Source organism: Aquarana catesbeiana, linkage group LG03, assembly GCF_042186555.1.
Source record: "Aquarana catesbeiana isolate 2022-GZ linkage group LG03, ASM4218655v1, whole genome shotgun sequence".
Taxonomy (NCBI): Eukaryota; Metazoa; Chordata; class Amphibia; order Anura; family Ranidae; genus Aquarana; species Aquarana catesbeiana.
This window is the reverse complement of record NC_133326.1, coordinates 529,501,624-530,078,339: the sequence shown is the minus strand read 5'-3', so window position 1 is coordinate 530,078,339 and position 576,716 is coordinate 529,501,624. Positions and strand designations below refer to the sequence as shown.

Here is a 576,716-nt window from a genome sequence, read left to right as displayed (position 1 = left end):
AGAGCAGGGGGAATGTAGGCTTGGTGAGAATTTTTGCTTGTAAAGGGGAATTTATGCTTATGATTGGTGCACAATTTTCGGGGGGGGGGGGGGGATTATTGCTCACACATGATACTTATGATTATGGTGGGGGGCGCAGTTTGATATCTTTGCCCTGGGCATTGGATGACCTTGTCCTGCCATTGGTGGTGGCATCTCTGCACATGCTCAGTTTTCAGTGAATTTCTATGCTGAGCCTTTTCTCCCTATCACATCTGAACAGCCCATGTGACTATAGAGTCACACGTGTGGGTGTATACACAGGGGTGAATGACAGCCCACTCCCTCCTTCTTCCTCCATGTCCACTAACCAGCTAAACATAATGGGGGCTGGATATTGCATGTAGAGTGATGGAGGCTTCACCTCCCTCTTATTCAGACACAGGCTGGAAGGGCATGACTAGGGTTGCCACCTCATCCCCTTAAAACCGAACACATATTAACCGCTAGCCGACCAGCAGTTATACTGCGGCAGGTTGGAACAGCTGTGCAAATCACCGTAGCTATATGTCGCTCCTTTAAGACCTCATAGCAGGCGTGTCCCCTTAGCTTGCTTTTTATTTTTGGATATTTATTATAGCAAAAAGTACAAAATATTGTGTTTTTTTCAAAATTGTTGCTCTTTTTTTGTTTATAGTGCAAAAAATAAAAACTGCAGAGGTAATCAAATACCACCAAAAGAAAGCTCTATTTGTGTGGGAAAAAGGACATACATTTTGTTTGGGTATAACGTCGCACGACCACGCAATTGTCAGTTAAAGCAACGCTGTGCCATATCGCAAAAAATGGCCTGGTCAGGAAGGGGGCAAATCCTTCTGGGGCCGAAGTGGTTAAATACACAGGTTCTCTGGCTGATTAAGGTGGTATTTAAACTCACTTAATGCCTTATCTGCATTAAATTAGCCCCAGAACCTGTGTAATTAATATGTGTTCGGTTTTAAAGGGATTAGGTGGCAGCAGCCTGTGACTGGCAGAAATCGGCCTACATCATGTTATTACCAAAAAATAATAAAGATTTTATTTCAAATGTATATTTGTATGCCAATTTAAACGTTTTTGATATTATTTATTTTTACTCTATATTCCAAAAGCTGTTTTTTTTTTGGGGGGGGGGGGGTAAACATGTGACCAACAGCAGAGGACTAGCAGCTCCTGTTCCCCAGCAGACAGGCTGGGAAAGAGCTGGGTCATGTGACAACTGCATATCTATTAGGACATTTTTTTTGTCATGTTACAACCAAAAACGTAAATGTATTTTATTGGGATTTTATGTGATAGACCAACACAAAGTGACACATAATTGTGAAGCGGAAGGAAAAAGATACATTTTCAAAATGTTTCTCAAATAAATACATGAAAGTGCGGCGTGCATTTGTATTCAGCCACGAGTCAATACTTTGTTGAACCACCTTTTGCTGCAATTTGTCTGGGACAAATGGCTAGCGGAAACTTCCACGGCTGTGGACAGTTAATGCCAGCTTGTACTAGATATGATACATCTCTCCTGTTCAGGGTGTGAACTAGGATACCCCAAGTATTTTTGATATTGCAACGGCCAGGGCGGTCGGAAGTGCACAGGTCCTTTCATTTGTTTATGTTATAACATGCTACAGTTCCCAAGGCTACCTTGCATTACATATGTTGTATTTTTATCTTTTGTGCCCATGTGTGGGCTCAGCGCCTGTATCTGGAAGCCTTGTTTGAGGTGTATGTATGTTTTGTGTTGAAAATTCAATAATAATAAAAAAAAAATACATTTACGTTTTTGGTTGTAACATAACAAAATGTGGAAATTTTTTTTTAAAGGCACTGTAGATGTTTATTTTTCAATTAAAATAATTACAGTGCCATCATCCACATATAGAAGTAGACGGGGCAATGTAAATTACAGTTTGTGTTTAGTGTCACTTTAAAGTGGTGTTCCGGCCGAAATGATACTTTTTAAATAAAAATACCCCTATAATACACAAGCTTAATGTATTCTAGTAAAGTTAGTCTGTAAACTAAGGTCTGTTTTGTTGGTTTATAGCAGTATTTTATTATTTTATAAACTTACAGCAGGCCGTGGCCATCTTAAGTGTGGGCATCTGAAGCCAGACTGTATTTCTTCCTAGATCCCATCCTTGCAGATCTCGCACATGCTCAGTGCAGCACAAGCAGTGTAATAGGTTTCAGGTCAGGTTTCCATAGCAACAGCAGTGCCAGGGGAAGTTGCCGCCCCTTCCCAGTAGGCATTGCAAACAGGAAATGATGCGATGGGCCACGGCCAGGGAGGAGGAAGTGAAAAATGAATACAGCAGATATACAGTAAGTGCTGAGAAAAAAATTTTTAAAATATCCAATTCGTTTACAGTGCACAGTTTAATGCGGGATGTTGAAGAGTTGTAAAAGCGGGTGGAACTCCACTTTAAGTCTTCTTAGTCTGCAAAAACAAGGTGGGGGTGGAATGGACAAGGAACATATTTTGTACTAAAGGTGTCCCTCTTTCACAACTCTGAAAGTTGTAAGTTATTAATCTTGTGTTACAATATTGGCAATTTGCATTTGTTTACCACCATTTTACAATATGGCATTTGTAAATGTTAGCATGTGTTTCCTCCCACTTTCCAATGCATACCTGTTGACTTACAGGCTTCTGACCTAACTGGCCTTGAAGTGTTTTATACTGTCAGAAATATGAGATTGTAAGATCCTCCACAGCAGGAACTGGTACTGGTGCAAAAGGTTTTATATACTCTGTACAGCATTTTATATAGCAGCTACATAAAAACAGGAAATAGATAGCCTTTGTTGTGCTTTTGAAAATATGAATAAAGATTCACATTACAAAACAGCCAAGCTTTCTTCTATTTTACATGCAATGAAAGAAAACAAATTGTAAATTTTCCATGGATATCCCGACAGCTCCAGCCTAACAGCGACAGGCTTTTTTTCTCATTTGCTTCATTTTTCAAATTTTTGTCTTATCTTGTGATAAATCTTGGCTGGAGATTTATTTATAATCTCGTCAAATATAACTTGTAAAATAATGAGGTGTTTAACGTGTCTGGTCTTCTTCCTGCTTCTCCCTGTGACCGAGGTTGAAAAGTGCTTGGCAGCTTACGAGATTCTTTGGAATTAAACTGTAAATGCAAGTCAATGGCGTTACAGTAAGGATGTAGATGAAGTGGATTTATTATCTTGAACAGGACTGGCATCTCTAAAACCTCAAAACTGAAAGCCACAAATAGTAGGTGCTGTTGAGTTCTAGGTTGGATGTGATTTTTCTCACCCACAAGGCCAATGTCTTGAGTTGGTCTTATGTTGCTATCCTGCCCACTGGCTAGGCTTAGTATCAGACTTCATGGCAGTGGAGGACTGATCCAGGGGGAAAGGGGCATTTGCCCTTCAGGCCAGTATCAATAAACTATGTTGGGATGGTGGCCCTGGTTTGAGATACTTCTCCATTCATGCATCAGTTAGAGCAGGACCCACCATATGTGGCACATACTAAGCATTACTTGGTCATCTGCTCCTTGTTCAGACCTGTGATCACAGCCCCTGGCAGAGACCTCTTACTTCCTTTAGTTTTGAAATATCGGTAGTAAACTCAGCCACTCTAAGTATCAGTATTATTAAAGGCAGCATGTCATAGCTTTCTAAAACAATTCACATTAATATTTCTCCCCCTAGGTTGCTTCTTATTTGTTTTGTGGCTTATTTTCTTTTTCATCTATCCCGGTCAAAGCAGGCGTTGTGTTATCTTTTGACTTCCGCCCCACAAGTGTGTTTTCTTTCCGTTCTTTCATTCTTTCCATCATGGCTGTAATCTCGCACATGCACAAAATGTATCCATAGCCAAGCCTCATTTTTGTTTTGGGATTACTATGGCAACCATCCCGCATATCTCAGAGGTCCGTGTGCCAATGTTTATACCCCCTGTGACATTGCAAGTCACATGGGGTGTTTCAGGAAGTTGCAAATACACCTGTAGTCTCGCAGTATTGCAAGGCAATGCCGCATAGCTGTGATGACAGGGGCACAGCATCTGAATAAATTAACTGACGGCACATGCATGCTGTAAATGGGGCCAAATCTGCACATGCGCTCATGATGTCATACATTGCTTCATTTCTATTTATCGGGGGAGGATAGTATAACTCTGACCACATACATATTGTCACATACCTGGTACAAGAGCCTGACATGATGAGAAAGGCCTCTCTTACACCTCCAATTCAGGATCCCTGATAGAGCAGACAGGAGGCGCAAGAGTACAGAGTGGCTTACTAGCCGCAGGACTGGATGGACTCTCTGGATCAAGCATGAGAAGACCATCAGTAGATCACAACAGAGCAGGAGTGCCAGATGAATGCATGTGAGCAAGAGACAAGAGCAGGCTGGCACTGGCAACAGGCAACAGCAGACAGGTACAAACTGAAAGCAGACAGGCAGTGAACAGGCACCGGAGGAATATCGACAGAGGGTCACAGAAGGCAGTCCAGCAGCGATGGGAACAGAAGGAGACAAACCAGGTCATACACAGACAGAAGGATCAGGTGCAGATGTGTAGCAGGAGCACAGCCAGGATACAGGCCAATTAGATAACAGATCTGTGGAGCAGCAGCAAGGGGCACAGGATGAAGCACGGTCATAAGCAGGCCGGGGTCAGTGCAGGTGGGGTTTAGTAGTAGTCAAGAAAAGATGGCCAAACAGTAGCCAGATGCAGAGTAACCGGAACGCTTTAGACAAGACATCATTGAAGCATAGCACAGGCTCAGTTTAAATAGCCCACTTGGCGCCAATGCGAGCAACAGATGTTTACTGGAAGCTATGTACAGCAGCCAGCCAACCCTTTCCACTGGCCATGTTCTGCCTGCATCGCATAAAGGAGCATATAGAGTTTTATTTTTAATATTCCATTAGCATGTTGGTTGGGGGGGGGGAACGAGGGGAAACAAAATATACGCAGATTAAAATTTTGATTTAACAGTCACTGATGAGCTCTTTAGAACATGACTTATTTGGTTCCTGTGGCTTTTCATTTCCAAAGCTTTTATTGGAATTGAAGTTTGAACACTGCAATAGTAAGCATACAAAAGAAATAATAGGAGAATTGGTGCCAGTGTTATTGTGATCTTAGGACAATGGGGGTACAGAAAACATAAAAAAATTAGATGGGGCTTGTGTTAATTTTTAGTTTCCAGCAGAAATATTGATTGCAGTCCAAATTGTTGTCTTAGCTCCAGGATTGTCCAATGAAGGACATACTTGCTTGAGGGACCTTCCCTCCACATTCTTTCCTGTAATAACAATCTTTTCATGTCACAGGCCACTTGCTTTTCTCCCTTTGGCTAGAAGATTCCAATATTCCAGTCAGAACTCCACAAACACTCCAACAATTTAGGGAAAAAATGTCAATTATCAGCAGAAGCAATCATCATATGTTCTTAAAGGACGAGATTTTTAACCTAATTGTAGTTCCATTTTATATACATCTCAGGGCTGTCTGTTTTTGCATGTTATTTTTTGGAATTTTTGTGCTGATATTAAAGCGGGGGTCCACCCACACCGCCAAAAAAAAAAAATATTAAAAGCCAGCAGCTACAAATACTGCAGCTGCTGACTTTTAATACATGGCCACTTACCTGTCCCAGGGTCCAGCGATGTCGGCAGGCGACGCCGAGAACCCGCTCGGTTCTCAGCAGCTGCCGCTGCCATCCTAGGTGAGGGAATCAGGAAGTGAAGCGTTGCGGCTTCACTTCCCGGTTCCCTACTGCGCATGCGCGAGTCGTGCTGCGCATCCCAAGTGGTCCCCGCTCTCTCCTGGGAGCTGTGTGTTCCCAGGAGACAGCGCGGTGGGGACGGGAAGAGGCGTAGACTCCCATGGGAGTCTATGCCGGAAGTGGGTGCAAATACCTGTCTTAGACAGGTATCTGCACCCCCCTCCCCCCTAAAGGTGCCAAATGTGACACCGGAGGGGGGGAGGGTTCCAAAAAGCGGATGTTCCATTTTTGTGTGGAACTCCGCTTTAATACACGTTTTAGAACCATTTGATAGGAGGGCTATATGAAATGGATAATCCATGAAGGCTAGCACCATTCAGTATTTGCACTTTTCACCACAAACTATAGCTAAATCAAGTTACAAAAATTTGTGATGGTGTTTGGCCCTTCTTGACAAAGCAAAATATTCTTGCCCTCCAGGCTTTGCTAGCAAAACACAGAGTTAAATCGCCTATTTACAACAACCATTACTGAGTTTTTATTGCCAGAACACTCTCTAAGGCATGGGTGTCCAACCTGTGGCTCTCCAGCTGTTGCGGAACTCCAAGTCCCAGTAGGCATTGCAAAGCTAATAGTTACAAGCATGACTTCCAAAGGTGGGCATGATGGGAATTGTAGTTTGGCAACATCAGGTTGTGCACCTATGCTCTAAGGTTAGGTTCACAAAGGAATTAAGACTAGAACGCCAATAGTGTTAAGCTGGTCATACATAGAGAAAATTTTGGCGGGTTCCTGATGAATCAGTTGAAACTTGCTCAGTAGGCAGTTCTGTGACCCTGTTTAACACCCACCCAACATTGCCTAATAAAAATTTTATAGTGAACAGCAGCTGCATCCAATCAGATGCAGTTCAAGCATTTTGACAGCTAGAGAGACTGGTTCTCAAAATACAATAGCTGCAGCAGAAGATTCATCCATCTGTGCTGTGTAGTGTAGATGGAGGAATCTGTAATGCCCTGTACACACGGTCGGATTTTCCGATGGAAAATGTGTGATAGGACCTTGCTGTCGGAAATTCTGACCGTGTGTAGGCTCCATCACACATTTTCCATCGGATTTTCCGACACACAAAGTTTGAGAGCAGGATATAAAATTTTCTGACAACAAAATCCGTTGTCGGAAATTCCGATCGTGTGTACACAAATCCGACGGACAAAGTGCCACGCATGCTCAGAATAAATAAAGAGATGAAAGCTATTGGCCACTGCCCCGTTTATAGTCCCGACGTACGTGTTTTACGTCACTGCGTTTAGAACGATCGGATTTTTGTGTGACCGTGTGTATGCAAGACAAGTTTGAGCCAACATCCTTCGGAAAAAATCCTAGGATTTCGTTGTCGGAATGTCCGAACAAAGTCCGACCGTGTGTACGGGGCATTAGATTTTCTTCTATACAGTAAAAAACGTGTTTATGGCCAACTTTTTTTTTGCGTAATAGAGATATTTTAGGCGCGTTATAGACTCATGGACATGTTAGAAATCAGTTTCTAAATCCCCTAATAACTTTTTGTTTTTGCGTGGGGAAGGAAAACATAGAAAGAGCCATGCTGATGCGTGCCTAAATTGTGTGCAAGAAACCCTGGGAGTGTCTGGAATGCATTTTGCTTAAATCTATTGACTTAAATGGAGGCGTTTGACAGGAACCTATTCCAAGCACCAGCATTCCTTAAATATTGATAACCTAACAAGGTAGAACTGGTGATGTAGAGAAGCAGATTATTTGAAAACACCTGTGTTTTACACCCATGTGAATGAGGCTTAAGATTTCAGGACAGTCCTTGCAAAAGGTAAGGGAGCTCTAACAGGGTTAAATAAAAATACATTCCCGAGACTGACTAGTCGTTCTTAGTAGGTCATTTCCAGACAGGGTTAACAATGAGTCAGTATTTTATCAGCCTGGACAGCAATATAATAAATTGGCAACGTTATCAATAGGAAGAAAATTATGAAGCTAATATTTTTTACTGCAGAAAAGGTGGCAACCTTATTCTAGTACCTAAAGCTTGGCTGTGGCTACCAGTTTCTTTTAGCTAGGCAAAGCCACTGAGGAGTGATAACACATGGCTTTCTTGGTACGTCCAACAGGGATAGAGCACATCCAAGCCTGCTGAAGGGGTCTTATTGATCACTGGAGACAGCCTCCTCCAAATGTATGCATGGATGCATCTCTCCAACCTCAGCTGATCCTCCTCTGTTACCTAGATGTTCCACCACATGTAGAACAGGAGTATCAATCTTCAAACAGAAACAACCACACATCGATCTCCCAAGATACCCATGCAAAGGTGCCATGCAAATGTCTTTCTTCTTGCAACATGCAAGTTTTCCACTGTGTCTGAATGTGAAGGTTGGCCCCGGGCATCTCCCGTGAGCCTCCTATGGCTGTAGACTATGATACAGATTTCTATAAAATTAGAGAAGCTACACCAGACCCCAGATCAATTATGTAGGCATGTGAAGAAGTCCTGTCAAATCCTCACACATACTGTATAAATATATAGATATATATATATCTATATCTATAGATATAGATATATATCTATAGATATATATCTATATCTATAGATATAGATATATATACATATATTTATGGCCATGGCCCTATGACCAAGAGAGATGTGAATCACATAAACACGTGACAAGACGTGGCGTCGGAGCAGTGTCTGACTGCCGGAGCTGCTGACGGTAATTTCGCTAGGTCGTAGGATACCATAGAAGGCCAAGTAGATGACTAGGCTGGGCAAAGCCCCAAAGGGGGAATGAGTAAGGATTTCAGACATGTCCCTGAAGATGGCACTCATGATAGGTAGGCATTTGCCACTGGCCACAGGTTGGTGCTTCTGTATGCCTCATAGGAGTGACTTGACTGCTTGGGCCGAGAATACTGACGGTTTACTGGGATCCTGTAACGATAGAAAATGCTGGACACCGGCTAGGTATAGCCTCATATAAACAGACAAAAAATAAACTCAGCGCTCATTTGAGGAGAGACCCTGGAGGTGTACACAGATCAAATAAATGTGATTAAAAGAGTCTCTTAATAGGAGGGAGAAAGTCCATAGCAACAGTCTCTAAGATGAAGAGGGAGAGGAATCCATGTACCAGCACTATGGGCAGCCAGTGTGAAGAGCTAGAAGCAGTTTCTGCAATGCAACAAAGGAAAATAAACACAGCGACTCTAAGTGCAGTAAACCATTTAATGATAAGTCAAAAGTGAAACTACTCACATAGGGAGCATAAACACAAGCATGATAGTAATCCTGCAGCAAAATCCGGGGGTGGTTTTCTCCTAAACGTCCACGTCTCTGAAGTGCAGCTGACAGCTTGTGCAGATGGATTCCAGCATTCGCACCTCCTCTCACCCTGCACCCAGACGTGACGTCATCTGCAATCGCCGACGCCCCTGTGTTCCCTGCTGTTCTCATAGGCTGCAAGTGCTAAAATCCACCTGCATGAGCTGTCAGCTGTACTTCAGAGACACGGACGTTTAGGAAAAAACCACCCCCAGATTTTTCTGCAGGATTACTATCATGCTTGTGTTTATGCTCCCTTTGTGAGTAGTTTCACTTTTGACTTATCATTAAATGGTTTACCAATACTGCACTTAGAGGCGCTGTGTTTCTTTTCCTTTGAGGTATAGCCTGATGGTGTTGTAAGCAAGGGCTAGCAGGGTATGGCTATATGATATGAAGGCTAGGAGGTGTCTAACGTCGCCTATCACTGCTCTTGGGCAAGAGGCCAAAAACTTGTGGTAAGTGTTCCAAGCAGTGCGATAAGCCTTTAGTGTGTTGCGTGCTAAGGATTGGTTGATGAGCTGGGTTGTGCTGGCGATGTGCGATTTTAATCCATCGTCAGCAACGACCAGGGTGGGACACAAGTAGTCGTTGGGTCGGCTCCAGGCTCCTGCTGGAAAAACAATGTAAGGTTGAAACAGGACAGCACATCAGCAGCGATATTGTATTGGCCTGGAATATGTCTACAGAAAAAAATTAGTGGGGACAGAGTGACAGCTGCACAAGCCTGCGCAGGAAGGACATGATGGGGAGTGACTTGGATCTACCTTTGCTAATGATGTCGCCGTGGCCCTATTGTCTGTGGTGAAAAGCACCGTCTGTTTTGTCCACGTGTGGCCCCAGACCTGTGCAGCTGTGACAATGGGATATAGCTTGAAGAGAGTTGAGGACTGGGAAAAACCAGAGATTAAGAGAATTTCTAGGGGCCAAGATTCGGCAAACCAGTGGCGGCCAAATATGGCCACGAAGCCGGTGAAGGCTGCGGCATCGGTGACCACCTGCGGTGACTCATCTGACACTGCTGGAATGAACGTCGAAATGCCGTTCCAGCTGGTGAGGAACTCGTCCCACATAGCCAAGTCTGCTACTGCTGCTTGATTTACAGTAGTTTGAGAATTCGGTCTGGGTCTTGTACTGGTGTAAGAAAGACTAAAAGCCGTGATATGAAGGAGCATCCTTAACCTCCCTGGCGGTATGATTATTTCAGATTTTAGGGGCTGAAAGCGGTACAATTATTTTGCATGGAAATTTGGCGTTCTATATTGTAGGCCTGTAATTCTTAATAATAACACACTTAAATCTGTCCACCAAAGAGTCTAGTAGATATCCCAGGTATGATGAAGTTTGAAACACAAAATCATAAATTATAATATAATAAATAAATATAAATAATTTAAAAAAATAATAATATAATAATAATAAAATAAATTTCCCCACGATTCACTATCGCTCAATTCTGCAAGTGTTCTAATTTACTATCGCTGTTTTCTAGCTGGTCTAAAGCCACTTTTGACGTAAAGGGACACTTTTTGGTTGCTATGGACAATCTCCAGTTTCCACTCAGAAAGAACAGTATATATAATATAAAACTGCATGCAGGGCATTGGACAAAGCACTAGGGGCAAAAGGGATGTGAAATAATTTCATACAGTACTGTAATGTGTAAGATTACAGTACTGTATGTGTTGTAATTTTTACTGTTTCCTAAATTTGCCGCCAGGCTCCGCCCCCCGTGCATCGCGACGCTCGCAGGGAACGGAGCCCGGCACAGAGAGGCTTCGGAGGAGGACAGAGCCTGCAGACACAGCGAGGGACATCGCAGGATCCTGGGGACAAAGTAAGTAACACCGCACCAGGATCCTACCATGTAATCCCGAGTGTGGCTCGGGGTTACCGCTAATGGTGCTGAAATTTAACCCCGAGCCACACTCGGGAAAACCGTCAGGGAGCCTACGGAATAATCCTCATCTCAAAGTTCATCATCCCTAGTATTGTGGATAGTTGCCCTGATACAAGCTAGTTTGTCAAGAGGCATGCTAGCTTGCATAGCTTGCGTGTCGAGAGTGACACCTAAAAAGTTAATGGCATGTGCCAGTTCTTCTACTTTGTGCTCGGCTATGAGCACGTTGAGGTTGTTGAAAACTATTCTTAACTTGTCTAGATCTGCCGGGGGTGTGCCTGGTTGCTCAATAAGTAGGAAGTCATCAAGGCAGTGGATGATCGAGTGAGAGCGGGCCGGGTGAGACAGAATCCATGTGAGGGCCTGAGCGAAAACATTAAACAGCCACGGGCTGCTCTTGGACCAGAAGGTCAACTTGGTGGCGAAGTAGTAGGACTCCCTCCACTTAATACCATGCCACCGCCAGAGGGACGGTTCGATAGGGAGGAGCTTGAACGCATCAGATATATCTGCTTTGGATAGCCAGGCACCGGGACCTATCCCAATGATGGTTTGGATGGCCAAGTCTACTGAGGCATACTTAAGGGAAAACTCCTTGGAGGGAATCAGGGAGTTTAGGCTGGGGATGTGGGAAGAATGAGGCGCAGACAAGTCATACACTAAGCGGATTTTATTACTGAACTTGCCCTTGACAAGCCCAATAGGGCTGACTTTCCAGACTGGGAAAGATGACTGTGGGAAGGGGCCAATAATAAAGCCTTTATCCACTTCTGACTGCAGTAAGGAGTCAATTGCTTGTGTGTCGATGGCTGCTGACTGGAGGTTCCTGTGAGGGGTAAAGTGATGAGGCCGGTGTGGAACCCTTCTGTGAAGCCATGCACCAGGAAGATGGCAGTGAGGGAGTGGGATGTGTAGAGAGGTAGAACCCCAACCAACTGACATCTATGTGGCCTAGTAAGGACTTTCCCTCCTGTTTGAGTTGACAGGTGGTGCTGGGATGAGCTTTATGGCATGCTGTGCAAATATGGAGTAGCCTTCACTAGCTATGGAAGCATCTGCTGTGATTAAAATTGTTGCAAATGGAAGCTCCTCCTAGAGAAAAGATAGGCCGTCCTAGTCTATCTGCTGGTCGTGATTGCCCGGGAGCCGGGAGGCCCTGACTGGTGCCGGAGGAGGAAGGAGGGTAGAAGGGGCAACTTGTAGTTGCTTAAGAGCACCAATTTGCCATGTGGGTAGCGGACTGGCAAATGGTGCACAGCGGTGAGCGGAGGCCTGCGAAATGGTGGCAGAATAGCTCCGTGTCAGAAACGCTCCAGTCTGTCTTGACCTGGAACTGGCTGAGCTTGGTGGCTAAGCTTGGTGGCTGCCTTGGCCAAAAATGAGCGGTGGTAGTCATAAAAGACGTGACCTCCATACTTGTACCCTAGGTCTGTGACTGAATGGAGATATAGGTCCAGCTTTTCCCTCCTGTTGGGGGCGGCTGAGCAGACAACATCCCTGAACATCCCGAAAGCCAAAACGAATTCAGTGACTGTAAGTTTGTGGGTGAGCCTGGGGTCTTTCGACTTAATAACCCTTGAGATGTCCCCCCAGGCATATGCTCTGTTGTCAGCCACGTTGTGCACCGAAATCAGCAGAGATGTTAAATTTATGTCCTTACCCTTCAAGATGTCCTTCCTGAGGCTGGCAGGGACAAGGAGAGCAGGGAGGACGGTAGAAGAGGACTCTGGCATACCTGCAGTAGGGGATGCCAGCTCTGTGACCATGGCTAGGTCAGGGAGGGTCGTGGGAGGGCGAGCCTCCAGGGCTACGACTCTAGTCTGCACGTCAGTAATTGTTGCAGACAGTGAGGAAACCATGGAGTGCAGCCGGGAGATGGCCCCGGATATGGACTGCAAGGACGCCTAAGGGGCGCTGGGTCCTGTAGCAGCTGTCAGCGGGAAGAGTAGCCTAAATAGCTCTGCCTTCCTGGCTGTAGCAGGGTAGGGGTTGGCCTTGCGTCTTAGCTCAGCTATGATCTTGGGAATGGTCCAAGTGCGGAGGGACTGCAGGCTGCCACTCTGAGCCCATAGAGGATGACAGAGGGGCGGGTGTGAGGTCATTATTGCCGGCCTGCGACATGACTCCGACTGTAAAAAATAAGAGGGTGCAAGTGTTTTGAAGAGATGTAGTATTGGACAGAAGGCAAGTGGGGCATAGTGACTGGGTTTTGGAGAAGGATCCGTAACTACACACCTGAGTGACGCCCTAGCAGCGTGGTCCTGGCAAGGATCGAGATTGGATCGACAGGAAACCTGCGATGAGGGTGACATAAGAGTAACTTGTATGTTCCTTTAGCTGAGAAAAAAAAAACCCTTGGCATGCTATTGGCCCTGGTAGAATGCGACTGTATGTTCTTCCCCTATATATATCCCCTGTAAAGCAGATCTGCACCGTGAGAGAATGAAGTAGCACAAGGATCCAATCAGTTCATGTGCTCTCTAATAGGTGGAGAAAGTAGAGTGATAGAGACTATGCTGCTCCTTTTTTCACTGTCCAATCCAGGTCATCTTGTGGTTGATTTACTGAAGAGTACAAAATCTGGTGCAGCTTTGCATAGAAACCAATCAACTTCCAGTTTTTTTTTTGTCAAAGCATTTAGTAAATCAATCCCTTAGTGTCAGAAAATACGTACTACAGGGGAAATCTGTGGATTAAAACTCAACATTGCAGCAAAAGCTGGTTTTGTTTTTTTATCCTGTAATGGGCTATTCATTTTTATCTTATTTGGTTAAAGTTTTGTGCTTTAAATGTAAATCCAGTGCTTGCATTTTTCTTGCTTGACAGTTACAAATTCTTTTTCATAGATTGACATGAATTATCTCTTACTGGGCACAAATAACTAGCTGTCATACAGACAATTATTAAAGGCTTTTTCAGCAATATCTTTCCCTCTTGGCAGCAGGTTGAGCGTAACTATTTTTAAACCTCTTGGCCTTTTTGATTTTGGTGGTTTTATGCCCCACCGAACAGTAGATGCAAAAACACAGCTGCAATTATCAGTGTCGCTCAAACCGAAAATATCTATGTCTGGATTCATGTCCAAGTAAGACCACAAATTGTGTATTGTCCGTTCGTTCTGCATCTGATGATCCTGGTCTTACTCTGGTTGTCAAGACTTGGACAAGGAAGATTAATAGAAGCCCAAGTTAAATGGCTCAGTTGGCATGTGCAATGAAATTGAACCACTAGTTTAAAGGGAGATGGACACATTGGATTGCCCAAGAAATCCAGGCTTACTAACACTACATGGTCCAATGTTTGTGGACACCTGACCATCACACTTATATAAGCTTGTTGGAAATCCTGTTCTAAAACCATGGCAATTAATATGGAGTTGTACACACCCCTTTGTGGCTATAACAGTCTCCACTCATCCGGAAGGCTTTCCACAAGATTTTGAAGTGTGCCTATGAAAATGTCTCCTTTTTTATGTTCCAGTTTGAAAAACTTTCAGCAAAAAGTATTTGAAAAAAAAGTCTGTGTATACTGTAGCATTCACATGACATATGTAGGACTTAAGCCCAGTCTCCTGATACACCTTTGTCCCCAAAAACTTCCCCCCCTCCAAACCCTTCACAAAGGACTTGACCAGGTTTTGGAGTAAATGGCCTTGACGGCCTTTTATTAACCAATTATAACATTAATTAAATAGCATCTTCATTATTAACCATTAAACTTTAATATATACTTTTTTAGAGGGAAACAACATAGATTGGTCACTGCGAACAACTTCTTTTAAACTTTTAGGCCTCCAGTCGGAAACCCCTGACTCGGAGGCGGTACCCAACCTTCGCAGTGACCTACCCTTTTTAACCCTTCCAGGTTAACCCCTCATAACCTGAAAGTACCATAAACAACCCCCATCCCAGGGATGGGTACCAAAAACAACCCCCATCCTTTCATGGATGGGTACCAGAACAACCCCCATTCTTTCATGGATGGGTACCAAAGACAACCCCCATCCTTTCATGGATGGGTACCAGAAACCACCCCCATCCTTTCATGGATGGGTACCAGAAACAACCCCCATCCTTTCATGGATGGGTACCAGAAACCACCCCATCCCATGGATGGGTACAACATATTCCATACATGTAACCTCTATCTTCTCCTCCATTGACCCAAAACTGCCGGTTATCCTGACTTGTCCTTTTACCTACTTTCTAACCAACTCAGGGAGGGTGAGCGTGCAATCGCTTCCTCCTCCTCCGCTCTACGATTGACGTCACTTCCCCCTCTTCCTTCCTCTTTCCAGCTCTGAGCGCCGCCCACACTAAGCCCCTCCCCTTTCTAAAAGGGGAAACCCTGCTCTTAAAATGGCAACTGTGCCGTCCAGCCATGTCATGTTGTCCCTGCGCCCATTTCTCTCCTTTCCTTGGCTCCGGGACTCTCTTGAAATATGTAGGACTTAAGCCCAGTCTCCTGATACACCTTTGTCCCCAAAAACTTCCCCCCCTCCAAACCCTTCACAAATGACTTGACCAGGTTTTGGAGTAAATGGCCTTGACGGCCTTTTATTAACCAGTTATAACATTAATTAAATAACATCTTCATTATTAACCATTAAACTTTAATATATACTTTTTTAGAGGGAAACAACATAGATTGGTCACTGCGAACAACTTCTTTTAAACTTTTAGGCCTCCAGTCGGAAAGCCCTGACTCGGAGGCGGTACCCAACCTTCGCAGTGACCTACCCTTTTTAACCCTTCCAGGTTAACCCCTCGTAACCTGAAAGTACCATAAACAACCCCCATCCCAGGGATGGGTACCAAAAACAACCCCCATCCTTTCATGGATGGGTACCAGAACAACCCCCATTCTTTCATGGGTGGGTACCAAAAACAACCCCCATCCTTTCATGGATGGGTACCAGAAACCACCCCCATCCTTTCATGGATGGGTACCAGAAACAACCCCCATCCTTTCATGGATGGGTACCAGAACCCACCCCATCCCATGGATGGGTACAACATATTCCATACATGTAACCTCTATCTTCTCCTTCTCCATCGACCCAAAACTGCCACAGCACGAAAGGGGTAACACCTTACCCTTGCATGCACCCCCACACCCTCAGCCCTCACTGTATGCCTTCCTGAAGGGACAGTGCCTGAAAAACAGTCCCCCCATCATTAAGATGTACCCCAACCCTCCTCGGATACCTCCATGTATCCAGCACCAACTCTCACTGACGTATAGCCAACCCCCCTTTTTCCCGAAAAAACCCACTCACCTCCTGAAGCGGGCCCTGTACACCTTCTTACTGGACCGAGCCCACTGCCATGACAATCTGCCCCACCATTTTTATACCATACTGTAACCATACCTGGGTAATCCACTAATAAAACGGAAAAAACATAAACATTATTACGTCACGACTGAGGTCCCTAATAGATATGGCTCCCATACCGTTTACCCCACGTGTAACCGCAAAACATACAGAGACACTTACAAACGGGAGAACCTGTGTACGTCCCCCAACCCTGTCCCACCGCATGCCAGGGACCACGATGCACCATACCTAAGCCTACAGCCTGGGTATACTTGACTGCTTACCGTTCGGCCAAACCCCAGCTCTTCTGAACCCCCAATAAACATAGGAGGGACCAAGTATACAAACTGGCCCACCTCGCGACCTGTGAACAATAATAACTAACAGCACAAACCACCTAAAACATCAATCACCAGCGCAGTATACCAATAGCCCGAAGTATGTGAAACATATTACCGCATAAAATGTGTACGAATGTACCACTTACATATATCCGAGTCCCACGTACCAATTCTCCAAACTGCTTCCTTTCGCAGACCCGCATGGACTCCTCTGTGACTGCCCCATCTGAAAGGAATGACGAGAAAACTTTTCTGGTCATACCAAGCCGCTGACCCCCTCTACTGACCGCTCCACGCTGGAACTTTGATAAGGGCGCACCTGTCTTCATGTAGAAGAAAGGACTCCTAGACCCCAGGCCGCATTTCCCAACAAAGGAATGCTAGTGCCACTGCTGCCTCAATCTGGCCCTCGCATAAAGAGAGCTGTAGACCTTTAGCAAACCAAATACAAAACCTATAACCTCTCAAAGAAGAAAGGGCGCCTCCCATATCTCTACTTATCCCCAACCTGTACCCTTACACCGTCTGTATTAACCTAAAAACTCCTTGATGTGGAACGTTGCCCTTGACACTTAACAAGAAACGCAAACTCGTCAACTTGCGGACAATAGCATCTGCCGAGATCCCCATTCTACTACCAAATTAATAAAATAGAGAGCAGCATATGCTGCGTGATGACCTGCTGGGGGCATACCCATACTGTTAAGACAGCGAAACCGACCTGCATACCCTTAAAGTGGGCGTACCAAGTAGCCTTACTCATAAGTTGGTTATCCCCTTTACTGCAGTCCCAAAGTAGGCCCACTTCTGACGACAACTCGCAGAACCTGTCCCACTGAAAAATGAGACCAAGCAACAGCCAAAGTGTTATCAATCCCTGATAAGTGTACACCGTAGATGAATGTATCCCTTGTAAGCAGTGCAGTACCAAATGGCACCACAAACCTGACCACCGGCACGGATGCCATTGTCAATAGATAAACCCCGGTACCACCCCCAGATAGTCCCGGTTACAACAGAACTTTTGGTTGAAGAAGGATTACCCCCAAATTTTTTAGGTAACTACAATCTGAACAATTACACCCGAAACCAGGCTCTGTCAAAAACCCGGCCATGAAACAAGCTGAGGGCCATGGAGCAGTGCTCAATAGTCCCCTGAAAGAAGACTACAACCACGTGGAGCCTGCAGCATGCCGCGACTAGTTCCAAGTCACCATAGCTGCTGGTAAATGACCTCCAAAAAACTCACCCACTGAGCGATTCTAGGAAATCCTGACACACCCGCCAGTCCTCCCAACAATCCTTAGTAATGCACACAACGGGAGTGGGAACCCCTACTCCTGCAGTTGCTGCCTCCAGTACAATAAAAAACTTTACCCATGGGGATTATGCTGCGCAAGACAACAAACCGTTTCCCCTGCACCTATTGTAGTTGATGTAATTGTACCTTGCGTACTGCAAAGGTCCCTTGCACTTCATCTTATAACCTCTCTCGCTTGTCCCTCGTAAGCCCGCATTACACACCAATAGAAACCATTGCAATTTCCAAGAATGTAATGTTACCGCGAGGCCCTATGTTATCCCCGGAGCTAAAGGAACCCCGAAACGTACCTCCAGATGTTATAACGTCCCACACAGGACGGCTCAGAGATTGGAACCCGCTGGGCAAAAACATACAACTAATCCAGGTAATGCATGCCCGCTGACATACCCGAAAAAACCCGGACTGCCCATTATAAGGAGCTGAACGTTCAAAAAAAAAAGGCACACTAGATGGAGCCACCACTCAGCAGTCCAAGTTCCATACTGTGCCCCCCTTTCCTGTACCGCCCATCAGCCGAAAGCTGGCCGTATGTACCGACAATAGCCTAAAACCCAATTCAATGCCTGACATTGGCCACACTAATGCCCCGTACACACGGTCGGATTTTCCGATGGAAAATGTCCGATCGGAGCGTGTTGTCGGAAATTCCGACCGTGTGTGGGCTCCATTGGACATTTTCCATCGGATTTTCCGACACACAAAGTTGGAGAGCAGGAGATAAAATTTTCCGACAACAAAATCCGATCGCGTCAATTCCGACCGTGTGTGGCCTGTTCCGACGCACAAAGTGCCACGCATGCTCAGAAGAAATTCCAAGACAGAACAGCTCGTTCTGGTAAACTTAGCGTTCGCAATGGATACAGCACTTTCGTCACGCTGCAATGTTCAAAATGGTTTAATACAGCGCACTCTCTTCTTCTTTATAATGTGACAAGAATTAAGTATTTTTGCTGCTCATATTCACACACACTTCTCACAAACTTATTTCGTTACTATTTATCGTGATTCCCTCAATATATTTTGATTTCTCACATCTGACAACATATTTTTGTATATTTTTTATATATTTTTTGGCTTTAATGTAGATTCTTTTTTTGTGTTTGTATTTTATTTTTATTTTTTTTGCGATTTTGATTTGTACTCCCGAAAATGTTTGTGTGTGTTTTTTGTGACAAGTTCCCACAACACCATTGATATGTTGTTCTATTTAATCTGTAGGAGATTGTTTGGTGTTGTTGTCTCTTGTTAATTTCACATTTTATGTTAGAAATGTACCTGAATCCTCACCAACAAACTGTCCTTTTTGGATGAAAACACACACAGGAGAGTATAATTTACCTAAAAATTTTTATTAAGGGGTCACAACTAAAAAAAGGGGGAGGCAACGCTGGAGAAACTGCAGAAGTGGGCGAAGCCTTGGACCCCCAGGGCACACATCAATAATTTGAAAGCCAAATTGGTGGCCTGAGGAGTCCTTATCTAAGGGAGGGCAGTCTGGTCCAGAAGTCCCAGAGATCCGGAAAGCAGCAGATGACATCTGTGTCCCCAGGCTGTGGTCATACAAGAGACTGCATCTTCTGTCAGACCAGACTGAACCCAGGGTCATCACTCTCTGGTCTTCTTTCCACACCTCCTTCCACGCGGTGGCTGTGGTGGTGGAGTTGTGGCAGCAGGAGGAGGAGGAGGAGGATGGTCCAACTCAACCACGTCGGTCTTGGGTGTTAGTTCCCCACTCACCCCCTTACGTAGGACTTTATAAAGCAGGTCCTCACAGAGCCTGCATTGACCCTCCTGCATGCCCTGCAATTTGGTGGCAGCCATGCAGGCAAAGGCCTCTTCAGGAGTGGGTAAGGCTCTGAGGGACGCAGAAGCCTCCTGGATCAGCCTGAACGCTGAATCCTGCACGGGACTCGGAGTGGCCTTCCTGGCTCGTTTATATGGCAGGCGGAGGGGAGGGACCTGAGACTCAGTCAGGCTGCGACTGGTCCCAGGCTTCTCTTGGCTGACACTTAGCCCCGCCTCCTCCTGGCTGCCACTAACCCCCGCCTCCTCCTGACTGCCACATTCCACAGCCTCCTCCTGGCTGAGGTCTTCCTGTGTATGAAAAAGGGACATAGTTTTAGTATTTTTTCAATCAATCACACACAATTTTCACCTCCTGACTGCTGCAAATTGAATGTTAACAAATATAACAGACTATCCTTCTGAGCCCAGCATTTTTCATTCTTGTCCCAATTTTGGGTGCCCACTACTGTCTATTGATATGTAAAACACTTTTTTTAATCAGCAATTAGTGATCAATAATAACATCTAGTAAACATCATTTATTTATTGACCAGAAATCTGTAGAAGAATGCTATACCTGACTCCAGCTGGGCTCCTCCACTTCTTCCTGGCTGGAAGGCCCAGGTTGGACATCGGAAGCCTCAGCTGGTATGGAAGGAAGCGTGGAAGGAAGAGTGGAGAGGGATTCCCTGACTTCAGTGTGGTCTGACAGAAATCGCAGTCTCTCATAGTACCACAGCCTGGGGACATAAACGTCATCTGCTGCAGCTCCTGATCTCTGGGAATCTGTGACCTTCTTGCGCTCCCTAAGATAAGTGCTCCTCAGGCCACCAATTTTGGCTTTTAAATAAGGGATGGTTGCTGTGGGGACCACCGGCGTCACCAACTCCAGCAGTTTCTCCAGCGCTGCCTGCCTCTTCTGTTTGTGATTATAGTGGGGGTGTCTCACTTGCCACAGACAGGGCAGCTCCCTGTACTTGTCTATGAACAGGGGCAGGAAATTGTGGTCGTTGAACCCATCCATTTTCTCTGCAAGACACAACACAAGACAAACCCTAATGTCAGGCAAAACTCCCCTAATCTTGTTACAATATAGGCTTCCATTTCGAAGCAGTATAGGCGCAAGTTTAGATCTTACCTTCGTTATCACGATCGGTGTCTCCGATGCTCCTTCCTCCGCTCACAGATCGTACGTAATACGCACGTGTGTTACGCTTTATACACACTGCGCATGCGTATAACTCCGCCCGCCCCTGACGTTCTTTCTAGTCTATTCCCTGCCCCTTTTCATTTGGCGCAGTGGGGGAAGAGCACATGGCGGATAGACAGCAGGTGCGTGCTAATTGTAGCAACGAGGAGGAGGAGGAAAGGCCGGAACCTGAAACGTCCCGATCCAGAGGGAGATTTAAGGACTCAAATATGTCCTTTGGGGAGATGTTGGAGATGGTGGACATCCTGAAGAAGGCCGACTATGATGGAAAGTATGGACCTTACCCCAACCCCAATATCAGAAAGGTCAAGATCATGGCGAAAGTGGTCAGGAGTCTGCACCGGAATTTCGGGGTACGACGATCGAAAGATCAGCTCAGGAAGCGGTGGTCGGACCTGAAATTACGAGAACATGAGCAGTACAGAAAGATCCGGAAAGTGCTGCAAAAAAGTAAGTAGTTGTGCTGTGTTCCTATTCTTTTTGTGTTTTTAAGACGTTCGTGCTGCTCCATGTGCTTTTAGGAACTGTTGTACAGTTTAAAATGGCAACTTTCATGTTCATGTTCGGATCAAACATTTTTCGTTCCAACTATAAAATACCATTGTTTAGCCCATATGCATTTGGCCACCATTTTGACGCCCTATACTTGTCTTCAAAGAATTGGGTTGTGTAGATGGCTTTGTTACTAGAATGAAATGCAAATTAGATTCTGTGTAAGGAGAGGACACTGAGCAGCTGTTTTCACATCTGGACACTGGAGCACTATAGTGTGGGACAAAAGAACACCATTTTTAATAGGGGGGCCACACAGGTGCTCCAGTGTATACTATAGGGGGGTCTCCATCTGTGAAGCTTGTACAAAACAGGTAAAGTATTGCAGGTTGACAAAGGACACTAAAAAAGCTACATCTTGGAACTCTGCTAAAATAGACAATTGTACCTCACTTCCAAGCAATGTTTCCTATTTATAGTTCTGACATTAAATATCTGTGTGCTAAGTATACCATTTTTATTTTACATAGGGGATAAAAGACTCGGAGGACACCCCTCATCCGAGGAGACCACAGACCCTCCACCTCTGGAAGAAGGGGAACTAACACCAACCCAAGAAGAGCAGGAGGAAGAAGAAGATGTGGTGGAGATTGGCACCACAACAGGTGAGTGTCTGCGACCACAGGCTCAGGTAAAAGAGATGGATGGTGGCAGATTTTTGAGACCTGTTTTTGTTTTCTCTTTTTAGGTGATCGTGATGTGAGGGATCCAGAACGTTTCAAATCAGAAAGTGCCCAGATCCTGATCGGGGAGATCATGGGGTGTAATGTCGAAGTGCAAAACATACAGCAAAAAATCAATGATGTTATTAAAAAAAATAATAACATCATTGATGTTTTGGGGCAAATTTAAAACCCCACAAAATCACTTTTTGGATTGTGGTCCAATCTTTTAAATATTTTTGCAATGTTTTGAAAAGCCAAATTTGGAGGATGCACACAGTGTGCCAACATGTGCTATCTGCAATCACGGGAGATCAATGGACGTGTTTTGGGGGTGCAACCCCTTCCTCAATTATAAAGTAGCGTTGAGGAAGGGCTTGCTCCCCCAAAACACGTCCCTTGATCCCCCCTGATGGCAGATAGCACATGTTGACATTCGTAAATTGGTGTGCATCTTCCAAATTTGGCTTTTCCAGGGGTGATTTCCCCCCATCTGAACGCTATATCAAACCCAGTTCCTGAATACTGATGTCTGATATAGCCTTCAGGTTTTACCTAATGTGAACTTTGTAAGTTCAAGTTTTTTGGCTTTCTTGTTGGTTTTACACAGGCCTGTTTTATCTGAAATGGACATTTCGATTTTTGATAATGCTACTGCAAAAATTGTTATACAACAAACATGTTGGTTTGTTTTAAAAACCTTTGGTAAATGCACATGTGATTGTGCAGGTATAAAAAAGTTGCTTACTCAAGAATGTGTGGATTATTGTCTCAACACTACAATACAACACTTTTGGGGTGATGTAATTGCTGTTTTCTGCAAAAATGGGTGTTATTTCCTAAGGGCAAATCCTCTTTGCACTACAAGTGAAGTTTCAGTGCAGTTGCAAGTGCACTTGTAGTGAAATGTGTTTTTGCATTTAGGAAATAACAGCCAACAGTGCTTTGTATAAGGTTACACAATCACGACATTTTCTGGACTCAACACATTTCTGTCAGGGTCAGCTAAAACAAACACAAGCAGTAAATGTCCACCAAGAATTTCTTTTTTTTTTATTATAAAAAGGCTTCACAGATTGTCTGGCATATTGATAGCCCCCCTACCCGCAAAGAACTCCAGGTAGCGTAACCGGACATCACGGGCACTCAGGGAGGGCAAGCCAGGACGGCCACTTTCAAGCGCCGTCAGTGTGGTTTGATGTAGGATTCCGGCCTCAGGCCCAACTGTGCTAACATAGTTGGCCGAATGTTTCCTTAAAAAGTTATGGAGAACACAGCACGCAAGTATAACATGGTTCAGTTTATACTCCGCCATATGGATGGGTGTCATAAATAGGCAGAACCGGCTGGCCAGGATTCCAAATGTGTTCTCCACCACTCTTCGGGCTCTGGCCAGCCGGTAATTAAAAACCCTCTGTTCCGGGGTGAGGGTCCTCATTGGGAATGGCCGCATCAGGTGGTCCCCCAGCGCAAACGCTTTATCAGCAACGAACACAAATGGGAGTCCTTCAACATTGTCCTCTGGAGCTGGCAAGTCCAAGCTGCCATTCTGGAGACGCCTTAGAACTCCGTCTGGGCGATGACTCCACCATCGGACATCCGGCCATTCTTCCCCACGTCCACATACAAGAAGTCGTAATTAGCCGACACCACCGCCAACATCACTATACTATTGAACCCCTTGTAATTATAATAGTACGACCCCGAGTTGGGTGGTGGGACGATGTGGACGTGTTTCCCATCAATTGCCCCTCCGCAGTTAGGAAAGTCCCACCGCTGGGCAAAGTGGGAGGCCACAATCTGTCATTCCTGTGGCGTGGAAGGAAACTGTTGAGGAAAAAATAATAAACATTACTATTTTTTCACAGAAACATGGCAAGCAGATTAGACACAAACATTATGGGGCAACCTCCAGATAGCATTTAGTAAGGGGAATTTAACAAGGCCAAAGTATAAGGTACACCTATCATATTCCCCCTCCCCCCCCTCTCATGGGCCATTTCTAACATTATAGGGGGTGTGTGGAAATCTTGGACAGGTAACCCTCTTCACTTCATTGAGAGATGAATGCCTAAATAATGGGTATTACTTGGAACAGCCCCTCCTTAGTTATTGTACACCTTTGAGGACATTTGGACATTCTGCTATTACCTATCAAGATAATAATAGAATACAAAAACTTGAAACAGTACCATTGGAAAGTATACAGGCAGGCCCTTGCACTACATGCTTTGGGCAATTCATCCATAAATCTGACCAGTAAAGAGGTGGGTATAGTGTGTATGGGTTTGGCAAAGTCAGCAGATAGATGATTGAGGATACATAGAGAATTGGGATCAGCTGACTTAGCAGTTGGGGGAGGGAGGGTTACAAAAAATTATTTGGGGACAATAACAAAAAAAAGCCTCTGGCACCCTGCCAGAATTTAAATCAAAAATAACATTTCCAAACATTTTAGGGGGTGTTTGGGGTAAAGCACTACTATAGAGCTGATAAAATACATTGTTAAGTGACTACATGAGGTGAATATAGGCCAGGAGACACCATGCTGGGGAGGTTATTGAAGGGCAAATATGTATGAAGGACTTAAAATAATAATTACATAAAAATCCAGCATGCATGAGGACAAAGGGGACATTCACAGCATATTACAATCATGGTAATTAGGGAATGAGGAAAGAAAAACAATATATTAGCAAACATTAAATACAATAAAATGTGATATAAAAGGATAAAAATCTTACCTTCATATACTCCTTCTGCAGGACCTGTATGATGGCAGAACAGGTCTCTGGGATGATGATACCCAGAGCCTGGGGGGAGATGCCTGTCGAGAACTTCAAGTCCTGCAGGCTTCTCCCTGTCGCCAAATACCGCAGGGTAGCGACCAACCTCTGCTCCGGAGTGATGGCTTGCCTCATGCAGGTATCCTGCCTGCTGATATAGGGGGTCAGCGAAGCCAACAAACGGTGAAACACGGGGTCCATCATCCTGAGAAAGTTCCTGAAATCATCAGGATTATTCTCACGGATCTCACGGAGCAAAGGCATATGAGAGAACTGGTCACGCTGAAACAACCAATTCTTGGTCCATGAACTCCTCCCCACCCTGTTCATGGACTGGACTTGTGTCAAGGTCAGGACCCCAACACCAAGCCCCCGCACAGCACGAACTCTGCGAGGAGTACGCATACGAAACATGGCTAGAAAACGGTCGGCTGCTCAGAACTAAGTAACAGAACGCACTGAAGAACAGCAAGGCCTGTGAAGAGCGACCTGAAAACCAGTAACGAACGAACAAGAATACAATGACTACTTAAAGTCACGCGGAACTTGCTTGCACGCACTGAAGAGCAGATACAAACCCACAAGCACAAACTGAACGGCAGAAAACGATCTGAAAGCCACGAGTCTGAAAAAGCACGATTCGTCTCTCACCAAACTTTTACTAACACGAGATTAGCAAAAGGAGCCCAAAGGGTGCCGCGCTTGGTTCTGAACCGGCCTTTTCAAGTCTCGTCGTACGTGGTGTACGTGACTGCGTGGTTGGCGATCGGAAATTCCGACAACTTTGTGCGACCGTGTGTAGACAAAAAAAGTTTGAGCCAACATCCGTCGGAAAAAATCCTAGGATTTTGTTGTCGGAATGTCCGAACAAAGTCCGACCGTGTGTACGCCCTATAAGACCTTTACCCAGACCATCGCACTCATGCAACCGCTACATAGAAAGAAGTGTACTTTACCCCCCTTCAGGGGCAAGTGAATCACAGACGACCCACCTTCCGTAATGGCCAGGTGATGAATAAATCCAAACCTGTTGGGCTCTTTCTGGGGAACCACTTCCAGTGAAGAGACCACCCTTTCCGGAAACGGCCTACTAAAGGTGTCTGGCCCTAAGCCTTAACGCAACCTCCTTCCCAGATTTTCCAAAAACAATGCTGTGTGACGCGGGGCTGCCTGTAACTTCCCAGCCCAGGGTAGGACCTTCGTCAGTGCCCGAAGTATTATACACCGTTAATACAAAAACCCAGTCCCCTAAAAAATGCCGCTGCTTGGTCCGGGCATACACTGAGGAAAGAAAGCATCCTTTCCAACCGCACCGGCGTAGACCCTCTTACTCCCGGACCCCATGGCATTTGATTTTTAATTTTTTTTTTTTTTTAAAACCCTTGGATAGTGAATGGGATCCCGCACCGCCTGAACACCTGTGTTGTACTAGACAGTGCTTTCCACATTTACACTTGCCTGAAAAACGATTAGGAGCTCGCGACACTGCCATAGCTTCGTCCCCCAGCTGACGTCTTCATGGGCCCAGCATAGGGACAATCGTACGACCATCCGTCGCGGAAACTATGCCTCACACCTTGGCCAAGCCACACCGCCATAATTCTTGGTTGCTTCGCTAACAGCCTGCAAGTAGACCAACCTAGCCGAACATTGTTCGGGGGTCTTCTTCCTATTATGCTCTCCCATATGACAAACCCTGTAGCCACTTGGTAAAGGAACTATGACTCAACCGATATCCACGTCGTTCCTCGTCCACCATCTTGCTTTCTTCTGGCTGCAACCTCCCCTGTCTTGCCCTGGCTATACTGAGCCTATTCCATAGACCGGAAGACTCACCTACCGCCGTGGCCGTACCCATTGCTGTCGCAGCTGTCTCTCCTGCACCCTAAGGACTCCCCCTGCCGTAATAGTGTCATGTGTCGGTGCCCATGCCTGCCCCGGACTACTTCTTATGCCCGCTTCAAAGCGCTGCACCAACTCCTCTGACACCAACTCACCTAGCCCCGATGGACCCCGTCCGGAGTCCTGTCTCTTGTTCGTACGGGAGTAGACGTGTCATCCCCCAGCTCCCGCAATTACCCCTAAACCGCCCTGTTAGACTATCCCAACCCCAACATACTAGTCAGAAAAATATAAATAAGGTAAAGAATCACACTCACCAGGCTGCCCGGGCAAGGGCCCACCAGCCGTCACTCCTGGAACCACCGCTGCTTGATGTCCTCGGCCATTGTCACACTCCGACCCGGACATTACGCCCTCCGAACTGTCGCTGCCATTTCCGTCCTACTGACCGTAGGCTGCATCCCCGCAGGACCCGCTCCGTTGTTCGTGTGTGTGCGGTGCTGCTCTCCATGCTCTCTGACTCGTCCCGCCAGACCTGCTCATTGTCCCCCCTTGACGGGCTCCTGCGCTTACTGCTTGGCTGGATCTCCGTCGCCCGACTTCTGCCGCCTCTCCCCCAAAACACTGTGCTCCTCTCGGACCTTCTGCTGTGCTGATTGGGACTGTGGGCCGTAATGGCTGTCTGGCCCCCCCATCCTAAAGTTCGGTGCTCCCACGCTGGGCCGGATGGCTGCCCAGATCTTTCCCCTCAGCCCCCGGTCGCCTGTTCTGTGTTTCTGCGACAAGCCAAGGGGAGCAGAGCCGTGTGCCGCACTAGGCTCCCCCTGCCGCACCTTTGCTCCTTTCATAGGTCCCGCTCTGATACCTGTACCTGGTCCTCTGGCTCTGCTGTGTGCTGGGGTCGGGGGTTCACTCCCCTCTGCTTGTCGCTGCCACCTCCAGGAGACACCATAGCCTGATACTGCACTGGACATTTCCGGCTGCCGTGTCCAACGCGCACGAGGTGACGCTGTCCCCCCCGTCAGTTGCCGCTCCCGTACCGCCTCCATGGCTGCCATCTGGGCTAGCAGCCGGTCCGCTCCTTCTGCAGCAACCGCCGCTCTGAGCTGGGCGATAAAGCCCTCCATCGCTGCCATGCTGTCCAAATGAGGAGAGGAGGAGAGGAGGATACAGAGCGGTGAGAGTGAGCGTGCAATCGCTTCCTCCTCCTCCGCTCTACGATTGACGTCACTTCCCCCTCTTCCTTCCTCTTTCCAGCTCTGAGCGCCGCCCACACCAAGCCCCTCCCCTTTCTAAAAAGGGAAACCCTGCTCTTAAAATGGCAACTGTGCCGTCCAGCCATGTCATGTTGTCCCTGCGCCCATTTCTCTCCTTTCCTTGGCTCCGGGACTCTCTGTATCCTTGCATGGCTATGTGCTTGATTTATGTACCTGTAACAAGAGATGTAGATACACACACAATTGTTGGCCTATAGGGGTTGATTTACTAAAGGCAAATAGGCCATTCACTTTGCAAAGGATGAGAAATTTCCCCAGAGCTTAGTGAATGCAATGAGATTTCACTTTGCAAAGAATAGCCAAAAACTTGCAAGGAAAACAAACAAACAAAAAACTGCATTTTTGCTTGCACATGATTGGACGATGAAGGTCATCATAGCCTTACCTCATTCACTAAGCTCTGGGGAAAATTCCTTTGCTAAGTGCAACTTCCTTGCAAAGTGAACAGCCTATTTGCCCTTAGTAAATCATGCCCATAAACAACACAATCCAACAAAGACTCATTGTAAGTTTTTTTTTGCTTTGAGTCTAATGTGCAAAAAATAGCTTTTTAAACATCTTCTTCTCTTTCAATTGCATGTCTCCCAACTTTTGAGTTTCCATAACAGTGTCAAATAGAAGAGTTCTTTTGTGAAGGGGGCCATCACTGTATGTGCTTCTCTATGCAGTGCAGGCACATCATGGGACCGGGAGGGTGCTATAATACCTTCCTGAAAACTTCACAGCACCCTGCCTCAGTACTCCTTTCAGAAGTCCTTAGCTCTGATGCAAGCAGTGGGTTGGCTCTTGAGAGGGGTTTGCATGCAGACTGCCATGGTTAATACCCTCGTGTGATGCAAGTTTCCAGGATTCAAAATCATTTAAATCCAATTAATGAAAAGGGTGGGCCAGGGACAGTCAGATTGGATGACGCTGGATGTCCTCCAGCCAGGAAATGAGATGGGTTCTACCTGTCTTGATGTATCTTCCAATGCACAGTGTGAGAAGCTCACAGTGTGCAGTGGATTTAGAGTAAGTAATTACAGTACAGCAAAGAAGCTTGTACAACTGCAATACTGAAGCTAAAGCTGGAATTCAGCTTTAACCTTTATTATAACCTATAAGTAGAAAACATAAACTTTTCATATCATGAAGCCGATTTAGTAAAATATCTAAATGATCTTTTAAGAGCCACTTATTCTCCCCTATGTTGTCTTCAGCTGCACAGTTGATTGCATTTTAGAAATATGGACCTTGATTGCATGTAGATAACCACCCCCTGCGCTCAATATTCCGTAAATAATCAGCACTTCATTAAAATGACAGCGTTGCCCTTATCTGATGCTGAGAGGCAGTGCAGTGTGAGGAAGCGGAATTCCTCAACTCGCCCTAACCATGGCTTCCTGCACCATTTGTATTTCACAGGAACTTCACATTGTGGAATTATACTGCAAAACACATACTTTAAAGTAGATCTAGCTCCAAACGCTAAAATTATAGTCATTGCAAAAGTTGCTTCTGTATCTGCAGCTTTCTTTAAAAGAATACCTGATGATCTCGCTGTGAAGGCCCTTGTCAAGGCACTTCCTGTTATAGAGTGGCAACTGTGTCTTAAAGCCCAACCCTGAAATCAACCTTCTTGACCCCTTACAGTATGGCTTTCACTCGCAGCACTCCACAGAAACTGCCCTACTAAAACTCACTAACGTTTGACTAACTGCTAAAACCAATGGCCACTACTCCACACTCCAACTACTAGACCTCTCTGCGGCCTTTCATACTTTTGACCATCCACTCCTTCTCAATAAACTCCACTCACTTGTCATCCAAGATTCCCTGGTTCTCCCCTTAGTTAGCGCTGTCAAAAGTCTGTAGACTTCACCTCCATAACTACTCCAAAATTCGCTTCCAATTGCATAGCGAGTTAAATTCAAAATACTAAAAACAACATAAGGGTGGGGCTTAGAGTATGTTGTCACGCCGCCACCACGGAGTTCCGAGTAGCGGCGATTGATGTAAGTGTCAGCAGCTTATTATTTCATGTTCATAAGTGTAGAACCCTCTAGTGTGTGCTACTAGTAGTGGCAGCGTAGGAAAATTTAGCTTGCTCATGTTAAAGACTGTGAGTCTTAATTGGGTCAGGGCTGGGTGACTCATCCTGGCAGCTCTCTGGTGCCTCCCCCTGGTGTATGGAAGCTTGGAGAACCTTCTAGAACTAGAGGGTGGGGGTTAGGAGGAGCTACCATTAATATTTATGGAGCCTCAGCCAATCCCCAGATGTGGGCTGGCAGGGGGCAGAGACAACCCCATAAAAAGACATGGTCCATTCCAGCAAGGGTGGAAGATGGAGAAACAGTGCTGAGGAGAGGCTGTCGTGGCCTTTCAGGGAACCCTTACCGGTGGGGTGGGGGGGGGGGGGGGGCGCGGGTTCTGACATGGGCCGGGTGCTCAGAAAATCTGGTTTGGAAGGATCCTAACACAGGTGGCAGTGGAGAGGTGGTGGAGAGGTAGTGGGAAAGAGCAAGGAGAGAGCGTGAGTAGATCAACACGGTACAGGGACAGACAAGGGGAGAGACTGCCATCTGCAGCAGGTCTCTCTTGGAGGTTGCATAGTGCCAAGTCTTCATCCAACCTTGCCCTGGGAGGTCTCCATGGTGTGTGCCAGTTGGGCTGGACTGGGGCAAACAGTCAGTTAGGAAGATCAGCCCGGCGTGGCGGGTGGGAGCCAGGTGGGCTAGCATTTCCGCATGCAAGTGGAACTGGGATCAGTGGCCACAGGAAGGCAGAAGGAACTGTGTTTGCCGTTCACTCCATTTTTGCTACTGTGTCAAAGAGGGGTTGTAATGGGCCTTTGCTGACCTAGCAAGAACTGTTCGTTTCCTAGGAGTGACCAGCGGAAGCTGTGCTGAAGGAAATCAGGTGTGTGCAGGAGGGAAGAAGAGGATTCTTGGTGTATAGGGAGGAAGTTGTCCCTTGTTCTGAGTTCTGGGCATTTCCAAGTTGGGCATCCCATAATTCCCTACCTTAGCCAAGTTAGTAACCCCTAATAAAACATCAAAAACAAGCCTAGGACTGTTTTCTGCGTTGGAGTGTATGAAAGAAGTGCTGTGTGATTGGCTGTGCAGCAGTGGGGACCCAAGACACTACGGGGGTAATGCTACACAAATGTAATAAATACTGCACTATATGGCATTTTTCTACTTTTTGCCATATGGTGGTTTTTGAGCAACAAGCATAACATTGCCCCCCGGTGGATGTATAAGGAGAGCCAGGAATCTGCATCTGTTATTACCACTAAGCTTTTTTGCTGCACACTCACCTGGCAGCATCATTTGGCGGAGTTCCATTTATAGAAAGGACGGTTTTGATCATGTGACTGGCTAGAGGAGATAGAAGTTTTTTCCCCAGTGATCTTGCACATGCGTTTATGCTGCACCTGATAGAGCAGCCTGGATCTCCGGTGAGTTGACAATTCATCTGACTAGGACGTAGGAGGATTGCTATCCCTATCATCCAATTTTATGAACCACATGAACTTTGCTATCAATTTTTATATTGATTTATGAACTTTACAACACTTTTTACAATTTTATGTTTTTTATTTAGAGCGCTGCAATTTATATTTATTGGTAAAAACAACATAAAAAGCCATCCGCAACTCTGCCCCAAGCTACATCACCAATCTTGTCTCTAAATATCACCCAAACCGTCCTCTCCGCTCCTTTCAAGACCTCCTACTCTCTAGTTCCTTTGTCTCCTCCTCCCATGCTCATCTCAAGGACTTCTCCAGAGCCTTTCCCATCCTTTGGAACTCTCTATCTCAATCTGTCTGACTGTCTCCTACTCTGGCCGCCTATAGGCGATTCCTGAAAACACATCTCTTCAGGGAGGAACCTTCAACGAACTGAACGTTTATAACTTCCATCAGTCCCTACAGTGTCTGGGTGAATCCCAGATAGGTGGCAACCCTAAGGTCCAGAGCAATGATGTGCAGAGAATGCTGGAGAAGTGGATGTAGAGAGGAAGTAGCTTAAAAGGCTGAAGGAGATCAGCAGCATGGCGATGTAAGTGGATGGAAAAAAGGTGAAAACAAATAGTTTATGGGAAAAAATGGTGATTATTTATGATACAGTGCTTAACAAAGTAAGGGCTCCTGCACACAGCTGTGCGGATGGCTGTACAGAGTTTACAGGCACACACATATGGGCCTATTTTTCAAAAGGTAACACTTTAAGTTTTAAAAAATACTCCCATATGCGTGTCCGTGTAAATGCAAGTGATGGTAGTTACAATCATATAGCTATTCATAGTGTTTTCAATAATGCATCGCAATGGGCAAACATATGCTACAGCTGTGGCCCCCAGGTGCCATAACAACGAGCGCATTATACTCTGTATGGCGATACGCCTAACGTACAGCTGTGTACAGGATCCCTAAAGCACTCGTTTATATCAGTGCAGTGCGGTTTTTCCCCTGTTGTCTTTTAATGCGAGTTTTACATGCAGTTTTAGGTGTGCTGCCATTAAACTCTATTAGAACGTGTGTTTTATAAAATCGCATCAAAGATGGGGTAAGCAGGACTTTGAAGCAGACATTCTAATAGAGTTTAAGGGCAGCACACCTTAAAACGTGCATAAAACACGCATTACAATGCATTGTGGGAAAACTGCACCGCACTGATGTAAACAGGGCCTGAAGATCATTAAAGTGATTGTAAAGGCTGAAGGTTTGCATATGCATGAAGGTAAAAAACCTTCTGTGTGCTGCTCCCCCTACAGTCCCCCTAATACTCACCTGAACCTCCTCCTGATCCAGCGATGTGCACAGAAGCCTCGGCTGTCCTCGGTCTCTCTAGACCTGCACGATTAATCGTTAAAAAATCAAAATTGCGATTTTACCCCCCTCCTAATCTTAAAATAGTAGAGATAACTATAAACAAAGTAACATTTCTTTCTTAGATCAAAGGGATGAACTTCAGTCTGTAGATGAGGTCAGTTTAGCCACCTAACCCAGAAGATTTTACCCCCTTCCTGACCAGATAACTTTTTGCGATTCGGCACCGCGTCGCTTTATCTGACGATTGCTCGGTTGTGTGACATCGCACCCATACAAAATTGACGTCCTTTTTTTACCACAAATAGAGCTCTCCTATGGCGATATTTGATCAATTCTGCGAGTTTTATTTTTTGCGCTATAAACAAAAAAAGAGCGAAATTTTGAAAAAAACGCAATATTTTTTGCTTTTTGCTATAATAAATATCCCCCAAAAATATATTAAAAAAATATTTTTTTTTCCCCAGTTTAGGCCGATGTATTCTTCTACATATTTTTGGTAAAAAAACGCAATAAGCGTATATTGATTGGTTTGCGCAAAAGTTATAGCGTCTACAAAATAGGGTATAGTTTTATGACATTTTTATTATATTTTTTTTTTATTAGTAATGGCAGCGATCTGTGTTTTTTATCGTGACTGCGACATTATGGTGGACATATCGAACACTTTTGACACTATTTTGGGACCATTGTCATTTATACAGCGATCAGTGCTATAAAAATGCACTGATTACTGTGTAAATGACACTGGCAGGGAAGGGGTTAACCACTAGGGGGCGATGAAGGGGTTAAGTGTGTCCTAGAGAGTGATTCTGTCATGTCACAAGGCAGAAAGAGGAAATGCCTTGTTTACATAGACACTTCCCCGTTCTACGGCTCCGTGACACGATCGCCGGGTCCCGCAGGCACGGTCACGCTGTACGCGGTGCAAGTTAAACGTTCAAATCAGTATTTTTTGCTAGAAAATTACTTAGAACCCCCAAACATTCTATATATTTATTTAGCAGAGACCCTAGAGAATAAAATGGTGGTTGTTGCAATATTTTATGTCATACTGTATTTGCGCAGTGGTCTTTCAAACGCAATTTTTTTTGTGAAAAAATACACTATAATGAATTATAAAAAAAACTAAACAGTAAAGTTAGCCCAAGTTTTTTGTATAATGTAAAAGATGATGTTACGCCCCGAGAATCATGATCTTTGTTCATACACCAGAAACTGCAAGTAACTGCGTGTTTTTTCTTTGTACTTATGCATGCATTTGATGCACATTTTAGATGCATTTTACATGCAGTTGACATGCATTTGTATATCTGCATTTGTCTTGTGAGGTCGCATCCTCCCTCTTTCTTTCCTTGGGCTTCTTTGTGCACTGTGATGCGTTGCAGTGCGTTTGCATGCATTTTTGCGTGTGTGCAGAAAAATGCAGCATGCTGTACTTTTCTGCACTGTGCTGCACTGCATTGCATGGTGGGAACTATGATAACCTGGATTTTGGACTGTCTTTGCAGTTGGAGTGCAGTCCAAAATGCATCCAACTACAGTCAACTGCACCCCACTGCGTTAGGCGTGAATGGGCCCTAAGGGGTTGATTAATAAAGGCAAATAGACTGTTCACTTTGCAAAGTGCAGTTGCTCCAGAGCTTAGTAAATGAGGTAAACCTTCATATTACAAAGAAAACCAAAGAAGTTTTTTAAAAAATTGCATTTTTGCTTGCACATGATTGGATGATGGAAGTCAGCAGAGCTTCTGCTCATTTACTAAGCTCTGGAGCAACTGCACTTGCAGAATGCAACTGCATTTTGCAAAGTGCACAGTCTATTTCCCGTTAGTAAATCAACCCCTATGTATCTTATGGACGCATCAGGAGTGAGCATGCACCAGTGCCCACATGGCAGGCAGTTTGCTATTGGGGGCACTGGTCAAGGGGGAGGGGCCAGGAGCACCAGCGGGTCGACCACGAGAAGAAAAGTATCAGGGCTTCTCCGTGCAAAACCATTACACAGAGCAAGTAAGTATAACATGTTTGTTATTTAAAAAACCTTTAGTATCACTTTAAGTTAGGCTTTAGATCCACTTCAAGGAACTACAGTACTGTATATTCACAAAAAAATGGCAAAGGTAAGTTTAAAAGACACAAATTATTGCAGCTCTGTATTCAATAATACATTCTTATGTGTATTTATTTTTAAAATAAGAGCAGTAAATGCCTGAATTCAACTTGATATCAGCCTCTTCGATTCCCTATACAGCAGACTATAGACTGGGAGAGGGAGAAGCAGCAAAAGGAGCCATGAGCTGTACCGCAGTGATCATATGCTGATAGGAGGAAAGAGCAGAGTGACAAAATGGAAAGCTCATCAGCCCTGTACCTGTTAACTGCAACAGAGAAAAATCAGCTCACATGAGAAAATTTGGAGAGAACATTTGATGAGCTAGTAATTATTTCTTATTGGGTCCCAGCGCCCCCCAAACAAATGCCTGAAATCTGCCCATTGACTAAATACCATCCCACACTTCCTAGTACCTGAAACACAGGGGGGCTAATTTACCAAGACTATAGCAGCTGTGCATGGCAACCAATTAGCTTCTATCTTTCATCTTCAAAGCTTAACTGACAAAGCTGAAGCTAGAAGCTGATTGGTTACTATGCACAGATGTTCCATTATTTATGATCCCATTTTTAGTCAATTCCTCCTAGGATATTGTGTATGTGAAATGCCCACACAAATAGGTGTTCATATCACTCACATCTTCACTTATTTTCCATGAGCCAGTCCAATAAACCTTATTTTAAATGTCAGTGGGTGTAAATGGCTGGGGTGTAACAAAAAATGATTATGAAAACTGTACCTCAAGGCAAATGACTAATTACATGAATGGGAGCTGTTGTACCTGTCAAACGATTGGAGTTCTCTCCATCCCGTCCTGAGATTTATACTCTCTGCTCTGCCACACAACACAACCCTGCTTGGAAGAGAAAGGGACCTGGATTTTCTCTGCTGCAATTCACTTTCATGTACAAGTTTCCTGTCCACCCCCACCCTGTGAATGGACAGTGCAAAGAAAAGTGGCACACTAATTAGCTCATCTCTGTCATTCTACTCTCCCCTCCTGTCAGCATGCTTCTTGCAGTGAAGCATACCTGATTAGTGTCTTGTGCTGCTTTGCTGTCACCCTCTCTGAGATCTGCTGCACAATAGCTTGCATAAGTCTTATACCAAGTCAAACTGAGGTTCTCACACTGCTTGCATTACAAAAAGAATGTATTGATTACAAAAATGCATTGGTTTGGCCCTTTTAAATCTGACTGAAGTTCAACTTTAAAGTGTTACTTAACTCAGCACCCTGCATTCACTATACATGGCCTCCCACAGTACACAGAACATGGAAATACAATTAGTCTTGTGACTTCTATCAGTGCCTGGTTAAAGCTTGTAGGAGTTTTCATACTGCATTGACTGTCCTATTAGCATGCAGGACCCCTGACTCTCTCTCTGGACAGTGCTGATTGGTCCTGTGCTGATCACATGCTCTCTCTCTCTCTAGCAATACACACCAAACTGAGCATGTGCAGAGTGACTCCAGTAACTCTGTCTTATCCAGACATGTTTTGGAGACAATGCAAGAAGGGGAGGATCAGAAAAGACAGAATTAAAACAGCCTTTTTACACAATTCAGAGGATTAACCGTTTGGGTTCAACAGTGAGTATAATAAGCATGCTTTACTGCATATACACACTGATTTTATTGTTGTGGGTTTAGTAAAACTTTAAAGCTGGACTACAGCCTTATCTTCAGTCTTGCAGAGTTGTACAGGCTCTTCTCCTGGACTGAGATTTCTTACTCTGATTTCACTGCACACTGTGAGCTTATCACAATGTGCATTAGAAGCTGTGGCAAGTCAGATAAAGCCCTCCTCATTTCTTGGCTGAAGAACATCCAGTATCATTTGGCCCTTCCCTCCCCATGTGACTGCCCTTGGCTCGCCCCTTTCATTCACTGGATTTCAAGTCTTTTAGTTATGAAGCCTCAGCATGTGGGCATCACCTTCCTGCAAATGCAGCCGCACTGTGGGAGTTACCTAGGGCCACGTTGTGGGTGTTACTTAGGGCATCTCCATGGAAATGCAACCTACCTGGGAATGCCCACTACTCTAGACTGACAGCCACCCATTTTTATATTTGCATAACTCCTCCAAAGAGCCATCTCACTGCATGCATCAGAGCTAATGACTATTTAACCACCCCAATACCGGACACTTACACTCCCTTCCTGCCCAGGCCAATTTTCAGTTTTCAGCGCTGTCGCTGTTTAAATGACAATTGCGCGGTCATGCTACACTGTACCCAAACAACATTTTTATCATTTTGTTCCCACAAATAGAGATTTCCTTTGGTGGTATTTGATCACCTCTGCGTTTTTTATTTTTTTTTAAACAAATAAAAAAATACTGACATTTTGAAAAAAAAAAGTTTTTCTTATAAAATTTTGTAAATAAGTAAGTTTACTCCTTCACCAATGGGCACTGATAAGGCGGCACTGATAAGGTGGCACCAATGAGGTGGCACTGATGGGTACTGACGATGGGCACTGATAGGCGGCACTGATGGGCACTGGTAGGCAGCACTGATGGGTGGCACTGATATGCAGCACTGATGGGCATTGATAGGCGGCACTGATGGGCACTCATGGGCACTGATAGGCGACATTGATGGGCACTGAAAGGCTGCACTGATGGGTACTTATGGGTGGCACTGATAGGGGGCACTGATTGGCACTGCTGGGCAATGATACGTGGCACTGATGGTCACTGATATGCGGCACTGATAGATGGCATTGTTAGGCATCACTGATGGCACTGGCAGGCATTGGGGATGGGGACTGATTGGCAGTTGCCTGGGCACTGATTGGCATTTCTCTGGTGATCTAGGGTGGCATACCTGATGGTCCAGTGTGGTGGCCATCCCTGGTGGTCCTGGCGGCATCCTGGTGGTCCTGGGTGAGCATCCGAGGGGGGGCTGCACTGATAAACAATCAGTACAGACCCCCCTGTCAGGAGAGCAGCCGATTGGCTCTCCTCTACTCGCGTCTGTCAGACACGAGTGATGAAATGCCAATCAACAGCTCTTCCTGTTTATGTCGTGATCAGCAGTGATTGGACACAGCCTGACACACCGCACCACTGATCGCCGCGATGCGCGCCCCCACGGGCCGTCATATGACATCCACCCAGAACGAGAGCCGCGCCACCCAGCCGTCATTTGACGGCCGGTGGGCAGGAAGCGGTTAAAGGAGTACTGAGGAAGGGTGCTGTGATGTTTTTAGGAAGGTGTATACAGCTGTCCCCTCCCACCAGCCATGATCTGCCTGCATTGCATAGAGAAACACAGAGACCAGGTGATAACATCACTGGGTGTTAAATTAGGTATGTAATGAAAATGGAAAGGTTTTATGTAAAAATGTATTTAGCGTGTTGAGATTAGAGGGAGAAACCCGGGAGAATAAAACATCAGCAGATTAAACTTCAGCTTTAAATGACAGTTTACGTAGAATAGCTTACAAAGAAGTGGAGTTTTCTTTATGTCTGATGCTCTAAGATTCCCCATTCCTCTTCCATCTGACTTAAATTCACACAGCAATAATGAGCCGGACTTGGCCGGGGTCCAGGCTCAGCATGCACAGACATCAGATGTAGGCTCGGAGTTGGGCTCTACTGACCAAGCGCTACCAGTGGGAGAGGCGGACCGAGGAACGAGGAGAAAATCCTGGGACTCTCCATACCATACTCTTCTCACAGACCTAAACAAATAACCTTTCCCTTAACCATGAACGGGAGGCAGACTACACAAAGAAAACATGTCACAAGCTGATATAGGAATGCAGCTCTTTAACATTCCCCCTATACAACATGAAGCCATTTTCATATAAATATGCAGCCTCATTTCCTTAAGTATTTTTAGTGGGAAGAATAAGCGCTGCGTAAACTGTTGGCGCTATATAAATCCTGTATAATAATAGTAATAATAATAATTTGGATGCTCTATCGTCTTAAATGCCTTTACATACACTATATTGTCAAAAGTAGTTGGCCCACCCTTTACAGCTATAACAGCTTCAACTCTTCTGAGAAGGCTGTCCACAAGGTTTAGAAGTGTGTCTATGGGAATGTTTCATCACTCTTCCAGAAGCGCATTTGTCAGGTCAGGAACTGATGTTGGATGAGAAGGCCTGGCTTGCAGTCTCCGCTCTAATTCATTCCAAAGGTGTTCTATTGGGTTGAGGTCAGGCCATTCAAGTTCCTCCACCCCAAACTTGCTCATCCATGTCTTTACGGATCTTGCTTCTCCAAACTGTTCCCACAAAGTTGGGAGCATGAAATTGTTCAAAATGTCTTGGTATGCTGACGCCTTAAAGCAGAACTCCAGGATTTTCAAAAAATCCCCCATTAGTACACCCCCCCACACAAAACATTAAACTTATTACATTTGTGAAATTTCTTACCATTTAAGAGATATGACTAATTGAATTTTCAGGAAGTCAGCTCTGTGATTCAAAAAATGCATCACCTTTTCTGGCAGGGAGGATCTCTTAGAACAGTGATTACATCATATCCTCTTCTCTCTCTCTAACTGTAATCAGACTACATTTCCCATGAATCCTTGGGATTGAAGTGAATGTGGGAGGTACACTAGACTTGTACATGTAAATGTGAACTCGCCCACTTCCACATAAATCACGCCCCTCATTTTGCAGCCAGCAAGCCATATATAACACACGGTATGATAGGTTACAGCCTTATAAATACAAAGCATTTTAATATGAATGCAAACCAGTGCTGAATGTCAGGAACCACCAGAGCCAAATGTCAGAGACCACCAGAGCCGTATGTCAAGGACCACCAGAGCCAAATGTCAGGGACCACCAGAGCCAAATGTCAGAGACCACCACCAGAGCCAAATGTCAGAGACCACCACCAGAGCCAAATGTCAGAGACCACCACCAGAGCCAAATGTCAGAGACCACCACCAGAGCTAAATGTCAGGGACCACCACCAGAGCCAAATGTCAGGGACCACCAGAGCCAAATGTCAGGGACCACCAGAGCCGTATGTCAGGGACCACCAGAGCCAAATGTCAGGGACCACCACCAGAGCCAAATGTCAGGGACCACCACCAGAGCCAAATGTCAGGGACCACCAGAGCCAAATGTCAGGGACTACCAGAGCCAAATTTCAGAGACCACCACCAGTGCCAAATATCAGAGTCCACCAGTGCTGCATGTCAGGGACCACCATTGCTGTATGTCAGGGACCACCAGTGCCGAATGTCAGGGACCACCAGTGCCGTATGTCAGGGACCACCAGTGCTGTATGTCAGGGACCACCAGAGCCAAATGTCAGGGACGACCAGAGCCGAATGTCAGGGACGACCAGAGCCAAATGTCATGGACCACCTGAGCCAAATGTCAGGGACCACCAGACTCAAATGTCACGGACCACCACCAGTGCCGAATGTCAAAGATCAGCAGTGCCGCATGTCAGGGACCATCAATGCAGATTATCAGTGTGGTGTCACGAGTGCAGATTATCAGTGCCGATCAGTGCCGATAAGTGCGGTGTCACCAGTGCAGATTATCAGTGCGGTGACACCAGTGCCTTATCAGTGCCCATCATTGCAGAGCAAGGATAGTTACAGATAATCGGGATGACAGAACGCATCTAGAGCTGATAGGTCTGTATGTGAGAGAACTGCTCGTCGTACAGCCCCGCCTCCCTAAATCGGAATTGTGATAGCGCAGAGCGCATTGTTCCAATGTACAGGGAGGCGGGGCTGTACCACAAGCAGTGTTCTCACATACAGACCTATCAGCCCAAGAAGCGCTCTGTCATCCCGATGATCTGTAACTCTCCCCGCACTAGAGACAGATGGTGGTGGCGGGGAGGACGGGGGGCGGTGCTGGCAGGGAGGAGGAGGGAGCAGAGGAGGACACCACCTCTATGGGCTGCACAGACCAGGGGCTGTGAGACCCCCTCCGCCCACTACAGCTAGCCAGGCAGAAATAGAACTCCCTGCTCCCTTTCAAAGGACTATAAGGGGGGCGTGTCAGACCGCTGGCTGAGGTTACTGGAGGGATAGCAGCCAGTGGTCTTACAAACAGCTTCTGACTATCTCCTCCTGCATAATGTCCGCAGCCTCTGACATCTCCTTCTATACAATGTCCGCAGCCTCTGACTATCTCCTCCTGCACCATGTCCGCAGCCTCTGACTATCTCCTCCTGCACCATGTCTGTAGCCTCTGACTATCTCCTCCTGCACCATGTCCGCAGCCTCTGACTATCTCCACCTGCACCATGTCCGCAGCTTCTGACATTTCCTCCTATACCATATCCGCAGTCTCTGACTATCTCCTCCTGCACCATGTCCGCAGCCTCTGACTATCTCCTCCTGCACCATGTCCGCAGCCTCTGACTATCTCCTCCTGCAACATGTCCGCAGCCTCTGACTATCTCCTCCTTTACCAAGTCTGCAGCCTCTGACTTCTCCTCCTGCACCATGTCTGTAGCCTCTGACTATCTCCTCGTATACCATGTCCTCAGCCTCTGACTATCTCTTCCTGCACCATGTCTATAGCCTCTGACTATCTCCTCCTGCACCATGTCCGCAGCCTCTGACTATCTCCTCCTGCACCATGTCCGCAGCCTCTGACTTTCTCCTCCTGCACCATGTTCGTAGCCTCTGACATCTCCTCCTATACCATATCCGCAGCCTCTGACTATCTCCTCCTGCACCATGTCCGCAGCCTCTGACTATCTCCTCCTGCACCATGTCCGCAGCCTCTGACTATCTCCTCCTGCACCATGTCTGTAGCCTCTGACATCTCCTCATATACCATGTCCTCAGCCTCTGACTATTTCTTCCTGCACCATGTCTGTAGCCTCTGACTATCTCCTCCTGCACCATGTCCGCAGCCTCTGACTCTTTCCTCCTGCACCATGTCCGCAGCCTCTGACTATCTCCTCCTGCACCATGTCTGCAGCCTCTGACTATCTCCTCCTGCAACATGTCCGCAGCCTCTGACTATCTCCTCCTGTACCAAGTCTGTAGCCTCTGACTATCTCCTCCTGCACCATGTCCGCAGCCTCTGACTATCTCCTCCTGCACCATATCCGCGGCCTCTGACATCTCCTCCTATACCATGTCCACGCCTCTGACTATCTCCCCCTGCACCATATCCGCAGCCTTTATCTCCTCCTGCACCATATCCGTAGCCTCTGACATCTCCTCGTATACCATGTCCGCAGCCTCTGACTATCTGCTCCTGCACCATGTCTGCAGCCTCTGACTATCTCCTCCTGCACCATGTCCGCGCACCATGTCCTCAGCCTCTGACTATCTCCTCCTGCACCATGTCTGCAGCCTCTGACTATCTCCCCCTGCACCATATCCGCAGCCTTTATCTCCTCCTGCACCATATCCGTAGCCTCTGACATCTCCTCGTATACCATGTCCTCAGCCTCTGACTATCTCCTCCTGCACCATGTCCGCAGCCTCTGACTATCTGCTCCTGCACCATGTCTGCAGCCTCTGACTGTCTCCTCCTGCACCATGTCCGTAGCCTCGGACTATCTCCTCCTGCACCCTGCACCATGCAGCCTCAGAGAGGAGTACTAATGCAGGGTACAGCACCCTGCCACTAGCTATGATCTGTTGGCATTGTACAGGGAAGCACAGAGATCTAGTGATGATGTCACTGGGTCTAATATTAGGAAAGTAGTGAAGCAGGAAAAGTTTTATATAAAAAGTTTCAATAGCATGTTAGGCGGCTTCATGCACACTAGCTTAAAAAAAAAAAAAAAAAAGCTCAAGTATATATAAAAGATCAAAAAAAACGATCAAGGGGTTAATATGGCGCACAATGGAGGTAGCCGAGTACATATAACTAAAAAATGGTGGGAGGAAGGGGGTGGGTTGGGGGTTCCTGAGAGGGGGAACTTGATGGTGGTAGTTAATGTTTCACAACAAGTTCGGGTATTAGTCCATGTAAGGATAAAATGATGCTGAATAAATGGAAGGCAGCCAGTCTATAAAAGCTAGAAGAAGCTCTGGAACAAATAAAAAAGAAAGAAGGACGGCACCCTCTAAGTGCAGCATGTATGTTAAAAATATTTATTACAATAGATAAAAACACTCACATTTGAGTTGAGCATAGCATAGCATAGCCTGATGAAGGAGCACGCATGCTCCGAACGCGAAGCACCGCCCGCCTCACCCCGCTCCCGGAAGTGAAGACGCAGGTCAGCACGGCGCTCCACGGAGGATCCATGACCGACATCCTGGCCGCCCGGAGGCTCTGAGGACCCTCGGCACCACTGGAACAGCTACCAGGACCCAGGTTACAAGACTCACATCCCAGGAACCCCTCCACTGGCCCGTGACACCCACATCCCCCGAGAGCACGCGGATGAAACTACTTTATATGCTGGTTTTTAGCAACTCAAATGTGAGTGTTTTTATCTATTGTAATAAATATTTTTAACATACATGCTGCACTTAGAGGGCGCCGTCCTTCTTTCTTTTTTATATATAAAAGATCCTGTGAGCCTCCTCTGATTATGAATTGCCTAAATGGCACTGTGAAACAGCTGCAAGCATTAAAGACGTCTCATAAAAACATGCAGATAAAAGCAGAAATAAATATATACGCTGCGCTTTCAAATATACACTTCACATTATATATATGTGATAACCAAAGTGCAAATATGCGTGTGAATCACACACCGTGATACATCCAGTAACTAGTGACTGTAAAAAGTGACAATAGTGCAACAATTAGCCATGAATACTTAAGAATGAACATATAAATGAAAATAAATAATCACACTAGTAAAAAGTGCTATAACGTGCATCTATATGGTGATTGGTTGTATCAAAATTATTGTTTATAAAATCATATAGTGTTCATAAAACTATATACTGTTCATAAAAATATATAGTGGACTCAATCCACTAAAACATACACATGAATAAAAAGTGCTTCTATGTGCATATGTGTCATCCAATTATTTCAATTCAAAAGTGCTTCTAAAGTCCATGCAATTTGGAAACTGCTGTGTAGATAATCCAAAACAAGCCGCAGTGATCCATGCGATTTGGAAACTGCTGTGTAGATAATCCAAAGCAAGCCACATATATCACACTCAGGTGCTCCTCCCTAGGTATTAAACGCTCACCTCTGTGAGTGTGACTTTGCACTTAAGCTTAGTCAATACACGCCTGAGAACCACCTCTGGAGCTCTGCGGTTTTAACTAGACTCCTGGACCCGTCAGCACTATACCTTGGTTGAGTGACAAAAGACTGGATGGTGTAATAACATTTTAACAGCTAATTAATTACGTAAACCCCCCTATGGGGTACTCACATAGTATAGGTGCATCAGTGCGCCACTCTGCATCAGGCAAACAGCAAACAGCATGTAAAGATACCGGATCGATATTGGGATGGTATGGGGTTCTTCCCTGACAGCTCACCTGCTGAACGTCCGTCCTGTCCCCTCCCGTTTATATTCACCCTTTTTGATGCAGGTTATTTAACTGTAAATGCCTACCTTGCATAGACATCCAAAAGTCCTGAGACAGCTGATGGGCATTGCCATCTTGGTTGTAATGTCATCAGCCCCAGCAAATTCAGAGTTGTGAGTCAAGTGACAATCTATAGTATTCCCTTTGTGACAGTGGGAGGCCCTGCCACTGTAAGAAAAGGTAAAAGTGGCACAGGGTTCACATGAATGCAGAGTACAAGGCTCTGGAATATTGATTTTGAGTTGAGATTGAGAGTGAGAGGTGGTTTTTCAGGTTTCTCTGTTTTCTTTTTGTTTATAATTCCCAAATTGGGTACAGGAGTACAGAGACTTTAAAGAGCATTGGGAGAGAAGAATCCTCCAGTCCAGTGTCCAGGTCTTGCTGGAGACAAGCAGGGTGTGTCTATAGGTGCGCACATCCTTTATAATCATAGATTTGGCTATACCTTGGGGCTCCCATTAGAAGGCAGGTGTGCCCTACTCAGGAGACAGCACTCCACTCTGAAGTCAGGAAGTTCCTTGGCTAAAAGATTGACAGGATCAAGACAACTGAGAAAGCCTAGAGGACTCAGAGTGTTGATACTACTGCTGTGCTGTTAGTTGGTCTGGAAAACCACAGCAAAAGGCCTGAGCAGCTGTGCTGTGAAGCCAGGAGACTAAGAATTATTTTTCCATTCCATGTTCTAATGGTGAAAATCCTATGTGAAGGTAGCTGTTTTGTGCTGGAGCGAAGGTAATTATAAAAAATGTATCTTTATTCCAAAAATATTAAAATTTAAATAAATATGACAAACAACAACACCCTTTGCTAGACAAGGTCAACAGATATCCAAAAGAACAGACGTGTAGGCATGGATCCTTTCAATGAGTTGGTGAAACGTCCATAATTATACAGAATACAATATATGTATGTATCAAGGGGTTAGGTCCTTTAACTCCTTCATGCTTGCTTGTCAACGCATTTCACATTTAATTGCTTCCTCAGGACATAATGGGCAGGTGCTGATTGGCCTTAAAAAAACAGGTACTGGTTGACACCACACAAGACAAAGAGAAGAACCAAATCAGTCCTTCCAATGGATCAAATTCCAATTATTGAAGGCATTCAACTCTCATATAGGGCACCTGGATCGGGGGAGGAGGATCCACCCTCCAGGGTGATCAAAGGAACTGGCAATTCTATCAAGAGTGAAATGGTATGGAACAATTGGAGCTCAGTGCGGGGGGGGGGGGGGGGGGGGTAGAAGAATCAAACACAAGAGTTCAAATATAGATATCATGAGTAGTATCAACACCCCTCAAAGTTAGAGCTGTCCCTTTCACACACTCTTGAATAGGATTTGCCAATCATCAAGTAGGAGTAAAGAAGCCTTCCAGATAGTGTATCGAGATATCGGGTATCTGTTGACCTTGTCTAGCAAAGGATGTTGTTGTTTGTCATATTTATAGTCATTTTAATATTTTTGTGATAAAGATCCATTTTTTATAATCACTGCCTCATGTTATGCCCACAAAGTCCGCCTTTTTTGAGAGAGTTTCAATTACTCTTTCAACCCTTCTCTATATCTATTGAATGTTGGCATGGTGGAGGTCCTCCCTTATGTTTTGTGCTGGACTTTTTGTTTGAATAAAAACGGGCCATCAAGCCCTGAAACACAGTTCTGACTATCATGGACTTACTTTCTATGCTGGGTCAGCACAGAAAGTAAGTACTTTCGGAAAAGGAGAGAGCTATGACGTGCAAGGAGGAAGGGGAATTGACTCTTCGCGGTTCAGTTTTCTACAGTGAGGGAAAAAAGTATTTGATCCCCTGCAGATTTTGTATATTTGCCCATTGACAAAGAAATGCTTAGTCTATAATTTTAATGGTGGGTTTATTTTAACAGTGAGAGACAGAATAACAACATAAAAAATCCAGAAAAACGCATTTCAAATAAGTTATGAATTGATTTGCATTTTAATGCGTGAAATATGTATTTGACCCCTTCGCAAAACATGACTAAGTACTTGGTGGCAAAACTCTTGTTGGCAATCACAGAGGTCATACGTTTCTTGCAGTTGGCCACAAGGTTTGCACACATCTTAGGAGGGATTTTGTCCCACTCCTCTTTGCAGATACTCTCCAAGTCATTAAGGTTTTGAGGCTAACGTTTGGTAACTCGAACCTTTAGCTCCCTCCACATATTTTCTATGGAATTAAGGTCTGAAGACTTGCTAGGCCACTCCCAGACCTGAATGTGCTTCTTCTTGAGGCTGAGCCACTCCTTTGTTGCCTTGGCCGTGTGTTTTGGGTCATTGTCATGCTGGAATACCCACCCCACAACCCATTTTCAATGTCCTGGCTGAGGGAAGGAGGTTCTCACCCAAGATCTGACGATACATGGCCCTGTCCATCGTCCCTTTGATGCGATGAAGTTGTCCTGTCCCCTTAGCAGAAAAACACCCCCAAAGCATAATGTTTCCTTCTCCATGTTTGATGGTGGGGATGGTGTTCTTGGGGTCATAGGCAGCATTCCTCCTCCTCCAAACACGGCGAGTTGAGTTGATGCCGAAGAGTTCAATTCTGGTCTCATCTGACCACAACACTTTCACACAGTTCTCCTCTGAATCATTCAGATGTTCATTAGCAAACTTCAGACAGGCCTGTGCATGTGCTTTCTTGAGCAGGGGGACCTTGCGGGTTCTGCAGAATTTCAGTCCTTCACGGCATAGTGTGTTACCAATTGTTTTGTTGGTGACTATGGTCCCAGCTGCCTTGAGATCATTGACAAGATTCTCCCGTGTAGTTCTGGGCTGATTCCTCACCATTCTCATGATTATTGAAACTCCACGAGGTAAGATCTTGCATGGAGCTCCAGACCGAGGGAGATTGACAGTTATTTTGTGTTTCTTCCATTTGCGAATAATCGCACCAACTGTTGTCACACTCTCACTAAGCTGCTTGGTGATGGTCTTGTAGCCCATTCCAGCCTTGTGTAAGTCTACAATCTTGTTACTGACATCCTTGGACAGCTCTTTGGTCTTGGCCATGGTAGAGAGATTGGAATCTGATTGATTGCTTCTGTGGACAGGTGTCTTTTACACAGGTAACAAGCTGAGATTAGGAGCACTCCCTTTAAGAGAGTGCTCCTAATCTCAGCTCGTTACCTGTATAGAAGACACCTGGGAACCAGAAATCTTGCTAACTGATAGGGGATCAAATATTTACTTCACTCATTAAAATGCAAATCAATTTATAACTTTTTTGAAATGCGTTTTCATGGATATTTTTGTTGTTATTCTGTCCCTCACTGTTAATATAAACCTACCATTAAAATTATAGACTGATAATTTTTTTGTCAGTGGGCAAACGTACAAAATCAGCAGGGGATTAAATGCTTTTTTCCCTCACTGTAGCAAGTTTAAAGGCACATCGCAATAGGAGAAACAACTATTTGTGAAAAAGAATAAGCATTTAAAACACTTGACTTGTTTATACTTTGACCTATATTTTTGATGACAGGGTCTTTTTATACTTTTTTTTTTTTTTTTTTGCAGGTTACATGGCATTTAACTTTTTAAAGGCTAAGTTTGACTTTTTTCTAAAGTACAGCCTCCTTATATACCATTAGGGTTCCTCTGTTGTACAAAAGAAAAAGCTGTCCCTATGTTTTGGAGCAGGAATCACCTCAGCCACTGCTTTCTTTTATATAAAACTCCTCCGTGTCTTCCTGGGATCCATCCTGTCGGAGGCCAAAGCCGTTAGTAGAATAAGGAAGTATTTCTGCAGCTGACCTCCTTAAAACACACCCTGCTGCTGCCCTCCTCCTCCAGGAGATTGCTCCCGTCTACCTTTTCACTACCTTAGAAGTATTAATATTGTATTATTTAGGAGCTTTCATTTATTTAGGGGTATAGTGGGTTTTATTATACATTGATAGGGCTTTTTTCATCTCTTAGAAAGATAGGTATTGCACTCACATACAAAGATGAGCACAGCATGTCAATATGTATAATGATGTGGGCTGTCAGCGGCTTATAAACGGTAGGAGTATATGGCATCTCAATAGGTCTACTGTGAAGACCTTGTCAAATGAAAACTCTTCATTATGCTACTTCAGTATGCAACCGTATCAATGGACACAATCTCTTGGGTTCTCATATGGATATAAAATGATAAAAACAAAAAAAGGAGGACAACCAACTTTTAATGTAGTATTAGTGAAAATGGTGGTGTGAACAGGGGAGTATAAATGTACGGTACTCACATTTTGGAGCTGAAGCAACAGCATTACTCATAAAATCCCACAGATGGTGCCCTCTTATTCCTCCACGATGTTGATAGTAAGTAGAGCGAAGTTCCTGGTAAATATCCTCATCAGCCAGTGGGGGTACACCGTTTACCAAGTATAAAACAATTGTAGACAAAGAGAGAGTTTTTCTGGGGTGAAATTTTCGAGATTTAATTTCTTTTTATGTTTTTTTATTTTTATTTTATGTAGTTAGGTCTTTTTTAAGTTTGGAATGCTTAGAGAACAGCATTTATGTGTTACTGATCATCTGTTCTTGAAGCCTCTTAACCTTCATTAAAAATAACCTGCTGCTGGCTAATTTCACCCTGCTGTATCATCTGCAGTTTCTTAAAGAATAAGTTCACCTTTCATAACATGTTACACCCATATTTAGGGTGTCACATGTAACATGTTACGAACGGACCAGCAAAAAAATGTGCATTTATTATTTTTTGTTAAATGGTGAAATTATCGTTTAATTCTTAACCGCCCTGGGGGTTAAGAATTAAACCCCACTGGCGGTAGTCTGGCTCGGGGTGGAATTTCAGCACCAAGAGCGGTAACCCCGAGCCAGATTCGGGATCGCATCGCAGCATCCAGGAAGAGGTTACTTACCTTGTCCCCAGGATCCTGCGATGTCTCCCCGCAGTGTGAGCCGCTCGTCCTCCGCTCGATCTATCATGGAGCCGGGCTCCGTTCCCTGCGAGTATTGCGACGCACGGGGACGGAGTATGGCGCCAAATTCAAAAAGTGAAACACACACAATACATACAGTACACTGTAATCTTACAGATTACATTACTGTATGTAATTATTTCATCTCCCTTTTGTCCCCAGTGGTTTCTCCAGTGCCCTGCATGCAGTCTTATATTATAAAAACTGTTCTTTCTGCCTGGAAACTGGAGATTGTCCATAGCAACCAAAATCGTCGCTTTACATCAAAAGTGATTTTAGACTAGCTAGAAAACAGCAATAATAAATTTGAATCACTCGCAGAATTGAGCGATATCGATTTGTGGGGCGATCCGTCATCAAACACTGAAAAGTAATGACAGCGACAATTCTGTAACTGAGCAAATTTCTGTGTTTTTAATTTGATTACATTATTGAATATTTTTTATTATTATTATATTATTATTTGGTATCATTATTTATAGTTATTTATTATATCATAATTTATGATTTTGTGTTTCAAACTTTATCACACCCGAGATGCCTACTAGACTCTGGTTTGGACAGATATAAGTGTGTTATTGCTAAGAATTACAGGCCTACAATAAAAAACGCCAAATTTCCATGCAAAATAATTTTACTGCTTTCAGCACCTAAAATCCGACATAATCATACCGCCAGGGAGGTTAATGAGAGTTTGATAGCAATTGACCAGTGATAGGACAGTTTTGCATCAGCAAGAACAGTGACAGCCTCCATGAACTACTAACCAATTTCTATCTGCTGGTCAAAGTTGATCTATTACCATTTGATGAAAAAATATATGTTGCTGCTAAAGCATTCCATGATTAAAGGAGTCAGACCTTTTATTTTATCAACCTGTCCTCCAATCTCACAACTTCACATTGTGGGGACTAACCCTAGGTTCATATCTCAGCGCGTGGCTGTGGGTGCAGGAATCGCAGCGATTCCCACACCCGCAACCAACCGCAGTGAAAAGGCACTGCACTGCAGAAACACACAGGCTTCATTCCTAATGGCACCCCCATGCATGTAAAATCGCAGTGCGGGTGCGGGAACCACAGAGAAATCACATGGTCAAAAAGACCATTCAATTTCCCTGTGGCTGCATTTTTGAAAAGATGCATGTACCTTTTTTTTGCATGTGGATGTTGGAGCAGGTCACATCACATGTCAAATCGGAGCCTATTGCCGGCAATAGGAGCGTCCCAATTAGTGCAACGCCGACTTTGCAGGGCCACAGCGAAAAAGTAAAGTTCCTGCACTACTTTTGGCGACTTCGGGGGCGATTTCAATAGACATCTGTGCATGTCTTTCAAGTCGCCCCCCGAAGTCGAACTGAAATGCGACTTCATCTGAACTCGCATGATTTCAAAGCCGTGTTCAGTGTGAACGAGGGCTGAAGTGATTGTAAAGCTTTTTAAAATAAAATAATAAACATTATTAGTATTATTAGTATTATTATACAGGTTTTATATAGTGCCAGCAGTTTGCGCAGCGCTTTACAACATGAGGGCAGACATTACAGTTACATTACAATTTGGTACAAGAGGAAACAGGGCCCTGCTCGTTAGAGCTTACAATCTAAAAAGGAAGGGTCAATTGATACAAAAGGTAATAGTTGTGGGTGGATGAGCTGATGGAGGAAGTAAAACAGTGTTAGAAGCAGGATAGGTTTTTTGGAAGAGAAGGGTTTTCAGGGATCGCCTAAAGATGGATAGATTGGGGGACAGTCGGACAGATTGGGGTAGGGTGTCATAAACATGTCATACTTACCTGCTCTGTGCAATGGTTTTGCACAGAGCAGCCCCGATCCTCTTGTTCTCACCATAGAAAGCCCCTATGGACACAGACAGCACGGTTCAGTCCCGCCCTCCACTCCCTCATCACAGAATTTGATTGACAACAGTGGGAGCCAATAGCACCTGCTGCTTTCAATCTGCCCATTGAGGAGGGAGAGAGTTGGAGAAAGCACAATGCTGGATCGAGATCAGGCTCAGGAAAGTTTAAAGGGGGTGGGGGGGCTGAGGTGATCCTCTGGCACAGAAAGATTTTAACCTTAATGCATGGAATCATTAAGGTAAAATCCTTAGGCTTTGAAACCACTTTAAACTGGCGCATGTCCCAGGCCTAAGTGAGAGGAGGAGAGAGAACACCCTAAAAACATGCTCCAAATCTTTATCTTCTCCAAAACCATACCTCTGTACATGGACCTCGGGGGTTGGTGAGTCAGGTAAATTACAGCTCAGGCTTGTTACAGCCTAGCAAGACACAAACTAGGGCTGGGTACACATGTAAACTTTTTTTAAATTCAACCCAGTGGGCTGAACAGAAAAAAAAACAGAGGTCGCCGTACTAACACATCCGATATTAGTGCCATGATCTCACCCACTGTGTCTTTGTGTTCTGAAAGTGGGACTGCCCAACTACTCCCCTCTCCTCCCCGCCAGAACACACTGATCAGTGCTTGCAGCCATTGGCTGCGAGCGCTGATCGGCTGCTGGTTTTTCAGAAAGACCAATTGACACAAGCCAGTCAGGAAACCGCCTTCTGTCAGACAGGCAGCTGTGCACACTGTCCGAATGTCAGCCGTTCCTGTTAAAATGTTGATATTCAGGTCATGTGTACCCAGCATAAGGGCAGGGTCCCTACTATGTCTTTATAAAACTGGCTTTGTAAACAGGGGCACAATAATCCTTGAACAGAAAAGGACCTTCCTCAAACTGTTTCTGCGAGCTTGGAAGTGCACCATTGTCTAAAACGTCTTTGTATGTTGTAGCATGAATAGTACCCTTCAGTGGAAACACCTGAACTCAGTAGTTTGGAGAGGTGCCCACATACTTTTGGTCTTATAGTGCATTTTGCAATGGTTTATTAACATCACCGGCACAAATCATACAGACTGAACCTTTTAGTCACAGGCTCATCATATTCCAACAAGATGTCACAGCTTTAGGGTAATATTGTTCCTTGTATTATTTAGAGCGCTGAGCTGCCTGTGATTTTGGGCCAAGACATCTTGTCATCTCATAATACATCCTGAAAGGTTGTTTCACACGGCTATTCACTGAAGTACATTTTTGTTAGCAAATGGTATCTATTCTGTCTGGACCCTGTCCAACTAGTAAATCTTTATATTCTTTAATATGCAACTAGCAGGACCATGTGGCGCTTGCCCCCAAATGGCTCCTATAACTGCTATCGTTACTTAAATTCAACACATTAAATAAGCCCATTTTTAGGTAATTATGTATCATTACTGCTAGATAAAACTGTGCCCATCAAATGCAGCCTCACTGTGCCCATCAATTGCAACCTCACTGTGCCCATCAGTTGCTGCCTCACTGTTCCAATCAACTTTAGCCTCACTGTGCCCATCATTTGCAGCCTCACTGTGTCCATCATATGCAGCCTCACTGTGTCCATCATATGCAGCCTCACTGTGTCCGTCACAGTAGGCCAATCACATCCACATTTCAAGTAAAAGAAAATAAAACCACTTAACATAAGGTGTCCTCATCAGAGTCCCCTTTTACATCAGATGTCCCAATCAGAGTCCCCCTATACATTAGGTGTCCCAATTAGACATGTGCATGACGAAAAAATTAGTTTTGTTTTAATTCGGTAATCTAGTTATTTCGTTTAGTTCAATTCAGTTGATTCATTCAATTCGTTTTCGGAATTCGTATCTGGAATTCGTATTCGGAATTTTCGAATTTTCTTCGAATTTATAAAGTTTTTCAATTCGAAATATTCAAATCGATAAATTTTCGAATCGGTCGAAATGAAAACGTTAGATTGTTTTCAATTTGAATGCAGCAAAGTGAACAAACAAAAGAAAAATCTTCATCAAATGATTACAATGACACTTTGGGGTTGATTTACTAAAGGCAAAGAGACTGTGCACTTTGCAAAGTGCAGTTGACCTCTGCAAGTGCAGTTACTCTAGAGCTTAGTAAATGAGGTAAGGCTTCACCTTACAAAGAGTACCCAACAACGTGCAAGGAAAATTTAAAAAAAAAAATTTTTGCTTGGACATGATTGGATGATGGACGTCAGCAGAGCTTCTACTCATTTACTAAGCTCTGGAGCACGTGCACTTGCAGAGTGCAACTGCACTTTGGAAAGTGCACAGTCTTTTTCCCTTTAGTAAATAAACCCCTTTAAGTCACCTTTGGCTTAACAAAAACAGCATTATTTAAAAATGGTACTCTCATAACACACACAGGGGTTGATTTACTAAAGGGAAAAAAAAAAGGGCAGTTGCCCTCTTCAAGACCAGTTGCTCCAGAGCTTGGTAAATGAGCAGAAGCTCTGCTGACTTTTATCATCCAATAATGTGCAAGCAAAAATGCAGGTTTTTTTTCATTTTCCTTGCACAGGATTGGGTACTCTTTGCAAAGTGAAGCCTTACCTCATTTACTAAGCTCTGGAGCAATTGCACTTGCAGAGGTCAACTGCACTCTGCAAAGTGCACAGTTTTTTTGCCATTAGTAAATCAACCCCATAGTCTTTGATTTCAGCATTATTGTAGTTAAAATTCGACTGCAGTTCAATTTAAAATAATTCAAATTTGAGTGAGGGTTTCTAAGATTCTAACGAATTTCGCTACATTATTCAGAGCATTTGGTTATAATTTGTTTATATTGTAATTTGGGTATACAGATATATCCGAATCTCCAAATAACAACATGTTTTTAAATATTAGTTTGGAACGAAACGAACCACAGATGTTTACTCCCAAAAGTCCCTCTTTACAACAGGTGTCCCCATCAGCATTCCCCTATACATCAGATGTCCTCATCAGAGTTCCCCTATACATCAGGTGTCCCAATCAGAGTCCCCCTTTACAGCAGATGTCCCCATCAGCATCCCCCTATAAATCAGGTGTTCCCATCAGAGTCCCTCTTTACATCATATGTCCCTATCAAAATCCCCCTTTACATCAGATGTCCACATCAGAGCCCCCCTTTACATCAGATGTCCACATCAGAGCCCCCCTTTACATCAGATGTCCCCATCAGAGTCCCCTTTACATTAAATGTCCCCATCAGAGTCCTCCTTTACATCAGGTGTCCCCATCAGAGTCCCCCTTTACATCAGGTGTCCCCATCAGAGTCCCCCTTTACATCATATGTCTCCATCAGAGTCCCCCTTTACAACAGATGTCCCCATCAGAGTCCTCGTTTACATCAGATGTCACCATCAGAGACCCCCTTTACACTAGATGTCCCCATCAGAGTCTTCCTTTACATTAGATGTCCCCATCAGAGTCCTTCTTTACATTAGATGTCCACATGAGAGTCTTCCTTTACATTAGATATTCCCATCAGAGTCCCCCTTTACATTAGATGTCACCATCAGAGTCCTCCTCTACATTAGATGTCCCCATCAGAGTCCTTTTTTACATCAGATGTCACCATCAGAGACTTCCTTTACATTAGATGTTCCCATCAGAGTCCTTTTTGACATCAGATGTCATCATCAGAGTCTTCCTGTACATTACATGTCCACATCACAGTCTTCCTTTACATTGGATGTCCCCATCAGAGTCCTTTTTTACATCAGATGTCACCATCAGAGTCTTCCTTTACATTAGATGTCACCATCAGAGTCCCCCTTTACATTGGATGTCCCCATCAGAGTGTTCCTTTACATTAGATGTCCCCATCAGAGTCCCCCTTTACATTGGATGTCCCCATCAGAGTGCTCCTTTACATTAGATGTTCCCATCAGAGTCCTCCTCTACATTAGATGTCCCCATCAGAGTCCTCCTTTACATTAGATGTCCCTATCACAGTCCTCCTTTACATCAGATGCCCCCATCAGAGTCCTTCTTTACAATATATGTCCACATCAGAGTCCTCCTTTACATTGGATGTCCTCATCAGAGTCCTCCTTTACATTAGATGTTCCCATCAGAGTCCCCCTTTGCATTAGATGTCCCAATCAGAGTCCTCCTTTACATTAGATGTCCCAATCAGAGTCCTTTTTACATCAGATGTCACCATCAGAGACTTCCTTTACATTAGATGTTCCCATCAGAGTCCCCCTTTACATTGGATGTCCCCATCAGAGTGCTCCTTTACATTTGATGTCCTCATCAGAGTCCTTTTTTATACAGAGCATTTGGTAAAATTTGTTTATATTGTAATTTGGGTATACGGATATATCCGAATCTCCAAATAACAATTTTTTTTTTAAATATTAGTTTGGAACGAAACAAACCACAGATGTTTACTCCCAATTAGAGTCCCTCTTTACAACCGGTGTCCCCATCAGCATTCCCCTATACATCAGATGTCCTCATCAGAGTTTCCCTCTACATCAGGTGTCCCAATCAGAGTCCCCCTTTACATCAGATGTCCCCATCAGAGTCCCCCTTTACATTAAATGTCCCCATCAGAGTCCCCCTTTACATCAGGTGTCCCCATCAGAGTCCCCCTTTACATCAGATGTCCCCATCAGAGTCCTCGTTTACATCAGATGTCACCATCAGAGACCCCGTTTACACTTGATGTCACCATCAAAGTCTTCATTTACATTAGATGTCCCCTTTAGAGTCCTCCTTTACATTAGATGTCCCCATCAAAATCCTCCTTTACATTAGATGTCCACATGAGAGTCTTCCTTTACATTAGATATTCCCATCAGAGTCCCCCTTTACCTTAGATGTTCCCACCAGAGTCCTCCTCTACATTAGATGTCCCCATCAGAGTCCTTTTTTACATCAGATGTCACCATCAGAGACTTCCTTTACATTAGATGTTCCCGTCAGAGTCTATCCCCCCCCCCGTACTCACAGCTCTCATGGCAAGTCGCCTTCCATCATCCACCTTCAGACCAGCCGGGATGAGTCAGAGAAACTGGAAGTGACAGTGCGGGACCCGCCAATCACACACCACAGCAGGGAACAATGCAATAGAGGGCGTGTTCAGGGCACAGAGCTCTGCGCCGCAAGGACTTTCTAAAGGAAACCAATAGAGCTTCTTGTTTGCAATCACGTGATTGCTAACACGTCATGCTTCCCATAGCAGCTTTGTGTCTGGCGCCCTGCACACACTTAGAGGGCCATTATTTATTTTTTTCTTTTGTTTGTTTTCAGTAATAGCAGCACGTCATGCTTCCCATACACCTGTGTGTCAGGCATCCTGCACACACTTAAAGGGCTTTTTTTTTTTTTTTTTTTTTTAATTATGAGTAGCTTTGGGGGGACAGCACCCCTGCCCCCCCTATGGGCCGGCCGCCACTGAGCAGTGGGCATTCCAAGGTTGACTGCCTTTGCAGGTACTTAATACCCACATGTGATGCTGAGCCTCCATGATCAAAAGACGTGAAATTAAAGTGGTTGTAAAGTCTCGTTTAAAAATAAATAAAATAACACACATGTTATTCTTACCTCCTTTGTGCAGTTGGTTTTGCACAGAGCAACCCGGATCCTCCATTCCTGGGGTCCCTCTTTGCTGCTCCTGGCCTCTCCCTCCTAACGAGTGCCCCCACAGTCAGCAGCTTCCTATGGGGGCACTAGAGCCAAGTCAATGCATAGAATGCATTAAGATAAAAAAAACCTTCTGCCTTTACAACTCCTTTAAATGAAAGAAAGGAGAGGGCGAGGGACAGCCAGACTGGAGAGGAAAGAGATAAACAATGCTTGATATTCTCCAGCCAGGAAATGAGGCAGGCTCTATCTTGCTGTAGTTACCAATGCACACTGTGAGAAGCACACAGTATGCATTGAGATCAGAGTAACCATTTTTAATACAGGAAAGGAGCCGGTACAACTGTGTAAGACTTAAAGTGATTGTAAAGTCTCATTTTTTTCCATAAAAAATAATAAACATATTATACTTACCTGCTCTGTGCAGTGGATTTTGCACAGAGCAGCCTGGATCCTCCTGTTCTCGTGTCCCTCTTCAGAACTCCTGCCCCTCCCTCCTGTTGAGTGCCCCCACAGCAAGCAGCTTGCTATGGGGGCACCCGAGCAGAGTCACAGCTCCCTGTGTCAATTCAGACAAAAAGCCGGCCGCCCCCTGCCACCTCTCTCTCCTGATTGGCTAGCCAACTTTGATTGAATGCAGCGGGAGCCAATGGCGCTGCTGCTGTGTCTCAGCCAATCAGGAGGGAGAGTCTCGGACGGCCAATACACTCGTGGACATCGCTGAACAGGGATGGGGCTCAGGTAAGTATTAGAGGGGCCGAGGGGAGCTGCTGCACACAGAAGGCTTTCTATCTGAATGCATTAAGATTAAAAAAACCTTCTGACTTTACAACCCCTTCAATACCGGGCCTATTCTGGCACTTCTCTCCTTCATGTAAAAATCATAATTTTTTTGCTAGAAAATTACTCAGAACCCCCAAACACTATATATATATATATATATATATATATATATATATATATATATATATATATATATATATATATATTTTTTTTTAGCAGAGACCCTAGGGAATAAAATGGCGGTCATTGCAACTTTTTATCTCACACGGTATTTGCGCAATAATTTTTCAAACGCCTTTTTTTGGAAAAAAAAAACGGTTTCATGAATTAAAAAATAACAAAACAGTAAAGTTAGCCCAATTTTTTTGTATAATGTGAAAGATGATGTTACGCTGAGTAAATAGATACCTAACATGTCATGCTTTAAAATTGCGCACAATCATGTTATGGCGCCAAACTTCATTACTTTAAAATCTCCATAGGCGACGCTTTAACATTTTTTACAGGTTACCAGTTTAGAGTTACAGAGGATGTCTAGTGCTAGAATTGTTGCACATGCTCTAACGCACGCGGCGATACCTCACATGTGTGGTTTGAGCACCGTTTACATATGTGGGCGGGACTTATGTGTGCGTTCGCTTCTGAGCGTGAGCTACCGGAGACAGGGGCGTTTTAAATTTTTTTTTTATTATTTTATTTTTTATTTTACTTATTTTTTATTTTTTTTTATTTTTACACATTTTTTAGCATTTTTTTTTTTTTATTACTTTTATTCCTATTACAAGGAATGTAAACATCCCTTGTAATAGGAATCTAAGTGACAGGTCCTCTTTATGGAGAGATGTGGGGTCAATAAGACCCCACATCTCTCCTCCAGGCTGGAAAGCATGAGATCGGGAAAAAAAAATTAACCGATCTCATGCTGATAGCCGCGATCGCGGCTTCGTTTATTTCCGGGTACCCAGCCGTGACGTCATAATGTTGCGCCCGGGCCTCCGACGGTCATAGAGATGACTGGTGACCATCTGGTCACCAGTCATCTCTATCGTCCTCATCCGGCGCGGGCCAATTCTTTCTCCGGGCCCCCGATGGCACGGGAGAGCCCGGAGAAGCACCGGATGGCGGCCGGAGGGGGGGGACGTCCCCTCCCGTCACCTATAAGAACGATCGATCGCGGAACGTGCACAGAATTGCCGGCTGCAAAGAATGATATCTGAATGATGCATCTAGCTGCAGGCATCATTCAGATATCACCCCACAAAGTAGAGGACGTCATTTGACTATAGCCGGGTTCAGCTTAATAAGTTGTCAGTACAAATGTTAATAGGGTAAGTTAAAGTTTGCACACAAGAAAATTAATCAGGGCAATGATTTTTCCACGTATACCCTGGTATACACCTTGAATTCAATTAGAGGCAGAGTGTGTGTAAAGAAAGGGCTTCTGGGAGGTGTAGTTCTGGGTAATGTAATTTCAGCAATGCCTGGACATACACTTTAAGCCCTTGAGAGTTTATTCCCACTTGGGCAGGCCAGGTGTATATACTGTATTTATGTAAAAGCCACCTACTGTATATGATATGCCTGTGGGTGCGCATAATGTACCTGGACACCTGACCATTGTCTTATGCCTGAGGCATAGATTTCTGAAAGGGCATGTTTTTGTACAGGGTCCCTACTGGAAGTAGCTAGAGGACCCTCATCCATACTTTTCTTGATAGACTAATCTGACAAGAAATGCCTAGAAGCACAGACTAGGATGCAAATATGGCTTTTCTTATGACCTTCAACCATGGGGAGATCACTGGGAGCCTTAACCACATTTGTTGCCTTCAATTGTCTACTGTGGGTTCAGCTTTTACCCTATCCAGCTTTACAGACCTACCAAAGTTCCCAGGGCCGATTTACTAAAGGAAATAGACTGTGCACTTTTGCAAGTGTAGTTACCCTCTGTATAAATGCTCCAGAGCTTAGTAAATGTGGGGGAGCTCTGCAGACTTCCATCATCCAATCAAGTGCAAGCAAAAATGCTTTTTGTTTATTTTTCTTTGAAGGGGATTGCCTATTCTTTGTAATGTGAAGCTCTACTCATTTACTAGCTTTGGAGCAACTGAATTTGCAGAGTGCAACTGCACTTTGCAAAGTGCACAATCTATTTGCCTTTAGTAAATCAACCCCTCTCTCTCTGTCTGCATCACCCATAGCTGGGCCCTTGGTAACTAGGGACTTGAAACTGAGAGGTTTCATTTCCCAAACGTTTGGCGACAATTGGGAAATGTTGGCAAAATTCCATAATTTAAGAGGAATGCATTAGAGCCAGATGGGTAGGTGAAATTTTGGCTTCTGAGGGTTACATAAGCTCCTTTCACCTATCTTGAACTTTTTCTCATATTAAAAACAATGCCTCATTAGTCACATTATTTTACATGTTTTTCACAGACAAGTTATTCAAGATGAAAGGGTTGGTGAATATGACTCTAGGGTCAAACAGCAAAGAAAAGCCAGAGAAAGAAAGAATAAAGAAGGGGGGGGGGGGAGAAGAAGGAAGGACAAAAAAAAAAAAAAAAGACTAGGGGGGGGAGTGGGGTAGAAGGAAGGACAAAAAAAAAAAGAATAGGGGGGGGGGGACCATCCTACAGTCCCTCTATCAATGTCCGGGGGCTAGCTCAGGTGTCTCCACTACCAAGGGAGTTAGATCATCAGCTTTGCATGCTCCCCTGAATAAACAAACTCGTGCCAATAAAACCATTTCTTGAGGAACTGCTCTCTGAGGCCCCAATCCGTGGCCACCAAGTCCTCCTTTTTTTTGATTTCGGCTACTTTTTTCAACCAGACAGCCACTGCCGGCAGCTATGTCCGCTTCCAAAACAAGGGGATGCAGATTTTCGCCGCTGTGATCAGGAGAGGTAGGATGGATCTCCTATAGATCTTGCTCGGAATTTCATGATGGTGTAAGAGGAAGAATGTGGGGGTCCAAGGCAGCTCCCAATCCATAAACTTCTGGACAGTGCGGTGAACCTCGGTCCAATAGGGGAGCAGGAGACGACAGGACCAGAAGACATGGAGGAGAGAGCCTGGTTTCTCCTCGCATCTCCAGCATAAATCAGAACTCTAAGGGAACATCTGATGGATCCTTACTGGCGTATAGTACCACCGGGTCAGCATCTTAAACCCTGCCTCCTGGTAATTAGCACACACAGAGGTTTTACATGAGAAGAGAAGTAGTCTCTCCACTTGCCGCTCAGTGAATTGAAGTCTCAAATCTTGCTCCCACTTGGAAATATAGGGGGTCCAAACTCCTTGGGAGGTGATATGAGCAATTGATAAGTCAACAAAACTGTATAGCGCATGGGGGACTGTTCCAAAAATAATTGCTCGAAGGTAGTCAGGATCCTTCCGAAGGGCGCTGGGGGGGCTGCAACCCTATGAAGTGAGCTAGCTGCAGTTTTTGCCAAAAGGACAGACCCTCCAAGGAGGGGTCATCCATGATGTTTTTCCTGGACATCCATTGTCCTTTGAGGATGAAGTGACGGATCTGAGATCTTCCAATCTCTTTTAGATCCTGGAATCTGGGGTCGCTGAGTCCTGGACTGAAGGCCGGATTTCCAACTACAGGGGTGAGCAGCGAGGGGATGGGCGCGACTGAATAGTCGCAAAATGCTTTTTGGGCGACCCGCCACGTCTCTCTCACAGTGGGGTGATCTAAGAGCTGCCTTGGCAGACTCGTCTGACACCAAGGAACCGCATCCAGCTGTGCTCCAGTCAGGAGCCGTTCCACTTGAACCCACTGTTCAAGCGGACCATGGTGACACCAGTCTAGGATTCGCGTCAGGTGACAAGCCAGATGGTAAAGATTAACGTCTGGTAAGGCCATTCCGCCCAACAGTTTTGTCAATCGTCTGGTCAAGATCGACTGGGCAAGCAGTGGTTTCTGGGCCCAAAGGAAAGTGACAAAAGCTTGATTCACCACCCTAAGGAAGGAACTAGGGATCCGGACAGGGAGGGCCTGTAGATGGTATAACAGCCGAGGCATAATGTTCATTTTTACTATGCTACATCGTCCAAACCAGGAGAACATACCCTGCTGCCAGGACTGTAGGTCTTTTTTGATGACCGTCAAAAGGGGGGGAAAGTTGAGGGGGAAAATATCTTCCGTCCTACTGGGCAGAAGAATGCCCAGGTATTTGATGTAGGCCCCTGCCCATTTGAAAGGGAAATCTGCCCGGAGTAAAGTATCTATAGAGGCCAGCATAGAGACGTTCAGTGCCTCCGATTTCTGGTAGTTAATCTTGAAGAAGGACAGTGCCCCATACTTCTTCAGTTCTAACAGCAGGTTTGGAATGGATACCAGGGGATTGGTTACAAAAAATAAAAGGTCATCAGCAAACACCGCAATTTTCAGGGACAGAGTATCGTCCAAGTGAAGGCCCGAGATTTCGGAGTTATCCCTAACCGTACGAAGGAAGGGTTAGAGGGTCAGGATAAATATCAGAGGGGACAGGGGACATCCCTGTCTCGTCCCATTTGCTATCCTGAAGGGAGAAGAGAGGTGGCCATTCAGAGTAGATGGCTTGTATCCATTTCATCATCCGATGACCTAAACCCACATGTTGAAGGGTCTCTAGCAAAAAGGGCCAGTGCACCCTATCGAACGCCTTTTTCGGCGTCGGTTCAAGAGGAGCAACATTGGGGTCCCCCGTGTCCGAGCAGCATGGATCAGGTTAATCGCCTACGTAGTGTTGTCACGCGCCTCCCTCGAGGGTACAAAACCCACCTAGTCCGAATGGACCAGTTATGGGATCGACTCCATTAAGCGTATTGAAAGGACTTTGGTGAAGATCTTTAGATCCACATTGAGGAGGGATATCGGTCGCTAGTTTTGGCAGTGGAGAGGGTCTTTGCCCTCTTTAGGGATCACCGTAATGAAAGCCTGCAAAGTGTCCACTGGGGGGAGCACTGCCTTCCCAGCGCTGTTATATGCTGCTAGAAAATGTGGAATCAAAAGATCCCCAAAAGTCTTGTAATATAGGAGGGAGTATCCATCTGGGCCCGGGGCCTTAAGGTTTTGCATTCGGGCTATTGCCAGGGTCACCTCGTCCCCAGAGAGAGGCGCTTCCAAAGCCGTCAACACCTCATCAGACAGAAGGGCAGACCCAACTTTTGTATATATTCCCATATGGCCCCACTTTCTGATGACATCTCCAGCTCAGAGGACTGGTGTGGCAGGTTGTACAGGGATGTGTAGTATTTGCGAAACAGGTCTGCGATCTCCTCTGTAGTATGTACCTTGGTATTACTGTCTCCCAGGAGTTCGGGGATAAATGCTCGAGCTCGTTGTGCTCTCAGAGCCCCCGATACTTTTTTTTAACCACTTAAGGACCAAGCCTCTTTTTGAGATTTGTTGTTTACAAGTTAAAATTATTTTTTTTTGCTAGAAAATTATTTAGAACCCCCAAACATTAAATATATATATTTTTTCTAACACTCTATAGAATAAAATGGCGGTTGTTGCAATACTTTATGTCACATCGTATTTGCGCAGCGGTCTTACAAGTGCAATTAAAAAAAAAAAAAAAATAACATTTTTGAATTAAAAAAATAAGACAATTTACAAGACAATAAGACCCAATTTTTTTCTATATTGTGAAAGATAATGTTATGCTGAGTAAATTGATACCTAACATGTCATGCTTCAAAATTGCGCCCGCTCGTGGAATGGCGACAAACTTTGGCACTTAAAAATCTCCATTGGCAACGTTTAAAAATGTCTACAGGTTACCAGTTTTGAGTTATAGAGGAGGTCTAGTGCTAGAATTATTGCTCTCACTCTAACGATCGGGGGGATACATCACATGTGTGGTTTGAACACCGTTTTCATATGCGGGCGCGACTTACGTATGTGTTGGCTCCTGCGCGTGAGCTCGGTGGGACGGGGCGCTTTAAATGTTTTTTATTTTTTTTCTTATTTATTTTACTTTTTATTTTTTATTTTTACACTGTCTTTTTAAAAAAAAGTTGGGTCACTTTTATTTCTTTTACAAGGAATGTAAACATCCCTTGTAATAAAAAAAAGCATGGCAGGACCTCTTAAATGTGAGATCTGGGGTCAAAAAGACCTCAGATCTCATATTTACACTAAAATGCAATAAAATAAGAAAATAAATGTCCTTTTTTTACTTTCCCCTTTAAATGCATTGGACGGAAGAGAAGTTTGACGTCGCTTCCACTCTCCAATTCTATGGAGCCAAGAGGGGGCCGTCTTTCCCTCACTCGGCATCCAGGCTGTGAGGGGAGCAGATGCTACCGACAGGTCCGGTAAGAGACGACCTCTCCGCCCCCGATAAAAGTGATCTCGCAGTGAATCCGCCGATGAGATCACTTTTATCTGAAAAAGGACCGCCGCCCGTTTTTAAAAATACCCGGGTTATGGCAGCTAGCTGCTGCCATAACAACAGTATTTAGTATCAAGGTACAGACGTAAAATGACGACGAGCCATCCCTAAGTGGTTAATGTCATGTCACAGTGGCACTAATATGCAACACTAATGACGCATGGACTCTGTCAGTAGTTTTTCGTTTTTTTTTTTACATTTTTTTTTAATTCTTTTTTACAATTTATTATTATAATTTATTTTTTTACAATGATTTCTTTTTGGGGGGGGGGCAGTGTCAGTGTGTTTTTTATTTTATTTTTTATTATTTTTACAATTTAACCTTTTCAATATTTATTTATTACAATTTAAATTTTTTTTTTTTATTAGCCCTGTTGGGGGGTGGCTTTGGTGAGATATCAGGGGTCTGTTAAGACCCCTGACATCTCCCTTTTGAGACAGGGAAAGGGACTGAGGACAGAGATTCCCCAGTCCCTTTCTCTGCAGCCTCAGCTGCACTGAAGATGAATTGGACAGGAGATAGCTGATCTTCTCCATTCATAAACTGAAGCATTGTAAACACAGTTATGAATGGACAGAGTCAGTGATCACTGTGCATTCGTAAAAGGAAGGAGTCGGTAAATTACATATTTACCGGCTCCTTCCTCCATTCTCCATCCTGACAGATCGAGGACAGGGGGGACCGAGGAGCACTGAGGGGGACCGGAGCACGAAGGGGGACTGGAGGAGGATATGGGGGACAGTCGGGCATGATCGGTGCGACGCTGGGGAGGAGTTACAATCATCGATCTTCCTGTATAGATTTCAATAAAGCAGCTGAAAGCCGTGGGAGGGAGAGAATGAGAAGCAACTGTCAGCTGCTTTATTGAAATCTATACAGGGAGATCGGTGATTGTAACTCCCCCCCCACCGCTGCACCAATTACCCCTGACTGTCCAGGTATCAGATTAAGCATCGGAGTAGTACTCGGGCAAATGCTCAGTATCGGCACCGATACTAGTATCAGGACAACCCTACGTAGATCAGTGTTTCTCAACCTTTTTTCATAAAAATTATGGACAGCCTCGAGGAGGCACCCCATTCTAAAATGTAAAAATGATTCTAATAGTTTTACATAATGCAGCAACATCCACAAGTCCAAGTAGGACACCCAACATTGAGGTGATTTATTCTTCAAAAGCAAATACACTTTCTTGTTCATACATCATGGGACACAGAGGCTTGGTAATTACTTAATGGGTTAGATAGTACCTTCAGGTGATTGGACACTGGTAACCCTAATTACAAAGTGAGTTCCTTCCCTATATAACCCCTCCCATATGGAGAGTACCTCAGTTTTTTCCCAAGTGTCTAAGGTGGTTGGTCACATTGAAGATGTGCTAAGAAGAAAGCTCTGTTTGATGGTCTGCGAGGACCTAGGAGCTATACAACCGGATCCATACCTCCGGCCAATACTAAAACGCCTAAGATGGATGGTACCCGGGCCTCGTGAAATGAGGATTTGCCTGTAATGTCTCTCCTTGGAGGTCTGGGCTCTGGGATCCAGGCTTTGGTGTACTAATATAACGGTGGCACGAAAAGTTTCTGGCAGTCTTCTACAGGTCTAGGGAAAAGGATGCTGTAAGTAGGATTCCAGAACCCTAAAGGTTGGCACAACACTACCCGCTGTGATGGGTGAAGGCTGGAATCTGTTCTCAGCAGTTCCTGCGGCGGGGATAAGGTAAGTAAAGACAATCCTAAAGTTTACACATTATGGATTATCTTCTGTGAGTAGTTGTATGTCTTACCAGGTTTCCGCCACTAGAGGGAGTAAAAGACATACCTGGTGTATACTTACATGCCTTCCAGGATACACACTCAGTGAAGCTGGTCTGTGAATGCCGCTCACCTCCTCCGCTGCAGGTTCTGCCACATAAACAAAAAAGGGGGATCCCACGCAGTCCGGGGGTCCCACACAGTCCTCTGATGGTCTCCTTCTCCCCCCGCGCCCCGGCCGCAGCGATGATGGCCTTATGTGCGCGCACGCAGGGGGCGCGATTTTACAGCAGGGTCGGAAGGAAAGGAGGGGGGTGGTTGCGGCGCCGCGCACGGAGCGCCAGTGCGCAGGCGCAAAGTGACCGTTTTTTAAAAAGCCCAGAGCTCCTGTAAGTGGTGGGACACAGAGCTGTGGGCTTAGTAAGCATCCCTGTGGATTGGATCCTGGCTAACCTAAGACACCTACGCGGCATCAGGTTGTGCAGTTTGTAGCTAATGTTTATATTATAAGATTATAGCACAACAGTGATTGCAATTTACACTAGTACCTCTGCTTTGCAGCTTAGGGCTATGTCTCCTTGTAAGAAGGCTTCAGGGGGAGGTAAAAGAGGCACCAGAAAATCACCGCCTACATCTAGGGGTTCTGGACATGCCTGCAGGATACCATCCTCCCCTGCAAGACTGGAGGCAGCCTCACAGGATGAGTCTGTACCCCTGTCAGGTTTTGCAGAATCTCCCAATGTTTCAGTCCCTGTTTATGTCACAGAATACGCTTTAAAGGCTGCATTGGATGGTTTAGAAGGAAGGATTGCTACCTTTGTCACAGCTTCCTTAAAAAATAGCATGAAAAGGGGTAGATCCCCTCCCTCTGCTTTGGGTTCCCTATCGGATGAGCATTCTGATAATGAGGAAAGATCCCTATCTAAGGATAGGGGTCTGGTGCAGTCGGATGAATCAGGGGAAGAGGAGAAGCTCTCTTCTACCTCCCCGGCCCTCAAAGCGCAGGTGCAATACTATACTTAATTGGTGCGTTCCACATACAGATTGCCCACTGCTGAGGCTGCCATTTCCCCTGTTTCCTCCCTGAGGTCCCGGAAATTCTCACAGGCTGCCTTCCCAACTCATCCTTTACTGAATGGATTGTTGTATGAGGACTGGGGTCACCCAGTTAAACTATTTTCTCCTCCTAAAAGGTTTTCTATGCTTTGTCCGGTGGAGGAAAATTTTACCAAGAAATGGGGAGTCCCAGCCATAGATGCAGCTGTTTCTTGTGTGAATAAGAGCCTGACCTGTCCTGTGGACAATGCTCAAGGGTTTAAGGATCTAACTAACAAAAAGCTGAAAACTTTATTTAAAGCCTCTTCCTCTGTGGTGGGCGCTGTGGTCCAGCCTATGGTTGCAGCAATTGGCATGTGCCAGTTCCTCAAGGAACAAATAAAGCAGGTGTTTAGCCTCCTTTCCACTGAGGAGGCCAAGGTTTATGCAGAACTTCCTAAAGCCTTGTGTTTCATGGTTGATGCCATTATGGATTCTACTCAGCAAGCATCTTGCCTCACTCTCCTGCTGGTACATATGTGCAGGTCCCTTTGGCTTAAGCATTGGGCAGCTGAAGCTTCATGCAAAAAATATTTAACTGGGTTCCCGTTTCGTGGAGAACACCTGTTTGGGGATGATCTGGACAAATAAATCCAGAAGATTACCGGGGGGTAAAACCACATTGTTACCGGTCAAAGGAAGAGTAATCGTCCTTCATTTAGACATTATCTGTCCCCAGCCCCTGGAGCCTCATCCTCCAGGCAGTGGCGACAGCCTCCCCAATCAAATACTAGGGGAAAGGTCCAAAGTCAAGCCCAAGGGCAAAAGAAACCTTGGAGTCCAAGGTCTGGTAAACAGAACCCCAAAGCCTCCCTATGAAGGGGCGCCCCCACTCGGCCGAGTGGGGAGAAGGCTGCTGCAGTTTGCAGGCGCCTGGCGGGAAGAGATTCAGGACAGATGGGTAGCCTCCATGGTGTCTCTTGGCTACAAGCTAGAGTTACGGGAGCTTCCACCATCTCGTTTTCTAAGGTCAAGAGTCCCCAGGGATCCAGAAAAAAGAAGGCCCTTACATCTCGCCTTAGAACATCTGTTATCCCAAGGGGTAATTCATAGGTGTGCGCCGCCTAGTGCATTAGGGTGTGCACCCCAAAGCTTAAACACACACACACTATATATATATATATATATATATAGCAAATACACTTTCTTGTTCATACATCATGGGACACAGAGGCTTGGTAATTACTTAGTGGGTTAGATAGTACCTTCAGGTGATTGGACACTGGTAACCCTAATTACAAAGTGAGTTCCTTCCCTATATAACCCCTCCCATATGGAGAGTACCTCAGTTTTTTCCCAAGTGTCTAAGGTGGTTGGTCACATTGAAGATGTGCTAAGAAGAAAGCTCTGTTTGATGGTCTGCGAGGACCTAGGAGCTATACATTTTCACTCTGATTAATGCTAGAAAGCTGGCCTTCAGGCTCATCTACTACATAATCTGGAAGGAATGTGTTTCCTGGTGTGAACTCAGGGGATGGCATCCTAGAAAGTATGCCATTAGCAGGATTCTTGCCTTTCTTCAGTTAGGCATTGAAACGAGGCTGGCTTTGAGCACTACCAAGGTCTAGATCTCGGCCTTATCAGTATTCTTTTAAAGGCCACTTGCCTCACATTCCCTAGTCTGGGCCTTTGTTCAGGGGGCACTGCGCTTGAATCCGCCAGTCAAACCTCCTGTGTGCCCATGGGATCTGAATTTGGTTTTGTACGTTTTGCAAGAACAACCCTTTGAACCATTGCACCATGCTTCTTTAGTTCTTCTGACAAAGAAACTGGTCTTTTTGGTAGCCATCTCCTTGGCTAGAAGGGTATCAGAATTACCAGCTCTTTCTTGTAAAAAGCCATATTTGATTATTCACAAAGACAGGGTGGTGTTGCATCCTCACCCGACTTTTTTACCTAAGGTGGCTTCAGGATTCCATCTAAATCAAGATGTGGTCCTACCGTCCTTTTTTCCAAATCCGCAGTCCGCGGAAGAGGAGTTATTACACTCTCTAGATGTTGTAAGCGCAGTCAGTATCTATCTGTAGGCTCAGATACAAAAGACTGATTGTCTGTTTATTCTGCTAGAAGGCCCCAGAAAGGGCCAGGCAGCGTCGAAATCCACTATTTCCAGATAGATTCAGCAAGTTATTATTTAGGTCTATGGTATAAAGAAGAAGATTCCTATTTTCAGGTTAAGGCACACTCAACTAGAGCGGTTAGTGCTTCATGGGCAGTGCATCACCAGGCCTCCATGGCTCATATCTGCAAGGCTGCAACTTGGTCTTCAGTCCATACATTCACTAGATTTTATCAGGTGAAAGTAAGAGGGCATGAGGATGCTGCCTTCGGGCGCAGTGTGCTGCAGGCAGCAGTTTATATTCTCTTGTCCGTTGGCAGTCTATGTATTTTCCGATCTGTGTCTCCCTCCCCTCAATTTGGGCATTGCTTTAGGACATCCCACTAAGTAATTACCAAGCCTCTGTGTCCCGTGATGTATGAACAAGAAAATAGGATTTTTAAATACAGTTTACCTGTAAAATCCTTTTCTTGGAAATACATCATGGGGCACAGAGCTCCCGCCCCTCTTCGGGATTATACATTGGGGTACTTATTGCTTTGCTACAAAAATGAGGTACTCTCCATATGGGAGGGGTTATATAGGGGAGGAACTCACTTTGTAATTAGGGTTACCAGTGTCCAATCACCTGAAGGTACTATCTAACCCACTAAGTAATTACTAAGCCTCTGTGTCCCGTGATATATTCCCAAGAAAAGGATTTTACAGGTAAGCTGTATTTTAAAATCCTATTTTTGCAAATTGGTAAGGTTTCCCCATCACTCAGTTAATGTGACCCCACCACTGATAGAGAGAGGCAGGGGAGGGTCAAACAAGGATGCTATGCAGGCGACTGACATCCTCCTTATCAACTGATGATGCCATTGGTCGTTAGGATGCTGGCAGCTAGAAGGTTGTTATGGTTCACAATGACTATACAATTTTTGGGCAATTTTTAGGCATTTTGCCAAGGCACCCCTGAAAGAAACCTCAAGGCACCTCAATATGCCTGGGCACCCTGGTTGAAAAAGGCTGGTGTAGTTGGAGAAACCTGCTACATTTTTTTTGTTCAGCCTGCAGCCTGAATAAAAAAAGATCAAATAGGGCATTGTGGGCTTTAGTCTGGTTCAGTGACTTAGCAAGTATAGACGCTGGGAGACCATAGCCAGGCAACTAACATTCATAAGACACACAGGAGGGTGCAAACACCTCATGCATTACCATAGACAAATTTATTGAATCCACAAAGAGAAATGGATACTCACAAGCAGATAAAAACAGCAAGCATATAATTGGCGTACTTCAGCCAAACACTGTGTAACCCATCCTGGAACCAAACGATTGGAAGGCTGATGCGTTTTGAGGGACAGGCCCCCTTCCTCAGAACTAAACCAACCTATTAGTCAGTAGTCATTTAAATGGTCTATGGTCAATGGGGCCTTCCTCCCAGGAAACAGGCCTATGGGCAAAGCCTAAACCACTACAATGGATAACCCAGCAACCTATCTATCAAATTGAAGGTGGCCTTTAATTAAATACCCATGCCATACGACACTCATACAAAAACAATGGAAATAATAACGATAATAGGAATATACCAATCTTAAAAACTTGAAAGTCAGCCAAAACTACTCTTCACATATGGACTACAAAACACTTTGAGCTCTTCTCTTCTACATAACATGGGGGTGGAATCCTGTAGTTTACAGAGAGATTTGAACAGTGGTACAAGGATGTGGGAATGGTGGAGAGCACAAGAAGCTATCAGTTCACAAACATTTTAGCAGATTGAACTGCTATTTTATGCTCATATTGAACATATACTGTATAATAAAACACTTTCAATGGTACATGAAACAGACTAAAGGGAGAAATCAAGAGAGGCACATTATAGTGGGTTTCTATACATTGTAAAATGCCTTCAAGTATGTTTGGGGAAAAAAAATGCTTCCAAGTAGTAATTAGTATTTAATGGAAATGACTGAATGGGTACACAAAGTTTGGAGTTAACAGCTGGAAGTTGTCAACTACACAAGACGGATTCCACTGGTTATCTTTGATCTGCTGGGTATAAATATGTATAACAATAAAACTGACATCTAATGGGACCACCGGTCATATCTTTATTTTAATGGATTTATTATATTAGAGGTTAAAGTGATTATTATATTAATTTGCCACTGCTATCTGCCCCTGCTTTGACCTCCTTCAGAATATGTGTCAAGATAACTTCCATGGGAAGGTTTATTGCGAATGGGCTTTTTATAGTGATTACATACGACCCAATGGGGGTTCCAGGCGAGTAGCAGAAGTTCCATTGAAAGCAATAGGTAGACAATTTTTGCAGCTAATTGCAGACATTTGCATGTAGTCTGTTAAGCAGAGGTTACCTGCGAATAATCATCTCTAGACGCAGCGAGTACATGCGAGCTGCCACAATTAGGTGGGGGAGCTGTCAGCCTCCTTTTTTTCGATGGGGCTTGCGCCTGCAGGTACTTGCCAAGAACGCCTGCTGGTTCTCCTGCATGTAATGTCTAAAGGCCCCATTTGCAAGTTTGTAGGACTACCTGGCTCAATGTAATTTTAATGGATTGTATAGGCAGACCCCCACACATGTAGTTGTTTGTATATCCAAAGGAGGTTCCACAAAGGTTATATCTCCCTAAAAGGTACATGCACAGTTATAAAAACCTTATAGAAGCACTAAGGCCTTGCTCACACAGTGCATATATAACCGTACATCCATGGAAGGCCATGTTTACTGGCATGAGGATGCACAGATGTTCTGTGAATCTCCATGGAGGCAGTCCTATTGCTGTTACTTGGGACGCAGTGGCTGCACCGATACAGCTGCTGCTCCCAATGTGACATTCATATGGATGTCTCTCTGTAACCTTAAAGTGTTTGTAAAGGAACTTGTTTTTCTAAAAATAACAAACATGTTATACTTACCTGCTCTGTGCAATGGTTTTGCACAGAGCAGCACCGATAGTCCTCTTCTCATTTTCCCAAACAGAACTCTGGGCCTCTCCCTCTTGCCGAGTGCCCCCATAGCAAGCTGTGTCCACAAAAAAAAAAAGACAGTGGCTCAGCTTCGCCCTCGATCCCTCTTTACCGGCTGTTATTGACAGCATCTCAGCCAATGAGGAGGGAGAGACACGGGAGAGACACGGGAGCAGAGGCGGCTCTCTAATTAGGCAAAATAGGCGGTGGCCTCAGGCCTCGCAGTCATAGGGGCCTCGCACAGCTGGATTGTTTACCTAATTAGAGAGCCGCCTCTTCCAGCAGCAGAGGTATCAGCCATCACACAGTCCCGAGTCCCCTCGCTCTGCTACAGGGAGAGATACAGGCTGCGAGTGAGACGTGTGATCGGAGCTCACATACATCTCCGGATCACAGACAGGGAGGGAGAGCCGCTCAGCATAGCCTGTTCTGACAGATCTCCCCCCTCCCCCTGCTGCCCGCACAGCCAGACAGAAGAGGAAAGAGAGCTTCTGCTCCTCCTCCTCCCGCCCTCTTCTCCTGTGTCTGCCCCGCCCACTCTCCTCGGCAGTGTTCTCTGTTCTGCCTCACAGAAGGGGATGTGTGGGCGGGAAGATTCATGCTGAAGAAGAAAACAGAAAAGGAAAAGGGGAGTCTGATCCATCCATCCATCCAGTCCCTCCTGCGTCCCAGTGAGTACACTGATGTAGGGGATGCTCTTCCTTCCCTTCTTCCCCCATCCCCTTCTCTTTCTTTCTTTCTTTCTTTCTTTCTTTCTTTCTTTCTTTCTTTCTTTCTTTCTTTCTTTCTTTCTTTCTTTCTTTCTTTCTTTCTTTCTTTCTTTCTTTCTTTCTTTCTTTCTTTCTTCCCATCCATCTTTATCTTTCTTTCCTTCCATCTTTCTTTCTTTCCTTCCTTCCTTCCAACTTTCTTTCTCTTTCTTTCTTTCTTTCTTTCTCTTTCTTTCCATCTTTCTTTCTTTCTCTTTCTTTCCTTCTTTCTTTCTCTTTCTTTCCTTCTTTTTTTCTCTTTCTTTCTTTCCTTCCATCTTTCTTTCTTTCTTTCTTTCTTTCTTGTCTTTCTTTCTTTCTTTCTTTCTTTCTTTCTTTCGTTCTTTCGTTCTTTCCTTCCATCTTTCTTTCTCTTTCTTTCTTTCCTTCCATCTTTCTTTTTCTTTCTCTTTCTTTCTTTCTTTCTTTCTTTCTTTCTTTCTTTCTTTCTTTCTTTCTTTCTTTCTTTCTTTCCTTTCTTTCTTTCTTTCTTTCTTTTCTTTCCTTCCATCTTTCTTTCTCTTTCTTTACATCTTTCTTTTTCTTTCTTTCTTTCTTTCTTTCTCTTTCTTTCTTTCCTTCCATCTTTCTTTTTCTCTTTCTTTCTTTCTTTCTTTCTTTCTTTCTTTCTTTCTTTCTTTCTTTTCTTTCTTTCTTTCTTTCTTTCTTTCTTTCTTTCTTTCTTTCTTTCCTTCCATCTTTCTCTTCCTTTCCTTCTTTCTTTCTCTTTCTTTCTTTCCTTCCATCTTTCTTTCTTTCTTTCTTTCTTTCTTTCTTTCTTCTTCTTTCTTTCTTTCTTTCTTTCTTTCTATCCTTCCATCTCTCTTTCTTTCCTTACATCTTTCTCTTTCTTTCCTTCCATCTTTCTCTTTCTTTCCATCTTTTTTTCTCTTTCTTTCTTTCCATCTTTTTTTCTCTTTCTTTCTTTCCTTCCATCTTTCTTTCTTTCCTTCCATCTTTCTTCTCTTTCTTTCCTTCCATCTTTCTTTCTCTTCTTTCCATCTTTCTTTCTCTTTCTTTCTTTCCTTCCATCTTTCTTTCTATTTCTTTCTTTCTTTCCATCTTTTTTTCTCTTTCTTGCCTTCTTTTTTTTCTCTTTCTTTCCTTTCCTTCCATCTCTCTTTCTTTCCTTCCATCTTTCTTTCTCTTCTTTCTTTCTTCCATCCATCTTTCTTTCTCTTTCTTTCTTTCCTTCCATCTTTCTTTCTCTTTCTTTCTTTCCTTCCTTCCATCTTTCTTTCTTTCTCTTTTTTCTTTCCTTCCATCTTTTTTTCTCTTACTTTCTTTCCTTCCATCTTCCTTCCATCTTTCTTTTTCTCTTTTTTCTCTTTCTTCCTTCCTTCCTTCTCCACCATCCCCTTTATTTCTCTCTTTGTGACAGACCTACCAGAATAGGGTAGGATCTGTGAGAGCAGCTTCCCTGTGCAGCTCTGCTTGAGGAAATTATATCTTTATTATGCCCACTTACCTACCCCCTGTACTGTCCACTCCCTATACTGTACCCTCCTAATACAGTTCATTTTCATCCCTTGAATTATTTTTCCCATTATGGGAGTGAGTGGGGCCTCATGTCTAAGTTTTGCCTAAGGCCTCACAAAGTCTAGAGCCGCCTCTGCACGGGAGAGCCACTGCTCTCGTGAACGTCGCTGGATTGAGATCAGGCTTAGGTAAGTATTGGGGGGCTAAGGGGGAAGCTGCGCACTGAAGGTAAAAAAACCTTCAGCCTTTAGAACCACTTTAACGCTAAACCTCCTTATAACATTAGCACAACATTTCCTTGTAAATCTCACACTAACTCTACCTTTAACCCTTACACTAACACACCCTGTGACCCTTACACTAACCCTTCCTGTAACCCTAACATTAGCCCTCTATTTAACATTAACACTAACTCTCTCTGTAACCCTTACACTGACCCTCCCTTTAAAGAGGAAGTAAACTCCCCTTGTGTGTTGTACCTCTAGGTAAGCCTATAATAAGGCTTACCTATAGGTACTGTAAATATCTCCTAAACTTGCACCATTTAGGAGATATTTACTGTATACTGCGCCGATTACGTCATTGGTGCATGCCCTCTGAAGGAACGGCCGCCCCTGTTGTTTTTCAGGGCCTGTGCCGTGACAGGTGGCTCCCACACGCATGCGCCTGTTGCCTGCAAACCCGGAAGAAACATCGGGGAGGATGTCGGCTGTGTCAGCAGTGTGCGGGCACCGCTGCAGGCCTTCGTTCTAAGGTAAGTATTTTATAATGAGCTAGTATGGGATGCATACTAGCTCATTATGCCTTTGTCCTACAGGGTTTTTTTAGCTGGGTTTACAACCTCTTTAACCCTTACTCTAACCCCCTCTGTAAACCTAAAGCGGCGTACACGTGATCGGATTTTCCGACGGAAATGTTGGATGTGAGTTGTTGGCGGAAAGTCTGACCGTGTGTATGCTCCATCGGATAATTGTTGTCGAACTTTCCGCCAACAAATGTTGGCAAGCATGCTCTCAAATTTTAAGCCAACAAATGTGTGTTGTCGGACTTTCCGATCGTGTGTTCATAAGTTCGTCAGACAAAAGTTCAATGTACAAACACGCATACTCGGAATCAAGGACGAGCCGGAAGCGATTGGCCTTGTAAAACTAGTGTTCGCAATGGAGATATCACATGACTTTTGAATTTCCTTTTTATCGGCTCGTCGTACATCTTGTACGTCATCACGTTCCTAATTGTTGGCCAACATTTGTGTGACCATGTGTATGCAAGACAAGTTGGAGCCAACAACCTTTGAACAAAATTCCGCGGTTTGTTGTCGGAAAGTCCGATCATGTGTACGGGGCATAACACTTACCTGTCCTGTAACGTAGCTTGACTCTGGCAGTGCTTGGACAAAACTTGTTTTCATTTGGGTTGATCAATATATTTTTCGTAATATGTATATGTTGCAATATTTTGTATATATTGTGTATTTTATATCACTTTGCCTATAGGGTGATGTTAACTCTTTTATGACATTTTGTACTCATTAAAAGTGGCATATTTGCCTTTTAAACAAAAATACATTACCTCTCACAGATTTTCTGCCTTAAAAGTCCAAAGGGGCTGCACCTTCTGCATCCTTTGATGCACACATTTTCCACCTTTCCTGTAACCCTTTTACTAACCCTTCCAGTAGCCCTAACACTAACCCTCCCTGTAATATTAACCTTCCTTAGAACCCTAATGCCCTGTACACACGGTCGGGACATTGATCGGACATTCCGACAACAAAATCCATGGATTTTTTCCGATGGATGTTGGCTCGAACTTGTCTTGCATACACACGGTCACACAAAGTTGTCGAAAAATCCAATCATTCTGAACGTGGTGATGTAAAACACGTACATCGGGACTATAAACGGGGCAGTAGCCAATAGCTTTCATTTCTTAATTTATTCTGAGCATGCGTGGCACTTTGTGTGTCGGATTTGTGTACACACGATCGGAATTTCCGACAACGGATTTTGTTGTCGGAAAATTTTATAGCAAGCTCTCAAACTTTGTGTGTCGGAAATTCCTATGGAAAATGTGTGATGGAGCCCACACACGATCGGAATTTCCGACAACAAGGTCCTATCACACATTTTCCATCGGAAAATCCTATCGTGTGTACAGGGCATAACACTATCTCTTCCTGTAACCTTTAAGTTAACCCTCCCTGTAACCCACTTACTTTTCCTATAAGCCTTACACTAACACTTCCTGCAACCCCAACAAACATCCTCACACTGACTCTCCCTGTAACGCCAAACACTAACATTTCCAGTAACCCTCCCTGTAACCCTAACATTAACCCTTCTTGTAACCCTCCTAGTAATTCTAACCCTAACACCTACCTTCCTTGTAGCCTTAAAAGTAACAATAAACCTCACATAAAGCTTTCCTATAATGCTAACTCTTGTAACCCTTCCTGATGTAAAACTCAGAAACTAGAGGGGTACCACTGGGCCTCCTGTAGAGGGCATAGGGGGCCCGGACAGCAGGGAGATAAATGCAGCAGGACAATTACAGAACAATGCACTGTGTCTGTGTCTCTCTCCAACAGCTGAAAGCCAGATCCCCCCCCCCAACCTTCCGCTGGCTTTCAGCTGCTGGAGGGAGAGACACAGACACAAGGCATTGTTCTGTAATTGTCCTCCCGTCCTGCTGCACTGATCTCCCTCCCTGTGCTGCCCACATCTGATTTCCCCCTGTGTGCCCGTGCCCCCCCTCGTCCCCCTGCAGCTCTCCTGGCTGCTGCAGGAGCACAGGCGGATGGAAAATGGGGGAAGGAGGAAAAAAAAGAAGAATGACATATTTTCTGAATTCGACACAGTGAGCGATCGTTACGAATCGCTCCGGTGTCCATTGATGACTTCATTCATCTTCAATGCAACTGTGGCTGCAGAGAAAGGAATTGAAGAATCTGTCTCCTCAATTCCTTTCTCTCTCTCAAAGATGAGATGTTAGGAGTCTGTTTAGACCCCTGATATTTCCCTGATAACAGCTTTTAAAATTTTTTTAAAATAAATAATTTTTATAATTGTAAAAAAAATGTTTTAAAGAAATTGTAAAAAATTATTTAAAAATGTATTCATTTTTATAATTTGGGGAGGGGGGGGGGCAGTAAGGTGGGCTGTAGGGGCTCCATGATTTCTAACGGCAGCCCTGGTAAAACCTGTTGTTTTCATAATTGCCTCTCCTGCATCAGTGTCCTATACATAGAATGGCAATGCTTCCTATTGGTTAGGTAAATCTAAGTTATGATGTGATGAATATCTTAGAACTATGTTATGTTCCACCTTTCTTGTTACTGTCTGTTCAGCAGTGAGTGTATGTGAATCCCCTCTTCTATTTTATCATCTCCTCTTCTACATTTAAAGGATTGTTTCCACCACCTATAAAAATTCATAGACTCTCTTGGAAAAAAAAAGTTCTAAGAAGAAAAGCAAAGGAATTAAGTGGACATGATTTTTAAATTACAGCTGTAAAAAGCCCACAGCTATAGGAATCTGGAAGTCATGAATACCTAGAGTTACACTGGCCAAAGACAAAGTAACATCTCGGAAAGCTTAACTAGCTATAGATTATAAAGGTATGTGGTTAATAGCATGGCCTGACACATCTTGTTCTGGTTACTATCAGTATGTGTTTTGTACATCTCTGCAGCTTACACTTCATAGAGTAAAGTGTTCATTGCTAGGTTGTAAATAGTAAAGGCCAACTCCAGCCAAAACTGGAGTCTGTATACTGTATATATACAGTATCTGACAAAAGTGAGTACACCCCTCACATTTTTGTCAATATTTCATTATATCTTTTCATGTGACAACACTGAAAAAATTATTCTTGGCTACAATGTAAAGCAGTGAGTGTACAGCTTGTATAACAGTGTACATTTGCTGTCCCCTCAAAATAACTCAACACATAGCCATTATTGTCTAAACTGCTAGCAACAAAAGTGAGTACACCCCTAAGTGGAAATGTCCAAATTGGGCCCAATTGGCCATTTTCCCTCCCTGGTGTCATGTGACTCGTTAGTGTTACAAGGTCTCAGGTGTGAATGGGGAGCGGGTGTGTTAAATTTGGTGTTATTGCAAGTTTATCATGGCACCTCATGGCAAAGAACTCTCTGAAGATCTGAACAAAAGAATTGTTGCTCTACATAAAGATGGCCAGGACCCTGAAACTGAGCTGCAGCTTGGTGGCCAAGACCATGCAGTGGTTTAACAGGACAGGTTCCACTCAGAACAGGCCTCACCATGGTCAACCAAAGAAGTTGAGTTCACATGCTCAGCATCATATCCAGAGGTTGTCTTTGGGAAATAGAAGTATGAGTGCTGCCAGCATTGCTGTAGAGGTTGAAGGGGTGGGGGGTCAGCCTGTCAGTGCTCAGACCATACACCGCACACTGCATCAAATTGGTCTGCATGGCTGTTGTCCTAAAAGGAAACCTCTTCTAAAGATGTTGCACAAGAAAGCCCGCAAACAGTTTGCAGAAGACAAGCAGACTAAGGACGTGGATTGCTGGAACCCTGTCCTGTGGTCTGATGAGACCAAGATAAACTTATTTGGTTCAGATGGTGTCAAGCGTGTGTAGCGGCAACCAGGTGAGGAGTACAAAGAAAAGTGTGTCTTGCCTACAGTCAAGCATGGAGGTGGGAGTGTCATGGTCTGGGGCTGCATGAGTGCTGCCGGCACTGGGGAGCTACAGTTCATTGTGGGAACCATGAATGTCAACATGTACTGTGACATACTGAAGCAGAGCATGATCCCCTCCCTTTGGAGACTGGGCCTTAAGGCAGTATTCCAACATGATAATGACCCCCAAACACACCTCCAAGATGACCACTGCTTTGCTAAATAACCTGATGGTAAAAGTGATGGACTGGCCTAGCATGTCTCCAGACCTAAACCCTATTAAGGATCTGTGGGGAATTCTCAAACAGAAGGCGGAGCAGTGCAAGGTCTCTAACATCCACCAGCTCAATGATGTCGTCATGGAGGAGTGGAAGAGGACTCCAGTGGCAACCTGTGAAGCTCTGGTGAACTTCATGCCCAAGAGGATTAAGGCAGTGCTGGAAAATAATGGTGGCCACACAAAATATTGACACTTTGGGCCCAATTTGGATATTTTCACTTAGGGGTGTACTCACTTTTGTTGCCAGCGATTTAGACATTAATGGCTGTGTGTTGAGTTATTTTGAGGGGACAGCAAATTTACACTGTTATATAGGCTGTACACTCACTACTTTACATTGTAGCAAAGTGTCATTTCTTCAGTGTTGTCACATGAAAAGATAATATAAAATATTTACAAAAATGTGAGGGGTGTACTCACTTTTGTAAGATACTGTATATACATACACTGTATATATGTCTTCACTTTTATTTTCTCAAAATTAAATATTGTTCTTAGGGATTTGGTTGCAGCCTTTTGCTTTCACTGTTAATATGTCTGGCATTATGGATTTTTTGCATCATGCTTGAAGATTTAAATTCAACACTATTTGGAAGCCTATAAACAGATGGGCTCCACTCTGTTCATTGGAGATCCATTAACAAATTCCCCTGGTGAATAGGAGCAGAATGGGATGGATGTCCTTTTGTGACACCACGTGCTGATTCTGTTTTTTTTCCACATTTTGACAGCACATTGTAGTGGACCCATGTTGGATCCATGGGCTGCGGGATATAAACGGACTTGCATGACTATTGTAAAACAGATGATACATACACTTGTTCTACCCGGCCAACCCAACTCCATTACCTTACCCATTTTCCCATTAATGGAGACCACACCGATTATGGAGTTTTATTGGCTGTAGCAGCCCCTTTATTGACAACTACTTATTACACATAACTATAAACAACATCTGTTAAACCACCTCAAATAGTCACGTTGGTCTTTGCAGGACATCCCCCAGAATTACCATAACGATCATAACAATGCACTGCTGTACTCTTAACTGAAATTAGGCCTCCAGCTGACAAGCTAGCTCGGAGACAACCAAACCACTGACCGCAGTGCACCCTTTAACCAAATTCCAGCTAAACCAACGTTAGCTGGAATACCACCAAACGAGCCCATACCACCGATGGGTCCCGTATTCATCCTAATCTGGGGTTTCTTCCTTCACCCGCAAAGACTAACACCCGCCAACTGCCACGACATCCAAGGAGCAAAGCATTCTGTGAAAGAAAACATGTTACTATACAACCTAAATGCCTACTATACAAGGGAGGGTGGGTGGGAAGCTCTCTCCTCCAGCTAACACTGACGCTGGGGAGGGATGTTACTTCACTTTTTCCCTGCTAGCTCCTCATCTTCCTCCCTCTCCTCCACTCAGGGGCTTCGTACCATACACCGTTCCTGTCCCCTGTTCCCCCAGTCATGAAAGCCCTACGTCTATTCCTTTCTTTACTCCGGGCTTTTCTTGACTATTGTAAAACAGATCATACATACACCCCTTGTTCTACCTGGCCAACCCAACTCCATTACCCTACCCATTTTCCCATTAATGGAGACCACATCGTTTATGGAGTAATTATTGGCCGTAGCAGCCCCTTTATTAACAACTCAAATAAAATTATACATAACTATAAACAACATCTGTTAAACCACCTCAAATAGTCACGTTGGTCTTTGCAGGACATCCCCCAGAATTACCATAATGATCATAACAATTCACTGCAGCACCTTTAACTGAAACTAGGCCTCCAGCTGACAAGCTAGCTCAGAGACAACCAAACCACTGACCGCAGTGCACCCTTTAACCAAATTCCAGCTAAACCAAAGTTAGCTGGAATACCACCAAACGGGCCCATACCACCGATGGGTCCCGTATTCATCCTTATCTGGGGTTTCTTCCTTCACCCGCAAAGACCAACACCTGCCACAGCAAACAAGGGTAAAAACTTACCCTTGAGTGCACCTCCAAACCCTCAAAGCTCTCTGGATACCATCCTGTAATTCTAAAGCCCACATGGCGATCCCGACTGCATTAAGGTGCACCCCATCTCCTCGAAGGTAACGCCATGTCTCCACTTCCAGCTCCAAATGTCTGACTGCCAGCCCCCCATTACTGACCACAAACCTGCTGACATCCCTATTTAACTTCTTTCTGGCCTTATTCCACTGATCTTGCCAATCTCCACGTGGTCCGAGCAATAATGTCCGACCACACTATCAACATTCCCGGAAAGGCAATGCGGAGCCGCAAGAAGTCAAACTTAATATCTTGCGTAATATTCAACATGGAATGTAAGGAAGATAGGGGGCGCTAGATACCATATTATTCAAGTGCTCTAAATAAATAAATCTCCTGCATTACCAAAAAAATGGAAATGTAAGAAAGCTAGGGGGCGCTAGATACCATACTATTCAAGTGCTTTAAATAAATAAATATCCTGCATTACCAAAAAAATGAAAAACATAATAATGACAAATCATAATTAGATTACACATAGGAGTGCCCACAATAGTGAAAAAAATATATAGTGATTGATTGTCCACATAAAAAAGTGTTTTGAAGTGGTTGAAATGATATCTTTCAATAATATCCCAATCTTGTTGCTGTAAACGAAAGGTTTTCCATCACCAAAGGAAAATAAGAAAAAGGAAAACACCTCGAAGTAGTAGATATCTGCTTACCAGATACCAATGACTCCTTTAGTTAAAAAGAGAGTCACTAGCGCTTGTGCAGGGTTGTGCCTGCTCACATGGATGGCCGGACTGTGGTTGGTATTATAGGCATGGATCGTTCCCGTCAAGCTCATTCCCTGAAGACGTTCACTACGAAACGTACGTCGGAGCGGTACGTGGTCACATGTCCTATCACCCAACAACATCCGGATCCTTTGGCTGCCCCCCTGTGTAAGCTGGAACGCACGCCAGCGTGGAGGAGACATGAAAGGCTTTTTCTGACTGTGAAGTCACCCTGACATGCAAGCAGCCCCAGTGCCGGGTAGGCACCCACCAATGTAAGTGGCCATTTGGCTTTTTAATTTGTTTACTTTTTTAATAAATGGTTTTACGCTATGGAGACTGTTTTTGTTTCCTATGTATCCTTATCCTATCTTGAATGAGCTTGACGGGAACGATCCATGCCTATAATACCAACCACAGTCCGGCCATCCATGTGAGCAGGCACAACCCTGCACAAGCGCTAGTGACTCTCTTTTTAACTAAAGGAGTCATTGGTATCTGGTAAGCAGATATCTACTACTTCGAGGTGTTTTCCTTTTTCTTATTTTCCTTTGGTGATGGAAAACCTTTCGTTTACAGCAACAAGATTGGGATATTATTGAAAGATATCATTTCAACCACTTCAAAACACTTTTTTATGTGGACAATCAATCACTATATATTTTTTTCACTATTGTGGGCACTCCTATGTGTAATCTAATTATGATTTGTCATTATTATGTTTTTCATTTTTTTGGTAATGCAGGATATTTATTTATTTAAAGCACTTGAATAGTATGGTATCTAGCGCCCCCTAGCTTTCTTACATTTCCATTTTTTTGGTAATGCAGGAGATTTATTTATTTAGAGCACTTGAATAATATGGTATCTAGCGCCCCCTATCTTCCTTACATTCCTTTTTTTGATTATCTATTTTTTTGATTATTCAAAAATTGGGGAGCAGCTTACACTGATTGTTTATATATTTCCACAAATTTTCTTTATTGTTGGGAATGTTTTCTTACTAGATGTATCACCAGTATATGTAATTCATATATATTATCTGCTATCGACACCACTGGCGCGAAGGTTTTTACTATTTTCTAATATTCAACATGGACCTAAGGCCTAAATCATTCCCACCCACATGTAACACTAAGATGTCAGGTGGCCTGTCCAATCATGCAAAACGGTGCACTTCTGGAACAGTCCTGCCCCATAGCATACCTGGCACCCCCAACCATCTAATACAAGCCTCCTGTCTGGAAATGCCTAGTTGTCTGTCTTACGGCCTCATATCACCCCTTCTAGCACCCCAAAACACATAAGAATGGCCCAAAATCCAGACCAATCCTTGAGTTCGACCTGAAAAAGAAGAAAATTACCCACCACAGTAACTCAACACCCATGGAAACAGACACGCAGTCCCATGCTAACATCCTCCCAACTTTTTTATTTTATATATCCCCTTACACCGCCAACAGCTGAGGGCAGGGCCGGACTGGGAATAAAAACCAGCCCTGGAAATAATTTCATACCAGCCCCATAGTATTTTTATACCAGCCCAACCGCATAACGTCTTTATTTTCTTGTTCACAAAAGGGAAAACCATGCATTTTAAAGCACATTTGAAGAGTGTATTATATATAGATAAGAGAGACATGGCTTTTACAAACAGCAGCAATTTTTTTCAAGGCAAAAATCATGTGATTTACTGGCACATTTTTTATTGACACTGCAAAAAAAAGGTGCCGTAAATGGCAGTTTTGAGTGCAAATATCAATATTTAAGCTATAAACTGCTATTAGCAATGTGTTAAGTTAAACAAAAGTCAAAAACCATATTTCTCCATTTACATGAAAGTCAGATTAATATAAGCCAACACAGAGTTCCCCCATATATCAGGAGGATTCCCCTTTACAGTGCAAGGGAACTCTGATATAAATGGGAACATTGCAGATCATGATCTAAGTGGGAACTCTGATATAAAAGAGGGGCACTGGTGACCAGAGACCCCACTTATATCAGAGTCCACTGCATTCCCCTTTACATCAGAGTTCCCCCTTGCACTGTAAGACTATGATGTAAAGGGGAACTCTGGGAATGTGGGGAGGACTCTGGTGACCAGAGAGTACCTTCCGCAGAAAGAAAACACTAAGGTACGGGGTTTACTGATATAAGGGGGAAACCTTTATATCAGTGCCCCCTTACAATATTGTATTGACCCCCCCCCTCAGGTAGGCCTGGCGGCGCTGTCACTGACCTCCTCTCAGGTGCACCTTACAGGGCTCAGTCAGTCGGTTCCAGCTCGGTGGCTCTGGTTTTATCCTGTAGTTTCCTCTCCACAGTCCATACATGTCTGACTTCTCCCATGACCCCCATCCCTGAGGCACTCCCACTCTTGACTCCACTCCAGACTGCAGACGTGATAAAAGACAAGAGATGGTCAGAGGCTGCGGATGGTACAGGAGAGGTCAGAGGCTGCGGATGGTACAGGGGAGGTTAGAGGCTGCGGATGGTACAGGGGAGGTCAGAGGCTGCGGATGGTACAGGGGAGGTTAGAGGCTGCGGATGGTACAGGGGAGGTCAGAGGCTGCGGATGGTACAGGGGAGGTTAGAGGCTGCGGATGGTACAGGGGAGGTCAGAGGCTGCGGATAATACAGGGGAGGTCAGAGGCTGCGGATGGTACAGGGGAGGTCAGAGGCTGCGGATGGTACAGGGGAGGTCAGAGGCTGCGGATGGTACAGGGGAGGTCAGAGGCTGCGGATGGTACAGGGGAGGTCAGAGGCTGCGGATGGTACAGGAGAGGTCAGAGGCTGCGGATGGTACAGGGGAGGTCAGAGGCTGCGGATGGTACAGGAGAGGTCAGAGGCTGCGGATGGTACAGGAGAGGTCAGAGGCTGCGGATGGTACAGGGGAGGTCAGAGGCTGCGGATGGTACAGGGGAGGTCAGAGGCTGCGGATGGTACAGGAGAGGTCAGAGGCTGCGGATGGTACAGGAGAGGTCAGAGGCTGCGGATGGTACAGGGGAGGTCAGAGGCTGCGGATGGTACAGGGGAGGTCAGAGGCTGCCGATGGTACAGGGGAGGTCAGAGGCTGCCGATGGTACAGGGGAAGTCAGAGGCTGCGGATGGTACAGGGGAGGTCAGAGGCTGCGGATGGTACAGGAGAGGTCAGAGGCTGCCGAGGGTACAGGGGAGGTCAGAGACTGCCGATGGTACAGGGGAGGTCAGAGGCTGCCGATGGTACAGGGGAGGTCAGAGGCTGCCGATGGTACAGGGGAGGTCAGAGGCTGCCGATGGTACAGGGGAGGTCAGAGGCTGCCGATGGTACAGGGGAGGTCAGAGGCTGCGGATGGTACAGGGGAGGTCAGAGGCTGCGGATGGTACAGGGGAGGTCAGAGGCTGCGGAGGGGGGATGACAGGAGGTCAGAGGCTGCAGGGGGGGATAGGAGGTCAGAGGCTGCAGGGGGGTGACAGGAGGTCAGAGGCTGCAGGGGGGTGACAGGAGGTCAGAGGCTGCAGGGGGGTATGACAGGAGGTCAGAGGCTGCGGGGGGGGGGATGACAGGAGGTCAGAGGCTGCAGGGGGGGGGACAGGAGGTCAGAGGCTGCAGGGGGGACAGGAGGTCAGAGGCTGCAGGGGGGGCAGGAGGTCAGAGGCTGCAGGGGGGGGCAGGAGGTCAGAGGCTGCAGGGGGGGCAGGAGGTCAGAGGCTGCAGGGGGGGCAGGAGGTCAGAGGCTGCAGGGGGGGACAGGAGGTCAGAGGCTGCAGGGGGGGCAGGAGGTCAGAGGCTGCGGGGGGGGACAGGAGGTCAGAGGCTGCAGGGGGGGACAGGAGGTCAGAGGCTGCAGGGGGGGGCAGGAGGTCAGAGGCTGCAGGGGGGGACAGGAGGTCAGAGGCTGCAGGGGGGGGCAGGAGGTCAGAGGCTGCAGGGGGGGCAGGAGGTCAGAGGCTGCAGGGGGGGCAGGAGGTCAGAGGCTGCAGTGGGGGCAGGAGGTCAGAGGCTGCAGTGGGGGCAGGAGGTCAGAGGCTGCAGGGCAGTGGGGGCAGGAGGTCAGAGGCTGCAGAGGGGGCAGGAGGTCAGAGGCTGCAGGGGGGCAGGAGGTCAGAGGCTGCAGTGGGGGCAGGAGGTCAGAGACTGCAGGGGGGGCAGGTGGTCAGAGGCTGCAGGGGGAGTAGGAGGAAGAGGCCACCAGACGAGTATTCACTGCCGCTGCGGTACTTTTAAAAATGGCGCCGCTCGGCGCCATCGTGTCACTGCGCATGCGCCCGCATTTCCGAGAATTGCCGAGTGTGTACGAACTTTCCCGAGCACGGCTAGCTCGGGAAAGCCCTACACACTTCCGAGAATAGCGCTAGCGCATGCGCAGTTGCATGTAAGCCTGGCGGCCCCGCAGCCATGCTTCTTTCAGGCGCCGCTGCCCTCACAGCGGCACCAGGGGCAGCCAGACAGCCGGCCCACCGGGGGATTTCCCGGTATCCCGGTAGGCCAGTCCGGCCCTGGCTGAGGGCGAACATATGACCTGAATCTCCACGATTCCCACCTTCCAAAGCGCTTCTGAACAGCACTACCTCATAGCGTGATGAACACGTCTCGAGCAACTGTGCAAAGAGCCTGCCCAGTAGTTCGAACGACACTGGGCACCTGGTGTCCTTGGTCGGCCGAGAACGCTGATACCCTTTCATTGCCTGTCTAACCCAGTAATCCTTTGTGAAGTCCTGATATCCCTGCAACTTAATCCAAAATGCAAGCCCCGCCAGTTTTTTTCCCCATTCCACTCACCGACACCCCATCTTCCAAATTCCGTGAGACAAAGTATAACACCATCAACCTGAAATCCCGGTCTCCTTCTGCACTTCCTACCTGTTCCAACAGCAAACCCCATTCGGTCCACAGTCTGCTGTAAGCAGCCCACATCCCCCCCACTCACTGACCATCTGATCCAGCCGGAGACCCTCCCAAGGCAATCTTCCAGAGCCCCGGGGGACAAGGGACCCCTTACTTCTCCGCTGCCGGTGCCAATTCCCAGAATTTATCCCACTGAAAGCGAGACAAAGCGTCAGCAATGACGTTCTCCACTCCCGGTAGGTGCACAGCATAGACAAAAACATTCAACTGCATACACTGTAACACCAAGTGTCTTAGCAACCGCGCCATCGGTGGGGATGTTGTCGACACTTTGTTGATGACCTGTACCACCCCCAGATTGTCCCCATGAAAGCGCACTTTTTGATTCCTGAAGGATTCCCCTCACAACTCTACCTCCAGCACCACCGGAAATAGTTCAAGCAGCACCATGTTCTTCAACAGACCTACCACCTTCCATGAATCCGGCCATGACCCCGCACTCCACTTTCCTTGAAAGAAGGCTCCAAAGCCCGCAGATACGGCTGCATCTGTATACAGCTCTAAGTCGAAGTTACTCACAGGCCCAGACATCCACAAAGCCCTCCCGTTAAAACCTTCCAGGAACGAGTACCATATTTGCAAATCCTCCCTGTGTTCCTTCACTAGCCGCACGAAATGCTTGGGGGACTCAACCCCCGCCGTACTCGCAAACAGCCATCTGCAGAAGATACGCCCCATGTTCAAGTTCAACTTACCCAACAGCGACTGTGGAGTCCTAAGCTGGACCTTGCGCAATCCCACGATCCCCTGAATCTCCGCCTTAAGTGCTCTCAATTTGTCCTCAGGCAGTCGACACTCCATGGCATCCGAGTCCATGATGATCCCCAAGAAGCTTATCACCATAGTCGGCCCTTCCATTTTTACTGTAGCCAGGGGAATCCCAAATCGCTCAGCGATGTATTCCAGCGTCGCCAGGAGCACCGCACAGATGTCAGACGATGCCGGGCCCACAAAAGGAAATCATCCAAGTAGTGTATAATGGAATTCACTCCCGCGACGTGGCGGACCACCCATTCCACAAATGAGCTGAATCGTTTGAATAATGCACATGAAATGGCACAGCATATTGGCAGGCAGCGATCCACGTAGAATTTCTGTTGCCAATGACATCCTAGCACGCAAAAACTGTCAGGGTGAATGGGAAGCAATCTAAATGCCGACTCAATGTCCGATTTGACCATCTTAGCCCCTTGGCCATACCGTCGTACCCAAAAAACTGCCGCATCGAATGAAGTGTACGAAACTGCACACATCTCTGGATCAATGGCATCATTAACCGACCCCCATTTGGGGATGGAGAGGTGGTGAATCAACCTGAATTTATTCGGTTCTTTTTTGGGTACTACTCCCAAGGGTGATACCACTAAATCTGCCATTGGCAACCTGGGGAATGGGCCCCCCATGCGTCCCACGCAACCTCCTTCCATAGCTTCTCCGAAACCACCTCTGGATGTTGCCCAGCTGAATGCAAGTTAGGGGGCACCGGAGGGACAGTGACTAGGTTTGGATGGGACCCGAAACCCTTCTGAAAACCCCAGGCCTAACAACTTTGCTGACTCCCGATCTGGGTACATATCTAGGAAAGGACGCATCCTTTCCACCTTCACCGGAGTCGTCCCTCTTGTTAGTAGAATCCCCTGCGTTTTCCTTGTTTAAAGCACCGAGAGACGGGATGGGCTCTCCCACAGCCCGAGCATTCGTGCTTGTATTTGCAGGTCCCCCCAAACTTGCAGGAACCCTCATTGTACTGCCAGCACACCCCCTTTTTCTAGAGGCCGTTTGTCCAGGAGTGGACGTGCCACCGGCCCCCCCTGGAAAAAACTGACTTAGTGTGCCCTTGCCGACGTCTTATGATCCCACCTCAAGGCCAGGCATATGGCCCTGCATTGCCGGAATTGCTCATCACGCACTTCCCCCATAGACTCTATGCACATCACCCACCGCATCCAGGTAGCAGAATAGCGCCGAGCAGTGATCAGGGTTCTTCTCGCCGATCACACTAGCCATAATTGCAAACGCCTGGAGCCAGTTCTGGAACGTCCATGGGATGAGCCTGTGTCTCCTCTTCTCCTCATCCCCCTTCTTGTTTTACCCTATCTAAATTGAACTTCTCCAACGGCAGGAGTGAGAATATCTCCACATACTCACCTTTCCAGATTTTTTCCCTAACTTCCGGGTTAAGGTGTGCTCCCAGTGGACCCTCAAAACATACATATACCTCACACCTCGCCGAGTCCGCCAACCTGATCAAGTCTTGTTTTTCGCCTGTTACCCCTGCCTTCTCACCCATCGACTTCTTGTTTGCAGAGTCTGCCACAGCCACCCTGGTGTCCCCCACCGGCGGCGCGGTTGTCGTAGCGGCAGGCCCTGGAATTATCCCAGGCCCCGAATCCCCTGACCCTGAAGTCCCCCCTAGGTGTGGCCCAAGCCGCCACCAGCGTAGCCGGCCTGGGCGCCCCAGGATCAAACTTGCTCATTAAGTCCTTTAAACCCGCTAGGAACCCCTGCATGCCTGCATCCTCCGTAGCGTGGTTGCTGACCAACGCAGCTGGTGTGGAACCTGCGGGAGGAACCTCCTGCTGACAGGTTACCTGTTCAACTGAGCTAGTACTACCCCCCAACCCGCCCTCCTCCCCTTGTAACCCGAAATAAAAGTGGACTTACCGGGCTGCCTAGGAAAGGTCCCACCAGCCGAAGGTCCCACTTCCATCACTGCCGGGGTTCCGCGCAGCATGTCTTCCTCCGATAGGAAAAGTTCCCCTTCCGATCGATCTTCCACTGTCTCTTTCTCTCTCATCGACAGCCCTCCAGGGGAGACATCCCTGGATATCGAGGATCCGCACTGTGGCTGGCCCCTCCTCCGTGCGCCGGATCCGTCTACGGATTTCTTTGTTGCCTTTAGTGCACCTCTGCCATCTCCCGATCTCCGCTGCACTTGGGCATCGTCTCTTCCTGCCATCCCACTCGGTCCTCCATGTCTCTGGGAGCTGCCAGCTGCTGGGTGGGAAGGCCCGGCAGCGCTGCGGAACGTATCACCCGATGAAGCCCCGCCGTCTCGCTGGGGGTGGAGCCCGCAATATCTGTAGCCTGTCGCGTGGTGGGCCTAGCATGGGCCCCGGGCATTCCGGAGGGCCCACACGCCGAGCGCTGTCTCTGTTGGGAATTCCTCCCAGAGCCTCCACCCCAGTCATGCGCTTCGTGGGGGGCTCTGACGGGGCCCTTAAGGGACTCCCAGTATGACGCTGGGCCTGGGGGGGGGGAGTCTGGTGAGAAGCGCTCCGGCGGCTGTGACCACCGAGCTCGCGCAGACTTCTTCCCCGCGGTGCTGGTTTCCCTTGCTCCCTCGCCCAGCACCAGTGACACCTGGTCCCGCAGCCACCGCTCACCTTTGGTCGCAGCTGCAGCGCACAGTTGCAGCGCACAGTTGCAGCGCACAGCAGCACCATGAATTCTTCTATTGCCGACATGCTGCCTGCAAGCTCTCTCCTCCAGCTAACACTGACACTGGGGAGGGACGTTACTTTACTTTTTCCCTGCTAGGTTAGGTTCAGAAAAACGGAAAAGAACAGTCAATTTCCAATTTTTCAATATCTAGAGTAAAGTTGAACTCCAGCTTTTTCGCCTTACCCTTCTCTCCAAAGCCCTCACAGGTAAATAAATTTAAAAGCTACATATACATACATTTCCCTGCAGTTTTCTAGCCATTCTGGTGACATCACAGCAGCTTCCTCTTCTTCCTCCAACAGCGTCGGGAGATTGGCATTCTTCCAGGAGCCCGCTGTTTAGTCCTGGAGTACTGTTATGCACTCCCTAGGGGCATCTAAATTTTACCCTAGGCTCACAACTGTCATTCTGTTCACAGAAGACTGGAGAGGGAAGGAGACCTGGTTTTTATTTTTTTTGTCCCCACTGCAAGCTTGACACTTGCCTCCTGTTTTAGTGACAAACGTAAAATTTTGGATTTCCAGATAGTTTCCGTGCCAGTGAGGATAGTTACTAGGATAAATAAAAAGTGTGAGACACAGACAACAATGACATCTGATAAAGCAGCCCATACATTTATCATTTTGTTTTTTATTCAGCCAGTGGGTTGAACATAAAAAAAATGATCGAGTGTGTGGATGGGGGAATTACTCCTGCTGTGCTATTGTGTTCTGATGGCTGGGAGAGTTCCCAATCATAAGAATACAACCATCAGTGCTGCCAGGAAAAAACAGACAGGCTGGATGTACAGAGGTCGATTGGTAGATCGACTTCTGTACAACCAGGTTGCCCACACATCCCTGCTGAAAAAAACTAATTTCAATCTGTGTATGGCTGGCTTATTGGTTCTAATCATAAAATCACACTAAAAAACTTTAATATAAGGGCACTCATAACACAACCTAACTCATTTTGTTGTACTACCCCTAGAAGAAATTGGGTGCCAGTAAAATTTAACCAAGTTTATTAGGCAGAATAAACTCACGAAGAAAGGGAAAGAGCACAGGATACCCCAAGACAACCAAAACTAAAACTACGTTTCTTTTCCAGCAAAAGTCAATACAAAAGTAAAAACCTTAAAATTTGAGACCAACAATCTGTATTCTTCAGGATGTTGAGTAGCTTCCGGTGACACTAGACTGGGCCACCAGATGTCCTGCAATGTCCACCAGCAGCACCTTCTACTCAGCTGTCCAGGACACTCTTTAGCAGTGACATTCCTTCCCCCAATATTCCAATAAAGCTCCAGCTTCACTCCTTCTGGGTGTACCATGCCTGGGAGGCAAAGAAAACTAAGGTTACCTCAGATATTCATATCCTCCGCTTAGCATGCACCAATGGCAATACACCTCCTTGTGATTTGCCAGAGAGACATAAATATTCATAACTGAGAAATATTGTATTGTATCTCTGTTGCCAGGGCCCATAGGTGTGTGCAGCCTATTGCATTAGGGTGTGCACCCCAAAGCTAAAATACACTAGCCTTTCCACTAGTGAATGAATGGGAAGTGCTCTGTGCTGAGTGGCTTCCTGTTCATTTACAAGCTGAAGCATAGTAAAGACAGTTTGTTATGCTTCAGTTATGATTGAACACAGTGACTGAGTTCACTGTGTTCATTTAGAAAAGGAAGGGGCTGGTAATATACATATTGATTAGCCCCTTCCCCACTCTCCATCCTGAAACATCCCCCGCAGCAGCCAGGGGGACAGGAGAGGAAGAAAGCCAGCAGGCTCCACATAGAGTGACTAGGATGTGCCCAGGCACAACTGGCATACCCCCTGTGCACGCCTATGCCAGGGACACTCAACAGCAGGCAGAAGCAAACAATAATTTGAGTTTATAGAAGCCCAATGAAAGCAGAACTATTACAATTCAGAGCTCAGGCTGAATACAGCCTAGCAGCAACACTAAGTTTAAAGTGGTTGTAAGGGTTGTTTTTTTTTTTTTTTTTAAATAACAAACATATCATACTTACCTCCACTGGGCAGCTCGTTTTGCACAGAGTGGCCCCCGAACCTCATCTTCTGGGTTCCCCCAGTGGCTCTCACGGCTCCTCCCCACATCAGATAACCCCCTAGGAGAAGCTCTCTCCCGAGGGGGTTACCTTGTGGGCGCGCTCCCGAGTCCAGCATTCGCCGTCCATAGCCGCCGAATGTATGACTCGGCCCCACCCCCTGGTGCCATCATTGGATTTGATTGATAGCAGTGGGAGCCAATGGCTGTGCTGCTATCAATCTATCCAACCAGGAGCCGAGAACCCCGGGCAGAGAGACAGCGCGTCCCCGCCGGGTCAAGTTCCAGGGCTTAGGTAAGTAAAAGGGGGGGGTGGGCTGGGGGGCCGGTCACTGCCAGGTGTTTTTTCACCTTAATGCATAGGATGCATTAAGGTGAAAAAACACAAAGATTTACAATCACTTTAAGCTAGAAACACTAGGGATAATAGATAGGGTGTGGTCCCTATATTATATAACCAGCCAAATCAAGTAAGTTTACCCATATAAACTTTCACCAAATGGCAAAAGGGTTTTTGTAACCCTGGACCCTCACTAGAGTGTATCTATAGCCAAAACATGCTCTTAGACTTTTGGATAGGTTGAAAACCCCTGTCAGGATTTTACTGCTGTCTGTGTTCCCACTGGAAAGATTCACTCTCTATTTGTCCTGGTGACCAATACCCAGTTTTTGGGCTGTTACCAGTACCGAAAGAGGTGGAGTCAGTACAGTAATCACTGCTTCCAGGCAGCAAGGTACCATGGGATATGTGGTCCTTAGAAATTGAAAGTAAACAGTAGAGGAGAAGCTGGAAAGCATGCAGGGATTCCAGGAAGTTGTGGAAAGAGATGGCCAGCAGACAGGCAGCACTAGAAACATGAAAGGAGATTTTTCAAATAATCTCATACTGGATTGTCAAATATAACTATTGATTGTATTGTTGTTACAATGCTGATGTTATACAACAGAAGTGTAAGCTGTGACCATAGATTTTCTTTAATGTGGATGTATACAATGTAACCCAATGTAACAATGAACTAATCGGCTTGCCCTTTTTTTGGTCCAGGGTTTATAATGCCTTTAAAAATAATGTTGATGGTGTTGTGTTCAGAAAAGTGCAAAAAAAATCTTGCTTTCCTGCCAAAAATCTTGTGAGCTGATAACTTTCTGTGCTCTCTGCCTGTACTGCACTCTTATCAGATAGCATTGTTGCCAGCTATGTCTGAGGATGACATAAACCTCCCCTCTGCATTATGGATAAGAGGATAGCAAAAAGTATTTTGTAGTCTTGTCCTACATTGACAACAGGGATCCTCCTTAGATACAGTAAATAAAAGGTAAGAATCCTTCATAAAATAAATAATAATATTAATAATACAATCACCTCATTTATAGACTGGTAAGCAGCAATATATTACATTTTTGTTCCCGGGTTTATTTACACTTTAAATTGATTCTGGTAGTTTTTGAAACCAGTTTTCTTGGTCTTTGTAGATAACTTTGTAGCTTATAATACAAAGACATCCTATACTTTTGAGCATATAAACTGTGTTTTTTCCCCCTCTCTTTTAATGGTGTGAATAACTTATAGCAGTCTATACCTGACAGGATAATTCAGCTCCAGAGCAATAAAGTGCAAGTGTAAATCTTCTTGATCCTCTCATAAATGTACACAGAGGCTGTGCCTGCTTTTTGTCTCTCATAATTAAATATGGCAGGTTAGTGAGATAAAATATGGCTCATGTAATGTCTAGATGGTGCAAGTGTGCGGCTCTCCTGCACTTTGCAGAATTGTCCCAGTTCATTTTTTTAAACATAACTTGAAGAAATATGAAATGAGCAAGTTTTCATCTTTCATGAGTATCTGCTGTCTTGTCGGTCAGAAACCTTGAAATACGGGAAGGCGCCAGGGGCACTTTAATCATATAAAAATGAGGCAGTTGCTACGAGCCACCACCAGACGCCCCAACAGTCCTTGTGTCCTGATGTCCATCACTGTTATCGGCACAGTGGGATGCTTCTACTTAAATCAGTATAGTGACAGAAGAAAGAAAGAAGGGTCCTGCTGATATGATTACATTGAAAGTCACTTAGCCATATTCCCAGAATTCAGTACCGTTAGCGATAATCTGTCATTTAAAAAAAAAGGGCTTCCACCCATGAGTAATCACCCCACCCATGAGTACAGTGGCTTGCAAAAGTATTCACCCCCTTGGCATTTTTCGTGTTTTGTTGCCTCACAACCTGGAATTAACATGGATTGTTTGAGGATTTACATCATTTAATTTACAGAACATACCCACAACTTTGAAGATGTTTTTTTTTTATTGTGAAGCAAACAACAAATAGGACAACATAATAGAAAAAGTCAATGTCAAGAATATCCCTGTATTTAGCACCATCCATCTTTCCCTCAACTCTGACCAGTTTCCCAGTCCAGACTGCTGAAAAACATCCCCACAGCATGATGTGATGTGTTGGGTTTGCGACAGACATAACGTTTTCTTTGATGGCCAAAAAGATCAATTTTAGTCTCATCAGACCAGGGGAGCTTCCTCCATACATTTTGGGAGTCTCCCACATGCCTTTTCCCAAACTCAAAACATGCCATTTTGTTTTTCTCTGAAAGTAATGGTTTTCTTCTGGCCACTCTGCCATAAAGCCCAACTCTATAGAGCGTACAGCTTATTGTCGTCCTATGTACGGATACTGCAGTCTCTGCTGCAGCTCCTCCAGAGTTACCTTAGGTCTCTGTGCTGCCTCTCTGATTAATGCCCTCCTTGCCCGGTCCGTGAGTTTTGGTGTGCGGCTGTCTCTTGGCAGGTTTGCTGTTGTGCCATGTTCTTTCCATTTGGTTATGATAGATTTGATGGTGCTCCTAGGGATCATCAAAGATTTGGATATTTTTTTATAACCTAACCCTGACTTGTACTTCCCAACAACATTGTCCCTTACTTGTTTGGAGAGTTCCTTGGTCTTCATGGCAGTGTTTGGTTAGTGGTGCCTCTTGCTTAGGTGTTGCAGCCTCTGGGGCCTTTCAAAAAGGTGTGTATATGAAATGACAGATCATGTGACACTTAGATTGCACACAGTTGGACATAATTTCACTAATTATGTGGCTTCTGAAGGTAATTGGTTGCACCAGAGCTTTTTATGGGCTTCATAACAAAGGGGGTGAATACATACGCACATGCTAATTTTCAGTTTTTTATTTCTGAAAAATAGTTTTATGTATATATTTTTCTAATTTTACTTCACCAATTTAGACTATTGTGTTCTGATCGATCACATATAATTCAGATTAAAAAAACATTGAACTAAAGGCTGTAAAGTAACAAAATAGGTAAAAAGCAAAGGGGGTGAATACTTTTGCAAGGCACTGTAATTTGCCCTGGACCCACCCATTTCCTAAGCAAGTAAGCGGGAAAGTGGTCTTTGTGTTGTGCTTATTGATATTTCAGCATGACACCAAATACTCCTCTCTGTACCTTAACCTCCCTGGCGGTTTTCCCGAGTGTGGCTCGGGGTTAAATTTTAGCACCATTAGCAATAAATCAGAGCCACACTTGGGATTGCATTGCAGGATCCTGGTGATCCTATACTTACCCAGGATCCTGCGATGTCCCCCGCTGTGTCCGCGGGCTCTGTCCTCCGCCCGAAGCCTCTCTGTGCAGGGCTTCTTTCCCTGTGTGCGTCGCGACGCACGGGGGCGGAGCCCGGCGGCAAATTCAAAAAAGTGAAAAATCATAATACATACAGTACACTGTAATCTTACAGATTACATTACTGTATAAAATTATTTCACATCCCTTTTGTCCCCAGTGCTTTGGCCCATGCCCTGCATGCAGTTTTATATTATATACACAGTTCTTTTTGCCTGGAAACTTGAGATTGTCCATAGCAACCAAAAAGTGTCCCTTTAAGTCAAAAGTGGTTTTAGACCAACTAGAAAACAGCAATAATAATTTAGAATACTTACAGAATCAAGTGATAGTGAATTGTGGGGAAATTCATTTTATTATTATTATTATATTATTATTTTTTTATAATTATTTATATTTATTTATTATATTATAATTTATGATTTTGTGTTTCAAACTTCATCATACCCGGGATATCTACTAGACTCTTGGTGGACAGATTTAAGTATGTTATTGCTAAGAATTACAGGCCTATAATATAGAAAACCAAATTTCTATGCAAAACAATTGTACCGCTTTGAGACGCAAAAATCTGACATAATCATACCGCCAGGGAGGCTACAGAGGAAGTAAGCTTCCATCTTTAAGTTTTACCTATAGGTATGCCTATAATAAGGCTTACCTATAAGTAGTGTAAATATCTCCTAATGTGTACCGTCTAGGACATATTTACTGTGCATGCAGCCAGTGACATCACCAGCGCATGCTCTCTGAAGGAACGTCCGCTCGTGCCCTTTCTTCAGAACCCTGTGCCGTGATCAGCGGGTCCTGCGCGCTTGTGCAGGAGTGACGTCATTGCGGCTCCCACCAGTCACAGAGCCGGAGTCCGCGAACCCAGAAGGAAGACCGGGTGAAAATGGATGCCGTCTCCAGCGATGATATCGCATTGCTGGAAGGCTTCATTTTGAGGTAAGTTTCACATAATTTGCTAGTATGCGATGCATACTAACTTGCACATTATGCCTTTGCCTTGCAGGCAAAAAAAAAAAGTGCAGCGGTTTACAACCACTTTAATTGAAAAACAGTAGCTGGCACGAATGATGACATTTTCTTCTGAACAACATACACTAATTATTTAACCACTTTAGCCCCAGACCATTATGCTGCATAAGGACAAGAGGACTTTTTCCAATTTGGCACTGCGTCGCTTTAACTGCTAATTGCGCAGTCATGCAATGCTGTACCCAAACGAAATTTGCGTCCTTTTCTTCCCACAAATAGAGCTTTCTTTTGACGGTATTTGATCACCTCTGCCGTTTTTATTTTTTGCGCTATAAACGGAAAAAGACCGAAAATTTTGAAAAAAAATGATACTTTCTACTTTTTGTTATAAAAAAAAATCCAATAAACTCAATTTTAGTCATACATTTAGGCCAAAATGTATTCGGCCACATGTCTTTGGTAAAAAAAATGTCAATAAGAGTATATTTATTGGTCTGCGCAAAAGTTATAGCGTCTACAAACTAGGGTACATTTTCTGGAATTTACACAGCTTTTAGTTTATGACTGCCTATGCCATTTCTTGAGGTGCTAAAATGGCAGGGCAGTACAACCCCCCCAAATGACCCCATTTTGGAAAGTAGACACCCCAAGGAAATTGCTAAGAGGCATGTTGAGCCCATTGAATATTTATTTTTTTTGTCCCAAGTGATTGAATAATGACAAAAAAAAAAAAAAAAATTTACAAAAAGTTGTCACTAAATGATATACGCACAGGCCATGTGCATATGTGGAATTGCACCCCAAAATACATTCAGCTGCTTCTCCTGAGTACGGAGATACCACATGTGTGAGACTTTTTGGGAGCCTAGCCGCGTACGGGGCCCCGAAAACCAATCACCGCCTTCAGGATTTCTAAGGGCGTAAATTTTTGATTTCACTCCTCACTACCTATCACAGTTTTGAAGGCCATAAAATGCCCAGATGGCACAAAACCCCCCCAAATGACCCCATTTTGGAAAGTAGACACCCCAAGCTATTTGCTGAGAGGCATTGTGAGTATTTTGCAGCTCTCATTTGTTTTTGAAAATGAAGAAAGACAAGAAAAAACTTTTTTTTTTTCTTTTTTCAATTTTCAAAACTTTGTGACAAAAAGTGAGGTCTGCAAAATACTCACTATACCTCTCAGCAAATAGCTTGGGGTGTCTACTTTCCAAAATGGGGTCATTTGGGGGGGTTTTGTGCCACCTGGGCATTCCATGGCCTCCGAAACTGTGACAGGCAGTGAAGAGTGAAATAAAAAATTTACGCAGTGCTTGGTTTTTCGGGGTCCCGTACACGGTTAGGCTCCCAAAAAGTCTCACACATGTGGTATCCCCGTACTCAGGAGAAGCAACAGAATGTATTTTGGGGTGTAATTTCACATATTCCCATGGCATGTTTGAGCAATATATCATTTAGTGACAACTTTGTGCAAAAAAAAAAAAAAATTTGTCTCTTTCCCGCAACTTGTGTCACAATATAAAATATTCAATGGACTCGACATGCCTCTCAGCAAATAGCTTGGGGTGTCTACTTTCCAAAATGGGGTCATTTGGGGGGGTTTTGAACTGCCCTGGCATTTTATGCACAACATTTAGAAGCTTATGTTACACATCACCCACTCTTCTAACCACTTGAAGACAAAGCCCTTTCTGACACTTTTTGTTTACATGAAAAAATTATTTTTTTTGCAAGAAAATTACTTTGAACCCCCAAACATTATATATTTTTTTCATTTTTTTTTCACACAGTATTTGCGCAGCGATTTTTCAAACACATTTTTTGGGGAAAAAACACACTTTTTAAAATTTTAATACATGACATGCTTTAAAATTGCGCACAAATGTGCAGTGGCGACAAACTAAATACATTTTTAAAAGCCTTTAAAAGCCTTTACAGGTTACCACTTTAGATTTACAGAGGAGGTCTACTGCTAAAATTACTGCCCTCGATCTGACGTTCGCGGTGACACCTCACATGCATGGTGCAATTTCTGTTTACATTTGACGCCAGACCAACGCTTGCGTTCGCCTTTGCGCAAGAGCAGGGGGGGGGACAGGGGTGCTTTTTTTTTTTTTGCTTTTTTATCTTATTTTTAAACTGTTCCTTTCTTTTTTTTTTTTTTTTTAAATCATTTTTATTGTTATCTCAGGGAATGTAAATATCCCCTATGATAGCAATAGGTAGTGACAGGTACTCTTTTTTGAAAAAATTGGGGTCTATTAGACCCTAGATCTCTCCTCTGCCCTCAAAGCATCTGACCACACCAAGATCGGTGTGATAAAATGCTTTCCCAATTTCCCAATGGCGCTGTTTACATCCGGCGAAATCTAAGTAATGAAATGCTCGTAGCTTCCGGTTTCTTAGGCCATAGAGATGTTTGGAGCCACTCTGGTCTCTGATCAGCTCTATGGTCAGCTGGCTGAATCACCAGCTGTATTCTCAGGTTCCCTGTTGAGACAGGAGAGCCAGAGAAAAACACGGAAGACGGTGGGGGGGGGGGCATTCCCTCCCACTGCTTGTAAAAGCAGTCTAGAGGCTAATTAGCCGCTAGGATTGCTTTTACATGAAATCCGACCGCTTGCTGAAAAGAATGATACCAAGATGATACCTAAACCTGCAGGCATCATTCTGGTATAACCACTCAAAGTCGTGAATGGCATACCTGAAGACAAAAAAATGGTTAACAATAAAACACAGTAAACGGTAAAGTATAAAAAATTGCATACCTGAAAAGCAAACATGATAAAACATAATAACAATAAAACATTGCAGAATAGAATACAGTAAAAAAGAGCAGAACAATAGAGAGAGAGAGAACAATAAAACAACTATTTTTTATTTATTTTATATATATATATATATTTTTTTTTACACTTTTTTTTGTAACTAACTTTTATAACTGTAACCGGTTCCAGGTTCGGGTCTCTCAAAATGCGATGGCATCTTGGGAGACCCTGTGAAAGTGTGCCTAGTCTGTGCAATGCTGTACCCCCTACGCTAATACTCAACTAGTGTATGGTAGCGTTCAAAACATTCACCAATGCAAAGACCAGGATTGTCAGGACAGGAGGGACAATAATAGCGGGTGTCACGCCTATATCCGCGCTTGCTGCAGACACAACATCTTTTTTGGGGGGGTTCGCTGGGTAGGGGTACTCGGGAGGACATAAAAATGCCTCTCATGCAGCCGACTGCATTTGGTTGGGGATGTGAATGGGGGAAGTACGGGTGCTGCAGAAGCGGTGGGTTCCCAATTAGGATTGGCGACTGCAGAAGGAAGGGCATTATGGGCACGACGGGCCTGTGTTTGTCTTCTTCTTGGTGGCAGTGGGACACTACTTGTGCTTGCCACCTCACCAGCTTGAACTGCACTTATGGGACTCGCCACGTCACCAAGTGTTACTGCAGTGCTGGTTTGACTATGACCGGGGTGTACTAGGCCGCTGGTGCTTGCCAGTTGCCAAAACGCTACCAAAAAAACTGTTAGCGATCGCAGGGATCAGGCCTGACTCTGCGAACGCTGCAGTTATGAGTTTTGTGTTTTGTAAGTGACAGTGATCGATCGATACTGCACTTGGGTGGGCTGGGCTGGGCCGGGCAGAGGGGCAAAACGCAGGTGCTAACAGGTATCTGGGCTGATCCCGCTAACACTGCGTTTTTGGGAACCCTAAACTGCTGGGGACGCTAGTATAGATCTGATCAGATATTGATCCGTTCAGATACTATACCACTAAGGGAGGCGTATGCTGCGTGCGTGGGTGTTAGCGGTACTGGCGCAAACCTGACGCTGCCTGGGGCTGGTGCTTGCCAGTTCACCAAAACGCTACCAAAAAAACTGTTAGCGATCGCAGGGATTAGGCCTGACTCTGCGAACGCTGCAGTTATGTGTTTAGTGTTTTGTAAGTGACAGTGATCGATCAATACTGCACTTGGGTGGGCTGGGCCGGGCAGAGGGGCAAAACGCAGGTGCTAGCAGGTATCTGGGCTGATCTTGCTAACACTGCGTTTTTGGGAACCCTAAACTGCTGGGGACGCTAGTATAGATCTGATCGGATCAGATATTGATCCGTTCAGATACTATACCACTAAGGGAGGCGTATGCTGCGTGCGTGGGTGTTAGCGGTACTGGCGCTAATCTGATGCTGCCTGGGGCGACGCATATCACCGCCGTGCGATCAGAGGGCTAAACCTTTATTCGGTAATAAACGACGGGTTCCCTGACACTATAAAAAATAAACAAACTAACCAGCGTCACCCGTAACAGTTATACGGTGATCAGTGGTGAAAGGGTTAACTAGGGGGCAATCAAGGGGTTAAAACATTTATTAGATAGTATATGGGGGTCCCTGTCGCTATAAAATGCTGACGCGAACCTAAATATTTACGTTCCTAACTAGCGTCACCAGTGACACTAATACAGCGATCAGAAAAATGATCGCTTAGCGACACTGGCGACAGGGGGTGATCAAGGGGTTAAAACTTTATTAGGGAGAGTTAGGGGGGTACCCTAGACCTACAGGGGGCTAACACTAACTGCCCTAACACAGTAACTGTCACAAACTGACACCAATGCAGTAATCAGAAAAAAAAAACTGCTTGGTGTCAGTGTGACAGGGGGGGGGGTGGTGATCGGGGGGGTGATCGGGGGGTAAAGGGGGGTGTAATGTGTGCCTGGCATGTTCTACTGTGTGTGTGTGTGTTTGGTGCACGCACATTGAAGTCTTCTCTCGGCGCCGGAACGGAAACTGCCGAGCCGAGGAGAGATGACATCACATCCTCTGCCTCTGTGTACTACACAGAGGCAGGGGGCGATTCCCATTGGCTGGGAGCGATCGCGAGGGGGGGCCACGATCGGATGGCCTCCCCCTCATCTCTGATTGCTGCCAGACCAGACCCGCTGGCACCGGGGGGGGGTCCGATCGGACCCCCCACCCGCGGGAAGGCAAGGACGTATATGTATGTCCTTTTGCCTGCCCGTGCCGCTCTGCCGACGTATATCGTCGTGCGGCGGTCGTCAAGTGGTTAATGGTTGCTGTTAGTACTTTTAACAAGTTGAAGATGATACAGTCCCAAATCCTGCTAGTCTTTAATCCCTCTTTATATTGTGTTAACATAATCCCCTTCACATAAGAAGTCACGAAAATCGGATGGAAAAATTCGTACAACGAGCAGTCTGACGATTTACGGATCATTAGTACTGTGCTTTCGACAGCTGATTTTGCTTTTTCGTCAGACAAAAGCTGGATGTGCAGACTATAAAATTTTTGTCTGATGTGAACTCAACGTCCGATTTTCATTTCATTCGTGCGGTTTTCGTACAAAAAAAATCGTAAGAGCAAGACTACGCATGCTCAGAAACGAAAGAATACATACAAAACGATTCTACACATTACATCACTTCTGACGTATTCTGTAACCTCTTCACTTTCGACATGAGACTAGCATGCTACAAAAAACGGACGTTCAGTCGTCCGAAAATCTAAGCGTGTGTACGAGGCTTTAGAATGTTGATTAGGCTCAACTGCATTTCCAAAATGCTCCAAATCTAACATGTTTTCAGGCACTAGGGGCCTACAAGGGGATCATTAAAGTATATGTATAGCCCAAACTTTTTTATTTTGTTTTGGATAGCATAAGGCAGGGTTAAAAACCCTCATCTTTTTATTTTTCGTTACCTGTGTCCTGCTGGGAAGATTTTCCCCTTATTTCCTGTCCTGGAGATGCAACAGGAAATGAGAGGAAATCTCCAAATTAGGGGAATTCCCATCTTAGGCCACTGCAACATTTGTTATTTAAAGATTTCCCCTCACCTCTTGATTTCCTCTTACTTTCTGTCTCGGTGACAGTGGTCACCAGGGCAAATGGAAGAACGATTTTCCCTATCAGGGACACAGACAGCAAAAACTTGAGAGGGGATCTAACCCCTTCCTACTTCCAAAACTAGAAAAAAAAGTTATGCCTTCACATACATGCATACCTCACAACTTTCTGAGATGGGAATGAGGGACACCTATCAGCAAAAGTATGCAGGCATAGGACACACCCTCTTGCCACGCCCCCTTAAAGGAGAATTGTACAAAAAAAATAAGATTGGGTAAACCCAAAAGTGCTTTTTTACCACTACTATTCCTTTATATTGGCTTTTGGAATTTACAAATGCAACAATTTAGAAATCAGATGAAAGGTTTAGCCCAGGGAAACACTTTTTGATAGATAAAAAGTGCATTTTATATACAACTATGAGGATCAGACCAAAATGAGGGACAAATGAGGAGGAGTGAGGGACAGAGGGACTTTGCTCCAAATCAGGGACAGTCCCTCAAAATCAGGGACAGTTTGGAGGTATGTACATGTTAAGGCAGCTTACATGAGGTAGAAGCACAGGTAGAATTGAGCAGTGTAATTATGTTTTTCCTGTGACACAGGAAGCTGGCAATCTGCATTATAGAATATTAGTGTCACCCTCCCTGCTATGCACTGTGTTAGGCCCAGGGCCACTGTTATAAATCATGGGGCCCCGTACAGCCTACCTGACCGGGCCACACTGCAACCACACACAATGCACACAGCTGTGGCATGGCACTCTGGCATTTAGGTGGTTAAAACAGGCGATGAGAAGGCAAAACAATGCCTAAACTGGAGCTGTTTAGTGTGCAGGAAGCAGTTTCAGCTGCAGTGAGCTAGCAGTAGGAGTGGTGTCTGCATGGTTTCTTGCATCACACAGTTCTTTTTTTTTTTTTTTTTTTTTTTTTAAGTGTCACCGAATTGAAGCACAGTGCATTGTGCTGCTGTGTGTTGACATGCAGTGCCTTCCTGTGAGCTGCAATAAAATGCAGTGTGCATTTTATTGCAGATCACTGCACTGTACCTCCAGGCTGTATTGCAGTGAGGATGAGGCACATAGAAAACACTTGTTTTCTATGTGCCCTAGCACTGACTGACATTCCTCCAGTGCAGAAAAACACCAGTCACTGCTCTAGTGTGAATAGGACCTGAAGAGCCATCCAGACACGAATTGCTCTTCAGAAAGCACCACAAGTGAAAAAGGGGGCCCTAAATTAAAAACTCAGCCAGGAAAAGTCAGGAGTGTGTAGTGTGATGCTGGGAATCTCTATACTTGCTAGACACCACGGAGTAAGCACTGGCTGCTCAGCTCTCCCTCACCCTGGAGCCTGCTTCTGTCACAAAAAGCAGAAATACATGGAGAGGCGGAGTGCGGCTGCGAATCACTCCACCAGAGACTGTCATTGATTGGCTGGAACTACAGAAGCAATGTAGGCACCTGCTTACTCCACTGCATCCGCTACTCCAGATCATATCCCAGTTTAAAAATAGTTCCCCTTGCTGTCTGTCTCCATCAGTGGAGGTGGCGGAACGGAGTTCTGCGAAAACAAGGAAAACAGTGCAAATAAACTCTCACAAAAAAAAGAGGAAAAAAGATGAAAGGAAGAAGATTTAAGTATGAAATTATCAATTAAAAAGGAAATGAATTAGTCAAAAATAAATTCAAATATGGATTGAGATTAAATTATTAAAATAATAAAAGTCCAAATGTAATCTGTCACGGCATATGCTGAGATTTTACAGGACATGCAAGCAAGGGAACAAAGGAACCAAAGTTCAGTGCAGGAAACCAACGTTCCAAATTGTATATGTACAGTATAAGTCACTTTGTAGTTACTTTGTAATAAGTCACTTGGTTAAAATCATGATGAATAATTAAATGACATGATCATGTTGCTCTTATGTGTGTAGAAGGATCCCAGGGTGGAAAGCTCGATCAATCTCCAGGACAGGGAGGTAAAGACACCAGAGGATGCCAGGGGCATCTGAATGTTTAGAGTACCTGTCAGCAGCCACCGGGTCCCAGGCCCCCCTTTTGAACTGATGGTGCCTGAGCGGGCCCGGTACAGGAGGGCCAGCTAGACATGTTCGGTTCATTTTATTCCAAATTAATATTCGGACCAATTTTTCATTATTCGGAGATTCGGATATATCCGAATACCCGAATTACAATATAAACAAATTTTACCGAATGCTCCGAATAACGTCTGAATTCGTCTGAATTTAGAAAATTCGGACTGAAATTCAAATCAAATTTTACATTGAACTCCAGTCGAACTCTCATTACACATATTGCTGAAATCAAACACTGTGGGGTTGATTTACTAAAGGCTTAATAGACTGTGCACTTTGGAAAGTGCAGTTGCACTCTGCAAGGGCAGTTGCTCCAAAGCTTAGTAAATGAGGTACGGCTTCACTTTGCAAAGAGTACCCAATCACGTGCAAGGAAAAAAAAAAAACAGTCTATTTGCTTGTACATGATTGGATGATGGAAGTCAGCAGAGCTTCTGCTCATTTACTAAGCTCTGGAACAACTGCTCTTGCAGAATGCAACTGCACTTTGCAAAGTGCACAGTCTACTTGCCCTTAGTAAATCAACCCCTGTGTGCGTTAATAGAGTACCATTTCAAAATAATGCCGTTTTTGGTAAGCCAAAGGTGATTTAAAGATTCATTGTAATCATTTGATGAAGATATTTCTTTTGTTTGTTCACTTTGCTGCATTCGAAAACAATATAACATTTTCGTTTCGTCCGATTCGAAAACTTGTCGATTTGATCGATTCCAATCAAAAAAATTGGTAAACTCGAAAAAAATTAGAAAATTCCAAATACGAATTCCGAATGCAAATTCCGAAAACGAATTGAACAGATCAACCAAATTTAACTAAACGAAATAACTAGATTAAGGAATCAAAACAAATTTTTTTGTCATGCATATGTCTAGGACCTGGCTGTACTGCCTTATCACCGGCCCTGGTTAGAGCTGTGTAGCTCACCAGGGTGGATTGACAGAAAAACAAATGAATAGTATTAGCAGTTAACTGATTGATCTTAGCTGCTGCCAAGCAAACTTTTTAGGAGGCACCGATGCCAGGCCTGGTTGGTGGAAAAAAAAATGCTATAAGTAAATGAATGCTTCGGGCTCAGATCAAATTGTAAATATTAATCGGGAGTATTTACAGTATACAGATGTCCTGCCTGCTGTCAGTATTACATTAGTCATAACTCGTTCCTTACAGATATAGTAAATACAAATGCTCCAACCCCAGGGGGCTTCAGGAAAGAAGGGGCCACCAGGGATTTCCATGCAGAAACCATTAGTGAAGGTAAACTTTAATTCCACATGTACAGCATATGGCTCTGCCAGTTGGAGACCTGTTGTCTGTGAGCAAGGAGAAGCTGGGATGATTGTTTGGTAATGTAGAATATTGTAACTTTTTATCAAATTCATTTGACATGTTTTTGTAGTATTTAGGCCCCATGCACACTGAGCATTTGTCCAGCTCTTCTGAACCCCTGTGCTCCTGGCAGGAAAAAAAAAGCAGCCTAAAAAATGCGCATAAAGCCACATTTGCAAATTTAGGGCGCTTTCACTCCGAACGTAGTTGGATGCAGTTTTATGCATTTTGAAATGCACTCCAACGGCATAGACAGCCCAAAATCAAGGTCATTTTATGGGCATTGTTGCAGTGATTTTCAGCGCAGTTAAAAAAGTAGAGCATGCTGCATTTTTCTGCACCGCAAATGCAGGGAACAAATGCACCTCAAATGCACCGTGCCCCTTTAAGCCAAGAAAGCCAAGCCCAAAAACGTATAGAAAAATGCAATGCAAACGCAGTGCTGAGCGCAGCGCAAGCAAAACGCATTTATTCAAACGCGCTTCAAATGCATGCAAACATGCAAAGGGCCTATTCACACCAGAAACTGTACATACTGTAACTGCGCGTTTTTGACCGTATGCATTTGAAGCGGGTTTGAAGCGCGCTTGACAGGCGCTTGAATGCATTTTTCATGCATTTTGTGCTGCGTTTAGCACTGCATTTGCAGTGCATTTTTTATACATTTACATTTTTTTTCTATACATTTTTTAGTCTGTGAGTCCAATGGGGAGATTTTCTTTTACTTCTTGTCCCTGTAATTTCTATGCAAGAAATGAGAGATGGGGGTTTCTGGGACAGCAATAAACATTTTTGGATACTCTAACCCTTCCACATTATTTTGCCTGTGTCCCCACTGTAGAGTTTTCCTATGTCTTCCTGTCCTGATGCAGATGGCAACAAGAAAGAAAATGGCAGCAGAGATTCCAACTCGCTCTACACAAAAGGAAATGACACATTTTGGCTGGAGCTGGGCTCTATTATCCATGTCCTGTTATACAGCTCCAGCTCTAACCAGCTGTGATCACTGAACCGCAGCCTGGCGAGTAAACAAATACCATACAAATGTGTATATACCCTATATATACAAATGGTGCCTATTGGTATCTTTATATGGACTTTTGGTTCACAGCATATCAGTTCATAGTGAAAGATTCAGCTATGAATTCCTAAGACCGCAATGAAATGATTTAGGATCCTAAGTAAATAAGAGCTGTCTGTCTGTGGGATTTATTGTGGAAACAGTCCCATATGTTATCTTGGATACATTTGTTCTCTCGTAATAAAGGAATCCTTGATGTGGTCATCTCATTCTGTCTCTTTGCCCTTACTCATCTCCTGTTCTGCTTCAGCAATGTTTCATGACACGAGAACAAGGTCGATATTACAATAACTAATAAAGTTCAAAGTGTGTTCATTAATTACAAATTAAAAACTGTGAAAACAAATGCACCTAGCCAGGGCTTTTTTTCTCAGAGAATAGGTGCAGGAACTCCTCCTTCTGAGTCAACCTTTGTCTCTGCCCCCTACCAACCTCTGAGCATCGTCCCTTAGTTCCACCTCCCAGTAGCACCCCTTTTTAGAGAATACAGAACCAAGTATCATTTTGGCTCCTGCAGCCTAGCATCCTTGGTTGCTAGAACTCAGATGGCTTTTGGTGCCGAGCGTCCTTGGTTGCTGGAGCGTCAGCGGCTCCTGATGTAGTAAGCTGCTAGGACACAAGCAGCATCTGCTGCCTAGCATCAATGGTTGCTATGATGCAGACAGCTCCTGCTGCTTAGTGTCCTAGGTTGATAGGATGTCTCATTTGCCCCATGTCACGTAGCATTGTTGGCTGTTAGGAAGCAAGCAGCCTCTGTCGCCTAGTATTCTTGGTTGCTAGGATGCAGACAGCCCCTACCACCTAGAATCCTTGGTTGCTAGGATGCAAGTGCCTCCTGCTGTCTAGCAGTGTTGCCAACCTACCAGATTGAAATTTACTGACACAACACCCAAAATTTACTGGCACAGCCAAGTTTTTACTGCCATTTCCAAAAGTTACAAATTTACAGTTTTAAGCGCACATTTTAGTATTTAGGCTACAAACAAGTACAAAATGCAATTAGCAATGTAATTTAAGGTAGATATTAAGGCAAAAAAGTTCTTATTTTATTTACGACAGTAAATACAATAGATTTACTAGTAAGTAAGTAGCTCAGGGACAGGACTCAGGAGGACAAGTAGTGAAAATGGACAGGCGCACTCACACGTGAAATTGACTCTCACTGCGACACTGACAGCAGTGTGCAGAAGCACAGATGATGATGACACCTCACCGACACAACATGTTGCCTCCTGAGTCACAGTGACAGTCTCTCTCCATGCCAGATGGTCCCTTCAGTCCACTCCAGTCCAAACAGCACTGACAGTCCCGCTCCCAGCTTGCCTTGCTCACACAAGGTTCTAGACGCTCGGCTCAGCTCCCTTGCGCCATGACATCACACAAAATGCTCAGGCACTGATTCCACCAGACCCGTCACCCGCCATCGATGCCCGAACACACTGTAGAAGGCACTCAAATGGTCTTGGCCGGGCCAAGCGTCACAGCCATATTTTTTACTGGCAACCTTTTTCTGTCACTGGCATTTACTGGCAGGAGAAAAGTGCCCATTTTTTACTGGCTGCCAGTAAAAATACTGACGGTTGGCAACACTGCAGTCTAGCATCCTATGTTGCTAGGATGCAACTGGCCAGCAGAGGCTGATAGGCTGCATTAACACTGTATACTTGTACACATTACACAAATGTTTACTTGCGTACAGTGTAAATAACGCTAAAATAAACAGCCCTTGACACAGCTGTGTCCTGTTTTATTTTTACACTGCTAAGGACAGCGCAACAATACAGCTCCAGATACAGCTGTTTGAATTGACTGTTCCACTTTTATACTGCTGGGTACAAAAGTATATGCTGTATGCATTTGTATGCATCATTTTAATACCCATGTGAATGAGCCGTATGGGAAAACTACACTCTTAGTTAAAGTGTACCTATACTGGACATAAACAGCATGTATATACCTTCTACTTGCACCCCAGATCCTGGTGGTGGTGAGAGGGGGTGAATGGTATTAATGGCAGTGCTGGGGGGAGGGAGGTGTGATTATTGCCAGTGCTAGTGTAGAGATAGGATCAGTGCCAGTGCTTGGGGGGATGGGATCAGTAGCAGTGCTTAGAATGGGGGGGGGTGGGATCTGTGGAAGTTTTTTTTTTTTTGGGGGGGGGGGGAATCAGTGGCAGTGCTTGGGGTGGATGTGATCAGCGGCACTGCTGGGTGCAGATGGAATCAGTGACACTCACTTGTCCACTTAGTTCCCCCTGCCTGCATGTGGGAGAGAGAGAGGGAGAGAGGTGGGTGAGAGAGAAAGAGGGGTCAAAGAGAGGGGGTGAGATAGAGAGGGGTCAGAGGGGGGGGGTGAGAGAGAGAGGGGGTCAGCGAGAGGGGTGAGAGAGGGGCCAGAGAGAGAGAGAGGAGGTGTGAGAGAGAGAGGGGGGTGAGAGAGGGGTCAGAGAGGGTGGTGAGAGAGAGAGAGGGTCAGAGGGGGGTGAGAGAGAGGGAGAGGTCAGAGAAGGAGGGTAAGAGAGAGAGGGGGGGCGAGAGAGGCGTGGGGGGAGTGAGAGAGAGAGGGGTCAGGGGGTGAGAGAGAGGGGTCAGAGAGGGGGGGTGAGAGAGAGAGGGGTGAGGGGGTTAAGAGAGAGGGGGGTCAGCGGGGAGGGTGAGAGAGAGAGAGGGGTCAAAGAGGGGGATGAGAGAGAGGGGTCAGAAGGGGGGGTAAGAGGGATGCCAATACCTTCCATAGGACATTCATGCTGGCCAGCAGTGGGCAGGGCCCATTCTAGTTCTGGGTGAGGTGCTCTGCTCCTTCCAGCGGATTCATAGACCGCAGACTGTCCCGGGCGGATAGCCTGACTGCATGCGCCTATCACCGGTCCTCGGGGGCTCCCGATCCGCCTGTTCTCCAGCCTGCTGTCAGTGCTGGAAGTGGAGAGGAGGGCAGACAGCAGTCCCTGGCTGCCTGCGCCTCCCTCAAGTCCCCGATCTGCCTGTCCTCCGACCCGCTGTCAGAGCTCGGAGTGGAGAGGAGGGCGGAGGAATACAGGTTCTGGATGGCACCGCTGTGTCAGGTATGCTGCGCCTGCTATTCCTCACTCCTCCGGTGGTCAGGGAGCTTTTCTCCCTCCTGGTCTCTCTTTACCCTGCTCCTGCAGCCACCAGTCCAGGGCTTCCCATGACAAGGGGCTCAAGGGGCAGCTGCTTTGGGCCCCTCAACAATGACTTGGCCCTGGGCAGCTGCCCCTTTTGCTCTGCGTTAAAGATGGCCCTGCAATCAGACTTGGCAATTGGCCACCCAGTGTGCCAGGATAAGGTCCTCTGTGAGATGTCAAGGTGCACCTTCCCTGAAGGGAACTTGTACCTGTATTGGAACTGCATGTCTAAAAGTACAGTGGCGCGCAGGGTGCTACCGCTGCATACCAGCCCTAGGTTTGCCACCTTTTGGTCTATGGAAAAGCAAACAGAATATGTAGTTTGTGCAACACAATTAAATTAGTGTTATTTATTCATAATAAGCACAGTGAAGCAGTTTTCATTATCGTAACCAAAGTTTGTTCTTCCTTCTGGAAACTAAGATAGCTTATAACTCATACAACATGCACATTTCATTCTGCATTTTGTCCCCTTTTTAAAGGCACTAAAATTATGTTTCTGGTGTACAGCATTTTGTGGTGCTACAAAAGGTAATAAACATTTTTTAGAATTGTTTCAATGTAAAAGGTAGCACCCATCAAGGCTTTAGTAGCTGCAAGTGCTTAGGCCTAAACAAGGGTACATCTTATCTTGATACTGAATTAAAAGAGTATAGGCCACACTGCCACTTAGATTGGTGCTTCCATAAAAACTTTGTTCCATGTAGTGCACAACACCTGCTTAACTTACCTCTTCCTCTAACACCTTTTACCGTGTGATAGTGTTTGATTATTAAAGCCTTTACGATTAAGCCCCAGGTCAAAATAAGTATGTGTTTAGGGCACCAAAGGCAGGAGGCACCACAGAATATTCCCATTAGCTTTTGTGGCCTTACTGCAGTGGACTCCAAACTGTTGCCCTCTGCTTGCCTTTATGCACTTTGATGCACTTTTCCTCCCACTACTGAGGCACTACTCCTCCCACTGACACCAACGATGAGGAACCATTCCTCCCACTGGCACCAACGACGGGGTATTCCACTTACATCAACAAAGATGCATAATTTCTCCCACTGATATAAACAACTGGACACTATTCTTCCTGACAACACCAATGAAGGGCTACCATTCCTCCCACTATTACCAATGATTGTGCACTATTCCTCCCCCTACTAATCACAGGCACAATGTGGGAGTGGTTCGGGTGGTTTGTTTGCCGCCACCAGCTGGAGCACCAGCGCCACTGCCGCCAGCACTCCTGGCCCCTTTATCTTGTCTAGTGCCTCCAGAGCAAGCAGCTTGCTATGGGGTACCCAAGCAGGCTCACTTGGGTACACACAGAGCTGCGGCACCGCCCCGCCCCCTCTCTCTCCTCAATGGCTCCCGCTGCTTTCTCTGCCAATGAGGAGAGAGTCCCCAGAGAGCCTAGGCTCTCGTGCACATCGCTGGATCAGGATAGGGCTCAGGTAAGTATTGGGGCGCCTGGGGGGCTGCTGCACAGAGAAGGTTTTTTACCTTCATGCACAGAACTTTAGAACCACTTTAACTGCAATGTTTGTGATATTTGGTACTGTTACAAAAGACAGCATAAATAGGTCAGTTGACAGGGTGGCAAATGGCAGATCTCAGAGGCCTACGAGCTCTGACTACCAGCTCTCAGGTCAAAATAAGCAGCCAATAAAAAATCTTTCAGAATTAAATACAGTTTTAAAAATTATAGTAGAATATTCAAATTCTTGCCGAAAATTAGCTATGACTATTTATCTTTAAGTTGAAGACCATCTGTACCCACAAACTTGGCCTCTTTTTTTAAAACATGGAGAGCCAACATAATTTTGGCCAAACAAATTGAACTATTTTCTGGTTTTGTCCACTCTTTGCCAAGATTTCCCTAATCATCTCTCACCATGTACTTCCTTCCTACTATTTTTGGACTGTTATTATCCTTTTTTTTTTTGTCCAAAGACTTTGTTAACACATGTTCATCGTCTTATAGTTACATGCTTTAATTAGAGGAATATTTCCTTTTTTGCACGCTCAGCGGAAAAGCAGCACGACATGAATGTTCATATTTGCTCTTTCTGTAAGCATAGCCCTTCCTGTGGACCCTGACACTTTTCAGAAGAGCCAGAAAGAGTCATTATCTTTTTGGCCCTTCTGAAATGTTTTCCTTTTATATGTCAGTCATTTGTAAAACTGAATGCCTTCCAACTTCCTGGATAGGTTGTATTTTTTTTTTTTAAAGCGAAACTATAGTCTTTTAACAGTTTTAAATTACATATACTGTGTGTATGTTTGCATATACTGTATACAGTGCATCCAGAAAGTATTCACAGTGCTTCACTTCTTCCACATTTGTTATGTTAGAGCCTTATTCCAAATCTGATTAATTATTTCCCTCAAAATGTGAAAAAATTTTGTTTGAAATCTTTGCAAATTCATTAAAAATAAAAAACTAAAAAATCCCATGTGCATAAGTATTCACAGCTTTTGCCATGAAACTGAAAATTGAGCTTAGGTGCACCCTGTTTCCACTGATCATCCTTAAGATGTTTCTACAACTTGATTGGAGTCCACCTGTGGTAAACTCAGTTTATTGGACATGATTTGGAATGGCATACACCTGTCTATATAAGATCCATATAAGTTAACAGTGCATGTCAGAGCACAAACCAAGCCATGAAGTCCAAGGAAGTGTCTGTAGACCTCAGAGACAGGATTGTACAGAGGCACAGATCTGGGGAAGGGTACAGAAAAATGTCTGCAGCATTGAAGGTCACAATGAGCACAGTGGCCTCCATCATCCGCAAATGGAAGAAGTAGGAGAAGGGCCTTAATCAGGGAGGTGACCACGAAACCGATGGTCACTCTGACAGAGCTCCAGCGTTTCTCTGTTGAGAGAGGAGAACCTTCCAGAAGAACAACCATCTCTGCAGCACTCCACCAATCAGGCCTGTATGGTAGAGTGGCAGACGGAAGCCATTCCTCAGTAAAAGGCACATGACAGCCTGCCTGGACTTTGCCAAAGGACTTTCAGACCATGAGAAACAAAATTCTCTGGTCTGATAAAACAAAGATTGAACTCTTTGGCCTGAATGACAAGCGTCATGTCTGGAGGAAACCAGGCACCGCTCATCACCTGGCCAATACCATCTGTAGAGTGAAGCATGGTGGTGGCAGCATCATGCTGTGGGGATGTTTTTCAGTGGCAGGAATTGGGAGACTAGTCAAGATTGAGGGAAAGATGAATGCAGCAATGTACAGAGACATCCTTGATGTAAACCCGCTCCAGAGTGCTCTGGATCAAAGACTGGGGCGAAGGTTCACCTTCCAACAGGACAATGACCCTAAACACACAGCCAAGATAACAAAGTAGTGGCTATGGCACAACTCTGTGAATGTACATGAGTGGCCCAGCCAGAGCCCAGACTTGAACCGAATTGAACATCTCTGGAGAGATCTGAAAATGGCTGTGCATCGACACTCCCCATCCAACCTTATTTTCCATTTTGATATTTTTGTATCAAGCCTTTTCTATACCCAGGTCCTATCATGAACTAAACCTACTTTATCATTGTTTGTTCCTCATTAACAAAATTTTTTTTCAATTTTCTATGTAATGGAAAAAAATCTTGTGAAGCCTGCGTGAAACCAAAATCTCTTTTTCCCTTCTTTCTCAGATTGCTTTCCATGTGCGCACTTTGTATATTTAGGAGTGTTTACAGGAGACCGCCAGGCAAAAGACAACATTTAGTCACAGATATGCAAAGTAAAAAGATATTTACCTCTCCCTGACTTGTCTGCATGTGTATTGCCTGGAACAAATATGGAAAGCTTTGGGCCCGTGGCGGCTGGCGGGTTTTTTTCTAGGGGGGAGCAAACACACCCCCCCTGCGTTGCTAACACAGCCCCCCACCACCCGTTGTCCTTACCTTGGATGCGGGCGGTGAGAGCGTGGCGGGCTCAGGGAAAGCTGCTCCGGTGACTGGTGACCTCTACTGGAGCAGCTTCCGCGGTGTCTCCTCTCTCCTCCTTCCAGGACTAGGCGTTTAATTAGCATATTGTATTTTATATCTTCTTGTTTATAGTAGCTGCTATAATTTTATACATCTTGGAATTTTACCATAAGCGCTGGGAGTGGGTCAGTCTGGTTACATTCTGACAACGAAATCCTGGATTTATTTCCGGCGAATGTTGGCTCAAACTTGTCTTGCATACACACGGTTGCACAAATGTTGTTGGAAATTCCGATCGTCAAGAACGCGCTGACGTACAACATGTACAACGGCACTATAAAGAGGAAGTTCAATAGCCAGTGCGCCACCCTTTGGGCTCCTTCTGCTAATCTTGTGTTTATCTCGTGTTGGTAGAAGTTTGGTGAGAGACGATTTGTGCTTTTCAGCCTCATGCTTTTCAGATCGTTACTGCTCTTCAGTTTGTGCTTGTGGGTTCATGTCTGGTTTTCAGTGCGTGTAGTCAGTTCGCATCTGGTTTTCAGTGCATATTTTTATAGTACGTATTTGATTTCTAGTGCATTTTTGTCCGCTCGTTTCTGATTTTCAGCTCGCTCTTCACAGGCCTTTCTGATTTTCAGTGCGTTCTGTTAGTTCGTTCTGACCAGCCGACCGTTTTGAAGCCATGTTGCAGGTACATACTCATCGCAGAGTTCGTGCTATGCAGGGGCTGGTGTTGGGGTTCTTACTTTGACCCAAGCCCAGTCCATGAACAGGGCAGGGAGGAGTTCATGGACGAAGAACTGGTTGCTCCAGCGTGACCAATTCTCTCATATGCCTTTGTTGCGGGAGATCCATGAGAATAATCCTGATGATTTAAGGAATTATCTCCGGATGACGGACCCCGTTTTTCACCGTTTGTTGGCTTTGCTGTCCCCTTATATTACGAAGCAGGACACCTGCATGCGGCAAGCCATCACTCCTGAACAGAGGCTAGTCGCCACGTTGCGGTACTTGGCGACGGGGAGAAGTCTGCAGGACATCAAGTTCTTGACAGGCATCTCCCCCCAGGCTCTGGGGATCATTATTCCAGAGACCTGTTCTGCCATCATTCAGGTTCTGCAGAAGGACTATATTAAGGTAAGATTTCTCCTTTAACATCACATTATATGTATTTAATGTTTGCTAATTTATTGTATTTATTTCATCATTCCATAATTACCCTGATTGTAATATGCTGTGAATGTCCTCTTTGTTCTCATGCATGCTGGAAGTTTTTAAAGTTCCTTTTTGTCCTTCATGCATATTTGCCTTGACTAACCTCCCCAGCATGCTATCCTGGGCCCATACACACCTAGCCTAGTCACTCAACAATGTATTTTGTCAGCTCCATAGTAGTGCTTTACCCTAAACATCCCCTAAAATGTGTACAAATGTTATTTGTGTGTCTAAATTCAGGCAGCGTGCCAGAGGCTTTTTTTGGGGTCCCAAAATCATTTGGAACCCTCCCTCCCCCCAACAGCTAAGTCAACCGATACCAATCCTCTATCTGCTGACTTTGCCAAACCCATACACACTATACCTACCTCTTTTGTATTCATATTTATGGATGAATTTACCAAAGCATGTAGTGCAAGGACCTGCCTGAACAGAGGCGGCTCTCTAATTAGGCAAATTAGGCGGTCGCCTAAGGCCTCCCACTCCCAAGGGCCTCGCAGCCGCCTAATTTGCCTACCGTGTGTGGAAGTGAATGTCCCCTGGTCAGCGCCCTCAGAACCTTTAATGCAGGGCAAAAGCCTGCGGTACGCACAACTAGGTTTTCCCCGGCCACTTGAGCACTGCTTGAGAGCCCAGGATCACGAGTGGCTGCATGTAGTCCCCTCCTCTGGCTCCTCCCCTTCTGCCGCGCTCTGAGGATCTCCTTCTCCTACCATGTGCACTTGCAGACAGAGCTCCAATAATGCCCGCAGAAGCTGAGCAGCTCCCTGATCAAATCCGTAATGGAGCTGGCGCCTGCCGATCATCCGGATCTCAAGGTACTACACAACACTCCTGCCGGACACTAACAGCATTCCATGACCGGCGCCCTGAAAATCACCGCTGCCAGCCACCTGTGACCTCACTCAGACACAGAGCAGTGCACTGATGATATGTTTGCCGTCCAGCATATGATGCCAGCTACTGACCCCTATTATCATCATTATCCTGTTCCTGGCATCCTATCATCATACTTCTTATCATCCCACCTGCACCCCTCTGCCAGTTTCCTACATCCCAACCCTATCATCTTCATCCCCCCTGCACCCCTCTGCCAGGTTCCTTCCACCCCTCCCCCTGTCATCTTCATCCCCTCTGCCAGCTTCCTACCCCCCATGTCATCTTCATTCCTTCTGCCAGCTTCTTACCTCCCCACCCCCTGTCATCTTCACCCCCATGTACCCCTCTGCCATCTTCCTACCACCCCACCCCCTGTCATCTTCATCCCCCCTGCACCCCTCTGCCAGCTTCCTTCTACCCCACCTCCTGTCATCTTCATCCCCTCTGCACCCCTCTGCCAGCTTCCTACCACCCCCGTGTCATCTTTATTCCCTCTGCCAGCTTCCTACATCTCCACCCCCTGTCATCTTCACCCCATGTACCCCTTTGCCAGCTTCCTACCACACCACCCCCTGTCATCTTTATCCCCTCTGCGCCCCTCTGCCAGCTTCCTACCACCCCACCCCTGTCATCTTCATCCCCTCTGCACCCCTCTGCCAGCTTCCAACCACCCCACCCCCTGTCATCTTCACCCCCTCTGCCAGCTTCCTACATCCCCACCCCCTGTCATCTTCACCCCCCTGCACTCCTCTGCCAGCTTCCTACCACCCCACCCCCTCTCATCTTCATCCCCCTTGCACACCTCTGCCAGGTTCCTACCACCCCCTGTCATCTTCATCCCCTCTGCACCCCTCTGCCAGCTTCCTACCACTCCACCGCCTGTCATCTTCACCCCCCTGTACCCCTCTGCCAGCTTCCTACCACTCCACCCCTGTCATCTTCATCCCCTTTGCACCCCTCTGCCAGCTTCCTACCACCCCACCCCCTGTCATCTTCATCCCCTCTGCCAGTTTCCTACATCCCCACTCCCTGTCATCTTAACCCCCCTGCACTCCTCTGCCAACTTCCTACCACCCCACTCCCTGTCATCTTCATCCCCCTGCACCCCTCTGCCAGGTTCCTACCACCCCACTCCCTCTCATCCTTATCCCCTCTGCCAGCTTCCAACATCCCCACCCCCTGTCATCTTCATCCCCCCTGCACTCCTTTGTCAGCTTCCTACCACCCCACCCCCTGTCATCTTCATCCCCCTTGCACCCCTCTGCCAGGTTCCTACCACCCCCTGTCATCTTCATCCCCTCTGCACCCCTCTGCCAGCTTCCTACCACTCTACCCCCTGTCATCTTCATCCCCCCTGCACTCCTTTGTCAGCTTCCTACCACCCCACCCCCTGTCATCTTCATCCCCCTTGCACCCCTCTGCCAGGTTCCTACCACCCCCTGTCATCTTCATCCCCTCTGCAGCCCTCTGCCAGCTTCCTACCACTCCACCCTCTGTCATCTTCACCCCCTGTACCCCTTTGCCAGCTTCCTACCACTCCACCCTGTCATCTTCACCCCCCTGTACCCCTCTGCCAGCTTCCTACCACTCCACCCCCTCTAATCTTCTTCCCCCCGTACCCAATCTCTGACATCCTATCACCCCACCCCCTGTCATTTTCAACCTCCCCCAGTACCCCCCTGCTAGTTTCCTTCCACCTCACCCCCTGTCATCTTCATCCCCCTGTACCCCTCTTCCAGCTTCCTACCACCCCACTTACTATAATCATCATCATCCCCATACCCTACTTCTGACATCCTACCACCCTGCCCCCTGTCATCAACATTCCCATCACCCCCCTGTACCCCACCTCAAGCATCCAACTGTCCTATCCCCATCATCATCCTCATCTTCATCCCCCCTGTTCCCCACTATCATCATCCTCCCCCTCTGCTGACATCCTACCACCCCACCCCCTGTCATCATCACCCTGTATCCCACCTCTGGCATCTTACAACCCTGCCTCCTGTCATTATCATCCACATCCCTCCTGTACCCCACCTCTGGCATCCTATCACCCTACCCCCTATCATTATAGGGGAGATATCTCAGCCTTTCATCCCAATGCTGCCACCATCACCCTGAACTGTATCCTGTCATCCAACCAACAGTACCCCAACAATTGCATCACACACCACAATACTGTTCTGCCACCCAGTGAGCGGTAATTATGTGCTGTAGCCCCTATCAAACAATCAGTGAGCATTAATAATGTGCAATAACCTCTAGCAACCAATCCGAGAGTGATAATGATAAGCAATAACCTAAAGCAACCAATGGGTAAGCGGTAATTATGTGCAGTGACCTCTAGCAACCAATCAGTGAGCGGTAATGATGTGCAGTAACCTCTAGTAACCAATCAATGAGCCTGAAGCAATAAGTGAGTGTGAACCAGATATTTATGTTTACATTATTAACATGTTTTTTTTTTTAGATAATTCTGTGTGTGTTTTTTGGGATGTTGGGATGGAGAGCGAAATTGCTGGGGTGGGGGCAGGAAAATGTTTGCCCAGGGTCTAATCAATAATAAAGATGGCCCTGGTGTCCCTAGGCTGGTGGGGTAAGCGCGCCGGCACACACTTGTGTAAAGCCATGGAGGTTACAACCAGCTGTAACACCCCCCCTCACACGAAGAACATCTCATCAGCTGCAGGCAATAGCAGGCTCTACCACCATCCTAACCTTCACCCAAAGCCGGAACCACATTGCATGGCAGGAGTTGTAGTTCTCCACACCACACACTAGACTTGGTCCTCCAGTGCCTGCGCTCTGCAGAGACTACACCTCCCAGGATGCACTGCAGGGCGCCCAAAGCTAATATGTCAGCTTCTCCTGCTTTTAGTAGGGGACAGAGGGGTGTATAGAGGGATTATCTTTCTGCACTGTCTGTGGAGGGATTGTCTGTGGCCCTAGTGTTGGGGTGGCTGCTGCAGCAATGTGGCGTTACCGTTTTTTATCATGTCTGCAGCCTCTGGCCATCTCTTGTATCATGTCTGCAGTCTCTGACCATCTCTTGTATCAAGTCTGCAGCCTCTGACCATCTCTTGTATCATGTCTGCAGCCTCTGACCATCTCCTATATCATGTCTGCAGTCTCTGACCATCTCCTATATCATGTCTGCAGTCTCTGACCATCTCTTGTATCATGTCTGCAGCCTCTGACCATCTCTTGTATCATGTCTGCAGCCTCTGACCATCTCTTGTGTCATGTCTGCAGCCTCTGACCATCTCTTGTATCATGTCTGCAGTCTCTGACCATCTCTTGTGTCATGTCTGTGGTCTTTTCTGCAGTAATTTCTATCGCTTGAATATTTTTTTCAGTTATGGGAGTGAGTGGGGCCTCATGTCTAAGGTTTGCCTAAGGCCTCACAAAGCCTAGAGCCGCCTCTGTGCCTGAATACTTTCCTATAGTACTGTTTAAAGTTTTGTTATCCTATTATCTTGATAGGTAATTGCAGAATGTAAAAATGTGCTTCAACTTGTACAGTGTGTATTTATATTTTTGTATAATGACACTTCTTACCTGTCCAGTGGGTTGCCAATAGTGTAAGTAAGGAGGGGCTGGCCAAAGTAACACACAATATTTATGCATTCAGCTCTCAATGAAGTGGAGACGATTACCTGTCCAAAACATCTCCCCGCCCCCTAAAATTTTTACAATGGGCCATCAGAGGGGGTGAGGAATCTGATAAGTGGACCTTAGATTTTTTTCTTTAAATACTCCTTCAAATAAATGTTATACTGATGTTGGCCAAGAATGTTTGTGTCCAATCCGCTTGAAATGTTATGTGCAAAAGTACTATTTTTTTTTTGGTTTCACTCCACAGTTTCCTTCAACACCACAGGAATGGCAGACTGTGGCTTCCCAATTTGCCCAGCAGTGGGACTTTCCCAACTGCGGAGGGGCAATAGATGGGAAACACGTCCACATAGTCCCACCCCCCAACTCGGGGTCATACTATTACAACTATAAGGGGTTTAATAGTATTGTAATGTTGGCGGTGGTGTCGGTGACATATGAGTTTCTCTATGTGGACGTGGGGAAGAATGGCCGGATGTCGGATGGTGGAGTCATCGCCCAGACCGAATTCTACGGATGGCTCCAGAGTGGTGGCTTGGGATTGCCATCTCCAGAAGACAACATGGCTGGTCTGTCGTTCGTCTTTGTCGCTGATGAAGCGTTTGGGCTGGGTGATCACCTGATGTGGCCATTCCCCATGAGGACCCTCACCCCGGACCAGAAGGTTTTTAACTACCGGCTGGCCAGAGCCAGAAGAGTGGTGGAGAATGCTTTCGAGATAATGGCCAGCCAGTTCCGCCTATTCCTTACGCCAATCAACATGGCGGAATATAAACTTAACCATGTAATCCTTGCATGCTGCATTCTACACAACTTTTTAAGGAGAAATTCTATGAACTATGTGGCCTCAGTTGGGCCTGAGGCCGGATTTCATGACCAAACCCTGACAGTGCTTGAAGCTGGCCGTCCTGGCTTGCCCCCCCAAAGCGCCCGCGAGGTCCGTCTAAAGTATATGGAGTACTTTGCGGGTAGGGGGGCCATTGATATGCCAGAAAATGTTTAAGAAACATTTAAAATAAATTTTTATTTTAAACTGAAATAATATTTACTTTGATTTACTGCTTGTGTTTCTTTTAGCTGTCTCCTAGGTTATCCAATGGGCTTTTCTTTTTTTGACATTTTCTTCAATAGTGCAAACGTAATTTATTTGATACATGAGGTGACAATCTCTTCTTCAGCTAACTATTATGTTGTGGGTCTGCTACACACACACATTGTTTTTTTTTTTTAATGTATGTGATGCATTACTGATAAAAATATTCATCATTTTCAGTACCATGAATTAATTTTTGGGATTGACGAAAATGGCCTGATTGTGGCAAATTATAAAGCACTGTGGGTGTTATTTACGAAAGTAAAATCCACTTTGCATTACGAGTGCACTGCAAAAGTGCACTTGAAACTGCACTGAAACTGCACAGAAAGTGCACTTGTAGTGCAAAGTGGATTTGCCTTTAGTAAATAACCTCCATTGTCACTGTAAGCACCAACTTACTCAAAAAAATGCTATTGAGCATTTAAAGAAGAAGCCACACATTGTTGAATAGAATACATTTTACTCTGTGCACTTTCACATGTGCGTTAGAAAAGGGCTTTTGAACAAACCAACATATTTTTTGAATAAAATTTTTTTTTGGACAGTAGAAATATCCTTTTTTGGGGTAAACAGGCATGTTTAAAACCATAAAACAATACACAACTCAGGAACTTACAAGGTTCAACTTTCATAAATTGAAGGCAATATCAGACATTAGTATGTCCAAACTGTGTTGATATTGCCTTCATCAGATGGGGTGATGTCACCCCTGTGAAGGCCAAATTTTGAAGATGCACACAAATTGAGAGTCAAAATGGGGATTTCCCTCCTGATCCCATGGCTAATGTTAACATGTGCTAGCTCCCATCATGGGGGATCAATGGACGTGTTTTGGGGGTGCAACCACTTCCTCTCAGCTGTTTTAGTTGCAAGGAAGGTGTTGCACCCACAAAACGCATATATTGATATCCCGTGATGGCAGATAGCACATGTTGACACACTGTGTGCATCTTCAAAATTTGGCTTTCAATATTTTTTTAAAAAGTTAGAAAAATATAAACAATTTGAATAATTTTGGTGTGTTTTAGATTCTGCCTAAAACATCAATGAAGTGTTTGAGTCTTTTTTCAACATCATTGATGTCTTCCTTGATCTTCTGTAAATCCCTATTGCACACCATGATCTCCCTGATGAGGATCTGGGCACTTGCACTTGTGAAATTAGTTTCTTCTTCCACAACATCCACATCACCTAAAATAAAAAAAAACACCATGTATTATAAATATGCAGGCATACATCTATTACCTGAAGCTGTGGTCTCAGACACTGACCTGTTGTGGTCACTATTTCACCCACTTCATAAACCTCTCCTTCCTGCACATACTCAGGTTGTGGTGTAGGGATTTCCCCTTCTTTAGAAGGTTGTGGGACCCTGGTGTCCTTTAATGTCCCAAATCTTTTCTCCCCTATGTGAATAAAAAAAAGGTGTACTTAGCACACAGATATTTGAGGGCAGAAATAGTAATATGAAACATTGCTTGGAAGTGTCGTCCAATTGTCTGTTTTGGCAGAGTTCCAAGCTGAAGAAATTATTTTTTCCCTTTTTTAAAGCTGGAATACTTACCTTTTTTAGTAAAGTATCACACATGTAGAGACCCCTAGTATCCACTGGAGCACCTGTTTGGGACACCCTAAAAAGTTTGTTCTGGTGTCCCACAATAGTGCTCCTGCATCCAGATGTGTAAACAGCTGCTGAGTGTCCTCACCTTTCACTGAATCAAGTTCGTATTTCATTCTAGTTACAAACCCATCTAGACAACAATGTACTAAACTTCTTTTAATACAAATAGGCATGACCAAATGTAGTTAACCTGCATCTGCAAAAAAGAATCATATTATTGGGCGAACGAACGATGTTTACTTCGATCGATTACTATGCCTACGAACCTGAAAGTTGCCATTTTAAACTGTACAACAGTAAAGAAAAGCACATGGAGCAGCATGCAAGTAATAATAATAATAGGAACACACGACAACTACTTACTTTTTTGCAGAACTCTCTTGATCCTTCTGTATTGACCCGCTACGGGTTGAGATGCATTAGGAATGAATGGCAGCCTGCGCATCTCTGCAGAGCAGCGTGATTTGGCTGCGGGTGCGGGAACAGGTGCAATTCCTGCTCCCGCAACCACCCACTCACATGCGGGCAAGTGTGAACCAAGCCTTAATTCTGCTTTAAACTAGTTGCAAATGCTGAAGCTTTTTTTTCTATGCATGAAGGTAAAAAACATTGTGTGCTGCCCCCCCCCACAGCCCCCCAATACGCACCTGAGCATCCTTCAATTCAGCGATGTGCACAAGAGCCTCGGCTGTCCTGGAACTCCCTCTCCTCATAGGCTGAGTCAATCACAGCGAGTGAGCCAATACAGAGAGAATGGGGACTGGGGGGGGGCAGGTCCGAGCTATGGCTCTATGTGTCTTGAGCATGCACCAGTGCCCCCATAGCAAGCAGCTTGCTATTGGGGGCACTGATCAAGTGGGAGAAGCCAGGAGCACTGGCGGGGGACCCGAGAAGAAGAGGATTGGGGCTGCTCTATGCAAAACCACTGCACAGAGCAGGTAAGTATAACGTGTTTGTTAAAAAAAAAAAGCTATAACTTTAATACCACTTTACGTTTGGTGTACAGTAGTAGAATTATGTTTGCTATTTTTCATTGTAATAACATCTGTTGGTTTTTCTAAAGTGGGATTGCACCGGTCATTTTCAACCACAACGACGAGAAAATTTGAAGGCGCAGGATGAAAAATTTTCCTTGAATGTACAAATTTTTAAGTGTTTGTGGTTTCCGTTCTGTAGAGTCCATCCATTAATTCCAAAATCAAATGTTAAAAACAAAGGCTATCTTGATCGGACAATATTCGAATGTTCTGAGATTTTTTGTACAAATTTTCCTAAGAAATTTATGTTCAAAATTCTACTACTGTATACACAGCTTTAAACAGTTGTCCCCAGAGTAAATTTCCCTATTTGAAGATTTCTTCTCTATCCCTGTTCTGGTAACAACTCAGTAATTAGTTTGCAGGTTTCACCGGTTTGTTTACAGGCAGAATGGCAATGGATTAGTCCAGGATGAGCGGAGCTCGGCGCCTGCACGTCTTCTTTGGCTCACATCCGGACACAACTCAGTAATTTGTATTTCACATCACCCTCTAGCCAACCCCTCTCTGCCAATCCTTCAATTGGCTGCCACTCACCCAACAAATTAAATTAAAAAAAATAACAATAACTTACAAAGCCATCCACAACTTGTCCCCCAGCTACATCACTATTCTAGTTTCAAAATATCAACCTTACCGTTCTCTTCGTTCCTTCCAAAACCTCCTGCTCTTTAGTTCCCTTATCATCTTCTCCCATGCTCGCCTCCATGACTTCTCCCGAGCCTCTCCCATCCTTCGGAATTTCCTACCCCAATCTGTCTGCCTATCTCCTACTCTATCAACTTTTAGGCAATCCCTGAAAACTTCTCTTCAGAGAAGTCTATCCTTCCATCACCTGATAACTGTACAGTGGTGGCCACTCCATTAGGGTCGCAGGGACGCCGCCCCCTAATCCATGTGCCCGGCCCCTAATCTACATGCAGGGAGTCGGACGCATTGACTTCAATGTGTTTTTTTTGTTTTTTTTTAAGCACATGATTAGAGCCTGAGGCTCTAATTGGCTCCAAACGAGGGTGAGCTCGGGGTGCAGAGCACTGTGCCCTCAGCCCACCCAGTTGTGTGACATTAGCAAATTAACATTCACTAATGTCTTACTGCTTCTTCTCCCAGCCAATCAGGAAGCGGGTCCTGAGACCCGATTGGCCAGGGAGTCTTAGGACTCCTGGCCAATCAGTTCTCAGGGCCCACTTCCTTTTCGGCCAGGAGGAGAAGCAACAGCCCCAGCTCTTCCCTCGGCAAGCTGGAGCGAGGAGCAGCAGGTGGAGGGGCAGAGGCGCAGCAACAGCTTCTTTAAGCTTCCAGGAGCCCTACCCCGGATCCAGCACCACCTCGTCATCGGTCTCCTAAGGTAAAGTCACTGATTGTTGTCTTCCGCGCGCGGGGGGGGGGGGGGGGGGTTGCAAGCAGTGCGAGTGAGGGGCCAGGTTTGTTTGCCGTCCCCCCCCCAAAAAAAAATATTGAGCACCAACTGCCACTGCAACTATACTTTTATTTTCTCCATCAGATCATCCCCCACAGTTATTACCTTTTGTATCACTTAACTCTCCCTTTTAGGATGTAAGCTCTAGCGAACAGGGCCCTCTGATTCCTCCTCTGTTAAATTGTATTGCAACTGCACTGTTTGCCCTAACATTGTAAAGCGCTGCACAAACTGTTGGCATTATAAATCCTGAATAATAATAATAATGACAATAGTCATCAGGAACAATAGTTTAGGTGTCCAAGTTGGTGACAGGTTCACTTTATTATTGCGCATTTCTTAGTGTTGGAAAAGCTCATTACCACACACATAGATTTTTTTTAGACTGACAAATGAGCAGGCACCAAGCGGTCTTTTCTACAGAAAAAGGGAACACACTATTCAACATTTACTATGCACATTCACCCATTAACAAAGTCTGAAAGAAAAAGACGCGGGGTCCCAAATATGTGGCGATGCACAAGAGGACGGGTAGATGCCTCATTTTCTGTAATTTTCACCAACCTACAATTTACAGGCGTTTGATCCTGATTGTCAGTTCTCCTTTAATTCCAAAATAACAAGCTTTGTTTGTGTGCCCTCCCGCTTCGAATTTGGCGTCAAACGACAGCGCACTCAGATAAGAGCAAGTGAATCATCAGATCATGACAATGGAAGAGGATTGATGGTTCTTTTCAGCGCAGAGAAAGAGTGTCTAGGGTGACAACATAGAGCTTTTGATCCAAGCAGAGCTTTGGCAAGCTCTGAAAGGTCAGAACTTCTGATCTAGACGCAGTGGTCGGCTCTCCGGCACGGAGACACACCCCAGTAAAAGGGCTTTTATTCTTCTGGGGACAAATATCCCAGACAAAGAAAAAGCGTAATGGTATCTACGGACCCTGTGGACTTTTACAGAGCAATCCTTAAACTCCTGAATTCTAAAAACAAGTATGTGTCATTGGCACACCTCCTGTTTCCTTAAAGGGAGTCTATTGTTTTCAAAATGTTTTTGTTTTTTGGTTCTAATATAACAAAATTTGTAAAAATGTACAACTGTTGACATTTCTGGAAGGTCTTCCGAATACAAATTGCATTAACACTTCTCAACTTATAATGGAGATTCTTTCTGAAGGGAAGGGCTGGCTTCATACTAATGCGTTGCAGTAACTTGTGATAAAACACACTTTAAACCACATGTTACCACAACACACAATCATGGGGTAAGTGTGCATTGTATGTGTTATCATTCATTTAAAATGGACACACCAACACACATATACAGTACATGTTCACGCAACTAGGCTACAGCACTCCACACTAGGGTGACCACATTTCCAAACTGCCATTCAGGGACAATCTTACCAAGGACCGGGGGGGGGGCGGGGGCTTTGTGTTGAATGTAGTCTCCGGGTTGACGGGATTTCGGCAGCGAGTGATTTGTCGGGTGAATGGCTGCTTTTAGCACTTATATCATCCCAACACCATGCTTGAAATGTATTTTTATTAATACATTAAGTATAGACACCCCTTCCTCAGTACAGACCCCCCTCTCCACTAAGTACAGACCCCCCTCCTTCAGTACGTACCCCCCTCTCCATTAAGTACAGACCCCCCCCCCAGTACTGACCCCCTCCCCTTCCACTTGTGCTATTAGAGAGGTGGAGGTCAGAAATGTGCTGGGGGGGGGGCGCTTTTTACCTTTTTCATGATCACTGTCCCTGTCCCCCTCCTGAGTCCATCTATATATATATAATAATATAAGCTTAACAACAGAGCTCAGATCAGAGAACAGCACAGGTGGGACCAGAGGACAGCAGAGGGTTGGAGAAGGGGAGGGGTGGGGTGGGAGAGAGCAGAGAAGTTGCTGAGGAAGATAAGATCAGAGGGGCCAGGAGAGTGTTGAGGGACCTGTGGGCAGCAGAAGTAAACTGTATAGGAGGGCCGGCATATATAGGAACTGATGCCCTCCATGTTCTTCTTGCAGCCACTGAATGCCCGCTTTTCCTCCTTTACCACCTGCAGGCATTCAGTGGCTGCGAGAAGAACATGGAGGGCATCAGTTCTTCTATATGCCGCCCCTCCTATCCAGGTTTAGAGGGAAGCTGTATGGGCCCCCTGGAGTATGAGGCTGGGTTGCAATGGCGACCCCTGTAGTTACACCGTTGCAGTGGAGAAAAAAAATTCTGGCAGGTTGAAGGAGCAAAGAATGGAATGCTGGCAGGATTCTGAGGCTGTGATAGTTGCAGATGAGAGATGGGCCACTGCTGAGAGGATTGCTTAGCATACAGAGGACTAGTAGGTGAAAAAGTGGCAGAACATGAAAGGCTGAGGATAAAGCTGGCCATACACTATACAATTTTCTTATTCAATTTTCTTTAGATTTACCTTCAACTATGTAGTAGAAGGGCCTGCCTGATTGCATACAAATTGAAAGTGTTTAGGTTTGACCTCCTATTATATGGTTTTGGTACAGTACCTGACCGCGAGATTGTGTTTCCAGCGCGATACTATCGCGCTGGTTCTCGGCGACAGGGTACTGTGAATGTCGCGCTGGCTCGCTCATCGGGAAAAGAAAACTTTGTTTTCCTTCCGCGATGAGTGACAGGCAGTGCTGACAGCTGTCTAGTATGAATCCTGAGGCGGGAACACCGCGCCAAATTTTAAATGAAAAAACCGGCGTGGGTTCCCCCCTCGGGGGCATACCAGGCCCTTAGGTCTGGCATGGATTGTAAGAGGAACCCCCTATGCCGAAAAATCGGCGTGGGGGTCCCCCCCAAATCCATACCAGACCCTTATCCGAGCACACAGCCCGGCCGGCCAGGAAGGGGGGTGGGGACGAGCGAGCGCCCCCCCCCCCCCCCTGAGCCGTACCAGGCCGCATGCCCTCAACATGGGGGGTGGGTGCCTTGGGGGAGGGGGGCGCCCTGCGGCCCCCCCACCCCAAAGCACCTTGTCCCCATGTTGATGAGGACAAGGGCCTCTTCCCGACAACCCTGGCCGTTGGTTGTCGGGGTCTGCGGGCGGGGGGCTTATCGGAATCCGGGAGCCCCCCTTAATAAGGGGGCCCCCAGATCCCGGCCCCCCACCCTGTGTGAATGAGTTTGGGGTACATGGTACCCCTACCCATTCACCTAGGGAAAAGTGTCAATATAAAAAAAACACAGTACACAGGTTTTAAGAGTAATTTATTAGTCAGCTCCGGGGTCTTCTTCCGACTTCGGGGGGTCTCCTTCCGACTTCTCCCGGGCCCCGCCGCTATCTTCTTCCAGCTCTATTGCCAGCGAGGGGCCCGGTCTGCTGCCGCTGTCTTGTCGCCGCTGTCTTGTCGCCGCTGTCTCGCCGCTTCTTCTCTTCTTTTCTTCTTCCCCGATGTTGACACGACGCTCTCTCCGGCTCGAATGCTGTGTGCGAGCTGCGGAGCCATTTATATAGGCGGTAACCCCGCCCCCTTACGACGTCATGGTCCCAGCATGCGCAGGGACTCTGGCATCATAAGGGGGCGTGACCCCAGAGTCCCTGCGCATGCTGGGACCATGACGTCGTAAGGGGGCGGGGTTACCGCCTATATAAATGGCTCCGCAGCTCGCACACAGCATTCGAGCCGGAGAGAGCGTCGTGTCAACATCGGGGAAGAAGAAAAGAAGAGAAGAAGCGGCGAGACAGCGGCGACAAGACAGCGGCGACAAGACAGCGGCAGCAGACCGGGCCCCTCGCTGGCAATAGAGCTGGAAGAAGATAGCGGCGGGGCCCGGGAGAAGTTGGAAGGAGACCCCCCGAAGTCGGAAGAAGACCCCGGAGCTGACTAATAAATTACTCTTTATTTTTATTTATTTATTTATTTCAGGTACTTATATAGCGCCGTCAATTTACGCAGCGCTTTACATATATATTATACATTCACATCAGTCCCTACACCCTCAAGGAGCTTACAATCTAAGGTCCCTAACTCACATTCATACATACTAGGGCCAATTTAGACAGGATCCAATTAACCTACCAGCATGTCTTTGGAGTCTTAAAACCTGGGTACTGTGTTTTTTTTATATTGACACTTTTCCCTAGGTGAATGGGTAGGGGTACCATGTACCCCAAACTCATTCACACAGGGTGGGGGGCCGGGATCTGGGGGCCCCCTTATTAAGGGGGGCTCCCGGATTCCGATAAGCCCCCCGCCCGCAGACCCCGACAACCAACGGCCAGGGTTGTCGGGAAGAGGCCCTTGTCCTCATCAACATGGGGACAAGGTGCTTTGGGGTGGGGGGGGGCCGCAGGGCGCCCCCCTCCCCCAAGGCACCCACCCCCCATGTTGAGGGCATGCGGCCTGGTACGGCTCAGGGGGGGGGGGGCGCTCGCTCGTCCCCACCCCCCTTCCTGGCCGGCCGGGCTGTGTGCTCGGATAAGGGTCTGGTATGGATTTGGGGGGGACCCCCACGCCGATTTTTCGGCATAGGGGGTTCCCCTTACAATCCATGCCAGACCTAAGGGCCTGGTGTGCCCCCGAGGGGGGAACCCACGCCGTTTTTTTCATTTAAAATTTGGCGCGGTGTTCCCGCCTCAGGATTCATACTAGACAGCTGTCAGCACTGCCTGTCACTCATCGCGGAAGGAAAACAAAGTTTTCTTTTCCCGATGAGTGAGCCATCTCGGCGCTGGCTCCTGCGACGGGGCTCGTAGGTGTCAAATCTCGGCGAGATTGACACAATATCGCGGTCACCTACTGTAAATCTAAACCAAAGTTGCACAAGAAAATTGTATAATGTATGGCTAGCCTAAGACCCCTTTCACACTGCCGACGCCCGGGCGTCAGTGGTAAAGCAGTGCTATTTTTATCACTGCTTTACCGTAGTTTTAGCGGCACTACTCGGCCACTAGCGGGGCTGTTTTAACCCCCGCTAGCGGCCAAAAAGGGGTTAGATCCGCCTGCAAAACGCCGCTAGTGCAGCATTTTGCTGGCAGTATCGCAGCGCTGCCCCATTGATTTCAATGGGGAGGAGTGTTGGAGGAGCAGTGAGTTCATCTCTCCTTCACCGCTCCAAAGAAGCTGCTGGCAGGACTTTTTCTGACGCCCTGCCAGTGCGGCTTTCGCAGTGGGATGAATGTAGTAGCTGTTTTGGGGCATTTTGCAGGCGCTATTTTTAACGCTATAGCGCTTGCAAAAAGCTCCAGTGTGAAGAGGGTCTGAAGGAGGAGGGGGGGAGGGGCTGCTGCAGGTGTAGTGAGAGCCACACAAGTAGTGGAAGTGCCAGTTCACACTGGTGCGATGCGAGAACACTGCGAATCCACTGCGTGTTCAAACATCGCATGTCAGTTCATACTGCCATATGCGAATCGCTGGGGAGTGTCAATACATTGTTAATGACACCCCCAGCTCAGCTTGCATATCGCACTGCAAACTGACAGTTCGGACATGAATCGGATCGCATAGGTGTGAATACACATGCGATCCGATTCTGGTCCGAAACAGAAAAAAGGGTCCTGTGCGTGTTTGCACCGAATGCAGTGTGATATCAGCCATACTATCTCTATGGCTGATATCGCACCACACAGACATCGCATGTAATGTGAACGGCAGTGCGCTGCGAATTACATGCGATGTCTGTGCGATGTTTGGCATCGCACCAGTGTGAACCGGCACGGAGAGAAGAGACAGTGAGCAGCTGGACAGAAGGGCCTGGTGTGAGGAGTTATTATGTGCGCAATGATGAGGGAAACATCTTCAGCTCTGAGGGGTTCATGCTGGGACCTGTAGTTCTTCACTTTTGGGGGGGGTCATTTCCCCCCAAAAGTGAAGGATTTCAAGTCCCAGCATGAACCCTGCCCTGATATCTAAGGATGTGTCCTCCTTCCATCCCTCCGTGGGTGTCATCTTATCTGTCAGTGTCCTCTCCTGCCGAGTGCCGACCCTTATCTGCCAACCCTTATCTGCCGACCCGACCCTTATCTGCCGACCCTTATCTGCCGACCCGACCCTTATCTGTCGACCCTTATCTGCCGACCCTTATCTGCCAACCCTTATCTGCCGACCCGACCCTTATCTGCCAACCCTTATCTGCCGACCCTTATCTGCCGACCCTTATCTGCCGACCCTTATCTGCCGACCCTTATCTGCCGACCCGACCCTTATCTGCCGACCCTTATCTGCCGACCCTTATCTGTCGACCCGACCCTTATCTGCCGACCCTTATCTGCCGACCCTTATCTGCCGACCCGACCCTTATCTGCCGACCCGACCCTTATCTGCCGACCCTTATCTGCCAACCCTTATCTGCCAACCCTTATCTGCCGACCGACCCTTATCTGCCAACCCTTATCTGCCGACCCTTATCTGCCGACCCTTATCTGCCGACCCGACCCTTATCTGCCGACCCGACCCTTATCTGCCGACCCTTATCTGCCGACCCTTATCTGCCAACCCTTATCTGCCGACCCGACCCTTATCTGCCGACCCGACCCTTATCTGCCGACCCTTATCTGCCGACCCTTATCTGCCAACCCTTATCTGCCAACCCTTACCTGCCAACCCTTATCTGCCGACCCGACCCTTATCTGCCAACCCTTATTTGCCGACCCTTATCTGCCGACCCTTATCTGCCAACCCTTATCTGCCAACCCTTATCTGCCGACCCGACCCTTATCTGCCAACCCTTATTTGCCGACCCTTATCTGCCGACCCTTATCTGCCGACCCGACCCTTATCTGCCTGCCGTCCTCTCTGCACAGTGCACTGAGAGGCTCCAGGCTGACACACACTCCGTTTCTGTGAAGTGCTGACAGTTCAGCACAGAACTCTAGCTGCTGGGGGAGAGCTGACAGGATTTTAACCCCGATGGATCTGTCATGTTGGTGAGTCTTTAGCAGTTTACTTGCCTTTCTATCATCTCTCCTTCGTGTGTGCCCTGCAGTCTTAGAAGTTTCTTCTGCATGCCGCTGCCTGGCTGGACTCGAACATGCAGGGAGGAGGTGGGTGGAGCTAAACAATAGGCGCGGAGGAGGAAGTTAAATCTCCTCCGCTGTAATTGGTCTCTGCCTCTCTCCTGCTCATGACGTCACTGGTTGCTACACGCCAAGCGGGCACTGAGCCAGCGGCGGTGATTAATTAAGTAAAAAGGGTCTCTGCCAGCTAGGGGTCCACTACAGGCAGAGACAGTGAGGGACAGAGACAATGCAAAGGCTATTTTAGGGGGCATTAGATCGACCCAGGGCAATTCCGGGACACTGTATTGTCCCGGAATGAGGGTACCCGGGACCCGGGACACACCTGCTACTTGCGGGATTGTCCCGGGCAATCCGGGACATGTGGGCACCCTACTCCACACGCCATGTGTTGTGGTGCGGTGCATTACCAAACATGGTGTTGGTATGAATCCCTTGCCACCGGCCCTTTAGGAGTTGTGAACAACAGGAGGTGGGTGCGAAGTTCCTGATCACGTGAACAATGCAATTGGCTGTCGCAACGGTCACATGATCGGAAGCCCCTCCCACCAACTCCCGATTCTAAATGGTGACCAGGATGTGTCAGTAGCAGCCGGTCAGTGTGTTGGGGAATGCTTAGCATCAGCAGCAGTGCACTGTGAACGTGTGCGTGCTGTGGAGGTTATGGACTGACTGCTCTGCTGCTGCACATACTGTATGATTTATGTGGGCAGCAAGAGATTAAAAATGTTTAAAGTAATGGGCCAGCTTTAAAGTGTATGTACACCCAAAACCTTTTTTTTTAGATAGGGTAGGAAAGAGTTTGAACCTCTGTTAAAGTGACAGTAAACACACAATGTTTAATTGCCTCTTTCTTTATGTGGATGATGGCACTATAATTATTTTAATTAAAAAACATCTAAGTACCTTTTTCCTAATCGATATACAGCTGTCACATGACCCAGCTTCTTCCCAGCCTGTCTGCAGGAAAACATAAGCAGGAGGAACTTCTAGTCTTCTGCTGCTGGTCACATGTTCAAAATGAAAAAAAAAACAGCCTTTGGAATACAGAGTAAAAATAAATAAATAATATCAATAAACAGTTTTAAATTATCATACAAATATACAGGGCTTTTTTTCTCAGAAAATAGATGCAGGGACTCCCCGCTTCACCCCTGGTCTCCATCCCCTACCCACCTCTGAGCACAATCCTCTGCAGCCAGGAACAACAGATCACCCCAGCGACAATAGATTCACTCCAGCAACAATAGATCCACTCCAGCTACAACAGATTCCCTAAAGCAATAATAGATCCTCTCAGCAACAACAGACCCCTTCCCAACAATAGATCCTCCAGCATTAATAGACCCCCCCAGCAACAAAAAAACCCCCACAGCAACAATAGATTCCCCCCACCCCAGCAACTATAGATTATCCTCCCACCAGCAACAATAGACCATCAGCAACAAAATACTACCCCAACAACAATACCCCCCCCCCCAGCAACAATATACCCCCTGTGTAATAATACAGTAGATCTCCCAGCAGCAGTAAATAGACCTCTCCCTCAATAGTAGATCCCTCCCAGCAACAATTGACCCCCCAGCAACATAAAATCCCCTCCAGCGACAATAGATCCCCCAGCAGCCAGCATCGATAGACTCTCCAGCATAGGCCAGCACCCCATTCAGTGCTGGAGGTGTTGGAGGTACAGGAACTGCGTTCCCCCACATTCCCGCTGAGAAAAAGCCTTGCAAATATGTATTTGAATTCAAATCTTTATTATTTTTTGGCAATAACATGGTGTGGGCGGATTTCTGCTAGTCACAGGCTGTGTCACACCCCTCCAGCCTGTGTCTTAGAATAAGAGGAAGGTGAAGCCTCCATCAATCAAGATTGAATATCCCGCCTTCCGTTGTGTTTAGCTGGTTAGTGGGCATTAAGGGGGAGGGAAGGAGTGGGCTGTCATTTACCACTGTGTATACACCCACATGTGTGACTCTATAGTCACATGGGCTGCTCAGATGTGATAGGGAAGAAATGCTCAGCATAGAAACTCACTGAAAACTGAGCATGTGCAGAGTTGCCAACACTGCTCTGTAAAATCCTGGCTGCATTGGGGACTTGGACAGAAGGGGGAGACAGAAAGCAGCAGGATCAAGCAGGTTTTTTACAGAATACAGAAAATGAATCTCATAGTGACTGAGTGAGCATGAACAGCATGCAATACAGCAAAACTGTCATCAAAACAGAAAATATGGGGAAATCTAAACATTTTGAGTTGCCACCAGGGCAAGAAGTGAGAAAAAAATCTTCCAATGTGGGCATGTGTTGCTAGGAAACTCTATAGATTGGAATTCCATTCACCTTGGAGAGATTTACTCTCAAATACTGCTGTGTCTCATGGACAGTAAGTGAAGGGAAATCTCACCAGTGGGACACAGGAAGCAAAAAATAGTTGTTTTAGCCCTTCCGTACTCCACCTAAAGTTTTTTAAAAAGTTTGGGATTTACATATACTTTAACCCTTTGTTACCCTATTCCAAACTAGGTGGCAAAGTTTTGGCTGTACATATGCAATAATGCAATGCACACTAAAATGCTTGGGTCAATAAATAAGTGTGAAGAGCTTGGAAGCTGCTAGTACTAGGCACCTGGAGCATTTTCTCCATAACTCTTGCAGGGTGGCTCAGGTCCTGAGGCTGTGACTACTCACCAATTTTCTTTTCTTTTACAGCTTCAGCTGTAGTGTGGGTGGTAACTTCCTTAGATACAGCAGCAGTTCAGAGCTGAGGGAGGGCTTCCCTGATCTGCTCTGATCACATGACCCAGCTGAGGGGAGGATTTTCCCCTGCACTGTACTGTCACTGTATCTGAGGTCTAGGGAGTGTATTGCAGGGAGAAGGGATATTCCGTACTTGAGGGGATTTGAGAGGGTGGGGGGTTCTGTGCTAGGGGTGGACTTTGAAAGGGGGAGCTCAGAACTGGTAGGAAGTTTGGGGAGGAGAGTACTGGGGTTCTTCACCGGGGTGGGTTTCAGGCAGGAAACGGATGGGGGGTGGGGGGAGTTCTGTACTGGGGGGGCAATTAGGTAATGGAGGAGTAATGCCTCGTACACACGATCCAAAAATCGGAAAACAGATCGTCTGACTTTTTTTCGCTTACTAGTCGCGAAATAATCACGAAAATTCCATACAACAGAAAAAAAAATCGGAATTGATGTCATGTGTCGTGTATTCGTATTGTATTTTCGGACGACAACTGTACTGACTAGATGAAAATCGTACGATCTCGTATCATACGAGGAAAATTTTCGTGCATGTCCGATCTAATAATATCTGAGGAACTGTTGTGATCGCCTCTCGAAAGCTCTGTACTAACGATCCGATTATCGTACGATTGCGTCGAAAGTGGTATTTTTCATACGATTTTCAGATCGTGTGTACGGGCCATAAGTCTCTGTACTGGAGGAATTAGGGAGGCTCCTTACTGGGGGGGGGACCTGTATCTGAGGATATGGAGGTTGGAGACTGGGGGAGAACTACTTAGGGAAGAGCTCTTAATGGGTGTAATTGGGGGGTTAGAGATATGTATTTAGGGGATTTGGGGGAGGAAAGCTTAGTACTGGGGTGGATTTGGGGGGTGAAACTCTATTGGAAGGTATTTGGGTGGAGAGCTAAGTATTGGGGGAAGGGTTGGGATTTGGGGGGGGGCTCTGTAATGGGAGCATACAACTGTGTATGGGGAAATTTTTTACTGGGGGTATTTGGACTAGGGAGAGGAAGAAGTAATTTTTTGTTGAAAACTGTTATCTTCTGTAAAGTTCTGCACTCTGTGCAATACATGCTCCTGATGCCTGCACTCTGAGTGGTAAATATCCCTGAACTTTGTGTGTCATATACTCCTGACCACTTCACTCTATGCGGTTGATTTACTATAACTGGAGAGTGCAAAGTCTGGTGTAGCTCTGCGTAGAAACAAATCAGCTTCCAGGTCTTTTTTTTTAAAGCTTAACTGAACAAGCACCAGATTTTGCACTCTCCAGTTTTAGTAAATCAACCCCACTGTGATACTCACTGCTGATCCTGCATTTTGTGTATTACACACTCTTAACCCTTTCATGCCAAAGCCATTTTTGCACCTTTGTTTATTTATTTATAACAGGTACTTATATAGCACTTAATAGGTATAAAAAAATATTGCGCTAACAAATACGGTCTATAAATTATGTAGCACTGTCAATTTATGCAGCGGTTTACATCTTTATAGCTGGGGTAACCAATACATATAGGAAGGCAGGTATGACAGCTGTATACAAGCTGCAAAAAAAAAAACAGTGTTTGACTCGTCGCTTTTAGGGGGCATTGTGATTCTCAAGTCCTCTCTCCAGAGTGCATTTTATATACAGTATATATTCCTATGGCGCAGCCTTTATCAGGTTTTTTACCCCAGTGGAATCCTTGGAAAAAAAATGTAGGTCTCGGGGAACCCCTGCTAAAATTCATTGGCGATCAAAGGGAAAAATGTCCCTTACATTTTTGGCCAATGAAAAGAATGCCACCCTTACAGTGTTGAAGTGTTGATCAGAATCCCACCCTAATGCCCCGTACACACGGTTGGATTTTCCGACAGAAAATGTGTGATAGGACCTTGTTGTCGGAAATTTCGACCGTGTGTAGGCTCCATCACACATTTTCCATCGGATTTTCCGACACACAAAGTTTGAGAGCTTGCTATAAAATTTTCCGACAACAAAATCCGTTGTCGGAAATTCCGATCGTGTGTACACAAATCCGACGGACAAAGTGCCACGCATGCTCAGAATAAATAAAGAGATGAAAGCTATTGGCCACTGCCCCGTTTATAGTCCCGACGTACGTGTTTTACGTCACCACGTTTAGAACGGTCGGATTTTCCGACAACTTTGTGTGACCGTGTGTATGCAAGACAAGTTTGAGCCAACATCCGTCGGAAAAAATCCTAGGATTTTGTTGTCGGAATGTCCGAACAAAGTCCGACCGTGTGTACGGGGCATTACAGTGTTGAAGTGTTGATCAGAATGCCACCCTTAAGTGTTGAAGTGTTGATCAGAATTCCATCCTTACAATGTTGATCAGAATGCCACCCAGTGCTGAAATGTTTATCAGAATGCCTCCCTTACAGTGTTGAAGTGTTGATCGGAATGCCACCCTTACAGACAACTAAAAAGATCATTGGTTTACTTCAGCTGGCTGTGCCAAGTGGTATAGACCCTGGAATTATGCAGGCACCAGGAAATACATAGTAACCTCTGGAGGAATCGTAGAGTTTCATGGTAACCTGGCTAAGAATGGCTGCTATGGAGAAACCCCTAGGGGTGTAATGACGGTAGCATTATTTAGTCAAGGGTCCCCTAGTGGACTTTATGAAAAATGCACTCTAAGAAAAGACCCTTGAAGTTCAGATTACAGCATAGGCCTGGATGACACAGTAACACTGGAGGTGGGGCAGTACTAAAGACCCTTTGGGGCATTAAACACTGTCTCACTCCAACCAAACCTGTAATAAAGAAAGTGTTTTCAATAGATCTCTGTTTTAATGATGCCACTGTTGCTCATTATAAAACATTTTTTTTCTCCTCAGGCCGATTCGCTCTCAGTATGTAACTCATCTTGAGAATTTGGCAGAGATACATTATGGTTGAATCAACATAGCGGAGCATTCCAATAAAATTGCATGTTCTCTATGTAAAACAACAATTTACGAGCAACAAAAGAAGCCCCATGTCTTATCATGTCACGTTCCTTGGAAACAAGCCACGGTCAATGTAAACAAGACCAGAGGAACACGCTTCTCTATCTGTCTATAAGTAATTATATAAAGGAAGAGGAACGTTAAATACAAGTTTGCGTGATAACTGAAAGTTTATGATTAGTCAAGACTCTTTATTCTTAGTTTTGGATAGCATAGGGAAGGATTAGATCCTCTGTACGTTTTCTTATTTATAACCCAAAACTGAGAAATGGTAACAATAGAATAGCAACAAAGTAAAACAAAGTTTATTGTTGTATTTCATAGTGCATCAAAAGAATATGTGAAAAAACCCTCAATAATCGCATTGTGATATTTTGGTAAAATTAAAACAACACTGTTGATTTAAACATTTAATTTCATGAGATTTTGCATGTGTTCATGAAACAGGCAAAAAAAGTGTTGCGGTTGTGGTGCCATTGGCACCCTAAACACAGTTAAAAAAGACTGAAAATAAACAAAAGAAAGCAGCGCTGTAATTTGAAATATAAATAAATCACAAATAGTGAATAGTGATAAATAAAAGTCCAAAACAATCAAGTGCCAAAAAAAGTCCGATAGGTGAAAGGAAATCTTCAAAATGCAATGGATAAACCGGGCAACTGAGCCCCTTGATAGGCAAATAAGGTGGAACTGGATGGACCTTCACCACACCACAGTGTTAAGTATAAAATGGGCGCTTACCAAATGGCAAGCTTAAAGAGCTTGTGACCTTAACCCGGTCGGGGCCTTTCTTGAGAAGGGGACACCGTTTGGACACTTCCTCAGACCGTGGATGGCTCACTATCCTCCGCAAAGGAAACCAGGATGCAGGGAAGGCTATGCCCATAACCTGGAGTTAATCTCACAAACAATGCCCCAAAAAAGAAGGAAGAGCAACATAGCGTAATCCTGGATGGATATTTATTCAAAGACTTTAAAATTACACTTACAGTGTGTTGGATAAAAAACAGCATGGAAAGCCGGCCGGCTAGCACGAACACCCGTCCTACAGACGGTGGATACGGCACGTCAGCACGTCAGCACGCCCGACGTACGTTTCGTCACACTTCTGACGTCGTCTGTGCCCCAGACGACGTCAGAAGTGTGACGAAACGTACGTCGGGCGTGCTGACGTGCTGACGTGCCGTATCCACCGTCTGTAGGACGGGTGTTCGTGCTAGCCGGCCGGCTTTCCATGCTGTTTTTTATCCAACACACTGTAAGTGTAATTTTAAAGTCTTTGAATAAATATCCATCCAGGATTACGCTATGTTGCTCTTCCTTCTTTTTTGGGGCATTGTTTGTGAGATTAACTCCAGGTTATGGGCATAGCCTTCCCTGCATCCTGGTTTCCTTTGCGGAGGATAGTGAGCCATCCACGGTCTGAGGAAGTGTCCAAACGGTGTCCCCTTCTCAAGAAAGGCCCCGACCGGGTTAAGGTCACAAGCTCTTTAAGCTTGCCATTTGGTAAGCGCCCATTTTATACTTAACACTGTGGTGTGGTGAAGGTCCATCCAGTTCCACCTTATTTGCCTATCAAGGGGCTCAGTTGCCCGGTTTATCCATTGCATTTTGAAGATTTCCTTTCACCTATCGGACTTTTTTTGGCACTTGATTGTTTTGGACTTTTATTTATCACTATTCACTATTTGTGATTTATTTATATTTCAAATTACAGCGCTGCTTTCTTTTGTTTATTTACTGTTTAATGTGTGTATCTCACATATAAGCGGCTGCTTTTCTTTTCTTTTCAATTGTTTGTCATTTGTTTATTTACTTGATTGTTCATTGTTTACATCATATAGCGCGGTGATTCCCTCTTTTATTTATTCTAAAAAAGACTGAAGCTTGACGCTCAAAAAAGGTGCTTGAGCTACTTTGCCAACTTTGTCACGCATTGGGCAGCCCATGGAAATGAACTGGCTGCCCTAATCGTGTAGCGCAGTAGCATGCAGACAAAGTGCATATGTGCAACATTACATATATGTCATAGTGTGAATAGGGCCAGAAAGCTCAAAGTTCTTTTTGCATGGACATGCAGTTAGTTCAAAATTATAACCTATACTTTAAGGCTAGGTTCACATCTATGCGGTTGCGGTTTATGCGGTTTCTGGCACGTTTTGGTTTTAGAACACGTGGCTTTGATGCATTTTTGCATGCAGTTTTCACGTGTTTTTTCTTTCTATTTACCAAACTGTGAATAGCCAGTTGTTAAGGAGCAGTCGGCCACTGCATCCTTAACAACCAATGAGTCATCAATAAAAAAAAAAAATCGAGAAAAAAAACAACATGACCCCACACCATTTTTTTTTTCTTTGCCGGCAATTCTTTTTTTTACATTCAGCTGTCAGCGGGGAACCCAGCCTCCTGCTCCTTGCTCCAGCCTCTAGCCTTCTGCTCCAAGTGGTTGTAAAGTCAGAAGGTGTTTTATCTTAAGGCATTCTATGCATTAAGATGAAAAACTTCTGTGTGCAGCAGCCGCCCTCACCCCCCCCTATTACTTACCTGAACCCACTCTCTATCCAGTGATGTCCAGGACACTCCCTCCTCGTGGGCTAAGACCAGTGGGGGCTGGTGTTTTTTTTGGGGGGGGCAAACAGTCACTCGCACCCCCCCGCTCCCACTCGGATGGGTAACCAGCACCCCCCCGGGGGTCTCGCGATCATCCAACCCCGCACTTACCCTATCTAGTTTCCAGGCGGGCAGACCTCCTACAGGCGTCGGGCGGGCGTCTCCTCCTCCTCTGCATCACGGTGGCTTCCGCTGTGCTTCTCCTCCCTCCTCCTCCTAGACGTCCAATAGGATCACCTGTCCTTGCAGCCAATAAGGGTGATGGGTCTCAGGACCCGCTTCCTGATTGGCCAGGAGGAGAAGCAGGAAGACAATAGCAAATATTAATTTGCTATTGTCACACAACTGGGTGGGCTCGGAGCGCAGTGCTCTGGCTCTAGTCACGTGCTTCAAACCCCCCCCCCCCATTGGAATCCATGCATCCGGTGCCCTGCATGTACATTAGGGGGCCAGACACATGGATAGGGGGGCGCCGGGCGGCGCCCGTGTGCCCTAATGGCAAGGCTGCCACTGGCTGAGACACAGCAGCGGTGCCATTGGCTCCCGCAGCTGTAAATCAAAGTCAGTTAGCCAATCAGGAGGGGGGGGGGGCAGGGCCAAAATGCAGTTCTGTGTCTGAATGGGCACACGGAGCTGCAGCTTCGCTCGGGTGCCCCTATAGCAAGCTGCTTGTTGACAGGAGGGAGGGGCCAGGAGCACAGAAGAGTGATCCAAGGAGAGGAGGATCCAGGCTGCCCTGTGCAAATCCATTGCACAGAGCAGATAAGTATAACATATTTGTTTCTTTTTGTTTTTTAAAACAACACTTTACAATCACTTTAACAAACAGCTATTCACAGTTTGTTAAGGAAAAAAAATCCATGTAAAAATGCATAAAAAATACAACTCTTGCATTTTTGGTGTGGTTCCATTGAAGTATATTACATGCAAAACACAATCTGCTGCAGGAAAAAAGTCCTTGACCCTTTCCAAAAACACAGTGGCTGAAAAATGCATAGATGTGAACGTGTACTATAGGGAACCTTCCTAAGTGAACTGTAGTGCGTTTCTGCAAAACGCACTAAAAAACGTATAGGTGTGAACCTAGCCTAAGGGCACATTCACACTAAAGTGATCTGTTGTGGTGTGTTAACGTGTGTTATGGCAGGCATTAATGTGCATTTTGTTAAAACACTAAGCCCTGGTTCACATCAGAGAGATTTGTCATGCGATTTTGAACTGTTAAATCGCATGACAAATCGCTATGAAGTCGCACCCCATTGTCGGCAACGAAACTGTTCAAATCGTTGCGACTTTGAAAATTGTCCCTGCACTACTTTTTTGCGATTTCATTGTGACTTGAATTGACTTCTGTTAAATGAAGTCACAAGCCGCAATGAAATCGGAGATTCAAATCGCACTGAAGTAGTGCGGTATCAAAGCCGCACTGGTGTGATGAAAAATAATGCCTAACACTTTTTTCAAAACACAGTACAGCATGGTATATGTATTTTGGTGAACTGCAGTGCTTTGTCCTCTACTGCAGCCTTTTTCCACCAGGGTGCCTTGAGGTTTCTTCAGGGGTGCCTTGGCAAAAGGCCTAAAAATTGCCCAAAAATTGTATACAAGCCGGCATGTGGATGAAGGATGCCTTTTTAGTTACACTAAGTCACAGGTTTTCATTGTGCACTATTACAACTTTCTACCTGCCGGCGTCCTAACAACCAATGGCATCATCAGTTGCTAAGGAGAATGTCAGTCACCTGCATAGCATCCTTGTTTGACCCTCCCTTGCCTCTCTCCATCCGCTTTGGAGTCACAGTAGCTGAGTGATGGAGAAAAACTGAGGGAGAAGAGAAACATTGGAATACTAGTCAGTAAAAGTGCATGCAAAAAATTTGATTTGGAAAAATAAATCACCTATAATGCCGCGTACACACGGTCGGACTTTTCACCTGCAAAAGTCCGACGGACGCCGCCGGACCAAGTCCGGCGGACAATCCGACCGTGTGTGGTCTCCAACGGACCGTTTCGGGCGGACATCCGACGTACTTTAGATTTGAAGCCTGCTTCAAATCTTTACGTCGTACCTCCGCCGGACTCAGTTCCTGACGGAAAGCCCGTTCGTCTGTATGCTAGTCCGAAGGACCAGATACGACGGAGGAGCAGGTTACTGCATCTCGCGCTCGCTGCAATAGGAAAAACTAATTTTCCCATTGCGGCGAGCGCGGGGGGCATCCCAGGCCCTTAGGTCTGGTATGGAACTTTAAGGAGAACCCCCTACGCCGAAAAACCGGCGTGGGGGTCCCCCCAAAATCCATACCAGACCCCGATCCGAGCACGCAGCCCGGCCGGTCAGGAAAGGGGGTGGGGACGAACGAGCGCCCCCCCCCCTCCTGAACCGTACCAGGCCGCATGCCCTCAACATGGGGGGGTGCTTTGGGGGAGGGGGCGCCTTGCGGTGCCCGCCCACCACAAAGCACCTTGTCCCCATGTTGATGAGGACAAGGGCCTCTTCCCGACAACCCTGGCCGTTGGTTGTCGGGGTCTGCGGGCGGGGGGCTTATCGGAATCCGGGAGCCCCCTATAATAAGAGGGCCCCCAGATCCCGGCCCCCCCCACCCTATGCGAATGAGTATGGGGTACATGGTACCCCTACCCATTCACCTAGGTAAAAAGTGTCAATAATAAAACACAACACAGGTTTTTAAAATAATTTATTAAACAGCTCCGGGGGGGGGTCGACCACGCCCCCTAAAACGTCACAGTCCCAGCATGCCCAGGGACTGTGACATCATATGGGGGCGGGGTCTCCGCCTATATAAGTCACAACGCAGAGACCAGTCCAGCCGGAGAGAGCGTCGTGTCAACATCTGGGGGAAGAGAAGAGAAGAGAACACAAGAAGCCAAGAAGCCAAGAAGCCAAGAAGTCCGGACCTCCGCTGGCAATAGAGCTACCTGAAGACAGCGGAGGGGCCGGCCGAAGACCTGGGACACCGGGAGAAGAGGCCGGAGAGCGGAGAAGAACCAACCGGACGCCGGGAGAAGATGAACCAGAGGGACCCCCGAAGACGGAAGAAGACCCCCCCCCGGAGCTGTTTAATAAATTATTTTAAAAACCTGTGTTGTGTTTTATTATTGACACTTTTTACCTAGGTGAATGGGTAGGGGTACCATGTACCCCATACTCATTCACATAGGGTGGGGGGGCCGGGATCTGGGGGCCCTCTTATTATAGGGGGCTCCCGGATTCCGATAAGCCCCCCGCCTGCAGACCCCGACAACCAACGGCCAGGGTTGTCGGGAAGAGGCCCTTGTCCTCATCAACATGGGGACAAGGTGCTTTGTGGTGGGGGGGCACCGCAAGGCGCCCCCTCCCCCAAAGCACCCCCCCATGTTGAGGGCATGCGGCCTGGTACGGTTCAGGAGGGGGGGGGGCGCTCGTTCGTCCCCACCCCCTTTCCTGACCGGCCGGGCTGCGTGCTCGGATCGGGGTCTGGTATGGATTTTGGGGGGACCCCCACGCCGGTTTTTCGGCGTAGGGGGTTCTCCTTAAAGTTCCATACCAGACCTAAGGGCCTGCGACGGGGCTCGCAAGGTTTCAATCTCGCCAAAAAAAGCGGCGAGATTGAATTCCTTTTCTAGTCCCGTCGTACCCAAGTCACGTTCAAAATGAACGGACTTGTCCGTGTGTGGGAAAGTCCGTTCATTCTGAAAGTCCGGCGGAAGTCCGTCGGGAAGACCGGATTCCGGAAAGTCCGGCCGTGTGTAGGCAAGTCCGGCCGTTCAGAAAGTCCGGCGGTAGTCCGCCGGAAGTCTGGCGGCAAGTACGTCGGACCTAGCTTTCTAGAAAGTCCGACCGTGTGTATGCGGCATAACAAGTCTACTACTTGTTATACCTACACCTACTTGGACTTGTGGATGTTGCTGCATTACTGTGCATTCAGAAAGTATTCACAGCGCCTCACTTTTTCCAAATTTTGTTATGTTACAGCCTTATTCCAAAATGGATTTAATTGATTATTTTCCTCAAAATTCTACAAACAACGCCTCATAATGACAATGTGAAAGCAGTTTATTTGAAATCTTTAACAATAAAAAATGAAAAAAAATCACATCTACATAAGTATTGAGTCTTTGCCGTGACACTCAAAATTGAGCTCAGGTACATCCTGTTTCCACTGATCATCCTTGAGATGTTTCTACAACTTGATTGGAGTCCACCTGTGGTAAATTCAGTTGATTGGACAAGATTTGGAAAGGCACACACCTGTCTATATAAGGTCCATATAAGTTAACAGTGCAAGTCAGAGCACAAACCAAGCCATGAAGTCCAAGGAATTGTCTGTAGGCTTCTGAGAAAGGACTGTATCAAGGCACAGATCTGGGTAAGGGTACAGAAAAATTTCTGCAGCATTGAAGGTCACAATGAGAGCAGTGACCTCCATCATCCGTAGATGGAAGAAGTTTGGAACCAGCAGGACTCTTTCTAGTGTGGGCCGCCTGGCCAAACTGAGCTATCGGGGGAGAAGGGCCTTAGTCAGGGAGGTGACCAAGAACACGATGGTCACTCTGACAGAGCTCCAGCGTTTCTCTGTGGAGAGAGGAGAAACTTCCAGAAGAACGACCATCTCTGCAGCACTCCACCAATCAGGCCTGTATGGTAGCGTGGCCAGACGGAAGCCACTCCTCAGTAAAAGGCACATGACAGCCCGCCTGGAGTTTGCCAAAAGGCACCTGAAGGACTCTCAGGCCATAAGAAACAAAATTCTCTGGTCTGATGAAAGAAAGATTGAACTCTTTGACCTAAATGTCAAGCGTCATGTCTGGAGGAAACCAGGCTACACTCATCACCTGGCCAATACCATCTCTGCAGTGAAGCATGGTGGTGGCATCATGCTGTAGGGATGTTTTTCAGTGGCAGGAACTGTGACACTAGTCAGGGTCAAGGGAAAGATGAATGCAGCAATGTACAGAGAGATACTTGATAAAAACCTGCTCCAAAGCGCTCGTGACCTTAGACTGGGGCGAAGGTTCATCTTCCAAAAGGACAATGACCCTAAGCACACAGCCAAGATAACAAAGGAGTGGTTGCAGGACAACCCTGTGAATGTCCTTGAGTGGCCCCAGCCAGAGCCCAGACCTGAACCCAATTGAACATCTCTGGAGAGATCTGAAAATGGCTGTGCACCGATGCTCCCCATTCAACCTGATGGAGCTTGAGAGGTTCTGCAAAGAATGGGAGAAACTACCCAAAAATAGGTGTGCCAAGCATGTAGCCATAGGCGTGCGCACGGGGTGTGCCAGGTGTGCCTGGGCACACCCTAATCACCCTATTTGGTGCAGATTACCCCTGTTTAGACCCCTGATATTTCACCAAAGACCCCTAAAGGAGCTCCTAAAAATATTGTAAAAAAATAAAACTGTAAAAAAAATAAAAAATAATAAAAATAAAAAACAAAAAATACAGACACCGCCCACTGCCCTACTGCCACCAATCTGTCTTACTGACACCAATCTGCCCTACTGACACTGCCCACTGCTCTACACTGTCAGAATATATACCCATGCACACACACATATGGGTTTGAGCTTTGGGGTGCACATCCTAATGCAATAGGCTGTACACACCTATGCATGTAGCATAATACTCAAAAAGACTTGAGGCTGTAATTGGTGCCAAAGGTGCTTCACCAAAGTATTGAGGAAAGGCTGTAAATACTTAAAGCGGTGTCCCTACCCGCACTGTAGCTGTTGACTTTTAATAAGGACATTTACCGGTCCAGGGAGCCTGCAATGTCAGCCCCTGGAGGCCGATTCGTCCATCCGATCGGGTGAAGGCGCCACCAATCTAACTGAGGGAAACTGGCAGTGGCCTTGCGGCTTAACTGCCCATTTCCTACTGCGCATATGCGAGTCGCATGGCACTTTGTGAATGGCCAGCTGTCTTCTGGGACACACACAGGTCCCAGAAGACAGCGGGGGGGGGGCTCGCCGCACAAAAAGGAAATGACGTCCTACGCCGCGGACCGGATGGATCGGAAGCACACTATGTACTTCATAAATAGGTACGTGAAGAAATTTTTTTTTTTAATATCCAAAAACGAGGGGTGGAGAGGTGGTCTTTTGTTTAAGACTACCTCTCAAAAGTGGGTGGAACTCCACTTTAAGTGATTGTAAAGGTTTTTCTTTTTGTTTCTTTTTAAATAACAAACATGTTATACTTACCTCCTCTGTGCAAGGGCTTTGCACAGAGCGGCCCCAATCCTCCTTTTCTGGAGTCCCCCCTCGGTGCTCCTGGCTCCTCCTCTTCTCGAGTGCCCCCCTCGGAGAGCTGCTTTCCAAGGGGGCACACGTGCGGGTGCTTCCAAGTTCTGCTGCTGCGTCCATTGACAGACAGCAGGACTCGGCCCCGCCCCAACTGGATTTGATTGACAGCAGCGGGAGCCAATGGCTTCTGCTGCTATAAATCTATCCAATGAGGAACCAAGACAGCGACTGGAGCTGCTATGCTCATCCCCGTCACTGAAACGAATGGCTCAGGTAAGAAAAAGGGCAGGGTCTGGGGGGGGGGTGCTGCAGCAAAGATTTCAAACAAACTTCTTTCACCTTGTCATTGTGGGGTATTGTTTGTAGAATTTTGAGGAAAATAATGAATTTAATCCACTTTGGAATAAGGCTGTAACATAACAAAATGTGGAAAAAGTGAAGTGCTGTGAATACTTTACGGATGCACTGTTTGTAAAACTATTAGAATAGTTTTTACATTTTAGAATGGGGGGCTCGAGACTGTTTACATTTTTTAATGGGTGCCTCAAGATTGGCCATACATTTTTAAAGGGTGCCTTGACTAAAAAAAGGTTGAAAAACACTCTACTGTACAATACATTGGGGTGCCATGCACAATGAATGGCACCACAGTACACCACACATAAATTTGGCTATATATATTGTATACTTTGGAGCAATTTTTTGTATGAATGTATTGTCTTTTTCTAATTGCTTAGTAATTGTTTTTTTTTTTATATATACTTACCTTTTCCAAGTGTCTTCAGACCAGTCACATGAAGGCCAGGATTGTCTTTTGTATCTTGTCTGTCAGAACACAGACAGTCCTCAATGATGCATCATTGTAATGCTGGCCATACACTATACGAAAAATCGGCCGAAAAATCGTTCGTATGGACACTTCGTTCGTTTTTCGGCAAGTTAGTGGGTACAAATCGATAATCGTTTGTGACGTTTTTGTGGAAAAAAAACGAACGGCATGTTTGGAAAATTTCTGCCGAACGTACGATAAATTGCAAGGTTAATGTGTTTCCCATCCGAACTGCCTGCATTAGGTATATGTAAAAAAACGAACACAAAATTATTTATTCATGTCCACTGAACAGATTATCGGACATTATATGATGGCACGATTGTTTGCGGTCACGGTCGAACGTTCGTTTTTCGAAAATGGGTTCGGCTGATTTTCTGTATAGTGTATGGCCAGCATAAGTGACTGCAGGGCACTGATGGGGGAGCCAGTCCATGATGCCCTGCACTGACAAGAGGTTCTTACTCATAGACATCATACAACCTGGAACACTGAGGACATCTAATGGTGGATAGGAATTACTGCAGGGGACAGCACCGAGAGAAGGTAAGTATTGCAGCCATTAAATCAATTAAAGTGGAGGTAAACCCAATGTCATCCTTTCTAAACTACTGCCATAGGGTTTATCTATAAGGATATACATGCCTCCTGCATGTATCTTTACCTGTCAAATGTCTCCCCTCTGTCTGTTATGAGAGCCGAAAAACTGCATATTCTGTGGGTGGGTCTGTTGTCTGGAGCTCGGTGGGTGGAGTCGTGATGTCAGTAGACTCCCCGCCCACCTCTACACTCCCCTTGTCAATATGCATTTTCTCCTGTGTGTTTCTTACACTGAACTTCTGCTATGATCTCTAAATCCAGTGAAAAGACAGGAAAGTAACCACATGACTTCAGCATGCCAAATCATGCTGAGGTGTGGAACAGCCAATCCTTGCAGAGCTGCAGAAGAAAGGAGTGGGGGAGGGAATTAAAAAATAATGCCTGTGTCTTAGACTTGTGCACAAGATATGTAAATCACCTGTCACTCACAGCAAGGGGGAGGATTTGACAAAGTTTTTCTCAGTTTGTTAAGATTTATCTCACTGAACAATAAAAGAGGATTGCTCAGAGATGAATTAACTCTGTGTGGCAAGACTGGGCTCAAATGATAGGAAATTGTATACTCTACAGTATGATATAAAAAAAAAAAAAAATTGGGGTTTACATCCACTTTAAGTATCACCACATAGTGGTATTGTGGATACATAGGGAGTATTATGTGCCACGTCCCAATATCATAATTGAATAGAGAAATATCTAGGGGCTTGGACTTTATAGGCACGATATGCAGTATTGTAAAGTTTTTTAAAAAGTTGAAATTTATTAGAAATACAAAAACTGTTAAAAACAAGAAAAAAATTATATACCAAAACAGAAATCAGTTCATAGAGATACAGTAATGCCCTGTACACACGGTCGGACTTTGTTCGGACATTCCGACAACAAAATCCTAGGATTTTTTCCGACGGATGTTGGCTCAAACTTGTCTTGCATACACACGGTTACACAAAGTTGTCGGAAAATCCGATCGTTCTGAACGCGGTGACGTAAAACACGTACGTCGGGGCTATAAACGGGGCAGTGGCCAATAGCTTTCATCTCTTTATTTATTCTGAGCATGCGTGGCACTTTGTCCGTCAGATTTGTGTACACACGATCGGAATTTCCGACAACAGATTTTGTTGTCGGAAAATTTTATATCCTGCTCTCAAACTTTGTGTGTCGGAAAATCCGATGGAAAATGTGTGATGGAGCCTACACATGGTCGGAATTTCCGACAACAAGGTCCTATCACACATTTTCTGTCGGAAAATCCGACCGTGTGTACGGGGCATTACAGTTATACACTCCATACATAGCTCAATATGATATACAAAGAAAATGTAAGAATAGAATAGCACTTATTCTGCCATAGGCTTACTACGTATACAGATGTAGTTGATAGTAATAGAAGTCTTTGGGATTCGCTCAACATGTTACACGTCAATTCAAGCATTGCAGCCAGACCTACATTTTTTTTTGTTTGATTTAAACAGCACTGTCTGTTTTCATTAATATTTTGCATGGAGATTGGATTTCAGGCCCGGATCACACTGGTGCTACATGCGCTCCGACTTTGAGAGCATGTCGCATGGCATTTCAAATTCAATGTTTTCCTATGAGAGCCGTCTTAACTAATCCGACTTGTGTCGCTCCGACTTTTGAAAAGGTTCTTACACTACTTTGGTCTGATTTGGGTGCAATTTCAGCCCATAGAATATAATTTAAGTTGCATCCAAGTCGGGCCCCTTCTGTTGTGTGTTGTGGTGTGTGCAATGTTAGCAATGCAAAATTTATTGGAAACAAAAAAAATGGTGCGGGGTTCCCCCAAAATGGAAAACCGGAGACCCCGTCCCCTTGTGACATCACCGCCTGGGCATGATGGGTCCGGTATGTCACTTGATGGCCACGCCCCATAGTTATATAAGAACTGTCAGACACCGGAGCTGCCAAAACGGTGTGAGCCTTTGTCAGAGGAGGAGCATTTTTTTCTTTTTATTAATCGGGTCGCAGCGGACATCAGGATTGATGTTGGAGCTACCACGGGGGACATTTTTATTTTTAATGAAGAACTTTACTTACACTACACTGTTTTTTTTGGATGAATGGGTAGGAGTACTATGTACCTCACACTCATTCACATGGGGGGGGGGATCTGCGGACACCTTTCTTAAAGGGGGCTTCCAGATTTTGATAAGCCCCCCACCCGCAGACCCCGATAACCACAGCCCCCTGCCTAAAAGCACCCCCCCCCCCATGTTGAGGGCATGTAGCTTGGTATGGTTCAGGAGGGGTGCTCGCTCGTCCCCCCACCCCCCCTTTTCTGCATGCTCCAATAAGGGTCTGGTATGGATTCTGGGGGGACCCCACACTGTTTTTTTTTTGTTTTTTCTTAATTTTGGCATGGGGTTTCCCCTTAAAATCCATACCAGACCCAAGTCGCATTCATCTCAAAGTTGGATCCAGTTCATTAAATTTGCATGGAAGTCGGATCGATGTCTGACTGAAGACGCAGCGCAATGTCGGATCGACAAGCGCATGACTTTCGCGTCGCACCAGTGTGAACCGGGCCTGAGCACAGGTTCACATTTATGCGATTTGGCATGCGATTTGACATGTTTGACATTTTGACAAATCTGTGGCTATTCCTGCCGCACCGGTTCCTAAAGGTAGTTTCTGTACTACTTCTGATGACTTTGGGTGTGATTTCAGTAGACATCTGTGGAGGAACCTGCACAGATGTCTCTGAAATCGCCCCCAAAGTCGGACTGACATGCAGCTGAACTCGCATGATTTCATTCCCACAGCAGTGTGAACCTAGGCTCAAGGTACAGTAAAATCGAGTGAACTCTCTGACTTCGACACAGCTGCAGCATTTGCTCATTATCATTCAGGTTTTACTGACTGCTTTCAGCTATTGCCTGCAGTTGCTCTTACTCCACCTGGGGAAAATTGTTGGTGAAATTTGTCTGACATTTGAATTGCTAATAAAAATCAGCAGATGCAATATGAACAATCCTATGACACTGTATAACTATGACGCTCAGTACAGATTTTTTTTTATTGCTTTTGAATTGAAACTATCATGTTGTGTTTATATACATTTAGGGATGCTCCGTCGCACTACTAAACTTTACAGCGACACAAGTGGAGGGATTTTCCGCCTGCTCTACCTCTCCGTAACTCTAATAGCTTTTCCATGTATAATTTCACTACACCACAACTATTGTTTCGAATCTTACGCTGACAAGCGCTAATGAGCTCTGAGCAGTATGCATGGACCTTTAATAAATGGCACAAGATTTAAGTTATATCTGTACTATAAACCATCGGATCTGGATGCACAGTTGGCCGCAGGGGTATAAAGGAATGATGTGAATGTTTCTGCCCACGATGTTTAAATGAGAAACAGACCTCTGGTTATTTTTTGGATTTGTATCAGAATAATGATATTGAAATACTTTCTGTTTTAGGAAGGCGATGATGTACTTTTTTTAGAGCCTTGAAGTTTTTTACATAGACTGTAGCATAAAATTAGAACTCGGCTTGTTCTAAAATATCACCAGAACATACAACAATATTAAAAATAATGCACCTCTTTCTGTGAAAAGGCAAAAGTATCTACAGAAATGCAAGATTGTTCATAGTTCTAGTAAACCCATTCATTTATATTCAGGGAAAATTGTCAGATCCCTTAGATAGCCCTTTCCATCTATACTACTTGGGGCCCATTCACATCAATGCATGTGTGTTATGCTCTGTATAACCCGCGTCTGCTGATGTACTTTGTATAGGGGCAATGTTATGCCTGAGTAGGGAAAAGGGATATGTATTGGAATTGGGCATTAAATGGTCTCCTCCAGACAAATAACAAACATGTTAACATTGAATTATTTATTGAAAAATAGAAAAACACATAAAGACATAAAGCATAAAAAATAGGGGAATAACATACACACCCTTATGTATAAAAACAATGGTATGCATACAGCATGTCAAACAGAGATGTTATATTAAAGTAGCCAACATGTTTCGCAGTTTATATATCCGCTTCTTCAGGGCTTGCTTGCTTGGGAGCTAACTCATAATCTGTATTTAAATCAGAGCATAATCATGCATGTCAACAATTCTATACATTATAAGCATATAGTTCCCCATCCCTAGACTTTGAAAAAAAAAGTGGGGGGGGAGGAATGGGATGATGACTTAAAGGTACAAGATTCCTCTTTTCTCCCCCCCCCCCACTTTTTTTTTCATACTCTAGGGATGGGGAGCTATATGCTTATAATGTATAGAATTGTTGACATGCATGTTTATGCTCTGATTTAAAGACAGATTACGAGTTAGCTCCCAAGCAAGCAAGCCCTGAAGAAGAGAATATATAAACCATAAAACATGTTGGCTACTTTAATATAACTTCTCTATTTGACATGCTGTATACACACCATTGTTTTTATACATAGGGCTGTGTATGTTATTCCCCTATTTTTTGTCTTTTTTTTGTGTTTGTGTTTTTCTATTTTTCAATAAATAATTCAATGTTAACATGTTTGTTATTTGTGTGGAGGAGACAATTTAACGCCCAAATCCGATACATATCCCTTTTCCCTACTATTTTTATCAAGGGTTGGCACTCCATGACAATAGTATATATGGGCCTGGTACTATATATTCTCACTAAATTTATGACAATGTTATGCCTTGTTACAATGCATCACACTGTTTACTTTTTTTCAGTGTTACTGAAAGTTCACAAAATGACATTTCTTTCAACTTTGTGCTCTGCAGCATCTTTAAAGTGCATGTCAACCCAAGAACAACAATGTTATATGCATACCAGCCTTTAGGTGTGGTGGTTGTATTGGTTTTGGTATTTCAGCCTTTCTTTCCTTTTTCTTCACCTTGTGATCCTGCCAACAACAGACTTCCTGTCTCTGGGTGACAGTTCACTGCGTTGTCTCCTTAGAAAAGAAAGTTTTTTATGACAACAGAACGCCTCCCCTCTCCTCATTTCCATAGCATAGGGAGAAGGTGTTTTGTAGTTTACGGAGATCATCTGGGAAGGAATGACAGGACTCCTTAAAGTAGAATTATAGGCAAAACCTTTTTTTTTCATTTTGGATTGAGTAAGGGAGGGTTATAACCCCTGTTGTTTGTTTGCCATCTGTGCCCCATTAGGGAGATTTACCTCACTTATGTCCCATAGCCAAAACATGAAGTTAGAGGAAATCCCTGCAAATTAAAGAGGAACTACAGTCTGCTCACATAATTTGTAAAAAAAACATCTTTGCTATTCTGAAGCTTCCCTCCAACCACTTTGCATATTACTTTATCTATACTATGATTCTGTACTTGCCAAATATGCTGCAGAAATCCCCCTCTACTAAGTCTGGCTGCAGCCATTTTAACTGTGGGCAGCTGAAGCTGTTGCCTGTTCACTTCCTGGATTTACACCAACACACAGAGGCACACCTCCAGCTCTGCAGCCCTGCAGCTTTTGTTGACCCTCTTATGGCTCACCCCTCTTCCTTCCTGGCAAGAGCTGTGCATAATGTCAGAAGCCTAGGCTAATGACCAGACAAGAAACAGGAAGTGGGCTGTATAAGGTATTTACTGGCAGAAAAAAAAATTTACCATCCAAAGCTAAAACAACAAGGGCAGAAGATTTAATAGATGGAAAGTTGAAAAAATCACTGAAGGTCTGCTTTAAGGGAATCCCTTGGGGACCCCCAGGCCATCAGAACTAGTGTCCCCATTGGAAGATTTCCCCTCTATTACTTATCTGGGGACAACCCAAAGTTTGAGGGTTTTTTGGGGGTACAGAGAGCAATGAAAACTGAGAAGCGTTCTAATCCCCTTCACTTTTTTTTATTGTACTTCTTGAACAGATAGAACATAATAGATGTGCGCACAGGGCATGCCGCATGTGCCTGGGCACACCCTAATCACCCCATGTACCTTAGCATTATCCAGGGACGGCACCAAGTGGGTGGTTGGGGGCGGCAGTGGCCAGTGTAAATGCCTCCATTATACTAATATAGGCTAGGTTCAACTTTAGGAACACGTTACACCTGTATTTAGGGTGTAATGTAATATGTTCCCAATCAACTGTCTATCATCATCAGAGCCTCCTTCCTGTGACAGAAGGTGGCATTCATGTGTGTTTGAGCTTTGTTTGAGCTTTGGGGTGCACATCGTAATGCAATAGGCTGCGCACACCTATGAACATAACATAACATAACACTTTCAATGTTACTGTGTAGCGCTGGTAGATTTTTTAATCTACCGCTGATAGGTTAATCTTGTGGGTTACTTGTTAGAGGAAGTTAGATTTGCCTATGTTCCAGCTTGGCTGAGTTGTATGTAGTTCCACACTGTGCCGGTGGGTGTCGTTGTCACCATCGGCTGGTGTTGGAAAAGCAACTTGTTGAAGCGTATGAGTGCTCCTCTGTCCCGGTGACAACTTGGTGGAGGTGGTCCTCCGAGTTGCATTCTGGGAGAGGGTATTTATGTGACAGACGCCATGTTTAGGGGTTCGTTTTCAGCCACCTGCTGGCCCTCCTGGCCGACAGGTATGCGTTAGGAGTATCACCTCATGGTCCTCCGTTCCGGAGGCCCTCATCGCTGCGGCGTGTGGGTGGGCCCAGAAGCCTGTCTGGGGCCTACCACAGCAGCAGAGGAATGGTCCTGAGCTGTCTATCCTGAGAGAAGAAGCTGGACAACCGAGGAGATCCCAGGGGAGGAACCGTCATGGAAGGATCATGCAGAGTGCTGGTCTGGAGAGGGGCCTGGTGACTCGGTTGGAGGACGTATCCTAAAGTAATCTTACTGCATAGTACTGCCGGGTTGGCTTAAAGGTTCAAGTACTGTGTCTGACATTCATTACAAACCAATACATCCTGTGGCAGAGGATCGTACGGGTTTTATTCCAAACAAGTCTGTGGCAGAGACTTTTGTTCGTGCTACATACTGGCTGCTAGGCAAGTGAGAGAGGCCTATCCGGGCGGGCAAAGATTGGATCCCACAAGGGGGAGCGAATTCAACTACGAGTGTTCAATTCAAGAGAATGATCTAAAGAATACTAAGGAAAGGTATTTGAGCTTCCCTGCAACTTTCCTTCTGCCTCTTTCCTGCTACTTCCTTTATTATTTGTTCATTAAAGCATTGAAAAATCTACTCAAGCGTTAGTGTCTACATCATCCAGAGGTAAACTCAACGGGACCCTAGACCCGGTGCTGGTGAAACAGAGGTATCAAGAGTGAAGGTAACAGCCCGCTTTAAACCAGCAGCTCCACGAGAGTTAGTGCTACACTGCATATTTAACAGACTAAAAGGGAGCAGATAAGATCATGGTTTGGGTTTACATATGCTTTAACCTAACTGTGCTCCCCTGATGTTGATCTGGCCTCCCAGAGCCCTCAGAATTACTTGGGCAGGAAAATAGGGGAATAGAGGTGCACAAGAGAGATACGTTTCAGCAGACGTTAGTAGGGGCTTTTGAGATGAACTGACACTTTTTCCTAAAAAGCATTTTCAGAACTGCCTCTCAATTTTAAAGTACAGTATCTCACATAAGTGAGTACACCCCTCACATTTTTGTAAATATTTTATAATATATTTTCATGTGACAACACTGAAGAAATTACACTTTGCTACAATGTAAAGTAGTGAGTGTACAGCTTGTATAATGCCCCGTACACACGGTCGGACTTTGTTCGGACATTCCGACAACAAAATCCTAGGATTTTTTCCGATGGATGTTGGCTCAAACTTGTCTTGCATACACACGGTCACACAAAGTTGTCGGAAAATCCGATCGTTCTGAACGCGGTGACGTAAAACACGTATGTCGGGACTATAAATGGGGCAGTGGCCAATAGCTTTCATCTCTTTATTTATTCTGAGCATGCGTGGCACTTTGTCCGTCGGATTTGTGTACACACAATCAGAATTTCCGACAACGGATTTTGTTGTCAGAAAATTTTATATCCTGCTCTCAAACTTTGTGTGTCGGAAATTCCGATGAAAAATGTGTGATGAAGCCTACACACGGTCGGAATTTCCGATAACAAGGTCCTATCACACATTTTCCATCGGAAAATCCGAACGTGTGTACGGGGCATAACAATGTAAATTTGCTGTCCCCCTCAAAAGACCTTGCGCTCATCCACCTTCCATTCGAGGATGCCCCACAGATGCTCAATAGGGTTTAGGTCTGGAGACATACTTGGCCTGTCCATCACCTTTACCCTCAGCTATTTTAGCAAGGCAGTGGTCATCTTGGCGGTGTATTTGGGGTCTTTGTCATGTTTTTAATACTGCCCTGTGGCCCAATCTCCAAAGGGAGGGGATCATGCTCTGCTTCAGTATGTCACAGTACATGTTGGCATTCATGGTTCCCACAATGAACTGTAGCTCCCCAGTGCCGGCAGCACTCATGGAGCCCCAGACCATGACACTCCCACCACCATGCTTGACTGTAGGCAAGACACACTTGTCTTTGTACTCCTCACCTAGTTGCTGCACCACGCGCTTGACACCATCTGATCCAAATAAGTTTATCTTGGTCTCATCAGACCACAGGACATGGTTCCAGTAATCCATGTCCTTAGTCTGCTTGTCTTCAGCAAAATGTTTGCTGGCTTTCTTGTGCATCATCTTTAGAAGAGACTTCCTTCTGGGATGACAGCCAATTTGATGCAGTGTGCGACGTATGGTATGAGCACTGACAGATTGACCCCCTACCCCTTTAACCTGACGTCTCTGCACTCTGTGCAGGGACGGACCTGTCAGAGAATCCGCTCTCCCCTATGGGGGGATAGGATTATTACGGACCGCCTGTCAGTTTTTATCTGATCCAATCCGCCAAACGGATGGAAAATAGGACATCCATCCGTGTGGATTTAGTGGAGCGGATCGGATGTCAGCGGACATGTCATCGCTGACATCCGATGCTCCATAGAGCTGTATGGAGTGACCGTTCAGATCCGCCTGAAAAAACTGACAGGCGGATCTGAACGGTCCGCCTGTGTGAAAGGGGCCTTAGGGGTGTACTCACTTTAGTTGCTAACGGTTTAGACGAGCTGTACATTCACTACTTTACATTGTAGCAAAGTGTCATTTCTTCAGTGTTGTCACATGAAAGATAGAATAAAATATTTACAAAATATGTGAGGGGTGTACTCACTTTTGTGAGATACTGTATATGTGAAACCTCATCTTGTAAAAAACAACCCATTCACTTTAAAAAAGTGCCCATACTGCATGGGTTAACTGCTCATTTTTGCCTATGGGTGAAGAGAGTGGAAATATACTTCCACTGATCCTTCCAATGAAAGACCGGCCCCTGCCGCTCCTGCTCCCGCGCACACAAGCAGTCTTGTGCATGGACTGTTCCTGATGTCATCACGCCCATAGACCATCTCTAGATATGAGGATGGCAGGAATAGTCCACAGCTAGACATGGGGGAGCTCTGTTTCTTCTTTGAATAAAGATTTTTCATTGCTGCATATTCACCTGGTTACTGACTTCACCTTTTATTTGATTACAAGTTTCATGGGTGTGTGGAACCCTTATGCCACGTACACACGGTCGGACTTTTCAGCTACAAAAGTCCGACAGCCCGTCCGACAGACTTTCGACAGACTTTCGACTGACTTTTGGTGGGCTTTCAACAGACTTTCTAATGACTGGACTTGCCTACACACGATCACACAAAAGTCTGACGGATTCGTACGTGATGACGCACACCGGACTAAAATAAGGAAGTTGATAGCCAGTAGCCAATAGCTGCCCTAGCGTCGTTTTTTGTCCATCGGACTAGCATACAGACGAGCGGATTTCTGGGTCCGACGGAGTTACAATGTAAAGATTTGAAGCATGTTCCAAATCTAAAGTCCGTCAGATTTGCGGCTGGAAAAGTCCGCTGAAAGTCTGGGGAAGCCCACACACGATCGGATTGTACGCCGGACTTGGTCCGTCGGCGTCCGTCTGACTTTTGTAGCCGAAAAGTCCGACCGTGTGTACGCGGCATTAGGCTCAGTTCACATATATGTGTTTTTAACTACATTCGATTTGCATAACAAGTAAATTGGATCGTCTTTCAATGGAGCCGCACATTGGATTCAGGCTGGGTTCACACTGTGTGTGGCATAGCTTGCAGCAAGGTGTCTCCATTCACCGTTTCAGGTCTGAATTAGGTCAGAATTTTTGGCTGAATTCGGACCTTAAACAGAGCCAAAGATGCACAGGACTCTTCTGCAGTCCGCGGCCGCCCCGGAGATATGTGAAATGGACTTAAAACGGCATTAAGGATCGGTCACACTCTCCTGTCATGCGAATTGGATGCAAAGAAACTCACATCCAATTCGCAATACTGTGAACCCAGCCTTACACATGTTCAGGGTAGCCGCGGTCCGTTTCTGAAAAGGGTCCTGTCCAGTTTAGGTGTGAAATCAAGTAAAAATTTGCACCTGAATCGCACCTGAACTAGTGAACAAAACCACACTGGACTCTGGACCGCAAACTGCAGCAATGTGCACCCAACTTTAAGTCCCATTCACATAGGCCAAATGTCAAAAGACATCAATCAGTTAAAAAAAAACGGCAACATTCGGCCCGTATGTTTGCCACCCTGTCCGACACAACTTTGTGGCTGTGTGGAAAACCAGCAGCCGACCGACTCTCAATCAGCTCTCTGTCAATGGCGGAGCGCGCTGATCAGAGTCCCCTTGTCTAAACACAACGGTTCAGCAGGGGAGATCTCTATACTAACTATGCATATTTAGTACAGAGGCTACGACGGGGCTGATAGTGTGTACCAGGTTTTAGTCTGGGATGGTGGATGCATTAACCTCTTCAGATCTGGATAATTGGCAGTTTTCATGTGACAGGAAGATGCGGAAGAGCCTGTCTAATCTGAATGAAACTGTTTATATAAAAGGCAAATCTACTTACTGAAGGAAATGCCAAGTCAGAGACAAAGCCCTGTAAATCCTGGTGCCTCTGCATTTCCTGGCTATGATCACAAATGTCTGACTCAGGTCAGCCCCTGCTGCAGCCTCTCACCTTTGTGATTTACATGAAAGTTACAATGTACAATCTGATCACTGCGGGAGAGGAGGCTAAATAAATGATTCGTCCGGCCTGCACCAGACTGATGGCATCATCTCACCATAGGCAAAGTCACTGGACTGGCTCTCAATGGTGTTTTTTAATGATAATAAGCAGAGCTTTTAAAACATTGATTCTGTTTCTATATATCGTGACATGTCAAGGACTTATGCATGCGGACTTGTAAAGTTATTAAAAAAGTTTACTTTTATTTATAAGTAAACAGTATATGGTCTATTCATGGAAATTGCTCAGAGAGATACCTTCCTCATTGTATCCTGCAGTTCCTTATCTGTGCATAGTTTACTTTTTTCATTTTCAGATTTTATTAGCTGTTGGCACTTTATAAATACTAAATAATATGTTGCAAGTTCCAGCAAAGTAAACTTTCACTGATTGCAGATGAGATTTCCTTCATATCGCCTAGGGCTAGTGTGGTCAGGATATTTGACCCTTGCCATTCTCAGCAATGGAGTGCAACTCTGAATGACCAACTCAACTCCACTCTACACAGCTGGATACAGCTGATACGTGCCCAAGGGTGACAGGTCAGAAACAGGCACGGCTAATGTCCACTCTGACCCCTGACCCTTTGAAAATTTCCTGAAATTCCTTCTAAACTTTTTTGTTCTACACTCACAGCCATCCAACAGATACAAAAATTGTGGGTTATTCTATACAGCAACAAGCAACCATCGATGAAATATCAGTTTTTGGTATATAAAATATCAGCTTTATAACACCAGCAAGGAATGCATAAAATTTTACATAGCCACAAAAGACCGAAAGCCCCTAAAACAATTTGCTGCACCACTTAAGGACCGAGCCTCTTTCTGAGATTTGATGTTTACAAGTTAAAAACATTTTTTTTTTTTGCTAGAAAAGTTATTGCAATACACCTTTTTGAATTAAAATATAAGACAACAGTAAAGTTAGCCCAATTGTGAAAGATAATGTTATGCCGAGTAAATTGATACCCAACATGTCACGCTTCAAAATTGCACCCGCTCATGAAATGGTGACAAACTTTTACCCTTAAAAATCTCCATAGGCGACGTTTAAAAAATTCTACAGAATGCACGTTTTGAGTTGCAGAGGAGGTCTAGGGCTGGAATTGTTGCTCTCGCTCTACCAATCACGGCAATACCTCACACATGTGGTTTGAACACAGTTTTCATATGCAGTCGCTTCTGCACGCGAGCTTGGTGGTACTTGGCCCCGTTTAAAAATTTTTATTTTTTCTTATTTATTTTACCTTTTATTTTTGTATTTTTACACTGTTCTTTTTTTAAAAAAAATGTGTCACTTTTATTCCTATTACAAGGAATGTAAACATCCCTTGTATTAGAAAAAAAGCATGACAGAACCTCTTAAATATAAGATCAGGGGTCAAAAAGACCTCAGATCTCATATTTACACAAAAATGCAATAAACAAAAAAATTAAATGTCATTTAAAAAAATAAATAAAATAAAAATGTCTCTTTAAGAGCTATGGGCGGAAGTGACGTTTTGACGTCGCTTCTGCCCTGCAATGGTATGGAGACGGGGTGGGGGTCATCTTCCCCTCACTCATCTCCATACCAAGCCAGGGAGAGGACCGGATCGCCTCTGCCGCTACCGACGGCTCCATTAAGTTGCAGAGGGAACCGGAGAGCGGCGGGAGGGGGGCAGCCCTCTCCCGCCGCCAATAAAAATGATCTCAGGGCGAATCCGAATCTGAATCTGAAACCAGACCGCTCACTGAAGAAGAGGATACCGGGGTTATGGTAGTTAGCTGCTGCCATAACAACGATATCCCTCTTCAAACTGCCGACATATATCGGCGTGAGACTGTCCGGAAGTGGTTAACAAATGTTTATTGATACAATTGCAAAAATACTGGAGTACACCAAAATACAAAGCAATACAATGGCCCCCTCAAAAAAGGTATTGTACACTTTCAAACGTTTTTGATGTTTTAAAGCCCAACTCTGGGCAAAAAAGTTTTCTCATGCAGTGGGGCTGCACAGGTCAACTGCTCATTTTTGTCGAGGGAATTGGAGAACAGAGATATACTTACCTAATCCTCCCCACACAAGGCCAGTCCCTGTGGCTCTTGCCCCCCCGCAATCTAGAGTTCTTGTGCGGTGGACTGTTCCTGATGTTGTCACACCCATTGACCTGCTCTGGATGTGAGGACATCAGGAACAGTCCACCGCTGAATTGTGGGGAGCGCCGTTTGAGGGTGGAGCAGAGGATCGGGTGAGCTTTCTCCAATCCCCTAGACAAAAATGAGCAGTTGACTTGTGCAGTGCAGGCACAACCCCACTGCATGGGAAAAGTTTTCTTTTGCCCAGAGCTGGGCTTTAACTAGGTATTAGTGTAGTTTTTGTCCCTGTGTTGTTTACCTTACTTTGTAATAATGGGCTCACATTTTGCTGCTGCAGTTGGTAGTGTCATGGCTGATTCATTCCCTTATGTTCATGTATTCTTTTACCTAGTTTGTCCCTTTTTGTTAAAGGGACAGGCAACTTTGGATTGCATGGTGTCCAATCCATGCCTAACCATTTCTTCTGTGTTGTATCACAAATGTGGGAGTACTAATGTGATGAAAGACTGTATGGTGTTCTCTCAGTTGAAGCGGGATTCCAGCCAGTGAAACATTTTTTTAAAGTCAGCAGCTACAAACACTGTAGCTGTTGACTTTAAATAAGTACACTTACCTGTCCTGGGTGCCCGCAATGTCGGGCGCCCGAGGCCGACCCATCCCTCATCTCTCGTGTCCTGGCACCGCCATCCTAACTAAGAGAAACAGGCAGTGGAGCCTTGCGGCTTCACTGCCAGTTTCCTACTGCGCACGCGCGAGCGGCGCTGCGCTCTGTGAATGGCCCCATGGTTTTCTGGGAACACACACAGGAACAGGACACGCCGCAGAACAGGAAGAGGCAGATTAGGAAGATTAGGAAGACTGCCTAGCAACAAGGGTTCAGGTAAGTAAATTTTATTTTTTTCAAATGTTTTTTTTTTAATGTTTTTAGGATTTTTGGTGAAAAAATTTTTTTCAGGGTGGCCCTCCACTTTAATTGCTCTGCCTGCTTGTGTCTGTGTCAGATCTAATTACCGAGAGACTGTAAAAATGTTTCCTCACAGGAAGTGTCAGTTCTTAGACTACAGACAGAGGTCATGCATTAACCTGTGCAGCCTCATATTTGAAAACAAACTAAAACATCTGATGCCAGAATTTGGCAATTTACTCTACTAGGCTGTGAGTACAGGGCAACAAATTACACTATAAAACTACATGATCAATGCACATCAACACAGGATGCAGGTAGGTTATAATGCCTTTATTAACAAACCCACTTATACATCATAATAGTGTAGAGGTTATCTACTAAAACCAAAGAGTGCACAATCTAGTGCAACTCTGCATAGTAACCAATCAGCTTCCAGATTTTAATGTCAAAGTTCAATTTAACAACCTGCAGTTAGGCTGGATTCACATCTATGCATTTTTAGTGCTTTTTGCATTTTTCAGATTTGCTCTACAGAACATGTTCCATAGGAAAACATGTTAAATGGGCTGTAGTGGAAATCTGCAAAATGTAAAAAGCACTAAAAATGCATAGGTGTGAATCCAGCCTTAGAAGCTGATTGGCTACCATGCACAGCTGCACCAGATTCTGAGTGCACCAGTTTTAGTAAATCTACCCCATAGTAACCAGTAACTGTAAAACATACGCAGGTGAACACAATTTTGTTCACTGGCATCTGTAGAAGAATGCAAAGCAATTTAAAAAATGATAAATAAACCAGTACTCACTTTCAGGATCAGTACTGTGCAATAGTAAACATGTAGGGCTTATTCACACTATCTCCATTGACATGCACATCAACGCAGGCTCAATGCACAGACACATAGAAAACAATTGTTTTCAACGTGCCCTGTTCTCACCACAAGGCTGCGTTGAGTTGGGTTGCAGTGTGTCGCGTAAAAATGCAGGCATGCTGTATTTTTAAGCAAATCACTGCAGTGCATATCACCCCACTGCAACATGTCGCAATGCTTTGCGGTGCATAAACCTGAATTAAGTGTCATATTGTTAAACATCAATAAAATGTATTAAAAAGGGCAAACAAAAGACTGTGAGTGAAAATCTCTGCAGTTACAGAGATTCTTTGCGTACCTCCCAACTTTTGATTTGTAATGGGGAGGAATTTAGCTTGCGTAGTGGGAGTGGATGTGGATAGCGCAATGCAGACCATCACCTCAGTATAGATCCCCACCTCAGTACAGACCACCTCCACAATACAGACCCCCAGTACCGACCACTTCCTCAGTATAGACCCCCAGAGCAGACCATCTCCTCAGTACAGACCCCCTTCTCAGTACCGACCACCATCACAGTACAGACCACCCCCTTAGTACAGACCACCTCCACAGTACAGATCCCAGTACAGACCACCTTCTTAGTACAGACCACCACTGCAGAGCATCTCCTCAGTACAGATTCCCTCCTCAGTAAGACCCCCATTGCAGACCATCTCCTCGGTATGACTCCCTCCTCAGTAAGACCCCCAGCGCAGACCATCTCCTCAGCACAGACCACCAGAACAGACCACCTCCTCTGTACAGTCCACCTTCTCAGTACAGACCCCCAGTGCAGACCACCTCCTCAGTACAGACCACCCGAAGAGACCACCTCCTCAGTACAGACCCCCAGTGCAGACCACCTCCTCAGTACAGACCACCAGAAGAGACCACTTCCTCAGTACAGACCCCCAGTACAGGCCATCTCCTCAATATAGTCCACCAAAACAGACCACCTGCTTAGTACAGTCCCCTGGTGCAGACCATCTCCTCAGTACAGACCCCATCCTCAGTACAGAAAAGACCACCTCCTCAGTACAGACCACCAGAACAGACCACCTCCTCAGTACAGACCTCCAGTACAGGCCAACTCCTTTCCTCAGTAAATGCCACCTTCTTAGTACAGACCCCCAATACAGACCATCTCCTCAGTACAGATCACCTCCTTAGTGCAGACCATCTCCTCAGAATGGATCCTCAATGCAGACCCCCAGACCACCCCCATAGTACAGACCAACCCCAGTACAGGCCCCTTATCCCTTAAACTCACTCACCAGTTGCTGGAGATCTTAAAGTATGTGTAGCAGGAGTGAAATGTGTATGTGACAGAATTGGAGTAGTAGTATCCCTCCACTGTGCATATGAATGAGCCACAGATGGGATTTGCACATGAAGGAGCCACTATAGCTTTATCATATGCAAACCCCATGAGGTCTTTTATATGCAAATGACATGCAGATGATGGTATTCATATGCAAAAACAACTTTTTAAAAAAAAAACCCTAGCATTTCTGGCCATGGCCATCTTAAATAAGGGCAGATGATTCATGTAGCATTTACTTCCTGGAATCCAGGCAGGCATGCATGCAGGAGGGCGTATTTAGCTAAGAAAGCTGCTCCTTCCCTCCTGAAGACTCCTGGGATGGATGACATCATTTGCCTAGGCCTGAAAACCAGGAAGTAACTGAAGATATGTAAAAAAAAAAAAAAAAAAAAAAGTTTAAAACAAGTAAATATAACATAAAGTACCTTCCTATTTATTTAAAGCGGACCTTCAGTCATTTTTTCAACTTTCCATCTATTAAATCTTCTGCCCTTGTTGTTTTAACTTTGGATAGTAAAACATTTTTTTTCTGCCTGTAAATACCTTATACAGCCCACTTCATGTTTCTTGTCTGGAAAAAAGCCTAGGCCTATGACATCATGCACAGCTCTCTATCTAACTCTCATGAGAGTTTGCCAGGAAGGGAGGGGGGATGAGTCAGAGGGCCAATCGGAGCTGCAGGGCTGGAGGAGTGCCTTTGTGTGTCTGCATAAATCCAGGAAGTGAACGGGCAGCAGCTACAGTTGCCCACAGTTAAAATGGTTGCAGCCAGACTTAGTGGAAGGAGATTTCTGTAGCATATTTGGCAAGTACAGAATCACAGTATATATATAATAATATGCAAAGTGGTTGGAGGGAAGCTTCAGAAGGGCAAATATGTTTTATTGCAAATTATGTGAGCAGACTGCAGTTCCTCTTAAATAATGTTAGAAACATAAGGATTTCAAATAGTCAATGCTAACTGAGAGAGTGAAGTTCCGTTTTAAATATTTGGATTGCAAGGACAAACCTGTTCAGCTTTGGCTGGGGAGAATAGCAAGCTAAATTCTCCTAATTAGCTAAATTAATGTTTTCCAGCTTAGTCCTGGGAGGCCGGTGGGCTGCCAGATCCGTAGGATCTCTGTGATTAACAGGCAATCAATCAATTAACTTCCCGGCATATGAGCAAGTGCTTTGGCCCAATCTCCAAAAAATTCTGGCATGTAAGTAGCCCTCAGTTGGACTATTCTTAGCTGGAAAGGAGTGCGCTTACAGCAAATCATCTCTCATGCAGGATTTGTTCTGATTCCATCATCAGGTCTAGTCAGGTGAATACTGGCTGAAAAAAAGACAAAACATAAAGCATACCTGCCAGTAGCCTGCACATACCTTTATTTGCGTGGAAAAGGTATATATTTTCAAAAAAACCCTGATCCTTTTTAATATATAAACCTCAAGCTCCAAGCTGACATGAGCCCAAGCTTCCCGGAATGCAATGCAGGCAACATTGCAACCAGTAGAGAGGCATAGTAATAGGTATGCATTATTGGGATCTGTTAGCTGCTGCACTGCCTCTAAGAACAGATTACAAGGAAAGCTTTAGTCAAGAAATATGAGAACTAAAATTGCTGACTAGCATGTGGAAAAAGTGGCAGGGTTTTCTTCTTTACCCCTACTTTACTGCCTGGAAAGTCAATAGCCTAGAACAAGCCTGTGCATATCTGGTATCAGGACACCTGATATTGATGGTGAACAATATTCCTATCACATTTGTTCTTGTGGTAGGCTATGAGGTAAGTGGGTGCTGCAGCGACTGTCAGCTGGAAACTGGTACCATCATGTAACATTTTGGGGCCACGTAGGACACCTTCGTCAGGTATGCCTGACAAAGAGGTCCTGCACAGCCCCCGAAACAATGGATTCTTCCTCTGTGATGTGATCATCATGAATAAAACATTTGGACATTATTTGAAGATCCCTGGTGTGCTGGCAATATGTATGTTGTTCCAGACACCTGATGGATTCCTTCTTGTTTTGGGTCAGTAGCTCAATAAGCACTCAGACCAGGATGACAGCCTACGAGCTTGCACCTTAAAAATCAAGTCAACATTAGCTTATTTCTATATCTAAATTAGAGCTCCAATGAAACCTTTGTGACGAGAAGAGAGGGGGGGGGCGAATAAACCCCAGGATCATTATGTATGCTAGAGTCTGAACTCTAAATATGAGTGACCGAAAGCTCATGGACGACACTAGTATCCAGAAGAATAAAGCTAACATTTGAAGCATTCCCAGTCACCATCCAGATGTAGTCGGCAAAACATTAGACATCAATTCTCTGGATAAATTACAGTTAAAAAAGGAATCTTTTCCTGAAGGTACACTTGAATTGTAGGTTGCAGCCAATCTTTTTGAATGTCTAAATTTCGTGTCCAGAGTGTATTTTGGAGCTGCCATGTTTAGGTAGACGTAGAAATTATAGACAGAGCACACATCCTGGTTTCATCCTACTCTCGTGGCTTTTATCTTATGCCACATGTTATATAGCCCGAATCCGATAAGCCTGGGCTGTCTTGCCACTTTGGAATTGTTTCAGTGCCAGATTGAAATCCACATGCAGTTGGCAGGGCAAGGCTTTTTAAAGCACTTATTCATTGCGCATACTTTACAAACCTGAAGAAGCAGCATAGATTGTATTGTCAGGCCTTAATTACACAAGTACTCCCAACTCCCCCTAATTGCTACGCTTGGAATGGTGTGCTTAGTGCCATGCAAAATTGAGACTCAGCTCCTTCAGGACACAGGGGTGGCATGATGTCCTGCATATACCACTTTAAAGCTAGGTTTGGGGCTTGTTTATACCATTGGACTGCTTCGGGAAACTCCTCCAAATGCAGTCCCAAAGGCATTTTGACTTATGTCCTATGGCTTCAGATCTCACCGATGAGCTAAAAAAAATAGGTTTTGTTGCATATGTTGCACAGCGCAGAGCGTTCTGATGGGCAGTAATGCATCACGATTCTCTGCAGAGCATAAAATTACATAGAAATGAATAAAAACAAAAACAAAAACATGTGAACCAGCCGTTATCATTAGGTGCAGAAGGCCTATACTGGTACATAGGTGATAGAGTCGGAGAGGCAGCTTTTGATTGTACAGGCAGTCCCTGAGTTACGAACACAATAGGGACTATAGGTTTGTTCATAAGTCAAAGTTGTTCGTAAGTCGCAACATTGCATTTGTAAGTGTAACTTCCGGTCGGAACACTGCATTCGTAAGTGTAACTGCCGCCTGCGCATGGATTTGGGATGTTCCGAGCGCTTGTTACGCTATCTGGGGCGTTGTACGGCAGTGTGGGATGTGTTCGAAAGTGCTCGAAAGTGCTCGAAAGGTATCCAGGACCCGTGTGGAGCACAAGTGGCCGCCATTTGAGGCAGTTCGTAAGTAGGAGTCGTTCAGAACTTGGGTGTTCTTAACTCGGGGACTGCCTGTAGAGTTATCGAACATTCATATTTCCCATTAGAATACATTTTGTCATCTCCTATTTCCTTTTTTATACATGTCCCAACATTCAGCCAGGTTAGGACAAGTGTAACAAAAGTACAGGTAACCCTAGCAGAGGGGGGCTACAAGTTGTGTGTTCACAGGCTCTAGTGATGGAAAACTGGCCCTGCTTAGAATGAATTACATTTTTATCTAAAGTCTACATTAAAGAAATGTAATAAATAAAAATAAATATTTAAGTATTTACTGTGGCGCCCCATGTCTGTATGTATATTTCCTTATGTGTAAATTTCAGCTTGAGTTACTGAGCTCCAGCTAAGAGGCTATAACAGGTTTATGACAGGCTCCAACTCAAGTCACCCTGTCCAAATGTTAGTCCAAAATAAAGCAGCTGAAGCAGCCAGTGTGCTCGTGCCGACCCATGTTGACGGAAGTGCTTTTTTGCGTTGATGCTTGCATAGTGTGACTTGAAATGGAGCCTGCGCACTGCATTGCACCATGGTGTCCAAATCCTGGGGACCATCCTGGGCAGCTGTGGATGACTAGGAAACAGAAGGCAGGTACAGGACATGAGGAACACCACATCAGCTGCAATCTCTGAGTTACGTACTCCTGACCCCTGAACTCTGTGCGTTACTTGCTTATGACCCTTGAACTCTGAGCAATTACTTTATCATGACCCCTGAACTTTGTGCATTGCTTAATCCTGACCCCCTGAACTCTGTGTTTTACGCATTCCTGACCCCTGAACTCTGTGCGTTACTCACCCATGACCTCTGAACCTCTGTTACTTCTGACCTCTGAACCTGACCTGCATTACCTAATCCTGACCCCTGAAATTTTTGCATTACTTACTCCTGGCACACTATGCTTTACACTCTCTTGACCCCAGCACTCTGTGCCTCACTTAATCCTGAGCCCTGAACTCCATGTGATACTTAATCCTGACCACTGAACTGTCTATGTTACTTACTCCTGAGACCCCAGCACCCTATGCTTTACACTCTCTTAACCCCAGCTCCCTGTGCCTTACTTAATCCTGAGCCCTGAACTCTGTTGACGATTTAATCCTGACCCCTGAACTCTCTGTGTTATATAATCCTGCCCATTAAACTGTCTGCCTTACATACTGAACCCTGCACTCTATGCTTTACACTCTCTTGACCCTTGCAATGTGTGACTTACTTAATGCTGACCTCTGCATTCCATGCTTTATACTCCCCTGACCCATAAAAGCATAGGCTCGGGTTATATTTAACCACATCCCTTTAAAGTGGTTGTAAACCCACTTTACAAAAAAAACAAGAAACGAACTAACACCTGCAAGACAAAGGCATAATGAGCTAGTATGCATAGCATACTAGCTCATTATGTAATACTTACCTGAGATCGAAGCCCTCGCTACGGTGCCCATACACCGCTCTGGTGGCCGACATCACTCACGGTGGTTACTTCCGGGCAGGGCTTATTTTCTCTGAGAATAGGTGCAGGAACTCCCTCCGTCTGAGTCACCCCTTGTCTCTGCCCCCTACCCACCTGTGACCACCGTCTCTCGATTCCACCCCCTACCCACCTACCGGTACTGCCCCTTTTAGAGAATCCAGAACCAAGTATCATTTTGTGGTGCTAAATCAGTGGTTCTCAACTCCGGTCCTCAGGACCCACTAACAGGCCAGAATTTAAGTATTACCTTGGGGAGATGCAGACTAGAATACTGCGATCACTGAGCAGCAAATGATATCACCTGTGATGTATTTCAGTTATCCTGCAAACTTGGCATGTTAGTGGGTCCCAAGGACAGGAGTTGAGAACCAGTGTGCTAAATCATTTGCATGGAACATGTTAATGATAAAAAGAAAAGCAGTAAAATAGATCCCCTGCAGCCAGGAACAATAGAATCCCAGCAACAGATCCCCACACAATAGACTCCCCCAGCAACAATGGACTCCACCCCAACAACAATATATTCCCTGCAACAACAGTGAACCACCCACAACAAAATATCACACCCAGTAACAAAATATCCACCCTAGTAACATTAGACCCCCCCTCCCAGCAGCAACAACAGATCTCCCAGCAGCCAGCATCAATAGATCCTCCAGCAGCCAGTAAAAATAGACCTCTCCCTCAACAGTAGATCCCTTCCAGCAACATAAGACCCCCCCCAGCAACAATATATTCCCCATCATCAACAATAGACCCTCACACAAAATCAGATCCCCACCAGTGACAATAGATCCCACAGCAGCCAACATCAATAGACCCTCCAGCACACCCCACACCCCATGCTATTACATACATTCAGTGCTGGAGGTGCTGGAACTGCGTTCCCCTATGTTTCCGATGAAAAAAAGCCCTGCTTCCGGGTATAGCGGCTCCGGCGCTGTCATTGGCCGGAGTGGCGATGACGTTACTCTCGCACATGCGCGCGGTAATGGCACACTCACTGAAGCAACGGCACATACGTGCCATTGCTTCCGTTTGTGTCAGCGCGCATGTGCCGATGACGTTGGCACATGCAAATACAGGGGATATCTGCTAAACCGTGCAGGTTTAGGAGATATCCAGTGTAACTACAGGTAAGCCTTATTATAGGCTTACCTGTAGCACAAAGTGGTCTGTAAAGGTTTACAGCCACTTTAAGCCCCACTAACAGTTACAGCAATTTGGCCACACCCATAATTCACTGCTTCATGCCACACATCATTCCATTTCTCATGGTGCCACTGCCCAAAGTATTTTGTCTTTATACCTTGAATGTCTGCCTCTTGTTCCAAAAGTCTGTGACCGATAGCTTCAGGGCATGTTAAAAATGGGGGCTTGATTTTGTGGGTGTGGCAAACCCAAGGGTGTGGTTTTGTGGTCTTGGTTAAAAAGCAAATGTGGTCAATAAGGTGTTCCTGGGTTTTCATTTGAAAATCTGGTAACCTTAGGGCCCTTTCATACTGAGGCAACCAAAAAATGCACTTGAAATCCACTGCAAACATATCTGAAACACAATAATATTGCAGTAAAAATGCATATGTGTTTTTACTGCGATTGTGCTACAGAGTACAATCGCAGTAAAAGGGCGTTAAGACCCCTTTCACACTGGGGCTGTGGCCACGTTAGCGCTAAAGCGCTGCTCATTTTAGCTTTAGCGCTGTTTAAGAGTCGATTCTCGGCCTCTAGCGGGACGCTTTTAACCCTGTGTTGCGGCGCTTCCGAAGCTCTGCCCATTCATTCCAATGGCCAGGACGTTTTGGGAGTGCTAAATACAGCGCTCCCAAATCACCCCAAAGATGCTGCTTGCAGGACTTTTCGGAATGTCCCTCAAGCGCACCGCCCCAGAGTGAAAAGTCACACTTGAATGAATGGGAGGCGGTTTTAGGCACTTAGCAGAGGCTAGTTGCAATGCTAAAACGCCTGAAAACCACCCCAGTGTGAAAGGGGTCTTAGTGTGTTACCTAAAGAGGTTCTTCACCCTAGATAACATAAAAAGACAATTACCTGTCCAGGGATCCAGCGTCGTCCTCGCCCGGGCTTGTTCTTCTTTGGCCTTTTGGTCCTCCGTGCCGACACTGTAACAAGGGAAGTGCTTGCTCTTCTTTGGCCTTTTGGTCCTCGGTGCTGACACTGTAACAAGGGAAGCTGGCTGTGAGTCCTTGCTGCTTTACTGCCGGCTTCCCACTGCGCATACGCAAGCCAAGCTGTGATTTGTGAATGGTCCTGCTGCCTTCTGGGACCTGTGATGTGTTCCAGAAGGCTGCAGGCAAAGAGGGTGCCGAGCTTCCGCTCTGACTACCTAGGCGACCTGGGTAGAGGTGGGAGCAGGTACCTATCAAATCCAGGTACCCGATCCCCCCCTTCCCCCCCCAAAAAATGTGCCAAATGTGGAAGAGGAGTAGGGGAGAAGTTCCGCTTTAACTGCAGATTTACTGGTCCGCCAGATAAAGCTGTGCTGTGTGGCAGAGCTGTGTAAATCTCAGGACAGTGAGGACAGAAATCCAAACCCTTTGGCAGGTAAAGCAGCTCCTTTATATGTATTATATTTGTGTATTTAGCTGTTTGTCTGGAGTTCAGCTTAAAAGCTAATATCAAAACCAGCACTGTACTCCTCACTCTCAACACAACATAACGCAATCTACATTAAAATCTGTTTAAAAATCCAGGCGTATTAGAGCTGCTTATGTGTTTAAACATAAATAGAATTCTACAACATGTTGATGATTGTTTTTCTTTAGACCCAGTAATCCCTGGGAGCATTGAAAGAATGTCTTAAATTGTTTGTTATGGCTCTTAGCAGGCTCTAAAAATGTGTGTGATTTCCTTGACTGCGAAGCTCTTCTGATAAAAAGATACAAACATCAAAACTGGAGAAAAGAAAGGAAGTACAGAATTGAACTGTTTTCTCCAGTGACCAATCAGGATTCACCTTTCATTTGGTAAAAAGTAAAACAAAAATCCTGATTGGTCACTTTAGACAAGGGATCAAATGTTGTGCTTATTTTCATTATTTTGATGAATCAGCACCATTCTGTGTAATTGTTCCTTGTATAAGAATGTACAACATAACAAGTTAAAATGGTATTAAAGGTTCAGCTTTTTTTTTTTTAGAAAAATAACAAACATGTCATACGTTATTATTATTATTATACAGGATTTATATAGCGCTTTATACCTACCTGCTCTGTGCTATGGTTTTGCACAGAGCAGCCCTGATCCTCCTCTTCTCAGGTCCCCTGCCGGCGCTGCTGGCTCCTCCCCCATGACCAGTGACTCCAATAGCAAGCCACTTGCTATTGGGTCACTGGCGCATGCTCGCTCCCGAGCCCTGCTCTATGCGTCCATAAGACATATAGAGCGATGGCTAGGCCACGCCCCCACTCTCTCCTCATTGGTTCACTGTCTGTGATTGACAGCAGTGGTAGCAAATGGCTCCTGCTGCTGTCTCAGCCAATGAGGAGAGGGACAGCTGAGGCTCCAGTGCACATCGCTGGATTGAGAATGTAAAAAACCTTCACCCATTCCAACCACTTTAATAAGGGGATTAAATCCAATTAAATGAGCTGTCAGTTTTGGGTGGATGCCAGCAAACTGAATCATAGTTACGTAGTTACATAGTAGGTGAGGTCGAAAAAAGACACAAGTTCATCAAGTCCAACCTATGTGTGTGATTATATGTCAGTATTACATTGTATATCCCTGTATGTTGTGGTCGTTCAGGGAATTCCACATCCTTGCCGCTCTTGCAGTAAAGAACCCTCTATGTAGTTTAAGGTTAAACCTCTTTTCTTCTAATTTCAATGAGTGGCCACTAGTCTTGCTAAACTCCCTTCCACAAAAAAGTTTTATTCCTATTGTGGGGTCACCAGTATGGTATTTGTAAATTGAAATAATGTCCCCTCTCAAGCTTCTCTTCTCCAGAGAGAATAAGTTCAGTGCTCGTAACCTTTCCTCATAACTAATATCCTCCAGACCCTTTATTAGCTTTGTTGCCCTTCTTTGTACTCGCTCCATTTCCAGTACGTCCTTCCTGAGGACTGGTGCCCAGAACTGGACAGCATACTCTAGGTGCAGCCGGACCAGAGTCTTGTAGAGCGGGAAAATTAACCCTTTATCTGTGGAATTAAACCCCTTTTTAATGCATGCCAATATTCTGTTTGCTTTGTTAGCAGCAGCTTGGCATTGCATGCCATTGCTGAGCCTATCATCTACTGGGACCCCCAGGTTATTTTCCATCCTAGATTCCCCCAGAGGTTCTCCCCCCAGTGTATAGATTGTATAGATATATATTTTACCACCCAAATGCATTATTTTACATTTTTCTACATTGAACCTCATTTGCCATGTAGTTGCCCACCCCATTAATTTGTTCAGATCTTTTTGCAAGGTTTCCACATCCTGCGGAGAAGTTATTGCCCTGCTTAGCTTAGGGTCATTCGCAAATACAGAGATTGAACTATTTACCCCATCCTCCAGGTCGGTTATGAACAAAATAAATAGGATTGGTCCCAGCACAGAACCATGGGGGACCCCACTACCCACCCCTGACCATTCCGAGTACTCCCCATTTATCACCACCCTCTGAACTCGCCCTTGTAGCCAGTTTTTAATCCATGTACTCACCCTATGGTCCATGCCAACCGACTTTATTTTGTACAGTAAATGTTTATGGGGAACCGTGTCAAATGCTTTTGCAAAATCCAGATACACCATGTCTACGGGCCTTTCTTTATCTAGATGGCAACTCACCTCCTCATAGAAGGTTAATAGATGGGTTTGGCAAGAACAATTCTTTATGAATCCATGCTGATTACTGCTAATGATACCATTCTCATTACTAAAATCTTGTATATAGTCCCTTATCATCCCCTCCAAGAGTTTACTCACTTTTGATGTTAGGCTAACTGGTCTGTAATTCCCAGGGATGTATTTTGGGCCCTTTTTAAATATTGGCGCTACATTGGCTTTTCTCCAATCAGCTGGTACCATTCCAGTCAGTAGACTGTCAGTAAAAATTAGGAACAAAGTCTGTCAATTACTTGACTGAGTTTCCTAAGTACTCTTGGGTGCAAGCCATCTGGTCTTCGTAATTTATTAATGTTAAGTTTCCCAGGTCTAATTTTAATTCTGTCCTCTGTTAACCATGGAGGTGCTTCCTGCGATGTGTCATGAGGATAAACACTGCAGTTTTGGTTACTGAAGCCCCCCGATTCCCTCGTGAAGACTGAGGAGAAGAATAAATGCAATACCTTTGCCATCTCCCCATCCTTTGTAACTAGATGTCCTTCCTCATTCTTTATGGGGCCAATATGGTCTGTCCCCCTTTTTTGCTGTTTACATACTTAAAGAATTTCTTGGGTTTTTTTTTTGCTCTCCTCCGCTATGTGTCTTTCATGTTCTATCTTAGCCGTCCTTATTGCACCCTTACATTTTTTGTTGCATTCTTTATAAAGTCTGAATGCTGATGATGATCCCTCAACCCAGTATTTTTTGAAGGCCTTCTCCTTTGCTTTTATATGCATTTTTACATTGGAGTTAAGCCAGGACTTTTGTTCGCTCTTTTAAATGTATTACCCAATGGGATGCATTGGCTAATGCCCTTATTTAATATGCTCTTAAAGCAAACCCATCTCTCCTCTGTGTTCTTTGTTCCTAAGATTTTATTCCAATTTATGCCTTCTAGCAAGGTTTGTAGTTTAGGGAAGTTGGCACTTTTGAAATTCAGTGTCTTTGTATTCCCCTTATGTTTCCTATTTGTGTGATTTATACTGAAGCCAATTGACCTGTGATCGCTGTTACCTAAATTGCCCCGTATTTCCACATCCGTGATCAGGTCTGTATTGTTGGTAATCAGTAGATCCAGTAACGCTTTATTTCTAGTTGGTGCATCTACCATCTGACCCATAAAATTGTCCTGCAAGACATTTAGGAACTGGCGAGCCTTAGATGAATGCACGGTTCCCTCCGCCCAGTCTATGTCTGGATAATTAAAATCCTCCATTATGATAACACTTCCCATCCTTGCTGCTAATCCAATTTGTGATATGAGATCTGTCTCCCCTTCGTCCCTCAAGTTAGGGAGTCTATAGCATACTCCCAGTATTATTTTCCCCTTAGCTTCATCCCTTTGGAGCTCTACCCATAAGGATTCCACCTTATCCCTAGCTCCCTTAGTGATGTCATCTCTCACATTTACTTGTACATTATTCTTGATATATAGGCATACCCCTCCCCTTTTTTTACCCTCTCTATCCTCTATAAAGGGTATACCCTTGAATGGTTGCCAGCCAATCATGAGAGCTGTTGAACCAAGTCTCTGAAATTCCCACAAAATCCAAATCCTCCTCGTACAACAGTATCTCTAGTTCACCCATCTTGTCCGCCATGCTCCTGGCATTGGTGAACATGCCACATAGTTTAGACCGTCGCATATTATCCTCTTATTGGCTGTTCCGAGATTGCAACCAGGACTTGCTACTATACTTACCTTGGGTTTATATGCTTTGGTCAACCTATCACTAATGCACCCAATACTACCCCCTGGAATATTATGTTCTGCGCTGAGTATCTCTATCTCTGGACCCCCCCCCCCCCCCCGTCGCCTAGTTCAAAAACCCCTGTAACTTTTTGGCCATCTTCATTCCCAGCTGATCTGCACCCTCCTCATTTAGGTGCAGTCCATCCCTTCTATAGTACTGGTTATCGACTGAGAAGTCGGCCCAGTCCTCCAGAAACCCAAACCCCTCCTTAATACACCAGCTCTTCAGCCACTTGTTTACTTCCCTAATCTCCCTCTGCCTTTCTGGTGTGGCTCGATGTACCAGTAGTATTCCTGAGAATACTACCTTGGAGGTCCTTTTCCTCAATTTAGCTTCCAAGTTCCTAAAATCGTTCTTTAGGACACTCCATCTGACTCTGACTTTGTCATTGGTGTCAACGTGCACCATGACAGCTGGGTCTTCCCCAGCCCCTCCCAGTAATCTGTCCACAAGATCCGTGATGTGCCGAACCCGAGCACCCAGATTGCTAGGCTTTTAGGGCTTGATTGTATTTGCGTCATCCTCTGATGAGTGATCCGTGGTAAATTGCTTTTTAGAAGGCATTTGACAGGCAGCTGGAAGGCAATATGTTGCCTCTTTATCATCTATTTCAACCCTGTATAACTGCATCACTGTGCCAAAACTGTGTGCATTGCACACGCTTTCAGAGTGGTTACTGCATAGCCCTATTCACTTGAATGGTAGACATTCTGCAGCAATACTGGCCACCGAAAGCACCAGGGGGTATTTTTTTTAACGTGGCATGTGTTCAAGCCTGTCCAGCTACCATTGTAACATATAGAAGGGGTGGTAAAACTGTGGCTTTACCACAAGCATACTCTAGGCCTTATAGGGAACTTTGCATAGGACTGGTGTTCCCAGCTACATCCAAGTGTTGCAGCTAACCACACCTCCTGTTTGGAATTCACAAATGCAGTTCTTTTTTATTGCTCAGATGCAGCAAGAGAAGTGAAACTCCGTGCCGAAGTGGACGGCTTTGGTAGGATTTGTTACAAATTCAAGAGGCAATCCTGCTGTTTCCTGAATGTAACTAAATTGTTTTGTGTATAGTATGATTGTTCGGGCCATACTCTGTACTTGGACACATGATATTTTTCTATGTCTATAGCAATAGTAATGGCTGCACTGTTCTGATTTGTTTGACAACAGTCGCTAAGAAAAATAATGGTGAACCTCCCCAGCGGAGACACAGACAGCTAAACTCCAGTCAAGAGCTTTAATATTTCCTCAGTCCAAAATGTAAAAAGGAAATTTGGGTTTTTACAAATATTTTACAAAGCCGTTCTTGAGCTCTAGTCCAGTGACTTTGCCTAGACTGAAATGATGTCTGCTGCAGACAGAAGGAAGCATTTCCTCAATCACCACTCTCCAATTCATTGCACTGTTGCAACACTGTAACTTTCTAGCTAGTAACATAGAGAGTCTGCAGCAGGGGCTGATCTGCATCAGACTTTTATGAACACAGCCAAGAACTGTACAGACACCAGGATTTACAATTGTGTTATCTCTGAACTGGCATCTCCGTCCAGGAAGCAGAGAGGGACCCTAAATCATGCCTGAATAAAGATGGTGTCCTCCTTCCGGAGAGAAAAGCAGTTGAAAGCATGGATAGGGGTAGTACTGTAGTCTCTGTCATAGGTAATAAATACCTGGAAGTGTTATACCTACACATTACTGAAAGAATATGTTACCCCATTTCATGTTCCTGATATGTGTTTGCTGTACCATGGTCTTGTATGAAAAAGTATTCTGTCCTCTTTGTATTGCTTCTTTTGTGTGAAATCCCTGGTGTTCATGTCAGTCCGTCAACTTTCCTATTAAGAATTGACACTAGAACACTGCCTGCTCTCCTCCTTATCCTGATAAGCCTCCCCCTCTTGCACAGTCATTCACTAGGAAGACCAGCGTGCTGCTGTTTCCCCCCCACACCCAGTGCTCTGAGCTCCTTATGCAGCTGAGAACAATGAACAGTGAGTGATCACTTATAAAAAGGGGAAAAAAGTATTTATAATGTTTTTATATACAACAATGTTTGCCATTCATTTCTATTTTAACCTGAATGGGTTGTTTTACAATGTGAGTGTTCACATATACTTTAACATGAAAAAACATATCCTATGAAAAGTCTGTTATGAGTCCAATCTTCATTTCTGTATATTTAAACATCTGCCAACCACCCACAGTACATTTACTGCGAGCCGGTGGCAGCTGCAGGCATCACGACGTACTGGTACATTGCGGTGCATATGTGAGCCCCCTGGGGCATGCAGAGATGTGATTCTGTGACCGCTGTGTCAGATCAAGGTGGCTGGGGTATCATGTTATCACAGCGATCACATGGATTTATGTAAACAGAACAGTCATGAATGGCTTCTATTCATAACTGCTTTCTTACTATTGTGATCTATCACATGGTACAGCTATCACATGGTACCTGGCGCCCTGTACCATGTGATTAGCTGTAGCCAATCACAGGTCACAATAATAAACAGGCTTATCAGTGTCCAGAAGTGCAGCCTCATCAGTGCCACCTCAGTACTCATCAGTGCAGATTATCAGTGCAGCCTCGTCAGTACCCATCAGTGCAGCTTATCAGTGCCCATCTGCAGTGCCCATCAGTGCAGCTTATCTGTGCCCATCAGTGCTGCCTCATCAGTACCCATCAGTGCAGCTTCATCAGTGCCCATTAGTGCCACCTTAGTGGAGCCCCATCAGTGCAGCTTCATCAGTGCCCCCTTATCAGTGCAGCTTATTAGTGCCCATAAGTGTAGCCTTATCAGTGCCCCCTCAGTGCCCATCAGTGCAACTTATTAGTGCAGCCTATCAGTGCTCATTAGTGCAGCTTATCAGTGCCCATCAGTGCAGCCTATCTGTGCCCATAAGTGCAGTCTCATTTGTGCCCATCAGTGCAGCTTCATCAGTGCCGCTCATCAGTGAAGCTTATCAGTGCCCATATGTGTAGCTTATCAGTGCAGCATATCTGTGTCCATCAGTGCAGCTTATCAGTGCAGCCTATCTGTGCCCATCCATGCCCATAAGTGCAGTCTCATCTGTGTCCATCAGTGTCCCCTAATCAGTGCAGCCTCATCAGTGCCCATCAGTGTAGATTCATCAGTGCCGCCTTAGTGCAACCTCATCAGTGCCCATCAGTGCAGCCTCATCACTGCCGCCTCATCAGTGCAGCTTAACAGTGCTCATAAGTGCAGCCTTATCAGGGCCCCCTCAGTGCCCATCGGTGCAGCTTATTAGTGCCCATCAGTGCAGCCTATCTGTGATCATCAGTGCAGCTTATCAATGCCCATCAGTGCAGCCTATTAGTGCCCATAAGTGAAGTCTCAGCTGTGCCCATCAGTGCCCATAAGTCCAGTCTCATCTGTGTCCATATCTGCAGCAAGGGTCATTAGGAGAGGCGGCCGGATGACAGAGCAGAGATCTCCCGCTGTGACAGATCTTGTATGTGAAACACCGGTTTACCATAAAGTCCTGCCTCATGGACCAGCTTTGTGATAGACAGCACCCTGGTCCAATGCTGGTCCAGGAAGCGGGACTTTATGGCGACCGGTGTTTTACATACAAGAGCTGTCACAGCGGGAGCTCTCCGCTCTGTCATCCAGCTGGGAAAGAGAGTGTTGTCATACTATAATAGGCAGTGCCTGAACAAGTACCTGCAGGGGAGGGTCACCAGGTATTATTTTACTGAAATCTGCAGATTTAAAAAATATTGAAAACAAGTTAAAGTGGTTGTAAAGGCAGAAGGTTTTTTACCTTAATGCATTCTATGCTTTAAAGTGTTACTAAACCCAGGACCCTGCATTCACTATATCTGGTCTCTCACAGTACACAGAATATGGAAATACAATCATTTTAGTAAACATAAGCTGCTAAATACCTTTTCTCATCAACAGTATATAGCAGTCTTGTAACTTCTATCAGTGTTTGGTTAAAGCTTGTAGGAGGAGTTTCCATTCCACTCTGACTGTCCTATGAGGCTGCGGGAACCCTGACCCTCTGTCTGTATGGTTGCACCCTCCCAATTAAAAAAAAAAAACTCTGTAGCAATACACTCCAAACTGAGCATGTGCAAAGTGACTCCAAGGCTCTGTTCTATCAGCAGATGGATTGTGGACTGTGGAAGAAGGGGAGGCTCAAAGAAGACAAGATCAGACAGCCTTTCAGAGGATTAACCCCTTAGGCTCCACAGTGAGTATAACAAGCATGCTTTACTGCAAATACAGACTGATTTTACAGTTTTGGGTTTAGTAACACTTTAAGATAAAAAACCTTTTGGGTGCAGCCTCCCCCCGCAGCCTCTCCTTATGCTTACAGTGCCTTGAAAAAGTATTCATACCCCTTGAATTTTTCCACATGTTATCATGTTACAACCAAAAACGTAAATGTATTTTATTGGGATTTTATGTGATAGACCAACACAAAGTGGCACGTAATTGTGAAGTGGAAGGTAAATGAGAAATGACTTTCAACATTTTTTACAAATAAACATCTGAAAAGTGTGGCGTGCGTTTGTATCCACCCCTCTTTAGATCACACACACACACTATTAGATATTCTGCAGATTTTTGTCTTCAGATTTACCAAAGCCATGTAATGCAAGGACCTGCCTGATTGCATACAAATTGAAACTCTTAAGATTTGACCTCATATTATATGGTTTTGGTAAATCTGAAGACAAAAATCTGCAGAAAATCTAATAGTGTGTATGGGGTCTTACTCTGATACCCCTAACTAAAATCTAGTGGAACAAATTGTCTTCAGAAGTCACCTAATTAGTAAATAGATTCCATCTGTGTGTAATTTAATCTTAGTATAAATACAGCTGTTCTGTGAAGCCCTCAGAGATTTGTTAGAGAACCTTAGTGAACAAACAGCATCGTGAAGGCCAAGGAACACACCAGACAGTTCAGGGATAAAGTTGTGGAGAAGTTTAAAGTAGGTTTAGGTTATAAAAAAAAATATCCCAAGCTTTTAACGTCTCACGGAGCACTGTTCTATCCATCATCCGAAAATAGAAAGAGTATGGCACAACTGCAAACCTACAAAGACATGGCCGTCCACCTAAACTGATAGGCCGGACAAGGAGAGCATTAATCAGAGAAGCAGCCAAGAGCCCCATGGTAACTCTGCAGAGATCCACAAATCAGGTGGGAGAATCTGTCCACAGGACACCTATTAGTCGTGCACTCCACAAATCTGGTTAGATAGAAAGTGAGCTGCGCTCTCAAAGTGACATAGCCAAATATGTATACAAACAAAAAAAATGAATAAATGAAAAAATAATGGTAATAAGTCCCAAACAATGAATCATGTAACATATATAAAGTCCTCCAGTGGACAGTGAAACCTTGAAAATTCCTCCAATTGAAAATGGACAGACAGCAAACGTTTGGTGAGAATCTTGTGACTTTATAGGACAGACAGAGTGAATCCACCACCACACAGAGTGCACGCTTACCAGCTGCACAAGTTTTGACACTTGTGGCTAATACCCAGCCAGGGCCTTTTCCTCCAGGGACTTTAGATGTCTAGTCAAGCAATATGACGCAGTAAGCAGTTGATCCCAAAGATGGTTGAAGGCATGGCTTGCGGACCCACACACCATGTAAAGGCGATGTTGTTAAAGATGTTAAGGTCAAACATATACCTCCAAAGCCATTCAGAGACAAAGCCAGGAATATCACAGGGCCAGCACTCCTATCCTATGAAAGCAGAAGAGGCACTGGAGGGCAGGTGGAGTGCAGCAGTATCACTGCGCCGGCTTATACTGATACTGGAAATAAACGTATGAGTGCTGCCAGCATTGTTGCAGAGGTTGAAGGAGTGGGGGGTCAGCCTGGCAGTGCTCAGACCATACGCCACATACTGCATCAAATTGGTCTGCATGGCTGTTGTCCCAGAAGGAAGCCTCTTCTTTTTTTTGTTTAATTATTTTTTATTAGGAGAAAAATAGAAGTAAATGGTACATTATGCAATATACAATACAGAGAAAATGCAAGTAAATGGACAACCAAATCGTACATTATTTTTGTCAGATAGTTAAGTAAGTAAATAGCACCAACTTCGTTCTTAACTAATCAATCAAATCTCTGTAACTACTACCAAGGCAAAAAGTATTCAAAAATGTAACCAGTCAGAGACAAAATCATCATCACTAATATGGGTTTGATATGGGCAGTAGTGTCCGTGTTAGATAACGACCTTGTACAGACAAATTACCTTAAGAAACCCAAACATGAGTAAGAGTAAGTGGAAGAAAGAAAGTGTAGAGTAGTAGAAGAGGGTAAGAGAAAAGATGGTGGGGGTGGGGGGAAAAGATGGAGGGAAAAAGGAGGGGGGGGAGGGGGGGAGTTGCCTCAGTTCGAACTCCTATTATGCAATATAAACCAGCTAAAGCAATTTACTTAGAATGTGACATAATTTCCGCGAATGCGGTTATGTATTTAAAGGCAAACCAGCAGGACCATATTCTTTTCACAAAATCGGATTTGTTTTTAAGGGAGAAGGTGAGATCTTCCATATAATATGTACGGTCAACTTCCACTAGCCATTGGCGTAAAGTGGGTATATTTTTTTGTTTCCAGAATCTGGGGATAAGTGCTTTAGCAGCATTAAGAAGGTGAGGGGTTATGGATTTCTTATATGTACCCACTGATTTGCCTGTACAATGTAAAAGTACAACCAACGGATCATTAGGAACCTCAGATCCTTGGATCTCTTTAATCCAGTGAAGGATAGTCAACCAAAATGGTCGTATCAGCGGGCAGATCCACCAGATGTGTGCACGGGTTGCACTCTCCCCGCATCCCCGCCAACACAGGGGGGAGATGTGTGGAAAGAATTTATGAAGTACCACGGGCGTGTAATGCCATCTCCTCACAAGTTTATAGTTCACTTCAGCTGTTTTAGTGGCTGAAGAAGAAATATGGGACATTATGAGAATAGTAGCTTTTTGGGTTGTTGACAGTTCTTTCTGAAGATCTTTTTCCCAATTGTGTAAAAAGGCCGGATCTCCTGCGGGAGTTAGCAATTGCAATAATTGATAAAAGTGGGAGACAGGCTTATCCACTGGTTGGAACTCGGCGAGAGCTGCTTCAACAGGTGTTAATTCCGTGAAAGACCTGATAGGTTTAGGAAGAGAGTGGACAAAGGCCGCCAGTTGTCGATATCTCCATTGATCCACAGGTGTAATCACAGAGTCATGTAGAATTGTGTTCAAGGGGATAATTCCCGTTGGGGTGGTAACTTGCTATAGTTGGGCCAACCTCCCTAAAGTCCATGTATGAATTTTGGGGTCTATGTTCCCCGGCGGGAAGTAGTTATGGCCTGTCAGTGGCATGAGAGGCGAATTATATGGCCAATTATTTGTCTTACATAATGAATCCCATATCATAAGGGTAGAGTGTGTAAGCGGAGACATCTTGGACGATAGGGATCTATAATTCTTAGGAACCCATAGTTGCGTAAAGAGGTCAGATCCACTTAGCTCCGCTTCCAGCTCCACCCAAAGCTTAGATGCCTTATGGAATCTCCAATCAGCGATTCTGGTCAAGATGATCGCCATTAAATACTTTTTAAAGTCTGGTAAGGCTAAGCCCCCTTCTCGCTTAGATCTATTGAGAGGGGTCCTAGCGAGCCTAGGGCGTTTTCTGTTCCATATATATTTGCCAATCAACGATTTTATTATTGTAAAAAAGCCTACAGGTAGTCCAAACTGGATCATTTGAAATAAAAACAGTAACCTGGGTAGTATGTTCATCTTTACAACCCCTATCCTCCCCAGCCACGAATGAGCCATCTGAGACCATTTTTGTAGGTCAGCTTTAATCGTGTTTAATAGGGGTAAGAAGTTTGAACGAAATAGGGCGTCTGGGTTCGGAGTAAGGTAAATACCTAAGTATTTCATTTTGTGTGCCTGCCAGCTAAAGGAAAAAGATCTTTTCAATTGGGAAGCAGTCTGTGCGGGGACAGATATATTTAGGATTTCTGATTTGGACATATTAATTTTACATTTAGAGATGGCACCATATTTTGCGAATTCCGACAGAATGTTAGGAAGAGATATGAGGGTTTGTTGCACATAGAACAAGATATCGTCCACATATGCGGCATATTTGTGTTCAAATGAACCTATGGTAATCCCATGTATAGAGGGGTTATGTCTCACAGTAGACAAAAAGGGTTCAAGCGATAGGGCGAATAAAATAGGTGAGAGGGGGCAACCCTGTCGAGTGCCATTATACAGAGTGAATGGAGCACTAAGGGTGCCATTCATTCTTAATTGAGCCGTGGGGAAATGATAAAGTGCCGATATTTGAGTCAGGAGGGGAGCCCCAATACCCAGGTGAGACAGTGTTGCCATGAGATAGTCCCAGTCCACCCTATCAAATGCTTTTTCAGCATCCGTTGATAGCAACAGGGTGGGCTGGGATGACCCCCGAGCATGGGCTATCAAAGATAGGGTACGAAGGGAATTATCCCTTGCCTCCCTACCAGGGATAAATCCCGTTTGGTCGGTGGATATCCATTGCGGAATTAAGAGAAGGAGTCTATTCGCAATAGCTTTAGCATATATTTTGGCGTCAATGTTTAACAGCGAAATAGGGCGGTAGCTTCCACATGCACTCGGGTCTTTGCCGGGTTTGGGAATGATAGTAATGTGTGCGTGGGTGGTTTCAGGTCTGAGGGACCCACCATCAGAGATCGCATTAGCATAGGAGGTTAAATGCGGAAGGAGGATATCTGCAAATGCACGGTAATATGCTACAGTAAATCCATCCGGACCTGGGGCTTTACCATTTGCCATAGCTTTTAAAGCAAAGCGTAACTCTGAAGTGGTGAGCTCCCCATCCAGGGTAGCCAGAATGTCAGGTGATAATATGGGTAGGTTGGCTTGTGCTAAATAGTCCCTAATAAGCTTAGTCTTAGCGTCTCGATCTGTTACTGAATGTTGGACATGATATAAGTGTTGATAGAACTCCCGAAACTCTTTAGCTATGGATGGCGTGTCGTGTACTAACTCATCTGCAGTGTTTTTAATTTTAGCTATAAAGGTAGCTGTTTTCATTTGTTGTAGTGAGCGGGCCAATAATCTGCTCGGTTTATTACCCCATGCGTAAAAACTTTGGGCCACTATGCGAGCTTGTTGTTTTTGTTCTGTGTGGAAAAGAGACTTCAATTCTTCCCTCTTCAGAGTCAGATTGTGTAGTACCGCTTGAGATTGTTTCGCTTTGTGTGATTGCTCCAGATCCCTAATATCATTTAACAACTTAGATTGTTGAAGTGTCCGTTCCCTCTTTTTCCTAGCCCCCATTTCTATGAGCTTTCCCCTGATATGGGCCTTGTGCGCCTCCCAAAGCGTGCCCGACGAAATGTCAGGGTGTTGATTCTCAGTAAAATAAAGGGATAAATCCTCACCTATTTGTTTTTTGTCTATTTCCTCAGCTATGAGATGTTCGTTAAGCTTCCAATTAGTAGACCTTTGTGGTAGGGAAGGGATTTTTATAGTTAGTAGATTCGGGGCATGATCCGATAGGGGAGATGAATCAATATGAGTGTTTGTGGGAAGTGAGAGATGATGGTGATCGATAAGAAAAAAGTCTATTCTTGAGTAAGAATGGTGAACCTGAGAAAAGTGAGTGTAGTCTTTCGTTCGTGGATGCATAATTCTCCATATATCAACCAGTTGGGATTCGTGTAGGCGTTTACGTATGAACAACAATTGTTTATGTGGGATGTTAGTTCTACCTCTAGACATATCTATGGCAGGTTCCAATTGGGTATTAAAATCTCCAGCCAGGAGAACGCACCCACGTGCAAAGTCTCTAAGTTTTTTAAGTGTGGAGGCAATGAAGCCAGCTTGGTCACGGTTGGGAGCATATATAGTTGCTAGGGTACAAGGCATACTACCCAGGGTGCCTCTAATGAACAGAAAACGCCCAAGTGGATCACATAACATGGTTTCGGACGTGAAGGAGGTGCCCCTGCGGAACCCAATGGCCACTCCTTTAGCTTTATGTACATCCGATCCTGGAGGAAAACGATGTCTCCCCGCAGGCGACCCAGCTCCCTATATAAATTGTGCCTCTATCCCGGGGCATACAGCCCCCGTACATTAAAAGAGACCTGAGGAATCGGACCTGAGGCAGGGAGGAAGAAGTTGAGAGGAGAAAGGGCAGGGGGAGAGGGGGAAAGAAAAGTAAAGAAGTTATAAGAATAAAAGAAAAGGACAATCAAAATCCAATAGTAAAAGAAACTTAGACCATTCGGGGGGGGTGGTCAAAAAGTGCACGCATAAAACTGCGGTGCATGGTGGGGCACACGAGTGGCCCAGCCCCCCCATACCCGTCACCCAAATATGAGCAGGAGCATGGGGACGCAGGCCCCCACAGCACCCCAAAAACAGGGGAGTGAAGGTCTCCGTGCATATGCACATGGTCACTGAGATTGGTGTGGGCGTCGTCGGGCTGCCCCGGCGCCGACATCAAAACATCACTGTGACAGACCTAGCCGGGAAAGAGACTTTTGGAGGGGACTGTATGCTAGCCTCTTGCCGATCAATCGGGGGCCCTTGCATTTGGGGGAACGGTGATCTTTGTGAGCTGTATGCCTGGGGACCCTTGAGGTGGTATTACTGTGGATTCGGGTCCTGGTCCCCCAGGACACACAGACTCTGGGGTCCCTGGATTTGCCATATTGGAATAGTGGCTGATTCATAATGCTGGGACAGATACTGTTAGGAGATGCTGATGTAAATTCCAACACCTGTCTGTCTATTGTCTGCTAAAATGTGTATTGTAAATAAGTCTACTATGGGATCTAAGAGTCATTAGATCCCCATTGTTATTTGTGTTAATTAACTCTGCTATTGTGTGAAGAAGAGTCTATGTTGATTGTGATAATGTTGATTGGATTTTCTGAACTACAAGACGGCCAGTCTGGCCTAACGGTCATGTCTGAGTCATCTAGGCTGTCTAAAGGGATTAGTTAATTAGCTCATGTTAATTAGGTTAATTAGGTTACAGCTGTATTGTTAGAGTAATATGAGCAGGAGGTCTGCACCTCCACTTTTTGTGTATAAAAGCCTGTATTTTGCAATAAAAGAGAGATTCCTGTTTGAACTTACATACAGCCTGCCTGGTGTTTGTTCTGAGCTATCACAACTGGGTTAGAACGGCACATAGCTGTAGTTCTAATCCCGGAACATTGGATGACCGAACCATCAGACGTTGCAATCTGATTCAATAGCTGCAGAGGAGTGTCGGGAGAGTGGAATCGAGCGAGCAAGGGGCTCGTTACAATCACAAAGTGAGAATTGCAAATAGCAAGGCACTTAAAGTGCATCATTACACCTTAACCCAGTCGTGGTAGGCCATACGACTGGATGCCCGGAGTATAAAACATAAAACACGTAGGAGCATAAAAACATATATGAAATCAAACAAAACTAGGGCCTGACATTAGACTGCTATGGCGACGCCATGCAGACAGGTAACTTAAGGCCTAAACAACAACCTTCCGATTCTGTACTATTACCAAAGTGTAAAGGACCTAGTAACAGTCAGAAGAGATCCGGGTGGGACAGGTGTAAAGTGGACAAAGAGCTTGAGCCATCCAACTTGATGGGTCAACCCAATTCGGGTGAACCTCCAGAGGCAGAAGAGCGATGTTTACGGTCAACTTTTTTGCCATCTTGTTTCGGCGTTAGTGGGCAGAGGTGGGATGTGATCCTGCCAACCAGGAAGCTCCGGCGGAGATATGTTAACATGCAGAATTTTTCCAGTTCCTCAGGAAATCAGAGAATCGCTGTCTTACCATCTTTGTTAGCGATCAGTGCAGCCGGAAAACCCCATCTGTATTTAATCGAGGCGGCTCGCAATTTCTCCATCAAGGGGCACAGAGCCCTGCGGCGCTCCAGAGTCTCCCTAGCAAGGTCTGGGAAAAAAGATAACATGGCGCCATCAAAGTCCAGCGAGGCAGCATCTCTAGCTTTTTTCATAATGAGTTCTTTTTTCTCATAATAGTGAATCCTGCAAATTACATCGCGAGGGACATCTGAAGAGAGATTACGAGGGCGAAAGGCCCTGTGCACTCGATCTATTTTCAATGGGTGGTCAACAGCCTGGCCCAGTAAGCCACTGAAGATCCCCCGGACGGAGGGGAGAAGATCCTCATCCCCAGTCGCCTCTGGCAGACCTCTAATCCGGATATTATTCTGCCTGTTGCGGTTTTCCTGGTCCTCGATTTTATACAATGCCATTCTATGAGCTATAGTGAGTTCGCGGGTTGAAGTTTGTAGGTGTCTTATGGCCACCGCGTGGCGGTCAAGGCGCTGCTCTGTCTCCTCTACCCTCTCTAAGACGTGTGAGAGGTCGGCGCGCACTGCAGACACTTCCTTTTTAATGGCACGTTCAAGGCCTAACAGCATGGAAGCCAGTTCAGACTTAGTCGATAGTTCGCTTACCAGAGCCGCAACTCCCGAATGTCTGGGGGAGTTCTCCTCTCCCTCCGAGCCAGCCGAGGATACTGGAGAGCGGTGTCTGTGTTCAGGCCTGTGTCGGGGGGGGAGCCTGTACCGGAGCTCACACCACCAGGAGAGCGGCCTAGGTCGTCCATGTCCGCCGGATCGTCTGGTTCTGCGGCTAGGAACTGTTTAATCGATCCCACAGCAGCTCCTTTCTTGGGCAGAGGCTTGCCAGATCTCTTCCGCATCTTTATGAGGTGGATGGGAGCGAGCAGATTAGTGAGAGTGCTGAAAATAATGTGTCGGCACCGGAGCACGAGAGAGACACGTCCTCACCGCTGTATAGCCAAGCCACGCCCGGAAGCCTCTTCTAAAGATGATGCACAAGGAAGCCCGCAAACAGTTTGCTGAAGACAAGCAAACTAAGGACATGGATTACTGGAACCATAACCTGTGGTCTGATGAGACCAAGATAAACTTATTTGGTTCAGATGGTGTCAATTGTGTGTGGCGGCAACCAGGTGAGGAGTACAAAGACAAGTGAGTCTTGCCTACAGTCAAGCATGGTGGTGGGAGTGTCATGGTCTCGGGCTGCATGAGTGCTGCCAGCACTGGGGAGCTACAGTTCATTGAGGGAACCATGAATGCCAGCATGTACTGTGACATACTAAAGCATAGCATGATCCCCTCTCTTCGGACACTGGGCCGTAGGGCAGTATTCCAACATGATAACAACCCCAGACACACCTCCAAGGCGACCACTGCCTTGCTAAAGAAGCTATGGGTAAAGATGATGGACTAGCCAAGCATGTCTCCAGACCTAAACCCTATTGAGCATCTGTGGGGCATCCTCCAACGGAAAGGTGGAGGAGCGCAAGGTCTCTCACATCCACCAGCTCCGTGATGTCGTCATGGAGGAGTAGAAGAAGACTCCAGTGGCAACCTGTAAAGCTTTGGTGAACTCCATGCCCAAGAGGGTTAAGGCAGTTCTGGAAAATAATGGTGGACACACAAACTATTGACACTTTGGGCCCAATTTGGACATTTTCACTTTTGTTGCCAGCGGTTTAGACATTAATGGCTGTGTGTTGAGTGATTTTGAGGGGACATCACATTTACACTGTTATACAAGCTGTACACTCACTACTTTACATTGTAGCAAAGTGTAATTTCTTCAGTGCTGTCACATGAAAAGATATAATAAAATATTTACAAAAATGTGAGGGGTCTACTCACTTTTGGGAGATACTGTATGTTTCCTGCCTTCCTAGGCTGTTGTTTATTATATATTTTCTTGTTTGAAGAACACATGTTTATCTGAATAATTATTGTCCTAATTTTTTATGTACTCTTATGCAGACCCCCCAACATTTTGAGATGGGAATGAGGGACACTTACTAGCAAATGTATGTAGACATATGACACGCTCCCTGCCACACCCCCTTAAAGGAGAATTAACAAAAAAAAAGGTTAATTAAATCCACAAGGGACTTTTTTACCACTACTATTCCTTTATATTGGCTTTTAAAATTTACAAATGCAGCAATTTAGAAATTGGATGAAAGGTTTAGCACTGGGAAACACTTTTTGAAAGATAAAAAGTGCATTTTATATACAACTATATAGATCAGACCAAAATGAGAGACAAATGAGGAGGAATGAGGGACAGAGGGACATTGCTCCAAATCAAGGACAGTCCCTCGAAATCAGGGACAGTTGAGAGCTATGCTTATGTTGCACTGGTGATAAACTGAGATTCTATTTTAGCTGTTGGCAACATCTCTATTTTCTGTACTTGATATTTTCAAAACAAATATTGGAAAATTAAAACTTATATGAGATCTTTTATTTATTTTTTTAGCAGACTTTGTTCACCTAAGATATTATACTCTTAATTTATTGGGTCCCTTAAAAAATCCTTTTTTTTTTTTTAAACCTAAAGACTTATTACCCTCTGATAATCTACCATGTAAGTACAGTATATGTATTCTGTCGGAAAGAGGATTAACTTTTATCCGGGACACCCCGGTCCTTATAAACAAATGTCATATTAGTCCCAAACATTGGATATGAATGATTTCTCCCATTGTACAGTAGTGGGACAGTAGTTACAAGCCTACACACAGACACCTATTGGGACAGCAGCCAATCGCATGACATTACAATACTGTTCTTTTCCTGTACTGCTCGAAGGCAGACAAGCCTACGAAAAGCCCTTTTTTTTTTTTTTTTTTTTTTTTTTTTAATAGGCCATAGACGCCAGGGGCAACATGTGGCTTTAATTTAAACCAAAGGAACAATTCCGCTCCTACATTTTTCCTCCTCTCCCTCCTCTACCTATAGATCTATGTTTATCGATGCCCCTTTGTTTCGGCCGATTGCATTTCTAAACTTTGCCAAAAAGTTGCTTCGGAGTTCCACGAGACATCCAATTTTTTTTTTTTTTGTAGGATTAAGATTTCTTATGATCTCCTCTCGACAGTGGATTTACTTACAGAGGCCGTGGAAAGCATAACCAAAAAAGGACATGTTAGAGCTTTTGGCAGGCTGTTCAAATTTGGTTTTGCGATGAGGGCTGACTCTGAGCATGCTTAGGGAATGACAAGCATTTTTCTACACTCAAGCTAAAACCCACCTTTTTTTCTTTTTTTTTTTTTTTTCTTGCTACACAAAACCCATTGGCTGCCTGTTGGACTAGGCTGAGGACAATGACTGTTACTGGCTGCCAGTTGTAAACATAGGGGATAAGGATTCATTTTGTGCAAGTCCTATTTTTTTTTTTTCTTTCTCTTTTCGGGGAGTGGCTAACAAAAAAAAGTCTGAGAATTTAATTCAATAGAGCTGTGTTTTAAGCAACTCCTGTGTCGTTTTTTTCTCTTCTCTTTCCAAAGCAGCCAGTGACTTCCTTCCAGCTGCAAACGTTTCATCGTAAGAGGTAAGACAATTGAATTTCTTCTACTGTCAAATTCACGTTTGTTTTTTAAAGTGATGCAACAGACAAGTTCTTTACATTGTTCTTTTTTATTATTTTAGATTTGGTTTATTTTATGCATCTTTAATATTCCAGTTTTCAAGGAATGTAACATGTATGAGGTTGCCGGGCAATTCTATCATCTTCAAATTCTTGAAATTCTTCTTCTTTTTTTTACTTTTTTTTTTTTTTGTTGTTGTTTCTTTTTTGTGTATCCAGTTTAATTTGCAATTTGCAACCATTCAGATGCCAATTTTTATCAGCAATCAGCATTTATAACAAGGATTGATTGTTTTTGATTGGTTGCAATATTTTTTGTGTATCTTGATGTTGCAGTTTGCGGGTCTCTTTGTGCATCCTGGTGCAAATTTAATAGAAAGCTCCAAGCAACCAATCAGATGTAATTTTTTATCAACCATGAGCCACTAAAACAAAGACTGATGGTTTCTGATTGGTTGCCATGGGTTAGTGCATAACACAGTGCTCAGGAGTACATAACTGTCTATAATTTCCTTTATGCAATGCATTTGTTCCAATATTTTTTAATCATATGTATGTCTTCTGCATCATGCTTTTACATTTTTGACGTCGCTGCAAAAATCTATTTGGCATTGAAAAATATAAGCCATGTCTGGTTCTTGTGGCTCATTGTCTGCAAAACAAGCAGATGGATAATAAAATTTTATTTTTCACCCCATGCCATAAGAAACTGATAAAGAAGAAGGTGTTGTCCACAGCTACCAATCAGAGTGCAGTAATCATTTTTTTGATGCAGCTTTGAGGATATAAGCTCACACCTGATTGGATGTTATGAGATATAGTCCTGTATTACAATGCACCAGATTACTATGAATCAGCTTTAAAACTGAATCTGAGGAGGGCAGGGAGCAGTGTAGCATTTAATTAGAATTAATCTCTCACTGATCTGATTAAAATGAATGATCTGATTGGTTGTTATGGGTCATTGTGCTCATGACCATATATTTTTCACTGCTCCACTGAATAAGAAAAAGTTCTCAGTTTTAAAAAGACATTATCCTAAGTGAATAATTAACTACACTATGGGGGAGATTTACTAATACTGGAGCGTGCAAAATCTAATGCAGCTCTGCATAGAAACCAATCAGCGTCCAGATTTTATTGTCAAAGTTTAATTGAACAAGCTGCGGTTAGAAGCTGATTGGCTACCATGCACAGCTGTACCAGTTTCTGATGCTCCAGATTTAGTAAATTCCCTCCATGCATGCTGTTTAATATACATTTTCTGCCTGTGGAAGGTTGCTTAGATAAAGGTAAAATTGTGTAACATTTTCCAGTTATCATGTGTGTTCCTTGTATTGTTTGAAGCAGCCCTGGCTCTTGTATAGTCATCCTTAAAGTATCACTCCACCCAAAAAAGACATTTAGGTTTTGGGTAGTGTTGAGTTATCTTGTGGTTTCATACATATCTTAAGGACTAATGCACTAAGATCTTCCCACCATTATTCCCAACTACATTGTGGGTCTTCTCTTTCTTCTGCAGCAGGGGTGAGCCCTCTCCTTCTGGTACATTCTTCAATCCCAAGTAAGACCTAGCAATTCTTGTGTAGCGATTTCACCAGCCCCTTAGAAATATAAGACACTGGAAAACTCCACCAAAACTGCCAAACTCCTTGTTACCTTGCAGGGTCTCCCTTAAGCCACCATGACGTGCACACACCCAGCTGAGACTCTATTTTTACATGCCACTTCAGCACTCCAGGAATCATGAGGCAGCCTTGGGCAGCCGGGAGACTGGAGCTGCAAGGAGACATCCTTAGGACATACATGCACACTATATTTCCAGGCTGTGGGGAGACTGGGGCTGTGAGGAGACTTCATTGGGGCATGCATGCACACTATGTTCTTGGCAGCGGGGAGACTGGGGCTGTGAGGAGTAAGGAGATAGCCTTAGGGCACACCTTTGGCAGTGGGAGAATGGGGCTAAGAGGTAGATATCCTTAGGGTATGCATGGACATGCATGTTCCCAGCATCAGAGAGACAAGGGCTGTGAAGAGATGGCTTTAGGGCACCCATATACACTATGTTCTTGGCAGTGGGGGGACTGTTACTGGAAGGAGACATCCTTAGCCTTAAGACACACATGTGCGCTCTATTCTTGGGCTGCGGGGAGGCTGAGGCTGCAAGGAGACATCCTTAGGACACTCATGCGCACTATGTTCTTGCGCTGTGGGGAGACTGGTGCTGGGATAGAGGCTGTGAGGAGATGGCCTTAATTCACACCTGTGGCATAGGGAGATGGGGCTGCGAGGAGATGGCCTTAGGGTATGCACACTCTGTGTGATGGCCTTAGGGTATGCACACTCTGTTCAGCATTTCAGGAATCATGGGACATGTAGTCCCAAATTTTATATCAAACCCACTTGAAAAGTGTGTGCTTCCAATTTGAAAGTTCATGAAAGTGAAGGGGAAAGGGAAACAGCACAGAGATCCTATGAGAAACATTTGTTCTTCGTGCAAAAAGATTTTATTATACAGCTAGTTTTGGGAAGTTAAAGGAAGAACTGGATTTTTTACTGAGGGTTTAATACTGTTTGAAAGTGACCCTGCCACTTCTAAATAATCTACAATTCTCTGCAATAGAAGATGTCTTATACTCACTTCTCCATTGGCCCGTGTCTCCCATCTTTCCTTTTACATTGTTGCATGGACACTCCCTGAAGTATTGAATGCCTGGAGGCTGGAACACTGAAAAGGAAGAGAGTAACTAGACATGGGCTGTCAAAAAGTTAAAGTGATTGTAAAGGCTAAAGGTTTTTTAGCTTCATGCATTCTATTCATTAAGGTAAAAAAAAAAATCTTCTGTGTGCTGCTCCCCCTACAGCCCCTCCATTATACTCACCTGAGCCCCATCCCAATCCAGCGATGTGCACGGGAGCCTTGGCTGTCCCAGGTCTTTCTCTCCTCATTGGCTGAGACACAGCAGCAGGAGCCATTGGCTCCCACTGTTGTCAATCACAGCCAGTGAGCCAGGAAAGAGCAGGGGGTGGGGGCGAACTGTGGCTCTATGGGGTTAATTTACTAAAGGCAAATAGACTGTACACTCTGCAAGAGCAGTTGCTCCAGAGCTTAGTAAATAAGGTAAAACTTCACTTTGCAAAGAATACCGAAACACGTGCAAGGAAAATAAAACGAACATAATTTTTGCTTGCACATGATTGGATGATGGAAGTCAACAGAGCTTCTGCTCATTTACTAAGCTCTGGAGCAACTGCTTTTTCAGAGTGCAACTGCGCTTGCAAAGTGCAAAGTCTATTTGCCTTTAGTAAATAGAGCGAGGCTTGGGAGCGGACACACACCAGTGCCCTCATAGCAAGCGGCTATTGGGGTACTGGTCAAGGGGGAGGAGCCAGTAGTGCTGGAGAGGGACCCGAGAAGAGAATCTGGGCTACTCTGTGCAAATCCATTGCACATAGCAGGTAAGTATAACATGTTTGTTATTAAAGCGGTTGTATACCCAGAAGAATTTAAAAAACCTATAAGGCAAAGGCATAATGAGCTAATATGCACCCCATACTAGCTCATTATGAAATACTTACCTTAGAAGGAAGTCCTCCACATCGTCTCCCGGTCACCGAAAATGGAGCTGGCATTTTGCCTCTGCGATTCTTCCGGGTTCGCGGCTCCGGCGCTGTGAGTGGCCAGAGCTGCGATGATGTCACTCCCGCGCATGCACGCAGGAGTCTTCTTTCCAGCAAGGAGCCCTGATTTTCCGGCAGCATCCGCCTGACCTTCAGAGCGCATGCGCCGCTGACATCAGCGGCTGCATGCAAGGTCAATATCTCCTAAACCGTATAGGTTTAGGAGATATTAATTTTACATACAGGTAAGCCTTATTATAGGCTTACCTGTAGGTAAAAATGTGCTAAAGGGGTATACAACCACTTTGAAAAAAAAGAAAATAAAGTTTCATGAGAAACTTCAGATCAAGAGAGCTGGGCTGACCTTTTAATTCTATAAACCATTGCCAAGAACAAGCTGCTGTAACAACCAGTTACCAATAAAACTTCAGTTTAATGTAATCAAGCTGGTGAAAGATGAATTCTGATTGGTTTATAATTACAGTGTTTTGCACTAAATAAGCCTGATGTGTTTATTGGCTTTGTAAACTATTAGTTTTTCGGGATGTAGAAATCATTGGGTGGGTCCTTACAGAGGAATAGGACTATCATTGTGTCATGCACTTATTCCAAGAAGACAGGAAACAAGCATGCAGAAGCCCACTGAGACATGCTGAGACAGCTCATGCCAGGAACAGTCTAGATGCTGGAGAGAGATAGGACTGGCAGGATAGAGTTTCTGGTTAGACAGCCTCAATCCTGTGCAAGGAATGACAACAAGAACTGATAACCTTTGACTGAAGTTCTCTTATCGCTCTATATTTTGTTTGATCTCCATAAAACTCCCTCTCGGTTGGCATGTCTCTGTGTATAAACTGTATATCATAAATCTATCACAATTACTTTATGATATTCTTCTGTTTATATAGCGTGTTGGGCTGTGTATACACTGGCCTATTTAAGGAATATTCCATGCACAAGACATTCTAGGTACAAACATTATTGCTAAAAAAGGATTTTAGGAATTGATGTCAGTTAAAATTGTTAACCAACTTGATTACTTTAAAAAAAATGTAATCAATACAAATGATCAGTATTATTATTCAAAAAAGCTCCACCTTTTCTTATTAAAAAGCCATCCCTGAGCTCCAGTCCAGTAACTTTGCCTAGGCTGAGATGATGTCATCAGTCTGCTGCAGGCAGGAGGAAGCATTTCCTCAGCCTCTCCTCTCTAAACTACGGCCCTCCAGTTGTTCAGGAACTACAATTCCCATCATGCCTAATCATGTCTGTCAATGTCAGAGTTTTACAATGCCTCGTGGGACCTGTAGTTCCGCAACAGCTGAAGGGCCGTAGTTTGGAGATCCCTTGACTATCCTACAATAGTGCAACTTTGTAGCAAGTCATAAGGTGAGCGTCTTCAGCGGGGGGGTAATCTGTTTCAATAATCTGCATAGGCACCAGGATTAACATGATTGTGTCATCGCTGACCTGGTATCTCAGTCCAGAAAGTAGGTGTGACTCTGGATGATGCCTGATCAAAGATGGTGCCACACGTCTGAAGGGAAAAGCAGATGAAGGGGTTGGTCAGAGGGAGTACCGGAAATATCAAGTGTTAGAATGCGTGCACTGAACATGAAAAAATATATCTGATGCTAGGTTCACCTAACTAGCAACACACTTTACAGTCTGATTGTACAATCTCTTTTATATTTAACATCTACTGTATATAGTGCAAAAGATATGCTCTTACACTGCAAACAAGTACAGTGTAAAGTGTCAGGCAAGGTTTAACCATTTCAATACTGGGCACTTTCACTCCCTTCCTGCCCAGGCCAATTTTTAACTGTTAGAACTGTCGCACTTTGAATGACAATTGCGCAGTCATGCAACACTGTACCCATAATAAAATTGTTATAATTTTTTTTAAACAGATAGAGCTTTCTTTTGGTGGTATTTAATCACCGCTGGATTTTTTTAATTAAACAAAAATTTATTTAAAAAAAAAATGTTAAAATTTTGAAAAAAAAAAAAGCAAAAACGTTTTTCTTAGTTTATGTTATAAAATTTTGCAAATAAGTAATTTTTCTTCTTCACTTATGTGCGCTGATGAGGTTGCAGTCATGAGCACTGATGAGGTTGCAGTGATGGGCACTGATGAGTCTGCACTGATGTGCACTGATGAGGCGGCACTAATAGGCATTGATGAGAAGGAACTGAAGAGACGGCACTGATAGGTGGCACTGATAGGCGGCACAGATGGGCACTGATAAGCTGCACTGATGGACACTGATTTGCACAGATGGGGCTACACTGATCATCAGGGCACTGATGATCAGTGTAAACAATGTACTGACTTCCTTGCCAGTTATTGCCAATCCTTTCCCCACACAGACACAGCGCGTGAGGCACGGACCACGATAACCAGCAAGGGGGTACGCAGAAGGCTGGGTTCTGGGAGGATTTCCATGAACGCCCTCCCAGAACTGGAGGAATGTGCTGTAGCCGTCATTAGGCTATAGCACGGTTGGGAAGTAGTTAAAGGCTGGTACATGCAAGCCGAATATCAGTCGGTATTGTCTGGTTCAACATTCGGCCAGTGTGTACAACAGTCTGTCTGACAGAAGCCGATCTAGTGACCAACTTCTGTCGAACGGGCATGCTGGAAGGCTGCCAGCGCTGATCAGTGTGATAAAGGTACAAGGGGGGAGATTGCCACACTAACATTGCTTAGTTAGTATGGCAATCTCTCTTTTTTTTTTTCATTCAGCCCGCTGGGTTGAACGAAAAAAAAAACTTCAAGTGTGTACCTAGCCTAAAGCAGGTCATACGCTAGCAGAATTTCCTCCAGAAAGTTTTCGTTTTCTGAATGTTTGTTCGATTTTCTAATGGTTGGTTAGGTCAAATGAACCTTTGTTGAATAGCTTATTCCATTCATATAAAAAAATGAATGTTAAAAACAATTTTTTTAATGTTTAGGTACTTTTGAACAGCTTTCGTCAAGTCTGTGTTGCCATTATCAAAATTACTGAAGAGATTTTCTTACGAACGTTCATTCAAAAATCTAGCCAGCCTTAACGTCCCATAGACCCATAAACATAAAATCATTGTTGCCCAATCAGGCTAATCGTTTTCAGATTGAGAATCTTTGGCATGTTGAAGGATTTTCTGAACAGAGTAGACACCACCAGGACAACCAGCCATGGGGAAAGATCTGCCAGTCTCTTGTTGAGTGTTTATGTTTATGTCAAGTCGTAAAGTGGTCCTGGCTTCCTGCCATCACCTCATGTTTATGGCTGTCTTTGGCTTGTCATTTTAAATTTTCTTGTTTGATGTGGAAACCTTGATTCTGCTTTTGCACTTTATTAAACGGCCATCAAACTGTATCTTGTAGCCTCCCTGGCGGTTTTCCCGAGTGTGGCTCGGGGTTAAAATTCAGGACCATTAGCGGTAACCCCGAGCCACACTCGGGATCGCATTGCAGGATCCTGGGGCGGCGTTACTTACCTTGTCCCCGGGATCCTGCGATGTCCCCCGCAGTGTCCGAGGGCTCCGTCCTCCTCCGAAGCCTCTCCGTGCCAGGCTCCGTTCCCTGCGAGCGGCGCGACGCACGGGGGCGGAGCCTGGCGGCAAATTCAAAAAACTGTCAAAATCATAACACATACAGTACTGTAATCTTACAGATTACAGTACTGTATGAAATGATTTCACATCCCTTTTGTCCCCAGTGCTTTGGCCCATGCCCTGCATGCAGTTTTACATGATATACACTGTTCTTTCTGCCTGGAAACTGGAGATTGTTCATAGCAACCAAAAAGTGTCCCTTTACGTCAAAAGTGGCTTTAGACCAGCTAGAAAACAGCAATAGTAAATTAGAACACTTGCAGAATTGAGCGATAGTGAATTGTGGGGAAATTTATTTTATTACTATTTTTTTTAATTTTTTTTAATTATTTATTTTTATTTATTATATTATAATTTATGTTTTTGTGTTTCAAACTTTATCATACCCGGGATATCTACTAGACTCTGGTTTGGATAGATTTAAGTATGTTATTGTTAAGATTTACAGACCTACAATATAAAACGCCAAATTTCCATGCAAAATAATGGTACCGCTTTCAGCACCTAAAATCCTAAATAATCATACCGCCAGGGAGGTTAAAGAGCAAACTTTTTTGTTTGCTTCGGAGAAGAGTGGTAAGGAGTTAGAGACCCCGCCAAGTTTTCTTTTGCTGTCTGTGTTCTGTTGGGGAGATCCCCACTTACTTCCTGTTCCAGAGAAAAACAGGAAGTAAGAGAAAATCTCTCTGAAATTAGGAGAAATCCACTAAGAGGTGTCATTATGCCCATCTCACCTCTTGAGCTTCCCATTATGTTCTGTTCCAGTAACAATGGTCTCCAGGACAAATAGAAAAAGTGAATTTCACAAGCCTACCTTGGCATTTATAAACCTGAGATTTTGGTGCAAATGGCGGTGGTAGGGTAATGGGACATGTTATGGATAACAAACGTTACAATAAACAGGCAATCATTTCAATACACAAGCAGTGACAATAACTGGTGCCCAGTTTGCCTTCATCCCTTTCCCTTTACGCGAGGCCTCTAGTCCAAAAGCAGGCTCTAGTTTTATCTCCTCCTTGCCACAAACAGTGCCTAGAAGGGGAATCTGGAGGGGGAGAGAACATAGCCCTCGGCCCAACTGTTTCTGGTGGTAAACATAGCCAGGGCCCTAGAACTATGATGTAGCAAAATGTTACTGTCTGCATCCTGTCTACTGTGATGCCCAAGCCAACCTGAAGATCAAATTTCAGCAGCTTGGTGAGGCCAGACTTCCAAAAGCTGACCAGCTAGCATATTACAACTCTTGGCACTTTAAGTGTCAATCTCCCTTGTCCCCCGCAGCACGTACTGCTTCATCTGACCAGCTTCAATGATACTACAGGAAAAAGTCACAGGGAGGAACCACTAAATGCTGTAGGAGGGGAGAGAAGATTGCCACTCTTGAAAGTGTTGGTTTCCCATCAGAATTTTTTAAGGAACATTCCTCGTCAGTGCAGAAGGAGAGGAACGTGTCTACATTCTTCTTTAGGTAATAGACTTTTGATTCATCCTAGATTGGTGAAGAAGGCTTACCTATACTTTCCTTATTTTATTTTTAAACCTGCTCTGTGAAAATGACAACAGAATCCCGAGTAGTAATTATATGAAAAACAGACTTATGTCAGATTTAATGCTTGAGGACCGTTGTCTTTACAAGGTTACATTATATACAGCTGGGCCAAAAGTTTTGAGAATGACACAAATATTAATTTTCACAAAGTTTGCTGCGTTCGTGTTTTCAGATGTTGCTATAATATACTAAAGTATAATTACAAGCATTTCATAAGTGTCAAAGGCTTTTATTGACAATTACATTACGTTTATGCAGAGTCAATATTTGCAGTGTTGACCCTTCTTTTTCAAGACCTCTGCAATTCGCCTTAGCATGCTGTCAATCAACTTCTGAGCCACATCTTGACTGATGGCAGCCCATTCTTGCACAATCAATGCTTGGAGTTTGTCAGAGTTTGTGGGGGGGGTTTTTTGTTCACTCCCCTTTTGAGGATTAATCAAAAGTTCTCAATGGGATTAAGGTCTGGGGAATTTCCTGGCCATGGACCTAAAATTTAGATTTTTTGTTCCCCAAGCCACTTAGTTATCACTTTTGTCTTATGGCATGGTTCTCTATCATGCTAGAAAAGGCATTGTTCCTCGCAACACTGTTCTTGGATGGTTGGAAGAAGTTGCTTTTGGAGGATGTTTTCGTACCATTCTTTATACATGGCTGTGTTCTTAGGCAAAATGGTGAGTGAGCCCACTCCCTTGGCTGAGAAGCAACCCCACACATGAATTGTCTCAGGATGCTTTACTGTTGGCATGATACCAGGACTGATGGTAGCGCTCACCTTTTCTTCTCCAGACAAGGTTTTTTCCGAATGCCCTAAACAAGCAGAAAGCAGATTCTTTAGAGAAAATTACTTTACCCCAGTCCTCAGCAGTCTAATCCGTGTACCCTTTGCAGAATATCAGTCTGTTCCTGATGTTTTTCCAAGACAGACATTCTTTGCTGCCCTTCTTGACACCAGGCCATCCTCCTAAAGTCTTCATCCCACTGTGCATGCAGATGCACTCACACCTGCCTCCTGCCATTCCTGAGCAAGCTCTGCACTGGTGGTGCCCCGATGAATCAACTGTAGGAGACACTACTGGTGCTTGCTGGACTTTCTTGGGCGCCCTGAAGCCTTCTTCACAAATGCAATGGAAATGTTTTTATGGGATTAAGTTTATTTTCATGGCAAAGAGGGACTAATTACAATTAACTGAAATGAATTACATTGAATTACAATTAACTGAAAATAATTGTAATTCCTCTGGTCACTTTTCATAACATTCTGGAGTATATGCAAATTGTCATCATAAAAACGGAGGCAGCAGATTTTGTGAAAATTAATATTCGTGTCATTATCAAAACTTTTGGCCAAGGCTGTACATGAGTAGGTGGACCCTGCAGAGTAGGACCATTGGTGCAAAGTGCCAACAATGTTGTCCTTACAACTTCCTAAGTCAAAGTGAAACTGGCAAAGTTGTCTGTAATCAACATTTTATTACAGCAATTCATTTAATTGCACTGGCACAGAGTGGCATCTGAATTGATGTACCGAGATGTATTTAGTGGTTGGAGCTGAACAAACCCCATAAAAAATAGGCTTAACTTTGAGTATATTAATAATACTATAGTACAAGTACAGTCAGTGTTTATTTGGCAGGAAGGACATGTTTTCTGAATCACCGCTATGTAACACAGTACAACTGTGTCTGTGATAATTCTGCTTTGTTAACCAATCAGCTGTTTCCTTTCATTTTTAAACCATCTCAGGAGGCATGACATCTTGAATTGAATTGGTTATTATGGGCAATGCATACTGTTCTTTCAATTTTTTAATAGTGAGGCTCCAAGTGATTTGGATAGGGCAGACCAGTCGAGGGCTTATACAGCCAAGCACAGATATTTTACATTACGATTATGTTAACTAATAAAGTAACTGAAGATGGTGTTTGTATGTTGTCAGCCATAAACTTCCTACTTTATTCTGCAATTATCGGCAGTTATTTTGTCAGTAGGGAAGCTATATGTATCTAAATGTTTCTTAGTAGTAAAAGTAGCAAAAGATTAGACCCTTTTGCAGGCTTTTATTGTTGTCTGTGTCCCTAGTGGTTAGACAGGAACAAATGTCAGAGAAAAGTCTAAATTCCTCATCTACACGCTTGTTGCAGACCTTAAATATTGAATCCGAAGCATCAGTCAGAAACCTAGTACAATGTATTTCTTGAAAAAGGGTATGGTAATGGTGGTCTTCATATTTATATTACCACCATAGCAAACTGCTTATATATGTAAAATAAGAACATTCTATTCTCCAATACTTACCTTTACAATACATACAGTACCTTGGGGGACATACCAATTTGCTTCTTTTTTTGACTACATTTTTGTGTGCATAATAATTTGGTGCTAATCAAGCAACATTTACCAATGCTTTGGTACAAAAGGATTTTCCAATTCTTCTGTTCCATTCACACATCATTGATTTCCTATAGAGATTTGCTGCACTCCATTATCTATATTTGCTGCGCTTTTTTTTAATCTAGCCTAAGTCTTCATTTGCAGAATGCCCTATACAGCCACTGCTGTAAACCCTTATAATTTGTGTGGGGTGTTGGGTGCCATTTACAATTAATGGTGCCGCAACACATTGCACACAGAGCAATGTGTGTATTCGTGCACATTGCCAAAACTAAAAGTGTGAATGGGCCCTTATACTGTGCTCATACTAAAGTATTTTTACTTGTAAAACCTCAATTACGGGTTGTGACTAGATAAGGGTTAAATAAAAGGAACCTTGGAAAAGAGTGCTGTTAAAGGTGGCAGATATCCTACCTAAAGAGTGAAAAGAGACTTAAGGTTTAGGGCCAATGGAGCACCTTCCTGAGACATCTGAGGAATTTTTGCAGCCTGGGGCTATTCAGTAGGCTTCAGGGAGATCATCACATGTAGAATGGTTGAAGGTTAAAACTCTTATTAGCCAATTGGAGCGTCAGCTTGAGTTCTTACATTCCTCTTCTTAATTACAGCTCTGCTGTGCTCAATGAGTGTGATTCCATTCCATCTACTGCTTAATAGGGCACTTGTCTCAAAAATACACAGACTTTTCTGAGGATTAGCAGAGATTAAAGCTGGAAAGTACTGATACCCGTATTAACTGTCTTGGTGGGAGAGATAAATAGTGCAATGGATGGCCTAAAATACTTACCTATGCAGGGGAAAACGCTGCCCTAAACTCCCTCTAATGCTGCTAACATGGACAAAAGCCTAGGTATTGGGTCATATAATCTCTGCTAAAGGGGAGCATCAGCCAGGCTGAATTCTAAGCTTCTCCTTCAACAGGGTTTGCAAGACCAAATACTTTGATAATGTGACCAACACAGGATGGAGCCTGAAGCAGAATTTCCTTCAGGAAAGGTCAATTTTTAGCCTATTACACTCCATCCCAACAAGACTGCTAATATGGCTGTAAGTCAACAGTTCATATTGAGAAAGTCAGCTTGAAGACAAATGTTTATGGCAAAGTCAGAGTAAGGTAAAAATGGCAAATAAAATGACACTTCTGCCTTGCCCATTCAAGGCAAAGTGGCAATGTTCATGTAAAGGGGCCCTCAATGAACTGCCGTAATTCACTCGGCACTCTTTCCTCTGTTGCAGCCAGCACCAGAATCCTCAGTATCGGCTGGTGTCAGATACCAGGAGCATGGTGACATTACTCTCTCTGCCATGTAACAGTACTCAGCTCTAGAGAATGTTTGCTAGTCTAGTGACCTGGTCAATGGCCTAATAAGGAAGTAGTATATTTCCATATCAGGTGCTATTCCAAAAACAAAGCATAGCACATCCTTCTTAAGCCAATGAAATAATTACCCGCTTATGGCACATAGAGATGGATTTACTAAAGGCAAATAGACTGTTCACTTTGCAAAGTGCAGTTGCCCTCTGCAAGTGCAATTGCTCCAGAGCTTAGTAAATGATCAGAAGCTCTGCTGACATCCATCATCCAATCATGTGCAAGCAAAAATTTTTTAAAAATTTTCCTTGCACGTGATTGGGTATTCTTTGCAAATCAAAGGTTTACCTAATTTACTAAGCTCTGGAGCAAAAGCACTTGCAGAGTGCAACTATTATCTTTCGGGGAAGCCTTCTTAGTTTTGAATCTTTAAAGGTCACCTCTCCCCCGACTCAATCATATGCATTTCTGTTATTACCAACTCAGCCATGCAGTTAATACACAATTTTGCCACAGGGTTTCCCTGTCCTCTCACACACTAGAGGAGCTCCTTATGACAGAGGATCTAGATAAGCCACTTTCCTCCATCTAGTCAGAGCTTAATTCCACTAATGGGCCTAGGCTAGATAGCCTTTATTGTAGATGGCATGCGGATCTTCCTTCCCTCACCGAGGAGGACTGGTCCAAGCGCTTGGACCATTTTTTGACATATGATATCAGCCAGAGATTGGTTTATTCAGCTCAAGCTAATACATAGAGTCTACTACACTCCACTTGCATATATCCCACCACTTCAAGCACCTGTCAGCATTGTACTGTGGAAGAGGGCGCTCTTATACACATGCTGTGGACCTGTCCTTGCATTCAAGCCTTTTGGACCGAAGTAGTATCTATCATACATTCTGTAGGTGGTCTTTTGATTGCCTGAGACCCCCTTATTTCTCTTCTGGGTATGACAGACAATATGGCACACACTGGCTATGTTAATTTGTTCTTTTTTTATTCAACATTCTATGTTAGACAGACCATATTGATCAACTTGAAGATCCCACAGTCTCCCACTGTGGGGTAGTGAAAGGCAGCCATAAATGTGGTTCTCCCACTATATAAATGAACATACGCAAGTCACAATTGCAAAATTGACAAACTCTGGTCCATCTGGACTCCTGTTTGATGCCAATCACTTTTTGCATGTTATTAGTGTATCTGGGGCTACGACTGAGGCTGGGCCAAGCTTCTATATGACAGTTGATTGGCATACCTGGCCGCTGCCTTCACTGCTCTCCTTCACCCCCACCCCTTTCTTCCTTTTCTACCTCCCTGTTCATTTTCCTCCCCTCACCTATTCCCCACTACACTGGTCTGGTATGCATGTACTTTTTGGGAAAGTATGGACCAAAGTTTGTAAATCTACCTCTCTGTGCACCTTGACTGTTACTACCAAAGTGCCTTTTCTTGTGTATGCAATGTATTCTTTTTTGCTTGACCTGTACTACACTCAATAAATATTTTTACTGGCAAAAAAAAGCCAATGAATTAAGGGGCCCTATAACCCCCTGCAACATTAAAAGAAAGGGCCTCATTGAGTACTCTTGGGTGGTTGGAGCTTCTTTGCCTGTGGTCATGTTATGTAATCTACTATGGTGGGATTAAGTGGTAAGTACTCCATGAATACTCCATGAGTGAGCCCGCTTGATCTCCCTTGAGTTCTGGTTCACTGTAGCCATTATTGTTTGATATATTGATATATTTGCAGGAGATTTCTATTTCAAGTTTTCTAAATGCTGGTAAAATCACTGAAACAGTTCTAATGTGTTGAGCTGCAATGTGTTCATGAAAATTGTCCTAGTCCGAAATAGTATGCTTTCCAGGGCCCAATTCACAAAGCTGGAAACAGCGTTTTTCAAAACTTGGCCAACAGCACTTGAGACTTGCCAGCGCATATTAATTCCAATTATTATTTTGAAGCCTTGGAAAAGGACAAAACTCCAACAAATTCCAGTGTTTATTTTGTAACTGGAAAACTCTTCCATATAAGGGCAAGAGCCCTACTCTCTATTCATGAAATAGTCAGGATATTATTCACAGTGGTGGCCACATTCCGAGCCCAGCCACAAACTAGTCACTGCAGGCATCTGCTTCGACCCTGACTGATTGAGATTTCCTAATGACAGCTCTGAATCAACATCCATCTCTATTTATCTATCTAGCTCACCTATATCTGCTGTACTTTTCTGTTTAATTGAATTCAATTTGACATTTTATAATTCAAATTGAATTGAAATATAATAATTTTTATGTTCACAAATGCAAGAAAGGAAGGTAATTATCAGCGGGTGAAGGGGCTCTCAAGAGAACCTGTCACTCTACTTCCTGTTAGTGTCAAGTGGCTGGAAACAGAACTCGGAACTCTCAAAAGAAGAACTCTACAGGAAAGGTAACTGTAACTTCCCCATCCCTGTTCGAATTTCCCCTATTTCTGAAATATAAATGTTGGGTGATCTTAATTTGCAATGCATGCAGCTATTATATTGACTTATATATCACAGTGCGTATGTAAACCTCCATTAAACTACATAGCAGAGCATGTTTCCTAGCTATTGTTCAGAGAAGCACTGTAGTTTTATGGCAGATACATGATGGTTTGTTTACGTTATTAGATTTTCATAAGAGGGAACTCCCTTGATTAAATCACAGTTCAAGTAATCCTCGTGAGAGCAGGAAACGGGCTCTCCATCCACAGGATTTAGGAGGTGCTGTAACATTTCTGTGTTGAAATTCCCACTCCGGTTTCATGTACTGATTCATTTATCAACATAATGGAAGGCAGGACTGTTAGGATGTTTCAGGCGCACTAGTTTTTTTAAATACTGTATTTGCAGTTAGTACAAATTTTGAGTAAGGTTTACCTTTTTTTTTTACAAAACTCTAAAATTTCTTTATTTACCATTTTTTCCAGTATTGTAACACATTGCTCTTTGAGTGTTTGTTTATTACTGCAGTCAGAAACTGCTGTGATAAATATGCAGCCATGTAGTCTGATCCAGCCAGATGGTAGCTCATATCTATGGGTAAGGAATAACCTGAGGAGCATATGTAATAGGCAAACATGATTGCCCCAGTGTAAATACATAATGAGATGACTAGGGTAGCTCAGAGATCGCCACCAAACCCCTACATAACCCCTCTAAAACTCCACCCCCTTTTACCCTCAATAAAACGCATAACACAAGGTGGAGGTATATGGCCATCAGGCCTTTTATTAAACAAAATAAGTAATAAATAACAAATAAATAACAATAAGCAAAGATAAATGTCCCCAGCTGCAAAATACTTACTCAGGGACATTAACACATGACCACAGTCCTTACAGGTCTACCATTACCTGGTCCCTCTTATTAACCACACCCAACCACAGGACACCATACCAACGATGGTTCCCCACTTGTATCCCACATTACAGATTTTTAACCTCATTCAAGGGGTCCCAACCGCCATCTTAATACCTATATACCTCCAACCTACTACCCTATCTCAGGGAAGGAGGGTGGGACGTTCAACTGATGGCTTCCCAATTCCGACTGTTACTGTTCCACCCTTTCCCACAGTTTACTCTCCTACTCTCCTCCCCATCACCCCATCTCCACAATCAATCACGTAAGTAAACCTTACACCTCTCCCTTTGAGCACGTAACTCTATGCTGTCTGGTTCCCCTTCCACCCTGTCATGCCAGCCCTACGCTTCAATCGTTCCTCATAGCTCCGGGCCTTCCTAACTATGTATTAAAACAGGGTTTTTAAAACATTATAATAACACTGATAAGTTTCAAAACAACAAAGTTTAACTTCAGCAACATTAAAAAGTAACAAAATTGCCCTTGTTCATGAAGGATCTGTTGCTTGATTTTGCCATGGAATGGACAAGAATACAGTAATACACACCTTGCTCCATAGTCCTTTAGTCCCCAGTGCTGCAATGTGGGTGGGAACTCCTATAAGTGGCCACATCCTATGCTTAAGACATGGCTGTTGGTCCTGCTCTGAATATAGTGCAGGCGTAGTGGCGTCAGTGAAAGGGGTGGCACCAAGACTGCATGGAGTCTGGCATGAAGATTGGACTAGCTGCCACAACCAGAATTGGAAGAAGGAACATGGCAGGAACGTGGAGTATGGTGAGAATTTAATTTGTATCACCTAAACCCCCTATATTGGAACAGGAAGAATAAGACTCTTTTGCTTGACGCCCAACACTCACCCCCCACACACCGCAATGGTTAAATCCTGGTTAACTCTAGGGGATGCAGATGAGGATGTTATAATTACCATATTCTTTCTGGCAGGCTCCCTCAATCTGTACCCAGTCCCCCAAAGCCTCTTCTTTAAGATGCACTCGGGCCACGGTCAAGCAATGACATCATCAAGTATAATGCAGGGCCTAAAGTCTTGCATTGTACATGAGGACAGAGAAGGACCACTTACAGCTGAGGAGTGTGCTTTGCAGAGTGAGTACTAAGGTAAATATCACACCTTTCTTTTTATCTTTACCTATAAAAACTTGATAACAAATAATGTTCTTTAGCAAGGAGCATACATTTCACATTAATATTTATGCTACCAACATTAGTGTGTGCTGCAAATTACCCCCAGCACTGGTCTTGTTTCTTCTTGCTAGAGGTTCTCATTTTTCCAGTCCAGAGCCCCTGAACAGCAGTAAGTCATAAAGTGGTACTAAACCCATCGATTTAATGGTTTAAAAAAACAGTTACCTGGAATGTCAGGACTCTGAACTTTCACATTTGCTTGTCTCTACCAAACTGTCAAACCATCAAATGGCTGGTGTTATACAGTAACTGATCACATGTGCAGCACCATGGCAGTTGCAGATCAAACAGAAACAGCTATTTTTTTCTGAACATTGATGTATTGTTTAAACCTGAATAAAAAAATAAAAAAAAAACAGAAGCAGCTTCCTTGGCTGTAAAGGATAGGAGGATTTAATCCCGCTTTAAGGTTGTCAGCAGATCGGCCTCTACAAACTCAGCAGTGCCTAAAAATGCCTAAAATGGAGAGCAACTGAGCATGTGCAGAGCAGGGTGAGACAGTGTATTACTGGTTTTTAAACAATATAGACACTTATTTTTAATGTTTTACCTGCAAAAGTGGCCAGCCTGAAACGATCTAGCAGGACTTAATTTTCTGACTAAGTTCCACTTTATTATAGCACAGTGTATCAACCATTGCCACTAAAAATATAATATTGTTTTAAACTTGTTTAATCCTTTGTTGCATCGCAGTGCTGCTAAACTCCTACAGGCTTTTTTTAATCTTTCTGTCACTGCTGACATTTCTTAACCACCTCCCACCCGCGCTATACCCGAAAGACGGCTACAGAACGGGCCTTAATTGCTCAGAGGATTGATGCCACCAATCAGTGCCCATCAGTGCCACCTATCAGTGCTGCCTATCAGTGTCACCTACCAGTGCCTATCAGTGCCACCTATCAGTGCCGTTCAGTGCCACCTATCAGTGACCTTCAGTGCCGCCTATCAGTGCCCATCAGTGCCACCCATCAGTGCCACTTATCAGTGCCCATCAGTGCCACCTACCAGTGCCCACCAGTGCCACCTCATCAGTGCCCACCAGTGCCACATATCAGTGCCCACCAGTGCCACCTATTAGTGCCCATCAGTGCCACCTTATCAGTGCAGCCTATCAGTGGCCATCAGTGCAGCCTATCAGTGCCCAACAGTGCCACCTCAGCAGCGCATATCAATAAAGGAGACAAATTACCTGTTTTCAAAATTTTATAACAAACTATGAAACTTTTTTTTTTTTTTTTTCAAAATTTTTAGCAAAAAAATAAAAAACCCAGTAGTGATTAAATACCACCAAAATAAAGCTTTGTTTGTGTGAAAACACTTCATTTGGGTATATTGTTGCATGACTGCGCAATTGTCATTCAAAGTGTGACAGCGCTGAAAGCTGAAAATTGGTCTGGGCAGGAAGGGGGTTTAGGTGCCCAGCAAGCAAGTGGTTAGGGCAGTGTTTAGAATTATTATTATTATTATTATAATACAGGATGTTAATGTACATGATTTTTTTAGTGCCAGCAGTTTTGCGTAGTGCTTTAAGCACTTTGCGCCCACGCTACAGCTACAACGCGGGTTTAAAATCTCGGGAGGGCGTACATGAACATCCTCCCATTCTCGTGCTGCTAGTGCACCCCAGGGGGCACATGCACGGCACGCTCTGTGATCGCCAAGGGGCCAATCACAGCGGGCCCTTTACCACATGATCAGCTGTCAGCCAATGGCAGCTGATCATGGAAGTAAACAGAAGCCAGTTTACGGCTTTTTTTTTCTTTGCGCTGTCAGCGTGAAGGCAAAAAGAAAAACGTTAACCGGCTTCTGTTAGAGGGACATTGGTCCCCTTAGTGATCACCAGTGCTGCTAATCAGTGCCCTCCAGTGCCGCTAATCAGTGCCAACCAGTGCCACCTATAAGTGCCCGTCACTACTGCTAATCAGGGCCCATCAGTGCCCATCAGTGCTGCCAATCAGTGCCCATCAGTGCCTAATCATCAGTGCCCACCAGTGCCGCCTATCAATGCCCATCAGTGCCACCTATCAGTGCCCATCAGTGCCACCCATCAGTGCAGCCTAACCAGTGCCTCCTGATCAGTGCCCACCAGTGCTGCCTTATCAGTGCCCATCAGTGCAGCCTATCAGTACCCATCAGTGCCACCTAATCAGTGCCCAGCAGTGAAGGAGAAAAATTACACGTTTACAAAATGTAAAAAACGTTTTGGTTTTTTTAAAAAATTTTCCGTCTTTTTTTGTTTGCATGGCAAAAATAAAAACCCCAGTGGGGATTAAATACCACCAAAAGAAAGCTCTATAGGTGTGAAACAAATTCTAAAAATTTCATTTGGGTACAGTGTTGCATGACTGCGCAATTGTCATTCAAAGCGTGAGAGCTCTGAAAGCTGAAAATTGGCTTGGTCAGGAAGTGGGCATAAGTGCCCTATATTGAAGTGGTTCATTTTCTATATTTGGTCTATATACAATGGGGGAAATAAATATTTGACTCCCTGAAGATTTTGTAAGTTTGCCCACTTACAAAGAAATGAAGGGTCTATCATTTTTATCACTGCCCAGTAAGCAAGTGCTTAAATATAAAGGGAAACAGTACAGTTACAATAAAGTTAAATACAGAAGGAATTGGAGGGCCCAGCTCGTGGAGCTTACAATCTAAAAGGAGGGTGGCAGTGGTGACAACAGTGGGCCATGCCTGCATAATATATGATGAATCAACCACTTGTGATTTCAATTGAAAGTTTATGTTGGGAGAAAGAGGCAGAGCATTATCACTCACTCTATAACAGGATGTGTCCAAAAACGGACGGCATGATCACCAAGGGATTTTTAAATCAAACCTATAGATTTAAAAAGATAAAAAAAATGTTTTTTTAAATCACAATAAGGAGTCCTGCATAGGGGCATATGATTTTACACAGGATCTTGTTGGCAGCTTTGTGTTAACGTTACATGTGTACCGTCTACAGCGCAAATGTACCCTATTCACTAGAATGCTCCTGCTACCTAGTGTCCTTGGTTGCTAAGATGCAGGGGACTCCTGCCACCCAGTATCCTCAGGTTGCTAGGATGCCAGTGGCTAAGGGCCAAAAGCATACATTTATGATAAACGATTTACGCATGTAAACAGCAAAATTATTTACATGCATGCATCGTTAAATACGGTTAATTTGACTCATCCATGACTTCAGAATTACACAAATGTGTGTGTTTGGTAGAAGTATGACTTTATGGGGGATAGAAAATCTCTGGCTGCTAGGGGTCACAGTTTGTTACATAGGTCTTTTGTACTGTTATATGCAGTGGTGTATTTAGGTTTTGTGCTGCCCTAGGCCTGACTGAGCTTGCGCACCCCCTAATTTAAATATGCCCCACCCCTTCCTGTCAAGGCCACACCCCTTTCTTTTAAAGATCCGCCCTGTCATCTTCATTGGAGGAGGACAGAGGGACGCCGCGGGAAGAGGACAGAGAGGCATGTGGCATCTTTTCATTTGGGGGGTAAGGGGATATGTGCTAGTTGCTTTGGGAGGGGAGGATCAGACCCCCCTCACTAGCACATATCCTCTCCCCTCCCAAAGCACCCAGCACATATCCCCTTACCCCCCTTCCCCTCATCCATGTGTGCATCTGTTATCTGCCCCCCTTCCCGGTTACTGTGTCCCCCTCCACTGTAAACTATACACAGACCTCAGAGCAGAAGCGCGGCTCTTGCACTGAAGTCGTGTCCCTCCTCTGTGGCTCCTTCTCCTCCTGGCTGTGTACACTAGAACATTGGAGCCGAGAAGGAGGAGGAGCCGAGGAGTGTGTGTGGCTGACAGTGGGGAGAGAGGTGGCGGCTGCTACGGAAAGCCGATCGCCGCTTGTGGGACCCCAGGTGGCAGATTTCCTGGGTGCCCACGCTAGCGCACTCTGGCTGCCAGTTACCGAAGCTCAGTGCCGGAACTTGTTGTGGGCTCCGGGACAGTGGCGTCACTAGGTTTGGTGTCACCTGGAGCTGTAAAAATTGTGCCCCCCCCTTAATTTTTGGACTGGAGGCCCAGCGTTGGAGCTCATTGTGGCGGTCAACAAGGCCTAGAGGATATCAGGTTAGGCACTTCCTAATGGCTCAGTCCCTGGGAACAGTAATGGATAATGGCCAACAGGCTCTCTTACCAGACCCAATGAAACCGCAACAGTGATCCCTCCAGCTGGACGTTCGCTCACTCTGGGTTGCCCAGGCGGACTCTGGTCAGTAGTGTAGCATGTCTGTACCCTGGCAGTGGCTTTATCTTTTTCCCCCTCTGGTGGTGCGGGTACAGCGTGGCTCTCTCTTTGGTGGTGCGGGAACAGTGTGGCTCCCTCTCTGGTGGTGCAGGTACAGCGTGGCTCTCTGGTGGTGTGGGTACAGCGTGGCTCTCTGGTGGTGTGGGTACAGCGTGGCTCTCTCTTTGGTGGTGCGGGAACAGTGTGGCTCCCTCTCTGGTGGTGCAGGTACAGCGTGGCTCTCTGGTGGTGCGGGTACAGCGTGGCTCTCTGGTGGTGCGGGTACAGCGTGGCTCTCTGGTGGTGCGGGTACAGCGTGGCTCCCTCTTTTTCTCCTCTAACACCCCCCCCCTCAGCAGAGTGCACGCATGCTGGGGGCTGTAGCATGTCTGTTGACACACAGGGCCGCCATTCTTCAGGGACTATTTTCCCATGATGCCCCCCAGAGTCTTCTGATTGGCCCTCTGCTGTGGCCAATCATGGGGAGGAAAACAGTGGTCAGGAAGCTGGGCGGCGGCATGGTGAAACCAATTAGAGCCGCTCTCTCTCTCTTCTCCCTTCAGCTGACAGAAAGGGGAGGGGGGCGAGCGGGGGAGATACACAGACAGCCCGCATCTCTCCTCTCCCTGTCACAGCGCTGCTGATCCATTTGCCAGAGAACTCCCCCCGCTCGCCCCCCCTCCCCTTTCTGTCAGCTGAAGGGAGAAGAGAGAGAGAGAGCGGCTCTAATTGGTTTCGCTGTGCCGCCGCCCAGCTTCCTGATCGCTGTTTTCCTCCCCATGATTGGCCACAGCAGAGGGCCAATCAGAGACAGATTTACAGCTTTACGGAGGGGCGGCTTGACAGTTCTTACTTTAACTACTTTCTAGCCCCCTCCGCACCCGCACTGCTAAGCTGTACTCCCCAGATGGTGGCCCTGCTGTGCGGGAAGAGGGCGCCGCTGCCATTTTCGGGGGGGCGGCTTTTTGCCGCCCCCCTGCACAGTGCCGCCCTAGACCTAGGCCTTGTTGGCCTAGGCCAAGACACAGCACTGGTTATATGTCTTGTCCCAAAACTTTGGCATATTTATTTATTTATTTCAGGTACTTATATAGCGCCGTCAATTTACACAGCGCTTTACATATACATTGTACATTCACATCAGTCCCTACCCTCAAGGAGCTTACAATCTAAGGTCCCTAACTCACATTCATACATACTAGGGACAATTTAGACAGGATCCAATTAACCTACCAGCATGTCTTTGGAGTGTGGGAGGAAACCGGAGTACCCGGAGGCATATGACCTAAGTGACCTGTCTGCATTAAATTGTTGAAACCTATTTTTTGGAGTGTTGGTGGCTTTCTTCCTCATGAGTTTGGTTGTGCACTGGACTATCCTTGCATTCACACCAAGCACCCTCCATGTTCGGTCCAGCAGCCCTGAACTAGATTTGTAACATGTTGATGTGAACCAAAATGTATAGCTTTTCCTTCTGTAAAAACGTATGATTCCAGGTTATGTTGACAAATTGAGTCACGTGTCTGTCCATAGGCACATTTTAATACATAGCTTCCATAAACATTAGAGTCAAAAGTATTTATTAACATTAAACATGAAAGAAAAGCCATATGTTTTTGGTTTGGCTGCGCAAGGAGATTAGATCTTTTGGAGAACCGTCGGCGGTATTGTCTGCCGCGTGAGGAAAATCTGTATTTGTTTTCCTAATAGGGAAGAGGTCCTTTTACAGTACCCAGAAAATGAATTATAGCCTGGAAGATGGCAGAAACCTGCTAGCAGGGAAGAAGTAAGGCAGCCAGTTCAATCACTCCATTCCGTCATATCAAATAACACTCCTTGTATGGGTCACAACTGTAACAGATTTGGCTGCAGGAAACTGCAGTTAGCGGGGAAGCCTTTTAACATGGAGCTGAAAGGCTTGTTACCTCTTTCAAGCAGGATTTGTACTGTGCCAGAACTAAGAGAAGACACAATCCTGGGATATAAAAAGCACCAGCTCATGGTTTGCCTTGCTTTGCCCAGTTGAGCTGTAATATTGATGTGTAAGCACTATGCTTTGAACATGTCTGATTTGCAGGGGGGTTGTTATCTCACAAGGAGATATTCCTGCATATTGCTTTTAGATTGTAAGCTCTTATGAGCAAGGTCCTCCTAACCCCCTTGTCTTTAATTGTTTACCTGTACTGTCTCTCTTAAGGCTGCATTCACACCTGAGCAGAGTGGTTTTCAGGCGTTGTTAGGCATATTTTTTGTGCATTTTTGTTTTTGCACGTGGCAGCTGCATGAGGGGGTCGTGAAGGCACACTGTTGGACTGGTTAATATCTTTTGGGCTCAGTTCTGCTTTGGGACTGTATCCTTCCCTTTTTGTAAGGGTGGTCTATGCTTCCAGTCTGGGAGGGGTTAATAGGGGGACTCATGTGGTTGTTAGGATTATATGAAGATAGTTAGGGCATTTATGCTGTTGAGCTTGAGCCCATTGCTCAATAAATTTGTAGTCCACTCATTTTGGTGTATAGTATCTCTTTTTTTTTTTTTTCATTTTTCATATTCCATAGCTAATAATATTTTGTAACACTGTAAGTGTAATCTGTGATTTTTGGCTTTTGGCCTTCATGGGAGGATATTTGACCTATGAAGATACTCTCTTGTACAATATGTATTGGAATTTAGCAGAATGAGCGCCTATTTTTTGTGCACTGGTGCACAGTCATGTTGGGACAGGAAGGGGCCATCCCCAAACTGTTCCCACAAAGTTGGGAGCATTAAATTGTCCAAAATGCCTTGGCATGCTCCCTTCAATTGAACTAAGGGGCCAAGCCCAACCCCTGAAAAACAACCCCACACCATAATCCCCCCTCCACCAAATGATTTGGACCAGTTCACAAAGCAAGGTCCATAAAAACATGGATGAGCAAGTTTGGGGTGGAGGAACTTGACTAGCCTGCACAGAGTCCTGACCTAAACCCAATAGAACACCTTTGGGATTAATTAGACTGGAGACTGCGAGCCAGGCCTTCTTGTCCAACATCAGTGCCTAACCTCACTAATGCGCTTCAGGAAAAATGGTTAAACATTCCCATAGACACACTCCTAAATCTTGTGGACAGCCTTCCCAGAAGAGTGGAAGCTGTTATAGCTGCAAAGGGTGGGCCGACTCATTATTGAACCCTACGGACTAAGACTGGAATGCCATTAAAGTTCATGGGCGTGTAAAGGTAGTTGTCCCAATACTTTTGGTAATATAGTGTAGTACCTAAGTACTAGATGCAGAATGGTTTATTTGGGCTTTATAGTGAATCTGTACTTTGTCCATTCAAAGATGAGCTCCATTTGTTCCTTTTTTAACTTTAGTAGAGGAAGGCACCATGGCTTATCGCCTGTATGTACTGGGTTGAAAAACTCTGCCTTCTCTGTTTTGTTATCCTCCAAAATCCTGCACATTACTCTTTGAATTTATAAAGCTGAACTTCAATATAAGCAAGTATTGTCTAAATATAGGAGGCATGTGTATTCTGACTTGAATCTTGGTTTGCTTTGTATATTTTTTCCATGTCTGTGGAATAACCCAGTGAGAACTATCGCCTATACTTTGCCTCTGTGCAGGAGCTTCCTGTAATATAGACCAGTCACGGCTGCTCTCTTTCCTTGTGAAGGGTGACTGGTCTTGTATCCACCCCCTCCTGTAGTTATCTTCAGGCAGCCTGTAGTGGATGGACCTGCTGGGCTGCTCCCCCAACTCTCTCTACAGGTTGTGTACAGCCCAGTAATGATATTACTGCTACTTTTACAAGGTAATACTGTAACTGGGTTTCAAAGGCATTTGGAGCACACTAAGGCCGGCTAATACACGATTAGAATCTCGGTCGGTTCAGCAGGGCCCAGCTAAGATACGAACCGTTAATGGGCAGGCTGATTGTACCAATTGATCGTTCAATCAACCTGGGTACAACCAGCCTGCCGGATTCTCTTGCGATTATCGCTAGTGGCTACTATAGTCGCTAGCGATAATCACTGTCTTCTCCCGGCGGGGACGGCTTCCCCCGCCCGGAGAAGACAATGGCTCGGCAGGAGGGATTGTGTTGATGGGGGAATAAAGATAATTTCTTTCCTGCAACCCGTGGTTGCAGGAAAGAAATTTGCTCCATGTATGGCTGGCCTAACTGGATTTATATCCTTTGCTACTGAAAGTTTTTGTGCCCAGAGTTTAGCTTTAAATAGATCTATTCATGTTAAATTCCCTGGACATATCAGGAAAACTGGACTCCTTTCCATATTGGAATCATGCTCTTTATAAACACATTAATCCAGTCCAAATATGACCACCGTTTTATGCTTGTTGTTCTTCTAAAATGGAAAATCCATTAATTATTCTCCCCGGTGATCCCTTTTGTGAAGTATAGCTTTGAAACCTTCAGCACGCTTCCAGGCAAACAATCGTTACTCCAGAATGATATTACAGTATATTGGCTCCTTTGAGGCACAGGAAACAATAAGATTGTTTTACCAGAGTGTAATATTTTTCCATTTGACTGATTTGTGCATGTGGGGAAAAGTCTATTGGTCCTTATCAAAGGTTCCAGCCATTCAAAAATTTTCATTTAAAATTGTAATTTTTAAAGTGTAACTCCAGCCAAAAATCTATTTTATTAATTTAGCCTTGAGTAGTGTAGGGAAGCGTTAGAACCTCTGTATGTTTTTTTTATTTCTGTCCACAAAGTGAGAGGCATTCCCATTTCGCCCATTGTCAGCGGAGCAGGTGACCTTACTTAAAGCCTCCCATGTGTTCTTTTTTGTGTGGCCAATAACACTTATGGTATTTTTTTTTTTTTTTTAATCAAGGCGACAAAGGTCTTCAAGACAAATAGTTACATCGTTACATAGTTAGTCAGGTTGAAAAAAGACACAAGTCCATCCAGTTCAACCTTAAAAACAATAAATAAATAAAATAAAAAATATTGTACAATCCCATATACCTAATTTTATACCCTCAGTTGATCCAGAGGAAGGCAAAAAACCCCAGCAGAGCATTCTCCAATTTGCTACAGCAGGGGAAAAAAATCCTTCCTGATCCCCCAAGAGGCAATCGGATTTTCCCTGGACCAACTTTACCTATAAATGTCAGTACCCAGTTATATTATGTACATTTAGGAAAGTATTCAGGCCTTTCTTAAAGCAATCTACTGAGCTGGCCAGAACCACCTCTGGAGAGAGTCTATTGCACATTTTCACAGCTCTTACTGTGAAGAAACCTTTCCGTATTTGGAGATTAAATCTCTTTTCCTCTAGATGTAAAGAGTGCCCCCGTGTCCCCTGGGTTGACCGTAAAGAGAATAACTCAACACCAAGTTCACTATATGGACCCCTTATATATTTGAACATGTTGAATAGAATGAGTGAATATCCTCAGTGAGCACAAAGCCCACAAAAAAATCCCATGGCAATAAAAGTCTCTACTAGAACTAGAACAGAATCATGGCTGGAGTTCTACTTTAATTATTGAGTGTATATTTTAGAAGGTTCTGGTCCAGTAGAGGTAAGCCAGCACCCTCGTGGGAGAAGCATTACTTTTCATGGTTCAATCAGGGGGAGTTGCACTTCCTCTGTTGGTCCAATCAGCTGCTTGTACTTCCTGATACTGGAAGGAATGTGCTGCACTCAAGGATTTAGCCATCCTACTACATTGCAAACCTGTTTTTTAGTGGTAGGGTGCATAACACTGCCCACCCTCATCCTCCAACACCTACTGCAGGTAAGGGTGTCAATGTGGCCGGGGGGGGCATGTGTTAAAGCCAAATAATTTTCACTCAATAATTTCCTCAAAAATTACAAGGGATAAAAATCCACTTTGTGTGTGTCAAATGTCTTAGGAAACCCAGATACTACCTTGTACCATGGTGACAACATTATTGAGCTACACTGTGCAGACAGTAGAGTTGTGGTCTCTAATATAAACGGCTAATGTGAATGGTTACGTGTAACCTCTAAAACACTTTTGAGAAATCCAGTATTTTTTAGTAATAAGAATTAAACTTTGATAGTGTTCAGTGCTGAGGTTTTGGCGCCAAAAAAAGCGACCTGCATGCCATTGTGCGTGAAAACTATCCTGAAGACAATAAATCACACTAATGGCCCAGCTGAAAGATACCATGCTTAGTGCAGAATGGACCTTGGAAAAAGTGTAGACATTATGAAATTGTATTTTGATTATGGTATGCAGTCAGTTTATGTACAGCTGGAGCCTTATCAAAATATTTAAAAGAAACCTGTTCCTGCTGGCCCTCTTCTCCAAATACTAGCTTTCTTGCTCTCTTCGGTTGGTTCAAAAATGCTCTTAAGTTTCAGACCCCGAACAAATATGCAGCATCAGAAGTCTGGTGTCAGAACGTTTGATCAGTTTGAAAGTCAGACGAGTGTTGTAAGCCAAGAAATAATCCAAAAAGCTAACCACCAAAGGATAACTATTTGGGACTTTGTAGGTACTAGTACCTACAAAGACATAAATAATAATCCTTTGATGGGTTTTTTTTTTGGCTTATTGAACATATGGGATGTTGTTTGACTCCCTAGAGGAGAAGTTTTAGAGGACCATTCCCCATATGAGAATGCATTAGCATATTTTTGGAAATATAGGGCGGTAGTGGTTGCCTATAGATTTAAACACATTTCCTTTCAAATACCAAATACATCAAAGTGCCAAAACCTTTTTGCTTTGCTATCGGATAAAGAAGAGCAGAATCATTACTGCTGACTTTGAGGTTTACTCTTTTTGCCCCTCATAACCATTGTTACCAGGTAAAAAATTAGAGAAATACAAAAATTTAGGAACAGAAATAGAAGGGAATTCTTTCAGTGGGGACATCAGTTCTGATAGCAACTGTCTGAAAGGGGAATGTCTTCACTTTAGAGAGATTTCCTATTACTTCTTGTTGTTTCTGCTAGACAGGAAATCAAGGGCAACCTTCCCAATGGGACACTTAACAAAGGGTTTAACCAGTTCCTACTCTATCCAAAATGAAAATAAAAAATTAGCTTTGCAAATGCTTTAATGTTTTCCAAGGCATTCTTGAGCAGTATCCTTTGAATCATACCTCATACTGGGTCTGCCAGCAAGAAATAAGTCAGATGGTGTAATGGGACAATTATGGCACACACTGGGAAACCTGTGAAGTACAAGTCAATATTCACTATGCCAACAACAAGTAGGACAATGCAAGATAATTAAACAACAACACCTTTATGAATTTTTCTAATGATAGGTCTGTTGTGTGCAGCAATGAGTGGACAATGCAGTGACTCTAGACGCATTGTAACTGTGGTGAATTAGACGGGAGACAGCTAAGCTTCATTTACTGTATTACTCCATCCTGTACCCCGTGCAGAAGTATTTATAACTCACATAAAGGGATCTCTCTGGGGAATTCCGGAGGACAGATTTACGAACCAGATGTTGCTTTACATTTATACAGGTGTGATTTGACTGCTGCAAAAAGAACATTTTGTATAGAGTGAACATTACTTGTTTATGCCATTCCAATTACCTTGCTTGACTCTTGTGGTGAAGAGCATGTAGAAATAGAAGGGATATAGTGCTTTATAAAATATAACTGTGCCTAGATAGCAATAAAATCTATTGTAAGCAGAGGCAGAAATAGCTCCTGACCCACCACATTAGGCATGGCTCCCAACTTTGAGGGACCTCCTCATTTGTCCCTCATTTTGGTCTCATCTATATAGTTGTATATAAAAAGAAACTTTTTATCCTTTAAAAAAGTGTTTCCCAGTGCTAAACCTTTCATCCACTTTTTAACTTGCTGCATTTGTAAATTTCACAAGCCAATACAAAGGAATAGTAGTGGTAAAAAAAAAGCTAGGGTTGCACCTATACTAGTATCGGTATTGGTATAGGTATTGGTGCCGATACCGAGTATTTGCACAAGTATCGGTACTCGTGCAAATGCACCGATACCTGAAACCGATACTTTCAGGCTTGGTTCTTTGAGCTGTCAGTGGGTCTCCCCAGTTTTAAAGAAGTCCAGTAATTGGAGCTGTCAAAAAAAAAAAAAAGCTGCAGGCAATGTATGTTAACAACATTGCTCAGCCCTGAAACACTAAAATAAAAAGAAACATTGTTTCTTTTTGTATATTTCTGTATCTTCATCTGCAGATCAAAGGGCTGAACAAATGTTCCTCTATTTGACCCCTTAATAACCCTTAATTTACTCTAATCAGCCTTAATTAACTCCCTATTCTCTTCCATTTAATTATTATTTTCCTGCTTTTTTTCTTTTGTTCACGTCTATTTTATAAATGATAAACAATTAAAGCTTTTTTTTTTTTTTTTGCTTTGTTAGTGAAAATTTTTACACATATATATTAACGTATATTTACACATTTCACATTGAAAAAGTGCTAAATTTAAAAAAAAAATCTATTTATTTCATTTGTAAATAACTTTTCAATGCTTTGTACCATTGCTGACAGCTGAAGTTAAAACAAAACATTTGCGGTAGGTATCGGTAATTGGTATCGGCGAGTACTAAAAAAAAAGGTAGCGGTATTGTAAAAAAAAATAGTATTGGCACATCCCTAAAATAAGCACTTGTGGGTTTTACTAATCATTTTTTTGTATAGTATAACCCTCCTTTAAGGAGGGGGTGTGTCCTATGCCTACATACTTTTGCTAATAGGTGTACCTCGTTCCCACGTCAGAAATTTGGGAGTTATGACATTAGGGGTCCCGCTAACTGCACTGTTATGTAGTATGGAGATTGATAGATGAAATAAATCCATACCTCAAACCTGATGATTTGATTTTAATGACAGCCAATCCGGTATTTCATGGATGGACAATACTTTTTTGGGTGGGGGATCAGAGGTCATAAGAATTTGTGAGAAGGATTGGAAATAGTTAAATAATTCAGCTCTTGTACCTGTATATGCCTTTATGGATTAGAGCATTTTTTACATTTCCACTATGGGCCTTTTATTTAACTTTGTTATTACTTAAAGCGATGTTTCACCCAAAAGTGGAACTTCCACTTTAAGGCCTCCTCCCCGGCTCCTGTTTGTGAAATGGAGCTTTTAGGGAGGAGGGGGGGAGCAGGTACCCGAATTTGACAGGTACCTGCTCCCACTTCCGTTCCAGTCGCCTAGGCGACCAAAAGCAGAAACTCTCCCTCCCAAAGTCTTCTGGGACATATGACGGATCCTAGAAGACTTTGGGGCCAGTCACAGACCACAGCGCCGCTCGCACGTGCGCAGTGGGCACCCGGCTGTGAAGCCGCAAACTGTCACAGCTGGGTGCCTATAGTAGAAATGCCAGCGCCGCCTAGGGAGGACACAGGGAGAACATGGCTGGACACTGGGACAGGTGAATGGCTGTTTATTAAAAACCAGCAGCTACACTTTTTCTAGCTGCTGATCTTTAATAAACAAACAAATGACTAGAACTCCGCTTTAAGATAAAATAATACATATATTGTTATTTGGGGAAAAACTAGGCTTTTGTTCATTTTCTGTTAAACATGTAGACAAAAAAATTAAACAAATTAAAAAATGCCCTTTCACTATTTTGTCCCATGTTGGTTAAAAAAAAAATACTAGAAATAAAAAGAAGATAATTGCTATGGGGAGAAGAGGAGGAAGCAGTTAAATAGTGTGATTATGGTTAACAAGGAGTTCAATAAGGATTCCTTTTATTTAAAAAAAACTTGTAAGGTTTCTTTAAGTTATGTCATGCAGGTCAAACATCACAGCTTTGATCTACAGATTAAAAAAATAGTACGGTAAGTACATTGAAACAGCACATCAGTTCACTGTATTTACTCAATGACACTTGCAGACTATATATGCAAGCATCATTTTACATGGGAGCGACTGCATTTTGACAAAAAAATTCACTTTAAACTTTAAAACCTTAAAATCATTGCAGAGTTTGTATATATCATCCATGAAAGGTCCCCTTTAACCACAGTAACCTCTTGAAAGATGACCCAATATATTTGTCCATGTTATATATAGTTTGTTAATATGGGCCTGCCAGCTGGCATACAGTATAGATGTATACTTGGAACCAAATACCTTTCTTTTATTTACATCATGTCTTGTCTCACTGAAAGGCCTGTTTAGCATCCGTGTTATGTATAACTGCCGGGTACAAATTCAAAGTTACAGTCCACAGTGCTACAGCTCTTGGAAAGTTGTGGCATCCACTTAGGCTTTACAACAATTATATTTTTTACAGGACAGGATTGAAAGCTCCAAAACCAACCCCCCACATGGAGAAGCAGGGTAAGCAGGGTACCCCTTTACATCCAGGCCATTACCATAGACCTTCCTACTATTGGTAGACTAAAAGCTATACTACCTACTGACCATACATACAGTTTTTAGGGTCACTTGACCATGTAAGACCTACTGGAGGGGGTGCCATGGTGGGGACAGTGGGTATATATATATATATTTTATTTACACAAATTTATAATTTGTGTGTGACAGATTTATGTCCAATTCTTTATTGTAGATACTAAGGCCTAATGTACACTACAGCTGCTAAACTGAAGTTTAGGAGCATTTGGTCATTTTTTTCAGCAGCCCCTCGACTCTCCTCCATGTTATCTTATGTGTACATGTACACTCAGTCATTTATAGTAGTTTAGAGGCAGTTGAGGTTACAGGCATTTTTTTGAAAGCAGAAAAATCACATTCAGGACTGTCGTTTACCTACATTTCAAACGCCAAATGCTTGTAACCGCGTGTACCTGCATTAACCACTTCAGCCCCGGAAGGTTTGGCTGCTCAATGACTAAGCCATTTTTTGCGATACGTTGCTTTATCACAACAGGAACCAAAAGAAGAGCACGCACTGCTCCAGGCAGATCTTCAGGTGCAAATGGATGACAGGTGCAGACCCCGGCTCACCACCGTCCAATGGGAATAAGATAAAGAAATGGTTGCACTCTGAATTTCCCAAAAACTTGCTTGATGTACCTTTATTGTCACAAGTGTATCAGATAAACACAGGACAAGCACTTGATACACTTGTGACAATAAAGGTACATCAAGCAAGTTTTTTGGAAATTCAGAGTGCGACCATTTCTTCATTTTACTGTGTTGCTTTAACTGACAATTGCGCGGTTGTACAACGCTGTACCCAAACAAAATCCCACAAATAGAACTTTCTTTTGGTGGTATTTGATCATCTCTGCGGTTTTTATTTTTTGCACTATAAACAAAAAAAGAGTGACAATTTTGAAAAAAATACAATATTTTGTACTTTTTGCTATAATAAATATCCCCATTCTTTTTAAAAAAAGCGAATTTTCTTCCTCAGTTTATGCCGATATGTATTCTTCTACATATTTTTGGTAATAAAAATTGCAATAAGCGTATATTGATTGGTTTGCGCAAAAGTTATAGCAGCTACAAAATAGGGGAAAGATTTATGCCATTTTTATTATTTTTAAAAAATTTTTTAATAGTAATGGCGGTGATCAGTGATTTTTTGTCGGGACAGCGACATTATGACAGACAGATCGTAACACTTTTGACACATTTTTGGGACCACTGACAATTATACAGTGATCAGTGCTATAAAAATGCACTGATTACTTTGTAAATGTCACTGGCAGGGAAGGGGTTAACACTGGGGGCGATCAAAGGGTTAACTGTGTTCCCTCGTGTTTGTTCTAACTGTAGGGGGATGGGACTGACTAGAGGAGATGACAGATCATTGTTCCTAGCTAGTAGGGACACACAATCTGTCTCTCCTCTCCTTACAGAACAGGGATTTGTGTGTTTACACACACACGTCCCTGTTCTGGCACTCGTGCCCGCGATCGCGCATGGTCGACGGTCATCGTGACTGCCGGCCATGATCATTGGCACCCCCGCAGTGCATCGGGTGCGCGGGGGTGCCGCAGTATAATGACAGCGGCTGATTGGCAAGAGGTTAAACTGCGTTTTTATGCATGTTTGCGTTTATAAGCTTTTTTAAAGAGGAAAAAAATTCTGATCATTTTTTAACATATAAAATGTTGAAAAAACTAAAATTTCACCACATGCTGTTGCCTGCCTCAATGGGGTAGCACAGTGGTGTACTGGTTAGCACTTTCACCTAGCAGCAACAGTGTTGCTGGTTTGAATCCCAACCACAACACTACCTGCTTGGAGTTTGCATGTTCTCCCTGTGCCTGCATGGGCTTCCTCCCACTTCCAAAAGACATGCTGGTAGGCCAATTGGCTCCTGTCTAAATTGGCCCTAGTATGTGTATGTATATGAGTTAGGCACCTTAGATTGTAAGCTCCTTGAGAGCAGGGTCTGATATGAATGTACAATGTATATGTAAAGCACTGCATAAATTGACAGCACTATATAAGTATCTGAAATAAATCAATGGATGAGTCCAGTAGCAACAAGCTCTGGTCCTCTCGCTCAATTGTCTACATCTTCGCAGCCTCAGCAACAGCAACATCAGGAGCATTTCCTCACAGATGCTCATGATGGGAACCATAATGAAAATACAAAAAAATAAGACAGGTATCTACAATCATGCTGCTCTCTCTAATCTCACAGAATGGCTGAAATAGTTAATAATTTACGTGTTTTTATGCATTGTGGGCATTTGGGAGGGTCTCCTTAGGTTATTTTTCTTTTAAATGCGTCTAACCTCAAACGCTAATAACTGCTGCTAAACTGGCATAAATGGGGTATGGAAAAGGTGTCCAGTTTCCAGCGTTCAGAAAAGGTTTTCAACCGCCCTGTGTACATGAGCCCTAAGACAATCTATTGCCATACATAGTCTGAATTGAGTCTAACATGGGAGTCTAATTCTGCTAGCTGTAATGACAAGATTACGCCTAGTGTTGCACCCTTTTAGACATACAGCCAATATATGAACCTCAGTAAAAAGCAATAAGCCGGCCATAGATGGTTTGAATCTCAGCCGGTTCAGCAGGAACAGGCCGAGATTCAAACCATGTATGGTCAGGCTGAATGTACCTAAGTAGATTGATCAATCAGGTCTTTGCATTGTGTACCATATTTGATGGTAGATCTAAAGGTGATTGTACAGTCAGATTGTAAACCGTGTGATGAACATCCGGATTACCATTTTAGGATGCTTGATATTTTACATCTAGTTCTCTGCAGTCTTCTAGAAAAACAGTTAGCCAAGCACTTGAGTAGGGAATGGGATTCCTGGAACTGTCTACAAGAAAACAACATTTTATTTCATTTTTACCATTTAAGAAACTTTATAGCAGTCAATCAGCAAGGCATTAATAAACTTTGAATAACATTTAATTATAAAACAGCTAAAGTAGGGAAAAAATATTTGAATAATGTTAACATGACAGCTTGTATCAGAAATTAAATACTTGAAAGCAGCTGAGCTAATCTTATGGCTCAGGAGTGTGTTGTTGGGTATATGTGACAGGTCAATTTCAAAGACTGTGGTTTTCCTTTTTTAGTTAGGTAATATTGAACAGAGGCCCTTAAATGGTAGCATGGAAGCCTTGAGAACATCCAACATTGTTCTATATCGAAACAGCTATTCTGTATCACTCCAGACCTCCATAAACTTCAGTCTAATGTAAAACTGGTCAGCATGCTCATGAAATGTTACCTTTCCATTCATTTATATCCCACGACACCCTTTAAACCTTAATAAAGTAAAACATTATATACTCAGGGCCTCTTCCCAATATTTCTTGTAAATAACAAATTATTGCTTATTATTACAAAAAAAATGTTTCCTTCAGAAAGATTCGATTTTAGACCATAGGTGGGCGATCAGTGTGTCAGAACCACAAAAGTGGACTTGTTTCTATTTCTGGAGACCCTTTTTAAAGCCTACGTTTATTTTTATTTTTAATTTAGCACAAAGGCCAGTACTTACATTAAATGAGAAGTGACCCTTGTGCTGGTGGCTGCTAACTTAGTTGAAAGTGCCTATGATGAGTGCCTATGCCTACATGTCACTAGCCTAAGAGAAGACAGCAGACACTAGCACAAGGGACACTTTTCACTACGTGTAAGTATCATCCCTTATGCTGATTTTTTTTTCTAAACTGAACTTGGGCTTTAATAACTGATTGTATTAGAATCACATAATCTGCATTCTTACAACATGGAGATTGCTGACATTTGGAGCAATGAAGAAATAGCAGAACATTGAGGGAATGATATTCATGTTCCCAAGACACAGTTAATCATTACTAGTTTGGAACATTACATTTAATAAAGAAAAAAATATATTCTATATTCATACTCTCTGTATAAACTGGCCACATAAGGGATCCACACATTCTAATAAATATAGCCCCTATCTGTGACCAAAGTAAGGCCTTATTTTAACAAATTGCAAATAAAGTGCACAGCACAGTTACCCATAGCAATCTCTCAGATTTTATTTTGCCAATAGGAGAGGATTGCTGATTCGTTGCTAGATTAGTGTACCTTACTTAGCACTCATCTCCTTGCATTGTATAGTGAAGTACCAAATTATGGTTTGTGGCGTTCTCCTTTTTTCTAAGGGGGCTATTTATAAAGCTTGGGCAGATTCAGGAGTCAATTCACTCTGCTTCACCACCATCCTCCTTATAGCCTCCTCACAGCCATGCTTGTATTTAAAACCTAGGGCAAGTTTTGCCAAATAATTCTTGAGTTAGATAATGATGGATTAATATGCAGTAAACATCCTCCCAATCCACTTGTCAGGTGAAGGGTCTTTTTTCTTTCTAGTGAACAGATGTCAAGATCACAAGAGTATGTGCGTTATGTAACAGATTATGGCTGCTAATATGCACATTTTGACTTTAGTCAAAAGTCATTGGACTAAGTCATCATTAGCTAATCTTCATTTTTGGGGTCGGAGCATGATGTGTGAGTAGCAGGAAGGCAGAGTTCTGGCTCCTACAGTGATCCTGAGCTGCAGCAGTGACTCATTCTGGTGGCATTCAGAAGCCTGTGGGGTGTGGAGTCTGCAGCACCAGCAACCATGGTGAAGATTGGGCAGACTGCGGGGAAATCCATAGGGAAATGCCTGAGTTTGCCTGGGGCTCCCAAGATGGCTACAGAGATGGCCAGGAGGCACGTGGAGAGGGAGAGGACCTGGAGATGCATCAACAGCTAATCTTCATTTCAAACCACTTATCCTAGTTGTTGACATATGCAGAAAGCAGTGGCAAATGGCTGTCATCAGAATGGACAGAGGTGTCTTTGGTTATGTGCGTTGTGATAGACAAGATAGCAATGGCCAACAGGGAAAAAAATGGGTCTCTGAGAACAGACTGGAGCAAAGTTTTTTTTCACTGATTATGCACCACTGAGTTACTTATGAATTGAATAGTTTGTATTTGTCATCGTTTGCCTTAACTGCTAACAGTAATTTCTGGGTTACGGGTAAGGGGGGGTATTTGAATACAGTTAAAATTATAGCAGCCCCCCCCCAGCCTCTTCTTTCACTTAAACTGCTATAATGTGCTCTATTCAATCATATTAAAAGTTTGCATTCCATATATCTCAGCTATCTCAGCCACAAACTCTGCATGGGATTAAATGGGGATTGTGGTGCACAGGCACGGGGGCATCAAGATTCAATAGTGAGGATTGTGAGATGTTGTGCAGCACCAAGCAGGTCACACAACAAAGGAGTTGTAGGAGCATGGTCATGTAAGTATAAAAAGTATAAAAAGTATAAAAGGGGGCTGTGGAAGGAGAACACACCAAAAGTACAATTAGAGTGTATGATTAGAGTTAGGGTTAAATGTAAAGTTAACAATTTACAGAACTGAAGTGCAAGTTATCCATTCCTATGTATGTGTTTCAGATGTATGTTTAGAAGGTTGGGTGGATTTACCCTTTTATGTGGATGATGGATAGGCGTGTTTTCAGGACTGTTGAAGAAAAGTCTTCCAGAATAGAATAAAGTTCAGGGACGTAGGTATCAGTGTCCCAATCAACCAGGAAATAAGTTTCTCACATGTATTTATTAAACTAAGATGCAACTTTCTTCTTACATAGTCTATCCATTCTTCCAGGTACAACTGCTGTGATTGACATTTTAGTCTTAACACCACATTATAATTAAATTTATTTGGTGTGAGCTGGCAGCGCCAGGATTTTATACCAACAGCCCAAGAGAACAACATCCTAAGCCTGGCAAGGTGTAGCTGCATTATACAATCCACCTTTGCCCATAAAGTATGAACACCTTTATTAAGCATTCTAATAAGCATTAGCACAATGAATTCAGTAAGCTGTGCAGGTTATGCATGTGACATAATAAGCTGCTAAAAGTGAAAGGATCGTGTAAAATGGGTTTTTTTGTATATATTTTATGTGTTGGGTAAGGCAGGCTGTAGAAAAAAGCTGGACAAAAAAATCACAGTCTGACCATCTGTTCATGTTTATACAGTGGGGTTGATTTACTAAAACTAGAGAGTGCAAAATCTGGTGTAGCTCTGCATAGAAACCAATGAGCTTCCAGTTTGTTTTTTTTGTCAAAGCTTAATTGAACAAGCTGAAGTTAGAAGCTGATTGGCTACCATGCACAGCTGCACAAGAATTTGCACTTTCCAGTTTTAGTAAATCAACCACATTTTGTCACACACGCCTAAAATATATGTAATAGTGTAGTATTATAGTGTTTCAATAAAACTGTGGCCTACCAAGATGTCCCTTTAGTAGTTGCATTTCAGCAAATTGTCAGTCATGTTCTCATATGTTATTCCATCTCTTCTTACTACTTCCTGAAGGCCTATCCCTCTTCCTGTCACTGGGTGACAACAGTCTATTAGGAGCAGTGATGCCATCTGGTGGGGGGAGGGGAGGGGGGGGGGTCAAACACACAGAGTACTACAGACCTGCATGTTGATGGCCTTGGTGTGCACAGTGGGACATAGTAAAACACTTACATCTGTCTACTCATTCAAGTCCATATTCTGAAGAACGACAGCACCTCCAATCTGTGTTGCCACTTCCCAAGACTCTTGATGCTATGCATGAAGGGAAATGTAGTTCTGTTTCCTTTATCTAATTATGATAAGCAATTGTTCACCCACCTCAGAAGCAAAAGGTGCACATAAATGGAAGTTTCAAAACTAGTGTGCATTGGGTTATGTTTTTAATGAAGAAATCTTCAGATTTCCAAAGGATTTTTTTGTAAAATAGACCAGCAATCCAACTATTGGGGGCATGAACTGCAAAAATATTCATTTCAATTTGAGAGCTGCTTTAGATAGTGAACATTCATGTATATTTCAAGCAAATACAGCACCTTCTTCCATTTTCCTTCTTCCTTGTTCCTGCTCTGGGTAGTGTTCCTGGCCAGTGGCCACTAGGCTGCCAAAAGTGGTTACTACAAAGATCAATACTGCCTATAGTTGAGGCTAGGTTCACATCTAACTGGCTCTGCATTACTTGTTTGCACAGGCAGAGCAGCCTATTCATTTCAGTGGGGTGCTGTACCTGCATTTCCTGCAGGGAAAAGGTCCCTGCACCTTTTTTTAAATGTGGCCACATGGAAACTGTATCATGCTTTTGCACCATGCATTTCTGTGGGCGGGTAAGCGCACCATGTTTTTCAGTGCGTGGGGTGCCTTTAAGAGTTAATAGAACCTCCACACGTTTCCTTTAAAGCATCATGTTTTGTGTGCAGCTGCATATGGGTGCTGGAACGCATGTGATTTACATGCATTTCTGTATCCACACAGATGTGACCCTAGCCTAAAGGGCTGTACCTGTCCTCGTTGTTGATTTTTGCTGCATCTCATGAGAACTCCTGAAAGGTTGCATAACAGGGTGTAGTAGTATAAATACAATAAATGTACAGTCTGTGAATCTACCCACATACAGTAAATTCCCACTTCTTGTTTCACATGGCTAGTGATAGCTTATTCTGCTGTGTGAGGTGAATAAAAGGCTCCATAGTTGGCTAAATGTTTGCGTGCACCTAATCATCACACCTATATGAGCTTGTTGGACATCTTTTTCTGAAGCAATGGGCATTATTGTCCCTACCCCCTGCTGCCCCTTAGAGTTATAGCAGCCTCCACTCTACTAGGAAGACTTTCCATGTGATTTTAGAGTGTGCCTTTGGGAATTTGTGTCCATAAAGCTAATAAAAAATGTGTGATATCAGGTACTGATGTTGTATGAGAAAATCTGGCAAGAACTTAGCATTGCAGTTCATTCCAAAGGTGTTCAATAGGGTTGAGGTCAGGGCACTGTGCAGGCCACTCATTTTCCTCCACATCAAACATATCAAACCATGTCTTTATGGAGCTGGCTTTGTTCAAAGGGGCACAGTCATGCTGAACAGAAAAATGGCCTTCTCCAAACTGTTACCGCCAGGTTTGAAGTGTTCAATTGCCTAAAATATATTTATATATTGTAACATAAACACATGAACGTAATAATTTGGAGGGGCAGCTACAAAAGCTTGGTCCACAGACTTTTGGTTATATAGTATGCAAAGAGGGTGTTAATAGTCTAAGGCCCCTTTCACACAAGCGATCTGATCAGGTCTGCTGTCCATTTTTCAGGCGGACCCGATCGGACCCTCCATTCTCCGCTATGGAAACTCGTGTCTGTTTACACCCACCTACCTCCAATCCGGCAAAAACAGACGGGAGGGGATCCGTTCACCTACATCTGGCCAGATTAGATCGGAGGGCAGTTGGGTATAAGCAGACAGCCTGTCCGTTTACTTCTGACTACCCATAGAGCAGAGCGGGCTGTGTTCATGTCCACTCTGCATAGGCTGAGCGGACACGGACCTGTCATCCACCTGCTCCTCTCAACTCAGTAGGGGATCAGTGGACACATGCCCTAAAACAGATATGGCCCATGTGAAAGGGGCCTAAGAATGATTGCGCTCCAAGCTAGGAAGGACAGCAACTTGGAGTGCAACATAAGTTAGGCAGGGTTTCTATGGCTGGCACTGAGTGCTGGGTTGGCTGTGGAGATTGGCTGGCCTATAAAATTTATGGGCAGGCAGTTCAGATTTTAATGTCTAACGTTTCTTTTAAATAACGCAATATACATGTCTTTATGTATTGTATTATGATTATTTTAGCATATAAATGCCTTATTGTAATTTTGAAAGCCTTTTAATATATGGTACAGTATATTGGTGTAGCAAGTTTCATTATCTTATATATGTATGGACATTGCACACTACTCTTGCATCCTGGAAGTGATTATTGTCATTCTTTCTCATCCAGTATTTAAGTGTACTGTATACCTACATATGTGTACTTTTTTACTGTGGAAATTACAAGTTTTTCTGCCAGGTTGACAACCCTGTAGTCGAGATATTGATATCTTCATCACACATCTGATACTGCCTGAACTAAATTCTGTGATTAATTAACTGAGCATCGGTTCAGATGTCTTCACCGCCTTGCAGTGCAAAAAATAATTTTCACAAAGACCACATTAACTGAAAGAATGTAATTTAAAAAGAATTTGTGATCTGCAGCAAAAATGGATTGTCACTGAAATTCAATAATGCGTCTTGATTTTCAGCGCGTTCATAGCCAAAGGTCAAAAAGCAGCAAAAGGCAGGTTGTAACACTGTGCGTGTGGACAAATATAGTATATCAACCAAGAGTTTTCATGAGCATGATTGGCGTTTGGAAACTATAATTTAATCATGCTCATTGATATGTGATGGATCACTAAAATACAACGATAATGACAATTCCAGCAAATCCTGAATTGTAGTGGAAAGGCTGCAATCTCAGTGATGTCACTTGTTTCTATTAAATGAATAGGCTGCACTCTTAGTGATATCAGTTGTCTTAATAAACACATAGGCATCATTTAAAGTAATGTCATTGCTATCTAGTTAATGGAAAAAGTTTCATCCCTAGTGATGTCACTGGTTTTTAGCGAATGGATTGGCTGCATTTTTCAATGATGTCACTGATCTCTTGCAAATGGATACACTGCATTCTCAATGATGTCAACGATCTCTAGTGAGTGGACAGGCTGCATTGTTAGTGATGTCACCAGTCTTTAGTGAATGGATAGACTGCATTCTTAGGCCTCTTTCACACTGGGGCGGGAGGAGCGTCAGCGGTAAAGCGACACTATTTTTAGTGGCACTTTACCGTTGTTTTAGCAGCAACCCCCCCGCTAGCGGCTAAGAAAGGGTTACAAACCACCTACAGAGGCGCTTTGCCGGCGGTATAGCCGCGGTGCCCCATTGATTTCAATGGGCAGGAACGGGGAAGGAGCGGTGTATACACTGCTCCTTCCCCACTCCAAAGATGCTGCTAGCAGGACTTTTTTTCCCATCCTGCCAGCACACCGCTCCAGTGTGAAAGCCCTCGGGGCTTTCACATTGGAGACAAAGCAGCGGCACTTTCAGGACGGTTTGCAGGTGCAATTTTTAGCGCAATAGCGCCTGCAAACTGCCCCAGTGTGAAAGGGGTCTTAGTGATGTAATCGTTCTTCGGTGATTGGATAGAATGCTTTTTTAATAAAGTCACTGGTCTTTATTAAATATATAGAGTTCGTGCTTAGTGAATATAACGTAAATACAACACTAGGATTGTGCTCTTCAGCAAGAGTCTTCCAAAGCAGCCACCACCTCAATCCCTCGAAGGGGTTAATTGGACTGAAGATACAAAAGAAGACGAGGATGCCTCTAAGAGTTTAAGTATATCCGCAGTTATATCCAAGTGGGTCATTATTACTTTACCTTATCGTATGGCCAAAGAATAGCATATCAGTAACCCCGCAAACTAGCTTGTAGAAAAACAGCCCCTCCAACCCTCCCTCCCTTCCGAGGAAGATATAAACTATTCAACAAATCTGCAGAATTGGTGGTAAATTATCCTTTGCAGACAATAGAAATAATGCTGCCAAGCAAGGAGAGATTTTGGTATAAATTTGTAACAATACATTCACATGGGTTTATTGCCATGTAAATAACCAAAATGTCTTAAATACCTCAACCCATTTCAGAACGAACAACATTTCATAGTTCATTCGTAGTGATGTCACTGGTCTCTAGTGAATGGATGGGTTGTATTAATAGTGATGTCACTGACCTCTAGGAAATGGATAGACATAGTGATGTCACTGGTCTCCAGTAAATTATTAGGTTGTTCTCTTATTGAAGATCACTGGTCTCTAGTGAATTAATAGCTTGCATTCCCAATGATGCTTGTTTATTTGCACCTTTCTTTGGACAAATATTTTAAGTGTTTGGTGAATTAAATTTGTTCATACCATCAGACTTGTATGTAGCAGAGCTCTCCTGATATTGGAGGTCATTGTGGTGTGGTGTGTGGGTTTTTTTTATGAGGGTTGCAATGCCTTGGCATTTTAGGTTTTGTACATGGTTTTGGACATGGCTATTGTACTGCCTATGCTTTGAGTTTTTGATTATTGGTTTAGTGTATATATAGTATATTGGGGCTTATTTGTCTGTTCAAGTCTAATACAGTAATTGTGTTTTTGAATTGTGGTCTTTAGAAGTAGAGTCACCTCAGACTCCAGGCTAGTGAGGCGTTTTAAGATCTTGAGTTGGGGTTTGAGTAAATAGATATTTTTCATTCTCAGTGATGTCTCAGGTCTCTAGTAAATGCATAGATTGCATTGTTAATGATATCACTGGTCTCCAGTGAATGCGTTGTCTTCATTTTTAGTGATGTAATTGGTCTCCAGTAAATGTATAGACTCAATGGTGTCATTGGTCTTTAGTGAATTAAAAAGTTGCATTCTCAGTGATGTCATTGTTCTCAAGTAAATGGATAGTTTGCATTTTTAGGGATGTCACTGGTGTCTGATAAATGCATAAGTTGCATTCTCAGTATTGTCACTGGTCTCTGGTAAATGGATAGGCTCAGTAATCTCTAAAAACCAAAACAAAACAAAAACAACAAAAAAAAAAAACCCCAAAGAAAACATAAAACAAACAAACAAAAAAAAATGGGCAGACTTGATGGATTACTCTGTCTTTTTCTGCCATCACTTTTCTATGTTTCTATGTCACTGGTCTCTAGTGAATAGATAGGTTGCATTCATAGTGATGTCACTTGTCTCTAGTGAATTCATAGGCTGGATTCCAGGTGATGTCACTTGTCTACAGTGAATAGACAGACTCAGTGATGTCATTGGTCTCTAGTGAATGGATACTGTAGGTAATATTCCTAGTGATGTTACTGGTCTCTAGTGAATGCTTTAGCTGCATTCCCTGTGATATCCCTGATATTTCACAAATAAGTGCATTTTACATTTGATAAAATCACAATTTCCTGTTTTTGCCCTAAATGCTGGCATACAGAATAAACGTAATAAAACAAAAGCCCGTCTTTTTTTCCCAGAAACTGTTGACCTCCCAAGCCTGTGTGGCCTTTCCACAAATCAAGGCCAACATATCACATATCTGAAATACGTACCTGAGCAAGTCCTTAATTGGATGTAATCAGCCAATTTATTTCTACCGGAGCTGATTCACCCCTCGTAAATCTGAGACCTGTGGAAAAGCTTACATTACTGCAGCTGAAAACATTTCTGTGCCCAATCTGTGGCTTTTGGCAAGTCTTCCTCCTTCGGACAGAATGTTATGCCTTTCTAGGCATTCCACATTCTCTGTGTGTTTATTTGAATTGACAAACTTTATTATTTTTGGACAGTTGGCAGAAAAACAAGTTCTATAATATCAGTCTGCTCCAGTTCTGAATTATGGGATCATTACTGCCGCTTAAGAAAATAAACAATTCTCGTGACTTTATTAGGAGCCACAAAGTGGAAGTGAATGTATGCCATGGGCTGGCACTGTACAGAGGTGTTGGGAGGGTAACACACTGACAGCCAGACTGTTTATCCTGCTGAAATATAGCTGTTTAAATGACCGATAAGAAAAATAATTCTTGGGCAAAGGAAATGTAACGCTGACTCCCAGCTCCCTCAAACATAATAAGTGTCACGTAAGTCCTATAGATTGGGCTGGCTTCTTCATTGTTCTTGGATTTAAAATAAACTGAATATTTTAAATCAGTTACTGACAGCTTGTGTTCCTTAAAGCTGAACACCTAAACATCAAAAATGAAACATTTTGGATTAAGATACACAATAACATGATATATACGAAACTACCAGATATGTTTTGCTCTAGGTAGAGTTTAAAGTCCTTGCTTGGAAAGATTTCAAGATTTCTTCCTACATAATTATATGTCTTCAGGGCAGAAAGTGAAGGTAAATCTCCACAATGAGCAAAGCAAAACATTGTTAGGGTTTTTGTATACTTCAGGGGTTATATATGTATATATATATATATATATATATATATATATATATATATATATATATATATATATATATAACCACTGTATATATATTGTGTGTGTGTGTATGTATATATATATATATATATATATATATATATATATATATATATATACACACACACACACATGTATGTATGTAAACTCAAACGTTTACATACCCTGCAGAATTTATGATTTCTTGGCCATTTTTAAGAGAATATGAATGATAACACAAAAACATTTCTTTCACCCATGGTTAGTGTTTGGCTGAAGCCAATTATTATCAATCAACTGTGTTTACTCTTTTTAAATCATAATGACAACAGAAACTACCCAAATGAACCTGATCAAAAGTTTACATACCCTGGTGATTTTGGCCTGATAACATGTACACAAGTTGACACAAATGGGTTTCAATGGCTATTAAAGGTAACCATCCTCACCTGTGATCTGTTTGCTTGTAATTAGTGTGTGTGTGTATAAAAGGTCAATGAGTTTCTGGACTCCTGACAGACCCTTGCATCTTTCATCCAGTGCAGCACTGATGTTTCTGGATTCTGAGTCATGGGGGAAAGCAAAAGAATTGTCAAAGGATCTGCGGGAAAAGGTAGCTGAACTGTATAAAACAGGTGTAACAAGCGGTTAAATTCTGTGTTACATTTATTCATAGGTTCATTCATATATTTACCCTTTCAGATATGTGGTCAGTAAATGCAAGGATTAAAACACACAACACAAAGAATGTAATAAAAAGTTATACTTAGCTTTGATTAGAGATGTATTACAGATGATATGATACAGGATAAATATAAGTAATCACCTTAAAACCATTACTAAGTTTCTTGTAATTCAACAACTAAAGTTATATATGAATATAGACCCATACTACAACAGGAAAGGGATAGAAAAAGATATATAAGGAATTGAGAATGCCAATCAGCAGTGTTCAAACTCTAAACAAGAAGCGGAAAATGAGGAGTTCTGTTGAAACCAAACCACGGTCAGACCAACTAGACTTTCAACCACAACTGCCAGGAAAATTGTTCGGGATGCAAAGAAAAACCCACAAATAACTTCAGGTGAAATACAGGAGTCTCTGAAAACCTGTGATGCGGCTGTTTCAAGATGCACAAAAAGGAGGCACTTGAAGAAAGATGGGCTGCATGGTCGCGTCGCCAGAAGAAAGTCATTACTACACAAATGCCACAAAGTATCCCTCTTACAATATGCCAAACAGCACATAGACAAGCCTCAAACCTTCTGGCACAAAGTCATTTGGAGTGATGAGACCAAAATTTAGCTTTTTGGCCACAACCATAAACACTACATTTGGAGAGGAGTCAACAAGGCCTATGATGAAAGGTACACCATTCCTACTGTGAAACACGGAGGTGGATCACTGATGTTTTGGGGATGTGTGAGCTACAAAGGTACAGGAAATTTGGTCAAAATTGATGGCAAGATGAATGCAGTATGTTATCAAAAAATACTGGAGGAACATTTGCATTCATCAGCCAGGAAGCTGCGCATGGGACATACTTGGACATTCCAACATGACAATGATCCAAAACACAAGGCCAAGTCAACCTGTCATTGGCTACAGCAGAATACATTTTGGAGTAGCCATCTCAGTCTCCTGACCTCAATATCATTGAGCCACTCTGGGGAGATCTAAAATGTGCAGTTCATGCAAGACAGCCCAAGAATTTACAAGAACTGGAGGCTTTTTGCCAAGAGGAATGGGCAGCTTTACCATCTGAGAAGATAAAGAGCCTCATCCACAAATACCACAAAAGACTTTAAGCTGTCATTGATGTTAAAGGGGGCAATACACGGTATTGAGAACTGGGGTATGTAAACTTTTGATCAGGGTCATTTGGGTAGTTTCTGTTGTCATTATGATTTAAAAAGAGTAAACACAGTTGTTTGATAATAAATGGCTTCAGCCAAAACACTAACCATGAGTGAAAGAAAAGTTTTTGTGTTATCATTCATATTCTCTGAAAATTGGCCAAGAAATCATAAATTCTACCAGGGTATGTAAACTTATGGGTGCAACTGTATACGGTATATATACTTTTACTTTACATTCTTAACTTTTTTTAATTGAAGGAACCCTTGAAATAACTTTCCAGGCTCATGAAATCCCTACTAACAATTACTTCATCTGCAGCTCACAGTAAATTAGCACGATGGTCACTAGGAAGAATGCTCCTTACATTTGTGGTCATTGGGAATACTCCCCCTTTACAGATATCTAAAAAGATCATTGTTGTCAAGGGTTACTTATCTGAGAGGTGGACGTTGATCATCGCTCAAGGAACCCCTAGTAACCTGTGGTTGAACCCAAGGGTTCCACAGAACCCTGGTTGAGAAGGGCAATGGGTGGCTGGGTGAAAGAAAGGAAGTATAATACAGTTTACGGATAGATAGATAGATCTCATTTTGGATTAATCTCTATAGATAACAAACTGCTGAGTCACTTTTGAACAAAAAATAGCACAGTCTTCTCTCTACACAGTCCTCACAGGAAACATTAATCTTCCCGCTGAAAATCAGATTCCTCTTTGGCACCCACTGCTATCAATGGTTTGGGGATGAATTCATAACTGCTTTCAGCAGAGTTCACATATCTGCACAGTTCGCTGTCTTGTCTCTGCTTTCCCATCATGCCCCCTGATAGCAGGGTGATTTAATCAGAAGCAGACCCATTGCAGGAGTCCAGGAATGCATGAGTAAACCTTAGAGGAATGTTTTCTCTTTTACGCTGGGCTTAGTATGAAGGAACCTTTTAATTGGATTTAGTTGCTCTGCAAAGGAAGTATTACAAGATGGTTTAATTTCTGTACAAAAAAAAAAAAAAGAAGGCTTAATATACTAGATTTCAAACTAGAGCTGCCACTCTGGGCCTCAGGTATCAAAGTATTATCATTAGGAATAATTATTTTCTCTTAGCCAGGAATCAGATTCAGACTGATAGGAAAATGTACTGTAGAGCAAAGGTCCTCTTTAGGGTATATGTATACCTAAACCTGGATCAAATAATTTTATCAGTGGATTAAATGGTGATCTTTTTTATCAGTCTGGAGTTCATCTTTAGAAGGCATCAAGGAGCACTTTGTTATTTTTTTTATGTAGTTTATAAGAATTTTACTAGTGTTATTTTGAATCATTTTTTATGGCTTTCTAGATTTTATCTTCACTTTACTTTAGCAGTATTGTATGGCTTCCTTGAATGCACACTAGACTTGAATGGGAGAAAATGCCAGAGAAAAGGCTGCATGCAGGATTTATCTTCAACACCCCATGGCACAGCACCTTACAAGGAACAGTACCTCTATAAAACGATCAACTACTATGATAAAACAATTAACCAGGGCGAGAAAAAACATAAAAATGCTTGGCAATGCAGAGTGTGAAATCTGAATTCGATAAGATGACAGTGAGGAAATAACAGCAGATCCAAGTGCTGAAACATTGAGTAGTTAGTATGGTATGATTGTTAATGTGGACATGATTTAGGATGCTGGGGAACAAGTACTAGAATTCTCTATTATTGGGTAGAATTATTTTCGCTGTCATTGGATGATAGGTCAGAAGGTTGATGAAAGGTAGTGCTGGAGTTCAAGGTCAATAGATTGTGCCATAAAATGTTCCATAAATTCATTATGTGGCCAAAAGTTTATGGACACCTGACCATCGTGTCCATATGCACTTGTTGGATACCTGATTCCAAAAGCATTAGCATGAATATGACGTCGCCCTCCTGCTTTTGCAGCATTAACAGCCTTCCCACAAGATTTTGGAGTGTGTCTGTGGCAATTTGTGCCCAATCAGCCAAAAGAACCTTTGCAAGTCAATTACCGATGTTTGTATGAGAAGACATGACTCACAATTGGTGTTCTAATTCATCCAAAAAGTGTCCAGTAGGGTTTAGGTCAGGGCTCAATGCAGGCCACTTGCTCATGTTCCTTCACACCAAACTAGTCAGAACATGTCTTTATGGAACTGTCATTGTGCACAGGGGCACAGTCTGAAACAGAAAAGGACTTTCCCCAAGCGGTTACCTCAATGCTGGAAACACAAAATTGTGTAAAATGTGTTTGTGCTGTAACCTTAACAGTGCACTTCACTGGAAACACTCAATCAATTGGAGGGCATTCACATCATTTTGGCCATATAGTGCATATCCTGTACCCTATGGCCACTTGAGTTTCTGCACACCACACTCATTAAACCATGTCTTAATGGAGCTGCTTTGCACACAGGGGCACAGTCACGCTGGAACAGAGAAGGGCCTTCCCAAAACTGTTACACAAAGTTAGAAATTATAAAATGTCTTTACTGTAGCATTATCAGAACCCTTCAAGACAAATACAAGAATGAAAGTAATGAATTGAAATGCTACATATTTTATGTTTTTAATGAGAAGCTTCAGTGTCCCCCCCCAGTACTGTAGCTGCTGACTTTTAATATAAGGACACTTACCTGCCCCTGGATCCAAAGCTGTCCTCACCTGAGCCGATTCTTCAGTTGGCTTTGGGTGTAGGCGCCGGCATCTTAACTAAGAGAAAATGGCAGTGAAGCCTTGCAGCTTCACAGTCAGCTTCCAACTGCACATGCACAAGCCACACAGTGCATTATGAATGGTCCAGCAGTTTTCTGGGACCTGTGATGTGTCTCAGAAGGCTGCGGGGAAGGAGGGGGGCCAAACTTCTGCTTGGATTGGAGCAGCGATGTTACCAGAAGTGGGGGAGTGGGTACCTGTCAAAATCTGGTACACTCCCCCCCCCCAAAAAAAAAAATGGAGTGCCAAATGTAAAGGAGGAGGGGGAGAAGAGAAGGAAGAGGGGAACTTCAACTTTTGAGTGAAGTTCTGCTTTAAAGTGTTACTAAACTCACAACAGTAAAATCAGTCTGTATATGAAGTTAAGCATACTTGGTAAACTCACTGTGGAAACTAAGGAGTTATTGCTCTGCATAAAAAGGCTGCTTGATCCTGCCTTCTCTGATCCTCCCATTATTTTACTGTCCCTGATCCATCTGCTGATAGAACAGAGCCTTGGAGGCACTTTGTACATTCTCAGTTTTGTGTGTATTGCTAGAGAGTTTCTTTGTTTTTGTTTTTTTGCGAGTGTGCATATGATCAGCACAGGGCCAATCAGCACTGTCCAGACAGAAAGTCAGGGGCCATGCAGCCTTATATGACAGTCAGAGGAGAATGAAAACCCACAACTGTAAAATCAGTCTGTATATGCAGTAAAACATGCTTCTTATACTCACTGTGGAGCCTAAGGGGTTAATCTTCTGCATTGTGTAAAAAGACTGTTTGATCCTGTCTTCTCTGATCCTCCCCTTCTTGCACAGTCCACAATCCATCTGCTGATAGAACAGAGCCTTGGAGTCACTCTGCACATGCTCAGTTTGAAGTGTATTGCTACAGTTTTGTTTTTGTTTTTTCTTGGGAGGGTGCATGAGATCAGCACAGAATCAACCAACACCATACAGACAGAGGGTCAGGGTTCCTGCAGCCTCATAGGACAGTCAGAGTGGAATGAAAACTCCTCCTATAAGCTTTAACCAAACACTGATAGAAGTCATAAGACTGCTATTTATTATGCTGATGAGAAAAGGTATTTAGCAGTTTATATTTACTAAAATAATTGCATTTCCATGTTCTGTGTACTGTGGGAGACCAGATATAGTGAATGCAGGGCCCTGGGTTTAGTAACACTTTAAAGTGGTTGTAAACGCTTTACAACCACTTTTTACTACAGGCAAGCCTATAATTAGGCTTACCTGTAGCTACACTGGATATCTCATAAACCTGCACGTTTTAGGAGATATCCCTGTATTTGCATGTGCCAACGTCATCGGCACATGCGCAGTTAAGTAAACTGAAGCAATGGCATGTACGTACCGTTGCTTCAGTTAGTCTGTGCCGTAACCGGTGGCTCCCGCGTGCATGCGCGGGAGTGATGTCATCGCGGCTCCAGCCAATCACAGCGTCGGAGCCATGATACTCGGAAGTAACCCCCGGGAGAGATTTTGGCCACCGGAGCGGTGAACGAGGACCACTGCGGGGGCTTTGATCTCAGGTAAGTAATTCATAATGAGCTAGTATGCTATGCATACTAGCTCATTATGCCTTTGTCTTGCAGGTTTTTTTTTTCTTTGAATTTTTTTTAGGGTTTACAACCACTTTAAGTGTAACTTTAAACCTTGTGAGAAGGCATGTTGGAAGGCATGATGGAATTCAAAATTCCACAACAGCTGGGAATCACGGGCTACTCCACTCTCCTTGCTCAAGATCAGTGGTCTCCAAACTGCGGCTCCCGGGCCAGATGCTGTCCTTTGCTTGCCTTTATCTGGCCCTTGGGGCTCTATTCCTCACACTGCCACCAACAATGGGACATTATTCCTAACACTAATACCAATGATGGTGAATTGTTACCCCCCACTGACGAAGGGGCATTTTCTACTCCCACTGATCACAATCTGGCCCCTATAAAGTCTGACAGATAGTAAACTGGCCCTTTTTTGGAAAGATTGGAGACTCTGACTCTAGATGCATGCACAACATTCCATTATTCCTAGATATCTACATTTCATCACAGATATCAATCATCCTACACCTGCAGAGAAATTAAATTAAGAAGCGTCATGTAAAGATGTGTCGGATTTGCAAGTGGAAGGTTATAAGTTTGACTCTCCTTTAAAATTTAAAAATATAGGCTGTTTCTGTGAGAAACCAGATGCGTTTTTAGAAAATCCCTGGATACCTGGCATAGCTCGGATCATCTGCAAATGAGTAATGTCTTAACGTCATATAAAAAGTAACTGTACATAGCTGCCAACATCTGAATTCCAGGAATAATATACTGTTAGGATGAGACTGCTGATTGCCTAGCAAGAGTTATGCTACTTGTTGAAACAAAAATAAATAAATGTAATACTTTTTAAGACCGCATTAAAAACATAATGTATAAAAAAGTACTATCTTACAGTGTATATACGTAATTAAGCACAATAATTGCTAGCACCTCTTTCAGTGGCACATCATGCTTATATTTCCTGTGTAAGGCTGGGTTCACACCTATGCGAATTGGATGTGCATTTCACCTCATCCAATTCGCATGACAGGTTCACATATCTCCGTTGCAGCTGATGAGCATCTTTGGCTCCGTTCTAGGGACTAAATCAGGCAAAAATTCGGCCCTGATTCATCCTTGAAACGGAGAACAGGGACGCACCAGACCCCTGCTGCGAGCCGCATTGGTATTAGGTGTGAACCCAGCCTAAATAGTATTCTGGAGCTATGTTGAAGTAGTGATGTGGAGGTCAGCATTAAAGGGGTTGTAAAGGTTCGTGTTTTTTCACCTTAATGTATCCTGTGCATTAAGGTGAAGAAACACCTGTCTGTCACCAGCCCCCTAGCCTCCCCGTTTTACTTACCTGAACCCCTTTATCTCTTTGACGGGGACGTGCTGTCTCTCTCTCCACGGGGTCCCGGCTCTTGATTGGATAGATTGATAGCAGCGCAGCCATTGGCTCCCGCTGCTGTCAATCAAATCCAATGACGTGGGCACCAGAGGGCGGGGCCAAGTCCGGCATTCTGTGTTTATAGACGCAAATGCTGGACTCGGGATCGCGCCCGCAAGGTAACCCCCTCAGGGAAGCGCTTCTCTGAGGGGTTTATCAGATGTGGGGAGGAGCCGCGAGAGCCGCCAGGGGACCCCAGAAGAGCAGGTTCGGGGCCACTCTGTGCAAAATGAGCTGCACAGTAGAGGTAAGTATAATACGTTTGTTATTTTAAAATTTAAAAAAATGAACCCTTACAATCACTTTAAGAACCAGTGGGAGCTGCTGGTGACCCAGTATATTGACACTCAAGGAAGGGTCAGCTTCTTAGCAGACTTCAGAGAACCATTTCTCAGGATCAAAGTGGTGTTTAGCAGCATGGGCAGCTTGAAAGGTAAGTATTTACAATCTTCTTTTACAGGGTATGCCTTTGGGTAAAATATAAGTCCCTAAAAGGTTGCATTAAAGTCTTATAAAACAGCCAACAATTACCATACCAACACTGGGAGATCTTATCAGTTTGTCAGTTTAAATGCCGTAGCGCCATGTTGTATCATATTTTGTGCAATGTGCATTTATAAAGGGATTCATGTTTTTTTTTTAAGACATTCAGAGTCACCATCTACTTCCAGGACTAAGATGACAGCCCAGAGATGACAAAATCATGTAAATCCCGGTACCTTTGCAATTCTGGGTTGTCTTCACAAATATGTGACACAGATTAGTCCCTGTGGCCGCCTCTCATTTTGTGACTTGCCACAAAGTTACATTGTTGCAGCTTGATTACTGGGGAGAAGAGACTAACTAAATGCTTCCTCCTGCCTGCAGCAGAATGATGTCAGCTTCCTCCTGCTTGCAGCAGAATGATTACATCATCTCAGCCTAGTTAAAGTCACTGCACTGGAGCCCAAGGATGCTTTTTTTAATATCAAAAGGTATAGATGTTTTAAGAAAAATATGTAAAATTGCTATATATTGTCACATGTCAGGAATTTCTTCAACCTTGTAAAGTTACTGAATGGTCCACTTTAACACACTGAAATATTTGATTAAATACCAGGGATTGTGGTTTATGGCGGCTTTATACTGTGTACCATGAAAATGTTCTAATCCTTTGTGCTGCCTTCCAACTTTCGTACATTTTTTTCCTTGCCATTTGAGACCAGTTTCCATTCAGCGAAGTCTTATCTTTCATATCTGTAAATCTTTCTCGGCTACTGGCTGGAATTTCACCCTGTCCCAATCCTCAGAGTTACTGTAAAGCCCTGGAATCCCAAATATGCATTTCATGGCTGTTTGTAAGGTCCAATATTGCTGAGTCTTATTTGAATTGGAAAAAGGTATCAGTTAGGAGAGTGAAGCGTTCGATAGTAGACCAGATGTCTCTCTAGTGTCTGCTGTCCTACCATTTTTCCCTTGACATAAAACAAACATCAGATGGTTTCTCAACCATCAGTTTATAAAATAAGAAATCCAGTTGTCTTACTTTCTGGATGGTAGTTTCTGTTAAAGTGTATGTAAAGGCAATTTTTTTTTTTAAGAAGGGGGGAAGGTTATAATTTTGCTGCCTGTGTCCTGTCTTGGAAATTCCCTTCACTTTCTGTCCCGGAGATCAGAATGTAAGTGAGGGGAAATCTCCCCAAAGTGAAAACAATGCCCCTTTAGACAACTGTCACCAGAACATGTGTGTCAATTGGAAGATTTTCCCTCACCTTTTGTTCCAATGACAACTCTAAAATTAAGAGTTTCACACCAACTTCTGTCTCAATCACTGGTACAAATAGAGGGTGAATCCCTAGTCAGGGCACAGACCGTAAAGAAAACTTAGTAGAGAGTCTATTCCTCTTTGAGGAAATGGGAGGGCAGCCTACAAAGATCCTTTTCCCAACCCCAAAAATATAGGATACTTCTCTTAGCCCATAAAGCATCCATCACTAACGCATACCAAGAGAATTGCTATAAAATCATGTCGCCGTGGTACAGGACCCCCCCCAACTACTACATAAAATTGATTCCCAAATGCTCTCTGTCTGCTGGAGATGTAATCGAAGGGAAGGTACTTTATTCCACATATTCTGGGATTATCTGGCCCTACAGGACTTTATGGATTGCAGTGCTGACAACGATCCACAAGGTGATGGATGTGTCTCTTGCGGGAGATCTGGCGGCATGCTTACTCCAAGGATGTCCATCAAACGCTACAAAAACTCTCTCCTAAAACATCTGCTTAAAGCAGCTAAGGGTGTATACATGCCATGTGGAAGAAACCTTCTCCACCCACTCTTGAACAATGGTTGGACTGCGTAGCTTCTCCATACAATTGATGGAGAAGCTAACAGACGATTCCAGAGAACACAAGAAAAAACACTTCAAAATCTGGACCCCCTGGTTCATTTACAGTGACTCCGGGCCCTCATCAATATGTATGTGGATCGCCACCAGAATGGAAAACCACGAAAGCTATCCCTCATTACCCCGCCCCCTTTTTTTTTCTTTTCTTTCCCCTCCCAGCTCCATTACACTCTTATGCCCCGTACACACGGCCCGATTTTCCGATGGAAAATGTCCGATCGGAGCGTGTTGTCGGAAATTCCGACCGTGTGTGGGCTCCATCGGACATTTTCCATCAGATTTTCCAACACACAAAGTTGGAGAGCAGGAGATAAAATTTTCCGACAACAAAATCCGATCTCCTCAATTCCGACCGTGTGTGGCCTGTTCCGACGCACAAAGTGCCACGCATGCTCAGAAGAAATTCCGACACGGAACAGCTCGGTCTGGTAAACTTAGCGTTCACAATGGATACAGCACTTTCGTCACGCTGCAATGTTAAAAATGTTTTAATACAGCGCACTCTCTTCTTCTTTATAATGTGACAAGAATGAAGTAGTTTTGCTGCTCATATTCACACACACTTCTCACAAACATTTTTTTTTGTTTTTTTATTGGGATTCCCTGAATATATTGTTATTTGTCACATTTGACAGAATGTTTTTTATTTATTTATTTATTTTTTTTTTTTTGTTTTTTAAGCCATTTTTGGTTTAGATTTTATGTTTGTATTTTTTCCAAGGCTGATCTTTGTTTAATGTTGTTTTTAGTTTGACTCCAGAATATTTTTGTGTGTGTTTTGTGTGTTAAGTTACCACAACACCATTGATATCTTTTATTATTTAATCTCAAGGAGATTGTTTGTTGTTGGTGTCCCTTGTTAATTTCACATTGTATTTTGGAAATGTACCTGAATCCTCAACAACAAACTGTCCTTTTTGAAGTAAAACACACATAGGCAAGTATAATTCCAACAAAAATTCCTTTATTAAGGGCTCAGAACCAAACAAAGAGGGAGGCAACACTGGATCAACATGAGAAATTAGCGAAGCCTGGGACCCCCACGGCAGACATCAATTCTTGAACATCAAAATTGGTGGCCTGAGGAGTCCATATGTAAGGGAGGGCAGTCTGGTCCAGAAGTCCCAGAGATCCGGAAAGCAGCAGATGACATCTGTGTCCCCAGGCTGTGGTACCACAAGAGGCTGCATCTTTTGGCTGACCAGACTGGATCCAGGGTCATCATTTTCTGGTCTTCCTTCCACGCTTCATTCCGGGCTGTGGCTGTGCTGTTGGAGATGTGGCAGGAGGAGGAGTAGGACCTGGAGGAGGAGGAGGACTGGGAGGACCTGGAGGAGGAGGAGGAGGAGAAGGAGGAGGAGGAGGAGGACCTGCAGGAGGAGGAGGAGGACCATCTGTGAGTTCGCAAAGGTGTGTCTGAGATGTAATTTGGCCCCTCATACCTTTATTAAGAGCCTCCAATATGAGCGACTCACACATGAGTTGTTGTCCCTCCTCCATCCTCTGCATTTTAGAGGCAATGAGGGCAGCAATGTCCTCCTCCACTGTGTGTGGTGCTCCCAGGGCCTCTGTAGCCCTCCAAAAGAGGCCTATGACAGCCTCCTCTAGGGCACTCCTCCTCCTGCCACTTTCTCTTTCCAGGTGTTGGGGAGGGACCGGCATATCAGGCAGGCGGCTCGGCCCAGCCACCTCCTGGCTGAGACTTCCCTGTGTATGAAAAAGGGACATGGTTTTAGTTTTTGCATCATCAATCACAATCCTAAATTAGTACTCCAAACTAACATCTAGTTAACATCATTGATTGGACAACCAGCAATATTTAGAGGAATGCTATACCTGGCTCAAGCTGGGCTCCTCCACATGTTGTTGCCTGGAAGGCCCAGGTTGGGCGTCAGAAGCCTCAGCCGGGGGGGAAGGAAGCGTGGAAGGAAGACTGGAGAGTGATGACCTGGGTTCAGTCTGACCTGCCAGAAAATGCAGCCTGTCATAGTACCACATCCTGGGGACATAGATGTCATCTGCTGCTCCGGATCTCTGCGAATCCTGGACTTTCTGGTGCTCCCTTACATATGTACTCCTCAGGCCACCAATTAAGATCTTCAAAAATGTGATGTCTGCCGTGGGGATCACCTGCTTCACAATTTCCAACAATTTATCCAGTGCTGCCTTCCTCTTTGTTTGGTTCTTGTAATGTGGGTTGTTGATCTCCCACAGACATGGCAGCTCCCTTAACATATCAATGAATAGTGACATGAAGTCATTATCTTTTAATAAGATATCCATGTTCACTGCAAGACACAACACAAGACAAAGCCTAATGTCAGACAAAACTCTCCTAATCTTGTTACAATATAGGCCTCAATCTAGAAGCAGTATAGGCACAAGTTTGTCTCTTACCTTCGTTCTTACGATCAGCGCGTCCAATGCTCCTTCGTCCACTCACAGATCGTACGTACTACGCACGCGTGTTACGCTTTATACACACTGCGCATGCGTGTAACTCCACCCGCCCCTGACGTTCTTTCTAGTCTATTCCCCGCCCCTTTTCGTTCGGCGCAGTGGGTGAAGAGCACATGGCGGAGTCAGAGCAGGTGCGTGCTAATTATAGCAAGGAGGAGGAGGAAAGCCCGGATCCGGACACGTCCCGATCCAGAAGGAGACGATTTGAGGCCACAAATATGTCCTTTGGGGAGATGTTGGAGATGGTGGACATCATGAAGAAGGCCGACTATGACGGGAAGTATGGGCCTTACCCCAACCCCAATATCAGAAAGGCCAAGATCATGGCGAAAGTGATCAAAAGTCTGCACAGGAATTTCGGGGTACGACGATCGAAAGATCAGCTCAGGAAGCGGTGGTCGGACCTAAAATTAAGACAGCCCGAGCAATACCGAAAGATCCGGAGAGTGTTGCAAAAAAGTAAGTAGTTGTGCTGTGTTCCTATTGTTTTTGTCTTTATTACGTTCGTGCTGCTCCATATGCTTTTCTTAATTGTACAGTTTCAAATGTCAATTTTAATGTTCATGGGCCCATTATTCGTTCGTATCAAACATTTTTTTTTTTCGCCCTCTAAAACACCATTGTTTAGGCCATATGCATTTTCCTACATTTTTTAGGGCCTACTTGGATGCAAAATATTTGGTCGTGTAGATGGGTTTGTTACTAGAATGAAATGCAAACTAGATTCTGTGTAAGGAGAGGACACTCAGCAGCTGTTTTCACATCTGGACACTGGAGCACTAGTGTGGGACACAAGAACACCATTTTTATTAGGGGGGGCACACAGGTGCTCCAGTGTATACTATAGGGGGGTCTCCATCTGTGAAGCTTGTACTAAACAGGTAAAGTATTGCAGGTTGACAAAGGACAATAAAAAAGCGACATCTTTGAACTCTGCTAAAATTGACAATTGTACCCCACTTCCAAGCAATGTTTTCCATTTATAGTTCTGCCATCAAATCACTGTGTGCTAATTATATCCTTTTTGTTTTACATAGGGGAGAAAAGACTCGGAGGACACCCCTCATCCGAGGAGACCAGAGACCCCCCACCTGTGTAAGAAGGTGAAATACCCCCAACCCAAGTGGAGCAGAAGGAGGAAGAAGATGTGGTTGAAATAGGCACCACTACAGGTGAGTGTCTGCGACCACAGACTCAGGTAAGAGATGGATGCTGGCAGATTTTTGATACCTGTTTTTGTTTGTTTTCTCTCTTTTTAGGTGATCGTGTTGTTAGGGATCGAGATCCGTTCACATCAGAAAGTGCCCAGATGCTGATCAAGGAGATCATGGGGTGTAATTTAGAATTGGAGAACCTCAAGTCAAAAATCAATGATGTGATTAAAAAAAATAATAACATCATTGATGTTTTGGGGCGAACTTAATACCCCACAAAATCACTTTGGTTTGGTACAATGTTTAAAATATTTTTGAAATGTTTCGAAAAGCCAAATTTGGAGGATGCACACAGTGTGCCAACATGTGCTATCTGCCATCACGGGAGATCAATGGACGCGTTTTGGGGGTGCAACCCATTCCTCAATAATAAAGTAGCGGTGAGGAAGGGCTTGCTCCCCCAAAACACGTCCCTTGATCCCCCCTGATGGCAGGTCGCACATGTTGACATTCGTAAATTGGTGTGCATCTTCCAAATTTGGCTTTTCAAGGGGTGATTTGACCCCATCTGAACGCAATATCAAACACAGATCCTAAATACTCATGTCTGATATTGCCTTCAGGTTTTACCATATGTGAACTTTGTAAGTTCAAGTTTTTTGTCTTTCTTGTTAGTTTTACACAGGCCTGTTTTATCGTAAATTTATCGTAAATGGACATTTCTATTTTTGATAATGCCACCCCAAAAATTGTTATACAACAAACATGTTGGTTTGTTCTAAAAACCGTTTCTAAATGCACATGTGATTGTGCAGGTATTAAAAAGTTTGTTAATCAAGAATGTGTGGATTATTGTCTCAACGTGACAATATTTTGTGGTGATGTAATTGCTGTTTTCGTAAAAAATGGTGGTTATTTCCTAAGGGCAAATCCTCTTTGCACTACAAGAGCATTTTCATTGCAGTTTCAAGAGCACTTGTAGTATAAAAAGTGTATACGCCTTTAGTAAATAACAGCCAACAGTGCTTTGTATAAGGTTACACAATCACACCATTTTCAGGACTACACACATTGCTGTCAGGGTCAGCTAAAACAAACACAAGCAGTAAATGTCCACAAAGAATTTCTTTTTTTTTTTTTTAATTGGAAAAAGGCTTCACAAATTTGAAGGCATATTGATGGCCCCCCTACCCGCAAAGAACTCCAGGTATCGTAACCGGACATCACGGGCACTCAGGGAGGGCAAGCCAGGACGGCCGCTTTCAAGCACCGTCAGTGTTTCAGGTATCACTCCGGCCTCAGGCCCAACTGAGCCAGCATAGTTGGCTGAATGTTTCCTTAAAAGGTTATGGAGAATACACGCCAGTATAATATGGTTCAGTTTATACTCCGCCATATGGATAGGTGTCAGAAATAGGCGGAACCGGCTGGCCAGGATTCCAAATGTGTTCTCCACCACTCTTCGGGCTCTGGCCAGCCGGTAATTAAAAACCCTCTGTTCCGGGGTGAGGGTCCTCATCGGGAATGGCATCAGGTGGTCCCCCAGCGAAACGCTTCATCAGCAACGAACACGAATGGGAGTCCTTCCACATTGTCCTCTGGAGCTGGCAAGTCCAAGCTGCCATTCTGGAGACGCCTGTAGAACTCCGTCTGGGCAATGACTCCACCATCGGACATCCGGCCATTCTTCCCCACGTCCACATACAAGAAGTCGTAATTAGCCGACACCACCGCCAACATCACAATACTATTGAACCCCTTATAGTTGAAATAGTACGACCCCGAGTTGGGTGGTGGGATGATGTGGACATGTTTCCCATCAATTGCCCCTCCGCAGTTAGGAAAGTCCCACCGCTGGGCAAAGTGGGAGGCCACAGTCTGCCATTCCTGTGGCGTGGAAGGAAACTGTTGAGGAAAACAAAAATAAATTAATATTTTTGCACAGAAACATGGCAAGCAGATTAGGCACAAACATTCTGGGGCAACCTCCAGATAGCATTTATTAAGGGGAATTTAACAACACCAAAGTATAAGGTACACCTATCATATCCCCCCCCCCTCTCATGGGCCATTTCGAACATTATGGGGGGTGTGGAAATCTTGGACAGGTAACCCTCTTCACTTCATTGAGAGATGAATGCCTAAATACAGGGTATTACTTGGAACAGCCCCCAGGTACACTATTGGCAGCCCACTGGACAGGTAAGAAGTGTCCGATTACAAAGATATAAATACACATTGTACACATTTGAGCACATTTGAACATTCTGCTATTACCTGACTCAAGATAATAATAGTATCTTAAAAATTCAAACAGTACCATTGGAAAGTATACAGGCAGGCCCTTGCACATCATGCTTTGGGGAATTCATCCATAAATCAGAGCACAAAAGAGATGGGTATAGTGTGTATGGGTTTGGCAAAGTCAGCAGATAGATGATTGAGGATAGATAGAGAATTGGGATCAGCTGACTTAGCAGTTGGGGGAGGGAGGGTTACTAAAAATGATTTGGGGACACCACAAAAAATAAGCCTCTGCCACTCTGCCAGAATTTAAAGCTAAAATAACATTTCTAAACATTTTAGGGGGTGTTCGGGGTAAAGCACTACTATGGAGCTGATAAAATACATTAAGTGACTACATGCGGTGAATATAGGGCCCGTAGAGCATGCTGGGGAGGTTAGTGAAGGACAATCTGTATGAAGGACCTAAAAAATTAATTACATAAAAATCCAGCATGCATGAGGACAAAGGGGACATTCACAGCATATTCCAATCATGGTAATTAGGGAACGAGGAAAGAAATACAATATATTAGCAAACATTAAATACAATAAAATGTGATATTAAAGGATAAAAATCTTACCTTCATATACTCCTTCTGCAGGACCTGTATGATGGCAGAACAGGTCTCTGGGATGATGATACCCAGAGCCTGGGGGGAGATGCCTGTCGAGAACTTCAAGGCCTGCAGGCTTCTCCCTGTCGCCAAATACCGCAGGGTAGCGACCAACCTCTGCTCCGGAGTGATGGCTTGCCTCATGCAGGTATCCTGCCTGCTAATATAAGGGGTCAGCGAAGCCAACAGACGATGAAACACGGGGTCCGTCATCCTGAGAAAGTTCCTGAAATCATCAGGATTATTCTCATGGATCTCACGGAGCAAAGGCATATGAGAGAACTGGTCACGCTGAAGCAACCAATTCTTGGTCCATGAACTCCTCCCCACCCTGTTCATGGACTGGACTTGTGTCAAGGTCAGGACCCCAACACCAAGCCCCCGCACAGCACGAACTCTACAAGGAGTACGTATACGCAACATGGCTAGAAAACGGTCGGCTGCTCAGAACGAAGTAACAGAACGCACTGAAGAACAGCAAGGCCTGTGAAGAGCGACCTGAAAAACAGTAACGAACGAACAAGAATACAATGACTAAGTCACGCGGAACTTGCTTGCACGCACTGAAGAGCAGATACAAACCCACAAGCACAAACTGAACGGCAGAAAACGATCTGAAAACCACGAGTCTGAAAAAGCGCGAATCGTCTCTCACCAAACTTTTACTAACACAAGATTAGCAAAAGGAGCCCAAAGGGTGCCGCACTTGGTTCTGAACTGGCCTTTTCTAGTCTCGTCGTACGTGCTTGACGTCACCACGTTCTTGGCGATGGGAAATTCCGACAACTTTGTGCGACCGTGTGTACGCAAAACAAGTTTGAGCCAACATCCGTCAGAAAAAAACCTAGGATTTTGTTGTCGGAATGTCCGAACAAAGTCCGACCGTGTGTACGGGGCATTACACCCCTCTCACCCTTTTTTTTTTAAAATAACTTCTACTTTTCCTAGCCCCCTCCCAATCTGTTACAATGTACCATTTTTATACCCTCTTTCCCCCCAGAAAATGGGAAAACTGAGAGGCAGAGCAGTGTATCACATTTGAATATATGAGCCTTTTTTTTTTCATGCATATTTAGAATATAGATAATTTGAGCTTTTGACCTTCCTTTTTCATTTGTCATCCATCAATATTGGTTTTTGTAACTGTTTGCTCTGCTCTTTTGGAGTTTGAAAAAATAAAACATAGCAGAAGGGCTAACCCTTTCCCACTCTAACCAAAAAAAAAAAAAAAAGTTTTGCCTTTACATACTCTTAAAAGGATTCACCTTAATGGAAAAAAATGATAAATTCACATCTTTTTGCAGACATAAAAATGCGCATGTATTATTTTTTCCAGCAGCAGCCTTGAAAGCATTTTACCCATGTTCAGTAGATCAGTGGATCAGTCGGTCAGTAGATAGTGGGTGCAATTTGGGCTCCTGCAGACATGTCCTTTGGTTTTCTGCCCCTACCGCTGTACAGGCTTTCTGTTTGCTGGAGGACATGTCAAGAGAGTGCTCATCAGCACCTCGCAGCCCCCATTTAATGTACAAGCCTGTCTGCTGCAGTGGTAGATGGTACTTGTAGTTTATTCACAGGAAACTGTGAATGAATGACATGGCTGTGTGGGTGGAGCCCCAAACAGCCACAATCTTTACCAAAAGTGACAGAAGAGAAGAACCCCCTTCTGCTATCACGGGTAAAGGTGGATCGGGGAAAGAGGCAGCAGGAGCTAGAACATGTTACATGTTCCACCCTAAACATGTTCCAAAGGTGAACTTATCCTTTAAATAACTTCCTACAGCCTCTCCTACATCTTTAGTTGGGAATATATTACATAGGGTTTAATTTAATAATTAATGAGAATAGGATTCTGGGAGATTCCCTTACAGTCATTGGTTTATTTCTTAATTGTTTAAGAAATAAACAATAGCATTTCTGTTATGCATTTGTGTTTTACTGTTACCTATTAACATTCTGAATTGTTTCTGACCCCGGGTGGATGCTGTCATGCAAATGAGCTCATCTCTTAAACCAGACACTTGGGATTATTGATTGTCTCTGCCTGCCCTGTTATAACAGTTATGGGAGTTAGTGAGAGCTGTGGTGTGGTAGAGCTGATATATATATATATATATATATATATATATATATATATATATATATATATATATATATATATATATATATATATATATATACCCCTTTTTACCTGATGGATTTTTCCTGCCTGGATCTTACTTGCTCAATTGTGGCATGCTGAGAAATAAGAGTGTGACAAATTATCAATTTTTGAAAGAGCTTTTGTTCCTCTGAAATTACCTATGATGTCACTTGAGATACAATTAAGTACATTTTTATGAGACATTTGTACTTTTATTGCTGAACTTACAAAAGCCCTCACTTCTTTCCCCAGCCCCTTATCTGATTGCAGTGGGCAAGTGCAAGAGCAAAAGTTGGGCCTCCATCCTCAAGACTCTACATTAAGCCACTCAATGGGTGCTTACCCACTGGGTACTTACCCATATCTAGCATGTATGCAGCCAAAGCTGGTGACCCTGGATGCAAACTGTTTGTGTCCATGCTCAGTCAGAGGTGCTGATCTCAGGTAACTTGTGTGAGCAGTTGCATGTGATCAGTGCCAGCCATTGATTTGGGCCCTCAGAACTTTGGACATTATACTATTACTTGGTTTTACTAGGTTTTATGAATACCTTTTAGTATTTGCCATTGTTTGCAGAGACAGGTGAGGAAAAGCATTATTCTGGATGTGAAACCGGGCCAGGCGTATGTACATATTGCATGCAAACTTGAGCTCCTTTCAGAGGGTGGGTACAGTGCCTGGCCTATGTGGATTTCTTTTGAGCTGCAACTGCAAGTAACAGGTGCAGCTGCAGCTCAAAGGACAGCATTTTGGCAAGGAGTACCTCCCAAATCAAATCCCCAAGGTGTGCAGTGAGTGCCCCCCTCTCCCTTTGGTTCCATGAGTACTGCACACATAAGAGACATGATAGTGCCCTGAACCCCCTTGTCATACCATCAACAATTACAGTAGCATTTAGTATTCTAAAATACATTAAACCCAATACCAATGTAATTAAAACATTTTAAAATCATTTTCAGTACTTTTAAATGTGCATATTTTATATTGCTACTGATCCTTAATGTATCCATGTCAGTTTTAAATATCATTATTATATGTATGATATTTAGCTCTACTATATATCAAAAAAGGATACCCATACTTATTCATTACATACGCAGGCTGTGTTTTCTGTTTAGTGATGCTGTGCAGTGGTTGTATCTTGCTGTTCTCTTGCAAGTCTATCAGTCAGTTCTGACTGGTTGAAAACAATGCACTTACTATGTGTCAAAAGCTTATCTCAGTAGTTGATGATTAGGGAGAATGAGCCCTGTTTCACACCAGTGCGACTCGTCATGCGACTTGACAGTTCAAAGTTGTATGACAAGTCGCACCCCATTTTTCGGCAATGGAAACGTTCAAATCGCTGCGACTCAGAAAAAGGTTTCCTGCGCTATTTCTGTGTGATTTCTGTATGACTTGCATTGACATCTGTTAAATGAAGTTGCACAGATAAGATCACACCAATAGTCAGCTTTGAAGTCGTGCTGAGGTAGCGTGACTTCAAAGCCACACAGGTGTGAACCAGAGCTAAATAATTGTATTTGCAGTGAAATAATTATAGTTAAAGCGGGGTTCCACTCAAATTTTTAACTTACTCTTACCCCCTTCAGTTAATTGCATAGATGTTCAAATGCCGCACGAAATTTTTTTTTATCGCTGTAATTACCTTTATATTGTACTTTATTGTGGCACTTCCTGTCTCTCCTCCCATGGGAGTAGGCGTGTGTATTGCCTTTCCCCGGCGCCGCACTGTCTCCTGGGAGCTTAGTGTCAGGCTTCCCAAGATTCAGTGCGGAAACAATGATCATGTGTGTGAACAAGCTATGAATGAACAGCATTCACCGCATCCAGGAAATCAATGCTTGTGGGCTTCACATGCCCACAAGCAAGATGGAAACAGCCAGCATCACATTTTTTAAGTTATTCTTCAGTACAAAAACAGACAGAGGTGGAAATATTACACCCAAACTGTGAGTATTATTTTGGGGTTAGCAAAGTTTCTCAATGACCTAAAAAAAAAAAAAAAAATTGGTCGCCGGACTCCCGCTTTAAAAGGGGACTACTTACTATATGGTCAAATGAATGTAGACACTCCTCCAAATTACAGAGTTCAGGTGTTTGCAGCGAAGGGTACTGTACCGTATACAAAGTAATTTTAGTTGTGCACCTATAACCACCTTGTGGTAACAGTTTGGGGAGCCTCTTTTCTGATTCAATACGACTCGTGCGCAAAGCCAACTGCATAACAACATGCTTTGATGAGATTGATGTGGAGGAACTTGAGTCACATTCACAGATCCCAACCTATTCAGCACCTTTGAGATGAGTCAGAACACTGATTGCGAGCCAGGTCTTCTCATTCAACATCAGTACCTGACCTCAAAAATGTTCTTTCGACTAAATGGACTTACATTTCCACAGACACAAAACTTAGCGGAAAGCCTATGTAGACATTGGGGGTTGCTATAACTGCAGGGTGATGGGAAGGGTAAGGGGGGAGCACAAATCCAAAATAACGGCCATGGTTTTGGAATGGGATATCCAACAAACTCATATACCTAGGTGTGATGGTCAGGTGTTCACCTACTTTTAACTCTACAGTGCAGCCATTCTTAACTAGGATTGAAAATAGCATTTTCCCCACAGACCCATCAACATAGTGGACATTTTTCCCACTGGCCCTGATTGAATAATTTTAGCAGGGGTTCCTCGAGACCTGAAACTTACTTACTTCAAGGGTTTCTTTGGGGTAAAAAGGATGAGAAAGGCTTGTATAGTGTATATATTGTATGACAGTGAAAATATGATATGGCATACCATATGACCTCACAGCAAGATTACTTTTGGTTAACCTTTACAATGTAATTTAAAATGTGGACGCATTTAAACAAAATACACTGTTGTAGAACTGGAATGATTTTCCATTGGAAATGCAATATCCATGGCTAGGGAACCATAACAAAGATATTTCACTGTCTGTGTCGGACTGTAAGTGATAGTGTTTGACATGTTCCTCTCGATTTCCTCTGTGGTATGGTACTTTGGTATTAGGAGTATGTGCTACTTGAACATTACACACTAAGGACTCGTAAATTCTGGAAGAGCAATGTATTTCAACACTAAACAGGCTGTCCTGTTGGAGAGGAGAATGATCTGACACTTGCTACTTCTGTACTCACCGCCTGGTAATAAATAAGGATGTTCTGGCTGATTTGCTAAAGATATAATTTTACTCTAGCCTGCATTCAAGCAAACTACTCAATCAGTAAAAACGATTGTTTCCTATATACACTGGAACCTGATGAGGTAAGAGTGAATGTTCTCCAGGATGAAAATGGCTCAGGTTTTAGCTAAAATAATGCAAGAACAAAAGTGTAAAGCTGGCCATAGACAGTTTGTCCATCTTCACAAACAGGTTCCTTTTCCCCCACAAGTGAGGTTGATAGAGGAAGTCCCCCCTGGGGACATTGTATTGGTGCTGTCAGAATACACTGTTTAGCAGCTGCAGACATGTTTGAAAATCAATCCTGTGTGACAGGACTCCCTCAATAGATATAGTGGAGGAGTAAGTGTAGCCACTCAGTGATGGGAAGTGTGATATTCACAGGATTATCAGGTCAAAATAAAAGGGAAAAAGCCTGAAACATAGAAAACGATTGCAGCCACCCCATCTAAGAAAGCTGCATTATATTTCCAAAAGAAAAAATCTATAGTACGTGCGTGGTACTTTTGTGACACCAACACATCTGTGGAAAAAAAACGCATTTTATTATAACAGTAAAACAAATAAAACTGAAGAAGTCCTTGCCTTTTGGACGTAATGCGTATAGGAGCCTTGGGTGTCACATCATCTCGCGCCCATCTTACCACTGAGCCAAGAGTCGGCATATGTGTTTGATATGTGCATTTGAGCTAGCACTTACGGCAGTGCTTTATTTTGTAAGTGCGATATTCTTTTATTTATTAAACCTTCTAAACAGAGAGAATTAGATCTTGTGTGCTTCCCTTTTCTTCCCATATACATTGGGTGTTCCTGAGTGCCTGAGAACCTGTATACCCTTCCTATGGGAAAAGAGGAGTATGGATCTGCCAAGAGTGTGTCAGAGCCCAGCTATTATCCCTGAGGGGAACACTGTTTAATTTGACCTTCTGTTAATGCAGGGGTCGTGGCTTTGAGGTGAGCATCCAGTTTGTATGGTGGTGGAACAGAGACCACTTTCTATTATTTGGAGCACAGTATCCCAGTGGTGATTTCATATAGTGATTGGACTTTAAAATGATAATAAAGTCTTGTTTTTTTTTTTTTGTTTAAAAACATTTTATGCTTACCTGCTCTGTGCAGTTGTTTTGCACAGAGCAGCCCAAAACCTCCTCTTCTTGGGTCCCTCACTGATGCGTCAGGCCCCTCCCTCCTGCCGAGTGCCCCCACAGCAAGCAGCTTGCTATGGGGGGACTTGAGCGAAACCGCTGCTCTGTGTGTCCATTCAAACACGGAGCCATGGCTCAGCCCCACCCCCTCTTTCTTCTTATTGGCTCACTGACTTTGATTAACAGCAGTGGATCTCAGACAATCTGGAGGGAGAGTCCTGGACAGCCAAGGCTCTCGTGCAACATTGCTGGATCGAGATAGGGCTCAGGTAAGTATTAGGGGGGCTGAGATGGGCTACTGCACACTGAAGGTTTTTTATCTTAATGCATAGAATGTATTGAGATAAAAAACCTTCTGCCTTTAAAACCACTTTAAAGGAGTTGTAAAGGCAGAAGGTTTTTTTTTTATCTTAATGCATTCTGTGCATTAAGATAAAAAGCCTTCTGTGTGTAGCAGCCCCCCTAACACTTACCTGAGGTCCTTCTCTGTCCAGCAATGTTCACGTGTGTCTCAGTCATCTGATATTCTCCCTCCTGATTGGTTGGGACACAGCAGCGGCGCCATTGGCTGTCGCTGCTGTCAATCAAAGTCAGCTAGCCAATCAGGGGAGAGAGGGTGCGGGGCCAGGTTGGGGCTCTGTGTCTGAATCGACACAGGGAGCTGTGACTCAGCTCAGGTTCCTCCATAGAAAGCTACTTGCTGTGGGGGCACTGAACAGGAGGGAGGGGCCAGGATCACAAAAGAGGGGCCCGAGAAGAGGAGGATCCAGGTTGCTCTGTGCAAATCCACTGCAACAGAGCAGGTAAATATAACCTGTTTGTTATTTTTATAGGGGAAAAAAATGAGACTTTACAATCACTTTAATTTACACTATTTGTGAACTATCATATTTGTTGCACAGTATAATTATAATAATAGATGTAAGGTGTTTATAACTCTGTGTGTGTGTCCTCTCTTGAAATTTGCCTTCTCTGTTTGTCCTTGTGAGCATTATTATTGGGACACAAAACAGTGGCAAATCCAAACGAAACAGGGGGTATGTGGAAATCTTCCAATGAGGACACTTGTTCTAAGAGGGTATACATTTTTTTTACTTCCTGTTGGGTCTACCCAATGGAAATGGAAATCTCTCCAATGCAACACAAACGGCTCTTGTAGTCTCCATAGAAAGCCTGTACTGTGACAGGCTGATAACATAGGTGAACAATTGATAGGATAAAAGTGTTGTCACCCCGTAACAGGAAGTGCTTGAATGAGGAACTACACGGCAAAATCACCAGGGATTATTGTAATGAAAGCCTTAGACTTAAAAATATTGAAAATTACTTTTTAAATTAAACTAACATGAAATATTAGGAGATTTTAGCTATTGGGTTTTCATATATGTTAACTTCCCTACCAATTAAATATTCATTTCTTCAGGGGAATTTAAAACTAGACTGTTTATTGTAAAATTTGAAAAACTACTGATCCTCTTGGTTAGGCTAGCTGGGATCCTATTAGTCACTTAAAAAAATGTTAATTAGGGGTTGATTTACTAAAACTGGAGAGTGAAAAATCTGGTGAAGCTGTGCACCAGATTTTGCACTCTCCAGTTATAGTAAATCAAACCCTTTGTGTCTAAGATTTGAGTATATAGCACGTTATGTGCTGTCAGACTGTCTAGTGAGGCCTTTTATTTATACCAGGGTGAGGTTGAAGTGGGGGGTATGCAGCTTGTCGGTGCCTGCATTGTGTTAACGTTTAAAAGTACAGTTGTGGTGCACTTAAATATAAACTGGTTGACATTTCAATTTAAACGTATTCTAAACAGATGCCCGTGGCTCAAGGCTCAATGGAAGGTTGTTGGGTTTGGCATAAAAGAGCTTTGCCATATTAGGCTATCAGGAACAGAGCCAAAAAAATTAGCAGACCTGGGCTTTTAAATTGCTGCTTGGTGAAGGTTCCGGGTCTGGTATTCTAATAAAAGCCTGCTTTCTTTGAGGCCTTTAAATGACACATGGCAAAATAAGTGTTGACCTACCCACAAGTGAGTCCTGAGCGTCTGCATCATACATGACGTGTATAATTTTTCCACCGTAAAATTGAAAAGAAAAAAAATATGCTCATGTAAATAAGACTCTTAATTAGCTTGGTGCATGGGCAGAGAGCCAAAAAATCAGTCTGTCCTGTGGATTTGGCCATGTGGATTATATAAAGAGACTTTTTAACTTTTGTCTGTTGCAAGAAATACAAGTGGGATGTGTCTATAGAAATGGATTGTGTATTGCTAGTTGAATCCAGTGATACCCCACCAAAAAGCCCTTATAATTAAAATAGCCTAAACTGAACCTTTGGTTAGAATCATTACATTAAAGAATGTGCATATCCATAAGGAGCAGTAAATGAGCTTTAAAACAAGTCCTCACTGACCTCTGTAGCTGCAGGCACTTTGGATCAATACATATTTAAATTTCACAGCAGAAGCAACAAAGTTGTTCAAACGGTTCTCCCAGCAGCTCAGTTCCCTCAACTAAGAGCACAAGTTCTGAGTTTATATCAGAAATAGGAAAACTAGAAAGCTGTCTAGTCTCTGCGGCTGGAAGAAGGGATGAGCAGGGTGAGCTGGGCTGCAGGGGGGGTGGGGGGAGGCAGAATTGGACAAGGTTAGTGCATCTGCAGTGGAGTTTGAGGATGCGTTAATCCACAGTGATACAATAGAATCACTGTAGTCAATCCACAGTGATACACTAAAATCACTGTAGTTAATCCACAGTGCCTTCAGCTACAATGATCAGTCATGGCTTTTTTAAACCTCATTATCTTTAAGCATTCTTAAATGTACATAGACTAGACACAGTTAAAGTGATACTAAAGCTAAAAACGTTTTTAACCTAAGGTAAAAAAAAACATTTTATATTTCTCTGTCCTCCCCTTTCCCTTTTTATAAAGAGAACTATGGGTTTGGGGTTTTTTCCCCTATCATACTTACCTAGGTGGATGCAGCATCAGTCCAGTGCTGCATCTGTCCCCTGGAGACTCTACACTGAGAACCGAGCGATCAAACATCGCCAATGGCTCGGTTCTCACAGCTCCCCGAGCAGAGGGCTGCTGACTGTCAATCAGAACCTCTCTGCTATGCTCCTTCGTTGTCAATCAGCACCTCTCTGCTCTGCTCCTTCGTTGTCAATCAGCACCTCTCTGCTCTGCTCCTCGTGCTCACTGGAGCTCTGGGCTGTGGAGGGGGCGGAGCAGCTGTCTCAGGCTCTCAGCGGCTCGCTGAAAGGCTGAGACAGGTGTCAGTCCTGGCACCTGGCGGATTCAGACTTCCATTGTCGGGATGACGTGGTGCCTGGACTGATTTCTGTGACATCAGCAGAGAGAGGACTTCAGTTTGATATTTTCACCTAAATATACCAGGTTTGTGAGAGGTTAGCTTTAAGGTGAACCTGTGCTTTGTTCATGAATGGCAAAGCAACAAGTTTATTTAATTTCTATTTCCACAGTAGCTTATGCTCACCTTCCTTTCTCTCTCTGCCCCTCTGCTTCATTCAGCCATCAGGAGGGCAAAGGAAAATTGGTTACTTCTGAGCATGGAAGAGTATGTTGACTCACTTCCTTTTCTACCATGGCATAGCACTGGTGCTTGGCCGTCACATGGGGAGTCCTCAGCTCTGTAAATGGTCTGACTAGAATCTACTAGAAGCTTACTCCTCTGGGAAAATGGAGTGGTAGAAACAGTGGGGGAGGAAGAACACCTGCTAGGGTCAGATTTAAAGCATTAAGGTGACCCTGTGCTCTTACTGGCATAGGTAGGACTAAGCGATACCATTTTTATTTATTTAGATTAAACAACTTTATTCACTTTTTGTCCCACACAATTTAGCCTTGGTCTTCAGTTGTGCCCTCAGTCTTTTGGACAAGAAGCTGTCACTTCAAAATCCTTCAATATACGTTATTTTGAATGGTGCATAATCAAATGAAGAAAGACTGATGTTTTGGGGGCTCGTGTGCCATGCATGTCATTGCATTTTAATGAAGGGGGACAGTCCTCACAATATCTGTCTTGCTTAATTTTACTTGCTTGTTTTAAAGTAAACCATCTTCCAGGGTATAGGAGTGCAGGATTTTTGCATCTTGTCTGCTTGTGGTGCTGCTGCTAACTTTGCATGTGACTAAAACCTCAACCTTAAAGGTACATGTGCAAGATGTACTTTTATGTACCCAGGCTTTTATGACCCTAGTAAATCCCCTCCAGTTATTATTATTACCTCCTTACAGAATGAATGATTGACAGGTCTTTAATTTGAGTCCGATAATCAATTTGTAAAATACAGCTGAGTTTCCCTGGGGTGATTATACCAAGTGGTCAGGCTGAAAAATGCCATGATATCTTGTTACGTGTGTATAAGTCCTTGCCTGTGTCGGTTCTCTTGCCATGTGGCCCTGCGCCAGTACTTGGCAAAAAAAGAGACATTTTCATTAGAGATGAAGCTTAGCTGGAAAAAGGCTCCGTGTTCCAATTTCACAGTTGACAATGAGACTCCCCAGAACTTTGTTCTTTGGAAGGGAAAGTGTTGTGATCTTATAAACTATGAAATTAAATGTAGCTTTTATTGCAGGGGTTTAAGATCTTTTTTAAATTTTCCCTTGGAATATAACCCAAACCTGGAAGATGACTTGCATGCACTGACTTCCAGTGATCCTAGATCAGGGTGGGAGGAGACCATAAACAATTCTGGAGGTCTGGTTCAGGAGATCAGTTTATTGAAGTTTTAGAATATCACCCAGCTTCAGAAACAAAATTGTTGAAGGCTTATTCTTGGAAATCTAAACAACTCTTTAGAAACTTTTGTTATCTCCTGGCAAAATCAAACCTTTCCATCACTCGCAACTCCCAACTTCTATTCAGCAACTTTATAGTGTCAAAAAGCTCTTACAAGCAGAGCTTCACTCATTTGAGTCCACTATATTGTGACCCTCACTGATGCCTCTTCTGGGTGTTAAGACTGATGATCTACCCTTGCAGTCCATCTGCATCTGATGCAACCACTGTTGTCTCCAGGCCTCCATAACTGAACAGCCAGTGAGAAGTGTCACTGGGCAGCATTGTGGGCACCCAAAAAGGAACTCTCCCATTCTGTAGACCAGAAGATAAAAGACACAGGACCTAGCACGTCAACCTTTGATCTTACACACACCTACCCACATTCCACAGCCTCTTCTTCAATGCATGGTCCAATCAGAAGGCTGGGGAGAAGAGGTGTCAATGGAATTAAAAGTTCTGTGGCCAAAATTTTCCTATAGCAATCCATCAAATGAGCGAATACCACTACCATATAATGGTAAACATAGAGATAAGCATCTGATAACAATCCAAAACATCCACCAAAATTCAGTTATGTGTTCACCAAAAAAAAAAAAAAAGGCTACAATATTTGTTGGGATACAACTAAACCCAAATTACTCCATTCTCCCTCTCTCTTTCTCTCTCTCTGAACAGAGACTAGGATATTTTAAAATGAATCTGTGCTTTGCCCAAGGCCTAGCGTGATTGTCGGTGATGGCTGCAATATAAGCCTTACCCCCCATATTAGCTCTAGTTAAAGTCCTTGTAGGTCTTATTTTCAGGGTAGGGCTTATTCTTGGGGAAACAGGGTAGGGCTTATTTGGGGGGTAGGGCTTATATTGCAGCCATCACCGACAATCACGCTAGGTCTTATTTTCGGGGAAACAGGGTATAAATACTTCTAGTAGTTTACATTTTGTATTTATTCATACAAATCTGCATATTAGACTTAAAATGAAAGCTGTGCATGAAAGATGGGGCCAAAGGAGGATCTCTTCAAAATAAGGATAGAGTTGGGAGGTGTAAAGATCCACGTGCCTTGTTTACTTCAGACACCCAGCTTAGCACCTGGCAGAGGATGCTGGGTGTTGACGAGATTTTAAATGTTACCTGCTTGTGGTCTATGGCATCAACATGCATGTCGTACTTGTTCTTTGTTGTTTTGTGTACTTAAAGAAAGAGTCACGCTTCACAGATGACATTCACACTTAAAGCTATAAATACTTATAACTAACTAGTGAGACGTAACAGCAAGGTATTTGAAAACAAAGATGAATTGTGTCATGATTAAGCCTGCAGCTCTGATCCATAGCCTACTGAGCTACTCAGAACAAGTCTGGCCAATGTTTATTTGTATAGTCATACGCCTGCGCCTACTGCTAAAGAACCCAACTGCTTATATGCAGGGGAGTTAAAAAGTACAGAACTGCTTTACCTAGCAACATGAAAGTTAAAGCCAAACTACAGGCGGATATTTTTAAATGCAAGCACTGTAAGAACCTGATTTTGACTTGGTATTAGTCTTTGCATTCCCTTATACAGTGGACTTCAGGCTGGGAGAGGGAGAAGCAGCACAAGGAGCCAAGCAACTGTGCTGCAGTGCTAGCAAAGAACATAATGATATAAGGAGAAAGCAGAGTGACAGAGAGATGAGCTTATCAGTATGCTGCTTCTCCTTTCACTGTCCAGTTACTGTCTGTGGAAGAGACAAGACCCGTTAGAATTACTTAACCATTTTAGAGAAAAATCAGGGCTCTTGCCGTGCCAGACAGGGCTGTGCTGTGTGATAGAAATACGGAGAGAGCTGAGATAGAGAGGACTAAAGGTGGGCCAACATCCCTTTGTACATGAAACAGAGAACAAGGTTCCCCCTTATGGGATTTTAAAGGCCCTAGTGGTGATATAACACCCATAAGCAAAAATGCGTATTATATATAAAAATAGAAATTTATTATACTATAAAGAATTTTTAAAAATACATGACGTACAAATACTTGCTGCGAAAAGCCTAGCTAATATAATTACATGACAACATGACATAATGACTAGATGTTGTAAGGGTCCTGAGACACCGCAACATAGAATGCAGGCTTCACACCCAACGCGTTTCAGAAATTACTTCCTTTTTCAGGGGCAATCAAAAGATGCAGGCATTCATACTTGAAAAGCAAATAGATAAAGTTAAAACAAAAACAGCGTATCAAGGCATAAACAAAATAGCATTTGTCTATTTATGGAAACCAAGTCCAAGCACAGACTTACATCTTTATGGTAAAAAATCGCATATTAGCCACATACATTTAGAAATTTAAAAACAGCTGGATCCTAAACAGGGATAACCCATGCACCAGAGAACCACTCACCATCACCGGGGCTCTATCTAAGGACACCCAGCGAGCTCAGAAAGCTGAACAGCTCAGCAGGGCTGATGTGCAGCGGACAGAGTCCTTCAAAAAGGAGCAGTATGGCTGCTGAGCAAAAAAGCATATATATATATATATATAAGTTTATGTTAAACAACAATTAAGTTGTTAAAAAGAAAAAAAAATGCTACTTATGAAACATATTGAGTCAGCAGTAGATGGAAAAAGGGGGAGGGATTTTTAGCTACTAGTCTGGTGAGGTATGCAGCTTTCAAGCCAAAAGGCCTGCATGAAATATATGTATATCACACGATTGCTGTAATCAGCATAACATGGAGTTAAAGCTTTAACTATAGAGTTCAGAGAATATATATATATAAGGATTCAATAACCAAGATAAGGCATTAATGTCATTATTTTGTAGCCTACAATCTATGACTCTATGCAAGACCAATATGCTGGCCATTACAAACCAAACAAAAAGAGCAGTGTCCCTGCATTACTCACCAGAGAAAGATATGGGCTAAAGCATCCCCTGCAAGGAGGTAAAAAAAACCCCTTGCTACCAAAGAGCATATGGAAGTGACAGGACCCCTAGGCTGCACATCCTAAATACCCCATATGGGGAATTAGCCATGCCGTCACGCCGCCCAGCAGCGCATGGCGCCATACTGGGCTGGTGTGCGTTCCACCACTGGCCCCCGGGAACATGGCGCGCAGCGCGCAGCGCGCAGCGTGACCATGTCCAGGGGGGCAGAGCTGAGTCCCACGTCGCGCTCCCGCCCACGCATATGTGGGCAGAGCCAGAACGATGCGGCCAAACAAGGGTTTGCCAAGCAACCAAAGGGGCGGAATGGCCACCGTCCAGCAAAACAATCGCCCAGGATGGTAAGAAGCCACCCGCTGCAACTGCATGGGTGGCCTGGGTGCGCCGGGTGGGGGTCCAAAAGAGCCGCGGGATCGGAGCGGATGTGGGGCAGGTGACACCAGGATGGAGAAGGCTGAAAAGACATCTTAGAAGGAGTCCTAGAATGCTGCAGTAGACATGCAATCTACATTAAAACAAACACATGACCCAGAAAAACTATACAAAAAAATTAATAAATTGAATAAGTAAAAAGTGAAAAGAAAAAATATATATGAATGAAACAATAAAATGAATTACATAAAATGAAAAAAAAGGCAATTGGGGAATGACCATACAATGAAAGGAGATGAACCCAGAAAGGGGGAAAGGTCAAAACAAAACATGTTAAAGTGGGAGTCCGGCGACCAATCTTTTTTTTTTTTTTTTTTTTTTTTAGGTCATTGAGACACTTTGCTAATCCCAAAATAATACTCACAGTTTGGGTGTAATATTTCTGCCTCTGTCTGTTTTCGTACTGAAGAATAACTTTAAAAATGTGATGCTGGCTGTTTCCATCTTGCTTGTGGGCATGTGAAGCCCACAAGAATTGATTTCCTGGATGCGGTGAATGCTGTTCATTCAAAGCTTGTTCACAAGCATGATCATTGTTCCCGCACTGAATCTTGGGAAGCCTGACACTAAGCTCCCAGGAGACAGTGCGGCGCCGGGGAAAGGCAATAAACACGCCTACTCCCATGGGAGGAGAGACAGGAAGTGCCACAATAAAGTACAATATAAAGGTAATTACAGCGATAAAAAAAAATTTCGTGCGGCGTTTGAACATCTATGCAATTAACTGAAGGGGGTAAAATTAAGTTAAAAATTTGAGTGGAACCCCACTTTAAGTATTAAGATGAGGCACTGTATAGGTATGAAGTGATCCTAATTCCAATAGGGCAGAGAAGTTACTGCCCTACTGCATATGGGGTTGCTATAGTACTAAAATTGCAGACTCCTGTATCGACAGATGACCCCACATGTCTCATTTTTCCGAGCCTCCCGAGGTGAAACCCTCTAAAAAGGGTTTGAAATTGGTTCCAATCGACGCCCCCCACCCCTATACTCTACTCTATCCATATCCCCAGTATTCTATCCAATATAAGAAATTGAATCCGGGTGAATTTTTCATTGTGGGTATCCCTGACATGTCTCCCCCACGGTAAATCTGGGTTGCATGCAAACTCCTGTGCTGTGTGATAGAGGTGTGTAAATCTTAGGACTGGATTGAGAGAAATACAAATCTTTGGAAGGCAAAACAACTCCTTTATGTATATTTATTTAAAGAAGTTGCGTACAGATGAGCATAAGATGTAGAGATACAAAATACCAGCTATATGGCAAGCCACAATGGCTTTCTAACAGAACAAGTACATTATCAGAGAAACAGCATGTAGTATGTATCCCACCCTAACCAAAGGCTTAACAACACCAACCAGACAGACCCCATAGTTCCATGTCTGAGCAATCTTTCCATTAAATAGAAGCACAACTTGAAATGGAACCCCATATCTGGGACCATAAAAAGAACAAATAATAGACTGAGCCAGGAAGAGAAAAGGGAGGAATAAAAAAATAAAAAAAGAGAAGGAGGAGGGGAGATGGAAAACAAAAATGGGGGGTGGTAGGAGGATATGTTAGGAGGGAGGGCAGAGGGGGAGGAACTGTCCCTCCGCTGCAAGGACCAAGCCATTTTCCTTAGAACTCTGTCTAAATTTTTCTTCCTTGCCCTGTAGGGCTGCAGTAATACTTTGCATGGAGTTGATCTCTGCCGTCTTACCCAGCCACATCGAGAGTGTAGGGGGGGGATTCTTGCTTCCACAATGCTGTTATACAGGCCTTGGCCGCATTCAAGAGATAGATCAACATGGAGTGTTTATATCTCTTTATCGGGAGATCAAAGAGGTGTAAAAGGTACTTGGCTGGATCTAAGCCCAGATCAAAGTCAGTTAGCCGTCTAATATTGTCTCTCACTTGAGTCCAGAACCTTCCAGTCCAAAAAATGTGTAACATAGATCCATCATCCTCTCTTCAACGTCAACAAATTCTCACAGAGTCTGGATATATTTTTCCCTCATGTATTCTATCTGTGTATTTAGCTGCTGCCTGGAGATCAGCTTTTAGATACTTTTTTCCCACTTTAATACTGTTGACACACTATATACAACTAGAACAACATGTCAAGAAAAAACTTTTTATTGCTTTCTGTATTCTCAGTTGGAAGGTTTAACCTAGTTTCCTGTTTGTCATCAGGATAGACATCTAGAGGAAATCAAAAGTTTCATGGTAGTCATTTAAAGAGGAGGTCAATTTGTTCTTGTGGGATTTTCCCTAAATTTTTGTAGTCTCTCCAGGAGAGAAAGTGAGGAGTAATCCTACCAAGAGGAACATGGGCAGCAATAAAACCATATAAAGATGCTGGTTCTTCCCTATTACATGCATATCTAAAAAAAATAAAGGGATTGACACCAATTCCAGGGCCTTAAAATTGGCAGCAGTGCAAAAAATGGACAAAGCACAGGTTTGCTTTAAAAAGACCCAGTCACCTTGCACATTCAGAGTGATAGGGTTTGTGTAAAGCCCACCCCAACCACCTTTAACTCACCTCTCCAGTCTTCCCTGCGACTCCTTCCTTTAGTGCAGCCATCACGAAAATCCCCACTGTTGTCTAGGGTCGGAGCTGAGACTGAGCCATGACATCCCCAGATAGGCCTTAGTACTGAATCATGGAAGGAGGTGACATGTTTCTCCGTACCAGAAGCACCAAGTATTTTGTAGCAGCAGCTATAGATCAAGCAGTGGCAGAGAAGCACAGTAAAGATGAGTATAAACTGGTTTGGGGTTAGACTTTTACAGACCTTGTTACTTTACCCTGAAAAGGCAAGGTGACAGGTTCTCTTTGTAAAAAAGTATTTTATCAGACAGACTGGAAAATCCTGCACATTTTTAGAGTGATGTTCTGTCTGTGGAAGCCTTTCTAGCCTGTTAAACATTGAACATTATACACTTAGCTTCCTTTTCAGTGTTTAATAAACTGAAAGGTTTCAAATACATCCCTAATTTGTTGGTTTTGGCAGCACTAGACAATGCGATAATAGCACACCATGTTTAGTCTTCTGATAAACGCAATTGTTTATGTTCAGTCTTAGTAGCCATTTTGTTGAAGATCACGTAGGGCAGGATGCAACATGTCTGTTACACTGTCCATATAATCCTTCTTTATCATGCAGTTTGATCTACAGAAGAATTCCTGCTACCCATTAACATTCAGCAACTTTCAATCTGCCATTTCAGCATCTGGGACTTCTTCCTGATTCATGCCACTTAAGATGCAAGAATCTATGTGTTGTGAAATCTGTCAGGTTGGTTTTGGATATGGGCTTATCCTGATATGTTTTTAAACTCCTACAAGTTCTAATGAGCTTGCAAAATAGCAATCTGACAAATTAGTGAAAACATCTGGACTAATTTAAAGGGTCACTACATACAAACATTATACTTTTTTTTTTGGTAGCTGCTCAGAAGCTAAGCATCTAACAATTTGGGGTTGAAGACCCTCTTTAGGGTCCATGCACACTGGGCTTAAAAATGCTGCTTTTACAGAAGTTTTGCATTTATTTCTCCTGCCTGCTGAAGCAGTTCAATGTCATCCTATGTGTCTATGCACATTACGACGTTTAGAAGCACATTTCAAGAGGTGAGTTTAGAGGCAAAAAAAAAAAACATCACAAGTGCATTTTTGAAAGGAGTTTTGAAGCAGAAAAAACACGCACCTAAATGCGGTGTTTAGGAGCATTTGGTGTTTTCAAGTGTACATTGATTATAGTGAAAAATGACCAGAAGGGAATGTTTCAGAAAAAAAATGCTTATAAAAGCAAATAGCCATAAACTCTTCTAAACTCTTGTGCAATACGAGCTACTTTGAGCGTTTTTATGGCCCTTTTTCTGCCAGAAGCTCTGGCATTTTCTTTTGCCCCTAGTGTGCATTGACCCTTAAAGAATTTTCCAAGTATAGATTTTTTCATACATAATTACATTGGTCCAGTTTTCTCTGATTGGTCGAGGTGAAATCCAAAGTCTTTTGCCAATCTACTCCATACCTCCCAGACAAAATCTTTTGGTGCTACAGGGGGTAATATGATCCGATGGACCTGTCACAGGCACTCGAAAAGAGTGACGGCTATGCCCCCCAGCCATTCATAGAAGCTGTACTGTCAATGAAAAGTCCTCTATGAATGCATTCACCCGCCTATCCTCCATTCATAGAGTGCTTTTTCATTGATGGGAGCTATAGCACAGCTTCTATGAATGGAAGGGGGGTGAAAAAGGTGGGCATAGTCTTCACTCTTAACAAGGGGACACTTCGCATTGAATGTGAGTCCCTTGTGCTGATTAAAAAAAAACACCTTAACCTAATCCTAAAACTTGAGGAATAGCCTTCCTCTAAAGAATATCCCTGAGGGCATAAATGTGAAAGGCAAAGTATCAGTCAATGATGTGCAACTGAGTTCACTGTGTAACACAGGAGGTCTTTCCTCTTAGCTACTGGGTAGTCACCTTGCCTTGCTGGGTGACTGCCTGGCCCATATTTTATTGCCCATGCAATACCCTCTTCATTCTCTAGCACACAGGTTCTTTTATAGCTCCACTGGGGACAAGGCATCATGTCCCTGCTCTTCCTTAAAACTTTACTGTGACTTGAATGGAAATAAATAATACGTGATCCGAAAATTAGGCACATACCTGAACATAGTAAAACAAAGTTCCAATGTCATTCCCTTAAAGATCTCTGCGAGTCACTAGTTGGGGCACAAATTTTGTCTCTGCATCCTCATAGTGTAATCTCTCACATCTCCTTCTACCATCTTCCAGTTACCCCCTTGAGGAACACGTTTCATATTTTATGTTCCCCTAGGCTAGTAGACTCTCTTTGCAGTTGCATGGTAAGGTCTAAGTGTCCTACAGCTCCAGAGGACAGGTGTTCTCTCTCTGACTGCCTCTGCAGAGCTCCTTGAGCCAGTGTTCTTACTTCTAATTGGAAGAAATTTCCTTCAGGAAAACACAGGACTTTACATATGTTACCACTGACATCAATGATCTTTTCAGCCAATTGTAAGGGGGTCTTCCCACTGAACACTAGGAATGCGCTCAGGCGAGTTCAGATCCTGGCTGCGGGGTGGGGAATGCCTTTACCATCTAAGATTGGCCCAGTACAGTGACAGCTTCCTGGTAGGGTTGCTCAGGTGGGTTTGGACTAGGCTCAAAACACACCTGAGCTCATCTCTACTGACAACCAGTGTAATGGAGTTCTTCTCCACCAACTACCAATCTAAGGGGGACCTTCTCCACTGATCACCAATGTATGAAAGCACTCCAGTAAACAATCAATGTAAAGGGATATTTTTCTATTGACCACCAACGTAGGGTTCATGTAAGGGAACACTATAATTTAAGTGGTCAGAGTTTCTGCCTAGCAGCACTAGGGTTGTCGGTTTGAATCCCAATCCATGACACTACCCGCCTGGAGTTTGCATGTTCCTTCTGTGCCTGCATGGGTTTCCTCCCACTCTCTAAAGATATGCTGGTATATACAATATGAATGAATGTGAGTTAGGAACCTTAGATTGTAAGCTCCTTGAGGGCGGGGACTGTTGTAAATGTATATTGTGGAGTGAAATAGGGCCAAAATGCTGTTTTCTTCAGTTAAAGGTTCTTAAAGGGACCCCTTCAAGTCTATAAAGATTTGCCTGCCTAAACTGCTTGGACCTAGAAGAAGGTGGTAGAAAAACTAAAGGCAAGACATTTTTATTTTTATTTTGTAGAGAGTGGAGAGTAATTAGAACACCTGTCAGGTTTTATTGCTGTCTGTGCCTCTGTTAGGGAGATTCACTCTCTTTTTTTGTACTAATAATCGTTATCATTGAAAGTAAAAGCAAAAACAAAAAAACAAACTTTGGGTTGTCCCCAGAATAGTAATGGAGGGGCAATCTTCCAATAGGGACACAAATTCTGGTGACACCACAGGATTCTCTCACTTTGGAGGGATTTCCTCTCACTTCCTGTTTTGGCTATGGGACAAGCAGTGAAGGTAAATCTCCCCAATGAGACACAGGTGGCAAAAAACATGACACTTTCCTTACTCTATTCAAAAATGAAACAAAAATTTGCCTTTAGTGGCTCTTTAACTGATAGTGTTAATAAAATCATATCAGACAGTACTCAACTGTATTATTGCAAGTGCACTAGTACAACTACAATCACACTTGAAAACCGCCTAACATACATTTATGTTACGGCTTTCAATTTTTATACTGGGATGATGCCTGCAGCTACAGGCATCATCCTGGTATTGTTTTTTTTTCTAGAGGCGATCAGCTTTTTTTGTAAAAGCCATCTTAGCATCTCCTTGCTCCCCTTTCTATGCAAACTCCTTGAACGTCTGATCTACAGCCACCTTGCCAAGAATAGCCTTCTTGATCCCCTTCAGTCTGGATTTTGTCCCCAACACACAGAAACTGCTCTCCTAAAACTAACAAACAATCTACTAACGGCCAAAACCACTATTCTGTCCTCCTACTGGACCTTTCTGCTGCCTTTGATACGGTTGACCACCCCCTTCTCCTCCAAAAACTCCACGCTGTTGGTCTCTGTGACTGTACTCTTCGCTGGTTTTCTTCCTACTTATCCAACCACACCTTTAGCGTTACTTAGAATTCTACTTCCTCCTTTTCTCTTCCTTTCTCTGTTGGGGTCCCCCAAGTTTCTGTTCTTGGGCCTCTCCTATTTTCAATCTACACCTCCTCCGTGGGTCAGCTGATAGCCTCCCATGGCTTCAAATACCATCTCTACGCTGATGACACCCAAATCTTTTTCTCTACCCCTCAGCTCACTCCCTCACTCTCCTCATGTATCACTAATTTACTAACAGATATATCAGTCTGGATGTCACACCACTTCCTCAAACTCAATCTATCCAAAACCTAACTTTTAATCACCCCATGCACCTTCCCCTGATCTCTATGTCAAAATCGATGGCACAACTCTCAGCCCATCCCCACATGCCAAGGTCCTAGGTGTAGTCCTGGACTCTGAACTCTCTTTTAAGCCCCACGTCCTATCACTGTCCAAATCTTGCCATCTCAACCTCCACAACATCTCCAAAATACACCTCTTTCTAACCAATGACAAAACAAAGCTCTTAATTCACGCCCTGGTCAGCTCTCACTTCGATTACTCGACTAATCCCTACTCATTGGCTTACCTCTACATAGGCTACCCCCCTTCAATCCATCATGAATGCTGCTGCCAGACTCATCCACCTTACTAATCACTCTGTGTCTGCTACTCCTCTCTGCCAATCCCTCCATTGGCTCCCGCTCACTGAACAAATTAAATTCAGAATACTAACAACAACTTACAAAGCCAATCACAATTTAGCCCCCAGCTACATCACGAGCCTAGTCTCAAAATACCAACTTAATTGTTCTCTTTGTTCCTCTCAAGACCTCCTGCTCTCTATCTCCCTCGTCACGTCCTCCTTCGCACGCCTCCAGGACTTTTCCAGAGCCTCTCCAATCCTATGGAACTGCTTACCCCAACCTGTCTGATTATTTCCTACTCTATTAGCTTTTAGACGATCCCTGAAAACCCTCCTCTTCAGAGAAGCCTATCCTACCCACACCTAACAACTGCATTTTCATTTTCTCCATCAGTTCATCCCCCACAGTTATTACCTTTTGTTTCACTTGACCCTCCCTTCTAGATTGTAAGCTCTAACGAGCAGGGCCCTCTGATTCCTCCTCTATTGAATTGTATTGTAACTGGACTGTCTGCCCTCATGTTGCAAAGCGCTGCACAAACTGTTGGCACTAAATAAATCCTGTATAATAATAATAATAATTAGCCACTGGATTGTTTTTACAGTAGGGAGGGATTGCCTCCCTCCCACTGCCCGCTGGTGCCTCTCTGGGATCTATGTCCCCCTGGAGATCCCAGAACTGAAGCCGGCGGTTCCGTATGAACTCTGTGGTCTGGGATGAAACCAGATTTCCAGATTCAAGTTTCCCTGGATGTAACTAGCACCATTCTTAAATGGGCAAAGCATCTGAACACACTGATCTTAGTGCAATCAGTTGCTTTTAGGGCAGAGGAGACAGATCTCTCCATAAAGAGTACCTGTCATTGCCTAGTGCTCTGACAAGTGATGTTTACATTCATTGTGACAGCAATAAAAGTTCTAAAACATTTTCTTTAAATAAACAATGTAAAAAAATAAATACAATTTTTTTAAAAAGTGCCCTGTCCCCCGTGCTTGCATGCAAAGGTGAACGCACATGTTGATCCTGCGCACATAGGTAAACAGTGATCGCACCACACTTGTGAGTTATCGCCGTGAATGTCAGATTGAGAGCATTAATTCTAGCACCAGGCCTCCTCTGAAACTCTAAACTGGTAACCTGAAAATGCTTATAATGCGCAAGATTTTTATATATCATAGTTTGGAGCTATTCCACAAGCGCTTGTGATTTTAAACCGTATCATGTTTGTAGTTATTTACTCACTCATTTACTCACTCATTTACACCATATTTTACCCAAAAGAATGGGTATTATAATGTGTTTGTGTGCATTCAAATTCATTAAAGTGTATTTTTTCCCAAAAAAATTGCATTTGAAAAACCGCTGTGCAAATAGCGTGTGACATAAAAAACTTCAAAACCCACCAATTTTTTCTCGAGGGCCTCTGCTAAAATATATATATATATATATATATATATATATATATATATATATATATACAGGGCTTTTTTGCAGCTGGAACTTGGTGGAACTCAGTTCCACCACCTCTGGCTCAGGCCCTCTGCTCCCTGCTGACCACTATTACTTGAAAACACAAAAGTCCAGCTTCTATGCTTACAAGTGACAGCTTGTTCCCCAATGGCTCCCACAGATCAGATCCAGTGAAGGATGGGGACAAGGGAGATGCAGTTACAGGGGGTGCAGTGCAAATGCCAAAATCATCACTGGATGATCTCCCCGCAAGTGAGAGAGGTGGAGCCAACTACAGTATGCAGGGAGGTACTAGGTACTAGAGCTGGCTGGGTGCTTCAGCTTAATACAACAACAAAAATAGGGCATGTGGAAGATGGTGGAGCTTTTAAGGAGATGGGGAGAAGATGGGGGCAGTAGAGGGGGGTTGCATGCAGACGTCACAGATGAAGAGGGGTAAACGTGAGATGTGGATGGGGGATGTAGAGGTAAGCAGCTGTGGAAGAAAGCTGATATCTGCACTTTGTGTAGCACACTGCTAAACTCTGCACTCTGTATGCAGCACACCCCTGAACTCTGCAGTCTGTGTGTAACCCCCTCCCTGAACTCTGCACTCTGTACATAATGCACTCTGGTATTTAATGACCCTGTTAAGACCCTCCCACTGTTTGTGAAATTTGACCACACCCACTATTTGATGTAGTTCTCATGGTGTGTGTAAGGGATGGGGGTCGTGATTGAGTTCCTGTACCTATTTTTCGAGGTCCATAAATATTGGGACATCGACACAATTCTAATCTTTTTGGCTCTATACACCACCACAATGTGTTATTCCCTCATTATCCCATTTACAAGGAGCAGATAAAAGGTCCAGAGTTAATTTCAAGTGTGCTATTTGCATTTGGAATCTGCTGCTGTCAACTCTAAATATGAGATCCAAAGAGTTGTCACTATCAGTGAAGCAAGCCATCATTAGGCTGAAAAAACAAAACAAACCCATCAGAGAGATAGCAGAAACATTAGGTGTGGCCAAATCAACTGTTTGGAACATCCTTAAAAAGAAAGAATGCACCGGTGAGCTCTTCACAACAGTTGGCCAGATCAAGAACACTCTCCAGGAGGTAGGTGTATGTGTGTCAAAGTCAACAATCAAGAGAAGACTTCACCAGAGTGAATACAGAGGGTTCACCACAAGATGTAAACCATTGGTGAGCCTCAAAAACAGGAAGGCCAGATTAGAGTTTGCCAAACAACATCTAAAAAACCTTCACAGTTCTGGAACAACATCCTATGGACAGATGAGACCAAGATCAACTTGTGATGGGAAGAGAAGAGTATGGAGAAGGAAAGGAACTGCTCATGATGCAAAGCATACCACCTCATCAGTGAAGCATGGTGGTGGTAGTGTCATGGCGTGGGTATGTATGGCTGCCAATGGAACCGGTTCTCTTGTATTCATTGATGATGTGACTGTTGACAAAAGCAGCAGGGTGAATTCTGAAGTGTTTTGGGCAATATTATCTGCTCATATTCAGCAAAATGCTTCAGAATTCATTGGACGGCGCTTCACAGTGCAGATGGACAATGACCCGAAGCATACTGCGAAAGCAACCAAAGAGTTTTTTAAGGGAAAGAAGTGGAATGTTATGCAATGGCCAAGTCAATCACCTGACCTGAATCTGATTGAGCATGCATTTCACTCGCTGAAGACAAAGCTGAAGGGAAAATGCCCCAAGAACAAGCAGGAACTGAAGACAGTTGCAGTAGAGACCTGGCAGAGCATCACCAGGGATGAAACCCAGCGTCTGGTGATGTCTATGCGTTCCAGACTTCGGGCTGTAATAGACTGCAAAGGATTTGCAACCAAGTATTAAAAAGTGAAAGTTTGATGGATGATTGTTAATGTGTCCCATTACTTTTGGTCCCTTAAAAAGTGGAAGGCACATATACAAACTGTTGTAATTCCTATACCGTTCACCTGATTTGGATGTAAATACCCTCAAATTAAAGCTGAAAGTCTGCAGTTAAAGCACATCTTGTTCATTTCATTTCAAATCCATTGTGGTGGTGTATAGAGCCAAAAAGATTACAATTGTGTTGATGTCCCAATATTTATGGACCTGACTATATATATATATATATATATATATATATATATATATATATATATATATATATAATGTTTGGGGTCCTAAGAAATTTTCTAGCAAAAAATACAGATTTTTAAATGTAAAAAAAAAAGTACCAGGCTTGGTATAAAGTAATTTTAGGACAGCAAAGAAGTTTTTGTTGCAGAAAAGGCATAAAATGTATTCTGTCGTAAAATCCTACCCACTAACATTTTTACGTTTTCAGATCTAATCCTGCTTTAAGGTTAACAAGTTGACTTTCTTTATTTGTGATGATGCTTGGATGACATTACACATTCAATGGGTGAATTGTCTCAAGTTGCACTATAACTTTTGTCTCTCCTGTTTTTTTTGCAGTGCACAACCAACACGACTCTGTATGTCTGACTGCTAAGCATCTGCTACATTTGACTGATAGGACCTGAGCCTAGATCCTGTTTATCCCATTGCTTTCATGTAAGTACGATTAAAGTTATTCACTTTGAACTACGATTGGCTTTCATTTTTTGATGCGCTAATCCTTCAAAATATTAGGATATCTGCCTCGAAAACGGTGAGGGGGTTATTCTATGGAATCACTGAAATATTTGATGTTATCTGGGCAGTATGTTAAGCGTGACCTCTCTACATTTTTCAATGTTTGTGGAGTTTCAGACACGCAACGGAATATTTTTAATGCTTCGCCAAAATATGTAATTCAATTTAGCCCACTTAGCAGATGAGGAGATACAGATTGTTCTCTATATACACTATATTGTCAAAAGTATTGGGACGCCTGCCTTTACACACACATGAACTTTAATGGCATCCCAGTCTTCGACCCCATACACACTATACAACTTTTGTTGTCTGATTTCCTTTAGATTTATCAAAACCATGTAGTGCAAAGACCTGCCTGATTGCATACAAATTGAAAGTGTTTAGGTTTGACCTCATATTATATGGTTTTGGTAAATCTAAGGCTGCTTCCACACTGGGGCGGGCAGGCGTTGACGGTAAAACATCGCTAGTTTTAGCGGCGCTTTACCGTCGTTCTAGCGGCGCTTTTCGTCCGCTAGCGGGGCACTTTTAACCCCCGACAGCAGCCGAATAAAGGGTTAAATGTGCCCGCGCTTTGCAGGCGCTTTGGCAGCGGTGCCCATTCATTTCAATGGGCAGGAGTGGTGGAGGAGCGGTGTATACACCGCTCCTCCACCGCCCTAAAGATGCTGCTTGCAGGACTTTTTTTTAATGTCCTGCCAGCGCATCGCCCCAGTGTGAAAGCACTCGAGCTTTCACACTGGGACTGCAGGGGAGGTGCTTTTTAGGCGCATTACAGGAGCTATTTTTAGCGCAAAAGCACATGAAAAACTCCCCAGTGTGAAAGGGGTCAAAATCCAAAATTTACAGAAAATTGTATAGTGTGTATCCAGCTTAAGACCGTAGGGTTCAATATTGAGTTGGCCCACCCTTTGCAGCTATAACAGCTTCAACTCTTCTGGGAAGGCTGTCCACAAGGTTTAGGAGTGTGTCTATGGGAATATTTGACCATTCTTCCAAAAGCGCATTTGTGAGGTCAGGCACTGACTGATGTTGGACAAGAAGGCCTGGTTCGCAGTCTCCACTCTAATTCCTCCCAAAGGTCTTCTATTGGTTTGAGGTCAGGACTCTGTGCAGGCCAGCCAAATCAAATTCAGTTAAGCCGGCCATTGACAGAATGTTTTTCTTTCCTGCAACCATGGGTTTTAGGAAAGAAAATAGCTCAAATCCCTCATCAACACAGACAGTGTTGATGGGGTGAAGTATCTCCTGCGGATGTAAAATCCATCAGGCTGATTGTACCCAAATTGATCGATCAAACAACTTGGGTACATTCAGTCTGCCCATACATACATGGTTTGAATCTTGGCTAGTTCCTGATGAACCTGCCAAGATTCTAACCGTCTATGGCCAGCTTAGCCAGCTTAGCTTACACTGCTTGCAATAATTTGTACTTTTTAAATCTGCCTGAAGGTCAGCTTATAGGTTCACTAGATATAAACTATATTGTCAAAAGTATTGGGACACATGCCTTTACACGCACATGAACTTTAATGGCATCCCAGTCTTAGTCCGTAGGGTTCAATATTGAGTTGGCCCTCCCTTTGCAGCTATAACCGCTTCAAATCTTCTAGGAAGGCTGTCCAGGTTTAGGAGTGTGTCTATGGAAATGTTTGACCATTCTTCTAGAAGCGCATTTGTGAGGTCAGGAACTAATGTTTGACTAGAAGGCCTGGCTCGCAGTCTCCACTCTAATTCATCTCAAAGGTGTTCTATCGGGTTGAGGTCAGGACTCTGTGCAGGCCAGTCAAGTTTCTCCACCCCAAACACGCTCATCCATGTCTTTATGGACCTTGCTTTGTGCACTTGTCCAAATCATTTGGTGGAAGGGGAATTATGGTGTGGGGTTGTTTTTCAGGGGTTGGGCTTTGCCCCTTAGTTCCAGTGAAGGGAACTCCTAAGGTTTCAGCATACCAAGACATTTTGGACAACTTCATGCTCCCAACTTTGTGGGAACAGTTTGGGGATGGCCCTTCCTTGTTCCAACATGACTGCGCACCAGTGCACAAAGAAGGTCCATAAAGACATGGTTGACCGAGTTTGAGGTGGAGGAACTTGATTGGTCTGCACAGAGTTCTGACCTCAACCCACTAGCAATATAGCCACTAGCAATGATCACTGTCTTCTCCCTGCCCCCCTCGATGGGAGAACACAATGGCTCAGCGGGAGAGATTCCCCCATCAATACTGTTTGTGTTGATGGGGGATTATTTTCTTTCCTAAAACCCATGGTTGCAGGAGAGAAAAACATTCCGTCTATGGCCGGCCTAACTGAATTTGGCTTGGTATCAGCCATTATCAGTTCTGGTATAGCAGAGCTCAGACTTGGGAAGGGAAAAGCACCACAAGGAGCCAGCCAGGTCTGTTTCAGTCCAAGAAGCATTCTGATAAGAGGAAAGATTAGAGTGACAGAGAGATGAGCTCATCATTGTGCTGCTTCTCCATTCACTTTCCAGTCACAGAACAGGAGAGGAGAGACCTGTAAGTGAAAGTGAAACTTCAACAGAAAAAGATCAGATCCCCTTCCCAGTTGTAATCAGTTCTCCAGCATGCACGTCTAACAGAAGCCAACCAAATGGCTGGCTTCTATCGGACAGATCAACATACACAGGGGTCGAATGTCGGCCTTTTTTTTAAAATGGCATTCATCCCATGTGTACCTGGCTTTAAAAAGCAGCTCTTTGTGTGTTTTCATTGCACCACATCACTTATAATTTTAGAAAATCTATATGTCATAATGTTCATGAATGTGCTTTTTTTTTATAATGTCCTAGGTTCTAGTCTTCTGCCATTGTACTAAACAAAGAATTTTAATTCCTGTCTGTATTACTGTTGTGGAGCTCACTCACTAACTTAAAGAGGAGCTCCAGGCTCCCCTCAAAAAAATTTAAAGCTAGCAGCAACAAATACTGTAGCTGCTGACTTTTAATATAAGGACACTTACCTGTCCAGGGATCCAGTGATGTCCTCACCTGAGCCAATTCTTCAGTCAGCTTTGAGTGCAGGCACTGGCATCATAAGTATTGGAAACAGGCAGTGAAGCCTTGCAGCTTCACAGCCGGTTTCCTACTGCACATGTGCGAATCGCACTGCACTTTGTGATTGGTCCTGTAGTCTTCTGGGACCTGTAGGCTGTGGTGGGTAGGAGGAGGGGGCCAAACTTCCATCTCAGATTGCCGTGGCGCATCTAACTGGAAGTGGGAGCGGGTACCTGTCAAAGCCAGATACTTACTCCCTCTTCCCCCCAAATGTGGCAGTGAAGTTCCCCCCTTTTGTGTGAAGTTCAGTTTTAAGTGGCCCATCGTGTAGTCACTTTTTTTTTTCGCTCAACCCAATGCCCCCATCCACACGTTCGATGCGGACAGGGGAATCTTCCTCACTGAGTCATTGTTTTCTGACAGGAAGGATACTCCCCCATCATCAGAATACAATGACTAGTGCTGCTGGCTATAGTCTGTGGTGCTGATAGAATGGAAAAATACGACTGGTTGTACAGACGTTGATAGGTACACCCAACCTGCCCATACATGAATCAAAATTCAGCCATTCCCTGCTGAACCAGACAAATTTTGATCCATGTATGGCTGGCTTAAACCTGGATGGCAATACAAGTCTGACAGTGGTCCTTACTGCCTCCACTGTATTCAAAACAAAAACATAAAAAAGTTTTGGCTGGACATAAACTTTAAGGATTTGTTCACACCAGCAGCAGTAAGGTATGCTGTGCATAATGCATGGTTCTGGTGTGTATTGTATGGGAAAGCTGTGATGCATGCTTACAATGCATCATGCTGTTTTGTTTTTTTTTTTAACTTTATTGAAATGTCACAAAATGACATTTCATTCAACGTGCTGTCATGTACTGTGTAAAACTGAAGACATGCTGCATTTTACACGGCACACACAACTGCACTTGTATAATCATAGAGCGCAATTGTTTTCTATGTATCATTGTGTTGAGCCTGCAATGCAGATCATGGTGTGAACAAGCCCTAAAAGGAACAGCTGTTCATAACAGTTATAATGTAACTTGCAGCTTGATACTTTTATTTCTTCTTGCCTCTTAAAAATGAAACGGTCCATTATTGCTTCTTCCTATATTTCATAGTAACAAGCGACCATTAAATATTGCCACACAGGGCAATAATCCCATTCCAAGCATCGTTAATCTTTCTTGTAAATATGTGAAGGGGCTATAACCTGTTAGGAATTAGATTTAAACTTGTGATGGCTTTTGCCAGACACTCCAAACAAATTAACTGTCATTTTCACATTCCTGCTACTTTTTGGAGAAAGGCGAAGAGGCCACATAGTTCGCATAGCTAAATCTGCAGCGGCTGGACAAAAGGGGCAGAGCCACAGCGCAACCCAAAGCCTGCAAATTTCCTTTGTTTCTGTATGTTCTGGGATGTCTGCGAGAAAATATTCTACATAGGGTGACCTAAAAGCATTGTAAGCAAGCATATTAAAGTGGAGCTGAACTGAAAAAGTGAAGGTTTGCTTTTCTTGAAACACTAGAAATGTCCATTTTGCCTAAACGGTAAACTGAAAATATACCTCTTGTCTTAAATTCCTCCTGAAAAATAGCAGTGCATTTTCTGTTTTGCCTAGGCACTCCTGTTTTGTAGCTATTAAGTTGTATGTCGGCAGTGTGAGATCATCTAAGGCAATGTTGGCTCTGACTGTTAAACTGGCCATACATAGATGGAAATTCAGCCGGTTCAGCAGGGACCAGCCGAATTTCAATCCAAGTATGGCAGGCTGATTGTACCCAAGTCAATCCATTGAAACAACTTGGGCTCAGTAAGTCCGTTGAATTTTTGGCATGCTATTACTGCTGTGCAATCATTGTGTTCTGCCAGCCAGTGGGCTCCCCTTCACCCCCCCAGCGCTGTGGGAGGGAAATTAAGCAATTTTCTTTCCCTCCACCTGTGATTCTCTTTGTTTGATTGGACGCTGTATCAAAGAACCTGCAGTGTAAGGATCTTCCTGCTTCTGCTTCATCCATTCTGTGGATCTGTGCTTCCTCCACCTCTCCTGCTGCTTCCTGAATATTATCATTTTACATATGTAGAACATTGTACGTATATTGCATTACATATGTCTGTTTTGCATTTTCATTTTCAACCAGCAGGTGGCACCCCAGTTACCTTTTCACATGCTTTTCAGGTAGTTCCTATGCGATTCGTGTAAAAATGCCTGTTCCTTTTAGAAATGAATTGATCAAGCTGACAGTTACACTAAATAAGATAAATGAGTCACCCACTCTACCTTTTAACTTTTGTTGTGCACCTTCTTTGAATAAAAGATACAAAAAGCCACATTTCTGCAGGTAATTACTCAAAAATTGAAGGCTAAATTTACAAAATAAAATCACGTTTGACAGGATTCCACTCTACTCTTCAACACTGTGATCTCATTTCACATATGACAGTTTTTTTAAATACAAATTTAATTCTAGGATAAATGGTTTTCAAACATTGAGAGATTTTACATTTGTAGCTTTGAAAACGATGTCCTTATTGAGCTAAAAAAAAAAAGTCTCTTTATTCTCCCAGTTCACATATGGTTTTAATCTAAATTTTGTTTACGCAACTTTTTTTTTTTTTTTTGACCTGAATCCATGTTGTTACTATTAAAACTTTTAACATATTTTTGTTCATGTTCAGACACAACTGTGGCGGTAGGTAAAAAAACAACATTCCTCAGAAGCCCCCTCCGCTTTCCCATACCACGCCATTTTCTCAGGGGTGTCTACATTACCCACCTTCAAAGTATTTTCAGCGGTGGGAAGAAATGGCTTTGGTTTTGCTCAGAGGATGTCTTTTTTTTTTAAGTTTGGTCTTGTTTCATACTTTTGTTTATAAGTACATCACAATATTCAGCAAAGCGAAGAGAAGGCTGATGTCCTGTCAAACAAGTTTTATTCCTGAAAGCCACGCAGATGATGATTTTAGACAAGGGAGTTCTTCCAAAAAAAAAAAATGTTCGCTGTAACCTTTTTGACAGAGGAGCCCAGGTTTTCGTAAAAATGATGGAATGTGTTTTTCTAAGTTGTAACAATTTCAGAGTTTGTTTCCTTGGCATGTAAAAACAAATACACAATTTCTGTAAGAAACACGGGGGGGTGATTTGAAAAAGGCATACGCAACACATTTCTGGTGATGTATATGTAATTAGAAGCCTTGTGCTAAATTCATGATTTTATTGGTAGCACCGATGCATGAGATAAATTCAAGAAGTTCTTATTTGCAACACTTTAATTGTATGAAATACCGCCATTTGATGATAGGGAAAGTGGAGGTAAATAATTCCTCTTCCATGTTGGAAAAAATTGTTGATTGTGTCACATCTTTGTGGCAATTCTGTGACAAATTGTGTCTAAGTTTCTTTGGAAATACCATTTGAAATGTTTCCAATTTTTCCAAATAGTTTCTCTGCATGTACAACTCTGTAACTTTCTAGGAGAGTGTTTGCAACAGTTTTGTCTGAGTTGGAACAGATTCATAAAACCCTTGTGCTTGTTCACACAGGGGTGGCTTCAAAATCGTCTGACTCTGAAGCCGCCCCGTACTGCGCGGCTTCAGCACGGCTTGCAAAACGACTTCTGTATAGAAGTCAACGCAAGCCGCTCTGAAGTAGGGATGAGCTTCGTGTTCGAGTCGAACCCATGTTCGACTCGAACATCGGCTGTTCGATCGTTCGCCGAATTGCGAACGTTATGGGCCGTTCGCGCTAAATTCGTGTGGCGCGTCACGGCCCATAATTCACTGCGGCATCGCAGTGCATTGCTGGCTGATGATTGGCCAAGCATGCACTATGACCCGCATGCTTGGCCAATCACAGCGCTGTCAGTAGAGAGAGCTGTAATTGGCCAAAGCCAGGGTGGCTTTGGCCAATTACGGCTCAGGGCATTTAGTACACACCCCACACTATATAAGGCCGCCTGCACGGCGGCCCTGTGTAGTGTGTGTTCCGGTGTGCTGAGAGATAGAGAGAGAGAGAGACAGTGTCATTTGATTTGAGTTAGATAGATTAGGCAGAACAGTCAGTCAGTTAGCTGCACTTACAGTGTATTGTGTATATATATGCATCCCAGGTGTTGCATATATATATATACACTGTATTCAGTTTAGCTAGATCCGTTCCTGTTATCTTCTATCTAGACTATTTACATTTAATGCAGTGCGTCCTGCTCACAGTGTTCAGCTAGATCCGTTCCTGTTATCTTCTAGACTATTTACATTTAGTGCAGTGCGTCCTGCTCACAGTGTTCAGCTAGATCCGTTCCTGCTATTTACATTTAGTGCAGTGCGTCCTGCTCACAGTGTTCAGCTAGATCCGTTCCTGTTAAATTCCTACTGACCGGCAGGCTTGTCTGGTTACAGTATATAAAGCTACCTGAAGAAAATTACAGGTGTTCTATTTGATCCTATTAGTACCACGGTCAGGCAGCTAGACTATTTACATTTAGTACAGTGCGTCCTGCTCACAGTGTTCAGCTAGATCCGTTCCTGTTATCTTCCTACTGACAGGCAGGCTTGTCTGGTTACAGTATATAAAGCTACCTGAAGAAAATTACAGGTGTTCTATTTGATCCTATTAGTACCACGGTCAGGCAGCTAGACTATTTACATTTAGTACAGTGCGTCCTGCTCACAGTGTACAGCTAGATCCGTTCCTGTTATCTTCCTACTGACAGGCAGGCTTGTCTGGTTACAGTATATAAAGCTACCTGAAGAAAATTACAGGTGTTCTATTTGATCCTATTAGTACCACGGTCAGGCAGCTAGACTATTTACATTTAGTACAGTGCGTCCTGCTCACAGTGTTCAGCTAGATCCGTTCCTGTTATCTTCCTACTGACAGGCAGGCTTGTCTGGTTACAGTATATAAAGCTACTTGAAGAAAATTACAGGTGTTCTATCCCAGCTTAGTGCAGCTACAGGCCATTAGTATGTCTGGAAGGCCAAGAAGGAGAGGCAGACAGTCACAAGCCAATAAGAGAGGGCAAGCAGGCTCTGTGTCTAGTGCTGGTCGTGGAGACGGTGCATCCTCATCAGCACGTGGCCATGGGACACGCTTGGCCTTTTTTTCGGCAGCTGGCCATGTTGAGCCGCAACATGCGGAAGACTTGGTCGAGTGGATGACCAAGCCGTCCTCATCCTCCTCATCCTCTCTCACCCATGCCCAGGGTGCTTTGTCTGGCAAAGCAGCGGCCTCTTCCCTCAGCTCAATGTCATCAGTGACTCCTTCCCTAGCTCCACCATGTCCTCATGAGGATTCCCTCGAACTGTTTGACCACAGTGTTGGGTACATGCTCCAGGAGGATGCCCAGCGTTTGGAAGGCTCTGATGACGATACTGAGCTCGATGAAGGCAGTAACATGAGCGCGGACAGAGGGGGTGCCCAAGAAGGACAGCAATCTGGCAGTCATGCTCCCCCTGCTGCAGCATACTGCCAGGTTTGCTCCAGTGATGAGGAGGGAGGGGATGATGAGGTCACTGACTCAACGTGGGTGCCTGATAGGAGAGAGGAGGAGGAGGAGGAGGAGGAGGAGGAGGAGGAGGCGGCAGCACATCACCAACGAGGCAGGATGCCCTCCAGGGGCCAGCCTAAGGGCAACACATTGACTGCATCACACCCCAAAGCTCCACATGTGCAGGGCGCTGCAGTCTCTGCGCGTTATTCAAAAAGTTCTTTGGTGTGGGCCTTTTTTGAGACGAGTGCATCAGATCGCACCGCTGCTATTTGCAACATATGTCTCAAGCGTATCTCGCGTGGCCAAAATATCTCCCGCTTGGGTACCACATGCTTGACCAGACATATGTTGACCTGCCATGCAGTTCGTTGGCAAGCGTATCTAAAAGACCCACACCAAAGAACAAAGAGGATCTCTCCTTGCTCCTCATCAGCTGAGATTTCCAACCCCACTAGACCTTCAGTCCTCTCTGAGACCTGCAGTGAGAGGAATGAAGGTGTAGAATTAGGTGTGTCACAGCCAAGTACTTGTGGGCAATCTGCTTTTGGTACACCGACGTCAGATTGTACCAGGCAAATTTCCCTGCCCCAGCTGCTGCACCGCCGAAAGAAGTTTGCTCCCAGCCATCCACATGCCCAGCGGTTGAATGCTAGCTTGGCAAAATTGCTAGCACTTCAACTGCTGCCTTTTCAGTTGGTAGACTCTGCCCCCTTCCGTGAGTTTGTGGAATGTGCGGTTCCTCAGTGGCAGGTACCCAAACGCCACTTTTTCTCACGGAAGGCGATTCCGGCTCTCTACCGGCATGTGGAAGGCAATGTCCATGCCTCGCTGGACAGGGCGGTCAGCGGTAAGGTGCATATTACCGCTGACTCATGGTCCAGCAGGCATGGACAGGGACGTTACCTAAGTTTCACGGCGCATTGGGTGACTCTGCTGGCAGCTGGGAAGGATGCAGGACAAGGTGCAGTAGTGTTGGAGGTTGTTCTGCCACCACGCCTCCAAAATGCTGATTGTGACACACCTCTCTCCTCCACCCCCTCCTCTTCTTCTTCCTCCATGGCCTCTTCCTCGGAACCAGCGGTGCTCCGTAGGCGTTCAAGGGGCTACGCAAGTACGCAGGCCAAAAGATGCCATGCGGTGCTTGAGCTGGTGTGCTTGGGGGACAGGAGCCACACTGGGGCAGAGGTTCTGTCAGCTCTGCAGGGGCAGGTTCAGAGGTGGTTGACGCCACGCCAACTTAAGGCAGGAATGGTGGTTTGCGACAATGGCACCAACCTCCTCTCTGCCCTCCGACAGGGACAAATGACCCATGTGCCCTGTTTGGCTCACGTCCTTAACTTGGTGGTGCAGCGGTTCTTGGGCAGGTACCCGGGCTTACAGGATGTCCTGAGGCAGGCCAGGAAAGTCTGTGTGCATTTCCGCCGGTCATATAATGCCAGTGCTCGGCTGACGGACCTCCAAAAGGAGTTTAACCTGCCCAAGAACCGCCTAATCTGTGACATGCCCACCAGGTGGAACTCAACGTTGGCCATGCTGCAGCGGCTGCACACGCAGCAGAGGGCCATCAATGAGTACCTGTGCGACTATGGCACCAGGACAGGGTCAGGGGAGCTTGGTTTTTTTTCCCCACGCCAGTGGGCCATGATCAGGGATGCATGCACTGTCCTGTCACCATTCGAGGAGGCCACGAGGATGGTGAGCAGTGACAGTGCATGCATCAGTGACACTGTCCCCCTTGTCCACCTGTTGGAGCACACGCTGCGTGGAATAATGGACAGGGCACTTGAGCCAGAACAGAGGCAGGAAGAGGAGGACTTCCTTAGCTCTCAAGGCCCCCTTTATCCAGACAGTGTTCCTGCGTGCCCGCCGATCACACAGGAAGAGGACGAGGAGGAAGAGGAGGAGGAGGAAGATTGTGTCAGTATGGAGGTGGAGCCTGGCACTCAGCATCAGCAGCAGTCTTTAAGGGATCAGTCCCAAGAAACACATGGACTTGTACGTGGCTGGGAGGAGGTGGCTGCGGACCATGTCGTTCTTAGTGACCCAGAGGACTCCGGACCGAATGCCTCAGCAAACCTACGCTGCATGGCCTCCCTGATCCTGCAAAGCCTGCGTAAGGATCCTCGTATTCGTGGTATCAAGGAGAAGGACCAATACTGGCTGGCAACCCTCCTTGATCCACGTTACAAGGGTAAGGTTGCGGACCTTATCTTGCCATCGCAGAGGGAGCAGAGGATGAAACATCTTCGGGAGGCCTTGCAGAAAGGTCTGTGCAACGCGTTCCCAGAGACTGGGAGGTTACAAACTCCTGTTTCTGGACAACGTGTTGCTGAGGCTTCGGTCAGTCAAAGAAGGAGCGGTGGAGAAGGTGGCCGTCTGACCGATGCGTTCAGACAATTTTTTGGTCCGCAGCCCCAAGGTATGATCGGTTCCAGCAACCATCGCCAGCGTCTGTTTTACATGGTGCAGGAATACCTAGGGGCAAGATCAGACTTGGACACCTTTCCCACCGAAAATCCTCTGGGTTACTGGGTCTTGAGGATGGATCACTGGCCAGAGCTTGCACAGTATGCAATTGAGCTACTGGCCTGTCCTGCATCCAGCGTTCTTTCGGAACGCACATTCAGTGCTGCTGGAGGCGTGGTAACCGATCACAGGGTGCGTCTGTCCACCGACTCGGTCGATCGGCTGACCTTCATAAAAATGAATGAGTCTTGGATCACCACCAGCTACCAAGCACCTGATGCTGATGTAACCGAATAATTTTTTTTGAAATCTCAGATCCCTTCAAAGACTGCCTATGCTGATGCTGAGTGACTATCCCTGAGTAATTATCCTCTTCCTCCTCAATCATCACGCTGATAGCTTGTAAGAACATTTTTGGTTCTGGGCGCCACCACCAGTGCCTAAGGCACAATTTTTCAGCCCCTGTTTAACAGGGGCGTGTAATTACAATTTTTGATGTAATACTTTGCAGCAGGGCTCGTTCCTGCATTCCAACTAGAGTGTCTGTGAGGGGTTGCAGTGTTGTGGCACCAGCACCAGTGCCTAGGGCCCAATTTTTCTGCCCCTGTCTAACAGGGGCGTGTAATTACAATTTTTGATGCAATACTTTGCAGCAGGGCTCGTTCCTGCATTCCAACTAGAGTGTCTGTGAGGGGTTGCAGTGTTGTGGCACCAGCACCAGTGCCTAAGGCCCAATTTTTCTGCCCCTGTCTAACAGGGGCGTGTAATTACAATTTTTGATGCAATACTTTGCAGCAGGGCTCGTTCCTGCGTTCCAACTAGAGTGTCTGTGAGGGGTTGCAGTGTTGTGGCACCAGCACCAGTGCCTAAGGCCCAATTTTTCTGCCCCTGTCTAACAGGGGCGTGTAATTACAATTTTTGAAGCAATAATTTGCAGCAGGGCTCGTTCCTGCGTTCCAACTAGAGTGTCTGTGAGGGGTTGCAGTGTTGTGGCACCAGCACCAGTGCCTAAGGCCTAATTTTTCAGCTCCTGTTCAACAGGGGCATGTAATTACAATTCTTGATCTAATATTTCACAGCAGGGCCCTGTGAGGGCTTACAGTGTTGTGGCCACAGCAACACCTAAGGCCCAAATTTCTGCTGAGTATATAGGGCAGGACCCTACTTTCAAACATCTAACTTACAAACGACTCCTACTTGCAAACGGAAGGAGACAACAGGAAGTGAGATGAAATCTACCCCTAGGAAGGGAAATTCTCTCCTGTAAGAGTTAATATGGGAAAACAATTTCTCCTTTCCACTGATGCTTTCCAATCCTTGTTCCACAAAAAAACCCAAATTTTCAAAAAACATTTTTCATTGGGACAAAAAAGTGAGGTGAAATCTTCTGAAGAGGAGGAAAGACAGCAAAACAAATGTCACAGGGGTGATAACCCTTCCCTATGTTTTCCAAAAAGCTTAGAAAAGATTTTTTGGCTGGAGCTAAACACGTTAAAAATGTTCAAAATTACAAACAGATTCTACTTAACAACAAACCTACAGTCCCTGTCTTGTTTGCACCGCCTGTATACTGCTGTTCAGAGTATATAGGGCCTGGTGGCCCCACACCTTTCCTTATTTTAATTTGGGTGCGGGGTTCCCCTTAATATCCATACAAGACCCAAAGGGCCTGGTAATGGACTGGGGGGTACCCATGCCGTTTGTCTCACTGATTTTCATCCATATTGCCATGACCCGACATGACATTAAACCCGCAAGCAGTTTTAAATGAGATTTTTTCCTTTAAAAATGACATTTGGTGCAGGGACTGTTCTAAACATGGGAAACACGCGTCACTTTACAGGCATACTATAGACACCCCCCAGGTACGATATTTAAAGGAATATTTCACTTTTTTTTTTTTACTTTAAGCATCATTAAAATCACTGCTCCCGAAAAAACGGCCGTTTTTAAAAGTTTTTTTTGCATTGATACATGTCCCCTGGGGTAGGACCCGGGTCCCCAAACCCTTTTTAGGACAATACCATGCAAATTAGCCTTTAAAATGAGCACTTTTGATTTCGAACGTTCGAGTCCCATAGACGTCAATGGGGTTCTAACGTTCGTGCGAACTTTCGGTCCGTTCGCGGGTTCTGGTGCGAACCGAACCGGGGGGTGTTCGGCTCATCCCTACTCTGAAGTCGCCCCAAAGTAGTACAGGAACCTTTTTCTAAGTCAAAGCGACTTGAGTCGCTCCTATTAGAACAGTTCCATTTCAATGCATGGAGCGCAATTTGTCAGGTAGCTAAGTCACCTGACAGGTCGCCCCTGTGTGAACCGGCACTTACCCTAACATACACAAATCTGTCACCGCTTGTGTCTACAAGACTTCTCAGGAATTCCAGGTGGTGTGTTGTAGGTGGCAGCCATGACATACTTTATTGCCTGTAGCTTGAGGCAAGTGTTCCCCAGTTAGAAGCGTATTTATAAAGAAAAGGTCAAATCTTGGCACATTCTAATTCCTAAATTTCTCCATAAAGAGGACCCTGTCATTCTTATTTTTATTAAAAGGAATGTTTTCATTTTTTGTATTAGGAATAAAAGCGATAAAAAAAATTAAAGGGACAGTGTAAAAAAAAAAAAGTTAAATAAACAATAATAAAAAAAAAAAAAGGTAAAACGCTCCCATCCCTCTGTAAACGGTATTCGGACCACACATGTGAGGTATCATCGTGAACGTTAGAGCGAGAGCTAGATTTCCTCTGTAACTCTAAAGAGTTAACCTGTAAAGGCGTTTAAAGTGTTGCCTATGGAGATTTTTAAGTACCATAGTTTGTCGCCATTCCACAAACGTGGAATTTTAAAATGTGACATGTTAGGTATCTATTTTCTTGGCGTAACATCATCTTTCACATTATACAAAAAAATGGGGTAAATATTGTGTTTTGTTTTTTTGTTTAATTAAAGTGTATCTTTTCCCCAAAAAATTGCATTTGCAAAACCACCTTACAAATACCGTGTGACATTAAAAATTGCAAAGATCGTCTCTGCTAAAAAAATGTATAATGTTTGGGGGTTTAAGTAATTTTCTAGCAAAAAATACTGATTTAAACTTGTAAACAAAATGTGCCAGAAAAAGCCTGGTCCTATCCCTATAAGATAAACCAATTTCAGATTCAAAAAAATTTCATTTCAAGAGTTAGTTTACTCAGAACTTACACACAGACTTTGGCAGATATTGGAGATTTAGGGCTAGTTCAAAATGGCGATTAAGCTGCTGCTTTCAGATGTGGGCAGGCACTGCATCTGGACACAGCAGTACTCTGTGTTGTGGTTACATAATGATTTTTTGCAGCCAAAACTACCGGCCCTGGATGCAAACTATCTGTGTCCAGACCTGATCAGAGGCCCTAATCTCTTGTGTCTGCTTGTATGGGGATTTGCATGTGAACAACGGCAGTGTTGGCCATTTGTACAGGGTGCAAATCTGGCAGTGCAGCTGCTGGCTGCAGCTTTTTGCACGCAACTTGTGTATGGGACTGAAGTTTCCCTACAGCAGATTCTTGCTGGTAGAGAAGCTAATTGCCATTGATATGAGCCCTTAAACCACTGCGCAGTTTCTTGATTTCTTCAATCTATAGGGGCGATATCTGCTCTGCGTTCCTGGGTCTACACACCTGCTGTGGCTATTATAAAGGGTTCCAACTCTTCTAGCTGGATTCCTTTGTTTGATATTTTAGATTATGGAGAATGTAACTAGAGGAGCTGGAGCAAAGAAAACTCCCAGGTGGACAGGAACAGAGTCAGAAATTATGGCAGGGAGCCAAGGGCTGATTCAGCCCACCACTCTGCACCTATAAATATTACTTTTGGGGGACTGGTCCTTTAATAACAAGCAGTATCAACAAGAAAACGCATACTGACAAATAGGACTTTCAGGGTGCCAAACAGACCCAAGTATATAGTAATAAAATATTTACTTTTTAATGAATACAGAAATACTAAAGTAGTTGTAAACCCCAGAAATTAAAAATGAAAAAAGCATATTCTTCGATAGTGTGTCTCATTTCAAAGCACCATGTGTGATTATTGTCTCCTCTCTCATTCCTTTGCTATCCATATGAGTCACTTCTGACAGTCTATACCAGTGATGGCGAACTCTGGCACCCCAGATGTTTTGGAACTACTTTTCCCATGATGCTCAACTACACTGCAGAGTGCATGAGCATCATGGGAAATATGGTTCCAAAACATCTGGAGTGCCAAGGTTCACCATCAATGGTCTATACCAACACCTGACAATCAGGAGTCGGCCCAGCCCCCCCCCCCCTTCCCCCAGCATACAGCAGGTAATTAACCGTATCAGCTGTTCATGTTTCCCTATGAGACTGTGTAGATGGGATGTGTCCTTTCTCTGCACTCAGGTCTCAGATTACACTCAGCTCTCCCCTCTATGCTGCACTCTATGTGACATCAGATCACCGTCCCCCTGCCTTCTGAAGCTCATAAATGCTGTGTAAAATGTGTGCTTTAGGAGACTTTATAAGAGAGAGGGCTGCAGATAAACAGGAACAACGTATTCAGGAGGATTTGTTTCATCTGAAGCTAGTCACTTCAGGGGTATATGTGAGGGTTTTCAACCATCTTTTATATTAAAAGATTATTATACAAAGTACAGAAAATCAACTTGGGTGGACCTTGATAAAATACTCCCTCTCTGTAAAGACCCTCTACCACCACTCTATATAATTAATTGTAATTGTACTCAAAGTCCAAAGGTAAGAGATCCCAGTGGTGGGAGGGGAGCAATCTCCTTGACACATTTTACAATTTTGCTTCTTCAAGAGCCAGATGAAATTTTATCTATAACATTATATGTTAAAAAGCATACATTATGACTACTCACACTCAATCCTTAATTGGGCATACTGGTCTTAAAGTTCTCTTTGTATTTATCACCTCTTTGTATTTATCACCTATTAGTTTCCCCTGTTCTTCTTCTCTTAAAGGCTAGGTTCACCTTTAGGAACATGTTACATGTTACACCTATATCTAGTGTGTAACATGTAACATTCTTCTAGTGACCCGCCTTCAGTGACAGCTGGCAGGGGATCTTTTCCTTGCACCCACTATCACAATTTGAAAACAGTCATCTATTCATAATTTTCTGTGAATAAATTAGATTAGTACCAACAGCCATTGCGACTGAAGGCTTGTAGATCTCAAAAAACTGCGCTGGTGAGTGCTCTCGTAGTCCATTAATTCTTCCTGCCATTCAGTAAAGGCCTGCCCATATCTGAGGTATGGGCAGACAGTGTACTGAGAGTCTGCAGGATCCAAGGATTGCACCTGTGATCTGCTGATCGCAATGTGCAATGCTTTAAAGGCTGCAATGGAGAAAAATTATAAATGCATGATTTTTTTACCTGCCTTAAAAAATGTATTTATTATTTTTTTACAAAAGGTGAAGTTATCCTTTAAAATCCCTGTTTGGACTATGATCATGATGTCACCATTACTTTGAGCACAAGGTATTTAACGCAGGATTACAGAGCTCAATGTTCTTGACACACGCTTGACGCCACTTGTTAATATTACATGTCTACTCTGTTTGTACCCTGTAATCTGTGATTTGTGTATTATCTTTCTGTACCTGCAGTGACATCAACCACCATTGACATGTATGATACCTTTTTGTGATCTCTAATAAAGAACAAATGAGCTATAACAAAAACATACATTAGATATATTAACATGATTAAATAAAAATATTTTCAGCAATATCCTGTTACATGATGTCACCCCAAACAGAAAAGCTATGCTGCATTACAAACACCAACCCAGCACTCCTAATGACGGAACCAGACCACCCAGGATACACACAAGAAGAGCCCATGACCAGAGAATATACCAAACAGTAATGAAAGCAACCAATCAGCAATTAGTATTCTTTTTCTTGGGTATTCATTTTTTTATATCCCTAACATTGAAAAGTGGGGACCATAAGGGAGAAAACATAAAAATATTAAAGACTAGATGCCTCAGTGAGTAGCGTCTCCGCCTAGCTGGCTACATTGATGGCTGGTGCTGGTCAGGAAGACGCTGGCTCATCAAGCTCCACTTGGACTACAAGAAAATTGTGCCCGTCCTTACTCAGTACTGGCACGTTACAAACTCATCAATAAATGAAATAAGTGTAAATTGCTTTCGTTCTCGTTTTCTCTTTCCCAATCCATGGAGAGATCCCCAATGCATTTCATCAACAGCTAAGCCCCACATGGGTGAAACATATTAGGGATCTCTTCATTAATGGGAAATACACCATTTACACTTTTTCTCATTTAACAATGAGCCAGTACTGAGTGCGGATGGACGCATTTTTATTGTAGACCATAAGGGAGAGCCATTAATGGTAACAACTCTCAATTTCCCTCTTACCTAGTTGGAACAATGCAAAGCCATGCTTATTAAACATATATTGGACATGGGATGTGAGACGCTTTGCTTTGCTTTGCTAAGAGATTATCATGTGACCTGACTGTAAAGGCTTACCTTTTCTGATAGGCTCCCTGCAGCTCCCTCATTCTTAGCAATCTGGTGTCCCACATTGGTCAGCCCACTTCTGCTGACTGGAGCGGCGATGCCACTGAGTGTTCAGTTGCCCAGTCAGCAGACACTTGTTTTAGGTTTATATGTTCCTAACTAGCTGCAAATATGTGTATCTGTTCTTCTGTTTGCTGACCCTTTTCCTGTTTATCTGCCATGTCTCTGCATGCCACCTGTACCAACCACTCTGCATGTCCCTCTGGTTACGCTCTTGCTGAGGCTCCTTCCCTGCCATTCTCTGAGGACATCTGTATTCTCCTATTTCACAAAGACTCTTTGTCCTACCTTTGCTCTGCCACCTGTGCTGCCTGGCCAAAAAATATAGGATCGTGTATTATAGTAGAACTATAGGCAAGTCCCATAGCCGAAACAGGAAGTAAGAGGAAATCCCTGCAAATTTAGGGAATCTATTACTTTTCTGGGGACACCCCAAAATTTGGGATTTTCTTTTACTTACAAGCATAATGGTAAACAGGACAAATAGAGAAGGTGAAACTCCCAAATGGCGGCACAGACAGCGATAAAAACTGACAGGTGTTCTAATATCTTTCTACTCTATCCAAAACTAAAGAAAAGGTTTTACCTTTAGTTATTCTTTAAGTCCCTGGGGTTACCGAGTAATGGTAGGCCTGCTTGCCTTAACCTCCCTGGCGGTTTTCCCGAGTGTGGCTCGGGGTTAAAATTCAGCACCATTAGCGGTAACCCCGAGCCACACTCGGGATTACATTGCAGGATCCTGGTGCCTCCTTACTTACCTTGTCCCCGGGATCCTGCGATGTCCCCCGCAGTGTCCGCGGGCTGTGTCCTCCTCCAAAGCCTCTCTGTGCCAGGCTCCGTTCCCTGCGAGCGTCGCGACGCACGGGGGCAGAGCCTGGCGGCAAATTAAAAAAAAAAGTAAAAATCATAACACATACAGTACTGTAATCTTACAGATTACAGTACTGTATGAAATGATTTCACATCCCTTTTGTCCCCAGTGCTCTGGCCCATGCCCTGCATGCAGTTTTACATGATATACACAGTTCTTTCTGCCTGGAAACTGGAGATTGTCCATAGCAACCAAAAAGTGTCCCTTTACGTCAAAAGTGGCTTTAGACCAGCTAGAAAACAGCGATAGTAAATTAGAACACTTGCAGAATTGAGCGATAGTGAATCGTGGGGAAATTAATTTTATTACTATTTATTTTTATTTTTTTAAATTATTTATTTTTATTTATTATATTATAATTTATGTTTTTGTGTTTCAAACTTTATCATACCCGGGATATCTACTAGACTCTGGTTTGGACAGATTTAAGTGCGTTATTGTTAAGATTTACAGATCTACAATATAAAACGCCAAATTTCCATGCAAAATAATTGTACCGCTTTCAGCACCTAAAATCCGAAAGAATCATACCGCCAGGGAGGTTAAGGGAACAGGGCTAGTGTAGGTGAAGCTACATTCACCAGCTATATTCTCTGACCACTCATACTCAAGCATTACACTAGCAAAATGGAAATCAGCTCACTGAATCAGGTGCCCTCATAGCAAACTAAGGTTAATAGTCCTGCATGACTCTCCGATTTGCCACAATAGTGGGCAGTTATCGGCCAAGGTCATTCAAGGATATGTCTTGTTAACTGGGGTCATGTGACCTGACAAAATGGAAGTCTTCTTATTCCAGATCAGATAACTGCATAATACTGTACCCTGTTTAATACTCACTGCAGGCGTTGCTTACAGATAAGGATTATAATTGTTGTGGACAGGATACATCAGCATCTGATAAGAAATTAATTTGCAAAAGCTTTTAACAGGATTTCAGAACTATAGAAATGCAGTGAGTTCTTCTGATAAACCCGTAATAATAATATGTAGAAGCTTACAATGATTGTCGGGATTTCCTGTCTGTGTACACCCCCGTAAGGCTGTGTCCTAATGAACAGAGGACGATTCTGACGGGTTTTGTTGTGCAGGCACAGGCAGAGTTCACCAGTCTTTCTTTCAACAAATCATTGTTCTCTATGTTCCTGTCATGGCGGATAATTAGCACCCAAGGGAATCCTTAGATTTTTCTGAAATATTCTTTATGTGATTTAGTAGACACATGGGCAGATAAACTAAAGCTTACCAAAGCTTTACCAAAAAACTGCCTATGCAGGAAAGAGGTGTCTATAGATAAAAACAAACTGCAGTTTTGACTAAAGTTGCATAATGCCTTTGCTATAGGTGTAGGCCATTTATGTACCTTCCGAAGCCTGACCGAAAAACAAAAGATATCCTGCCTTGTTGCTAGGACTCCTGTCTCATTCACACCCCCTCGCATGTGCTCTCTCCCATTTGTCTCAGTAGCTCTGAGCTCAGCAACGCTACAAAGGAGGAGATAGTAGACCACACATATGCAAGGGTTTGAAATCTCACTCCCGTGATTGTGTGGGTGGGTGAGCAGTACCAGCTGGGAGTGTCTTGGCAATGCCCTAGCAACAAGGCACAGGATAGGAGGATGCCATCTCTGGGAGTTTTTCAGTCAAGATTTGGGGCATACGTAAATGGTGTTACCTGGCTGCAGGAGATCAGCATTATTATTATTATACAGGATTTATATAGCGCCAACAGTTTACGCAGCGCTTTACAATATAAAAGGGAGACAATACAGTTATAATACAATAAAATTCAAGAGGATTAAGAGGGCCCTGCTCAGAAGAGCTTACAATCTAATAGGTTGCTGAGATCGAAGAAAGAATGAAAATGAGGATTTTAATTTAAAAAAATGGAAATTATTTATAATACACAGCGTTTTAGCAAACTAAATGCTATTCAGTTATGGTGTAAATCTACAGTTCTTGTCTTCTTCTATACTGCAGAATTTCCACTATTGCATTGCTTTTACTCATGCAGCTGAACAGATTGTGCTCCCGCCGCTTTCTGTGGGTGAAATTAGGCCATGCTCTGTCCAAGCTGGGATTGCTGGACAAGTATTCAGTAAATGTTTCAGTTCTGATCTCTATCTGTTGTTGTATGACATGACTATTTAACAGCGACACCAGAACATTCTGTTTCTGCCAAGCCCTACAGGGCGAAAACAGAGTTGTTTTTTTAACCTGAAATCTTTTAATACAATAAGATTTTACATCCTAATATACTGCATTTGTTCCTTTATAGTAAAGTAATTGGTCTCAGCACAAGAGTAATCCAGGCGTTTCTGTGAAACTCTGATGGAACGGAACCGTTAAGATAATCATGCAAAAAACATTTGCTCCCAAGAAAAACGTTGGCGATCTGGAGCCATGTGTTATGCAGAAAGCTGCTTTTCAAACATTTTACCTGATGTTAGCCCCGAAGAAGAAAATGGATGGTGGGGCTAAATGACTTAGAGGAGGAATAGCCACAGAAAAGGGGTAAAGCAGAACAAAACTCCACAGTCACGGGGATAGAGACAAAGTTCTGCTGGGAATTTATTACGGAAAGGTTGGCCCTACTTTGATTTTATCAGCCATAAGGAGGAGTTTTTCTTGTCACAGAGTTTGGTGAGTTAGGGTTTTTGGAACCCTTGGAATAATTACAAAACAGGACCCTTCAGGTGGTATGGGGATTCCTTTTGGTGTGTTGAAAACTTGAGAACAACTGTGACCCGGAACACCTAGAAAGAGCATGCCTCCATCCCTTATACGTAAATGTGGATAAAAGAAGAAAAATTTGGGACTTTACTTGAGGCATGCAATGGGAATGATGATATATAGATATAAACAGTATTGAGATACATATGGTCTACTTTAATTTATTTAGGTGTCACAATCACGTGAAAAATGGATTGACACATAACAAATTGATTCATACTGATAATGATAATATTGATAAATATACTACTAATAATAAAAATAGAAGTAATAATAATAATAATATAATAATTATTATTTAGTTTTAATGTTTATTCAATAATTAATTAACATAACAATTGATAATCATAAAATATTTGATACAGGTAATCAGTAAACATAATTGATAAGAATCAAAATCGCAATAATCATGATTGATAGATTAAAATCAGAAGGATAACATACATCCAGTACAAATTGATACATGATACTGGAAATGTAAAATTCCAAAAAATTCCAAAATTCATCATAAAAACCGGCTTGTCTTGGCACCCTTTATCTGGGATTCTACGCGTTTCATGGCCTGTAGCTAATCATCAGGTTCTACCAGGGGCCTGGTCCCTTAGTGAAAGTCAGCATATACAGGTACATCTCAAAAATTTAGAATATCATCAAAAAAGTAAATTTTTTTCAGTAATTAAATTCAAGAAGTGAAACTCATATATTATCATATAGATTCATTACACACACATATATATTTATATTTATAAATAAATAAATATTTATACATTTATAAATATATATATTTATACACATATATATTTCAAGCAATTCCTTCTTTTAATTTTGATGATTACTTACAGCTAGTGAAAACCCAAAATTCTGTATCTCAGAAAATTAGAATATTACATAAGACCAATTAAAAAAGGATTTTTAACCACTTCAACACAGGGCACTTTCCACCCCTTCCTGCCCAAGCCATTTTTCAGCTTTCAGCACTGTCGCGATTTGAATGGTAATTGCGTGGTCATGCAACACTTTTCTTAACACAAATAGAGCTTTCTTTTGGTGGTATTTAATCACTGCTGGGTTTTTTATTTTTTACTAAAAAAGAGAAAAAAGACAGAAAATGTTGAAAAAAAATACGTTTTTCTTAGTTTCTGTCAGTACATTTTGTAAATAAGTAATTTTTCTCCTTCATTGATGTGTGCTGATGAGGCTGCACTGATGGGCACTGATGAGGCGGCACTTATGGGCACTGATGAGGAGGCACTAATATGCCGCACTGATGGGCACTGGTAGGTGGCACTGATATGCAGCACTGATGAGCACTAATAGGCAGCACTGATGGGCACTGATAGGAGGCACTGGTGGGCACTGATATGTGGCACTGGTGGGCACTGATAGGCGGCACTGGTGGGCACTGATGGGCGTACTGGTGGGCACTGATAGGTGGCACGGATAGGCAATAATGGGTGGCACTGATGGGTGGCACTGATGGGCAGCACTGATGAGCAGGCACTGATGAGCAATGAAAGGCTGTACTGGCTGGCATCACTAATGGGCACTGATTGGTGTCACTGATGGGCACTTATTGGTGGCCCTGATGGGGCACTGGTTGGTGGCACTGATGAACACTGCTGGGTATTTCCTGTAATCAGGGCACTGATTACCTGCCCTGGTCTCCACTGTGAGGAGATAGTGCTGATCGTCACTCCTCACCACACACCCTGTCAGTGTGAGGCGAGGAGAGCTGATAAACGGCACTTCCGCATTTACATATGATCGGCTGTGAGTGGACACAGCCGATCAGGTGGTTAAAGAGCCATGTCATTTGCTCTTTACAGAGATCGGGGTCACGCCGTGTCCTATGAACGTCAGATGACGTCCACCCAGAACAAGAGCCGCACACCCTCCCTCCGTCATTTGACAGTTATTAAAGAAATATTGGGTTACTGAAAAGCATGTCCATGTACAGTATAGTATGCACTCAATACTTGGTCGGGGCTGCTTTTGCATGAATTACTGCATCAATGCAGCGTGGAATAGAGGTGATCAGCCTGTGGGACTGCTGAGGTGTTATGGAAGCCCAGGTTGTTCTAATAGCGTCCTTCAGCTCGTCTGCATTTTTGGGTCTGGTGTCTCTCATCTTCCTCTTGACAATACCCCACAGATTCTCTATGGGGTTAAGGTCAGGCGAGTTTGCTGACCAATCAAGCACAGTGATACCATGATCATTAAACCAGGTATTGGTACTTTTGGCAGTGTGGGCAGGTGCCAAGTTCTGCTGGAAAATCAAATCAGCATCTCTATAAAGGTGGTCAGCAGAGGGAAGCATGACATAATCTAGAATTTCCGAGTAGAGGGCTGCGCAGACTTTGGACTTGCTAAAACACAGTGGACCAACACTAGCAGATGACATGGCTCCCCAAATCATCCCTGACTGTGGAAACAACACTCTGGACTTTATGCAACTTGGATTTTGTGCCTCTCCACTCTTCCTTTAGACTCTGGGACCCTTATTTCTAAATGAAATGCAAAATTTACTTTCATCATAAATGAGAACTTTGGACCACTTAGCAACAGTCCAGTCCTTTTTCTGCTTAGCCCAGATAAGGCGCTTCTGGCGTTGTCTCTGGTTCAGTTGCTTGACACAAGGAATGCAACAGTTGTCGGCCATGTCCTGGATACATCTGTGTACACCAGCTGTAGTCCACTCATGTGAATCTCCCCCAAATTCTTGAATGGCCTTTGCTTCACAATCCTCTCAAGGCTGTGGTTATCCCTATTGCTTGTGCACCTTTTTCTACCACACTTTTTCCTTCCACTCAACATTCCATTATTATGCTTGGTTACAGCACTCTGTGAACAGCCAGCTTCTTTAGCCATGACCTTTTTTGACTTACCCTCCATGTGGAGGGTGTCAATGATTGTCTTCTGGAGTCTACAATATTTAACTTTTTCACAATATTCTAATTTTTTGAGATACCGAATTTTGGGTTTTCACTAGCTGTAAGCCATAATCATCTAAATTAAAAGAAAGAAATGCTTGAAATATATCTGTGTGTAATGAATCTATATATTCTATAAGTTTCATCTTTTGGATTGAATGACTGAAATAAATTAACTTTTTGACAATTTTCTAATTTTTTTAGATGCACCTGTAAACCCAATTCAGAACTATGCTTGAGTCAATGGGGGTGCAGCTGGGGACAGGGGTAGTGCTTAGTTAAGAGTTGACATTATTGATAAATCATAAGTCAAGCACATGTATTAACATGTCCCAGTTCCAGCACTAATCCCAAAAAACAAGCCGTTTGCTCCTATTATTAAGAGAGTGGGTGGAGCCTTCCAGATTATTCAAACATCCACCCAGGCCAATTGTGCACATGGAACCACTATTTTTTTCCATAGATACAGCCTAATTTTAGTAAGTCATTTGTTTCAAAGGGCATTCAGGCATTTCAAGCTTGTTGGCAATAATCAGAGCTGTGTATAGAAACAATAGATTCTTTTGAGTAAGCAATTGGCTTGGCAAGCAAACAGAAAGCATAGGCAGACATATTATGGTTTTTATTTACTAGGTTTTGGGGAGCAAAGCGAAAGCATAGTCAGTCGACAGGTTTTGTTGTTTACAAATCCCGAAAATTAGGGGTCTATTCCCCATTTAGGATAGTGGGCTGAGACATTGTAAATTATAGGCCCTTGGGTCAGGTGTACACCCCGAGCTGTTGCATTAAAACACAGCTGCAGCCCACTATCATAAATCGAATTATTCTAAGCTGCATACATTTGTTTCAGCCAACAATCCGATCGATGCTGCATCCACCTAGGTGAGTTTTTTTTTGTATAGTCCATACTTCTTTTTAAAGTGGACCTAGCTAGCATCAGATTTTTTATAATGCCTACACAGTTTATGCCCCGTACACACGGTCGGACTTTGTTCGGACATTCCGACAACAAAATCCTAGGATTTTTTTCGACGGATGTTGGCTCAAACTTGTCTTGCATACACACGGTCACACAAAGTTGTCGGAAAATCCGATCGTTCTAAACGCGGTGACGTAAAAAACACGTATGTCGGGACTATAAACGGGGCAGTGGCCAATAGCTTTCATCTCTTTATTTATTCTGAGCATGCGTGGCACTTTGTCCGTTGGATTTGTGTACACACGATCGGAATTTCCGACAACGGATTTTGTTGTCGGAAAATTTTATATCCTGCTCTCAAACTTTGTGTGTCGGAAAATCCGATGGAAAATGTGTGATGGAGCCTACACACGGTCGGAATTTCCGACAACAAGGTCCTATCACACATTTTCCGTCGGAAAATCCGACCGTGTGTACGGGGCATAAGTATTGTGGCTGTAAAGTTGGCCATACATGGATTGAAATCCAATCCATGTATGGATAGACTGATTGTACACAAGACAATCTATCAATAGACTTGTGTAGAACCAGCCTGTTGGACAATTTTCTATAGCCGGTGGTGCTGATCAGTGTATTCTGACAACTGGAAGTCTCCCCACTGTCAGAATACAATAGCTCAGTGGGAAGGATTCCCCTATGCACATTGACCGTGTGCATGGGGGAACTGAGTCATTTTCTTTTGTTCAACCCTATGGATGAACGAAAAAAAAATGACTTATGTATGGCCAGACTGATACTTTTAGATATGTGTTACCTCCCACAGAGATCACAGCGTTGCCCACAATAACATCATCTGCTTTTCTCTCCATAGTGATGGAGCCATGTTTGTTCAGGCACCATCCCTGTCTACTGCTGTCCCTATCTACTGCCGAAATACTCCTACCTTTGCAGTTCTTGGCTTTGTTCACAAATGTTGGAAACAGATCAGCCCCTGCTGCAGCCTCTCACCTTGTGACGTGACTACAAAGGTATATGTTTAGGAGGATCACTAGGGGAGGTTGAGAATGAGGAAATGCTTCCTCCTACCTTCAAGAGACTAATAATATCATCTCAGCCTAGGCCAGTGATGGCGAACCTTGGCACCCCTAATGTTTTGGAACTACATTTCCCATGATGCTCAAGCACTCTGCAGTGTAGTTGAGCATCATGGGAAATGTAGTTCCAAAACATCTGGAGTGCCAAGGTTCGCCATCACTGGCCTAGGCTAAAGCTAGGTATACAGGCACAGTTTTTTTTTTGGTTAAACTCAAGTGATGTGGATGGAGGGATCTCTCCTGCCACATTAATTTATTATGACCCCTGTCAGAATACACAGATCAGCACTGCAGCCATTGGAATTCCAATGCTGGTTTTACCGCATGATCATTTCACGGAAGCCAGTCATTAGGTGAGCTTCTGTTGAACAGAGAGGCGTACAAATGTGCAGAAAGTCAGCCAGTTCCTGCTGAACTGGCCAACCTTTGGTAGGTGTACTTGGCTTTAGTCATTGGGTTAGAGCTCAAATAGAAAAAGTGAATTCTGTATTGATTCAGCATGTTTTATTACAGTATGATCTAGGTTCATCTGTGCCAGAATCACCAGCGAAAATGATTTTAGCACTAACCACTTATGAATACAGTTAAAATATGCACTTAAAATTGTAAAAAAAAAAAAAGATGCACATATTTAGAAATAGTGCTGACATAAGAGTGTTAACTGCCAACATACGGTAGCTGCCAACTGCATATATTCCAGGTACAATGCTGTACTATTTGCTTGAACAAGGCTTTCTTAAATGAAGTAATTCTCCACTCGTAATCCATGTTAAACATACAGCTTAGGCCCACACCCCTTAATTGTTATATGAATCTGCAATTATTCAAATTCCATAGATCAAACAGGACCACACACATCCCCCCTCGGTACACAGGCTGTGTACTCTCATGAAACTCGATATAATGATATGACTATGGTAGGGACAGAATAGTTAAAAAAGGTACATTTTGGACAAACTGATATTTAACAAAGAAATGTAAAAAAATGGGAACTTGCATTTAGTGTGTGGATATAAGTATATATATATAGATATATATATTTTTTCCCTTCTTCTTAAGCTATACTCTTAAAGCCCAGTTAAAGGTTCATTATTTATTACTGTAATACAGTCAGGCTACATATACAGTAATACATTTTTTCCTTTGAGTTTTTTCCTTGCGTTATACTGTAGCAAGGATTAAAATACCCAGTGCTAGCAGCACCATAGATAGTCTGACCAACAGTAGGTCTTTAAGAGTCTGAAAGGCCCCCTGCCCAGTGCTCTAATTAACACCCTTTATTGGACAGCATGAGCCCTGGTCACTGTGCTATGTGTGAGAGCAGCAGTCTGGGCCATCAACATACAGGAATATTTTGTTATGTATTTGAATCATGACTATATTACATAGCTTCATTTGGGCTTTAAGTTCAAATTCTTGCATGAATCAGGCCCCCACTTCTTCCCTGGCTTTCCTGCCACACTGTATACATGCTGTACATTATAAAAGGAGTCCTGATATGTCTTCCTTCCCTGAGGAAACCACTGCTGCTATCCTCCTTAAGTGTTGGTCATTTGACCAAATGCTAGCATCTGGTCCAATTAATTTCTCCTACTTGGAGGATCAGTGCATATGCAGGTGCAGTTTGTCCTCCCTGCTGTAGGTGGAACTGTTCAGCTGACCACTATGCAGAAGGGAATGGAGGTTGAGGGGTACTTTTTTCCTCTGAAGCCTTCATAGGTGTCATCAGAAGAGCATCAGCCCAATTGGATGTTGCAGCCCTGGCTGACCCCCTGGGCCATCTTTAGTGGGGGAAATGCTAATAATTAGTACTGTCCCACTGTGGATGGCGTGCATTTGCGAAGTGAATAGTGTAGGGACAGGATCTCGCTGGCTAGGGACAGTGTACCTAGCACTAGGGAGAGGTTCCAGTCGAGGAGGGATAGGGCAGGGATACCATGCTTGGCTTTGGTATCTGGGAACTATAGAGAGTTTGACAAGGACCTTCCTAACAGTTTACTAAAGATGCCTGCACCGCTATTTCTGCCTATTAGCCACCCCCTTCATCAGTTGCTGCCTCGGTAAGGTAAGCCTATCAAAGTGTCCTCTCAAGTTTAGAGACTGCGTTAAAGTACTGCCAATGTTGTTAAGAGCTATTATACCAGGGTTGCCTGATATATTAACACTCCACTGCCATATTTTCTGGATCTGTAAAGTGGGCACCTTGCTGCTGTCTTCCACATGTTATTTGTTACTTCAACATATCAAAATAATATCTGTGCAACCTTCCTTGTTCTCCGTAGACCTTTATTCTATCTTAGGTACCAATCAACTGGCCCTGCCCATAATTGTTCAGGCAAAGCCACCAAGTGAACGCCAGTCCCCCAATCCTCCTCAGTTTAGATCATGTGTCCAAATACTAACTTACCCAGAAGTGGAGATTTTTCAGAAGGCTTCAGAAACACTCTAAAGCAACCATTCTCAACCAGGGTTCTATGGAACCCTAGGGTTTCTTCAGAGGGTGATAGGGGTTCCTTGGGTTGTGGCTGATTGACCTCCTATTTGATGTTGCCTGCAGGGTACTGGGACCAATACAACTTGGCAAAGCCAGAAGCAATGATCTTTCTAACTGTCTTTAAGGATGGCATTTGGATCACTATTGTAAGATGGTCCTTCTTCCTACTACTCACCAATGTTTGGGGCATTTTTCTAAACAAACCTCAGATGAATTGGTTTTAGCAGGGACCTGAAAATATTTTAGGGGTTGTTCTGGGGTAAAAATTTGAAAAAGGCTGCTCTGAGGACTTAAGTTGCCACATTAAAGAAAATTCTATGCTCCCTCCTTGTTCTGTCCCACCAATTTGTATTTTTTCTGTGTGGTAATAACTGTATCAGGTTACTATCATTTGATGTATTCCGATATCTGGTGGTGGTTTAGGGCCACTACCAGTGGTGTCCGCTCATAAGGGGCGCCCCCCTTTCCATGCACCTGGCCCCTAATCTCCATGCAGGGTACCGAAAGCAATGGATTTCAATGGGTTTTTTCTTAAAGCACATTATTAGAGCTGGAGGCTCTAATTGGCTTCAAAAAGGGTGGGCTCGGGGTGCAGAGCACTGTGCCCCGAGCCCTCCCACTTGTGTGTCTTCCTCCCGGCCAGGGAGTCCTAAAACACGATTGGCCAGGAGTCTTAAGACCCAATTGGCCAGGAGGAGAGGCTACCTGGATGGGATAAGTGTGGGACTGGCGGGCGACGAGCGAGCGAAGCGGCGATTGTTGGAGTGACGGGGGTGGGGAGAGTGAGAGGCCAGGTTTGCCGCTCCCTCCAAAACAAATTGAGCACCAGGCATCACAACAACTTGATTACCTTTGTGATTTGGCATCCCCCTCGGTCCTCCACTCCTGTTTAGAACAAGTTAGGCCTGATTCACACCTATGCATATTTAGTGTTTTTTGCATTTTGCAGATTTGTACCATAGTCCATTTAACATGGTTTGCCATGGAACACGTTCTATAGCGCAAATCTGCAAAATGCAAAAATCACTAAAAATGCATAGGTGTGAATCCAGCCTTACACTTCAAAAGACAGAAACAATTTTCTCTGTACCACAATTACTTGAAGTATAATTCTGTTGGATTCAACTTCTGTGTCTTATTGAAGCGAAAAGCTGCCTGCGGATGGTGTCAAGTCAGTAGGTGACCATACTGTCCGGACAGGCTGGGTCTAAAGTAAACATGTGCAGTTTGTTTCGTTCCGAATTGAAATTCTGAGGAATTTTCTTTTTTTGGAAGTTGGATCCACCCGAATTTCCGAATTACAATAGTACCAAATTTAAACGAATCAGAAACAACGAAAAAAAATTGTAAGAAATTCGAATCATTTTTCAAATACTTTTCGAATTCGAATAGTTTTCAAATTCTAATTCAAAAAGTTTTCCAATTTCCAAAGAGAATAAAATAGAATTGAAAATAAAGGAATAGAATAGAAAAAAAAGATAATAAAATAGAAAAGAATATAACAGAAAATAAAAGAATAGAATATAATAGAGTAAAACAGAACAAAATAGAATAGAAAATAAAAGAACGGAAAAGGCTAAAATATAATAAAAACAAATAGAATATAATAGAATAGCATAGAAACAATATAACCATATTCTGAAATTCGAATTTCAAATAGAATAAATATGAATTTGAATACATAAGAAAAGTATAGAATAGAAGAAAAAGAATAGAATAGAATAGACTATAATAGAAAAATATTAGAATAAAAAAAAAAATAGAATAAATAGGTATAGAAAGAATATAACCATTTCCCTAAATTCAAATAGAATCAATTCAAATTTGAATAGAATGGGAAAGAATAGATTAGAATAGAATAGAAAATAACAGAATAGTATAGAAAAAAAACAATAGAATGGAATATAAAGAATATAACCATCTTCTGAAATTCGAATAGAATAAATTTGATTAGAAAAGAAAATAATAGAAAATAAAATATTATAATGGAATAGAAAAGAATAGAATAAACAAATAGAAAAAGAATAATAGAAAACAATAGAATAGAATAGAATAGAAATAAAATAACCATTTCCCAAAATCAATTTGAATTTGAATAGAATAGAAAAGAATAGATTAGAATAGGAAGATGGTAATATTCATTCTGTTCTGTTGTTTTTTGTATACTATTGTGTTATTTCTATTCTACTCTATTCTTTTCTATTCTATTCAAATTTCAATTTTGGAAAAGGTTATATTATTTCTATTCTATTCTATTTTTTTATGCTATTCTTTTCTATTCTATTTGAATTTCAGAAAATGGTTATAAACTTTCTATTTAATTTTATCCTTTTTTTAATTATATTCTCTTTCTTTATATTCTCTTCTATTCCATTCTATTCTGTTCTTTTATTTTCTATCCTATTTTGTTCTGTGTTTCACTATTATATTCTATTCTTTTATTTTCTGTTATATTCTTTTCTATTCTATTTTTTTCTATTCTAATCCTTCATTTTCTATTCTATGTTATTCTCTTAGGAAATTCGAAAACTATTCGAAAATGATTCGTATTCGAAACCTTTTCGAATTAGAAAACTATTTGAAATTGATGCGAAAACTTTTCAAATCGATCCAAATTCAAATTTGAAAATTCGAACAGATTCGAATACGAATAAAGGAAACAAATTCCAAAAACGAATTAAACAAATTTAACTAAACTAATTTATGTAAATCTAAAAAAAATGAATTTTTTCATCGGGCACATGTCTAGTTTAAAGCAGTATGTCAATTCACAAAGCGGCATTTGAAAGAAAACACTCCTGGCGCCACTGCTATCTACTTCCCAGGTTGTCAGATAATGAGTCTACCCCCTGCTGGGTGCTGTGGTTCCTCCTGCCAACCTTTATGTCATTACAGAACACAGTAGTGAGTGTTTAAATCAGAATTTTGGGGTGAAGATTACCATTTTGGGAATGTGTATGTTGTCAATGACTAACTTAGCTCTAACTCAGCTATGGGCTGTAAGTGAAAAAAAAAAAGACAGTATCCATGGAGAATAATTTGCTAATGAGGAAAAGACAACATTTTGGGGGTCAGGGATAATGTTACAGTTCATGGTATCTGCCGTAACCTCCAGCTTGGGTATTTCCTGTGTTGTTGTCTCTAATTCTGCACTGGCCTTGTCTCGGGTTTCACACAGTTCACTTTTCCAGATGATCCGAATGATCCGAGCTAAAATGATTTTTCTTTTCTTAAAACTCCCATTCTCAAAGCTCAGAAATTGCAGCTTGCTGTAAAAAGCCACTCCCAGGTTTGATCAGTTTTCATCCTTTACTTTCATTTTACTGCATAAGAAAGACATGAATATGTTATCTTGAAGAATGTTAGATAAATTAAATATCTGGAAGGGAAAGTCATAAGAACTCAGTGTGGATGAAACTATAGTCATTTAGCATACCTCCCAACATTTTGAGATGGGAATGAGGGACACCTACTAGCAAATGTATGTAGGCATAGGACACGCCCCCTGCCACGCCTCCTTAAAGGAGAATTAACCAAAAAAAAAAAAGGTTATTTAAACCAAAAGGGACTTTTTTTTACCATTACTATTCCTTTATATTGGCTTTTAAAATTTACAGATTTATAATTTGGATGAAAGGTTTAGCAGTGAGAAAACTTTTTGAAAGATAAAAAGTGCATTTTATATACAACTATATAGATCAGACCAAAATGAGAGACAAATGAGGAGGAAAGAGGGACAGAGGGACATTGCTCGAAATCAGGGACAGTTGGGAGCTATGTCATTTAGGCCTCTTGCACACGGTACTGATGTTTGAACATCTGCTTTTTTTAATGTCATTTCAGGTGCTTGTTTTGCGTGTATTCGCACATATTTATGCACATATTTGTGCGTATATGCGCGTTCACGCACAAAATACGTTCCTAGGGAAAATTCATTAATATTTGTGCTCATATGCACAATTGTGTGCATGTGCCCGTATTTGCATGTACTGGCGCAAAATACTGACTGAGAATGCAGATTCTTCTATTTTTTTTTATCTAGAATATATAGTGCTTGTTTACACACCTGTGTGTACAGGCACATTGTAAACAATGGGCTGCATTTTAGATCAGTTAAAAAAAACACGCTGTACTGAGCTTTTTCAAGCTGCAGTGTGCAAGTGTTTTTTTTTTTTTTTGGATGATCATGTGAACAAGATTGTTTCAGTACAATTGGGTTGATCAGACAGGCTTCTCACACTGTCTCCCAGTTTCTGAGTGTGCAGCGTGTCAAGTTTGGCAGTTGACAGGCAGCCGCTGTCTGATTTCTGTTAGCCTCTGACCTACTGATACTTTGGCCTAAAGCCCCGTACACACGATCAGAAAATCGTACGGAAAATACCACTTTCGAAGCGATCGTACGATAATCGGATCGTTCGCACAGAGCTTTCAAGAGCCGATCAGGACAGTTCATCTGATATTATTCTATCGGACGTGCAGGAAAACTTTTTTCGTATGATGCCAGATCGTACAATTTTCCTTTAATCAGCACAGCTATCGTTCGAAAAAGCAATACAAATGCATTACAACACATGACATCACTTCCGAATTGTATTTCTGTCGTGCGGGAATGTTCGTAAACTCATCAGATTCAATCTGAGATTAGCATGCAATAAAAAAACGGACGATCATTCTTCCGATAATCTCATCGTGTGTATGGGGCGTAAGTGTCCTCCTCTGACAAAGTATGAAAGGCAATAAGCAGTAGACATAAATTAGTTATAATAATTAACACTTCATAATCTTGTATGAAATCAAACCTGATTGGTTCAATTTTTAATAATCTGTGAATATTTACTTAAAGTTGACCTGATCTCAAAAAGTGAAGATTTGCTATGTTATAGGGAAAATTTTGAAACATTAAGTGTTACTAAACCCACAACAGTAAAATCAGTCTGTATATGCAGCAAAGCATGCTTGTTATACTCACTGTAGAACCTAAGGGGGTAATCCTGCACGTTGTACAAAAAAGGCTGTTTGATCCTGTCTTCTCTGATCCTCCCCTTTTTCCACAGTACCCAATCCATCTCCTGATAGAATAGAGCCTTGGAGGAACTCTGCACATGCTCAGTTTGGTGTGTATTGCTAGAGAGTTTCGTTTTTTTTTTTTCCTTTGGAGCATGGATGTGAAGAGCACAGGGACAATCAGCACTATCCAGACAGAGTGTCAGGGGTCCTGCAGGCTCATAGGACAGTCATAGGAAATGAAAACTCCTCCTACAAGCTTTAACCAGTACTCACACTGATAGAAAACACAAGGCTGCTTTATACTGCTGATGAGAAAAGGTATTTACTAAAATCTGTGTACTGTGTGAGACCAGATATAGCGAATGCAGGGTCCTGGGTTTAGTAACACTTTATTGGGCCTAAGCCCACTGTTCTTTTTTGTCTGGAAATCCTTCAGGAAACTAGCAGATTACTTCCTGGTATATGGGGAAGTCTATGAACTCCTGTGAGCCTCATTGCTGTATATTTGCAGTGTGATATCTAAGGCACCGCTGCCTTTATTAGCCTAAGTCTTTTGTGATTTGCTGATGTCCCTACTGTGCTGCTTACTATTTTCTTTGCTGGAGGCTGCACCATGAGGAAGCAAAGCCCCGCCTTTACCAAGATGGCCGCCTCCACACAGTAACACAGCGCAGAACAAGGCATGGCAAGTCAGTAACAGTAGCCAACATTTCAAAAACATTTCCAGGGACACCTTTTTCTGCTGTGGGTCTAGCAAGTCGTTGTAGGGGAAGGATGTCATTTAATTAGGGGTGAGGCATTAATTTACAATGGGCATGGCCCTACACTTTTCTGCTTTAGAAACTACATACCCAAATTACAAATTTCACAGTTCAGGAGGACTGAAGTGCACTACAATCCCATCCTGAGATTTTTACAAGGTTAAAATATATATTTTTTTATTTTTTCTGGCAACACAAGAAAACAGAACACAATTTATGTGTAAACATATATCCAGAAAGTAATCAATGCAACTTTCCAAAAAGTTAGTGCATGATCTAAAACACTGAGGACATAAGTAAGGATTCTACACCCAGCAACCATGTTTCAGAGTTATATATTGCCAGTGCCACTTACCAGTGCCTATCAGTGTCAATCATTGCTGCCTATCAGTGCCACCTCTCCGTGCCACCCATCAGTGCAACCTCGTCAGTGCCCACCAGTGCTGCCTTACCAGTGCCACCTATCAGTGCCCATCAGTGCCACCTATAAGTGCCCATCAGTGCAGCCTATCAGTGCCCATCAGTGCCACCTCATCAGTGCCCATCTGCAAAGGAGAAAAATGACCTGTTTGCAAAATTTTATAACAGAATATGAAAAAAATTAAATTCCAGTCTTTTTTTGTTTGTTTAGCAAAAAATAAAAAACCCTGTGGTGATTAAATACCACCAAAACAAAGCTCTATTTGTGAGAAAAAAAATGATAAAAATGTCATATGGGTACAGCGTTGCATGACCGCGCAATTGTCATTGAAATTGTGGTCACGCTGAAAGCTGAAATTTGGCCTGGGCAGGAAGGGGTATAAGTGCCCAGTAAGCAAGTGGTTAAAGGGTATGTTAACCCCCAAATAATTATCTCAGCTATGTGTGTGTGATTTCATCAATTTTGTATAAGGTAAATCTAGCCTGTTCGTTTGTTTCTGCTTCCATTCCTCCTAAATACCTGGCGATCCTTCCGGTTACCCTTCTTTTTTACTATTCTGACTGTACTAAGCACAAAAGCAGATCATCTTGTTGTCTCCAGTTGTGCCTTTGTGTGTCCTCTACAGACATACAAGATGCTGGGCATCAGCATCTGTGCCTATGTCTCCTGTAGTCAGTTTATCAACCATGCCGCAACCAGGTCACTTTAACCCAACCATTCTAATTCCATACTTGACGTGTTTTAGACATTGTCCTTAGTCGTAACTAGGAAAATCGAAACGCATCAGATGGAGTTGTCACCTGTATGCTGAAATTGCAAGTAAATATGTATGTTGAACTGTCATGCTCCTGCCTTTTGTCACCTGATCAGTATGGGTAACAGCACATCATAGCTTCATATTTGGTGTTATGGAATTATTCACTGCAACTAATGTAACCTTCAAGGGCAAGTTCAAGTGAGCTAATATTTTTTTTTATCTTATGTCTCAAATTCCCTCAAGAATCTTGTCCGGGAAAAAGAAACAGAAAAATGAAATGTGAGTGTACATGGGCCCCGTTTATACACAAAACAAGCAGCATGTTCCAAGTGTACTGGAAGGAGGACAGATGTGGCTAAGAAATACATTGTAACAATGACAAATGCTAGTAGGGTGTAGTCCATTTAATGGTGAGAAAAATTTCCTAAACATCCATTAATCTTGCGCTTACAAACACCACACGCATTTTATTAGTCGCTTATTTGCCAAAATACACAACGGAGCAGGTACAAAATCTGAATCTCATTCTGTCATTGTTTGGCTGTTATTTGTTTTACATGTTCCTTATAAATCAAACAAACTAATATTTTTGGCTTGTACTTGATTTTTTTTCCTTGTGGTTCGAAATTCACACTCAAAAATAGTGCTGAAAAGGACTACCCAAAAACAACCTCAATCTCTAGACCAGCCTTTCTCAACCTTTTTACTCCAGAGGAACCCCTTAAATAATTTACAGGTCTCATGGAACACTTGCTAAAACCAATTTATTGGAAAGAATGTCCCATACACCAGTGGAAACGATGGTCTCCATTACAGTGGTGTTTAGAATGCCACCCTTACAGAGGAGGAAGATCAATGGTGCAATTCTGTGGTGTTGTTGGCACCTGAACTATGTAGGAGGTCCTCAGACACAGCTCAAGGAACCCCTAGCAACCTCTGGATGGAACCCTGGTTGAAAATAGCTGCTCTAGACCAGTGTTTCTCAACCTTTTTTCAGTCAAGGCACCCTTTAAAATTATAGACAATCTCAAGGCACCCTTTCAAATTCTGGACAGTCTCGAGTCACCCTTTTCTAAAATGTAAATATAGGACACCCAATGTTAGAGGTGATTTATTCTTCCGAAGCAAATACACTTTTGCACACTGGTACTGACTAGTATTCCAATGTTTCTCTTCTCCCTCAATTTCTCTCCATCAGTCAGCTAATGTCACCCCAATGCTGATTGAGAGGGGCACAGGAGGTTCAAACAAGGATGCTGTGGAGGCAACAGACATCCCCCTTATTAACTGACGACGTCATTGGTTGTTAGGATGCCAGTGTCTAGAATGTTGTAATGGTGCATAATGAAAACCCATGGCTTTGTGTAGCTAAAAGGCAGGCTTCATCCACCTGTTGGCTTGTACACAACTTTTGATCAATTTTTAGGAATTTTGCTAAGGCACCGCTAAAGAAACCTCAAGGCACCCCAAGGTGCCTGGGCACCCTGGTTGAAAAAGGCTGCTCTAGACTTTACTGAGAATCGTATAAAAAACCCTAAAGAGTGGTTGTTCTATTGGGAAAATACTTAGCTGATCAGAGAGGTCAGGCGAGAATGGCCAGGCCTGTGCAGTGGTTCAGTCCAGCAGTTGTGTGATGCTATTGAGCCAGCATGGTCCAGAATTCATAAGTAACCTTTTCCTTACCTTGTTGAAGCTGACAATAAAAGACACAAGTCAATACAGTCATTATTAATACATCATTAAATGTATATTGTAAATGCAAGTGTAGTGTAAGTACCTGAATTTGACCTGGTATCAGCCTTTTATAGTGCCTGTACAGGAGGAGTAGATTGTGAAAAAAAGAGCCAATCAGTTTTTGTGCTGAAAAGGAGAATGCTGATAGGAGGAGAGAGTAGAGTGACAGGGAGCTGAGCTCTTCATCCTCAGTCACAGGCGGGGGGGGGGGGGGGGGCAAGATGACCTGGGCTCAGAGTAATTGGAATGAATGTAGCTGATCATCAGACCTAAATATCTAGCTGCAGAAAAAAAGTACAGTGTGGGAAATCTCTGGACTTAAGGTGAATATTATAAATAATAGCTGTTTTGGTATTTTATATTTTAATGGTCTATTAATTTTTATCTGTTTTATTTGGTTTGTATGCTTGCTCTTTAATATTTTTGTTATGGCATTAAATATAGAGACCTGTAGACTGGGCATTAGTGGGAGCTCTTAGTGGCTTAAAGTGGGAGTAAACGCCCATGTATGATTTTTACCTATGGGTGCTTACCTATAGGTAAAAATCATTCATGGGAGTTTACTATACAGGCATATCCCACTTTTAAGTACACAATGGGGTTTATTTACTAAAGCTGGAAAGTGCAAAATCAGGCTCACTTCTGCATAGAAACCAATGAGCTTCCATGTTTTATTACCAAAGCTTAATTGAACAATTTGGGTTTAGAAGCTCATTGGTTTCTATACAGAAGTGAGCCTGATTTTGCACTTTCCAGCTTTAGAAAATAAACCCCATTGTGTACTTAAAAGTGGGGTATGCCTGTAATAAGACTTACCTCTAGGTACTGTAAATATCTCCTAAACATGTAGCATTAAAGAGATATTTACTTCAGATGCAGCCAGGGACGTCACGGACGCATGCACTCAGAAGGAATGGCCTACCCATGCCGTTCCTTCAGAACCCTGCCATAAACAGCGACTCCCGCGCAGGAGTGACATCATCGCCAGCTTAACCATTCCTGTCACCGAAGCCCACAAACCCGGAAAGAAGACCAAGTGAAGATGGAAGCGCCTTCAGCGATGACAGCGAATTGCTGGAGGGCTCAGTTTTCAGGTAAGTCTGTCATACTAGCATATGATGACTTAAAATGCCCGGGGCCCAATTTTTTTTTATACGGTTTACTACCGGTTTAATGGAATTGATATGCATCTGCTTAAGGTGTATTCAAATTGAAAAACAAAAATGTAATATATTACAGTTTACCAATTTTTAGATGTGGTGGCTGCATTAGCGTTCTTTATTCAATGTTTTTTCCCTTTTATTTTCACCTGACGAAAGTGCTAGTAATACATTTTCTGTCCAAGGGTGACAATGCCCACTCACTGTACTCTCACCCTAGGACAGGAAGTGTTATACCTCTTCCTCTCTCCATCTTCATAACACAGTGGGAGGTGTTATGTAGTTCACAGAGCTGAACAGAGAAGGGCTAATAACACTGCTCGAGATAGCACTGCAGAGGGCTGTACTGGCAGCTAATTCAAAGGAATGGCTTGTCTTAATGCAACATGTGTAAATGTTAACGCCCAACATAATGTGCATTAATTCACCACAATGAATTGAAAAGAACTAAATGAGCCGTTAAAGTGTAACTTTTTTTTTTTTTGGGGGGGGGGGGGATACAGGTTGTTATATAGATGTCTGGGTACTCATTAGGGAGATTCTCATCCATTCATGTCCTGAGGACTCACTCAGCTAACAAGAATGCAATGGGAAATAATACAGGACAAGGTATTAATAATGCCCCACTTTGATAAAAATTGCTCTTCATTGGATATTTCTCCAAGGACACAAACTATAATAAAGTCTTGACAGAGGTTCTAACACTTGCCCACTCCACTGCTCTTCTTGCTACATCTCTATTGGAGAGATTCAACTCTCTTCCTGTCTCGGTGACCACCATCACTGGGGCAGGAAGTTTGGGAAACAAGCTTACTGAATTTCTGGCAGGATTAACATGTTTTTTAACTTATCAAACAGATAAAAAATATATATTTTTTCGATAGTATATTTAACAGACACAGAGGGAGCAAACAATTCATTGTTAGGGTTTACGTACAGTACATCATTCATATCACAGCATGAAATTCATCTACCATACGCTTTTAATTGTAACTATAATTTTCCAAAATGATTTACGTCACATGATTATATATAAAAAAATAATAAATAAATAGCAGCATATAAGTGTTTCCTGTATGATATGTTGGCCTATTTGAAATGTCAGTATGTTTTACTAAAGGGGACTTTCTCATTGTCCTGTGGCATTTTGGCACCGTAGAGATATTGATGACCTTTCACTGAAAGGTTCTCAGGACAGCAAAAAGGATGTGATGGAAGTGGAGGGCAGGAGATGGATGTCTGCGGACAGGAAAGAGTGCGCTCAGCGTTTGTCAAGAGGCTTTGACAAAGCCGATTTATTGCTTTTAACTTCCGTTACATTTGTAGGGACAAAAGTTTTGTATGTCAATGTGTACACTGCTATGGGATTTACTACCCTGAATGGCAGTGTTTAACTTTCACTAACAGTGAGAACCAACGTGTGTATTTTTTCTAGTGATGTAGATTTGGTACTTATAATAATATATATGTACATATATCTATATATACAGAATATTATATAGATAGACAGATAGATACGTATATCTATAGATAGATATAGATATATATCTATCTATAGATATAGATAGTTATATGTCTATATCTATATATATAGATATAGATATATCTATATATATCTATATCTATATATATAGATATATATAGATATAGATATCTATATATATCTATATATATATATAGATATACATATAGATATATCTATATCTATATATATATCTATATATATATATAGATATAGATATATCTATATATATATATAGATATATCTATATATATATATAGATATATATAGATATAGATATCTATATATATAGATATATCTATACATATAGATATATCTATATATATAGATATATCTATATATATATACAGTGCTTTTTTTCTCAGAGAATAGGTGTAGGAACTCCGATCTTCACCCTTTGTTTCTGCTCCATGCCCGCCTCTGAGCACCAATCCTTGGTTCCACTTCCTACCAACCTCCCAGTACTGCCCCTTTTAGAAAATACAGAACCAAGTATAATTTTTGCTACTAAGTCATTTGCATGGATTTTGTTAATGATAACAAGAAAGACAGTAAAACAGATCCCCTGCAGTGAGCAACAATAGACCCACACAGCAACAGTAGACCCCCCCCCCCCCAGCAATGATAGACCTCACCATAGCAAAAATATATCCCCCACACAACAATAGATGACCCCCTGCAAAAAAATACCGCCCCAGCAACAATAGACCCCTAGCAGCAACAACAGATGTCCCAGCAGACTGCATCAATAGACCCTCCAGGAGCCAGCAACAATAGAACTCACCCTCAACAGTAGTTCCCACCCAGCAACAATTGCCCCCCCCCCCCCCAGAAACATAAGACCCCCCCCCACTAGCAACAATAGACCTCCACACAAAAATAGATCCCCCAGCAGCAAGCATCAATAGACCCCCTAGCACACTCCAGCAATCCTTGCCATTACATACATCATTGCTGGAGGTGCCAGAACTGTGTTCCTGCTGAAAAAAAAACCCTGTATATATATATATATATATATATATATATATATATATATATATATATATATACCGTATTTATCGGCATATAACACGCACAGGCGTATAACACGCACATTAATTTTAAGAGGGAAGTTTCAGGAAAAAAATTAAATTTTAAATAAGTATCTTTGGAGCAAAATAAGGATCAGTGCCCATCTGCAGCCTCACCGTTGCCATCAGTACAGCCCGATCAATGCCCATCTGCAGCCTCACCATTGCCATCAATTGCCATCAATGCAGCAGCCTCACCATTGCCATCAATGCAGCAGCCTCACCATTGCCTTAAGTGCAGCCTGATTGATGCCCATCTGCAGCCCAGAGGGGACAGGGAGGGGGGCGGGACAAGCGCCGTCAGATTACATACAGTGAGAATCTCCTATGATAGACAGAACACTGGTCCAATGGCGGCCCAGGAGACAGGACTTCCTATTACAGAGGCCGCCAAGTAAACAGGAGATTCTCACTGTATGTAATTTGACGGCGCTCGTCCCGCCCCCCTCCCTGTCCCCTCCGAGGCAGCTAAAATTGAAGTATCGGCGTATAACACGCACACGCTATTTGCGCCTGGTTTTCGGGGTGAAAAAGTGAGTGTTATACGCCAATAAATACAGTATATAATCATAATATAACTATATATTTAAGTAAAATATATCAATATATTATGATAAAAAACTATATATATATATATATATATATATATATATATATATATATATATATATATATATACCGTATTTATCGGCATATAACACGCACTTTTTTCCCCTTAAAATCAGGGGGAAATCGTGGGTGCGTGTTATACGCCGATCCCCGCTATTTTTGTGATCTATCGGAGCGTTTGCCGCGATCGCCGCCGACATTCACATAGCGGGTATTTTTGAATATGGCGCCGCGGAGTTCGGAGGGACTCGGCGGCGCTCGTTCAGCTGAACAAGCGCCGCCGAGAACACAGTGACTGGGCGGAGCTGAGATACACATAGCCGAGGGTTCTCGGCTCTTCTTGGCGCCGTTCACAGTCCCGCCCAGTCCCGCCATTGGACCTCTGTTATGTCCATCATAGGGACTGGGCGTGACTGTGAACGGCGCCGAGAAGAGCCGAGAACCCTCGGCTATGTGTATCTCAGCTCGGCCCAGTCACTGTGTTCTCGGCGGTGCTCGTTCAGCTGAACGAGCACCGCCGAGTCCCTCCGAACTCCGCGGCGCCATATTTAAAAGTACACACTAAAAAAAGTACACAAAAAAAAAAAGTACACACTAAACTTGTGTATGTCGGCGGCACTGGGGACAAGGCTGCACTGACCACTGGGGACAAGGCTGCACTGACCACTGGGGACAAGGCTGCACTGGGGCAAAGCTGCACTGGGGAAGGCTGCACTGGGGCAAAGCTGCACTGGGGCAAGGCTGCACTGACAATTCTGCACTGGGGCAAAGCTGCACTGACAAGGCTGCACTGGGGCAAAGCTGCACTGACAAGGCTGCACTGGACACTGGGGCAAGGCTGCACTAATAAGGCTGCAGATGAACACTGATGAGGCTGCATTGATGGGCATTTAAATGTAAGTTTTTTTTCCTTAAACTTCCCTCCTAAAAGTTTTTTCCTTAAAATTCCCTCCTAAACTTGGGGTGCGTGTTATACGCCGGCGCGTGTTATACGCCGATAAATACGGTATATATATATATATATATATATATATATATAGTTTTTGCCCTTTCTTTTCAGGTCAGTGAAAAACAGTGTTTCTATATGTTTATTGTCAATTGCCATTCCCTTTCCAGCAGCTTTTTCCATGGTCTGAAATGTATGTGTCTACTGGTATCCCTTGTCTGGCTCATTTGTTACTGAGGGATATTAAAAAAAAAACAAAGCAGAGGGACTTAGAGCCCAATCAGACTCGTCCAATGCTGTGTATTGCAGTACTGTGCACTTAATGTGCGCAAAATCACACATGCAATGCTTGTATTCGTGTGTTGTGGTGATATAAAGTTTAAACCGCAAACCCAACACCCTAAGGCAGTGATAGTGAACCTTGGCACCCCAGATGTTTTGGAACTATATTTCCCATGATGCTCAACTACACTTCAGAGTCCATGAGCATCATGGGAAATGTAGTTCCAAAACATCTGGGGTGCCAAGGTACGCCATCACTGCCCTAAGGCATTGCACCTCAGGTGCACATGTGGTGCAGTGCACCAAAAATTCACTACCATATTTTGTGTGCACTACGTCGGGAGAAAATGCATGTCCAAGCACATGTCCAATTTTGCCATTTTGGTGTTCTGTCAGCCAATTCAAAGGAATGGCGTGTCTTAATGCAACATGTGTAAATGTTAACGCCCAACATGATGTGCATTAATTCACCACAATGAATTGGAAAGAATTAAATGAGCCGTTAAAGTGTAACTTATTTTTTTTTGGGGGGGGGGGGGATACAGGTTGTTATATAGATGTCTGGGTACTCATTAGGGAGATTCTTATCCAATCATGTCCTGAGGACTCACTCAGCTAACAAGAATGCAATGGGAAATAATACAGGACAAGGTACTAAAAATGCCCCACTTTGAGAAAAATTGCTCTCCATTGGACATTTCTCCAAGGACACAGACTATAATAAAGTCCTGACAGAGGTTCTAACACTTGCCCACTCCACTGCTCTTTTTGCTACATCTCTATTGGAGAGATTCAACTCCCTTCTTGTCTTGGTGACCACCATCACTGGGGCAGGAAGTTTGGGAAACTACTAATCCTCGCTCTATTCAAAACAAACGGTAGACAAGAAGAGTATGGCCTGTGATACCATAGGAAAAGCAGGTAGGGGATGCATAAACATGGCTGAGACAAATAGTAATTTTGCAAAAGTGCCAGAGAATTTTTGGAAAATAAGTACAATGGTGGTGATAGCAATACAATTGGGATAAAGCGATTTATGTATGGTAAAGCTCAATTCTTAGGCAGGTATAAATGACACAGATTACTGTAACTCTGTATTTATTACTATATCGTTAAAGGTATTTTTTTTTTTTTTTGCAAGAAGTGTAAGCGCCTAAATTTGACCTGGTGTCAGCTTCTTGCAGTCCTTGTAAACAGGGGTTGGAGTGTACAGTACAAGCAGTACAAAGAGCCAATCAGTTCAGGTAGTGAAAAGAAGCTTGCTGATAGAAGGAGAAAGCAGAGCGACAAAGAGATAAGCCCATCACCGTGCTGCTATTCCTTTTAATGTACAGTTACAGGCTGGGGCGGATCCAGGACGATGTGGGCTCAAAGGAAGTGGGTTAATTAAATAATGATTGCTATCAGACTGTGGATATCTAGCAGCAGTAGTGCTGGGAAATCTCTGGATTGCAGCAAAAGTTGGTTTTGTTATTTTATCTTTTAATGGGTCATTTCAAATGTATTTTTTATTTTTGGCTGAAGCTTGGTTTTAAAGTGGGAGACTAAAGGGACATAATTAAACATTTCAAGCAGACAAGCTCTTTTTTTTTTTTTTTTTTTTAAAGAGATGTGCTTTGTTTCTTCTGCAATAAAGCAAACTTACCTGCCAGTTCGCAATCTTCATTAGAATGTACACTGAGCTTTGCATGTGCAGCTTAGTGTACAATTTTAGTATACCTTGGTGCCAGAAAGGAATGCCCTCCCAGGCGCATTCAGGGGAGATGCATCATCCCCAGATGGCAAATCAAGACAAATTGGAAAAGACTAAGAATTTGAAAAAATGGACTTTGTAGGCACACACATAGGATAAAAAGTATTGACATTTTTTTAATTTTTATCCTATGTGTGTGCTTACAAAGTCCATTTTTGAAAATTCTTGGTCTTTTCCAATCAATATTGGGACGTTGGCACATTGTTATTAGTGCATCCACAGTGTCACCCTGTGAGGATACACGTTAAACTCCATTTCTTTGCCAAATCAAGACCAATGAATACTCACCAGCGGTGGTGCCAAGATGGAGCTCACAAACATCACATTGATGGAGCAAAGGTGAATATTTGTGGACTTTGGTCCCGCTTTACTGGAAAAGGAGGATTCTTTTTGTGAAATCTTTGAAAATCTACCTTTCAAATTAATTAATCTAGTAGCTATCGATAATGAAAAGTAAATGTGGATGTAGTAGTGAGGGGGAGAGCATGTGGGGGTACCCAACAGCCCAGCTTATGCAGCACTCATCCATTGGCTGGTACCTTCTATAGATCTCCAGCAGCTTCAGCTGGGACTCGTCCAGCCTCTCTGCAAAGCTTCACAGGATGCTCTATTGTAAACTGAATGCAGATCTGGCATTCAACATCCTAGTATAACCAATGACTGGACAGCTTAGACAAACGCAGTCGGGACAGAACTCTTTGCCTTTTCTGGTATCACTTCCACTTCATCCACACAGTGAAGGAGACAGACGTTCGCTTTGATGTGCTGTGCATTATGTGACTGCGCCTGCACTCCAACCGCTGGATTAAACCACCACATTGCACATCTAGAAGATAGTGAGTACATGCTGAAAACTTCTTTCTATTACCAGGCTTAAATGAGCAGATCTTTTGTGAATATTCAGTAGTTAAGGGGGGTTATTTACGAAATGAAAATCCACTTTGCACTACAAGTACAAACTACAAGTGCAAAGTGTGCTTGAAATTGCACTGAAAGTGCACCTGTAAGTGCAGTCGCTCTAAATCTAAGGGGAAGATCTGAAATGAGGGGAAGCTCTGCTGATTTTATTATCCAATCATGTGCAAGCTAAAATGCTGTTTTTTATTTTCCTTGCATGTCCCCCTTGGATCTACAGCGACTGCACTTCCAAGTGCACTTGTAGTGCAAAGTGGATTTGCCTTTCATAAATAAGCCCCAAGGTGTATCCAAAGCCATTTTATAGATATAGTGGTAAGGGATGGGGCAGCACAGTGGCTCAGTGGTTAGCCTCTATACATTTCAGCTTGCTGCTTCGAATCTCAGCAAGGGCACTATCTACATGGAGCTTGCATGTACTCCCTGGGGGTTATTTACTAAAGGCAAATCCACTTTGCACTGAAAGTGCACTTGGAAGTAAAATCACTGTAGATCCGAGGGGGACATGCAAGAAAAATAAAAAAACAGCATTTTAGCTTGCACATGATTGGATGATAAAATCAGCAGAGCTTCCACTCATTTCAGATCTACCCTTTAGATTTAGAGGGACTGCAATTTCAAGTGCACTTGAAGTGCAAAGTGGATTTGCCTTTCGTAAATAATCCCCCTGTGTTTATGTGAATTCCCTTTAGGTAGTTCAGCTTCCTCCCACACTCCAAAGACATGCTGGTAGATTAGCCAGCTTCTGTCTAAACTTTCCATAGTATGTGTGCATAGTTGCCAACAGTCCCGATTTTCCCGGGACAATCCCGATTTTGGGACCCTCGTCCCGATTGGAGAGTGTCCCGAATCGGGATTTTCCATAAGGAAAATCGGGAATGTTGGTTTTTTTTTTTTTTTTTTTTTTTTTTTTTTTTTTTGGAGCAGCGGGCTCCAGCAAAATGGCGGCCGGCGCTGCCGCTCTAGCTGCCTCTAGTGGAGAGGGGAAGGGGGCTCGATCCGTGCAGCCAATGAAGCGGCTTCTTTGGCTGCACGGCCCCTCCCCTCTCCACTGAAGCGAGCAGAAGACACGGCGCCGGCGCCGTGTCTTCCTGAAAGTTCCCCAGCCCCGTACTGCGCAAGCGCTGCGCCTGCGCAGTACAGGGGGTCCGCCATTGCCGAGGGGAACTTTCTCGGCAGAACACCGGCCGCTCCTCCACTGAGCGGGGGCCGGGCTGCATTGAGGGGGGGAGGCTGCACTAACTGAGGGGGGGCTGCAATAACTGAGGGGGGGCTGCACTAACTGAGGGGGGGGCTGCAGTGAGGGGGGCTGCACTAACTGAGGGAGGGCTGCAGTGAGGGGGGCTGCAATAACTGAGGGGGGGCTGCAATAACTGAGGGGGGGCTGCACTGAGGGGAGGCTGCACTGAGGGGGGCTGCACTAACTGAGGGGGGGGGGGCTGCACTGAGGGGGGAGGCTGTACTAACTGGGGGGGGGCTGCACTGAGGGGAGGCTGCACTAACTGGGGGGGCTGCACTGAGGGGGGGAGGCTGCACTAACTGAGTGGGGCTGCACTGAGGGTGGACTGCACTAACTGAAGGGGGGCTGCACTGAGGGGGGGGCTGCATTAACTGAGGGGGGGGCTGCATTAACTGAGGGGGGCTTCACTGAGGGGGGGCTGCACTGAGGGGGGGCTGCACTAACTGAGGGGGGGCTGCACTGGCGGGGGCACCTGATGCAAGGACAGACTCTGGCGGGGGCACCTGATGCAAGGACAGACTCTGGCGGGGGCACCTGATGCAAGGACAGACTCTGCTGGTGGCAGGCGACGTGGCTAGTGACACGCTCAGGGATCCCACTGATTCTGCATTATGGTGAGTTGAATGATTTAATTTTATATTACAATGTAATAATAGAAATAATGCGCTTCAATCATCCTGACACCATAACAACCATGGTGCCGGGATGATTGAAGCGTTAACACCAGGTGTTTGGAGTATCTTTATCTGCTGATTGTTAAACTTTCTAGAATACACATATTTCTATTGTTGTGTAGGACCTGGGGCTGCTGTCCCGTCATTCCCCTCTCCCCCTTTCCCTCCCCCATTCATCTCAGACTCTAACCATACCCTCTTGAGCCACGCCCACTTTCCGCGTAAGCCACGCCCACTTTCCGCGTAAGCCACGCCCAATTTTCGCCGCGGCGCGCTTTGCGCGCCGCAACTATTATTTTTTACTAGGTCACGCCTACAAACGAATGCCCCGCCTCCTAATTATTGATTGGCTCCGCCTACAGCAAAAAAAAGTGTCCCACATATTTTTTTTTCAATGTTGGCAACTATGTGTGTGCACAGATTGGCTCTTTACTATCACAATCTGAAAGCCAGATCTAAGCTAAGCAATGGAGGAGGGTTGAAGAAAGACCTGAAAATTTAACTTGTAGAACATTTACTAGGAAAATGTAATTAGAAAGGCTTTCAGGCATGTCATGAAAAATCTCCAGAAAGCTGGATCATAGAATCGCTATGAGTGAGATACAACTGAGCAGATGTATTCTGTACATACAGATAATAAATACATTTTTTTTAAATCTCTATTTATTTTTTATTTTTTTATTATTATAGTTTCTCAGTTATAAGAACTTCTCTATTTTTTTCTAGTAACCACTGGACTGAAAGTTAGGAAAATCCAAGATTTTGAGTTTTCCCCAGAAAAGGAATAGAAGGAAAGTTGTCAAGTGGTGTCACTTGTTCTGGTGACAACCTCTTAAGAGGGAATTTCCTTGACTTTAGAGAGATTTCCCCTCCCTTCCTGTTGTGTCTTCAGGATGGGGTGCAGATGCCAAAAAAAGACAGATGTTTGAACAATTTCATACTCTATCCAAAATGAAAAAAGAAAAAAAAGAGTATGGACTTGATATATTCTTTTTTAGTGTGTGTAAATCCTAACAATGTATTTCTCATATTTGCTAATCTTTGATCTTGCTGAAAGTGTTTTGCTATATCTGAGCAAAAAAAACCCCAAAAAAAACCTGTTGATTATGATATAAATTCAGAGCTGCCCTGTGTACATTTTATCTGTTATATCAGGGAGAGTAATTAGCCCTCTGAGTTCTTATCTTGGGACTACAGAATGATTAGCTTATATATTGTAGAGATCAAACAGTTGGAGGGTTTTAGTAGTTTAGCAAAAAAAAAAAAAAAAAGAACAGCTGGGCAGGGCTGACACAACTCAGTCCACAAAACAGAACACGGGAGGACTTAAAACGTAGGTGCATTTCTGGCAAATCAACAATTTTTCTGTACTTGCAGGGTCTTTAAAAGAGAAGTATTGAATTTATAAAAAAAATAAAAGATATTTGAAATCACCTAGGTGGATGTAGCATAGATCCGATGCTGTATCTGTCACCCGCCGGCTCTGCACTGAGAACTGAGTGATCAAAGACTGCTGATCGCTCAGTTCTCAGCATTCTGTGAGCAGAGAGCAGGGGACTGTCAGGCTCTGGCTCTCTGTTCCTTCCCTCAAACGCTCACTGTGCTGGGCTGTGGAGGGGGCGGAGGGGCTGGCTCAGGCTCCTAATAGCTCACTTAAAGGCTGAGCTGGGTGTCAGTCCCGGTTTCTTGGTGGATCCCAACCATATGGTCGTGATCTTTTCAGAGCCTGTACTGGTTCTGTGACGTCAGCCGACAGAAATGAAAACAAATTGCACTCCTGTGATCCATAGGAGAAGTATAGCCAAATTAGCTTTGGCTATACTTCTTTCAAGCTGCACTCCAAGTATGATATTTGTTGCATAATTACACTGGTCCAACTTGGTCTAGTTTGGACAAATATAAGTATGCATATCTCATACCTGAGCGACAGCTGAGGACTACAGTCATAGCAGCGATTTTCTGGAAGCTGTGCTATTCGGCTTGTCTTCTGCATTATAACCACATAGGGTGTAGGGTGCAAATATCTCTGGTCCATGGGGTGAAGAGAATCCAGCCATAAGCCCCCCCCCCCCCCCCCCCCTCCTTTACCAGTGTCGTGTCCACATTACATTATGCTGTACAAAATTAAGCAACAATTACATCTTTTCCATTCTTTTACTTTTTAAGTTTATAGAATTTTTAATAAAAAGAAGGAAATGTACCTTAGGGTCAAATTTACCATTAGACACAATAGACGCATGCCCATAGGCTGCAGCAGCAAAAATGCAGCTTTTTCCTTTAGAGTTATTAGCCAGCAGAAGGAATAGTCTTATATAAGGTTATTACACATTATTACTATATTCTAAGCCAGGAGAAGGAAAACAAATACATGTTTTGTGCAGAAAAGAGGTAATGCGAACAAAAGTATTAAAAGCTCTGAATATACTGATTTTATGAACAATTTTTAACTGAAGAACTGAACTAGACTGTTGAAGGAAATTGTATGACATATGAGCTTCATGTGTTTAGATTTACAAAAGGGCCCTTCGACTTTCACAGTTGCTACACTGTTGAGCAGCCTTAAAGTGATATTAAACCTTCAGTTATTTAGCACTTTCCGCAGCTGATTTATTCACTTACTGAGAGTATACAACTTCTTTATGTTTTTGGCTATGTTCTAGTTTAAAGGTTAAGTTCATCTTTTGAGAAAAAATAATAAATGCACATATTTTTGCAGGAAAAAAAAAATGTGCATGTATAATTTTTTCCCTAAGGAGTCTGCAACTCTTTGCAGCCGTGGAGGCAATGTTAGGATCCTGCAGACAAGCCTGGCAGCGTACAGCCCGTACCTCCAACATGGACTGACTGTTTACAAATTGCAGGGCTTGTACTGTAAATGAACTACGAGAGCGCTCATCACTGCCCTTACAGTCCATTGAGAACTAAGAGCCATCAGCCGCCATGGATGACAGTACTTGTAGTTCTCTCAGTTACAGATTGCTGTGAATGAATGATGCACCTATGAGAGAAGAATCCCCACCCGCTGTCACAAGGAGGGGGGGATGAGGGGCGCAGGGAGCAGGTCTGGAGCATGTTACACGTTACACCAGAATTATGGGTGGAACATGTAACATACTATGAAAGGTTAATTTATCTTTTAGGCTGGTGCTATAACAGCTGATCCAGCCTAACAGACTGGCTCCAGACTGCACTGCCCATGGTTAAATCTTTACTGTGAAGACCATAAGTTCAGGAAAGCAGCTAAAAAAAAAAAAAAAAAAGTCAAAAGTTTAACACACACAGTTTTTGATATGGTATTCAAAAATAAAAGCAAAAAAAGTTTGCATTGTTTGCAGAATAAAGTATTTTCACTCTATGTTGCTTGGACATCAAGTTACGTAGAGCAAGAACAAATGATTATGTACAAAGTGCGGTAACCTTTAGCAACCAATCTGATTCCAGTTTACTAAGGAAATTATGTATGACTTGTTGCTGTGGGCTACAGCATATTACTTTCTCCCTTATGCGGTAAGTTTGGTTACATGGCATTTAACCTAATGTTACACTAGCAATCCTATTGTCGGCGGCAACTTGTCAGTATCAGGATCTCTAGGAAGACAAATAAAACACTTACCTTATCTATAGTGTCGCTCCCTTGATGGCCACACCAGCAGATTGGGCAAAGTTATGACCAGCAAGGGAACAATGCCATGGAAGCAAGTAGGTATTCTGTTTAATGATCCTGTTGCTGGCAAATTTCCACCAGTGATAGAAACAGTGGTACGCCTTGGGCATTAGGTTTTCTTTATTGGTGGAGTCTATTATTATTAATGTTTAGTGAACGCGAGTTTGTTCTAATGCGTTTTTATTCTCTCATTTAAGATCCCGATTGACAAGCTTGAACGGCTGCCATGGATGACTTTGAACGTCGCAGAGAGCTCAGGAGACAAAAGCGTGAGGAGATGCGTGCGGAAGTTGAAAGGTAACGTGGTTTGGTGTTTGGTTGCCATGGCCCATCATGTCAGAATTATGCTTTGAATGTTTGAATTGGAGGTTTCTCATGTCGGCCAGGCAGACACACTTGGCAGGCACACTTTCCACCCCAGGGACTCACCGGCCATGTTGTACATCCAAAAATGGTCATAAATAATGACAGGCCAGGCCTGCTGGAAGAGGGTCCAAATACGGTACATCAGGAATGTGTTCTGAGCAAAGTCGCTATTTATAAACTCTATTTGTGATGACATCATTGTTCTCTTATGGCTCCTTTTATTTCCTGAATATGCTGCGGTGCGGAAATATTGCAGAAATCAAGTATAAAGGCAAACAAGAGAATTTAATATAAATATAATTTTTTTTCTTTATCATTTAATATAAAAAATCTCCCAACAACCACTTTTTGCTATTGACATAGCATCAACACAATTTCATATCTCCCTGTGAGAAACAAAGGAAACAATTTTTTTTTTTGTGGGGCCTGATGCGTCTACCAGTTAGGATTATGTAGAAGAATTAAAGCTGAACTCCAACCAGTTTTAACATTTTTAAACAGAATGCATAGGAGTTGAAACAATGGTCTCTCTGCAGAAGTCTCCTGCTGAGACAGACCTATAGCTATGCAATCAGCAAAGCTCATGCTCCCTCCTGATTGGGGAGCTCTGGCTCAGTAGAGGAAGTGTCAGCCCTTTGCAGATAGATTAAAGCTCACCAATAGACGACAAGGGTCCCACCCTGGAGCTGCTAGCAGGGCATAGACTTTTCTACTCAGGCTTTGGCTGCATTAGAAAGAAAACCAACTTTGAGACAATAATCACCTTTTGTTTTGATGCACCTGGAATGTGCATTCATGATTTAAACTGAAGGTTCAATTGGGCTTTAAAAATTCAAAAGGTGGTGTGTGACCCTACTATAACGCAAATGTTTAAACCTAAGAAATCAAGTGCAGAGAGCCAGGGATCTCATCAACACAGCCCAAGAGATGCAAAAAGTAATTGGGTGGTGTAACTCCCAAGCATCTGGCAAAAACTGACATTATGGGTGTGCCGACCCTTAATAGAGAGTCTGCAAAGCTGGTGAGTTTCGGCTATAAAAATATAGTATTAAAATGTTGGACTTTACTTTTTAAGGAGAGCGGAGCTATATAGAATTTTTCCCCCTCACTATTAAACATGATATATCGGGGGATCAATTGAGAGAATTTGCCTGTGAAACTAAACTATTCCTCATGCTCCTTCTCACACACGGCCACCTAGGAGATATTTTAGTCCCCATCCTGTATAGCAAAAATGACCTTCCAGCTTGATCTGTAATCCACAAATCCCACTTAAAAAGCTTCTTGGCATTCAGTATTTGTTGATTTTTCTGCTTGGCGATCCAAACTCTTGTGCAGCTGCAGACAGAATGGGCTTTCTGTAAATTCACTCCTTCTACAGGGACTTATTAAACACTGCAGCTCTTCGACAAGCTATATACAACTTATGCATTGTTTAATGATTTTTTAAAAATACAGATTTTCACTTACAGGAATTTTATGTTCTTAGCAAATGCTAATAATCAGCATTTAAAAAAAGGATTTACAGAAAAACTATAAAAAAAGTCCTTTTTAGCAAGTGTTCTTCTGAGTTATTAATGTAATACTGTCACATTTTTATGCTGTTCTGTGTTTTTACAAGACTATTTCATAGACAGACTTTAGGTGTGCTCTATAGGGGCTGTCGTTGCAACAGAGATAGGCACTGAGCATGTTTGATGATCAAGTGGTGAAATAAAACTAATTATGGGGTAAGCCACTGAGGAGGTATCACAGCATGTATAAAATAGATACAATGCGGGGAGTTTATCAAAACTGGAGGGGGCAGAATCTTAAGCAGTTGGGAATGGCAACCAATCAACTTATATCTTCAGATCGTTTCGTAAAGTGGAACTTTGAAAAAAAAGACACACTTTGCCTCTTTTGCATTAAAGTGTCTTACCTGCCTGTCCGCCTGTGCATATGCGCAGCCCAGTGTACATGTTTGGCATTTGCCAAGATGAATAAACTCTTCTGCATGTACGGGTATGATGCCACCTTGGCCTGGCACATTAAAATGACTGATGATTGGAACCCAGGTGAAAATCAGCCAAAGATATCAGTGGCCGGTGAAGGAGATCCAGGGCACCACAGGTGCATATAGTTCTACTTTAGGCTTTATAAGTGAAATAAATAAGCTGATTGGTTGCACAGCTGCTCCAATTTCGGACAGCTCTGATTCTGATAAATTCCTTGTGTTTAAACAAAATTTGTATATCATATAGCAAGAGTCGCGACACTATGCTAATTTTAACCTGTGCTGGATGCATGTCATGTTTGGGCATGACAATTGGATGCTCAGGCCCAAACACTACATCCTATGATAAAGAAGATAAGGTCATATGCTCTTTAATTCCTGGAAATACTAGATATATTCTGCAGATGAAAAGTGCAGTGGAGGAGAATAGCAACGATGGGCATCAATAGATGGAGTGTGTGCTGTCATGAGAATCTGTCACTTTGTACAGCAAAAATATTACTGAGAATGGGTTGTTATGAACTGTAAACAAATCAGGCTATGGGTTTTTGTACAATGATGCCAACCTATATTATTTTCAAGCTGGAGAGCTGGGGGGGGAAGGGTTTTATACATTTACAGAAGGAGGGGAGCTTAGAGAAGACTTTACCCCCATGATGATTTTTATCTATAACCCAATAAATTGGCAGGTTGCACAATTTAAACAGGAAATTGTAGTCACACCCCCTGCCTAGTACAAGGCCAAAATATATACGGAAGCCCCTCTAAATTATTGACTTTGGGTGTTTCCAGTGAAGAGTACTGTTAATGCTACAGTTTACAAAGTAATTTTTAGCTATTGTGTACTTCCAACCTTGAGTAAGAGTTTGGCATGACTGTGCCCCAGAGCTCAAAGCCAGCTTCATAAAGACATTGTTTAGTATGAAGGTAATTCAGTGGCCTTCACAGAGACCTGACCTCAACCCTACTGAAAAATCTTTGGTATTAACTAGACTGATTGTACGCCAGATATTCTTGTTCAGTATTAGTACCTGGGGTGGGGCCTTCTAGCCTTGCACGCCGGGGTACCTGGGACCAGGTGGAGACTGAGGTCATGTGAGAGGTTTAACATAAGGCAGTTCTCCCAAGTCACTACACACTGTAACCTGATGTATGTAGCATTAGGAGGGATGCTGCTGATCCTGCGCCCTCTCCACCAGTCCAGCGTACTTCTGTTACCTCACTCCCAGTAACAGAACGAGGTCCCGCTGTGCACATAGCGCAGACCACATGCGTGCACTTGTTAACTCCTTCCTTCCTATACCTTGTGACCAGGCCATAGATCTCCGTAACTCAGTCTCAGTTCCAGTTGCTACTGTAAACCAACTGCTAGGGAGGGAGCCAGCACACTGACCCCCCTCTCTACTGGAGGACCTGTCACCTTTACCAGTTACCACACTTAATGACTGTTTGCTTTGTGTCTTGAACTGTGCTTGGCTACCCATAGCAACTACACTTCTCCTCCTGTTTGTCTTGCTGAGTAGACTTTTTGTAGTAGCTGAGCTTAATATCCCTTATGTGCTTTACAGACCCTGTTTTTTTGATACACCAGAACCAACATGCACCCCTTTGAATAACTTCAGACCAGGCTCATAACAGTTGATGCAAATTTGCTTAGAAAATTTTAGGCAATACAATTTAACATAAACAATGTCCATATCCTGACCCTAACTACAACTGAATAAGTGCCCAGGCATACCTCTACAAGGTAATAGTCCATCTTGGTGTTTCATGTGCTTGGATGTTTTCAGGAACCCAGGTACCTCTTTCACACGCTTCACAGCATGGTTTGCCTCAAAAGTTGATGAAAGGCCAGTAAGCAAGAGCCCTGCAAGAAGGCCCCAAACCCAAACTTCTCCCATATTTATATTACTGGTGAGTAGGCTGGATCCAAAAAGCCCAGGAATTGAGACACACACTCACGTTAACTCTTTCCCTGCTCAATCTGGGCCAGCTAATAACTATATAATACACCTGTAGGCAACCTGCCTACACACACTCCAAAATCTTGTAGAAGGCCTTCCCAGAAGAGTGGAGGTTTTTATAGCCACATATGGGGGAACAACTCCATATTAATGCCCATAATTTTGGAAGGGTATGGCCAGTAGACTCAAATAGGTATGATGATCAGATGTCCAAAACCTTTTTGTCATATATTAATCACATACTGTAAATAATCAGACACTGTTAGGCATGCACATGCTTAAGCTGGCCGGACACAGCTCACATTTCAGCCTATTACTGTAAATCAGCCAAATTTAAAGCTGTGGGTGGCCCTGCCGACACCACCAGGCTCAACAAACTTCAGTTGAGAAATCGGAGGAGCAGGAAAAGAGTCAGCCAAACAGTGTCTGCAGCCAGTCAGCTGTAGTCACTGTGCAGGTATTTTAACAGCCATGGGTATCAGGTAAAAGCCGTCAGCTGTGAATGAGTCCGTCCATGCTGTGCGGCATGGATGGGGGAATCTGGGCTGAATGAGAGAAAATGTTGTGTGTATGGCCAGCTTTTGTCTGTGACATACCAGAAGGAGGAAAGAGGAAAGGGTTGTATGGTAATATGGTTTACAGTGCACATAACATTCTGGTGTGTGGCTAGTCTGCAGTTAATCCAAAACAAGCATACAGTATCCCCCTTGACAGGAGACAGCACGGCGGGCAAATCTCAGCTACAATAAAGGTAAACATTGAAGGAATTCAGTGTTTTATCTTGATTATGTTAAAATCGTTTTTCATAACCCTTAACACTGGAGCTGTGCTAAAAAAAAGGTTAGGTGGAAATCTCTTTTTTCTTCTTTAGACAGAGTGTCCTCTTTAAAAAGCAATACATTTTTTGGACCAAGTTATGGTTGAAGATGACAATTTATAGTTGCTCTAAAGCCAGGGCATTTTTTACCTTAATGCGTTCCCTGCTTAAAGCTAAAAAATGTCCCAGTATTTGTATTGCCCCCTTATACTTACTTCACTCAATTCAGCCCTGTGCCCATCTCTAGCAGCTCTCCCCGCTCTCCATGTATTCCCAGGACAGAGAGGCAGCAGCGGGAGCCATTGACTCCTGCTGCTATTTATCAAATCCTGTGAGCAGAGAGCAGGAGGCAGGGCAAAGCCGCACTGTGTGTGTTAATGGACGCACACTGCCCAAAGCCAGCCTGCATGTGTGCACCCTTAGGAGACGGCTTCCTAGGTTGACACACAGAGAAGAAGAGTAGCCAAGAGCACCAGCAGGGCAAAATGCAGCAGAGAAGGTTAAGGGCTGCTCTGTGTAAGTAAAACATGTGTGTTATTTTTATTTTTTTAAATATCTTAGCCTTTATAGTCACTTTAAAATCCAAATAACAGGACATTGTCAATAACAGATAAAACACCATACCTCAAAGAAGTTAAAGAGAAAGTATGGCATATTTAAAGCAGGTGCATATTCTGAGTTCATTTTGCACTTTTTAACTTGAAAGATATGTGTACTTAAAATAAAGTGCATTTTTTCATCTACTCCCTATAGTAACCCATCCTCCCTTGCTCCAAATGTTGGCTTCCTGCATTCCATAGCCAGGGCCTGTTGTTATGTTGTCAGGGGTAAAGCAACTGGTTCAATTTAAAGGGCGGCTTTACTTTTAGACAAAAGTACGCTTACCCACACTGTATAGCTCTCTTGATCCAAATTACCCTATCCCCCCATACTCAGCTCCCTATTTAACTAACTACTCTCTAATTAAAGTATAACTAAATGCAAAACATTTTTTTTTAGTTTTGGATAGAGTGGAGATGGATTAGATCACCTATTAGGCCCAATTCACACCTATGCAGGTTGCAGTTTGCATATACCAGGTGCATTTTGCATTTTTCAATACACGTTTTTGATCCATTGAAGTCTATGGGACCAAAAACCGGGAAAAAAGTCCCTGGCCCTTTCCATAAAATGCACAGATGTGAACATGACTCATAGGAAACTATGTTAAATGGACTGTAGTGTGTGTCTGCAATACTGAAAATGCACTAACAAATGCATAGGTGTGAGCCAGGCCTTAGGTTTTTATTGCTGTCTGTTCCACAGTAAGGCTGGATTCACACCTATGCATTTTTAGTGCTTTTTGCATTTTGCAGATTTGCACTACAGTCCATTTAACATGGTTTCCTATGGAACACGTTCTGTAGTGCAAATCTGCAAAATGCAAAAAGCACTAAAAATGCATAGGTGTGAATCCAGCCTTAGGGAGATTTGTGAACAAGCACAGTACACTCATGTGAAACGCGTCAACACTTTAACACTTTGCTACAATGTAAAGTAGTGAGTATACAGCTTGTATAACAGTGTAAATTTGCTGTTCCCTCAAAATAACTCAACACACAGCCATTAATGTCTAAACCGCTGGCAACAAAAGTGAGTACGCCCCTAAGTGAAAATGTCCAAATTGGGCCCAATTAACCCTTTTCCCTCCCCGGTGTCATGTAAATTGTTAGTGTTACAAGGTCTCAGGTGTGAATGGGGAGCAGGTGTGTTAAATTTGGTGTTATCGCTCTCACTCTCTCATACTGATCACTGGAAGTTCAACATGGCACCTCATGGCAAAGAACTCTCTGAGGATCTGAAAATAAGAATTGTTGCTCTACATAAAGATGGCCTAGGCTATAAGAAGATTGCCAAGACCCTGAAACTTAGCTGCAGCACGATGGCCAAGACCATACAGCGGTTTAACAGAACAGGTTCCACTTAGAACAGGCCTCGCCATGGTCGACCAAAGAAGTTGACTGCGCGTTCACAGCGTCATATCCAGAGGTTGTCTTTGGAAAATAGACGTATGAGTGCTGCCATTGCAGGAGAGCTTGAAGGGGTGGGGGGTCAGCCTGTGTGAATTTGTGCCTATTCAGCTTAAAGAGCATTTGTGAGGTCAGGAACTGATGTTGGATGTGAAAACTTGTCACACATTTAGTGTTCCAATTCATCCCAGAGGTGGTTAGTATGGTTGAAGTCAGACCACTTGAATTCGTCCACACCAAACTCATCAAACTATGTCCTTATAGAGCTGGCTATACAGGTGCACAGTCATTCTGGAACAGAAAGGACCTTTCCCAAACTGGTACCAAAAGGCTGGAAGTGCACAATCATCTAAAATGCCTCTATATTCAGTATTAATAACAGTACCTTTCAGTGGAAACACTTGAACTCATTATTTGGAGGGATGTCCTCATACAACTAACCATATAGTGTAAAAGTCTATTGGGCCATCTGCTAAAGTAGAAACACATACTTTACTTCTCCTCCCACTCCTTCCACCTATAAGGTCTGTGTGGTGACTTGGAGCCTACATAAGGCTGAGGATTCTTTCCCTGAGTTTATATGAGCCAAGCACCAGCACTGGCACATTAGAAGAAGGGGATTGAATCAAATGCTCCTCTATACCTGGAAACATTGGATATTCACTTTGCTACTGACACCTGAATGGAGTAGACAGAAGGAAAGATGAGCACGTGCAGCTGGAGAGGGAGGCAATTTTGAAATTTGTCTCTTTGGTTCCACTTTTTCTACTTTCATTGTATCAGTGATCGTTTATGGGGTATATTTATGAAGCAGTGGATGTGGCTTTCACCAAACATCCTCAGGTAGAGAATCAGTCACTGTAATTTAAAAAAACATGCACCTGGAAGATTCACCTGCAGAGAATGTTTGCTGCATGTAAGAGTCGCTGCTTTATAAATTTGCATCTATGTTTTTGGTAAAAGCCTTGTTAATTTTTATGATTTGTAAACAGATATATGTACATGTGGGCAGCCATATATGTGTGTTTTTTCTCTCTTGCGTGCTTATTCTCTTTTAGCTCCCCCTGACAATAGCTTCATCTACTTATCTCTTTAGAGGGATAGACACCTTTGTTTAGGCAATGTTTAGAGTCAGTCTCTACTTCCTGGACTAAGGCCGACCATAGGCGGAGCAAATTTCTTTGGTGCAAGCTGTGGAAATTTGCTTGATTCCCCCATCAACACAGACAGTGTTGACAATGGAATCCCTCCCGCCGAGCCATTGTGTTCTCCCATTCAGGGGGGAAGACGTCTCCAACGATTATCAATATAGGAGAAGAGACTAGGGACATGCAGCACCTACCTGCAGCAGACTGATGACTTCCTCTCAGCCTAGGCAAAGTCACCACATTGGAGCTTAAGAACTACTTTTTCATACCAGGTGATTTAAAAAAAAAAAAATAACACTGTTGCTGTACATTGTGACATGCCAGTAACTTATTAATGCAGACATGTAAAATTATTGAAAGGTCCACTTCAAGGTAAATGTTTAGGAATTATTTAAAATGTGCCCTAACTGAATATCCACAATAGTTTCCCTTTAAAGGCTTTTAATCTCCTCCCTCTGCAGGTTTCCAGAACTGGATTGAGTTAAAACAAATATACATTCCCCTCTTAAGCAATCCTGTGGGTATTCTGTGAATTTCAGGGAACTATTTGAATAGAACTTCGATATCTCACTAAGCTGTCACCGCAATATGCAATGAATGGGGCCTTTCAGGCTAATACACTCCCTACAATAACACCGGCCAAACTATTTTTTAATCCCATAGGAAGGCCAAGTCCTTTATTGCTGCTTTTGGGAAAGTGCCATTGAATGTATGAATTATTGCCACAAAAGTAGTCACTTTAATACATTTATACTTCACATTTGTTGAGGTCTAAGCTTGTTTGTAAATGGATTATGCTATTTAAGCACCAGTACTGCATCACCATGGCTTTAAAGCTGAATTTCAGGCACAATAACAATAAGTAGTACGCGCTTGTTTTGTGACACTGCTTCAGGACCCCCGCCACAATCACCAAGCTGCAGGTTCTGGCAACCCTGGGATCCGTCACTTCCCAGTTGAGTCATAAATATGAGGCCGCACACCGCTCCCTACAAGGGTAAAAGCAAACTCGATTAATCCAGCACAAACTTTGACACTCAACCCAGTTACTCACCCTGAAGTACTTCACCGACCAGTGAAGCCCAGTCATACAACTAGGCTCAATTGATGGGACACCCCACCCAACTCCTTTTTTTGCTCCTTTTTACTTTTCTTTCTACCCCGCAGTAGAGCACAGTTGTATGATTGGACTCCACTGGGGAGTGAAGTGCTTCAAAGAGAGGAGCTGGGCGGAGTGTTCCCCAATAAAGCCCAGTTGTATGGCTGGACTCCACTGAGGAGTCAAGTGCTTCAGAGAGAGGATCTTGGTGGAGTACCCCCCAATGGAGCACGGTTGTATGACTGGATGCCACTGGGGAGCCAAGTGCTTCAGAGACAAGAGCTGGGTAGAATGTCCCCCCAATGGAGCCTATTGTACTATTGGACACCACTGGGTAGTGAATTGCTTCAGAGAGAGGAGCTGGGTAGAACGTTCCTCCAATGGAGCCCAGTTTTACAATTGAGCTCCACTGGATAGTGAAGTGCTTCAAAGTGAGGAGCTGAGTGGAATGTCCCTCCAATGAAGCCCAGTTGTACGATTGGACTCCACTGGGGAGTGAAGTGCTTCATAGAGAGGAGCTGGGTGTAATGTCCCCCCAATGGAGCCCAGTTGTACAATTGGACTCCACTGGGGAGTAGAGTGCTTCAGAGAGAGGAGCTGGGTGCAGTGTTGTAGTTTTGTGCTGCAACATTAGTTGTTTTTAGCTCTGGGGAGTGTGGTGTGTGTTTTAATATGTGGATGCAATAACACAAACCCCCGATTATATAATTTGGAGCATGCCTGGCAAAAAATTTTTGCCAGACATGCTCCATTTTTTAGAACTTTGTTCTATCCATAGCTCCTATGTAACATAGCACCCATAAAAGGTGCCCATTCTTACTAGCATTGCCCCAATATCTGATGGATAGGGACCAGTGACTGTTGCCTGCAGTGACTTGTTTTCTCACCACCCGGCAAGTGCCCCGGTGCCCCAAATTCTATAATTTACAGTCACTTTTTTAGCTGTCACCATGGCTTCTCTGACCTCTCCCCGTGGAGGAGATAAGCAGTTTCAGAGAGAGAGAGGCCAATTTCTACAGCAGCAGTGTGACTGTATCACTGCCATACCACTTTAAAAATTGGCCACACATATATGCTTCATAAATATGCTTAGCACTCCACCAGCTTTTAGTCTACAAAGCCAAAGGAGCACTATAAAAAGAAATGGAGTCTATGAGAAAAGAAAAATAAAGGTTGGGTAGAAAGTCAGGTCATGTAATGGTAATGTGACCAGCTATCTGTCAATCATATTAAGCAGGGACAACTCTGCAGGATACTGCAGGCTCCATTCTGTAGCCTACATTTTATGAATAGACCGCAAAATGCAGGCCGCAATATTTAGTAATCCTGCAAAATGTAATGGAGAGTGGATAGAGATATCTGTTCTACATTATAATTGACCCCCTTAGTCACCCTTAACATTCCTAAACAAATGCTAATATTACATTGTTCACAAAATACAATAACATCGATAATAAAATACTAGACTGGCTTCAAACACGATTGCCAGGCAACTACTATTTATCGACTGTGGTAATGGTGCCTTGTGTAATGGTGACGCTCTAAGGAACTGCTGAGCGTAATGGGCCCTTCTAGCATTCTTATTGGTGATCTGGACTACAGCTGCCCCAAAACACTCACCGACCCACCAGTTGTGACCAAAGGACCAACATCCATACTGTCAGTATTTACTTGCATGTTTTTTTGGCTCAAAGTCCAGAGGAAAGAGAGATAGGGGTTCACAGGATACCCAAACAGCGACTAGGATTCTCTCTGCTCAAATATATTCAGCCCCTGAAGGTGTGCCTTTAAGCCAAGACTAGCAATCTTCAATTGTGTGCCTTTAAGCTAAAACCAACAATGGACTGAGCAAACTTGAAGGTGCTCCCTCTTCGTAGCCACTTTCCTGTCTTCCAGGCCCTAGCTTAGGCTCATTTCCAGGCCTTGGGACTTGACTCTGGAATTGTTCCCTCTCCAGGCAAACATAGGAGGCAAGGAGCCCCAAATTTTTATCTCCTTCCTTAGCCTAGATCACTGGCAATACACCTCCTAGTGATTTGCCAGGATGAAATACTTTTTCATAACCCATTACACTTCTTGTTCTATTTGCTGGAGAACACTCCCCAGGAGCAGACAAAAGGAAACCATGCCCTATACCTAGGAGAAACTTAGAGGGATCTCAACAAATCCAGAAAGGGTGCTTTTACACTGCTCCATTGAAAAAAAGTTAAAAGGGAATTTGTTTTTTTTGCCACGGATCTGCCATGGTTTTTATGCATTTTTGCTGTGTTTTCTGGACTCCTGTTTCCAGTCATGCACCTGTGAAACATGGACATGTGACTCAGAAGCGGGTGCATTTTTTATGTGCTTTTCATTCGTTGCGATGGGGAGGTGCATTTTTGGTGCGATTTTTAATCTTAGTCTAAAGTCTAAAATGCAGCAAGCAGGACTTTAAAGGATTTAAACAGGGATCCTCAAACTACGGCCCTCCAGCTGTTGCAGAACTACATGTCCCATGAGGCATTGTAAAACTCTGACATTCACAGACATGACTAGGCATGATGGGAATTGTGGTTCCTGAACAACTGGAGGGCCGTAGTTTGAAGACCCCTGATTTAAAGGGATACATTTTTCATGCCTTTTTCTTCCACTTTTTTTACCCCAAAAACAGATCAGTGTGAAAGGGCCCAAACACAAGAACAGTCAGAGCTTAGACTGACTACAGCCTAGCTGCGCACTCATTTAGACTGTGTCGCTCCAACCTTGGCAGGGCTGTTATACCTCCAAGAAGGCAATGGGTTATGTTAATGACCTGTGTCCACCCAAATCGGAGTTATTCACTTTTGGAAGGAGAAATTTCACATTACAATTTTTTCATCCTATACTTGCCAGCAAAACAAATGCATACAACAGGGATAAGTCTATTTATTGGTTTATACAGAATTAAAACACACTTTTCAATACTTGACACAACATGTGCTCAGTTAATATTTACGTGTTTTTACCTAAATTTCTGGCCTTCTTTTAACATTTTCAGCTGTTTCTCATTGTGCTACATTTTATCTTACTTATGTTTCCCAGCAAACAGTCCATGTGACTTGTATTGTTTTGCATGATAAACGGACGCGCGATTCTCCTGACAGAAAATGGAAAACAGATTAAATTTATTGGATGCGTGCGTCGGGGGAGACATTGATCTCTCCTGCATTTTTTAAGCTTATTTAATTTGTCAGTTAAAAAATCGCAGATATATTTTTCCCCTGCCAAACATGAGACCGACAGAAGACAGAGAACATCAGACAATGGCTCCAGGCCTCAGCGGGTCGTTTGATCCTGAAAAGATGACAGCAGAAAGCCATAAGCAGACTGGAGAGGCGCAGTACTTGTCCCCCCTTAATTGGGAGGTTCTAAGATAACAACTTAACATGGACCTTTTATTAACTTTACATGTGTGCATGAATACATTCCTGATATGTCACAATAGGCATCAACAGTTTACAGTATTTTTTCTACATTTTATTGTTCAAAAGCCCTTATTGAGTGCCAGTCTGATGACTTTGGGTTGTTTTACTAAAGGCAAATAGGCTGTGCACTTTGTAAAGTGGAATTGCATTCTGCAAGAGCAGTTGCTCCAGAGCTTAGTAAATGAGCAGAATCTCTACTGACTTCCATCATCCAATCATGTGCAAGCAAAAATGCTGTTTTTTTATTTTCCTAGCTCGTGATTGGGTACTCTTTGCATCCCTCCTTCCATTCATCCCTCCATCCACCCCTCCTTCCATCCATCCATCCCTCCATCCCTCCTATCATCCATCTATCCCTCCTTCCATCCCTCCATCCATCCTTCTATCCAATCATCCCTCCCTCTATTCAACCATCCCTCCCTCCAACCATCCATCCCTCCCTCCATCCATCCTCCCCTCTATCCATACATTACTCCCTCTCTCTATTTAACCATCCCTCCCTCTATCCAACCATCCCTCCCTCCATCCATCCATCCCTCCCTCCCTCCATCCATATCTCTATCTAACCATCCATCCAACCATCCCTCCCTCCATCAATCCAACCATTCATACATCCCTCCTTCCATCCCTCGAGCCATCCCTCCCTCTATCCATCCCTTCAACCATCTCTCCCTCATCCATCCAACCAGCCCTTCATCCATCCAACCATCTCTTGTTCCATCCATCTAACATCCCTCCCTCCCTCATCCATCCAAATATCCATCCATCCTTCCATCCATCAATCACTCCCTCCAACCATCCCTTGCTCCATCCATCCATCTATACCTACCCCCGTCCATCTATCCCTCCATCCATCCATCCATCCATCCATCCATCCATCCACCCCTCTCTCCAACCATCCCTCACTCCATCCATCCCTCCCTCCCTCCATCCAACCACCCCTCCCTTCATCCAGGCCATCAGGCCAGGGCTCTTGCACACAGGTGGCTGAGCCTATTCAGTGTAATTGCAGCCCAGGTGCAATGTACAGCCCATCACTGACATGAATAGTTGTGTGCTGCTGTATTACTCTATAAAGCGATCATAAACATGAGTACAGCAGCATACAACTATTCATGTCAGTGACGGGCTGTACATTGCACCTGGACTACAATTGCACTGAATGGGCTCAGCCACCTGTGTGCAAGGGCCCTGAATCTCAATAAAAGTATTGTGAACTTTCTCTCTGTACTATGTCTCTCTTCTCATGTTAGTGTAAATTATATCCCATATTGAGTTTGGTGGTCAGTACCATCACCAAATGCAATCTTTTCAAAATAATCAGCTAATACGCAACTCCGCACTCTATGTAGTGCATGCCTGAATGCTACACTCTGTACATAGCACGCTCCCGAACCTTGCACTGTGTACATAGCATGCTCCTGAACTCTGTATGTAGCACACTCCTGATCTCTGCACTGTGTACGTACCACACTCCTGATCTCTGCACTGTGTACGTACCACACTCCTGATCTCTGCACTGTGTACGTACCACACTCCTGATCTCTGCACTGTGGACGTAGCGCACTCCTGATCTCTGCACTGTGTACGTAGCGCACTCCTGATCTCTGCACTTTGTACGTAGCGCACTCCTGATCTCTGCACTGTGTACGTAGCTCACTCATTGATCTCTGTACTGTGTACGTAGCGCACTCCTGATCTCTGCACTGTGTACGTAGCAGACTCCTAATCTCTGCACTGTATACGTAGAGCACTATTGAACCCTGCACTGTACGCAGTGCACTCCTGAACTCTGTATATAACGCACCCTTGAACTCTGCACTCTTAATCTTACATATGCCTGAACTCTTCACTCTGTACATCGCGCACACCTGAACTCTGCACTCTGTACATCACACACCCCTGAACCCTGCACTCTGAACATAGGGCACCCTTGAACTCTGCACTCTGTACATAGGGCACTCCTGAACTCTATACATAGGGGACCCCTGAACTCTGCACTCTTTACATAGGGTACCCCTGAACTCTGCACTCTGTACATAGCGCACCCCTGAACTCTGTACATAGGGCACCCCTGAACTCTGTACATAGGGCATCCCTGAACTCTGCACATAGCACACCCCTGAACTCTGCATATAGCGCACCCCTGAACTCTGCACTCTGTACATCGCACACCCCTGAACTCTGCACTCTGTACACAGGGCACCCCTGAACCCTGTACATAGGGCACCCCTGAACTCTGCACTCTGAAGATAGCGCACCCCTGAACTCTGCACTCTGCACCCCTGAACTAGCGCACCCCTGAACTCTGTACATAGCACACCCCTGAACTCTGTACATAGGGCACCCTTGAACTCTGCACTCTGTACATAGCGCACCCCTGAACTCTGCACTCTGTACATAGCGAACCTCTGCGCTTCTTTGGTAAGAATAAAATACAAAATATGCATTGAAATTTTTTTTCTCTATCTTATCTTCTTAACATTTGGTAGTCCTATCCCGAAAAATTCTAACAAGTATCTTTTTTATATCATGGGCAAAATGTGAGAAATAACGTATATATATCATACAATCATTCCATAAACACATACCACATACACTGCATATATAATTTGAGGAAAATATACTTATAAAATAGTTTAACATTTGCCAATAAAAAACAAATAAATATGTCCCTGGATTTTATTTTAAAAATCTGGTCACCTTACCCCAAGCCCCCAAGTGTGAACGAGCCCTTAAGCTGTATCTGTGCTGTAAATTAGTTCTGGCTGCCTTTATGCTAGCTCTGAATAACTTGAATTTTCATTAATTGCTTGCCAAGCGTTTTCTCACAAGCATAATGCAATAATACAGGAGTCTGGTTCAACTTACACAAAAAAGTGTATTGACTTTCAGGCATCTGTACAAAAGCAATACTGAGAATATTTGGAAAGGTTTGCATTTTACATTATTGATTGGCATCCAGTTTCATGTAAAAATGGCCTTTTGTTCTGAATTCTGTAATATATTTCAGGCGATGTTCTTTTTCTGTTATTCTCTGTTTGCACAGGCACAGAAGAAAGAAAGGTCAGATTTTTAAAAGTTAGTGTTGCAGTGGCAAGAAATGTCAGCCACTAGAGGGCACTAATAAGTAAAAGTTCTACCAGCCTATGCCTCCAAAGGGCTTTGCATCACTGATCCTAGTAGTTTTACTAGTGTGGTAAACAATGTTAAAGGGGAACATCGTCCCCCCATGTTTTTTTTTCCTATCAGGCCTCTCTGTCACTCTGACACCGCTTCTAACTTTTTACCACTCTGAAACAAAAAAATAGCTATAGACACACTTCATTCCCTCCTGGCCGATCTTGAAGGTGGGCTTTACCAGTCATGTGACCACCGCTCTCACAGTTGTCACATGATCGAGATCCTGTCCTGCTGGCTCTCAAACAGAAGATGTGACTGAGAGATGTCAGAAACAGTGAATGCATGCTTAGCACACAACTCCAGACAGCTATGGACACATACCGTATGCACCTAGGCTTTGTGTAAAGGCCTACTTTTCCTGTCACTGCATACAAGCATTATGCAGTTTGGAAGAGGTTAAAGTGACACTATATCCTTGCCCGTGACTGTGTCTGTGTAAAGCCTGCCATACACATTACAATCCAATTGCACATCTCCTTTAGGGTCTGTTGGCGAGTCTTTGGGAATGCAAAACCAGCTTGAGGTAGACCAGAAGGAGGTCAACTGCAGGTCAAACATAGCTGTCAATTTTTAAAATGATCTGAGAAGGAATTTATCCCTATCCCGCCTGCCTTGGCATCCCTTAAAAGTGTCAATACTTTGTAGAACCACCTTTCGCTGCAATTACAGCTGCAAGTCTTTTTGGGGATTTCTCTACCAGATTTGCACATCTAGAGAGTGACATTTTTACACATTCTTCTGTGCAAAATAGCTCAAGCTCTGTCAGATTGGATGGAGAGCGTCTGTGAACAGTAATTTTCAAGTCTTGCCACAGATTGGATTTATGTCTGAACTTTGACTGAGCCATTCTAACACATGAATATGCTTTGATCTAAACCATTTCATTGTAGCTCTGGCTGTATGTTTAGGGTTGTTGTCCTGCTGGAAGGTGAAACTTCACCCCAGTCTCAAGTCTTTTGCAGACTCTGATGCCCTGTACACACGAGCGGAATGTCCGACAGAAAAAGTCAGACGGAAGCTTTTCATCGTCTATTTCGATCGTGTGTAGGCCTCATCGGACTTCTTTTTTTGAAAATCCTGACGGACCTAGAAATAGAACATGCTCTAAATATTTCCGACGGAACCTATTCCTATCGGGAAAACCGCTCGTCTGTATGCTGTTCCAACGGACCAAAAACTACGCTTGCTCTGAAGCAAGTACGGGATGGAAGCTATTGGCTACTGGCTATTGCACTTCCTTTTTCTAGTCCCATCATACGTGCTGTATGTCACCGCGTTCTGGACGGTTGGACTTTGGTCGGACTTTGGATTGACCGTGTGTAGGCAAGACCGCTTGAATGGAATTCCGTCAGAGTTCCGTCGGCGAAACCTTCGGAGTTTATTCCGACTGTTAAACCGGTCGTGTGTACCCAGCATAACTGGTTTTCTTCTAAGATTGCCTTGTATTTGGCTCCATCCATCTTCCCATCAAATCTGACCAGCTTCCCTGTCCCTGCTGAAGAAAAGCATCCCCACAACATGATTCTGCCACCACCATATTTCATGGTGGGGATGGTGTGTTCAGAGTGATGTGCAGTGTTAGTTTTCCGCCACACATAGCTTTTGATTTTAGGCGAAAAAGTAAAATTTTGGTCTCATCTGCTGTGTCCCCCATATGGCTTCTCGCAAACTGCAAACTGGACTTCTTATGGCTTTCTTTCAAAAATGGCTTTCGTTTTGCCACTCTTCCATAAAGGCCAGAGTTGTCCTGAGGACAGATTCTCCCACCTGAGCTGTGGATCTCTGCAACTTCTGCAGAGTTACCACGGTCCTCTTGGCTGCTTCTCTGATTAATGCTCTAGTTGCCAGGCCTGTCAGTTTAGGTGGACAGCCATGTCTTGGTAGTTTTGTAGTTGTGCCATACTCTTTCTATTTTCGGATGATGGATTGAACAGTGCCCTGTGAGATGTTTAAAGCTCGGGATATTTTTTTATAACCTAACCCTGCTTTAAACTTCTCCACAACTTTATCCCTGACCTGTCTGGTGTGTTTCTTGGCCTTCATGATGCTGTTTGTTCACTAAGGTTCTATAACAAGCCATTGAAGACTTCACAGAACGGCTGTATTTATACTGAGATTAATTTACACACAGGTGGACTCTATTTACTAATTAAGTGACTTCTGAGAGCAATTTGTTCCATTAGATTTTAGTTAGGGGTATCAGAGTAAAAGGGGCTGAATACAAACGCACGGCACACTTTTCAGATATTTATTTGTAAAAACTTTTGAAAACCATTTATCATTGTCCTTCCACTTCACAATTATGTGGCACTTCCTGTTGGTCTATCACATAAAATCCGCAAAAAATACATTTACGTTTTTGGTTGTAACATGACAAAATGTGGAAAATGTCAAAGGTAGGAATACTTTTTCAAGGCACTGTATGTGTGTGTATATACGGTATTTATCGGCGTATAACACGCACAGGCGTATAACACGCACATTCATTTTAAGAGGGAAGTTTCAGGAAAAAAAAAATTAAATTTTAAATAAGGAACTTTGAAGCAAAATAAGGGTCAGCGCCCATCTGCAGCCTCACCATTGCCATCAATGCAGCCTGATCAATGCCCATCTGCAGCCTCACCACTGCCATCAATGCAGCCTGATCAATGCCCATCTGCAGCCTCACCATTGCCATCAATGCAGCCTGATCAATGCCCATCTGCAGCCTCACCATTGCTATCAATGCAGCACCCTTACCATTGCCATCAATGCAGCAGCCTCACCATTGCCATCAGTGCAGCCTGATCGATGCCCATCTGCAGCCTAGATGGGACAGGGAGGGGGCGGGACGAGCGCCGACAGATTACATACAGTGAGAATCTCCTATGATAGACAGAACAGTGGTCCAATGGCGGCCCAGGAGACGGGACTTCCTATTACAGAGGCCGCCAATAAAACAGGAGATTTTCACTGTATGTAATCCGATGGCGCTCGTCCCGCCCCCCTCCCTGTTCCCTCCGAGACAGCTAAAATTGAAGTATTGGCGTATAACACGCACACGCTATTTGCCCCCGATTTTCATGGTGAAAAAGTGAGTGTTATACGCCAATAAATACAGTATATATATATATTTATATATATAATATATATATATGAGCAGGGCTTTTTTTCTCAGAGAATAGGTGCAGGAACTCCCTCCTTCTGAGTTACCTCTTGTGTCCACCCCCTTCCCACCTCCGAGCACCATTCCTTGGTTCCACCCCTACCCACCTCCGAGCACCATTCCTTGGCTCCACTCCCTACCCACCTCCGAGCACCCTTCCTTGGCTCCATCCCCTACCCGCCTCTGAGCACCATTCCTTGGGTCCACCCCCTACCCACCTCCGGGCACCATTCCTTGGTTCTGCTCCCTACCCACCTCCGAGCACCATTCCTTGGTTCCACCTCCTACCCACCTCCGAGCACCATTCTTTGTTTCCACTCCCTACCCACCTCTGAGCACTGTTCCTTGGTTCCACCCCCTACCCACCTCCGAGCACCATTCCTTGGTTCCACCCCCTACCCACCTCCGGGCACCATTCCTTGGTTCCACTCCCTACCCACCTCCGAGCACCATTCCTTGGTTCCACCGCCTACCCACCTCTCAGTAATGGATACAGAATCAAGTATCAATTTGTGGTGCTAAGTAATTTGTATGTAATTTGTTGAAAATGATAGGAAGTAAAATAGATCCCCTGTAGCCAGCAACAATGGAGCACCCCCAGCAACAATAGACTAAGAACAGCTATCAACAATAGACCTCTCCCTCAACAGTAGATGTCTCCCAGAAACGATTGTCTCCCAGTATCATAAGAGTCCCCCAGCAACAATAGATCCCCCACCAGCGACAACTGACCTCCCCAGCAACAACAGACTCTCCTCCTGTAAAAATAGATCCCCTCCAGCAACAATAGATCCACCAGCAGCCAACATCAGTAGACCCTCCAGTACACCCCAACACCCCTTGCCATTCCATACATTCAGAGCTGGAGGTGCCGGAACGGTGTTCCCCCGCGTTCCTGCTGAAAAAAAGCCCTGTGTAAGAGAGGCCTTAATGGTTGCCGCTGCAAATACTAAGTGCTTCCGGAAATGGGGAATCAAGTGATTTCCTCCCATGATGCAGTGCTTGGGCCTAGTGGTCAATCGACAGGCCCGAACATTGTCAAATGGCAGAAGGGGGTAATGTCACCACTGTGACACTAGCTGATACCGGATATATTGACTAAAGGAGTGACAGGGAAGTGCTGAAGAGGTAAGTATAAAGTGGATGGAGGGTGGCCTTAACATAGACCTGTCAGTTTGCCCAAAATGGGTCACATTTATATATATCCCGTCTGTAAAAAAAACATGTAGCTGCCCTATAAAACAAATAGAAGCCTTACTGTATGCTCCACTGAAGCACATCACGGTAGCCTGGAGTTAGAGAATGACTCTTTGAAGGAAGGGTTACATATATTGTATTGTGTAGGTTATGCTATATTGAAATTCATCCTTAAAAGTACAATGGTGCATTAACTCAAGTTACAATAAATAAGCTGAAAAAAAGACCACATCCTTGAAGCATAGGCCTGTCACGGACTTGTTGGTTTTGGTCCAGAGGAAGACAAAACAAACTGTATTCACATATCTACATTCTTCGATCCGACTTATAACCCCCTATAGGAAAAAAAAAGGAAGCAGCACCCTTTAACAAAAAAAATCCCCATTTGCAGCCGTTTAGTGGAGCGTGACTGCTTTGTATCATTTCTATACAAATAATCTCCGTTTTGTGTACTTAAAAGACTTGTGCTTGAATGACGAGTTTGACTACTGCGGTGGAGCTGCCTGGTTTGTTTATTGTGAGAATTTAGATCTTTCCTTAATGATTTCCATCAGTTATAATGAAGGTATCTTTCTCAACAGTACTAGAGAGATGGCACTACCATATGTACATCAAAGGGTCAATCTGAAAACACGTTGCACGCACATGCGCATTTAAATACCAGTGCACTTCAGCATTAGCATTTACAAAAGTATGGCCACAAAAATCCTTTCACTTTAAGGCCCCATTCAGATATTGGTTGTGGGAACAAACTTTCCCGCTTGCAATTTTAAAACCCTATAGACACGATTTTCTGCGCGTTGTGCATAGGGCTCCTGCTTTTTTTTGGGCGACAAGCTTAGAGCAATTTTTAAATGTGCATTTTGCCATAATTGCCATGTGACAAACAGCAGAATCGCCCCGCTTTTGGGGAGCCATTAAGAATAATGCTACCCAAACTCACGTTGTATATTTTGCCGCAATTTGGAATTACAGCGATTCTGTCAGCGATTCCAAATCACCTAATGTAAACGGGGCTTAAAGTGTCACTAAACCCATATCATGAAAAACTATCCATAAATGCTATATGACATGCTGTCCATACTCAGTCACTATGAGATTCTTATTTTATATTCTGCAAAAAACTTGATTGATCCTGCTGTTCTCTCTCCCCTTCTGTCCATGTCCCCAATTCAGCTAGGGATTTTGCAAAGCAGTGTTGGCAGCTCTGCACATGCTCAGTTTTCAGTGAGTTTCTTATGCTGATCATTTCCTCCCTATCACATCTGAGCAGCCCATGTGACTATAAAATCACATATGTGAGTGTATACACAGTGAGTGGTAAATGACAGCCCACTCCCTCCCTCCTCCTCTATGCCCACTAACCAGCTAAACACAATGGGGGCGGGATATTACATCTTGATTGATGGAAACTTCACCTCCCTCTTATTCTAAGACATAGGCTGGAGGGGCATGACACAGCCTGCGACTGGCAGAAATCCACCCACACTATCTTATTGCCAAAAAATAATGAATTTTTGATTTCAAATATATATTTGTATGGCAATTTAAAACAGTTTATTGATATTATTTATTTTTACTTTGTACTTTGTATTCCAAAGGCTGTTTTTTTATTTTGAACATGTGACCAGCAGCAGACTTGAAGCTCTTCCTGCTTATGTTTCCCTGCAGACGGGCTGGGAAAGAGCGGGGTCATGTGACAGCTTTATATCGATTAGGAAAAGGGTACTTAGATGTTTTTTATTATTAAAATAATTACTGTGCCATCATGTTGTATCATCAGTGTTGTGTCATGTGTTATTTTTTCTGGATTTTTGGTTAATAGTCTGTCTCTATCATTTAAAATACACGTATGATAACAATTATAGACCCTTCGTTTCTTTGTAAGTGGGCAAACTTTAAAAATTTCCAAGGGATCAAATAATTATTTTCCCCAATGTATACGTAATCCGGTGCCCAGGTGCCGCCCTGTAGTAGTAAAACTGCTATATGGCGGACCTGAACTGGTTAGTTAGGCTTTTTTCCCTCTGTTTCCACCTGGTGATCTGGCTAGTAACACACCTCCTCTATTAATGAGACACTACTGGATGAAGGATAACAGGGGTATCTTTGGACAGCAGCACTATCAGTGTGGGGGGAGGGGGGTGTTAGGGTACTAGCAGATTTAAATATACTAACAGATTGAAGCCAACCTCCAGGTAATACTTTATAAGCATTTAGTGCAACCGTTTCTTTACTTTTAGGATAAAGGCTTTACATAAAACCGAAGGTTTCACCAATGGGAATCAATGGTGGAGAAGGATCTGATCATGGACTTAATAATAGCAAGCAATGCCTAGCTGCAATTTCCAAAGCAAGCAAAATCCTCTCTTGTATTAAGAGAGGTATGGACTCCAGAGAGAGAGATATAATTTTGCCCCTGTACAAATCATTAGTAAGACCTCATCTGGAATATGCAGTTGAGTTTTGGGCACCAGTTCTCAAAAAGGATATCTGGGAACTGGAGAAAGTGCAGAGAAGGGCAACCACACTGATAAGAGGGATGGAGGAGCTCAGCTATGAGGAAAGATTAGAGGAACTTAATTTATTCTTCCTTGAAAAGAGGAGATTAAGGGGGATATAATCAACATGTATAAATACATAAGTGGTCCATATAGTGAACTTAGTGTTAAAGGGGTTGTAAAGGTAAAAGTTTTTTCACCTTAACGCATTCTATGCATTAAGGTGAAAAAAAAATCCGACAATATAGCCCCCCCCCCCAGCCCCCCCCGTTTTACTTATCTGACCCCTCGAAAGTCCCGTGCTCGCCCCCGACATCCTCTTCGCCACTCAGCCTGGCCGTTGATTGGCTAGAGTGGATGGATTGAAAGCAGCACAGCCATTGGCTGTCAATCACATCCAATGACGCGGTGCGCCGGGGGGGCGGTACCGAGTGATACAGTGAGCGGCTATGGCCGCTGGCTGTATCACGGGAGCGCGCCCGCAAGCACTCAACACCATGCGAGGGAGCTCGCATGAAGGTGTTTAGTTCATGCGGGGGGGGCGAGACAGCCGCCAAGGGACCCCAGAAGACCAGGTTCGGGGCCACTCTGTGCAAAACGAGCTGCACAGTGGAGGTAAGTATAACATGTTTGTTATTTAAAAAAAAAAAATATATACATATCTTTAGTGGTCCTTTAAGTTATTCACTTTAAGGTCATCGCAGAGGACAAGGGGGCAATCTTTACGTCTGAAAGAAAAGAGATTTAATCTCCAAATACGGAAAGGTTTCTTCACAGTAAGAGCTGTGAAAATGTTGAATAGGCTCCCTCAAGAGATTCTAGCCAGCAGATTTCTTTAAAAAAGTATTCTTTCCTAAATGTACATATAACTGAGTACTAACATTTAGAGGTAAAGTTGATCCAGGGAATAACCGATTGTCTCTTAGGGGAAATTGGATCATGCTTTATTAGGGAAATGTTTGCCTTCTTCTGGATCATGTATGGCTATAGGATTGTGTGTGTGTGTTTTTCTCTGTGGATTTAACTGAATGGTCTTTTTTCAACCAGACTAAATATGTAGCTATAAATAAAAGCTGATCACTGTAAGCACCCATGTCGGTGGTAAATGGTTTGTCTCATCCCTCTAACTGGTACATCTGCAGGACAGCTTGTACTGTTGAAAAAAAAAAACATACTGGCCAAATCACCAGGTGAAAATAAAGAAAAGAAAGCCTTATGCCCCGTAAACACGGTCGGACTTTGTTCGGACATTCTGACAACAAAATCTAGGATTTTTTCCGACAGATGTTGGCTCAAACTTGTCTTGCATACACACGGTCACACAAAGTTGTCGGAAAATCCGATCGTTCTAAACGCGGTGACGTAAAACACGTACGTCGGGACTATAAACGGGGCAGTGGCCAATAGCTTTCATCTCTTTATTTATTCTGAGCATTTCCGATTTTGTTGTCGGAAAATTTTATATCCTGCTCTCAAACTTTGTGTGTCGGAAAATCCGATGGAAAATGTGTGATGGAGCCTACACACGGTCGGAATTTCCGACAACAAGGTCCTATCACACATTTTCCGTCGGAAAATCCGACCGTGTGTACGGGGCATAAGAAAGAAAACAAATGCAGCCATCACATCTAAGATTTGGTAAGCTGCAATATAATAAATGTTTGCTTTCGGGTTTAATACTGCTTTAAGATGCACATTATAATAGGGGCTCATTCCAACCATAATTTGCATAAAACTCACAGAAAACTCGTCAATGTGATTTGGCATTCAATTTTTTTTACATATTGTGCTGCGTTGCGTTTTATTGCTTAATGAACTGTGTTTTCTACATAGCATTACATAATTGAATTGGATTAAAGTAGCTTCTTCTTTAAAAAGTTCCTGGTTTCCTAATAGCAAATCCTAAAATTTCTGGAGTAATTTCTCCTTGCTGATGTAAGCTTGGTGTTCACATTCCTGTTTTATCAAGGGGAGGGGGGGGTGGAATGTATATGGATTTTGAAGACAAAGAACAAAGAAGCTCTACTACAGTGATTACGGTAGAGGGGAGAGCAGTGAACACTCTCTTGGAGTCATGTGATGAAAAGTGGTGGGTCAGCTTGGCAGGCAGCAGAGTCAAGGCTGTCGTCATGGACTGATGGGCATGGCAAAGGCATTCTCTGCTGCCTAGGTGCAAAGAGCATCTGGCAGTCCCAGCTCTGGACAGACAGGACTATGACATTTGCACTGTCTCATTCCATCTTGCTGGCTTTGGATGACTTTCTCCACAGGCAGACATGCTGAGCAGATCCTACAACAGGCACAGCCTCTCCGCCCTGTCCAAGTGAGTTATTAACTTTTTGTTGCAACTGTTCTAGCTGTAACCTGGCCTTTGTTTCTTGCTCCAGGGATGTAGAAGGCTGATGCAGTAGAGCACAGCTGGAGCATGCTGATTGTGTGTTATGTGTACATGTATTATTATTATTATACAGGATTTACACAGTGCCAACAGTTTGCACAGCGCTGTTAGGAGGGACAGTATAGGCGATGCATTGTGCATCCAGGACAACTTCTTCCCAGCATCCAGCTGGCCCTCTTGTGCAGAGATAGTCCCTCTTTCTTCTATAAAGAGTGGCATGTGAATTGGAAAGGATAGATGTGCTATTTAATGTTCAGAAGTGTTTCTCTTGACCCTTTTGATATAGTAAAAAATGAAATCATTGGAAACCAGTAAAAAAAACCACACATCCTTACTGGAAATTGAAATAAGTAACCCCCCCCCCCCGGTACTATTGGGACTTTAAAGGCAACTGATGAAGACACAGATTTGTATAAAATGTAAAATTTTATTAATACAAGTATAAAAGGTGTATACATCACCAATAAAACATATGTACCCAGGGGTAGGGTAACCAAAACTTCTACGTACCCAGGGGAGGGGTAACCAAAACTTCTATGTACCCAGGTAAAGGGTAACCAAAACTTCTATGTACCCAGGGGAAGGGTAACCAAAACTTCTATGTACCCAGGGGAAGGGTAACCAAAACTTCTATGTGCCCAGGGGAAGGGTAACCAAAACTTCTACGTACCCAGGGGAAGGGTAACCAAAACTTCTATGTACCCAGGGGAAGAGTAACCAAAACTTCTATGTACCCAGGGGAAGGATAACCAAAACTTCTATGTACCCAGGGGAAGGGTAACCAAAACTTCTATGTGCCCAGGGGAAGGGTAACCAAAACTTCTACGTACCCAGGGGAAGGGTAACCAAAACTTCTATGTACCCAGGGGAAGGGTAACCAAAACTTCTATGTACCCAGGGGAAGGGTAACCAAAACTTCTATGCACCCAGGGGTACATAGAAGAAAGACCACGAATCTTACAACAGCCATCACATGTTTTTTTGACTATATATGTTTTATTGGTGATGTTTTACCTGTGATGACTGTTGTAGCATTCGTGGTCTTTTTTCTATGTACCCCTGGGTGCATAGAAGTTTTGGTTACCCTTCCCCTGGGTGCATAGAAGTTTTGTTTACCCTTCCCCTGGGTACATAGAAGTTTTGGTTACACTACCCCTGGGTACACATAAGAAAGACCACGAATGCTACAACCATTATCACATGTTTTTTGTATATTCATCACATATATGTTTTATTGGTGATGTATACACCTTTTTTACTTGTATTGATAAAATTTTACGTTTTATAAAATCTGTGTCTTCATCAGTTGCCTTTAAAGTCCCAATAGTACCGGGGGTTACTTATCATTTCTATTTCTATCTATCAGGGTTGTTGGCAACAACCTATGGCTTACTTGGGTGGTCTTTTACCTTGTTCATCCTTACCGGAGGACAGCGAGTGAAATCTTTATTGTTATAAAAGAGCTCCCACGCTGCGCAAATCCCACAACCCCACCTAGTCCCCCCTGGGAACTGCGGTTCCTCCTGCCGGTTGCTACATGATTGTTCTGTTGTGTTGTGCTGTAGCGGCCAGTGGAAGGAACCACAGTGCCTATTGGGGGGCACGCTATTTGACACACCTGGCAGTGTCTGATAGCAACAGTCAATTGGCTTCGGTATAAATCACACAAATAGGAAACATAAGGGGAATACAAAGACACTGAGTTTCAAAAGAGCCAACTTCCCTAAACTACGAACCTTGCTACTTGCTAGAAGGCATTAATTGGGATAAAATCTTAGGAACAAAGAACACAGAGGAGAGATGGGTTTGTTTTAAGAGCATATAAAATAAGAGCATTAGCCAATGCATCCTATTGGGTAATAAATTTAAAAGAGCGAACAAAAGTCCTGGATGGCTTAACTTCAATGTAAAAATGCATATAAAAGCAAAGGAGAAGGCCTTCAAAATATGCAGGGTTGAGGGATCATCATCAGCATTCAGACTTTATAAAGAATGCAACAAGAAATGTAAGGGTGCAATAAGGACGGCTAAGATAGAACATGAAAGACACATAGCGGAGGAGAGCAAAAAAAATCCCAAGAAATTCTTTAAGTATGTAAACAGTAAAAAAGGGAGGGCAGACCATGTTGGCCCCATAATGAATGAGGAAGGACATCTGGTTACAAAGGATGGGGAGATGGCGAAGGTATTGAATTTATTCTTCTCCTCAGTCTTCACAAAGGAATTGGCGGGCTTCAGTAACCAAATCTGCAGTGTTTATCCTCATGACACATCACAGGAAGCACCTCCATGGTTAACAGAGGACAGAATTAAAGTTAGACATGGGAAACTTAACTTTAATAAATCACCGGGACCAGATGGCTTGCACCCGAGGGTACTTAGGGAACTCAGTCAAGTAATTGCCAGACCATAGTTCCTAATTTTTACTGACAGTCTACTGACTGGAATGGTACCAGCTGATTGGAGAAAAGCCAATGTAGCACCAATATTTAAAAAGGGCCCAAAATACATCCCTGGGAATTACAGACCAGTTAGCCTAACATCAATAGTATGTAAACTCTTGGAGGGGATGATAAGGGACTATATACAAGATTTTAGTCATGAGAATGGTATGATTAGCAGTAATCAGCATGGATTCATGAAGAATCGTTCTTGCCAAACCAATCTATTAACCTTCTATGAGGAGGTGAGTTGTATCTAGATAAAGGAAAGCCCGTAGATGTGGTGTATCTGGATTTTGCAAAAGCATTTGACACAGTTCCCCGTAAACATTTACTGTACAACATAAAGTCCGTTGGCATGGACCATAGGGTGAGTACATGGATTGAAAACTATCTACAAGGGCAAGTTCAGAGGGTGGTGATAAATGGGGAGTACTCGGAATGGTCAGGGGTGGGTAGTGGAGTCTCCCAGGGTTCTGTGCTGGGACCAATACTATTTAATTTGTTCATAAATGAACTGGAGGATGGGGTAAACAGTTCAATCTCTGTATTTGCAGAAGATACTAAGCTAAGCAGGGCAATAACTTATGTGTGGAAACCTTGCAAAAAGATCTGAACAAACTAATGGGGTGGGCAACTACATGGCAAATGAGGTTCAATGTAGAAAAATGTAAAATAATGCATTTGAGTGGCAAAAATATGAATGCAATCTATTCACTGGGGGGAGAACCTCTGGAGGAATCTAGGATGGAAAAGGACCTGGGGGTCCTAGTAGATGATAGGCTCAGCAATGGCATGCAATGCCAAGCTGCTGCTAACAAAGCAAACAGAATATTGGCATGCATTAAAAAGGGGATTAACTCCAGAGATAAAACGATGATTCTCCTGCTCTACAAGACTCTGGTCCGGCCGCACCTAGAGTATGCTGTCCAGTTCTGGGCACCAGTCCTCAGGAAGGATGTACGGGAAATGGAGCGAGTACAAAAAGGGCAACAAAGATAATAAAGAGTCTAATAATAAAGGGTCTAATAAAGGGTCTGGGTTGCGAGCACTGAACTTATTCTCTCTGGAGAAGAGACACTTGAGAGGGGATATGATTTCAATATACAAATACCATACTGGTGACCCCACAGTAGGAATAAAACTTTTTCGCAGAAGGGAGTTTAACAAGACTCGTTGCCACTCATTAAAATTAGATGAAAAGAGGTTTAACCTTAAACTGCGTAGAGGGTTCTTTATTGTAAGAGCGGCAAGGATGTGGAATTCCCTTCAACAGGTGGTGGTCTCAGCGGAGGGCATTGTTTGTTTTAAGAAACTATTAGATAAGCACCTGAATGACCGCAACATACAGGGATATACAATGTAATACTGACATATAATCACACACATAGGTTGGACTTGATGGACTTGTATCTTTTTTCAACCTCACCTACTCTGTAACTATGTAACCTACTATGCCAGGAGCTCGTTAAAGAGACTCTGTCACTAACTTAAAAAATTTCAGAAAAAAGCAAGTATATCCAGTATTTTAATTGCTTGCCGACAGCTCATATCCCTCTAGCTGGAGACATTTAAAAATGGCTATATGTACCTAGACTTAGAATAACAATAAACTACAGGCGGTCCCGGGTTATGAACAAGATTCTGTAGGTTTGTTCTTAAGTTGAATTTGTATGTAAGTTGGAACAGGTTCATTTTTTAAGTGTGCCTCCAGCCAAAAATAATATTTTTACATTTTTGGATAGCATACGGAAGAGTTAACACCCCTGTAATGTTTGTTTTGCTGTCTATGTCCCTGTCAGAAGATTTCACCTCACTTTCTGTCCCTGTGACAACAGGATTTTGAAAATTTGGGGTTATCGTGGAAACAAGGATTGGTGATAAAGCTTCAGTGGAGACATCTTTACCTCATAATTCTAAAAGGAGTGAATTTTCCTTTCGAGGGTTAGATTTCCTCTGACTTCCTGTTGTTGGAGCAGTGCACTGGCAGGAAGGTAAAGTCCTGCAAGCAGCATCTTTGAGGCACTGTAGGAGCGATATATACACCACTCCTCAAACGCCCCTGCCCATTGAAATCAATGGGCAGTGCCGTCGAAGTGCCGGCAAAGCGATGCAGCGGCACTTTTAACCCTTTTTCGGCCGCTAGCAGGGGTTAAAAGCGCCCAGCTAGTGGCCGAAAAGCACCGCTACAACAACGGTAAAGTTTTACCACCGACGCTCCCAACACCCCAGTATGAAAGTGGTTGTAAACCCTTACAGACCACTTTTTGCTACAGATAAGCCTATAATAAGGCTTACCTGTAGCTACCCAGGATATCTCCTAAACCTGCACGGAGCCGCGATACCCGGAAGTAACCCCCGGGAGTGATGTCACCGGCCGGTGCTGTGTACGGGCACCACAGCGAGGGCTTCGATCTCAGGTGAGTATTACATAATGAGCTAGTATGCTATGCATACTAGCTCAGTATGCCTTTGTCTTGCATGTCTTCGTTTTTTGTTTTTTTTTCAAAGTGGGTTTACAACCACTTTAAATCAAATGATAGCCTCAGGATGACACATATACAGCTCCCCCAATATTGGAGAGTCACTATATCATGCTGATCTTTATGTGTCACACAAAAATGTCAATTGTAAAAAGCTATAGATGTGCCCACCTGGAAGGCCAATGGTGCCCACCTGGTAGGCCAATCTTATTGGGATATGGATCTTTGACAGAGAGGATAAGTGAATATGTAGAGTTCTTTCTCAAGCCCCATGTAGAAGCACTTGTGTCTTTCGATAAGGGTACTTCCCACCTGACTTCACTAATTACTGATTCAGAAGTCTCCCCAATACATTACTGGTGGTTTTAGATAAGGAATCTTTTTTACTCATCAATACAACTTGATAAGGGTTTAAAGATGATGAGGAAGTTCCTTGAAAAATTGGATATTTGGTAATGTGAACATAATGACTTTATGTAATACTTTCAGATTTTGTCCTGAGGCATAACGTCTTTCCTTTCGACTGGTCCTACTACCTCCAAGTACAGGGTTCTGTGATAGACACAGTTTGTGCTCCATCCTATGTGAACCTCTTCCTAGGGGAACAGGAGCAGGATATTTGGTCAAGGGGCAATGTTTCTCTTTACCTCTGCTACCTTTTTTGTTGTGGCATGGATATATAGATGACATATTGATCCTTTGGACTAGAACCCAACTAGTTATAAAAACAGTTTGTATGGTTATGGAATTACAATGACTACAACCTCAAGTTTATATTAAGAGTTGACAATGAGCTGCTGTTTGGGCTGCCAGTAGCTGTATTGTGGGAGGAAATGAAAATAATGAGATACTCCTGATTCTTAGAAATATTAAAAAAGTATTTCTTTCTTTATATGCAAAGCAAAGGTCCACTTTAAATTATGTCTAGTGTCTAAATTGCTATGATTTATTGCTACAGGCCCAGAATGGGACATTATTTTTACTTACAAGCAGTGCATCCAAAATCCATGCACTTTTCATGTATTCAGAATAGTAGTACTACGTATCACTTATGTTGTACAAAGAGGTGGTGGAAAATAGCTTCAGTTATCTTTTAGAATAGAGGTCTCCAAAGTATGGTCCGCAGGCCAAATCTGGCTTGCTACAAGATTTTATCCGACCCTCCAGCTAGGGTGAGTGGATTATCCTCAATGTGCAGGGATTGGGGATTAAGGTCAGCAGAGGCTGCCTATGATCTATGCTTCTGATATAACGGGGGCCTCTGATGGATGATGATCCTGATCGGGATTTTTTTTGCCCCCAAATATTTGTAAAATATACAATGTGGCCCTCGTACTGAAAAGTTTGGAGACCCCTGTTCTAGAACAATTTTTCTCAACATTAATAATTTATGCACCCCTTTATAAAAGCCAACATTTATCAAGTACCCATGGTGGGGGAGGCACCAAATATAAGTTACACTCAGATGACCTGTTGATCCAAATAATTGTTTGAAACTACTGCAACGAACCTTTCAGATTTATTTTATATAGGATTTATCATTTGCTAAATTTGTAAACTGTTGTATCAAAGTCTGGGAAAAAAGAAGTACCCCCCTGAAGGGGTTGGGAATGTGGTTCCAGAGCACCCAGTGCATTAGCCAAACCCAACTTCAGGTAGCAGTTTTTGAGTGGTTGAGCAGCGTTCAGCCCTACTCAATTTTGTTCCGGGAACTGGACAGGATGCCCCCATACTGCTGCCAGAACACAGCACTGTATACTGCATGTTGCTGATGCTACATACAGCACTAACAACGACTGCATCGACTAGGAAAACAGATAGTTTATTTGGGCCAGCTTGGTGCAAATAAGCTATGTACAGTCATAGTATACCTGGAGTTAGGGCATTACTTGTAACATCGTGGTATGAAGAACTTATTGTAAAAATGACTGTATACTTATGCAGAGTGGATGTTTCTGTTTATGCCAGTAATCTGGTAATAATAGGATAAGGAGGCACTGCCTGGTAGAATGACCTCAGATCAGCCTCTCTGAAAAAGCAGTTAACTACCTCACTGCTACAGTGAAGTAACAATGTATCTTTTTAAAGTAGAAATATGAGCAAAATGAAAAATTACACATTTCTTGACCCACCCGTTGAAAACTTTTTAGGCCTCAAGCACAGTTGAGCTCAAAATTGCCTGTTTTACAGGCGTTTGGCATTTCTTTTTTTTTCTTCTCCATGTTAGCCTATGTGTCCTGGCACACATAGGCTTTATAAGGCCCTGTTCACAACTGAGGGAGTTTCTGCTTGAAATTTGTAACTCTAAAATGCTCATCAAGCCTAATCCTATTCATTTCAATGGCCCCTGTTCACATACAGTATCTCACAAAAGTGAGTACACCCCTCACACTTTTGTAAATATTTTATCTTTTCATGTGACAACACTGAAGAAATTAAACTTTGCTACAATGTAAAGTAGTTAGTGTATAGCTTGTAAAACAGTTTAAATTTGCTCTCCCCTCAAAATAACTCAACACACAGCCATTAATGTCTAAACCGCTGGCAACAAAAGTGAGTACACCCCTAAGTGAAAATGACCAAATTGGCCCCAAAGTGTCAATATTTTGTGTGGCCACCATTATTTTCCAGCACTGCCTTAACCCTCTTGGGCATGGAGTTCACCAGAGCTTCACAGGTTGCCACTCCTCTTCCACTCCTCCATGACGACATCACTGAGCTGGTGGATGTTAGAGAGCTTGTGCTCCTCCACTTTCGTTTGAGGATGACCCACAGGTGCTCAATAGGGGTTAGGTCTGGAGACATGCACCTTTACCATCAGCTTCTTTAGCAAGGCAGTGGATGTCTTGGAGGTGTGTTTGGGGTCGTTATCATGTTGGAATACTGCCCTGCGGCCCAGTCACCGAAGGGAGGGGAATCATGCTCTGCTTCAGTACATCACAGTACATGTTGGCATTCATGGTTCCCTCAATGAACTATAGCTCCTCAGTGCTGGCCTGTGATGCCGGCAGAGACACTGCTGACTCTGGGATAGGTAGGTTGCTCAAGATGCTTACAGAAGCACTGCTGACTCTTGGAAGGGGCAGTGGCTCATTATGCTTGCAATAAACACTGCTGACTCTAAAATGGATTGGGGACCCATAATGCTTGTAAAGGCACTGCTGCCTGAGATGGGGTGGTAGCCTGTGATGCTTGCAGAGGCACTACTGTTGTTTGGATGGGGGACATTATTATTCCTAGGTACATTGTGCTGCTTAGTCAGGGGTGGAGACAGGGGCATTTCCAGGAATTCTGTTGTGCATGGTTAGCTCAATCCTATCATGCTACTCATACAGCCTACTCCAGAGGGGTCTCTTGTTTTGTTGGCCAAATCTCTTCCTGCGGAGATATTGCAGATTAAAACAGACCCGGATGGCAGGTATGTTGTCCTTATAATACAAAGTGCCTCTGTGACACGCACCCTGGTGAATGTTTATGTACCCCCTCCATTTTTCGCAGATGTGCTAGTAAAACTGTTACTTACGCTTTTATCCAAGCCCCCAGACCCACTGCTGTATGGGGGAGATTGTAATGCTGTAATGAACCCGGCTTTGGACCACTTGGGGGGTGGGGGTAGATCCTTCACTTCCTTTACTGACTGGGCCCAGGTCCACGGACTCACTGAGATATGGCGATAGAAACACTCAGATATGTGTCAATACTCTTGCCACTCAGATTCTTTCCACACCATGTCTTGCATAGACCTGACATTTGGTACACAAGACATTCTTCAAGTGGTTTCTGAAGTATCGTACCTACCCAGGGGTGTATTAGATCATGCCCCCCTGTCTGTGGATCTCCTTCTTCTTCCAGGTTCTGGCCCGAGTATGTGGCGCCTGAACTCTGACTCATTGGAGGATGAGATAGTACGAGGGGAATGTAGGAATGTTATTGTTAAATACTAGAATAAGAACTGGAATAAGGACCAACTTACGGAATGGGAAGCCTTTAAGACCACGTTGCTGGGTACTTTTATGTCCATTACTGGCATTTTACGTAAAATTACCCAACAACATACTGTGGAATTGGAGATAGCCGTGACCTCTGCTGAATCTATGCTTCTGACCCTACTCCAGCTAACAGGGACACCTGGTTGCAGTGCCGTATGGGTTATGAGCTCTGCCTGCTGGCCCTTATGCAAAAACGCATGCTACATATAACCCAGAAATCATTTGATCATGGTAACAAGGCTGGACATCTCTTAGCTTACTTGACTAGACCTGAACACTCCCCTATTTCTATCTCTCGGATCTTGACTACACAGGGCCAGATTAGTGATGCTCCTAGGGATATCATGGAGTCATTTCTGGATTTTTACAAGGACCTATACTCCTCCAGAGCAGATTACACTGACTCCCAACTAAATGACTATTTGGCCCAGATATCTCTCCCCTCTTTTTCTGTTGAAAGGCGTGGGGAGCTGCCAGCGCATAAGACACCAGGCTTAGACGGCTTCCCTGATGAGTGGTATACCCAGTTTCAACACATAATATGCCCATTTTATTTGCATACGTATAACAAGGCCTTAGACACTGGAATTTTCCCTCCCTCTATGCGGGAAGCTTTGATTATCCTATTACTGAAGCCACGTAAGGATCCTCTTAAATTTGACTCATACCGCCTGATCTTGCTTATTAATGTGGATGTTAAAAACTTCGCCAAAGTCTTGGCCAACCGCCTGACTGCTGTGGTTGCAAAATTGGTCAGGAGCGATCAAGGAGGCTTCATACCTGGTAGACCTACAAGGATGAATATCCGTAGACTGTTCCACAATCTTCAATATCTCCATGACTGCACCCCTACCCGGCCATTGTATCTTTGGATACATGCAAGGCCTTTGACAGCGTGGAGTGGCCTTATCTTTGTCAGGTATTACAGCGGTATGGCTTCGGCCCCCGCATTATAGCTTGGATAAGACTCCTCTATAACTCCCCACTGGCCCGTATACGAGTTAATTACCATATTACAGATACTTTTCCCATTACTAGGTGCACTAGGCAGGGGTCACTAATCCTATTTGCCCTGGCTATGGAGCCTCTAGCTGTGTGCATTCGCAGGTCCTGGCTGATTAAGGGCCTCCCTATTGCCACCATAGAGGAGCGTGTTTCGCAATATGCGGATGGCACCTTGGTCTACCTGGCTGACACCCAGGACTCACTAAAAACGCTATTATCTGAGACAATTTTGGTGACTACTCTGGGTTCCAGGTGAACTGGGACAAATCCAATCTTTTTCCTTTAGACCCTGATGCAACTCTGCATTTTCACCCGGATTCTAGACTACAGGTAGTGTCCTCTTTGGATACCTGGGGGTTATAGTGCAGTCCCCTATTAACCCAATTACAACTACAAACTAAGCAGTGGCTGGACCTACCTCTAGACCTCATGGGAAGGGCCAATACCGTTAAAATGATCTATTTACCTAAGTTGATATATATTCTAGCCAACTCCCCATGTAAAATCCCTAAGTCAATATTCAGGCGGATAGATACAATCTGCACGGCGTTCTTGTGGAATGGTAGGCCCACCAGGGTGGCGATGGAGACGTTGAGGTTGCTGACGCATCTGGCGGGTATAACGTTCCCTAACTATTTATACTATTTGGCCTCCCAATTGATCCACATTCATGACTAGCTGCACCCAGTTGCGGCGAAAGCCTGTACATCCACTGAAGGAGCTATCACCTCCTCTCTAGAGACCCTCCACAACATTATATACAGAGGGCAACCCTACTAAACTTATCTCCACATACTATGCTGCCCTTATGACTGACTGTAACCCTAGATTTCGAGTGGCCCAGACAAAATGGGCCTCTATGGACATTACATTTTCAGATGATGACTGGTCAGAATTCAGTGAAAAATACAAGACCTCCGTAATAACTTCCAGGGATCGTATTATAAACGTAAAAATTTTTCACCCATCCCACCTTACTCTTGCTAAGTTACACAAAATGGGATTGGCTCACACAGCAGACTGTTTTCGAGGATGCGATCAAGTGGCAGACTTTTTACACTGTTTTGGACCTGTCCAGTAGTCCAGGACTTCTGGGTGGCGATATGGTCTTTCATAGCAGTAGGCCTCCCAAATATTCTCCACCTCAAAAACTGCCTCCTAGGCATTTTTGGTGATCTCCACATTTCATCCCATGCTAAGAGACTTCTTTGCATCCTACACTTCTATGTGAAGAAAGCCATTTTATTGTCCTGGAAAGGATCATAGATACCTCTAAAATCCCTCTGATTAATGACTTTTTACCTCTATACAAACTCAGGTTTGAGGTTTGGAAAAGAACCAAAACCTTTCACAAAATATAGGGCAGATGGCTGGCTAGCCCTCTAACCCTTACTCCAGGATAGATACACTGCTGTATACTGTTCCTGATCGTGCAGTGCACCTCACCATGTTAACCCCCTGGCTGCCTCATGAATGGAGAATTGCATGTTGGTCATCTCCGTAACCTTGCTGTTAATAATCACTTTCCTTACTGTTCTTCCATTTAACTATCCAATGAATGAGCCTAGGTTTGCTAGTAAAAAAAACATTATTAATGGTTAAACTGACACAGCTGTGAAAAATCTGCTTGTTAAATAGAGAATGGGCCCGTTCCAAGCACCAGGAAGTGATCACACCAAACAAATCAGCCCTCTTGTTTATCCCATTTGTAAATGTCCCGAAGCAAATGCTTCAGCTATCTTTGATGCTCATGAAATACAATTTTATCTAGTACAATTTCAGCAGCATTTCATCTCAAGCCTTGTTCTAATTTCTTCAGCATGTGCTTTTAGAAGCTGTTTTTCGCTGAACTTGCTGTCAGGATGGCTGTTGGCACTGGTGTGCTCTAAAAGTTCACCAGATAAGACTGTGGAATTCGGGAGAAGCTTCACACTGCACCTAATCCATTAGTTAAATAAGGACAGTGTACTTTAGTGTTTTCAAATCTCTTTAATTTCCAGCAGCACTAAGGAAACCTACTGCTTAAAGGAGCACCAATAGAACGTAATAGCATTACAAATAAAAGAACAGTTACTTCTTGCTGGTTTATGATTTTGCCAACCTCATCCTTGCTTCACTACGCATTGGATTCTGACCTGAAACAAATATGCAGGTTGGGAGGCCAGACTTTACTTGGATACGTGCATGTTCCAGGTTTAACACTTGCTACATTATGATACAAAGGTGAAGGTGATCTGTTGCTTGATCCTTGAAAATTATCAAGGCTACCAGTCATGGTTCTATCCTAAGAGATCACATTTTTACAAGAGGTTAAATTCCTTGTTGACTATTGCTTCATTTGTTATGGGTTCATTCAGGGGAGTAACTAGAAATCACAGGGCCCCATAGCAAAATGTTGTATGGGCCCACCCTCACCCAGGGGCGGATCCAGAGTCTAGTCTCGGCAGGGGCACTGCCAGAAAATACGTTTTTTTGGGGGCAATTTATCAGGGAAATGGCTGATGTTGGCGCTGCAATCATCACGACACCATGGTTATTATAGTGTCAGGATGATTGAGACACATTATTTCTATTACTACATTGTTATAGAAAATGAAATAGTTCAACTCAAAATAATGCAGAATCAGTGGGAGCCCCGAGTGTGTCACTTACCACATCGCCTGCCACCAGATGCAGATCGTCACACGTAGCAGATTATTACTTGCCACGTCACCTGCCACACATTGCGGATTGTTCACTTGTCACGTCACCTGCCACAAGTTGCGGATTGTCCACTTGCCACGTCACCTGCCACAAGTTGTGGATTGTGCACTTGCCACATCACCTGCCACAAGTTACGGATTGTCACTTGCCACGTCACCTGCCACAAGTTGCGGATTGTCCACTTGCCACGTCACCTGCCACAAGTTGCGGATTGTCCACTTGCCACATCACCTGCCACAAGTTGCGGATTGTCACTTGCCACGTCACCTGCCACAAGTTGCGGATTGTCACTTGCCACACGTTGCAAATTGTCCACTATCACCTGCCACACATTGCTGATTTTCCACTTGCCACGTCACCTGCCACAAGTTGTGGATTGTCACTTGCCACGTCACCTATCACACATTGCGGATTGTCCACTTGCCACGTCACCTGCCACATGTTGCAAATTGTCCACTATCACCTGCCACACATTTCTGAATGTCCACTTGCCACGTCACCTGCCACAAGTTGTGGATTGTCACTTGCCACAAGTTGCAAATTGTCCACCTGCCACGTCACCTGCCACCCATTGCGGATTGTCACTTGCCACAAGTTGAGGATTGTCCACTTACCACATCACCTGCCACAAGTTGCGGATTGTCCACTTGCCACGTCACCTGCCACACATTGCGGATTATCCACTTGCCACATCACCTGCCACAAGTCACTTTCCTGCTAAGGTGGTGAATGGGGATTGCCACTTCCCGTGTCCCATCTCTCTGCTGCCTGCACAGTGAGTGAGGGCGGAACTGCCAGGATGCAGGGCGGGCGCCGGGCGGTGAGAGATGATGTCATCTCTCTGCTCCGCCACCCGCTGATTGGCCAGTCCACCCACCGAGCCTCCCAGCTGGCAGCTTTCCATCCACCCCCCCCCCCGCCAAGCCACCCAGCTGAGTCCGCTCGCACAGTCAGTGTGACTGTACGAGCGCCGAGTGGGTGAGCCGCCGGGCAGCTCGGCGGCTCACCCGCCGCCCACTCACTTACACTCCGTCTCGCCGGGCCCTATTCGGCTGCGGGCCCCATAGCGCCTGTGTGGGTCGCTATGGTGGTAGTTCCGCCACTGGGTTCATTCAACCATAGACCTTTCATGGCAGGCAAACAAAGGGGTAAGTTGTCCGTAATGTGCTCCATCTCTGTCCAGCTTTTGTTTGAATCAGAACTGCTTCTCACCTTATACAAGTCAAAGGTAATCTAAACTCTGAATGCAGTTCTGTAATCATTAATACATTAGAATATATGTCAAAATGCAAGTAGTGCATGTACCTAATTCTGACTTGGTATCAGCCTTTTTACAATTCCTGTACAGCAGTGCTCAGAGAGCGGGAGAAGCAGCACAAGGAGCCAATTTGATGTGCTGCAGTCAACGAAATACGCTAACAGGAGGAGAAAGCATATTGACATAAAGATGAGTTGATCAGGCTTCTGATTTTCCTTTTAATGCCCAATCACAGGTTGGGGGTGGGGAGGAGACCTCTAAGTGTTAAGCCGGCCATAGATCGTTATAATCTCGGCCATTTCAGCTGGGAACCTTTGTAATTTGAACCATCTATGGGCAGGCTGAATGTACCCAAGTAGACCTATGGATCGATTTGGGTACAACCAACACGTTGGAGTTTCAGCATGAGATTTTTGCCAGTGGCTGTAGCCGCTATTAATAATCACTGTGTTCTCCTGGCAGGGACGGCTCCCCGGGCCACCTTCCACCCCCGGCAGGAGAACACAATAGCTCCACAGTCAGTGTTGATGGGGGAATCTAGCATTTTTTTTTCCTGCAACCCATGGTTGCATGAAAGAAATTCACACAATCTATGGCCTGCCTGAGTTAGGTGCAGCAAAAAAAAATCTGTTTTTTTACTGCCAGACAGGGACGTAGTTTGTGGCTGGTCTGTGTAAATCTCAGGAATGGTTGGACAGAAATACGTACATGTCTTTTTGGAAGAAAAAACAACTCTCAAATATCTCATGATGTGTATTAAAGTGGAACTAAAGACTGAGATAGTTACTGTGGCTCCAATGGTCTGATGTCTGCTAGGTCCCTCCCTGGTACCAGCATCTTCTCTTCTACTTCTTCCAGATGTTGGTCTTCAGCCTTCTTGATTGACCAGTGCAGGGTGGTGTAACTCTTACGCAGAAGTTCAGTAATCCCAGCACACAGCGTACATTTGCAGCTCAGTCTACAAAAAAAATTTCTGTTTTAAGCAGTTTGTCTGGTGTTCAGCTTTAATGCAGTTTACAGGGAGGTCAAATGCAGCTGTCAGTGAACTCACACTAAGGCTGGCCATAGATTATGCTATTTTCTTTCCTTCAATCACGGGTTAAAAAAAAAATGTAACAACAGGCTGATTATGCTAAAGTTGATTAATGGATCAGCTGTAGTTCAACCAGCCTGCCCATATACGAATCGAAATCCATCCAGTTCCTGCAGAAGCGGGCCAAGTTTTGATCAGTCTAAAAAATACTTCTGTTGGCTGCTCCCCCTGCAGCCCCCTAACACTCACCTGAGCCCCCTCTCGATCCAGCGATGTGCACGGGAGCCTCTGCTGTCCCGGGTCTCTCTATCCTCATTGGCTGTCAATCACAGCCAGTGAGCCAATGAAGAGAGACCGGGGGGGCGGAGCCACAGCTTTATGTGTCTTATGGAGGCATAGAGTGGGGCTCGGGAGTGAGCACGCACCAATGCCCCCATAGAAAGCAACCTGAGAAGAAGAGGATCGGGCTGCACTGTGCAAAACCATTGCACAGAGAGTAGGTACTTATGTTTGTCCTTTTAACCTTTAATTTTACTTAAACCACTTCGGCTCCGGTAGGTTTGACCAGGCCATTTTTTGCGATACGGCACTGCGTTATTTCAACTGACAACTGCACGGTCGTGCGATGCTGTTTCCCACAAATAGAGCTTTCTTTTGGTGGTATTTGATCATCTCTGCGGTTTTTATTTTTTGTGCTATAAACATTTGGTAAAAAGTTATAGCGTCTACAAATTATAGAAAATTTTAATGGAATTTTTATTTATTTTTACTAATAATGGTGGCGATCAGCGACTTATGGACTGCGACATTGCGGCGGGCAAATCTCTAAGTGACACTTTTTTGGGGACCAGTGACACTAAAACAGTGATCAGTACTAAAAAATATACACTGTCACTGCACTAATTACACTGGCAGGGAAGGGGTTAACATCAAGGGTGACCAAAGGGTTAAATGTGTCCCTAGAGAGTGCTTTCTAACTGTGTTAACTGTGTCTCAGAATCTCTATCTTCCCTTGTCACAGAACAGCGATCTGCCTTGTTTACATAGGCTGACTGCTGTTCTGCCTATCGTGGGAAAGATCGGCGGGCCCGCTGATTGGCTCCTGCTGTGTCCAAACCATTCCCGCTGTGCCCACAGACCCGGATGTGCAGAATCACGTACCTGTACAAGATTATGTGCACAGGAGCCGCCGCCCCGCAGTAAATGTACGTGGGGGCGGTCGGCAAGGGGTTAAGAAATACATTGGTGCAGATATGACAGACCAGAAGCTTCTTTCAGGTAGATTGTACAATTAGAACTAAAATGACCACATAGCTTCCCTTTAAAAAAATCTGAAGGTCGTAGTGAGAATATTAGACAGAACAGCCCACCTCTAAAAGCATTCTTTACAGATCTGATCGAGTGTATTATACATTGTGGAATATAATCCCCATAAAACGTCTGCATCACATCACCAGCCAAACGTGTCAGACTGATTTAGCCGGTGAGAAAGTCTGCAGCGAAACCATTTTATAGGAAAAGAAAAAAAAAAGATGCTATTATGAAAGTGGCACGGGGAGGGATAACAATGGCATTTTGTTGTAACTGTTTATTTATTTTGCCTTTGAGCCTCCTGAGGTTTCAGAAATGGTGCATGCTGGGAAGGGTGAAAGCTGTGGATTCTCGAAGGGTTTGTAGGTCATGGACTGGGAATTCTGTGTCAGAGTCTGCAAGTCTTGGCATTACAGAAAGTCATCAATTGTAAATGTGTGGAGAAAACAGAGAGTGCTGGGTACTGCAAAAAAATACCAACTTGCTACCAGAGCATTTTTTTTAGTTTTTGCACAAATATTAAAATGCACATTTTAGGCCTGAAGATTCGGTAAACCCCCATACATTTTATATTTTCTGAAGGCAAAGACCACAGAGAAGAAAATGGCACATTTTCTTAAAAAGAAAAAAAAAAAAAAAAGAAAAAATGTGCTAAAGTTTATTTTAGTGTACACAGACACAGCATATTACCCAGTTTTTAGGTAAAATATGAAAGATAAGGTTGAAAAGATTAAATAGATACCAAACATATCAAGTCTTAAAATTGTATGCTCCCGTGAAATGCCAACAAACTTCAGTACCCTAAATTGTCTATAGATGACACTTTAAAAGCCTTCACAGGTTGTCTGTTTAGAGTTAAAGTGGTTGTAAAGGCAGATGGTTTTTTGTCTTAATGCATTCTAGGCATTAAGATAAAAAGAATTCTGTGTGCAGAAGCACCCCTAACACTTACCTAAGCCCCATCTCTATCCAGCAGTGTCTACGAGTCCCTCGGCCATCCGGGACTCTCCCTCCTGATTGACTGAGACACAGCAGCGGCGCCATTGGTTCCCGCTGCTATCAAACTCAGTTAGCCAATCAGGAGAGAGAGGGGCCAGGGCCAAACCAGCTTCGTGTCTGAATGGATACACGGAGTTGCGGCTCGGCTCTGGTGCCCCCATAGCAAACTGCTTGTTGTGGGGGCACTTAAAGAGGAAGTAAAGTCTTCCTCTTTAATTGTACCTACAGGTAAGGCTATAGTAAGGCTTACCTGTAGGTACTGTAAATATCTCCTAAACTTGTACCGTTTAGGAGATATTTACTATATACGCTGCCACTGATGTTATCGGCGCATGCGCACTGAAGGATCGGCCCGCTCGTGCCGTTTCTTCAGGACCTGTGCTGTGACCGACGGCACCCACGAGCATGCACAGGAGTGACATAATCGCGGCTTCGGCCAATCACAGCACCAGTGACCGCGAACCCGCAAGTAACTCCGGTGTTCTGACTAGAACTGTCCTCCTATCGCATAGTGTCCGCCCCGTACTGCGCAGGCGCAGCGCTTGCGCAGTACGGAGCAGAAGGAGATGCCGAAAGTGTCCGAAGTTGATCAGCTGACCATCAGCTGTACACGGCGCTTAGGCGATGGCTTTGTAAGAGGGCCCCTTGCGGGCTTGCTTCGCTCGCCACGCTTCGGGCACGGCCTCGCTGCGCTCGACAATTATTTATTCTAACTCTATGTCCACTTGGATAGTAGGGAATGAACCTGGACATAGGGTGAGAATAAAAGCGCAGGCGCCGTGTACAGCTGATGATCAGCTGTTAAACTTCGGAGACTTTCGGCGCCTCATTTGTCTTCCGTACTGCGCCTGCGCAGTACAGGGCGGACACTATATGATAGGGGACTGTATTTGACAAGACACCGGGAAAGATGTCGGCCATGGGAGTGTAGTGCGGGCGGCACTACAGGGCATCGTTCTAAGGTAGGTATTTCATAATGAGCTAGTATGCAGTGCATACTAGCTCATTATGCCTTTGTCTTGCAGGTTTTTTATTTTTCCAGAGGTTTACAATCTCTTTAACAGGAGAGAGGGGCCAGGAGCTCCAGTTAGGGACCCGAGAAGAGGAGGATCCGGGCTGCTCTGTGCAAAACCACTGCACAGGGCAGGTAAGTATAACATGTTTGATATTTTAATAGAAAATAAAAACAAGACTTTACAATCGCTTTAACCATGAATGAAGGCCCAAGAATTTTTGACATTCTTAGTGATACCTCATGTGTGGTGCAATCATTGTTTTCATATCATATGTAGGTGCAAAAAGGAGGGAAAAGGGGATTGGGACTTTGAATAAAGCACGTAGGTATAAAGAATTCAGTTTATTATATAGATTTACATATAAACACATAATCATGAATGAGTGTATAGCCAATACAATTCAAATAACTGGTACAATTCATAAAAATATATATTCATACATACTACCGTAAATATACGGGTTGCCACATGATTATAAAGGATTAATATTAAAAATGATACATACTGACAGATATCAATTGAATCATAGGGACACGGCATATAATAGCTCTATGCATTTCGTGGATTGATCCAGTCTTCAGGAGCATGCACTTGAGTTCAATAAAAAATATATAATAGGAGTTGCTGTGTGGTCTGATCCTACCCAAGGAAAAAAGACAATTCATATAAAATAAATCCAAATATAAAAACCCATTCTCTACCATACTTACAAGGTTGACTATATAATAAAAGGGTAGCACTGTAGATCGTGGACCCCCAAAGGGGGGCATCTCCATCGGGAGCTGAGGTGGTGTGAGTGGCCTGCTGTCCAGCAAGAAAATCATCCAGCTTTCTTTTGGTGGTATTTGATCATCTCTGCAGTTTTTATTTTTTGTGCTATAAACAAAAAAAAAACGTCAATTTTGAAAAAAACAAACAAAAACATATTTTTTACTTTTGGCTATAAAACACATCCAAAATAAAAATGTAAATTTAGGCCAATATGTATTCTGCTACATATTTTTGGTAAAAAAAATCCCAATGAGCGTATATTGATTAGTTTGCCCAAAAGTTATAGTGTCTACAAACTATGGAATGTTTTAATGGAATTTTTATTTGTTTTTACTAATAATGGTGGTGATCAGTGACTTATGGACTGCGACATTGCGGCGGGCAAATCGCTAAGTGATACTTTAGACACTTTTTTGGGGACCAGTGACACTAAAACAGTGACCAGTGCTAAAAAATATACACTGTCACTGCACTAATCACACTGGCAGGGAAGGGATTAACATCAGGGGCAACCAAAGGGTTAAATGTGTCCCCAGGGGGTGCTTTCTAATTGTGTGTGTGTGTGTGTGTGTGTGTGGTGGGGGGAGTGCGTTAACTGTGGGAAGACAGAGATCCATGTTCCTGCTTAACAGAAAAACAGGATCTCTATCTTCCCTTGTCACAGAACGGCGATCTGCCTTGTTTACATAGGCTGACTGCTGTTCTGCCTCTCACAGGAAAGATCGGCGGGGAGGCTGATTGACTCCTGCTGTGCCCAATCCATTCCCGCTGCACCACAGACCCGGACGTGCAGAATCACGTACCTGTACATGATTCTGTGCACAGGAGCCGCTGCCTTGCAGTAAATGTACGTGGGGGTGGTTGGCAAGAGGTTAAATACATTTGTACAGATATGACAGACCAGAAGCTTCTTTCAGGTAGATTGTACAATTAGAAATAAAATGACCACATAGCTTCCCTTTAAAAAAATCTGAAGGTCGTAGTGAAAATATTAGACAGAACAGCCCACCTCTACTAAGCATTCTTTACAGATCTGATCGAATGTATTATACATTGTGGAATATAATCCCCATAAAACGTCTGCATCACATCACCAGCCAAACTTGTCAGACTGATTTAGCCGGTGAGAAAGTCTGCAGCGAAACCATTTTATAGGAAAAGAAAAAAAAAAAGATGCTATTATGAAAGTGGCACGGGGAGGGATAACAATGGCATTTTGTTGTAACTGTTTATTTATTTTGCCTTTGAGCCTCCTGAGGTTTCAGAAATGGTGCATGCTGGGAAGGGTGAAAGCTGTGGATTCTCGAAGGGTTTGTAGGTCATGGACTGGGAATTCTGTGTCAGAGTCTGCAAGTCTTGGCATTACAGAAAGTCATCAATAGTAAATGTGTGGAGAAAACAGAGAGTGCTGGGTACTGCAAAAAAATACCAACTTGCTACTAGAGAATTTTTTTTTAGCAGCGGGAACCAATGGTGCCGTGCTGCTGTTTCAGCCAATGAGGAGGGGAGTCCCAGGCAGCCGAGACAATCCTACAACATCACTGGATAGAGAGGGGTCTTAGGTAAGTATTAGGGTGGCTGAGGGGGGCTGTTGCACACAAAAGGCTTTTTATCTTAATGCATAGAATGCATTAAGATAAATAAAACATTCTGACTTTACAACCACTTTATGCTGGGGAAGATTTTACCCGCTTCATGACCAGGCCATTTTTTGCTATTCGGCACTGCGCTATTTTAACAGGTATTTGCGTGGTCATGCAATGCTGTACCCAAATATATCATTTTTTTCACACAAATAGAGCTTTCTTTTGGTGGCATTTGATCACCACTGGGTTTTTTATTTTTTCTGATATAAACAAAAAATTACAGAAAATTAAATAAGAAAAAAATAACAATATTTTTTACTTTCTGGTATAAAGCATATCTAATACAGAAAAAACAAAAACAAAACAAATTTCTTCATAGATTTTGGCCAAAATGTGTGATAAAAAAAAAAAAAATCTCAACAAGTGTGTGGGTTTTGGTTTGCACGAAAGCTATAGCTCCTACAAACTATTGTATATATTATGGAATTTTTATTTTTTTAATACTACTAATGGCAGTGATCAGTGACTTATAATGGGACAGCGATAGTGCGGCGGCCAATCTAACACTAACTGATGTTGGGAGGAACTGACTAACTGCCACTGACATCACCAGTGACATTAACACAGTGTTAAGTGATAATATTGTAACGCTATCAGTAACCAGTCCTGGCACATTTGGCTCTACCTATGCCCAATAGGTACATGTGAATGTCCCAGACCCACTTACTTGGTGATAAATGTCCCAGGCACTTTCCTTCTCAGGATGAAAGTCCTTTTTTTCTGGTGGTGGTGGATTAATTAAGGGTACCAGTCACTTTGAATACATTTTAGATGTTTTAATTTTGCACATGCATGAAGAGTGGGAAGGAGGGTGGAGGAAATACAAAATACCTGAGGGTTCCACTAACAATACAAAGTCTCTGGTCCCATACATGGTCTTCCCACTAATATCAATCCTTCTGTTACAGAACTCTGCTGGATGGAATACATCTCATAAAAGTGGCTCCTTGTCAATTAAAGTTCCTGTGTGTTCTCAATCTTAGGGTAGAAGGCAGGACAGCAGTGGGAAGGTTCATGTGGTGCTTCCAAACTCGGTCGGACACTCACCATCCCTCTGGTAGGACAACCGCAGCTTTGCTTCCCCAACGACCAGTAGCACTTCATCACAGCCAGCAGATTAGGGACACCTCCCATGACAAGAGATCCCTCAACACTGATGTTCTGACCCGATCGGAACATCAATTCTAATCTATGGACCGGCAGGTATAAACGGATATGTGTCCATTTACACCCACCTACATCCAGTCCGATATGCCAAAGACAGATGAGTGAGGATGCGTTTGCCATTTGATCGGATCAGATGGCAGTTGCGTGTAAACGAACAAGCGGTCTGTCTATATCTGGCGGCCCATAGAGGAGAGTGGTCTGTGTCCGTGTCCGCTCTGCATGAGCGAACCAGACATGGACCTGTTTTCCACCTGCTCAGCAGGGATCAGCAGAGGGATCCCCTGCTGAGCAAGCAGATCCCAACCACAGTCCGTCCCGTGTGAAAGGGGCCTTATCTATGAAAAAAACGTAACTAAATGAATGATGTCGGTGTGAAGGGGGCCTTCGTTTTGGATAGAATGGGAAAAGGTTAGAACCTCGGTTTACTGCTATCCCTTACTCCATTTTCCTTCACTGTTCTGGGGACAGTCTTTTACCAGACAGGACACGGGGGAAATCTGCAATAGGGAAACGGACAACATCAAAGCTTAAACGAGCTTTTCATATTCGTTTACTTTAACCACTTCAGACCAGAAGGTTTTACCCCCTCAATGACCAGGCCGATTTTTTGTGATATGGAACTGCGTTACTTTAGCTGACAATTGCGCGGTCTTGCGATGCTGTACCCAAATAAAATTGATGTCCTCTTTTTCCCACAAATAGAGCTTTCTTTTGGTGGTATTTGATCACCTCTGCGGTTTTTATTTTTTGCGCTATAAACAAAAAAAGACCATCAATTTTGAAAAAAAAAAAAATATTTTCTGCTATAAAACATGCCCAATAAAAAAATTTTAAAAATCTAATTTCTTCATCAATTTAGGCCAATATATATTCTGTTACATATTTTTGGTAAAAAAATACCCTAGCAAGCGTATATTGATTGGTTTGCACAAAAGTTATAGCGTCTACAAAATAGGGGATAGATTTATGGCATTTTTATTATTTATGTATTTTTTACTAGTAATGGCGGCGATCAGTGATTTTTAGCAGGACTGCGACATTGCGGCGGACAGCTCGAACACCTAATTGACATTTTTGACACTTTTTTGCCAGCCAGTGACATTACAGTGATCAGGACTAAAAATATGCTTTTTTTTCTGTCTATGTTGCTGTTAGAGAGTTTTCCCATCATTTTCTGTCTTGGGGACAGCTTTTTTACCAGACAGGAAGTGACGTAATTTTCCCATCGTAGCCTCTGATGACAGTAGAACTGAGCAGGAGTACTATTCCTCAGCCACTCTATCCAAAACAGAAAAAATATTTGGGTATACACTAGATACACTTTAGGATTAGAGGAGTTTCAGCTGAGCTGTCCTATGGTGTTCTTCTTAGATATCCAGAAGTTGTGCCCCTAGAGGTTTCAGTGTTATAAGAACAATGGTCACTGTTGGCTCATTTATGTACTATATCCTGCCATTTTTCTGCTTTGTATTTGATACCAATCTTCAAGCCTAAGAGGCAAATCAGTTATCTGGCTGACACGCTTTGTGTTTGAGTAATAAAATGTTCATTGGTCTGGCTGTGGTTCAGCCACTTGGAGTGCCAGCAAGTTTTGCAATAGATTCTGCCACACGTGCTCAGATGGCACTGATCCAGAGGTTCTGAATCCTAGCCATGGTCTGATAAGTGAGGGGAGGTTAGCATTGATTGGATAATGTAGACTTCCATGGCCATTGTCTGAATCCATCTATTGTTCTATAAAGACCCAGAGGAAGAATGAACAGTAATTTTAATATCTTGTGAATGTCGAATGTCTGTAACACATTCATTTTGCATCAGGTATGGTGTAGTTGCCATGCACGGTCACATGACTTATGCCATGGCACTGGTCTTCTGATCTCTATCAGGGGATCTTGGGAGGCTGATGTTAGAAGGCATTAGTCACATGCAGGGCCTTCTGTGTGAATAGGTGTAGGAACTCCCCCTCACCAACCCCTTTTCTTCACACCTACCCATCTCCGAGTACTGTTCCTTGGTTCCACCCCCTACCTACCTGCCATTACTGCTCTTTTAGAAAATACAGAACCAAGTATCTTTTTGTGGCGATAAGTCATTTGCATGCAATATGTTAATGATAACAAGAAAAGCAGTACAATAGATCCCCTGCAGCCAGTTACAATAGAGCCCCCTCTAGCAACAAAAGACCCCCCTCCCTGCGACAATAAATCCCCCAGCAACAATGGACCCCCCCAGCAGCAACAACAGATCTCCCCACAGTCAGCATCAGTAGACTCTCCAGCAGCCAGCAACAATAGACCGATCCCTCAACAGTAGATCTCTCCCAGCAATAACTTCCCCCCAGCAATATAAGACCCATCCCCAGCGACAACAGATCCCCCACTAGCAACAACAGTTCCCTCCCTTTAAAAATAGATCCCCTCCAGCTAGAATAGATTCCCCAGCAGTCAGCATCAATATACCCTGCAGCACACCCCAGCACCCCTTGCCATTACATACAGTCAGTGCTGGAGGTGCCAAAACTGCATTCCCACTGAAAAAAGCCCTGGTCACATAACAGATAATCTCAGGTTTGCAGTCAGGAATACCATTTGCTTTTACTTACTTATTTTCTGTCTTACTTTTGAAATAGTTAGGTTTTCTGAATTTGGAGCAGAAACTATAGCTAAGAGGCACCTAAAAAGTCTGACAGCTGATAGTCTGCCAGCTGCGTTCCTTAATGCTAATGCTGTGCCCCAATCCCTGAGTGGGCATAACAGTACTAGTGACCTTTTAGGTGCCTTTTTAGCCTGAAGTAGCAGTACTATATAACAGGCATTTGAGCACATTTGAAGATGCATACTGGTTAAGGTGAACATTGTCCAGAAACTCATTGACCTTTTATACACACGCACAAATTACAAGCAAACAGATCACAGGTGAGGATGGTTACCTTTAATAGCCATTTAAACCCCTTTGTGTCAACTTGTGTGCATGTTATCAGGTCAAAATCTCCAGGATATGTAAACTTTTGATTAGTGTCATTTGGGTAGTTTCTGTTGCCATTATGATTTAAAAAGAGTAAACACGGTTGGTTGATAATAAATGGCTTCAGCCAAACACTAACCATGAGTAAAAGAAAAGTTTTTGTGTTATCATTCATATTCTCTGAAAAATGGCAAAGAAATCATAAATTCTGCCAGGGTATGTAAACTTTTGAGCACAACTGTGTATATATTATATATATGTAGCGCTGGTAGATTTGCGATCTACCATATGTTAGGTAAATTTAGTAACTTGTTCGTTAAATAGGTTAAGTTTGCCTCTGTTCCAGCTTGGCTGATGTTGTGTGTGTTTCCATACTGACTGGTGGGTGTCGCTGTTATCACTGTTAGTGTTGGAAAGGCAACGTGTCGAAGCGTATGGATGCTCTTCTGTCCCGGAGACAACTCGGTGGAGGTGGTCCTCCGAGTTACATTCTGGGCGAGGGTATTTATGGCATAGACGCCATATTAGGGGGTTCGTTTTACAGCCACCTGCTGGCCCTCCTGGCCGACAGGTATGCGTTAGAGAGCAATCTCGTGGTCCTCAGTTCCGGAGGCCCACGCCGCTGCGGCGCAGGGGTGGGCCCATAAACTTGTCTGGGGCCTACCACAGCAGCTGAGGAATGGTCCTGAGCTGTCTATCCAGAAGGGAAGAAGCTGGACAACCGAGGAGATCCCAGGGGAGGACCCGTCATGGAAGGATCACGCAGCATGCTGGTCTGGAGATGGGCCTGGTGACTCGGTTGGAGGACGTATCCTAAAAGTAACTATACAGCATAGTGTTGCCGGGTTGGCTTAAAGGTTCAAGCACTGTGACTGACATTCCTTACAAAGAAAACCAATACATCCTGTGGCAGAGGACCGTACAGGTTTGTCCCAACCAAGTCTGTGGCAGAGACTTTTGTTCGTGCTACGTACTGGCTGCTAGGCAAGTGAGAGAGGCCTATCCAGGCCAGCAAAGAGTGTGTCCCATGAGGGGAGCGCATTCCATTATATTATCCAAATTCTACCAGGACGTTTGTTAAGAATCTTACAAGAAGGTATTTGATTTTCTTCTGCAGTTTCCCTTCTGCCTGTTTCCTGCTACTTCCTTAGTAAATCGTTCAATAAAGCATTGAAAACGTATTCAAGTGTTGGTGCGTGTATCGTCCAGAGGTAAACTCAACGGAACCCTAGACCCGGTGCCGGTAAAACAGAGGGAAGGAGAGTGAAGGTAACAAGCCCGCTTAAACCAGCAGCTCCAACGAGAGTTAGTGCTACATTGCTATATATATATATATATATATATATATATATATATATATATATATATATATATATATATATATATATATATATATATATATATAAATCTGCTACATGATATCACTACTGTATTGTATTATACTATAAATAGCTCCTCATTCACTCCCTTGTTATCTCTTGCCTTGACTATTGCAACTCTCTTCTCATTGGCCTGCCTCTCCATAGGCTATCCCCTCTTCAGTCTATTATGAATGCTGCTGCCAGACTTATCCACCTTACCAACCGCTCAGTGTCTGCCAACCCTCTCCTCCAATCCCCACACTGGCTCCCAATCACCCAGCGAATTATATTCAAAATACTGACCACAACATGCAAAGACATTCTCAAATCTGCCCCGAGCTACATCACCAATCTTGTCTCTAAATATCACCCAAACCGCCCTCTCTGCTCTTCTCAAGACCTCCTACTCTCAAGCTTTCGCTTCTCCTCCTCCCATGCTTGTACCCAGGATTTCTCCAGAGCCTCTCCCATCCTCTGGAACTCACTACCTCAACCTGTCTGGCTATCCCCTACTATTGCTACCTTCAGGCGATCCCTGAAAACTCATCTCTTCAGGGAAGCCTATCACATCTCCAACTAATCTCCTACCACTTCCATCAGCTCATTCCCCAGTTACAAAATTTTGTACCACCTGCTCCACCCTTTTAGATTGTAAGCTCTTCTGAGCAGGGCCCTCTTAATCCTCTTGTAGTTTATTGTATTACAACTGTATTGTTTCCCTTTTATATTGTAAAACGCTGCGTAAACTGTTGGCACTATATAAATCCTGTAAAATAATAATAATACTACTACTCACCAATATTTCTGTAATTGGGGTGTACTATATAATACTACTATAACAGGGGTCTTCTGGGGCAGTGTCTGATATGAATAGATCTCTATATAAGGGGCTGTAGTATATTTTTTTGCACTATATATATGTAACAAAATAAACGCTTTAAGCTGTAAAACAAAATCGTGTAAAGTCAGAGCCCACTATTGCATGTCACATTTTGTTCATGACCTTTTGCTCTCTTTTTTTAAAATCTTACTACCCTTTTCTTTCAACATATGGTTATCGTCATAGTGTAAGGCCTGTGGAGGGATTTTTTATTGCACAATCATTGTCCTAATAAGGGAATAATTTTAGATGTTTTGGTGACGGAATGTAAAAAAAAATACAGGCTGTGTCTCCTTTGCTCTTGCTGATTGAAGAGGATGCAGTGGGGCTTGCCAGGTTCACACTCAGTTTGGTTAGCTGTTGTAACAATGTTGACGGGTTTATAGGCCATTTAAAGAAGACATTTTTAGAAAGATGATTTTACAAGCGTCACCTTGTTCCAAGTTTTTCAAATGAAATGTTTCCCCTGGCCCAGGCTGGGACTGTGCGTCCCAAAAATTAGCTGTGTTCAGCCTTGATTTCGGTGGAATTCTGAAGCATTTAATAACTAATTATTTTTTGATTTGTATATCAATTTCAATATCAACATACTAAAAAGCTATTTTGGTAGGTGTTAGATAAATAAGGCACAACACTGTTTTGATGCACTTTAAAGGGAAAGGGCAGTGCTATTTTAAAGCGTATGTCAAGCCAAAAAAAAATGATACTTTGTGCTACATCTCTGCAGTACTGCACATTTCCCTAACTTTTATCACTTTAAAGACCCTGCAAATATAAAAAAATACCGGTTGACCTGCCAAAAATACAGTCAGATCGTAAGTCCTGTTGTGGGCCGATAACATACAGCTATTTGTGGTGTCAGCCCTTCCAGGTGCCTTTTTTGCTAAACTACTTAGCAACTCCTACTCTCCAATTACTCTCCTTGAGATAACATGTGAGGTGTGCACAAGACAGCTCTAAGTTTTTAAAGGTCAACTTTTTTATGCAATTATATCGAATAACTATAACAAAATGCTTTGAATTGTATGTTTAACAGACCAAAAGGAAGCAAATAAAACAATGCTCAGTGATATAGTTTATATAAACTTCAAAGTACACAGTTTTATTGATCCATGTGATTTAAAAAACAAATCAGTAATCTGATAACAGATGGCTTGGTTGGTAACAGATGCCAGATTACAGAAATGTCAGTTTTAGGTTCTGTTTATCTCAGCGACCCCGCTTCAAGCTGTTGAGTTTCTATAGTCTTGCAGCTCTCTCTGACCAGGTAGGGTGAGAACTGGTTAAATGCTCCAAAAACTAACAACAGCTTCAGTAGATTTTCTTATTTTTATTATTCTATGTTTTAATAAGTTTTTTACAATTTTAAACAGACCCCCTGATATCTCACTTATGAGACAAAGAAAGAGACTGAGGACAGAAACTCCTCAGTCTCCTCAGCTGCACTGAACAATGAACAATGAATGAATGGGAAGTGCAGCTTCCGTTTCATTCACAAACTGAAACATAGTAAGATGTGTGGTGTTCGATCAGAAAGTACCAAAGTAGCTTGTTGAAGAGGAGAGGAGGGAAGCTGACAGTGCTGTGGGGGGTAGGGAGACCAGGGGAGCAAACAGGGGGCCTGGGCAGCAGAAAGAGGAGGAACAGGGAAGGTTCTGGGGTTGGCAAGGAAGGCTTGAGGTCTACCCATGACTTGCCCTCAGTTAGGGTAGATCGTGATTGCTGGGTGACGACCCTTGGGGTAGGGGGAACAAAGATGGCAAAAAAAAAAAAACTAGACACAGGGTCTAACCTTTCCTTACTCTATTCAAAACTAAAATAAAAACTGTTGCCTTTATGTAAACATTAATTTGCAAAAAAAAATATTGTTTTAACCCAGGAGTGTTTTTTTCACCAGTACTTTTCTTAATACTTTTCTTAGAAAAATAACAATTTCAGTAATTTAGAGCAGCCTTTGTAACTTGGATAATTTGTAACTTGATGTAATTTTCAGGTCACAGGTAGCCCCTGCTAAAAAATATTCTACCTACATTTCATGGTAAACCAGCATTATCCATAAACTGTTAAAAGTTTTACATAAAAGAATACAGCATTTGGATTACATAGAATATATGACACCCAGAGCTGATTATTTTACAACAACCCCTTGCTCTATACACGTATAATAATCATGAAAATAAATAAATAATAATGGCTAAAAAAGACACAGACTGCTAAATTTGTTAACTTGTCTTATCTGTCAGTGGAAAATGCCTCTTACTTAGTGGTTAGTGGAGAAATATCTTTTTACATTGGTTGCCAGTGGAGTAATGCCTCCTTACATGGGTGGTTGGTGGAGAAATGTCCCTACACTTTGGGTGAAAAAAGCCCCCTTGCTCTGGTGAGCAATATAAAAGAGAACCCTTGCAATAAATGGAAATCTGCCCCCTTATATTGGTAGTCATTGTAGGTGGGAGGTCAATTTGTCATTGTTCACTGCTCAAGGAACCCATTAGCAATCTCTGGAGGAATCATAGAGTTCTACTGAACCCTGGTTGAGAAAGACGGATTTAGCTGTTAAAGCATTAAAAAAAAAAATTATAATCTACTAGAGCGGGGGATGGTTTACTATCTGTGTCCCACTGAATAGATTCCCCTTTACTTCCTATCCTGTTCACTTACAACAGGATGTGAGAGGAAATCTCTCAAAAGTTTTCAACAGCTCCATTCAACAGAAGTCATTTGATAGATGGATGTCTGTTGAGCAGCAGTGGCCACACATGGTTCATAATTTGTCTCGTCCTGCTGAATGTTGATCCATCTATGGCCACCTTTAACCTGCCACAGGAACTAGTGCCATCATTAGAAGATTTCCTCTTCTTGTGACAACTTACAAATGTGGATTTTACCATCACTTTCATTTCCGGTGACACTGGCCACTAGGACAAATGGAGTAAGTGCAGAGGTTTTTTCAACTACGCTGCCCAGGCACCCTGGGGTGCCTTAAGGTTTCTTCAGGCATGCCTTGGCAAAATGCCTAAAAAATGCTCCAAAATTGTATACAAGCCAGCAGATGGATGAATCCTGCCTTTTAGTTACACAAAGCCACGGGTTTTCATTGTGCACCATTACGACCTGCTAGCTGCTGGCGTCCTAACAACCAATGACCCTTTTCTGCCCCTCTCCATTAACCCTGGTGTCACTTTAGCTGTGTAATGAAGAAAAATTGAGGGAGAAGAGAAACACTGGATTACTAGTCAGTACCAGTGTGTAAAAGTGTATTGGATTTGGAAGAATAAAACACCTCTAACGTTGGGTGTCCTATGTGTGTGGATATTGATGTAATATGTAAAACTATTAGAATAGTTTTTTACATTTTGGATTGGGGTGCCTCGAGACTGTCCATAATTTTAGCATGTGCCTTGAGATTGTCCATAATTTTAAAGGGTGCCTTGACTGAAAAAAAAGGTTCAGAAACACTGGAGTAGTAAACCAGAGCAGGGGCACAAACAGAAATAAAAAAACTTAATACATTGTAGATACACTTTAGATCAAAATTTTTGAAATTACAAAGAAACTACCCTTGTAGTCCCCCACATACACACTCTGCAGGGGTTAAATGCTTGTTAACTTTAGGGGATGATGAATAATGTGTAATACTTACCTCACTCTGGCAGGCTACCTCCATCTGTGCATCTAGTCCCTCAAAGCCTTTTCTATAAGGCACTCCAGGTCAAGTTTGCAAAATGACATCATAAAGTCCACTGCAAGGCAAGGAGGAGGGTGAGGGCCCAACCACAAGCCAGAGCGGAGGTCAGCCTATACTTCATACCAAAGAGGGGCAACTGATAAAAGAAAGAGTGACAGAGGGCTTTGTTTCCAAAACAGAAATACATGGAAGCTATTCTGGAGATTTGTTCAGTTAAAGAGGTTCCCCTAATTTACAGAACAGAAGCAGGTACTCCTTGCATTAGTTTGTTAAAATCTTTTTGATATGTATAGTATGGTGGGACAGAAAAGGATTTATCTTCTCAAGATACTGTTTATATCCAAGTGCTTTAATGCTGCAGAGACAATTGAGATTTTTACACAGATTACCTATCTTTACATACATATTTAATAGAGCAGATTAAGTATCTTTGGCGTGTAAAAATTCCTTCCACCAAGAAACTCTATCCTTTTTAGTGAAGGGCAGCAGACATGAGAAACGGGAGAGATGGATTACAGGTTGGTTTTATAGAGACTGTAGATTATACGGTGTATGAAACCACAATTGAATTTCACCATTTTTTGCAGAATTGCTTACAATGAAAGTGTGCTTAACGATAATTGGTATGTGTGACTCTAATTCGCAGTATGTTAACTCTTGTTAAGTATGCATTTCAGTGTAATGACTCAAACATTTTTCAAAAATGTTCTTGTCTTTGTTTGCTATAATTTGAATATGGATATTATGTCTTTTGAACTTGTGTCTTTGCCAGTCTAAATGGTGAGTTGTGAAGTGTATGCAAAGACAAAATACCTTTTTGTTTATGGAAAAATTAAAACCCCTATCAAGTTATTATTTGGGGTCTGTGTCCCACACGGGAAATTTCTCTTCACTTCCTGTCCTGAAGGCACAACAGAAAATCTCTCCAAAGTAAATGGAATTCCCATATTAGAGAAATGTTACAAGAACAGGTATCTTCACCAAAGGATTTTTCATCATTTATTGCTCTTGTGATAGTTCAAGAATTTGAATTTCACTTTCTGTCTCCGTGATAATGGTCACCAGGACAGATAGACATATCAAACTGAGCAAATGATGACCAGTAGATGCACAGACACAGGCAGTGGAAATTATATGCAATTTATGAAGTTATATGCAAACTCAGATTTTTAATGAAAAAATCAAGTCACCAAGTCTGCGCTACTATAACCAAAACTTTATTTTTTTAGTACTTGTTTGGAATATTGCTTCCTGTGTGGTCACTAGAATAGGCAAGCTGAAATCTCCCCTGACAAAGACACAATTGGCAATAAAAACCTGACAGGTGCTAACCTTTCCCAACCCAAACAAATGAAAATGTTGGGTTTTAAATTTCCATTTTTGACTAACAAATGGCAATTTCACATCTTTGTGATATCTGTTTATGTATGCAAATAGAAAATTTTCATGAGAACATTATCACAATGTAAAATATCTGTACCTTTCCCACTGCAGAGTTACCTATGAGAGAGTTGACGACGATGAGGAGGAAGCTGCCAGAGAGAGGCGTCGGCGAGCTCGTCAAGAACGGCAACGGCTGCACAGAGATGATGGAGATGGGAATGAGGTGAACTCTCAGAACAGGTAAATACAGTTCATTGGTTGTTGGGTTTTTTTTTTGGGGGGGGGGGATGGTAGGAGGGCTTAGTAGTTTTGTGCCTGTTCATTGGTCAAAAAGCCAGGGGAATACAAAGAAACACTGCTTAAGCCAATTATCATCAAGTATATGATAATAAAGCTAGCTTACAGCTAGCCTTCGCACTTTTCTCCCTTGTATTCCTCTGTTCGCCACAATGTAAAAGAAGCCAATCTATTTTTTCTGTTTTTACTTCATTATTTTTCCCTGAACCTTGCTCTTGATGCCTCTTATATCCACATCACATATCCCAAGAGGCATCGGTGTCCACACAGTGCTGGAGGAGGGAGGGCCAAGCAGCATGTCATCAGGAAGGGAGTTTAGGGGGCTACTAGAGCATTTCTATGTACATGGAATAGCCAAATATGAAACAAACATGGTTTTTAGCTACCTGGCTAGTTTTTTACACTTTGTCTATTCCACCTGATTCCTGTTCTCTTCGCAAAGGAAATCCAAAGAATGGCCCATGCAGTGAAAGCTATCCAACCACAAGTCCAAAGCCTGCTGTATTTAGCCGATACAGCCTTCAGCACATTCTTCACATCTGCAACCCTTCTGAGTATATCGCATGCATGGTCCCCCACTGCCACCTTACAACCTTACTTTGGTTGGAAGGAGGAAACAAAGCTCACAGAAGGCACAGGCATCCAAAACTGTGTTGAAACATTGCTGGAGGATGTATCACTTGAGCCCAGCCAATTTCAGAGAGGGGAGGTGAGCATTCATAGTCTTCTGTGAAGGTTCCATGCTTTGTATTTTTTTTGGACAGTGGCACTTTAATGCACCCATTTCACCAAATTGAAGCAATGGCCAGGAAGCCCACGTCCAATCTCCCATCCAAATGCCAGAGCCCAAAATGTTCAGGATCCTGACAACCAAACTCACTTTCCCTGGAGCATATATTATCAAACAAACCACTATAACCTTGGGGGCAGATATATTCAATCATATACCATGTGCTTCCATTGGTTTCTTCCAGGTACTCTGGTTTCCTCCCACAACTCAAAGACATGCTGGTAGGTTAATTAGCCCAACTGAGTGAGCCCAGGATAACTGCCTCACCTCCTAAGTGCTTTGAGTCCCCAGAGAGAAAAGCACTACAGAAATACAAATCTCTATGTCGGATCCTCGAAATACTAGTACAGTTTGAACAGGGGATCTGATCCTTCCCCACTCTATCAAAGTCTTTAAAAAAAAAGTTTCGGCTGGACATACACTTTCTGTCCATACATATTCTAGGTCACTGACACAAAGTTTTGAATGCAGAGGTTCAGAATGAGATTCAAGCAACAAGCATTTGCAGAATTAAAAATAGCAACGGCAGCCTCTTTGTTTCTCTTAGGAAAACTTACATTAGAAGAATGCAGCCATACAGTGAATGTTTTGACTCTCAAATTCTACAAGTCCAATTTGTTTTAAGGAAAGGAAAACTCATGGGAAAATGATAACACAAATAGTGAACTGTCTATGGAATGCCTAAACTGTCTGCAGAGGACTGAAAAGCCAGAGTATCTCAAGCCGCCTTTAAGAATGTAAATATGGCAGATAGTTAAAAGGGAGGTTGGAGGTAATTGTCAGCTTGTATGTTAGACATCACTTACATTAAATGGTTATACGAGAATGCATTTCTTCAATTATTCTTGCTTATTTGGTGTGTTCAAGGACCTAATAACACTATGGCGGTACAATGTTATAAGTAAACTACAAAAAATAGTATATAGTTTTTGGCTGTTAATGTATATTTATAAAGAAAACTTTGTTTTTTGTTTTTGGTAGCATGGGGAGGAGTTAGAACCTAAGCCAGGTCTTTATTGCTGTCTGTGATTATGAGAGATTTTGTGTGGGCATGCGCCCTGGTGTTTGTAATGCACTTCTGCTTGTATCAGCTTCTTACTTCCGATCCTGGGCATTGTGGATGGGTTGCCTCTTTGAGACCTTGTTTGACTCGAGGCATGCAACTTAGAAATCTGTCACTATGTACTTTGGGCTATTTATTTTGTGACCGATTGCTGTTTTGTATTTATTGATTACATTCGGGGCATTGGGGTGTTCTTGTAGCACTGGTGTTTTGATTGTTGGGTCTGGGCTATTTAAACCCTGGCCCTGAAACATCATGTTGCTTGGTGGTGATTAAGTGTCCTATTTTTGTATTCCTATAATTGTGTGCTGGTGATACCTTGCATTTTGGACTGTTTACTGACAGCACCATCCATCATTTCACCTTAGCACCCATGATTTTTTGGATATATGGCTGTAAGGAGTGCACTGGATTTTGTAGAAATATGGGCCTGCTGAGTAGATTCCCACTCTTTATTTTCCTAGTGACTATTGTCACCAGGATAGAACGTAATGGGAAATCCAGCATTTTACAGCTGTCACCAGAACAAGAGATAGGGGGAAATCTAATAATGGGGACACCTTTTCTGGGGGCCATTTGTCTAAGAGGTAATTTTCCCACACTTTAATTAGATTTCCTCTCACTTCCTGTTGTGTCTTATCCATTCCCTGGGAAAATAAAATTAAAAGCATAACATGGCATTACATTTTTGTTGGTCTGTTGCACAATATTTAAAGCGAAACTCCAGTATATTAATCTGTCTTCCCATTGGGGTGATTAACCTAACTTCCTGTCCTGAAGACATGACCAGAATGTAAGAAGATATCTCCTCCTAAGTAATGCTTAAAGTGAGAAGATATCATCTCCTCAAAGTAAAGCTTTGACAGTTGTTGTAAAAGGTGTCCCCTCTGGGAAAAGTTTGCTCCTCATCAGTCCCAGTGACTGATCTAAAATTGAACTTCCTGCCTTCAGCCTTCTCCACTTCTACTCCATTTATGAACACTTCCTTACCAGAGTGACAGCTTGTAATTAATAGTGGGGTCTGAGCTGCACCACACAGTACCCAGTGTCAAATCTGGAAAGCTCTGAATGGCAGACTTGGTGTTGATTGATTGGCAAGGCCATGGGCACATCAAACGAGCAGTGGAAAATTATAGATTTTGGGTGCACTGACAAGGCAGGCATCGGTCAAGCATGAATTCATCATTTGGGATGACAGTATGTGGGGGGTTGGGCATCCTCATTCTCCCTCTGCTCTAGGCCATGTCCTGTGCTGAAATCTAGGGAAAATACGTAAGTTATCTTTAAGTGTGTATATTGTTGCTCTTTGCCTGAATGCATTGTATTTTCCAGAGCCCTTGGTGTTGAAGCAATTTTTTATATTTTACAGACTTTTTATAATAAATATACATTAAAAATTATTTATTACAGCATTACAGTGGAAGAGAGCAGGACCAAGTCAATAACAAGCTCAGACCTTTCAGTCGATGATGAGGCTTCATTGTTGGAGAGGCTGGCCAAGCGAGAGGAGAGGCGCCAAAAACGCCAAAAAGAGGCCATGGAACGTCAGAAAGAATATGATCCAACCATATCTATAACAACCAATGAAAGTTTCTCGATTTCTAGAAGCACCAGGAATGGAGAGAATGAAGTCGAGGAAAACGATTCTTCTCCAAAAGTGAATGACTCAGACCTTCATCAAGAAGAAAACAAAGTGGAAGAGACTGAAACAATAGAGGAATTTACTGAGAAGAACGATAGTAGAGAAGTGCAAGAGGAAGAAGTAGAAACAGATCAAGTTGAGGTCAAGCAGGAAGTTCAGGAGGAGACATCTGAGGAACCTTTTGTAGAGGAGAATCAGGTAGAAGTGACTTTCCAAATTAAAAATGTGGAAGTATCGAAGGCTAAAACATATGGGGAAGTGACGATAGAGGCAGTAGTATCTACAGAAGATAGCGAGCAGGAGAAGAGAGAGGCGGAACATAGTAAGGCTGAGGAAACTGAGCGGATTGAGTCAGAGAAGAAGGCTGCTGAGGAAAGGGAAAGGATAGAGGAGGCTAAACGGGAGGCAGAAGAAAGAGAAAGAGCTGTGGCAGAAAGAAAGGCTGCTGAGGAAAGGGAAAGGATTGAGCAAGAGGCAAGACTTGAGGCTGAGAGGAAGGCAGTTGAAGAACAGGAAAGGATAGAGGCAGAACGAAGGGAAAAAGAGAGAGCCGAGGCAGAAGAGAGAGAGCGTCAGAAGAGGATGGAAGAAGAGAGGAGGGTGGAGGAAGAGAGGATAAAAGCAGAGCAAAAAAGAGCTGAGGAGGAAAGGAAAAGAAAAGAGGCAGAGGAAAAAAGAAAAGCAGAAGAGAAAAGGGTAGCAGAGGAAAAGAAAAAAGCAGAAGAGAAAAAAGCAGCCGAGGAGAAAGCTAGGTTAGAGGCCAAAAAGAAGGAGGATGAGAAAAAGGAGAAGAAACCAGACAGCAAACAGGTAAAAGACAAGAAGGTGGAGGAAAAGATTCAGCCGGCCTTCCTAAAGAAGCAGGTACCTTTATTCCCTCTGGCACTTTTTGCACCTGTTTTTTGGAGAATGGAATGCTGGCCAGAGTTTTGTGCCTTGCTTGCACACAATTTGCGAGCCTATAAAATGTACCATCACCTCCATAGGAATTTTATTTGCTTGGGATTTTCTTTAACACATTGCTTATTGCTTTCCTTTTTGAATGCATGATCATTCTTCAAGCTTTTCTTTGTTGGAGGATTAAATTAGCATGCCCTAGCGATAATAGGTTGGCATTTTGAGTCACGATTTTGGGTGTCACGTGTGGCATTACGTTTGCAACCAGCATTTGTGTGTGTTTCACAAGCTTCCACCCCACAAACCTTTGCTGAGTGAACATCAACAAAATGGCTTTCAAAGAGCTTATTGAAATATCTATAGGTGGAAAATTATGTTAAAGGCACTTAAAATGCCACAGGAAACGAAAATAAAATAAAAAACAAATTAAATGACCCTAAGAAGACTTAAAAACAGGAAAACATTTTCATAAAGTAGAAGAAAGTATTATTCATGTTTCATTTTTGTCTTTGTAGTTTTTTTTTCAGGATAGAGTAAGACAATCTAAAGTATTAAATATACATATGATGTTTCATTGTAGGTGCCAACTCACCTACATGGGTTAACAATAATCCAAAAAAAAAAAAAAAATGTCAAGACTTAAAAAATGAGACAATCAAAAGCAAATTCTCCCTACGGCTGTATTCACACCTATGCATTTTTAGTGCTTTTTGCATTTTGCAGATTTGCACTACAGAACGTGTTCCATAGGAAACCATGTTAAATGGACTGTAGTGCAAATCGGCAAAATGCAAAAAGCACTAAAAATGCATAGGTGTGAATCCAGCCTAAATGCTGTAACCTCTACTTTCTCTCTGACTAAGCTCCTTTATTTAACTCCCTGTTATAGAAATATAGAAATGTTTGCTTTTACAACCAAACCAAAATCATATCAGCCCAATACACAAATAATCATCAAGAATGCACCATTTGATGTCATTTCACCATCTCATAAACAATAAAAGTCCATATTTTACTATATAGAATTTGTTGAAAACCATAACGGCCATTCATAAAATTGTATTGTCTAAAAGTCTGAGGATTTAAAATACCTCCTAATCCTGAAACATCATTCTAAGCCTTTCAATTATTGAACTAAGCAGCTGACCTTTACCTGCATTGGAATTATTTGTTATGTTGCAGGATTACGGGTCTTAACTAGTTGAGTACCAGCTTGTAGATTTACCTTTATTACCAGGCAATTTTTCAGTTTTCAGTGCTGTGATAGTTTGATAGTTAATCAGTTATGTAACTCTGTACCCGAATGAATTTTATATGAATTTCTTGAGACTGATAAACTTTTTTTATATAAGGAAAAACAAAACAAAAGTTAGGTTTGCTTACACTTACCTTTCATTTCTTTCTCTTTAAAAATTATCCCCACAATCATTGGTGGTCAGTGGCAATTTAGGACCCCTACCATTTAAAAAGTCCCACAGTCATCGATGATCAGTGGCAATTCAACCCCCTCCCCATCTTTAACAAAAGCAACCCCACCATTATTTGCAAACATTTATAAACATTCACCCTATTTTCAATGGAAGAGAGGGAGCTTTCGCTGTTGTGAATGGACTGGATGTTTGTAAACAATTCTAGGATTTACACTGGTGGCTGCTGTGATTGGTTTACAGTGATCAAAAGGTACAGAACCACTTTGAATGGCTCTGTACATCTTGGCTGCAATCTAAGCTGTCCAATGACAGCCCAAATCACAGTCATTCACGGTCTCACAGGCTGCCTGAGTGTGTTTTCTAAAGCACCATTTATAAATGGCACTCCAGAAATACACATCCAACTCATTGCCACTTTTTATCAATATGGTGGTACAGGGGTGGTTAAACCCTTAGACTGTTAGATGTTACCAGCTATACTAGTAATAGGATACTATACGAAAAGGTAGTTAAAGATGCTAAGTTTGTGCACTCACTTACCTGCCAGGTGGAGCAGGGCACTATCTTGTATTTTGCCAAGCACTATGTTGCCTGCACAGTCAATCTTGCACGGTGTGATAGCCACTGCACGTATACTGGTGGACTGTTTTCAAGAGTTACATTTCAACTTTAAATATGGAAAGGGAGAAGACAAAGAAAATAAGTTTGAAGCTAAAAGGGACGAGAAAGTTCGAGCAGGCTTCAAAAAAGAAGAGGTAGGATTTTTCTTCCTTTGCTGTTGTAGAGAGAACACATTGTTAAAAAAATAATATTCTAACATTTCAGACAGGTGTCCAAGGAGTAAACATGAATGTTCAGATAATTTAGAATAGTCTAGACCTTTTTTTCTGCCAGAAAGTGGCGGAACACCATTCTGCCACCTCCAGCAGCCCTCTCCTCTTCAGCCTGTCACATAACATAATAGTCGGTGGAGGAAGTTTTCTATACCACTCAATTCCTCCACTGGCTTCTGTATGCTAGCACCAGCACACATACTCCACATCCATTTGATGGGTGCCCTGGGGATCAGGTTCAGATGCTGCAATTGTCGGCATTAAATGAGGGATTCCAGAGGCAGCTGCCTGTCAGATCTGTGTAGCACGGAGCCGAGTGAAGTGCTCTGAAACTCCTCCTCGGCTCTGTGCTACACAGATCTGACAGGCTGAGCTGCATGGATTGGACTGCAATAGGCTGAGGTAAAAAAGAAAGCCCGCTCACCTAATAGAACAGAGTCGGCTGCACTACTCTAATGCAACTGCAGGTGAGAGAGCTGCGGAGGGCAAGGGAAGAGAAAGAGGGGGGTATAGCTGTACATGGAGGTTCAGAAGTGAAATATGGAGAGGGGAGAGATGAGCTGTAGAAGCAGGGGTGATTGTGGACCGGGAGTGCAAGCTGTGGTTGGGGGTGCAGAGGTGACATGTTGACAGAGGGTAAAAAGGGGAGTTGTGGATGGGGGGGCACATGCTAAGGTGAATTGTGGAATATGGGGGGAGAAGTTGAGCTGGGGGGGGGAGAAGGTGACCTGTGGAGAGGGTGAGCTGTGGACAGGGGGGAGAGGGTGAACTGTGAATGAGAGAAGAGAAGGTGACCTGTGGATGGGGGGGTGAGCTGTGGACAAGGGGGGAGAGGGTGAACTATGGACAAGAGGAGAGACATGACCTGTGGATGGGGGATGAGCTGTAGATGGGGCGAGAAGGTGGGCTATGGACAAGGGGGAGGTGAGCTGTGGACAGGGGGGAGAAGGTGAGCCTTGACCACACCCAATATTTGGCATCGCTTTACTTCTCTTTTCCGAGGAATGGTGTAAATAGGGGTGGGGTTGTGGGTGGAGTTGGGGGTGTGGTTGGGCGGGGAGTTGACTGGGGAGGGTGGGTTCCTGCAACTATTCTCTGAGGAAAAAAACCCTGTTCTAGACTATTACAATGTATCTGTAGCCAAAACATTTTTTTTAGTTTTAGAAAAGATTAAGGAAGCTTGGAACCAGACCAGGCACATGAAAAATATATCCAAAAATAAAAAAAAGGCTTTAGCTATAATTGCACTTTAAACCTCTTTGCAGAACTCATTGCTCCACTTGCTGCTTGTCAACTCCTGAGTGAACTAATGGAAAGCCATTGGTCACATGAAAGAAGACATGCCACATTGTAGGAATATATGTTTCCATAGGAGTCTCACAGAGCAGATAAGACTAAGGAAAAGTGTTAAGCACTGCTTCACTCCTCACAAGAGGTTATAGGCGAAAATTTTCTTGATGGAAAGCTTCAGGGATGCAAGCCATTACAATAAAGAAAATGCAAGCCATTACCATGACCATGAAATGATCATTGTTTATTTTAGCCTTAAAAAAAAGCCCAGCTACAACCAAAACCATTTTATCCTGTTTTGGATGTGTGGAGAAGGATTAAATCCTCTGTCAGGACATGAAGCAATGAGAAATCTGTCCAACAGGGACCCCGAGAAAAGCAGAGACACATTTTGGTAGGGTGAAAATGAGAAGAAGTTCTAACAGTACTTTTGTGTTTGTGCCTTCCAGTCCTACTGATAACCAAACTCCCCAATTCCTATACAGGGTCTTGGGAACTGAAGAAAATGTGCATTTTATTTAATCCATTGCAGTACATTGGCACCCCATTTATAATTAATAGGCTGCCTTAACACAGCGCATGTTAATGCATACCGTAATGTACTTTAACATACTATCCGATTCACGCCCGAACTGACAGTTCACAGTGCGATATGCGAGTTGAAATGGGGGTGTCATTAACAATGTATTGACACTCCCGGCAGTTCGCATATGGCAGTGTAAACTGCTGTGCGAGTCGGGTGTGATGCGGGAACCCGCAGTGGATTTGCAGGGTTTCCGCATCGCACAAGTGTGAACCGAGCCTCAGAGCTCTTATATTCTACAGTAGGGATGAGCCGAACACCCCCTTGTTCGGTTCGCACCAGAACATGCGAACAGGCAAAAAATTTGTTCGAACACACGAACACCGTTAAAGTCTATGGGACACGAACATGAATAATCAAAAGTGCTAATTTTAAAGGCTTATATGCAAATTATTGTCATAAAAAGTGTTTTTGGGACCTGGGTCCTGCCCCAGGGGACATGTATCAATGCAAAAAAAAGTTTTAAAAATGGCCGTTTTTTCGGGAGCAGTGATTTTAATAATGTTTAAAGTGAAACACTAAAAGTGTAATATCCCTTTAAATTTCGTACCTGGGGGGTGTCTATAGTATTCCTGTAAAGGGGCGCATGTTTCCCATGTTTAGAACAGTCTGACAGCAAAATGACATTTCAAAGGAAAAAAAAGTCATTTAAAACTACTCGCGGCTATTAATGCATTGCCGGTCTGACAATACACATAGAAGTTAATTGATAAAAACGGCATGGGAATTCCTCACAGGGGAACCCCGAACCAAAATTAAAAAAAAAAAAATGACGTGGGGGGGGTCCCCCTAAATTCCATACCAGGCCCTTCAGGTCTGGTGTGGATATTAAGGGGAACCCCGGCCAAAATTAAAAAAAAAAAAAGACGTGGGGGGTCCCCCTAAATTTCATACCAGGCCCTTCAGGTCTGGTATGGATATTAAGGGGAACCCCGGCCAAAAAAAAAAAAAAAAAATGGCGTAGGGCCCCCCTCAAAATCTATACCAGACCCTTCAGATCTGGTGTGGATTTTAAGGGGAACCCCGCGCCAAAATTTAAAAAAAAAACGGCGTGGGGTCACTCTAAAAATCCATACCAGACCCTTATCCGAGCACGCAACCTGGCAGGCCGCAGGAAAAGAGGGGGGACGAGAGAGCGCCCCCCCTCCTGAACCGTACCAGGCCACATGCCCTCAACATTGGGAGGGTGCTTTGGGGTAGCCCCTCAAAACACCTTGTCCCCATGTTGATGAGGACAAGGGCCTCATCCCCACAACCCTGGCCGGTGGTTGTGGGGGTCTGCGGGCGGGGGGCTTATCGGAATCTGGAAGCCCCCTTTAACAAAGGGGACTCCCAGATCCCGGTCCTCCCCCCCTTGGCCCCGCCCCCCATTATTTAAGAACCGCCAGAAGAGGAGAAGCGTCACACAGCGGGAGCCTCTCTCCATGCCATCATGGATGCAGAGTGGCCCGAAAAGAAGATGAAAGACAAGAAGATAAAGAGAAGAAGATGAAGAGAAGATGAAGAGAAGAAGATGAAGAGAAGAGCGAGAGCCTCCCTCCATGCCATCATGGATGCGGAGCGGCCCGAGGAGAAGAAGGGAAGAAGACGCCGACGCCGCTGAGGAAGATGCTGGACGAGAACACCGGAGGAAGAACCAGAAGAAGAAGAAGATGGAGGAAGAAACCGAAGGAAGATAGAAAAAAGAAGAAAGAAGAAGCATTTAAATAAAGGAATTGTCAAAAACTGTCTCTTGTCATTTTTAACATTTTTGACAGTTTTTTAGTGAAATGGTAGGGGTACCCCTTACCATTTCACACAGGGGGAGGGCTGGGATCTGGGGGTCCCCTTGTTAAAGGGGGCTTCCAGATTCCGATAACCCCCCGCCCTCAGACCCCCACAACCACTGGCCAGGGTTGTGGGGATGAGGCCCTTGTCCTCATCAACATGGGGACAAGGTGTTTTGGGGGGCTACCCCAAAGCACCCTAGCAATGTTGAGGGCATGTGGCATGGTATGGTTCAGGAGGGGGGGCACTCTCTCATCCCCCCCTCTTTTCCTGCGGCCTGCCAGGTTGCGTGCTCGGATAAGGGTCTGGTATGGATTTTTTGGGGGACCCCACGCCGTTTTTTTTTTTTTTTTTTTGGCGCGGGGTTCCCCTTAATATCCATACCAGACCTGAAGGGCCTGGTATGGAATTTAGGGGGACCCCCCACGTCATTTTTTTTCTAATTTTGGTTCGGGGTTCCCCTGTGGGGAATTCCCATGCCATTTTTATCAATTAACTTTTATGTGTATTGTCGGACCACCAATTCATTAATAGCCGCGAGTAGTTTAAATGACTTTTTTCCTTTGAAATGTCATTTTGCTGTCAGACTGTTCTAAACACGGGAAACATGCGCCCCTTTACAGGCATACTATAGACACCCCCCAGGTACGAAATTTAAAGGGATATTACACTTTTATTGTTTCACTTTAAGGATTATTAAAATCACTGCTCCCGAAAAAACGTCCGTTTTTAAAACTTTTTTTTACATTGATACATGTCCCCTGGGGCAGGACCCAGGTCCCAAAAACACTTTTTATGACAATAATTTGCATATAAGCCTTTAAAATTAGCACTTTTGATTATTCATGTTCGTGTCCCATAGACTTTAACGGTGTTCGCGTGTTCGAACAAATTTTTTGCCATAGACTTTTAATGGGTGTTTTGCAGCACCCCAAATTGTTCGCTGTTCGGTGAACTTGCAAACAGCCCGTGTTCGAGTCGAACATGAGTTCGACTCGAAGTCAAAACTCATCCCTATTCTACAGTGTACTGTGACTATACTGTATGCTGGCTTACTTGCAGTAGTTATGCTTGATTTTTTTAACTTCTGTAACACAGTAACAAATTAATCCTTCTAATTATGTGATAGTAATCTATTAGGTTAGTAGGTTAGGTCTAGCTAGTAGTGGGTTCTGTAATCTGGCCTTAAACCTAATCTACTGTATTACATTTTTATTAGAAGCACAGAAAATGATACACATGGTGCCTGTGTTAATAGTAAGTATCAAACCAAAAGTCATTATCAGTATCACCAAAACAATAGACTAAATAAAAACACACAATAATTCTTCTGGGAGATTTGATTTTCAAAGCTAAAAAAACTTATATTGTTAGATGTAAATTATTACATAATTCTTATCTAAGGAAATATAATACAACCAAGGAGGCAGTCGGCAGGATCGAAAACTTGCACTTAGGCTGGCCATACATTATACTATTTTCCTTTAGATGTACTCAAAACCATATAAAATGAGGCCAAACTTAACCACTTCAGCTCCGGAAGGATTTGCCCACTTCCAGACCAGGCCATTTTTTGTGATACGCACTGTGTCGCTTTACTGACAATTGCGCCGTCGGCGACGCTGTACCCAAACAAAATTGACGTCCTTTTTTTCCCACAAATAGAGCTTTCTTTTGGTAGTATTTGATCACCTCTGCGTTTTTTTTTTTTTTTACACTATAAACAAAAAAAGACAGATTATTTTGAAAAAAAAAGCTATATTTTTTACTTTTTCTATAATAAATATCCCCAAATTAAAAAAAAAATAAACACATTTTTTTTCCTCAGTTTAGGCCAATATGTATTCTTTTACATATTTTTGGTTAAAAAAAAATCGCAATAAGCGTATAATGATTGGTTTGCGCAAAAGTTATAGCGTCTACAAAATAGGGGATAGACTTATGCCATTTTTATTATTATTTTTTTTTACTAGTAATGGCAACGATCTGCGATTTTTATCAGGACTGCGACATTAAGGCAGACAGATCGGACACTTTTAACACTGTTTTTGGACCATTGACATTCATACAGTGATCAGTGCTATAAATAGCCACTGATTACTGTATAAATGTCATTAGCAAGGAAGGGGTTAACACTAGGGGGCAATCAAGGGGTTAATTGTGTTACCTAGGGAGTGATTCTAACTTTAGGGGGGATGGGACTGCCTGAGTGAGGAGAGCGATCGTTGTTCCTAAGCATTAGGAACAACAGATCGCTCTCCACACCCCTGACAGAAGGGAGATCTGTCTGTTTACATTGAGAGATCTTCGTTGTCTCCTTCTCAGGAGCAATCGCGAGTAGCCGGCGGCCCCGAGCTCCTACGTCACGCTGCGGGCGCGTGTGTGCGCCGCAGGCCCTATACTCCTTAAAGCGCCCGCTGTACAGCTACAGCATTTTGCACAGGAGTGCCATTATGCCATTGTCAATCATCAGCGGGTGGTCGGCAAGCAGTTAAACACTTTTAATTTATATGCAGTCAGGCAGGCTCTTGCACTACATAGTTAAAGGTAAATCGAAAGGAAATTGAACAATAAAATTGTATAATGTATGGCCAGCCTAAGTGAATAACCATTTACACAACACGTTTCGGAGAACAACTTTGCTTCATCAGCTCTGTGCTAAAAACCACAATAGCCGGACTCCTAGTACCAGGATTTATGATTAAACAAGCCCTTAACTTACTTCCAACACTTACATCTATCCATCAAAAGAAACTTCATTATTACGTTATTCATAACGTTTAGTGTTAACCCAACCTTGAAAAGTCAACTTTAAAATTCCCAACCTAATACATAAAATTAACCCAATTAACTCTTAATCCATGCTAACTTTTAAAGTGTATGGAATAGAGTGGGGGAAAGGTCATTTCATTGCTGTCTGTGTACCAACTGGGGACATGTACCCCTCTAATTATTCCTGGTGGCAATAGCCTTGGATTTTGGCTGAAAAGTACATATACCCTTTAAAGGGATCTACAGCTAAAACAAATGTACTCATTTTTTTTTTATTGTTTACCTTCCGCTTTTTAGGTTAAAGATGAGAAAGGGAGAGGTGGGAAGGAAGAGTTAAAAGCCAGCTGGGAGCGAAAGAAAGGATTTCCGGAAAGCAAAGCCCAGAATGGAGAAAGTTTACATGACGTTACACCGCAGAAGCTCAAACATTTGGACAAATTTGGGTAATAAACCTTGTCCGTCAGCTATCAACCCTTTTCCTAAAATGTTAACCTTTTTTTTCCTAAATGTTTTACATTACAGGGTAAAGTGCATGCTTACCTAAAACAATATTTGTTAATAGTTTAAAAAAATAATTCTAGTCAGGGTAGGGAAATAAATACATTTTAATATTATTATTATTATTGATATGATGATGATGTGGCCTACTGCATGACCTGTGCACTGCTGGCTCTACCTATTACTTATATGCCACTTTTTGGAGGATAGGTCATTTAATATTTAAAAAATTTAAATTTTTAACTTTTTTTTTATAATTACCTTTTTATTAAAGATTATACAAAAGAAATACAAACACGGTGTACAGTAAAACCTTGGATTGCGAGCATAATTAGTTCCGTAAACATGCTTTAATCCAAAGCACTTGTCCAAAGCGAATTTCCCCATAAGAAATAATGGAAACTCAGATGATTCGTTCCACAACCATTTATTCATAGACCTTTCAGTTTATAGTCCATATAAAAAGATTACAGCAATGTGATAGGTTGTGTAACCATAAACCATAAAATGTCCATCCACAAATGGCAGCCTCCACAAAGGGATTAGAAGCAAAATCCAGCAGGAGCTACAGAAGAAAAGAGAGCCTCTAAGTGTAGAAATATGGTTACATTTAATGAAGGTACAACATTTAGCAAGTCACATGGTTGATGATTAAAAGAAGGACATCTAAGTATGCAGGCGTCCGGGGTAAAGTTGTCCACATAGATCATCCCTCGCACCGCCCGCTCTCACCAATGTGAGGACAGCTTTTCCCCCGAATGCCTGCATACTTAGATGTCCTTCTTTTAATCATCAACCATATGAGTTGCTAAATGTTGTACCTTCATTAAATGTAACCATATTGCTACACTTAGAGGCGCCTCTCTTCTTTTATACTCAGTTGTGACATGACGCTTGATAAACAAATGACAAGACATCACTTGTTTATCAAGTCAAAATTTATTTAAAAATTTTGCTTGTCTTGCAAAACGTTCTCAAACCAGGGCTTTACTGTATATGATTTCAAAATGTATTACATTTTTTATATATGAATGTAAAGATATCTCTGCAGGTATAAAATACGAAGAAAAAAATGATTTCATATTTTTTGTATATGGTTCTGTGTAGGGTTACATTACAAAGAGGATAAATTAATTATTGCTTTTTTGACATTTTTATTATTGCTTGCCTCTCTAAAGCCTTGCATGTACATTTGATGTCTGACCATCAAAGTTAGTGCCCCCCCCCCAGCTATATTTAGATTTTTCTGCAATTATAACCAGATTCCACAGCTGCTGGTTGACACGTCATATTTGTAAATGTGAAGCGATTGGAGTAAACTTGTCATCTTTGACCTGTGAGTGGCTTGGGAAAGAAGCTTACTTTGGCTATTTTGCCCTTTGAGTTCACAGAGCAGTTCCAGCAAACTTCAAGAGCCTATTTATTCTCAGGCTAGAAAATTCCTACATTGCGTTCCAGCTTACATTATAGTTTCCTACTGTGTTTTCTATCCACTTTGTATTTATCTAAAATTCAATTGTTATTATGGATCACAAACCGTTGTTTAAGCTGATATCTAGGCAGACATAAAATACATACATTAATAAATTTTTGTAATCATGCATACATGAATAAATGTACTAGTTTTAATCCAAACAGTGGAAGTGCCTGGATTTGACCTGGCATCAGCCTCTTGCAATAACCTATACAGCAGAGCTGAGAGTCAGAGAGGAAGAAACAGCATAAGGAGCCAATCAGTTCATGTGACAAAAGCATGCTGATAGAAGGAGAAAGCAGAGTGACAGAAAGATGAACTCATCACTGTGCTACTTTGATTTTCACTGTCAGTAGCTTTCCAATACAAGTGCAGCGCTACCACCTAAACCTAATTACAGCGTATACCATTCAATAAATAAACCCCCAAAAAACTTTGAAATAAATATACAAATTCACATACATTAATTAAATGATTAAAGAATAGTAAAATCCATATATGAAAATGATCATTCATATACCCTGGCAGAATTTATGATTTCTTGGCCATTTTTCAAAGAATGTGAATGATAACACAAAAACTTTTTTTTTCACTCATGGTTAGTGTTTGGCTGAAGCCATTTATTATCAATCAACTGTGTTTACTCTTTTTCTAATCATAATGACAACACAAACTACCCAAATGACCCTGATCAAAAGTTTACATACCCTGGTGATTTTGGCCTGATAACATGCACACAAGTTGACACAAATGGGTTTGAATGGCTATTAAAGGTAACCATCCTCACCTGTGATCAGTTTGCTTGTAATTGGTATGTGTGTATAAAAGGTCAATGAGTTTCTGGACTTCTGATAGATCCTTGCATCTTTCATCCAGTGCTGCACTGACGTTTCTGGATTCTGAGTCATGGGGGAAAGCAAAAGAATTGTCAAAGGATCTGCGGGAAAAGGTAGTTGAACTGTATAAAACAGGAAAGAGATATAAAAAGATATCCAAGGAATTGAGAATGCCAATCAGCAGTGTTCAAACTCTAATCAAGAAGTGGAAAATGAGGGATTCGGTTAAAACCAAACCACGGTCAGGTAGAGCAACTAAAATTTCAGCCACAACTGCCAGGAAAATTGTTTCGGAATGCAAAGAAAAACCCACAAGCAACTTCAGATGGAATACAGGACTCTCTGAAAACATGTGATGTGGCTGTTTCAAGATACACAATAAGGAGGCACTTGAAGAACGATGGGCTGCATGGTCGAGTCGCCAGAAGAAAGCCATTACTATGCAAATGCCACAAAGTATCCTGCTTACAATACTCCAAACAGCACAGAGACAAGCCTCAAACCTTCTGGCACAAAGTCATTTGGAGTGATGAGACCAAAATTTCGCTTTTCGGCCACAACCATAAACGCTACATTTGGAGAGGAGTCAACAAGGCCTATGATGAAAGGTACACCATTCCTACTGTCAAACATGGAGGTGGATCGCTGATGTTTTGGGGATGTATTAGCTAAAAAGGCACAGGAAATTTGGTCAAAATTGTTGGCAAGATGAATGCAGTATGTTATCAAAAATACTGGAGGAACATTTGCATTCATCAGCCAGGAAGCTGCGCATGGGACGTACTTGGACATTCCAACATGACAACGATCCAAAACACAAGGCCAAGTCGACCTGTCATTGGCTACAGCAGAATAAAGTGAAGGTTCTGGAGTGGCCATCTCAGTCTCCTGACCTCAATATCATTGAGCCAACTCTGGGGAGATCTCAAATGTGCAGTTCATGCAAGATAGCCCAAGAATTTACAGGAACTGGAGGCTTTTTTTCCAAAGAGGAATGGGCAGCTTTACCATCTGAGAAGATAAAGAGCCTCATCCACAAATACCACAAAAGACTTCAAGCTGTCATTGATGTTAAAGGGGGTAATACACGGTATTAAGAACTGGGGTATGTAAACTTTTGATCAAGGTCATTTGGGTAGTTTCTGTTGTCATTATGATTTAAAAAAGTAAACACAGTTGATTGATAATAAATGACTTCAGCCAAACACTAACTATGAGTGAAAGAAAAGTTTTTGTGTTATCATTTATATTCTCTGAAAAATGGCCAAGAAATCATAAATTCTGCAGAGTATGTAAACTTATGAGCACAACTGTGTGTGTGTATATAAATATATATATATATATATATATATATATATATATATATATATATATATATATATATATATATATATACATATATATACAGTGGGGACGGAAAGTATTCAGACCCCCTTAAATTTTTCACTCTTTGTTATATTACAGCCATTTGCTAAAACCATTTAAGTTCATTTTTTTTCCTCATTAATGTACACACAGCACCCCATATTGACAGAAAAACACAGAATTGTTGACATTTTTGCAGATTTATTAAAAAAGAAAAACTGAAATATCACATGGCCCTAAGTATTCAGACCCTTTGCTGTGACACTCATATATTTAACTCAGGTGCTGTCCATTTCTTCTGATCATCCTTGAGATGGTTCTACACCTTTATTTGAGTCCAGCTGTGTTTGATTATACTGAAGAGCTCAGAGACAGAATTGTGGCAAGGCACAGATCTGGCCAAGGTTACAAAAAAATTTCTGCTGCACTTAAGGTTCCTAAGAGCACAGTGGCCTCCATAATCCTTATATGGAAGACGTTTGGGACGACCAGAACCCTTCCTAGAGCTGGCCGTCCGGCCAAACTGAGCTATCGGGGGAGAAGAGCCTTGTGAGAGAGGTAAATAACCCAAAGATCACTGTGGCTGAGCTCCAGAGATGCAGTCGGGAGATGGGAGAAAGTTGTAGAAAGTCAACCATCACTGCAGCCCTCCACCAGTCGGGGCTTTATGGCAGAGTGGCCCGACGGAAGCCTCTCCTCAGTGCAAGACACATGAAAGCCTGCATGGAGTTTGCTAAAAACACCAGGACTCCAAGATGGTGAGAAATAAGATTCTTTGGTCTGATAGATAGAACTTTTTGGCCTTAATTCTAAGCGGTATGTGTGGAGAAAACCAGGCAATGCTCATCACCTGTCCAATACAGTCCCAACAGTGAAGCATGGTGGTGGCAGCATCATGCTGTGGGGGTGTTTTTCAGCTGCAGGGACAGGACGACTGGTTGCAATCGAGGGAAAGATGAATGCGGTCAAATACAGGGATATCCTGGACTAAAACCTTCTCCAGAGTGCTCAGGACCTCAGACTTGGCCGAAGGTTTACCTTCCAACAAGACAATGACCCTAAGCACACAGCTAAAATAACGAAGGAGTGGCTTCACAACAACTCTGTGACTGTTCTTGAATGGCCCAGGCAGAGCCCTGACTTAAACCCAATTGAGAATCTCTAAAGAGACCTAAAAATGGCTGTCCACCAACGTTTACCATCCAACCTGACAGAACTGGTGTGAAAAACTTGTTGCATCTTTCCCAAAAAGACTCATGGCTGTATTAGATCAAAAGGGTGCTTCTACTAAATATTGAGCAAAGGGTCTGAATACTTAGGACCATATGATATTTCAGTTTTTCTTTTTTAATAAATCTGCAAAAATGTCAACAATTCTGTGTTTTTCTGTTAATATGGGGTGCTGTGTGTACATTAATGAGGAAAAAAAATGAACTTAAATGAATTTAGCAAATGGCTGCAATATAACAAAGAGTGAAAAATTTAAGGGGGTCTGAATACTTTCCGTCCCCACTGTATCTATCTATCTATCTATCTATCTATCTATCTATCTATCTATCTATCTATCTATCTATCTATCTATCTATCTATCTATCTATCTATCTATCTATCTATCTATCTATCTATCTATCTATCTATCTATCTATCTATCCATCTATATAGATAGATAGATAGATAGATAGATAGATAGATAGATAGCTATCTACATATATAGATATATATCTATATACGTATATATAGATAGATAGATAGATAGATAGATAGATAGATAGATAGATATAATCATGCAGCAAAAAAACAGTGCAGCTATGAACAAACCCACAGTGAAAACTGTGTATAAAATCCAAAAAGTTGAGTGTTCATATATAAATTCCATCTAATGAAAACATCCGCTTTAAACAAATAAAGTGTGTTTAGTGCTCTTCCAAACGGGACATGTGCAGATGCCTTGTGTATACACACTCATATTGTGTCATACACCATGCCAACTGTTCCACCTCTGATGATGGATATCCACTCACCTGGACATTAGGACCCCTCAATTACAGGATGTCCTAAGTGCTTGAGACACCCATTGTTTGACAGCTCCCTCATCACTTTTCTCCTCCAAGATACGGAGCTGATACACCAAGGAATCTGCAGCACTGAATGCCCTTACAGGGTTAACACTTCTCCTCCACTCCATCACTCATGTATCATACTAAATTCCTTGGGGTATCAGCCCTGTGTCTTGGAGGAAAGTGGGCCAATGGGACAAATTATAAGATAACATGTATGCTTTTTATGTCTTTCTGTGTAGAGATTACATATAACTTAAAGAGATTTTAAAGGTAATAAAAAATAAATATAACAAACATCTCCATACTTACCTGCGCTATGCAACGGAATTGCACAGAGTGGCCCCAAAACTCCTCGGGTCCCCCGCCGGTGCTCCTGGCACCTCCTCTCTGTCCAGTGCCCCCACGAGAAAGCGCTTCCCATAGGGGCACTTGTGCGTGCTCCCTCCCGAGCCCCACTGCTGCATCCATGGAGACATGCACAGCAATGGATCAAATGAGGGCTCAGGCAAGTTTTTTACTTTAACCCAGTGGTCCCCAACCTTTTTGGCACCGGGGACCGGCTGCGTGGAAAAAAATTGTGCCAAGGACGTGGGCGGTCACGTGGGGTAAAAGATTTTTCGTGGGCAATGCCTGGTGTTGGCACTTCAATCATCATGGCACCATGCTTGATATGGTGTCAGGGTGATTGAAGCGCATTATTTCTATAATTACATTGTAGAAATAAATGAAATAGTTCAACTCACCATAATGCAGAATCAGTGGGAGCCCTGAGCATGTCACTTGCCACTGTCACCTGCCACAAGATGTGGATTGTCACTTGCCACGCTGCCTGTCATCAAATGCAGAGTGAGTGGAGCGCCCCTTGTGGTATGTGAGGCAGACAGCTGAGGGGGTGAACTACAAGTTCCAGCACACCCCACCTGTACTCCCACACATAGCTCACCTGTCACTGATGACATCACATCTCTGTGGGATCGCCTCTCTGTAGCAGGGTGTCTCCCTCATCATGCTGCAGCCAGTCTCACCTGGCAGAGGGAGGGTCTGAGACTCATTCGGCTGTCACTGTCTGGCTCTGCCCTCGGCCATTCCTGATTAGCTGTCGGGGGGGGAATCTGCGTCGCTGACCAAGGAATTCCAGTTTTCTCACAGTGAGAAGCCACAGGAGAGCGGTGATGCGGGGCGGGCAGTGAGAGATGATGTCATTTCTCTGCTCCCCGCCGCACCTCCGACACTGAGATAGAACGCTGGCTGTGAGGGCGGAAGAGCGGTGATGCGGGGGGTGGAGAGAGATCATATCATCTCTGCTTGCCCACCCGTTCGCTTCTTCCATCCACCCAGCGCTCTCATATCAGCCGCCCAGGTATCTCTTGCCGGCCGGCCACCTGCTGCCCGGCTGCAGAAGGACCATCGCCTGGCAGTGGGCCGCGGCCCGGGGGTTGACGACCCCTGCTTTAACCACTTTAAGACCGCCCACTGCACATATACTGCAGCAGGGCGGCTCTATTGCACGAAGCGACGTACTTGTAGGGCCCGCTCGATGTCCACCGGCCATCTGCGATTGCGGTACAGAGAGGCAGAACGGGATCTGACTATGTAAACAAGGTGGATCCTCATTCTGACAGGGGAAAACATTGAGATCTGCTGTTCCTAGTGATTAGAAACAGCAATCTCTGTGTTGTCCCAATGATCCCATCCCCCCACACAGTACCCAGGGAACATAGATAACCCCTTGATTGCCCCCTAGTGTGAAACCCTTCCCTGCCAGTGTCATGTATACATTGATCAGTGCATTTTTTTTTAGCACTGATCACTTTAATAATGTCACTGGTCCTCAAAAAGTGTCAATAACGCCATTACCAGTAAAAACATAAAAAATAAAAAATAAAAGTCCATAAAGCTATCCCCTTATATTGTAGATGCTATAACTTTTGCACAAACCAATCAATATACGCTTATTGCGATTTTTTTTACCAACAATATGTAGCAGAATACATATTGGCCTAAACTGATGAATACATTCGTTTTTTATATATTTTTTTGGATATGTATTATAGCAGAAAGTAAACAATTTTGTTTTCTATTTCAAAATTGATGGTCTTTTTTTGTTTATAGCGCAAAAAATTTAAACCACAGAGGTGATCAAATACCACCAAAAGAAAGCTCTATTTGTGGCAAAAAAAGGAATTTTGTTTGGGTACAATGTCGCACAACCGCTCAATTGTCAGTTAAAGCGACGCAGTGCCATATCACAAAAAAAATGGCCTGGTCATTAAGGGGGTAAATCCTTTCCGGGGCTGAAGTGGTTAATGTAAGGAATGCATTAAGGTAAGAATTGTTTAGGCTTTAGAACCACTTTAAAAACTTATTTCATCCCCAGCAAACAATGTATGCTGCTTTTTATCTTAGGTAGTGAAAAAAGTATTGCCACATAAATAGGCCTGTAGCAGTACCAGAGCTGAAGTGGTTAAACTACTTTCCTATTTTGACAGGTAGGAGCATTCTGACAGTTCTGATCTTAATTATCGATCAGTAAACCATCAGCATGGTTCCCAATCATGTAATAACCGTGACAACTGTAAGGCTCCTTTCACACGGGGCGGATCCACTCAACAGACTCTGCCAGCGGGAGATCTCTCCGTTGATCACTGCTGAGCCGGAGGATGTCAGGTCTGTCTCTGCTCACTGTGTAGGGATGGACCTGTCAGAGCTCCGCTGTCCTCTATGGGAGAGATTGGAAGAAAATGGATCCGCCTGTCTGTTTTTGTACGATCCCCTCCGATCCGCTGGACAGATCATATTAATCAATATGGCGAACATATTGCCATCCGTCTGTTTTGAGCGGATCTTATTGGATCGGATGGCAGGCGGGTGTCAGCAGACACATCTCCTCTGATATCCACCCGCCCATAGAAGTCAATGAGTGGCCCCCTCAGATCCGCCAGAAAAAAGGACAGGCGGATCTTAGCAGGCCTATCGTGTGAAAGGGACCTAACACGTTAATCACATGAGGTTTGTTCGTAGATAAGCCTCTCTGGCTCTAGCTGGCATAGTATTTCTTTCTTTGTGCACTCACTTTGCACAAAGAAATAAATACAAGTTTAAAAAAAGACAGCACAGTGGTTTAACAAAAAATATAAAATGTAAAAAAAAAATTCACATTTTTGTTAATTTGTCAGCCTTTAATAAAAAAAAAAAAAACAGAGCGGGGTATTTATTAAACAATGTAACAAAAAATAAAAAATAAATCCCTATGTGCCCCCAAAATGTAAAAATGATTCAGTTTGGAAAATTAGTAATAGAGTTAAATGCCCAATTAACTGATACATGCTGCCACTGCTAAATTTAGTCTGAACTCTGGTTATTAAAAGGTTAAAACAAAAGGTACATCTTCCAAATCTGATGAACTGTTTATAGCTAGATATGATGAATACATGTATATATTGTGTGTTATGTACTTAGCAAATCCATTTATGTGGTTTCCTTTAAGTGGGGCGAAAGCACAGCCGAGTGGCGATGAGGCGGACTCTGGAACAAAGGTGGAAGCAGGTAAAAAATTTGAGGACCTGCGCCGTCGTAAAGGTGAGACGGACCCTGGGGAGTTTGAGAAGCTGAAGCAGAAACAGCAGCAATCTGCAGCAGAACTTGAGGAGCTGAAGAGGAAACGAGAGGAGAGGAAGAGGTTGATGGAAGAGGAGGAGCAGAGGAAGAAACAGGAAGAGGCAGAGAGAAAAGCCAAAGAAGAGGTGGGACTTTATCAGCCTCGATTGTGAGAATTTTAGGAACAGTTAACTATAAAATGCGTCTCTGTTGCCAGAGTTTTGGCAAAAATGGTGCCCACGCATTCCGATTCAATTGTTTAATAATCTAATACAATTTTTTTAAGCAAATCTGGGCACATTTTTTACATTCAAACTAATTTCTGAGGCAGTTTTCAGGCGTTTTGCGATAAAAATAGTACACGTAAATTGCCTGAAAACTGCCTCTCATGCCTCCCCAGTGTGGAAGCCCGAGTGCTTTCACACTAGGGCGGTGCACTTGTGGAACGGGAAAAAGGGTCCTGCAAGCAGTATCTTTGGGGCAGTGTGGGAGTGGTGGATACACCGCTCTCACACCGCCCCAGCCCATTGGAATGAATGGGCAGTGCTTCCGAAGTGCCTGAAAAGCGATTCGGAAGCGTGGGCACTATTTACGCCTGACTAGCGATCGAAAAGCGCCGCTAGAGTCTAAAGCGACGGTAAATCAACGCTAGTTTTATCACTAACGAACCCGCCGTCCGAGTGTAAAAGTACCCTTATGCGGCAGGAAAAGCCACACACAGATAAAGCTTACATTGTCTCCAATACAAAGTGAATATTAGAGACAAGGCCATCAGACATTTTGAACCAGAATAGCTCAAATTTTTATTTTGGAGTTTGGCATAGTTATTATTATAGAACCATGTTAGAAAAGAATTGGTCTTACTAGAGTGCTTCTTTAATGAGACCCTGTCACCAGCTTAAGATAATTGCAGGTAAAAGAACAGATATATCCTGTATAATAATAACATATCAATTATTTTAACCACTTCGGCCCTGGAAGAATTTACCCCCTTCCTGACCAGAGCACTTTTTGCGATTCGGCACTGCGTCGCTTTAACTGACAATTGCGCGGTCGTGCGACGTGGCTCCCAAACAAAATTGACATCCTTTTTTCCCACAAATAGAGCTTTCTTTTGGTGGTGTTTGATCACCTCTGCGTTTTTTATTTTTTGCGCTATAAACAAAAAAAATACGACAATTTTGAAAAAAACGCATTATTTTTTACTTTTTGCTATATAATATCCCCCAAAAATATATAAAAAAACATTTTTTTTCCTCAGTTTAGGCCAATACGTATTCTTCTACATATTCTTGGTAAAAAAAATCGCAGTAAGCGTTTATTGATCGGTTTGCGCAAAAGTTATAGCGTTTACAAAATAGGGGATAGTTTTATGGCATTTTTGTTAATAATTTTTTTTTTTTAAATGGTGGCGACCAGCGATTTTTATTGTGACTGCGGCATTATGGCGGACACATCGGACATTTTTGACACATTTTTGGGACCATTGTCATTTATACAGCAATCAGTGCTATACAAATGCACTGATTCCTGTGTAAATGACACTGGCAGTGAAGGGGTTAACAACTAGTTGGCAGTGTAGGGGTTAAGTGTGCCCTAGGGGCGTGTTTCTAACTGTGAGGGGTATGGCTGTGTGTGACACGTCACTGATCTCTGCTCCGACGACAGGGAGCAGAGATCAGTGACACTGTCACTAGGCAGAATGGGGAGATGCTTGTTTACATTATCATCTCCCCGTTCTTCCTCCTCCGACGCGGCGATCGAGTCCGCAGGAATCGCGACCCGACTCACAGAGCTTGCCGCGGGAGGCGCGCACGGGGGGGAACATACAGGTACGTGATTCTGCCTGTACGAGCCCTTCTGTTGCAGTATATCTGCGTGAAGCGGTCGGCAAGCTAAATGATTGTTTTTTTCTCTCCAAAAAATGTTGTTAATCACTTATAATGCGCCTTTGAACTTGCTAGAAAATTTGACTTCTTCTTTGTCTTCAAACTATGGCCCTCCAGTTGTTCAAGAACTACAATTCCCATCATGCCTAGCCATGTCTGTGAATGTCAGAGTTTTACAATGCCTCATGGGATGTGTAGCTCTGCAACAGCTGGAGGGCCGTAGTTTGAGGATCCCTGGCCTACTATGTTATAGCCTCCTCCTCTTCTGAGAGTGTCTATATCTCTGTGCTGGCACAGCTCCTCCACCCCCTCCCCTCCCTACATAACCTTTTATGCAGGAGGAAGGGCAACTTGAGTGACAGCTCTGAGTCTGCTGGTGCTCCTGACATCCCAAGATGGAAATGCCCAGCAGCAGCCTCAGGGCTTTTAGATGGCTACACAAGGGAGGCTTTTGCAGGTAATACCTTGTTTAAAATAGGTTAAATGTGCATATACTATAAGCTTATGAGAAGTTTTTGTGTTGAAATTTTTGGTCCAATGACAGAGTCTCTTTTAATGTTACAAATTAGTACTTGAATACTGAAATGTGAATCACAAAGCTCTAGGACATAAGAAGGCTTTATTTTACTTTTTTCTTAAATTTGAATAATAGGGATGGATATTTCGATGTTGGTTACTTGCTGACACCTTGTAACCACCCACCAGCCGCTTTTACCTCCCATGGGATCTGTTCGGCTTCATGCGCACAGCCTTACAGGGGCCTTTGCAGCATGCAGAGCCTGCATAATGACATTACCGGGACTGCTGCCGCATACAGCCGTCCATTACGATGCATTAGTCGTGGCAGCTGTACAGGGTTGAGCGCAGAGGGTTGTGTAAAGCAATGTTTCTCAACTCCAGTCCTCAGGTACCCTCAACAGGTCATGTTTTCAGGATTTCCCTCAGCTGAAACGGCTGTGGTAATTACTAAGGCAGTGAAACTGATGCAAAATAATGGTAAGCCTGAAAACATGACCTGTTGGGGGTACTTGAGGACTGGAGTTGAGAAACTTTGGCGTAAAGTACCTGCATGTGCTCTCTGACGTATACTCCAAATGTAAGTGTGTCGCTGTGTCCAACTGCCTCTTATAATGCATCTCAATGGTCAGCTGTAGGCAGCAGCAGTCCCGGGAATGTCATTACGCAGGCTCTGCACACTGTAAAGACCCTGTATAGCTGTGTGCATGAAGCCTACAAGATCTAAACCTCTCTAGTTCCCAGCTCCACCCACCAGCTCTTTAGATCTGCCCAAGACTTCACCTAGGGTTCCTGGCTTTAACCACCTACCACACTCATAACTCACTGGGGGAGATTTATCAAAACTAGAGCATTTAGAATCTGGTGTTTATGGTAGCCAATCAGCTTCTAACTTGAGCTTGTTCAATTAAGCTTTGACAATAAGCCCACGTTCACATTGGGTCGATTTGGCATGTGATTTGACATGTCAAATGGCATGCTAAATTGGCGGCTATTGCCGGCAATAGCACCGTCTGAATTGGATGCGGCACCACACCGATTCCCAAAAGTAGTTCCTGTACTGACACAGATGTCTGTCAAATCTCCCCCAAAGTCGGACTGCATTGCTGGTTTGAAATTCTGCAAGTTCGCGCAATTTCTAACCTGCATCAGTGTGAACCTGGGCTTAATCCTGGAAGCTGATTGGTTTCTATGCAGAGCTGCACCAGATTTTGCATTCTTCAGTTTTAGTAAATCAACCCCACTGTGTTGAAATTATAATTGTGGGGCTTAACTGCAACCAACATTTTTTCCGTTGTAGTTTTAGATAAAGTAAGGAAGATTTCCAGTTTCTGTCAGGTTTTTATTATTGTTTGACACCCCATTGGGGAGATTTTCCCTCACTTCCCGTTCATGTGACACTAGTATAAGAAATAGTGAATTTGGTTGTCACTGGGACAGGAAGGTATTGACAGCAATGAAAACACCGTCAAAAGTTCTAACCCTTCCCCGCTTTCTTAAAATGTGTTAGTTTTTTTTTTTAATGGTATCTGTTGAAAAGATTTCACATTACTTCCTGTCCTGACAGGAAGTGAGGGGATATCTCCCCAATTGAGGCAAAGGCAGCAATAAAAACCCAACATTAGCTCTAATCTATACCTGTTCAATCAAAAATGGAATAAAAAAATTATGTTTGAATCTGGACTTTGAGGCTGGGTTCACACTTGAGAACGCAGCGGCTCACAGCAGGGGTCCGGTGCGTCTCCATTCACCGTTTCAGGTCAAATTTCAGCCCGAATTTTGGGCTGAATTCGGACCTGAAACAGACCAAAAGATGCACAGGACTCCTTTGCAATTCGTACCAGAGCCACTGTGGAGATGTGTGAACTGGCTCCATAGACAGCCGGCCACAGTCTCCTGCTATGCGAATTGGATGCGGGGAAACCACATCCAATTCACAATAGTGTGAACCCAGCGCAAGGGCTTGTTCACCCCAGTCCTGTTGGGCTGCACTGTGCAGCGTTGCCCAACACAGTCCCGACCCATAGATAAGACAATTTGTCTTATGTCCTTTTGCTTCAGGTTTATTTTTGCACTGCACATTCTGATGCCTATAATTCATCTCAACATTTTCTGAGTTAAATGTAGTGTCAAGTTAAATAAAGTTAAAAAAACGAGGAAAAAGAAAGCACTGCTATGGATTTTACAAGGCATTGTAGTGTCTATCTTGAATATACGGCAGGGCGTACTCTTTATGTGCACCTTAATACCAAGCGATGGTGTGAATGAGCCAGAAATGCAACTGTCATGCAGTATTGTGCGAGAGCCCATACTAAGGGCAACAAATGCAGAATCTGCAGAGGGGGAATTTTCTCACTCAGCATTTCTCACAGGTGCAGTGGGTAATTCAGTCCTCGTGCATTCAGCCTCAACTAAAATATCAGTTTTGGGATTGAATAAAACAATTTTCCATCATAAAATCTATCATTCTTGTATTTGTAGGAGGAAAAAAAGAGACAGAAGGAGGAAAGAGAAAGAAGAAGAGCAGAAGCTGCAGAGAAACGTCAAAAACAGGAAGAGGAGGGAGTATCAGACGAAAAGAAATCATTGAAGGGTTTTACCCCAAAAGGTTCATCTCTTACGGTATGTGCACAAAATGATTTGGTGTGTGTGTGTTTCTGGTTCTGACACCCCTTTGGGTCTCCCCTTTGTGATCGGGAACAGATGACAACTATGACAGCCATTAATGGTTATCGCATGCAACCTGGAAGATTGTTTATTAAAAATCGCATCGTATCGGTTTCATCTCCTTAATAATACTAGCTGTCAGATACAATTACAGTTTAAAAAAAAAAATGTTAATATTTGATATATTCTTAAAAAAACATGTAAAATTATTTAGGTAGGCAAGTTATTTACATGATTTTGGCAAGTCAAAGGGGTGTGTTTGCTAATGTTTTCACTCAAGATTTACCCATTTTTTCCCTAATTGAATTTTATGTGAAAACATTACTTTGGAAACAAAGTAAACAAAGAAACATTACTTTGTGAATTTATCTAAAGCCATTTTTATGAGGTATGGTGGGGTAAGGATAAAACTTCTGCCAGGTTTTTTTCCCATCCATGTGCCTTTATGGAGATTTCTCTTAATTTCCTGTACTGTAGATATAACACAGAATGAGAGTGAATCTCTCCAAAGTGAGGCGAAATTCACTTCTGGTGACAGTTGTCACCAGAATAAATGTCCCTATTGGAAGATTTTCCCTCATCTCCTGTTCTGGTGACAGCTCTAATATAGGGGGGAAATCTAAGCAGGGACACAGACATCAATAAATAAGTGACAGGGTTGCTAACCTTTTTCTACTCTACTCTGTTTTTTTTTTTTTTACTACAAAAGTTTTGTTTTTAGATACACTTACACTTTCACCAGTGTATGATGATGCTAAATTTGATCTATGCTTCGGTAACCTTGGATAAAAGGTTTTAGTCTACCAAAAAACAAATAGCAATCCATTTGGATAAACTGTCTAAGATATGAAGTCATCAAACATTGTGCGATGTTTGAAAAACACATTTACATATGTGTATCTGCCATGCACAAATTACATGTATTCATAGGGGCGGTAAAACTGCTTTTACGTTCCTCCGGCCGCCCCTATGTGAGCGATCCATAAGGCCATGGAGGAGATCAGCTATAAGGAAAACATAACTAAACTAAATGTATTCAATCTTGAAAAGAGGTTATTAAGGCGAGATATGATCACAATGGTCCATATATAAAATTTGGTGAAAAAGTTGCTCACTTCAAATTCCGACACAGATGTCATATCTAGTTTACAGCAGATAATAAAAATCTGCAAGCACAGTACAGACATGGTTAATTATGGTAAACATAACCCCTCAGCCCTGTCCCCCGACATTACATGGAAGGTGAAACCCGGGTAGGATTTTTAGGAATGTAAAAAGGTAAAGTAAGTAAAAAGGTAAGAAGCATTTTTTAAAATATGTATGCTATATAAATGGAAGCATGTAACAAATATAAAATAGGAGTTTTCCCCATTTGGCTGCAAAATTGGAATACATTTTGAAAGATACGTTCACCTTTAAAAAATAATTAAATAAAAAAATATGCATTTATTATTTTTTTTCTAAGGAGCCTGCAGAGCATTGCACCCAGGATCAGCAAGTCATGGGTGCAATCTCAGACAGACTCTCAGCATAGCTGTCTGCTCGTACCTTGTACGGGCAGGCAGCCACCTTAGAGCAGGAAGATCAATGGGACTACGAGAGTGCTCACCAGCACCCTCGCAGTTCATTGAGAACTAGAAGCCGTCAGCCGCAGTGGCTGGTGATACTTGTAGGCATTCATTCACAGGAAACTGTGTGGGCCGACGCATCACAGGGAGCAGGGGGAAAGACTGCAGATGTTGGCACTTGTAACATGTTTCAAAGGTTGACTTATCCTTTAAGATCAGTGCAAATGACCTGTAAGAGGTTGGAACATACTTGCACAGGAGCTATTTCTAGCCAGGTCTGTAGATTGCTTCAAAAGCAGGCTGCATGTGTTTCTAAAGGCACAAAATAAAAATGGCTATTAATATAGGTAATTAAAACAACCAGATTGTTGATACAGGGAGTATCCAACTGCATCAGGGGATCAGGCAGCAGTTTTTTTCTCGGTTTGAGCAGATTGAACCGCGCTTTAACGGTTTTCTTTCCTTCCTCTGGACTACCTGTGCATTTAGGGTTCTGATGATGCAGGTTTTTATTTAATTTTGTTCTATGGTGGAACTTGATAGACGTGTATTTTTTTCAATTTCAACCTATTAATGTGACTATATTGGACAGTCAAAACCTAATATTGTGCTTCTTTTTCCATGCAAACAGAGGTTCTTTGTGATATTATATAGCGTACGTCATGAACTGTCTCCATCAAGTTTTAAACATAAAGTGGTGGATTATATAAGGGGATAGAGACCTGACTTGGGTATATTTATAAAGCAGTACATGTGACATGCACTAATAATTCACTGCATGCGTATACTTCTAGTGCTGAGATTCATCATCAGTGAATATCACATTCCCCTCTTTATTAATATGCCCCATAATGTATACAATATTATAGAATGATATAAAAGATATTATCATTTATATAAAACTAGAATATCTTGAATATCTACTTTATTCTGATTATAGGAATCATTTTATGTAACCATTATATTAAATGTAAAATTAATAAAAATACATTTCTGAATTCCTTTCAAAATATGTAATTTGAAAGAATATTTTTAAATCTTTCGGTCCTTTATAGAATCCATCCAAGCATTTGTTTTAGTTTCATATTATGTATTGTTATAGTTTATTTTAGTTATGTGTGTGTCTATGCTAGGATAATAGGTCTCCCCAAATATGATGTGTCTTAGTTTGTACATCCTGACATGCTGAGAAGGGCTGGAAGATAAGAGAGGTCCTAGCAAAGTACTACAACATAGGTACTTTAAAGCATTAATCCATACATTTTTGACAGTTACTCACTTTGTATCAGGAGTTCTGTGTGCTCCGAGTGAATATTGCATAGCAACCGGCTGTCACAGACTTCATATGACTACACAAGAAGAGCCGCATTCTCCCCTTGTGATCTGCAGGACTGAGCTATTAGTTTGACAGCTCTGCAATCCTTTATCATTAAATCTACAATTGTGGCTTTCATTCATAAGTTACTGTTACTTATAAATAAAAAGATATATAAAAAAAAACTTTTTTTGGCTTATTACGTCTTTGAACCCTAGGTAGCTTTTATTAACGCCTTCATTCCCTTTTTCCCTTTGCTGTTTTTAGAGACAAATTGCAGAATAATGTTTGTAGTTAGCCCCAATTTTATTTTTAACCATTGATGTTTTTTCTTTTTTTTTACTTTTTTAATATAAAAATTTTACATTTGTGTTAATTTTTGTGATGCCAAATTAAAATACACTGGGTGGAGACGGAAGGGTACTTTGGCATCCTCGCTTTAGGCGCCAGAGGACTGGCTTCCAGCATTGTCTCTGAAGTTCCGCTTGCTTTTTCTGTAGCCACTGGATACATTTTCTGTTGTGGTCACAAAGGAAGACAATAAACGAAATCTCAATGGGAGCACAGGCAGTAACAGAACACTTTTATAAAGTAGAACTCCAGTTCATAAAAGAAAAAGAATAGCCTTGAAAAATGTTTCAAATCTAAGTCCGTCAAACTTTTGAGAAAACAAAGTCCGCTGGAGCCCACACACGATCGAATTGTCCGACGAAATCCGGTACGCCGGACCAAGTATGCCGCAAAGTCCGATCGTGCGTACGCGGCATAAGTAATTCTTTTTCAAGCTAATTTGCTAAGGCAAGGTGAAATGTACAAAACACTGTGGGCAACATTAGCCAATCAGGGTTTTACAAAATTTAAAAAAAAGACAGCTGACTGGGTGCTACAGCGTGTATTACTATGCTACAATGAATGATTTGAATTTGTTTGTCATTGCTTGGCGATTTTTATTTCTATTGATAAAAATTCATCACTCCAAAATACACAAGTGGTTTTAGTGGTTTTAGTGATATTTATGGAACCTTGAGAATTATTGTTATCTAAAAATAAGTCACAAACTGGTTTATGGAAAATAAGTTTTAATAACTTTCCTGGACAAAAATCAAACATTTGAGGATCTTATCAGAATTGAGAATACTTAAACAGACTGTCAGTCTAAACTAGTAATGTATTCATTTTTTTTTTTTTATAATCTTTATTTATCCAAACCATTTTACAATTTTTTTAACATTACAAACAATACAAATGCACATCCAAGACAATAGAAGATCCCATGTTTCATTATCCAAATCTTCTTCCTATCTCTTTTTCAATCATTACAAACTTAATTCATGGATGTGTATCCCACGCCTCAACCCCCCTACCCCCCTCCCTAACATGCACACACTGGGATAAAAAAAAAACAAAAAACCCCAGCACCCCTTAACCCGTCCCCCCCCCCCTCCATCCCTAGAGGTCCTGTCCTATCATGCTTCATTGGGCTCCTTACTCTCTCTGAGAAGCTGCGAGGAGGCACTAAACACTTTCCATCTAGACCATGTATTTAATATCTGTTTACTTAACCCTTCTTCTAACACCTTTCTCTCCTCCAAGGCACGCATCTCCGTCATCTCACGTTCCCACTCCATCATAGAGGGCACTCTTGTGCTTTTCCAATTTCTCGTTATACTAGTGCGTGCTGCAGTCAAGAAGTATTTCAATAATCCTTTCTTTATGCTTTTCAAAGATCCAGGGATCATAGATAATACTGCCATTTGTATATCTGGATATAAATCGATCCCAGTCGTAGCCCTATAAATCTCATTTTTTGCCAGAATGGTTGGATTTTAGAGCAATAGTACCAGATATGGGACATTGTGCCCTGTGCTTCATGATACATCCAACAAGCTTCATTATTTACCGGATTTATCTTATGTAAATCCACAGGGCATTTATACCACCTGGTTAATATTTTATAATTTCTTTCCTGGTGTTTAGCAGATAATGAGAGTTTGTGAGTTACTGTAATAGCCTTTTCCCATCTTTTCTTGGGGATTTCCATTCCAAGCTCTACCTCCCATTTCTTAATATAAGGTAACTCCTGAGTTTTATTTTCTGTATTCAAATATTTATAGACCTTAGATAAGGCTCTTGTATAAGGATTTTCTCTAAAGCTGTCAGGGGCCTGTCTATTACGGCTTCCTTTATCAAAGATGAAATATACCGTTGGAGTAGTCCATGTTGCATCCACTCTTTTTTGTGTTCCTCTCCCATAGCCTCCAGTGGAAGGATTCTATTCCCTACCATCGTTTCTACTATCCTGGTATCTCCACATCTTTTCCATTTAAGAAATGACTTAGCTTCCAGTGCTAGTGGGAATTCTGGATTACTAAATAGTGGGGTCATAGGACCTCTAAAGGTAGATCCAAACCCCCTTTTTATCATGATATCCCATGCTTTCAATGTAGATACAACTAAAGAGGGCATAGTGCCATCCGGTGGTCTCTGCTCTCTTTTAATCCAAGGCAGTGATTTCAATTTTAAGACTGTGATCTCTTCTTCCAGTCTCACCCATTGTTTACTGTCCCTATTGTGAAACCAGTCTACTATTCTAGTTACCAATATTGCTCTGAGATACATTACTATGTCTGGGAGAGCAAGGCCCCCATCTTTCTTGGTCTTATTTAGCACTACTCTACTAATTCTGGATGTCTTGCCTGCCCAGACAAACTGCCCAATCACCCTACGCAGTTTTTCCAGGATGGTTGTTGCAGGAAAGATGGGGATCATTTGTAAAATATAAAATATATAATATTTTGGGGAGTATATCCATTTTTATGATGTTTATTCTGCCCATCCATGAAAATGTTCCTTTTTCATATTGATGTAATGTTTTCGTTATTTTTTGCACCATCGGGATATAATTATATTCCTGTAGTTTATTCAAATCAGTGGGGATATAAGTACCAAGATATTTAATTGCATTTACCTGCCATTTGAAGGAAAAATCCTTTCTGAGCAGTTCCACCATGGTATTTGACAGATTGATATTCAGTGCTTCAGATTTACTGTAGTTCACCTTAAAATTGCTCAATACACCAAATCGTTTAATTTCTGATATCAAGTTTGGTAATGATATCAGAGGATTTGTAATATATAACAATATGTCATCTGCATATACAGACATCTTGTACTCTATATCACCCACTTTGATTCCTTGTATATCTTTATTCTCCCGAACCGCTATTAATAAATGCTCCATCACCAGTATGTATAATATTGGAGATAATGGGCACCCTTGTCTAGTTCCGTTCGATATATGGATTTCCTCCGATAAACCACCATTCGCCCGGATCTTAGCCGTTGGGTTCTGATATAAGGCCATTATTTTATCCAACAGTATAGGACCCAACCCCCATTGTGCTAATGTCTCTTTAAGGAAGCTCCATCCCACCCTGTCAAATGCTTTCTCGGCATCTATTGCTAGTAAACAGGATGGGATGGAGCCTCTCTGCATATTCCACTAGTGTGAGTGTTTTTGAGGTATTGTCTCTCGCCTCCCTTCCTTTTATAAAACCCACCTGCTCTAAATGTATATGTGCGGGTATTATGGGGGTGAGTCTATTAGCAATTGTTTTAGAGTATAATCTTAAATCGATGTTCGTTAAAGAAATTGGTCTATAATTGCTGCATAAAATGTGGTCCTTGTCAGGTTTTGGTATAAGAGAAATGTATGCCTGCATACTTTGTGGGACAAAGTGCACCGATGTAGACACTGCATTAAAGGTCCGCTTGATTATGGGAGTGAGCTCTTCTTTAAATATTTTGTAAAATCGTGGGGTAAAGCCATCTGAACCTAGGCTTTTCCCAGGTATTAATGAATCAATTACCCTTTGTATTTCACCTTCTAAAAATTCTTGCTCCAGCTGTGTTGTTTCTATTGATGTTAATACAGGGAGTGCAGTTTCTTTTATATATTGATGCATGCTTTGTTGAAAACCCTCTGGATCACTATTAGCCTTATAATTAGGTATGATCATATCATATAATTTCGTATAAAATGTCTGGAACTTTTTCAGAATCCCTTTTGGGTCATGTCTCAAATCTCCTGCTTCTGTCTTAATCTTAACAATAGGCAACGTTTTACCCCTGTTACATAAAGCCCTTGCCAGAAGTTTACCTGGTTTGTTACCCTGTTGGTAGTATAGGGAACGATTATTGTCCCTTATATGTAGTGTTCTCTCATTCAACAGTGTTTGTAGCTCTGTCATCAGATCCGTTAGTTCTATTAGTATTTCACGTGTTAGATTTAATTTATGTTGAGCTTCCACTTTAGGTATTTCTTTAAGTAGTTGATGTATTCTATTATTTTTTTTAATCTGGCCCCATGTTTTATAAATAGTCCTCGAATAACACATTTTAATGCCTCTCATTGAATCGGCAAAGATGTATTGTCTCTTATATGATCGTTTGAAAAATCTACTATTGCCTTCCTTATCTCTAATACACATGCCTCATCGTACAGCAGATTATCATTAAATCTCCAGTTTCCCCTAATATTTTCACCCTTAAATATGTCAAGTTTCAAAAATATTGGCGCATGGTCTAACCATATAGTACTACCTATCTCGGCCGATGTAGTAACATTCACCCCCAGCTGATTTATCAAAAAGTAATCTAATCGATGATATGACCCGTGGACTTTTGAGTGGAACGTAAAGTCTTTCTCCAATGGGTGCAGCACCCGCCAGATATCCACCAACTGGCATTTTGCCATCATTTCTTTAAATTTTTTCTTTTCCCTACTGGTCTGTACTATCGAAGGTGCCGTGGTATCCATATTTTTATGCAAAACAAAATTAAAATCTCCACCAATTATTGTTATTCCTTCCGCCTTTTCCATAAGTTCACTAATCAATTGTGACCCTATTTTAAGCTGGTTTTGATTAGGTAAATATAGATTGATAAAAGTATATTTTCTACCATATATATTGAGTTTAAGTAATATTGCTCTTCCATCTCTTTTACGCCATTCTTCCATCACTTGGTATGGAATTGTCTTATGTATTGCAATAGACACTCCCTTTGACTTAGAATACATATAGGAAATTAGGAATCATGATACCATGTAGTGTAGTATCTATTTTGTAGATAAGAACGTGATCCGTACGGAAATGCGTCCCCTGAAAAAAAGACTACCCCCACTTTTTGTTTATGGAGAGAGTATAGAACCTGAGACCTCTTTGATGCCGAGTTAAGACCTCTAATATTTTATGCGCATATTTTCATTGTCTCACACACACAACACACACTACCCAACCCAAAAACTATTGACTTATAAACAGTCTATCTTACAAACAACATAAGTTCCCTCTAATGGGGGAACTAGACACTGACGACCAAAAAAACTGCCGCCCGATCGGTGGCCGCACGCTGCAATTTAAATGCTATTATCTTAAGTCTTTAATCCTTTATATTCCTTCAATCCCCACTCTTCTCACTGCTCCAAAAAAAAAAAAATTAGAAGGGAGCAAATGGGTAATGGGGGTGTGGGGGAAACACCTCAAAAATGAGGATTCTCATATCTTATGCCACCTTTTTTATATATAAAGACAGGGGAGAAGAAGGAGGGGCAAAAAAAAAAAATTACTCACCACCCTCTAACCCACAAAAATACATAAAACAATCTGTGCAATACATTTCAAAATATTTGAAGATACCCTTTGTTTATCCTACCCACCTCTTGTCCTTATAATGTATATTGTACTTTATTCAGTGAATCAACTTGTAACAATATTATAAAACCCAAATCCATTACTCGCTGGTTATACAACCTATTAATAATCTAGTGAGGGGAAAAAAAAAGAAAAAACCCACCCCCTCCATACTCCATATTCTCTATCTACCTACGCTCTTCATCTCACCATGTTACTTAAGACTTCCTCATTTGGTCAGTGTAACATTATTTACTTAAGATCACCTCCCCCCACCCCCAGTTTATCCACCATTAACTCGTCAGGACTTTCTAAATGTTTTCATGTATTAAATAGGCCAGTCCGGTAATTCTATTTCTGATAAATTAAGAGTTGCCAAAAACTGCGGTAGAACTTCCAAATCACTAAATGTTGCATTTAGTCCCTCTCTTTGTGCCTGTAATTGAAATGGAAATTTCCATCTGTATTGTAAGTTATTCTTTCTTAGTTGTTCCACTAGGGGCTTTAATGCTCTTCTTCGATCCAATGTAAATTTTGATAAATCTTGAAAAAGTTGTATTGGGTCTCCCTCATGCTGGATATTTTTATTTTGACATGCTGCGAGCATAATTCTATCTTTTATATGAGCGTAGTGCATTTTACAGATGACATCCCGTGGTTTACTAAGATCCAATCTTCTTATTCCCACCACCCTATGAGCACGGTCAATTATAAGATCCTTCACTTCTATATCCTGGATTAGCTCTTGAAAATTTTTTTGTAATGTAGTTATCAGCTCTTTTACACTCACATCTTCCTTTAACCCTCTAATTCTGATGTTGGATATTTCTATTTTCTTGCTCATCGAGGCTATTTATTAATTGATTTATTTGATTTCCTTGTTTTTGTACTCTTTCCTTTATCTTCCTTAGTTCTTGTTCCGTTTTCGAGACTCTGGTATCTAATATGGCTGTTTTTTCTTGTGTGACTTTTGTGGATGCCTTAAGCTCCTGTATCTCTACTTTATATGAATTTTCCAATCTATGCACGTATTGGTCCATATCTGCTCTGGTTGGGAGAGATTGAATGTATTTTCTCATATCCCAATTTTCTTTATTTATTTCTTTTGGGTCGCTTACTGAGCCTGTTGTATCTATTAGTGAGCTATTTCTAGGGTGATCCATTTGTTCTTCTCCTGACGATCTAGATGGTACCGACATTTCCGCGATATTTGAGATTTCTTGTGATGTATGTAAAACTTGCATTGTTCGGGGAGATTGTAGCTGTAATTGTTGAAAAATCTCTTTTATATCAGATGTCTGTGTAGTTTGTGTACCTGTAGGGTTTTTATTTTTGCTTTCCACTTTATCCTTCTTATTCTTCTGAAGTTGTGGTGTTTTGTTTCCCTTCTTAGGTGCCATATTTTTAATAGCTCTTTTTTCCTCCTCTTTTCCCCCTTTATGGGATATTTCTTTATATGTTTGTGATTTTTATCAGACTTATCTATCTTTAGATATCTTTCTTAGATGTCCATATTATATAACAGGGTAGTATTTATCACCTTTTATCTCCTATATTAACCCCTTAGATTGAAGTTGGGAGTATTTAACAGTTCTGTTAATATAGTGTCACTTATTGGTTAAACATGTTATTGGACCCTTTTAACCAATTTATTCCAGAAGTACAATCACCCGCTCATATCCTCTTGATCCACCCAATATTAATCTTTCAAGGTAAATTAATATTGCTTAACAGTCTGCAACTTATTGTAGCTTTTTATGCAATCTCTATGCCATTTTAAACATTGTTTTGTAAGTGTTATATGTCCATAGTCATACCTGGTCTCTGGCTTCTCTGGTTTCCTCACAAGTTCAGTGTAGCCCCTCACATGTGTGGTTGAGGTTTCCTCTATTATGCCATGGGAAGGGAGATCTCCCGGTCCTCCTGATCACTGCTGTTTGAGACTCGAGAACCTCCGCCGGACTGCGCATCTCACCAGCAAGCCGCCCCTGCCGCCTGTGTATACAGACACGCCGAGACTCCCGTCTGGCTCCGCGCTATCTCTTGGTTCCATCCTCGGTCTCGCTCTTAGCACTCCACAGGTAACGCTCCTTCCCGGGACTCTCGATCTCCCTTAACCGCCGTCCGCTTCAGCAACTGCTACTCCTGTTTGAATCCAGACGAGACATTAGGCGAGGCACTCCAGTGTCAGTGATAGCGTTCGGGGGTTTAGCTTAGGTGGTTAGGCATTTGAATCAGCCACCCAAACCATCCTAATCTACAGCGTCTCCAGCCTCTGCAGCGTGTCAGCCACTCAGATTCCCTAGGCGGCCATCTTGGGCGTCAGCACCTCCCCCCCTTCAATGATCATGTATTCATTTTTAAAACCAATAAAGCTGAGCTTTAATCAGGCAATATTTGCCTTCCCTGGAAATAAAAAAAAAAAATACTTATTGTCTTCATTATATATATATTTTTGACCTACTGATGTCAACACTGAGTCTCTGTGCTTCTCTAAGCAACACAGGCAAATTATGCTTGGTGGGAGGGGCCAGCTGAGTGCTGTACACTTCCTGAAACCATCATAACACCCTTTCACAGTGCTTCTCTTAAAAGTCCTAAAGCCCTACTGCAAGCGGTAGGCTGGCTCTCGGGAGGAGATATGCAAATATCAAAATGTCTTGATGGATGGATGGCAGTCTAGAGCAGGGGTCTCCAAACTTTCTAAACAAACAGCCAGTTTATTATCCTTCAGACTTTAGAAGGGCCAGACTATGGCCAATAGGAGTAGAAAATGTCCTGGTGTCGGTAACAATGCCCTATCATTGGTGTAAGTGAGAGGAATAGTACCCCATCATTTGTGTCCTTTAGAGGAATAGTGCGCCATTATTGGTGTCGGTGGGAGGAATAGTGCCCCATTATTGGTTTTGGTGGGAAAAATAGTGCCCCATCTTTGGTGTCAGTGGGAGGAATATTGTCCAAATGTTGGTGTCAGTAAAAGGCATAGTGCCCCATCATTGGTGTCCGTGAGAGGAATAGTGCCCCATTAATGGTGTCTTTGAGAGAAATAGTGCCCCATTATTGGTGTCGGTGGGAGGAATAGCGCCCTATCGTTGGTGTCGATGGGAGAAATAGTGTCCTATTGTCAGTGTCCATGAGAGGAATAGTGCCCCATCATTGGTGTCATTGGAAGGAGTAGTGACCCATTATTGGTGTCAGTGGCAGGAATAGTGTCTCATCGTTGCTGTCAGTGAGAGGAGTAGTTCCCCATCATTGGAGTCAGTGGCAGGGATTATGCCCCATTGTTAATGTCAGTGGGAGGAATAGTGCCCCAAGGGCTGGATAAAAGCAAGCAAAGGGCCACATCTAGCCCCGGCCCGCAGTTTGGAGAAGTTTTTTTTTTTTAAATTTATTCTGTTTATTGAAAACAAAGTGACAGCACAGAGGAAAATCCACATGTACAGAAATGATCGCATTACAATAAAATGCAACAGCAACACAACCAGGGTTTCTTCATTGTCCTCGAACCCAGCAAAGTTTCTCAGCTAAGGCTTTTATTGAATTCTACTTCCAATATCTTGGGATCTAGTGCTCAGCCAAACAAGCCCTTCTGGCAAATGTCCAAACTGCCAGATGACTGGTCTGGGCCTGGTGGATGTGTTGGAAAAAAACATGTTGTGAAACTTCTATAAAATATACATGTTCACCTTACACCTGACAATACCACTTGTGTATTTTGGGCTCTAATGCAGCTTTTCTCAACCCTTTTAACATGAAGGAACCCTTGAAAGAACTTTCAGGTGTCAGGGAAACCTTGCTTATAATTACTATTTCTACATATCACAGGACATTAGTAAGAACAGCAAATTGTATCTATGAGAATAAATAAAAGATTAGGGAATGTGGGCATACTTTAGTGTATTTGACACCCAGGGTTGCAGTGTACGACAACATTATTTTCAGTAACAACAATGAAATGAAACCAATAATAATATTGGTTAAAAAAGAAACTCAAACCATACATAAAGTGTTCCCTCACTTTGGTGGTCGGTGGAAAAATGAACCCTACGATGGGGATCAATAGAAAAGTATCCCTTTACATTGGTGCTTTCATACATTGGTGATCAGTGGAGAAGGTCTCCCTTAGATTGGTGATTGGTGAAGAAGAACCCCATTACACTGGTTGTCAGTAGGGATGAGCTCAGGCATGTTTTGAACCTAATCCAAACCCACCTGAGAAACCCTACTAGGAAGCTGTCACTGTACTGGCCAATCTTAGATGGTCAAGGCATTCTGCATCAGCAGCCAGATGTACGCATGCCCCTTGTATATGTTTGAATGTGATAAGGGAAATGACCGGGCCAGTACAGTGACAGTTTCCTGGCAGTCTCACTCAGGTGAGTTTGGTCTAGGATTCAAACAACCCAGAACTCATCCCTAGTGGTCACTGGGAAGAATGCTCCCTTTTCAGATGACTGAGAAGATCATTGGTGTCAGTGGTAACTTATCCTAGGGGCAGAAATTGCTCAATGCTTGAGGAAGCTCTAACAACCTTTGGAGGAACCCTAGTTGAGAAAGGCTGCTATAATGCACCTCTATTGGAGAGGATACAGACATTTCAACTAAACTCCACACAGTGTTGTAGGCAGCCCATGTTTCCATTGGTGCCCTTTGCTATCCATATTTGTGACATTTCTTTAACATTCAATGGGCTTTAATCATAATGTCCAAAAAAATTAATTGGGTAGGAATCAATCAAAAGTATGTTTTCATTGAGCAACTGAACTCCAGGAGACCTAAAACCCCTCTCTTGCAGTGAAGCTGAGCCCTCACTACAGGTGCTAACTGCTCCTTTTTTTGTCTAGCGGATGGAAGAGCCATTTTACTTACCTGATCTTCCACTCCCCTGGGAGACAGTGTTCCTCCATGCTCTGGTGGTGGACCCTTTCCAAGCATTCCCATGTCCATCCAATGCAGGGCTATGGTTACTTCATTGGTTTTGATGATGTCAGAGGACCTAGGACTGTCACACTATAAGGGAGAAGAGGCTGCGTGTACCAGTCTATCAGCAGAGAATGGAGGATCTTTACCAAGTCCCCTAGACCTAAATGAGCAGTTAACCCTTGCAGTGTGGGTGCAACCCTACTGAAAGGGAGGATTCTTAGATTTCCCGGAGTTCAGCTTTAAGTTGGATTCAATCATTTTTCCATTATATTCAATGATTTACTTCTTGGAAACCAGGATTTAATTGTGGTTAAAAGATAATTAAAAACCCCAGAACTGTTTAGTGTAGGGTCAGCAAAAAGGAGTTTAAACCGGTCACGTATCTAGACTTTGAGGTGCATGCTCAGCTGTGTTTAATTGTTCGCATTTACAGGAGTACTCAGGTTCATATTATAATATCTCATGTTGTGTCCTTTTCCAGATTGAAGAGCGGGCGGGGTTCTTGAACAGGTCAAGTCAGAAAAGGTAACTCGTGATATTTTCAAAAATGCATTTTAAAGGATCTGTCTACCTTAAAGTTATATTTCAAGAAAGAGCGGACCCTGGTGGAATGAATTGTGCATATTAAACCACAGCTCAAACAGAATGAATGGAAATGAATTACTCACTGGCTTCTGTTTTTCAGAGTGATCATGCTATTTTCTTCATTGTGCGCTTTTACAACTGAAAATGGCATTTTCCATTCCTCAAAGGTTTCTTGATTTCTTGAAGATTACTTGAATTAATTTAAGCAAATTCACATAGATTTTTTGGCAGGTTTTTGTATCTTCAAATACTGAGCAGAAAAAGAATCCATTTGAGTTGGAGATAAAGAAACAACTCATTTAGGCTGGGTTCTCACTTGAATGGAATGCTCGCAAAATCAATCCGACCTGCAGGCAAAATGGCACCCCACACATCAGCAAAACACTCTTGTCCAATTCCATGCAGCGTGATTTAAAAAAAGGGTCTGGGACTTCTTTACATGCATTTCTGTGGCTAGGGCAACCCATTGAAATGATAAACTGCCCTACACACAGAACGTGGGTCGCAATAAAGTGAACGGAGCCATTAATGGTTCAATAGTAATATTTTGTGTGAAACCAAAATTCTGCTTTTGTGTTATAGTTATGCATAAGAATTGAACATTTTGATGGGAAAATTATCATGGGATAAAATAAAGAATATCTTAAGAGAAAGTATAGTCCATTTTTCTACATTTACTTACGTCAGGACTTAAAGCGGAGCTCCACCCAAAAGGGAAAGCTTCACTTGCCTGCCTCCCCCTCCCCCCTCCGCTGCCACATTTGGCACCTTTGGGGGGTTCGGCCCCCTCCTCCTTCCCCTGCAGCTGGACCATTCACAGAGTGCTTCGCGCATGCGCAGTAGGAAACCGGCGACTTCACTGCCGGTTTTCCTTAGTCAAGATGGCAATGGCAGCACCCGATATCTGATTGAAAATTCGGCTCGGGTGAAGATCCTGCTGGATTCCTGGACAGGTAAGTGCCATAATATTAATAGTATTTGTAGCTGCTGACTTTTAATTTTTTTCTAAAGGAGCCTGGAGCTCCTCTTTAAAACCCTTTTTGTGAATATTTCAGATTTACATTTCCAGACAAAAGGAGACTCTTTAGGCTCTTGTACCTGTGTTTCCTCTATCTCCTTTGCTCCTTTGTTGTAAAAAGCCCTATACAGAGATCAATAGCTCAAGCTGAAATTTGATAATTCTGAATACCCACAGGCTGTCACATAGAGAGGGACAATCTAAAAGGTAAAAACAGCCTCTGTTGTGCTCATTCTTTAGAAAACAAATTTAGTGCTCTGTGAATTTTTTGTCAGGGATGCACTATGTATTAAAAGTTAACTTCTGAGATTCTATATATGTAGTTCATGATCAGAAGATTGATACTGTAGTCATTTTAGCCTTCTTGCAGGCTAAATTTACACCTTTGCATGCACAATAGTATGCACTGACCCACGTTACGTTAAGGCAGCTCTTTCATTCTAAGTGGGCTTTTAAAAAAACTCAGTACAGGAAAAACATTCCGTTACTATTTTTGTCCAACATACCTTGCATTCACACCTCTGCACTCTAGTGTGCTGAAAAGCAGGTGTGTTGGGTCCTACTGTATATGCGTCTTGGGATGCCATTCAGAACAAATGTCAATGCAGCTCCATTCAAATTTACAGTGATTTGTAATGGATTTCATGCATGGTGGTAGAAGTAACTCAAATCACGGAAACAAAGACAATAGTAGCGCAAGATTGAAAGATTTGAAGGGATATCAGTAGTAATTAGAGTGAAGTAGCAAATTGATCGGTAGGCACATGCACAGGGAATGGTAACATTAAAGTGTGTGGCCAAAACATTTTTTATGTTTTAGATGGCATGGGGAAGAATTAGGACCCCTGCCTATTTTTTATTTTAATTGCTGTTTGTGTATCCACTGGGATAATTAGCGCTCTTAATTGTCCTGGTGACCATGTACACAAAGACAGAAAGTAAGGGGATATCCAAAATGTTACAGAACAGTGGGTAAGAAGAAATCTTCCAATGGGGACACCTGTTCCCGTGACAACTGTTCACTTTGTAGAGATTTCTATTTGGGGTCCCTTGGACAAAAAGTGAAGGGAACTCTCCCCAGAGGGGACACAGACAACAGAAAATAAAAGTTTTAAACTTTCCCTCCTAAAACACAAAGATTTTGGCTATACATGCACTTTTAAGAAGAACTGAACTCTGGAAGCTGTACCCAAAAAAGACAAGCTGAGAGCAAAGGACAAGTCCTCAGTATTCCAAGTATTCTTCCTGCAGCTGATCCACTCATTACTGACTTACTATACCTTGTTGTGCACTGAGTCTCCGTTTGGAGGTGGCCATCTTGGTAGAGGCAAGGCTTTGCTTTCTCATGGTACAGCCTCCAGCAAGGAGAACAGAGAGTAGCAGAGCAGCAACATCACAAAGTCTCACTCCAAATCTCCCGAGATTAAAAGTCAGAGGCAGCAGTGCCCTAAAACTCACATTGCTGATATACAGTTATAAGTCTGAAGGCATGGGGGTGTCTAGGCACACTTACTTTTCTGAATGAATGCAAAGTGTTCTCTGATTGGAGAAGGGGGAGAGGTGTGGCAGTGATATTATACTCTGCAACTCATCCAATAAGAGTATTCATTGTGAAAATGTAAAGCATTCTCTGAATGACACCCATGTCAAGTGGCCGACCTCCTGTATTCACAATGCTTCAGGCAAGCCGCTCAGAATAAGACCTGAAAGCAAGTGGAGATCTTTGGACTAGCTGTGTCTTATTCTGTGATTTTCAGCTTCCAGAAGGATTGGCCAGGTATGGTATATACATAGTTACATCTATCTATGGTGAACCAATGTAACTATTGTATGTAAAAATATACCTTGCCTGGAATTCTTCTTTAACAATTCTAACTTTTTCCCTATAATATAGCATATCTTCACTTTTTGCGTTCAGTTCCCCTTCAAGTGACTTAAAATTACTTAGCATTAAGAGATGATGTTCACAAACACTTTCGCAGAATAAAATGCGCAGCTGCGAAAAGCCTTCAGTTTCGGAGGCAATTGACTGCGATCTCTACCTTAATTGTTCTGCAGCTTTCCACCAACTTCCTCCTTTTCCTCTTTTTAACAGAGTCAATTCTGTTCTGAGCCAAGGACTCATTAAAAGTGGCAAGTCCCCTAAAACCAAAGCTTTGTTTCGTGATTAAAGCAGTGCGTGCACTTCCCAGACTGCCTTCTGTAATTTGTGATGTTATCGGCGATGCTGGTAGTCAGAGGAAGTGGGAGACTAATGTTGCCATTCATTAGTTGTCATTTTCCTGGAATAGCTCAATCTCTGCCCTTGTCTGTCTTCAGCTGTCATTTTACAATGTCAACACCAGAGGGCAGTGTTTCCCCCCCCTTCCCAGAAAAGCAGGAACACCTGAGCGGTAACACTTTATATAAATATTAGTGTGAGATCAAAACAGATGTTATATCCAAGTCACAGATGTGTTACAAACTGCAGAAACTTATAAAAAAAAAAAAAAAAAACTGGTTTGTTGTCTGTAATTTTGTAGGCAGGTGTTCTTACACATATGGATTTAGTTTACATAGTTTAGACAACAGATTTACTGGCTATTAAAAACGTATTTAGTATTTATATGTTGATTTTTAGGCAGAGCTATTTCCTCTGCAAGTGTGAACTCACATTTTCCTGCATAGACAGATTGTCTAGACATTCTAGGGGAATTCCACCCTATGGGCAGCACAGTGGCTAAGTGGTTAACACTTCTGCCTAGCAGCACTGCGGCTTGAATTCCAACCTCGGCACTACCTGCCTGGAGTTTGCATGTTCTCGATGTGCCTGTGTGGGTTTCCTCCGGGTACTCCAGTTTTCTTCCACACTCCAAAGACAAGTTTGTATGAATGTGAGTTAAGGACCTTAGATTGTAAGCTCCTTGATGGCAAGAACTGATGTAAACGTACAATATATAGGAAAAGCACTTTGTAAATTGACAGCGCTATATTTACCTGAAATAAAAAAAAGATAAAAATGTTCAAACAATGCAGGCATGGCAAAGCTACCATACTGTAGGTTATAAGTACAATTAAAATAGATAGAAACTCAATCACTACTCTCATTTAAGCTTTAACAAGTTAAATAAATGTAAAACCAAAACATTTTTCTTGGTTTAAATGGGAGTGAAAACACCTGTCAGGTTATTTTGCGCCACCTCTGCCCTACTAGGGGGATTTCCATTTAGCTCTTGTTCTCACTGCTGCCACATTGAATCCGACATCGCTGCGCGACTTCATCGTGGCTTGCATACGACTTCTTTAACAGAAGTCAAAGTCGTGTTGAAGTCGCACAAAAGTAGCACAGGAACCTTTCTCTATTTCGGAGTGACTTGAGTCGCACCAATTAGAACGCTTTCATTGCCGTTAATGTGGCACGACTTGTCAGGTGACTTTGAACTCTCAAGTCACATAACAAGTCTCGGCAGTGTGAACCGGGGCTTACTTTGTGTTCTGGAGATACAACAAGAAATCAGAGGAAAGTTTTACAAATTCCCATCTTAGAGTGTTGTCTCAGTAACAGGTGACCCCATTGAAGGCTTCTTCCTCACTTTTAACTCTGGTGAGAACTCTAACATTTCGTCTTGCTTTATATCTCAATGACCATGGTCACCAGCGTAACTTTTGGCTAAGATCAAGTGTAGTATCTGTTCTTATCAGTTGCCAGAGGAGGTGCTGTGCTACTCCTATACAAGAGGAGGTGGCTGTGCAAATCCTCTAGTGTAATGGTACCTAGACGTATTGTATCAGCAGGGACCAAACCAGAGCGCTCCTAACTTGAAGGCTGGTACTCGTTCAAGCCCGAGAGAGCCAGAAGGGTGCCCCTGGTGAGGATGGGTGCTGCACCGGTCTGGCCGGAGGCTGGGTCATCTCGGCCTTTTGGCTAGGATTGGTGTGGTCTTTGCTGCTGTCAGTGTCTGGTGGAGGCGCTGTCACCCTGACCTTTGAGCGGGTCAGGGTGTTGCCATGCAAATGAAGGGCCGGGTCGAAAGAAGCCCGTGGTGTATGTGCCCCTGGAGTGGCAGTCCAGGAGTGCCATAACTTCACTGTGCGTGAGGGTCACTTTGAGTTATGGCACCAAGGTCACTGCACCATCACACTTTTTTCACACCTGCCTCTAGGACAGAGCCTTTTGGCTAGGACCAGAGGTATTTTTTTATTCCTGGCCGAAGGGCCAACCATTGTATTGCACAATGGTCGCTTACACTTCCTCTCTCCACTTCCTTCCCCCACTTTATGTATTTATTGCCCTGTTTGTCACTTTTTTTTTTGTGTACACGTTTGTCTCACGCTTGACTGGTAGGGTGTAGGTCCTTGGGCCTGCCCTGAACATCTTGGGAGGGGGTCGACATGGCCTTCTGGCTTGGTTCACCCTCTCTCATGGGGTCTCCCTTCGGGGGAGACCCACCTAGTACTTGGGTGGGTCTTTTTCGGCAGACCTTCCAAAGAACTGGGTCCGTCTGGTTTCGGCCAGATGGACCATAGTGAGTACCTCAGTCCCCTTCTGGAGCCTAAAGCCACTGGGGATCAGGGTCAAGGTCCTTCTTCTTTGGAGGACTAGTGTACACCCTGTGCACATTTTGTGTATCACTCTTTATGTGTGTGCACTTTTTTTTGCTCCGGGTGGAGTTTATGGAGTGTGTTCACACACCGGGCTTGAAAAAAACAAAAACAAAAAAAACAGTGTAAATAAAAGGCTGAATCTCTCAAGCAGGAAACAGACAGCAGCAAAGACCTGGTGTAAGCCCTTAACACATACACATACAAGTCTTTACATACATTGTAATGCATGTTCAAGTTGTTTTCAAACTTTTTAAATATGGAGCTTTCATTAAAATGAATTACCATAATATTCCAATTACAAGTACCATTTCAGAAATGCCATGCTGCTTTTTTGCCTTGTAGCCCTGTCACATGCTCCTTTGGTGGTAACAAGCTGCTGTGCTGACACATATTGCACACACATGGTCCACTGTTGTCACTTTCAGGAGGCCTGTCCATGAACTATGGTGAGCAGCCAATGCTGGAGTGTGTGCAAGGTAAATAAGAATTAGCTAAAAAAGAATGAAATAGGACAGTAATGCTTAGATGTAAATAAAGCTGGAAACTGTTTATGATACACAGTGCTTTTGAAAATGAAGAGTTATCCAGTAAGTCTTCTTTGGGTCATAAGAAAATATAAGATAAATTTGGTCCATTGTTTCCTTATAAATGAATAAAATCTGAATAAACAGGCCAATTAAGTCTGGTAAGCAAGGCATACAGTAAATGAATGACCAGCAGGGATGAGCTCAGGCATGTTCAGAAATGAGAAATGAGTCAGAACCAGATTGAGCCATCCAGCCAGGAACACTGCAGACAGGTAATTATAAGAAGGTGGAGGCCCCCCCCCCCCACACACACACACACAGTATACATGCAGTTGCGGGGTAGGGAATTGCCTCTGCCGTCTATGATTGGCTGTCCACAGTGACAGCTTCCTGATAGTATGGCACAGGTCAGGTGGGTTTGAACTAAGAAATGCATGTGCTTGTTTTGTAGAATGACTGCACTAGGTATGCTGTTCAACATCAGAAATGTCTAATAATTTTATAAGTTCAATTTTTCATTTTGTAAATAACACCTTTGTTCTGCAGTCTTAAGTCTTCACAACCAGCTGTGGTGTCCAAGATTGACAGCCGACTTGAGCAATACACCAGTGCAATTGGAGTAAGTATGATATAAAAGATTGTAAGTATTACTCCACCGAAAAATTGGAGCTTGGTGGGCTGTCAGCCCCTGGTTTCTCAGGTTTCTTGGATACTCCAACAGCAGGTTCCCCCCTGCCAGAATTCCCAGCTCTGCTCCTGTCCACTTGGGAGTTTTGTGTGTCTCGGCTCCTTCTGTTTTCTTCTCCATAATATAAAATAAACATTTTATGTAGGAAGAGGAGTAGGAGACCCTCATAATGAGTACAGAAGTTGTGCAGACTTGGGAGTTCCAAACAGAGACCTCATCAGTAGAGTCCTTGAGAGATCCTTTAATGACTACTTATTAACTCCTTCCTGTTGCAGAGGCCATTGAATAAAATCGAAACACCAGATATATTTTCTGAGCTTTCCCAGTTATGTGATTGCTTGTCACAGTGATCATGTGATTGGGAGCTGATCTTATTGGATGGGCTCAGGCGTGTTCGAATCCTAGTCCCAACCCACCTGAGCAATCCCTTTAAGACACCTTCACTGAAAACCGCCAATCATAGGCAGTGGAGCATTCCCGAGCCTGCAGCTGCACATACACATGCCCTGACTAGGCTACTCATGATTGGCAGTGTGCAGTGACGGCTTCCTGGTGGGATTGCTCAGGTGGGTTGGGACTAAGATCTGAACACGCCTGAGCCCATCCCTACTAGGGATGGGTAGTGGGAGAACCAAAGGCACCACATCCCATAAACTGTAAGATTAAATATACAGGAAAGCTTGATCTTTGCAAGGTGACTGGAAGGTGTGAGTGACGACACAGTAACATTACTGTGGGGCACTGATTGAGTCCACTCCAAGCAACACAGTAATGCTGGCAGACGCTATATATAGCTGCACAGCAAATAGTTCACCGCCATGCTGCCACATAAATGCTTTGGGCTGAAGTTAGTTAGGAGTTATTAGTTGTCCATTGTTGAGGGAACAGTGACACCTAGAGTTTTTGGCAAGTTTTAACATAAACATTGAAAAGAGAAAATGCATGCTATCAAACAGAAACCGTTTTTATTTGCAGCAGTGTTACAATCCCAGGAATTAACATAGAAGTTCCTTGACACATGAAGTTCTTCAAAATCTTGCACATGACTGCAGTTCAGCAAAAAGATATGGGGAAGGAAGGTCAAACAGGCACTGTTCTGCTCCTGGTTCAGCCAAAGCCTGAGCTCCAGTAATGTGTAAAAAGAAGAAACATTAATTTTTTTCTATTAAAAAAAGTACCATAGTGTATGGTGAACTTTACTTTCAAGAAATGTATTTAGTAAAAGCCATTTCCAGTATGTTCAGTATGCAGAGATGGATCCTTCCATATGTGTGTGTATATATATATATATATATATATATATATATATATATATATATATATATATATATATATATATATATATATATATATATATATATATATATATAGTGGGGAAAATATTTTTTTGATCCCCTCCAGATTTTGTAAGTTTTCCCACTTACAAAGAAATGCAGTCTATCATTTTTATCGCAGGTGTATGTTAAATGATCGAGACCGAATAGCAACCAAAAATCCAGAAAAAACACATGATACAAATGTTATAAATTGAGTTGCAGTTCAGTGAGTAAAATAAGTATTTGATTCCCAAGCAAAACATGACTTAGTACTTGTTGGCAAGCACAGAGTTAAGACGTTTGGTTACCAGGTTTGCACACATCTCAGGAGGGATTTTGATCCTCTCTTCTTTACAGATCTTCTCTAAATCCTTAAGGCTTCTTGGCTGTCGCTTGACAACTTGAAGTTTCAGCTCCCTCCATAAATTTTATATTGGACTAAGGTCTGGAGACTGACTAGGCCACTACATGACCTTAATGTGCTTCTTCTTGTGCCACTCCTTTGTTGCCTTGGCGATATGTTTTGGGTCATTGTCATGCTGGAAGACTCATCCACGACCCATCTTCAGTGTTCTTGATGAGGGAAGTAAGTTCTCATCCAAGATTTTACAATACATGGCCCCGTCCATTGGCCCCTCAATGTGGCAAAATCAGCCTATACCTTTAGCAGAGAAACACCCCCGAAGCTTAATGTTTCCACCTCCGTGCTTAAATGTAGGGATGGTGTTTTTAGGGTCAGCATTTTTCTTCCTCCAAACACAGTGAGTCGAGTTGATGCCAAGAGTTCAATTTTGGTCTCATCTGACCACAGCACTTTCCCCCAATCCTTCTCTGAATCATTTAGATGTTCATTGGCAAACTTCAGAGACCAAAATTGAGCTCATTGGCATTAACTCGTTTGGAGGAAAGGAAGAAAAATGCTGACTATGACCCTAAGGACACCATCCCTACAGTCAAGCATGGAGGTGGAAACATTATGCTTTGGGGCTGTTTCTCTGCTAAAGGTACAGGCTGACTATGCTGCATTGAGGGGCCAATGGATGGGGCCATGTATTGTAAAATCTTAGATTAGAACCTTCTTCCATCGGCCAGAACACTGAAAATGAGTCTTCCAGTATGACAATGACCCAAAACAAACCGCCAAGGCAACAAGGGGGTAGCTCAAGAAGAAATTGATTAGGGTCATGGAGTGGCCTAGCCAGTCTCCAGACCTTAATCCTATAGAAAATTTATGGAGGGAGCTGAAAATTCGAGTTGTCAAGCGACAGCCAAGAAACCTTAAAGTGGATGTAAACCCAATGTCATCCTTTCTAAACTACTGCCATAGGGGTTATCTATAAGGCTATACACGCCTCCTGCATGTATCTTTAACTGTCAAATGTCTCCCCTCTGCATATTCTGTGGGTGGGTCTGTTGTCTTGAGCTCGGTGGGTGGAGTTGTGATGTCAGTAGACTCCCTGCCCACCTCTACACTCCCCTTATCAATATGCATTTTCTCCTTTGTAATTCTAACACTGAACTTCTGCTATGATCTCTAACATCCAGTGAAAAGACAGGAAAGTAACCACATGACTTCAGCATGCCAAATCATGCTGAGGTGTGGAACAGCCAATCCTTGCAGAGCTGCTGAAGAAAGGAGTGGGAGGGAATTAAAAAATACTGCATGTGTCTTAGGCTTGTGCACGAGATATGTAAATCACCTGTCACTCACAGCAACCGGGAGTATTTGACAAAGTTTTTCTAAGTTTGTCAAGATTTATCTCACTGAACAATAAAAGAGGATTGCTCAGAGATGGATTAACTCTGTGTGGCAAGACTGGGCTCAAATGATAGGAAATCTTATACTCTACAGTATGATTTAAAAAAAAAATTCGGGTTTACATCCACTTTAAGGATTTAGAGAAGATCTGTAAAGAAGAGTGGACCAAAATCCCTCCTGAGATATGTGCAAACCTGGTAACCAACTATGTGCTTGCCAACATGGAGTTTCTCCACCAACTACTAAGTCACGTTTTGCTTTGGGATCAAATACTTATTTTACTCACTGAACTGCAACTCAATTTATAGCATTTATATAGTGTTTTTTCTGGATTTTTGGTTGATATTCTGTCTCTATTATTTAAAATACACCTATGGTAAAAATTATAGACCCTACTGCTCACTATTGGAAATCTGATTTTAATGTGATAATGCCACATTAATAGAAAGGGAAAGCATAACCTGTTGGCATTTTTATGAAACAATGATCTTAAAAAATGGTAAAACCTCTTATGATAATGATCCAATGTTATATAAAATGTTTCAGATGTCAGAATAAGAAAGTCACCTGAAACCATCTGTAATAATGTTTCATGTATTCAATTTCCAGAACAACAAAAGTGCCAAACCTGCCAAAGCTGCTCCATCGGACCTGCCGCTGCCAGCAGAAGGTGTTCGTAATATCAAAAGTATGTGGGAGAAAGGCAACGTTTTCTCATCCCCAGGGGGTGTAACGTCACCAAACAAGGTACATGCAGTGTGTAAAATACTGACAGGGAATCTCTAATGGATCCAGGTCAATATTATTTTATTCTTTCTCCCTCCTGCTCATAAACTGTGTATGCATGTGTGTGTGTGTATATATATATATATATATATATATATATATATATATATATATATATATATATATATATATATATATATATATATAAATATACAGTGGGGACGGAAAGTATGCTCCATAATGTATACAATATTATAGAAAGATATAAAAGATATGATCATTTATATACAGTGGGAACGGAAAGTATTCAGACCCCCTTAAATTTTTCACTCTTTGTTATATTGCAGCCATTTGCTAAAATAATTTAAGTTCATTTTTTTCCTCATTAATGTACACACAGCACCCCATATTGACAGAAAAACACAGAATTGTTGACATTTTTGCAGATTTATTAAAAAAGAAAAACTGAAATATCACATGGTCCTAAGTATTCAGACCCTTTGCTCAGTATTTAGTAGAAGCACCCTTTTGATCTAATACAGCCATGAGTCTTTTTGGGAAAAATGCAACAAGTTTGTGACACCTGGATTTGGGGATCCTCTGCCATTCCTCCTTGTAGATCCTCTCCAGTTCTGTCAGGTTGGATGGTAAACGTTGGTGGACAGCCATTTTTAGGTCTCTCCAGAGATACTCAATTGGGTTTAAGTCAGGGCTCTGGCTGGGCCATTCAAGAACAGTCACGGAGGTGTTGTGAAGCCACTCCTTAGTTATTTTAGCTGTGTGCTTAGGGTCATTGTCTTGTTGGAAGGTAAACCTTCGGCCCAGTCTGAGGTCCTGAGCACTCTGGGGAAGGTTTTCGTCCAGGATATCCCTGTACTTGGCCGCATTCATCTTTCCCTCGATTGCAACCAGTTGTCCTGTCCCTGCAGCTGAAAAACACCCCCACGGCATGATGCTGCCACCACCATGCTTCACTGTTGGGACTGTATTGGACAGGCGATGAGCAGTGCCTGGTTTTCTCCACACATACCGCTTAGAATTAAGGCCAAAAAGTTCTATCTTGGTCTCATCAGACCAGAGAATCTTATTTCTCAACATATTGGAGTCCTTCAGGTGTTTTTTAGCAAACTCCATGCAGGCTTTCATATGTCTTGCACTGAGGAGAGGCTTCCGTCGGGCCACTCTGCCATAAAGCCCCGACTGGTGGAGGGCTGCAGTGATGGTTGACTTTCTACAACTTTCTCCCATCTCCCGACTGCATCTCTGGAGCTAAGCCACAGTGATCTTTGGGTTCTTCTTTACCTCTCTCACCAAGGCTCTTCTCCCCCGATAGCTTAGTTTGGCCGGACGGCCAGCTCTAGGAGGGGTTCTGGTCGTCCCAAACGTCTTCCATTTAAGGATTATGGAGGCCACTGTTCTCTTAGGAACCTTAAGTGCAGCAGAATTTTTTTTGTAACCTTGGCCAGATCTGTGCCTTGCCACAATTCTGTCTCTGAGCTCTTCAGGCAGTTCCTTTGACTTTATGATTCTCATTTGCTCTGACATGCACTGTGAGCTGTAAGGTCTTATATAGACAGGTGTGTGGCTTTCCTAATCAAGTCCAATCAGTATAATCAAACACAGCTGGACTCAAATGAAGGTGTAGAACCATCTCAAGGATGATCAGAAGAAATTGACAGCACCTGAGTTAAATATATGAGTGTCACAGCAAAGTGTCTGAATACTTAGGACCATGTGATATTTCAGTTTTTCTTTTTTAATAAATCTGCAAAAATGTCAACAGTTCTGTGTTTTTCTGTCAATATGGGGTGCTGTGTGTACATTAATGAGGAATAAAAAAACAAACTTAAATGATTTTGGCAAATGGCTGCAATATAACAAAGAGTGAAAAATTTAAGGGGGTCTGAATATTTTCCGTCCCCACTCATATACAGTATATAAAATGGTGATTTTTTTAATATAGAAATGATTACTATTGAGGCCAAAGCTGATAATACTGTATACTTTTCTGATTGATTTCTTTATGGTTTCAGGAAACAGCAGGATTAAAAGTGGGTGTATCCAGTCGTATTAATGAATGGCTAACTAAAACTCCAGAGACCAGCAAGACGCCTTCAGCAAAGCCTGCAGTAAGTTGAAGATAACTTGCCCTTTTTAAAATGTATCATTATGCCCTCGCTCACGCTGAAGGCGGGTTTGCAATTGTGCAAATTTAGCTGTACTCGGACGATTTCAAACCCGCATTTCAGTGCAAGTTCGGAGGCTATTCGAAAGACATCTGTGCGGTTTCATGCACAGATTTCTATTGAAATCACCCCCGAAGTCGCCAAAAGTAGTGCAGAAACTACTTCTGGAAATTGGTACGGCGCCGCAAAGTCAGAGGGGGGGGGGGGCTTATAGCTACTGTTTGTTGTCTACCCATGTGTTTGCTGTAATAGATTAGTGCATTTGGAAAATATAAGAGGATGAGAACTTGAAGTGTTACTAAACTCAATTTATTTTCTTTTAATTAAAATAACAAACACATTCTACTTACCTGCTCTGTGCTCGCCCCCATTTCCTCTGATTGATAGCAGTAAGAGCCAATGGCTCCTGCTGCTGCTTGAATGCAGTGTAAAGAGGAAGTAAGGGGAGAAAAGATGCAGCCGTGCACAGCGCTGATCTCTTTACCCCTCTCTTCTCCTTCACACAGGGAAGAGGGGGCACAGGGACACTGAAAACGTTTTTTACCTTAATGCAAGCAGTGCATTAGGGTAAAAAACCTTTTTTGGTTTAGTAACACTTTAATGACAGACAGGTGAGAAGACCTGTGTAGTGGGTGATGAATAGAGCTCTGTATATCAAACCAAGAAAAATCGATGTCCATAGTCTGCTTTTTACCATATTTTGTATGTGTGTAAACATTTTAGTCTGCACTGTCACCGTTGCATGAATGACTCTTTCAGGATAAGATGTAGACATCAACAATGTGTAGCCAGCGTTGGAGGCACAGGCACAGAATAACTGTGCATAGTTTGCATCTTAAAGTATAACTAAAGGCAAAACTTTTTTTTAGTTTTGGATGGAGTGGAGAGGGATTAGAACACCTGTCAGTTTTTTATTGCTGTCTGTGTCCCCGTTAGGGAGATTCATCCTCTCTATTTGTCCTATTTACTGTTATCATTGAAAGTTAAAGGAGAAGTCCAGCCTGAGCTTGTTAGGCTGGGCTTCTCCTAATGCCGCGTACACACGAGCGGACTTTTCGACCAGACTGGTCCGACGGTTTATCCAACGGACTTTCGGCGGACTTCCGATGGACTTTCCTAACGAACGGACTTGCCTACACACGATCACACCAAAGTCCGACGGAATCGTACGTGATGACGTACGACCGGACTAAAATAAGGAAGTTGATAGCCAGTAGCCAATAGCTGCCCTAGTGTTGGTTTTAGTCCTTGGACTAGCATACAGATGAGCGGATTTTTCGACCGGACTCGAGTCCGTCGGAAAGATTTGAAACATGTTTTATTTCTAGGTCCATCAGCCTTTTGGGAAAAAAAAGTCTGCTGGAGCCCACACATGATCGAATTGTCCGACGTAGTCCGGTCAGCCGGACCAAGTCTGCCGGAAAGTCCGCTTGTGTGTATGCAGCATTAGGGTCACAAGAGTGCAATTCGTTTTGCACTCCTGTGACCTGTTTTCGGCAGAGAGGGAACTGAAGTCCGCTCACTGCTGACTTCACTGGAATCAGTCCAGGCACTGCGTCATCCCGACTCTGGAAGTCTGGATCCGCCAGGTGCCTGGACTGACGGCTGTCTCAGCCTCTCAGCAAGCCACTGAGAGCCTGAGACAGCCACTCCCACTCCTCCACAGCTTAGTGCTCCAGTGAGCTTGGAGGAGCAGAGCAGGAGAGCTACTGACTGACAGGCAGCAGCTCTCCGTTCGGGGAGCTGAGAGAACTGATGGCTCGGTTCCCAGTGCAGAGATGCCGGGGGACAGATGCAGCATCAGTTCCATGCTGCATCCACCTAGGTAAGTATAAAAGGGGGAAAAAAACAAACCCATACTTCTTCTTTAACCACTTAAGGACCAGCTGCCTTAAGTGGTTATTTTTCTTTTATATTTATTATAGCAAAAAGTTAAAAATATTGTTTTTTTTTTTTTAAATTGTCGCTCTTTTTTTGTTTATAGCGAAAAAAAAAAAGGAAAGTGGATCAAATATCGCCAAAAGAAAGCTCTATTTGTGGGTAAAGAAGTACATCAATTTTGTTTGGGTACAGCATCGCACGAGCGTGCAATTGACAGTTAAAGCGACACAAAAAAGGGCCTGGTCATTAAGGGGGCAAATCCTTCCGGTCCTTAAGTGGTGAAAGAAAAGTAATAGAAGGGAAATTGTCCAATGGGGACACTAGTTCTGGTGACCTAGTTCCTAGTCCCCAAGGAATTCCTTTAATTTGCAGGGATTTCTGCTCACTTCCTGTTTTGGCTATGGGACAGGAAGTGAAGGAAAATGTCTGTAATGGGCCACAGATGGCTGACAGGGGTTATAACTCTCCCTTACTCTATCCAAATTTTTAAAAAAAATGTTTTACCTATAGTTCTACTTTAACTCATGAAAGTAAGCATGAGTATTATTGTATGAATTGAGATGCTGTATGGAACACTTTTTGTACAGCCATGAGCATGAGACCTTAGATTGCCTGCTGCTTTACACTGCTTTCCCCCTTTCCTGTAGTATGTACAATATATATAAGGTCTATTTTGTATTTTTTTTTTTCAGTTTCTTGTCTGTATTTTAACACCTTTTATCTTTTTCTTGCTCTCGGTCAGCTGATTTTCTTTCCTTACTCGTCTGTCCATCAACCTACTGAAGAGATCTCCTCTCTGATGTCTTCTCTCCTTCCTCCTTCTTTCCTTTTTGGATTATGATCTTTTCATTATGGTGATAAGGTAATATTGATAGTAAAACAGCAAGCACAAATTCTTATTTTAAAACTGCAGGCAAATAAACAAATCCACTGATTTACGCAACACAGTTTATACATGAATGTGCGTTGCGTTTAGGCACCTAACTCATTTTGAATGAACAGCCAATGCACAACAATGCCCAAGAAATGAACGGGAACCTTTTCAAAGTTCCACAAGGCACAAATGGCTCCCATGTGCATTGGGGCAGTCTTGCAAGGTGTGTTCCACCGATTGTGTTCTCTTGTGTTATTGCGTTGCAGTTTAATGTGCACTTTAGTGAATGTTTACCACAAATGTGAAGCCAGCCGAAATGTTTTTTTTTTTTAAATAATGCCAGCACAGATAAAGTCAGGCTGATTGAAGTCCATGCACTATGAAAGCTTTATTGCACTACACTAGGCCGGTTTTCAGGCACTGGGAGTTAGAGTGAAGGTGCTCAGGCAGCTTACATGTGGAGGAGAGCAGTGGAAGGACCTCATCAGTGTAATTATGCTCATCTCAAGTCCAGTGATTTAGCCAGGAGTTGTAAAACTCTGATATAGAACAGTGCTGCCCCCTGCAGGCTCCCCCACAACATATGCATGATTTCAAAATGGGGTTTAATGAAAGTACAAATCTTTTGGAAGGTAACACAGCTGCTGTCCATTCATTTCAACTGTGTGTTTATCTTTTTTTTCTTGTTTCAGATTCATTATGAAATCATTTAAACCCCCAGGTCAAGTTTTATTTTTTTTTAGTTGCTGTCTATTTCCCACTTGGTAGATCACAACAGGAAATGTCTGTAAAGTGAGAGGAAATTCCCTCTTAGATAGCTATCATCATAACCAGTGTCTCCACTTGATGAGTTCCCCCCACCCCCGTTGCTGTGACAATGGGAAAAATGATATAGAACAGTGGTCACTGGTACAAATAGAGAGGGACACAGAGTGAAAATAAACAGTGCTATTAGGGGGTTAACCATTCTTCACTCTATCCAGACCTAAAGGAACAATTATTGGTTATAAATTTACTGTAACCAATTGAAGACCAGGCCTTTTCTGGCACTTTTTGTTTAAATCAGTATTTTTCGCTAGAAAATTACTAATACCCCCCAAACATATATATATATATATATATATATATATTTTTTTTTTTTTTTTTTTACAGAGACCCTAGAGAATAAAAAAGGCAATTGTTGCAATTTTTTATGTCACACAGTATTCGCGCAGTGTTTTTTCAAACACAATTTTTCAGGAAAAAATACACTTTAATGAATAATAAAAAAGAAAAAACACAATATATACCCAATTTTTGTTGTATAATATAAAAGATGATCTTACGCCAAGTAAATAGATACCTAACATGTTATGTTTTAAAATTGCGCACACTCGTGGAATGGCGACAAACTACGGTACTTAAAAATCTCCCTAGGCGACTCTTTAAACGCATTTTACAGAGTTACACAGGAGGTCTAGCCCCAGAATTATTGCTCTCGCTCTAACATTTGCAGCGATACCTCACATGTGTGGTGCAAACACCGTTTACATTAGCTTGCTTATTTATTTTATTTTTTATTTTTATACTGTCCCCTTATTTTTTTTATTACGTTTATTCCTATTACAAGGAAAGTAAACATCCCTTGCAATAGAAATAAGGATGATCGGTTCTCTTTATAGGGAGATCTGGGGTCAAAAAGACCCCAAATCTCTCCTTTACCTTTAATAATCAAAAATTTTAATCTTTTGCTTTAAAAAAAAAAAATTGTTTACTTCCACCCTAGACCGGCAGTGACCTCATGATGTCACTCCAGTCCTCCAAGGCCATAGATGCAATCATAGATGATCTAGTAGTCTTTCACTGCCTTTGTAACCAGCTGGCCATACCGTCGGATAGTTTCTCGGGCGTGCCGGTGGACACTGTAAGTCTGTGAAACACCAGTGAGAGGGAGCTTCGGAAAGCGATTCAGTGACTAATAAGCCGTTCATTTCCCTTTAATAAGAAAGACAGCCAGTGGCTGAAAGAAAAGGTACCAGGGTTATGGCTTCAATCATAACCCCTGTAAGCCACTTGCAAAGCGCAATATATATGTACGTATTGCGGTCAGCAAGTCACTGGTTTTAGTGGCTAAGTGAAGTTAGAGATGGGTATTAAAGCTTTTCTAAACTATGCTGTATAGATTCACATATTTAATATATATCTAAACCTGAAAAAAGAAAATATATATATTTTGCAGTTTATCGGTCCTTAGATGTGGTGGCTGCATTAGTATTCATCTTTCATGCTAAGCAGCAAGTACAGAAAATCCCTGTTGATCTGGTCAGAAATGCAGAATACTTGTCACTTCCTGTGAGCTGAAAGAAAAGCACAAAGAACCCTTATCTTTATTGTGTAAATGAATAGTCCTACCAATTCATTATGTAATGGAGATGAACAAAGACAGATGTTTGAAGTCTAGCCTGGGAGACAACCATGGCTGGCTCCATAGATAGTGTATGAACAGGAAGTGTTTTGCTGGCAGAATCACCAAGTTAAAAAAGGGGGAAAAGAAATGAAAAAAGAATACATCTATGGACTGGTAAGCTACAATATATTACATTTTTGTTTTGGGGTTTTGATACATTTTGTCAACCTTTTAGAGCAGCCATTCTCAACAAGGGTTCAGTGGAACCCTAGGGTTCCTGAAGAGGTTGCTAGGGGTTCCTTAAGCTATGGCAGATTGACCTCCCATCTGTTGTGTCTGCATAGCTTCAGGTATAACACCATTTGGCAGAGCAAGCAGCATGACACCAATTAACTTTTCATCTTCCTGGACGGGTGGAATTCTGACCACCATGGTAAGGGGACCACATTCTTCCCACTAATTACCAATATAAGGGGTATTTTTCTCAAAGACTAACAACAAATTTATTTTAGTAGGGGTTACTCGAAACCTGAAAATTATTTCAAGGGTTACTCTGGGATAAAAAGTTTGAGAAAGGCTGAGTTAGAGCATTAAAATGCTCCAAGAACACTGCAGGATTGAAGTATTTACAAGACTATCCTATACTCATTCAGAGAATTGGAACATTCAGAGAACTATTCAGAGAATTAGAACATTTAGAGAACTATTCAGAGAATTAGAACATTTAGAGAACTATTCAGAAAATTAGAATTTGGCATTTCTAGACCATATGCTAGACAATCAGAGCATTACACGTTTTATTCATATGGACCAATGTTTAAAAAGAACTATTGCCCTTTTACTCTACCAAAATGTTTGTGTAGAATCTCTTATGCTATAATTTTGATGCTGTCATAAAACCGTATGACCACCAGAAATAATATATGGTGAGCATGGTCATTCGCAAATACTTTTTCTGTAAGTTTTTCTTTTTAAAATGTGTTTTTGTTTTCAGGATTTAAGACCTGGAGACGTATCTGGTAAAAGGAACCTCTGGGAGAGACCGCAAGCAGACAAGGCTTCCACACCATCCAAGGTGAGCTCAAAACTTCTTTCCAAGTGTACATACTTCAAAGAGAACCAGCTAGAAATAGGGTATCTGCATGATTCAGAATCTAACGTTTGAATTTGCTATAGGAGCAACATAAGTTCTCAGGAGGGCTGTGTGTGGTGTTATTTACTTGCATTTTCTCCCAGTCAGAGTGGAGATGTCAGCTCAGTTCAGGCTGTGCGGTTCCCATGGAGGTTGACGTCTCATGCCCTGAGCTCAGGACTGATAATTGACTATCTGTATGGTCTGCTGCCATAGGATCAAACTGTCAATTAACAAAGCCATTAGTTTTATTTCATTGTAGCACCTTTGTTATATGACAATTTTTGAGTGTCTGTATTTAGCACTGAACTCAGATGAGAAATATGATGGCCTCACACCTTAAAACCTAGCCATGGTGTGTATTGGGCAGGGAGTGGCACAAAGTCAAACAGCTCTAAGGTTAAAGTCCAATCCATAAATAAATCTACAATAATAATAATATAAAAAAAACATATGCAGTGCATCTCTGCAATACATTCACATGTTCTAATATTGTATCTATTTAAATACCCTGCAAGTACAGAAAAATATCTGTTGATCTTCCAAAAATGAAATCAGCTTCTAAGTCTTGTTGTGGGCTGACAACACGCAGTATTTTTGTGAACTGAATGATGTCAGCCCTGCCCAGTTTTCTCTTACCAAATGACTCACCTACTCTCCCATCTACACCATATAAAGACTATTCGATCTGTATTACCAAGATGAGGATTGGGGGGGCTTATTGCTCTCTTTGGGAAAAAATAGGAACATTGGACACAAGACATCTCTGAATTTCTGACATGATCAATAAGTATTTTTTTTTGCACTTATTAAACAGATAAACACATTCAATTACATGTTTAACAGACCAAGAGGGAGCACATAACAGAAGTTCCTTGTTAGGATTTACATACAGTGGGGACGCAAAGTATTCAAACCTCCTTAAATTTTTCACTCTTTGTTATATTGCAACCATTTGCTAAAATCATTTAAGTTCATTTTTTCCTCATTAATGTACACACAGCACCCAATATTGACAGAAAAACACAGAATTGTTGACATTTTTGCAGATTTATTAAAAAAGAAAAACTTAAATATCACATGGTCCTAAGTATTCAGACACTTTGCTGTGACACTCATATATTTAACTCAGGTGCTGTCCATTTCTTCTGATCATCCTTGAGATGGTTCTACACCTTCATTTGAGTCCAGCTGTGTATGATTATACTGTTTGAACTTGATTAGGAAAGCCACACACCTGTCTATATAAGACCTTACAGCTCACAGTGCACGTCAGAGCAAATGAAAATCATGAGGTCAAAGGAACTGCCTGAAGAGCACCGTGACCTCCATTATCCTTAAATGGAAGACGTTTGGGACGACCAGAACCCTTCCTAGAGCTGGCTGTCTGGCCAAACTGAGCTATCGGGGGAGAAGAGCCTTGGTGAGAGAGGTAAAGAAGAACCCAAAGATCACTGTGGCTGAGCTCTAAAGATGCAGTTGGGAGATGGGAGAAAGTTGTAGAAAGTCAACCATCACTGCAGCCCTCCACCAGTCAGGGCTTTATGGCAGAGGGGCCCGACGGAAGCCTCTCCTCAGTGCAAGACACATGAAAGCCCGCATGGAGTTTGCTAAAAAACACCTAAAGAACTCCAAGATGGTGAGAAAAAAGATTCTCTGGTCTGATGAGACCAAGATAGAACTTTTTAGCCTTAATTCTAAGTGGTATGTGTGGATAAAACCAGGCACTGCTCATCACCTGTCCAATACAGTCCCAACAGTGAAGCATGGTGGTGGCAGCATCATGCTGTGGGGGTGTTTTTTAGCTGCAGGGACAGGACGACTGGTTGCAATCGAGGGAAAGATGAATGCGGCCAAGTACAGGGACATCCTGGACGAAAACCTTCTCCAGAGTGCTCAGGACCTCAGACTGGGCCGAAGGTTTACCTTCCAACAAGACAATGACCCTAAGCACACAGCTAAAATAACGAAGGAGTGGCTTCACAACAACTCCGTGACTGTTCTTCAATGGCCCAGCCAGAGCCCTGACTTAAACCCAGTTGAGCATCTCTGGAGAGACCTAAAAATGGCAGTCCACCAACGTTTACCATCCAACCTGACAGAACTGGAGAGGATCTACAAGGAGGAATGGCAGAGGATCCCCAAATCCAGGTGTGAAAAACTTGTTGCATCTTTCCCAAAAAGACTCATGGCTGTATTAGATCAAAAGGGTGCTTCTACTAAATACTGAACAAAGGGTCTGAATACTTAGGACCATGTAATATTTCAGTTTTTCTTTTTTAATAAACCTGCAAAAATGTCAACAATTCTGTGTTTTTCAGTCAATATGGGGTGCTGTGTGTACATTAATGAGAAATAAAATGAACTTAAATGATTTTAGAAAATGGCTGCAATATAACAAAGAGTGAAAAATGTAAGGGGGTCTGAATACTTTCTATCCCCACTGTACACCTTAAGTAAAATACATCCAACATGTTTCAGGGGATTAGGGAGTAATTGCATTAGAATTCAGATTGGTCACTATGGGCAGCATCACAGCTTTATTTTCATGTATTTCTCTCTAGTTTTAATGAATGAAACCCACTTTGTAAGCATATATTTGTTTTCTTTTCCTTAACCGTTTTATTGTTTTCCTTTTAGGTGACAGCTGGAGGCAAAAAGTCTGACACCAATGGTGGGTAATACTTTTTTCTTATGTTTTGTTTTAACTCCCTCAACACTTGAACAAAACGTATTAATAATGTAACTTGTACAAGAAATATTTTAAGGAGAAGAATAGGCTTAGATAAGAAAAACAATTGTACTCACCTCCATGCTGCAGCTGTCCCACTTCGGTTCTAAGACAGAGAACTGATCGATCACATGACTGCTAATCACTCAGTTCTCAGTCTTCTCCAAGCTCTGCCCCTCTAGTACTCACAGGGGTGCCAGGCAGGGGAGAGAGCTGGCTGAAAAGAGGAGTATGGCAGTGGGGTCAGTCCCACTGTCCGTCAGCTGATTGCAGGCAACAGCCCACTATAAGCTGACTCTTGGTCACTGGAAGACAAAAGACTTTTCTTTTAAAGCCCAGATGGAGTTGCAAAAATAGATATTAAGGCAGAGCTAAGTATTGTATTAACAGCCTCCATTTTTAAAGTCTAACCTCAATTTTTCCCATACAGCATTGATAGGCAACAGAGTTAGAGCAAGTGAACTCAATACTTTACATCAAACTGGTCCGACATGCTCCTTCCACTTTTTTGTGAGGATGCTTTTGATTAGGGTGTGTGGGGTTTGGCTGCTACTCAGCTCTGTCAGCAAAGGGTGCTCTGATATAAGCGCAAGAAGCAGTGAAGAGAGTGTTTTAAGGCACTTTCGAGCCCAAATCAGTCACAATTCATAATTTTTGGTGGTACGGGACTATTACTACAATTAAAAGGTGTGAGACTTCAATTGGGTTTTTATTGGTCCATGTCAGTTCACCTAAAATGTTATTTTAGTTTTGGGTGAACAATGATTCGTTGAATTATCATGGGGGCTTGTTAAATCTTATGGGTTTTTTCGGCATTGAGATCTGTGCAGTAGAATTCCCAGGTTTAAAGGGGATGTAAACCACAACAATGAACTTCTTCTCTTATGTGGTCCTTTTGGGTCTGTTAAATATACCACTAAACGTATATAGTATATCTGTTCGAGAAGTGCAAAAAAAATATCTGTTGATCCTACCAGCTAATAACTTTCTGTGCTTGCAGCCTGTGCTGCACTCTTATCAGTTACATTGTCCCAGCTGTCTCTAAGGACAGATACAGAATCTGCTCCCTCCATATCAGGGGTCTCCAAACTTTCTAAGCAAAGGGCCAGTTTACTGTCCTTCAGGCTTTAGGAGGGCCAGACTGTGGCTAGCGGGTATATAAAATGACCCGGCATCAGTGCCTCATCACTGATTTTATTGGGAAGCGTAGTGCCCCATTGTTGGTATCAAATGGAATAATAGAGCCACATTGATGGTGTCAGAAGGGGAAATGGCGCCCCATCATTAAAATCAGTTGATGGAATAGTGCCCTATGGCCAGATAAAGCCGAGCGAAGGGCCACATCTGGGCCCCCGGGCCGCAGTTTGGAGACCACTGCTCTATATCAAAGAGAAGAGGTAAGGGGGGCTTGCCTTCTATATCATAGAGAAGAGCCCTCTACATCATAGAGAAGAGGAGATGGGGAATTGTTCTGTAGTCTTGGTATAGATAAAAAATGCTTCATAGGTACAGTACGGAGTGAGCGTTGTCACCTTATGGCAGGAAGTGTTTTAATGGCAGGAGTGCCAGATGAAATTAATGTCAAAAAGCATACAAATAAAAACTATTACTGTTACCACATATAAGGACTGATAAGATGCAATATATTACACTTGGTTCTAGGGTTTAGATACTTTAAAAGCTAACTCCACGTTTTAGTGAAATTGAAATAGTTCCTTTGGACCAAGCTGGTCTAAACAAACTAATTCTTTTGCTAACACATGCAGCAGATGTCTGCCTCAGCTACATACATTATACAGTACTGTGTTCCATTTGAATGAATACAAAGCTTCCATTGCCTGCCTGAGGCGAAGATTGTGATGTCATCCACCCATGTCTCCACCTCAGCAAATCAGAGGAAATCTTGTATTCACTCAGAAAATACAAAGCTACCTGTGAGCACAACTTAATTTTGTTCAGAGCGCAGGAGGAGAAGTCCCCGTCCCGCTGCCAAAACACAACTGTTTATACTCTATGTAGCTGAGGCTACATACATTCTCCATTAAAAATATGAAAAAATATCAGCTGCACTCCGCTTAGCTCCTCTTGGCGTAATTTGACTTCCCCTATTCTTGTGAGCAAGCCAGGAGTGGTGAAATGCATCAAGGGCGGTTGGTTTTTGGGTGGATTCTTTTTTTTTAATAGTCAGTTCAATTAAAAAATATGCTAAGAAGAGCTAAGCAGAGTGCAGCTGATATATTTTCATATTTTCAGCGGAGAGTGGAGACGGACTATATTGGTCAGCACCGATTGTCAATGTATAAGAGAGGCCAGTCTTTATTGGAGCTATGAATGTGTGTGTGTTTCTGAGGCTTCATACAGTTCATACAGTGCTGACAGCTGCTGCATGTGTTAGTGAAGGAACTAAGCTGGTCCAAATTAACTATTTAACCACATAAATTTTACTACTACAGGGAGGCACCTAGCATCGGATCACGTACATATACTGTACGTGATCCGGCTCTTCTGGGTAGCGAATTATACACAGCTGGAGCTGAGCGGTGGGTACCGCAGACTCGATGTCCGCCGGCACCCGCCGATTGTTCAGTTCAGAGGCAGAACAGCGGTCTGCCTATGTAACCAAGGCAGATTGCCGTTCTGTCAAAAGGGAAGGCATGGATACTGTGTTCCTGCAAAACAGGGACATGGATCCATGTCTTCCCCTAGTAAAAGCACCTCCCACGGTACACAAAAACGCAGGCTAGGCACAGAGTTAACCCTTTGATCACTCTAGATGTTAACCCCTTTCATTAGTACAATGACAGTGCATATTTTTTAGCACTGGTCACTGTATTAGTGTCACTGGTCCCCCAAAAAGTGTCAAAAGTGTGTGTCAATGTCAGAATGCCTGCTGCAATATCGCAGTCCGCTAAAAGTTGCCAATCACCACCAATACTAGTAAAATAAATAAATAAATAAATAAAAATACCCCATAGTTTGTAGACGCTAGAACCTTTGGACTTTTTGTTTTATAGCAGAAAGTAAAAAAGTTGGGGTTTTTTTTATATCAAAATTGTTGGACTTTTTTGTTTATAGTGCAAAAAATAAAAACCGCAGAGGTGATCAAATACCACCAAAAGAAAGCTCTATTTGTGGGAAAAAAAAGGACATACATTTTGTTTAGATACAGTGCCTCTGGAAGATTTATCCCCCCCCCCTTCATGACCAGGCCATTTTTTTGCCATATGGTTCATGGTTAAAGTTTACCAAAACCTGGAGTTAATGTTTAAATTCCACAGTATTACATTTAGCACCACCTGCTGGTAAATCTTTGTTTGCCATTTGTTCTTTCATGTACTGTATGCTGCCTCTCATTACAGCAAGTTTAATTTATAGAGAGAACCCTTGGTCCACAAAAAACAAATGATACATAGAATGAAATATGGCCCCTTTTATCACTTACATGGCGGCTTTGATGGGTGGGGACTATTCTTTGTTACTACAGGAAAGCACCTAAATGATTTAGGAGGGATTTATTTTTATTTTTATGGATAAATGTAGATAACATTTTACATTTTAATGTAAAACTTGTTCTCTTTTTCTTCTGCAGGATTAAGATTCGAATAGGAGCCATAGGAAGCTTTCCAAAGCAACCAGACCAACTCAGATAAAGTGCTAAACTGTCCTTTTTTTTATATTTATGTTTACTTACCAAAAACGTGTTTCTCATTATGCTGAATACAACCATGTATATTAGCACTGTATTTAATGCCCACCCTCCTCCAAACTGCTAGACATTCAGGAGACTACAGTACTGCCTTTGCACAAGATCTTAAAGGAATTGTCCAATCAGCTGCAGATTTCCAGAACTTCCACCAAGTTCCCTCTTGAAACAAAAGGTAAAAGTTGTTCCTTGACCACAGTTTCCATGGTACGATTGGCAGATAACCTCTACTACTTCCTCACTGTTTTATGGTTGACTTAGCCAATAGGCAGGTGAAAGGGGCAGTCATAAAGCTGAATTGCACCATTGAAACATGAGACCATACCAGTTCCCAGAAAAAAGCTTAGCCAAACACCATTGCAAATCTGTGACTAGCTGGAGAATCCTTTTAAGAGAAGCAGCTGTGAATCAAATATATTTCTACTGATCTTTATTGATTGCTTATACCACAAAGTCATGATGAATCTAGAAAGGCAGTTCCCATGAGACTATGCACCGATAGAATTATGCTGCACTTTAGAGTAGAACAGTTTAATAGTTTATGTTAACAACCATTGTCTGGTAGGATATTACTGATTAGCTCAAATTATTATTTTTATTATAATTTTTTTCCTTTTAAAAACTACTTTGAATATCAACCTTTACACTTTGTTACAGGTAAAGCCAATTTTTTGGTTCATATTAGTCAACTTTTTGGTACTTTAATGGTTGACCGTATAGTGTTATAGTCCGACAACTGCAGTTTTACACACAAGTAGCTTTAAACCTTACAGCACTATTAAACGCAAAAGGCTTTTTATATGTGCTAGAATATACAGTATTTAGAGATTTTTTTTTTTTTTTTTTTTTTTTACATAATAGCCATTATCACTGCTTTTATTAATTCACTCTAGTTTAGGATAATTTTGTCATTCACCAAATAAAAAAAAAAATTAAATGTAAGCCCAAAATATTAGTATGGAAATGGTATACAAAATTTTTTTAAAACCCAACTGAACTTTCAGTTCAATATAGCCATTTCAGGTGCATCAAAACAAAATGGTTTGAATCCCAACCATGACACTACCAGCTATGAGTAAGCACTCTGTTTCGAGTGTGAAACGCGTCAGCTGATCCTGTACATCCTGCATGATTGTCTTGTACTTTTGATGGAAGTTTGGAAAATTATTTGCTAAGCTATTGCTAGACTTTCCAAGTCCAGATCAACTTTCTATGCAAACATTCTGCAAGTCTGCTGCAAGTTCTGGTTCAGTAATGTTGTGCAATAGTCATCCCACCACAAGGGGTCACTGTGGCTGAATTTTCATGCTTTAGACTTGCAGAGCTCTTGCTGTAGACTGCAAATTTGCCCTTGCTAGAGACTTTCCATGCAAATTGACAGCTAGAACTTGTTCTTCAAGTGCTCTGCAAGTGTACAACTTGCCAGTGAAAATGTGCAGCAAGTTAACAAACTTACAATTCAACACTGCCACAATATTTTGGCAAGTTATCCTTGCTCTCTGGGATAGCTTTGCAGTCAGCATTGCTAATGCTGCCCACTAATTAGAGAGCCCTAGCTTTGACTTGGCAGGGAGACCACTACTTCCACACAGAGCAAGAGACATTTTATGTACATTTCTGTACATTCTGGCAAGGGAAAGGTTTTTCTTCTCAAACTTTGCCTATCTTTAAAGAAAACAAGTTGTAAGGCTTTGGCTGCCATGCAAACCATTTGTTTTGATGCAACTGTTATGTATTTAGCTGTTTTATTCTATAAAGGTAAGTTGAGCTTTCATGAGGCTTACTAAATTTGTTTGAATTTGCAAATAAAACGACAAAATTACCAATGACAGTAATTAATTTATAAACATTTTTTTAAAAAAATTTTTAAATGACAAAATTCAACATCCTGCCAATGGAATTACAGTATCCAGTTAAATATATATGTATTTTTTTTTTATTTTAGTCTTTTTTTTAGTCCATTCCAAAGATGTCGACAGGCAGGTTTCATTGTATATGTATATAGTAAACCTTGCACCATCACTGCAAAAAATTTAAATTTTTACTTTACAGACAGTGTGGGTTTATAAGCCAGGTGGTGATTTAATTGGTAATATGCTGTACTTCTTATGCCACTTTGTTTCATCATAATGTACAAAAAGAATAAAACATTGAATCACACTGTTTTGCTATTCAGAAGGTAAATATCACTGCTTTGCTGAAAATTATACTCCTTATTAATAGTTAAAATTTTTACTTACAAGATGCAAATGCACTCGGTTACATGTGGGATGTCAGCCTGCACAGCTGCCTTGTATTGTCTGCAAAGCTGTCATCTGTGATCATTTCAGCCGCATAGAAAAGTTGTTTTCAACAATGTATTATGAAACTGCAACCACAATAAATTGATAAATCTCATTTCCTGTCTCTCTTTTTTGGAGGTGTTGGTGATGGTGGGGGGGGGGGGGGGACTCTGGGGTAAAGAAAATAATTTTCTTGCGGTAGATTTTAAAAAAGCACCACATTTATGTGTTCATTTCAAAATGTATTGTTACAGTATATACCTGAGTTTGACTTGATTTCAGCCTCTTGTAATCTTGTAAAAATAAAAATAAAAAATGATATCCCATATCCAGAAGATAAAATTCACTTGTATTTCTATCAACGCTCCAAAAAGTATCAAATGTGCCATTGAAACGCGTTTCAACCTTATGTGTCTTTTGAATTTTACAACTGGGAATGTACATTTTATACCTGCTGCCGAATTGATTTTTAAGTGGAACTGGAAATAAAAGTACATTTTTATTTTTTTTATTTAAAAGTACATTTTTATCCAGTGGATTTTGGTATATATGTTTTTAACCAGAGTTTAGTGTCACGTTAAGGTGTTTTTATGAGATCGATAGCTTGTAAATGGCTCCTACAGGTTATGGAAGTGCCTTTCAATTATTCTGAACCTGGTTTTATTCCAAAAATGCTATGCCTAACCCTGGAATCTTTGATCGTTGAGCAATGTACAAGAGCACATCATAGCACCCAACTGTCCCTGATTTCGAGGGACTGTCCCTGATTTGGAGCAATGTCCCTCTGTCCCTCATTCCTCCTCATTTTGGTCTGATCTGTATATAAAATGCACTTTTTATCGTTCACATCTATGCGAATTAGATGCGGCTTACACCGCATTCAATTCGCAGAACATTTTAAAATACATTCATTTGAATGTATCTTGTTCACATATGTGCGTTGCATTCGCACTGCGCATTGCGCAAAAAAGTGTGCGTTTTTTGGGCATTGCGGTGCGAATTACAAGCCCATTATCTCCTATGGGAACACATCTGATTCGCAGATGTACTGCGTTCTGAACATGGATTTTCTCCTTCTCCTCACTACACCTCTCCCTGCTCACTGATCGCCAGCTGAAATGCAGATGAACCTTAGAACAACTGATTTTTATCTTTCCAGTGAAACCTGAGCTTCAATTCGCACTGCACATGTGTGAACCCAGGCTAAACCTTTCATCTGATTTCTAAATTGCTGCATTTGTAAATTCCAAGAGCCAATATAAAGGAATAGTAGTGATAAAAAAAGCACTCGAGAGTTTAACCAATCTTGTTTTTTGTACAATTCTCCTTTAATGGGGTGTGACAAGAGGTGTGTCCTATGCCTGAATACTTTTGCTGATAGGTGTCCCTCATTCCCATCTCAAAAAGTTGGGAGGTATGGCACATTGATAATGCACTTACAGAGTGGAAGCAGGCTGAGCATATTAGGGTGAGATGACCTTCGTATGAATTCCTGTGTAACAGACTGGGAGAGGGAGGAGCAATACTTTGCACCTATCAGGTGTGAGTTGTATGCCCATGTGCTGACAAAGACCCTGCTGAGAGGAAGAGGAAGCAGAGAGATAAACTTATTAATCAGCTGCTGCTCCTAAATATGTCACCATAATAATAATAAAAAAAAAAAGCAAAACCACTCTGTGAAGGAAGATGTTTTATCCTTACCTTTCTGGTGGTTGGTGAGTGCAATCTTTGCTTTCTTGAAGAACTCCCGGCACTGCTGCTATCTGACATTTCCCTTGATGTGGTTTAGCATGTTCCTTTCTGAGTGCTGTGGTTTCTTCCACCAGCTGCTATGTCACTGCAGAACACAGTAGTGATGTTGTAGCTGGTGGAAAGAATCATAGTGCCTGGCTGAGGACAAGCTTTCTGAGATACCTGGAAGTGTCAGACAACAGCGGTGCCTGAAGGTCAATGATAAAAGATTTTAGGATTAGGCCTCGTACACATGATAATATCAAACAAATGATTGTCCATTTTATTTTTTCTTGTATTGCTAGTCCATATAGAAAATGAAGAGTTTACTCAATTTACAAAAATTCTAGCATGACAGAATACAATTTTCGGAAGTAATGTAATGTGTTTTAATATATTCTTTCGTTCCTGAGCATGTGTTGTCTTGCTCTTCCATTTTTTTTTCGAACGAATACTGTACTGATTAAAATGAAAATCGTACCATCTGGTATTGTACAAGAACATTTTTCAGATAATATTGAATAAACTGCCATGAACTGCTCTCAAAAGCTGTGTACCAATGATCAGATTATTAAACAATCGCTTTGAAAGCTTTTTTTAATTCTGAATTTCTGATCGTGTGTTTTAGAGATAGCATTTTTGGAACAAGAATAGGTCTAGAATAGTTGAAAGGAGCTTCCATAATCTTTAGGACCTACTTATCTCAAAAAGAACCAAAATAACACTTTAAAGTGCCATATATATATATATATATATATATATATATATATATATATATATATATATATATATATATATATATATATATATATATATATATATATATATATATATATATATATATATATATATATATATATTTTTTTTTTTTTTTTTTCCAAGCATGTATTTTTTACTTCAAAAAGTATTTGCTGTGATACAACTTCCTGTTTGAGAGTGGCTACGTTCATTCTCCTTGGTCCCACTGTTAGTAGGAACATAGCCACCCTCTCTTGCTCATTCCTGAGATGGACTATGGGATCTGTAGTGTGCATAGATCAGTGCACATGACCACAACTAACGTGCTTGAGCCTAAGAAGCAGAAGTGGTGGAGAAAAGCAGAAGTTTTGGTGGGTAGGGTGATAGGACTTTACAAAGAGGAAGGAACACACACTAAGAAATGATTTATCAAAAAACGCATTACAGGCCCATTAACTAGCAGATGCATATAGATTATTTTTGGAGAATATGGATTTTGTTTTGTGGCACTTTAATTTCACCTACTCCAATGCATTTTTCCAAAATGGTGCAATGGTCTTTTCTTTCATCAAAATTCCAGTGAGGCAAAAACTCAAAATTTTGCTCATCCCTAATTTTGATCAAATCATGGCTCGTGGCTACATAAGTATAGGTCTTCTGTACTGTGGCAAGATACTGCATTACACTTTTTTATCATAATTATAGACGCTTTTAACTTTGTTAACAAAGCAACTCTGTTTCAAGCGCTTTCTGTTATTCACTTTCCAGTCCCAGAGCTTGTGGGGAAATTCACGTCCTTATTGTGTTATTTCTAAAACCATGGTAGGAATTAGTGCCTTATAATAAAGTCTTGTCTCTAGAGATGTACAGATTTTTGTAGTTTTTCTATATACTCTGTCTACACTCATTCGATGCTTAAATATGTTTATTGTTATGTCTGTGAGTGTGTATAGTATGTGCCTTATTGTGCAGAGTATTGCAATTAAGCTCTAGAAGCTTCTTGGATACAGCAAACAGCTTTACATTTATGGAGGATATCTTTATCATGTCTTATAGCATAAGAACATGAACAGGAACAAGGAGTGTACAAGTACATACACTGAACGTAGACAGAACATCCTGTGATCACATTACCATAGAATAACACACTATAACACTGCAGTGCCACCTGCAAGATAGTTAGGTATAATGCATACAGTATTGTTAGCTTATTAAAGTAAAGGCTCGTTTTTTTTTTTTTTTAAATAACAAACATTTATACTTACCTCCTCTGTGCAGTTGGTTTTGCACAGGGGAGCCCAGATCATTCTCTTCTCGGGTCCCTCTTTGCTGCTCCTGGCCCCTCCCTCCTATCGAGTGCCCCCATAGCCAGCAGCTTCTTATGGTGGAACTGGAGCCGAGTCAGAGCTCCATGTGTCCATTCAGACATGGAGCCCCGACCTGGCCCTGCCCCCTCTCTCCCGTGATTGGCTGATGACTTTAATTGACTGCTACGGGAGCCAATGGCTCCGCTGCTGTGTCTTAGCCAATCAGGAGGAGTGTCCTGGATGGCTTAGACTTTCGTGGACATTGCTGGAGAGAGATGGGGCTCAGGTAAGCCACTACCTAGCAGTTTCTCTGCTAACTGGTCTGCTAGACAGCCACACACACACAGACCTCCATTTGGCAGATCTGCTAGTTTAAAATCTGCATGCAATCCGCCAACACACAGTACAATTTCATACAGATTGGCAGTGAACTTAGCCCGAGCACATAGACACTAAAATACATCAATCTCTCCAGGGATATGAGACCTGGCTTACCACACAGAAGTCACATATTAATTTTATAATTTAATATCCCGAACGTGGGCAGTACTTAAAAATATACAAAGAAAAAGAATTACAAAAAAAGACAAAAAAGGACATACAGAGTTCGCTATTCACTAGGGATGAGCCGAACACCCTCGGTTCGGTTTTGTTCGAACACGCGAAAACCGTTAAAGTCTATGGGACACGAACGTGAAAAATCTAAAGTGCTAATTTTAAGGGTTAATATGCAAGTTATTGTCATAAAAAGTATTTGGGGACCTGGGTCCTGCCCCAGGGGACATGTGTCAATGCAAAAAAAAAAGTTTTAAAAACAGGCCGTTTTTCGGGAGCAGTGATTTTAATAATGCTTAAAGTGAAACAATAAAAGTGAAATATTCCTTTAAATTTCATACCTGGGGCGAAAATATTGAATTATTGAAATCACTGCTCCCGAAAAAACAGACGTTTTTAAAACTTTTTTTTGCATTGATGTCCCCTGGGGCAGGACCCGGGTCCCCAAACACTTTTTATGACAATACCATGCATATAAGCCTTTAAAATTAGCACTTTTGATTTCTCCCATAAACGTTTAAAGGGTGTTCCGTGGCTTTCAAATTTGCCGCGAACACCCCAAATTGTTCGCTATTAGGCGAACACCCGATGTTCCAGGCGAACACCCGATGTTCCAGTCGAACGTACATCGGGCTCATCCCTACTATTCACTATGAAAATAAAAGGGAATAAAAACAGAAATAAACTTTAGCAAAGCTTATCTTTTGACAGGAGCATGTCAGAAGCGTCTGTAATTCCCCAGTTGGACCAGCTTCGTAATAATCACCCCATTCATATCCCATGCTACTCAATTTATTGGAATATGGATCAACCCCGGGGCATGTTTATGTCCGAGCCCACAGGATGGTTTTATGTTCTGAAGTTACAAGAGTTGAGTGGCCCCTGAAATGGCTCTGATGGCTGGGTCTGGGATACGACAGTACCAATCACTGTTCAGCTATCGCGATCAGGCACCATATAACAGTTTTGTGCGCTTCTCCTGGAATCTAAAGCACTACAAACACAGATTTGAATGTACATGTAGCCCAAATGTGTATGATCACAACTAATATTTTAGCTTTTATGATAGATAAAATATATTTCTCAGATCTGTTGCTATAAATCAAAGCTGGCAGACATTTCAGGGCCTTCTCACTGTCCACTACTGGTTCTTGTAGCCAAATGGACTAGGACTTTTCTTTGAGGTTCAGGTGACAAATCTATGTCTAGGTGAATGGGATAATCTTATTGGCATCTAGGTATCAACTCTGTAGTACAGATGTTGGGGCATACATAGGGCTCACCAGAAAAGCTAGTAAATGGCCACTTTTGTCACTGAATTCAAAAATGGCTCTGGTTTGTTGTAATTGTTTCTTTATAGTCTGATCAGTCAGAAGCAATTTAAACTGCCTTGTCAGGTCCTGCCAAGAACGGTAAGTATCAGGGGATGGATCCTGTATATATTTCCGTTCAGCAGCAGCGTCACGTTCCACCTGTTTCACTTCAGAGTTTAAGGCACGTGTTAGATCTCTTGTCTCTTTAGTGAACACTCCCCTCATGGTGGCTTTAAAAGCCTCCCATTGATTGTGTATCGTGGTCTCAGAACCGTTCTCCCTCCAGTAATGATTAATAGCCATATTGCAGCCGAATGTCACATAATCCTCCTGCAGCCACTGTGTTTTCAGACGCCACTGCCGTCTCCCAGTAGGCACATTTAAGTTCAACGTGACTTCCATAGGAGAATGGTCCGACAGAGCCCTAGGAAAGTACCTGACCCCAGATATAATAGGGAGACCATCTATCGAAGATAATAGCATGTCTATTCTAGTCAAAGTCTTATGAGTCTCCGGTTGGCATGATAATGCTCTGACTCCTGGATTATTGCAACACCACACATCAGTGATAGCATAACTGTCCAGCCAGGACGAAAGTGAGCCAGCCGCACATTCATGCGTGTCGAGATCCCCATCGGACACCACAATAAAATCACTCAACAACAGCAGTGGGCCCTGCGCTATCAGCACAGCTTCGTTTAGAATGCTAATACTTGGAAGGAGAATGGCGGAGGAACATACACACATACCAAAGTTAAGCACATGTTAAACATTTGACATTCTAGTATAGCATGTCTACCATTGGTGTCTGATTTGACTTGTATAATATGTGCCGCTGCTTTTTTAGTAACCAAGATAGCCACCCCCCCCCGAGAATACGTGGAGTATTCAGCATGTATGACCCTTATAACATTAGCCTTTTTTAATGCCATAACTTTAGAGCCTTGGAGGTGTGTTTCCTGCAACAGGATAATATGGGGTTTATACCTCCGTATAAAATCAAAAACAAGGAATCTCTTTAACCTTGAGTTCATACCTAGGACATTCCATGATAATATACTTATCTTACCCACCGTTGAGAAAGTAAACAGACCAGAACTCGATTCCCGGGAGAGCATCGGCTAACCAGTCCTTGGTCAGCCCCTCCAATCTGTAGGGGTCAAAACAGAGAGAGACAACAGCACACAGCACTAACCAATAAAGCATAACTTCCCTTCCCTTCCCACCCTGCACACAGCCCCAACATGCTGTGTGCCCGTACCCCATAACTGTAACAGTAAACAACCTCAGGGGGTCATAGGTCTTAGTCAACCTCAAGGGTCACAGGTCATTAGCAAGATAGCATCCACTGTTTGTCAACTTGCAGCGAGCCTTGCATGGGCCAGAAACCGTCCAAACCTACAAATGCTCCCGCACTGCACCCCCTGTAAGTACCGGGGGTACAGTACCAGGAGCTAGGGCCAGCAAAAAAAAAAAAAACACTTCCCGTTTCAAAAATACTAAGGAAGAAGAAAAGACCCAAAAATCAAAATTATTTCTTTACACAAAAAAATTTTTTTCTTTGTTATACAGAACAGATAGAATCAGGGAAAAAAAAAACTAAGAATTTCTCAAAAGGATATGTTCCAGGTGGTAAACAGTTCAGCAAACAATCCGGGGAACAACAAGGAATCCCAAAAGAAATAAAAGGAAAAAGTTTACCAAATAGGAACATTACAGGAAGTTCGTTCAGTCAGCAGGTGGAACTGTTTAGGACAGGTCACATTGTAACTGTAGTGTCAGAACGTAAGCAGACATCCTGCAGCCTCAGGGCTAACAAACAGAAGTAGGTTTGTGGGTCTTGCTGCAGATGCTTGGGTTAAAGAGTGTGTCACTCTCTTAGTGTCTGGCTTCAGGACTAGGGTGCCCCCTAGCATCCAGCCAGCGTGAAGCTTCAGTGGGAGAATTAAAGAAGGAGACTTTACCCCTGTCAACTACTCTCAGTTTCGCTGGGTACAACATACTATAAGTTGCAGGTCCCTGAGCCTCTTCTTGACATACACAAAACTGGCTCTTTGCTTCTGCGTAGCTGCAGAGAAGTCAGGGTATATAGAAATATGATTTCCATTATAGTGCAAGTCTCCCATAGTGCGGGCCACCCGGAGGATGCTTTCACGATCTCTGAAATGTAGAATACGGGCTATCATCGGACGCAGGTGAGAGCCAGGAGGGGGAGGTTTAGATGGAACCCTATGAGCTCTCTCTATGGCGAACAAGCGTGAAAAAGTGGTGTCCGCCATATTGTCCTTAAGCCATAGTTCAAGAAAATCTTCAGGCTGTTTGCCCTCTGCTTTCTCAGGGAAACCTACAAGGCGAATATTGTTCCTCCTCTGGCGGTCCTCCATGTCTCCGAGCTTGTCTGTATGAGCATTCACTTCACAGTGGATATTCTGCACCTTATGTTCCAGAGGGCGGACCACATCCTCCTGGTCACTAATTCTCTGTTCAGCTTCAGTGGCTCTCGCCCTAATGGTCTGCACCTCATGTTTTAAAAACGACATTTCAGCCCTTATTCCATCAATATGTTCAGTTAGTGTGGCCTGGTAGGTACATATGGCCTCCATTATCTGTTTTAGTGAGGGATCCCCCTCCCCCACTGCTGGCACCTTTTCCCCCAGTTCTTTCTGCGGTAGCCTGTCCAGGGAGAGTCCTCTCCTCAATCCTTTAGCTCTAGGGGCAGTGGGTTTACCTTGCCCAAGTGAGAGGGGGACCGATCAGTGCCGCTCTGCTGTGTATTGCTGGGGCCTTGTTCGTCTGCCTCATGGCTGCCACCATCTTGGGATCCCCAGGCATACTGAGAGAGGCACTCCGCAGGAGAATCCATGGGTGCTCGCCCGTATTTGACCATACCGCCGCGATCTGCCAGGTCCCGGGAGTATAGTGGTGTCTGTGCTGATGAGAATCTGTGTCTCTGACACCCAGGATCGATGAAGGATTATTCGTCCTGAACGGAGCTCCAGTTCAGCACTGTTCACATCCCGGCCGCTAGCTCTGCCCCCAGGTGTAAACTCTAGTCTAGAAGCTGTGCTCTAATAAATTTTGTAATTTTTTACTTCTACATCATTTTTATCTATCTTCATTATTTCCTGGGTATCGTATAGTCCGAATTCCCTCCCATACCCCTTTGTGTTTTTTTTTTTTTTTTACATAGTCTTGAAGCTTGCTCTGTCCTTTTCAAATGCTAATTGAAGAACATATGTCTATGACTGATTACTGATTAAGGGAAATATTTTATCTTTAACCACTTGACGACCGCCTCACGTTGATTTACGTCGGCAAGGTGGCACGGACAGGCAAAATCACGTATATATACGTGATTTGCCTTCCGCGGGTGGGGGGTCCGATCGGTCCCCCCCCCGGTGCCCGAGGCGGTCGCCATTTCTTCCCGGGCGATGAGAGGTGAGGGGGAGGCCATCCATTGTTGGCCACCCCCTCCCGATCGCTCCCGGCGAATGAGAATGCTTCCTTTCCCTCTGTAAGGTAAACAGAGGGAAAGGAAGTGATGTCATCCCTCCTCGAGTCGGTCTTTTTGATCCGGCGCCGAGGAGAGAAGACATCAAGTAAGTCTGCACAACACTACACTAACAGTAGAACACGCCAGGCACACTTGTCACCCCCCATCACCCCCCGATCACCCCCCGATCACCCCCCTGTACCCCCTGTCACTCTGACACCAATAGCATTTTTTTTTTTTTTTGCATTGGTGTCAGTTTGTGTCAGTTACAAGTGTTAGGGCAGTTAGGTTAGCCCCCTTTAGGTCTAGGGTTCCCCCCCTTAGGTCCAGGGTACCCCCCTAACCCCCCCTAATAAAAGTTAACCCCTTGATTACCCCCTGTCACCAGTGTCGCTAAGCGATCGTTTTTCTGATCGCTGTATTAGTGACACAGGTGACGCTAGTTAGGGAGGTAAGTATATAGGTTCGCTGTCAGTGTTTTATAGCGACAGGGACCCCCATATACTACCTGCTAAAGGTTTTAACCCCCTGATTGCCCCCTAGTTAACCCTTTCACCAGCGATCACCGTATAAGTGTTACGGGTGACGCTGGTTAGCTAGTTTGTTTTTTGTAGTTTATTACAGTTTATTACAGTTTATTATAGTTTTAGGGCACCCGCCGTTTATTACCCTATAAAGGTTTAACCCCCTAATTGCCCGGTGGTGATATAAATTACATTTTTAGGGTCATCTAAGGTCTGCGTCGCCCCAGGCAGCGTCAGGTTAGCGCCAGTACCGCTAAAACCCACGCACGCAGCATACACCTCCCTTAGTGCTATAGTATCTGAGCGGATCGATATCTGATCCGATCAGATCTATACTCCCCAGCAGTTTAGGGTTCCCTGAAACGCAGTGTTAGCGGGATCAGCCCAGATACCTGCTAGCACCTGAGTTTTGCTCCTCGGCCCAGCCCTGCCCAGCCAGGCCTGATCCCTGCGATCGCTAACAGTTTTTTGGTAGCGTTTTGATACAGTCGCTGACAGTCAGGAGCTTTTTTGCCTGTGAGTCTCACTAGTGTACCCCTAAATTTAGAGCCCAAAATGGCAAATCGAAGGTACACTAGTGAAGAGGCCTACACGTTTCTGAGTATGACAGATAGTGAAGAGGAAGTCACTCATCTGTCAAGTTCAGGCTCAGAATACGAACCTGTAGAGGACAGCGGCTCCATGACAGATAGCTCTGACGACAGAGTTGTGGTCCCTGCTAAGGTCAGGCGTACCAGACCCCAATCTTCTTCTGTCCTTGAAGTGCAAGAACCGCAGGGCTCTCGTATGGAGCAGAGAAGTACTAGCGCCGCTATTCCTTCTGGTGCACTGGCAAGCACCAGCGGCCTAGTACACCCTGGTCGTACATCCAGCACTGCAGTATCACGTGGTGACGTGGCGAGTCCCATAAGTGCAGTTCAAGCTGGCGAGGTGGCAAGCACTAGTAGTGTCCCGCTGCCACCAAGAAGACAAAGACAGGCCCGTCGTGCCCATAGTGCCCTTCCTGCTGCATTGGCCAATCCGAATTGGGAACCCTCCACTTCTGCAGCACCCGTACTTCCCCCTTTCACTGGCCAACCCGGAATTCAGGTGGAAACAGTTGACTTTACGCCACTGGATTTTTATTCACTGTTTTTCACCGAAGATCTCTATAGATCTATTGTGGACCAAAGCAATTTATACGCTGGTCAACACATCGCCGCTAATCCCCAGTCCTCCCTTGCCAGAGATTGGAGACCAATTACGGTCTCCGAATTTAAGACCTTTCTGGGCCTTTCCCTCCTCATGGGGTTGAATAAAAAGAGTAAGTTGCGGTCATATTGGTCCACTGACCCAATTTACCATTCACCCTTGTTCTCTGCTTCCATGGCCAGGGCACGATACGAGCAGATTTTGCGGTTCATGCACTTCAACGACAATGAACTCTGTCGTCCTCGTGGAGACCCTGCATACGATCGGCTCTACAAAATTCGGCCCCTCGTAAACCACTTCAACCAACGTTTTGCAGACTTGTTTACCCCCCATCAAGTTGTCTGCATTGATGAGTCCCTGATTAAATTTTCTGGCCGCTTGTCATTCAAACAGTACCTTCCCAGCAAGCGTGCCAGATACGGGGTCAAGATGTATAAGCTCTGTGACAGGGCCACAGGCTATACATATAGTTTTATGGTTTACGAGGGCAAAGATAGTCACGTAGAGCCGACAAACTGCCCTGACTACATAGGAAGCGCTGGCAAGATAGTGTGGGACTTGGTGTCACCCTTATTCAGAAAGGGGTACCACTTGTACGTGGACAATTATTATACGAGCGTGCCACTTTTTAGTCAATTGTTTGATCAGCAGATTGGAGCATGTGGCACTGTGCGACCTAATCGCCGGGGCTTTCCCCAGCGGCTTGTAGATTCCCGTCTTAGGCTGGGGGAGAGAGCCTGCTTGAAGTATAATAATTTGCTCGCTATGAAGTGGAGGGATAAGAAGAATGTTTTCGTTCTCACCTCCCTTCATGCAGACACGACGACCCAAATTCCTACGGCGACTGGTGTTGTGGAGAAACCCCTCTGTGTCCAAGAATACAACCTTAATATGGGAGGGGTGGACCTCAACGACCAGTTGTTGGCGCCGTACCTAGTTGCCCGTAAGGCCAGACGCTGGTACAAAAAAGTGTCTGTATACTTATTTCAATTGGCTTTGCTGAACGCTCATATGCTATACAGAGCTTCAGGACAGACTGGATCCTTCCTTAAATTCCAGGAAGAGATCGTCAGAGCCCTTCTGTTTCCAGACGGTGCTCTACCTCACCTTCCCCAACCAAATGCAGTAAGCCGGCTGCATGAGCAGCATTTTCTTTATGCCATCCCGAGTACCCCTACCCAAAAAGCCCCCCAAAAAAGATGTCGTGTCTGCAGCAAGCGCGGATTTAGGCGTGACACCCGGTCTTATTGTCCCTCCTGTCCTGGCAATCCTGGTCTTTGCATGGGTGAATGCTTTGAACGCTACCATACATTAGTTGAGTATTAGCGTAGGGTTCAGCACTACACAGACTAGGCACACTAACACAGGGTCTCCCAAGATGCCATTGCATTTTGAGAGACCCAAACCTGGAACGAGTTACAAAAGTTAAAAGTTACTAAAAAAAAGTGTAAAAAAAAAAATAAAAAAAAAAAATAAAAAAAAATAAAAACACAAAAAAAAATATAAAATAAAAAAACCAAAAATAGTTGTTGTTTTATTGTTCTCTCTCTCTCTATTCTCTCTCTATTGTTCTGCTCTTTTTTACTCTATTCTATTCTGCAATGTTTTATTGTTATTATGTTTTACCATGTTTGCTTTTCAGATTTTTTATACTTTACCGTTTACTGTGTTTTGTTGGTAACCATTTTATTGTTTTCAGGTACGCCATTCAGTTGCAGCGCGGATTTATTTATCTTGACAGCAACAGCGTTTGCTCCCACGATATATAAAGCCGTGACTCCAGCGCTGTCGGAGGTGATTTCACCACCACAGTTACATACTTCAGCATATATGCCGAAGCGTGGGGGCAGCAGTGGGTGGACGGGAGGATGCCCCCATGCTTCGGCATATATATATTTTAGGCACAGGTTGCGTTAAATGTTTTATTTTTTACTATGTTTTTTTTTTTTGTATTTGCTTTGCAGGTATGGTAAGTCTTACTGTTATACTGTAATGTTACTTTGTTTTATTGTTAACCATCATTTGCTTAGCAGGTACGCCATTCATTTGCAGCGCGGATTTATTTATCTTGACAGCAACAGCGTTTGCTCCCACGATATATAAAGCCGTGACTCCAGCGCTGTCGGAGGTGATTTCACCACCACAGTTACATACTTCAGCATATATGCCGAAGCGTGGGGGCAGCAGTGGGTGGAGGAGCAATTTGCTCCTGCCTTTTGCGGGAGGATGCCCCCATGCTTCGGCATATATAAATGGTGCATGTATGCCCATCATTAGAAGTGGGTGGATGAAGGGAGGTATTCTAATGGTGGGCATACCCACCGATCAATATCTTTTTTTCGTTCAGCCCACAGGCTGCATGAAAAAAAAGTTTACAATATATGCCTAACAAGGACCAGCAACGTACTGGTATGTTTCTGGACTTTGAGTGGTTATACCAGAATGATGCCTGCAGGTTTAGGTATCATCTTGGTATCATTCTTTTCAGCCAGCGGTCGGCTTTCATGTAAAAGCAATCCTAGCGGCTAATTAGCCTCTAGACTGCTTTTGCAAGCAGTGGGAGGGAATGCCCCCCCCCACCGTCTTCCATGTTTTTCTCTGGCTTTCCTGTCCCAACAGGGAACCTGAAAATGCAGCCGGTGATTCAGCCAGCTGACCATAGAGCTGATCAGAGACCAGAATGGCTCCAAACATCTCTATGGCCTAAGAAACCGGAAGCTACGAGCATTTCATGACTTAGATTTCGCCAAATGTAAACAGCGCCATTGGGAAATTGGGAAAGCATTTTATCACACCGATCTTGGTGTGGTCAGATGCTTTGAGGGCAGAGGAGAGATCTAGGGTCTAATAGAGCCCAATTTTTTAAAAAAAGAGTACCTGTCACTACCTATTGCTATCATAGGGGATATTTACATTCCCTGAGATAACAATAAAATTAATAAAAAAAAAATAAAAATGAAAGGAACAGTTTAAAAATAAGATAAAAAAGCAAAAAAATAATAAAGAAAAAAAAAAAAAAAAAAAAAGCACCCCTGTCCCCCCCTGCTCTTGCGCAAAGGCGAACGCAAGCGTCGGTCTGGCGTCAAATGTAAACAGCAATTGCACCATGCATGTGAGGTATCACCACGAAGGACAGAACGAGGGCAGTAATTTTAGCAGTAGACCTCCTCTGTAAATCTAAAGTGGTAACCTGTAAAGGCTTTTAAAGGCTTTTAAAAATGTATTTATTTTGTCGCCGCTGCGCGTTTGTGCGCAATTTTAAAGCATGTCATGTTTGGTATCCATGTACTCGGCCTAAGATCATCTTTTTTATTTCATCAAACATTTGGGCAATATAGTGTGTTTTAGTGCATTAAAATTTAAAAAAGTGTGTTTTTTCCCCAAAAAATGCGTTTGAAAAATCGCTGCGCAAATACTGTGTGAAAAAAAAATATGAAACACCCACCATTTCAATCTGTAGGGCATTTGCTTTAAAAAAATATATAATGTTTGGGGGTTTAAAGTAATTTTCTTGCAAAAAAAATTATTTTTTCATGTAATCAAAAAGTGTCAGAAAGGGCTTTGTCTTCAAGTGGTTAGAAGAGTGGGTGATGTGTGACATAAGCTTCTAAATGTTGTGCATAAAATGCCAGGACAGTTCAAAACCCCCCCAAATGACCCCATTTTGGAAAGTAGACACCCCAAGCTATTTGCTGAGAAGCATGTCGAGTCCATGGAATATTTTATATTGTGACACAAGTTGGGGGAAAGAGACAAATCTTTTTTTTTTTTTTTTTGCACAAAGTTGTCACTAAATGATATATTGCTCAAACATGCCATGGGAATATGTGAAATTACACCCCAAAATACATTCTGTTGCTTCTCCTAAGTATGGGGATAGCACATGTGTGGGACTTTTTGGGAGCCTAGCCGCACACGGGACCCCGAAAACCAAGCACCGCCTTCAGGCTTTCTAAGGGCGTAAATTTTTTATTTCACTCTTCACTGCCTAGCACAGTTTCGGAGGCCATGGAATGCCCGATGGCACAACCCCCCCCCAAATGACCCCATTTTGGAAAATAGACACCCCAAGCTATTTGCTGAGAGGTATAGTGAGTATTTTGCAGACCTCACTTTTTGTCACAAACTTTCGAAAATTGAAAAAAGAAAAAAAAAATACATTTTTCTTGTCTTTCTTCATTTTCAAAAACAAATGAGAGCTGCAAAATACTCACCATGCCTCTCAGCAAATAGCTTGGGGTGTCTACTTTCCAAAATGGGGTCATTTGGGGGGGTTTTGTGCCATCTTGGCATTTTATGGCCTTCAAAACTGTGATAGGTAGTGAGGAGTGGAATCACAACTTAACGCCCTTAGAAATCCTGAAGCCGGTGCTTGGTTTTCGGGGCCCCGTATGCGGCTAGGCTCCCAAAAAGTCCCACACATGTGGTATCCCCATACTCAGGAGAAGCAGAAGAATATATTTTGGGGTGTAATTCCACATATGCCCATGGCATGTTTAAGCAATATATCATTTAGTGACAACTTTGTGCAAAAAAAAAAAAAAAAATTGTCACTTTCTCGCAACTTGTGTCAAAATATAAAATATTCCATGGACTCAACATGCCTCTCAGCAAATAGCTTGGGGTGTCTACTTTCCAAAATGGGGTCATTTGGGGGGGGTTTTGTGCCATCTGGGCTTTTTATGGCCTTCAAAACTGTGATAGGCAGTGAGGAGTGAAATCACAACTTTACGCCCTTAGAAATCCTGAAGGCGGTGCTTGGTTTTCGGGGCCCCGTATGCGGCTAGGCTCCCAAAAAGTCCCACACATGTGGTATCCCCATACTCAGGAGAAGCAGCTGAATGTATTTTGGGGTGCAATTCCACATATGCCCATGGCCTGTGTGAGAAATATATCATTTAGTGACAACTTTGTGCAAAAAAAAAAAAAAAATTGTCACTTTCCCGCAACTTGTGTCAAAAAATAAAATATTCCATGGACTCAACATGCCTCTCAGCAAATAGCTTGGGGTGTCTACTTTCCAAAATGGGGTCATTTGGTGGGGGGTTGTGCCATCTTGGCATTTTATGGCCTTCAAAACTGTGATAGGAAGTGTGGAGTGAAATCAAAAATTTATGCCCTTAGAAATCCTGAAGGCGGTGCTTGGTTTTCGGGCCCCGTACGCGGCTAGGCTCCCAAAAAGTCCTAAACATGTGGTATCCCCGTACTCAGGAGAAGCAGCAGAATGTATTTTGGGGTGTAATTCCACATATGCCCATGGCATGTTTGAGCAATATATCATTTAGTGACAACTTTGTGCAAAAAAAAAAAAAAAAAGTGTTACTTTCCCGCAACTTGTGTTAAAATATAAAATATTCCATGGACTCAACATGCCTCTCAGCAAATAGTTTGGGGTGTCTACTTTCCAAAATGGGGTCATTTGGGGGGGTTTTGTGCCATCTTGGCATTTTATGGCCTTCAAAACTGTGATAGGTAGTGAGGAGTGAAATCACAACATTACGCCCTTAGAAATCCTGAACGCGGTGCTTGGTTTTCGGGGCCCCGTATGCGGCTAGGCTCCCAAAAAGTCCCACACATGTGGTATCCCCATACTCAGGAGAAGCAGCTAAATGTATTTTGGGGTGCAATTCCACATATGCCCATGGCCTGTGTGAGAAATATATCATTTAGTGACAACTTTGTGCAAAAAAAAAAAAAATTGTCACTTTCCCGCAACTTGTGTCAAAAAAGAAAGTATTCCATGGACTCAACATGCCTCTCAGCAAATAGCTTGGGGTGTCTACTTTCCAAAATGGGGTCATTTGGGGGGGTTTTGTGCCATCTGGGCATTTTATGGGCTTCAAAACTGTGATAGGTAGTGAGGAGTGGAATCACAACTTAACGCCCTTAGAAATCCTGAAGCCGGTGCTTGGTTTTCGGGGCCCCGTATGCGGCTAGGCTCCCAAAAAGTCCCACACATGTGGTATCCCCATACTCAGGAGAAGCAGCTGAATGTATTTTGGGGCGCAATTCCACATAGGCCCATGGCCTGTGTGAGCAATATATCATTTAGTGACAACTTTTTGTAAATATTTTTTTTTTTTTTGTCATTATTCAATCACTTGGGACAAAAAAAATAAATATTCAATGGGTTCAACATGCCTCTCAGCAATTTCCTTGGGGTGTCTACTTTCCAAAATGGGGTCATTTGGGGGGGTTTTGTACTGCCCTGCCATTTTAGCACCTCAAGAAATGACATAGGCAGTCATAAACTAAAAGCTGTGTAAATTCCAGAAAATGTACCCTAGTTTGTAGACGCTATAACTTTTGCGCAAACCAATAAATATACGCTTATTGACATTTTTTTTACCAAAGACATGTGGCCGAATAAATTTTGGCCTAAATGTATGACTAAAATTGAGTTTATTGGATTTTTTTTATAACAAAAAGTAGAAAATATCATTTTTTTTCAAAATTTTCGGTCTTTTTCCGTTTATAGCGCAAAAAATAAAAACCGCAGAGGTGATCAAATGCCATCAAAAGAAAGCTCTATTTGTGGGAAGAAAAGGACGCAAATTTCGTTTGGGTACAGCATTGCATGACCGCGCAATTAAAAGTTAAAGCGACACAGTGCCAAATTGGAAAAAGACCTCTGGTCCTTAGGCAGCATAATGGTCCGGGGCTCAAGTGGTTAATACCACCGATTTAACTACATTTACAGTCATACTACTTCTGCAGATCATATCACATCTCAGCTACTGGCAAAACTACCCTACTCTTACATTTATGTTACATCCACATTCACGTTTATGTTACACTGGGTTGGGCATATTGGCTTTTGTGCTTTAGAATATTTATATACCTTCAACTAATATAAACCAATTTTCTCTTGTGTGCGAATTTAGGAAAATATATCTGATCTACTCAGTCACAGTAGTGTGAATGGGTACTTCTAGCGTATGAATACATCAAAGGCATATTAAAAGATCCTTGAGCTCACTATATCTCTTTGTTTATGCCTATCATAATTTAAGATCACTGGGAGTCTTCAGGAGCCATGTCCTATTTATGCTCAGCACCACCATTGTATTTTGTCTATAGCTAGGTCAACTTCCTTTCCCCAGCCGCTGATTGGACAGTGAAGAAGCAGAAACAGACTGATGATGAGGTCATCTCTCTGCTCCTGTCAGCATCTTCTTTGTCAGCATATTTTCACTTAGCAGAGTCTGCTTGGCTCCCAGTGTTTCCTTTTCCTCTCCCAGATGGCTATATAGGGGTTATAACAAGTCATGTTTAGGTACTTACTTTAGGTACTTACACTAGTTACATTTAAAACATGCTTTTCTCCAATACCTCGGAATCCAAATACCCTCAGAAGGGTCCAAATTGTTCTCACTGAACTTCGCTCCCCTTCTGCTTAGAACCAAGACAGATCTCTCAAACTACATGAAGAAACACCTATCATGGTTAGGCAGAGTGAATGCTCTAAAAATGTACGTCCTCCCTCAGTTTCTCTATTTGTTCCAAACAATTCCCATTTCCATACCCTCCTGGTTCTTTAAGAAACTCCGCCAACTGTTTTCCTCCTTTATATGGAGGGGGCTTGTCCTCGGATACGTTATGAGACTCTATCGCTCCCCAAGATTCGTGGTGGAGCCGGTGCCCCAGATGCCTCTATATACTATAGAGCAGCAGTACTCACACGTATACTTAACTGGTTCCACTATACCTCCACCATATTATGGGTACAAATAGAGAGCCATCTCAATCCAATAGATCTCTGCGCTTTTCCATGGATGCCTGCTGAATTCCTGAAGGGCGGGATACCCCTTGGCAACCTCACCCGACAAACTATACAAATATGGACCCGCATGAATTCCTCCAAGACCCTATCTCCACTAAAAGAACCCATGACACCACTGTTTGGGTTTTTCCACCAGCCATACAGGGGGTGAGTTTTGGACCTTGGTGTAAAGAGGAACACAGACGACTTGCCCAAGTCCTACGCTCAGACTCCTTTCTGACTACAGACGTTCCCTCCAATGCATCTCCTCATACTTTGACGCATTGGCTGCAGGGGCAACAAGTGTTATCCTACATTTGTACCTTTCCATCCCTGCCTGATATACTTTCTGACTTAACAGACTTAGAGAACATGCTGCTTCAGACCGACCCCCCTACGCATGTGATCTATCATTAAATACTCGCTCCTACACATGGTTTTTAAAGCCGACCTTCCCCCATACACACAGGCCTGGAAGGAAGACTTGGGTCACTCCATTTCACCTGTTGACTGTTAAAAGTGCTTCATTCTGACTCACAAAATATCCTTAGCCTCCAAAGCTCAAGAAAAAGGGTTCAAGTTGTTGACCCGTTGGTACAGATGCCCCTTGACTTTTCACTGGATAAACCCAGCGCTCCCAGATACCTGCTGGCGTTGCTTGTCATCCAAGGGAACATTACTGCACATTTGGTGGGAATGCCCCCCTGTGCGGAGGTTCTAGCAAAAGATCCCCGACCTGTACTGCAGACTCATGGCGACATCAATCACACCCTCTCCTGAGGTAACTCTGCTATCTATGATCCCTGGGCCTCTTAAATCGGTCAAAAAAGACGTTCTGCGCCACTTTCTGGCAGCAGCTAGAACGGTTCTGCCCAGACATTGGAAGTCGACAAACATGCCTTTCCTGGTGGAGTGGGCAATTGAAGTGGACCGAATCAATAGCTTAGAACGCATGTTGTCGCAGGAAATGGGTAAAGAGGAGCAATTCTCCAAGACCTGGACCTCATGGTCTATGTTTCGATATTCCTCAGAATTTATTCCTTGGGCTGCAGAGGAATCCACTAACGCAACTGTCTAGCCTAAGTGGAATGTCTCCCTCTTACTATCTACCTACCATACTGCCTTGACCCCTCTGTCCTCATCTTCATCCCCCTCTTCACTTTATATATTACAGTGCTACACGACCACCCAAAGCATAATCTTTAGTCTCACCAGACGGAAATTGTGACACACATAGAGTTTCACCCTAAGAGAAATCGCGATTAGCACATCAACAAATGTCCTAGCATATTTGTAATAAGTGGGCGCCGCTCATTGAGTGGACAGTGGTGCTCACTGACCCTTAAGAAGTCATGATTGACGATATAGCTACACAGGCTTGTATACCTTGTATAGCTAACAAACTCCATACTATATGAGACATTTTGGCAGAGATATTAAAATGATGTTTTTCTCTTTATATGTGTTACTGAATGATATATTTGTGTACTGTACACTTTTCCTTTCTCGATAAAATAAGATTGAATCAAAACATGCTTTTCATTATTGTTTAATTAATACATACTTGCATTGCTGTATATATATATATGTCCCAAAGCTTTAGATAGTGTAGGAAAGGGTTAAGCCCCCTGCCAAGTAATTTTTTGCTGTTTGTGTCCTGCTGAGGAGATTTCGCTTTACTTTCTGTATTGGAGAATGAAAAAGGAAGTGAAAATAAAACTCCCCAAAATTCCCCTTTTAAATTGTCACCAGAGCATTTGTCCCCATTGGAAGATCCTGTTTCCACTTGTCTTGTAAACAAGGGTCACCAGGACGAATAAAGGAATGAATCTTGCCAGCTGGAACATAGGCCACATTATACATTTGGCAGAGGGTCTGACCCTACCCACACCCAAAAAAGTTTTGCCTTTACATATCCATTTTATTTGTTTTTGTTTTTTATCTGCCTGGAATTTGGATTTAATTTTGCTGTGCCAGGTCTGTAGCAAACTGTGCTACGTTACTGATGTACCTAGATAAGGTATGGTAATACCTACTCATTACCTACTATCTACTCTGTATTAAACAGAATAGAAAACTGCTCCCACTTCCTCAGTCGCTCCCGTGAAGCAGAAACATAAATATAGATTTGTACAATGCGACCAGTGTTTTCTTGTCCATTACCGAAGAATAGGATTTTAGGCAGGACGACATGACCAAGACATAATTCCTGCTCCTGAGACAATAATTACCCACAGAGAGTTTGCTTTCCAAATTCCTGTGTAACAAAACACAAATAAATTAATAAAATTAAAGTAACTACGGGCAAAATAAAAAAAAACACATACAGTATCTCACAAAAGTGAGTACACCCCTCACATTTTTGTAACTATTTTATAATATCTTTTCATGTGACAACACTGAAGAAATTAGACTTTGCTACAATGTAAAGCAGTGAGTGTACAGCTTGTATAACAGTGTAAATTTGCTGTTCCCTCAAAATAACTCAACACACAGCCATTAATGTCTAAACCACTGGCAACAAAAGTGAGTACACCCCTAAGTGAAAATGTCCAAATTGGGCCCAAAGTGTCAATATTTTGTGTGGCCACCATTATTTTCCAGCACTGCCTTAACCCTCTTGGGCATGGAGTTCACCAGAGCTTCACATGTTGCCACTGGAGTCCTTTTCCACTCCTCCATGATGACATCACTGGTGGATATTAGAGACCTTGCACTCCTCCGCCTTCCGTTTGAGGATGCCCCACATTTGCTCAATAGGCTTTAGGTCTGGAGACATGCTTGGCCAGTCCATCATCTTTACCCTCATCTTCTTTAGCAAGGCGGTGGTCTTCTTGGAGGTGTGTTTGGGGTCGTTATCATATTGGAATACTGCCCTGCGGCCCAGTCTCCGAAGGGAGGTGTCATGGTTATGCAGTAATGTGAGGCCAGCCACCCTCACCTGACTGTTTAAATAATCTTCCCTCAGCATAGCTCCACCCCGGTCTCTAATTAGGAACACTATATTAACCTGGTGTCAGAGGAATAACAGAAACCTTATCTGCCAGTACCGGCGCTTTCCTGTGCGCCTGCGTGGTAAAGCGGCGCAACAGCGCACGCGGGTGCGCGATTTGGCGGGCTGCGACACGGCGCATCGGCGTAGGCACGTACGCGCCTTAGCCTGCACAACTTGAGATCCCCTGGCGGCCCTATAAAAGGCAGCTCTGCTCCTTGCCTCATTGCTGGTTTGTCTCTTCAGCTCTAGTGTTCCTGTTTCCAAGTTCTGTTATCTGTACCTGCCTGCTGTGACCCGGATTGCCTTGACCACCTCTGAACCTCTCCTGCACTTGACCTCGGCTTGCCTAACGGACTTCTCTTGCTGCCTGATCCTGTGTTTGACCCCCCGGCTACTCTAGGACTTTGCTTCTGCCTGATTACTGTGTTTGACCCTCGGCCTGTTTAAAGTACTTTCCCATTGCTTGATTATCGTGCATAACCCCGGCTTGCTTAACGGACTTCTCTTTTACTGGATAACTGTGTTTGACCCTCGGCCTTCTCATCAGACCCTGTTCCAGTTACCTGTTCCGGATCAAGGTGTTTGAACCCCAGCCAGGATTCTCTGCTGACCAGTGTCCTAGTTCAACCTGCACGGTTCTTCTCTCTGCCAGAAGGTCTTCACACCAGCCTCTACAATCTCCTGGCGACCCCTGCCTCTCTGTGCCCGATACCCTCTGTGCCACCTCCAGGGGTATAGCGCACTCAGCTGCAAGGGGAGCCGCTCTCAGCATCTTGGCCCTGGTGAGTACCTAACACCTGGGCATTGCAAGACAACCCTGCTGATCACCATTGTGTATTCATTGTGTGTTTGGCTTCCTGTTTCCTGCTTGCCGTGTGCTCTTCGTTTGTCTCTGTTACCGACATTGGCGTGTACTCGACTATTCCTGTCTGCTCGTGACCCTGACCTTTTGGCCTATCCCCGACTATCCCTGCTTGCCTGTGACCCTGAACCGTTGGCGTGTACTCTGTTGTCCTTGTCTGCTAGTCGCCCTAACCTCTGCCTTATCCCTTTACTATCCTTTTTGTTCTAGCCTGCTGCTTCCTTCTCCTGTAGTCTACCGTTAGCGTGAGCTGTGAGACCCTAGGGGCCGCGACCTGGAGCCAGACTGCAGTGCAGTCCATCCTCACCACTAGAGGCTCTGGTGAACATCTGCTGGCTCTTAGACTCCGCACCCTGTGAAATCTATGCTCTAGCTCCCCCTGGGATTTGTGTTAGTGATCCAGTAGACCTGCTTCCTGAACCTCCCTGGGTACTATCCGCAGCAGTAAGTCCTAGGGTCCACTATCTTAGAGGTGCACTTCTGACTCCTACGGAGTGCATCTGTCACCTGGTCTCAGGTGACCTGACAGTTTGATCAGCCATGGACCCGGCTGACGTGCTGCTTCCTGCAGATGATCCGTTGCAGGGCTTACTTCGCAGACTTGAGACCCAGGAATTGCATCAGACCCAGGTGATGCGATTCCTTCAGGATTTGGCCTCCCGTTTTGAACAGGTTCAGGCTTCATTAGGATCCCCGGTTCAACAACATCAACCGCTATCTGCTGCTGCACCTATCGCACCAGCCGCAGCCACACATTCATTACAACTGCCAGTTCCGGGCCACTTCTCTGGGGACTCCAAGGCCTGCAGGGGGTTCCTTAGCCAGTGCACAATTCATTTTGAACTCCAGCCCCAAAACTTCCTGTCCGATCGGGCGAAGGTAGTCTATATTATATCCCTCCTGTCTGGCGAGGCGTTAGCTTGGGCTGCTCCTCTGTGGGAACTGAATGATCCAGTGGTTTCTAGCCTGTCTGATTTCTTGAAAATTTTTCGGAATATCTTCGGGGAACCGGGTGGTGTCTCCTCAGCGGCCAGAGCTCTTTTACCTCTCCGTCAAGAGTCCACTTCTGTGGGACAGTATGCTCTTCAGTTCCGTATCCTCACAGCTGAATTGAGCTGGAATAATGAGGCCCTAGTTGCAACCTTTTTACAAGGCCTCTCTGATAGAGTGAAGGATGAATTAGCAGGCAGATCCCTCCCTGCTGATCTGGACAGTGTCATTACCTTGTGTAACCAGATCAATATTCGCTTTCAGGAGAGGGCCCTGGAAAAAAAGACGCCAGCACTCCCCGTTCTTTAGGCAGCCTGAGCTCCCTGTCCCTTCTCTTCGATCCGAACAGCACCCCCTGCCTGCTGTGGAACCTATGCAGCTGGGCCAGACCAAGTTATCTCCCGAAGAACAAGCTAGGCACAGAACTCTGGGCCTGTGCCTCTACTGTGGGGTCAAAGGTCATTTTCGTGACACCTGTTCTCTTCGTCCGGAAAAACGCTCGGGGCTAATACATCTGGAAGGTGGAGTATTAGACCCTGAAATATTACCTTCACCTTCTTGTCTTCTCTTTTCTGTATTCCTTCATGTCGGTGTTTACTCTCGTTCGGTCTCGGCACATCTGGATTCCGGAGCCGCTGGCAATTTCATGGATTGGGAAACTGCATTTTCCTTGAGACTTACCCTTTTGCCCCTTACAACGCCATTGGTGGTCTTGGCAATTGATGGCACTGTTCTCCCAGGGCACCCTATCTGCTTCCAGACCCTCCCTGTTAAGATGTCGGTAGGGACACTCCACCAGAAGTGGATATCCTTCCTTGTTACGGCTCCATTCTCCACACGTTGACTGGACTGCTGGACAGATCCTGGCTTGGGGTTCCTCCTGTTCCTCTTCCTGCCTATTCTGCTCATGACCCTGACCTTTTGGCATGTCCCCGACTATCCCTGCTTGCCTGTGACCCTGAACCTTTGGCGTGTACTCTGTTGTTCCAGTCTGCTAGTCGCCCTGATCTCTGCCTTATCCCTTTACTATCCTTGTTGTTCTAGCCTGCTGCTTGCTTCTCCTGTAGTCTACTGTGAGCTGTGAGACCCTAGGGGCAGCGACCTGGAGCCAGACTGCAGCGCAGTCAATTCTCACCACTAGAGCCTCTGGTGAACACCTGCTGGATCTTAGACTCCACGCCCTGGGGAATCTATGCTCTAGCTCCCACTGAGATCTGTGTTAGCGATCCAATAGACCTGCTTCCTGAACCTCCCTGGGTACTATCCACAGCAGTCAGTCCTAGGGTCCACTATCTTAGCGGTGCACTTCCGACTCCTACGGAGTGCATCTGTCACCTGGTCTCAGGTGACCTGACAGGAGGGGATCATGCCCTGCTTCAGTATGTCACAGTACATGTTGGCATTCATGATTCCCTCAATGAACTGTAGCTCCCCAGTGTCGGCAGTACTCATGCAGCCCCAGACCATGACACTCCCACCACCATGCTTGACTGTAGGGAAGACACACTTGTATTTGTACTCCTCACCTGGTTGCCACCACACACGCTTGACACCATCTGAACCAAATAAGTTTATCTTGGTCTCATCAGACCACAGGACGTGGCTTCAGTAATCCATGTCCTTAGTCTGCTTGTCTTCAGCAATCGGTTTGCAGGCTTTCTTGTGCATCATCTTTAGAAGAGGCTTCCTTCTGGGACGACAGCCATGCAGACCAATTTGATGCAGTGTGTGGCGTATGGTTTGAGCACTGACAGGCTGACCCCCCACCCCTTCAACCTCTGCAGCAATGCTGGCAGCACTCAAATGTCTATTTCCCAAAGATAACCTCTGAATATGACGCTGAGCATGTGCACGCACTTCTTTGGTCAACCATGGTGAGGCCTGTCCTGTTAAACTGCGGTATGGTCTTAGCCACCGTGCTCCAGCTCAGTTTCAGGGTCTTGGCAATCTTTTTATAGCCTAGGCCATCTTTATGTAGAGCAACAATTCTTTTTTTCAGATCCTCAGAGAGTTCTTTGCCATGAGGTACCATGTTGAACTTCCAGTGACCAGTATGAGAGATTAAGAGCGATAACACCAAATTTAACACACCTGCTCCCCATTCACACCTGAGACCTTGTAACACTAACGAGTCACATGACACCGGGGAGAGAAAATTACTGACCGGCCCCAATTTGGACATTTTCACTTAGGGGTGTACTCACTTTTGCTGCCAGCGGTTTAGACATTAATGGCTGTGTGTTGAGTAATTTTGAGGGGACAGCACATTAACACTGTTATACAAGCTGTACACTCTACTACTACTTTACATTGTAGCAAAGCATAATTTCTTCAGTGTTGTCACATGAAAAGACATAATAAAATATTTACAAAAATGTGAGTGGTGTACTCACTTTTGTGAGATACTGTATATAATACTGTCTGTCACTAGTGTTAACACATCTGCTTTTGTTTTTCTGAGTCCTCCCAGTAACATAATTTATCGCTTGTTGATCCTGTCAGTAGATCTGTGATTCTTCCACTATTGGCCTGATCTGGATGGATCTGATGACTTTTGTCTCCCTGAGCAGTTTGGATGAACCATTTCAAATTACCTCTTCTCTGATCGGACTGCAGTAATCTGCAACATGATTAATTAGATACTTTGATAATGTGCGCTCACCACACTCTAGTTTAGGGGAGAAAAAGGGGAGGCAATTCATCATACGCACAAATAAGAAGGTGGGGCAAAAGGATCTTAGGGGACGTGATTTATCACACACATGTGTAAGGAGGTGCAACAAAAGGAACTTAGTGGAGGTGATTCATCACACTCATATGTAAAGAGGCAGGGCAGAGGGAGCATAGTGAAGTGATTCAGAATATGTGTGAGGAGGCAGGGCAAAAAGGAGCTTGGGGAGGTGATTCGTCACACACACACACATGCATAAGGAGATGGGGCAGAGTGAGCCAAGGGAGGAGATTCATAATGCACGTGTGTAAGGAGGCGGGGCAAAAGGAGCTTTGGGGAGGTGATTAATCACACGCATGTGTAAGGAGGAGGGGAAAAGGCGCTTTAGGGCAGTGATTCATCACATCTGGAGGTGGGTGGGGAAAAGGGGCTAGGGTAGGTGATATATCACATACTGTACATGTGTAAGGAGGTGCGGCAAAAGGAGTTTAGGAGAGGTGATTCATCACACACATGTGTAAAGAGGCGGGGTAGAGGGAGCTAAGTTAGGTGATTCACACCAAACATATGTGAGGAGGCGGAGCAAAAGGAACTTAGGGGGGGGTGATTCATCACACACACATGCATAAGGAGGTGGGGCAGAGGGAGCTAAGGTAGGAGATTCATAATACACATGTGTAAGGAGGCAGGAAGTTAAGGAGACAGGAGTTTAAGTACATGAGCATCAGGTTAACAAAAAATATGGGGAGCTTTAAAAACCTTAATCTCCACCCCTTACACCAGCAGTTAAAGGAGGAATGCTCCTCTTGGGCCACCCGACCTTTAAACCTAATGGGTCGCATAAATGATCTTCCACTCTTCGATTACCAGCTTTACCTAACCTCCAGGTGTATTATTGGGCTGGTATCTAAGTTACAGTTAGATGGTGGTTAATGAGATCTAGAGTGAATGCAGCGGTCTGTTTGAAAGCTGTTCGTTGGGTTCCCTTCCAGAATTAAGTAACATTTGTACAGGGGTCTTGGGGCCTATGCCTTCCTCCCTCATCCTACTAGAGTTACACTTAGGGTTTAGTCAATGCTCTCCTTATCACCCTTTATGGGACAATTCCTCTTTGGCGCATTTTAGACTTCTCCCGGAAACCTCAGGTCTGGACCCGTTGTGGTGTTAAGACACTTTGGGATATCATGCCAAAGGGCGTGTTACTGTCTTTCCATGAACTCTTCTCTAAATTTGGTCTACCCCGATGTTTCATTACTTCCAACTGCGCCATGCGGCTCAATCACAGTTCTCTAGCCCTCCTATTTTAGAGACCAATCCGATCGAGGATCTTCTCTCACAGGACCCCCTCTCCAAGCCTCTCTCTGCACTTTATTTAGCCTTGCTAAGTGTGGAGTCCCCTAAGATGGATAGATTATGGGAACAGTGGAGGGTGGACATTCCGACCCTCATTAGGGAGTCCTGGGAGGAGTGCTTTGAGGATAATTCCAAGCTAGTTATTTCCTCTAGGGATAAGTTAATCCAAACCAAGTTTCTACTGCACCAAATCTACCCACAGAGATCTCCAGATTGCACCCACTGTCATTTTTCTACTGGTACATTTTTTCACGTTTTGGTCCTGCCCTAGGGTGGTCAGTTCCGGATGGAGGTCTTTGATCTTATTAATACCTGCCTACAACTGTTTCTCCCGTTATCCTCTTATCCAGCTCTTTTGGGCATCCAGGCTGATGTGCAGAGACCTAGGCATACTAAGTTATTGGTCTCTTACTTGCTGTATTAAATCCTCTGCAGGTGGGCCTCCCCCTCTCCTCCCTCGCTGGCTTCATGGGAGTCTGCAATTATTGTGGTGCGGCCTATGTATAAACTAACATATATTAGCAGGAACTGCCCTAAGAAATAGACAAGATTTGGCAGCTGTGGTTGTCGCAATAAGCACTCCCTTTTCTTCTCCATCGAAGGCTTTGTGTTTTAGGATCTTTTTGTCTGTTTTTTGGGTAGATCTACCCTCATATTCATATGGGTTTCAATAAAAAATGTTGTTATTTGGCAATTTTCTTTATTAATTTATTTTTTTGAGAAGTAAGTACTTTCAACGCGATTTGTCATCATGCTGTGTTGTATCATTTTAATACCTGATGTTATTGTACCACACATATGTTAAAAAAAAGTTTAAAAAAAAAAGGGAGGCAGGACAAAAGGAGTCTTGAGAAGGTGATTCATCACACGCATGTGTAAGAAGGCGGGAAAAATGAGATTAGGAGGCAGGGCAAAGGGAACTAGGGGAGGTGATTTATCACCTGCACATGTATAAAGAGGCGGGGAGAAAGGGAGATTAAGAGGCAGGGCAGAGGGAACTAGGGGAGGTGATTCATCACACGCACATGTGTAAGGAGGCGGGGAAAAGGAGATTAGGAGGCAGGGCAGAAGGAACCAGGGGAGGTGGTTCATCACACGCACATGTGTAAGGAGGCGGGGAAAGGGAGATTAGGAGGCAGGGCAGAAGGAACCAGGGGAGGTGGTTCATCACACGCACATGTGTAAGGAGGCGGGGAAAGGGAGATTAGGAGGCAGGGCAGAAGGAACCAGGGGAGGTGATTCATCATACGTACATGTGTAAGGAGGCAGGGAAAAGGAGATTAGGCGGCAGGGCAGTGGGAACTAGGGGAGGTGATTCATCACACGCACATGTGTAAGGAGGCGGGGAAAAGATTAGGGGAGGTGATTTACAATACACATGTAAGGAGGTAGGCAGAGGTAACTTGGGGAGGTGATTTATTACACGCACATGTATAAGGAGGCGGGGGGGACAAGGAGATTAAGAGGCAGGGCAGAGGGAACTAGGGGAGGTGATTTATCACACACACACATGTGTAAGGAGGCGGGGAAAAGGAGATTAGGCGGCAGGGCAGTGGGAACTAGGGGAGGTGACTCATCACAAGCACATGTGTAAGGACGTGGGGAAAAGGAGATTAGGGGAGGTGATTTACAATACACGTGTAATTAGGTAGGCAGAGGGAACTTGGGGAGGTGATTCATTACACGCACATGTATAAGGAGGCGGGGGGGAAAGGAGATTAAGAGGCAGGACAGAGGGAACTAAGGGAGGTGATTCATCACACGCACATGTGTAAGGAGAAGAGGCAGTGAGCACTTTCATAAAAACATTGTCACATCTCAAATTAAAACAGCCACACTGCATAAATGACCCTGATAGAGAACGGCCTTCACAGAAAAAGATGTAGGCATGAAAACACTGCTTCTTATAATTCTGTTTAAAGATTATGTTCTTCATTTTGTGCAGATTTCCACTTTAATAACAGGGAGACGTAATTTATTTTTGTTACATTACACAATACTTCCATTATCCTTTGGGTGAAGCCATCTGGATATTCTTTCGATCTTTTTGCTTAGGCAAGCTTGCAATGAGTCATGACCGAGTAAAATTAAAACAGTTTCTATGAAAATAGGAAGGTCTTTCAGCAATTCAAGGAAAAACAATTCTAAACAAACAACGAAACTAAAAATAGTTGTGCAAGCTGTAGATATTTCAAGTGTAACTATAGAAAAATGCATAAATGATGAGTTCCTCTGTAACATCATTTTATAACCTATTGATCCTGCCAATAATTCAATTACTTATCCACCTCCTGTCATAGGGTGACAGTATTGGTTGTTTTGCAGTGAAATGGGACAGTGTTGTTGCACTGTAGATGGGGTGTATTAGACCCCTTTCACACTGGGGTGTTTTTCAGGTGCTTTTGGGCTAAAAATAGCACCTGTAAAGCGCATGAAATACATCTCCCCTTCAATCTCAGTGTGAGAGCCCTGCTTTCCTGCTTTTCTGCAAGCAGCATCTCTCGGGCGGTGGGGGAGCGGTGTATACACCGCTCCTCCACCGCCCCTGCCCATTGAAATCAATGGGCACCGCTGCCGAAGTGCCTGCAAAACGCTTTGACAGCGGCGCTTTGTGGGCGCTTTTAACCCTTTATTCGGCCACTAGCGTGGGTTAAAAGCGCCCCGCTAGCGATCGAAAATTAGCGGCGCTTTACCGCTAATGCCCCCCGCCCCAGTGTGAAAGTAGCCTAAAGAAAGATATGTAGTTTAAAGTTAACTTTAAATTAAAGACAAACAAAACTTAACTGCAGTTAACAGTTAGTAGTAGTTACAGAAACAGCTTTTTGCTTTTGTAAAAAAAAGGTTTACGCCATATGAATAAAAGCTGACCATAAGCCCCCCTAGGAGTGTTATATAGTTTGCCCCACCCCTGTAACTGTCACTTTTGCTGGACAGCTTGGCCTGTTACAGAAAGTAGAAAATAATGATATATGGAGAAGATGAAGCAGAAAAAATCCATATGGACAGATCTTTAGAGGATTTATTGAAACTTTAGGCATAACCAAGCACAACTTTTCCAGTTCAGGCTACACACCATCTGCAATACAGTACATACTGTTTTACATACCGTATTTATCGGCATATAACACGCACTTTTTTCCCCTGAAAATCAGGGGAAAATCGTGGGTGCGTGTTATAGGCCGATCCCCGCCAATTTTGTGTGATCAGAGCGATCGCAGCGATTGCCGCGATCGCCGCCGACATACACAGCCGTGTGTAAATTCAAATATGGCGCCGAGACTGCAGGGACTCGGCGGAGCCGAGATACACATACCCGAGAGTCCTCGGCTTTTCTCTGCGCCGCTTACAGTCCCGCCCAGTCCCGCCATTGGACCTGTGTGATGTCCATCATAGGGCGGGACTGGGCGGGACTGTAAGCAGCGCCGAGAAAAGCCGAGGATACTCAGGTATGTGTATCTCGGCTCCGCCGAGTCCCTGCAGTCTGCGCCATATTTGAATTTACACACGGCTGTGTATGTCGGCAGGGATTGCGGCGATCCCACAAGGCTGCACTTGGGCAAAACTGCACTGGGGCAAGGCTGCACTGGGGCAAAGCTGCACTGGGGCAAAGCTGCACTGACATGGCTGCACTGACAAGGCTGCACTGACAAGGCTGCACTGGGGCAAAGCTGCACTGACAAGGCTGCAATGGACACTGGAGCAAGGCTGCACTGACAATTCTGCACTGGGGCAAAGCTGCACTGACAAGGCTGCAATAGACACTGGAGCAAGGCTGCACTGACACTGACAAGGCTGCAGATGGACACCGATAACGCTGCATTGATGACCATTTTAATGTAAGTTTTTCTTCCTTAAACTTTACTCCTAAAAGTTTTTTTCCTTAAAATTCCCTCCTAAACTTGGGGTGCGTGTTATACGCCGGCGCGTGTTATACGCCGGCGCGTGTTATACGCCGATAAATATGGTATTTATTAGTACACATTTAGGAGCAGAAAATATCAGATTGTACACACAGCTAGAGCACATAGCATACCTTCTAACTGTCCCTGATTTCGAGGAACTGTGCCTGATTTGGAACAAAGTTCCTCTGTCCCTCATGTGTCCCTCATTTTGGTCTGATCTATATACAGTGGAACCTCGGATTACGAGCAAAATCCGTTCCAGGAGTATGCTTGTAATCCAAAGTATTCGCATATCAAAGCGAGTTTTCCCATTGAAGTCAATGCAAACGAAAATAATTTGTTCCGCATTGACTTCAATGGGATGCAATACCGCATGCGGCCAGAGGCGGGGGGGGGCGCCGGAGAGCCTCGGAAACGGACGAAAAGGCCCGAGCACACTTCGGCAAACCTCGGAAAGACTCCGTTTACGAGCCTTTCCGAGGTTTGCGGAGGTCAACCAAACTGTCCTCAGGCATTTGCGTGCATTTCGGAACGCCGACGATCGGCGCTGTTCGGCTCCGGTGCCCCCTCAGGCCAAAAGCGGTACTGCACACCGCTTTTGGCCTGAATCCTGCTTGTTTTGTGAGACAACACTCGCAAACCGAGTTAGGATTTTTAGAAATACAGTGCTTGTTTTGCAAAACGCTCGTTAACCACGTTACTCGCAAACGAGGTTCCACTGTAGTTGAATATAAAATGCAATAATTATCTTTCAAAAAGTGTTTCCCAGTGCTAAACCTTTCATCCAAATTCTAAATTGCTGCATTTGTAAATTTCAGGAGCCAATATAAAGGAATAGTAGTGGTTAGAAAAAAGCACTTGTGGGTTTAACTAATCATTTTTATTTCTAAAATTCACCTATGCCTACATACTTTTGCTAATAGGTGTCCCTGGTTCCCATTTCAAAAAGTTGGGAGGTATGCTTATAGGAGGAACACACCCCCTTCCTTCTTCCTGTAAAGGAGGGACACACCCCCCCCTCTACCTACAGAAGAGGTACACATCCCTCCCTCTCCCTGAAGAGGAGATGCTTACCACTCTCTTTTCCTGCAAAGGAGGGACACACCCCTTTTCTCTTCGTGCAGAGAAGGGGAACACCCCCCTCTCTTCAAGCAATTGAGGGACACACCCCCTCCCTCTTCCTGCAAAAGAGTGACACACCCTCTCTTTCAGCATTTGAGGGACACACCCCCTCCCTCTTCCTGCAAAAGAGTGACACACCCTCTCTTTCAGCATTTGAGGGACACACCCCCTCCCTCTTCCTGCAAAAGAGTGACACACCCTCTCTTTCAGCATTTGAGGGACACACCCCCTCCCTCTTCCTGCAAAAGAGAGACACACCCTCTCTTTCAGCATTTGAGGGACACACCCCCTCCCTCTTCCTGCAGAGGCACACACCCTCTCTTCCAGCAATTGAGGGACACACCCCCTCTCTCTTCCAGCAGAGTAGGCACACACCCCATCTCTCTTCCTTCAGTGGAGGGACACGCCCTTTCTCTCTCTCTCTTTTAGCTAGGGGGGAGCATACCTCTTCTCTCTACCTGCAGAGGAGGGACACACCCCCTCCCTCTTTCTGCCTCAGAGGAACATGCCCACTCTCTTCCAGCAGAGAAGGGACACACCCCTTCTCTCTTCCTGCAGGGAAGGGACACACCCCCTCTCTCTTTCAGCAACTGAAGGACACACTCCCTCCCTCTTCCTACAGAGAAAGGACACACTCTCTCTCTCTTCCAGCAGAGGAGGGACACCCCCCTTTTTGCACTGACAGGAATATGGTAAGGTTGACCTGTCAGTAACTTTCCAACTAAACTCTAAGGCCTCTTGCACATTGCAGCTTGAAAAAGCTCAGTACGTTTTTTTTTTTTTTTTTTTACTGCGCTAAAATACAGCCCATTAATTGTAATGTGCCTATGCACACAGGCGCGCAAACAAGCACCGCAAATTCTTTCGTTTAAAAAAAAAAAATGCGCAGTAGAGAAAGCAAAGTGATCTTAAGTAGTGTTCTGGAGAAGTGTGGAGCTTTAGAGACTGTCAATGAAGATTCAACCATCTTTGTTCAAACAAGCAAGATTCATCATTTGGGCATCCCATGTTCCTTTTCCCCATCCAAGTCTATTCCCCTAATAAAAACAACAAAAACAAGCTGAAGGACTGTTTATTGACGGGCAAAGTGTGTCTGAAATGAATGTCTGGCCAAGCAGGGTGACATGTGGAACTACTACACGCAGCGACCCCACGGGGGCACCACTACATAAAGTAAAAAATATATATCACATTCCTTTCTGGCTTCTAATTAAAGAGAAGTCTCATATCCCACAAGTAATCATCAGGTTTTGGCGCGGTTTCTTGTTTATGACCGCAGTTCTCTGGCTGTGTGACAGTCTGTTCAGATGATATGGGGAATATTTCAATTATATTTCCGGCCATTGGCATATTTGCACAACGTGCAAAACTGTAAACTGTTTTACTGACGTTTCTGCTTTCGCCTCCAGCTCTGGACATGGAGAAAGATCAGCTGTATGGAGCCATTATACATTAGGTCGGCAAATTCCTGAATGAGAAAGAAACAGACAGATGAAGTAATAGGGCCGTTATAAGCAGGTTAAGTCAATCTTTAAAAATGAGAAGGCTGATTTGTATGGAGCAGGAGACCTCACTGCCCAAAAATGGTGGATCCAGTCATATGTGAAATTTAAAGAGGAACTGATCTCTGGAAATTGTGGTCACAAAAAGACAGGCAGAGGGAAATGGACTAGTAACAAGTATTTCCTGTGGTCTCCCTGCTGCCAACCTTTCCCCATTACTTTGTTTTTGCATTGTGCCTCTAGGTTGAGTCAGCCATCTTGGCCAAGGCAGGGCTTTAGTTCCTCATGTTAGAGCCTCCAGCAAGGAGAACAGTGAGCATTAAAGCAGTGAAATCACCAAATATTTCTATAAATCTGAGACTAGCAGCGTCTTAGATCTCACACTGCATACAGTCAAAAGAAAAAAGGGAAAGGAGGGAGGGCTTTGTTAGCTACTCATCAATATTATCCGGTGTTCTCATACAAGACAATTTGGCCATATATTGGCCTTATCCAGTTCGAGATTCAACCGGTTACACCTTCCAAATCTGGTGGCTCCAACCATCAAAAATTTCCTGGAAGTCACCAAATTTGGTTGTCCTCTGAGTTAATCAATAACTACAAAAACAAAAACATGAAGAGAATTCATAAAGCAACTCTTCCGTGAGGACACAACAGTGATTATAAATATTGTTCATTTATTAAGACTATCCAAAATTTATAGCAAAAATACAAATACAGAAATTGACATATATCCCCAAAACCAATACATAATACACTGCATACAATGCCTTGAAAAAGTAATCATACCCCTAGAAATTTTCCACATTTTGTCATGTTACATCTAAAAACGTAAATGTATTTTATTGGGATTTTATATGATAGACCAACACAAAGTGGCACATAATTTTGAAGTGGAAGGAAAATGATAAATGGTTTTCAATTTTTTTTTACAAATAAATATCTGAAAAGTGTGGCATGCATTTGTATTCAGCCCCCTCGAGTCAATATGTGTGGCATGCATTTGTATTTGTATTTAGCCCCCTTTACTCTGATACCCCTAACTAAAATCAAGTGAAACCAATTGCCTTCAGAAGTCATCTAATTAGTAAATAGAGTCCACCTGTGTGTAATTTAATAAATACAGCTGTTCTGTGAAGCCCTTGGGGTTTGTTAGAGAACCTCCTTAATTTTTTTTTTTTGTGTGTCAAGTTTCTACAACAACATTATTATCTTGTATTTTTAAAGCTCAAGGAGGTTGATTGGTGTCCCTTGTTAATTTGACTTTGTATTTTGGAAATGTACCTGCCTACTCACAAACAAACTGTCCTATTTGAAGAAAAACACATAGGCAAGCATTTTCATTTAAAAAAAATCTCAATTTATTCTGGCTCATAACAAAATAAAGAGGAAGGCAACGCTGGAGAAACTGCTTGATTTTGCGAAGCCTTTGTACCCCAGGGCACACATCAACTCTTTGTAAATAAAAATTGGTGGCCTGAGAAGTCCATATAATATGGAGCACAATCTGGTCCAGGACTCCCAGAGATCAGGAACAGCAGCAGATGACGTATATGTTCCCAGGCTGTGGTACTACCACAGCCTGCGTCTCCTGTCAGACCAGACTGAACCCAGGACATCACTTTCATGTCTTCCTTGCAGCCTAACTCCACGCTTCCCTGCAGCCTTCCTTGGAGGCTGTGGCTCTGGAGGTGGACTTGTGGCAGGAGGAGGAGTGGCGAGCGCACATAAGTGCATATTATCAGTCATTTGGCCCCTCAACCCCTTATGAAGGGCCTGAAAAATAATCTTCTCACAGATGAGGCATTGGCCATCCTCCATTTGCTGCAATTTTGCAGCTACATAGCAGCCATAAGCCTCTTCAGAGTCGGGGGGGTTTTCAGGGTCGCATTAGCCTCCTTAATGAGGCCCAGTGCTGCCTCCTCCATGTTACTCCCCTTCCTGGCCCTTTTTGTTGTAAGGCGGAGGGGAGGCACCTGGGATTGGGTGAGGCTATTGGGGCTGGCCACCTCCTGGCTGACACTTACCCCCACCTCCTGGCTGACACTTACCCCCGCCTCCTCCTGTCTGCCACATTCCAGAGCCTCGTCCTGGCTGAGGTCTTCCTGTGTATGAAAAAGGGACATAGTTTTAGTTTTTGGTTAATCAATCACACACAATTTTCAGCTCATGACTGTTGCAAACTGAATGTAAATAAATAGAAAAGACTATCATTCTGAGCCCAGCATTTTTCATTCTTGTCACAATCATTTTTGGCCCCTACTGTCTATTGATATATAAAACACTTTTTGTTAAATCATTCATTTGTTATCAATAATAACATCTAATTAACAAAAATATTTTTCAGACAATAAATATGTTAAAAAATACTATACCTGGCTCCAACTGTGCTCCTCAACTTCTTCCAGGATGGAAGGCCCAGGTCGGTCCTCGGAAGCCTTAGCTGGGGTTGAGGGAAGGGTGGATGGAAGTGTAGAAAGTGATTCCCTGGCTTCAATCTGGTCTTCCAGAAACCGCATCCTGTTATAGTACCACAGACTGGATATATACACATCCTTTGCTGCTGCTCCTGATTTCATGGAAGCCTGGACCTTATTAAGCTCCTTCCTATACGTGCTTCTCAAGCTACCAATTTTCTTATCCACAAACTCGATGTCTGCGTCGGGGACCTGCGTCTTCACAAATTGCAGCAGTTTCTCCAGCGATGCCTTCCTAGCTGGTTTATTTCGATATAAGGGGTTTTTAACCTCCCACAAATTTCTCATATCCCTGTATCTGTCTATGAACTGGCCCATGAATTCAGGGTCTTAGAATTGTTTCATATTTGCTGCAAGACAAAACACAAGACAAAAACACTAATATCAGGCTAAACTCTCCTAATCTTATCCCAATATAGGCCTCAATCTTGAATTAGTATAGGCCACTGATGTCCCAAGTTAAAATGTTACCTTCGTTAGAACGTTCGGCGCTATTGGTCCTCCTTCATCCGCACACAGCACGTAGGTACAACACATGTGTGTTAGCTTTATATACACTGCGCATGCGTGAAACTCCGCCCGCGTCGCCCGCCCCTGACGTTCTTTCTAGAATATTCCCCGCCCCTTCTCTTTCATAGCAGTGGGAGAGGAACATGGCGGAGACACAACAGGTGCGTAATAGCAGTAACGAAGAGGAAAGCCCGGAGCCAGAAACGTCACGATCCCAGAGGAGATTTAAGGCCTCAAATATGGCCTTTGTAGAGATGGTGGAGATGGTGGACATCTTGAAGAGGGCCGACTATGTGGCAAGTATGGACCTTACCTAAACCCAAATGTGAGAAAGGCCAAGATCATGTCTAAAGTAGTGAGAAGTCTGCACAGGAATTTTGGGGTTTGGCGATCCAAGGAGCAATTGAGGAAACGCTGGTCAGACCTGAAATTGAGGGAGCAGGATCAGTACAGAAGAATCAAGAAAGTGCATCTAAAAAGTAAGTAGTTGTGGTGTGTCCCTATTATTATTATTACTTGCATGCTGCTCCATGTGCTTTTCTTTACTGTTGTACAGTTTTAAATGGCTACTTTCATGTTCATGGGCACAGTAATCGGTCGCAGTAAACATCGTTTGTTTGCCAACTAAATACGATGTTTTTGGCAGATACAGGGTTAACTATATTTGGTCATGCTAATTTGTATTAAAAGAAGTTTAGAACATTGTTGTCTAGATGTGTTTGAAACTGGAATGAATTGCAAACTTGATTCAGTGTAATATAAGGAGAGGACACTAAGCAGCTGTTTACACATCTGGACTCAGGAGCACTAGTGTGGGACACCAGAACAAACTTTTTAGGGTGTCCCACACAGGTACTCCAGTGGATACTTGGGGTGTCTCCATGTGTGAAACTTGTCCAAAAAAGTATTCCAGCTTTGGTTAGGGAAAAAAATCATGTCTTCAGCTTGGAATTCTGCCAAAACAGATAATTGTATCCCACTTCCAAGCAATGTTTCATATTCCTATTTCTGGCCTCAAATATCTGTGTGCTAAGTATACCTTTTGTTTCATTCTCATAGGGGAGAAAAGACTCGGGACGTCTGAGGACACCAGGAACCCCCAACCTCCTGAAGAAGGTTAACAGAGGACACCACAAACTCAGGATGTGGAGGGAGGAGAGGTGGATGGCGTGGTTGAAATTGTCACCACAACAGGTCAGTGTCTGACACCACAGATGCAGGTAATAGAGGTATACCTGCATATTTATAATACATGGTGTGTATTTTTTCTTTTAGGTGATGTGCATATTGTGGAAGAACAAGCTCCTCATTTCACCAATGCCAGTGCACAAATCCTAATCCAGGAGATAATGGTGTGTAGTCAGGATTTAGACATCATCAAGCAAAAAACAAATGAGATTGAACAAAAACTGAAGAACATGATTGGTGTATTAGGGAGAATCTAAATAACAACAAAATGCCACCATTTTAGATTTTTTTTACAAATTTAAAAATTTTTTTGTTGCATTTTAAAAGCCAAATTTTTGAAGATGCACACAGTGGGGGTCATTTACTATAGCACTATGGCGCTAATTCGCGCAAATTGCCGCGAATTAGCGCTAATTCACGGCAATTTAGCGCGAATTAGCGCTAATAGCGCTAATTCGCGCTAAAACGGTATTCACTATAGCGCTGGTGAGAAAATACTCCCAAAATCGAATTTACTATAGCTCCCTGAAACTAAATAGTGCCCAAACCCTTACTCTGCTAAAACCTAGAGAATTGCACATGGAAATAATGTTTAGAGCATGGTATAACTGCCTAAATGGTACTGAAATATGCGGTATATTATTTAAAGATTATCTGCTTTTAAACTGTGTGAAAAAAGTGATTTCTACACTGAAATATCTTTAAAAGTCTGAAAAGTGAAAAATTCCCCGTTTTGGACAACTGGGTGCCAACACAACTGAGCATGCTCAGACCTGAAAATAACTCTCATTTTAACTCAAGTGTCTTTTTTACCTGGAGGTATAGTAAATACCAAAATGAGAGCTAATTAGAGAGCATTTTTTGGGAGTTAAAATCTGCTCTAATTTAGTCCAAATGAAGTTTCAGCCATTGATTCTAATGGAACAATTCTAACTTTCACAAAAAAAAACTTTTAATGTTGAGATGAAATGTATCTTTCTGTGAAATAAATTTTCCTTTGCAACATTGTTGCTTCTACTTAAAATATTTTGATTTTAAGAATGCTAGAATGTGGAATGTTTTGATGTTTTGGTAAAATATATTTTTCTCTGTCACTTTCACTTGTTACTCTTCATCTCACAACAATCTTTAACCTAAACTCACACAGGAGTCTTTACAATCCACAAACAATACCATTGCTGATGAAAATTTAAAATGAATCACAATTTTTTGTGCTTTTTATTATTTCCAAATATTCATAATTTGAGCCCAAAAAATGTGATATGTGTACCAACATCAGAAATCAAAATGTAATTCCCAAAAATTTGAGGGTAATATTCTACTCTCACCCACCAAAAAACACCAAATATCACAGAATAAATTAAGAAGAATAACTCTTGAGTAATGTAATTCCATCACCTGTATGTCCATAGAAATGTAGTATTTATGTGTTTTTATGTGTAGTTATGTGTAGGAGGGTCTCACATGTGGCAGCTCCGTGGCTTAGAGGTTAGAACTTCTGCTTAGTATCCCTGAGGGTCTGGGTTCAAATCCCAACCATGTTACTTCATGTAGAGAAGTTGTCTTATCTCCCAGGTCCTACAACTATGTCTAATTGTAGTAGTTATGTGTAGGAGGGTTCCACCACCATTGTAAGTCTTTTCCAGATACACTATATAGCCAAAAGTATTGGGACGCCTGCCTTTACACACACGTGAACTTTAATGGCAGCCCAGTCTTAGTCCGTAGGGTTAAATTTTGATTTGGCCCACCCTTTGCAGCTAGAACAGCTTCTGGGAAGGCTGTCCACAAGGTTTAGTCTGACTATGGGAATGTTTGATCATTCTTCCAGAAGTGCATTTGTGAGGCCAGGCACTGATGTTGGATGAGAAGGCCTGGCTTGCAGTCTCTACTCTAATTCAGCCAAAGGGTGTTCTATCGGGTTGAGGCCAGGACTCTGTGCAGGCCAGTCAAGTTTCTCCACCCCAAACTTGCTCATCCATGTCTTTATGGACCTTGCTTTGTGTACTGGTGCGCAGTCATGTTGGAACAGGAAGGGGCTTTCCCCAAACTGTCCCCACAAAGTTGGGAGCATGAAATTGTCCAAAATGTCTTGGTATGCTGACGCCTTAAGAGTTCCCTTATCTGAAACTAAGAGGCCAAGCCCAACCCCTGAAAAACAACCCCCACACCATAATCCCCCTCCACCAAATCATCTGGACCAGTGCACAAAGCAAGGTCCATAAAGACATGGATGAGTGATTTTGGGGTGGAGGAACTTGACTGGCCTGCACAGAGTCCTGACCTCAACACAACAGAACACCTTGGGGATAAATTAGAGGAGACTGTAGGTCAGGCCTTCTCGTCCAACATCAGTGCCTGACCTCACAAATGCACTTGGAAGAATGGTCAAACATTCCCATAGACACACTCCTAAACCTTGTGAACAAGAAGAGTTGAAGCTGTTATAGCTGCAAAGGGTGGGCCAAATGAGTTTTGAACCCAATACTAATACTGGGATGCCATTACAGTTCATGTGTGTTTAAAGGCAGGCATCCCAATACTTAGGCCAATATACTGTATTTTTTCTTGTGACACTGAGCATGGCTATGGACTTAGGGCTGGTTCACACCACAGAGATGCAGAAAACATGTGTGGGGCTGCCTGGTGGGTAAGTGGGTAGCAGTTCTGTCTAGCAGCACCTGGGATGTTGGTTCAATTCTCCAACATGCTAATCCTTGTGTTGAAGTTTATATGTTCTCCCCTGTGTGGGTTTCTCACCACAATCTAAAGACATGCTGGCATCTTATTTGTCTCCTGTCAAAATAGGTTCTAATGTAAGAAAGTTAATTTTGGACTTTATATTGGAAGCTCATTGCAGCCAGGGACTGATGTTAATGTTTATTAGCACTAATCATGCCCAGGGACTTGGACATTTCAAATTTTAGGGTTTACACTGCACGGGTACATATGCTTAGAAAACTGTTGCTTTGTTTATGTGGATGCAAATGGACTTTGATCTTTGGCCTGTAGTTGGAGATTTGATGCACATAGCCAAGGGCTAACACAGTTGCAAATAGTATTATGTGTTCCTGCTCATCAGGTGCAATCACTTTAGACATACATGAAGAGATGGATCGAAAGATACTGGTGGGCGTGTACTTCTATTGGGTGTGTCAGTGTGCTAACAATACAACCTCTCTTATATAAAGGCCTGCAGTAGGGGGGGTTTGTTTGGCCTGAGAAGGTCAGATTTTTTGTTGTGATGGAGAAGGAATGATATTGGGAGATTTGATGAAATTCTTGTGCATTTTTTCAATCAAAAGTGGGGTTTATGTGGCCATGCTGTCAATGTTGTGTGTGTATTGTTCCTGTCTGATCATGCAAACATCGTTTGGAAGCATCTGCTGACCTACTATTTTTGATCTCGTTTAATCGTGTACACCGAAATGCAGCTTCCAGCAGAACATGGTCACCTATGTATGTGTGGATTGTGGGCTGGTGGTGGGTGCTTTGAATAAGTCTTTTGCAATATTATGTTGGAATGCTTTGTAAGAATGACTGTTAAGTATGTTTCTATAATCTTGCAGATAATAATGTGATGTGTTGCCCGCTATACACTGAAATTAAAGCTGTGTCCACTCTAAGGTTTTGTCTAATTTTAGATTGTAAGCTCCTATGAGCAGGGCCCTTAAAATTCTGTTGCTAAATGTAGCACCATATATCCTGTCCAAATTTTTTTGAAGCTAGTAAATGTAAATTTTTTTTTTTCTGCTGGTAAAATAAAAGTACATTGAGCTTTTGTTGAGGGGTGTGTGTGTTTTTTTTTTTTTTTTTTTTTTCCTTCTACTTTTCTTTCCCTTAGTTTTTGTGGGTGGTGGTTTTGGGAAAGTGCAATATCTTTTATATTTTATTTCAATATGTATTTATGCACCAAAAAACTAATCTCTTTGCCCTGGTTCACATGCTACTTTGAAATTGTGCTACTTACTTGAAGTAGCACGATTTCAAAGTAGCAAGGTCAGCGTGATTTCAGGTGGCTTCATACACAAATGTCTATTGAAGTCGCACCTGAAATCGGCAAAAGTAGTGCAGGAACTACTTTAGCAAATTGATGCAGTGCCACAAAAAAAATGTTGCATCGATTGGAACAGTGCCATTGCCAATAGTCATAGTCTCTCAAATCGCATGACCAAGCGCTCCAATGTAAACCTAGGCTTCTGCACAACTGCAAGTTATATATAAAGATTCCACCTTTATCATTAACAGCTGTGGAGAATTGCAGGTAATGAATTCAGCTGGTGGATAGGCAGTGTTTGAATGTGTCAGCTCTGGTTCACATTGGTGTGATTTGACATGTCAAATCTGTGGCAATGGCACTGTTATAATTGGTGCGATTTGTATTGATATTGGTGCAGAAACCTGCACTGATGTCTCTGATGTTGCCCCCACAGTCAGGACTGACATGCAGGAATGAAATTGTGGGAGTTCAGCTGAACGCTTTCCTCCCACTGTCAGTGTGAACCAGGGCTCAAACTGGGCCTTTTACCTTTGTAATTCACCTGCTGCTAACCTAGGGACACCATTTCTTATCAAACTCCCTTAAGTTTACCTTCAAATGTATGTAGAAATACAGATTTGCATATCTGAAAATAAAAAATACTAATTATGGTTGAGATCAAATATTCACAGCTGCAATCAAAAGCGTGGTTTCACCTTCTGACCTGGAAATTAGTCATTGTATGCTCCCGAAAGTTCCTGTGCTGGTCAGGATCTCCATCTAGGTGGACATGGCGAGGTCTCTTTAGCAGAGAGGAGGTGCTGCTCATTGGCCGGGTAAGTGTAGGATATGTACTTGTACTTAATCAATGCGGGGGTGGATGTCATAGTTAGATTTGGTGTGGGTGGGGTTCATTGATTTGTTTGGCATCACCACACATTTGCTTCCGTCCCATGTGCACACATCACTTCCTGCATTTGTTCTTCTGATGTAAATCAGTAAGGACTATGCAAGTATAAATGAGAGCTCCTTATATTAAAATATATATGACTTGTTTCACAGCTGGGCGAATTTTCCAGCAAATTTGGACCTCTGAGTTGCATGACAAGTTGTACCCCATGATTCTCAATGACAACCATTCATATCTGTGCTACTTTAAGTCGCACCAACTTCAAAGTAGTCCCTGTACTACTTTGGTGTGACTTGAGGTATATCGGGTACAATATTACAGCGGCATTCCCAGAAGTTGGGGCCAATTGCAGCGGCAAAGTGGCAGCAAAATAGTGTGACTTTCAGGTCGCAGCAGTGTGAATGAGATTCAAGGATAACACCTTTGAATTTGGCCCTATTGTCACTTGTGCATCCTGAAGGTGTAGCAAATTCATCCCTGCACTACCTTGGTTTGACTTTGATGCAATTTGAGGTCCATACACCACAAGATTACACAGACATTGCTTCAAGTCATGACAAAGCTGTGCAATTTTAAGGTCACACAAGTGCAAATGGGGCCTTATTCAAAGGTGTTATCAATTAATCGCATTAGGTTACTTGGGTGACTTTTCATGGAGCTTTGGACCTCAGAGTCACATAAAAAGTTGTCCTCCTTGATTTCCATGCATATTTATTAGAGCTGCACGATTAATCGTCATCGTGATTTTTTTCCCCTTTACGATCTTGAAAAAAGAGTTTCACGATTCTTGCTACGCAAAGAACTCTCTCTGCTCTTCTGAAGCCACAGCCGAAAAACCAGGAAGTCTGCCAAGAATTAGAACATTCTTTATCAGTGAACTTAACTAGAAACCTTGTAACAATTTGTCAATTGAATAGAACTGTGTAAGTGAGGAAAGTTTAACCACTTAAACACTAAACATTTTTCTGACATTTGTTGGTTTCAGGTTAAAATCATTTTTTTTTTTTTTTGCTAGAAAATTACTTAAAACCCTCCAACATTATATATATTTTTTTATATAAGAGACCCTAGAGAATAAAATGGTGGTTGTTACAATATTTTATGTCACACTTTATTTGCGCCTTTCAAATGCAATTTTTTTTGGAAAAAAGTACTTTAATGAATTAAAAAAAAAAAAAAAAAAGAAAAGTTAGCCCAATTTTTTGTGGGATAATGTGAAAGATTTTACGTCGCGAGAATCGTGATCTTTTTATTCTAAGCAAAAAAATTGTGATTCTCATTTTGGCCAGAACCGTGCAGCTCTAATATCTATGCAACTTCCCCCATGTTCACAAAGGTCTGAATTGACATGTCAAATTGTAGGCCAAATCAGCGCCTATTGATGGCAATGGAACTGTCCGAATTGGTGCGACGCCACAACGATTCCCAAAAGTAGTTCCTGCACTACTTTGGGTGACTTCAGGGGGCGATTTCTTACCTCCCAACTTTTTGAGATGGGTATAAGGGACACCTATTAGCAAAAGTAGATAGGCATAGGACACCTTCTTAAAGGAGAACAGTTGGGACCTATGTGATTTCACTAGACATCTGTGCAGGAAAGTGCACTGATGTCTCTGAAATCGCTGACAAAGTCGGGCTGAGTCACACTTGTGCGACTTTGGACACAGAGTCGTATGACAAGTCATACCCCATGATTTTTAATGTGTACCATTCATATCTGTGCGACTTCAAGTAACACTGACTTCAACGTAGTCCCTGTACTACTTTGGTCTGACTTTGATGCGAGTTGAGGTCCATAGACCTCAAGTTTACACAGGCATTCCCTGGAATTGTGGCAAAATTGCTGATGCAAAATCATGGGAAAGTTGCGTGTCTTTCCCTGCGACTCCTGCGTCCATAGACCTCAAGATTACACAGGCATTGCTTAAAGTCGCATTAAAATCTCGCAACTTTCAGGTCGCACAAGTGTGAAAGGTGCCTAAGTCACTGTGCTGAGTACTATTTTATACCTAGAATATAAAGTAGTCCCACCATCAAATACTAGTAAACATATGTTCTCAATATAATTGTGCTCAAATGGCTGAAAATCACACAGATGGTGTCACCTACTGAAAGCTTGCATTGTACTCAGCAGCATATGCTGAAAAGAGGCAAATGCCTATTAGCCAATGCCACATCGGCACGAGCATGGTTGTTACTATAATATTAATGCCTGAAATGCAAAACATTATTGTATTGAATCAAACATTAGTAAATGTATTTTCTCTGTAGGTAAGTGCTCAGCTCTGTAGCATAGCGGTATACCCTGCTACCCCCAAAAGTTCAAGCCATGAATTCAAATCCCACTGACAGCATCACCTCCTAGAAGTGTGCATTGTACTCAGAAGCATAATTAGCCAAAGCATCAGCTTGCTTTATTCCATATTTTAACTCTTCAAATGCATGCAATGGTATGTACTTATTCAATAATATGGTATGGAATTCCAAAATTCAAGGAAAAAATGTCGTAGGGTCCCCCCAGTACATACGAGGCCCTTCGGTATGGACTTTAAGGGGAACCTCACACCAAAATGTAAAATAAATTTGATGTGGGGCCCCCAAAATCCATACCAGACCCTTATCTGAGCATGCAGCCTGGAGGTCAGGATAGGGGGGGACGAGTGAGCACCCTCCCCTTCTGAACCTTACCAGGCCACTTCCCCCAAAGCACCTTTTCCCCATGTTGATGGGGACAAGGGCCTCTTCCTGACAACACTGGTCGGTGGTTGTCGGTCTGCAGGCAGGGGGTTTATCAGAATCTGGAAGCCCCCTTTAACAAGGGGGCTCCCAGATCCTGCCCCCTATGTGAATAGGTATGGGGTACATTTTACCCCTACCCGTTCACCAAAAAAAGCAGTGAAATGTAAAAAAATTCATAGCCGGTTTTTGACAAGTCCTTTATTGTAGAATAGCTCCGAGCTGTCTTCTTCCCTGAGCCATCTTCTCCAGACGCTGTCTCTCCCTCCTCCATCTTCTCCCCGAGCTGTATTCTCCCAGAGCCGTCTCTCCTGCTGCCGCCATCTGCTGTGTTCTTCCGCACCGCTGGTTACCCGCTAATAAAAAAAAGCTGCTCTTCTTCCATGGTGGTCTTCCTCCGCTGTGTTGGCGTCTCTTACATAGCCATGGAGCGGACTCTCCGGGTGACATTATCGGATGGCCACAGAAGACCGCCACAAGAAGAGCGGCTTTTTTTTTATTAGTGGGTAACCGGCTGCGCTGAAGAACACATCAGCGGGAGAAGATGGTGGCAGCAGGAGAGACAGCTCGGGGAGAAGAAACATCAAACACTAGTGAATGTATTTTCTATGTATTTTCTATGTATGACTGTGCTACACCCAATAGGCTAGCGGTCAGCACTTCTACCTTGAAGAACTCATGGGTTCAAATCCCACAGAGAAATACTAAAAGATTGAATTGGTGAAAAAAAAGCAAATGACTATTAGCCAATTAGCCAAAACAGCATATGCTGAAAATAGGTGAATGCCAATGCACTTTAATTTTGGCTGATTCTATTATATTAACTCTTCAAATGCATGCAATGATATGTAAGTATTCAATACTATTATGGTGTGAAATTCCAAACACCACACACTAACTAATGGGCAGATTACATTTTTTTGTTTGTTCATTTTAATTCGCTTGTGCACTGAAAAAATAAACACAGCTGGGGGATGGTAGGTTGGCTGGTATTTGAACTTGTACCATGAGTGCTGTGGAGACATCTGAGCAGACTACTAAGCCATTGTGCTAAGTATGAGACCTGCATAATAGTGTAGTATGATTAAAGAATGAATATAAATAATTACCGCTTTATAGTCACCTAAATTAAAAAATAAAAAACAACATACAACAAATAGGTAACCTAAATGTTTAATACATGTAACTTTACAGAATAGCAGACATTACTATGTAATAATCATTCATAACTGCATTAGTTAGCAAAAGAAGGAAAAAACTAGGAATACTAATTGCAACATACATCAATAGATGCACACGAGGTAGAGCACATCTCACATAAAAATGTTTCTTTCACATACATGGATCATGATTAAAGTGCAGTACTATATAACAACTTGGTAGGAATTGGCATTTGCATATACGCGGAAGCGCTAATTAGCGCCAGCTTAGAATGTACTAACATGTGTTTCTCACTAATAGCGCTAGTTTTTCATTCGCACATTAGCCTGTTGAAATTTTATTTGGCTAAAATGGGAGCTATTATTTGCCATAGTGCCCAGTACTTCCTGGCGCTATAGTAAATGACCCCCATAGACTTTAACGGTGTTCGCATTCTCGAACAAACTTTTTTCCTGTTCACATGTTCTGGTGCGAACCGAACGGGGGGGGGGGGGTCTGCTCATCCCTACCTAGCAGTAAAAAGGGTCGCTGGTTCGTATTCCTAACCACACCACAAGACTACCTGCCTGGAGTTTGCATGTTCTCCCTGTGCCTGCGTGGGTTTCGTGCGGGTACTCCGGTTTCCCCCCACACTCCAAAGACATGCTGGTAGGTTAATTGGCTTCTGTCTAAATTGGCCCTAGTATATGAATGTGAGTTAGGGACCTTAGATTGTAAGCTCCTTGAGGGTAGGGGCCCATATTAGTGTATAATGTATATGTAAAGCACTGCGTAAATTGACGGCACTATAGAAGTACCTTAAATAAAAATAAATAAGTCTTCACTAATATTATGGTGTGAATCTCCAAAACACCATACACTAGCTAACAAGCAGTTTACATTTGATAAACTTTATTGTATGGTATATAAACCATCAAACACTAGTAAAAGTATTTTGTATATATAATTGTGCTCAGCCCAATAGGCTAGCAGTTAGCACCTCTACCTTCAAAAATTCAGGTATTGAAAGACTCATGGGTTCACATCCCACAGAAGAATCCTAAAAGATTACTATTAGTGGAGAAAAGGAGAATTACTGTTAGCCAGTTAGCCAAAGCAGCATACAGTGAATGCCAAGTAGCCAATACACTTTAATGTGGTTGATATTATTGTATTAACTCTTCAAATGCTTGCAATGGTATGTAAGTATTCACTAATATTATGGTGTGAATCTCCAAACACCACACACTAGCTAACAAGCAGTTTACATTTGATAAACTTTATTGTATAGTATATAACACATCAAACACTAGTAAAAGTATTTTGTATGTATACTTGTGCTCAGCCCAATAGGCTAGCGCCTCTACCTTCAAACATTCAGGTATTGAAAGACTCATGGGTTCAAATCCCACAGAAAAATCCTAAAAGATTGCATTGGTGGGAAAAGGAGAATGCCAGTTAGCCAATTAGCCAAAGCAACGCAAATATACGTGTATATATTTACTGAAAATAGGTGATTGCCAAGTAGCCAATGCAGCTTAATGTGAAAGTTTTTATTGTATTAACTCTTTAAATGCATGCAATGGTATGTAAGTATTCAATTATATTATGATGTGACATTCCAAACACCACACACTAGCTAAAGGGCAGTTTACATTTCTTAGTTTGTTTATTTTAATTCACTTGTGCACTGAAAAAATAAACACAGCTGGTGGATGGTAGGTTGGCTGTTGTTTGAACTCATACCATGAGTGGTGTGGAGATATCCAAGCAGACCACTAAGCCATTGTGCTAAGTACAAGACCTGCATAATAGTGTAGTATTATTAAAGAATGAACATAAATAATTACTGCTTTATAGTCAACTAAATTAATAAATAATAAATCAAAAACATGAAAAAAACAACATACAACAAATAGGTAACCTAAATGATTAATACATGTAACTTTACAGAATAGCAGACATTACTATGTAATAATCATTCAGAACTGCATTTCTTAGCAAAAGAAGGAAAAAAAAAACTAGGAATACTAATTGCAATATAAATCAATAGATGCACGGGAACTAGAGCACATCTCTGATAAAAAATGTTTCTTTCACATACATGGATCATGGCTACAGTACAGTGCTATATAACAACTTGATAAGAATTGGCATTTGTATATACGCGGAAGCGCTAATTAGCGACAATTTAGAATTTACAAACGTTTGTTCTCCGCTTATATCGCTGATTTTCATGCGCAAATTCGCCGTTTTGTTTCCATTTGGCTAAAATGGGCTCTATTATTTGCCATAGTGCCCAGTACTTCCTGGAGTTATAGTAAATGACCCCCAGTGTGTCAACATGTGCTATCTGCCATCAGGAGATATCAATGTAAGCGTTTTGTGGGTGCAACCCCTTCCTCGCAACTCAAGTAGGTAAGAGGAAGTGGTTGCACCCCCAAAACACGTCCATTGATCCCCCATGATGGGAGATAGCACATGTTGACATTAGACATGGGATCAGGAGGGAAATCCCCAGTTTAACTCACAATTTGTGTGCATCTTCAAAATTTGGCTTTTACAGGGGTGACATCACCCCATCTGATGAAGGCAAGATCAACACATTTTTGACACTATAATGTCTGATCTCAAAAAGGAAAATTTTGGGACTTTAAATGAAGCACACAGCGGCACAACGCAGGTCAAGTGACCAACATTCATTTATTTGTTATAATCCATGGTATGTAAAAAACATTTTGGGCATCCAACCTCTAAAATGCTGTGGGCATCAAGCCTCTATATAATAAACAATGGATTGATTATACATAAAATACACATAAATTACACAATAGGTCATGATCCATTGTCACACAGAGAGCACAGATAACAATCAGTATGCATGTGTACATTTATTACTATGATTAGACCCAAAAAGAGCCATGGAAATTAGAACAAATAATTATAATAATAAAAGAGATTTAATGCCATGACAGATACTTATGGAGGTAAAGGAAAGTGGAGTGTTCCTGTTCAGCATCACACTCACATGCTTGGAATTGTCCACTCTGTGCACACCAGGTTTCCCACATGGAGGTCCGCATCCTACACTCATTGCACCCACCAGCAATGGTTTTGCCTATGGCCTTTGTTCCCATTCCCGCAGATCACCCTGGCGTCGGGCGGCTTTGTTTTGCAGCTCTCTGCGATTCTGGATGCTGTTTCACTTGATCGCTGATGCAGACAATCATTCCATGACGTATGCTCCTGATGAGCGGTTGCTGTACCGCGAAACGTGTAGAGCTTTGATTATTACCAATCTTCCCATATCATGGAATACCAAGATTTCAATGATTCCACTTACCTCCATAAGTATCTGTCATGGCATTAAATCTCTTTTATTATTATTATTATTATTTGTTCTAATTTCCATGGCTCTTTTTGGGTCTAATCATAGTAACAAATGTACACATGCATACTGATTGTTATCTGTGCTCTCTGTGTGACAATGGATCATGACCTATTGAGTAATTTATGTGTATTTTATGTATAATCAATCCATGGGTTATTATATAGAGGCTTGATGCCCACAGCATTTTAGAGGTTGGATGCCCAAAATGTTTTTTACATACCATGGATTATACCAAATAAATGAATGTTGGTCACTTGACCTGCGTTGTGCTGCTGTGTGCGTCATTTAAAGTCCCACTTCTCTCTCTCTTTTCATTTTATAATGTTTGAGTAATGTACTCAACAACGTGTGGCTTCTTCTTTCAATGCTCAATACCAGTTTTTGTATTAAGTTGGTGTTTACAGTGACAATGAGTGTTATTTAATAAAGGAAAAAACACTTGGCACTACAAGTGCACTAGGAGAACCAAGGAGACAGCTAAAAGAAACACAAGCAGTAAATCAAAATCAAGATTTTATCAGAAAAATTTGCTGGCATTGCAATGGCCCCCCTACCCGTAAAATAATCAACATATTTTTGCCGCACTTGACGGGCGATTTGGGGGGACAAGCCAGAACAGCCAGCTTCCAGGGCCTTCAGTGTATTTTCAGGAAGTCCGGCCTCAGGCCCAAGTGAGGCAACATAATTAGGAGCATTTCTCTTTAAAAAGTATGCAGCATGCTAGAACTATGTGGTTCAGTTTGTACTCCGCCATATTAATTGCTGTAAGAAATAGGCAGAACCAGCTGGCCATTATCCCAAAGGCATTCTCCACGACTCTTCTGGCTCTGGCCAGCCAGTAATTAAAAACCCTCTTTTCCGGGGTGAGGGTCCTCTGGGGGAATGGCCTCATCAGGTGATCACCCAGACCAAATGCTTCATCAGCGATAAAAACAAATGGGAGTCCTTCCACATTCTCTTCTGCAGGTGGCAATCCCAAGCCACCACTCTGGAGGCGTCGATAAAACTCGGTCTGGACAAAGACTCCACCAGCCGACATCTGACCATTCTTCCCCACGTCCACATATAAAAATGTATATGTCGCTGACACCACCGCCATAAACACGATACTATTAAACCCCTTATAATTAAAATAGTATGATCCCGAGTGGGGTGGTGGTATGATGTGGACATGTTTCCCATCGATTGCCCCTTCGCAGTTAGGAAAGTCCCATCACTGGGCAAACTGGGAGACGACAGTCTGCCATTTCTGTGGCGTTGAAGGAAACTGTGGAGTCAAAAAAAAAATATTAGTACTTTTGCACATAACATTGCAAACAGATAGACACAAACATTCTTGGCCAACATCAGTATAACATTTATTTTAAGGAATATTTAAATATGACAAATAGATAAGGTCCACTTATCAGATTCCTCACCCCCTCTGATGGCCCATTGGAAAAATTTAGGGGGGGAGGGTTATAAATGAGTTTGGGACCCCAAAAAAAGCCCCTTCATTCTGCCTGAATTTAAGGACAACAATAAACATTTTAGGGGGTGTTTAGGGTAAAGCACTACAATGGAGCTGACAAAATACATTGTTAAGTGACTAGGCTAGGTGTGTATGGGCCCAGGATAGCATGCTGGGGAGGTTAGTGAAGGCAAATATGCATGTAGGCCAAAAAAGAGCATTAAAAGCTTACAGAATGCATGGGCACAAAGGGGACATTAACAGCATATTGCAATCATGGTAATTAGGGAATGATAAATGAAATACAATGCATTAGCATACATGAAATACAAAGAATGTGATGTTAAAGAAGAAAACTTACCCTAATATAGTCCTTCTGCAGAACCTGAATGATGGCAGAACAGGTCTCTGGAACAATGATCTCCAGAGCCTGGGGGGAGATGCCTGTCGAGAACTTGAGGTCCTGTAGACTTCTCCCTGTCGCCAAGTACCGCAACGTGGTGACTAGCCTCTGCTCGGGAGTGATGGCTTGCCGCATGCAGGTGTCCTGCTTCGTAATATAAGGGGACAGCAAAGCCAACAGACGGTGAAAAACGGGGTCCGTCATCCGGAGAAAATTCCTGAAATCATCAGGGTTATTCTCCTGGATCTCCCGCAACAAAGGCATATGACAGAATTGGTCACGCTGGAGTGACCAATTATTCGTTCATGAACTCCGCCCTGTTCATGGACTGGGCTTGGGTGAAAGCAAGAACCTCAACACCAAGCCCCCGCACAGCACGAACTCTACGACGAGTACATAACCGCAACATGGCTTCAAAACGGTCGGCTGGTCAGAACGCACTGCAGAACAGAAAGGCCTGTGAAGAGCGAGCTGAAAATCAGAAACGAGTGGACAAGAACACACTGAAAAACAGATGCGAACTGACTACATGCACTGAAAACCAGATACAAACCCACAAGCACAAACTGAAGAGCAGTAACGATCTGAAAAGCACGAGGCTGAAAAGCGCAAATCTTCTCTCACCAAACTTCTACTAACACGAGATAAACACGAGATTAGCAGAAGGAACCCAAAGGGTGGTGCATTGGGTATTGAACTTCCCTTTCATAGTGCCGTCGTATGTGTTGTACATCACTGCATTTTTGACGGTTGGAATTTGGTGTAACGTGTGTATGCAAGACAAGCTTGAGCAGAATTCCACTGGAAAAACCATCCAAGGCTTTTCCGACTAAAATTCAGATCGTGTGTACGCGGCATTAAAAGAAAATCTGTTAGAGTCTTCCAGCAGCACAACGACCCTAAACATACAGCCAGAGCTACAATGGAATGGTTTAGGTCAAAGCATATTCATGTGTTAGAATGGCCCAGTCTAAGTCCAGACCTAAATCCAATTGAGAATCTGTGGCAAGACTTGAAAATTGCTGTTCACAGATGCTGTCCCTCTAATCTGACAGAGCCTGCGCTATTTTGCAAAGAAGAATGGGCAAAAATTTCACTCTCTAGATGTGCAAAGCTGGTAGTAATATCCCCCAAAAAACTTGCAGCTGTAATTGCAGCGAAAGGTGGTTCTACAAAATATTGACTCAAGGGGGCTGAATACAAATGCACGCCAGGGCCGTTTTTTTGACTGGGCACACTGGGCAGTTGCCCAGCGGCCCCACTTGCCCGGAGGGCCCTACCCAGGGCCGATCCTCAGCGCTGCAATCTGCTGCAGATGACTGACTGCACTGCACTGGTTGCTCACTTGCTAGAATCGCCGGCTGCCCGGCGTCTAGCTAGCAACCAGTGACATCAGTCTTAGTCTTAGGCCGCGGACGCCCCAGCATTCATAGCGAGCTGCCTCCGTGACTAGTGAACAAGCTCTGCCCACCTCTGCCATGTTCTTCAGACAGCGTGGCTCAGAGGGAGCAGAGCGGAGCGAAACTTTCGGCCCTGAGATTGATAGCTGCCTTGCTGTGACTCACTGCACTGCACCAGGCTGGCGGCCTCAAGTAAGTCTAACTGTAACTGTAAGACTTAAGTAAGTTCAAGTTGTGCCCATCAAATACAGCCACTGTGCCCATCAAACACAGCCACTGTGCCCATCAAACACAGCCACTGTGCCCATCAAAGCTGCCACTGTGCCCATCAAACACAGCCACTGTGCCATCAAAAGCTTCCACTGTGCCCATCAACTGCTGCCACTGTGCCCATCAAAAGATGCCACTGTGCCCATCAAAAGCAGCCACTGTGCCCATCAAAAGCAACCACTGTGCCATTAAACACAGCCACTGTGCAAATAAACGCAGCCACTGTGCCCATCAAACGCTGCCACTGTGCCAATCAAAAGCTGCCACTGTGCCCATCAACTGCTGCCACTGTGCCCATCAAAAGCTGCCACTGTGCCCATCAAACATAGCCACTGTACCCATCAAAGCTGCCACTGTGCCCATCAAACGCAGCCACTGTGCCATTAAACACAGCCACTGTGCCCAAACGCTGCCACTGTGCCCATCAAGAGCTGCCACTGTGCCCATCAAACACAGTCACTGTGCCCATCAAACGCAGCCACTGTGCCCATCAAACGCAGCCACTGTGCCCATCAAAGCTGCTGGCGGCCTCAAGTAAGTCTAACTGTAACTGTAAGACTTAAGTAAGTTCAAGTTGTGCCCATCAAACACAGCCACTGTGCCCATCAAAGCTGACACTGTGCCCATCAAAGCTGCCACTGTGCCTATCAAAAGCTGCCACTGTGCCCATCAAACGCAGCCACTGTGCCATTAAACGCAGCCACTGTGCCATTAAACGCAGCCACTGTGCCCATCAAACGCTGCCACTGTGCCCATCAAAAGCTGCCACTGTGCCCATGAAATGCAGCCACTGTGCCATTAAACGCAGCCACTGTGCCATTAAACGCAGCCACTGTGCCCATCAAACGCAGCCACTGTGCCCATCAAAAGCTGCCACTGTGCCAATCAAACGCTGCCACTGTGCCCATCAAAGCTGCCACTGTACCCATCAAAGCTGCCACTGTGCCCATCAAAAGCTGCCACTGTGCCCATCAAACGCAGCCACTGTGCCATTAAACGCAGCCACTGTGCCCATCAAACGCTGCCACTGTGCCCATCAAAAGCTGCCACTGTGCCCATCAACTGCTGCCACTGTGCCCATCAACTGCTGCCACTGTGTCCATCAAAAGATACCACTGTGCCCATAAAACGCAGCCACTGGACCCATCAAAGCTGCCATGTAAGTCTAACTGTAACTGTAAGACTTAAGTAAGTTCAAGTTGTGCCCATCAAACACAGCCACTGTGCCCATCAAAAGTTGCCACTGTGCCCATCAAACACAGCCACTGTGCCCATCAAAGCTGCCACTGTGCCCATCAAAGCTGCCACTGTGCCCATCAAAAGCTGCCACTGTGCCCATCAAACGCAGCCACTGTGCCATTAAACGCAGCCACTGTGCCCATCAAACGCTGCCACTGTGCCCATCAAAAGCTGCCACTGTGCCCATCAACTGCTGCCACTGTGCCCATCAACTGCTGCCACTGTGTCCATCAAAAGATACCACTGTGCCCATAAAACGCAGCCACTGGACCCATCAAAGCTGCCACTGTGCCCATCAAAAGCTGCCACTGTGCCCATCAAAGCTGCCACTGTACCCATCAAAACTGCCACTGTGCCCATCAAAAGCTGCCACTGTGCCCATCAAACGCAGCCACTGTGCCATTAAACGCAGCCACTGTGCCCATCAAACGCTGCCACTGTGCCCATCAAACAGTGACTGTGCATTTCAGTAAAGGGGAGGAGTTAATAAGATGACCATGCCCATGTGGGGGCGCCAGAAATATTTCTGCACCCAGGCGCCTGTGACCCTAGGATCGGCCCTGGCCCCACCTGCCCAGCGACCCTAGCCAAGCATCATTCAGATGTCACAAAGTTCGCTGCCGCATTGTGCCAGTGCTGTGCGGCTCCCTCACAGAGGCAGAGTGTGGTGCGATCAGTCCCGATATCAGTCAGTGACTCAGCGGCGGGCAGTGTGCAGTTTGAGTCAGCTGTCACTGTGAAGAATGGAGCCGATGCTTTCTGTGTAGTTCCGGCTTTTCACCAGCGGAGTGATATGAAATGCACTCTACCTGTGACAGATACAAGAAGCATCGGCTCTGCTCTCTACTGCAGCTGCATGCTTCCTGTCACACTTCGGTGTCTCAGAGGAGCCAGGCAGCAGTACACACGCCAGCATTATTAATACCCACCAGCACCAGCAGTACCCACACCAGCATTAATACCCACCAGCACCAGCAGTACCCACGCCAGCATTGATACCCACCAGGCAGCACCAGCAGCACCAGAGTGTGAGTGTGTACATTTATATATATTTATTTAGTTTTTTTTAGTTGTATGATTTAGTGGTGAAAGTTATTAGTGCCCGGGCCCCGCAAGTTTTGACTGTAATATCTTATGTGTCCCCCTTATATATCAATCTTAGAGTTGCCACTAGTTCAAGGAAGTGTAAGAAAGGTGAGGAAAAAGAAACGTTATTTCGTGTTGGTGAAAATAACCTTTAGAGCAGAAATGAAACGTAATGTTTTGAGTGGAGCACAGAAGAGGAAAAAAGCTGCAGAGGAGAAAGAGAAAATGTGCGGATTTGTGTACACACGATCGGAATTTCCGACAACGGATTTTGTTGTCGGAAAATTTTATCTCCTGCTGTCCAACTTTGTGTGTCGGAAAATCCGATGGAAAATGTCCGATGGAGCCCACACACGGTCGGAATTTCCGACAACACGCTCCGATCAGACATTTTCCATCGGAAAATCAGACCGTGTGTACGGGGCATAAGACTTAAGTAAGTTCAAGTTGTGCCCATCAAACACAGCCACTGTGCCCATCAAACACAGCCACTGTGCCCATCAAAGCTGCCACTGTGCCCATCAAACACAGCCACTGTGCCATCAAATGCTGCCACTGTGCCCATCAAAAGCTGCCACTGTGCCCATCAAAAGATGCCACTGTGCCCATCAAAAGCAGCCACTGTGCCATTAAACACAACCACTGTGCCAATAAATGCAGCCACTGTGCCCATCAAACGCTGCCACTGTTCCAATCAAAAGCTGCCACTGTGCCCATCAACTGCTGCCACTGTGCCCATCAAAAGCTGCCACTGTGCCCATCAAACATAGCCACTGTGCCCATCAAAGCTGCCACTGTGCCCATCAAACGCAGCCACTGTGCCATTAAACGCAGCCACTGTGCCCAAACGCTGCCACTGTGCCCATCAAGAGCTGCCACTGTGCCCATCAAACACAGTCATTGTGCCCATCAAACGCAGCCACTGTGCCCATCAAACGCAGCCACTGTGCCCATCAAAGCTGCTGGCGGCCTCAAGTAAGTCTAACTGTAACTGTAAGACTTAAGTAAGTTCAAGTTGTGCCCATCAAACACAGCCACTGTGCCCATCAAAGCTGCCACTGTGCCCATCAAAGCTGCCACTGTGCCCATCAAAAGCTGCCACTGTGCCCATCAAACGCAGCCACTGTGCCATTAAACGCAGCCACTGTGCCCATCAAACGCTGCCACTGTGCCCATCAAAAGCTGCCACTGTGCCCATCAAATGCAGCCACTGTGCCATTAAACGCAGCCACTGTGCCATTAAACGCAGCCACTGTGCCCATCAAATGCAGCCACTGTGCCCATCAAAAGCTGCCACTGTGCCAATCAAATGCTGCCACTGTGCCCATCAAAAGCTGCCACTGTGCCCATCAAACACAGTCACTGTGCCCATCAAAGCTGCTGATGCAATGTTATTGGTGAACATGAAAATGGAGAAGAACATCGCAAGTGCATGACGGCATATTTGATTCGCCATAAAGAAACTGGAAATGTCGATACATTATTACTTCAACAACTTCGCTCAGAGCAGGAGTATTGGCATAAAGTGTTGACACAAGTGGTTTCTGCAATAGGTCTACCATTTTGTGGAGAAAACCAAATAATTGGTTCTGCTAAAAATGGAAACTTTTTAGGTATTCTTGAGCTGTTAAGTGAATTTGTCCCTTTTTTGTAAGAACATCTCAAATTGTATGGGAATCCAGGAAAGGGGAACCCATCAAATTTATCTGCCACTATTTGTGAGGAATTCATTGAAATAATGGGACAGCATGTTCTTTCTGCTTTTCTTGAAGAAATAAAAGAATCAAAATACTATTCAATAAGGGTCCTTTCACACGGGACGGACCCGTGAACATCCGCTTGCTCAGCGGGGATCGCTCCATTGATCCCCGCTGAGCTGGCAGATGACAGGGCGGTTCCTGCACACAGTGCAGGGACCGCCCTGTCAGATCTCCGCTCTCCCCCATGGGGAGATCGGATGAACATGGACCTCCGTGTTCATCCGCTCTGCAGACAGATAGAAAAATAGGATTTTCCTCCGTCTGCAGAATCGGACCATAGCGGGGACGGATGATATCGGGTGTCAGTGGATGTTCATCCGCTGACACCCGCTATCCCATAGGGATGCATGCATGTCCGTATTTCATCCGAAAAGGATGGATGAAATACGGACATACTGTCCGCATGTGTGAAAGGGGCCTAAGTGTGGATTCCACTCCAGACATCTCACACACCGATCAACTGACATTTACTGTCTGGTACATTTGAGGATGTTAGCCCGTGGAACGTTTTCTTAAGTTCATCACCATCTTTTCTCATGGAGCAAAGAATCTAGCTGACACTGTTGTGGGATTCCTTAATGAGAACAACATTCCACTATACAACTGCCATGGTCAGTCATATGACAATGCCTCAAAAATGTCTGGACACAATACTGGATTGCAAGCACGGATTCTTCAGTTGAATGAGTTCGCCATGTATGTCCCCTGTGCTGGACACAGCCTGAACCTGGTGGGAGTAAAAGCAGCAGGGTGTTGTCTACAGACTGTAAAATTCTTTGACTTTGTTCAGCGTCTTTATTCATCACTCTCTGTTTCCACACATCGATGGAATGTTCTTGCATCATCTCTTGAAAAAACATTGTGGCATCTGTCTGACACAAGATGGTCGGCACATTTTGATGCTGTTCATGCTTTACATGAGGGTTTTGAGAAAATTAAAAATGCACTAGATTCTGTATCAGCTGACACTGAACAGGAAGTAAACACAAGGCGAGAGGCAGAAGGATTGAGTGATAAAATGGAAAACCTGGAAACGATTTTCCTCACAATTCTTTGGAATGACATTCTTGAAAGAGTCAACAAAACAAGCAAGGTCCTGCAATCAGAAGATGTTAACATACTTGTTGCCATGAACCTGCTTGAGTCTCTAAAAACGTATCTTCAGGATACTAGAGACAGATTTAGTGCATATGAATTGAAAGCCAGGAGTAGGTGTCCAGATTCAGATTATAAGGAAAAACGGGAACGAAAGCGCAGTGTACGCCTCACTAGATATGACGGATCAGAAGAAGAGGTACTTCTTAGTAAAAGTGAAAAGTTTAAGATGGAAACATTCCTTCCTGTTCTCTAATTCCTGCACTGACAAAACATGCAGAAGCTTATTCATTCATTGGAAATATGTTTTTATTCTTCCGTGAATTAAAAACAATTAGTTCTGATGAGCTAAACAAAAAGTGTGAATCCGGCTAATGTTTATCACAAAGATCTTGATTATGGTGACCTACTAAATGAAGGTGAGCATCTCAAGCACTACATGATTCTTGATCAAAATTGTGAGACTCTCCCTGCATTGTACAGAAAAATTATTTCAGACAACTTGAAATCTGTTTTTCCGAATGTGGAAATTGCACTCAGAGTGTTCATGTGCATGATGGTGACCAACTGTGCAGGAGAGCGTTCGTTCTCAAGATTGAAACTGATAAAAAATGAACTTCACAGCACAATGGGGCAGCAGCGTTTGAACTGGCTTTCACTCATGTGTATAGGAAATGATATCCTAAAAACCATTGACTTCAAGCCAATTATAAAGGAATTCTCTACAAGAAGTATCACAAATTTAATAAATAATTAGTGCTTTTGTACTGTCCCATTTCAATCTGTAATTTCTTGTTTTTCAATTTCTTGCTTTTCAAGCTCGTGTTATATTGTCCAAACGTTGTGTTAATGTTTAAACACTGATTTTGTTGGAAGTACCAATAAATATAGCCTTATTGATAATTTGCATTTTTATTCTTGTGCGTGATTGTGTAGACAGGGCCCCAGTGCATTGTATTGCCCAGGGGCCTATAATGCTCTTAAGATGGCCCTGATGCACGCCACACTTTTCAGATATTTATTCGTACAAAATTTTGAAAACCATTCATCATTTTCCTTCCACTTCACAATTATGTGCCACTTTGTGTTGGTCTATCACATAAAATCCCAATAAAATTAATTTACGTTTTTGGTTGTAACATGACAAAATGTGGAAAATTTCAAAGGGTATGAATATGTAGCGGGCACCTACTTTTAGATAGGTGACCTTTATTGTCAGTTTTCTATGTCAGGTAAATTTAGACAGGCTTATGCTATTACAGCAGGCCTGTTTGTTGATTTCTATATTTGAGTGACAGGTGTTTGTATGCGAGTCCCGGCCAATCATTAATTTGTTGGACAAGGGCCCGGAACTCTCATATAAAAGCTGAGTCACATGATCATGAGCAGTTCCTGTTTGCTGTGAGAGCTTGGAGAGGCCCAACCTGGTTCCCGGAGGGGAGAGGTCCCCCCTCCGGGGAGTCAACGGAGCTTCACCCTAGCCAGAGGGGTGGAGGTCTGGTCCTCATGGAGGAACAGACGACATCTCGCAGCATGTAGTTATGGATGTCGTAGGCCGCCCCTGCGCGGAGGGGATCGGGCCACAGACAGACAGAGGAACCGAGAATCATTTCAGATGAAGTGGCAGCAAAACGGAAGGAAACTGGGCGATCGATCATTTATGAGTGGCACATGGACTATTGATCAAGTGAGTGAAAGCCCAAGGGATGGGTACTGTCAGAGACTGAGGTTGTTGATGCACAAGTCGGTGAGATGGGTGGTTATGGCCCATGACTTAGAGTTCAACATTGCCCTAGGATACCAATCAGTCAAGCGGGAGGAGGTGATCAGAATGGCTCTCCTGTAGCTTAATCTCAAAGTACCATGCAAGTGGGAAGTAGTGGCAAAGAGGTAGCAGTGAAGCTGCATGCACACGCATAGAGAAATGGATTGTTCCTTTTAAGTCATCCAGATGAAGAAGTTATTCAGAGTGACTCTTTATCAGTTAATTCTCTATTAAATCTACTTCCATCTTCCCTGATTAAAGAGATCGTGTAAAATGTTTTGTCTGACCATCCGCAATTATTCTTTAATGTTTCCTGTAAGAACCATGCTAAGATGACAATGCAACAAAAGAGCATCTCAAAGAAAGTCCTTCTCTTATCCTAGTTTGTGTTAATGAATAAAGCGTTAAAAAAAGCACTAAGGACTGTGACTTTGAATCTATGGGCTGCGAGGGTTGAGTAGTAAATGTGAATTATGGATATAGCCAATTCTAAGCCGCTCCTTCGGGGGTCAGCGCTACGAATACTTTTTCAAGGCACTGTATTTCATGTGTAAGTTGAAACACAGTCATTAACTAAAACAGAAATGACTGTGTAGGAGGCTTAATCCTGGGTGAGGAACAACCAAGGTGAGGTTGTGGAAGACAGTTTCATGTCACAGGTCATACACAATGGCAAGACTGAACACAGCAACAAGACGCCAAGAATTATACTTATATTTCAAAGCAGACTGGAGTTTCAAGATTTTCTGTTCAAGCTCTTTTGAAGAAGCACAAAGAAATGTGTAACATTGAGGACCTGAAACGTACCTAGATAAGGAGTGTGAAGTGCTGAGGTAGGCCTCTCTCACAGCTCTGGCTCAGGAGCCCTGGTAAGGTAACAGGGAATCACCAGAGCACAGAGAGGGAATGAGTGCCTGTAAAGTCTTCTGGCAGCAGGTGCAGATGTCATTGTGATGTGCAGAGGAGGCACTGACACAATGACATAGTGCAGCTTAAACAGCCCACCTGGCACCAATGCACACATGCGCCTGCATACCAGTTACACAGCCATGGGCAGGAGTTCTCTGGTTACTGTGCATACGAGAATGCCAACATCTTTTCTGACAGGACCATATATGCACTGATTGGCCATGGAAACTTAATGCAGCAGATGAAAGACACATCATGCTTATTTCCCTTTGACATCAGAAGATGTCCAGCAGTGCCATCAGTACAGAAGTGGCAGAAACCAGTGGGACCCAGGTACACTCATCTACTGTCCAGAGAAATCTGGGCAGAAGTGGTCTTCGAGGAAGAATTGCAGCCGAAAAGCCATACCTCCGATGTTGAAACATGGCTAAACGACTCAACTGTGCACAAAAACATAGGAAATGGGGTGCAGAAAATGGCAGCAGGTGCTCTGGACTGATGATTCAAAGTTTGAAATATTTGACTGTAGAAGGAGGCAGTTTGTTTGCCGAAGGGCTGGAGAGCAGTACAATGAGTGCCTGCAGGTAACAGTGAAGCATAGTGGCGGTTCATTGCAATTTTGGGGCTGCATTTCTGCAAATGGAGTTTGAGATTTGGTCAGGATAAATGGTGTCCTCAATGTTGGGAAATACAGGCAGATACTTTTCCATCATGCCAACCATTCAGGGAGGCATGTGATTGACCCCAAAGTTATTCTGCAGCAGGACAACGACCCCAATCATAGAGCCAATGTCATTAAGAGCTATCTTCAGTGTAAAGAACAACAAGGAAGTGATGGTTTGGTCCCCAAAGAGCCCTGATCGCAACATCATCGTGTCTGTCTGGGATTACATGAAGAGGCAGAAGGATTTGAGGCAGCCTACATACACAGAAGATCTGTGGTTAGTTACATAGTTACAAGGTAGGTGAGGTTGAAAAAAGACACAAGTCCAACCTATGTGTGTGATTATATGTCAGTATTACATCGTATATCCCTGTATGTTGCGGTCGTTCAGGTGCTTATCCAATAGTTTCTTGAAACTATCAATGCCCCCCCGCTGAGACCACCGCCTGTGGAAGGGAATTCCACATCCTTGAAAAGTAAAGAAAACCCAGCGCTATTGCTGGATAATACCAGAATATACAAATATATAAATGACAGCTGCTCCACTCAAAGTGCAGTATATTGACTTTGTGACATGTGGGTTGTATAAGAAAATAAGAGGGCGCTAAAATAAAAAAACTTGCGCTAAATACTATGGTTAAATAGCATGAACATAAAGTGCAATAGTGCTGTGCAATCAACAATAATAATAAAGTGCTTATAAATCATCAAAGTGAAAAAAACATCAAAGTGAATAAAGTCTGTGGCTATAAATAGCAATTGGATCAGTGGTATCACAAAAAATTTCCAAAAACGATGTGAAATGATTCAGATCTTAAACCATCACCATGGGAACGATTTATGGATGAACACACCCGGTGGATAAGGGTAAGTAGCCTACTTACCAAATCACCATGACCCCTTTAACTAAAAAGACAGGTCAGGTGAAGCTTGGTTTGATTTGCAATGTTGGAGTCAATAGAACAAGCCTGGGGAACACTCCTCCTCGTAGTAGATCAAAAAAAGATGAAAATGGACAGGCCCATAGTATAATTCCATTTATTAAAAAATAACAAGTTAAAAACAGAATAGCCAAATGGCCTCTTACTTTAAGTGGTGCCTTGCCTCGGCACTGAAGGAAGACTGCATAGTATAATACACCAAGTAGGTTTGTGCCATAGCCGTCTCGCTCGCTGTATTGGCGCGTGTTCCACAGCCTGGAAGCCGGAAGTGGCCGGAGGTAAACACGTGACCGGGATGAGGCTATATGAATTTCATATGAATGAAATCCGCTGAGTGTCCTCTGACACTGCTAATTTCTGTATCCTCTGCCACCCTCTTTCAACGCTGCTCATCTCTGCATTCTCTGCCACCCTCTTCCAACACTGCTCACCTTTGCTCCTCTTATCACCTTCTTCCAATACTGCTCACCTCTGCCTTCCCTGCCACCCTCTTCCAACGCTGTTCATCTCTGCACCCTCTGCAACCCTCTTCTAACACAGCTCACCTCTGCATTCCCTGCCACGCTCCTCCAAAACAGCTCACCCCTGCTTCCACTCTCTTCCAGCACAGCTAACCTCGGTGTCCCCTGCAACCTCTCTTTCAGTACAGTTTACTCCTGCCACACTGAGACCTAATGCTGTCTGTGTGCTGCCTCTCAGCAACTGTACCCTATGTGTACAAGGCAGGCTGCTTTCCTCCTTTTACAGCTCCATAGGAATTTGTAGGGTGTGACACGCCGGGGTTTCTTAGCTCAACGATAGCATCAAAACCATGAGTTTACTACACACCAGATATCATTTTCATGGCTTTCCTGCCTACTTTTTTTTAAACGAACATCAAAATTCACAAATGAATGTCTTCCCACGCATTGGGTTCTCACCATTACTGCAAAACATAACATTTAGCCTCCTGGCTCTCTTGTGGCAGCTTTACTGTTCCAAGTACCTCTTCAGGTTGACTCCTGAACTTCAGTACCTTTGTTTGGTCCACTTGACCATGAAACACATCTCAGTGTTTATGTACAGACGCTGCACCTTAGCTCCACGTCTTCCTTACAGCTTCCTTGATGTTCTTGTCCTTCCTGGACTTCTCTGTACAGCTCCCCAGCTGCTTCTCTCTTGTCCCACCTAGAATCTCTCTTGTTCCTCATGGGCTTCCTCTCATGCTCGGGCCTTCCTCTTTCCCGACCTGGACCTAGATGCCTAGCAGCATCTCACATGGCTCCCTTCACACACATTGACATCCCTCAGTAGGTTGGGGCTCTGAGCTCTAACTCTGGCTCTAATATAAATGCAGCACACACCTGCATCATTAGTAGGCCTGTTTCTCACAAAACCTTGTGTAAACCACCATTTTAAAAAAGTGGCATGGGGTCACCCTGCTACTAGGGTCAAATAAATATTCATAAGAGTTTATCCTTCCCACTCTGTTTACTGGAACCTCCTTCTAGTAACAAGCAGAAGCAATAATTCACTGGAATCATTCAGGAAGACCTACAGAAAAGGTAAATACCAGCTTAGGCTGGTTACAGGCTAGCAACAACATACTATAAATTCAGTTTGGGACATAACAGCATAGGATAGAGTCCCTACACTAGAAATGCATGTTCCATATTACCATCCCTGTGAATGATTAGAGCTTTACAACTTATTCTGAATCAATCGGGATGCTTGCTTAGTTGCATTCATAACTCAGGAGTATTTGGGTTTCATTGTACTGGATAAATGTTTGAACATGTGCAAAGCATGACTCACAAGGTCTAGATGTTTGATACTGCTGTTAATTATTTAAGCAGCAAGGACACTGTTGGCAATTTGGCTGGCAGCCTATGTGTTTTGGGGTTATATAATATCACCACAATTTATCCCACTGTAAAAGACTATTCTCTAAAAAATATACAATATGCATATGGAATCCCCTTTGCTAAAGCTATGTATTGAATCTATATTCCATAAAGATGATCCGCACAACCGCTTTTGCTCTAAAATCTTGCTTTTATTCAGGAAACCACAGTGTACAAAATGCGAATGCAGTCAGTTGACGCGTTTCAGCCTACACAGTTATAATCAAAGCCATGTAGGCTGAAACGTGTAAACTGACTGCATTTGATTACTGTACACTGTGGTTTCCTGAATAAAAGCAAGATTTTAGCGCAAAAGCGGTTGTGCGGATCATCTTTATGGACTATTACTCTCAGATGGGCAACTGTGGATCAAGCACCTGTTTCCACATAGATCCCATCCCATTACATTGCCCTTTATCTGTGTTAGATATTACACTAATTTGCAACTCTTATATCTATAGAAAAGAGATCTTCGGTGCAAGAAACAGGAACTACTGGGCTGGGCTCTGAACAGGATATATCAAACTGTTTCTATAGGAGCCGGTCTAAATAAACTGTCACATGGACTATACAATTCTGAAATCCTGATTTCTTTTAGCAAGGAATACATTATTACAAAGTTCAAGTCAAATAAATAACAGTAAATAAAGTGGTTATAAAGGCTAAATATTTTTTTTACCTTAATGCATTTTTTGCATCAAAGTAAATTACCTTCCAAGATTATCTCCCCCCCCCCCCCCCGAAAACCGTACCTGAGCCTGAACTTGATGTGCACGTTAGCATTGCTGCTCTATCTCTCCTCATTGAACATGGAGGCAACAGTGGGAGCCAATGGCTCCTGCTGCTGTCAATCAAATCCAGTGAGGAAGGAGTGGAAGGCGGGGTCGAGCTGTGCTATATGTGTGACACACAGAGCCCAGGTTGGGAGCGTGCCCACACGAGTGCCCACATAACAAGCACTTGCTATGGAGGCAGACACTGAAGAGGAGGAGCGGACATTGGGAGACTGAGAAGACAACGTTGGGGGCTGCTCTGTGCAATACCATTGCACAGAGCAGGTAAGTATAATATGTTTGTTATTTTAATGTAATGAAATAGCCTTTAGTAATCCCCTAATAAATAACAAAAAGCTAGGCTGATGGTCCTTAAACGCTTGCCGCCCGTCCACTGTCAAATGACAGGTGGGCGGTGCAAGTCTCGTTTTGGGACAACGTCATATGCATGCGATCAGGTGCGCGCATAGACACAGCTCGTCACCGACAGGGGTAAACAACCAATGGGCATGGCTGTTTACCACGTGATCGGCCGTGATCAAGTCACTGCTAATCACAGGTGATAGTGCCCCATTGCACACGGCGCATGTGCGCGATCATGAGTGTGCTTGCGCGTGCATGTTGGTGGTGGCGTGTTACCACCTGATCACAAATGTAAGCAAAGACCGGTAACTAGCTGTTACTGGCTCTTCCCTCCTCACACACCGTTTCCAGTGTGAAGAGAGAAGAGTCAGGAGAAGTGACTTACTGATCTATGTACTGTTAGTGTCTGCACCAAGCACAACACCTGTCACATCGCCCCTATCCCCCATTACACTTGTCACCCAACAGTCACCACAGTCACCCCATAAGGTGTACCTGTCACATCAGAGACAGCCATCAGTGACCACCAGTGGTGCACCCGTCACCCAACAGTGACCGTGGCCTGTCACCCATCAGTGACCATCGCCAGTCACCCGTTACTCATCAGTGACCGTGGCCTGTCACCCATCAGTGACCATCGCCAGTCACCCATCAGTGACCATCACCCGTCACCCATCAGTGACCGTGGGTCATCCGTCACCCATCAGTGACCATCGCCGTCACCCATTAGTGACCATCAACCATCAGTGGTATCACCCATTTGGAGCGGTACCTGGTCACGTGATCTCCTCCTTCTTCCGGTTTCCTGGTTGTCGTTTTCGACGGATGGAACGCACGCCGACTACGGAGGTAGTGTCATGGCATCCATGCTGAGATCCACTACAGATGAGCGAGCAGCCCCAGTGCCGGGTAGGCACCTACTCATGTAAGCGGCCATTTGGCTTCACCTTCTTGTTTTAAACCATTTTTAATAAACTGTATTACACTATGGAAGTTTCCATTGTCTTTTCTATGTCCTATGTTTAACCATCCGGGGAAGAAGTTCTTTTGCCTATTGCTATTCAGCCTCCATATGTGAGCAGGCACAATCCTGCACAAGCACTAATGACTCTCTTTTTAATTAAAGAAGTCAGTGGTATCTGGTAAGCAGATTATTCACCTACCACTGTGGGGTGCACTGAATTCTTGGTGAAGGAATTTCCACTTTTTATATTAAAGATTCTACCTACAGTCAGGTCCATAAATATTGGGACATCGACACAATTCTCATTTTTTTTGGCTCTTTACAACACCACAATGGATTTGAAATGAAATGAACAAGATGTGCTTTACCAGCCGACTTTCAGCTTTAATTTGAGGGTATTTACATCTAAATCAGGTGAACGGTGTAGGAATTACAACAGTTTGTATATGTGCCTCCCATTTTTTAAGGGACCAAAAGTAATGGGATAATTGGCTGCTCAGCGGTTCCATGGCCAGGTGGGTGTTATTCCCTCATTATCCCATTTACAAGGAGCAGATATAAGGTCCAGAGTTCATTTCAAGTGTGCTATTTGCATTTGGAATCTGTTGCTGTCAACTCTCAAAATGAGATCCAAAGAGCTGTCACTATCAGTAAAGCAAGCCATCATTAGGCTGAAAAAACAAACTCATCAGAGAGATAGCAAAAACATTAGGTGTGGCCAAATGAACTGTTTGGAACACCCTTAAAAAGAAAGAACACACCGGTGAGCTCAGCAACACCAAAAGACCCGGAAGACCACGGAAAACAACTGTGGTGGATGACCAAAGAATTCTTTCCCTGGTGAAGAAAACACCCTCCACAACAGTTGGCCAGATCATGAACACTCTCCAGGAGGTAGGTGTATGTGTGTCAAAGTCAACAATCAAGAGAAGACTTCATCAGAGTAAATACAGAGGGTTTACCACAAGATGTAAACCATTGGTGAGCCTCAAAAACAGGAAGGCCAGATTAGAGTTTGCCAAACAACATCTAAAAAAGCCTTTACAGTTCTGGAACAACATCCTATGGACAGATGAGACCAATATCAACTTGTACCAGAGTGGTGGAAAGAGAAGAGTATGGAGAAGGAAAGGAACTGCTCATGATCCAAAGCATACCACCTCATCAGTGAAGCATGGTGGTTGTAGTGTCATGGCGTGGGCATGTATGGCTGCCAATGGAACTGGTTCTCTTGTATTTATTGATGATGTGACTGCTGACAAAAGCAGCTGGATGAATTCTGGAGTGTTTCGGGCAATATTATCTGCTCATATTCAGCAAAATGCTTCAGAACTCATTGGATGGCGCTTCACAGTGCAGATGGACAATGACCTGAAGCATACTGCGAAAGCAACCAAAGAGTTTTTTAAGGGAAAGAAGTGAAATGTTATGCAATGGCCAAGTCAATCACCTGACCTGAATCCGATTGAGCATGCATTTCACTTGCTGAAGAAAAAACTAAAAGGAAAATGCCCCAAGAACAAGCAGGAGCTGAAGACAGTTGCAGTAGAAGCCTGGCAGAGCATCACCAGGGATGAAACCCAGCATCTGGTGATGTCTATGTGTTCCAGACCTCAGGCTGTAAATGACTGCAAAGGATTTGCAACCAAGAATTAAAAAGTGAAAGTTTGATGGATGATTGTTATTCTGTCCTATTACTTTTGGTCCCTTAAAAAGTGGGAGGCACATATACAAACTGTTGTAATTCCTATACCGTTCACCTGATTTGGATGTAAATACCCTCAAATTAAAGCTGAAAGTCTGCAGTTAAAGCACATCTTGTTCGTTTCATTTCAAATCGATTGTGGTGGTGTATAGAGCCAAAAAGATTAGAATTGTGTTGATGTCCCAATATTTATGGACCTGACTGTATATCGAGAAGATCACCTTTTTTTGGCATTCAACTTTGGTTGTGTTTTTTACATTGGGACTTCACTATTATCACTGTTGTTTTTTATCATGTGTGTCATCACCTTTGATCTACACAGCATTTTTTATGTATACTAGTCTCTTTAGTGTTTTGAGATTCTTTAAAAAATTTTTTGCTATTGAGACAATGTTGTATCACCCCCTATCCATTACCAATCTCTATTGATCATTTTGTTCAATCAGGGGAGCAACTTACCATTAATATTTTATCCACTCTATTTTTTATTTTTTATATTTTTTTTATTTTGGCGCAGAGTTTTTCACCTTATCACTCCATCACCCATCAGTGAATGTGTCCAGTCACTCATCAGTGACCATCGCCAGTCACCTGTCACCCATCAGTGACCATCGCCAGTCACCTGTCAACCATCAGTGACGATCGCCAGTCACCTGTCACCCATCAGTGACCATGGCCTGTCACCCGTCACCCATGAGTGACCATCGTCAGTCACCCATCAGTGACTATCGCCAGTCACCCATCACCCATCGGTGACCATCACTATCAGTCACACCGTCATCACCTATCAGTGAACGTCACCTGCCACCCATCGCACAGCCCATCAGTGATCGTCACCTGCCACCCATCACACAGCCCATCAGTGAACATCACCTGCCACCCATCGCACAGCCCATCAGTGACCGTCACCTGCCACCCATCTGTCACCCGTTGCACAGCCCACCAGTGACTGTCACCTGCCACCCTTCGCACAGTTATCAGTAGCATGTCCAAAAAAGGATATAGCAGTGAGGAGGCATTCCAGATCCTCTCCATAACTGATGAGAGCAGCGGGTAGCACTCATCAGATGCAAATGAGAAATCTGAATCCAAATCAAATTCAGCATTTGAACTGATTGATAGCAGCGTATCAGCAAATGATTCAGAGGAAGAATGGGTCCCTCCTAAAAGGGCATGGCGCTCTGGAAACCAGACAGCCGCCAGCAACCAGGATCAAACTCCCAATCCCAGTACCAGCGCTGCTGCCAGTGATAGGCCCTGAGAACAAATTCCCAGGCCCAGTACCAGCGATGCCAAAAGCGATAGGCCCCAGGAACAAATGCCCAGGCCCAGTATCAGTGCTGCCACACAGGATGAATCAGTCAGAAGGAACTGAATATGAGCTGCAACCGATAATGGCCTAATCATTACCAGGGGAATGGTGATGTTGCCCTCAAGATGCAGCATCCCTCTACGAGACAAAGATGCTCAGAATTTGATCTTGTGGATAGTACCTTGGACTTACGATTTACTTTATGATTTATCCCTGTTCAGGGATAAAAGGAGGGATTGTAAAGATATGATTGACTTCACAGCCTCCATGTTGATTATGCGGCTTCCATTATCCTTTTATATAAGATTATTATTCATCAGTAGGACTTTCAAGTTAAACTCAGATACTGCTGACTATGTTTTGTCTATTTACCTAAGATATAATTTGAAGAAAGTACCTAAAACACACTGACCTGACCACAGAGCAAATAGTAGATAAAAGAGTAAACAGTAGACAGGTAACATCCCCAAACTACACGACAAACAATACACACAAGTGTTCCACGCAACCAATTCCATATCCAAATTCAAAGGAGTTTCCATTCTATTACACAAGAATTCAGAGATTGTTATCTCACAACAACTGACAGACACAGAAGGAAGATATATCTTCCTCAAAGGAAATTGGGCAGGGACTCCAATTACGTTGGCCAACGTGTACTTTCCTAACTCTGCGCAAATCAGATTTTGCCAACGAGTAATTGATGAACTAAAAAGCTTCGCGACAGGCTGTATTGTATTTGGAGGGGACTTAAACCTAGCCCTGAATCCCCTACAGGACACTTCAGATGGCAAATCTAGTGTGCCATATAAAAAATTAAGAAAAATCAAAACACTCCTTGCCTCTCTCACATTAATAGACTCGTGGCGTACATGTAATCCAACAGGGAAGGATTTTACATATTTTTCAACATTGCATAACAAATTTACACGTATTGATTATATTTTTATCTCACAAAGAGACTTACCCCTCCTAAAATCAGCTAAGATTGGAATAAAGACCTTCTCGGACCACGCACCCATATTGATGACTCTACATAAAAAGGCTAGAAGGCCCAGAACTACAAATTGGAGGTTAAATCCTTCTCTGCTTACTGATTTAGCAGACACAAACAAAATATCAGAAACGATTAAATATTACTTTAAAGAAAACGAGTCAGAAAACGCAATACCTATGAACATATGGGAAGCTCACAAATGCGTGGTCCGAGGGGAATTTATCAGGTTGGGGGCTGCAAAAAAGAAAGAAGCAGAAAAGGAACTCATGGCTTTAACACAGGCCATAAGAGATATGGAAACCAAACATAAACAATCTTTAGCAATTAAAGCAGTCACAACTCTATTTGAATTAAGGAAAAAACTATAGTCCATCCTGAACATCAAAGCCCAAAGGATCTTTTTTTCGCGAAAGGGGTTCGTTTATGAACATGGAGACAAATCAGGTAAATTTTTAGCAAAAGCATTGAAGGAAACCTTATTATCTACAAACATATTGGCCATTAAAACCAAACAAAATCAAATTACTAATGATACTCAAAAGATTGCCCATACAACTTACCTTCTACACATAAACCCAAAGACCTTATAGGATCAAGAAAATAAATAATTCACAAATTCCTTACAGACAGTGGCCTCCCCATTCTGAAAGACATAGACACACAAACATTAGAAGAACCGATAACAGAACAAGAAATGATTGAAGCCATTAAATCCCTCAAATCGGGGAAAAGCCCCTGACCAGACGGCCTCACAGCCCATTATTACAAGACCTTCTCCGACATTTTGATACCACATCTTCTCAAAACATTGAACTCCCTAAAAAACCCATATGACATCGCTGAAGACTTTCTGAGAGTCCATGTAACAGTACTGCCCAAACTAAATAAAGATCCAACAGACTGTGCCAATTACAGACCTATATCCCTACTTAACCTTGATCTAAAAATTCATACGAAAATATTAGCAAACCGATTAAGACCATTATTGAATCAATTAATAGGACCTGAACAAGTGGGATTCATGCCTGGCAGAGAGGCTAAAGATAATGTAATTAAATCCATGAATCTCATACATAAAATACACATAGATAAACACGAAGGCATGTTATTATCAACCGATGCGGAGAAGGCCTTCGACCGAGTGTCGTGGGACTTCTTATTTGCCGTATGTTCCCATATCGGTTTAAAATCACATATGTTAGCGTGGATAAAGGCCTTATACTACAACCCGACAGCCCAAATTAAAATAAATGGAACATTATCTGACAAAGTAAGAATTCAAAATGGGACAAGACAGAGATGTCCATTGTCACCTCTACTATTTATTCTCACCCTGGAACCACTAATTCGCATTTTAAATAAAATACCTGACATTCATTGTTTCAATGTCAAAAACAAAATATATAAATGCGCAGCTTACACTGATGATTTACTATTCTTCATATCCCAACCACACATTACCATGCCCAACCTATGTAATGTATTATCCCAATATAGCTATATATCAAACTTCAAAATAAATTACAACAAATCTGAAGCGCTGAACCTAACATTTAGGGAGGCTACATTAAATAACACAAAAAACAACTGCAAATTTAAATGGGAAACAACATCCCTCACCTATCTGGGAATACAATTAACCCCAAAGTTGGAATCCATGTATAAAGCCAATTTTCAACCACTTTTAAAAAATATCACCAAAGATTTAGAAAAATGGACAATGAAGTACTTCTCCTGGTTTGGTAGGGCAGCTATAATTAAAATGACAGTTTTACCCAGAATACTATACTTCTTCCAAACAGTACCCATAATACTACCTTCAAGCTTTTTAAAATCCCTACACTCCCTGCTAAGAAAATTCCTTTGGAACTCCAAAAAACCTAGAATCAGTCTAAATTTACTTACTATGAACAAACAAAATGGAGGTATGGGTTTTCCTAATTTTAAAAATTATTACCTAGCTACACAATTAACTAGAATCATAGATTGGACATGCCACAAAGAGAATAAAGATTGGGTGGGACTGGAAAATAACATAGGACCTATTCCGATAATATATGCTCCATGGATTCCTTGGAACCTGTGTCTGAAACAATTAAAACAACATCCTCTCATAGGGGCAACATTAAAAACCCTACAAACAATTAATCAGAGACATTTACTTACCTCCTCACTAGGGCCACTAACTCCACTGACAAAAAACCCTGACTTCCCCCCAGGAATGGATGGTTCCATCCAATCACTTTACAACAGGAACACTCCACTTCTAGTCGCACATTGTTTAAAGAACAACAAAATCAAGTCTCAAGCAGATCTACAAAAAGAAATAGGACAAACACCACTACATTTCAAGGAATACCAACAAATACATGACTTCATCATGAGCACTCAGAGACAAAAACATTTCTTTGGACCCTTAACACCCTTCGAAACTATATGTTTTTTGGCTAGTACGATCACTAAGAACATTTCATTAACATATACTTGGTTGCAGTCCAGCGATTTACAGGAATCTAACAGACACAAAACTTTCTGGGAATCAACCCTGAACAAACCCATTACAAAAGACCAATGGCTACAAGCATGTGTGTTCGCACACAAGTGTGCAATCAGTGTGAGATTACAGGAAACTTCATTCAAAATCCTAACAAATTGGTATATTACACCAAATAAATTACAGAAATGGTTTCCGACAATACCTGGACATTGCTGGCGCTGCAATCGGGAAGAAGGCACTCTATACCACATCTGGTGGGAATGTGATTTGATTAAACCCTTTTGGAACCAAGTAATCAAGATCATAAAACACATCACAAGAACGAAAATTCATTTAGACGCTGCTTGCTGTCTTATAAATATTACCAATTGCACCCTAAAAAAATACAAAAACTCCCTGACCAGATTCTTAATCACAGCAGCAAAAACAGTAATACCAAGACACTGGAGAAACACCGCCGCACCTACAATTAAAGAATGGTTGGAAGAGATACAAGAGTATGGAGGAGATCAGGGCAACAGCACAAGGGAATTCAAGAAATTTTAATAAAATATGGCAGCCGTGGATCATCTTTAAATTTTCTGATTCTTATACCACTTTCACATAAGAAATGTGAATAATTACATCTCTCTTATATTTTATTTACTCTTATTTTCCTCTCTTTACTTTTTATTTCTGTTACTATATATATTTAGAAGGGTATTTTTAGAGACCCTTGAATTTATTTTTCTCTTGAATTAAATAACAGATTTTGATACATAAATTCAGAGTATTTAAAATAAACAATTGATGTAAAGATAGGTTGATTACAAAGCCATCTTGTTGGTTTCGCTAGTAAAATACTCTATCATTAAATTCAATTATATACAGTTATATTTTTATATGATACTCATGTACAAATGTTAGTATGATTGTACAAATGCTATCTTTTAACATCAATAAAACCTTATTGTTTAAAAAAAAGAGTAAACAGTAGATATGATCATGTGTAATTAATCATTAAGGTCTCAGTGACATTGAGTTGTATCTTTGTGATAGGTTCAATGAAGAATGCCTCAAGACTTCTGTTCTGTAATTATACTATATATGTTTAGCGCCCTGCTCCTGTTGACCAGGTGCTTGCATGTAAATTTAGTGGGTGTCTGTTCTGTATTCTGCATTGGCTGTGTTGCATGCAGTTCCACACTGTCGTCTGTAGGTGTCGTTGTCACCACAGGCCAGTGATGGAAGGGCAACAAGCTAAGGTATATTGAATGTCCTTTTTTCCCAGAGACAGCCCAGTGGGAGTGGTTCACCTCTGTGCATTCTGGGAAAGGATACTTAAGGGAGGGACACCATTTTTCGCTCTCTCACCTCCTGGCCCTCCTGGCCTAAGGTATGTGACAACTCCTTGCTGGCCCGAGGCTACGTGACTGCGAGTAGGCCCAGAAGCTGTCTGGGGCCTACTGGTTCAGAGGTGGTCCTGTGCTGTCTGTCCTGCGGGAAGAAGCTGAGCAATTGAAAGATCCGGGGGAGGACTCATCTTGGAGAGGACCGAGCGAAAGGCTGGTATCTCAAGAGGAGCCTGATAACTCAATTGGAGGATGCATCCTAACCAAACCTACCTCACAGTACTGCCAGATGGCTTAAAGAAATTATTGGTACTCTGTTGCTGTGTTCATTACCATTACTAAATCCTGTTGCAGAGGATCGTCCAACCATTACTAAATCCTGTGGCAGAGGATTGTTCAACCATTATTGTTCCTATCAAGTCTGTGGCAGAGACTTTTGTCCGTGCATCATTCCGGCTGCTAGGTCAGTGAGAGAGGCCTATCTGGGTGAGCAAGATCTGTTGACTGACGGAGTTCTTGTCTACGGGATTTAAAAGTTCCTCAGTGATCTGCACCAGGTATCTGAACTTTCCCTTAAACCCTCCATCCCTCTACTGCTCAAGCTGTTCAATAAAAAAGCATTGGAAAAAAAGAACTAAATGACTTGTGCATATATAGGTGGGCGTGAGGCCCAGTACAGACTCTAAGTTTCTAGTGTGGTGAACTTTGAGTAAGGGGTAACGGCAAAGACCCAAAATAATAACCAGCAGCTCCTTCTGGGGTTAGTGCTACATATGCTATACAAATCTGAATACACTTTGAGCTAAAGCATCAACCATTGTCTCCTGTGATGTTTTACTCCCTGGTGCACTTGAAAGGTCTGATAACACGGTAATTATCCTAAAAAAAAAACTTTATAACAAGATTATCTGAAAGTCCTTGCCCGGTTTGGGGATGAGCGCTATAATTGCTTCCCTCATGGATGCTGGTAAGGTGAAAGTCTCAAATAGGTAAGTGTAAAAGGTGAGCAGCTGAGGTAGGAGAGTCCCACTGTATTGTGAATAGAATTCGATGGGTAGCCCATCAGACCCAGGTGACTTGGATCTAGCGAAGCCGGTGATTGCCGTTGCTATCTCCTTGATCGTAGTGGTGCCTCCAGTGCTTCTATCTGGGCTGAGGTCAGTTGTGGGAATGTGAGTTCTTCTAAGAAGCGATCAATGGGTGTTCAGACAGTGGATGTAGTGGTGGTGTATAGGGAGTTAAAAAACTTGTGGAACATTGCTGTTACTGCTGTAGGTTCGTTTACCATCTCACTTGACGGGTTTTGCAGGGAGATCACTACTGAGGGTCTGATACCTAACTATTAAACCAGCCTGCTCCTTTTAAAACACCTATACCTGTCAAGTTCTCATGTACCTGACTGATGAGCCTGATAGTGCAGAGGAAGCCCTCCCTTACGTATCTGACTCGTGGCCCCTGGTAGAGCAGACAGGTGGCACGGGAGTGCAGAATGGTATGAGTGCCTGGCAGGATCAACAGCAGATGGGTCAGATGGCCGGCACAGCAGACAGGACCAGCAGGCTGGATGGATCAGCAGACAGGTAAGCAGACTGGATGGATCAGCAGGCAGGTGAGCAGACTGGATGGACAGCAGGCAGGTGAGCAGACTGGATGGATCAGCAGGCAGGTGAGCAGACTGGATGGATCAGCAGACAGGTAAGCAAACTGGATGGATTAGCAGACAGGTAAGCAGACTGGATGGATCAGCAGGCAGGTGAGCAGACTGGATGGACAGCAGGCAGGTGAGCAGACTGGATGGATCAGCAGGCAGGTGAGCAGACTGGATGGATCAGCAGACAGGTGAGCAGACTGGATGGATCAGCAGGCAGGTGAGCAGACTGGATGGATCAGCAGGCAGGTGAGCAGACTGGATGGATCAGCAGGCAGGTGAGCAGACTGGATGGATGAGCAGACAGGTAAGCAGACTGGATGGATCAGCAGGCAGGTGAGCAGACTGGATGGATGAGCAGACAGGTAAGCAGACTGGGACTGAAGCTGGATGGCTGCGGTAGGTAATTATAGCAGTGTGGAGGAGAGTCTTGGAACGTCAGGCAGGCCGGGTCGATAATCAGGCTGGCAACAAAGGTACAAAAGGAGCAGGCAGAAGGAATCGTCAAACAAGCCAAGGGTCAGGTGCAGGCGGATAACAGGAACAGTCTCAAAACAAGCCGGGTCAAACAGGAGCAGATATCAGATCTTCAGGAAACACATACACAGAGCTGCAGATCAAACAGCAAGGACACAAAGCTGCTGAGGTGTTTAAATAAGGCAGCCTGTTGCCAATCACTGAAATCAGCCTGGACTAAGTTAACCCTTAGATGGCAGATCCATGACATTGCCCCCTCCTATTTGGCCCAATTGGGCCAACTTCACATCATGGGATCTCTTGAAGGATTGCATTAGTTCTTTAGCATGAATATTGCTTTCAGGCTCCCAAGAGTTATTTTCCGGCCCATACCCCTTCCATTTAATTAGATACTGAACCTGATTGTACCTCCTTCTACAATCCAAGCAGAGGCGGATCAAGGGGGGGGGCGACGGGGCAATTGCACCCCCCGAGAACATACGAGCAGGTGAGCCGGCGGGCAGGGGCGGGCTGGGCCGGGGGGGCAGGGTGGAAATTTCCCCCCAGGCCGCCTAACTTATATTTAAAAACGGCCGCTTTCATGGCTGCTGACATTTTTTTTTTTTATGCAGGAGGTCGACCACGGCGGCCGCTGATTGGCTGTGTTCCTCCCGCGCTGCATTCCGGGAGTTGTAGTCCGGACCGCGCTCAAGTTCCAGGTGGCGATGGGTGAAGAGAACTAAGCAGCAGTGCGCAGCACCCAGAAACTACAACTCCCGGAGACGGAGTCTTCAGAGGCAGGCAGAGGCGGGGCGTGAGTCACTGGCTCATGCTGGGCAGGGCACTGGATGGCTGCAAGCAGGGTCGGTACAAGGAATGGGAGGAGCGCCAGGTTGTGAGCAGGAAATTCGGTCAACAAAATCTAATTGTAACACTTGTATACCCCGGTTTCCTGCCAAAAACAAAGATTCTGTACCCCTGCTCATTGCTCTGTGGCAGCAGATACGCCCCTTTCCAGGCTCCCTTCTTGAGTCCCCCCCTCCCAGATCGGAGCTGGTACAGTCCCAGCGGCAGTACATCATGTGGGCGGGGCAGTAAGAACCTCACACTTCAGCATCGATTATTGGGTCCCACCCAGCAGCACACAGCAGGGACCTCCTCCAGGGCAGAGTGAAGATGTGTACAGCATGGATGGGAGGCTGGATCATCTGCTACTGTAAGTCTCCACTGCCCTGCATACTGTAATGTGAGCCTGCTCTGTACTTTTCAGTGCAGGTTTATTGAAAGTGAAAGTAAAATTCTTGAATAGGTTAGGAATTAGTGTGACACTTCAGGTGCTACATAGATGTAATCCACATACACATTATATCTTCTAAAAATAATGATTTTTAATAAGATATAATGTGTATGTGGATTACATCTATGTAGCACCTGAAGTGTCACACTAATTCCTAACCTATTCAAGAATATAAGAATACACAGCAAAGGATGTGATGATATCCCAGCTCAACTCCAAAAAAGTACAGAAGTCCACTCTTGCAGTGTGGGGGAGGGGGTGAAGGGGTATAGTCTTTTTTTTCTTACCTGATTCTATGCTCCAGCCAGGTCCAGTGTTCTCCTCCCTAGACATCATCACATATAAAGGAAGATTAACCCCGTATGGTATGAAGTGGAGGTTGGAGTGTGACCAATGTCATTCCCAACATACACAGGAGCTGCAGGGGACAGAACTGCAGAGAGCCCACTGAAGCAAGGGATAAGGTAAAGTTGGGTAAACACAGATCAGAATTTATCGGTTTCAGCAGGGACTGAATTTTGATCTGTGTGTAGCCCTCTCTGTTAGGCAGGAACCCATTGTTATATCATCTTCTGCTGGAAATCATTGCTCAATTAGCTGCTTGCAGCCAAACAGCACCAGTGTATTCTGACAGGGGACAGTCCCTATTGTCAGAATACAATGTCCCAGTGAGGGGATATTCCCACATCCACCCACTTGTGTGAAGGGAGGAATCTGTCATCCACTTGCTTGAGCCTCATCTTGATCTAGCAATGTGCACAAGAGCAGTTGCTCTCTTGTGGACTGTTTGTTTTAAGTGTATTGCTTTGCACTGTACATTTGATTTGCAGCACTGGAAGTTTGGTAGTAATTCAGTAACTCCAATGGGCTGTGGGTCCTGCTGGGAGCTGGCCTGTAGGTCGGTGGTTCTGTGGGCCACTTGACTGGACTTGCCCCCCAGGTCTAAGGCTGCCAGTCCTCCCCTGCCAGCGGGTGAGCGAGTAATCATGCCGCCGGCCCGGGGCGGGCCGGGCGGCTGGCGTGTGACTGAGGCTGAGCAAGGCAGCGAGCAGGCCGGTGTTGAAGCCGCTCCCCTTCTGAATATGTGACTGAAGGGACGTTGCGTCGTGGCCATCTTGGTACTCCCGCACTCGTCCACTGTAAGCCTAGTGTTTGTAAGTCAGCAAGCGGACATCTTTATACACCCACCAGAGTCTTGCTTATCACAGTTATTTTTAACAGTAAACTCAACTTATATTTCACTAAATAAGCTGAGTTTACTGTTAAAAATAACTGTGAAAAGCAAGACTCCGGTGGGTGTATAAAGATGTCTGCTTGCCGACTTCTAACTCTAGTCTTACTGCTGACAAGTGAGGGTGTACCAAGATGGCCGCAATGCAACATGCTTTTGCATGCATATTCTGATGAGTTACATGAGGTAATGAGTTACATTATCTCTCACTGCCCGCCCTCACTCTGGGACACATCCACTGGCAAGTGACAATCCGCATGTTGTGGCAGGCGACATTGGCAAGTGACAATCCGCATGTTGTGGCAAGCGACATTGGCAAGTGACAATCTGCATCTTGTGGCAGGCGACATTGGCAAGTGACAATCCGCATCTTGTGGCAGGCGACATTGGCAAGTGACAATCCGCATCTTGTGGCAGGCGATATTGGCAAGTGACAATCCGCATCTTGTGGCAGGCGACATTGGCAAGTGACACGCTGCATCTGGTGGCAGGCGACAGTAGCAAGTGACACGCTCAGGGCTCCCAATGATTCTGCATTATGGTGAGTTGAACGATTTCATTTTACATTACAATGTAATAATATAAATAATGCGCTTCAATCATCCTGACACCACATCATCCATGGTGCTGTGATGATTGGAGCGCCAACACCAGCCATTGCCCCGACAAATTGCCTGCAAAATTTTATGGCAGTGCCCCTCCCGAGACTAGGCTCTGGATCCACCCCTGAATCCAAGATTGCCTCCACCTCAAATTCCTCCTCTCCATTGACTATTGCAGGCTCCGGTGGACCAGTACTTAGTTCAGAGAAGAGATTCGGAACAGCAGGTTTCAAAAGAGTCACATGGAAGACGGGTGAACTTTAAGTGAATCAAGTAATTCCAGCTCATAAGCTACGTCATTGATCTTTCTCTTTACAGAGAAGGGGCCCATAAACTTAGGGCCCAATTTTCTTGAGGGGCAAGCCATTTTCAAGTTCACTGTAGACAACCATACCTGGTTGCCGGGTTCCAGAATTAGTTCTCCTCATTTTTTCCTGTCAAAGATCTTTTTATTGTACTCTTGTGTTTTGGTCATGGTCTCTTGTAATAATTTGTTGTTTTTAGAGAAGAAATCTATCGTTTCAGAGACTGCAGGGATTGAGCATTCAGGTATGGTACTAGGCAAGAAGGACGGGTGATAGCCGTAATTAGCAAAAAATGGAGTTTGTTTGATGGCAGAATGGGAAGAGTTATTATAAGCGAACTCAGCAATGAGGAGTAAAGCGACTGATTGGTTCTTTCCGTTTGCCCGTTCGTCTGAGGGTGGTATGCGGAGGAGAAAGCCAATTCGATCTCAAGGGACCCACACAAAGCTTTCCAAAACTTGGAGGTGAACTGGACACCCCGGTCAGACACAATGTTGGCTGGGACTCCATGGAGCCTTACAATTTCTTTGATGAATATTTTTGCAGTTTCCACAGCCAAGGGTGTTCCTTTCATGGGCAAAAAATGGGCCATTTTGGACAGCCTGTCCACCACCACAAATATGGTAGAAAAACCCTCTGCCAGAGGAAGTTCCACAATGAAGTCCATTGAGATCATTTTCCAGGGTCTCTCTGGAACGGGTAATGGCTTCAGTAATCCCCAGGCTTTTACCTTGCTGTTCTTGCTTCGGGAGCAAGTAGTACAAGACTCCACATATCTCTTACAGTCATCTACCACCTGAGGCCACCGGAACGTGCGTTCTTCCAGTTCGGCTGTCTTCAGGGCACCGAAATGCCCAGCCAGCTTGTGGTCATGACAGAGCTCCAATACTGCCACCCTTAAGTCCTTAGGTACAACAATTTTACCTTCATGCCACAGTAGGCCATCCTGTGCCCGTAAGCTGGTTTCAGAAGACGAAGCAACCTCAGCAGAAGCCTGTTTGATTCGGGATAGCAGATTCTCCTGTAGTATGAGAACGTTTCCTGAGGGAAGGATGGTGTCTGGAAGTGTGGACCTCTCAGAGTCGTTGAACATACATGAGAGTGCATCTGGTTTTGTACTCTTCGACCCTGGCCTGTACGTTATATGGAATGAGAATCTAGAGAAAAAAAGTGCCTACCTTGCCTGCCGTGGTTTTAATCTCTTTGCTGTTCTCAGATATTCTAAATTCTTGTGGTTCGTATAGACCAGAATGGGATGTGCTGCACCTTCAAGTAAGTAACGCCATTCTTCTAATGTGGCCTTGATGGCCAAAAGCTCACGGTCTCCCACATCATAATTTCTTTCCACTGTAGATAATTTGCGGGAAAAGAAAGCAACTGGGTAAAGTAAGGATTTAGCTCCTTGCCGTTGAGACAGCACAGCCCCTACTGCAACTTCTGAGGCGTCAACTTCAAGAACAAACGGTAAGGCAGGGTCAGGGTGCTTCAAGATGGAGGCTGAAATGAACAGTTTTTTGAGGGCTTCAAATGCCGATTGCGCTTTGGGAGAAAAGAGGAATCGGGTTCCTTGTTTAGTTCGTTTGGTAATGGGGGCAATAATAGCAGAGAACCCCCTAATAAACTTTCGGTAGAAGTTGGCAAACCCAATGAAGCGCTGAACCCCCTTCTTGTCCACAGGAGCTGGCCAATCTAAGATGGCGGTGACTTTCTGGGGGTCCATCTTGATGCCTTCAACAGAGATTATCAGGCCTAAGAACTGGATATACTGAAGTTCAAATTCGCACTTTGGCGTAGAGGTAATGCTGCCGGAGTCAGGTTAGCACATTTCGGACATGCCTACGGTGGTCATCTACTGTGGAGGAGAAAATCAGGATGTCATCCAGGTACACAATGACGTACAAGGACAGATAGTCACGAAAAATGTCATTGACAAAGTGCTGAAAGGTGGCTGGCGCGTTGCATAACCCAAAAGGCATGACTAGGTATTCGAAGTGCCCAAATTGGGTACGAAAAGCCGTCTTCCACTCATCTCCTTCTCGAATACGGATTAGGTTGTATGCTCCCCGGAGATCCAGTTTAGTGAAGATGACTGCGGTTCCCAGTCTCTGAAACAGTTCGGGCACAAGAGGCAGTGAGTAACATTTTTTTTACAGTAATCTTGTTTATTTCTTGATAGTCTACGCAGGGGCGTAGTGAATGGTCCTTCTTTTCAATAAAGATGATGCCTGCGCCAGCCGGAGAAGTAGATGGGCGAATAAATCCTTTCTTAAGGTTGTCATCAATATAGTCCTTCAGCGTGACCAACTCAAGCTCGGTTAAAGGGAAAATCCTTCCGAAGGGGACCTTAGCCCCTGGTAACAGTTTAATAGGGCAGTCGTAGGATCTATGGGGAGGAAGGGTCTCTGCACCCTTCTTACTGAACACGTCCAGAAAATCGTGGTATGCCACTGGGATTGTTTGGCGTAATTCTGGATCTGTGTCAAGGCAGAGTAAGGGTGAAGGGTTGACTGAGGCCTCTTGCAGGCAATGTTGCTGGCAATAACTTGAAGGAAATTTGATTTCTCCAGTGGCCCAGTTGATGTGGGGATTATGGGCCTGCAGCCAGGGCATACCTAAGATGATGGGGAACAGAGGTGATGAAATGGCATCTAGGCGTAAAAACTCTTAGTGATGGGAAGCAATGATAGCCAGCAAAGGGACAGTCTCCTGTGTGACCGGACCAGATTTAATGACAGAGCCATCAGCAAGATGTACAGCTAGTCTCTGGGTCTTTGGTTGAAGTGGAATGAGGTGTTTGGCTGCAAACGTCAAGTCTATGAAACAGCTGCAGGCTCCGGAATCAATTATGACAGATACCTGGATACTCTTTCCTGGGAGCTGTAACATGATGGGGAGAGCAAAGTGAGAGGCTTGGTTAGGTAAGACAGGAACATGCATTGAAGAGATTGAAAAGCACTTACGCATCTTTGCAGGACAAGACCTCACATAATGCCCGGGTCCCCCACAGTACATACAGAGGTTATTGATTCGCCTGCGCTGTCTTTCCTCCGTGGTGAGAGAGGGACGAAGCAAACCCAACTGCATGGGCTCGGAGGAATCCGGAGCCGGAGCAACTGGAGCGGAAGGAGTCTGGCTGGAGAAACTGGGAACTTTAGGTAGCATCCAAGTTGGCCGATATTGACCCATGGATCTTTCGGAGCGTCGTTCCCTTAGACGTCGGTCAATCTGAATTGATAAAATAATAAGTTCGTCCAGATATTGGGGTATCCCTACTGGTACCAGTTCATCCTTTAGAGGATCAGATAGTCCCATCCGAAATTGGTAACGAAGGGCCGCATCGTTCCAATTGGTATCAGAACTCCAACACCTGAACTCGGCCACGTAGTCCTCTGCCGCTCTGCGGCCTTGCTGAAGTGCATGTAATGCGGCCTCAGCAGTGGCAGTCTGCTGGGGGTCCTCATAAAGTTGTGACATAGCGACAAAGAATGTGGTGAGGTTGTTTAACGATTCAGCCTTTTGTTCCAGAAAGCGATGTGCCCAGACTTGGGGTTCACCGGTCAACAGGGAGATAACGAAACCCACTTTAGTTGCTTCCAGAGAAAAGGTGCGGGGTTGTAGGGCAAAATAGAGTTCACAAGCATTACGAAAGGCTCTGTATTTGCTACGTTCACCCGCAAATCTTTCGGGCGTGGGTACCCTTGGTTCTGGTGGTAACATCACTACTGAAGGTGCGGATGAGATACCAGCTGAGGTAGCGCTTTGAGGGTTGGTGGGAGATAACAGAATTTGAACTCGTTTTTCCAGCCGAGTATATCCCTCTTGTAGATCTTTAACAGCTTGTGTCAAACCCGCCAGGTGACAGCACAGTTTTTCCATGGGGGAGGTTCCTCGCTCGGGCTCAGACATGGCTGTTTGATACTGTCAAGTTCTCACGTACCTGACTGATGAGCCCGATAGTGCAGAGGAAGGCCTCCCTTACGTATCTGACTCGCGGCCCCTGGTAGAGCAGACAGGTGGCACAGGAGTGCAGAATGGTGTGAGTGCCTGGCAGGATCAACAGCAGATGTGTCAGATGGCTGGCACAGCAGACAGGACCAGCAGGCTGGATGGACCAGCAGATAGGTGAGCAGACTGGATGGATCAGCAGACAGGTGAGCAAACTGGATGGATCAGCAGACAGGTAAGCAGACTGGATGGATCAGCAGGCAGGTGAGCAGACTGGATGGATCAGCAGGTAGGTGAGCAGACTGGATAGATCAACAGGCAGGTGAGCAGACTGGATGGATTGGCAGACAGGTGAGCAGACTGGATGGATCAGCAGACAGGTGAGCAGACTGGATGGATCAGCAGGCAGGTGAGCAGACTGGATGGATCAGCAGGCAGGTGAGCAGACTGGATGGATCAGCAGATAGATAAGCAGACTGGGACTGAAGCTGGATGGCTGCAGTAGGTAAGTATAGCAGACTGGAGGAGAGTCTTGGAACATCAGGCAGGCCGGGTCGATAATCAGGCTGGCAACAAAGGTACAAGAGGAGCAGGCTGAAGGAATCGTCAAACAAGCCAAGGGTCAGGTGCAGGCGGATAACAGGAACAGTCTCAAAACAAGCCGGGTCAAACAGGAGCAGATATCAGATCTTCAGGAAACACATACACAGAGCTGCAGATCAAACAGCAAGGACACAGAGCTGCTGAGGTGTTTAAATAAGGCAGCCTGTTGCCAATCACTGAAATCAGCCTGGACTAAGTTAACCCTTAGATGGCAGATCCATGACAATACCTCTCAAAAACCCTGGCCTGTGGAACTTCCAGAAAAAAACAGGAAGGGCTTTCCACAGTCTCTAGTCAACAAAAAACTGAAAAGGGGGGAAAGAGCAACTTTGAGATGCCACGAAGTGCTGGCCTTGAGGAAGGATAACAGAAATGTGCACATGATGTCCACCATCCATGATGACACTACAGTTGAGGTTCAAAGAAGATGAGTTCCCATTGAAAAGCCAACATGTGTCCAAGATTACAATCTCTACATAGGGGGAGGTTGGATTTCGACGACCAAATGATTCAGCCTTATTTGTCAATAAGGAGGTGCCGTTTCTGGTACAAGAAAGTAGCAATTTATCTCATCCATTTGGCCATTTATAATGCATTCATAATCTACACCAAATCCACAGACAACCCCTTCCTAAAATTAATCGAGGAAGTTGTCACGTCCCTCATCTACCAACAAAGACCCCCCCCAAAAGACCTTCGCTCTGAGGCTGTTAGCTGACTTCATGAGCGCCACTTCCCTGACAATGTGCCACCATCTGAAGCAGGCCGAAGACACCAAAAAAAAGTTGCGTATGCACCAAAAGAGGATTTCGAAATGATACCAGCTACCATTGTCCCCAGTGTCCCTCCCAACCCAGCCTTTGCATTGGTGAATGCTCCTGACTTTATCACACTTCCCTAAAATATTAGCCCATATTTTTAACCATTTCCCCATTTTTATCATCTGTGCTGACCATTTTCCATGCTTCCTCAAATAACCATGCCTGTTTTATCGTCTACGCTTCTGCCTACCACTTGGACTACTTGCATGTGAACTGACCCTGGCTTGTTTTAACAACTATGCTTTTGCCTACCGCTTGGACTGATCTGTTTCCCTGCTACTGTAGTACACAGGGGTCTCACATATATGAGGGGCTCCAGAATTGTTTTTTCCGGATGGAGAAACAGTTTTTTTTGTTTTCTCCAGGTTTCGTAATTTCCGGATTAGGGTCTGGAGTCCAGAGGCTTCATAGATATTTGGGTGGACAAATCCTCTACCCCTGTGCCCCTGTGCACAGGTCTTACCTGATTGAGGCCCTCAGCCTGCTGCTGACTTACTGCCATCATGCCTCTGCCTGCCGCATGAACTGACCACACCTGTGCCTGCTACCTAGACTATGGAAATAATTATCTTTTGCAAGAGGCAGTATGTTTATGAAGGGCTGGAGAGCGGTACAATAATGAGTGTCTGCAGGTAACAGTGTACCAGGACCAATATTATGGCTGTGCTGTCTGTCTCTGCCTGGACAGTCCCTACGGACAAATGCTTTAGCTGTGCTGACACTATCCTTGTGCTGACTATAGACCGTATTCCTGCCTGCTGCCTGGACAATTACTATTGTTGTTGCTAAGCACATCCCTGCCTGCTGCCTGGACCAATTGTCTCCTCTGTGGACACTACTAAAACCACAGGTAATACTTTTTCTTTTTACCCTTTCCTCAATATAATTTATTTGGACTGTAATTCTTGATATGTACATGCTACATGTTAGAAATATGAAGGGTCTTCAAAAATGATAGGTTGTCAGCAAATTATATGTGTAATGTATGCTCCTAGAATGCCTGATGGTGCTGCTTGGATGTTGGGCCTCTGTATGTGGCCAGGCTGTGAAAAAGTCTCACACACATAGGTGAGCGCAGCCTATTGCATTATGGTGTGCACCCCAAAGGTCAAACACACATGGGTGTGTGTAAATATATATAGGGCAGTAGGGCAAAGGTTGGTGTCAGTAGAGCAGTGGAGGTGTCAGTAGTTTATTATTATTTTTTTTTTACAATTTTATAATTTTTATACAATAGTTTTTTATTTTTTTACAATTTTATGGAGCCCCATTGGAGGTCTTTAGTGAAATATCAGGTGTCTAAACAAACCCTGATGTCTTATTTTAGATACAGAAAAAGGGACTGAGGACAGAGATTCCCCAGTCTCTTTCTCTGCAGCCAAACAGCAGGGGGAATCTGTGTAGCACAGGGTGATTAGGGTGTGCCCAGGCACACCTGGCACACCCTGTGCACATGCCTATGCTCACACATATGGTATCGCCATATTCAGGAGGAGTAGCAGAATAAATTTTGGGATGTCATTTTTACTATGTACATGCTATGTGTTGGAAATATCCTATAAATGGACAACATTGTGTAAAAAAATGCATTTTCGTTTTCTTTCCACATTTTCCAAAAACTTCTGGAAAAAATGGCATGCTCAAAAGACTCATTATGCCTCATAGATTATACATTGGTGTGTTTGCTTTCCAAAATGGGGTCATTTTGTGGGCAATTCCATTGTTCTGGTGCTCCAGGGCCTTTAAAATTGTGATAGGTCATCATGACATTAGATGTGTAATTTATGTCCCTAGAACACCTGATGTGCTCCCTGCATGTTGGGCCTCTGTATGTGGCTGGGCTGTGAAAAAGTCTCATACATGTGGTATCGCCATACTCAGAAGGAGTAGCAGAATGTATTTTGGGGTGTAATGTGTTGTATGCATATACTCTGTGAGAGAAATAACCAGTTAATATGACAATTTTGTAAAAAAAATCTTCATTTTGCAAAGAATTGTGGGAAAAAAATACAACTTCAAAAAACTCACCATGCTCATGCTACTTACTAAATACCTTGGGATGTCTACTTTTCAAAAAGGGGGCATTTGGGGGGTATTTGTACTTTCCTGGCTTAATGTCTCAAGAAATTAGATAGGCCTTCAGTACATCAGGTGTGATCAATTTTCAATGATTGGCACGGTAGCTTGTAGACTCTATAACCTTCACAAAAACCAAATAATATACACTGATTTGGGTAATTTTTACCAAAGATATGTAGAGGTATAAATTTTGGCTAAAATATATGAAGAAAAATTACTAATTTGCAAAATTTTATGATAGAAACAAAGAAAAAGGCATTTTTTCACAAATTTTTTTTTTTTTTATTTATAGCACAAAAAATAAAAACCCCACTAGTGATTAAATACCACCAAATGAAAGCTCTATTTGTGTGAAAAAAATGAAGCAAATTTCATATGGGTACAGTGTTGCAAGACTGAGTAATTGCCATTCAAAATGTGAGAGCGCTGAAAGCTGAAAATTGGCCTGGGCAAGAAGGGGGTGAAAGTGCCCAGTAGGCAAGTGGTTAAAGGCACCAGAAAGAAACATCCAACCATAGCATTGTATCTGCAGCTGAAAAATCTGTCATTTGCTAGGACTCCAGCCGCACTACATCTCTACGCTGCCTCTGGGACAACAACAAAAACATACTGCAGACTACTCATCTGTACACGATCCTGTGTCACAAATACTGGACCACACTAAAGCAGGACATCATACCATAGTCAGGTCCCTACCCACTTTTACACAAATGAAGGCCTTTAAAGACTCTCAAAGCCGCAAACCACCTGCCATTTCAGTGAAAACCAAAAATGGTCAACAGGATCAAGATTGAAAAGTGGGAGGATGGGACGCTCTTTGGATACTGGCCCACCTGAGAATGCCCCTGCCCTGCTCCTTCTTGAGATCCCATTCACCAATCAGGCAAGAGGAACTTTTTTTAAATTCCCTTAAACCTTTAGTTTCCAAATACCCTGTGACTTTATCATAAGGCCCTTATGCCTATGTCCTTTGTCTTTTGTTCAGGGCCCCTCTTTCTTGCCACACCTTTGATGAAGTGTCCAGCAAAGTTCACTTTACATGAATTAAATGGCAATGCCTGTAAAACGCACAATGTACAAATAACATACTAAACTTGAATATCTTCTGCAAAGTAACAAGTTTACTTTTATAGGGTAAAATATAAGACTCCCTAGGATTTCATAATTAAAAGGAAAATTGTCATGTCTTTTAATGCAGGCAGTGCGTTTCTAATATGGGCAGTACAGCCATACCAAGTCACTTTTATAAAAACATTCACCTCATGGGTAATCAGTGTGAGACATACAGATGAAGGTGACATAGTGCAGGAAGGAATCCGTGGTCTTCTATCCACGCCTGTGTGCCAGGGACCAGAGAGGACCGTGTTCTAATGGACAAGTATGGAGCACCAACAGAACTCCTTCTCTAACATGTGTTTTTCATTAAACCATATCCGGTCTGCTATGTGCACACTGATGCAATGTACCTAAACTGATCAGCTTTCTGTTAACCTTTTACTTTCACAAGGGCAAGAAATTATTAACACAAGCATGTTAAATTCATGTAAAATAGTGGGCGGAATTCGATGACACTAAAAAGGATTTTCCAGTTACTTTACAAGTCTGCATGATTAAATTACTGTTGTGTCACAATATACATATATACAGTATATAGTATTTTTAATAATAAAGTGTATGTAAACCCTAAAAGTGAACTTCTTTTATTTGGTCTCTTTTGGTCTGTTAAATATACCACTGAAAGGATTCATAATATCATCATAAAGGTCACAAAAAATACCTGTTGATCCTGCCAGCAATTCATAACTGTCTTGTGTGCACTCTGCCTGTGTTATCACAAGTCTTACCCACTGCACACTAAAACATAACCTTTAAAATTATATCGGTTAAAATAAGAGTATGGGCCAATCTCCCTTTAACTTTAATAGGGCACATAAACCTGTTTAAAATGAAGTTGTTACCTGGTTTTATCTATGTGCTCTGGCATGCGCCATTGTGGATTTCCAAAAAATACTTTAAAATAATTAATTCTAGTTTAAATGTTTTCATTTGGGACTCACAACAACCGAGGTCTAAGTTGACAGTCTTGCAGGGACCGTGGCTGCAGGGAGGTTTAGCGTGCCCAGATCTCTACAAATATTTCCTGGCTACCATGTTCACACATGCCCATAACTGGCTCACACAGAATGAGTCCAATGCGGCGGTAGTATTAGAAGCTTTCTGCGTAGGTTCCTTTGAGGCTCTTAAAAACCTCTTATACAGAGGGGCCTCTGCCTCCCTTCTTTAGACTGCAGCCATGAAGGCTGTATTGAAAGCCTGGGTCCAGGCCCAAGACCTACGCCCTAGACCCCCCAGATCATATCTTACAACATACCCCCTATGGCTCAACCCATTACTACCAGAATTTGCCTCTATACGTGACCTGCAGATCTGGGCAGTGAAGGGTATTACATATTTAGAGCAGATATGTATAGCCAGAGAACTGAAACCCTTTGACGCCTTAAAATTGCAATCTGGCCTGCCTAATTTATACTTTTTTAGATATTTGCAATTGAGACACGCCTTTCAAATTCAATTCAAACAACAACCAGTGGCTTTTTTTACCTCAAACCTAGAGAAAGTACTTAGAGATGATACCCTCACTAAACCCCTCTCAACTATTTATAAGACAATGTCTCCCTCTGTCCACTCAGGGTTGGAAACTCTTAAATCTAAATGGGTGCTGGATGCCCCTGGAAGACGTGATGATGTCACGAAACGTGTAGGGCGGAGCCAGACGACGCGCTGACGTCACCCCTAAGCTGTGTTGCATTCCAGTAGGACGGGTTTGTCCACGTTCCTGTGGCCAAGGAACAGGACTTAAGGCTATCTAATCTTCGTACGTTTGTAAGTGTTCATTTTTATGTATACGAATTTTAATAAATCCTTATGGTTTTACGCTATGTGAGCTCCCTTTTGTGTTTTATGGTACATCTCTGCCACGAGTTCTGCTGTTGTTGCTGACGGTGTGATGACCCCCAGTAGATGCTGATAGAAGTTCCCATAGTCTGTTTTAAGTTTGCCTGCTAGCTGTGATCCTCTGTAGTGGGGGATCATGGCCACTCTGTAACAAGTAACCCCTTCCATTCTGGGTGGTGGATCCTCTTTGGTGGTCACGGATTAACCATTATTCATCACTTGGAATTTTCCTTTATTATTTGTGGGTTATTTGGAATCACCATTTATTTTATTGAGTTTTTTTCACTTGATGGGACACCTTTGTGGATCATATGCAGTTGCTATCTGCACTCATCCTCTTTTACACATATTACAAAATTTTTTTTTACTTATGTTATGTATGTAAAACTGCACATTTATTAGCGCAATTCTCTTATTTTTTATGTTTTACCTCACAATTGATGTTTATTGTTGGGATTGCTGCTTTTTTTATTATTTATTGTTCACATATTTTATAGCGCAGTTTGTATTTCTATATTTGCTGGATGTCCCTGACCTAGATGATGAAGGGTGGGAAGAAACATGAGAGTGTGCATTTTCACAGCTGGTTTCCGCAAGGGACAGGTTGATTCAGTACAAACTCCCACATAGGATCTATCTCACGCCTGCACGTTTACACAGAATATATCCCTCTGTTTCTGCAGAGTGTTGGCGATGTGCAGCGGACTCAGCAGACTTTATCCACATATTCTGGCAATGCCCTAATATTCAAATTTTCTGGGAAGCGGTGGTCTCGGACATTCACTCTGTGACCACTATTCATGTGCCCTGGACGGTGGAGGTTTGTCTGCTGGGTTTGGTGGACAATCTGGCTCATCTTCGGGCCTCCAGAACGCTGATAGGATTATTTATGCCCTGTACACATGGTCGGACATTGATCGGACATTCCGACAACAAAATCCATGTTTTTTTTCTGACGGATGTTGGCTCAAACTTGTCTTGCATACACACGGTCACACAAAGTTGTCGGAAAATCCGATCGTTCTGAACACGGTGACGTAAAACACATACGTCGGGACTATAAACGGGGCAGTAGCCAATAGCTTTCGTCTCTTAATTTATTCTGAGCATGCGTGGAACTTTGTGCGTCGGATTTGTATACACACGATCAGAATTTCCGACAACAGATTTTGTTGTCGGAAAATGTTATAGCAAGCTCTCAAACTTTGTGTGTCGGAAATTCCTATGGAAAATGTGTGATGGAGCCCACACACGATCGGAATTTCCGACAACAAGGTCCTATCATACATTTTCCATCGGAAAATCCTATTGTGTGTACAGGACATAACAGTTTTATGCAAGGAAAATTATTCTTCTCCAATGGAAATCCCCATCAGCTCCAACCCTAACCTTGTGGAATACATTAATTAATGTCAACTTACCACTACACAAGGCCACCTATCTAGATAGAGGTTGCTCCAAAAAATTCCACAAGGTCTGGGACATTTGGGTAAAGGACCTATCTACCAATCCTGACCCTGATTCTCCTGATTAATAGATTACCTTACAAAAGACCGGGTAGACACATATATTGTATGCAATTCAACCCACGTCCAATCCACATGCCTAATAATTGTGACTTCCTTTTTATATAATATGGCTTACTGCTACCCCTGAGCTGCTGATACCTACAATACTCTAACAATCTCAGTAGCTACTGGAGCATGGAGCTTTGTTTTAGTACCACTAACGGCACTACTGTTAAGAGGTTTTTCTTGCTTTTTTGTTTTTTTCACAGTGTTGTTTTACTGAGCCTGGGTATGCCCAATAGGCTTTGTTTTGTATCTAAACTTGAAACTCAATAAAAGAAAGTTTCAAGGAAAAAAAAATTATATCTGTATTCACAAGACTCATTTTTTATTTTCCATAATTTGCAACTTAAAAACAGTGTTACCGATAATGAGGGCTGAACAGCCTACATAAATTTTATTATCACTAAGTTTCTAGTTTTTGCTAGAAAATTACTTAGAACCCCCAAACATTATATATATATATATATATATATATATATATATATATATAGCAGAGACCCAAGAGAATAAAATGGCGATCGTTGCAATGTTTTATGTCACATTGTATTTGCACAGCGGTCTTTCAAATGTTTTAATTAATAAAAATTTAAAAAAAACACAATAGTTAGCCCAATTTTTTGTATAATGTGAAAGATAATGTAACACAAAGTAAATAGATACAGTACCTAACATGCCATGCTTTAAAATTGTGCACACTTGTGGAATGGTGACAAACTACAGTACTTAAAAATCTCCATAGGCTACGTTTTTTTAAATTTTTACAGGTTAGTTGTGCTAGAATTATTGTTCTACCTGCTGTCACTCAGTCCTCTGCCTACTGTCACCCAGTCCTCTGCCCTGCTGTCACCCAGTCCTCTGCCTGCTGTCACTCAGTCCTCTACCTGCTGTCACCCAGCCCTCTGCCTGCTGTCACCCAGCCCTCTGCTGTTACCCAGTCCTCTGCCTGCTGTCACCCAGTCCTCTACCTGCTGTTACCTAGCCCTCTGCTGTCACCCAGTCCTCTGCCTGCTGTCACCCAGTCCTCTACCTGCTGTCACCCAGTCCTCTGCCTGCTGTCACCCAGTCCTCTGCCCTGCTGTCACCCAGTCCTCGTGAGCAGGTGTGGCCAGCCAAGGGGTGATCCTGCCTGTCACTGGGGGAGAGGGGGCGGAGCGGCCGGCCTCAGGGATGATCGCAGGTCCTTCTGGGCAGAGCAACATGGAGATAAAAAAAAGGCTCTAAAAATGCTGTTTTGTTTTTTATGCAGCACCAGAAATTGGGTTGAAAACTGCTCTGCCTAATATCTCTCAGTCAGGACAGTGCTACAGGAAAGACCAAATATCGTCTTGATCTTTGTCAACTTTATTATTTCTATCTTTAGACTTTTACACAGAAGTAAAAAAGTTCTGTTATCTGACAAAGATCAAGATAATATCTGTTTTTCCTGTAGCACTGTCCTGACTGTGAGATATTGGGCAGAGCAGTTTTCAACCCAATTTCACCCAGTCCTCTGCCCCTGCTGTCACCCAGTCCTCTGCCTGCTGTCACCCAGTCCTCTGCCCCTGCTGTCACCCAGTCCTCTGCCTGCTGTCACCCAGTCCTCTGCCCCTGCTGTCACCCAGTCCTCTGCCTGCTGTCACCTAGTCCTCTGCCCCTGCTGTCACCCAGTCCTCTGCCTGCTGTCAGCCAGTCCTCTGCCTGCTGTCACCCAGTCCTCTACCTGCTGTCACCCAGCCCTCTGCTGTCACCCAGTCCTCTACCTGCTGTCACCCAGTCCTCTGCTGTCACCCAGCCCTCTGCTGTCACCCAGTCCTCTGCCTGTTGTCACCCAGCCCTCTTCCGGCTGTCACCCAACCCTCTGCTGTCACCCAATCCTCTGCCTGCTGTCACCCAGTCCTCTGCCTGCTGTCACCCAGTCCTCTGCCCTGCTGTCACCCAGCCCTCTGCTGTCACCCAGTCCTCTGCCCTGCTGTCACTCAGTCCTCTACCTGCTGTCACCCAGCCCTCTGCCTGCTGTCACCCAGCCCTCTGCTGTCACCCAGTCCTCTGCCTGCTGTCACCCTGTCCTCTACCTGCTGTCACCCAGTCCTCTGCCTGCTGTCACCCAGTCCTCTGCTGTCACCCAGTCCTCTACCTGCTGTCACCCAGCCCTCTGCTGTCACCCAGTCCTCTACCTGCTGTCACCCAGCCCTCTGCCTGCTGTTACCCAGCCCTCTGCTGTCACCCAGTCCTCTGCCTTCTGTCACCCAGCCCTCTGCCGGCTGTCACCCAACCCTCTGCTGTCACCCAATCCTCTGCCTGCTGTCACCCAGTCCTCTACCTGCTGTCACCCAGTCCTCTGCATACTGTCACCCAGTCCTCTGCCCTGCTGTCACCCAGCTCTCTGCTGTCACCCAGTCCTCAGCCTGCTGTCACTCAGTCCTCTACCTGCTGTCACCCAGCCCTCTGCCTGCTGTCACACAGCCCTCTGCTGTCACCCAGTCCTCTACCTGCTGTCACCCAGTCCTCTACCTGCTGTCACCCAGCCCTCTGCTGTCACCAGTCCTCTGCCTGCTGTCACCCAGTCCTCTACCTGCTGTCACCCAGTCCTCTACCTGCTGTCACCCAGCCCTCTGCCGTCACCCAGTCCTCTGCCTGCTGTCACCCAGTCCTCTACCTGCTGTCACCCAGTCCTCTTCCTGCTGTCACCCAGTCCTCTGCCCTGCTGTCACCCAGTCCTCTGCCTACGGCAGTTCAATGAGTGGGAAACAAACATCACAGGGGGGTATAGACAGGGCTTTTTTTTTTTTTTCTATACCGTATAGAGATATAGAAATTATATTTTAGCGATACTGAAGTTTTATTTTTTTGGGGGGGGAGGGCGGGGACGCAAGTAGCTGGTCTCGCCTAGGGCACAAAATAGTCTAGCACTGGCCCTGCAGATGGCAACCCTACGTGTCGTGCTTGGGATTCAAACCAGCAACCCTTTTTACTGATAGGTGAAAGTGCTATCCACAACACCACTGTGCTGCCCATAATCTGAAATGGTAAAAGGACAGAGAATATATTTTACAATAGTTGCTCCACAGGAGTGATATATGCAGCAAAATCCCCCTGTTCTAAATTATAAATAGGAAAAATGATTGGATAGTTTGGAAGATGGGTTTTAGAGCATGTGAATGATATTTTGTTAAAAATAGAGAAACCCCTAGCTAGAAATGCATAGGCAGTGAATAGAGATAATCAAGACTGCCTAAAATTGGATAGAAAGTCGCATCCCAACAAAGGAGACTTAAGTAAGATCCTGCTTAAGACTGAAATACAGTAAATCCTTACATTAAATTAAAAGCACCCAATGGTTTGAATGAAGAATTTACATATTCCCCTTTATTAATAACTGAGATGTGATGGACTACTCAGTAAATCACAAAAAAAAAGTGGCTCGAGTTGCTATAAAGGAGAGCTGGAATTAAGAAGACATGCACATACCTGTTACTGACATGTTTTGTGTAATGACATCATTATGTGTATCATTTGATGATGTCAGTAATGTGCATGCATGATATGATAATGTCACCATGTGGAGCATGTGCAGGGAAGCCTACAAATAGAAGGGATCTCCCAGGAAGAGAGACATTTTGCTGTAGTCTGAACCTAAACCCCTTTTCAAACTGTAATCTCCTGGCAAAGCCAAAAATGTGGTGAAATGTATTGACCACATTTATGCAATTTAAATTTATGCAATTTAAATTTGGGTAGAGCACTTTATAATATTTGTAAAGAGGGCTATGCAATATGGGAAGGTCATTTCATAGGAATTAGCAGTGGGGCTGAGAGAGAAAAAATAGGCTAGTTATACCAAATAGAACATTGGAGAGGAGGAATTTATTGATCGAAAGAGTAGAAGAGATCTGAGAGCAAGTATTTTAGATATAACAGAAAAAAATTTGGGGAGGAAAAATTTTGTGATAAAAAGTGCAGAGTAGATCAGAGCGTAAGAAGAAATACAGTGATAGGAAATTCAAAGAAAGATACCCAAGTGGTCTTCAGGAGCAACGAGGAAACGTAGGACCAGCAATAGGATTAAATGAGAAGGAAATAGTGAATTGATTGTTATTGACTAGCTAAATTAAGAAGGGTAAATGTGCGATCACCAGTTGATATTCAAACACATGTAGCATGCACGGCCCTCATTATTGGTAACACTGTTTCTGGGTTGCAGACTATGGGAAATATAGAATGAGTCTTGTAAATACAGATATCATTTTAATTGTGAAAATAAAGGTTATGTTTTAAAATGTAAAGTATATTAAACAGTGCAGCGCAGTGAATAAAACATAAAAATTACCATGATAAAATGAATCACAATAAAATGCTCAGTGTGCAATAAAGAAAAATTATATCATAAAATGTCCATTATTTTTTCCAAAATATTCTGTCCTCCAGTTATTAAAGTGCAACATTGTAGCTTTTGACATGACATTTTGACTTTTGATGAAGTGTGGAGGTAGTAACCAGGAAAGGAAAATATAAACAGATTAAACTGTAGCTTTAAACGTGTCATTAAAATCAGTAAATGTGTAGTTTGCATAAAACGTTTTTTGAAAGATTGTAAGGACTAAATCAATATAGAATATGCTGCAAGAAAGTCATAAAAGCTAAGGAGACCCTTTTCCTTTTTATTTCTCAACACATCATGCTGCATACAATATTCATAAAATGAGAATCAATATTCTACGTAAAAATTCAGCTTATAGTGATTTTTTTTTCAAAGTTTTAGACAAACTAAATAGGATAAAATAGCTAACAAAGTTGACCCCTTCCTGTTTCTTGAAGCTGATCTAGGTAGAATACAAAGTCATGAGACATGAAAATTACTGAAACCGTAGAAAAACGGAAACTGCAATTTTAAAGAGTCAAAAAGGTTATTGGAACGCTTATGAAGAATATTTGTACATAAAAATACACAAATAAAGGCATTATCCGATGCTAAAGCACATTTCATGTTATAAAATGTAGAAGCTTATGTAAGCTGCATATAAACTGCAAGTTCACCTAATGATATACTGGAAGGTGACCACTGCACACAATAGGGTATATATATATATATATATATATATATATATATATATATATATATACATATACACTATATTACCAAAAGTATTGGGACACCTGCCTTTACACTTTAACTTTATTGGCATCCCAGTCTTAGTCTGTAGGGTTCAATATTGAGTTGGCCCACCTTTTGCAGCTATAACAGCTTCAACTCTTCTGGGAAGGCTGTCCACAAGGTTTAGGAGTGTGTCTATGGAAATGTTTGACCATTTTTCCAGAAGCGCATTTGTGAGGTTAGGCACTCATGTTGGAGGCCTGGCTCGCAGTCTCTGCTCTAATTTATCCCACAGGTTTTCTATCGGGTTGAGGTCAGGACTTTGTGCAGTTGAATTAAAAAAGAAAACTGGAAACCAATTTAAAATGTGGGTATAAAATAAAATATTAATAATGCAATCCCTTGAATCACTTGGAGGTCGGCTTTCACGGGCCTGTGACATCAGCACCATGTATACATTTCTCCTGCTATGTTCCATACAATATGTGCCCCTTTTATCCATGGATTCATGCTCCCAACTTTGTGGGAACAGTTTGGGGATGGCCCCTTCCTGTTCCAACATGACTGCGCACCAGTGCACAAACAGTGGGTATAAAATAAAATAATAATAATTCAATCCCTTGAATCACTTGGAGGTCGGCTTTCATGGGTCTGTGACATCAGCACCATGTATACATTTCTCCTGCTATGTTCCATACAATATGTGCCCCTTTTATCCTTGGATTCATGCTCCCACCTTTGTGGGAACAGTTTGGAGATGGCCCCTTCCTGTTCCAACATGACTGCACACCAGTGCACAAACAAGGTCCATAAAGACATCGATGAGTGAGTTTGGGGTGGAAGAATTTGACTGGACTGCACAGAGTCCTGACCTCAACCCGATAGAACACCTTTGGGGTGAATTAGAGCGGAGACTGCGAGCCAGGCCTTCACGTCTACATCAGTGCCTGACCTCACAAATGCGCTTCTGGAAGAATAGTCAAACATTCCCATAGAAACACTCCTAAACCTTGTGGACAGCCTTCCCAGAAGAGCTGAAGCTGTTATACCTACAAAGGGTCTGCCAACGCAATATTGTTATTGCCATTAAATTTCATGTGCTTGTAAAGGCAGGTGTCCCAATACTTTTGGTAATATAGTGTATATAGGCAACAGTAGTAAGCTATTAAAAATAGGAGCACCCAGTAATATTGGTGCCACATCCCAATATGTAACAAACAAGCAAAAAACTATGAACGGATTTTGGGAGGCACCAATAGACATAACTAATATGATAAAATCCAAAAACGTTTATTGTAAAACAAGTTTAAAACCAATAATTGGATACATGTTCATACAAAGTGCAAATACATGATCTGTATAAAGATTAAAAACCAAAAGATCTCCATCCATCCGAGGGCGTAAGAGCCCAGGCGAGACCCCCCTACGTGTTTCAACTCACTGAGTCTTCTTCAGGTGGTTCTTTTAAACAACAAGATGGATAGAATCTGTGAGATAAATATCAGCCAACAAGTAAAACAGACAAAGCACAAAGAATGTATCAGTACAATGTATCATCACAAAAATGATGCATAGTATGTTAGTTGGAGATCAGATATTTGCAATCACCACCGGGGCATTTCCAGCTAGCTCTACAGCCAGGGGGTAATTCAGGGGAATGAGTGTCCAATATTATGTATAAAAAGGGGGAGAAAAGATTTATGGAATATGGGATATAAAGAGCTAAATGGAACCAATCCCCTACAGCATACAATAGTTGAATAACAGTAGCTAACAGTAGAGGGCAACCAATCATTTTTGTGCAATAATTCTTCATATAATGGGGTTTGGCATGGGTGTGTCTTTTGCCTACATATTTCTACGTGTGTCCCTCTTTCCCTTCTCAAAAACTTGGAAGGTATGGTAATACAGACCTGTAAATTTATATCTGCCTGGAGTTCAGCTTTAATAGGTCTCTCCATTGAAGCAGAACTCACTAACATTCATTATTTGCCAGCCAATGTCCTAAAAGATGATTGTTGCCTGTAAATTAGAAAATCTATACTTCTCCAGATATTTCAATTGATCCCCCTATACATACACCCATGAGCCATAACTTTATGATCACCCATCTAATATTAAGTAGGAGTAGGTCCCCTTTTGCCATGAAAAAAGCCCTGACCTTTTGAGGTATGGACACCACTAGACCTTTGAAACAGGGGTCACATTGCGACCCAGCTCCATGCTCTAGGGAGCCCATGAAGCTCCCCTCTACACCTGGACAGGAGGGGCGGCATATAGAAGAGCTGATACCCTCCATGTTTCGCCTGCAGCTGCTGAATTCTGGCTTCTCCTCCCCTCCCTCCTGCAGGCATTCAGCAGATGTCCATCTTTTCTGCTTTCAACCCATCAGTTTCAGGGACAACATTTTCACTTGCTGTCTAATATATCCTACCAATTTCAGATGCCATTGTAACAAGTAGGGATGGGCCGAACACCCCCCGGTTCGGTTTGCATCCAGAACATGCAAACAGACCGAAAGTTTGCATGAACATTCGAACACCGTTAAAGTCTATGGGACTCAAACGTGAGAAATCAAAAGTGCGAATTTTAAAGGCTAATATGCAAGTTATTATCCTAAAAAGGGTTTGGGGACCCGGTCCTGCCCCAGGGGACATGTATCAATGCAAAAGAAAGTTTTAAAAACGTCCGTTTTTCCGGGAGCAGTGATTTTAATGATGCTTAAAGTGAAAAAATAAAAGTGAAATATTCCTTTAAATATCGTACCTGGGGGGTTTCTATAGTATGCCTGTAAAGTGGCGCGTGTTTCCTGTGCTTAGAACAGTCCCTGCACAAAATGACATTTTTAAAGGAATAAAAGTCATTTAAAACTGCTTGTGGCTTTAATGTAATGTTGGGTCCTGGCAATATGGATGAAAATCAGTGAGGCATCAGTGAGGTACCCCCCCCCCCCCCCCAGTCCATTACCAGGCCCTTTAGGTCTTGTATGGATATTAAGGGGAACCCCACACCCAAATTAAAAAAAGAAAAGGCGTTGGGCCCCCAGGCCCTATATACTCTGAACAGCAGTATACAGGCAGTGCAAACAAGACAGGGACTGTAGGTTTGTTCTTATGTAGAATCTGTTTGTAATTTGGAACAGGTACATTTTGTAAGTGTAGCTCCAGCCAAAAAATCTATTTTAAAGCTTTTTGGAAAACATAGGGAAGGGTTATCATCACCCCTGTAACATTTGTTTTGCTGTCTGTGTCCATGTTTAAAAGATTTCACCTCACTTTCTGTCCCAATGACAACTGGATTTTGAAAATTTGGGTTTTTTAAGGGAAACAAGGATTGGTGATAAATCAGTGGAGGAGACACCTTTTTCCCATATTAACTCTTACAGGAGAGAATTTCCCTTCCTAGGGGTAGATTTCCTATCACTTCCTGTTGTCTACCTCCATTTGTAAGTATTAGTGGTTTGTAAGTAGGAGTTGTTTGTAAGTCGGATGTTTGAAAGTAGGGGCCTGCCCTATATACTCTGCAGAAAATTGGGCCTTAGGTGTTGGTGGTACCAGAACACTGTAAGCCCTCACAGTTACTCTTGCTGGGCATGGAACGGGCCCTGCTGTGAAATATTATATCAAGAATTGTTATTACATGCCTTTGTTGAACAGGGTCAGAAAAATTGGGCCTTTGGTGGTGGTGTGGTGGTGTTGCCACAACACTGTAAGCCCTCACAGTTACTCTTGGTGGGCACTGGAACGGGCCCTGCTGTGAAATATTATATCAAGAATTGTAATTACATGACCCTGTTAAACAGGAGCAGAAAAATTGGGCTTTAGGAACTGGTGCTGGTGCCACAACACTGGAACCCCTCACAGATTCTGTTGTTGAGCGCGGGAATGAGCTCTGCTGTGAAATATTAGTTTTAAAAATTGTAATTACGTGCCCCTGTTAAACAGGGGCAAAAGAATTGGGCTTTAGGCACTGGTGCTGGTGCCACAACACTGCAACCCCTCACAGATACTCTAGTTGAGTGTAGGAATGAGCCCTGCTGCAAAATATTACAGCAAAAATTGTAATTACGTGCCCCTGTTAAACAGGGGCAGAAAAATTGGGCTTTAGGCACTGGTGCTGGCGCCCAGAACCAAAAATGTTCTTAGAATCTATCAATATGAACATGAGGAGGAATAGGATAGTCACTCGGCATAACAGGATAGTCAGTCAACATCAGCATAGGCAGTCTTCAAGGGATCTCACGTTCATGAAAAAATTATTCGGTTACATCAGCATCAGGTGCTTGGTAGCTGGTGATCCAAGACTGATTCATTTTTATGAAGGTGAGCCGATCAACCGAGTCGGTGGACAGGCGCACTCTGTGATCGGTTACAAAGCTTCCAGCGCCACTGAATATGCGTTCCGAAAGAATGCTGGATGCAGGTCAGGCCAATAGCTCAATTGCAAACTGTGCAAGCTCTGGCCAGTGATCCATCCTCAAGACCCAGTAACCCAGTGGATTTTCAGTTGGAAAGGTCTCCAAGTCTGATCTTGCCCCTAGGTATTCCTGCACCATGTACAACAGACGCTGGCGATGGTTGCTGGAACCGATCATACCTTGGGGCTGTGGACTAAAAAATTGTCTGAATGCATCTGAATGCCACCATTTCCACCACTCCTTCTATGACTGACCAGAGCCTCAGCAACACGTTGTCCAGGACCAGGAATTTGTACCCTTCCAAGCTCTGGAAATGCGTTGCACAAACCTTTCTGCAAGGCCCCCGAAGATGTTTCATCCTCTGCTCCCTCTGCGGCGGCTGGATAAGTTCTACAACCTTACCCTTGTAACGTGGATCAAGAAGGGTTGCCAGCCAGTAGTGATCCCTCTCCTTGATCACACGAATCCAAGGGTCCTTTCACAGGCTTTGTAGGATCAGGGAGGCCATGCAGTGTAGGTTTGCTGAGGCATTCGATCCGGAGTCCTCCGGGTCACTAAGGACGACCTGATCCGCAGCCACCTCCTCCCAGCCACGTACAAGTCCATGGGTTTCTGGGGACTGTAAACGATCCCTTGAAGACTGCTGCTGATGCTGAGTGCTAGGCTCCACCTCCATGCTGACGCAATTCTCCTCCTCCTCCTCTTCCTGTGAGATCGGCGGGCCCGCAGGAATACTGTCTGGATAAAGGTGGCCTTGAGAGGTAAGGAAGTCCTCCTCTTCCTCCCTCTGTTCTGCCTCAAGTGCCCTGTCCATTATTCCACGCAGCGTGTGCTCCAACAGGTAGAAAAGAGGGACAGTATCACTTATGCATGCACTGTCACTGCTCACCATCCTCGAGGCCTTCTCAAACGGTGACAGGACAGTGCATGCATCCTTGATCATGAGCCACTGGCGTGGTGAAAAAAAGCCAAGCTCCCCTGACCCTGTCCTGGTGCCATACTCGCACAGGTACTCGTTGATGGCAATCTGCTGCGTGTGCAGCCACTACAGCATTGCCAGCGTTGAGTTCTACATGTCACATGTCACAGATGAGGCGGTTCTTGGGCAGGTTGCATTCCCTTTGAAGGTTAGCCAGCCGAGCACTGGCATTATATGACCGGCGGAAATGCCCACAGACTTTCCTGGCCTGCCTTAGGATATCCTGTAAGCCCGGGTACCTGCACAAGAACCGCTGCACCACCAAATTAAGGACGTGAGCCAAATAGGGCACATGGGTGAAGTGTCCCTGTCGGAGGGTGGAGAGGAGGTTGGTGCCATTGTCGCAAACCACCATCCCTGGCTGAAGCTGTCGTGGCGTCAACCACCTCTGAGCCTGCCCCTGCAGAGCTGACAGAATCTTTGCCCCAGCATGGCTCCTATCCCCTGAGCAGACCAACTCAAGCACTGCATGGCATCTTTTTGCCTGAGTGCTTGCGTAGCCTCTAGAATGCCAAGGAGCACCGCTGGTTCTGAGGACAAATTTGCACAGGAAGAGGCCATAAAGGAAGAAGAAGAGGAGGGGTGGAGGGGAGAGGTGTGGCAGAATCACCACTACCAGCATTTTGGAGGCGTGGTGGCGGAACAAGCTCCAACAATACTGCACCCTGTCCTGCATCCTTCCCAGCTGCCAGCAGGGTTACCCAGTGAGCTGTGAAAGAAAGGTAACATTCCTGTCCATGCCTGCTGGACCATGAGTCAGCGGTAATATGCACCTTACTGCTGACCACCCTGTCCAACAAGGCCAAGACATTGCCTTCCACATGTCGGTAGAGAGCCGGAATTACCTTACGAGAAAGAAATTGGCGTTGGGAACCTGCCACTGAGGTATCGCACATTCCACAAATTCTTGAAAGGAGGCAGAGTCTACCAGCTGAAAAGGCAGCAGTTGGAGTGCTAACAATTTAGCCAAACTAGCATTCAGCCGCTGAGCATGTGGATGGCTGGGACAGAATTTCTTTTGCTGGTTTAGCAATTGGGGTAGGGAAATTTGCCTACTACAATCGGACGTTGGTGTAGCGATAGCAGATTGCCCGCAAGTACTTGGCACACCTAATTCTACACCTTCATTCCTCTCAGTGCAGGTTTCTGAGAGAACTGAAGGTATAGTGGGGTTGGAGATCCCAGCTGATGAGGAGCAAGGAGAGGTCCGCCTTGTTCTTTGGTGTGGGTCTTTTAAGTACGCTTGCCAACGGACTGCATGGGAGTTCAACATATGCCTGGTCAAGCATGTGGTGCCCAAGCGGCTGCTGTTTTGGCCACGCTTGATACCCTTCAGACATATGTTGCAAATAGCAATGGTGCGATCTGCTGCACACGTCTCAAAAAAGGCCCACACCAAAGAACTTTTGGAAAAAACGCGCAGAGTCAGCAGCGCCCTGCACATGCGGAGCTCTGCGGTGTGATGCAGTCGGTTGGCTGTCCTTAAGCTGGCCCCTGGAGGGCATCCTGTCTCGTTGGAGATGTGCCTCCTCTTCCTCCTCCTCCTCTTTCCTATCAGGCACCCACGTAGAGTCAGTGACCTCATCATCCCCTTCCTCCTTGTCACTGGAGCAAACCTGGCAGTATGCTGCAGCTGGGGGAACATGACTGCCAGTTTGTTGTCCTTCTTGGGCACTCCCTCCCTCTGTGCTCACGTTACTGCCTTCCTCAATCTGGGTACCATCATCGGAGCCTTCAAAACGCTGCGCATCCTCCTGCAGCATGTACCCAACACTGTGGTCGAACAGTTCGGGTGACTCCTCAGGGCATGATGGTGGGGCTAGGGAAGGAGTGACTGATGACATTGAGCCAATGGAAGAGGGCACTTTGGCAGCTGCATTGGCAGCCAAAATACTCTGAGCCTAGGTGACAGAGGATGAGGAGGATGAGGACGGCTTGGTCATCCACTCTACCAACTCTTCTGCATGTTGTGGCTTAACACGGCCAGCTTCCGAAAAAAAGGACAAGCGTGCCCCAAGGCCACGTGCTGAGGATGCACCGTGTCCAGGACCAGTACTGTTTGCTGTAGACACAGAGCCTGCTTGCCCTCTTTTAGTGGCCTGTGAGAGTTTGCCTCTCCTTGGTGGCCTTCCAGACATACTGTACAATTAGATTAGCAAAACAATGCCTGAAGTTTACTAAAAACAGTACACCAGGAGTGGCCTACAGTAAGATATAGGCTTGGCTGGACTACAAAGCAGTGGATATATATTTTATGAACTGCAGCTCAGTGAGTCACCTGCCTGGCTGAAAGTGTCTTTGAACACGCACTCAGGCAATGGCCTACAGTCAGGTATAGGCTTGGCATGTTGTGGCTTAACACGGCCAGCTGCCGAAAAAAAGGACAAGCGTGCCCCACGGCCACGTGCTGAGGATGCACCGTGTCCACGACCAGCACTGTTTGCTGTAGACACAGAGCCTGCTTGCCCTCTTTTAGTGGCCTGTGAGAGTTTGCCTCTCCTTGGTGGCCTTCCAGACATACTGTACAATTATATTAGCAAAACAACGCCTGAAGTTTACTAAAAACAGTACACCAGGAATGGCCTACAGTAAGGTATAAGCTTGGCTGGACTACAAAGCAGTGGATATATATTTTATAAACCACAGCTCAGTGAGTCACCTGCCTGACTGAAAGTGTCTTTGAACACGCACTCAGGCAATGGCCTACAGTCAGGTATAAGCTTGGCTAGACTATATATATATACAAGCCTATAGATATATATTAAATGAACTGCAGCTCAGGGAGTCACCTGCCTGGTTGAAAGTGTCTTTGAAACACGCACTCAGGCAATGGCCTAGTCAGGTATAGGCTTGGCTAGACTATATATATATATACAAGCTTGTATATATGTATATATTAAATGAACTGCAGCTCAGTGAGTCACCTGCCTGACAGAAAGTGTCTTTGAAACACGCACTCAAGGAATGGCCTACAGTCAGGTATAGGCTTGGCTGGAATACAATGCAGTGGATATATATTTTATGAACTGCAGCTCAGTGAGTCACCTGCCTGGCTGAAAGTGTCTTTGAACACGCACTCAGGCATTGGCCTAGTCAGGTATAGGCTTGGCTAGACTATATATATACAAGCCTGTATATATATTTATTAAATGAACTGCAGCTCAGTGAGTCACCTGCCTGGCTGAAAGTGTCTTTGAACACGCACTCAGGCAATGGCCTAGTCAGGTATAGGCTTGGCTAGACTATATATACAAGCCTGTATATATATTTATTAAATGAACTGTAGCTCAGTGAGTCACCTGCCTGGCTGAAAGTGTCTTTGAACATGCACTCAAGGAATGGCCTACAGTCAGGTATAGGCTTGGCTAGACTATATATATACAAGCCTGTATATATATTTATTAAATGAACTGCAGCTCAGTGAGTCGCCTGCCTGGCTGAAAGTGTCTTTGAACACGCACTTCAGGCAATGGCCTAGTCAGGTATAGGCTTGGCTAGACTATATATATATATATATATATATACAAGCCTGTATATATATATTAAATGCACTGCAGCTCAGGGAGTCACCTGCCTGGCTGAAGTATATTAGAAACAACAATACACCAGGAATGGTCTGCAGTGAGACGAAGCTAAACTGTATACAGTGTGTATATATATATATATATATATATATATATATATATATATATATATATATATATATAAATATATATATATATATATATGTAAAGCCAGGATTATATATATACCAAATACACTGCAGCTAACTATCTCGCCTGCCTGCCTGAAGTATATTAGCGACAGTACACCAGGAACAGTCTGCAGTGACATGAAGCTAAACTGTATACAGTGTATATATATATATATATATATATATATAGTGACATGAAGCTAAACTGTATACAGTGTGTGTATATATATATAAATATATATTATATATATATACAAAGCTGGGATATATAGATATACTAAAAACACTGCAGCTAACTGTCTCGCCTGCCTGCCTGAAGTATATTAGCGAGAGTACACCAGGAACAGTTTGCAGTGAGATGAAGCTAAACTGTATACAGTGTATATATATATATATATATATATATATATATATATATATATATATATATACAAAGCCGGGGAGCTTTGTCTATACAGCAATCTGATACAACTGTGGTAAAGCCAAAGATTTGGAGGAGTTGGACAGAAGCTGGGGTGGATTTAAATGTGCCGAAGCATCATTTTGCAAAATTTAAGACCATTCCCAGGATCCTGGTGCCAGAAAGATCATGATGTTCCTCTCTTCTGTGCAGAAGCTTCGTGTAAGGGAGGTATATTAATTAACTTTTCTCTAGAGTTTTTTCTTTCTAAATATAAAATGCAGCATTTTAACATCAGGTGGGGGCCACTATTTAATAAGCTCACTATGCATTTTGGGCCAAGGTCTTCATACAGTCAGAGTCTGTGGCTTCCTGAAGACCTTGGCAAAACTAGTTGAGGCTCCACGAATGCTGTCACTTCTGGGACTGTTCTGATGTCACTGCCCAAACTCCTGGTGTTTGGAATGCACAGCGGTTCCTAGTCTGAGGCATGGCGGTGCGAGTTTCTGGCAAGGTTGTTTATATTGGTGCCAAGGTGAGGCTGGGCACTTTGAAAAGTGAATGGAATACTTTTATGTCTTTTATCTGCTGTAATAAAATACTACACTTAGTTTACATTTCTTTGGTGGTCTGATGTTGTGGTGTTTCTAGAGCAATTAAAAGATGATAAGATGATATCTCAGAAGATCTACTGAAGAATGGTGTGATCGATCAGGAGGTGTACATGGCTAACCCCACAGCGCTTATTGACTTTTATTAACCACTTCAGCTCTGGAAGGTTTACCCCCCCTTTATGACCAGGCCTTATGATCAGGCCTTTTTTTTTTTGCGATACGGCACTGCTTACTTAGAGCTTTCTTTTGGTGGTATTTGATCACCTCTGTGATTTTTATTTTTTTGCGCTATAAACACAAAAAGGGAAAAACAGGGAGACAATGCCTAAAAAGAAGAAAACGAATGCAGCCACCACATCTAATGACTGGAAAGCTGCAATATAATACATTTTTGGTTTTGGGTTTAATACTGCTTTAAGGACTCTGAAATTTCTATTCTTTTATGATTTACTGTCATAGCAATCGCATGATTAAGAGCCATGCTGATTGGTTTCTGCCCATTGAAAGCATGGTCTCAATGCCAGGAATGTATGCACAGGTGTGCACTCCAAGTTCTACAACAAAATGTACATTAGCATTCTCTGAGTGCAGGACATCATGAAAGTTAATGTCAATATGATCTGATAAGATCAATAGGAGCAGCTCTGTTTCTATTGATGTATTTTTAATACACGATGTGTGATTAAGATAATGCATGATGTGCTAAAATAAAAACAGAGCAAGTATTGAACAGAAAGAGGACTATACTTTGTCCCAGGTTTCAGACTAATTTACATTTTACATTGTCTGTAATATAACCCTGCCCCATGTAGAATAGGCATACTTGTCTTAGCTAAAAAAAAAAAAAAAGTAAAGTATTGCAAGACAGTGAATCACATAGTTAAAAATTTCAAAATAGCTTTGTAATAAATAATCTTATGGGTCTAAGGGTCAATACATCAGACTAAAATGTATCACATAACAGTGAATCGATGCAAATGGGTCGTTGTGTTTCACGGGATTGCCCACTACCTCATGGCCAGTTGATCCCTGATGATCATAAGTAAAATATACAAAGACATAATTTGAACACATATAAATTTAATTTGTCTAAACCCCCCCCCCCCCCCCCTCCCCAATGGATAAAAAATAAAATAACAACATTACAAAACACTATCCTCCCTGAAGAAAGGCAAGAATTACCACACACAAAAAAACTACATCCAAAAAAATTAAAATGTAGTCACCTCTGCCTTCTGAAAAAATCCCCAGACTGTGATGCCAGAAGTCCAGAAAGGGCCCAACACCATCAATGTCCCTGTTGGCCCCTGAGGAGGAAAAAGCCCAGGGACCAAACTAGGGGGACATCTTGACAGCAGAATTGTATATTCTGTATATGTATAGAAAAACTTTAATTAAATGATGATAAAAGCCAACAAAGTTTGTTAACTTATACAGGGTTTTTTTAGGGGTCAAAAATGGCAGTAGCCAATTGTATGTAAGTGAACATGTTATTTGAAACAACCTGTCAGAAGACAAGATCGAATATCTTACCCAAAGCTCTTAGAGCATCTGTGCCTGAAGATATTATAATTATAAATAATGAAGTAAATCTAATGTTTTTTTTTTTACTTTAACCAATCCTGCGAAACCAGTTGACCAATTTGCATTGACTCGCTGTTATAAGCTACAATTTTGTCTGATGTATCGACCCTTGGACTTATAATTTATGTGATCATGAGATTATTATTCATATACTATGTTTATTACATTTTTAAACATTGTGATAAAGCTCTTTTGAAGTTTTTAACTGTGGGATACACCATCTTGAGGCACAACTTAAAGTCCAATTTCTGTGTGCTTTGTCTTGCAATATATAATTAACCATTTCAGCCCCGGAAGGTTTCACCCCCTTCCTGACCAGAGCACTTTATACAATTTGGCACTGCCTTGCTTTAACTCCAAAATGCGCGGTCATGCAATGTTGTACCCAAACGAAATTTGCGTCCTTTTCTTCCCACAAATAGAGCTTTCTTTTGATGGTATTTGATCACCTCTGCGGTTTTTATTTTTTGCGCTATAAATGGAAAAAGACCAAAATATTTGAAAAAAAAATTATATTTTCAAATTTTTGTTATAAAAAAATCCAATAAACTCAATTTTAGTCATACATTTAGGCCAAAATGTATTCAGCCACATGTCTTTGGTAAAAAAAAAAGTAAATAAGCATATATTTAATGGTTTGCGCAAAAGTTATAGCGTTTACAAGCTAGGGTACATTTTCTGGAATTTACACAGCTTTTAGTTTATGACTGCCTATCTCATTTCTTGAGGTGCTAAAATGGCAGGGCAGTACACCCCCCCCCCCCCCACAAATGACCCAATTTTGGAAAGTAGACACCCCAAGGAAATTGCTGAGAGGCATATTGAGCCCATTGAATATTTTATTTTTTTGTCCCAAGTGATTGAATAATGACAAAAAAAATATATATATATATTTTACAAAAAGTTGTCACTAAATGATATATTGCTCACACATGCCATGGTTATATGCAGAATTGCACCCCAAAATACATTTTGCTGCTTCTCCTGAGTACAGGGATACCACATGTGTGGGACTTTTTGGGAGCCTAGCTGAGTACGGGGCCCTCGAATACCAATCACCGCCTTCAGGATTTCTTAGGGCGTAAATTTTTGATTTCACTCCTCACTACCTATCACAGTTTTGAAGGCCATAAAATGCTAAGATGGCACAACCCCCCCCAATGACCCCATATTGGAAAGTAGACACCCCAAGCTATTTGCTGAGAGGCATGTTGAGTCCATGGAATATTTTATATTTTGCCACAAGTTGCGGGAAAATGACAAACTTTTTTTTTTTGCACAAAGTTGTCACTAAATGACATATTGCTCACACAGGCCATGGGCATATGTGATATTGCACCCCAAAAAACATTCTGCTGCTTCTCCTGAGTACGTGGATACCACATGTGTGGGACTTCTTGGGAGCCTAGCCACGTACGGGGCCCCAAAAACCAAGCACCGCCTTAAGGATTTCTAAGGGCGTACATTTTTGATTTCACTCCTCACTACCTATCACAGTTTTGTAGGCCATAAAATGTTAAGATGGCACAAAACCCCCCCAAATGACCCATTTTGGAAAGTAGACACCCCAAGCTATTTGCTGAGAGGCATGTTGAGTCCATGGAATATTTTATATTTTGCCACAAGTTGCGGGAAAATTACAAACTTTTTTTTTTTTGCACAAAGTTGTCACTAAATGATATATTGCTCACACAGGCCATGGGCATATGTGGAATTGCACCCCAAAATACATTCTGCTGCTTCTCCTGAGTACGGGGATACCACATGTGTGGGACTTCTTGGGAGCCTAGCCGTGTACGGGTCCCCGAAAACCAAGCATCGTCTTCAGGATTTCTAAGGGCGTAAATTTTTTATTTCACTCCTCACTACCTATCACAGTTTTGAAGCCCATAAAATGCTAAGATGGCACAACCCCCCCAAATGACCCCATTTTGGAAAGTAGACACTCCAAGCTATTTGCTGAGAGGCATGTTGAGTCCATGGAATATTTTATATTTTGCCACAAGTTGCGGGAAAATTACAAACTTTTTTTTTTTTTTTTGCACAAAGTTGTCACTAAATGATATATTGCTCAAACATGCCATGGGCATATGTGGAATTACACCCCAAGATACATTCTGCTGCTTCTCCTGAGTACGGGGATACCAAGCACCGCCTTCAGGATTTCTAAGGGCATACATTTTTGATTTCACTCCTCACAACCTATCACAGTTTTGAAGGCCATAAAATGCTAAGATGGCACAACCCCCCCCCCCAAATGACCCCATTTTGGAAAGTAGACACCCCAAGCTATTTGCTGAGAGGCATGGTGAGTATTTTGCAGCTCTCATTTGTTTTTTAAATTGAAGAAAGAAAGGAAAAATGTTTTTTTTTCTTTTTTCAATTTTCAAAACTTTGTGACAAAAAGCGAGGTCTGCAAAATAAGAAAAACAGTAAAAATATGCGGCGCTACTAAAATTAAGCTAAATTATGTAAATATACCCCCATAGTTCTCCCTTGTTTTGGTGTGCGCACAAGTATTCTACCAAAATTTGAGGTCTGCAAAATACTCACCATACCTCTCAGGGGGGGGGGGTGCCATCTGGGCATTCCATGGCCTCCGAAACTGTGATAGGCAGTGAGGAGTGAAATAAAAAAATTACACCCTTAGAAACCCTGAAGGTGGTGCTTGGTTTTCGGGGTCCCGTACGCGACTAGGCTCCCAAAAAGTCTCACACATGTGGTATCAGTGTACTCAGGAGAAGCAACAGAATGTATTTTGGGGTGTAATTTCACATATCCCCATGGCACGTTTGAGCAATATATCATTTAGTGACAACTTTGTGCAAAAAAAAAAAAAAAATTGTCTTTTTCCCACAACTTGTGTCACAATATAAAATATTCCATGGACTCGACATGCCTCTCAGCAAATAGCTTGGGATGTTTACTCTCCAAAATGGTGTCATTTGTGGGGGGGTTTGAACTGTCCTGGCATTTTATGCACAACATTCAGACGCTTATGTCACACATCAGCCACTCTTCTACCCATTTGAAGACAAAGCCCTTTCTGACACTTTTTGTTTACATGAAAAAATATTTTTTTTTTGCAAGAAAATTACTTTGAACTCTCAAACATTATATATTTTTTTAAAGCAAAGTCCCTACAGATTAAAATGTTGCGTGTTTCATTTTTTTTTTTCACACAGTATTTGCGCAGCGATTTTTCAAACACATTTTTTGGGAAACAAAAAAAAACTTTTTTTAATTTTAATACACTAAAACACACTATATTGCCCAAATGTTTGATGAAATAAAAAATATGATCTTAGGCCGAGTACATGGATACCAAACACGGCATTTAAAATTGCACACAAACGTGCAGTGGCGACAAATAAATCCGCGCTGCAACTGAATTGCGTACCTGAAAATAAAAAAAATAGTTAACAAATAAAGACAGTAAACAGTAAAGTATAAAAAAATTGCATATCTGAAAAGCAAACGTGATAAAACATAATAGCAATAAAACATTGCAGAATAGAATACAGTAAAAAAGAGCAGAACAATAGAGAGAGAATAGAGAGAGAGAACAATAAAAACGACAACTATTTATTTTATTTTTTTTTATATTTTTTTTGTGTTTTTTTTTGTTTTTTACACTTTTTTTTGTAACTTTAACTTTTGTAACTGATAACAGGTTCGGGTCTCTCAAAATGCGATCGCATCTTGGGAGACCCTGTGAAAGTGTGCCTAGTCTGTGCAGTGCTGTACCCTACGCTAATACTCAACTAGTGTATGGTAGCATTCAAAACATTCACCAATGCAAAGACCAGAATTGTCAGGACAGGAGGGACAATAATACCGGGTGTCACGCCTATATCCGCACTTCCTGCAGACACAACATTTTCTTTGGGGGCCTGTTGGGTAGGAGTACGCGGGAGGAAAATGCCTCTCATGCAGCCGGCTTACTGCATTTGGATTGGGAAGGTGAGGTGGAGCACCGTCTGGAAACAGAAGGGCTCTGACAATCTCTTCCTGGAATTTAAGGAAGGATCCAGTCCATCCTGAAGCTCTGTATAGCACATGTGCGTTCAGCAAAGCCAATTGAAATAAGTATACAGACACTTTTTTATACCAGCGTCTGGCCTTACGGGCAACTAGGTACGGTGCCAACAACTGGTCGTTGAGGTCCACCCCTACCATGTTGAGGTTATATTCGTGGGCACAGAGGGGTTTCTCCACAACACCAGTCGGCATAGTCATTTGGACCGTCGTGTCTGCATGAAGGGAGGTAAGAACGAAAACATTCTTATTATCCCTCCACTTCATAGCGAGCAAATTATTACACTGCAAGCAAGCGATCTCCCCCAGCCTAAGACAGGAATCTACAAGCCGCTGGGGAAAGCCCCGGCGATTAGGTCGCACGGTGCCACATGCTCCAATCTGATGATCAAAAAGGTGACTAAAAAGTGGCACGCTCGTGTAATAATTGTCCACATATAAGTGGTACCCCTTTCCGAATAAGGGTGACACCAAGTCCCACACAATCTTCTCAGCGCTTCCTATGTAGTCAGGGCAGTTTGTCGGCTCTACGTGACTATCTTTTCCCTCGTAAACCATAAAACTACATGTATAGCCTGTGGCCCTGTCACAGAGCTTATACATCTTGAACCCATATCTGGCACGCTTGCTGGGAAGGTACTGTTTGAATGACCAGCGGCCAGAAAACTTAATCAGGGACTCATCAATGCAGACAACTTGATGGGGAGTAAACAAGTCTGCAAAACGTTGGTTGAAGTGGTTTACGAGGGGCCGAATTTTGTAGAGCCGATCGTATCCAGGGTCTCCACGAGGTCGACAAAGTTCATTGTTGTTGAAGTGCATGAACCGCAAAATCTGCTCGTATCGTGCCCTGGCCATGCAAGCAGAGAACACGGGCATATGGTGAACTGGGTCAGTGGACCAATATGACCGCAACTCACTCTTTTTGGTTATGCCCATGAGGAGGGAAAGGCCCAGAAAGATCATAAATTTGGAAACCGTAATTTGTTTCCAATCTCTGGCAAGGGAGGACTGGGGAATAGTGGCGATGTGTTGACCAGCGTACAAATTGCTTTGGTCCACAATAGATCTATAGAGATCTTCGGTGAAAAAAGCGAATAAAAATCAAGTGGCGTAAAATCAACTGTTTCCACATGAATGCCGGGTTGGCCAGTGAATGGGGGAAGTACGGGTGCTGCAGAAGTGAGGGGTTCCCAATTAGAATTGGCGAATGCAGCAGGAAGGGCACTATGGGCACGACGGGCCTGTGTTCATCTTCTTGGTGGCAGCGGGACACTACTTGTGCTTGCCACCTCGCCAGCTTGAACTGCACTTATGGGACTTGCCACGTCACCAAGTGTTACTGCAGTGCTGGATGTACGACCAGGGTGTACTAGGCCGCTGGTGCTTGCCAGTTCACCAGAAGGAATAGCGGCGCTAGTACTGCTCTACTCAATACGAGAGCCCTGCGGTTCTTGCACCTCAACAGCAGAAGAAAAAGTTCGGGGTCTGGTACGCCTGACCTTGGCAGGGACCACAACTCCGTTGTCAGAGCTATCTGTCATGGAGCCGCTGCTGTCTACAGGTTCATATTCTGAGCCTGAATCTGACAGATGAGTGACTTCCTCTTCACTATCTGTCATGCTCAGAAACGTGTAGGCCTCTTCACTAGTGTACCTTCGATTTGCCATTTTGAGCTCTAAATTTAGTGGTACACTAGTGAGACTCACAGGCAAAAAAGATCCTGACTGTTGGCGACTGTATCAAAACGCTACCAAAAAACTGTTAGCGATCGCAGGGATCAGGCCTGACTCTGCGAACGCTGCAGTTATGTGTTTAGTGTTTTGTAAGTGACAGTGATCGATCGATACTGCACTTGGGTGGGCTGGGCAGGGCTGGGCCGAGGGGCAAAACGCAGGTGCTAGCAGGTATCTGGGCTGATCCCGCTAACACTGCGTTTTTGGGGACCCTAAACTGTTGGGGACGCTAGTATGGATCTGATCGGATCAGATATTGATCCGTTCAGATACTATACCACTAGGGGAGGTGTATGCTGCGTGCGTGGGTGTTAGCGGTACTGGCACTAACCTGACGCTGCCTGGGGCGACGCAGACCCTAAAACTTAACTTTTATCACCGCGATTAGGGGGTTAAACCTTTATTATTTAATAAACGTCGGGTGCCCTGAAACTATAATAAACAAACCAACTAACCAGCGTCACCCGTAACACTTATACGGTGATTACTGGTGAAAGGGTTAACTAGGGGGCAATCAGGGGGTTAAAACCTTTATTAGGTAGTATAAGGGGGTCCCTGACGCTATAAAAAGCTGCAAACCTATATACTTACCTCCCTAACTAGCGTCACCTGTGACATCAATACATCGATCAGAAAAATGATCGCTTAGTGACACTGGCGATGGGGGGTGATCACGGGGTTAAAACTTTATTAGGGGGGGGTTAGGGGGGTACCCTAGACCTAAAGGGGCCTACCACTAACTGCCCTACCACTTATAACTGTCACAAACTGACACCAATGCAATAATCAGAAAAAAAAACCTGCTATTGGTGTAACAGGGGGTACAGGTGGGTGATCGGGGGGTGACTGGGGGGTGATGGGGGGTGAAAAGTGTGCCTGCGTGTCCTACTGGAAGTGTAGTGTTGGTGCAATTCACATTTATGTCTTCTCTCCTTGGCGCCGGAACGAAAAGACCACATTACATTACAGAAGCCGAGGAAGCGTTTCATTCGCCAGGAGCGATCGCGAGGGGGTGGCCACGAATGAGTGCCCCCCCACCTCGGATCGCTCCTGGCGAGAATCCGACCGCCCCAGGCACCGGGGGGGTCCAATCGGACCCCCCGCCGGCGGGCAGGCAGGGACGTACAGGTAAGCCCTTATGCCTGCCCGTGCCATTGTGCTGACGTACATCGGCGTGCGGCGGTCGGCAACTGGTTAAGGGGTGGTGTCCCTGATGTAAAATTATTATTAAGCTCATTCCACCTGAACTATGTAATTATGAAGAGCAAAGGAAAGGGGTAGTGGGACTTTAAATGAGTCATGGGTATGTCTTTGAAATAGTCTAGGATACCTTAAATTAAATTAAACGTCAACATCTAACACGGGGAACTGTATAGCCATAGAGAATTGCCGATCAATTAAATGCATAGGAATTAATTCATGAGTAACAAAATATATATAATGCATCATAATATACAATACATACATCATGCACATTGAAGCATAATGAAAAATAGTAGTCATGTTGATATAAATGCTGTTTATAAAATATAGACATAATTGATACAGGCAATCACAATTATAAAATTGAATGGATATACAAATAAAGTGAACATGGTATTCCTAATGAGAGTGTTAATGTGTATAAATGGCATAAGATAAAATTCATAGATGAGGCAAACTTGAAATAGCAACCCTGAGTGTGGATTCCCACTCCTGATGATTGGCTTTACATGCCATGAAACGTGTAGAGTTCACACTCAGAGTTGCTATTTCAAGTTTGCCTCATCTATGAATTTTATCTTATGCCATTTATACACATTAACACTCTCATTAGGAATACCATGTTCACTTTATTTGTATATCCATTCAATTGTATAATTGTGATTGCCTGTATCAATTATGTCTATATTTTATAAACAGCATTTATATCAACATGACTACTATTTTTCATTATGCTTCAATGTGCATGATTTATGTATTGTATATTATGATGCATTATATATATTTTTTTACTCATGAATTAATTCCTATGCATTTAATTGATCAGCAATTCTCTATGGCTATACAGTTCCCCGTGTGGGATGGTGACATTTAATTTAATTTAAGGTATCCTAGACTATTTCAAAGACATACCCATGCCTCATTTAAAGTCCCACTACCCCTTTCCTTTTCTCTTTAATGAAATACAGGGATGGAGACATGGTTATGTAAACTGTGGGGCCCAATCAGGTCAGTTTCTTTATGATATGTTTATTTGGGTGGAAGACACCCGTTCCCCTTTTTTGACCTGTCATGCCCTATCTCATCAACGCAATTATTCACTCTTGGTTTTCAATCCCAAGAGCTAATTCACACGCTGGCATCCCTTTTCTTATTTCCTATTTAATTTGGTTCATTGTGTAACCTTATTCGCTTTTTAGATCACCGGCTATTTCATTCTAGTCTCAATTTTCTGTTAGCTCAGAGACACAGTCCATCCTTTATCTCTCCTTTTTTTGTTTCCCTTGCCTTTTTGGCACGCCCCACCCATAGGGTGGGTGGTCCGTTTTGCTTGATCTCTCTTCCCCCGGGGTTGCGATGTGCCCAGCTCCTTCTCCCCCACCCATTTCTCTGGCGATGGGGGCGGGGTTGGATCTTGGTGCATCGGCATCATGCCCAGCACGCCGCAAGCGCGGTGTCTTCCCGACGCCGACCTGCGTGACTGTGCTCCCTCCATCCCACTTAGGCTCGGTGGACTGGGATGAACCGCCGCTGAGATCATTATGCCTCGGTTGGTTGTCTGCTCTGTCCACTCCTTTGGCCAACGTGTCAGCATGACGTTGGCTGGGACACTACCTTTTTCGTTTACATCTTTCCCACAATATTCTTATTTCTTTCCTTTTAATTTCTTGTAGAATTTCATCTGTGGCCCATACCTGCCTACCTCATACTCTGGAAATGTGTCATGTCTGTCTGGCTCTCTCCTTGGCTGCTGTTTCTCCCCACCCCCTCTCCGATTCTCCGTCCGTCATGGGGATCTTCGGTTTAGGGGTTAGCCTTGTGTGTCCTTGCCTCAACCCCGGGGGAGATAGCTCTCTCAGGGCCACCTTCACCATCCCTTAAGTGGACTGTTGGGTTATCCATTTGGGTGTTGCAAAAAGGTAATGTGTAAATATATATTCTAAACTACCTGCTTTTCCTTTGAAAGCATGATTTTAATCGAGACTCCATTGATCTATTTATTTATTTTTTATGTTTATTTTTCTAGCCATCCCTTGATGCATCCCACTCCTGATGATTGGCTTTAAACGCCATGAAACGCGTAGAGTCCACACTCAGGGTTGTTATTTCAAGTTTGCCTCATCTATGAATTTTATCTTATGCCATTTATACACATTAACACTCTCATTAGGAATACCATGTTCACTTTATTTGTATATCCATTCAATTTTATAATTGTGATTGCCTGTATCAATTATGTCTATATTTTTTAAAAAGCATTTATATCAACATGACTACTATTTTTCATTATGCTTCAATGTGCATGATTTATGTATTGTATATTATGATGCATTATATATATTTTGTTACTCATGAATTAATTCCTATGCATTTAATTGATCAGCAATTCTCTATGGCTATACAGTTCCCCGTGTGAGATGGTGACATTTAATTTAATTTAAGGTATCCTAGACTATTTCAAAGACATACCCATGCCTCATTTAAAGTCCCACTACTCCTTTCCTTTGCTCTTTAATGAAATACAGGGATGGAGACATGGTTATGTAAACTGTGGGGCCCAATCAGGTCAGTTTCTTTATGATATGTAATTATGAAGTTTGGGTATGGCAATTTTTACTTAGTTACATTGTGTCAGCTAGCATCCGTACTCCAGTGATCTCCATTAGCCTCTGGGTCCTGAGTGGCTGAGTGGCTCCCCAGCTAAATTGTGATCTCAAGACACTCACTTAGCACGGGCATTATTAAGGGAGCAGTTTGCTTTTTCTCAATGAATTTAAAGCATTCTCTAATGGGACAACATGATGTCACAATATCCATCCTGTCCAATCGATGGGGAAAAACACATTTTCTTTGAGAACATGCAAAGTGTTCCCTGAATGGAGCTGGAAGCTAGTGGAGATCACTGAAGAAGTGGTGCCTACTACAGTGATTTCCAGCTTCCTCAAGGAAGCTTCCTCAATGTAACTATTTAGAAATTGCCATACCTTAACCTTAGCTTTAATCATGAGCTCAAAAAAGAACTTTCCATAAATCTCCCATTGTTGGCCATAAGATTATAAGCCTGCCCACCATGGCAAGGCAAGGTAGTCTCTTCTAGGACAGGACCTACCCTAAACTAGGCTGATATACCCTCCTCTTTTTGTAGAGTTG

General features: G+C 43.3%; 1 protein-coding gene across 6 annotated transcripts; it reads left to right on the top strand.

Moving 5' to 3' along the window:
• The first annotated feature begins 191,268 nt into the window (after positions 1-191,268).
• CALD1 (caldesmon 1) lies at positions 191,269-457,283 on the top strand. Of its 6 annotated transcripts, none has more exons than XM_073621276.1 (16): positions 191,269-191,427; positions 278,356-278,454; positions 329,859-329,958; positions 387,137-387,265; positions 390,586-391,015; positions 393,828-393,899; positions 400,687-400,832; positions 410,110-410,365; positions 415,106-415,246; positions 429,272-429,315; positions 436,051-436,123; positions 439,877-440,014; positions 442,027-442,122; positions 448,315-448,395; positions 451,093-451,126; positions 454,773-457,283. In XM_073621276.1, the coding sequence occupies exons 3-16, from the start codon at positions 329,888-329,890 to the stop codon at positions 454,787-454,789; spliced, it is 1,728 nt and encodes a 575-aa protein (XP_073477377.1). In that variant the 5' UTR covers positions 191,269-191,427; positions 278,356-278,454; positions 329,859-329,887; the 3' UTR covers positions 454,790-457,283. The 6 variants fall into 6 exon arrangements, with proteins under 6 accessions (XP_073477377.1, XP_073477373.1, XP_073477378.1 ...); XM_073621272.1 differs by having other exon boundaries at positions 390,586-391,681; XM_073621277.1 differs by lacking the exon at positions 393,828-393,899.
• Positions 457,284-576,716: the final 119,433 nt, after the last annotated feature.

Excerpts from the sequence above, each read along its gene's own strand:
- CALD1 (XM_073621272.1), top strand. The coding sequence starts at position 329,888 with ATGGATGACTTTGAACGTCGCAGAGAGCTCAGGAGACAAAAGCGTGAG. Across the intron at positions 329,959-387,136 it reads ATGCGTGCGGAAGTTGAAAG|AGTTACCTATGAGAGAGTTG; the intron begins GTAACGTGGTTT and ends TTCCCACTGCAG. Across the intron at positions 436,124-439,876 it reads AATACACCAGTGCAATTGGA|AACAACAAAAGTGCCAAACC; the intron begins GTAAGTATGATA and ends TTCAATTTCCAG.